The sequence below is a fragment of the Anarhichas minor genome, unplaced genomic scaffold (genome assembly GCF_050575085.1).
Source record: "Anarhichas minor isolate MPS153535 unplaced genomic scaffold, ASM5057508v1 ptg000049l, whole genome shotgun sequence".
In the NCBI taxonomy this organism is placed as follows: domain Eukaryota; kingdom Metazoa; phylum Chordata; class Actinopteri; order Perciformes; family Anarhichadidae; genus Anarhichas; species Anarhichas minor.
Genome location: NW_027466495.1, coordinates 2,647,051 through 3,137,103, shown reverse-complemented (window position 1 = coordinate 3,137,103; position 490,053 = coordinate 2,647,051). Strand labels below are relative to the sequence as shown.

Genomic DNA, 490,053 nt, shown 5'->3' with positions numbered 1-490,053 from the left:
TTCAACAGGCAGCTAAATGTATTCTTTGCTGCTAATGCACAGCAGTCAGCGCTAGTTGTCTTATATGTATTGAGAGGGAACCCTAGTCATGGTCATAACTTTATAACACAACAATTAACAACCCACAACTAATGCTCTTTAACAGAGAAAAACACAACACACAACAGTCTGTGACACATAAACAATTTGTAACACTAATAATTGTACATTTATAAAATTTCACCGCCGAACTGCATGCTGGGTACAGCTCGCTCGCGAGCCTGCTTGCTAGCACAACAGTCTGCTAACAGCTGGGAGAGGCTCCGTCGCAGTAACGTTACATTAAAGAACAGAACAGAGCGATGCAGGATGAACAAAGACAGACCTGAGCAGTGTTACATCAGTGTTACATCATTTAATGAATCATAAACATTATATGATTTAACCACTAGAGGGCAGCAGTGTTAAATCATTTAATGAATCATAAATATTACACGATTTAACCACTAGAGGGCAGCAGTGTTAAATCATTTAATGAGTAATAAACATTACACGATTTAACCACTAGAGGGCAGCAGTGTTAAATCATTTAATGAGTAATAAACATTACATGATTTCACCACTAGAGGGCAGCAGTGTTAAATCATTTAATGAGTAATTACACGATTTAACCACTAGAGGGCAGCATTGTTACATCATTTAATGAATCATAAACATTACATGATTTAACCACTAGAGGGCAGCAGTGTTAAATCATTTAATGAATCATAAACATTACACGATTTAACCACTAGAGGGCAGCAGTGTTAAATCATTTAATGAATCATAAACATTACATGATTTAACCACTAGAGGGCAGCAGTGTTAAATCATTTAATGAATCATAAACATTACACGATTTAACCACTAGAGGGCAGCAGTGTTACATCATTTAATGAATCATAAACATTACACGATTTAACCACTAGAGGGCAGCAGTGTTACATCATTTAATGAATCATAAACATTACATGATTTAACCACTAGAGGGCAGCAGTGTTACATCATTTAATGAATCATAAACATTACATGATTTAACCACTAGAGGGCAGCAGTGTTAAATCATTTAATGAATCATAAACATTACATGATTTAACCACTAGAGGGCAGCAGTGTTACATCATTTAATGAATCATAAACATTACACGATTTAACCACTAGAGGGCAGCAGTGTTACATCATTCAATGAATCATAAACATTACATGATTTAACCACTAGAGGGCAGCAGTGTTGAATCATAATCATTACATGATTTAACCACTAGAGGGCAGCAGTGTTAAATCATTTAATGAGTAATTACACGATTTAACCACTAGAGGGCAGCAGTGTTACATAATTTAATGAATCATAAACATTACATGATTTAACCACTAGAGGGCAGCAGTGTTACATCATTTAATGAATCATAAACATTACACGATTTAACCACTAGAGGGCAGCAGTGTTAAATCATTTAATGAATCATAAACATTACACGATTTAACCACTAGAGGGCAGCAGTGTTAAATCATTTAATGAATCATAAACATTACACGATTTAACCACTAGAGGGCAGCAGTGTTAAATCATTTAATGAATCATAAACATTACACGATTTAACCACTAGAGGGCAGCAGTGTTACATCATTTAATGAATCATAAACATTACACGATTTAACCACTAGAGGGCAGCAGTGTTAAATCATTTAATGAATCATAAACATTACACGATTTAACCACTAGAGGGCAGCAGTGTTAAATAATTTAATGAATCATAAACATTACACGATTTAACCACTAGAGGGCAGCAGTGTTACATCATTTAATGAATCATAAACATTACATGATTTAACCACTAGAGGGCAGCAGTGTTAAATCATTTAATGAATCATAAACATTACATGATTTAACCACTAGAGGGCAGCAGTGTTAAATCATTTAATGAATCATTAACATTACATGATTTAACCACTAGAGGGCAGCAGTGTTACATCATTTAATGAATCATAAACATTACATGATTTAACCACCACACTGTAGTGGTAGAAAAAATGAAAACGACAGTGGTGCCATACCCCCCCCCCCCCCCCCCAAGTCTAAATGTGTGCGCAAGTACAATCCTGACTTTCTTAACACTTTCAGTGTGTGGAATGTGGGCTAATGCTATCAAACGAAGCCTTCAAAAATAAAGCGACACCTAGCGACGAAACATCCAACGCTCGTGGGAAAGCCTGTTGGGCTTCTTGTTGTGTATGCAGGTTTACATACACATGATAAATAAATGTCTTTGTGATCATCACATTGTATCATCTCATTTATTTGACAAGGGCAATGATTCATTTATTTGTTCAACTCCGCGAGGACGCCGGCGTCCTCGATCCCCTCCCCTTCCGTTCCGTTCCGTTCCTACGGCTTGCTTGCGCAAACTACGTCACAAAACATGGCCGTGTTTGGTATCCCAGCATGCCCAAAACCCTCATCGATTTTCTTTCATTTCTTATGGATTTTTCACAAAAGGAGCCCAAACACACACTGTCCAAAGTCGCCATAACCGCTGCAAGTCGGATCTTGCAGCATTTCGACGGAAAAAGACACATTACAGACCCAACAATGTGCTAGCGGATGTTACCATGGAGCTAGTAGCTTCACAAAACGCTAGTACTTAAAGTACAAACCTTATCTTCCTCTTCTATAAGCCGTCAACCAACGTATAACCTTGCGTAACTGAGCTCCCCTCATACTCGATCGTGTGCTCAGTCTCAGCCATTACGCACAGTAAGTCCGCTACTTACATACCACGTCTTCGAACATATATATATATAGTTCTTGCAATTTGCGAAGGCTAAAAATAAAAGGAAAATAATATAATATCAAAATATAAAGGGAGAAACACCTTTAGTGTGTCAAAATATCATTTGGTTACCATGTGTCCATTTGGGTATCCAAATATCCTTTTAGAGCTTCGCCTGGATCTCTTCATGGAAGAAGCACTGTAGAATCGTCATACTTTGTCCAATCTTCATATTTGAGGCAGTTCACTGATAGTGTAGTTACAGCCCTATACTGTCATTTACCTGTACAGATACAGCCACAGGCAGTTATTTATACTGAAAGATACTTTATTTTATGCGGACAAAAATCTTCAATTTTTACTGACTCCAAAGGCCCACTGCTCTGTTTCTATATGACCTACAGGTTTTCTGACACTTTTGATGCATATAGTCAGTGGTTCAGAAGCTACAGCCATTTTAATTTGGGTATGTCATTTTAGGCGGTTTTGCTCCAAAATAGGGGTGGAGTTGAACAGGTAACAATATAGTTATTGAATACAAATCAAACCAAGAGTGAGATCAATTAGTTAAACTAATAGTGTTAATATTTGAATGGGTCCCGGGACACTTTGTACTTGAAAAGTTGGGGCCCGAGGTCAAAAAGGTTAAGAACCCGTTTTAAAGCCACGTTTAATGTAGTCTTCATTGTACTCACAATACATTTCCATTTCAAATGTACAGTAACCAGCCAAAGAGCTGCTTCTGTGACTGTGTGTTTAAGTATCTCATAACTTCGACTATGGGGATATTTTTATTATCAAGTGTGACTTTAAATTATTAAGTTTTTTTTGTTTTTTTTATCTGACGGATTCGCGGGCCACATAAAATGACGTGGCGGGCCTGATCCGGCCCGTATGTTTGACACCCCTGGTGTAGATAAAATGAACATTTTCAAATGGTAGTTTTAGCATTTGTTCAGATTTGCAATAAATCGACATTGATTTAAATACACCGAGACATTGTAAATCACAACAGAAAATGGATTTGTTTGTCATTTTTTATTGTGGCAATACAAATACACATTTTACTTAGATTTCTGGCTCTGTGCCTGTGCCTTGAGCACCTTGACGACGATCTTCTGCTCCTCAATCAGGAAAGCACGCTTGATCCTGAGAATGGAAGCAAAACAGACAATTTAGAAATAATGCATGAGCCATTTACAACTCGCATCAATGTAATCAGAGACTGGACTCATTCTTGTTTCCATGTTGTCGATTAAAGTAACTGTTCTGAGTAGTAGAGGTGACAGCTTATCAGTCTTAAATCAAGACAAATGCATCACTCCAGCTTCTCAGCAATAAAATAAGTAAGTAACTTATTTTACCTGTCACGCACACACTTTGCGCACATGGAGCCTCCGTAGGCCCTGCTGACGTGCTTCTTGGTCTTGGAGAGCCTCATCAGAACCTGAGGTCTAACAGCCCGGATCTACAAGACAGAACAGATCCACAATGAGACCGACACCACTACCAGGGGAAAGTTTTCCCCAAATATATTCAAAAGGCAGTGATGAATGTAAACAGTCTCTGTGCTTGAAAACAACCAAACTCCCCACGGTAGGCTACTCAATAGAAATGACAAAGGAAATGTTTCCAGGCATCCTGAGAGACGGAGGATTTGAACAGTGCGCTCAAAAGAATAGGTGTAACTTTGAACTGTGCACCAAGTTTTTAATACTACCATCGTCATAAATGCAATACCTGTACATTTTCTTAGAATTCAGTGTGCAATTACAGTTTGTAAAACACTTTTTACCGTTATATTCCTAAATACTACTGCTTGATTAATATCTCAAGAAAATATATAGCTTGTTTTGGTGTGCTCTTTTGCTTACAGGTGTAAAATACTATTGTAACTTTGGATTTGGGAATGAACCTGCATTTCCTCCATCCTTCCTGAATACTGACATGACCGTAAAACAAACACCCGTACAAAAGCACTAGAAGATATATCCACATATTGGAGGTAAGAGAACCAGTCCACAACAATGCTAATTTAAACATTTTCAGAGATCTCTCTCTCTCACACAAACTACGCAAGGCACTGATTACATTAAGACAGCTTGTCTTTAGGTTTACCAATGTAATAGATGAACGAACAGTTAATCACATAATATCTCTTCTGTATACCTCCAGCCTCTCAATTTAGTCTCAGCCATTCATGTTGTTGCTGTGCACCAAATTTTAGCTCACTTAGTGCATGTTCAGACAGTGTAAATATTGTACATTTTCAGAAAATACCAGTCCAAGTCAATTGTTATTAATGTGAACAAATTAACTAGCACTATTTCTACAATTATCCATCTGTTTAATATGAAAAAGTACAGACAACTGCCATGATGTTTGCAGAACATGAAGCTATGTTAACATCACTTGTACGACTTTCAGCACATTACTCCAGACTTAAACGTTCACAATGCAAAGCGAGAAACATGACATCTGATAAATTACTTGCATCTGTGGCAGCTTGTGTTAGTAATGCAGTTTAAGTCTTAACCTCAAGCTCAAGATTGTTTTCATGGACATCACACAAACAAGATGTGTATCATTATGCATACTGGAGAAGTCGAGCATGTAGAAGACAATCAACAACTACTGCTGCTTTGTTTTAATTGATTAACAGTATATGAAGTAGACCAGCCCCACGTGGGCCATACAGACCTCAAGTGCATGCACCTCTTTAGGGATGGGGATAGGAAAAGAGCCTTCCTTCACTATAACACAATGGCTGTACTTACTCCACGCAGTCTTCCTGGGCAGATGCCACATGCCGACTTGGGAGCTTTGCCGACTTTCTTGGTGTACAGGTACACGATACGGTTACCAGGAGTCCGGGAACTGCAACACAACAACGATTAGATTTAGCATTTACACAGCAGGTCATAGCTGAAGATGCTATGGTGTTTGTTAGCTTTTCAATCCACTTACAGTCTGGTTTTGTTGGAGGCGGTGTTGTAGGACAACCTACGGCGGTAAGTCAGGCGCTGCACCATCTTGAGACTAAAAACAAAGTAAAATAAGTCAGTGAATTTTTGAACGTGATGCTAGTATGCTAACACCGGTAGCCGTGTTGCCGATGTTAGGGCTCAACCCGTTGGTTACACCAGTTTACATTACTTAGGCATACAAAACATTGGCCAAATTTAAAAGACAGTCTGGTTTGAGAATATTTTTAAATAATCCAATTCAGTATGAAAACATATTTAAGTGTCGTTGCTAGCCGCGGCCACTCTAACATTACCGCATACAACTCAATCTATAGATAGCGGCCTCAGAGACCCAGACACGGCATCACTAAAATGTCTCGCAGAAAACCTCAAAGTAAGATAATGGTCACATCGCTAGAAACTAAGACTTGTTTATAGTATCATCTTTACTTGGCATCAACCACATTTTCTCCTAAAACGTAGGATTACAGTGGATTTTTAAATCGTTATGTTCCAGAGTAAAGCAGGGGGCCGCCATACCTGCTGTCGCCTTAACCGGAAGAGGAAGGAGCAAGGCGGGTGTTACAGTTTAAAGTTCCTCCACTATTTCAAGTCTGTTCCCTGTTATTGTGCTCCCTGCTGGTGTTTAGTTATTACTACACACGTAGATTAATTTATAACAAATGATGTGTTTATTAAATTATAGAACGATAAAGTTAATGGAATTTATTTAAAAATTGCACTAGCCAATTGAAGAAAACAATAAATATATGTTTGTAATTGTATGTATGTATGTATTGATAACAGCCTATTGCATTTTGTTAAAATGTACAAAAATAAACTCTCCATATCTGATTTACACAAGTACTTTTTTATTTTATTTATTATGGGTGATCAATTGACACAATTACATAATTCACTCTTGCAAACTGTTTCAATATATCCACGAAAATCTCAAAGAAACACTATTGGCTGAGGGGCTGTGTTGAACACCACTTGATTTAAACCTTTGGGCCCTTCCACCGTTTATTTTGACATGTCTCTGCAGGATAAGCACAGGTTTAACCAATTATTTGAACGATTGCTGCCTCCAATTTCCATTTTCAAGTTCCTGCTATTGTCCTCACTTGCCTGCTGACATGGCTTACTGGCACACCTGGAGCCTAATTCAAGTGATTAGTTGCACCTGTGTTTTTCCTGCTTGACAAAACGTTTGCCATGTAAAAAGGCTCATCGAGAGTTGGTTCCTCCAAGTCCTAAAGGGGACTTTACACAAACAAGGAGCAAAGTAAGTGACATTTTAGTTTGTAAATTCAATGCATAGATTGTCCAGTAGATGGCAGCAGTGGTATGCTTGTTGAAGATACCTGACCGTTTTGGTTGGCATTGTGAAGAATCGTATGCATGCACATACCCAATTTAGTTTCAACAAAGTCCCTTTAACTAAAATCTAATATTATCAAAATAGGAGCTCAATACAAATTGTGAGTTTTCTAAAGAATAAGGGAGCTTCTTTTTTGATCTGTGTTTGACAAGGGCGTCTCAATTTCAATGTAAACGACCCTGCAGCTGCCTTATTAAATAATGTTAATTTCTATGCAAACACCACTCTGTATGGTGTCCCAAATTCGCAAAGGTATCATACATAGCAACAGTAAATATTTTGCTTTCCATTTAGCCTGATATGATCAAATAAAGTAAAGCCTATGAGTTGTTTAAAGTGCCACAAACATTTTAAACATTCTTCTAAACTTAATTTTAAAGTCCTTTTAATGTACATGCCATGCACACTGCCAACCAATATACTAGAAAATCTGCAACACGCTCTGTTGCTCTAAATATGAGAGAAATGGCCCAAAATGGCTCCTTATCAAAGAGGTGTTGTGTCACAGAACAGACATTTGCCAAGCACAGCCGACAGATGGTGAGCTTGGCATCCTTTAAGATGAAATATTTGGCAGAGGCAAAGTTCAGTGACAACGCAAGGCTCTGTACAGAGGGTTGGCACGTTTCGCATCCGTTTTAAGGCCATGAAACTAACTGTCTGGTTTGATGCTTAACTCAGTCAGAAATCCATATGGGCTGGAAGTTCATTATTGTGCACTGTTGTTTGGAGATTAATCAGTGCACCTGGGAATATGGTTTAACAAACAAATGCATTATCCTAGTTAATGATAATTGAACACTTACAATGTCCTCTCTTACAATTGGTGGATTAACTTGAGCCAGCCAGGAGCAGTATTAACATTTTTATTTGTATTGTGGGAGAGAACCTAGTCCATGTGAGAGAGACATTTATTATCAGTTGCCAAGTTTGTTCTTTGGAAATGTCCCCTATGTTGAGTAACACACATTAGTAGCAAGATTTTATTTTTCCACCACATTGTTTGTGAATGTGTGACAAACATGAATACCCTTCACTGCACCCATTGTTTTCTGATTGGAAACTTTGTATTACTGATGACCTCTCGAGGTTGAAGCTTGTTGTTCTGTTCAGGGATTGATTTGATTAAATCCAGATGCGATGCGACCTGGGATTAACCAGTTCTTCACGAGAATCAAGGGCCCAATCCCAATCTCCCCCTTTACGGACTCACGGATTTTGAGGCGCGCTCCCGCGAAGTCCGTGAGGGTTTAGGGATGTCCCACTGTCAAATCATCGAGTGTTTGAGGGCTCTCTGGCAGACATCTTGAGCCCTTTATGAACCCTTACCATAAATCAGCATAGGATGCTGACTTTGCCTTTGCTTTTAAAGGAATTACCCTCAAATCATTGCAATGTGACGTTAAACACGGGGTATCCAGTGGACGCATGGAGACGTAAAAACAAAATAAACAAAGAGGATGGCTCAGGTGTGTTCAGCCTGTCTTATTAAATTTACTCAGCAACATTAAGGGTTAAAGGTGGAACCAATAAATTGTCCCATTCCTATTTACACCATTTCAAGGACCAGGTGACGTCAGTAAATCCTTGAGGGTTCAGGGTTTGAGGCTTTAGGGGGGACATTGGGATCGGGCCATGGTCTTTCACGAAGGGTGCCAAGGAGATTTGCGCCGACCTCAAGAGACACTGCAACATGCACACGCGCACGTCCAAACAATTAGTAACATCTGCAGGCACTCTGTCTTAATCTTGTCAGAAGTAATTATTCTAAGACCTCTCAATGGAATATTTAATTTAGATCTTACAACAAAATGTCAATAAATGAATGATGGTTAGATAATTTACATTTTATTTACTGTTGAGCCATCTGAATTTGCTCCTCTTACATTTGGAGGAGTCCCCTGTCACCCGTGGGCCCTCACTTCTCAAGGGGTCCTGACAAGTCAAAGATGAACCATATCACCGTAAGTGCACTTGATTACGCAAGTCTCTCCGGGCCACCCCCCCCGCCCCCTTTCATATCTCCTTGGGCCTTCTGTGTAATCTGCTGAGATTTAAACCTGCTGCTCCTGTTTAATAAATCCACTGCGATTAAAATAGGATTACAGCTCTGCTTTCGCCTTCCTAATGACATCAGAGCATGAAACATTTTTTAACTTTTTTTCAGTTGTCGGATTTTTGCCCGAGCTCACTATACTTTTTTCGTAACCAGACAGACAGCAACGATTTTGAACCCCTCCCCCCCCCCCCCCCCCCCCCCCCCCCCCCCTCTCCCCAAACCTCGTGCCTGCAACCCAGCAGGTCAGCCCATCTGTGTGGCGGTTGACATAAGGATTAAGCTTATAATGCAGCACACATCCTGTATCAATGCTATCTTGGGACTATACAGATGGAAAATAGCCTCTTGGCTAACTCTGGTGCATTTACAGCAATGTTTTTATTAATGTGCACTGTCCCTTATCAAATAAACCAATAATATCAGACTTCTCAATGACAGATAGCCAAAGAAAATATGCTCCAGTCCAGAATAGTGTTGTTTGTTTGAACCTTGAAACCCTCACATGAAGTCGCCACAAACGGTACAATCTGATCTTTGTGGCCACATCTCATGGATGTTTAGCCATGAAATATTAAGCGCCATATTCAGCTATGTCATGAAGTGACAGTGCACATGTTGTCCCTCCTGCTTTTCATAATGTGAAATGAAAGGATAGGGTGAGCACATCAATACGACTCGTTTGTCCTGTGTGTCCTGCAATGGTTAAATTCTGTGAGGTCACAAAAGGCAAAGATTGATTGGATTTTGACAACGGGTAAACTCATGACCCCATGCAGAGAAATCTACTTAAGATTATGTATTTTACTTTAATACACAATGTAGCTTACAGTCAAATGTAAAATGTTAGGTTTTTGTCGAATTTTCAGATTGTAGCCTACTGATGATAGGAAAGGCCTGCAAGCAATCCAGTTTTTAATCATTCCAAGTTTAGCATCCTGGCAAACCTCCCAGTCCACTCAAACTTATCCTGGCTAAAATACACTAGTACCTGCTATAACAGATTAAAGTTAAACCTCCCATGCTCTATATCTGTAGAGTAGGGACTGATTTTCGACCTGCAAGCAGCTGTTGGAAAAATATTATTTTATTATTAACTTTGATTTTTGTGAATATTTTGAAAAATTTCAGAGTAAATGTCTGCTAGTGGTATCGCATGAAAGCCCTTTTTGACTTGTGATTTAAATACTATCAGAATTAATCGCGGCACAGGGTTGAGGACAATTAGAAGTAATGTATTCTATTCTGCAGTTTGTTTCCCGGGAGTTTGGAGGCCTAAAGTGCAGTTTACATTTTTCAATGCAAAGAAACTATTTAGTTTTACCAATGCTAGCTGAAAGGATGGACGTTTTGTTCTCTTAGTCGGTGCACCACTTTGGTCCAGTAGGTGAGATATTTCACATCTCAACTATTGGATGCATTGCCATGAAATTGGTCAAAGGCAGTCGAGGTCCTCAAATGATGAATCCAAATGACTTGTGCCAGCAGGAGGTTGACTTCTTTTGATGCAAATATGTCAACAAAAATTGGATAGATTGCATTAAGATCCAATATATGCAATAATATAACATTTCACACAAAAAAATATGGAGAAACAGTTAAATGACATAACCAAGGTAACATTTTAGATCTCTTTAAAATGATCTGGGATGCACCATGTGTTTAAGTGGACCACCAGTAAAAGTAAGGTCTCACTTTCACACTGTGGGCTCGTATATAATCAGCCCCAGCACTTAGTGATCAGTCCTGCCCGTGGATTATCAATTCATTAATCTCTTCAGAGCTACTGCTGCTCAAATAAATATTCCCATCCACCCCTGATTTTCAGCTAAAATGGTCTCACCCACTTTATCTTTGAACAATCTTGCTTTTGTGTTTTAACTCCGTGGCAGTGCATTTGTCTTTTGGAATACATTTACTCAGCTGTTTTAAGTAGCCTCTTTGATTCACTATTTACTATCTGAGCATCCCATTGGTGCCTGTGCCCATTTTGTTTTGCTGACCGCATTTTCCTAAGGGGCAGGTGGTCTGTCCAAGCCTCTTTGTACAGACTTGTGCTGGTGGTGGGGGGGGGTTGCTAATATGAGGCTTTCAACATCTAATCCGGAGCAAGTCTCTTAGAAAAAGCTTATCTTGGGACTCTCCAATATCACTGCTTTCCTCATCTGCAGGACCAAACTGCTCTTGGCGTTAGTTCTGAACAAATATGACGTGTTTAATGGAGCTAATTCAATACCTTGTTTCAGTCAATTGTTCTCCCCTCTTCACCGGAAAAACTTGCTTGGTTATCATCACCCTATCTACCCCCCACTGGCCCTGCCCCATTGCTGACAAATCCATACAACTATGTGGGACACAAAGGCTCGGATTTAGCTGCCGGGCCAAAGCGAGGGTGGACCGGGTGGGGGGCAGGGCCAGCATGGAAATTTCTGTTGTTTTTGTCACAGCACAGATTTCAGCCAAATCAAAACAACTGGCACCATCACCTTCCTCCCCGCCACAACCCACATGACCTGCGGCCAGTCATCACTTTTAGGCTGGAAATGCAGCCAGATCAGGAGAGGTCTGTGCGGCGGGATGGAGGAGAGGCTGCGTGTGCACTGGGGGGCCATTGTTGAAAAAGAGCTGACGAATGGGATCTCATTTGATAAGCAACAATATTGAGAGATCCAATTTGAAGAACTAGGGTCACAGGCGCAAAGTGCACTTAGTGATTATGTCTACCGATCTGCATGTGCTCATACAGCTAAACATAACATTTTAAACAAATGGTGCAGCTATTGTGACAGCTTCTGCTGTACAGTCAGTATTCAGACTACCTTCTCTGATTTACTATCACTAATATTTCTTTGAAAGGCCAGGTGGACAAAGTCAACAGACATGAAATTAATCCCAACTTTGACTTATGCAGCCTTTTCTGTTATTCAATTCAGGCCACATGTAAAAGTAAAAGTTCAAACTTCTTATAAATTCTAGATTCATTTCTTCATAATACATATTGCATCTTGATTATTAATATTTATTTCAGAGTGAGAGAATACATAAAAACATAAAAACAAACGGTGAAATGTTCCCTTCAAAATATCCTGTAACCGGAGGTGACATTATTGAATATTTTGTTCGACCAACAGTCCAACCGAGCAGTTACATCCTGCATTTATGCCTTTTAGCTTGGGCCAAGCTTCGAACTGCAATCAGACCCTTCTTGCCCTCTAAAATCGTACTTCTTTCAAACACCAAACCTCAAGTTTGTTATGCAGGTTTCCTGATTGACAGTTGGTTCGGCAACAAAAACGCTGTCTCAAAGCCCGGTACTATCATCTCAACCATCTACACTGGTTGATGATGTAGCCTACTTATGTGCCACCAGTTTGCTCTTGTGGAAAAACCTGGGACTGGTTGGCGAGGACGCCCAGTGGCGATAAATGTAGTGAGGTAATCAAACTCGATCCCTGTGAGTTGTCTTCTGGGCTTCTGAGTGTGACAGCATTTCACTTGCAGGTCCCGTGACAGGGAATTATGATTGACATAACACAGTGGAGGTTGAGCCTTCAAGGTTAAAGGAATTGTTTGACATTTTAGGAAATGTGCTTATTTGCTTTCTTGCAAAGACTAGACAAAAAGATCGATGCCACCCTCATGTGTCCGGTAAAAAAAAAAAAGTTAATGATGGTAATAACAGAGGTGTTGACTTCAAATAAGTATTATTTTATTACATATCAGAGGACATTCAATATTTGTTTTTATGTTTGTTTTTCAAAAGTAATACGAAAACAGCTAATCAAGCTTTGGACTGTGGACCAACATGAACCGCAATGGATAGTCGTCACAAAACATCTGATTATTGATAATCTGAGATAACTCGAGTCAATGCTCTCGGCCTCTGTGTTTCCTGTTGGGTAACAAGAGGCAGCTACAGCTGGGAGGAGATGAGAGCAGAGGAGAGAGTGCAATCAATGAGGTCAGTGAATCATGATTTATTATACAGCAGCAGGCCATTAGTGTCGCACATACTTTGTCACACTGTGTAGAGATTGCGTGTCTGCGTCTATCAAACAGTGCGTGGCCTGTCGACTAATGCGAAGTGGTTGGGGGGGCTTTCTGTGACACGAGGGGGAAACATGGCGACCCAGGGGGCTGTAGGCATGAAGGTTATGTCAGATGAGGGCTGGGTATTTGCTGACATATTCAAAATTAGGCAAACTGATATATGAAGCATGTGTTACCTTTTTAATTGATGTACAATCTCACATTTGGTAATGGAACAAAAATGTTTTGAAATAATAAATCAAGATATTGAAGGGAATGTTCAACAATTTGGGAATTGCCCAGAGGTAGATGAGAAGTTCGATCTTACATCTGTTTGCTCAATATGAAGCTGAAGCCAGCCGTCGGTTAGCTTAGCTTAGCCTAGCCTGGCTTGGTGAAATGGTAACAAAATCCACCTACCACCTCTAAAGTTACCACATTTACATATTGCATTTTGTTTGTTTATTCTGCAGGAATACAACTGTGGTAGACTCCAGGAAGTCACTGCACCCAACCAAGAACTAGTCCCTCACACAAACACCTAAACCCAGAAAATGTCCTTTTAACAGCAACGAGTTACAATAGGGGAACTTAAGAAGTGCTGGAAGAGAGATGTTGCTATACTCCAGACAGAGACAGTCGATGCCATAAGATAATCGGCTGCTGACTGCATCTTCATATCGACCATACATTGAGATTATGGCAAGAAAATCGAATATGCAAATTACCAAAGAGTAAAAAAACAACAACAAAAACCCTTTTAAAATGAAACATTATACTCTATCGTCAGTGAGAAGAACAGTCATTTGTGGGAGATTATCCTATGGCTGCACGTGGGATCCACCCTCTGCATATAACCTTGAAATGACCTCAGGCATCGCCTGCACATCAATCTGAAACGGAGCTTAAGCACATCCACCTGTTCCGTCATCAGATGAACAATAATAATGAATAAAAAAAGATAAACCAGTGGAAATACTGCCTTTGCTGTGTAACCACGGCAACTCCTCCCCCAAAATGCAACATCACCGACGCCCCCACCGCGTGAAGCCAGCAGGAAAGGATGCGCCGTCTGCCGCTTACCTGGCTTTATTAATAAAGCAAGTGGTTCACGTGGGCAGCCCAGCCCAGCACACTATTCTGCTACATTAGCAAGGTATTTTCGACCGGGTATTTTTTTTTTTTTTCCTCCTCTCATCCGAGAAGGGGTGGGTGCTGCTGCTGCTGCTGCTGCTGCTTTTGTGACGGAGAGAGGTGAGCGCAGTTGGAAAAGCATTCGCCCCCCCTCCTCCCATCCCTCTCCTCCAAAGCTCCTCCTCTGTCGTCGGAGAGCAGAGAGCGGTCACACATTGCTCAATGAGAGCAAGAGGGCACCGTAGAGGATTTAATTTCAACCTGCTGCTGTGCCGTGCGGCTGTTTTTCTCGCCTCTGACAAAGGTAAGGCATGCCACCGTACTGCAGCCGCTGCACGCGTCATGCGCCACGCCGGGGGAACTCATGTTGGGCTCTCTTGGTGGAAGATGATGCTCCAGCTGAAAGGGCGAGGGCATTATTGAAGGGCAGACAGGGGGGAAGAGTTGTCAGTGGAACTGCCATCTCTGACAAGCCGTTCAGCTTAAAGGCGGCAGGCTGTGCATCATTGGAAAGTCAAACAGGACAGGATGTGCGTGTGTGTGCTTTCACCTGAGCAGCGGCATCGTAGCGTTCACCGTTTTCACTGAACCGCCTGCCTTCATGTTTCGTAATATGTTCACAGGGGAAAAACAGCAGGTTTTCGATTTTTTTTTAAATGCAAGTTGTCACAATTAAAAATGAAATCGTTAAAACAGCAGAATCATGAAGCTGAAGTTGTTCTCTGTGTGTAGCTGCATCTTGCGCTTTAAATGTGTTGAAATTGTGAATTACTGCATGTAAATCACTGAGTACACTTGATGGTATGCAGCTAATGTAAGTGCACTCAGGCCACATGATTTCAATTGCAAGTAAATGTTCAAACTTCTTGTAAATCCTCGATGCATTTGAGTGCAGTAAGAGAATACCGTGGGGTGGTTTTAACATTCAAGATAATGCATTTTAAGCTGAGTAGGCCTATTTCAAGTCTGCATAACCTTGTAACTGGGGATTTCCTGTTCGATTTCATTTCTGAATATCTACATGTAGCTTTTTTTGGTAGTCATCAGGAGTATTAGCCCTGATTTATAGCCGACTTCTCCACAGCAACAATGGTCATTGGTCAATGTTGTTCATTACATTTTTTTAAACTCCTATAAAGAAAGGCATGAATTAATTGGCCATCACACATTTCCAGTTATTGCATTTACAATTTAATATAAAAAGAGAATATCAGCAGCAGTGCTTATTTGAGACTCTGATGATTGACTAATCAATGAATCAAATAATTGTTTAGTTTTCTGTCTCGTTTCACTTTGTAGCATCAAACTGTTTAAACGGACAAAACAGAGTCTTTAGAATATACAGTACCTTGTTTACTGAATAATTACCTTTTTTTTAATTTGATTGTATTTTAAAGTTAATTTTACACTCTTAAGTCTCTTTCCTGGTTCAATTATTAATTTTCTTCATTCTGTTGACATTTTCCAGCAGAGGCTAATATGAAGACATCATTTGGCAAACCAGACCCTGGAAAGCACCTACAATCTATTCAACTCATTTGAAACTGGTGACAACACCATGCATTGTCTCCTCATGCGCTCTCCCCTCATCCTACCCAGCCATTGAGAGTGAGGACACCACAAGCTGCACAGACATGGGTTCAGACCAACCCTGCATGGATTCCCTCGAGAGAAGGCCCACGTTGAGTGCCGCCTGTAAGCGGCAGGCCTACCGGTGTCTGCGGAAAAAGCTGAGGCCATTGCGAATCGTAGGGTTTGTCCTCAGCCTGGTGGCCTTAAGTGCAGTGTCCTTAAGTGCCTTGACCTGGAGCTCATGGGGTTTCAGTGAGCCAGTGCTCCCCCAGGAGAGTCTCCACCAGTCGGCCCCCCACAGGACTCTACTTTTCACCCAACTGCAGAGGGACCCCAATGTGTCAGCCGACATGCCAATAGCCATGAGATCTTCAGCACATGGCAACGAAAGCCAGGGGGCGTACCCACCAGACCTTTTCACCCTCGAGGAGCGACGCAAAGGAGCAGTGGTCCTCCACATGTTTGGCATGATCTACATGTTCATTGCCTTAGCCATAGTGTGTGACGAGTTCTTCGTCCCAGCGCTGACTGTCATCACAGAGAAACTGACCATTTCGGATGATGTAGCGGGTGCCACCTTCATGGCAGCGGGTGGCTCAGCCCCGGAGCTCTTCACCTCCATCATCGGCGTCTTCATCTCGCACAGCAACGTGGGCATCGGCACCATCGTGGGCTCGGCCGTCTTCAACATCCTCTTCGTGATTGGGATGTGTGCCATCTTCTCCAGGGAAATCCTCAACCTAACATGGTGGCCACTCTTCCGCGACGTCTCCTTCTACATCCTGGATCTGATCATGCTCATCATCTTCTTCCTGGATAACGTCATCACCATGTGGGAAAGTATCACGCTGCTCTCAGCCTACGCCGCCTACGTGATCTTCATGAAGTGCAACAGCAGTGTTGAGGGCTTCGTCAAAAGTTGCATGAACAAGAACCAAGTGGTAGAAGTAGAAGTACAGCCCAAGGTGAGTTGGTTTCTTGATCCATATTACTTTTCTCTCACTTCCCTTCACCGCCATCTCCTCTGAAAATACAATTTTATATGAAATGTCCGACTATGAGGAAGTTACAGTAGGTGTGAAGTAATGAGTTTTGGTACTTTGGCTGATAGAAATGACCTTCCATGTCTCCTCTTGCATGGGAACACACACTCATCCCTTTGACACATATCATGCAGCTGATTTGTTATTTTGATGAAGTCAGGCTGACTGTGATGAAAGCGGTTTGTTTGTAGAGACATGCTTTTAATTCTATGCACCTTTTTTTTTGTTCTCATCAGCCAAATGAACATTTTCAAATGACACCCGTATCTCACAGATGTCCGGCACTCTTAGATCATGCAATATTCCGCAAACTGACAATTGTCCATTCGTGTGGCTTAAATGATGCTCCACAGGGCGGGCATACAGTATTCCACTGTGGGATTAATAAAACAGTCATATGTGTAATTCTGGGTTAAGCTCTACAAATTGTGTCCCAGTCTGACAAAACAATCCCTTGGAAAATCTCAAGAGCTGTGGTTTTTTTTTTTTTTTCTTTCCCCCTAGTTAAAGATTTCCCACAATATTACTGTATTTAAATAGTTGAGTAAACATGTGAACCACATGCAGTAAATGGCTTCAGGACTGCTGTGGTAGTCTTGTTCCGTCCGTTTCTCCACATTTGCTCTCGGGAGGTTCTTCTTCATGTACAGTCTCTCGGTGCAATGTTTTACTTTTCGATCTGTAACATAAACAGTGAATACTCCAGAGACAAAAAAAACGTAGAAATCATTGTTTTACTTCACATAACATTCGCCACCCTCAATGACACTTGAGGGCAAAAGACACCGCAATGCAATTCGATACCGGTGTAGAGATTATCCAGACGGATTTAGATTTCTTTGTGACATGAGATGGAAATGAAATTTTGTGAAAGTTGCATTGTAAAGCTTTAATTAAGTCTGGATTTATTCTAAGTACATAAAGGATATTTAAACGGCAGGTTTCATAATGCTGGGGGGAGAAACTCTCAAAGAAGCCAACATCGCCATTTGATTTTCAGTGTGTCAAACTGAAAGTGAATGCCTCTCTTCATTTAAAAAGCAAGCGTGAAAATAGTTATTTTCTTTCTCCTATTCTGCCGTAACTAATTTGACTGAGGGCTTCTTTGCAAGAAAAGACTGAGAACTGAGGTGCACAGGCTGAGTGCCAGAGAACACTCTGGTGACCTTGAGCTGCAATGGATTCTGGGTACTTTGGCCAACAGGACCGCTTGTGTGCGTATTAAAAAAAACAACTTTTGATGGGGGGGTAAAAGTGAGAGACAGATGAGTCGATCAAATCCCACCATCATGTCTCATCTCCACGTGCAGCGGATTTAGCCTCTCCTTTCTCTTGCATTGTGGGTAACAAGCTCATGACTGCACCTTTCAGCACCCTGCTCTGAACATGTAAAACATACAATACATTTAAAAAAAATGAATTGGATGATGTACAAAATAACAGTCTTAAGCTTTTATTTACCAAACCTAGATTGTCAGTAAACCTCTTTTATTTTGTAGTCTGGGTCTACTGGGTTAATAGAACTACAAAGGTGCAAATATTATTAGAATGTAATCTAAACACCTTTTTTTTTTTTAATAAAGCTTTGACACTTTGGGGACCTGTGTATTTTAAGACACGTTATTTTGGGAATTAATTGGCAATTTAGCAGGCGTGTATGTGTGTAAATTCAGACATGAATAATGGAGAGTCAAACAGGAGAGCAAGGACAAGTGTCCTGCAAAATATGATTTGAGGGTCTGGTGTTCTGCTGTTGTCTTTCTGTTTTTGGGTGACATTCACTACTATGGACTGAGCCGCCGTTTTATAAATTAATCATTTAACTGTCGTGGCTGAGCTTAATCCTCCATACAGTGCCATTCAGGTGCAAAGTATTGCATTGTAAGGACAATAGGGTGCTATTCGATGCCATGCCCTTGAACTAGACTCTTGATTTAAAATAAGCTTCCTGAGATTATTTCATGCATTATGATATTGGGACGTCCGCATTGTGTGTTACATTGCTGCCATAGACAGAAACACAGGCAGTCTGCAGCAACAGAGAAGTGGTGTTATCCTGTCACCATAAGGATGAAGAGTGTAGGTTGCTTGGTTAGTAATTGGCAGTTGGCCATCAATAATGCTATAAATACCATCTAAAATTCAATTCTGAGAGTAACATGGACAGCAGTGTGATGTTCTGCATTTAGCACTCATCTGTCTGCAACCGCTGCCTTTCATCTCACTACAGAACTGCTCGTACTGCGTTCTCTCTTTTTTTTTATGGACATGAGAAGTTTCTTTTTCGAAACTTGTTTTGTTCTTCTCCCTGTAACATAAAAATAGCTGGCTTTGATTCTCTTATTTTCTCGAAAAATAATGCCTTCGCTTCCAGGCAGAGCGTCAAATGGCGAGAGGCGGGCTTGCTTTTCCATCAATTGACAGATCAGAGAAGCCATTCTTTATTTAGCCCAGGGATCAGGTGTAACATAATCAATACAACGCAAAAAGAACTGTCACATCTCAGTGCGGATACTAGGTCTGTTTATAACCATTGTTTTACATCACTTCAATGGTCGGCCTCATCAAATGTAATCTGCAATAATCTCTCAATCCAGTTAACACAACCATGAATGCTCCATAATGCCATGCACTTAGACTGACCTTGTAATTACAGCAAAATAGGATGGAAAAGGGAAAAGGCTTTTTGCTTTCAGTACATTAAGTTTTAGACAGACGGGAGGAACACTTCACATAGTTTGGGGGTGTGACGGCATGTGGATTCTTTCACGCTTTTCCCATAAATCTTAGTTGTGCCTGCAGTTTTAAAATCCTCATGCAATTGTACACCCTTACCACTGATGATGACAACTTGACACATAGTTGCAGAACCTCAGCTCTCATTCGTTGGAGGTGGAAGATGATCTTGCACCCCTAAGAAAAATTGCCACTTACACCTGCATTCCCTGATTTTTCTTTTTTTGGCCACTTGGGGGCAGCGGAAACGAGCTCTCAACACAACATTGACATATCACTTCAACAACATTCAGAGCATTAATGTAGCAGCAAACAACTATTATCTATTGCAAGATATAGTGGAATAATGTCAACCTAGCAGAGAACGAGGTCACCCTCGCTCTGTGTGTGCTTTTATATCTTCAGTTGGAATGATATTTGAGGCTGTTGTTTGTCAGTTTTAGGTCTGTTTGACTGCATATGTAGCATGCTACTGTTATTCTGACACCTCTGTCATGTCAGTACCCCCTCGGGATTAGTGCCAAAGGGTGACTACAGTGTCACACATATTGGCCCTGTGATCTACAAGGGTTCTGAAGTCAACAATGATGCATTTTACTCTATCACTGCTTTTAATTGCTGCATGTTATCTTGTTATCATGGTCTGGTGGTGTTGTCAGTGACTTAACGGGACAGGGGTCGACTTGGACCCGTGCACAAAGGATTGATTACTGATCACTAGTATGTGCAGTACACTCTCTAATTATTTACCTGATAAACTGACTTGCTGCTTTTGAAAATACTGGCTTCGAAAGATCAGGTAAGCCAGCACGTTGTGCAGTTCGGTTTTTATGAAAGGCAGAGGAGTGACGGCCCCCTTTCCACTTGTTACTATCATCGTGACACACCAAAAGTCAGTTTGTCAGGGATGATAATGATGTCATTTTAGCGTGGCCACATCTGACAACGCATCCGAAACAGCTGAACAGCAGGTTGTCGAACAGCGAATAGCATCTTTGAATGTATGTGTGATAGCATAAAAATGAGCAAATGAAATGCAAGCAAATCAAACTGGAGCAAAAAGTCTCATATACTTGTTTCAATTAAATAGAGCTTGAAATTTGTAATTGCGGTAAGATTCCACATCCAACCACAATATTAGATGCCTGCTACCGTCGGTGTGTATCGAGGCAGATGTTGGTTCTGCTGAGATGGAAGGTGCGACCTCTGATGTATTACCGAGCTATAAATAACGTCACAGAGGCGAGATCTTCCATCAGGATTCGCTTCAAAGATCCCTTACAAAGCGGGTTCTGTGCAGGGAGCCACGACTGTTTGCGTTTCCTCCCTGTGAATTTAGACATCCGGGCACCAGGGCTGATGCTGTACACCTTCTGTATATTCACACATGAAACCTGGTGTTTTATGCTGCGCAGTGTGCTTTATATTATTTCATTTTATCCAGTCCAAACTGAGCGAACTACCTCCTCACACACTATAATACCAGGCTGCACTGCATGAACTCCGTCACGAGCTGCTTATTTTAGTCCTGGGTGACGCCTTCATGGGATTATCTCCCATTATGACGGATGTCTACCTAATTTTCAGCAAAATCCAGATGTGCACTGCTGAACTCCTTCCAAATTATAAACTGCATCCATTTCAGATTGCCTCTTTGGGCTTGAATGAATATTGCTGTTATGAAAGCAGTTGTCCAGCTAATTTTTTAGAAAATGCTGTTGAACAGCAAAAGTATGGTTTGTACACTACCACAAACACTACCCTCACTTTTATTCGTACAGATTGAGAGCTACCGTGGTTGAACTTAAAATTTATTTCTTTTTGCAGTATCATTTTCTATGGTACGTGTCCTTGTCCTTTATTTGAACCTTGTACTTCTGTGAAAGCGGTGAGAGTAGTCATGTTTGTATCCTTTTAAAAGGAAAGTTGTAGATGTGATATTGAGTAAAACTGCATGAAAAATAGGTAGATGACGATAATGCTTGTGTGCATTTCATGCAGGCCCAACGTTATTTAGAGGCAGATGGAAAGAACAAAATAGAAGCACTCTACAGTGAATACATACACATAGTTTAACTTGTCAGAAAGTAGAGGAAAATTGTTTTATTGATCATTTGATGCAAAGTTTAACTGTAAAATAGCTAACCTGAGCTGTCTTAGTTTATGCGGTTATCGGTGTAGTTTTAAGGTCATATATGCACATGATTCTGCAGACACCTGTGCAAGCACCCTCAGTATATACCTACTCACAGAGGGGGGGGAAATGGAATCGATTTGGCGCTTGAGTTCAGCCAGCGACAACGGAGCCCCCGTCCAACGATTTAAAAATAGAAAGCCTGCGACTTTGATCCCACCATGAACGATGAGGAGTCCAAGTTTTATCATCCGTTCCAGCTGTGGCGCCGTCTCTAAAGAGAGCCAGTAATTAGTTTTCCTGTTTTGGAGGTTTTTCCGTACTGTTGGGAGGTTAGACCAGTATATGGAGATAAAAGTAGTGGACTAATCAAAACACACGGTGTCGGGTTTTAGAAAAACTAAGGTATAGGGCTATTGAGACAGAGTTCCTTCTTTTACCGCCTCTCGTCTGTTGTCTACAATTATTCTGGGAGCTCTCTTTGCCAGTGTTGTCCCTCACCGGCGCCCTGCTTTTGTCCAAACTCAATTGAACTGCATTCAATGGTAATAATTGTGAAAGCGAAGTTCCCATTTGCATCACAGGTGCTGATGGCTGTTCGATTGGTTATTGTACAATTTGGCTTCCCCCTCCATTCTTATCAGAGTAGAGAGTGGCTCTTCACTGCCTCCTCAGTGTCGTGAAGGGTTAGAAGGTCACCCTGTCACTTTTTACAGTGTCTCTGTTATTATCAGAAGCACAATGTAGTTGTACATGCAAAGTAGAGCCATTGTGAGTCGGTCCCCTTCAGAGATGTTTACACAACAAAAGGAAATGTGTACTTGCCCCTTGATATCAATGTCTTCCAAGTTCATGTGCAAAAATATTTTGTTTTATCTCTATCTTATCATATATCAATCCTGCTCTCACTAAACCCACTTAATGAGACATGTGGAATGAAGCAGCTATTTTCATATCTGCCTATACTACAGTGCTTTAAATGCCATGATACCGCTGGCGTTAGTTGACGAGTGTGTGTTGTCGATGCAAAGATTTTCGTCAAAAAAGTGCAACATTTCCTGGTTTTATTGAGCAATTAATCAAGAAAAAAATCTGCAGATTATTCAATAAGGAAAGTTAGTTTCAGTTGTCCTTTTAATGTACATAGTGTTCAAGAAAAAGCAGGTTGTGAGTGAAACCTCACCCTCAAATCTTCCCCTTGTGATTGTGCATATATGTGAAATGTAGTGGTGTCAATTTAAACCATTGCTCTTGGCTTCAATAGCTACCCGTAGTAATTCATGATTAGCTCATGAAAATAAGTCATAATCTCTATTAAGCATAATGCGATCTGGCGTAAAAAGCCAACTCTATCACACCCTTGTTGCCAGTCTTCATTTGTGTTTCTTTGTTCAGTCTTTGGTGACGCGTATGAGTCATGCCGTTACATAATTACAACTCCTCCTCCTCATAAAGCTCTTCTCGCTCTGAAAACAAGGACAAAACCCAAGTCTTCCTGCAAGTAAAGGGTGCTTCCCTAAAATAGGTTACGCAGACGGTTGAAGAAAGAGGCTACCTTGATCTAGCACTGGGGAACTGACAACGACACCAACTGCCAGATCTTATGGGCCACGCAGAAGTGTGGATCTCAATAGGCCCAGATCCTTAAGCTGTTCGTCTTTCATGCTTAAGGAGGGTGTATTTTGATGTGATGTTGACGGTCTTAATAGCTCTGACTCCAGCTTTAACTTCATTGTAGACCGTTTTTATTTTATTTGTCCATTGTTTGGATTGTAGGGTCATTTTACCTCCTAATAGATATACCTAGCAGGTATTCTGATAACCAGATGTGATATGAGCTGATGTGGTTTTAGTGCTCAAGGTATACATTTTATTTATCTATAATCTGGAATGAATGTGATTATAAGTATATTACCTTTTATCTATTGAAGTCCGTAGTTCCAGGTGATGAAGGTTAAGGCATACATATTTCCAGATTTGATTATTGCTTTTCCCCGGATACAGAGAAACTCTGGAAAACTTGAAATGAGAGATTGCTGTTTTTTCCATTTTTCATTCAAGGGAGTGCCTGAAGGTGAAACGTTGAGGCTTGCAAGAAACTAAAAGCCTTATCGATCAAGGGCTATTTTTGAAAGCAGGGTCAAATTAGCTATTGTAACAGCACTGTAAAAGCATCATGTGAAGGACACCAAGATCCCTATCTCGTTTGGTGTATGACACACAACCCAGCAAGATGGAAGCCGTGTATATAGGGTTGGGGGTGGCCGAGGACTGCCAGGCCTTACACACTCCTTCCTTGGGGGGATTTTTGACCCTCAGCATCAGCCTCGCTAAGCTGCAGCAGCAGAACATTACATCAGCTCATGTAATACCCATCATTTGTGAAATCCAGGGAGAGTGCTAGTGTAAAGATCTCACAATTGCAGACAGACTTGACATCACACAGATAACTGCAGACAATTTTAAACCAGATTTAGGAGAGTAAACTCTTAAAATGGAAGTGATTGCAATCGGACTGTCTCTAATGAGCAAATGAGCAAATGCTCTGGTGCTCAGAGAATCTGCTGGAAGCCTCTCCTCCTCTTGGCTAAGAGGGCTGCCACGTGTTATGTCAATCACTCATGGACATATGATGCATGCCCCTCAACCCAACCCCACCCCCACTCAAGCCCACCAAGGTGACCTGAAAAAGCTCTATCAGCATATTACCCCATCTGCAAATGTGACTGGCTGACCTGACTGGCAAGCAGGAAGCTTCCTCTGCACACGTTCACCTCCGCCTCCTCTTCCAAAGAAGGGTCTTCTGTGTGTGCACTTTGCCTCAGATGGGAGGTAACTGACTGCTGATCTGCCTTTCCCACGGAAAAAAAAAAAAACGAAAAAGGAATTAATGTATCCAAGGCCTGATATCTTATTTCTTTGTGCTATAGAGATACATTGTTGTCTAAAACAGTAAAAAAAACACATTATTGAGTCACGCCGCCTGGGTGAAATGTTCCCTTATTACGATGAACACGGTAGTTTATTTTGACTCAATCCCACATACACCGTCCTGCTGTCGTAAATTTTCACACCAAATGTGTTATATATATCTGCAGCTGAAAATAGTGGCCAACAAATGCTCTATTTACTCTTGTTTGAGTAATGTTTGCTAAGAAGTACAGTAGCAAGCTGGTAATTACTGATCCTTTTATTTGTAAGTTATTTTCAAAGGAAAGTATTGAGTGATGGATAAACTGTTGGTTGTATTCTTCTAGTTGGAGCAGCATCATCCTTTAAAATATAACTAAATCAAAACTGATCAATAAGCTGAATCTTTGGACTTAAAGTATTATTTAAAATGACTCTCATCAGATGTTAAAAGTAAATCTGGCAGGTAAGCAGGTCGACTGGTTGAAGAATACACACTTTACAGTAAAACTTCACTGTACATTTTGTGCATATCAAGCCCAGTGAGTGCATTAAAAGTACAAGCTTCCTGGTTCCGTTTGTATTGACAGAGAAATCAGCTGTTCAGAGATCTTGTCGCACAGCGCCTACAGTATGGGTACTAGGATACATTGCATATCAGGTTTGGGAAGTGTCAAAACCAGCTCAGGATGCAGATCCAGCATGTTACCTTGATCTCCGTTACGGTTGAGCTCTGACACTGATGCTGTTGACAACAATCTCAGAATCCAGGCCAACTTAATACAGCATAGCACTGTATTTTGATTTCAGTTTACATTGGTGGGCAACTGGAGCACAGATGCCTCTATTTATCAGCTCCTAGTGGCTCATTTTCTGGGAAGTGGTCTGGATGCTACAGTGTACCTGTTATCTCTATAACCAATACCTGCCCAGTGGGCTCACGGCAACTAGATTTGGACAACTGTCAGCGATTGAGTTAGTCTGGTTGCCCCCTGTTAGGCATTTTACAGAGAGATGAAGTTCCTGTCAGTATCAGGAGCTGACAAGACAGTAGCACCAGTACTGATTATAGCTGAACCCAAACAAAAGACAAGAAATAACTTCATCAACAACTCTCGGGTCATGCAGATAAACAGGAGAGGCCAGCTCAAAAACAAAAATCTAGGGCAGACGGTGCTGCAGCGGGAGCACAGTAGACACGCTGCATAATATAAATGCAAGAACATTGAGTTCAGTGTTTGCTACAATCTCAAAAACAAACAACCCTGCTCAACCTTTCGTTGTTTACTGCATCTTCAGATCAAAACCAGCTCTAATCCGACAGGAACAACAAACTTCCTATTTGATCAGGTTTGCAGGAGGTCATTATTCTACCTCAGCTACAACATTACGTTGCACGTGTACAATCTAAATTGAATCTGGTGAATAAGTGAATAAATCACTTACTATTAACTGAAGAAAAACTGACTGTACAATACATGTACATGGAGTTCCACTATGGGAAATTGTTCCTGATCAAACCCAGCTTCGGGTGATTACGTTTACTTGCAAAAATGATACTGCAGTTTTTGTTCCCCTATCTGTCTCCCCAAAGCCTGAGTCTGATTGGCTCATGTGAGGGGGGTGTAAGAGGAAGCAATTTTGCCTTAGTCCTGGTGAGCATTGCCTTGTGGGAAATCAGCGTCGTGGCAGCTCCTGTAATTAGTTCTGCTTGTTAGAAAAATGAAGGGGTTACTAATTAGCAAGTGGATGGCTTCTTGACTTGTTGTGCATCTTTTCCCTCCTTTCCTTGAAGATCATCATTATCGTCTCCAGGCAAACTGGAGAGAGAGAGATGGAGGGAAAGAGAGAGAGAGAGTGCTGCTCAACAGTTAAGCTCACACACAATGAATCTAGATGGACAAATCTCCAAGGGTGTTCTGTCATGCTCTTACAGACAGGTTGCCTACTGTAAGCGCATGCAGGCAAACGCCTGGAGCTGTGCAAGATTTCACTTTGCAAATTTGCTCAACAAGCAGTGTGGTTGTCAAAAATCTTTACATGCGTGCACAGGCTAATATCCACATCTACTACAGTTTCAATGTCAAATTGCATCTTAATATGGCACAAGTGTTGTTTTTTCCTGGTTTCAAAGGCTGCATTACAGTAAAGTGATGTCATTTGCCGAGTTTACCAGACTGCTCTAGCTGTTCTATAATTTATCTTACCCAGTTAGTCATTATATCCACATTACTGATAATTAATTATCAAAAATCTCATTTGTGAACCCTATTTTTTGCAATATACTGTCTAACCCTAACCTTAACCCTAACCCTATCACGGTATAACATAATTAGATTTTCTCAATATTAAAGCAGCTTTCTATTTAGCATACAGATTTGAGAGTGTTATCAATTTTCTCATGTAACTCTCAATAAAAAAAAAAAAAGCTAATAAGCATATTTCCCAAATTGTCAAGGCATTCCTTCTAACCTTTGTGTTGATTTCCACAGTGTTATGGTTTGGAAGCTAAAGTCTTTGTAGCTAAAGTGCTACATTTAAGTTCAGAGTTGGTATTGTATGAACTGAAATGAGACGGTGTATAAACAGTTAGTGTCAGTAGATACTTTTCTTGATTCTACATCACAGTCAGGGATATCCTTGGCCAACCTTCTCACTGTAATCATGAGGTGATTCACTCATTGCAGTACTTATGAGTATCCAAAATACGTTTCTATGATGCTACTTGAGGCTTGAAGGGTCCATGTATTGCTTTAGAAACTACAGTAAATGGTGTATTGTAATGACGGTAGAACCAAGTGTAACATTTAGAAGCAGTATCTCCAATGATGGTCCCATGCCTTCATATCATCCACCTTAGATTTAGAATTTTGATTCCATACAAAATGTCAGACAACCAAGTAGCGCTAAAAGAATAAAAATAAGTGGAAGAAGTGATATGGAAAGTTCCTCATAATATTTATAAACTGCAATGCTGATTGCTGTTATCACCATTCATTGTATACGTCGGGTATATTCAGGATTTTAAGGATCAAGCGCAGAGCTATGATTAAATCAAACTCCACCATTTGCGATCTAGAAAGTGTGAAAAAAAAGCTATTATTCTCCTGTGTGTAATGTGGCTTGGATGCAGAAGCATAAAGGAAATGCAAATCAAATTCATCCAGAAATAGACCCCCTTTTGTGCACCCAGATTGCGTATGAGAAGACCTATCATCCGCCACTGATGTTTGAAAGTCGGGAGTCACAGCTCTTTTGCTTTCAGCATTTCACCAATGTGTGCAGATTCCTACGAAAGTCCCCCCCACCCCCTTTAAGCTGTGGGCAATTTCAGCGTTGAAAGCGGAAGTACTTTTGCATGATGTCACACTCTCGATCGATAATTCTCTGTAACACAGCCGTTACATGCATGCGGCTGCAGAGGGACATTTATCTCCCCTCAGCTGATCCGCTTCCAAGAATGATCCTAATGTGACATTACGTAAGAGCTGGAAGGCAGAGCTGCCGGTATTAGAGAACACACAAACTCCAGAGAACATACTAATCTCCCGATGTGATTATTAGTCATAATATTTAACGCTGGCTTAATGAGCGACCCACGGCGTAATCGCTATCTGGCACATTCACCTGTTCTCTCCTAACCATCCTGACTTTGCCTTTGAGGAGGGTGATAGGGAGTTAAATAGAATAATTACACCTCGAGAGTAAGATATGAAATGGGGGGGGGGGGGGGGGGGGGGAATGAGGTTATAGTTGAATAGACACGGTGGGTATACTGACATTCACAATGACTGCAGTGGTGAATAAAAATAACTAGCCCAGGATGATCAAGTAAAGGGGAATTTTAGAGTTTAGCGAGTTCAGAATTTTGTTATAATCAACGAAAGAAAAACTATAAAGTACATTGTGTGGTTACGCGTTCACCTCATGAACCACTCCTTCATCGTTATCAAAAGATTTGATATTCAATGCAGTGCAGCATCATTTAGCTTGCGAATGAATCACTGGCTTGACGAGCATGAAGGACCCTTCTTAAAATGTGTACGTTTGCCCTGAATGTTTTTTGAACAGTCTTTTGATCAAACTTGATCGTTCTTTTTGCATTTCATTTGGCATTGTGCACTTTGTCAGCCCACAAAAGTGCCTCCACATTTCACATTTCAACATTTTTTTTGTCTGAACACTGTGTAGGCTGTGAAACAAAGCCTTGATATGCTAAGATCTGAACAAAAGCTTTGTGTTTGTTCCTAGAAACGGAGGCCTGAAGCGACTGTTATTTAACACACTCACACAAACACGGTTTTTTTTGGAGATGAAGTGAGTGCAGCTCAGTCAGGCACTCGGTGAAAAGCTTTTTGTTTCAAAAATAGATGTTACAGTATACTGCAAATGCCAAATAGCCCCGCTGAGAATGATGGCAGAGAATTGAATGATTGTGAAAAGACTGGAGTCACTTTGGTATGATCTGACACATGCCCACTCTCAGAAGCATCACATTCAGACTGGCAGCACTGGACCTGCAGGAAAAAGTTTTAGAGTTTTTAGACCATTCAGATCAAAGCTCCATAGACATCATAGGAGTAGCAATCTTCTCAGCTAGCTGGTGGCAAGAATGTGAAGTGTATGTCCCTTTTACAGTGAGTACCAATATACAGCCTGACTTTCTGATAATAGTTGACGTCCCTCACTCACATGAGTGAAAATGAAATTACGTTTTTGAAGGAATTTCAAGGAAATTCGAATGGACAATGTAATCTTGCTCAGCTTGTGACTGACACAGTAGGCAGGCAGGCACAGCAGTGGGGAGGAATCTGTCCCTCACGTCTTGTCTACTTACATCAGTCATCACCATCAGTGTAACTGTGCTCTAATGTCTCTCACTGTCGTCTTTTCATCTAGTCTGTGTGGTTGTGTGCGGCATGCTTCACATCTTTGTCCTGTTTTCTCTTTCTCTCCCCCTTTTACTTCTACTTCTCTCTGTGTTGGATGAGAAGGCAATTCCTGCGACCCCAGAAGATGACGGGAAGTTGTCGGTAGGTCCTGTCTGATTGACACTCTTCCAGTCTGCTTCTGTGTTTGTCCCCGTTTCTGTGTAGATGTAGGAGCGTAACTTATGTTTCTCCCACCGTACTGTGAAGACGTGTACACTGTTATCTCTAACCTTCAGCCTCCCTGTGTGCAGAGAGTAGCTCCGTCTGTTTTCCGAAGCCTTTTCTCCACAGTTACGTTCTGTACGCAGCATGCGAAAGACAACCGAGGAAAGAGCATGTGCTTAGAAAACATCAGACTCTTTTAATGCTTTTATTCTTTCGAAAAGCACGCCGGAGTGTTAGGTTTTCATCCGGATTGTAAAGGAAGCAGATGAAACAGAGCAGCAGAAGGAGAGTCTTCAGGGTAGCACCGAGAAGCCACATCTTACAGAAGCCCCGCCAGTCTACGTGCCTCCCCGCTGCCTCCCGCTCGCACCCATATGGGCCTGTGAATTAGCACCTGACACCTCCTGTGCCTACGCCTCACCTCTGTGGGCAGCCAAAGGCGGACACATTCCAAACAGCTGCCGCCTGCAACGGTGCTTAATTTCCCACAGTTCCCAAGTTCAGCTTCAACTGCTGGAGTGACCTTGGCGACGGTTGTTTTGGGAGAAAGACCTCGTGTGCCACTTCAATTGTGAACGCCCGTCTCAACCCATGGGGCTTATATTTTTCAGATGCTGAGGCACTTTATGAGAGTTTTACTGGGTTGCAGGTTCCACTGAGGGGTTTTATGCAAAAGAGGATTAGGGAATCATATTCCAAACAGCCTGGATTAGAAATGGCGCTGGTAAAGTGCTTACAATTGATAGACTGGTGTTAAAATCGGCATATGTGCTTTATGACAGCAATAAGAGTTGGAACAAGGTATACTGTATCTCTTTTGCTAGTAGGAAACGTGTCCTAGTTTAAAAAAAAGTCCCATTCAAGTCAAAATATATTTGTTTGACATCTTGTTTCTCCTCTCACAGGCCAGGCCTCGACTTCAGAGGGGAGGTAGTTCCGCCTCCCTGCACAACAGCTTGATGAGAAACAGCATTTTCCAGCTGATGATTCACACGTTGGACCCTTTAAGTGAAGGTAAGAGGGTCTGCATGTAGAAAACACAAATCTTAAGTCTTTGACTCAGTAAAAAAAAAAAAAGCATCTGTGCTGTATATCCTGTGTGTTTGAGACTTACAGTCTGTAATTGTCCATTTTCAGGTTGATGTTGCCTTGAATTTGTCATCATTCTTGTCTTTTTCACTTAAAATGACCGAAATCCTGCTTTCAGGTGTTTCAGAAATGTATGGAAGCCAAGAATTTTACTGGCAAAAAACTGTTAAGGGCGCATGAAAGATGTTCATATCCTGAACTTGAGCTCAAATTCTTGGCTATGAAAAACAGCTCAGAGAGCAACCATATGGTGTTTTTAATTCATTCCTCAGTCCAAATAAAAAAGTACTGGCTTTTCATGCATACACAAGTCTCCGTCATTAACATTTAGAATGTACTTCCAGCCCCGATGTGCCTGGACTGAATTGATCCCTTTTTAAAAATAGTCCGTACGAGACAAGGCAAAGTTCTGTGTCAAAGCTCAGCTAATGTGGAAGATCATTTCCCTTTAATCCAAGATCAAGGCCTATTGGCTAAGCTAAAGCAAATGTGAAACGGCAGTGTCAGTGCTCGACGCAGGGGATGAATATGTTAATACACCGGGGGAGGAGGTGCAGTGTCATCCCATTCTTAACCCGCAGAAAAATGCACATTAACGTGGAGCAACACAGGTTTGAGGAATGTGTCATTGGAGGTTTTCTTGGCTTTCATGAAAGGTCTTTAAATTGGATGCAGTATCTTGTATCTACAGTGTAAGTTGTTTGATTAAAAGCATCAGTGCCAGTGTTGCCACAGACAAAGATACCACATAGGACAAGGCCAAAGAGCCATTTCTAATCCTGAACAATGATTAGGCTACATATTTGCCCTATGGATGGATGGATGTGATCACATTAGCAGATGTCTGCTCTGTACTGAGGAGGCATTTCAGCTTTCTCCGAAAATGACTTTACATTCCTTGAAAGCCAAACGTAGAATGAGTCAGCTCAGGAAAGATTAATAAGCTCTGCCCAGACGGCCTTAAGTGCCCATTAACATGCATCAAGTCGTTGTCGTACACTAAATCCAAGGTGTACGGTTTCCGAGTGTATCTATCTTCCCATCGCAATGATTAAAATGTAAATCGCAGCCAGCTGATGGAATGGCAGTCTGTATGGCCAGTCGTATATGTACAAGCCAAAGTTTTACACACTCCACCCTGCCGCTCCTTGTAGATGCATTTATCATTTGGTCCTTTTTAAGGAGCAACTAACATGCACTGATGATGACATATTTACTGCTTGTTGGACTGCATGAAGATGAATGGACTGGCAAATATATGTTAAAGATGCCTGTTTGTGTTTGGGTCTTAATCATTACCAAGCATCTAAAAAGCAATGTCAGAATGAATTACTATGTGAATGTGTTTGTCAATATGTTTTTTCTCAATAGTGGATTGAAATGGTCAAACAGTGAAGTTCTGCTTCAAATATGAATGCAGCAGAAATGCGAGGATGTTCGTCCAGATTTGACTGATGAGTCTTTTGGCAAATTACTGACTGGAAATGAATGCACTGAAGCAACAACTACAGTGTGACATGACACGAGGATTTAATTCATTGCCAGAGAGAACAAAAGCAACACTTTGGGTTTATTATTTTGTAATTTCCATGTCCCATGTTGGAAGTTTTCACACATCCAGCTACATTTAACGATGACATTGGTCTTGAATACATTGTAGAATGCCCTCATCAGATGCCTTCTTTGTTTAGTGCATTAAATGATTAATTTGATCCATTACCGTCCATGTTCATTGCACATTTACTGATCTCAGTAATGCAAAGAAGCATCTTGTTGGTGAGCCAGCGGCGTGGAGAGAGACGAGCAGGTGCATCCATCAAAGAGGGAGGTTGTGCTGCTTGTCCTTGCGTGCTCTTCGGCTTTAAGTGTAGCTCAGCGGAAGCCGGAGGGAGCTGCCAGGACTCGATCCATACATTTTTTATAGACATTTCTCAAAATAAAGTTGTCTGCTCTTCCGAGGCAAAGGAAAAATCTGAGGTTGTTTTGCTAGTGCTGGGAACTGGTTACGTTTCACTTGTTCTACTTTTAGAGTGGGGGTAGTTTGTGTTCATAGAGTTGTTCCTGGCTTAAACACTCAGACTCTTTGCTACTTTAACCGTAGTCAAAATCAATTAAAATGCCAGCTGTGATGTCACTGGGTGAAAAGCAAAATCAGTGATGCATTTAAGGAGGTTTCATTTCTGTAAACACTGGCAGATTTTGGTTACGGTAACATAATACTAAATACTTATTGCAGGAAAAACCTTGGTTGATGTTTGTGGGTGTCTTGTCAGTATGTGTGCGGGTATGCATGTGTGTGTCCCTTAAAGAAATGGACATTTTGAGAAATATGCTTGTGCACTTTCTTCCAGAGAGTTAGATAAGTGGATTTACACCACTCTCATACCTGTCATATCTACCTGAAAGAAGGGGGGGGGAGCATACATCCTAATCATTTGTTTTTTAGCAAAATATAGCCTAATGGACTTTTGACTCTCATCTTGGAAGAATATCAGTGATCTAATGTACGCTCACTAAATATATCACCTGGATTTATCTTTTCTCTGTTTGTCTTCCTATCTCTCTTTCTACTGTCCCCTCAGAATTTGCTGACTCTGGTGAGTTACTACTCTAATTTATGTATCTCCCACTCCTCCCCCAAAAAATGTTTGTTCTCATTCCAACAGCCTGGAGGCAGCTCTCTTGCCCGACGTGTCCCCTATGTATACATCTCCCCAGCGCCGCTGTGCTGTATATGTCAATCCTGTACTGTCCATCCTTGCAGATTCTCTCCTTCAAATGTCTCATTCTCTTCTGTGGATGTATTCTCCTTGGAAACCCTTTGTGACCATTTCTGCATTGTTTTCCCCATTGTCCCCAATCCTCTCTCTCCTCTTATGAACTCCTTTTTAGTCCTGGTTTTATATTGTTGCTCTCCGTGGGACAGGAAACGATTTTTGTTTTTCCTGTTGTGTTGTCTTTAAACTCCTGGTTTGTGAAGGCCCTTTACCTTGCAGGCATTTAGCCACACATGGCAGTGGTGTAGCAAGAAGATGGAGATTTCATGTGGTAGGTCTCTCAACTTGACAACGTTGTGCTTGGCACGTGAATTTGGTTTTTGGGCAGACGGAGAAAAGTTGTGAGCTGTTTTCTCAGTCCTCCTCACATGCCCTTCATCAGGATTCAGAGTCAATAAGAGCTGGACAGAGCAATTAATTGCAGTGGACTTAAATTTGTTTCCCTCTTTTACAATTGGCTGTTCCCACCAAACTGTTATCGATTTAAGTATTCACATGCATGTCCTTCAGTTCAATAATAGACCTTTAATCCTGCATGTTTTTCATTGGAGAGAACACAGTAATAGTCTGGTACACTTAGTTCCCGGCACAAGTGCCCACATCTCTTTTTTTCCATCAGTGTGGAGCTACAAACAATATCACTTAGGAGTAGCATCAAATATTGAACTACAAAGAGAGATGGGGAGGGAGACGGGCAGAGTGGCTGTCTGAGCTCTCAGTGGATGGCTGAAACAAGCCTCCCAAAACAGCACTCAGAATTCAGACTGCGTGCATGCCTTTGGCTCAGGCCCCTCAATAAGATGTATCACCCTGAGATATGAACTCTAGTGGTGATAACCATAACCATAGCTGAGGTTGACCTCGGTACGGGACAAGATGGGAGAAGATGGGCGCTTGCATACGACCTCAAACCATACAGTAAATGTATGAAATGCAAACATTTTACCAATAATATACCAGAAATAAGATATAGAACGAATAATTGGCCTTGTCGATTATTTCAAGTACCTGACAATCTCCCACTAGTTCCATAATCTGTGACTATGTAGTGCAGTACAGTGGTAGAAATATAGCAGCACAGACCAGCTATCTCATCAGATGCTTAGATCATTATCTAACTGACATAGACTGGAAAGATCGCTCACAAAACCAATGTGGCCTTCGACATCTTTGTTGAAGTGAGGCCATTTTTATTGAGCAGACGTCGAGGGCCTCCACAGAGCATGGAAAGGACAAGGTCGTTTTGGGTAAACCGTGATACACCCATGTCGGCAGACACTACGCTCATTGGGTAAACTGGTGAGACACAAGAGGGTTGGTGTTGGATGGAGGCAAGCAAGGAAACCAGTCACACCAGGAGCAAACAAGTTTTGTGTATACGTCATTGTGTGAGGGTGTAACTTACACCCAAAAATTAATTTGTGAACAAAGAAACAAAGGATTTTTGGATGAGTTTTCTGTTCTGTGACTTTACTTTTTTTTTTTTTTTTTTTAACAGCCGTTAATTATGAGAGGTAAATTTATTCGTCAAGCCAACATTTCCAGTTCGCCCCATACTGCTGCTCCCACTGCCTGCAGCGTTGTCTGTGTGGTGACCCAGGGCCCCATTGATCACATGGTTCAATAAAGCTGTCGCTGACCCGACACCCCTTGTGCAATGGAAATATATTTACCATTCATGCCGTATAATATTGACATCTTGCTATAAGGTTTTTAATTATTTGTTTGAACGTAACTGCATTTTTAGCACTAGATTACATTTAACTCCAACTTAAACTTCACAAAGGCATATGTTTGAAATGGTAGCATTTTCATGTGTATCGAAAAATGCAATAAATAACACTGTATTTTTATATACAAGTTTAGCATTAATATTTGAATTCAGAAAAAAAAGGTGATGTACAGTCATAGTTGTACTTCCAATATGTTATGTAACTGAGACCAGTCAACCCATCATGCCTCTAACTCGCACACATGTCACACCCCCCACCTCTGAGCTCACCATGCGCCGGGCGGGTGAAAGAATCAATGTTAAAAGCCTTTTTGCTTCGGCACAGACTGTGAATTTCCCTGACACCCCAACCCCCAGCAGACGGCGCGGGATGCACTCACACTCTCTTGCGCACAGCTCACTAGAGGTTTAGAGGTCACACCGCAAGGACAAGAGGGACCCTGGTAAACAACAACAAGCCTCCCTCAGACCAGTGTGCGGGCAGTGATTGTTGTTGAGGGTTAATTGCCCCCAGAGCAACCTCGGTTAGAGGCCAGCCCAACAGTGATGCTGCACTTCAAACCCAAATCGCCTAATCATATGGGATTGAGGCACTTGTCTGTGAGTGTAGCAGATGGGCAAGACACTCTGCAATAGGATGTGTTTTCATCTCATTAGATTGTGTTTTCAGGGCTGCCAAGTCTCTCATTTGGCATGTGGTTCTCATCATAATCCTCTCACACGTGAGTGGAGTGGTCGCCCACTGTTGGATATTAGTGTGTATGCATGTGGGTTTGTGGGCACGAGCATATACTCTACTTACTGTACTATACACCTACATGTCGACAATCTGTGCTTGTGAAGAGAGTAAATGGGTCAGTTTACCCACGGTACAAAAGCATATTTTATTTACATAACCTTTTATATAAGCAGGAAGTCTCTTCATGAATATTTCACAAGAGCAGTCTGGCCAAAGTGGCTCTGCAATGTAGTTAACATGGTGGTAAAATGATTTACTAGTCATATATATATATATATATATATATATATATAGCTCAATAACATTAGGCGTATAAGAGCTATAAAGGGCATAGCTTGGCTATTTAAAATAGGTCTAATAGAGGCTTTAAATAAGAGAGAGTGCGTGTGCTTGACGTAACCAAGAATGGCTTTAAAAATTAAAAGTTACATTTTAATCTTCCTCCATATTTTCATCGAGGTTCATCCAGTTAGCAACCATAAATTACAGTGACGAGTTCATGAGTCAACATTCAAAATAAAACGTCACGTAACCGCCAGAGTGAAGTGAGCATATTTGATCACCTCTGCACTAAAGACTAAATCCTCATGCTATTAGTTATGCTGAAACGGGCAGAGCAGCTCCAAAGCGCAGTGCGGGAGGTAGAGCCTTATGGTCCGGTGTCTTCTTTTCTGCTGCTTCACGTTCAGCTGTTGCTGCAGGTTTGAATTCCCGGCTAATTCATCATGCAGATGTGCTGACCGTCTATTTACAGTAGCACCGAAGAACTGCTACAGTAAGGGAATCAAATTAATTGTTTGGGTTTCATTGTGGGGGAAAAAAAATGCAGAATCATCAAGCCTTTGAATGAGCTTGCGTGCAGAGGAGAGGAGGACTCATCTTTTTTGTTGCATGTTGACCCAGTTCTCTTCTGACTTTCCTGTTCTGTTTTTTTATTATTATTTTTTTATATATACATCATTGTATGAACCTGTTGTGTTTTCCAGTATATTGACAGCCCCTCCCCCCCTCCCTTTCTTTCGCAAATCTTCTCTAATAGCTATCCAACCTGTGCCATTGGCAGGCTATTTATCAGCCTGACTTACTGTAAAGCTATGATGTATTTTATTTGTAATTCAACCCTTTGCCGCTTTGTTTTGCACTTCTGCAGTGATGACTCTGAGAGACTTTGTCTTTCTGTATGTCACTCCTTGTGGCCGTGTGAGTGTTTGTAAAGAACGTGATGTAGAACCAGCGGACCTGTCTTGTTCTGTCATGTTCACTCTTTTCCTTTTCTCTGTGTGTTCGTTGCCTTACCCTTGTCTTTTGCTGTGATGTTGTAGAGCTTGGGACTTATGGGAAACTAAAATATTATCACTCAATGACTGAGGAAGGTAAGCCTGAAAGTTTTCACTTGATTCCTTGAGTCAGCTTCTGTCATCCCTCTTCCTTTTTCTCCATCTTTATTACGTAACCTCCAATTCCATTTTTTGTTTGCTTGCGACATGACATACAGTTTGTTTTAAGTTTGACAACCTCTCTGAGATTTCACTGACAAAGTGCAAATCACGGTAGCCATGCCATTTTATTATTTACTTATTATCCTCATTTTTTATTTTATTTAATTTTTTTCTTCCCAGAGATTATGTACAAACATATTGTGTGTTACTGTGTGTAATGCTTTTATGGATTTTATTCTATTTTCATCATATGTTGCTTATGTTTGATTTTGTGAGAAAGCCACTGCTTTCCTGAATTATTGGTCAAATTTTGTTATTATGCAAATAAAACTACACACACAAATGCACCACAAAGCATCCCTTGAAAACACAAGGTTTTCTTTTTCTTTTTTTAAATCTTTGGCCCCGTTACCCATCCGCATTGTTGAGAAATACATCATCCATGCCTCAGCGCTCACTTGGAGGTTCCACTTGTACCAGCAGCGGGTGCACACATGTAAGACGTACGTTGCTGACTCATCCACCCAGTAGTTGCGTAACAAACAGAGCTGACAGGGAAAATGAGCGGCTGTGTAACGAGAGCTAGGGATGGGCTGGACTTGGTTATTCTCAAAGACTTGCAAATTGGAACTGTCATATTTCTTTGTTGTTTGCCCTTAGAGCTATAGCTCTATAGTGGGATTTCAAACCATACCCAGAGGCAACATGCAGGAGTAACATTATTTATGACATTCGTTTAAAAATGATTAAACTAGCTTTATCAAGTGAAAGGTAGCTGGGGAGCTGAAGCTAAAATTACTTGATTATTTTCCTAGCTGTTGACTTTAAGGGAAAAATCAATTTTGATCAATGGACATCTTGATAATTAAGTTAGTTAGTTACTCTTAGTAACTACACATAACTGCTCTCTGCCTTCATAGGTCCTTGGCATAAGGTTTCAGAATCAGTTAACTGAAAGTGGTTTTCTTCAACGTTCAAGAATTTCCTTTGAAACTCATCAAAAAAGCCCAACCCTGCTACTTTGTAGTCCCACGCAGAGACAATGATCTCACGCCCACATCTGTATAAACGGAACACGCGCATACACAGCCCACTGACAATGACCGCCTAAGGTGAGTGATGTCAAGGCAGTGGAATGTGTGATGCCGTTTTGTGAAAATGTACAGTATACAGTGTGCGTATGTCTTCCGTGAGCATGTGCGTGTCTGAAAGAGAGCGAGGAGGGGAGGGGCTGTGCGTATAGCCACACGACTAAAAGACAACAGAATGAGAGAAAGAATGGCGTTTGAAAAAACAGGAGCGAGAAAAACAGGAGCGATGGAGAACTGTGGAATTAGATAGAGGAGACGGGAGGAAGGCCCGGGGTGACTTAGGGTGGTTAATGATTTTGCCAGAAGGTCACAGACAGCATTGACATGGTCGGGTGGAGTATGTATCGACGCGTCACTGTGTCAAGCACTGACAAATCAGCCGTGCCCTCTTGAAATGAAAAAAAAATCTTTCACATTGATTACAATGGGCTGATTTGGGAGTAGGTAGGACATGCATGCAACAACTGACACGCACAGGAAGTCAGTGAATACGGATACTCGACGCACAAGAGGTTTTACACAAAACCATGATAGAGGACAGAATCTCTGACAAAAGCCATTAAATATTAACATCTAATGTGTATTACATGGGAACATAAAAACTTACACTACCTAAGTTTTGTGCCTATGGTGTCAAAGTTCTTCTCGTCTGAGTACAGTGTTGTTGTTGATGTGTGTGTCGTTGGGGGAATTCCAGTCATCGCTCGTCATAACATGAGCAGAATTGCCTTGCGTGAGCCCGCAGCTTATGCAAGCCTCAAGGTCATGTTGTTCAATTGATGACTAGGTTTCAATTCAGTCTCGTGCGTCACAGCATCATCTTTCCAGTGTTATTGGGTCAATAAATGTTATCAGCAACAATGTCATCCCCGTCAGTGATTTTTTTAATATTGATCAAATTTCTCCAACAAGCAGATGTCTCTTGCATGCTACAGTATTTCTCTTTGTCTGAGGCTTCGCACGCAGCTACTTTACCTAAATTTAGGAGGAACTTCAATAGATTGCTGCAGGAATAAGTCCTAAAACCTGGAAATTAGTTGGCATTTTCGCACTTCCAGTTCCCCCTTCACTGGGTTTTTGGTTAAATGCTTGAAATAAGGTTTATGGTGAACACAAGCTGAAGAGATTTCAATATTTTGTTCTACATTATAAAATACGTCGGTTCATATTTTTGTGAGTTTTGAAGCTTTTATGTCTTAAAAGAGGAGGTGGCTAAATGCCACTTCAAAACGTCATCACGTCAACTTGTCTGCCGTCACTCGTGCTCATGTGACCTGACGTTTTTTTTTTCACTTCTGCCGATTGTATTCATGCTTTCAAAATCAGAAAAGTAGTGTTCATTTGTGAATATTATCTTGCTGAACAAAATCAGTAAGTATTATAAACTTGTTTGCCACAGTTTACTTTCTGCAATAATCCAAAATCCAATAGAAAAATCATATTGGCTTTTTGTCGAGGGAACCAGTGTGATGCTAACTTCCAAACAATATGTCATCCCTGCAGCACCCTATACGAGCAACGCTAAAATAGAAGCACTATAATAATGGTAAAATCAGGTGTTTCCTGTTTAAATATTGCAATACCAAGTTTCTGAACCTATAGATGTGTCACTTCTGATGATGCTGTCCTCAGCTCAGTCTTTGGTTGCTTTTAGTTCACAGCTAGCCTCTGACCTCTCTTGTGAGTTTCTGGTCTGATATGAGAACTGGTGTACAGGAGTGAATCTGAGCTCCAGAAGACAGATATCTTCACAAGAGATTCTCTCCCCTGCTGGCTTTGCCTCCACCAAGGACCAGGACATTGCAGGGTCATCAGTATATGATATGCTATGTCATATTGACTCTCTATGTTGTTTAAACAGCAGTTCTGTGGGAAGACACCGCCCTGTATGCACTGTGCTTTTGAAATGTGACCCATCTGGGGTCAAAGGTGACAACGACGGAGCTCTCACTGGGAAGAGGACGAGAGGCCTTGAAGATGCATCCATCTTTAACCACTGTGGCTGTTCTGTTGCAGGTAAATTTCGAGAGAAGGCATCCATCCTTCATAAGATCGCAAAAAAGAAATGCCAAGTGGAGGACAGTGAGAAGGCCAATGGAGTAGCAAGCCGTTCAGGTAAAAAGCTCTTTGATCAATCAAAATGTATTTGTATAGCACATTCTAAACTACAACAAAGGTTGCCCAAAGTGCTGCACATACAGTAGATGAGCAGTCATACAATCAAAGACTGGATTAATAACAGTAAGTGACATTAACATCAAGACAAACTGACACAAATCACACAAAAGCGCCATGATGTGTTCCATTTGATGTTCCTGAAGGAATAGTTCGACATTTTGCGTTAATACATTTGTTCACTTTTTTGCTGAGGTAAGGGTCAGATGAGAAGGTTGATACCACTCTCATGTCCAATGCTAAATATGAAGCTACCACCAGCAGCTGGTTAGCTTAGCTTAGCATAAAGACTGGAAACAGGGGAAACGGTTAGCCTGGCTCTGTCCAAAGGTAGCATGTGCCTACCAGCACCTTTTAAATCTCATCAATCAACATGTTCGAGCAAATGTCATGCAATCCTTAAATAAACTGAAGTGTAAGAACAACATGTTGTGTTGTACAGATTTAAGTCTCAATGCTAAGCTATGAGTGGTATCAATCTTCTCATCAAACTCTGGGCAAGAAAAGAAAATAAGTGCATTCCTACCAAATGTCACACTATTCCTTTCCTTCGATATTAGCTGATTATTCACAAAGACTCCTTTGCTGTTGCTAAAACGTCATGAATAGCCGTTACCCGGCTTAATATTCCTTATTAGTCATCAGGAACGTCCACTGAAATAGTTAATGAGCGTCACATCCGATGTTAAACAAGCATGACATTATCAAAAAACTGCCAAATTGATTGCAAGTGTTGTCTTCAAGCAGTATTTAAATCAATCACAGTCACTGCCAAGTGTAATTTATGTGGGGTGTTTTTTTTCACTTCAAAGAGCATCGGACCAAAGGATGAACAGGAGGCAAGAGGATGCCCTTTCATGGCCACAGTGTAGTCAGAGCAGCAGAATCAAAGCGAGGCATAGATGTTTATCAACAAGGCAAATTATGCTAACAGCGCCACATTAACATATTACCATCTTAATCAAAATGCATGACTGGTCATCACAGCATACTTTTCGAGCCTCGCATATCTTAAATTGGTGTCTGTAGTAAAAGAAGATTTACTGTCCGTTTAGTTCGGTGTATGATGCATGTGATTAGATCCACATCCCATCTTTCTATCTGTGATATCATAGATAGCATCCAAGCTAGGGAGTGATGTCATGTGCTGGACGACAGTGGTATCAAGTCACTTTATCTATCTGAGAATCTCTCAAATTGTGTCACAACCACACTTGAATTAAAGCAATTTCCACAGCAATTATAGTGTTATCATCTGATTACATGGCTTTCGGCTCTTTGTATTTCAATAAGGGCTGGTAAGTAAGTCTGGCCTCAAATTAAATGGAGTCATATCAGCCACCAGGATGTGATGAGGGAGACGGATGTTAGTGACAGCCACAGACCTGCACATATACTTGTACGTACACAGAAAGATGCTTAAGGTGAACAAACATTTACTGGTTCCTGCTTATTGAAGTTGCTATAGCTGTCAAATAAATGTAGTGGATTAAAAAGTACGGAGGGGAAGAAGTATAAACACTCTCGTGCCAATTTGAGGCAATGCCAGCTTTAGTTCCTCTACATGCTTCTCACTGTAATTATTCGTTAAACTTCCCACAGATAAGAACCTTCCAAACAGCTCCAGCGTGGAAGTGGAAGTGACACCACCCATGAACGGAACAGTTGGTCAAGAGGGGGAGACGGTAAGGGACGACAGCAGGAAGAAACTGCACCAAACTCAATTACCCCCCCCCCCCCCCCCCCCCCTCCAAAAAAATATGCCAAATCAAACTAATGACGTCATGCTCTGATAGGGCAGCAAAACTGAGAGACAGATTTCAAAGTTGGAGAGACATTTGCGGATGTTTTATGCCTCTCATCTGTGTCTGTGTTCCACCTTGAGTGTGATTGATGCAAAGGTTGGATTGACCATGGCACAGGTCAGTACTGCTGATAATTTCCCAGCATGCACTCGGGCGAGTCCCTCCATCTTCAGCCAGACCTGCCAAAGACCCGCCTCGTCCCACTGAGTTCTGTAATCACACTCCTCACTCACCTGCTGCTCGCCGCCGCTGGGTGCTCGAAATGAACACACTCGCACGCATGCCTCGACACACACACACACACACAGTCTTTGACGTGCGGCCAGGCACAAAGAGCCTCCTCATGGCACCTGCAGCAGTTGTGCTGGCATGAGCGATGATGGTGGGACGCAGCGACCCGCCAGGCCAGCAGACGGTCCTGGGGTAAAAGGGCAGCTATTCAAAGTCGTCCACTGAGAGGGAGGCACGCAGAGGAGACGGGCGTGTCGGTCAGCCTGCTGGATTCTCGATCGTTTCACTGACCAAGAGTAACCCCAAGACAGACTGAATCCTGCTTCCATTAAATGAGCAAAAAGTATGTTTTTCAACTTGGTTTTGGGGGCTGAATATTTTGGTTTCAGGTAAATAACTTTCTCTAGAATAATTGTTTTCCAATATCAGCTATACACCACATTTTCCGAATATTTTTATGCAACAGCCGTGGCCGGAGACATTATGTTTCGGGTTCTCCATCCGGTCCCATCTCATAAACACGGTATAGAAATGCCTGCAGGGCATTTAGATTAGCTTTAGCTCTAGTTGTAGAAACTAAATGATTCCAAAAAAAGTAAAAATTCTTTCTGCACCTAAAACATAGATACTGTAGCACACTGACATCAATCCTCCAAGGCAAGATACAGTAGTCTATAAAGTCGGACTGGTGTGGAAGCATATAGGAAGCTCTCAGAATAGACTGCTTAAGATGAGCCCTGATTTGCAACATGACCACGTGCGTATTGATCTATTCCCCTGCACCAAGTTGTTCTCAGATTGATATCTCACTCTTGGGTTAATAATAGCCTTTGCAGATAAAACTGTCATCACTCCCCTGAAGCTAACAATATTTGTGCCTAAAAATGGAGCCTGGGTAAGAACGAAGAATTTTAGATTCACCTCAAAACTTATCTTCTTGAGGTAAAGGCAGAAAACCTGATATATGATTATAGAATATTTCAGGTGGCGATTCACTGAATTTGTGAGATCTGGGCGCTTATTGGCATTCTTGCTTCCCACATGCTGCTATTTGGAGAGGTCTGTCCCACAGCGCAGCTGTCCGTGTAAACCAGGGAGTAGCTGGAAACGGCTCATACCTTCACATGCTGCCAGAGGCTCCGTCATGCTAATTATTCAATTCCTCCCGGATGCTTTGGCAACCAAGATTGGGGAATGAGGGCATAGTTAAGGTCAAAATTCAAGCAGCAGACTTCTAGAACAATTTCCTTTATTGTCATTAAAAGACAGAAAATGATCATATACTGCAATGTTTCCTCTATCTCAACTAAAACGATTTGGGGAAAGAAAATAAACATTGTGTATCATGTGTGTATCATGGGTTTCAGGGAGGAAGTAGCATCAGATTTAAATATCTGTTCGCTTTACCTTTTTTGCTAGATAATATGAGAATTTCATATCCAGATGGAGCCTCTGTGTCAAAAATAAATAAATAAATTCATATAGCAGATGCCGATATTCACACCGCAGCAGCTGTTATCCTCCAAAAAAAGATGAATCGTCTGTGGGGAAAAATGCAAGACGTTTGACAGTCGAGCTACTAAAAGAAATTAGAGTTGTTTTTTTTGCTTTGTCAGATTTCACCTGTGCTGCGTGATTACCGGAAACATATTCAGAAAGAGGACCGGTGTCAGAGAAGACGAAAGTAATTCAGATAGATGGCTGCACTCCACGATACTAAAAGTTTGATCAAGCAAGTGATGCAAATGCATCAGCGTGCAGCCTTTTTGCAGCTGTGCTTATGTGCTTACTCTTTTTTGTGACCGTTTCAACTCTTGTAGCTTTGTTGCAACACACCAGGTGCCGGCGCACACGCTTCCCCCGGGGAAGAAAAAACAAAAAGAGCAAATGTCATGCGTCCCCCTCGCAGCTCTGTGGTGCCTGGTAAAAGTCAGTGCCTTTAAGCTCAGAGTTGTCAGTGTTGCCAACTGAGCCACCACGGGGCAGGAAAGGCCCCCAAGGGGCTGGCATTTGGGAGCCAACTCAGAGAAGGGAGCCCCATCTCTGTGGGGTGCTTAAGCAGAGAAAGCAAGTAAAGTATAAATACACAAATGACGGACTCACAGAGTGCAGTTTCAGCCAGAAACAGTCACCTGCATGAAGTCAACATATCCATCAAAGAGCTGCAGGGCAAACTGCGATATGAAGTAGCTGTTTTTGCTATTATAATCCTGCAAACACTGTAGTGAACACACAGTGGCCGTGGTGGAAACCTCTCATTTCTTTACATCTCGGAAAAGCCGAGTTTGGTTCAGAATTGATCTGAAGGTTTTAGGCCTTCTGACAGACAACAATGCAGCCATCTGGATATGGAGAGGAGGAGAAATCAGAATGCTGAGCATAAGTGATGCAAGCGCTGCCTTTTGTTTGGCAGCTCTGATTACCAAGGTTACCAGGCAATACTCAACAGCAGTAGCTGTCACAGCAGGATACGCTTCGTATGATTCATGATTTGTGCAGTAGCCATCTTCAAACATTTCTGCCTCACTCTCTGGGCATGCTTTAGCTCATGTGATTAAGACTTAAATGATTGTCTTGAGAAAATGATTATCTACTGAGCAACATCTGTTCTCAACATCTGCCCTGTTGTATGTTCTAGGTCATCAGTGTGTTCTGATCAGATCTGCATGTGTGGACCTGTTCTCTGCAGCTCCCCACGGCTCCATTGCATCCTGTTTAATTGGATACAAAGGGAGCCAAGACATGTTTTCCGCTCTCAGAAGGCTTTGTTGTTGTACCGTTAAAGTTCTTTAAGTACCAGAATGTTCACTTGAGAGTCTGCTTTTGCGGCGGTAGGCACAAAAGCTTAGCCGCTATGGATGAAAAGATGATTTAGTTGTCTTTATTGCCAGGGCTTCAGTGTGTCATCTTCAGACTGTGACAGCTTATTTGATGCTGATCTGCAGAGAGGTGGCAGTCTGTGGCTCACTTGGCATTCCAGTGGCAGGTCCAATCAGACCCCGGGGGGGGGGTCTGCAGTGCAGCCAGCAGTCAGCAGTGATGAGGCCCTGATGACTGGAGAGGCTGAGCCCTTCAGGCTCGGTGCAATCTCCCAAATCACAGTCATCAGACTCCTCTGTCTTTCGGTCACCGCAGAGCAAAAGCACACGCACACTTCCAGGTCCGGCCGTCAATTTCTGCAGACCTCTGTGTTGTCTTTTCCCTCTTGAAGTGCTTGTATTGCAAGAGTGCTGCCTACCTCTCTGGATAGTTGCTATGGAGAGGTGTATCCCAATGAGACAAAAGACACTTGGATCATAATGATTTATTTTTCACAACATCCCTTTAGGAAAATGAACAAAGCATGACTCAACTCGATGTGCTATTTGCTTCATATTTACCCGATATTATTAGCTAAACACTAGGTGATTATGGTATTTATTTATGGTATGGTATTTTAATATTTTAAGTGGTATTACCCATTCTGTTTTGTCATCTATATCTCCTTTCCCTCTTTCTCGTCTATGGTGTCTCCTTTCAGGCTGAGGACGAAGAGGAGGATGACCAGCCTCTGAGCCTGTCCTGGCCCGAGTCCAACCGCAAGCGCCTCACCTACCTCTTAATCATACCCATCGTCCTCCCCCTGTGGATAACGCTGCCTGACGTCAGGAAGGCGGTGTGTGAGACAGAGTTCTCCTTCGCAAAAACATTTCACGCATGAACGGTGTCTGTTTTGGATGGCTAAGTGTGGAGTCCTTATTTGTGCGTTTGCTGCTAAATTCACTCTTCTCGCTCTTTTTGTTCTTCTGCCTTTCAGACATCAAAGAGGTTCTTCCCCGTCACCTTCCTGGGTGCCATCACCTGGATTGCAATCTTCTCCTACCTAATGGTGTGGTGGGCTCACCAGGTACACAGTTACCAAAGACTTGCACACTCCCTCAGAAATGACGTTGCAAAAATGAAGTGGGTGTCATGTGATTCACGACAGCAGTCCCAGAACATTGTAAAATCCGAACACAAGCATAATCCTTGTCAAAAAAACAAACAAAGGCAAGATGCAGTCGTCTTTTCTCTCCAGTTCCCATCCTTGACATATAAAATGAAACCATATTCTATAATCCACCCACTCCTTAATAATCACAGCTGTCTTATTCAAAACAAAGAGATTGTCAGAGCTACAGTCGTGTCACCTCCATGAGCTTCCCAAGCATCACGAGGACATTAAAAATAGCTAGAACAAAAGATTAGGTTTTATTTATGCCAAAGCTTAGTCTCCTTTTTTCTTCTTCTTTTTTTTCCAGGTTGGACAGACCATTGGGATTACAGAGGAGATTATGGGCCTGACTATATTAGCAGCTGGAACCTCCATCCCTGACCTCATCACCAGTGTCATTGTGGCACGCAAGGGACTGGGGGATATGGCTGTATCCAGCTCCGTGGGCTCCAACATCTTCGACATTACCGTTGGGTATGCCATCTGAGCATGTGCACGCTCTTGCTCTGTCTAAATCCCTGATATTGACAGGAAAACAAGAAAAAAACATGTTGAATTACAAACTTGCTTCATATTCTCGTCTTCTGATATAGAAGGCATCCTTTTTAGTCAGGATATCATTTAAACTTGGTTTGATCCCAAACAATGTGTAAAAAAAATGTTTCATTACATGAAGCGTCTTTGCTAAATGACTGTGACATGTGTGTATTCGCAGACTGCCGTTCCCCTGGCTCATGTGGTCCTTCATCAACGGCATGAAACCGGTGCAAGTCAGCTCCAACGGCCTCTTCTGTGCCATCGTGCTCCTCTTCATCATGCTCCTCTTCGTCATCATCTCCATCGCCGCCTGCAAGTGGCGCATGAGCAAGCTGCTCGGCTTCATCATGTTCATGCTGTATTTTGTCTTCCTGGTGGTCAGCGTCATGCTGGAGGACAAGGTCATCACCTGTCCCGTGTCCATCTGAGGACGTTTCGAGGACCCACTTCCTCCCCCTCGTCACCACCACAACCACCACCACCACCAACACGACCATCCTTCTTGTCTGCCATCGCTCTTACCAGACCCTTGTGATCCTTTATCCCAGGAACAAAAGAAGAATAAGGAGGACCGGACAAGAGAATAATATGGAATCTACCGATATTTTCGGCTAGCGAGGGGTGGTGGGGAGGGGATAAACCAACAAGGGCACAAGACTTTGGCTTGGCTGGTTTAGCGTAGGCCTAACCTGAGTGGATTTATATTTATTGTTATTATTTAATTGGCAGGCGAGGGGGGTTATGGGTGTACAAGCCAAATATAGAAGCATTATGCATGCCATTTAGTGTCACTTAGATGACCTGGAATCAAGACCACACCTGGTAGGTTGAGGAGAATGACCTCCTGTGAACTTTGGGGAGAAGAACAAGAGATGCGCTGTGTAAAACTCCTCATGTTAAATGCAGTGGCTGAGCTGAAATTGTGAGCATATTTGAACACACATTTTTCAACAGACTAAGAAGCCGTCGCCAAGAGTGAATAGGAGTTTGTGGATGAGGAAATTACAGACCGTGTAGGGGGGAAATGCGTTTCCCGTCTGATGGTATTGAGCGAAAAGACTCCCCCTGTGGGCTTTGCACCCGAGCAACAAGGGATGGAACACTTGCTGGGCAGACAAACTTCTCCGTCATTTCTTATTTGCAAATTCATCATGCGCTCAGCCTGAATGACGAGTTTAAGCTTCCCCTCTCCCCTGCCGGATGTCATTCTTCACCACTGAATGTCTTTTCAGAGGATTATTTTCTTTGTTTGTTTTTTTATTCATTTTCATGAAATATAAGAAGTAGCATTAGATGTACTGTAGCAGAATTAGTTAAGCCATCTCAACAATTTTCTCCTCTTTTTTTTTTTTTTTTTTGCCGCTGAACACACGTTCTGATTGTACAGAACTTTTCATGCTTCACACGCACCGACTGACAAAGGCAAGAACAAAAAAAAGGCCTAATTTGAAGTTTAGCCTCATAATATATGCTAGCCTTCAATATCTTTCACTGGTTGAAAAAAAAAAAAAAAAAAGGCTTGAGTACTTTAGGCTCATTAACGTTCTGTAACGAAGTCAATGTCAAAATAATACATTTGAAAAAAAAAAAACTTAACAGTGTTTAAGTGTAATGGTTGATTTAGATTAGTCAATGTGTAGTGCTTTGTTCACAGTAGAACTGGGCTCAACTCACCGGCTAGTCAAACTCCTGGGGTAGTAGTTTCAAGGAGTCAACTGCATGTTAAAATAGACACTCGGAGGTGAATAATACCAATCAACATTTAAGAAGTTGTATCCCAAAATGTATACTTTTTCAGACATGTTTCATAACTCCTTAATGCAAACCAGTGCTCAGTCTCTATGTAGAAAGTGTCGACATGTATGGTCAATGATATCTCTCGAACTTGTGCAATTTCTTTTCTAATCAAAGGTGCTTTCGTGTGCATGTGTGCAATCTGCATTTGACGTCATCACACAATGACCATTCCCTATATTTATCTATGAATAGAGGTTATACCACCAGTATTTTGCAACTAACTGCAAAAAAAGAAGAAAAAAAAAACACCAAACGTGTGTTTTATACTGAAAATAGAAATCATAATCACGATCTCTCCTTAAGCTACATAGAATGTGGAAATCACAAATTTAACAGCAATATACGGTGTGTGTTGTCGTTGAGAACTGCAACACATCCCCCCCCTCCCCACCCCACCCATGTGCGTCTGTCCCTCGCTGTCCTTCCTGTCCCACGTGGTCCCAACACCCCACAAGACAAAAGTGGGCGACCATTTCTCCCAAAAACTGCCCCCATCCTGTTAGAGCTGGCCAGAAAACACCCGCTTTACCTCAACACAGCCTCTGTACAGCAGCGTAGTAACTGTAAAATACGGTAAATAGATTCTCTGAATGTGTGAGGAAAAATGCATGCGAGGAATTTGGGCTGGTTACCCACTGACTGTACAGCTGAGCTTAGACCAACTATATATGTTCACTTTTATGCATCCATTCAGAAAGAAACACCAAGAACTTATTGGTTATGCTTTGTAAATATACATTTCTGTTTTTGCAAGAACAAAAATGGTTCACACGTGTATTATATTTATTTTCTTTTTTTTTTGTAACAGTGGATGGAAAAGGTCAATGATATGCTGGAGGCCCTAAAGTACCATAGTGTTATTAAGCAAAAAGACAACTCAAAAGCATTTATTTTTAGACTACTCAACATCTCATTGGCATATTTTACACTGTAAAACATGTCTGTTCAGGTTCAGGTAAGAAAACGTGGGTTTTAAATGCCCTATTGCTTCCTAGAGTTCAACAACAGTCGGACTTTGTGATGCCGCCACTATATTTTCTGACATTTGTTGTTGAAGATAAAGGTAATAGAAAACGATGAACCCGGCATCAACCAAACTCGTATGTTAAACTGTTACGTGTGCCCTCGTACAGTATATCTCCTTGAACATTTCCCGAACCCAGATTTAAAAAGACAATTTCAGGCCTCCATGGTGACTCATGTACTTCGTGAAATTGTCCTGCACACATTTGTCATTAAACTCTTCCCTCAGAGCGCCCCACACACTAACATGATCACACCTCACCATTAGTTTCCCCTTCTCTTCAAAAGAAGAGTTAGACATTTTGGGAAATGCAATTTTTTTGCTTTTGTGCCGAGAGTTAGATAAGAAGACGGGACGCCACTTTCATTTCAGTCGGGTAAACACAAAGCTAGAACCAGCACCTGCTTAGCTTATCTTAGTACAAAAACGATATATCTTGTTTGTTTAATCCATTCAAAAACAACGAAGTGTAAAAAATGACAAGTTTTAGTTTTAAATGGGGTTAAGTGCAGGCCAAGCTAATTTAAGCTAACCGGTTGCTTGCGGTACCATACAGAAGACTCTCGGTAAGAAAGATAAGACCCGTAGCTCCCAAAATGTGATTGCTTTAATGGGTCAAGAGATAATTTGCTACCACCACGCTCACATGTGCATCCTGTGCACTTCCATTGCGAAAACCCCTCCTGTCAAGACGAAGAAAATATTTTTTTCTTGCTCCAAAGTTCCCACGGTGTTTTTATGTGAGACCATGAAGGGAGAAAGGAAAAAAACAAATCACAAGGCAAACCGGTTTAGCATGTGAGCTTGGCATTGATTGTGATTCACCAGGGTAAGCGACCGTGAAAGTTGACCTCCCGATGAACATTCTTGCACTGTAAATGTTTTCATTTTCTTGGTGTTAATGTAAGATTTATTTAAGGTGTACATATATACAGATACAAATTAACCATATAATCTATATGTGTAAAAGAAATGTCTCTTTATGTAAAAACACAAAGTATATAATAAAACAAATAAAGATTATTCAAATATGCAACAATGTTTTCGCTGGTTTTACATTACTGTCAGTAGTCCTTTATTTCAACCCCCTTCTTTAATAAGTGGTTTATAACACACCACAGTGGAGGTGTCAGCAAAAATAACTCCTCAGTCATTCATACGTATAATTATATGGCATTAGACATGGTTACAGCCATAGTGCGTGACGTAGCCTGAAACGTTTTACTTAAGGCTGAAGATCTGAACTTTTGTCGTATTTACACCGCTAACAACCATTTTTAGCATTTCGGTATTATTTAGCTAAGGTGTTCGGAAGACATGTGGCTCAGGAAAAATGGGCCCGATATTTACTTTGGTGACTATGGGGCGGAAGAATTGGTCATAATCATTAATAATAATAATAATCGCCATTGGAGTTATTAATAAAATACAGGACACTGGTCTCCTAAAGGGGCAGGGCAGCGGAGAAACCCACGTGACAGAGATACATAGGAACTGTCTCTATAAATACATTATGCCTGGAGGTGAGCTCGCTGCATCTCCCCCACCCCCAGGAGTCTTTGCCATAACATGTACATTTGGTTATTTAACAAAAACTGTTCCATCTATCTCCCCTTCCTGCCCCCTTTAGCTCTGGCTGGTTAACATAAAACGCATCACCAGTGCAGCAATGTGGGGAAGTCTCCACAGAGACCACACACCACAACTCCGGTTTACTGCTGTGAAATACAGAGAGCTTGCCCTGATGATGATATATATACTCAATCAGCATCGTATAGGAACTTGTTTGGCAAGGGCTTTAATGTAATGGATGTCAATTTATATGTAATATAAACAAGGTGTGGTTGAACTGGAAACCAGTTGCTTTAGAGGTTTCCTGTAAGGCTTTTACTTGTTTATTTGAATTAAAGGGGCAATCCACGAATTTAAATTCAGTTTGCTCGTCATGGTTAGTAAGACTCAATCTGTAAAAACAGTTGCATAAGGGCTTCTGCGTCTCTGGAGGGTGCTTTATGAAGTTGGGGAAAAAAACAATTTGATGATGTCATCAGGGTTATCTCAATTTGGTCTTGAGACTTAGATTGTTTCTAAGAAGTCACAAACTGAAAAACGAGGATTTGAATTTGGTATTTAGAAAGCAGTGGGGTCTAATGAAAGATGGTAAAGAGTTAAATTATGGGATTGTTGGATTGGTGTTTTTGGGAGCTTAACCCACACAACAGAATACAAGTTATAAAAAGGATATCTCTGCCTTTGCTGCATCAATGAGCATTTGATCATTCCTATATCTAATGAGTCCCCTAAGTACTAAATATTTGAAGTACTCCTTTTCATGCAGCATTTAATGGTCTAGTGTGCATTGTTCTGATTGCCAGTAATGACTAAGAATACATGCACATTAACTGAAACGATTAATTCCTACAGCAAATAAACCATCAAACACATGAAGTCAATTTGGATGATTTTGTGCATCTTTCAAAAGTCATGCAAAAACGTCTTGGGATGCACACCCGGCCTACACAATTCTTATGTAACGGCAGTAGCCTCGATGACGATGTCAAATAGTAACCAGCACTGTAAACAATGACCTTTTTACAAGGGCAATGATTTGCATTTCTTCTCTGGTGGCACCTTCCTGCCTGTATGAAGTCTAGTTGTGGAAAAGGGCGCCCTCCTGTGATCAAATCCAGACTCTTCAATATTTTAACAATAATGATGCAATCATCATTTTGATTCCTTCCTGGTAGCCCACCCACCTAAACATCAGTTTGAAAGGTTTCTACTGAATGACATCTCTTTTCTTTGGAATTGTGTCACACAGTTTAGCTGTGCTTTTACCATTTCCCCCCAGTTACCTGGAAATAGACATGAGTCACACTTCTGTCTATTTGTCAAACTTGTAAGTCCCCCCTGGTAGGCTTTACATGTCAAGCCCTGTTTTGTTTTAACAAAACCAGTCTTGATGGATTCCCATTGTGAGATAAAGTGCATTTCCAACGTATAGAGGATGATGCATGAAAACCTGAACCATGAGCCCGTATGTCAGGCTCTGTGTTAACCAACAACAAACAGTTTCTCACCACTGTTCATCGGTCATATTATCGACTTTCAAGGGGCACAGGGGGTTTCAATGAAAAATGGGCTCTTTCTCAATGTCCACAAACATAGAACCCTACATACCTTAGCTTGGAGGCCCGACTTCAGGCACAAGGTCACTCAAGGTAAGGCCTAATTAAAGCCATTGAAGGGCCCCTGCGGCATGACGTCAGAACCAGTGCATCCCATCAGACATCACATAGATATTCCGGTAAAATATTGTTTTCACAAAAACAAAGGGTAGTTTCGAGGTTCAAAGCCAGAAGGGAAAGTATTATGCGGGTGAGACTACGCGGGGTTTGAATTTCTGAACGTGAAAAGACATGCATGGTGGTAAGGATGTCATAGCATTTTTTGTGTTTTTTGTGGTAATAAGACACAGAAATCTCCTTTGCTGCTAACTCAACTAGGACATGTCCTAATAGCTTGGCCTGTGTAAAAAAAAATTTCAAACGTGGTTAATTTTTAACCACTAAAGTATTTGTGAAAGCGTCTGAAAGCCAGCATATAAAACATGTGCTGTAAATTCTGTGGTGTGCTACTGACTGGAGCATGTGATACAAATGTTGACAAAAAGCATTTCAATATTCCAACCAGCCCACGAAGCGTTAGCCATCAACCATTAGTGATTGAAACAGTCAAAGTGAAAGTATACTCCGTCATTCCTGACTTAACACTGCCAAGTTTGTGTTTCACTCTGAAAGTGAACGCTAGTTAGCCTAGCTTGCTAACATTGCTGATGCTTTCTTAAAATGGTATTTCAAGTGCTTAGTCACTGGCTGCTCCTGCACACTCACTGGTGTCTTCATCCCACGTTATTTAAAAAGGGGGTGGCTAGCTAGCTTTAGCTGTCTCTCTTTATCGACATCTCTAATCTTTCCTCAGACGTGTGTTTCATTCTTCCAGGTATTCCAAGATGTTTTGACGTCAAACCCAAAGACTGCTTGCCTGTACCTTTTCCCTGGAAACTGATTCAACATGTGACCATCAACTACATTGAATTACATCAGTGATGAGTCAAAGCCGAATCACCACTGAGGTAAATCACACTGTTAATGTACACTTAAACAACAAATATATCCTTCATGATCAGCTTTTGCCTAGAGAGGAGTTGTTGTAACCTCTGTTCTTCATTGGATCAGAATCCTGGAGAATTCTGTTGTTTTTTTCTGGATATACACAAGACTTTTGACTTTTGGTTTGGAAGACACAATGATACGCCTAACGTAAGTCTAATGAGTAAAGAGGGGCTGTTTCTCAGTGTTTGTTTAGTTGCAAGTCACAGTTCAGGTTTAAGGAGTGTTCAACGGACAGCGCAGATCACAGATACTCACAAGGGAGGAAGTAGAAAGCATATATAGCAGTTAATAATACTTTGTCGTCAAATAACCATTTTAGATAGAACCATAAATGTTGTCAAAAATGTAATCAATGGCCAGATTAAATTGAAATTTATATGAATATGATATCATATACAGCGCTCTATGTCATGAATTATTCTTATTATAATTATTAATATAATTGTTACTCTTACTATTATTTTATAATTGAAGGACAAACATTTAGTGTGTCCCTTAATGTGTGTAAGCATGTTGTAATTTACTATTTGTACTAATGTTAATTATTCATTTCTACTTCAAATTGTACCTACTTCATGTCTTATTTACACCCATATATAGGCCCATTATAAATGACAGGGGGGATGGCAACTTTGATGTATAAAATCTCTAAAAGTGTTTTAGACATAACAAAGAGGCATTTTATTTGTATTTTTAGTCTACAAGTGTTTATATTTATGGTAGTTATAATAACCTGCAATCAAATAACTTCAAGAATCTGTACACGAAGATATGCAGTGATCACCAAAACTGACACACTGAAGAAACACCCTTTTTTATTTATCCTTAAATGCTAAGTTAACTTTTATACTTAAAATCTCAGACAATATTGTTTTGTCTCCAGCTCTTTTTTGGTTTTGCTTTTAGTTAACAATGAAATAATAATTTCATACTTTTTACAGTCTCTTGTACTTTCACCCCAGAATGTCACTAAATTGTACAGTACACACAGTGAATGTATTACTGTAAATACAAGATACACTTTACATGAAGAACAATTCAGGTAAGTAGCCAATTCAGGTGAAATCAGGAGGAAGGGATCTAATTTCAGAGAAACACAGGAACTAAAGAAGAGACTCAAGTGCAACATATCAAGATGATGTCCATATTGTTTTGTAACATTATGTAGCTCTAAGAGAACTAAGAATATAGCCTAATACAATAGATGTTGGGAGGTTAAATCACTTCTAATATACATCGATGATTCATCAAGTTGACTGCGAAAAAAATCCAGATTCCTTTTGAATGTCTGAGTAAATGGCAGTCCTGGCAGAGTCTGTGGATTTTCCCTCTTCCAGCTCACATTTTACGACAGACCAACTTACTTTCTTAGTAATTTGCCAACAGTGAATAAACTCCACATGCTCCACGAGGGCAAGGTTAGTAACACCGAGGGCGGCTTGTTCGGCGAGTCAGCTTACTATCGGCCAGACTTTGCTCCGTGACTTCATCTGCTCGCTGTCACAGGGTGTGCTTGCATTTGACTCAGCAAAAAGAAGAAAAAAAAACATCTCAGAGGAGGCTCCAGTCCAAATCCTGCACACTCACTCAATCCTGTTACAAGCTGGTCTGAGGCAGGCTGAGAGACACAGGCGAGTCATCACCAAAAGTGCCCTGTTTGGCTGTTTTTGGGGGGGATTCGTGTGGGGAGTTATTTTTATGAAACAAACAGGGAGGGCCTCAGTGGACCTGAGATCATACGATGAGTCACAAGAGGGTCTGTGTTGATCTGACTTGTAACTGCTGCACATGTGGCTCCGTGATTCAGCTTGACAATCATCTGAGAGAGGGTTTTGGTTTGCAACCCAGACAAAATGATGGACAACAACAGCCAATAATGCAGTGACATGCCACGATGACATTTTAAGCTGAGTCAGAAACAGTGGAATAACACCAAATAAGGAGAAAGTAAAGCAGTCTCTCGAAACCTTTCTCAGCTGACCTTTTAAAAGAAACTATTCTGAAATGTTCAAATGTCACAACTTCTGTTGCATAGTGTTCCTTCATAGTCATAAGTCCATCATGTTACTGATTTGTTATATCTACGTCTTCTTATCATCAATATTTAATCTTGATTCCTAAATATCTGTGATATTCAGCAGTTGTATGTTAAATTAGATCACAACTGTTATTCTCATCGTGTTTTAACTGTGGTTTCCATGTTATATATCAAACTGCTCTCTTGCTAACATTTCAAAGGAGAATCATCACCTTAGTGGCACTACCTGTTTCAATAAATCGCAAATTAAAATTCTTATAACCTACAATTTCTATTTACAGCGCGGTAACCATGATAAACAAATGCCTACTGTACGTAATGGAAAGGTTAACCCTGTCTGGTCCTGTAATTTAAAGTATTTGCTCTGTGGGAGTTGACAGGTGTGGCCGGTATCGACACCTTCAGAAGTGAGTCAGCAATTGCAAAGGCGTTAAAGTCAACTTTAGGATTGTCAAATTGTTTGAAAAGATAGAATTATGTATTGTTCATCCGCTTACATTCGCCTACTTAATATCTACTCAGGGAAATTCGATATGTGGATTTAGAGATTAGATAAAACAGTCCAATCAGTGACTTGGAATGACTCTTTCCCCAAAGTTGAACCTAAGAGAACAGAATAGTCATCAGTGGTGTCGTATCTGCAGCTGTATGCAGTGAAGAACAGATTACATTTTAGGTTAGAATAAAAAATAACGCTGGGTTTTGAAATCTCGAGCGTCTGTGGAAAAATAAGTTTACAGATCCTTTACAAAACTACAAAATTCAGAATATAAAAACACTCTTTAAGGGGAGAAGTTCTGCTCTCAAAGTATGATTTCAGTCCAGAAGTATAGCAGTAAAATGTACTTAATTTATTGTAAGTAAAAGTACACTTTCTGCAGGCTTCTAACACTATTAGATTGATGATATATTGTGTCCGAGTAGCATTTAACTGTTGTAGCTGGTCAAGGTGGAGTTAGTTTTAGACTCTATATGCTAGTTTAATCCAGTTTACCAAACTAGAGTCGGCAACCTCCAAAGGGTCACAACATCAGCAAAGGAGAATAAACTCAATTGTTATATTTGAACCTCAAATTTGAGTTAAATCTTGTGAGATGTTTATTGGGAAAAAATGTCTACGGTGGAACTGCTCATGACTCATTGACATGAGGCATGACAAGAGCCCTACTAGACGCTGCCATTTTGTGAAGGGTCACAAGCCAAAAAAATAGGGTTGAGATCCAGATTTTATCTAAATTAAAAGTTGTGTGTGTGTACAATCTAAATCTGAAAAGTAATTTATAACTAAAGGTGTCAATGAAGTGGAGTAAAAACAGTGCCATATTTCTTTCTGAAATGTAGTGAAGTAGAAGTATAAAGTAACATAAAATGACACAAGTAAAATAACTGTAAAATTGAATTTAAATAATTAAGTAAATGTACTAGTTGCTTCCCACCTGGGACACAGGTGTTCTTTCTTCTGGCTCTTCATGAATCAGTTATGTGCAACAGCTGTAATTCAGTGTTAATCTTCTCTGGAAGACAAACATGTGTAAATTATGTGTAAATTACTATATATCTGCTTAGCAACGAGTGGCACTAACAACAGCAACATCGAAAGATGAAGGAGCTGCTAAAGTTGCTAAAGATGTCTCTCACAAAATGATGTTTCCTGTCCTGAATAGCCATCACTTTCTGGTCTAGACAGCTTTTGAATCATTCTGTGTGATTCACTAATGAACCGGATTCTGCAGTCATGGTTTTATTTTGTGTGTGGATCAGCAAGTCGGGTCTCTGGTTAACTGGGAATGGGACTTCTTTACCATTTACACATTCATACACTGGATGCAGAGACAGTATACAAAACAAGTGTACCACCTGTTCCTCAGCATTAAGTGGGCATAAATTGATGCAATTTGACATAGTCACAGGACATGAAACCTGAGAGTTTATAGTTATTGCTAGTTTTCAACTCATGTTCCTACTCTATATCGTAAACACACTACAAATGTTGATGTTCAATTAAATACACAATACACTATGCCACAAAACCCCATTATGCACCAGTATACCTTTATACGTTACAGGACAGAAGGCCTGTGCTTCATGGACGTTACCCATTTCGTCTGTTCATAAATAGAAGCAGTGTTTCTGTATTTATGAAAATAAACCCCACTTTGAGGCTCTGACAATACTTATTTATAATATCTATGAAGGGAATTAAACAATAGTTCCTCCAGTGATCATTAGAATGAACTCCTGCGGTATAATGTGTCCTGATAGTGATGTCTAAATAGCACCCTGTAGACTATAAGACAAGTTTAAAGGCTGTTTTTTGTTTGTTTACATTTTACAAACGTATTACGTGCTTTACTGCAGAATTACTTTGGGATTTTACGAGATTCATCAATCCAAAGAGGTTTCGACGGATTTCTTCAGTGGCGCAGTCTCTCTCCTCGAAAGGGTGTCCCCCCACCCCCCTTTCCAAAGTAGGCCAATTAGATTCCTCGTCAGCGCCGAAAGGTGCAGGAAGCCACGCCACGCCAACCCCAAACACACCTACATGTACTGTGTACTGCCACAGTCATTCCGCTGAGCGCCGTCTGTAGGCGGAGGACAGACTTATCTCTTCCACCCTCAGCCTACTTTTACTCTGCTGACGCGTGATGCCGAGACACATGGATCTGAGAAAGCGACCGAGGGAGAGCTGCGGGTATAAGGCACCGCAACAGGTAGGTGTGAGGATAAACGCAGGCTGAAGGGCAAAGGCAGGCGGGACGGAGGGAACAGGCCTACAATTATTTTTGTGAACATCCACTACATCTGTGTGCTTTTCTTCGGTACTTTTGAATTGTGCCCGTCCTGTAAAGTGGAACTCTCTTTCCGTTTTTCACTTCTTTTTTTTTGGTGTAGTTATGTTTTTACTGTGATTGTGGGACCAAACATGATGTTGTAATTGTGGACTATCACAATGTTTTTGAAGTTATTCTAAGAGGATTTATGACGCACAAACCTGTTGGATCAACGCGGCTCTGTTTGGCTCCTTGTTTCAGTCACTCCACGTTTCACGAGTCTAACGTGTCTTCAGTGTAGTACGCGGTGTGCGCATTTGTCATCCCAGCGCTCCTGAACGGACTTTACCATCCAAACATCTGTTTAAACATGGGTCCAGGAAGGAAGGCAAGATGTTGGCATAGCTGTTGAGTTGAAAGCCCTGCTATGCCATCAAATTGCCATCTTTCTCTCCCCTTTGCAGCAAAGCCATGGAATTATCTACTTGTTACACTTAGACATTTCCCACAAAGTCTATTGTCCTGTGCTCTTTGTAGTGGATTCATTTAGGCTTGAATTGTGGCCATTTGTGCATATATGATACATGTAAAGGTCAGCAGTATTGTCTTAACAATTTCATAACTTTAAAGTAATCTGCCTCTGTGTGAGGATGGTTTTGTGTCACTGGGGCTGTGGGCTAAGGGTTACAATACAGTTCATTACAAAATAAAAAATAAAAAAGTAAGCAGCCCTAACAAATACATTGTTCAATCTGTGTGTGAGTGAAACGTTTTTTATGATTTCTCATGTTTTGGCACTAATTTAATAAACATTTGCAATTGAATTTCTATGGAATATATTCTCTTTATGTTGTCTAAATTAATTATTCTGAAGAATTGTATCTCTGACAGAATTATTATATATATATATATATATATATATATATATATATATATATATATATATATATATATATATATTATTATTATTATTTCGATGCAATGCAAAAGAGTGAATGTAACACTAATTTTATTTTTTATACATGTGAAATATTATGATATTGTAACATTCTTATTAATTTCAGCCAGACTGGCCAGCCATATTTTCGACATATTTCTTTACCATAATTATAACAATATCAGGCAAAATGTAAGAAGGCTAAAGGCTGCTAATATTTTCCTGAAGAATCAGGACATGTTCAAAATACCAGCCAACTCCCTTTATCCATTGGTGGAAAGTAGCCTATAGCCTACATTTACTCAAGTACACACAGTAGTATTAAGGGCAAATTTGAGGTACTGGTACTTTACTTGAGTATTTCCATTTGATGCTACTTCACAAATATTGTTCTTTTCACTACACTGCATTTATTTATTTAAATCATTTGATTTGTTGAAAATATTTTTTATACAGATGGTACATGTATAACATATGATGCATTGTTATAGATTTATGTACCCAGCACTATATAAAAGAAATCATTCAAATGTGCTCTAGCTTGACCATTAAAATGCTGCACACACATATGAGTTATATTAACCCAGTATGAGTCCTTCTGCATAATGCTCACTTTTACTTTCAATACTTTGAATACATTTTGGTAAAAGCACTTATGGACTTTTATTGTTACATAGGACTTTTTTTGATACTTTTACTTAAGTTAAAAATGTAATATTCCACCAGTATCCTGCACCATTGCCCTATGGAAGTGCATTATTGTTGGTCCCCAGACTATCAACCCTGTAAATGATGTAGGTTTGCAATTGTTCTCATATCCTGCAAACAATTCTAATACATTTGATTTTAGAGCTGAAAGTATGACATAATGTGTTATGTGTTTCTGAAGGCTTGGCAATATCAAGTGTGTATATGTGGCAGTGCAATTAAATGCTGTTTATTCATTCCAACATTAACTAATTAATAAAACATAATTAAATGTGTGTACAGTTCTGTTTTTGTCTTTCAATAAACTATATGAAATATATTTAAATATGTTTTATGCATGATTTTTATTGATTTATTCCTTTCTGCCATTGGCTTCTGGTGAACTTTTAAAAAAATGACAATATATCAGCTTCACAATTTTTTTGGTGAAAGCTTATTTATTTGTTGCAGCAAAAATACCATCTACTTCCAAAAAATAATTAAAATTAAAACAATCAAAAAGATAACATTTTAAATTAAATGATGAATTATATATTGACTGGCTCACCCTTCTGCACAATGTGATTATTATTATTAACACAGTGAATAGCTCTCCTAGATCATGTGACTTTGTGCCATAATTGTTTTAATCATGGCTGAATCATGGCTGAACGGAAGGAATTAGTGATTGTGAATTATTAAAATCCTCGTAGTGACCATGATCCAGTCTTATGTAAAACAGACATTCATGCAGTAGTGACTGAAGTTGCACTGAGATACACCCCTCAGAGGCAAAGCAAAATAAAACAAAGGCAGAAGGCTACCATAGAGGGGCGATAGATGTAAAGAAGCTGTAATAAAACATAAAATAAGGCTCTTAAACTAATAAAGAAATACACGTTTTCAGCATATGATTCTATGTGTGCTCTTCAAGTTGAGGCAGGATAAACGCCACTGTGCTCGTGCAGAATAACAACTGCTTCAGTGAACTATTGGATGAACTTGAGAAGTTTTAATGAAAGTCACACAATCAAAAACGTGCTACAGGCCTGCTGAGAAAGGACAGGAGATGCAGGATCAGGGGAGATATTTACATTCAATTAAAAATAGAGTGGGTACTGGGAGAAATGGATTGGGAATAATGAAAAGATTAGGGCTCACAGCAGCATGAGAAAGGCGGAAGTGGACATGGCATGAGATGATTGGTCATTGTCCCAGATAACAGGATTTAGGAAAACATCTGACAAAGCGGACACTGTAGTGTAGGAGTTAACTAGCTCCAGAAGATGGCAGTAGCGCCCGAGCTTCCGTTAAACCCTAAAGAAGAAGAAGAAGAAGAAGCTGTTTCCTCCTCCTGACGGTTCTCACGCCTGTTGATAGTCTGGAGGCGGGTTGACGGTACGAAACACGGAGAGTCTCACAGGAAAGCTGTGAGGTAAGAAGATATGTTAACTGTCGTCTACCAAAACTGCCTCATTCCTCGCGTGCAAACGCTAGCTTAGCAGCTGCTAGTAGCGTTGCTCGCCTTGCCAAGAGGTGACTAACCCGGGAGGTTAGCTAATTGTTACCACGCTAACAGCCAAAGTTATTACATTTTTCCTTCTTCTTGGGTTACCAAATGAGGGTAACGTTAGCAGAAACATGCGACGTTATGGGTGTACGTCTGTTTTATAGGAGTGTCCTGGCTTGCAATGAATTGGGTAGAAATGTATTTTCTATTTCCCTGCTGCTTCATGGATAGAAGGAATTATAGAGGCGTACTCCAGCTCTTATTATTGGACTTTCATAAAGTCAAGAGGAACTCATAATAGACAGATAAAAACATCAGATGCAAAGATATCCTGACTTTTTAGTCTTTACACCAAAAGCGCTGGGTCTGACATTACCCATAATGCAACCAAAACAACTTTCTATTAACCCCGCCCCCCCCCCCCCGCCCCATTGCTGGTAAACACCAGTGGTGTATAAAGTACCCAAAAGCCATACTTGAGTAAAAGTAGCTACAAAAAATAGCTTCTTTACATTCTATGTAAAGAAGCTACATTCTATTAGAATGTAAAGAAGCTACATTGTATTACAATGTAACTTCTTTACATTCCATTAGAATGTAAAGAAGCTACATTGTATCAGAATGTAGCTTCTTTACATTCTAATAGAATGTAAAGAAGCTACAGTGTATAGAATGATTCTATTGAAGTTATTCCTTTTTTAAATGTTTTAGACGAGTCACTAATCACTTTAAAAGAGTGATTATAGCTGATTTAACTTACAGACATGAGATTGATCTTCTCATGTCACTCTCTTTATACAATGATATAAATTCATCCCCGTTTTATTGATATCTTACGAAAAGTTACTCCTCATTTTTCGTGCGTTTTTCCTGCAAAAGTCCAGCAACATGAGTCTGTTTTCGCTTGTTACACGCATACTGTCTTTTCAAAATAAACTTCCATCTTCACAGGAAACAACTAAGGTTTAGGCGAAGAAACTACTTAGTTAGGTTAAGGAAAAGATCGTGGTTTGCGTTAAAATATCTACGGAAGTGGCGTTGCTTAAGTACGGAAGTCACGTCACAAATAAATCAACATTGGCTTCTCGTTTCACACACGGCACAAACTGCGGCCTCCTGGAGGAAACACCAGTGTTTGTTTGACCCATCCACCTCTCCTCATCCCACCCGTCCTGTGTGGAATTCTGCTCGTGTAGTCGCTCGCTAGCTATAGCATATAGCATCCTGGGCATCACTGGGAATCTAAACACCGCGGCTTTGAGAGCACTTGTTTGCAATTGCGCATTAACGTGATTAACCAATGATTTAACTTGCAAGCTAGGACCACTGATTCACCAAACCTGCTTGCTTGCAGTCTCTGTTCCACCACAGTCCCCGACGCTGGTCTCATGATTCATTTTGTTTCTAAAGATAGATTTGATTTTGTAGCGAGTAACGAAGGTTTCAGTGGAAATGTATCGGAGTAAAAGTATCAGTTTTCTTTGCAAAATGTAGTGAAGTAAAAGTCAACAGAAATATAAATAGTAAAGTAAATAAAGTACAGATATCCAAAAAAACGACTTAAGTACAGTAACGAAGTATTTCTACTTCGTTACTATACACCACTGGTAAACACCCATATCATTCAAAGTTTGTAACAAAGATGTGTTGTTACAAATAGTCTACAAGCTCAAAGAAGACATTATACAACTGTTTTCATTGGCTAGTCAGAACTCCTCAGTCAGCTGATCTTCATCTTTGATGATCTAGTGACCCCTTTACAATTAAGTTAAGTACTTGAGAGAGAGTTCACGACTGATGTTAACACGAAGCGGTTTCTTTCACAGAGATGAACAGTGAAAACTTCAGCCTGAGTGAGAAGATAGTGTCGACTTCTTACGTTCGACAGGGGAGCCAGGCGCGCCGTGGCCATGAGCAGCTCATTAGACACTTACTGGAGCAGGTAAAGTCCACAGCTCTGCCCTCATCGTTCCTCAAAGTCACTGTAGATCCACCCACTTATCGTGTTGTGTGTGTGTGTTGCAGGGTAAGTGTCCAGAGGACGGGTGGAGCGAGAGCACCGTAGAGCTCTTCCTGAGCGAGCTGGCCGTGATGGACAGCAATAACTTCCTCGGCAACTGTGGCGTAGGAGAGAGGGAGGGCCGGGTGGCATCCAGCCTGGTGGCGAGACGACATTACAGGTCCAAGTTTGACAATCATTAACTTAACGATATACCATATTTGGATGCCTCAAATTTAAGAAGGCTTGTTTCACGGCTTCTGTTGTGACATCCAGCTGTTTTATGCAGGTTGATCCATGGCATCGGTCGGTCAGGTGACATTGCTGCTGTTCAGCCCAAAGCTGCAGGATCCAGTCTGCTCAACAAGCTGACCAATTCAGTGGTGTTGGACATCTTAAAGCTCTCAGGTGTGTAAATCGTATCATTCAGAGTAAAGGACATTCTACAACTGTGCCAAGTAATGTTTGAATTTTTGTTACTTTTTCGCCACTGAACAGCTGTGTTATGACTAGAAATAAGAATGGTAATCTTAAGAATCTCCTCCAGTCATTTAGTCTTGCACTTCCATAAAGTTGGAGGATTCCCAAAAGACAGATTGCAAAAAAATGGCAGAGATATTCTTACTTAGAGTCCCTGGTGTTGGTGAGGCTCCACAAACACGGGTTCCTACATTTCCCATAATGCAACTCAGTACATTTTCAAGTCTTGAATCCAAGCTGTGATAACTCTGATGACATCACCAGGCTGAGTATCAGCAGGGTGATGAGTAAACTGAACTTCATGTGTGAAATTGGTGGATTATCCCTTTTTTAAAATTCATGTTTTTACTTGTGTGTGTGAATGCTTCGTTTCTTCTGGACAACAGGTGTCCGGAGTGTGGCGAGCTGCTTCGTAGTTCCCATGGCAACAGGGATGAGCTTGACTCTGTGCTTCCTGACTCTCCGCCACCGACGGCCCAAAGCACGCTACATCGTCTGGCCTCGCATCGACCAGAAGTCCTGTTTCAAAGCCATGATCACAGCAGGTGACGATGACGTCGACATCCGATGTCCTGTCGCCCTTACATCCTGTTCACAGCCCACGTTGGTGTCACAAACATGGCAGCAGATAGCAACTGTGGGCGAAATACTTCTCAAATAATGCCTTGTGAAGTGTCTGATGATGGCAGACTAAATATTTGCACTTTTTGTTGGCATGTCTGACTGTTTTTTTTACAGGCTTTGAGCCGGTGGTGGTGGAGAATATACTCGAGGGCGATGAGTTGCGGACAGACTTGGAAGCCGTTGAGCGGAAGATCGAAGAGCTCGGAGCCGAGAACATCCTGTGTGTTCATTCAACAACGTCCTGCTTTGCCCCGCGTGTCCCCGACAGGTAACATGTGTTTTTAATTTACCCCTTTTAGAAATCTTCTAGATGTCACAGTGGTTGATTTACAAATACAAGTGAGGATAAGTCAATAATTATCTTGTCTTATAGGCTTGAGGAACTGGCTGCTGCGTGTGCCAAACATGATATTCCCCACATAGTTAACAACGCGTACGGCGTACAGTCGTCCAAATGCATGCACCTCATACAACAGGTGAGTACGGCTCATCCTCGGTCCTTCTCTCATTTGTGTTTTGGAAGCGCTGGAATACTCGTGCTTGTCTTCGCTTGTAATTAAACTGCAGCTCAGCTCTGAATAGCAAATGTGTGATTTGTTAGCGTCCTTTCTGTCATCGTGTACTTTACTCATTCGTGGCACATACGGTGGTTGCTTAATTTTCCTTGGCGGTCTTTCATCAGGGGGCTCGTGTTGGAAGAATCGATGCCTTTGTACAGAGCCTGGACAAGAACTTCATGGTTCCAGTAGGTGGCGCCGTTATTGCAGGTTTTGATGAGTCCTTCATACAGGAGATAAGCCAGATGTACCCAGGTGAGCATTAGCAGTACTATGGCCTAACCATAAAGTCAAATTAAGGAGGTAATTGATTCAAATAGGAGATAAGTAGATGTCTATTTAATCATGTTTCTTTATTTCTTTATTTTAATTTTTTATTTTATTGCAATTATTTTCTTCTACAACAGTGAAGATGTGATGAATGTAGGCATATGAAGCCAGTAATTCATGATAATTAATTTCTGATAGTTATTACTGCCATAGCTTTTCAATCATATTTAGTGAGAGTCGGCCACCATTACAGATGGGTATTGATTGAAATGTCCCAGCATCAATATGACATATTAGTTCCTGCATCAATTTAACTTTATTTTGAGGAATAGTACAACAAAAACCTGTCTTATACTTAAAAAAACAAAACTCTCTGAAAGGCATCCATGTTGAATTTAGTCTTCACACAAAGCAGCCATTCAAGAACTCTGTCTGTATAAGATTTATACTCTATAATGTACTGTATGTATGTCAAATTATGATTTTAAAGGTTACTGTTGACGTTCAGTTTCGGTCAAAGATTTGATATCCATCCATGGCTTTACAGTTTCACTTGTAATGTTTTTAAACAGGACAGAACAGTGACAGGAAACTGATACCTGGTCTGCCATAGAGACATACATGTGATGCGTCACCGTAACAGCTACTGGCGCTTCTTTTCTTGTTGTTGAAAGGTTAACGTGAGGAGTGGACACGTATACTTGTATAATACGGTTTGTTTGCACACAGCCAGCTCTGTCTCGTTCCTAGTGCGGCTTAACAAAGCCACTTGTTGGGCTTTCTCTGTCCAGGTCGAGCATCGGCTTCACCTTCCCTCGACGTCCTCATTACCCTTCTCACTCTGGGAGCCAGCGGCTACAAGAAACTCCTGTCGGAGAGAAAGGTGAGCGCACGCACACGTGACCTTTTTATAATCAAAGATATAGTTTGTCACATACTTCAGGTCGGGTGTGATAGCGGCAGGATGAAACAAACGATATGGATGGGTGCGTGTGCGTGTGCGTGTGTGTGTGTGTGGCTCTTTCCCTGCATTCTGACTGAGGAACGAGACTTGTAAATGCTCAGCGAGCACTGAGCTTTGTAGAGGGAGGCGTATGCTATAGGAAGATGAAATTGATCCAGAAGTTTTAGAAAACATCCCCTTGTGGCTCCCTGCTTTAAAGCAGACTCGCTCACAATGCAGCATCCCCCCTCTTCACATGGTGGGCACTGCAGCATTCTCACGCCTCCAAACTGCTCTGCCATGAAAGCACTGCATATGTACTGGACTATATTTGTTTCTGTTGACGCTCAGAACTCTGGAAGATGCAGAAATACATTCTTCTTCTTTAATGTTCAAAAGCTGGAAGAGGATATTTTCAGAAATAACCTCAGATGGAGTATATCAAGTTTCCTGACGTGCTCTATCGTAAAACCCCTCAAGAATACAAAGCGTACTTACAAACTGGACGTAAACCTAAAATATGGTACACTTACGGGACGGCATGCGATACCCAAAATATGATCTGAGTGAAACCGACTCTGTAGCAGAAATATACATCTAGGAAATACCTCTGGCCGAACCCATCAAGACTTATTGATTTCTCTTGGTCCACATTCTGCATAATTAATGTACAGGACCAGTTTTCCATGGTGTCTGCAGAACTGAGTGATTTCCTCACCCCCCCCCCCCCCCCCCCCTCATGTGACCACTTTTTAACAGATATTGCAAAGAGCCATTAGTTGTGTGTTTTTAGTTGAAATGGGGTTCAGTCATCACACACACACACACACACACACACACACACACTTATTGTGTGCAGAGTCGTAGCCGTGCACCCTCCTCTCGAGTCACCCATTGTGATAAGAGAACAAGAGACACTTAGAGACACTTGACATCATGGAAAGGCTCTTTGTGTTTGACAAATATTTTCCTTCTTGGATGTTTTCAAATGAGGAAGGTATGAGTCAGCAGAGTACGCAGTAGACACACACACACATACACTGTTGTAGAGAGCCGTTCCTTTAATGTGCGATGCCTCACTTGGGAATCTGGTCTCCACCAACAAAAACACAGCTGTTTTGTTGTTCACTGACCTAAACACACTTCGTCATTATATTTTAAACATGTTGATGTTTAAACCTTCAGGATTAAAAGCATGTGTTGCGCCTCTCCTGCCTTTTGTAATTGATCCCAGAGGTGAGTGTGTGTGATGTGGGTGAAGGTCCTGGCCACAGAGGGCGAGGAAGTGCTTGTGCCGAAGCTTGGAGGGAAACGCACACAGTCAGGCAAATAGTGCTACTATTTATAGTTGTTTCTCATGGCCCCGGCTCCCCCCTAGTTCTGTCTTTCCATGCCTCTTCTCTGTGTCTGCATGTCCTGCAGGAGATTTATTTGTTCCTGGCCCAGGAGCTGAAGAGTCTAGCCTCAGCACACGGGGAGAGATTGCTTCACACCCCACATAACCCCATTTCACTGGGTAAGCTCAATTTCCTGGCTTTAGACCAGCAGATCTGCACACTGTATGTTCTGTCCATGAACGCTACATTTCCGACCCTGTATCCGTACATTTCTCATTGGGTGTGGCTCCTCTCTCCTCCAGCTATGTCTCTGGATGGTCTCCAGGGCGAGAGCGACAAGGCGGTGACTCAGCTGGGCTCCATGTTGTTCACCCGGCAAGTGTCGGGAGCCAGGTAGGAAAACTTTTTAAAGGGCATGGCCACAATCTGGCCTGGAAATGGACACATGGGGTGGTGACGGAACACAAGAGGGGGTCTGTGTGTCTGTGTGTGTGTGTGTGTGTGTGTGTGTGTGTGTGTGTGTGTGTGTGTGTGTGTGTGTGTGTGTGTGTGTGTGTGTGTGTGTGTGTGTGTGTGTGTGTGTGTGTGTGTGTGTGTGTGTGTGTGTGTGTGTGTGTGTGTGTGTGTTGGGGAGTGATTCCACTCGTCTGCGTCCTCAAAAATGCGTGGATGAGCTGTGCGTTTGCCAAACAAAATGGCCAGTGGCAGTCAGCAATCAGCCAGATGGATCTGCTGTATCTGGCGGAGAGAGGAAACTACTTTAGATGATTAGACTGCCCATCCTATCGGGGCCGCCTCCAGAATTTAATGACATGTTTCCATTGCGAGCCACAGAGCGGTGTTGTCTCCACCGGGACGGCGACACACACAGACAGTCACAGCCATGTTCTCGCTCCCGCTGGTCGGGGGGGGGGGGGATTCGTCAATCCTTCATTGTTGCCTTCTGCCTCATGGCTGCAAAAGCACCGACAACACACTTTTGCCGTTTTCTTTTTCCATTTTCCCATCTAAATATTTCAAATATCCCAAAATGAATGATTTATTTGGGCCATTATGTCAGACTTGTTTTGTGTTTTAATGCACTTATGGCTCAATTGCATTAAAAAAACATCAAACAGCCCCCACACTTCCTTTCTTCCTCCCCGGATTCCTTCAGTGAATGTGTGAATATTGTTCTCAATTCCAGAGTGCGGAGCTTACTCGAATCTCTCCTCCTCGTATCGCAGCAGCATGCGTAATAACATGCATTGTCTTTTAACATTCATGCTCAAAGTGAGTTTAAACTGTGCTGACCGTGGGGGAAACTCTGCCAAACTACAGCGTCATTTACGCTTTGTTTACAGTTTTGCAGAGTTTGACACTTTGTCATTTGTGGGGTTTTTTATTTTTTGAAAGCATTCAAGTTTCGAAAAGGAATTTACAAGCTTTTAACTTTGCAAACAGCTGACTTCCAAGTTAAATCTTTCTCGTTGACACATTAAGTCACACGCTAACTCCCAATGGTTACCTGGCCAGATCGGATGCCAGCAAGCCAGAACAAGTATTATCTCCATTATAGAAACTTGAGCTTCATAACTGCCATAATCAATATTCACAATGGAGCTCTGCACTCTGCAGTCTTTCAACTCATTGTTTTGGTTTTCTGGTTTACTATTACTACTCTCATTGTGGTTGCATTGAGCTAAAAAGCTCTAAAAAGAATGGATGTAACAAAGTTCCCCATATTACAAATTCAACACAGACACCCTAAGAACACAGGTACTTTGAAATTCCAATGTTTGCCATGCTGAAATATTCAGTATTTTACCACATTGTCCCCGTGTTTCCACCTGTTTCTAGGGTAATACCGCTGGGTAAGGAGCAGACCGTAAGCGGACACAGGTTCCTCGGCTTTATGTCCCACTCTGAGGCATACCCCTGTCCCTACCTGAACGCCGCCTCAGCTGTGGGCATCACTCGGGAGGACGTGACACTGTGCATCAAAAGGCTCGACAAGTGCCTGAAGACCCTGAAGAAAGAGGGGAATGCTGCGAAAAGTAGTTCCCCAGCTGTCCCATCGTGCGAGGGGGACACTACAGGAGAATGACTGACTGAGCTGAAATGAGAACCCTTTTAAAGACAACGTGATTTCTACTTAGTCTGAGCACTCTGCTGCCTGTGTGTGTTTTGAATGGCTCTTGCCGATGGATTATCAATGCAGACATTGTAATAAGGTCAAAGCCTTGAGCTCAGTGAGCAACAGCTGGCGATGCTGACAAAGCATCCGCAAAACACTTGCATTGTTGTCTGTATATGTTGAAAATGCTTTACTTAATTGTGAATTTTTGGACTCAAAATAGATGCTGGATAAACCATGTAAAAATGTCCTTTCCCTCCGGTGTGTCATTTCTCTTAATTAAGCCTAAATATTTAGCTGCCTCAGTGCAGTTATGGGATGAAGTATACAAGAAAGTAGCATTCTTGCAGTTTGATAACGATGCTGGAGTGTTAGTAATTGTCATCGCTAATGCTAGGCAGACACGTGGTTGTGCATACTTCATGTGCGTTCTATTTTAAGAATACATTAGGCTGCTTTTCCACTCACCGATATGTGAAACAATATAGCCTCATGATGTAATATGTTGGGCCATGTCCTCTGCAGTGTGTTGTAATGTGATACGAAAGCCGTTCAGCCATTATCTCCATCGGAAGCCACTGTATTGGATTAGCTCATTTACTTTCAGGCTGTGGAAGCGATCGCAAGGATCACGTAATCAATTAAGTACGCCAAGTATAGATCACTCCTGTGTGTAGTAAAGGAAATGTTTGCTGAACCCCTACATGTATACAGCATTAACAATTTAAGAGAGATGTAATTGACTGTTATACTGTAGTTTACTGTTAAACAGCGTAGGGTGGGTTTGAGTTTCAGTCAGAACTTCACCAGGGGAATCGATCTTTAATCAAGTTTTCTTCAGTCTTTTTTCTTATTCCCTCTGCTCTCCAATCTCATTCATTTGTAAGCAGAGCAGGTAGCGCCCCGAGGCACAGAAATAGACTCGCTGACTGAAGACTAATCTATATTTTGCTACTGCACTGTCCCAAGTTCTTCCTGCGCCCGTCCCCTTCATCTTGCTGTGGATTATAAAAGGTTGATTGTTATTTGAAAGCTCAGGACATGTGAAGTAGATGCTGCTGCATGTTTTTAGTAGTTCAAACACTTGTGCGTTTCGACCAAAATTGGAGCTTCCAGCTGCCACAGTTGCTGCGAGGTCTGTGCCTCGGGTCTAGCAAATTATACAGTCAGCACATGTAGTGTTTTTTTAACAGCCATTGGAAATGCAGGCGTTACTGCGTGTGTAGCAGCAGCAGAACCAATCCTCCCAGCAGCCTTTGAAAGGGGACTGGAGTCGGATAGATAAGGGTGCTGTATCAGCACACTTTTAACTGTTCCCATGGCTGTACTGAACCACTAACAAAATACAGTGGGGAAAACACTGTGACGGCTCTGCTACAGTGCGGCACTCTGAAAAGCAGCAGTAGTATTCACAAAACGGCTATTTTCTCAATGTTGTCTTCTTCTGTTGCATCAGATCCAGTCCGAATCAATAAATAATCAGCTGTTGATGATTTGACTGATTCTGAATGTGGATCGGTATATATTTGATGTATAAGCCGGGTGCCTCTTCCTGTGCAGAGCTGTTGTGCAAATGCTGTGTGCTCTTCTCTCTCTCGAGTTCCTGTGACCAGTTTAATAGGTTTCCCCGTCTTTTGCTGAGGTTGCAGCGATGCTGTGGGGATCGGGAGAGTCAGACCCACTTTTTCGTGCTGGCCAATTTTAAAGGAACTCCCCTCTATTGATCAAGTCTGCTGCAGTGTGTAAATTAGAAAAGAGCTGCCGCTGAGAAACTTGCACACGACATCAGTCTTTTTTTTTTTTTTATGCAATCCAGTTACCGGTGTGATCAATGTGTCAGTGTCAAGGATTCCAGTACGGAAACAGCTCAGGAAAAAATTAGCATTTAAGTGTCTCTTCATCTTAAAATGGTAATAAAGACATGTGAAGCCTCATGGTTGCCTTCAACCCAAATGATTGTTTACCTTCATCCCTCCTCGCCAAAATAGACTGACTTTGAACACGTTTCTCTTAAATCTGCACTCCACACACTCAATCATAAGTCTTAAGTACCCAAGGGATGCTGCTGAATGACAAACGGCCCTTCGCTGCCGGCTTTCAGCAGCTGCCAGGTACAGTTCAGTGATGACGGAGTGCCAGAGTGGCACAAACGGGGCCACAGATTAACGGAGAGGGTCATGGATTATCAGACTGGTACCAGTAGGGACATTACACCTGGCTGGTATATGAGGACCAACCTGCTGTTACCATCAAGGCAACATGATGAAATATTCTGGTGTATGATCAGAAACTGGAATTGTGCTTTAATTCTGTTTTCATTGGCTCAAAAGCCTGAAAAAGCCTCAATTAAGTCTTTGTTTCCCTCCAGTTTTATCCAACACATGTTTTGTCTGTGAGTTTTGTTGGTGTGTTGAAACGTAATGTGTGACGATTTGATTGTGGCATTAGTTTTCTTGTTTTGTCGTATTGTTTTTAAAACTGTATATGCTGCATTCTGCATATGCGTGCAGCCAATCAGACAGCCATTGTATTTAGTTTTAAAAGCCCCACAGCCGAGCAGAGGCGCTGTCCATGGTGCTGCAGTTATGCGCCTCTGTATGAAGGAGGGGTACTGTACAGCTTACTGTATGTACAATGGCCCTCACGAAACAGTATATCACTTCCTGGCGTCTCAGCCAAACGCATTCTTAAAAGAGACTTTCATATGATCTAAATGATTTGAACAGATCCATATTCTAAGGCACTGCCAGACATAAAATTGGCAACAAAAATGTGCACGTGTGAATAACTGACGTCGTTCGAAATTTATTTTGGAAGTCTATAAATGTATGTCAGGCGGTGTATTTTATAATATAATGAAACTACATGTCGATAAATGCAAACTATATATATTTTTAAAAAGCCATGTTTGAAATGCTTCTGTCAATGTAGGATGTGTGACGTACCAGCTCATCTGTGGCAGCCTAGTAATGACATTTACTTTATTTAATTTTTTCCGTCGTATGGCGCGTGGTTGTCTAAACCAACAGTTATCCGACTGGGGCTCTGACTTAATAAATAATTAAAGTGGACGGAGGGGAGCTGCAGCTGATTTGCTGATGTCAGGGGGAGCCAGTGCAGCATTTTCATGGTGCAGGGTGTAAACGCGCGGTGCCATCTGCCTCGATCGGTGCTCTCAGCAAACCTCACACATGCAAGCCCGGCAGGAAAGATGCCGCCAACTCTCAAGATTTGGGCACTGTTTTCTGTGTCGCTCTGCTTCCTGTCTCAACCGGGTCATTTGAAGAAGGTTTTCCGATGTCCTTCAACATGCAGCTGCTCCAGGGAGTCCATCATCTGCGTCGGGTCCTCCTACGTCCCAAGGATTAGCCCCAACGACGTCAGTTCTTTGTGAGTAGCTCCACAGAAGATGTTCTGTTTGATACGCAGCAATGTAGGCTTACTGAATTCCATTCCTGTTGTCCATAGCTGTATTTCTTTACAATGTGCATATTAATAAGCTGATGTTGAAAGGCAATGCAGTCCTCTCTCTCTCTCTCTCTCTCTCTCTCTCTCTCTCTCTCTCTCTCTCTGATTGATCACTTTTCAGCATCTGATTTGCTTTTGGTGGCTTTATGTTCATCGTTGCTGCTTCTTCCTTTCAGGAGTCTCGTCAATGGGACTTTCTCCGAGGTCAAAGAGGCCATGTTTGCTCACATGCCATCCCTCCAGCTCCTGTAAGAGTACTTCAACAGCATATGTTTCAACTGTTATTATGAGGTTTTAGGAGCTGCCCTTACCTCCAAGCAAAGGCGCCTTTTTAGAACAAAACTATGCAGGTGGATTTCAGAACAAAATTGGTGACTTTCAAAACTTAGAGATGTCTTTAATGTGGGGGATTGACATGACAAACGCATCAAGCTGTGCAGCCTAAAAATGGTAGAGGTCTGAAAGTCCAAAGCTGCAATATACACAACAAACCCTTGTTACACAGACATAATAAACTATAATATTGGCATGTAAGCATGACTTAATGAAGGCTTTTATGCTATTGAAGCATGTACAGTAGCAGTGAAGCAAAGTCTTTTTGGTGCACGTTAAAGCAATCAGCAGGGAAGGTTTTAAAGAAGTCTAGTCGTGAGCTTTCAGTGTAGTCCTATGCTATATTGTACTTACCAGAGTCCATCAATCTACTTTGTTACTCCACTAGTGATAGCTGTGATGCCGGCAGAAATAAAGGCGTGGCAGATATAGAGCGTTTACCCAGTCATAACACGTGATGCTTTTTTATCACCTTTCCCCTTTGGCTCTATTTTGCTAATTAAATATGAAATCACGATCTAAAAAATTGCATCTGTTTTTCAGACAGAGGCATAAAATGGCACATCGTGTTGGCAGCCAGCATTGGTTCATGTGTATTTTATTATTCGTTACAGGCTTTTGAATTCCAATTCTCTTACAACTGTAAGGGACGATGCATTCTCAGGCCTTCCACATCTGGAGTATCTGTAAGTTCATCATTGATTTTCTTTTATTAAAGTAACGCAAAGACCTTGAGTGAATTAGTGTAATTACTAAAACATGTTGTCCACATTCGTTTAATCGTTTGTAACTGGAATAAAATGCACACTTTAATCTAACATCATGAAATAGTCTTCTAAGTGTTGTTATAGGCATGAGGTCACTGGATGTGGGTGGATGTCTTTCAGAAAGTGAATGAGGCAGGAAAGTATCAACTGTACACCCTCTAGTGGTTCAATTTGTTCCAGAAAAGAATGGCAAACCAATCGCTAAAGGAATATTACAAATATTATCAGTGTTGTTGCTATAGCTCAATAGGCATTTTTGAAAATAATGTATTTATTGTAATTTATTACAATCTTCAAGATCCAATCACTAAATCCAACATGCATTGTTGTTGTTATCTTCCACAGGTTCATTGAGAGTAATAAGATAGAGACGGCAGCCAAATATGCCTTCAGAGGACTCAGGGACTTGACTCACTTGTATGTTCCAACATTTAAAATCATTAAAATCACTGTTAAAATGTCTTATTTGTAATTTTTATTTGCTACGGTGTTTTTTTTAAAATGAAGCAACTGGACCATTTTAAGTGATGCTTAATAGTTCACTATTTTATTAGGATTAAGGTTAACGGTGTCGAACCTTAAATATTACTTTGACTTCTACACAATATGTGAATGATGTTCTTCATTTTCTTGTGAAGGAGTTTTAAAATTCTTAATACGTGCAATTTCCTGTATTGATTCACTGCTGTTATTTCTAGGTCTTTGGCAAACAACAACATCAAAGCCTTGCCCAGGGACCTCTTCATTGGCTTGGACTCACTGATAGAGCTGTAAGTTAGTCCCTCAGTTAAAAGACTTTGGGAAATAGTGCAATGTCGTCTGTTTTCTTCTTCATAATCTTTGTCAAAAAGGTACCCTGGGTCCCATGCATATCATCTTCATCTTCCTTTTTAAAATCTTCTAAGGCGCCTTCTAGCTACTTATCTTCTCTGCAATGACATACAGTACTCCTCTTCTGCAGGGACCTGCGAGGCAATGCCTTTGAGTGTGACTGCCGTGCCAAGTGGCTGATGACGTGGCTGAAGAACACCAATGCCACAGTGTCGGATGTCGTGTGTGTTGGGCCCGAGGACATGAAGGACAAGCGCCTCAACGATATGACCAGCCTGCACAATGAATGCATCTCAACGGGTGAGAAACACCTGAGCCAGCTGGCCTTGTCTCTATCATAAGTGGCATCAGTATCAGGCGACTCAACCGGGTCATCCGAAGGAGTGTTAAGAATAGGCAAAAGTGTAGCTTTCTTGGTTTATCCCTGATATAATGTGGCTTTTTAAAATTATTATTCGTTTTTGGAGAATTTCATTTCAGTATGTGCCTTTCCACAGATTTTGTCCTCCATCAGTCCGTGGCATCTGAGTCTCTGTCTGTTGACACATTCAGCTACAAGAATGACGTCTATGTGACTATTGCTGCTCCCAGCACTGAGAGCTGTATGGTTTTCCAATGGGACCACATAGAAATGAACTTCAGGACTTACGATAACATCACAGGTACGGCGATGCTTTGACAAACTGTCTCAGAATACCCTGGTTGAGAGTTTACCCACTTGTGTAAAATGTGCCTGTTTATTTCCTCTTCCCTGTCTTCCAGGTCAGTCCATTGTGGGTTGCAAGTCAGTTGTCATCCAGGACCAGGTGTTTGTCATTGTGGCTCAGCTCTTTGGCGGTTCCCACATCTACAAGTTTGATGAGGACCAAAGCAGGTTCAGCAAGTTCCAGGACATTGAGGTGTCCAAGGTCTCCAAGCCCAATGACATTGAGGCCTTCCAGATTGCCTCTGACTGGTTCTTTTTGATTGCGGACAGCTCAAAAGCGGGCCTGTCAACGCTCTACAAGTGGAATGATAAGGGCTTTTATTCATACCAGTCCCTACACGAGTGGTACCGCGACACCGATGCAGAGTTTTTGGACTTGGATGGGAAGGCCCACCTTATTTTGGCAAGCCGCTCACAGGTGCCTGTGATCTACCAGTGGAGCCGGAGCAACCAGAAGTTTGTCCTGCAGGGCGAGATCCCCAACATGGAGGATGTTGTGGCTGTAAAGCACTTCCATATCAAGGAGGAACTCTACCTGGCCATGACGCGCTATATTGGTGACTCCAAAATTCTGCGTTGGGGTGCCAAACAGTTTGCGGAGATCCAGGCCTTGCCCTCGCGAGGCTCCATGATTCTCCAGCCGTTCTCATTCAAAGACCGTGACTACCTGGCCCTGGGGAGTGATTACACCTTCTCGCAGATCTACCTGTGGGATGATGAGGTCAAACTCTTTGACCGCTTCAAGGAGGTGTACATCCAGGCGCCGCGCTCCTTTACTGTGGTCGCCACTGACCGGAGGGACTTCATCTTCACCTCCAGCTTCAAGGGAAACACACAGATCTTTGAGCACATCATCATTGACTTGAGCTTGTGAGGGGCTGTGCTTTATTGCCCCTCCTGCAATCGAACGTCTTCCACTAAAAATTTGTGAAAGGAAAAGAAAGGACCAGAACAGACTTAATGGACTGTCAAATATCAATTCTTCCATATGTTTCTGTAACAAATAAGAGCTGGATCAAGTGGTGTTTGGAATCCTTTCTGGTTTTTAAAGTTTCCTGACTATTTCTCAATGGCCTTGTTCTAATATCTGTTCTCATGGTCTCTCAGACTCTCAGATACCATTTCACAAAGACTAAGAGGAGGCTGGTATTCTCCTAAAAACCCAGCTAACATTCCTGAGGGTGTATTTGAAATAATCTATTTGGATGTATCTTTCAGTTTAGTATCCCCTGTGGTAAAGGTTTTATACCCCCCAAAAAATATACACCAGTACCCGACAGAAAAATTGTTTTACTAATATTCTTTTATTCTCATTAGGGGCATGTAAAAAATGTGGTTGCTCATCTTTGTGCAACTTACCTCATGTCCTCATACTGTGTGGTGATGTGCAGTTTGTTGCCTTATCAGCATTGGGGTGCTGTGTTCTGACGGGCCCACAGTGCCTCCATCTGGCCGTGATAAAGTATCACACCCCTTTGCTTTTTCCATACAGGGAATGTTTCGAAAGCACAAACCTTTAATTACCATAGCCGATACCCCAGCCCTTAGAGTAAAGTTGTATTATTACTGTATGTGCTATAGATTATATTGCTTACAGTAAAAAAAAAAATAAGAATTGGTTTGTTGTTTTAGGAGGTGAAATATTCAGGAAATGATATAGCTGAAGCCTTTTTTGGACAAACAGGAGAATGGAATAACCTTTTAGTCCAGAGGAATTATAGGTGGAAAAGCTGATAGAAGCCCTTTTCATCCATTTAGTGTTGATATCAGTGGACAGTAAACCTACTGACAAGTTTGAAAAAATAACCACATTTGTTGGACTGCTGACATAATTTAACTTTTCTTTATAGACTATAACTAAAAACAGGCTCCTCACTGCAGAAGCCAGTGGACTTATATACATAAATTTGATAAAAGGACATCATTTTTTTGTCCAAAAATGGAGAAAACGAAATGTTTATGTAAATATATTCACTCAAGTTGAGAGGCTTTTTTTCTGTCCGTCCGTCATTCTGTTCTTACTAACACTGAATGTTGACTTGACAAAATGTACATAAAACATAGACTGCAATGCCACTACCTGTTCGCCACACAAAAACCTGAACAGATCTTTGCACTTACTCTAAAAAGAAAAAAATAACAACAGCTTGCAAGAGCATGACATTCAAAAAAAGGGTGTTTGCCAACTTCTTTTCGATGAACTTATCAAACTCTGAAGTCTAAAAGTACTCCTGCTCATTAAGTGAATGGTATTGCAAATAATGAAAAACATAATGGTATATGCAAGCTTTACAACATGCAGATTCTTTTGTATAATTTCGTTTTAAGCGTATTGAATGTTACTCTCAAAATATACTGTAAATCGAATTATTTGAGTATCAAAATAAATGTGTAAACGTATGATTGTAAGAAGTGTTTTATCATTCATTGTCTTAAAAAAAGGCCATTATGATCTTAAAGCTGCAATCATGACAAACACACTGTAACTTATCAAACGACTGCAGTCCTTCTATGCCCCAATGTTGTATTTGTGTCTTTACCACAAAGAGCTTTGAGTTTGAATATGTTATCTTTGACTGGTGTTCAGTCAGTATTAATAGAGAGATTGTTAACTATGAATGAAAATATAGTTTAAATTGTGTTTTTCGCTCTACTCCTTTCAGCCCCAGAATTATGTCTGCAAGTATCCGTTAAGTCTTCGTATAGCCACAAGAACCTTCCCCAATCCGGTAGGGCAGCCTGTACGTAGCATGAGAGGCAGAAATGGGGGCACAGAAGCTCCACTGCTCACTTAGCAGAAGACTGTGACACTGACATACCATACAAGTCAAACTGGCATATACAGGTTAGTGTTTCTGCTACGCAGTCTAATTGATGACTTGGTGAAAAATACTTCCTTAATGGCCAAAATGTTCTGTTAATTCTTAAGGTGGCAGGGATGCTGATTTATTATATTCTCTCTGGAGGTCACCATTCTTTTGGCGACAAACCCTATGAACGTGTGTAAGAGCCAAATATGGTGTCGTAAATATCCAGATTTGTAACTGTTATTCTCTGTGTGAACATTGGGTGCCGCTGTATTAATATCCTGATTTGATTGTCGGTGGAAGCAAATGGACTGGGTTTACCTTGATGCACAGGGAAGCAAAATAAATGGACTCTCGTCCACAAAACGAAGATGAAGGTAGACTGGGCTCCTTTTACACATCTGAGTTTGCGACTGAAGTGTCACAATCTGTTCAGCAGAATTTCTATGTAGACGACTGTTTGAAGACCTCAGCCACCGAAGGAGAAGCTATCCAGATGATAATAGATAGTATTGCTCTGTGTCGGAAGGGGGCTTCAACCTGGAGAAATGGATCAACAGGAGTCATGTTGTTTTGTAAGCCACTGCAACGGATCAAAGGGCGAAGGACTTATAGGAGTTGGATTTGGACCGAGACAAACTTCCAGTGGAGAGAGCCCTGGGTCTGCAGCAGTCACTTTGCTTGCCAAAAGGATGCAGCAAGATTTCTGTAGGAGAGGTTGTGGATGGGATTGCTGCTTTACATCAAGACATCTTATAACAATGGAACAAGCATTTTGAGGACTTCTGCTGGCTGCATTCAATCTGGACAGGTGCCAAGCTAAGCCAGTAAACTTTGGAGAGGTCAGACATGCCCGACTACATCACTTTGATGATGCCAGTGACGGTAGGTACGGAAGTGGAACATACATCCGGATGTTAAATAACAGCATGACAGCATGAACAATACCAATACCCTGAAAGTGAAGCAGCTAAATGGAATTCAGCCATTATTCATCGCCACACACAAATCTGAACGGATGTTTGCGGTTACTTTAAAAAGATTAAATGTTACTACAGCTTGCAAAATACTCACATTCAAACAAGGGTGTTAACTTTATTCTTGCTCTCATTTTTATGTTTAGCACCTTTAATAAAAGATGTAGCAGAGGGTAGCCTTGTTGTAACTGTTCATGCTGTACCCTACATTACATTATGTGTTATTATGAATAGCAGGAAATCCAACTGCAACTAGTCCACACATGACAGGCATGGGCGGAGCAAGAGAAGAGAAAAAGGAAATAACACAGGAAGACCAGACCATTAAGCTCAGCGCCTGCGCCATTGAAGCCAACACGGATCCTGAATGCAAAGTTTGGACCAATTGTACTCAAAGAAGACATTATACTTCAAAATTGTAAGTGATTCTTATCATTTTTTTATTTCTTCCAAGTCTAAGTAGAATAATAAACATAAGAAAGTTGAGTTCTAGTGTGTAGCCTGAATGAGGAACTAGGAACTAAGATGTTCACCATTTTATGTGTACGTGGCCACAACCTGACGACAAGATGGTGCAAGTGTCCGTGAATGGGGGAGGGGTGACATCAGTGTTAGTTTAATGTGTTGATTTTAACCTTTTGAACTGTACTGTTATGCCACTTGGTGAGCAGTTTGGAAATGGCAGATGTTTGAATCGCCATACTTTCCAAAAAAACGGCAGCCCTGGCAGTGATACAACAAGCAGGAAGTTCACGCCGGGACTTTGTTTCCACCTAAGATAAAAGAAAAGCTGCCACTATCACTAGTGCTTACTTTATTAACATTTCAGTTATGTATGTATGTATGTATTCATATATAAATACTTGGGCAATATCGATATATCTGTAATAAGTTGAAATTGAAAATATGGCCAATATATATCGGTCACATGCAGCCACCGCTCAAGGTCATCTTCATTCAGCGCAACTTGGGATGCCCCCCGAAACCCGGTTCTAAACAGGAACGGGTTCTAAATTAGTAAAATCTCTGAGTATTGATGAGGTCCGGAGTTAGCGGTTCTGCTGTCGGTATTGATAAAGTTACGAAGTGAGATCTCTGTGGAAAATAGCAGCAGCACAAATGTCCTCTCTCTGTCTCTATGCCTCTAGGCAGGGAGAACAAAAAGATCGAAAGTGTGTCTACATTTTACTTGAGTAGATGCTGATAACTCTCATTATCACGAATGCAATAAAACCCTTACAAGTAAAGGAGGTAATACCAGTAATGTATCAAATAAGAATAGAATAAAAGCTAGTCAATTAGCTAATTGTTTTGCTGCGAATGTATTTTAAAGATTTCAGAACTTCTTGTATTGCTGCTCAAGAAAGACTATTTGTTTACATACAAGAATAATAAAACAATGTCTATTCTTTTCTTAATTTATTGTCCTTTTTTCTCACAATATAATCAAAAAGAACCGATAAGAGTATCGATAAGGAATAAAACCGATAAGAGTACTCACAAGGATAGAATCATAACGATACCCAAGCCTAATCATAAAAAACATCAATTTACAATGTTTCATGTATAGTAGATGAAATGTTTCATCAACACACAATGAAATAGGATTATATGTATTCGCGATTAAACATGCTTCAAACACAAGAGTGAAGATATTATAACCAAACTCATCAATACTGACAGAACTATTTGTGTAATAGCTCTATAGCTGGTAGTCTGAAGTTTTCCACGGCATCATATGTTTAACAGTAACCTCTGTTGTGGAAGATTTCTAGGTTAATCGGGAGAAGAGAGTTTTTGTTCACAAATCAATAATAAAGTCTTAACAAGATTCAAGTTGTCCGTTTATTCTCTTGCAAGAGGGAAGAAAACACAACAGTTACGTATTGAGTAGACTGTGGCAAAGCTTCGACTAAGTATCAGACACCACATCATTTTATGCACGCCTTTAGATAAGACATTCATAGGGGAGTATAGGTCTTTTGAAAAAGGCTGTCTTGATCTGCTCATTATCTGGAGTCTGCCAGGTGCGTTCAACTGAGAGTCAGTTACAGTTTCAAGGTCTGTCTCAAACTTGCCATACAGACAAAGAAGACAGTGTGTCTTCATTTCCCGTTCTTGTGTGGAAGCGTGTGATCAGCTAAAAGAAAACAGGACACCGGGTTCATAAATTGATTAACTACTTCTGCAGGAGACTGCTGTGTTTTGTCAGTGTCTGTGTTCCTCACTTTCTCTTTCAGTGGTACATCTTTTAAAACTTTCCATGATACTAAAACATATTTTCCCATTACACCTCATGCTTTTGTCTTTCAACAGAAACTCTGAAGCAAAAAAGAAAATATCAACAAACAGTTATGGAAGTCATCCCAAAAGAAAAACATTGCACTATAGTGCGATGTGTAATTGACAAAACCCTGCAGGACCTCATAAATGTACTAAAGGACAACATTAATGACGTTAACTCATGCATAGAGTGGAATGACTGTGTAACCCCACTGATTGCTGCTGTTGTCAGTCACAAGGAGGATATTTTTTCTTTCCTACTGCAAGAGGGTGCAGACCCAAACAAGGTGTCACAAAATGGCTTAACACCTTTGCATTATGTCTCTCTATCCAAAGCACCCCTTGCTTTTGTGACAAAACTGCTGGAAAAAAAAGCTAATCCGAACGGAAGTGATGTCAACCATCAAAAGTCACCAATGCAAACTGCTGCCATTGAAAACCGGGCCGATGTCTTAAAGGAGCTCATATCTGCTGGTGCACTGGTAACAATTTTACCTGCAACTGTCCCTGAACATATTACTCACAATAAATGTATATCTCAGATGATTCATGGTCTTGCATTGGAAGGAGATGAGTTTTTCTCCAAACTCAGATATTTTCTGGAGATGGAAATTGCTGTTCAAGAGGGACCACCTGAAGAAGTGTTTAAAACCTTTGACAGACACATGCTGTTGGAGAATCCTCAGACCCATCTGACCATGGTTGAAATACTTTGTAATGTAAGTGGGAAAGATGCAGAAGAATACCGCCAGGGAAGTGTGAAATGGCTGGAGGACACTCAAAATCTGAACTCCTACATTGCAGGTGCAGCCAGTCGCTTTCCAAACATTCCCCCAGGACATGCACAATGGGCAATTAAGACTTTACATGCAGTTTTTTGCTCAATGGAAAACATCCCAAATGATCAAGCACTTGCTATAGTCCCCCAACTACTGAACCAGCTTTGCGCAAAAGAGAGACAGGATAAATGTGAAGTTACTCTGCAAACACTTTGTCTGATAACACAGAAAACAAAAGGCACAAACTGCTGGGATCCCAACTTTATTGAGAAGTTATGCCAAACAGTGGCACCTTTAGAAATTGGAGGCTTCCTATTCAACATCTTGAAAAACTTACTTTCAGTTCACATTCCTAAAGAAGACGAGGTAGTAGAATTGGAAGAACATTTCAGCAAACACACCTTGGAAAGCAAAGATGGTACAAACTTAACCAGAACTGAGTACAGGACTGACCAGCAAGAAAGTCCAAATGACCCAACACCAGCTCCTGTTGCAGAATCTGCTCAAACTTCAAATGGTTTACCCATCAAACCAATCAGCAAGAAGTGGAGAGACGAGTTAAACGTGCTTGTGCACACTGATAAAAGTAAAATAACCAGGGTTGGAAGCCTGATATATGTGAATAAAAAAGAATTCCGCATAGCGGTGGGTAGTAATGGTACTGAAGTCTTCTTGAGGCTGAGAGATGATGGCACTGAAGTTGCTATCAAGAGAATGTCTAAATGCAACTATGAAGAGCTGAAGAACGAGGAAGGATTTCTAAGACTTCCAGAGCTTGATCATCAATCTATTGTGCGATATGTTGGTACGGCGGAGGATGAGAACTTTGGATATCTTGCTCTTCAACTTTGTGAATACACCCTGGAAGAATACATCAAAAATCCTCCTAAAGTTCTGCTGAAGGAGAAACTTGTCCGTCAATTCCTCGAGAGTTTAAAGGTGCTTCATAGTCCATGTGATTCAAGTCCTCCAATTCTCCACCGGGATCTCAAACCACAGAATGTTTTGATGGGTAAGACAAGTAAAAAATATACATAAACATGTAAACCACGCTCTAAAAGTCAAAGTGCACAAATATGTATCAGATATGATTTTGTTCACTGAATCTATTTACACCATTTGTCCTGCAGATGTTTTGGGGAGGGTAAAATTAGCTGATTTTGGCATAAGTAGACGGTTAACCAAAGGCCAGAAAACGTATCGCTCTGGCAGAGCAGGAACACAATGCTGGATGGCCAAGGAGACTTTAGAAGGAGGAGCTGACACACCCTACAAGTCGAGCACTGACATACAGGTTAGTGCTTCTACTATATAAATGTTCTTGAATGTTATGTGTGAAAAGTATTTCAATAACATAACTGTTATGTTAACTTTCAAGGTGGCAGGGATGCTGATTTATTACATCCTTTCTGGAGGACACCATCCTTTTGGTGACGAAGACTATAAATGTGATGGCAACATTCATGAAGGGAAATACACTTTGGACCTTGTTGAAGATGTGGTGGCCAAGGATCTCATTGAGTGGATGATCAATAAAGAACCAAAGGATAGACCTCAAGTGGAAGATTGCTTGCGTCATCCATTCTTCTGGACACCAGAGAGGTAGAATCACTTTACATATGGCCAATTAATTCAACGTATTTGTTATTATTTCTATGTGCCTGGCATAGAGTTAACAAGACCTATAGTCTACAGCCACAGCCTGCCCTTACAAGCACAGTGGCGCTTTCATCTAAATGCTAACATCAGCATGCTAACATGCTGATGCTAAGCAAGTATAATTGCCATGGCCACTATCTTAGTTTTGCACTTTAGTAGCTAAAACTTGCTAATTAGTTCCAAACAGAAATAAAAACAACACACACACGCACACATTTTTAAATTACAGTTGAGGATGATGGTATTTGGCCAGAAACGAAGTGCTGGACAAACTGAAATTTTGACTTGATGATGGCACTAGAGAAAAAGTGGGGGTCATTAGGATTCATTCTTTGGGAACGATGAATGCACGTACAAACTATCATAGCAATCCATCCAATAGTTGGATGAGATATTTCAGCCTGAACCAAAGTGGTGGACTGGACGACTGATTATTTTTAGTCACGTTTGTCTTGTTTAGTTTTTTTTTTGTTACTTTTTCTTCAGTTGCTCTTATTTCTCGATCAATATATTTTCCAATGACTCTCCATATCACCATGTATTTGCAATATGATGTGACAAAAAGGTTTACGTTGTTTATATCTTGAACAGCCACCTTTAATGTAGACTGCATTTTATTTTTCAGGAAAGTAGAATACTTGAGAAATATTGGAAATGAGAAGGAGGTGGAAAACTGTCGAAATGCTGACCAGGAATTGATTTCATCGCTGGAGAAACTTGCTGGGGGTGAATCCTTAAAACAGTGGAAGGAGAAGGTGATTTCAACATAACGATTTTGGTCTTTATTTGGAACCCCACTAGTTTGTATTCCTTAAGTCCACTTTATCACTAAGTATCATTTTAATGTTTTGCATTATAGTTTCCACCAGAGGTGGTCCAGAACGTGGAGGACAAGAAGAAACCCTACCCTGAAAATGTGGTGGGATTATTGCGCTTCATACGTATCCTCCGCGAGCACTAGTAAGTTAAACTGAATTAAAAAATATGAAGGGCCTTAATATGTCAAGAATAAACTCACCATCAACATGATACTTTCTCACTTATTTCTCCCTTTATTCTTTTGGTGGAAGGAATGAAAATGTTCACAGTGACTCTAGGACATTTTTTATCTGAAAAGAGACGTTGATATTGAGTTTTTCTATTGTAACTTTTCATTCCCCTGAGCTCCACAAACAGAATTCACCTTTATTGTATTGTAAAAACTGCAAAGTGAGAAAAAATGCACAGAAGACTGAGCTTTTGTTACTTTGATAGGTCCTATTCTTTAGAACATTAAGGATTATGGAAGTATGTGTTAAATTAATTTAACATATTTATTAAATATTTTCACTGTTTTACTGGTTTCTTGGTATATGTTTTATGTAATATCCCTTTACGTGAACATTGGGTATCTTCATCACACCCATCTCCACGGCCACATCAGTTTATGTCAATGTCTGCTCCGATACTTTTTTGATATGACTTTGTTTTTGTTGCCACTTATTGCAAAAAAATCTAAACAAAATAGACCTTTATCTAATATCTGCTTTTCTAAAAGCAGTTACTGGGTCATCTTACCTTTTTAGGCCTTTAAAAACTCTATTCAAGGGGTCACAAGCCAAAATGTTGGGAGCCACTGGTTATATTGTGGATGACTGTCAGGGATTTTCTTTAAAATACAATTTCATCTTTCTGTTTGCAGTCGCAAGGATGCAGCCAAATGTAATCTGATGTCGATGTTTCCTGGTCTCTTTGGAGGTGTTTGGACATTTGCCAAAAGCAAAGGGTGGGCCGAAGTCCTAACACCACCCGAAAGGTGTGGAGAGGATCTTAACTTCCCAGTTCAAGAATCTCAAAGCATTTACACTAAGCCAACTGCTAATTGACACCAGGCTCGTCGCTGCCATTTTTCAATTTAACAGCAGCTAAATGCAATGAGACCTGGTGCTGTGTGGCTGTAAATCAGTGCAGCAAATTCACTTGCTTATTTTGTCATTGATCTGCCGATTCAAAGTACACTTCCTCATTATTCTCTGATGAAGACACAGTGTTGTTAAAATGTTTGTCTGTTTGCCCAATTAAAGGCTGTAAATCAATCAGTGTGCTGCAGTCCATTTCTTTCCCTTCAAGGTACACTGTATTGCAAAAAGACAACTCTGCAAGCCTCTGGATATTGGAGACCTGGCTCTTCCAGAATACCAATGTTATTATCCAGTAGCTAATGCAAGAACTCTGGTCCAGTGGCAGATTGACGACCCTGAGAAACCCTGCAAGGCTGCCTGTATCAAGATATGTCACAACTCAAGCCGGCTCAAAGTCATTCTGACCCCTTTATTGACCTTGTCCTGTTTTTGACTCTGCGTAAACTTTTACCATACCTGCCTGTCTTTGAGTTGTGTTTCTGGATTCAAGCCTGTTGTTCTCTGAGCCTTCACAAGATATGCATTTTTGTTTGCAGGAAAGTTCCTTACTATCTTTCCAATAAAGGTAATGTAATGATCAATGTTTCCCTAAAAAATTGGTATTGGATAAAAAAAAGCTTTCATGGAAAGAATGGTCTTAACCCATGTCTTCACTTACCACACTTTGCCCCATCCGATTCATATTTGTTTTCAGATGAATAAAAAATAATCTTAGAAAGGCTTGGGAAAATATCTTTCAGTTGTAACTTCAACAGATACTTGGTTTAAAGCACTTAAATGTATCCAGTCGTATTAGAACAAGACACCAGTTAATTCAAAATAAAGCGTTCTATTTCACTGTTCTCAGGTAAAACTTAATTCAACATTTCCATCAGTCCTGTGAGGATTCTCTAGGTCACAAACTCTGTGTTAAACTTCAAGTGAACGGTATTGCAATTTTACAGAACTTAATGGAGTATGCAAGATTTACGAAATACAGATTATCTTATTACTTTTTACATTTTTTTGGCATATTGAATATGTTCAGAATATACTGCAAATTTAAACTTGAATTGAAATATGTTAATTTTTATATTTTGTATTACTAATACGTGATTGTAAGATGTGTTTTGTCATGTTTGTGCTATCGTTATTGCACAATGTCAGTCAAGTATAATTTCCCCTATCTCAATGCACCCAGCAATAAGTTAATAATATCCTTTGTACCATAATACAAGGTGAGAATTAAGGCCCAATTCACTAATCTAATTCTGAAGCTATAAGAGCTAAATATAAATCATTCAAATGTCGGACTTATTTGTATCCAATTTTGATCACAATTACATTTGTACAATGATTTCGTGCTTTTATTGTGAAGGAAATCTTGTTGAATTGATCAATTTACGTTTTATCATTATTAATTCCTCTTCAGGATCGCTTTACTTCCAAATACTGCAGCCTATCCAGCGTTTCTTTAAAATAGTGTTCATTTGTCAATCAGAATAGCTCAAAACTCATGTTCTTCCACGATGACTTTATTTTCAATGTAATACCGGAAGAGTGATCTTGTTCTCATCCACGCGACTTGACAGAAGAGTCAAAAAAGTGACGTTGCAGGATAAACAAACGGAGCTTGGGCAGAGTCAGAGAGGACAACCTGTATTCTGACATTTTGTCCGAATATTTCCGGACGATGCAGTCTTCTAAGAGGAGCGAGGGTGACTGGCAGGGGCTGGTCAGCGAGGTGAGTGGAGGGCGAACGCCGCGAACAGCTGTTGCGGAGACGGACTGTTTTTATGCAGACGCTCCCTTGGACCGTGTGGAACGAGCTTCGCTGTCTTGACATAACTTAATAACAGACCGAGGAGCTTTTTAACATCACATAGAAAACCTCTTAACGTTACTTGTTCGTGTTTTGCTCGATATGCTGCAGAACAATTGAAGGGGTAAGCTAGCGTGCTGTTGTGTCAGGCCGACAGCATCCAGCATGCAGCGACACTCCTGCCCGCCTCTTCAACATGTACAGCACGGTGATACGTCAGACCAGACATATAAGACACCTGTGGGGCTGCAATTAACGTTACTTGTTAACATAACTAGAACCAATGCATTCAAACCTAACTTAATGAGTAAGATTCGATGAATAGGGATATATATATATATATATATATTTTTTTTTTTTTAAATATACTTGGCTGTTATTAGCACGGACGTTATAATACAACACGTTATATGAAATGTACAAAGCAACAAAAAAAACTTTTTGGAAACTCAAACAGTAATATAGTAATTAAATTACTTGTGGTCGAGCCTGACTACACACTGCCTCTGCACAGCCAGCTCTGCAGCTGCTATTTAATTTGGTTATAGGCGGGTCTGACAGCTATCGAGGTTTACTCTGCTGTGTCTTATCTCCACCTTAAACACTTGGCTCCAGTGTGTGTGTTTTTCCACCTGTGGGGAACCGTTCGGGGCCAAGAACAAACTGAATGATGGTGTTATGATTGATGGATAAGATATGACCTGTGGTCCCTGGAATTAACACAGAGCTACAGTGAACTGTATCCACGCAAAAACAACCATCTCATAACACCCCTGCTCTCTGTTCTCTCCCTGTGTGCGCTGTTTGCCTTAGTTCCTGGTGTGTAAGCGCAAGCTGGAGAGTAAGAAGGAGGCCCTGCTCATTCTGTCCAAGGAGCTGGACAGCTGTCAGCAGGAGAGAGACCAGTACCAGCTGATGGCCAACCAGCTGAGGGAGCGCCACCAGGGACTCAAGAAAAAGTACAGGGAACTCATTGTGAGTGGGTCAAGGTGACGCTGATTTATCCACGTGCGCATGATTGGCTACGCATGTTTGTTGGTTTACTAGGACTCCATGTGACAAAGCAGTCAGGTCATGCTCAACAGTATGACGACGAAGAATATTTTGATTGTTTGCCTCTTTTCACATTTTAGGATGGGGACCCCTCCTTGCCGCCAGAAAAACGCAATCAAGTAAGTCGCGGTTGATTTCAAAGTCAAGTATTTGCCTGCATTATATTGCAGTGTAAATGTTATGTTGACTCAGTTAGGTGAGGATAACCTCTGGCACGTGACTTCACTTCAAATACAGATCACGTGCTCACACGGCTTGCAGACTTCTTATATGACAGCAGTAACAACATGCCCCGCTTACCAGATAATCATAGTTTGGGTAAATGTTAAGGTGGTTGTGTCTGTAGGACTCTGCCTGGTGGTGCGTTCAAGGACGCTGTGACCACCAAAATTTAAGAGTTTCTCCATGACGGATCAAGTGGCCTTTCACCAGCTGTTTTGCAATAAATGACCGTTCACTTCATTTCTTCTTCTTCTTCTTATCCTCCTCGTTCTCCTCAGGTGAACCTGGCTCAGCTGTTGAGAGACTCCAGGGAACGAGCAAAAAAGCTCGCTGAGGAGGTGAAGGAGCTGACTCAGAGACTCACGGAGGCCCATGGGGATAACAAGGTGACATGAGGATGACCCCTCCTCACTCAGTCCAGTGAGTGAGTAGATGTGTTCGAGAGAAACGGTGAATTCAGCGTGTTTCCTTTTCTTCTGCAGCTCCTGAGGCTGACCATTACTCGACAGAGGCTGGGGGATGAGGAGGTGGGGGCACGCCATTTCCCCGCCCATGAACGGGAGGATCTAGTTGACCAGCTTGAGAGAGCGGGGCTACAGGTTGATACAGTTCCTTTGCTGAAAATAGCGTGTGCACCCTCAGCAAATTCTTCTCTCGTAAACAAAGCTGTAAGCGCTCTCACAAACAGTTTTTGCCTTGCTGCTTTTATTTTTTCGAGATGGAGGAGATGGAGCACAACATGAAGGCCGTGACGGACGAGCTGCAGGACGTGAAGGCGGAGCGCAGCGTGTTCAGGGAGAAGGCCTACCGACTCAACGTGGAGCTCAACCACGTGTTGGGTAACCGCGAGCCCCGCATCATTGATGTGGACGCCCTCTGCATGGAGAACAGGCAAGTGGGACAAAGAAGCAGATAGTACACACAGCTACCTATCTACTATCTACTATCAAGTCCGTTCCACTTGTAGTTTTCTGAATCTTCTCTCCTCTTTTTCCTCTTTCTGATGCTTCACCGAGCCATTTTAAACTCTAAATTTCATTGTTTTTATTCATTATTTTCTAACATGCTTTTTAATAAAAGGGAACAATGTATGAGCATTAGGTCATTAACATTACACAACATCAGTACAACACAATAACATGACATTAGTAAAGGCCCTTTTACAATATCTTTGGTACCCTTTGCGTAGTAGTTGCATCTTTTAAATGTTTAAAAAATCATATATACGATTGTCTTCAAGTTAAAACTATTAGAGTCTGGTATGTCTTGCATGTAATCAGTCTTGTTATGTGTGCTTTGGCTCTCCTGATGTATTATTTTGTTCGTAGGTATTTGCACGAGCGCTTCAGCCAACTACAAGAGGAGGTGAACCTGCTGAAATCCAACATCATGAAGTACAAGGTGCGGATGGAATGCCTCTGATTTCGGAGGCTTTATGAATCCTGAACAATTGATTTGACTTCTGCTCAATTTGTATTCTCATGCGTACGCACTAAAAGCAAGACTTTAATTCATCAAACATGGCATGGTCAGCTGTATTCTCTTTGTTTTTTTCCCCCCCTCCGCACAGACGGCTCTTGAGAGGAGGAAGAACTCCAGCACATATGGGAAATCAAACAGCAGTCCCCTCACTGGAGTTCTCTCAGCCAAGCAAGGTGAAAACACAAACTGTTCAGCTCACTTTGAAACTCCCGACATAAATAGATCGCCGATCTGGAGAGTGTTGAAGGCCAGTACAACGTTGGCCATCATCTCGGTCTTTATGGCACGTAAAGTAGTTTTTGATCAGATAAACTCTTCAACTGATCCTTTCTTCAGTGTAACAAATCCGTTTCTTTTAAAGGCCCCTTGGTTTCTTGCCGTCTCTCAGCGCTTTATTTAATAACTCTTTTTTTTTTTTTGCCGATGCTTCAAGCCACCGCCCCGGACTCCAGCTGGGCTCCTAATTGTATTCTGAGTGGTAGAGAGCACCACTGGCAGGGAAATGAGCCTGCCAAGGTGACTGACAGTTGCTGGCAGAAGCAGCACAGTGGGCTCCGGAGTTAAAGAGAGGAGAGTGTCACTAGTAGACAGCTGTTTCTAACTCTCCATCTCTGCCTTGCTCTTGTCATGCTGTTTTTCTCCCCGTCTCATGTTAAATCACCCTCTCTTTTATATATATTTTTTATATTTTTTTTTTGTGAAAGTTTTGTAGGAAAAGCACCACATATTATCGTTGATGGCTTCAAATTTACATAGCTTTCTCATTAATCTTTCATCCCTGTGTTTCTTTAATCTCCCGTCCCTATTTTGTCCTCTCCCTCTCCTTTTGTAGTCCAGGAGATGCTCCTGGAAGAGAAGGGCTGCAACCTGCCAGCCACGCCTCAGTCCATCTCTGACCTCAAGTCCCTGGCCACGGCTCTGCTGGAGACCATCCATGAGAAGAACCTGGTCATCCAGCACCAGAGGCACACCAACAGGTACTGAAATGCGACATTACAGTGGTGTCGAAAAGGAACCGCTGACTGCAAGGACTTACGGCGCACAAGCAGAATGTTTGCATACCTGTTCTGAAAATCCTCCTCCACCTCCAAGACAAACATTGAACTCTGACACACACACACACACACGCACACACACACACTGTTCATCAGTCCCAAGAAACCTAATCCATTGTATTTGGTCTGCAGGATCCTTGGAAACAGATTGGCAGATTTGGAAAGGAAGCTGAAGACGTTGGAGGTTGCTGGACTCTGGAGTCTTCCAGGTGGGTCTCAGGGCCAACTAAAGAACCACTTCAGCTGGACCACGTTGCAGCTTCCTTACTGAAGTCCTGGAATCATTTCAACCTGACATCAAACACAATCCACTTATAGAACAAATACAGAGTAATCACAGTCATTTACATTTTTTTTTTTTATATATATATTCTTTTAATATTTGCATATGCTTTGACCTGGCTGGAAATTGAAACCGTACCACACCGTTAGCAAACATGAGCGTGGGCCTATGGGCCGTGTTTGTGCGTGCTAACCAGGTTTTATAATTGAGAATTTGCTTTAGAAATTTGAGTTTTTCCTAACATTAATCCTCTCTCTCGTTGCATTTGAATCCCTTTTTCTTTCGTCATTTATATTTTTAAACCGATTCTTCTCTCTTTTCCTTTATCTAAATACATCATTGAGGTTTTATGTTGATAACAGTGTGTCTTTCTCTCTCTCTTCTCTGGCTGCGTCTCAGGCTTGACCTACCGCGTATCCGTGGGAATTGGGAGTATGTATTCCTTCTGCCCCACTTAGCCCATCCATGCCCTCCGCTATGTCACGCCAGGACAAATCTGGGCAGACGCCCAGAAAGCGTGTCACCTCATGCCCACCGTTTACAATGTGTTTACTCCATTGACCACCCGCTCATGTGTCTGTTCATGATACCATTGAGTGCAGCAGGCTGTATGAGTATCAAATGCTGGTCCTTTTGGTCGAGTGGATCCGTATGAAATTTGACGTTCAGGGGAGAAAAAAAAGATAATTTATTAACGTTGGGGTTGGGAATGTTAAGGGCAGGAGAGACCTTGTTAATGCAGCGCACTGCTTTCTTCTGGGTTGATTTAAAAATAGGCTCAGATGCTCTCTGGCAAGATTTTGAATCGTAAATCATTTGAGACCAAGACTGAAGGCTGTCATAGCAGAGAGAGGGGTATGATGCAGACTGTGTAGTCGTGGATAAGAGAACAAGAAGCGATCAACAGACAAAAGTTATTTTTCTGGGAATTGGGGTCAACACAATCCAGTGTTTTTAGGATATGAGAGGGAGAATTAATAGTGAAATATGCTGTCAATACTGCAGATATTCTTTTTAACATTCTTGGCAGAGAGTGGAGAAAAGCAACTTAAAATTGAGGAGCAAAATGTAATTTACATTTTAAAAAAATGTAGTCCTGTATCCATGCATTATGAAGTAAACACAGGCTTATATATTACATATTTTAACAAGCACTGTATTTATAGCAGCCCTTACATTTTGCTAAGACATCAGTCAGCTGTTCCCTCCCTTTAAAAAAAAAAAAATAATAATAATAAAAATGTCATCCTTTGAGCAGCAAAACCAAACAAAAATGTCATCTACCAAATGTAAACTGCATGAAAATGTTCTATTTGCAGTCTTAAAAGAATTTCCAAATGCAACCAGGAGACGAGGCGCTCCACCGAGTAAATAGTTCCCGGCTCTTCCCACTGGAGGGGGATGTTGTGCCGTGCATGAACCAAATTGAGAGGTGGAGAGACTGCAGCTGGATGGAGGTGCCCTGTCATGAGACCGTCATTCTCACCGCCATAAAACTGACAAGCATCCATTACTGAAAATGATTGCCCACATTACAAACACATTTAGGGGAATGTGCCGTTATTAGGGAATTTGTAGGCGAGGGCCCAGAGTGCCTGACGACCACGCTGTCCACCACAGTTAGGGAGACAGAAATATATAGAGGGATGTGAGCGTCTGTGGCCTTGATGTGATATGAAGTTGTGCTGATGGATATTAAAGGCAAACAGGATAGGATGGAGGGCCTTGGCTGCCTGTCTGAGGCCCGGAGAACACTCGAGGTGACTACTTCGTCTCCGGATGAGGGAGAGACAAAAACAATAACAATGACATCGATGCAGTGAGTCAGATAAAGTTGTGATTGATAGAACCCCATCAGTCCTCCAGTACACCCAACCCCCCCCCCCCCCATGGTGACGGAGCGCAAGCTGAAATGTAACACAGCAAGTGAAAGCCTGTCAGTGTGCATCAGCTATTGGAAAATGCATCCATGTAGCTCTGTTTTGGACAGCACCGCATCTCAGTGGAGGCTTTAACCATGTGACTGTTTGACAGAATGTGATCTGGTATATTGGAGTTATCATATCATGCAGAAGAGTCTGTCATCTTTGCAGGATGGGTGCAAACGCATAGAATGGAGATTCTTCTCAACTGATATCGATTGGTTGTTACCTCTGTTTGTATCGGGTCGTGGGCAGTCACTCAAATGTCATACGTGGCTATTTGAAATAACAATTTTATGATTTAAAGAGAAACGAGGCTACAAGTCTACTTCCACGCGAGCGATACTTCAAGCGAAATGCTAACGTCAGCATGCTAACATGCTCACAGTGGCAATGCTAATGTGCTGATGTTTCGCACAATGTTTACCATCTTTGTTTACAGTGTTCGCATGCTAACATTTGGTCAATAGCCATAAACACAATTTATGGGACTGTCATTAGTTTTCCAGGTAATTTTGGTCATAAACCAAAGCACGGGACCAATTGAAACGTTGACCTGGGGTCACCAAAGTTATTATAATTCACCCTGAGGGCGCATGAATGTTTATACCAAATTGCGTGGCAGTCCATCCAATAGCCGTTGAGCCATTTCAATCAAAACCATCTGACATAATGATTAAAACCCCCGTCTCAAGTAAAGGAACTTTTTAGACAATCGGCAACTTTGTAGCTTTTCTTGACCCCCCCCCCCCCCCCAGTTGGTATGTAGAAGCCTCGGGATCCAACCAGCACCCACCCAATGCTATCACTCACTGTTCCCACATCAGTGTCAACACTGAGCATCCACCACAATATGCCCGGCATCCATAACAATATGGTCTCCGTTCGCCATTCATGATTCTCACGCATCGTGTCACCCAGTCATCCATTTTCTCATTCTTCTGTTTGTTTTTGTGCCTCACACTTGAATGGTCAGAGAAACAGGCCTATTCAGGGGGGTTTCTGTGAAGGCACAGGCTGATGTGCACAATTACAGGCTCGTGTGTATTCACATGTCTCTGTGAAGACAATTGTGTGTGTGTGTGTGTATTTGTGATGTCTGGTTTATAGCGCACAGTCTCCTATGAGTAGCATATGGTGTCAGCCTAAGAGGCGTGCAGCCATCACTAATGAAGACAGATGACAGGGAGCTGAAGCCACTTCCTGTGAGCACTGCAATGCATACGTGCGTGTATGTTTGTACACACAACACGGCGCCATACATGTGCTCGGATGAGCTCCATCCATATCCTAACATGCCCAAAACTCTTCATACCGCTCACTTTGTGTTTTGTTCCTTGTTTGGGGTCTTGCAGGGAATCGAGACAACGTCACACTGAGTGGAAATCTTCAACCGGAGCTTCATCCAACACGCGCCACGCCTCAGCCGAACACGCAGCCCAGAGTGCAGCCGCCCAAAGGTGAGTGTGCCTATTCTCTTTCTCCACCCATTTGATAAGAGAACCCGCAGCTCACGGCATAAACACTGTAATTAGCCACCTCGTGCTAAACACTCCTTGCTATCTTCCACGTTTAACCCGAATTCCTATCCCGTCTCGCCTCCACTCCTCTCTGCTTCTCATTGGTGCAAGCTGCCCAAATGCCATGGCATTTTGGAAATGTGAAGCAAATTCTCGCCCGCTGACATTCAGAAACTTCTGCCGTGTTCCTTTTGAAAGGGGATGGGGGACGGGGGGGCCATAAATATGGATGCCAGTTCAAGTAATGTTGCTTTCTTCCTGTGTGTGTGTGTGTGTGTGTGTGTGTGTGAAAAGGTGGCTGAGACTCCATGTGCAGTCTTTAACCTTTTTGCCTGCACATCCACAAATACGGGTCAGTAATCCCCAAAGTGAGAACATATTTGGGTGAAGAAGCAGAACTAAGCTGTTGCTATTGCCGAGATGCTGGGCGTCACACTTGTCTTGCGTCCCCTTGTCTGGGGGCACTGCTGCTATATTTAGCCTGTTGCCATGGAAGCACTTCAGTCACATAAGTAATTGAAATAACTTTCTACGTTGCCACAGTGGTCCAGAAGAGGAAAGCTCTCCTCGTGTTTTCTTAAGAAAGTGTTTTTTCCAACATATTTCAATTTTCATTTTGTTGTTATTGGCAGCTCTATTTTTGGTCGTTGATCATGCTGATGTTGCCAGAATCAGAGGCCATCTTCCTTCAGAATAGGGCCAAAAGTACTAGTTTTTTTTCAGCATCTATGGCCTCGGATCAAGTGAGTAATTAAAATGACCAGTTGTCTCATCTTCCCTCTCCCAGTTGTGTCAGACGACAGAAGTTCACATGAATCATCGTGGGAATGCCACACTGCTGGCAGCGACCTTGGCACAGATGGCGTCAGCAGGGAAGACGCACCTGCACTGCTCAACAGCCTGGAGCCTCTAGTGGGGGTGGAGACGAATGGGATTGACAGGAGAGGGGGAGAAATCGTGACCCTGACGGAAGACGGAGCTCTGATAGAGCTGGAGGACGGGCAGAGTCCGGTGGAGGAGGCGGGGCATGAGGTGGAGGGAGTTGAGGATGAAGAGCTGGGCTCCACGGTGGAGGAAGGAGAAGAGGCGGCTCTGGCACTGGGCGTCACGTCCACTGAATCGGACCTTCCGTGGCTTCCAAATGTGCGAGCCTCTGTAGATCAATCAGAGGTGGGCCGTCAGCCCTGCAACTCCCGGGACGCTCGGTCAAATCACGCGCCTGAACATGTGGAAACCTCACAATCAATTCCAGAGACCCAGCGCACAGAGGTGTCGAATGCAGGAGGGTGGGACATGGTAGAACTGCAGGGTGACACCTGTCGTAGTGACAACCTTGGCATGATCTGACGTCACTGAAAGCCTTTTAAATCCTTGTCCTTGTCGTTCTTGCTGGTAATTGCATTAATCGTCCCTAGTTGCATTCACACAGCGTGGCCGCCGCTCACCAGCTCCCCCCTGTTCCACCTCGCAGCTCCGTTTCAGTCAATAAAACGGAGAGAAAAACACTTTTTCAGCCGCCGTCGACGGAGCCGGAGGTGCACTTTGTATCTAGACAGGCTCGTTGCTGCGCAGGAACAGGCAATCTGGAAATCAATGGAGTTGCAAACTCCATGCCCTACAGGAAGAGTTTAGCTATGAAAATAACAGATATGGCAGCCTCAGCTCCTCTGCCCCATATTCCCTTCTTCCTCTCCCCTGCGATAAGATAATCCCAATTGTTTGCTTTCGTCTTCCTCCCAGGGGGAGGCCAACAAACAGAGTGCTGCATTTTGTTGTTCCTCTCATAGGTGGTCCAAACACTTGTAATGAATGTTTTGTAAATATATGTAAATGAATAATATTAATATTCAAGATTCTATTCATGTATATTCATCTGTGTGGGTGAATATTACTGATCAGTCAGTTTTTATTTGTCCTTATTTATTTTAATTTAGAAGTTGATATCTGGATGAGACTACGCGTGCCTTATATGTGGAAGTACTGTATTTATTGATATTTATTCATATAAATGCATGATTCCGCAACATGACTTGTCTCGAAGTTGGTCTTTTCAAACAACAAACAAACAATATCTGAGGTGCTTGTACCACAGGATGTACTTGGAAAGTAAAAGTAATGGTGAAATAGTTTAAAAAGCCAAGCAGATAAAATATAATAATTGATATGGTTGAAATAGGTTGCTAAAAGTAGCCTAGTGAATAAATGTCCACTTTAAATAACTATTTAGCGATACCGTCGTCAATGAAGGGGTGTTGAGTTCATCCTCTCGGGGCATGTTGGGAACCACGACATTGAAGGTTTTTGATTGCTGTTAGTCCCTCCTCTTTAAGCTAGAAACCACACAAGGAGCAATTCAATCTGATAGAAACTTCTGCTCCGACACAGAGGCTGACTTTGTGAACTTGGTGTAATATTTGTTTGAGCTTTCACACACAGATGAGGTTTGTTTGATAGTAATGTTCTGAAGCAGAAAATGAGCCCATATCCGCAGAACATCTCTCTGACTAATTTCTTTTAGTGTTCACAAGGTTGGTCTCTCATTAATTCTAAATGCAGCAGTCTCCGTCTATTGATTGTTTTTCAGATTAGAGCAGCTTAACTTTATTACAGCCTTGGGAGAGAGAATTGTTCCCGGCATCACAAATGAGTTGTCTAAAATCATGAAAAATATTCAAATTCTATTTTAATTGAATTAATGTAAAAAAAATTGGGAAATATATTTATTGCATCTGCCACCGTTTGGGGTTTTTGTTCATGTCCAAAAGAAAGTACATAATCGATGTACATAAAGATGCAAACACACGCACAAATATGATCGTATAACTTTAAAAACAAAGTTATAAACACCAAACGTCTTCCAGCACTGTAAAACGGATGCACAGACACGCCCATTTTGTCTAGCAGCCAGAGTCCACAACCCCACTGTGCATTGGGAGTCGGTGGTGAGGCCTTCTCTTCCTGCATGCAGGTGACAGCTGGCCTCTCCAGGCAAACGCAGTGTAAAAAGCCAGAACCCATGAACTGCTTATTCTGCAGAAAGCCACTTGCTATTTTTAATCTCTGACACAAAATAGAGGCGAAGAGAGAGAGAGAGAGAAAGAATCAAAGCTCTGGAGCTACAGCGTGGTGCGTACCCAGTGTCGGCCCGGTGCCAGGCAGCTGATTTGGCACACTGCAGCGAGCCTTTTATTTTCTCCAATGAGTTTGTTAAGTTTATAAACCAGATGGAGTCTGAACTAATTGTAAGATGATACCAGCTTGCATTGGGTTCTTCATAAAGTCGTTGACCTTTTTTTTTTTTTTTGCATGTGTGTGAAAGCCTGAAAGAAATGATTGCGCTTTGCATATCTGTTAAAAAGAGAAGAACACTCGAATGAGATGCATTGTCTGATTCAGGGAAGACGTGGGAAGAAAGAGTCACGGTTGTGGGCCGGTTAAAGGTGGGACATGGGTTAGAGTTGACCATATTTATTTATATATATTAAAAAAATCACAAATGAACAGACCCCATATATCGGCTTTGTGTATATGTTGGCCAATGTATACAAATAAATTAAAGTGCAGAAATGCCAAAGATATGTTTGAGGTCTTTTAGATCTTACCATGACATCGTTTGTCCACCAGAGAGCACTGACAAATTGCAAATTCTCCCACTCAGAACATGTCGTGGCCACAATTCTCAAAATAAATGTTTTGCGTTTAATCTGCCAAGACTGGATTTCTTGAATTCTTTAATATTGAGATTGGTATTTGCGTCAAAAATCCAGTATTGGTCAGGTTATACCAGGAAACCCCAACAATTTTTAGGTGAGTTTATCAATATCGGACAGCTCGTGGTGATTTCAAGCTCTTATGAATGCATCGCCACTTAGATTAGACACAAAAGAAGAAGAAAGAAAACAGGAAGACAAGGTAAGACACAGGTTCAGATAGTAAAGAGAAAATATGTGGAGGTGTATTGCTTGCTTAATCAATAATGACTTCAAATAACCTCATATAACCGCACAAACAACCATTATAGAAAAACCAAGCTGTATATGAGCTTTTTACTCGCTAAAGATTCATCAGAGACGTATCACACGGCTGAAAGGTTCAGGCTGCCTCCCCAGACCCCATCGAGCAAAAGGAGAATTGTTGAGCGCTGTTGAAGCCAATCATCACCACTACAGATAAAAAGAGGCTGCAGTACCAGACCGCTAGCCCATGCCAAAAATTAATCTTAGCCCCTTATCTGTGACGGCGACATCCCCCACTAGAGGGCAAGTAAAGAAATAAATAAAAAGTGCATTGTGAAGTGCTTTGATTGGCCCCATGCTGCTTCGATCACCCAGGTGTGTGTTTGCCCCCCCCCCTGTATTTGTACTTCAGAGAGAGATCAAGGGAGGAATCATTTGTACGCATGTGCATGACTTTTGTAGCTTTGTGCCTACCCTTTCATGTTTTAGATGTTGAGATGGGTTGTACCATAGCATATATACCACTCATCTTATCACAGTATCAACCGACTTTGTTCTGCCCCCCCCAGTTATCTTACCCTGGAGCCTGGATAGTGGGAGAGACCAGCCGGGTCACGGCAATGCTCACTGGCTCTAATAAGTGTGACCAGGGAGGTTTTGACATCCCATCATCTCTGGGTCCTCCAAAGGTTTGAGGGATAGGGGTGGACAGGGGCATGTGGAGCCAGCAGTTTCCAGGCCAACCACTCAGCAGGGTTAATTACTATACTACCCAGATGCCCCTTCCAGTGATGGTCGGTGCCCTTGTGATCCATGCTTCTTTCGCTCACCTTGCTTTTTTTTTTTTTTTACGCTTACCTGAGTTATATCATGTGGCGCCTCCGAGACGCATGAGCCCCGCAGGACTTTCTCCCCGTGGGTGCTGCGATTTGAGGAGTGTAACTTTCTGCTCTGTTGCTGACAATGCTGTTATTAGGTTGAGATAATAGAGGAAAGAGGAGGGGGAGAAAAAAACAGGCAAAATATGTCAATCATCTTTTTTCCCTGCTTGTTTCATGTGGAGATAATAATTCTAATGTATCAGAGACAGACACGACATGCATAACTGCATCATTTGCTCGGTTTGCATTTTGATATGGACTCTGCAATTACCGTGTGGATTTTCTCAACGCTTCAGCTGTCAAATTTGAATATGATTTAGTCAGTTGATTGGTAAATTGTGTCTCTACTCCACTTTATGAAGGCTATGTAGATGTAGTCCTGAGGTACAAACGGTGATGTTGTATAGAAAGAGTTCAACATTTACAGAAATAAACATATTTTGTTTTCGTTGCTTATTTAGATGAGTACATTGATATCACTCTCATATCTGTACGCTAAATATGAAACTAGAGTCTCATCATCACAGATATGAGGGTGGTATACATATTCTCATCTAACTCAACAAGACAGCATATAAAATGTCAAACTATTCCATGAAAGCAACATCAAACTGGCATGTAGTTGAACAGTTATTCAAATTACAGAAAGATTGGAAATACACTGGAACTGCATCAGCCCTCATATCAATATAGAAGTTTCTTTGATCACAGAACACTTGCTGCTCTGCCGCTGCCTGTTGTTCTTTGTCCCGTGTGACCTACCGCAGTAGTTTACAGATTACAAACTAATTGCATCAAAAACAACATGGCTCCGAAAGGCCCTGCTGGCCAAGCAAGGCCGGCAAAGTCGCTGGATGTTGGAGGAGTGTGAGCTTGTGGACGGCCGATAAGCAGAAAGGCCACGCCTGGGGTCAGCACGTAGCCACGGCGTACAGTCAGATCTCTATTAAGATAGGAGATGGTGGGCCAGTGTGATAAGAGCTGACAGGACCTGATGTGATATCAGTGATGGAGCAACAGCTGCAGATGCTACCTTCCCCTTCCCAGCAAGAGAATCACGGTTGGGCCAAATGTATTCTAGGCATTGGTATAATGAGGTAGTCCTTAATTATCTGTCTCTGGTTGCTTTGTTTTTCTTTGTAGTTGTTTCGAGCGTCGGTTGTGGTCATTTTGTGTCTCTTTAGGTGACATTCTGCCGTCTCGGGTGCTGTATTTGAATGAAATGTTACTGTACAGCCTTGATATGAACAAACAAATCAACCAAAACAAATATTAGTGAGGATTTGGTTGTCAGCTACTCAATACTGACTGTTGAAAATGACTGTGATCAGGATCAGGATCAAAAAACGATCAAGACATTCCTACTTTTGACTGAGCTCTTTGACTTTCCAACAATAACAGTCACTTGAAACAGAGGCGTGGGCCTCCGAACCCTCGGACCCCCTGGCCTGTGGGGTTCAGGGATCCATTCATGCTCCAATATCGTACGAAACTAAATCATGATAGAGGCATAAAAACATCACTTCTAGATCATATTATCTAACTTACTGTCATCTTTAAACCTATTTCATGTTCAGTTCTTCAATGCTGGGGGTTGCAGTTTAAGTTAATGCAGCAATATTCCAAATGATTAGTCCCCAGTGTTAGTAATGTCCATACTCTCATACTGCCAGCTCTGCAGCTGTGTTTGCCAGAGCTATTTCAAACAGCGTTTGGACTGCTATTTAATAGCCTGTGAAAATGAGACAGACAGAAAGGTGGGGGGGAAACTGTATTTTAAATTATCCTTGCATATTAGAGAATTATGACTTTGTTGTAAAGTTGACTTCTCCTTAACCATCACCATCAATCCCCCAGCTATAAGCAATGAGCCATTTGCCATTATGCAGCTTGTTAGCAATGTCCAGGCTGTGTAATTACCTGTGTCAACGGCAATGATTGTCTTCAGTGACAGATTATTCATCACTTTATAATTGTCGAGGTTGAAAGAAGGATTTCTAGTTCTTCTATAGCAGAGCTGAGAATTAAAAATGTCCACGCTCATCACCTTTCCTGCTTGCACCTTTCGGACTGGATCAAGTGTGTCTGCAGAGTTCTGTAAACTACAGTCCTGATAAAACAAGAAAAATACCTATTCCTATTCATACTGAAAGGAAATTTAACTAAATAAAAATACTATAAAAACTCCATACATAACTACAAATGGTGTTCATCAGTCACATTTCTTTCATGTGGCAATGGGAAAATTCTCAAACATCGTGATAATTATTATAATAATAACACCCCTTGAACCTATGAGGTGGTTTAGTTACAGACTACTGGCACTTATGTGAAGGGCAGATGATCAGTGGTTTATACATTTGGGTACCAATACTGCCTGGAGGAAGCCAGGAACAAGCTTTACAATTAAAGGAAATGAATGAAGAGGAAGATTAGCAAATTAATTTGACCAATAATGTCACTGCATCCTTCAAAATGTAATGTAATTCATCTGTTTTGGATGTCCTTAGAAGTCAGTGTTTGCAATATGAATTGCTGTATTCAATATTTAGATTTTTTAAAATAAAATAATAATGATATGTGATGCACTCATATGACTTTTGTCTTGTTACAGACTAATTAATTCAATGGCTGTTTTTGCTTATATTGCAGTTATACTCTGCAGATTAGAACAACAATTTAAAGTGGGTCTCCAGCCACGGTGGTGTTTATAGCTTTCAATCAAAGAACAAAGCAGTCTTTATATACTGAGCTCACTAATCTGATCATCCATGCAACGAGTCCTGCATAACCACTAAATAACAACGAGGTTGCTTGAGACAAAACGCACACCATCCTGCACTGCAGTGACTGCAGCTTTGGACTGAAGGGGGCGAGGGAACACTCGCGTGTGAGCGTGCGCGAGCGTTGTTTGGCGGGCACATCGTCATCCCGACCGAGAGGCAGGCAGCAGACCTCCTACATCCTCCCCCGAACCACTGCATCGTATCTGCAGCCACTGCGACAGGCGTTAACGGACAGCACCATGTGCATTGCTCAGTGAAGCCAGTACCTTTATATATGCAACGTGCTCGCAGGGTCTCACAGTAAATCACTGCTTTCGAGTCATTTTGTCAAGGATAACGATGAGGTAAGAGCTTCCGGTCGCCATTTTGCTGGTGTTTTGAGGGGAATATCTGCATGGAATAATAAGCTGCTAAAGCCGCTGGTTGGAGGATGTTCAAGCGACATCGTTTAGATTTGGGGGATGATACTTCGCCCGGTAAAAAGAGACATTCCGACGGGTATGTTGCGTTAGCGTTAACTAAAAGCGTCCAGCTGTTGGAAGTGTTTCTCCCGGCTGTTTTGCTGTTGTCCTGTTTCTAACTAGCCGTGCTAATGCTAACTCGTAGCACGTTTATATAGCGAGCTAGCACCGGCTAGGGTGTAAATGCACAATTGTTCTAATTATGACATTACCAGTCACCTGCATGGGGTTATTGTATGGCGACACGGTCGCGCTGTCGCGCAATGGTCCAGCAAAGTGGCTAGCTAGTGTAACGTTAGCTAACCTAGCTAGCAAACAGTCTGCCTGTTCTGGGCTGCACGTGGCTACATGCTAGCCAGTGCTAGTTTAGGCGCTGTGTCTGAAATATAAATACACGCATTTCACGAGCCAAAGTCAACATGTCTTAATTCATTCCTGGTTGTTATGGCATGTAGCTTTTATTACACGTTGAAGGAAAGCTGAACACATAACCCCCCTATAGCCAGGCTAATGTTAGCCATTTAGCGGAAATGAGATGCCCTGTGAGATGTCACTGCTATGTCTCAAATTACAGTCCCAAGTCAGTCGAGCGACTTTTGCAGCAAAGGACTGCTGAGCGTTCACATGTGGGTCTGATGGGCCTGTAGAAGTTGGAGGACCAAGGATGAAGCGTCCCTGCTTGTCAGTTGTCAAAGTCACAGAGAGTGTCGCTCAGTGTCTCTGCCCTGGATTTGACATCGCTTTGATTGACCGGGAACGACGAGCAAAATACAAATTTACACCATCGAGTGGATTGCATGCATCACGTGAAGGATAACTTAGAGCCCTGCGTTATTCCACGTGCATGCTGCAGCTTTCCCATTGTCAAGTACATGAATGGATGGAGAGGCTTGCATCCAAGCGAGCTGATCGGTGTTGAGGTTTCAGACCAGATGATACACCTCTGTATGAGTCCTGCTTAGCTTCACTTTTGTTGTGACGCACTATACACAACTGTCATTGACACATTTAGACACAACTGAATCGTGATTAGTAGTAAATATAATATACATTAGTAATGGAAATGTGTCAGTTTTGTGTGACAATGCTTCATCAAATCTTAACTCCACGCGTCTCCCTCTCACAGGCGTGACCGGGACAGAGACCGCGATGAACGGTCGAGGGACAGGGACCGGGACCGAGCCCCAGACCGCGACTGGGACAGAGATGTGAAGTCATCCGGGGTCCCCATCAACCCAGCTGCAGGCTTCCTCAAGCCAAACCCCGTTCAGCAGCAGATCAACCCCTTCACCAACCTGCCCCACACACCACGCTACTACGAGATCCTGAAGAAGCGGCTGCAGCTGCCCGTCTTTGAGTACAGAGAGCGCTTTACTGACATCCTGATGCGTCACCAGTCGTTTGTGCTGGTGGGAGAGACGGGCTCTGGAAAAACCACACAGGTACGAGGCAGAATGTTAAAAAAAAAGTGTCAAATTTAATTGAAATCCAGTAATATAATTGGTTTGATAGTAATGGTGAGTAAAAAACAACAGGGTGCAAAGAACATATGGTGCATTTTAAACAGTTCCTCTGTGGAGCTGATTCACAGTGTTTGGTTTCAAAGTTGTTGAAAGAGCTAGGTTGTCTCTTTTTTTTTTATATTTGAAAGTGAGAAGATGCGAGTCGATCACTGGTTGAGCCTGAGCATCCTCCTGAGGGGAATACAAACCATCTTCCAAACACTTGTTAAATAATTTGGTGTAATCTTCTCAGTGTGTTTATCCTCATTTGTATTCCACACATCCATCATGACTTTTTGAACAGACCTTTTATAGAGTGTTCAGTTTGCGGTCTCCTCTAAATACATACATGCTCACCAAGGCAGGAGCTCCATTTATGGATCTTTAAGGATTGCCATTTGTGGTAATTGCTCATAAAATGAATGGGGAAAATTCATCAATGAAATTTTAAAGAGAATGTTTAGTATTTTATTCATCTTTCTCACAATTGTCAGTGTTTTAAAACAGAAATATACCACACTAACTCTTGTCTTAATGCAAATGCAGCTTAAATCATGAGGTAGCATGCAGGCGTTCCACCAAACATATTCTGATGATCAGGGTCAGGCCCTGTGAGCCCGTATAATATATGTTCACACTGTCCTTGACATGTGTATCTCTTCCAAACCTGTCGTCTGCATTTTTTTTTTGTGTGTGGTTCTTCTGATTGGATGACATTTCAAAAACTGGTAAGAGTCGAATCATCTCTAAAGGGCAGTCATCCGAATCTCAAGCTTAATAGTGTGTGGAAGTAAGACACTCTTCATTTGGAGCCTCTCTCAATAAGCTGATTCTCTGTTTTTAAGCTCTAAGCAAGAGCATGCCGTCCGTGAAACATGTTGACGGGTAAAACTCTCACAGGTATTTGTTTTTCAGGACACGGTAAACCGTAGTGACGCACTTATTTAAATGTTTGTTATACTCCGGTACACCCACTGCATTAATTCCCCTAGTTTGCGGTTTTCATTCAGAGAATTCCTGTGACGTCTTTTACACAAACCGGGCTCGTCTGCTGTCTTCCAGATCCCTCAGTGGTGCGTGGACATGGTGCGGTCGATGCCGGGGACAAAGAGAGCCGTGGCCTGCACCCAGCCCAGGAGGGTGGCGGCCATGAGCGTCGCCCAGAGGGTCGCTGATGAGATGGATGTGATGCTGGGCCAAGAGGTGGGCTACTCCATCAGGTTCGAGGACTGCAGCTCTGCCAAGACAGTACTCAAGTAAGAAGGCCAGTTAGAAATATTCCCCTCATGTCTCCGTTTATGTTCTAAGCAACCAATGACAAAAGCCGTGTTTCCAACAGGAAGTTCATGGTCATTTTAGTCCCGGGACTACTTTTTAAAAGATCAGTAAGGTTTCTTCAGCACCATCGTTGTCTGTGTTTCCACAGCAGGCTAAAGACCTGCAGACTGACGAGGGCGAAAAATAAACCGTGTTTTTTTTCTCGCTGCGATGACATTTACTGCTGCATAGTATTTACTGATGCATGTTGGATGTAATGAATGAAATGCAAAGAAGGAAATGAAACCAAGAGTGTCTCTCGCCACAGTAAATCATCTGTTGAGTGTTTGATGGTTATTTATTTGTGCTTTAGAATGTAACTGCCGTGAAACAATCAGAAATGATCTTTTTTCTCTCTCATTCGCAGCACTTTCTCTCTTTTACCGCTCGCGCAATCTCTGTTTTTTTTTTTGCCGACAACAAAGCCTAACTATACTTTTGATGTTATCAAACACAAAAATGCTTTCCCCTCATCCTACAACGGTGCTAAATTTATACTCGAGTAATTCGTTGTTTTATGAATGAAGCGGTACGCAAGTTGTGCGTTTGACCAAACAATTTTCTCTAATCCATCTGGATTTTAATACTTCCTCCCCCTTTGATGATGTCCTGACCACAGCAGTTTGAAGGGAGGAATGCTGTGCTCATTACGTTCATTTTCAACAGGGTTTCCGTTGTGTGTGCTGATGAAGCCTGCATGTCTTTTTCTTCGTCCAGGTACATGACCGATGGAATGTTGCTGCGGGAGGCCATGAATGACCCTCTGCTGGAGCGCTACGGTGTCATCATCTTGGACGAGGCACACGAACGCACATTAGCTACAGATATCCTCATGGGAGTCCTCAAGGAGGTGGTCCGCCAGAGGGCTGACCTCAAGGTAAAAAACAAGTGTTATTTTCTCATGCGTTCTTAAGTTCAGGATTATTTATTGCAATCTTTTGATAGCAGGTGGATTCATTTGAAAGGTAATACAAGTTTGTATTTTTTATTCTGGAAAATCCAGCTCACTTTTATTTAGCTTGTGTATCTAGACTTGGTGTTGAAAGTGTTCTTGACAGTAGTCAGATTTTGTTTCCACAAATATGTCCCACTTAATGCCTTTAAAACACTGTTAAAGCCCCAAAACACCACCTCCTGCGGGGTATGCCCCTCTTCCGTCATCTCCCTTTTGTCACATTTTCTCCCGACAGTGTTGCCGTGTCTGACGGCTGTGTGTCTGTTGAGGAAAGAGAAATGTCGCTGTTGGGCTCAGAAATGCACATCTATTCTGCACCGCGGCACGAGTGGAGATTGCTCCTAGAGTCGGTCCAATTTTAAGCCAATCAACCAGGGGGGGGAGAATGGCAATGTGTCGGCGTGGATGGGAGCATACAGGCAGGTGGAGGTTTTATAGTCAGACTGTGCCAGACATCGCTCCCATAAAGCAGATGGATAATGACTGGTTGTTTGTCAGCGTGGAATCAAAGGTTAGATTGTTGTTCGCGGACTGTTAAATGAGGTCTAGGTTATTGGGAACGATCATCCACCCACACACCCCTCTATCTCCTTCATCCCTATCCCCTTTCCAAATTTGAAAGTTTAATTTGCCTTGATTAAGAGCAATTATGATGTCTCGCAGAGCGTAAAGCGAGATGCCGAGACACTGGCCCCTGAAAATGTTTGAGATTGAAAACGGGAGACGCGTTTCCCATCAGAATCCTAATGCGCTCTATCTAATGGCTCTGGAGAGAACATTGTGTACCCAACGTCAAGAACCCGGACTGTCCTAGCTCTGTGTAGGTCAGCGACTCGGAGTGTAATGCCAAGTTCTACACCGTCTTAGGTTCGTGCCAGCGCCCTCACCCTAAATCCTGATTCAGGAGCATTATTCATCCTGGATAGCTTTTTGCACTCTTCATCTATTCTGTATTTGGTGATACCTTTATCCACTTAGTATGCGTCCTTATCCTCAATTATCATCAAGCCATGTCAAATGTTAACTCACTCCTGTAATCACCACATTTACACTCTGCTGTCCTTACTTTCAGTTTCATCTTCCCCTTCACTGCTTTTGTGAATACACTGTCCCTCACAGACTATTCCTGTGCCCCTGTCCGTCCAGGTGATCGTGATGAGCGCCACGCTCGACGCCGGAAAGTTCCAGGTGTACTTTGACAGATGCCCGCTGCTCACCATCCCCGGACGCACGCACCCCGTGGAGATCTTCTACACGCCCGAACCAGAGCGGGACTACCTGGAGGCGGCCATCCGCACGGTGGTCCAGATCCACATGTGTGAGGTGGACGAAGGGGACGTTCTGCTCTTCCTCACTGGACAAGAGGTACGCCTTCATGGGTTTTAAATGTTTTTTACGGATTGCCCGAGTTGTTCTAGGTTTGATAATAGAGATGCACCGATTGCAAATCTGAAAGTTGTGACAAATTGCGGGCTGTAGGGCTGATGATGCTAATGATTATTTTCATCATCGATTAATCGTTTGGTTATTTTCTCTGGTAATCGTCTGGACTTTTATGCCCATCACAATTTTCTAGAGCCTACGATGGGATTTTCAAACAGCATTTTTCTGTCAAAACTGACAACGAACGACTAGATACATGTATATTGTTTTTTTTTTTTGTCCAAACAAACAAGGTTATAGCCTTGTGCAAAGATTTTCTACATCTCCAAAGTTAAGAGTGTGCATATTAATCTAATTACATAGATGAGTTACTGCCATACACGGTGCCATGAGCCCACTCGTGCACCCTCAGCACAGGATATTATTAATCCTCAGTTTGATAGATGTTAATGCACGTGGGTGTGCCTGCTTGGGAACCACCAGGATTTACACAGCGGCGGGAGAAAGAAAAAAAACAAAAAAAAAACGAGGAGTGACCCACATTCTGCCCTTCCCACAAATCTCTGAAATTAAGTCATTTATTATTATTTTTTCCCTCCCTCCCTGCAAATGTTGTCCACTGATGTGTAATAGAGGGCAGGGTTCATGCCCAAAATGATGAATTGGGTCACAGCAGGGTGAACACGCACAGGAAAGCACCAACAAATATTTCAACGTCCCGATCACTGGACAGGAGAAGCCTGTCGGAGCCAACGGTGCCTGTGCTGGTATGATTATTCTCTCAGCACTCTGACAGAATGCTGCTGCAGACCATGTGATCACGTCGAGAATGTAACCGGTGGGAATACAGCACAAATTGCTCTAGAGATTAAAATGACATGTTGGATTTAAGTATTAATGCTTTTGTTCCGCGGTACCATCTATTTTTTTTCATCCGTGCAAACTCATGTCGTTGTCTTTCTGGCTTCCCCAATCACATCTTATGACATGTTGTTTATTAGCCGTAATTATTTGTCACTCAAACATCGGCCCCGACTGTGGCAGGACACCTACGTCAGTTTTCATTTGCCAAAGCAGGATCAATATGCGGCTTGTTACGAGGGGGATAAAGTCATCGGAGGGCACGGTGTTTGAAGTGGTCTCCTTCGAGGGCTGGTAATTGATTTCAGATTTAGTGGTATCCCGGCTGCTCGGAGGGCTAGAAACACTGATCGCCGCTCCTGTGAATGTGTAGAAAAGTCCGGGGATATTTGCAAGCAATGTGTTGAACATTTCTCATGCAGTTAAATGTAATTTGTTGATTTATATTCCACCCCCCCCCCCCCCCACACCCCCCTGCACTGTGTCAAGCTAAGGCATTACTGAGAGCACTCCCACGTTGAGTTCATTACCACCCCCCTCCTAATTGGGTTAAAGAAGTTAATGTGTGGTAGGTCTGGCAGAGATGGGTGTTCAAAGGGTGCGGCATGCCCCCCCGAGCGCTTCTTAACCTCTTCAGTCTCCCAGCAACTTTGATGTAGACTAATGATTGGGAGGCAGATCCACGGCAAAGCTATAGACTCTCTCTTTTTTTTTTATCTGACTGTTTAATTTATAACCGGCGAAAGCAAAATGCACGGGACTCTCTCCCTCTCTCTTTTTTTCATGTGAGATATTTCGCTCCCGCAAACAAATGGAACCGAAGCACCAAACTCCAAACAAGAAAGTTGAAACTTATCACAGCTGTTAAGCAAAGATAAGTCCTAATAGTTAAGCTTCCCCCTCAGCAGCTAACATCAAAACACGGGGATTGGCGGGGCGGTTGTTTGCTAGTCAAGAGGAGTGCCTAAATGTGTCGGTTATTAGCTTGGCTGCAGATTGTTGCTTCTGGGGTCGCGGGGAGAGCTAGTGGACAGGTTCCCAACGTGTGTGTGTGTGTGTGTGTGTGTGTACACACACACACTCTGTCTTGATGTCCCTAAGGGACAGACGGCCAGCTTGCTTCGAGCGCTTTGGCAAAGAGGTCCTTTTTTTCCTTCCATGGCAGCTGCTGCATCCAGAGGCTTGATAGGCTATTAATACCCGGGCTAATTTTACCAATCCATTCAGATTTACCGTTTTTTTCCACTTGTCAGCGTGTTGATTAAAAGGGTACACGGCCATCAGCGGGGTTCGACTTAATGCGACGAGCGAGGGGACGACGGGGCTAATAGCACACTTGCAGTCCAGAAGGAAAACAGGAAACTGCACCGCGGTGCTTTCTCATGTCAAAGGCAAAGGGTTACTGGCTTCACACGGTGGTACAAATTATGTCCGCTTCAGCCGTGCCTAAACTGATTTCAGCGCAGTATGCCTTTAGAGAAGAAAACGAAAAATGTCTGAGAATTTTTGTGGGTTAGTTCGTTACCCTGCTAAATAATAAGTGTGCATAAAAGAGCTCTGACGTAGCCCATTGTCTGTCTTCAAGCATCAGGATAATAGATGTGGTTCCTATTCATCATCACTGCCTTATGACTTCTCTTCTGGAGAAAGTGCTGCATTGCTCCCATGGGCCTGCAGGTGGTGCAACAGTACAGGCTGTAACGTGACGCATACGGTAACCGCTCCTTCACGAGGATCAAACGATTGTTGTTAGCAAAACAAAGGAAATGGTTCTTAACAGCGGGAGTTACTCTGGAAATGAATAGCTGTTGTATGTTGTTTTAGGCCGTACCAGAAACCACTTAAAACCTTCAAGTATGAGGATTAAAAATGTGTTTGTTTGTATGCTGGCAGGTAACATAATATACGTTTCTATGAGTGCCTGTGGAATGTGTAGGCCTATTTAGTGCGTTTAATAGTGTATTCCGACAGGCCTCCAGAGAAAGGGCTCTAACCCTGTGCTCACCATCATGCTTTCTTATTCCTGGCGCTGCTCAGGTCCTCTGTCTGTCTGCCAGCCCACCGGCTCCAGAACGTTCAGCTTCACTAAACTGATCTGCCGTGATTTGCCGCCGGTTATGCATCAGTGCTGCAGTCTCATCTCACATTCCCCTCTACAATGCTGCACTGTGGAATAATGAACCCCCTGTTTGAGTCTGTCTGGCTCTGTGTGTGTGCGCCTTCGGAGCGTGCGCCTCCATGTTTTCCGTGATTGCTTGCATTTGACAACGGAGCCACGGGGAGCTCGGCAAAGCACACTGCAGTCCAGGTTTAATTTCCTCCGTCAGATGGAGCGATAGTTGGAACAAATGTACTGTAGCAGGGAACCACGGTTTTCCCCCGGCCGCCTCCCCCCCACACCTTCCTCTGTCATCCAGATGCACTGCCGTTGTTCATCCAGGTGTCGTTCAGAAGCCGTTTGATTTTCCTGTTTACACACACACCTGGATTAATTGTTGCACTTGCGTCTTTCAGGAAATTGATGAAGCCTGCAAGCGGATCAAGAGGGAGGTCGACGACCTGGGCCCCGAAGTCGGCGACATCAAGATCATCCCGCTGTACTCCACGCTGCCTCCACAGCAGCAGCAGAGGATCTTTGAGCCGCCCCCACCCAACAAACCAAGCGGTGCCATCGGAAGGAAGGTATAACTGCCTGCAAAAACACTCTGAGGGGGGAGGAGTTGAAGAGGGGAGTTTGATAGAAAATGAGTGGGCTTGGTTAGAAAGGCCAGATGGGGAATACGGTGGGTAAAGGAAGTGAGCTGGAAGGTAGGGACTGGGACTTTTTTTTTCCCTTTCTCAGCTTTAGCGCAGGACTGACTCACACAACATATGCTGCTTTTGTCAGCATGCAATTCTCTGCTCTAAATTATAACTGGGGTATTACTCACGCCCTCTGAGCCTGAGGAAAGCACTGCATCCTCAGTCATTTTTATCTTTGCACTACGTGTGCGCAGGCCCCGCTGCTGCTCCGAGAGGAGGCCTCGGACCTCTGGCGCCACGTGAAACGCGCATCACGTGACCTGATCCCAAAACAGGGAGTTTTCTCGCTGCTCCTCCTCGATCACTTAATCTCAGAGGTGTGGCTGGTCCTCTTATTGATACAGACACGAGACAATTCCTCTCTCTCGTGTGACAGTTTCGATTCAGACGGGCTCATCACCGGAGTAGCGGCACCACCTGCGCTGTTGGCTGGGGATCTGACAGAATATCAGAATATCATCGCTGCCAGTTGAATGAGCACACATTCAAACAAACACCAGCGTCTGATAGGGGACGGTGTCGATGACTGACTCATCGCTACAGCCCCTCTAATTGAGGCAGATCAGGCTGCAGTGGAAATATTTATGCGCTTTCAACGTTAAACACATCATGATGCTGTGAAACGCTCAATTCAACCTGGATTTTTGAGAACATACGATTCCTAACAAAACGAATTGATTAATAATAGTCTATTAATACAGGAATGAAAGTGAACTCTGACAGTGTAACCTCTGAACTGTCAAGCCAGCCACCGCTACACTTCATTCAGCCTGTGAACAGCACAGGCGATGCCCCTTTTTTCCCCTCAAGATCATAAACTGGAAAAAAATGCAGCGATGTCGTCCCAAGCCAGCCCGAGAGGAAGTAGTGAAAAAGAATTAAGGTTTGCGACGGCTGCCGCTACGCATGCTAACGACTGCATTAGGCACCCCTCAATTAACATAAAGCACTTGCTCGTCATTGCTCTATTTCTCCAGGAAAGCCACTGATCTTCTATTTTTGAACAGTTTAATCATTTAGAGCCAAGGCAGCAATTGACTAATTACAAACAAAGACTATAATCTCACTTTGCGTTCGAGCGTCTCAAAGATTGTCTCAAGCAAATGTGCCGTGATGAGTGTTGGGTTTTGTTTTTCAACATTGTCACGTTTGTAATATTCCCCTCAAATGTCAGCCGTGATTCTGCCACGTCTCCGTTTCAATGAGCTTGGGCTGTGGCCGCGTGGATGCTGCTCAAGGCACGCTCTCCCTTCTCCCCGGCCGGGGGGAAAGGCTTTATTTGTCAACAAGGCTGTGTTTCCCAGTAGGGGACGTGAAAGATTGCCCGCGTTAGCCGTAGTACTTACTCTCCTGCAGGTAATAACCCAGAAATAACATGCAGAGATGATGCTCTAATGATATTACTGATAAAGAAGCCAGGATTATCCAGCGCAGCAACAGACTGGAAGGAGCCGGCCTGCGTTCAGTGTAATGGCCCTCGCCCGGATAATCCTTCAGAATCAATGCAGTCAATGAGGCCACCCATATGATCATGAAATGTGAGAGGTTGTCATGTGTGGCATCTGCTGGAGCACCGACTGTGTCCCAACACGCAGGACGGCGGCAACCTCACCGAGTCCATTTGTAAAAACGGACCTCTCATTCCTCGCTGGGGCGTTTGTCACTGGCATATAGTGTCTGTCATGAGACAGTCTTTTTTTATTTTTTTGGACAGCCACTTTAATTTCAGTCGGCCACAGTGTGGCTAATAGGTTTTGTGACGATGTAATTCCTCTGTATCTTTGGGCCACTGAGGGCCTGTTTCCACTGCAGGACCTTCGTTCCCTGAAGCTTCACATAAACTAATCTTTCAGGAACCTTTTGAGTCTTTGGTTTTCGTTGTATTTTAAAACCGGGGACATTTCAGATGTATGCCGTTCGAAAGGCGAAAGCGGGACCTACCAAGTCATCTTCTGTGCTGTTTGGTTGGAGGTTGAAGTAAGCGGTTGTGGCACCGACAACAAAGTAAGAAGTCATGCTGGTTTTTCTATGTTTACATGAGGACTTCATAGTTTTTCCTGTTTATTTCACTGCACACACAGTCATCCTTTAATTTTCTATAGTCTTGTTTCTTTTACAGATTTGTTTCCTTTCTTTTTGGCAGTATCTTGTCTCTCCACTGAGAGAACTTTTTCTCCACCTTCTTTTGTTTCTAGCAGCACATTCCAGCTCTCTTCCAATAGTCTCCTCCAGAGTACTCCATTGTTGTTCTTTGTTGTTGGTTGTCCTGTTTGATACAGATGCAGTAGTAAAACGATGGTTATGGTTTCTTATTTTGTTGTCATCGTCGCTGAGATGTGACGACACATCTGCCTAACCAATAATGATTGACAGCACTGCCGGGCAACCTCTGAAATAGTTATTAGAAATTATGTTTGAGGAACACGTCCCTGAAGCTGATGGAGAACAGTGGAAAGAAAAGCTGAATAATGGCTCCACACGACCGTCCTTTACGTGCGTCTTTGAACCAAGCGGTTGGTTTTGGTGTATTACTGCTTAGCTGGTTGTGTTTTTTTTTTGACAGCCCATATTATTTTCAGTTGTCTATCAAAATGAAGCAACTCCCATTTGTCATGGGGTGCTCATGTCAATCAGATCTACACAGCCAGTCATCCAAGAAATACACAAACGACCCAACCGTTTGCCAGATACTGCCGTCTGATCAGTTTCATACAGGCGTTTATTACCACCTCTTCATTCCTCTGCTTGAATACTAAGGGGAATGTGTCTTTTGTCAGGTGAATTACCCGAGGTCAAGGTCTGAATGAGTGGGGGGGGAAAGGCCCTCCCTGGCATTAATAACTAAACACTCAGGCATTCGCAGGCTCAAGAGAAATCCTCACTTAAAAGGTGGGATTTAAAAAGTCTGTCAGGCTCGCAGCTTGAAGACAGCTGAAGAGGCACAGCTACAAAGGAAGTGTGTCAAGTGTGCAAAATTGTTTCTGTGGACCAGTATCGGCAATGACTACAGAGGAATGTTTGGTTTGGTGCTTGGCATTTTATCACGAGGACGACCAAATACGCAGACGGGATACCAAATGACTGCTCGGGTCTGCCCACAGCTTCTTCCTGTCTTGGTAGATGTTGAGCAAGTTTAGCACGGGATCGATAGCGATGTATATTCCCAAACACCCACTTGCATATTAAGCTATGACAGCGGAGTGGCAGTTGCCAGTAGAGCTGGCTATGATCCGGCCGCCACGGTCTCGGAAAAGGTTTCTCTGTCCAGTCTGTTTGAACTGTTGCGTAAGAGGAACTCGCCCTAGCGGCGGTCAAGGCTCGCGTGAGAGCAGCTGCAAAAATCTGTCTTCCTCTCCTCCCGCTGTGTGTATGCTTACAGCAAGAGACCCGAGGTAGGGTGATGTGACGCATTTGATTTTGCTCAGATTTGTCATTTCACATGGACAGCTGTGCTTAGAGGATAATTGTAGTAGAAAGAGATCTGAGACTGGGTTCGTCTTATTCTCATTCTCACTTGTTTTTCCTACATTTCTGTACAAAGACACTTAAAGATGAAATCGAACCATTATCAGTTGATCAGAATTGCAGGAGCCGTGCGTTAGCCGGCGTTAGAATCTATGAAATCTGTATTTAATTTGAAACGTTTCCTTTTGCCCAGAACTGTCGACATGCAATAGAAATGGTACACAACCAGTGCCTTCTTTTTCAAAACTTGGATGGACTGACATTATTAGGGGGTTATGAGGACTTGCCACCTAATTATACATGCTGCTACTTCAACAGTTCAGCGCCGCTTTTGAGCACACGTTGGTGTGAAGTACGAGCGAAGCCGTCTCTACTGCAAATCTGCTGCTCACCACAATTGCTGCTCTATCGCAGTGAATGAGAAAAAGTAGCAGTACGTATTTGCACAATATTCTCTCAAAGTGCAGTACAAATTACATGAATGTAACTCCGTCTCTATAACTAGATGCATAGCCCACGGTCTCTATATTTCACAAAGTGAATGAAAGGATGTAAACACAGTTACTGTGGGGAATACATATAATTAAAGCACAATGCTGCCTGATCGCAGTGCGTCCAACAAGTGATGTGGTGGTGCTGTCGACGGGGGAAATCAGTGCTGAACTCTAAATCAAAACCCACTCCGTAGGTGTTTTCATATCTACGACGGGACTTTGTTAACCCTTTGCATCAGCATAAATCCAGCTTTCTTCATAACGCCTGCACCCCCGGGTGTATGGATCGTGTGCTCTGAGGTGACTAAACAAATCCAAATTTAGTGTTTCATTGTAACGCTACTGCATTTTGTTTTAAACAAACCACCCGTGTCTTGTCTCACTCGTTTTTATATAGACTGGATGTGCCCATACATGCGTGTTTCGATGTTTTTATTTCATGCTACATGCTGGAATAACGGTCCTCTGTTGGTGTTTGGAATTAAGTCAAATCTCAAAAGCTTCTACACAAATAGTAGCTTGTTTGCTATGGAAATACTAGAAATGATTTTGTAAATATTTCAAACTGGACACAATGCAAACATTTGCAGTGGCAAGAAAAGACCCTTGGATGAAAGCGGTAACCATTGTAGAGCAAAAAGCAGGAACCATTACGGCAACTATTTCCAAGGGAGGGATGCTGACATCTCAAACAAAAACCAGCAGCATGCTGAGGACATTCAGACGGAACCCCCGACCTCGCACACGATCACGTAACCCAAAAAGGGCCAGAGGTAATGCGTTTGGATTGGGACACTGAGCACCAAGCTCTCAGCACAGATGCGTTGATGGCCCGTTGAACGTGATTGTAGAAACTGTTGTGGTACTATAAGGCAGCGTGTGTGCGATGCACTGTAGTGGCATCTCTGCCAGCTTCTTCAGTCAACTGGCTCACATCAGGCATTGTTTTTCAAGTTAAAGCAGATATCTGCTCTTGTTTTTCACTCCTTTGCTCTCCTCTACTCATGCTGAGGAAGAACTATGATTTATTTTTTTGTTTGAATGCCGGCTCCAGTACCAGGTCTTGTCGGTCCCTCCATGCACCCGGGTGGATCATTTCTTAACCCATCCGTTCTCATTTCCACAGGTTGTCGTGTCGACGAACATCGCCGAGACGTCGCTGACCATCGATGGCGTGGTGTTTGTAATTGATCCCGGATTTGCCAAGCAAAAGGTTAGCTCACCCACCCTCCCCCATCTTCTCCCAGCACTTTTTATCTGCGATCATCTGCGTCTGTTGCCTGAGAATCCCCAGATAAACACGGCGGTGCACACCTGACAGCGGCAAAGATGGAAAAGCCGGTTATTTATTCCTCTGACATTTCACCAGCCTGGAGCCAAGTCATACACGGGCGCCAGTAGAGACTCTATATGCATTGTGGTGTATGTGTCTGCTTTATAGTTAGTAGATTAAGGGTGTTGGTATGCACTTTTTACCTTAATTCTGTTTAGTTTACACTTTCTTTTCCCACTAACCTGAAATTCATCTTTCTCCTCTCCTGTCAGGTGTATAATCCACGCATCAGAGTGGAATCCCTTCTGGTTACGGCCATCAGCAAGGCCTCGGCCCAGCAGAGGGCAGGTCGTGCTGGACGGACACGCCCAGGAAAGTGTTTCCGCCTTTACACAGAGAAAGCCTACAAGACAGAAATGCAGGTAAGAAATACGGCGCTCTGAAAACAGTAAGAAATTCTACGAGGTGCTTGATTCTCACATTCTTCAACGCCACAAGCACTTTGTATTCCCCCGAAGCGGCCCTCTTGCTGGAAAAGCTCTCTTACGCAATATTTGCACTAAGAAGCCACGATTCCCAGTTGAGCTGAATTATAATTCCAAGAGCTCGGTGCTAAACCGCACCGCCTCCACCCTTCTTCATAACCTATGCTAACGAAACGGCCACTTTGTGACAAATGAACCTGCGGAGGCCCAGCTCTCACTTTAACGGGCTAATTCTTCCACGTCAAGTTAAATAGCCCTTCAAATGCCCCCAGTCTCTGTTCAATTCAACATATGAGCAACGCACGAGGAGATGATAAGCGCCCAGACTAATTGGTAATGAACTGTTCCATGGCTTTGTCTTGTACCTCTTAACTGGCACAGGACAACACGTACCCAGAGATTCTGAGGTCCAATCTGGGCTCTGTGGTGCTGCAGCTGAAGAAATTGGGTATTGACGACCTGGTGCACTTTGACTTCATGGACCCACCAGGTTAGTAGGACTTTGTTTGTTTTGTTTACTCATAAAGACACTTGAAAGATTCTTTGCATTCGGTCCCATGAAGACGATATAATTCTTCAGAAGTTCATGAAATCAAACTCCATTTTTGACGTCATTTATGGTTTTATATTTTAGCCATGGTCACGCATTCTCTACCTCTCTGTGTATTGTCTACTTTTCATTGTTGGTGCGGGGTCCATGTAATACAGTTTTTCCTGTATTTTATTTTGAAAAACTACTCGCGCTTTGTGCAGCATGAACATGGGAGTGTTTGCAATTGTTATTAAAACTACATGAGCAGCTTTTGACATTTCTTTCCTGCATTGTTAACTGATGCACCAGTTGCTCTTCATCCACTATCATCTGTAACGATAGCTCTTGATTTTTGATCAGTGACATCTGAATCTAAAATACAAACCGCTATAAAGTCTTCATTTAGTTGAACCGTGCTTGTTTCATGTACAATATCAAATCTGGGTTGGCTGCGTCACATGGGAGCTCAGGGGGGAAACGACAAAGCAAAGATAAAATGATCTCGGCAGATATCAAATGCTGCAGAGTGAATGTTTGGAGATTTGACTACAAGCGCTCTGACAGACGTGGATTACACACCAGTGTTATGCGGTTTGAAGTTCAGTTGAATCACGCTGGATGTCGGCCAAAAAACCCAGTTATGGCATTCTCCAGGAGAGTGTGTGTTCCCGCGGAGACCACCCCTCCTTTCCCTATCCTTTTCCTCACCCCTCCTTCCCCCCCCCTTTTCTTCTCACCATAATATAGTTTTCATCTCACCTCTGAGATTAAACCCATCTCTCCCCGTCCACTGTGGCAAACGGCATTTTGAGAATGAAATTGGTTACATCAATAGCTGCACTATCACCTTGGCTATTGCCTTCCCTTTATATTCCTCCAGTGGAACGTGACTGACCTCCACCGCCGCCCCCACATTTCTCACAAAACAGCAAGAGTAAAGCGTCAACACGCGCGGGATTGGCCCCGTCTGCCGACACTAACTGGGAACAGTGGGGTGAAGGGAAAGGGGAGGATTATCTTTTTATTTATTTGATCCACTCGCGGCAGAAGGTTTCTCCTAACTAGCTCGTGGAAGCCGGAGCTGGTTTGAAGTCTGCTTTGAGCCTGTGAGAGTTTATAGTTCCACTGGATCAATTGTGATACGCCGTGTCAAAGGCCCACCTCCGAGTAAATGGACAGGTCAGAGAAGCTTCTCCGGAGAGTTAAGAGTCAGAGGCTGGAACAATAGCACTACATGAGCTTTAAGATGGGTTTAATATAGTTTTCTGGCCTGTTTGAAACCCTAAATATGTGGATAGATGGACATTCTTCTAATTGTCACAATCAAAAACCCCTGGTTTGAAGCTATAGGCAATGCCAGGCCAACGTATGGTTGTATTCTTGTTCCTTGATGTTTACATTTCAAGTCAGATGAATTTGATTTAGGCATCATCTCCCTGATGATCAACAGTGTCGGCCCCAAAAAAGCCAGTGGCCTTTTCCATTTAAGCTTGTCCGTATTCTCAATGGGAACCTTGATTTTCCTTTCACTGTGGGAATGCTCGGCTATCTAGTTTATTTCCCTCTTTGCCCGCCTCGCTACTCGCTCGCTAAACACAGGAGCGATGGCCGACCAAATAGAAAATTCAAAAAGAAATCGGTAGCGATTTACACAAGGACTTGTCTGGGTGGGATTCATTTGCCTCGTGACATTTCCAGAGAAGTACCTTTCGGAGCCAATGTGGTTTAATGTACCTTTAGCCTTTCCTCTCATTGATGTGGCCCTCGGTTAATATATCGGATTCTTGAGTGTTGAGAGAGTCAATACTTACTTTCTGATGAGCCACGTTGTGTATATATTGAATTCCTCGCCAGCAGTACTTGGAAATCAGATTTTCACCTTTTTGTTGAGCCCAACACAAGCCGCTGGTGTGGTAAGTAATGTTGCCGGCGCTCACCTTGTGTAAAAAAAGAAAAAGAAAGTAGCTTTGATGCCCCAAATCAATATTTCTTAATCATAAAAAAATGCCTCCCTGCTGTTTTAAATTGAATTTTTTGGGAGCACTTGAGAGGAATGAAAGTGAACGAGCACCGCAGCCGGCGCTTGAAGCTAATTTTCAGTTAACATGCAACTGGTCATTAGGCTTTAGCTCTCGGGAGCCAAAGGTCAATAATTGCATCTGGAGGGGGGGGAAAAAATCTTTTTCACCAAACGGTGGAAGCCTTTTGTGTTGAAGCATTAAGTAGAAAGTTCCCCTGTAATTGCATTAGTTGTTTAGGATTGCCCGAGCGGAGGATGAAAAATGAGCTCTGCCACGATTACTTCTCCGCTAAGTTTCCGTCTGGCGTGACTCACAGAGAGCCTTCTCGTTGGGGTTGACCTCATGCTCCCCGCCACCAGTTAGCCACCGCTCCACTGTCTGTCTGCTTTGAACTCGCATCTGTCTTCGACTACAGGTCTGAGTGAAGCAGCTGCTGGATCTGTGGTGGTTTATCACTTTTATCGCTTCCTCTTAAGTCAAATTCGGTTGCTCGGGTTGCAAATCACTTCCTTTACTGAGCCAACAAGCAAGTTTATATCTTAATCCAGTAACAGCTGGATCACATGACAGAATCAGAATTGTCAAAAAGGAAATCAATTGCAATTATTATATTTTCTTCATTCATTGTGTCACATTTAACCGCTTAAATGTGAACATTTGGAAATTGTATATTTAATTAGACTTTGAAGACACAAACGGGAAATAATGCATTCATTTTAAACGCTCGACCACCCAAATTTAGCATAGATGTTAAAGCAAAATGAGTCCGATCATCCTTGAAAGATTGATCTCTATGTTTAATGCCATTATGGACAAATATATTATTTAGTGTGAAGATGCAAAAACCTAACCTTCCTCTTGAGCAACAATCTCAAATAAGGCTATTAATCTATTCAGAAATATGTGCATTTGAAAAAAGTTCTCAAGTTGTTGCTGTGATGATAAAATGACAGTTTTGTAAATTGTTCTATCGCCGTCATCTGTGCGTATTGCCCGTGGGCTTGGAGCGCTGTTAATGGCCCCGTCTCTCTCCCGTCCAGCCCCAGAGACCCTGATGCGAGCCCTGGAGCTGCTGAACTACCTGGCGGCCCTCAATGACGACGGTGACCTGACGGAGCTGGGCTCCATGATGGCGGAGTTCCCGCTGGACCCCCAGCTGGCCAAGATGGTCATCGCCAGCTGCGAATTCAACTGCTCCAACGAGATCCTCTCCGTCACTGCCATGTTGTCAGGTAATGCTCGGGGCTGGCTAAATGTGTGGGTCTGAGCTGCTACTCTCTCCATTTCCTGTGCTCATGGACCAGTGAGCTCAAAGGAAATCTACAGAGCAGCTTCTGTTAAGTCCCCTTTTAATGTATTTGCATTCCTTGACCCTTCATTCTGTTTTAGATTTGCCCTCATCGTCAAATTCCACTTACGACTGACTTAATCTGTATGAACAATAGACACAGCAGAGCCCAGAAGTTGAAAACGACTCGGAATAAATCCACCTATCGAACGCAACTACAAAGCAAGTCGGGGGTAAAGTCAGTGGTGTCAGCTATTACTCGTGAGGAGGGGGGGGGGGGGGGGGGAGTACATGTCTGTACATGTCTGTACAAAATGTATAGGTGTAGCTGCAGCAGCACCAGCATGCTACAGCAGTAATTGCACTTTGGGCTTGCCAAAGCAGAATGCTGCTCATTGAGATGAATCTTGACGCCTTTGAAGGGAGTGCGAGGGTCTTTGAGAGTGGGGGAAATGGATTTAACTAGCTCTTTGGACGTGGTGTGCACTTAAAGCAGGTGTTTCAGGACGGCAGTTTCTTTTTCCTTTTTTTTTTTTTTTTTTTTGCTGAGTTCATTAAGAGTAAGCAGCGAAAAGTACACCTGAGAACAGCAACCAACCACGAGGCTCAATAAACACAGCCCGTACCCATTAAAGGCACAATTAAGCAGCTTCTGACATCCAGAGAAAGTTCACAGCGGGGAGACGGCAGAACCCGAGTCCTCCGGATGAACTCTTTGCCCCCTCATCTTCTTTTCCACTTCGCAATACACTGTGCCCTGTGAAGTGCTCTGTGCCTCTCTTGAGCTGAGGCCTTGTTCCTGTCTGCGGGATTTGCTTAACTTATCCCTATGGGCGGCTGTGTTGGGGCCTATACCAACCTTGTTTAGTCCCACAGTGCTTCGTCCGACCCACGGAGGCTAAGAAGGTAGCCGACGAGTCCAAGATGCGCTTCGCCCACATCGACGGAGACCACATGACGCTGCTCAACGTCTACCACGCCTTCAAGCAAAGTGAGTGGGCGCTTTTGAACGCACAGTCCCAACATCGGCTTTGTTCGTCTTTAACCCTGAATCGTTCTCGTCTCACGCAGACCACGACTCCACCCAGTGGTGCTACGAGAACTTCGTCAACTACCGCTCGCTGATGTCGGCGGACAACGTGCGCCAGCAGCTGTCCAGGATCATGGACCGCTTCAACCTGCCGCGGCGGAGCACCGAGTTCAACAGCAGAGACTACTACACCAACATCCGCCGCGCGCTGGTCACTGGCTTCTTCATGCAGGTCCGTCACACCCGGGTCCTCTTTGTGAAGCCCTCACAGAAGCATGTTGTGTTTGTATTATTCTGTGGTAGTGTATGTTTACAACTTGCTAGCCTCAGCTATTTCATCGTCTTTTAAGTTCTCTTTGTCATTACATCATTAAACTTGAATATATATTTGTAGTTGTTGTGAAAAATAAGTGTTTTTGTGCAAAACCCGGTACTGACTAAAATTATTTGCTGAGATGTTAATTGTAATGGATAACAGCCTTTAAAGTGCACACACACACACACACACACAGCTGCTTTGCTTTAAACACATAAAAAGGAATCGAGTCAATTTGTTCCTCACGTAAGGAAACAAATGGCATTTCGCAAGAAGCCATTTTCAGGGCTACCTGAAACAAGCAGCCTGACAAGTTGAATTATGGTGTTAATATTTGAATATTTGTCAACATTAACCTTTATCTCGGAGACAAATTTGCGGTTCATGTTGGAGCTTTCACAGCTTTTGTGAAGCCATGTCTTTGTTGGGAACGGCCTTTATTGAGACTGATTGCCTTGGTTAATCACAACAGCCACTGCAGCTTCACCTAGTAGGGGAAATCACTCACTGCCTGCTTACAAACAAGTTTGCAGCATCAGGCTGCAATATTAGTAACTAATAAGATTTTGATGGGTCTGTATGGTTAAATTCGGGGCATATGTTTCCTTCTTCCTGTGTTTCTCTGTGAACTGCATTTGTTGGTTCCTGATCCTCTTTTCTCTCTCTCTCTCTCTCTCTCTCTCTCTCTCTCTCTCGCTCTCGCTCTCTGCGGTGCGAACAGATCGCTCACCTGGAACGCACCGGCCATTACCTGACGGTGAAGGACAACCAAGTCGTTCAGCTGCACCCCTCCACCGTGCTGGACCACAAGCCCGAGTGGGTGCTCTACAACGAGTTTGTGCTCACGACCAAGAATTACATCCGCACGTGCACCGACATCAAGCCAGAATGGTACGTTTCAGTTGTGCGCTGTAAAGATAATTCTCAGAAATAAATGTTTTATTTGGTTCCCTTGACTAATGGAGAGCGTATTTCTTCTCATGATATCTTTAACTGTTTGTCTTTGTGGGAAATACCCTGGATTTCTGCACACAATCCCATATTATTAGTTTGAAATAGCTTCAAAGAGATCATTCTTTTTCTTTTGAATTGCGTCCGTACCTCTGTTAAGCATGTTGTGGGAGGACATTTGTGAAAAAATGAAATCCAATGCATGTCAGTCTTCTGAAATTGGATACAAATCCAACAGTGTAGTCACTCAGTATTAATATCAATATCGTAATGGGAAACACACAGCGTAAGACACGTTGACACCCACACCTGTTGTCCTCCGTGTCGACCCGATCACGATTCGCCGCCGTCCTCTTCCTCACACCTCGAGAGCGCCACATTAGCAGCTTCAGTGCTCCATCTGTGTCTACACGCGATGCATTCAGGCTCCGTGTTTAGTGTAGGCCGGAGCCCAACCGGCTATATATATATATAGCTGTATTATATTGTTTTTAAATTTCACTCTAAGCTTCCATTGAGGTTTTCTAATGAAGCTTTGGAAGTCTGTCGTCATATTTTCCGTTTTTTCGGCCCCGGTGAAAATGTTGTTTGTGAAAGTCTAAACACCAATAAATATGGATTAAAGCATAATGCTTTGTTAGATAACAACAGATTGTGTATTTGTGGAAGTAATGATTCATCTTTTTTCAATAAATGGGAGGGGGGGGGAATATGACAACAAAGGTTTATTAATTAAAATGAATAAAAGCTCAAAGTTAGCCTTTACCTTTTGTATTTATTGCGGTGCCGGAGTACCGAGCCAACACAGTTTTATGAGTTTTTACTTCTTTGCTCTAATAAGAATAAAATGCCGGCCTCACCAGTGTCTGCTTGTTTGCACACACTTGTACTGCAGTACACCGACTATGCATGTTTCTCCTCCCCCTGTGTGACCGTACACAATTAAGTATCGCGTCCGAGCTCGCACCGGCAGTAAACACCCAAGACCATTTTTTCTTTGCGACTAATGTTTACTCGCTTTCTTTCCTAGGCTGGTGAAGATTGCCCCGCAGTACTACGAGATGGGTAACTTCCCCCAGTGTGAAGCAAAGAGACAGTTGGAGCGTATTGTTGCGAAGGTCTCATCAAAGGAATTCACTCAGTACTAAGGAAGGTTCGCATGTGCTGCAACGGCATCCTCGGTATCCGTACGAAGTAAAAACCTGGAACTCCTTTTTTAAAATTCCACCAACAACCTAGTTTTGAATTCTGGTTTTTTTTTTTTGTCGTGCTGTGTGTGTGTGCGCGTGTGTGATGTATTTCACGACGACTGATGAAATGTGTCCTTTGAGGGCCACCGTGTGTCATTTCTTTGAAGCCCAGAGGGTTAAGCACTACCAGAAATGGACTGTAAATGACTGTTTTTCAGGAATTTAGTTATTAACCATTCTGTTTTAAAGCATGATATGTCATGTCAATTTCAGCATTCCTCCTAAATACATCCATACGATAAGTCACAGCTCGGGATTCTTGTTGCTTCTACTGCTTTTTGATTGAATATAATTTATACTGTTTTGATGCGGGCATAATGTATTGTCCTCTTGTCATGGAGATACTAAGAGGGGCACTTTGGTCACATTTCCTGTCGCTGTTCAGCTTAATAAAAATGACTTTGTAATAAAATGTTTTTCCCAGTGTCGGCATTAAAATAACAGGATAATCAGGGCGTAAACCTTTCACTTAACCCTCTCACTCACACACACACACACGAACTGAGCCACCGCGCTTTGACCTGCCAAATCCAGCTCGTTTCCCGGCTCTTCGGGGAAGTTAAATCTTCTTACTGGGATATTGATAGCTTCAGAAACAGTTGGAGTGAGGGGGGATGTTAATTACAAATGTTTCGGAAGAAGATCAGTGTGAAATCCCCGCTGTGCTGGAGCCTGTTCCGGCTGTACTGCTTTGTGTCAGCGCTTCTGTAATGTGGAAGGTGAAGCTCGCAGTTTGGGAGAAGCGGGAATTTCCAGCACTGCGGTGGTGATCTAGAACATAACAAGAGTAAAGGTCTTGTATGTAGTTTTACTTTAGTCGAAACTTAAGATGTAGTGTCCAACAGCAAACTTTTAAGAAGACTTTAGCAGCGAGGGAAGTTAGATGAGCTCTGACTAAAGTTCTTGGGAGGCTTTCCCGTCTCATTTCAGTCAGTGGCACGACTTCTGTGGCTCTGGACGAGCTCCGTCAAGTCTGAGAAACATGCCCCGCGTATTTAAGCTCAGCCGTGGAGACATAAGAATTTACAGAAATCTTGCATTACAAATTGATGGTGTGTTTATGAAGCAAGGAGGATCAAGTTATGGCCTCTGCGTCATCACTTTTTGACCATTCTCTTTTTAACCTCTCACTTAAAAGGCTGCGGTGCCTCAAAATGTAAAGTGCAGAGCTTTATAATGCATTTTTTACAATTTCTTGTTACTAGGGCTGCAACTGACAATCATCTTTACGATTGATTGTGCCAATTATTTTTGCCATTGATCAATTAAAAGCGACCTCCGTCAATTTTACATATTTAACTCTATTTACACGTGAAACACGAGTACAAAGCCCTTTTGTGGCACCAGAGCTGCCAAACGTCTGATACATTGCCTCAAGAGATTGAACTGAGTCAGCGTCAGTTGGCAATATCTTTGAAAAGTCTGGTGGTGCGTTCTGCAACCTTTCCCTGATCTCTGCTTGAGGCTAGTGACTCCAGCTACACTAACCACCACGAGCAATATGCTCCCAAAAATCCCACTAAATTGTTGGTGGTTATGTTGCATTGTGGGTAATGTATGAGCCAGGTTTTGACAAAGAAGAATGCATGGAATTATAAACATACTACCTCTGGTTCTGCTGCATCAAATATGATATATACAGTATACATATATATATATATATATTTTTTTTTTTTACTAGCTGACTGTTTTCAGAGGGCAATGCTAAATTAATGGATTATGCCAATTTCCCACTAACGGTCCAAAACCCAAAGATATTCAATTTACTACGTAAAATAAGAAAAAACTCTGCACATGTTCATATTTGATGAGCTGCATCTGGCAGATGTTTGCCATTTTGGCTCAAAGTGACTCCAATGATCAAAATACTCGGAGTCGATACATTTTCTATTGTTTGAATAATGAACTTATTGTTTCAGTGATGTACTTGTTGCATCCTCAGTTGGATAGACTTTTTTTGTGTGGAAGAATTGAAAAAAAAAAAAGTATTTTATCAACTACGTTTGAGCTCTACTCTGTGCAATGATAAATGTAAATCAACGTCCCCATTTTGTTCATTTTAAAGATTATTTTGTTCTGCTCCGGTTGCCTTTATGATAGCATAACCTTGCCTTCCTCTGTTCTGCATCTCAACTTTACATCAATTTGAGGAGAATATACTTCACACTGACCTGAGGACAGAGGCAGATAATGAACCTGTAAGCATTTTTCACATTCTCTGTAGTGTCTGTAAGGAGGCAGGCAGAGATACTAGACCTGCTCAGGGAGTTTTTAAATGAAGCCCGCAGATTGTGTAATATGCTAAGTCAGGAAATTAGCATGTGTGCTTTAATATTTTTTGGACTGTTGGGAGACAAGTTTTTAAGTGGATGGCCTTTTGCTTGGGAACGTATACACAGAACCACATAAAATGGTGCCGGAGAGATCCGTCTCCCTCCGAAGTGAAGCCGATAGAAACCCCATTAGTTTGAGCTGATGTGGAAATTATATGGAATTGATCCTGAGCTAAGAACAGTTTTCCTTTGCTCAATACTTCCCATTGATTCACACCGCCGTGATTACAAATGAAAGTCCTAATGTCTCCAAGTTGTATTTTGTTAGTGTCTGATATGAGGGCACGCGACTTATGCATGCAGTCCTATACCTCTCGTGCTTAATCATACAGTCTCTGTAGTGTGTGCTTACACAGGGATCCTTATATATTATTAAAAGTTGAATTATGACAGAGTGGCAATGAGATCTGGAGTTTTTGTTTAGCTGTTCAAGCTGAAAACTTACTTGAGGTCAGGGATGTCCTACTGCACATTTCCTCGCGCAGCTGTGCACAACACATCCCGTGCTTGCACCCTGGGCTGGTGTTAGAGGCCGTTTTATGTGTCTCTTTGACAGTAACTCAACAAAAGTAGCGAACACAAACAAATACCAGACAGGTATTGTTCAGCTTGTTTCCCAAACAGTGTGAATCACCGCCTCGCCGCGGCTCAATCTCCTGCCACCCACAGAGTCCGGTATGGTGCCTCATCATCATTTGAGACCGTGGGTAGGGAAGTTTATTGCAGAACACCTCAGCGTTTCAGGAAATCCATCGCCCCCGCCCTAGTCCTCCTCCCATCCCACGCCGATCCTTTCACCCACCGACGCAGCCACCAATCGGAGCCGAGACAGGTGTCTTATCTCCATCACACAGCACAAGCACAGCCAATCTTCCAGGAAGATGGCGACTGGAATGTGACAAATCCATCTGTCCTGGTTTGAATTTGTATGCTAATTTGAAGTAATAGCCCCTCTGGTGACAGTGCAAGGGAACAATTCAATCATGCCATCTATGACAGTTGCTTTCCAGCCTTCTCTGTGATATGGGAGTATATGCACGTACCGTCGGGTTAGGCTTGATAAATTGGTTGTGTAGGGGAGATGTGGCATGTAGACTGCATGTTTAAAATGGGCTGCCAGTTTGAAATGAATCGTGCAGCTATACTGAAGGCACCTGTGCAGAATGTGCAGCCGCTACCTGTCAGCAGAGCGGGAAACAACATTTGATTTGACCTCATTTATTTCCCCCTTCAACGCGGACGGCATCGGTGGCTGTCCTGAACTTTCACCCACTTTTCCCTGCCACAGCCTTCAATGAGATCCATGTGAACGATGAAAATATTCCCCCCCCCCCCCCCCCCCCACCCCACAAAAAAGAAAAAAAATCACAGTAACACAATTGTTACATTGTCACACTGAATTATCTCGGGCTGTTGATTTGATTCCGTGAAAGGCTTTCATGTGTCACCGGGCAGAAGAAGGGACTGATCAGAGGAAGCTCACAGAAGACGCAATAAGGCACACACGCATGTACAGGAAGGAGCTGAGCTGTGCCACATATATTCAGGAGGAAGACAGCTATTTGTGATCTCTCTCTCTCTTGTGCCTTGGCACTCCCCCTGCATTGTGCAAATGTATGGCACTCCATAATCTTTAAATTAATCTACAGCACGGGACAGATTATGGACGATTGGTGACAGATAAGGCTAAAGAACAAAACGGCTCTGCGTTTTGCTTGCATCATTCTTTTTCTTCTTCTCCAGATCACGGCTTGCTTTCTTTGAGTCACTGAGTTGGTGTACCACAACCCCCCCCAAATGCATTTTCATTAAAATATGCAACACAACAATCAAAAACTGTAAAATCACTGAGACCTTCAAGTGTCGCAGAATTGCTCAAAGCCTCGCAAAATCCTTTATTTATTGCTTCTCAAAGGCCGAGAAATTCAATGTGTTTTTATTTCACAATTTGCAGTATTGACACCTCTAACAAGCCTCGTGAGAATTAAGAAGATGGAATATAGCTGTGTTATGGTCAATCACCATGGGGGGGGACATTCGCTGTCATTCTGTCTCGCTATACTCTCACTATACTTGCAGTGAATTCTTGACAATTCCTCCAGGGAAAAAAAATAAAATAAAATGCACAGCGCTGTGCCAATTGACCACACTTCAAACGGGTGCAGATCATGCGTGGCAAACACGCCTGATCAAACGAGGATGCCAGCAACAGAAAGGCTGATGAAGAAAAAGGCCCGCCTAACTGCACGGGGTCTGCCATCACAATAAATAGTGTGCTAAAAGACAGCTCTCCAAATGAGCTCTCCACCAGCAGCAGCCCTCCTTGTACGGTTTGCAGGAGGCTCAAAGATTTTCTGTGCTCAGCATGGCTGCACGTGGATAAGTACAATATTGTGCTGCTTTTTTTATTCTGTTTTCCACAATGCTTAACACTTGCTCTAATGGTTGACGTACTGTACTTAATCGGCTAGTTTTGTTTTTAACAAAGCCGTGTGAATGTAATTCAATTTTAATCAGGCAGGCTTTTAAATTTGTATGCATCATATTTGATTATAACTTATAGTCTGTCATAGTCTATGTGACTGATAAAACCTTTAAAACGCAATCAAACAGTACATTCAAGGCAACATTTAAAAGGCAAACTCAAAGTAGAAATGTTGCAAATATATATATATTGTAGTTTTTCTTTTTTTGGTTGTTCTGGCTCCAGAGTAGCCTGCTGCTGCTTTCCCTATCTCTGCAACTAGTGCAGTCACCTGGTGGCTCAGATGTAAATCTGCCTATTGAAGGCTACATGGCTACAATAACAGCAGAAGGGCTCATCTTGTGAAGCTGCTGCCTCAGTATCATGGAAGCACCACTGTGAGGGACGATTGGCACAACTGACTAACTGCCCGTTGCAATGGTGGCCAGCAAACCTTTAGTTTCAGCCTGATAGGCTATGAGGTAATTGTATGCAGTTGGTATACTCGCATGTCAAAATTATTATAATAATAATGTATATTTCTGACCTTTGCACTAACACCTTTTCTGTCACTAATTAATTAGCTTTCTGTGCTTTGTTTTGCCCTTTTTCAGCGGCACCTGATTTGGGAATAACCTGATGTAAATTAGCCGTTGGCCATATCACTGGTTTTATTTTGTGCTGTCAAATAAGCAAGGTTAGTAAAGTGAGAAAATAACTGGGGTACGAATCATTAAAGGTTCTTAACGTGGGTTTCAAGAAGTGATAGGAAGTTTTAGCGTATACTTCTTTTATGAATCATAGGTGAAAACATTTGAACTTTCGTTGCAGTATTGCGTCTATAATTGAATGCCCTGCCCACTCATGCAGTTGTTTTCACTTATTCTATCTGACGAGACGTCTGCTCAGGCAGAGGTGGGAATTGCATAATGTCACCGCTCTCTCTGTACTAGTACTACGAATGATAAAGGTGTTGCCTCAGAGCAGCAGGTCGCAACAAATGTAACGAAAGAGTGAGGAAGATGTCAATCAAAAACAGTGGACAAGCCCACACAGTTCTGATAATGCACCACTCTGGGTGTAACATGATTGTGAAACTTACGATTAGATTGTTGTATTACTTCTCCCACCAGGTATATTAACTGTGATGAAAATGAAGTTTGCTGCACTCTATTGTTATTATGTATTGTTGAATCTTTGGGCTCAGGAAGGAGTCATCCCAAATTGAAAGGTTGAAGGCTGACTCAACCAGGTGATTTTAATTAACAGAAGTAACCTATAGCTAAGAAGCTATCTTATTGTGTTCTCCAAAACTTTCATGTGTTGGCCAGGGATAATAACAACAGCATTACTTTTTCTTTTTTTTAAACTATGCAGTGACATTACTGTGAAATTGAAATATTCTATATCATTTTGGGTTGGGGGACACTCTTAAGCCTGCAGGTGACACCTACAGGCGGCCCGCGGACCCCACTTTGGGAAACAGTGCCCTCGAAAGCATCCCACTCCGTCTTTTTCTGGGGTGGTGGGGGAGAGAGCAGCTGCACACGTGACAAGGGAAGCAGCAGCCAGCACACCGCCGCTGCTCGTTTGACAGCTTCCACGGCGCCGGACGGAGAAGCGAGCGGGCGGGCAGAGAGAGAGAGAGAGAGAGACACACACTGCGATAGAGACACTCGTCGAGGGAAGACGAAGCGAAGACAACGTCTTCGTTTGCAAACCCTTAAAGAACTCCGCAGACTCCCTTCCCAACCGAGACGTGCTTTGGCACACATCATGGACGGTTGTGCCCGGACCGAAGATGAGCTGTTCTCCTCGTGCCTCCTGAACCTCACCTGGGAGAATTGCTACGAGCAGGTAGGACACTACTCTCTCTCTCTCTCTCTCTCTCTCTCTCTCTCCAACGTAACGCTATCACTTTCTGCAAACATTAGCCCGACTACTGTTTACAACGAACATGCTCTGATAAAATAAATATTCACGTAAGTTGCAAAGGGATACCCCCCCCTCCTGAGTGAGTCAGCTCATGAGGTGAGCGCAGGTAGCAACTTCACCAAACTTAATTGTCGCTTAATTGATGACCTGCAAGAGGGTCCCCGAATATCCCTCCGCCCATTTCATAAATGCAAAAGTCGCCCCAATGTCTCCGAACTACTTTTGCGAAAGGTTGCCTTGCCGAACTTCCACAGCTCTTCGGGATGGGCTCAAAACATCCTGCCCCTGAAATCAATAATAAATGAACCGAGTAGACAAAATAAAATCTTATGCCAGGAATTCTATAAATAAATTAGGGGTACACGCAAACTGAGCATTCCTTTTGAAGTAACTGATATGCGTCATCTTCAGCGTTGACTGAGCGATGCTTTTAACGTGGAGATCGCGAGACACTACCTCTTCACGCGCATCTCTGCGTTCCTGAGACCCCGTGGGTTGCCAGGTGAGGTGTTGAAATCAGGTAAATGCAAATTTTGGATCGGTGGTTGAGAATAGACCGAGCACTTTGATCCTGGGGGATTTGATCCTGCTTTCTCACACAGCAGAGGAGCTGTATGGTGTCTGTTTGGAGATAATTACCTAATCCCCCCCCCCCCCCCCCCCCAAGCTTAATCAGTTCTGCCTTTAAAATACACTTATCATGCTGTATGAAATCCCTCTTAATTCTCACATTATAATTTGTGTGAGGAATGTGAGAGGCTAAAGTCATCTGCCACAAGAATGCCAATGAAATCGTTCTCTGAATGCTAAGAGAGCTCCCAGCTATTTAGCAATTTATGCCCAATGATTGATGCCATAACATTTGTACAGTGATTTCTATGGTAATTTACTTGAATGCCACCGTGAGAGTTCAGTATATATATTTACAGGATATGTATTCTTCTGTTATCGGTATCCAGGTTGCAATACAGCGGAGGAAGACTTTTAAACAATACATCTCCCGTGGTTTAGTGGGCCGCCATTTGGATACAAGTAATCACAAAAATAAAGAGGATTAAGCTCTTGAAGTCTGAGCTTGCTCGTGATTGGCTGGGCTAAGAGTCATATTGTAGCGGTTATTTAGGCCCAGAAAACAAAAGCCACCTCAATCAGAAGTCCTTATGAATGAAAACGAAAACAGCAGTTTCTGCCAATCAATTGGGGGCATTAAGACACTTAAATCCACAATGAGAGCACAGATTTTAGCTGCCCGTCTCTGGTGTTCAACTGGAACAGAGGGTTTAAGTTAAAGTTCATAACTTTACATGGTTCTTGGATGTGACTGTCGTCTTTACATTTCTGGAGAGCTGAGAGAAATGGTCAGTGCATTGCTTTTTGAAATGATGAAATCACCAATCATTTGAATAAATTCATCTTTTAAGTCAATTATCAAGCAAAGACACCAGAGATTGGCTTGTTCATCTTCTGAAATGTGAGTGTTTGCGGCTTCTCTCTGTAAGTTGAATATCTTGTCGGGTTTGGATCGTTGGTCGGACAGAAAAGGCAGTTTAAATTCAATTAAATTCTTTCATTATACTTGTGAACAACAAAGTATGGTCTGGTCCAAGGTGTTCAAATAATTAACAAAAACAAATTTCAAAACAACTTGAAGTTGTTCATTTCAGAGACAAAAGGATGAATTAATGATGATTATTAAATAAATGAATCTGGTCTCCCTAAAAAGCTTGCATGCAATCTGCCAAAACCAGTCTGGTACAGTCTGCACTCCCATTAATGAAAAAGCAGGTCATCGGCTTGGCCAGCATGTTGTTAGCCATGCACATATCCTCCCTTGCCCTCCTCAAGTCCTACGGCGGGTGGCTAAATAAATAAATAAATAAATAAATAAGGAAGTAAAGGGAAATGTTGACACAGCCTGTCCTTGTGGCCAGATTATCCACTCATGCTTGAGCACTGGGTAAAGGCCCTGCATTATTCAGCCTAAGACACAGAGATGAGGGGGGGGGGGGGAGAGACTGTGGAAAAGCTGGGTCTTGCCGCAGGAGTGTGTGTTTGTGTGTGTTTTGGGCTAAGCGCCTCCACTTTTGAAAGTGCAGACATGGGGATAGCTGAAATGCGCAGGGTGGGAAAGAAGATGTCTTATTAATCGTTAATTATCAAATCAAACTACTGCCTTTCACTTTCCGCCGTCTCTCTCTCTCTCTCTTTTCCACACTCGCTCTCTCCCCCTCGCCAGGCTTCTTGGCTGCCGCTGTCCGTGGTGCTGAAAGTTTCATCACACATTTTGTGCATGTCTTTTTTTTTTTTTTTTTTTTTAGAATTTCCGAGCTCCAATCCCTGCTCTTCAAAAGCAATGTATTCAGTTTGTCTCGACAAAGCGTGCCAGCACTTGGCAGTCCGGCTCAAAAAGGGGGTGAAGCCTATCATTCAAGACGTTTCAAAAAAAAAGCTGCAGGTAACGCAGCGTGCTCTCAGAAGCAGTGAGGACTAATGCATTCTGCTTCTGCCTACGGCATGTTTCATCACAGCAAGGCTCGAGTTACGTTACTACTCACTCAGTGGCTCGGTTAAATGAAAGCTCCTTTTGTGTGCGCTCTCATGTACAGTATTTGATCCATGCGAGTCACTTCTTTTTCAGTGTAATGAGTCAGGAGCCTGAATGGGTTTAGTGGAGGCACACACACAACAGCAAGAGATGGATCATTTAAATATGGGAGCTTTTTGGAGCATGGGACCTCGGCAGAAAGGTGGACTCTGCTACTGTGTGTATAGGGTGTCAAGATTAAGTGCTATTAAATGGCACAAGTGAGTGTGAGCCGAGTAATGTCTGATGCTGTTGTTTCATGCTTCCAAGGTTGGTGAATTGGCCATTCCTAATGAGTATTTGACTGGACAAACGCAGGAAAAACATTCTGGCAAAACTGGAAAGAAGCTTTATTTCCTGTTCCAGAAACTCACTTACTGTTTTCCTGATTTCAGTCCATGATGTGCTCTTTGCACCTAGAACTACTCCTACCTCTTACAAGTACCCCCAAAGGACTATATCTAATTTCCATGTTGGCACATCTTTTTCTTTTTTAAATCAACAAGTGTGTGTGTGCCTGCTGAACACCTCACTTTTGATAGCAACCCACAGGAGCAGGGCCGGTCGGTTAATGAGAAGCGTGTTGTTCCCTTGCAACATATTGCCAAGATATGGATGGGCAATTATCTAATCAGGACTTTGTGAAAGTGCCGCCACTTGCTCACTTGCTGAAATGCTAACCGTCTGCCAGTCTTTGCAGCAAGATGTTTATATCCTTTAAGTTGATGATGGAGCTACATTTGTGTATGACCATGTTAAAAAAGAGGATGAATACCACATCATAAACTTACATGTAGCCAAAGCACACTGTATTCAAAGGGTGATGTGAACCACCAGAGGGAGCAACAAGCTTTGATTCCCAATGGAACTGACTCATTCTACAGATTTTCCGCAGGAGAGCCTTTTTTGACTAAAACCATACATACTGCATACATACTGTGTATTAGTTGAGAGTTCAGTCGTATGTCCGTGTGAGGTACTTGTTTCACAGAAATTGCTAATCACTATTTCAGTTTCCAGAGGTATTAATGTTGTCTTAATGCCTTGTCGCACTGCACTGTCTGAGGGTGCTCTGATCAGGATGTTTGGGGCGGATCATGTACCGATCACGGGGTCTATTTGACTTCCTTTTATCGTGTGGCATTATTTATCTAACTGTTCTTAAGAACATTGTACCAGTATAAAGATTAGAGAAACGGTGTCGTGTGTTTTCAGCCGTCTGATCGTCTCCTCTGATCATCCTTTTTATAGAGACCACCGTTCAAAATATTGAGAACAATTCTCAGCTGATAATCAGCGGCCGATCAATCGGAGGGTCTTCAGTGCTCTCTAAATCCACGTCATAACAGGGGGAGTGCAGGCGCTCAACACTACCTTCTTTGATTATGTGTGGGAAAATGTCTTCCTCGCCATTGACAATCTGTTGATACCTTGCAAAATGTGAGATGAAAGGAAATGCAGCTTAGACTGTGAAAAATCCTTGCCTTCTCACCGGGAGGTAAAAGTACTCTCACAAACATTGAATTGTACGTCTGAAGTGTTATCAATTCCACCTGAAACGGAGGGGCCCCGGTGGCGGAGCTGAACCCCTGTGCTTTTGATCGCGCCAGCAGTGCCTGTAAACAAGTATTTTCCCATCTCCCTCTCTGTCTGCCTCCCCTTTTCTCTCTCCTCTCTCTCTCTCGCTCGTCCTCCCCCACCAAGGTGTCTGGAGGGGGAGGTTCCTTTTGATTATCTCCGCTGTGGATTAATTGCTTTTCTTAACCTCTGCACAGACGTGCTCCTACACCGCCCCGGAGCCCGCCGCACGTGCCCAGATGGACCCCTGCCAGGAGAAAAACAAACCCCACCATGCTTCCATCTCCCCACCTTCTCTCAATTACTGACCTTCATCCTTTCATTTCGCCTCTGATGTTATCATCGGCATTATCGGTGTATTTACTTTGTTTGTTTAGCTAGTTACTTGGCGCACTGCAGCATTCTTGGCAAGATTTTAAGGAAGACTGAGCAGTGAGGTGTATTCATTTCTGGGAAGAGTTACTACAGTGGATGAGAGGAGTGCGTGTTGTCAGGTGAACGCATTGTGTCTCATAAAGTGACTGTTGGGGCACGTGTCAAGTGAGGCGGGGGGGGGGGGGGCATTTCCATGCAGGAATATTCCACTGCCTCTTTTTTAGAACTGTCCTTATTTCATGATTAAATAGATTTTGGCCTTGAGTTGTGCTGGCCAAGCAGTTTCAGTCACGCTGCTTCTTCCCAACACTGAGTGCTCTTTAGCGTCTCACTTTGCCTTTGAGACACGCATGTGCATCACATCTCTAAAAAGGTTCCAGCCCCTCTCTCCAAAGACTGTCACATGGCAATGGCCTGCTTCCTGCAGACCTTGTCCTTTTTTTTCTCTTCTCTAGGACGTCCTGAAAGCTTATCCAGGGGCCATCTCAATGATTTATGCACCACAGTATGGACTAGAATGAGTGTAATTGCCACAGGAGTAAAGAAAATGTTCTGATCTTCTTTTTTTCCCCAGTTGTTGGTGCTGACTGAGAGTTCAACATTTAGACGTGAGGAAGTTTCTTTCTTAGCCTAGAGTTGTTGGCAGAAAAGTGTTGCAAATATAACCTTTCTAGTCTCTGGCGGGAGTTTAATAATCCATAACTCTGACTTTTTAGTCTTGGTCTCTCTCCAGTTCATCTTTTTTTTTTATCTCTATAAGTGAATCCAGACGAACTTCTCTTTAGAACTTTAAGTTTTGCATGACTATTTATGACATTACTGTAAGTGGCTTGAGGGATTTTTTCTTTTTTTCTCTCTGAGTGTAGCCTAATTGGTTCAGGTGTTTGATACAGAGAGCACTGTGGGGCTCCAGTCTAGCAGAGATGAGAAAGCCCACGCATACACAGGCGCGCACACACACTCGGATACACAAATGCAAAATCTGCATGAGAGACATGAACAGACGCATAATGTGCACACTGACTCACTCATTCACTCACTAACAGGCTAGACTCCCTGGACTGTATGGTACAGCTGATTCTCCCCATCAGCAGAAAGCCGGGATGAGCTGAGCTAATTGAGCTGGGAGGCCCGGCGGGGGAACGGGGCCCCTTTCACACACCGGCTCGTCACTTCCTTTTTTTTATCCATCCACCACTGTGTCTTTAGTTCCCACATCTCCAAAACCACTCGGTGCTGCACAAAAGAAAAAGTGCTTTAACGCACGAGTCAATGTTTCAGTAAATGCCTGATGCGCATTGATTTGATCTGAAATAGGATTTAAATGCATTGCAAATTCCATACTTCATGGCAAATGACAGCAGTTCTCTGTACTGCCTTTTGAAGCCCGCAGTACTAGTTTGTATTATTCCTCTATTAGATAACCCTCAATAGTCGATCAACTGTAAGCTCTCACATAAAGGCCCGAGCTGACAGGCAATTGTTTTCCAGTTCTGTGTTAAACCTTAACAGAAGTGGACAAACTGCATTGTCTGTATCTCGGCAAACTAGCCGACAACAAAAGCTGATTACCTGTTCTCTGTGAGGGATATTAAGATGTTACATGCCACCCGATTGGCCCTGGGAGGGCCGTCATAAAAGCCACAGCAAGCTGTTGAGACGGAGACTCTGAGTTGTTTCCATCTTTTAGCTGCACTTGGGGACTGATTATGGTCAGGCAAACGGCCTTTACCTGGAAAGTCACTTTCGCTTTCTCGTCCACCATTTGTTAGTATGGCTAATGTCTCATTAAGTCTCACATCGGGGAAATGATGTGCTCTTTGGGTGAAGGTTGGGCTCTTAGCTTATCATGAGACAAAAGAGAGACTGATTATCACGGCACAGGCGTGCCTTAGCCTTGTGTCTCTCACAACAAGTCCTATTTGTGTTACTGCTGGAGCTGCTTCATTACCCGTAATCTATTAGCCCTCCCTCCACCTCCCCCAAATATAAGTCAAAACATTTGGGCTAAATGATGAATGCTTGATAATTTCTGCGTGGTGTTCTACGGAAAGGAGTGGACGGAAAGGAGGTGTGGGGGGGGGGTACATTTTACATTATCAAGGAGATAATTACAAAGCAATCATAAGTTGTTTCCGGTAAAGTGGTAAACAAGCCAAGGGCTTGTGCCTTTTTTCTTTTTCCCCAAGAATAATTAAAAGCCGCTTTGCATTCTATGCATCAGTGTCCTTTCCTCCACTCAGTGGCCACTTCTAATACATCTGGCTGAATCTTACTGTAGGGGAGGGGTCCTTCACTCACAAGTGATTTGCCATTTTCTGGACTTTTCTGTCTTTTTATCTTGTCACAGATCAATAGAAAACTCTTTAATTTGCAGTTAACTGTTTTATACCTTTTTTTTTTTTCTTTTCTTTTATCATCTGTTTTCCTGCTGCCAACTGACAATTCTGAACAGCTGTGAATTGCTGTTTCACAAAGCGGGAAGGTTTCCAAATATAGACGACTGCTCCTCTCTGGTTGTGCCTCTTTAATGCCCGAGTAACAAGTTAATTCATCGATTGGTCTAGACTTGAGAGAATGGCGACTTGCCGGCGGAGGTGAAGGAATATTAGATGAGAAGCCTCTCCATTTGGATGAATTCTAAAGCATAAAAATTCCATCAACTTTTATTCCAAGTGACAATAAAAAAAAGTATTTGTATGCAGCATGCATTTCAGCCAGGATTCAATACTAAAATGCAGTGCAAATGAGTCTGGGGAGACAGGATGCCTCCATTTTTAAGGATTTCTGCAATTTGTTTTCTATGGCTTCCTACAGCATCAAGCTGTTTTTACATCTTGCCACAATTTGCCTGCGAAACCCTTTTTAACTCGGTCCAAAGATCTCCAGAGAGAGCATCAACTGAGGATGATTTCTTTGCTTTTGATCAACCTCCTTTCTCAGCCACGTCCATAACTGAAGAGGCCCGCAGGCTGCGTCGTTACTCCACTTCTAACAACACCAGAATCAGTCAATTATCCATGGAATCGATCAACATAACCCCACTGCCACTCATTTAAAAGAGCCAATCAATCTGCATGGGCCTTTTCTCCATTTTCCTCGCCCTGGTACAAGCGTGTGTGTGTGTGTGTGTGAGGCGCCGCAGGTTGGCCCATGATGGATCTACTCGAGTGACAGCTCGTCTTCTGATTTATGGTTGTTTATCGGCCGACTAAGACTGGAGTTGGCCCCTCATCTAGGTTGCCACCGCTTCCCATGATGACTGTAAAGCCGCGCATTGAGTTGCATGATTGGCTTGCCGGCCAATCGTGCAATCGTGTCGTGTGGCGAAAATTCCTTCTACACAAGTCGAATTGGTTTAGCATCTGAACTTTAAATGTTTGCACTCAGACTCTTAAGGCACTCTGACTCACTCACTCACTCACTCCAGTTTGGGTATGTGCCGGGTGCGCTCACCAACTCCTTGGTGACTTCATTACTAAATGAAGCGCCTCATAATTCCACATCGCACCGTGATAAATGCTGTAGCGGCAGTCTGCGAGGCAGAAGGGGGGGGGGTGACACCGCGTCCTCCCTACCTGATGACATGCAAGGTTTATCACGTTGAGCAGAGACATGGTCACCTTACCCCGGGCTTCATTGTGACAGCCAGCAAGTCACTCGAGAGCACCATTGGAAATCAATAAGCCCCTGCTCTTTAATTGTTAGAAAAAAGCCTCCCTGTTTACAGCATCACATCATCAGTCAGGACAACCTGACTTTCATTTATTTTTGCCTTTTCCTCTCTTCCTCCTTGTCTCCTCCTCCTAACACTTTCTCCTCTATGGGATGTGCAGGCTGATTGTTTAGTAGATAACCTAACGGGAGCTGGCTGGATTTTCTTTTGGGGGGAATTGTTTAGATATGTATACAGACAGCTTTTCTGGTTAACTTCAAGGTGCTCAAGGCTTTTGTGTGTCTTATCTCGGCGAATGTTTGCCTCGGCGTGAGTTCCTCCGCTGTTGTCTCGTACTAACCGAGGACGCATGCTTCTGTCCTCTGTGGAATTTAAGATGCAACTGCTCCACTGTGCGCTAAGGAGGGGGGGCCGGTGATTTGGTTTCCGTCATCCTTTCTATCTCTCGATCACACAGCAGTGTCTTAAACTGCACATTCCCAACCTTGTTTTTGGGGATTATGACCATGTTTTGCCAAGCAATGCCTGCTCCAGTCCCTTCGTCACACATCGTGTCTATAATTTATGAGCACTTCAGAAGTGATGTAGCAGAAAATTCTGCTTTGTATTTGTTGTTAGATACGTGCTCTTTGAGTTACGCACTGCTGAGTGCCATTCTTCATGATGGTGCTGATACATTGACACATTTAAGAAACAAGAGTTAATGTGCACACAAAAGCCCTTTCTAAATGACTCCAATCATTTCCAAAGCACGTGTAACTAAAGTCCATTGTACATTTTTACAAATCAAATCACGGTCACTGGTGGGACGGCTGTGACCGGAGCAATCACCGCTCTGTGTGTGTGTGTGTGTGTGTGTGTGCGTGTGTGTGTGTGTGTGTGTGTGTGTGTGTGTGTGTGTGTGTGTGTGTGTGTGTGTGTGTGTGTGTGTGTGTGTGTGTGTGTGTGTGTGTGTGTGTGTGTGTGTGTGTGTGTGTGTGTGTGTGTGTGTGTGTGTGTGTGTGCGCGTACGTCAAATTCACGCTTGTTGGGTCTGTGCCCCTCGACGGTGGCGTTGTGAGGCCGATGACTCAAATGATGCACCGTCTCTCCGGGCAGTGCCCAGCTGCAAGCCAGTGTGTAATGCAGCCTCCAGAGGGTTCCACTCAGCCCCTTTCTGGCCCGAGTCCCCCAGAGGTTGCGTCGGAGAACGCTCAGACACGAGCGACGGTGGCCAGGGCTCTGATTGGCTCGTCTCCATGACATGACTTAGGAAGGACTTGGCCAGACATTTCTCTGTGGACAGCATGGTGCTGCAAAAGGTGGATTTCGCTTCAGTTAAGGCATTCTTTTTAAATATTTTGGTATTGTTAAGGGTTGTTCATATGTTGCATCTAAAAAAAACCTGTGGTAAACTTTGATCCTTTATCCAAGGTGCTCAGGGGGGGTTGCGCTGTGTGGTCTTTGGACGGCATACGTTTGTAATCCCAAGGGGTGAAAAAGTGTCTTACAAAGTGAATGCCAACCCCGAAAAATATTTGAAAAGTCAAATGTTTTATTAGTAATAAAATGCAATTTATCAGCCAATTCTTTTTTTACACACAGGTTTATTGTGGCATACTGATGCCTTTTTTTGTTGAGAGGTCCAAAGCCAACAGCTACCCTGCTTCCACTCTCCATCTGTGTCTCCACAAGCTTCTCCTATTAGTGCGTTACCTGGGGAGGACCACAGCTCCAGAACTCTGATTAGGCCCTCTCTGGCTAATTAACTGCCCGGGCCACAGTTGGCCATTTGCAGCGTTTAATGGAGGGACGATGCCGCAGCTGTCCTTCGTCTGTCATTCATCTGATTTGTGCCTTTTTATGCCACAATTTGTGCCATAAAATTCATCAATAGGAAAAGCTAGAATAGCATTTATCGCTCTTATTAAAGTGGCATAAAAAATATAGTGCAGACTGCATCTTCGTTGAAGCTGCATCTTAATTATGAGAAAGGGAAAATGTAGAAGGCTTTTGTCCTCGTAGAAGAAATTCCTGGTGATTTCCTAGAGAGAGGACCTAATTATGACAATGTTGTGGTACTTTAAAATGCTGCAAGCGGGGCTGATTGCTGTTAATTTTCCTCTGTCCTCCCTGCTTCTCTTTTGCTCGTCGGCTATTCAGGGCAACAGGCTGCTTAATAATTTATACCTATCTGTTACGGTATGAAAATCGGGAGGACACTAACATGCGTACGAACAGGGGGAATCTAATATTCCCCCATTGAGTGTCTAGTTTAGAATCTCTGCTCGGTCTGTGGAGTAACAGCGGTAGAGGCAACAGTAGAGTTCCATTGAATCCCAATTTATTCTACAGTATGTTGGGGTTAGTCTTCGTACTAGTTAATGCTTCAACCCCCTTTTCCCTCTCTGGATGCTTATTTCTAACAGTTCTCTTAGAAATAACTTTTTTTTGCTCTCCAGTCCTTCCCGAGGGAAAGTGAATAGCACATGTGAACGGATCACTTCTGATTAGTGGGGCTTCTTTAAAAAGATGCCTGTAGTGTTTTTCTCCAGAAACAAACAGTGGTGTGGCCTCCCAAGGGAAGACTGTCATATCCCTAGCACAGCACAACCCTGAGAGAAGTTGTTTTATCTCCCAAGTGCTGTTAACTTTTGGCTTTAAACTGTGTGCTTGCTGATGCCTTGTTTTCCACATCACAAGAACACGATGATACGTGCAGGAATGGCGACAGAGCTGATTAAATTAAAAAACCTAAAAAACCTTGTTGGATTGAGCGTCGTGGAGTCTTCACAGGATGGCTTTTTTAATTTTCCAACAGCCTCAGAAAATAAACTCTCTGTCATTCAATTCTCACTGCAAATTTACATATAAAGTGTCTGATAAGCACATTTGTGTGTTGTAGATGCACTTTTGCGCAATTTCTGGCAAAACATAAAGGTTGGAAGGAGTTTGAATCGTATGGCATTTTGTGCGAGAGTAAGGTGAGATAGGGAAGGTAGGTAAATAGCACGGGTGGGCAGGCGCGACTGATTTGTCTCCGTTCTGTCGGGAGGATTTACGGCGCAAGTGTGTTGAGCCATCAATCAATTGTGGCGCACTCCAAGGACAACTTTGTCTCTTTATGCAATTTGTAAGGCTGTCCAGTCAAATTGATTCCTTAACCAGGAGCCGTCCAGCTCCCCTGAAAAGAACATCAACCTCTCTGTTTGCTGTAAAGCAGACCATAAATGACAGGACCGTTGACTATTGATGGGCAAAATCACACTACAAAACAAAGCGGGTGACAAAACAACAAAAAAGTGTATTAAAAGCGATTGCAGCAGTGATTGATTTAATGTGATTAAATGGAACAACTGAGGATTGATGCTGTCGAGTCTGTACGACACTTGATTCATGCATTATCATTGTTTTACACTCAGTCCTTCATTGATTATATCTCCAGAACAAAGGTTTGTGTATTTACAACCAAACATGGACATTTACACCCGAAATTCAATAATGCACACACTCGGCCTTTGACGTATGAGATCAGTTGGTCTATTTGCTCCCTACGTTCATCATTTTGTGAAATTAGCATCAATTTATGAGATTATTTACTCGTTTTTTTCTTCCGTTTTGCCACGCTAGCGTTAAGGCTCCATGGACAGCACTCCTGGTCACTCGGTTTGTCCACAACATGCATCCACATGGAAATATGGCAACAACCATTCGATGGTTTGCCATAAAATTGAGTACAGATCAGATGTTTGACTCAGAATTAATTGACTTTGGTGATCGTGCGACTTTTAATCTTGCACATCATTTGGTCAATGTTTTTTTTGCACAATAAGGTTTATAACTAAATACTTTTGAAAATGAATAACATTCCAAATATCCTCATCCGTACTCTGTTTTGTGTTTGTTAGCACATGTTAACATGCTAAACTAAGATGGTGAACATGGTAAACATACATGCTGAACATCAGCATCTTGGTATTATAATTGTGAGCATGTTACCGGCAGCTGCAGCCACTAGCACGGCTTTAGACTCGTGGAATTGTTTTGAAGGAGAGCAGGTATGTAAGCAGCACTCAACCTGTAAATGGATTGAAAACTAATATTTGCATTGCTCAACTCAGTCTTCAATATATTCAAAGTATTACCTGTGTTTGATTTGTATCGCATTATCAGTATAATGTAAATTATACCTAAAATTAAAAAAAGGGTGCTGAAGGACACCCCGTCCCATAATTTCCTGCTGAGCAAGCGCTCGGTCTTCTTCCATGTCAACTCTGTGGTGGTTTGGGACGTTTAGCGGACAATAGGAGAGCGATTACAGAAGCAGGCTGTACACTTGAATAATTAATGCCGGAAATCATGCTCATCTTTTCAGAATTCATAATGATGCCTCCCTTATCCTTTACCCACGCACACGCACACAGACACACACGCACAATATTCAATCTGTATACAAACACTTACGATCAACTGCTGTGAGTCACTTGCCGGGGTGCAGTGATCACATTAATGCGGAAATAATAAAAAAAAGTCCAACATTAATGGCATATGATGAATTGCATTGCAGAGAAAATGTCTTTGCATTGCTTTTAATATGCTCCTTAAGATTTTAGATTAGCATCCCCTCATTTTTCTGCTGTGAAAATCCAATTCAAAGGAACATTTTCCTCCCATTCTGCTGACTGAAGTGACTAGAAACATAAATATAGAAACAAATTGAGTCAAAGATTATCTAATGGAGCGTGCGTCAGTGCCGTTTGTCACAAGCTTTATATAAGAGCATTGCTCAATGGCCACAGTTCTTTAACTATTGAAAGCATTTTATTTCCCAAATGGTACAAGTTTTGAGCTGTTGCAGAGCACCGATTCATTCATTTAGGACATGAAAACATTTTGCCACCAGTAATTCTTCAACAACTGGCACAAGGAACACATCACCTCTCCAGTTACCAGTGAGAAATGAAAGTGTGCTAAGATTATTAAGACCTTCTGAGCCGACTAAGGATTAAAGCACCTGAAATCAGTTTAGCAGATGTAGAAAAGCTGATACACACCGTCTACAGGCTGCCAGCTGTAGTCTGATAATCAGCTTGATATGGAACATTCAGCCTGATATCGCGTTCATGTTGGCTGATTGTGATTTCTTGTTGGGGGGGTTAAGTTGACTCGGAGGTTGAGATAACCGTTGCTGGGATCCGTTTTAACATTGATCAAGGAAATGTCAGATTGAGTCTTTATTTTGCAAGTCGACCCACACCAACCTGTACAGGGCAGCTGTTGCCATTTTGCAGCTAGCTTGTGTTCCCATTCTTAATGCTGCCTGCTAAGTCCTGACTGGTCAATTGTTTCTCTAACGGGAAACAGCTGTCAATGTGCAAAACATTGACGCAGTTTAATTGCTGAAGAAATCTAAGATGTGAGCAGCGATTCAGAGGACAAGAACCAAGCTCGGTACAGCTATTGCATTCAAAAGTAGAAAAAAAGCTTAAGTGATGAGCAGCAGGTGTAACTGTCTTGTTTCTCTCCTGGTGCGGGCGGCGAGCATTCTAAACTTGTGCTGCCATTACTTTGCATTCATACAGGTGGCAAAGTGACTAAACGGCTCTCTATTTTTTTTTTTCTGTCCAGGGTATGACACATACACATGACAGCAGTGTGGACAGTAGAGCAGTTTGAAAAAGCATCGACTGAGGATTGGGTTAGTTATTGGCTTCTATGGACAGATTGGATTGGCGACTGCCTGTGCAACCTCTAACCTGCTTTTGTACCAGCTAGGTCTAAACTGTGTCCAGGGCCTGGGGGGAGTTCACGGGGAACAAACCAACGACTTAGACCTAGCTGTGCTCAGATGCCAGTCTGCAGCTCCCTGCTCCACCCCCCTGGTTGGAAATGACAAAAACAGATTTTGATCATAAAATCCCCACCCAGACAATTGGGAGCAGAGGTGCAAATCCAGCCCGTCCCTGTTTCAAGACCGTCGACCCGGCTAAAGTGTGATGTACAACTGCTCCGCTCAGAAGAGCTTTCAGTGATTCCTGTCTGACTGGACATCACAGCTTGCGCTGTCACTTCTGGCTCCATCAGAAAGTTGCTCTTTGTTCATTTCCTTCTTTATTTGGCATTCCGCTCACCTGGTGCATTTGCCAAGCGAGGCATTGTGCTGCTATCGATTTGGCTAAGACCCGGTCAGTCAGAAAAGAGTGCGTGCCCGCCAGGTTATCAGTGACATCACGGCAAAAAGAAGCGGCGTTCGCCTCTCCTTTTCACTTATCGATAGTTTGGGGAGTGCATTAAGAGTGGCTGCTCAGCCTGATTTATTGAGACGCGCCAGCGCCTCTCTGCGCACCCAAAGGGCACTGTGTAACAATCCAGTCTCACTTCCTTTCCCTGCAAACACTGTTTATTTACTCACTCTCAGGGAGGCAATGAAGGTGGCTCTGACAGACAAACAATCTTATGACGCAGCCTTCATGTCAGGACTGGATTTTTCTCTCGCTCCTCTCCATTCTTCCTCCCTCCAGAATGTCTCCGTCAGTTGTCAGTCCTTTCTCCCTAGCCATGGGCCCTGTTGACACAAGAATCCGTCACTCCTCACGCGGGGGAGCGCGGGACATGTCGGCGGCCATTACTATTCATGAGGCAGTGTGATCCACTCTGTCACCCGTTGTCAGCAAGAGGTGTCTGTCTGCACCGCCCGCTCCTCTTACTCTCTTTATCAGCCAGGGGTGGCTAATGACAAGCACCCGGTTAATACCACCACTAGAACAGCAATGACTTTAAACCTCTTAATTCATTTAGAAACTGCTAATTGAAACCCGTGTGGACTACACTCTGGACACCATCCATTTTCCGGCAAGCCACCACTAAAAGGGAAGTGTGTGCGTGATTTGATCCGATTTTTTTTTAAACTGATCCCAGGATTAACTCACCTTGAACCGGATAATTTCCCTTTTTGAATTTGCATCTCCTTTCTAAGTAATTCCCAGCCCTGCACATGATAGCCATTAAGTCCAAATTAAATCTTGCTGGGAAATGTCTGAAGACAACCACAACCAAATATATTTAGCATAGTGACATGCAACACCAAGAATAACCGGCTTTGGATAGTCAAAAACATCTTAGTCCAATTACAGCGAGTAAAAACAGCAGCCGTGAGTGACTAATACCAGACAACCTCCTGGATGTGGCAAAGTGTAAATTAAAAATTTCCCCTGCAGTTGTCAGACAGGACTTAGTCGTCCTGCACTTGAGTGTTTAATCAGCATGCAGTGAGCGGTGTGGGCTCGTTGACGAAAAACCAGGAGTTCTGACTCTCCCTCCTTCAGCCCTCATGCATATTTATCCTGGCAGCTTCTGTCAATGCTGCTGGAAATGAATATTGACAACAGTGAGAGGGCGTTCTCTCTGCCAACACATGGCCAACTTGGTGCATCTGGCACCTTGAGGCCTTTCTTCTCCCCACTGTTTGAGTTAGCTGAGCACAATGCGTGCCAACCCCCCCCCCCCCCCCCCCCCCCTTCCATTTACTGCCATCTTTGATGCATCTTTATGCTGCACTGAAGAGCCGTGGCCTAATGATAGGAGATCATTCTACCCACCTAAAGATGCAGCTGTAAATATTCAAATGAGCCATCATCAGTCGATGGTGTGGGAGATAACGAGTCCATCCTTTTCCCGCCCCTTCTTGTGTGCGACAGCAGGATATATTTAGTCGACTGCATTATCGTCCCCAAAAGCTCTTGATTTGCCGGCATAAATTTCTGCAGACACAAATCCTTCCCCACGCCTGCAGAGGCGAATGCTTATTCATTTACCCGTTTGTCATTTCAATAGTTATTTTATGGTGGTGCTGTATTAATTGAACTGCCTCTACTGCACAACAATTCAAGGCCCAGTGACTCTATTACAGAGGGGAGTGTGCTGGAAACATCGCTGAACGGGCTCACAAATCAGCCTTCGCTGAGAGGGGAACCTCACAATAATGTAACACAATCGCACTAATCTTTCACTTACAATGGGCGCCTTCATCAGCCATGCACGGAAAATGTCTTAAAGTAGCGGGTGTGTAAAAAGCAGATTGGCTGCATGGGAGTCCCACTAGATTACTGTGTGCTTGGAGGAGTTGTTGGGCTTCATGGGAGCAAATATCCTGTATGTTGAAGACCGTTTGCGTCACCTTGGAAGACATGGCTGATAACCTTTTTTCTTTATTTTCATAGAGGTGAATTCATATGTGTATTTTATTCATCAAGATCAAGAAGTCATAAAGTTTTATTTTAATTTCTTCTCTCTCTTAATTTAAAAGAGAATAGATCACAAGTAGCTTCCCATTCAGTTCTGAAATATAAACTGGAACAGAAAAAGGGGGACAACCGACGAAACAAAAAGTTCACGAGGAATAAAATGTTACATGTCAAATATTAAAGTATCTACACATTTGGAACACAAGAAAATACAGGACGAGGAAAGAAATGGCCTGGGAGTAAGTCATTCTGACAATCGGCACCTAACCGCTGTAAACACAACGTTCATATTTTAAAGCGAGCAAAAACCAGTTGCCTGTTTCCACATGCAACAGACACAGAGCAACATTAGCATTCATTTGGAGATGTGTTTGTGTCCACCTGATAAGTCAAACATTCACTCTCCTTCACTTGCTCCTGAGGGGAAACAGCTGCCAGATGCGCCACTGTGTTCCCTCGCTGTGTCTGTCTGTGGTTTGGTACTGAGCAGGTATAGTGTGCAGAGGGTTTATCACAGCGTTTTGCTGCTGCCTGCCAAAACAATAGAGTTGCGGGCCGTAGAACTTTAAACAATGAGCTAAATACACTGAAATATCTGTCGCGGTGAAGAGAACCGCAGTTTAACCAACTGCTTTTGATTAATTGTTATTACAATGGATTATAGCTTTAAACCTTACATCTAACTAACATGTCTGAACTTACCTATGAAGTCCCCAAGCGACGCGTTTTTACCTGCTTCCAGATTTAAGCTTTTAGTGCGACAAAACGTATGTGCTCACAGGCCCGATCACTCAATTCCTACAGTGTCATCAGTGGCGTTGCCCTGCTGCTGTGTAACTTGACTTCACATATTCGAGCCATTGATGATTCAAGCCCTGAACAAAAAGCATTTAAGTAACACTAATTTATCTTTAAATATGGATTGTAGCTTAACAGTGTTTTGATTTCTCATTTTGTTAATAAAGCTGGTCGGGGGGGGGGGGGGGGGGGGGGGGGAGAAAAAAAGACAGCCGCCTCTTGCTCGCTTTGCCACTTTAATTTGTCCGTTATCTTACGAAAGACTTAATAACGCTTCTGTGACTCAGCATCGCGTTCTCTAAAACAAACAACATGCTCCAGAGCTGATGGGGACATCCAATTGAACTGCCATCTTAATGGAATCTATAATAAGCACAGGGGCACAATAATGGCAAAGCACTGCATCTTCTGATAACGCAGCGAGCATCAAAACCCATGTGATCACCAAACAAGTCCAGTTTTTTCCCCCCGCAGAGGAGCAAAGAACAAAATGTCCAGATGTCATCGTCAACTTGCCGGTAACGTATTCCCTGTGGGCTCCACACGGGGGGCTGCCTCGGCTCTCCAGCGGCCCTCGTGCCATATAGAGATAATCTGCAGTGTGCAGCGCAGGAGCCCCCCCCCCCCCCCCCCCCCCCTCTGCACTTCCTCCCACACTTCTGAAAACTCTGCCCCGACTTTAATTTCACGGGCACCTGTTCCTTCATGTGCTCATGGGCGGAGGACTCGTATCACAAGTCTTTCATATAAGCACAGGGACTTGTGGTTCAAGAGGAAAATGTCGTCTCTGTGGGGAGCGTGCTATGTGACGTGTTTAACAAAGACCAATTTGTGCCAAAATGTTTGTCACCTGAAGTGGCCGCCTCAGTGTGTTGGTTTGACGGGCAAGCGTGACATGAAAATGATGAAGCGACCGAGAGTCTATGTCGAGCCAGGGCCCGCTGTGGGAGCCACAGGGGCCACAGGTGGCTCCATGAGGTTGAACAATTTTGTAGAAAGAATGCGCGTACGTCCAGCTTGGATCTCCCGGAGCTCAAAGGTGGAATACAACCGAGTTAGTACATGAGGTTTCAAAGGCAGCAGAAAGAAGGCTGACAGCCGGACAGACTGGGCAAACTCAGGCCCGAGCAGCGGAGCGTGTACGAGACAGCCTGATGAAGTGATGGCGACTTTGGCTCCTTAACCAATATTCAAATGAGATTACATGAAAGCCAGAGGAATGACAGACAAATGGACACAAATCTGGTTTCATTTGTTTACTCTTCTGCAATTGTGTTAGGCCCCCCCCCCCCCCCACACCCCCCACCTGGCTCCAGAGGTAATGATTGTGGTGGGACCAGATTAAAGGCTGTAGTCAGCTGTTTAGCGGGGCTCTGCTAACAGAGATTAGCGGCAGCTGCTTGGCGACAGACTTGTTGGGAGAAAAAGGGTTTCATTGTCTCGGACCACAACCACCTTGATGAGTAGGAATCCCGACAACAAGAGGCAGTGTGAGCACGGAGGACTGGCAGGCATTGTTTTCTTCAAGCCACATCAGAACTCAGTCATCAGCTTGTAGTCTTTCATGTACTTCTCTCCCCCTACTTGGTGGCGTACGCATGGCGAGTCGTTGCAGATGTTGCCCGTAATGATGCAGACGGCACACACAGTCATAGAGAATGGAGGCAAAGCTAGCTGAAATTAGTAAAAATTACTTTCTCATTACCTCCCTCATTGCTCCTGTAAGTAGTCTGAGTTTCCGCACGATTAGGAGAACGAGCCGCGGCGCACTGGGCCTTACCCCACACACACACACACACACACACACACACACACACTGAGGAAAAAGTAAGGCCCTACTTTAACCATTTCAACAGCATGCACCACGTCAGAGGCTGGAGACTATTGCACTCGTGCAGATGTTTTTTTTTTGATTCGTCCTCCTTACAACTTTAATGTGACAACTACTCAACCGTCAGCTTTCCTTGGTCCTGACGGAAGCTAATTATTGCATGAGCTTCAATGAATGCAGCGTGTCTATTTGTCATTGTCTGAATGCAATCAGACTCTCCATTGGCTTAGTTCTACAAAGCCTGGGGCCAAATACATTAGAATGAATTCACATGGTGAAGTTACGTGTTTTGCTTGCAGGTTATTATGAGTGATGTACACAGGCCCCTGTTGCAGCCTGTAATAGTTAACCCCAAACAGTTGAACACTGTGAAGACTTCCGAGTAGGTTATGTGGGGTTTAAAGAGGCATGTTTATGCACGCGAAAGAAGAAAATCACCGATTTGTTATAGAAACACGCGCTGCAAGAAGCACCGCGGATGAAATTTCTGATTGTGTGCCTGTTCTACAAGCTGCAAAAGCTGGAAGACTAAAAAGGATGCAGTTGGCATGCCTGAGTAATGGATCACTCGAGACGGTCCGGAACAGTGGTGTGCCAGGATCACTTTACACGAAACCCAGGAACAGAGAAAATGCAATGTCCGCACAAAGCATTGCAACAGGAAACCCGGAAACTAGTAGCTTGTGAACCACAGACAAAACTGTGTTTGCACCTTGCATTATTATTCTTATTTTTTTTGCTCTTGAGTCCACGAGTGAAGTGTGCTGTGTAAATCTAGGACATGGCAATACGCCCAGGAAGGTGTTGATAATGTAATGAGTCTCTCTGTGCAGAAGACGGTATGAATTAGAGAGTTAAAAAAAGGTGTCCATCTATATTTGCAATGTGCAGCGTGTTCCTGAGCCAATAGAATTTGCTTAAACCTGTTAATTATCACAGCATGCAGAAACACAGGTATAATCTAAATCCTCAGTATAAATAAACCAGATATGCACAGGAGTCCCCTTGTTACAACATTATAGATGTGTAGTGTAATCACACTATCACAGATTGCTTTGGAAGACTTTGACATATCGGATGCCGTGAAGCAATATTACACCCACAAAATTAGACTCGTTCTCCGTCCGAAAGCTCGATGCGGTGCCGCTACGTAGGACACGTGCGTTTTTTAGCACCTCTCCCTGGCTGCAGGACGTCACACCGTGTCAGACGTTTCATTTCCTGTTTCTTCCAACTGTGTGCCATTTCTTTCCGCTGCGCCCGGTGCCTTGAAAAGCATCGTCCGAAAATACCTTCTCCGCTGGAATGCTGGAATAGGAAGGACTCGTGCTCATCCAGTTTAAAATTATCTCCAGTCACTCTCTGGGAACCTACGCACCTCATCCCGAAATACTCCCGCCTCGCGTCACGGCTGGACGTTTTACGCGGCTGATGAGGGCGAAAGTGATGCCAGCTCTAGTGAGTGCATAAAAAGCTCCTGAAGCCCGAGCCAAGTTGTGGGGACACGGTGCCAGCTGACTCCCCCCCCCCACCATGGTGTATGGCTGTGTTTTTGCGGGTCATGAGGTTGAGTCAGCTGAACTGGAGTGTTGATCTCTGCTAATAAAGCTGTTTCCCTCAACATCAGTTGGTTTGTTCAAGACGGCCAACTGCATGATGCTCTGTTGGGTAAAAAATCACTATTTTGCCATGAATGCCAGGTGTGACTATTATATTGTAATGTTGTGGTGTAGGAATATTCCTAAAGACAACCCTTTTATTATTTATGACAATAATCATGTGTGATAATACCATCCTCAAACCAATCAAAGTATAACAGAAGCAATGGGTTAATTAGTTAGGTCAAACACAGACTCTTTTAATTCTCATCACTAGTTCTCCAATTTCGGTGCAACAATGTTTCGATTATGTTCAACTTACTTTGTTCAGATTACAACGCGTGTACAGACGGTCCAAATGAACAAAGTGGCGACTTTAGTGTGACACTACTTGTGTTCCTTCACACTTGAGTGATCAAGTGATGTATTCACCTCGTGCAACAGTCTGTATGAAAGCAGTACTTTTTAAATTGTGCTTAAATACTGTTATTTAAAATGAAGCGCTTCCCTTATAGTCGTGGTCTTTCAAACGGGTCTGGGAACAGCTATTGGGTTTCTGCTCCGGGAACTATAGCTTGAAGCTGTGAGCAATAAATGATGGTCATTTTTTTTAATTTGCGCTTGCCGTGGGGCATTGTAGAACAACTGATGATTTAAGAGCATCTTTGATTCTCCAGTTGTTCCCCCAGCATTCACTACATTCACTCACCCAGGCCTAATTAATTTGTTATAGATCAGATTCTTTTTTTTCTCCACTTCTTTCTTTCTTGTAATTAATGTCGCCCTAAAATCTGAATTGGACGATGTTTCCAAATTGTTCTCAGTGAATGGATACGCTCGGATTCTCTCGGTGAGTTTAAGTGTAAGGCGTTGTCTTTACCATTTAATGGCAGATACACAATCACGGTGAATGAACACAATTATATTGTAGTGTTCTAGTCGAGACGGAGAAACCGAGGAGAGAGGAGGGTCTTTTAGATTACTGAAGAGCAATGATTGAATAAACTGCAAACTAAAATGTATAAACTGCACACGTAACACAGAAAGGGCTTTTGATTCCACAACTGAAAGGGGACTGAATGTCAACACACTGCTACCCTGAAACTGATCAGATCTCAGTGACGGCTGCACTGACATTTCAGCAGCGCTTTCGGGCGTCGCAAAACAAATTCTCGCTCCTCTCAAGGCTCGGTCAGCCTAATGGATCTGTGAATTGGCCGACAAGCTATTGATACTCAAATAATCTTAACCTGCAGGATTACTCGATCCTGTCTAAATGGCAAGTTATGTCAGTATTAATCTCCATAATGAGGTCACTCAAACAAGGCTGACATTTTGCCTGCCTGGCTCGCCTCCCTGTCGCTTTGTGTTTGTGATACCAGCCTATGTAAATAAGGGCGCTCTGGTCTCCTGCTCCGCCTTGCCTCAGAATGTGTTTAGGATTAGAAATCTCATTTTGCCCCGAGACCTGCTTGCTTTAGATCAGTCAGCTCATCTGCAGATCTCGGGAGCAGATAAACGCCGCCGTTCTCCAGGCCTCAGCGTTTTTTTCCGTTTTTTTTTACATTCTGCAATTTGCAGAGAACCGGTTTGCTCTGTTCTTGTCACGTCGCAGGCCGAGTGGGGGAGTGGGGGGGGGGACACGAGTGTGGCGGGTGCAAAGACGTGGGCACACCTGCAGGTCCTGACAAGTGTGCAAGGCATTGCAGAAAGAGTAAGCGCACCAGGGGTTATCTACCTAATTTCAAATCCGTTCTGGGGGGGGAGAGGAAGCCTGGGCGCTATTCCCATCTTTACAGAAAGATTTAGAGCGAGTCAGTTGACGGGGCAAAAAGGCAAGGACAGCCTTTGTGTGGGAGATGAGTGACAAAATGAGTCATGGCCATCAGCTGGGTTATGGAGTGTGATGAGAAACAAAGAGACTGTTGGCCTGTCAAAGAGCAACGCTATTAGACCATATCTCTCTCTACCTGTGAAGGGAAAATAGGCAGCGATGCACTGGGTCAAGAAACGTGGTAAGTATAGGACAAGAAGCAGAAAAAGAACAACAAAAACCCTGACTGTCTGGGAAGCATCTGAAGCACTCTGTAAGTTAAGCATCCTTTATTAACACGTGGATAACTGGACCTGGATGTTAGATTTTGCGGGGACAAATGGAGGGCAATTGTTATGTAGTGTTGCTTATTTTTCTATATTCTAGAAATATTGACAAAAGGTCAAAAATCTTGTCAACAAAATGAGCGCGGTTGATTGATGTCTCCTGCAGCTTTTGTTTTGTTACCCTTCTTGGGTGCTGTCATGCATGGCTCCCCAACACTGTGCCAGGCCCCTGTTGCTATTTCCGGGTGGAAAATATCGACGTTGCATAATCATTTTTTTTTTTTCCTGTGGAACAAGTTGCACAGGTTGCGCTCGGGGGCCCCTTCACCTTGCCACCGTGGCCCGGGCAGAGCACTGAATGTACTCTCTTTGTACGGCACAGCAATCTGTTGAGGTTGAGTCAGAACGGCCACCCACGAACAACTTCCTCTGTATCAAACGCAGGCTGGCCGCTCGCTGCGAGACGTCAGCCGCTAATCTAGCATAACTGAAAATGAAGCGGACCAGAGAGTGCCGAGGTATTAGCATTTGAGCGTGGCGTGCAGGAGGAAAAGCTTTTTACCAGCCCACTGCACCCATATGGCATTAGCACATAAAATGCCACTGTTGACATTTTGGAGGCTCGGTGCCTCTGTAAGTGCAGGGCATCGATATTCGAGTCATTAGAGAGGGTACTTGATCCCGTATTGATGATGAAACAGTCAAGCGCCACCTAGCCAAAAGATTTCAGGGGTTCTGGCATTACTGCTTCTGTGTCTATATACCAATATCCATATTTGGGGGATCGGTGCAGTGCTTATTAGGACCATATGATCCTGAGCTATGAGAAATGAAACAAGCCAAAATAGCCAGCAGACACTCGAATACCTAATATCTCTCTACCTTCACTGCTGAGAATTCTCATATTTATGTGGATTTTAAATGCGACCGCTGCAGGATTATACCGCTGCAATCATTACTTCCTCTCAGCTGTTACATGTCATCCGGTTGCAAATCCCACTCTTGATGGAAGCAACAAATTAAAGCTCCTCAAAGGTCAGTGAAAGGTGACAGGCGCTCATCAGCAGCCCCCTGGGTCCGAGGAGGTCTGCTTTGTATTGATTTGAGCTTTTCAGTGTGAACAAACATTTATTTTATGAGATTTTCTTCTTGATTAAAAGGAATACTTCACCCACAGAATTACCATTTGTGTGTTAAGTCACTCACCCCTTGTTGCCTTCACAGTGAATGAAGACATTTTTTTCATCAACAGCTATGGCTACGAATTTCAGGAAAAAAAAAAGTCTTCAAGGCACAGTCTTGTTAGCAAAAAATAACTCGAACAATATTTTTTTCCAGGAAGGCTATTGCTCATAACAGCCATACAACTTTGTAGAAAGGTTGTTTACCCAAAAGTCCAACTTCCCCTGGAGGTATTATGCATCTAAAATCAAGTCTAGATGTTGAGACGGAGCTGGATAGCTTTTTTTTCATTTTTTTAAGCTTTCACACAATTTTGGGGGGCACAACCCCCCCCCTGATGACGGAATGCTTGTTTGTTTTTATTTTCCCCGTTAATCTTCTTTTTTATTTTTTTTTTCATTTGGGCCTAGTGAAGCATAAAATCCCCAACGGCTGCATATCATAAATCTTTCACTATCCATGTGTTATGAACTTGTGTACAGTAGCAAACACTTGCATTTTGTCTACCTGGCTCTATATGGTCATGGAATATTCCCTCATCAGAAATTGATCTGCAGTGGTCCATATTCATCGTATTCTCCAACGCCTTTTTCAAATGCACCATCTTCAACTCTTTTGCTGCGTGTTCGGTCGTCTCCGTCATCACTCGTGAACCAGCTGTGGCCCACTTTGCCCATTGACTCACCTCTTTAGTTGAGCCGTGCCGTTTCACCCGGAATGGTCTAGGAATTAGGAAATGTTTTTTTTGTGAAGCTGTTAAACACAGAAAAGATTGAATAAACAATGAGATCAGCCTCTAAAATAAGCATGTGAAGCGAGCCACATGACCTACAGTTGAGCAAGGTTCTCTTTACAAGGATTGTATTTTGTTTTTGTTATTTGCATTATTAAAAATGTCAGTGTGCGCCGCTTCCCATGCACACCTTTTGCCTGTGGCGGACACTCCCTAACCACCTTAGCATTCTCCCTCCCATCTCGCAACCTCCCCCCCCCCCCCCTAAATAATCTCCTGATAAGAAATAACACAGCTGATGATTAATTACAGCCATTGTGCTTGTGGACTGATATACTCCCACCTCGCATCTATCTTTAACCCCCCCCCCCCGTTCCCCCAGTCTCATTCTGTTCCACGTGACCATTTGGTTCTGAAGATAGTTTTCAGAGGGACATAAAAGCTAGTCAGCTGTAAAGCTAAATGAAAGTCGTTTGCTCTCCACAGCTACTAATGTAACATGCAGCTTTAGGGACTATTGGTCTTTTCTGTAGTTGTAAAGTCATTCTTAAAGGCGGTGTTTAATAATTGAAAGTGATGGAAGGGAACAAAATTAGAATGGGCATAATTTAATGATTGAGTGTTCCTTGCTTTCTTTTTCTCTTTCTCTCCATGCCCCGACTGTCTTCTTTCTTAATTTCTCACCCTATTCCAGTACAGGAAATGTACTCTGATAAATGGGGACGGTAATTTAGTTTTCCATTTGTGTATCACTCTTCATTCGGTGTTTTTTTTCTTTTTCTTTTTGGTGGTTGGTTGTTGGCAGCGTTTGTCAGTGTGCATTGTTTGTTTCGCTCAATTGATTAAAAAAAAAGATGTTGTCGTATGCATTGTGACGGAGTGTTTCCTCCAGAGATTGCAGAGTTATTACAGAGCGGCAGTCTGGACACCCGTTGATGTATTGTTCTGGGTTTTGGGACGAGGCGAGATGAGGATGAGGAGGAGGAGGAGGAGGAGGAGGAGGAGGAGGAGAACCAGAGCAGGAAGAGGACGGGAGGGCGTGCTCGGTTAGGAGTTAAAAGATGGAAAGAAAAACAAGTCGCTCACAGACACACCAACTTCATCACACACCTCGAAAAATGACAGCGACTAGGACTGCATGTCTTTTGCCATGTTCCATCCCCTCAATCATCTTTCCATCAAACACCCTCTTACTAGCATTCAGACACACACACACACACACACACACGCGCGCGTTACCTTACTAACAGGTTGTCATAGCACTGCCGCATGGTTGTCAGTGTCAAGGAATCTCCACATGTCTGGGGCGGAGAATGTCTAGAGAGGATGGTTTGTGTTGTCAGTGACAACACCTCGTCTCGAGTTATCCCAGGAAGTGGGAGCGAACAATATTGCAGGAGCAGAGAGTCCCACCACAGCCCAGGTGGGATGATAATCAGTGTGATCTAATGCCTGAAATGAGTGTCTCGGATCATTCTCGGTCACCCCGAGAAGCACTGCACCTACCCAATAATAAGAGGTCGTCGGTGCGCACCGGGTTATGTTTCATGCTGTCTCTTTCCTTTTGTATCTTCATTCCGACTTGGAACATGGCAGAAAACGTATCTATATACGGCATAATAATTCAACTTTATATTAGGATACACTTCATTCATTAATTTAGCAATATAAAGTAATCATACTCATGGATTTATATAGGTAATCTCTAAACCTCAGTACTGGGCAATGTTGCATGGTACATGAGGAAAACTATCTAGAAATTTCAAGCGACAGTAAAACATGTACAACCTGTCCTTTTTTTAAAATATATGTGCAAGATGATGATTTTGGCATTTGCTTTATAAGGTAGAATTTAATTTATATTTTATTAAATGACCTCCCCCCCCTTCAGGACTCGGGTTGAATTCAAAAACATTTTCTAAATTAACATTATTTGTATTCAGCCTGTTCAAAGAGCCAAATTCGACTCTCAGGAAACGGACTGTGCCAGAATGCAGGTGCACGGGGGGAGCAGAGAATGCAGGCCAGTGGGCAGGAAGAGCTTGAAGTACGTTAGTTTTACTGGCTCTGTTCTCTGCCTCTGTGACGGTGACTGTTTACTGCAGCCTAGTTTTTCCTACGCATCCTTAAGCTGGCACAGCATGAGACACTTTTGAGGGCAGTTTTTTTTGTGAAGTTGTACATACATGCACTTGGACTACATTTACTACATAGGATATTCATTTTTATCAATTGGAAGTACTTTTTGCTCTATTTAGATACAGTCATACTAGCACACTTGTTTTTTTTCTGTGGCATGACTTCAGAGTGTGAAGTGCTCCAAGTGAACATACAATGCAAATATTAAATGCAGAAAGGAATGGGCTCAGAGGGCAGGTTCCAATACTGACGGGTCCAGTCATCTTTTTTTCCTTTCATTGTCATTGTAAGAGGTGAGTGATCTCATGTTTACTAGAACCAGCACTCGTGCGTGGTTGTTTTGGTTGATTCCTTTTAAACTTTTTCTCTCGAAATGAGAACTCTGCTGAATCCCTCACCACAGTATTTCGTGTTTTTCCTGATTGTCTCGTTATACGTGAAATTGCCTTATTGCCGTCAAAACATCTCGGAGCGCAGAAATCATCTCCATTTAGATTTGTTGTTTGTTCCGGCATCTCATACATTTTAAAATGTGGTTTGAATAAATGACAACTCCTTCACAGCCTGATGTAATACCTTCTGCTGAGCATTTATTTTTTTTTTTTTATACTCGAGAAACGGTTTCAAAACACAGGAGATAAATTTGCAGAACTATCCAAATGTACAGTACTTTAGTGCTCTACTCTTGGATGAAATGAGTCTCTTTCGGTTACACGGAGAATGTGTTGCTCCTACTTAAGGGAGGTATGAGGACAGACTCGGGCAATCAGGAAATTAAATCTCACATGTGCATGACAATAGTGTCCAGGTGACCTCTAATTGAAATACCATCCATTCATCCCCGCCATAACCGCAAGTTCCGTTTAGCTCCGTCCCCCCCCCCCCCCCCCCGCGCTTGTATCAGCAGCAGATGTTTGATCGGAGATAAGCACGCAGGTCAATGTCGACCTCATCACAACGGACCTGGACTCGCCCATCACGCCAATAACTGCCAGGCGAAGGGGTCCTCCCCTTTGCTGCGCTCTGATTGACAGCTCTCCGCTGACAAGGTTTATGGGGGTCAGGACCTTCCTTTCTGTCACCTCTAATTGGAGTGCCGTGCCATTAGCCCGTGGTCCCGGACCTTGGTTGGCAGGGACCGGACAGTTATCCTCCTCCTGTGTGAAAGACAATGGAGCCTCCTCTGATGAATTATCTACAGCATTGCCACAGCCTTTGCTGTGAAGACCAGCCAACCATGTTTTTGAGTGATCAGCATCTAATTGGTGTGTGTGTGTGTGTGTGTGTGTGTGTGTGTGTGTGTGTGTGTGTGTTCGTGTTCAATCAATCGTTGAGAGGAAACTACCTTGTGTGGAGCGTTAAGAGGGCAACTATCCAAGTATGTCAAGGCCGGGCTTGATAAAGCAGCGCCACTCGGCTCTAAACAAACAAATGAGTGAGAATAATTGACCTTCAGGCTTTGTTACTCTGGTAACCTGTCCTGCTGGGAGTTAAATCTCCACTGCGATTCCTTGCCCCAACCCCCCCAACCCCCCGCTATGCCAGTGATTCCACCCTACACGCGTCTCGCCACACACAAACACCGCAGGTGAGCCGACCATATCTGCATAAGTCTGTGTAGCCGTGTGCGCCACCCCTGCCAAGCAGAGGTGACACTAGATCCCATAAAACATTAAGTGAAAGGAATGTACAGTACGAAGGAGAGCAGCTCCGGGTATGCAGGAGTATACGTATTTCCTATATGGCCGATTTGTGTCTTTGTGCCGGATTACAGCTAAATCTTATAATTAGCATGAAAGGCCAGCACGGGGGAGAGGGAGAGGAGAATATGAATGGACAAGGGGGACTGACCTCCACTATCTCCCCCAGGCATGCCCATTGCTTATCTGGCTCCATGGCAGCGATGTTTATGTATAAGATGTGCGCCACGTAAGCTCCTGTGTGACAGTTAGGTTTCTGATTATGGAGCACACTGGGAGAAGCTTTCAGAGAAGACCTCACAGACCCTGAATGCGCTTTTTTTGTTGTTGTTGTTGACTGATAATGTTTCAGTTTGTTGTCGAGGAGTTTCTAGGGTTGGAGAAAAAAACTTCTCACAAAGTTGTGTAATGTTCTGAACTTAAACAATTGGACCAGTAAACCAAAAACACTGCTGGTCTTAATAAGAGGTGTCCATCTCTTGATAGACGTGGTGATTTTCATTGCTCGGATATTACTGTTCATTGTACATTTTGCGATTTACGGATGATTTTTAGCATTTTATTTTATTCGCAAGCTAAATCCCTGACCATAATGCATCCTGCACGGACGTCTTTGGCGCCAAACGCATCACTTCAGCTTATATTTAACTGACGTATTACGTGAATTGCTTATATAATCTTCAGCACAGAGCTCTATTGGTTTTCCTGGTTTGCCCCCCCACAGTGCTATCACTGTGTTAGTCATTGTAGTTGTTACATAAGGGGACACTCAATCCCAGCAGCAGCCAAGACAATTAGGCAGGAATTGTCCTCCCCATGAAGGCTGTTGAGCTGAATATCAACTTTGATCCCTTCCTGGTAATTGACAAGGTGCTAATTTAGCTGTTGATTTGAGGTTGGTTCACAGTAGAGGGATTTGCGACGACAAATAATTCAGGGCAACAAACATGCCCGGGTTTGATATAGATTCATGTAGCGTCACCTTTTGAGTCACCCACTGTTCCACTTAGATGCAGTGATATTTTTATATTTGCCAGTGCCGGGGCTCTTCCTTTCTGCTTCATAACTTCCCTTTGTATCTACTTTGTATCAATTATTTGACTAGATAATAACAAAACATAACCGATGGTTCCTTGTTGTGAGTTGCCTCATAATTAAGGTGCAATTTCTGATATCCTGGGTCTTTTACAGATCCAGCATGCTGCAACAACAAGTTTCCATTTTGAAATTTGACTTTTTCTCAGTTTGATCAGTATTTATGTACCTATATTTGGTCATATCAAAGTTTGGCAGAATTACGATAAACTTGTGGTGAAAATTAGCGTAATCACAAGTGGATTATGCAAATTAAAGATCAATTGCGTTTCCCCCTGTTCTCCGAAAAAAGAGAGCGAGAGAGACTTTGTTTCTGAAAAAGCCTTTTGGCCATCAAGGTGAGTCTGCTGAGAGCCAGCGGGGTTCCTCATCTCCCTCCAGCGGATAACAAGCTTATTTTCCATACGTAGCCAGGTGCATGTTTTAAGATAGAGCCTTAACAGCGTGGCGTGGCCGTGAATTCCAATTGAGCCGAGCCCAGGTACAATACCGCTGTTATGAATGCAGCCCGTGATGTTGATGGCATCCATATCACACTCAGAGGGACGAGGGGAAAAAAATAAAAAAAGAGGCTGACATCTGTTTCAAGCACACTCCAGCCTTTACATCTCTCCACAAAGTCAGGGGTTGGGAGGCGCACGTCTGCCTTTCCTAGATTAAAATGTGTCAACAAGCTTAACTGCTGGCTTTGAAACTTGCCTCTCGCCCTTTTGTAATTCCCATGATGGTTGGTGAATTTCTATTTTCTTAAGCATATGGTTTATACAATCATACATGCAGCCCTTTACATCATCGCTCTGGCCTCTTTCCAAAGTGTAACCTCAATGTAGATGACCGATTGTTAATGAAAATAACACCCGATTGTTACCTTTTTGATTCCCGTCTCAGCCTGAATAACACTCAATGATGGTTTCCTTTGTGGAGCACAATGGAGCACTGCAGTACAGTAGCTCTGTTTGATAGTTGTTATTCAGAAATATTAAGTGATGTTCATTTCCATGGGCATCATAATCCCACACAGTGGTCCTGAAGAAAGAAGGGTTGTTGTTTGCTATCAAGCCAGTGCTTTGGCTACCTCATCCTGTTGGACTTGGACTTTTTTTTTCTGGTTTAGTTATGGGGATTACTCTTTTGGACGGGCTTTAAAGACTACAGTGGGAATCTGAGAGAGAGAGGCGGCTGGGCTTAAGGATAGGATAAAACAGAGGGGCTGTAGCAGTGGATAAAAGATGGAGAAACAGAGGCAGAGGTGTTCAGTTGCTCAGGAAACATTCCCTTTCTTTGTCGCCTTCTCCTCTTTTCATGGCTGAAGGTCAGGATAAATAATCGATAGCATTAAAAAAGAGCCCCCCCCCCACGTCCCGGGTCTATTGTGCCTGAGACTTGGTCCCCATTGACAATTAAAGGCCCCGGAGTCATTAATGTCCAAGTAGGCTGGAAACCCCTTAGCATTGTTCCATCTGAATGAGAGGAAATCCAATGCAGGCTTGAGGTTTGCCACGGTCAAGTCATGACATTGACGAGGGTTGTGTGTGGGGGGGGGGGGGGGGTGGATGATTTGCTGGCACACTGACGTGGTTCACTCATAAAAAGCTCAAGAAAGGATGCCATCTCCTCAGACAGCCCCACCCCACTGCTTGACTGTCCAGTTATTTTTAAAAGGGAGAGAGAGAGAGAGAGAAAAAAACAAACCAGAGCCGCCTCCGGTAGAAGAAGCGGGAGCGAAAGCGAGAGAGGCAGAGACGGAGGGAGCGAAAAACAAAATGTGAAGGCTGGCTCCTTTTTCCAGTGGGCTGTGTCACTATCAATAGTGACACCTTGAACAATTCAGTCAGTGATATTGAAAGTGGTGTGTGTCAGCAACCCTGGCCGACACTCCCAGAAGGCACCAGCTCCCCCGGTGGCAGGTCACACTATAAAAAGAACAATCAGAGTGGCCTGATGGAACTAATTTCATCTGGCCTTTAATGTTCCCGTCCCTCCCTTCTTTCACTCACCCATCCCAGTCCCACACACATGAATGAAAATGCAAAAAAAAAAGCTTTGTGTAACGCAGTGATTCAATACGTAACAACCAACAAATGTTTTGCTGCATTGGTCTGAGCCGTTTGGTCGAGTTAATGCCAAGTGTGATAAATAGATTAGTCTCTAGATGGTGGCCTCAAACGAGTTTCCTCCAATGCTTAAGGCAGAGTTGTCATTCCAGCTAATTTGTTGGGATTTTGCCTGCCAAACGTCCAACTGGTGATGAAAGGAGTCAGCCCCTTTAGCATTTAGACAGAAATAAACAAAATTCCTACTCTCTATTAATATATATGTATTTTAACTGGATGTGAAATCCTCCCTTCGAATGCCATTGTCAGGATTAAGGGTCAGAAAAATGCAATCTGAGTCGAATTAAGGAAAGCAACCTCGGTGTCATACGCACAGCGAGCACACTCCAAAAAAAAAAAGAGCATTAGCATTCTCACATTAGCATAATGTTCCTATATATAAATCAAGTGTTTGTGGAGAGCTTTTGGAGTGACTAACATGTACAGAAACGCACCAGAACGAGTGGGTTATTTCACAGCAAAAGGCTGTGCAGTCGCTGTAATCATCCAGCAACATGACAAAGAAAAGATTTATTTATTTTCCCACCTTTTTTTTTCTTTCATCCTTCATCAGATGCCCGGCTCCTAAATTATAAGAGCAAGTCATTAGGAATGTTGACAATACAATAACATGAGTCTGGCACCGCTCAGCAAAAAGTGCCTCACTAAGCAATGCAAACAACAACTTCAATTATGTATTTCTGTTTTTTTTCCTCTCTCTCTCGCCCCACTCTTCTGTCACACAGCCATTTATTGCCTCAGATGATGTACAGTATGCTGCACCAGGACATGTATATGGAATGTCTTGAGGACTTTAGATTAAAATTGATTTTCCTCCCCATGGGAAGTGGGGAAAAAGTCAAAAATTGTTACTTGCACATTTATGAAACAGATTCAGTCTGTTGACATTGAAGGCTATTTGATAAGTAATTAAATAGCCTTTACCCAAGACAAGGTGACAGGTAACTCTTTGTCATCGCCCCCCGCGTTGCGTAGCTCTGTAATGATGATATACAGTGCAGCGCTTGTTGTTTTGTGCCGGATACCATGAAGGAAATGGATCATATTTTCGCAGTTGCGGCAGAGGATTGCATTAGTATTTGTCAGTTGTGGTCATTTGTGCCAATTATGGAAGAGTTTCAGGCTGAGATTGTGACAGGAAAGAACAAGCAAATGTATGCGGCACGTCAATTAATATACAGTATGCATCACGGGCCGGAATGTGTTTACGTCTGCGAGCCGTGGGGGCGGCGGTACCCTCCGCCTGGCAGGGTCCTCTGATTAATGAGTCATCCCAGCCTCGTCGCCTCGGACAGGCAAGAGGCCGCACATCTGTGTGTCACTCAGGTCTGACACCTTCTCCCAGCCCGGCTGCCAGCCGCTCACCAAGGGATCCTCCAGATGTTCCAAGGTTTCCGTATACGTGGAGGCCCCACGGTCGTCACATCACCATCCTGACATTGCGTCTGTGACACCTGAGTCAGTAAGAACAACTTTTCCTCCAAAAGTTCTGAGTACGTGAAAGCAGTTTTCGCTCGAAGCATCTGCACTTGGAAATGGTTTATCAGTTTTGCTCCAGATGTTGATTTGGCTGGCAGGCGTTGGAGGTATTTGTGATGAAGGCAGCTGCCTATGATGACACGTTTGGTTTGAGATTAATTGGTGTTGTTAGCCTCCTCTGTTTGGTTGCTTACACCATGGAGAAATATGTAATTTCAGCTTTTTCCCCCCACACGGGGCCCCTCTGTCTTACATGAAGCAGTTGGACCCGAGTTTAAAATAGGACCCGTGGGTATCAAGTATCAATAGCCTATGATAAAAGTTCAGCAAGCAAAGCTGATATATTGTTGCTGTCCCCAAAGGGAGGGTAATTTATAAAACCTTGTCCTTGGCTACCTTTTGTGGATATAGTCGCTTTTACACTGGAGCCACGGCTTCCAAGCAGCTACTGTATGTTGATGCCATTTTTATAATCTCACTTTTCCCTTATTTCTCCACGAATAAAGGAGGGGGGGGAACTCATAATGGAATTCAGCCAAGGCATTGGATTATAAATGAGGTCTGTGCCAGGCTTCATAACGTTATTTAGATTCCTGTGTACAGAGACCCGTGTTCCAACTCCCATCAGCACTGCGACAGAATCAAATGTGAATATAAGCTGATATAGGGAAATTGGTTTGTAATGTGCTGATGCTTTGGAGACCCTGTGCAGCGGCAAAAGGAAAAAAGGAAAAGCAGCAGTTCTTTGGCACATGCAGAGTGATGTTTTAATTACTTGAATTGGAATGATAACAACCTCCCCTCCCAACCCAGAATGAAACAAATTAAAAGGGTTTCACTGAAATTCACCTCATTTTTTTTCCATTTTGTTGTCGTACCATGTTGCATATCTGCCTCTGTGTTTGTGCATAATTCACTTTCTTGTGGCATTCAATAACATGATGCAGGGTGGAGTCACACAGAAAGAGACGGATGTGAAAAGATGGAATTTGTGTCGTGTGTGTGTATATACAGTTTGTTTGCCGATGTCGGACCTTTTAGCATGTCCTGCTGCACGTCTCTCAGCGCGCTGCATAATGAATGTGTCCACGCCAAAATGCCCCCAAAAAACCAGACCGTTAATTACCCAGCCTTTTAAGATGTTCCATTTGATGTTCAAAATATTGCTACGCTTTGATCATATGCTGCCTAAAAAGTGATGTCGGTTGCATTTTCAATTTTCTGCTGTTGTAGACATTAGTTATCAGTGGAATTAAACAAACCGGTTTCACATGACGGACGATCACGATGCTTTGTCTTGTTTGTTGCTTATCCAAAGATGTCCCAGCACGGGGCTGACTCAGGCACTGCAGTTATTATTATTATAAGATTGATACCACTCGTATATCGTGAAAAACCCAAATGTTTAAAGGTTCTAAATATGACATTCAGAGAATTAATACAGCCTCAAACAAGTATTTTATTTCAAACGGGTAAATGTAAGAATATGGGGAGTTTGGAGCATATTCTGCATGTTTTGTTTTGTGCTGCATTGTAAAATGACAAATATGATATGAAATGAACATGAAATAAAATGGTCAGTTTGATTGATTGATTGATTTAGATTGATATAATAAACTAGTTGATAGATTAATCAATAGAAAATGAATCGTTAGTAGCGGCCCTAGACAATTTGGGTGTTTTTATAAATGGTTCTGGGCCTGACTATTTCTTGGCTGGGACCAGGCAACGCTACTATTCCCAGCCAATAAATCAAATAAGCCTCTATAAAACCCTTTATGTCTCACAAAAAAGAAGTAATGCGTTAATAAGTGAGCCGGTAGATGGATTTCCTTACCTTCGGAAAGAACCATGCTAGCCATTCCTTGTCCCTCGTCTCTCTGCTTAGCTAACCTAACTGGCTAGTTGGGGATATTCATATTTACAGTACAGACATGAGAGTGGTTAGCATATTTCCCCAAATGTCGAACTATTCCTTTAATCGTATGCGACAGTAACGGAAGGCTCATGAATTACATTTTGTTCATTCCGAAGTAATGCATCCATCGACTGAGCATTAATTAAATGACGCAACATTTGGGGCACAGAGGATGAGCCCTAGTGCATGTCTTATGACAGTATTGTGGGGAAGTGAGACGGTCTTTCATCCTCGGGCACAAAAGTGCTCATAACTTCAGCACTTTGGCAGCGTGGCTGTCTTGTATAATTCTTCCGATGAAGCTAAGAACGTCTGCGCGGAGGAGAAACAGTATGACATGTCTGGAGCTGTTGTGCAGAGATGCAAGACGTGTCGCTTTTTCCACCTTACTTGTTACAAGGTTAACTTTGGGGAATTTTGATGGAGGCAAACATTGCCTGTTTTGGCAGCTATGCCTTGTACACCTCAGAGGCTGGTCCCAAGAAAACAAGCGGCGTCCCCCCCCCCCCCCTCTGCAGTTCCGACCCAATTCACATGCCCAACTGCATAACATGCAGACTGAATAGGCTGGATGTCTAATCCATCCATTAAATGTAATTGAGACTGAAACGCTGCATTAGAGCCGGTCTGTAGGATTGAGCTCGGAGACGGAAATTGCAGGGATTAGAAAAATCTCAAATATGTATATGCTCGTATTTTTCCATAGCCAGAATATACTGCAGCAGTCCCTCAGTAGAGCATCTAAAATTACCTTGTCTATCGCGCACCAGCTGCAGACGAGTTTTCTGCTCCTCTCACTGGCACATGAAGAAGAAGGGATGTAAAAGGGTCAAAACAAGCTCGGTTTGGACGGCTTTCAGGGCCATGTGTCTAATGGATGCTTTTTAATGGGAAGAGGCTGTGACGCCTGATTTGGAGCCGCAGTGACAGCCAGTCAGAGGGGGAAAAAACACCCCCACCCAACCTCCACAAACACCAAAAACTGCACTACCATCATTTGCTGTCATGATTCAGACAATGCTCCAACTTAAATAGCAGCAGAAAATAAAAAACTGCAAACAAAGTCAAAGTCCCTTCTATTTCTCTTTTTCTAAAGTAGTCAGCTTTCTGTCAGTTCTGTGCTTAAGACTTCTACTTACAAGCTTAGCAAATGTAAATATGAACCTCCAGTTGCCAGGGAGCCTTGAGGATGACAAAAGAATCATTTGTCAGAACAGTACCTTCCCTGTATTTTTAATGTGGCAAAATTAGCACAGCAGAGGGAAACAAAACTCTGAATTCAAGGCAATCCGCCGAATGATCACAGTGCCGAAATGAGGCGGCGTAAAGATAAATCACATTATGGATCTCCAGGGTAATCCACATTGCAAATGGACAGCCTACTTTGATTCTTATATTCCCCGGGAAACGCACTCATAATGTTGTACTGGAGGGAGAATGTGACTCTCTTTTTGATGCTTTTCCACTGTGAAATGTCCGAATACATTTGCATCGTGTCGCCAGCTAACATTAGCCGGCACAGCTGTCATAGTTAAAGGCATATAATTGTGTTCCTGTATCGCTCTAGGACGAGTAGGACATACTAATGCTGAGTACAGACAAACCGTTAATCATGACATATACTTAAGTCAGTTAAATACTACAAGACCTGCAGACGAAAACGCGCTCTAGCTGTTGCAAATGTCTTCAGTGAATTTGCACCAATCATATTTTTTGCTCGGGGGCGACTGCCGGTATCATCGGCCCAAACTGTGATCTCATCAGACGGGGTCGCTAGAGGGGGAGAGACGGTTAGACCTCACCTATTTACCAAGAAGCTGCCTTTTTTTTTTTTTTTTTCGTCATATATTTCAATCACAAAAGGCAGCTTTTAGGAGTTGTACTTCCTACGCTGCAGCAGACTGCTTGACCCTAATCAGAGCAGTCAAGCCTTCTGTCTTCATCAAAAAGCCGCTACATCTACCGGCTGTTTTTGTGCTGATGATCTGCTCCGGCCGAACAACAAGGGAAATCTATCGTCGGAGTTGGGAGGGAAAAATGGAGACGCTCTGTCGCCGCGCTCTCTATATTAGGACACGCTGCTAACCAGCGCTTTGTAATAACACGGTGGGCAGACTCCTCGCAGAAGTGAAGGCGACATAATGGGGGATCTCCCTTTCTATTTAGCACAAACATGCCACCCTGTTAGATGATCAGGTTCCCAAATGATCATTATTACAATTCCAAACCCCCTCGGCCCGGCACACACACACACACACACACACTTCTATACCCATCCTGGATAAATACGGCATGGGTAATTATAGCGGGGAAGCGTGTCTTAGTGGAGCTGTCAGAACTGTAATTGCTAGAGGGATGGTGGGCTATCGAGAAAGGAATCGCGCTGCAAGTGCAATACTGGCAGTGGCGAGTGACTTTGATTATTATAAGGAAAGGGGTGAGAGATGGAGGTTATCACCCAACCCCGTTCTCATATCTCGCATGTTATGAACAAGGTTGTCTATTTAACACAAGATAAGCAGAATGCTTTCCAAAAGTGGCACAGTAAATACTCGCATGCATTACCTTGACTGTGAAGTGACTGCCCCGTTTTCTCTCTCTCTCTCTCTCTCTCCATCACTTTCTCTTCCACTCTTTTCCAGAGACCGGTCATGCCAGAGTGTTTAGTCTCAAGGGATATTACAGTGCACTTGTCTGGGCTTAGAAAGGTAACATCCATACCTGTATCACATCAAACATGAGACGAGAAACACCTCATCTTGTTAGAAGAAAATTGCCGAGGGTAAATGTGTGCACTAGTGTGCTCACTTAGCTTTGCTGTCATGAATTGCCCATTTCTGTGCCAGAAGCTTTTTTTTTGGGGGGGGGGGGGGAAGAGAAAAGGATTGAACTAAAGCCAAAAATAGGATTTTAATTTCTTAGAAATTCCCATCTGTTTGTGTACGTGTGCATGGAGTGAGAGGACGGAGGGGAGAGGAGAGTAAAGGATGGGAGAACGGGGGGGTATTTTATGCCCACGGTGTATGAAGGAACCGAAATCATGACTTTTAAATGAACAGCAAGCTTCTTCTCATGGAGATTGCTCGTGGAAATCACAAGTCATAATGTCATCAGGAAATCAATGGGGACTATAAAGGTAATCATAACCGTACAGTGTGAGCTGGGGCCAAATTGCCACTCTGTTTGGCACTTGCCCCTCGCAGATAATTGCACTGGACAACCTGAATCAAGTCTATTCATGCCGAAACGCCTCACATACATCTCCCCGTGCCGTGGAGCTAATTGCATTTCAAAAAAGTTATTGTGCCACAACACCAAATATTGATTGAATGCTAAACATGCAATTTGTGAGTGTAAGCATGTAAGCAAATAGCTAATTTGATTTCAATCATTGTGGTGTGGACGGTCTCGGGGGGGCTAACCTCTCCCGTCACAGCCCGGTTCGAATCAAGATATGAAAATCACTGCATGGTTAGCTCTAAAAATCTGTCAAAAATATCTCAATTGTGAGCTTTTACGAGGAGAAAATGAACTTAATTGAAAGTGGCATACAATTGGCCAGCATTAACCTAGCGTGAAATGTGTCTTCAGCTATCCTGGCCAAGGGGGCGAGCACCAACTTTGCCGCATTATCTCCAGAGTGATTGGAGGATTTGTAATTGGTTATGATCATTATTGCATGAGGTGGCTGCTCACCACCACCCAAATATCACAGTCACTAGATATGGGCAGTTTCTACCACACCAAATCAAAGGTTTAATAATGTGGTAAATTAATTGATAATTGTCTTAATCTGTTTGGGTTAATAAATCAACGTTCATAAGAATGTTCCCCTCATTCTCCAATGCAACAAAACCAAACCAGCCTGTCTTGTTTCCCACTGAAAACATAAACGCAAATACAGAAACATCTTTGATACTTTCTTCCAGGATTGAAACGCTGAACATGTGCGAAATGGCAAAACGATTATTCTGACACGTTTTCGCCATTCCTTGATTATTTTTCATTTGCGCTCCATTCATTCCGATGCATGCTGCTCAGTGGTGCATTAAGCAAAAAAAAAGTCTGACTTCATGACATAAAATGACGCTGATCTTCAGCATCCATGGGGCCCATAAAGCAGGCGCTCTTGTTTCCTTTAACGCTGCCTCCCAGCTGCTCGGTCTCTTAGGACCCAATGATTTAAATTAGGGCTAAAGTGTTTGGTTACCTGAAAGATGTCTGCTTGATTACAGTTGTCTCTTTTCCAATGTAAGTCTATGGGAAAAACGTCTTTTTGGACCCGATGGCAAAGCCTGACGGACACGGAAGTTGTAATTCGGCGGTTTGACCACTTTATCAAGCTTTAAGGAAGAGAACAGGGCTTTGAATCAAATTTGACAATCAGTTTGTGTGAAACATGTAGATTCATGCATTTGACTGGGACCGAAAATAAGCGTGTATGAAATTCAAATAGTCCAGAAAGTAATTTACATTAAATAAAGGCTCTCAGATGGTTGGAGTTTGCTTGTGAGCTACTCCATGCTGTGCATTTAGTATTTCATCAGAGATAACTTTGTCTGTTTACTCGAGCAGCACTGCTGTCTCTCTGCCACATGCCAACTTATTACTGGAGACACTTGTAGCAGCTCTCAGCAAACATCATATTGTCACACATGGACGCCAATAATTGTGAACTCCACAAAGCATAGGCGTGCTGTTGCGGCAGCGCCTCGCAAAAACAAAAAAAAAATCGCAGCTGCCACCGCCACCCGCCTCCCGCCACGCGGAAGAAGGATTCTGTTTGCAAGGAGAGAGACGAAGCCGCGCGCCTCACTGTCACGGGAACCTAACCATCTCTGATTGCATTCTTCAAATGGCGTATTTTTCATATGCTCTTGTTTTTGAACAGATGTGTTGTTTGGAACAGATAAGAGCTAAAGCGTGATGTGTACATGCATTATACCCTGCCTTTTAATGTTCTCTTTGAATCCTTCCCCTACCCTCCCTTCTCCAGCGCTCTCCCAACAACAGGTATCCTCTCCGTTTGTGTTGTTCCGGCGGCTTCTGAATTTTGGGGGCCTTTTGAAATTGAAACTTTGCATTCTCCCTTTCCTCCCAGACTTCCTTGAAGTAGACTTTTTGTTTGGTCTCGAGGCCTCATTCTCCTTTCATGATAATCAAGTTATACACAAGACAGTTCCTCCGTGATTCCCTCTGTGCAGCTCCAGCACATAATCTAATGCACAGACCCTAATGGTGCTATAAATATTACGCATTCAACAAAGCCGGGCCGATGGGTAATCTGCTCATGAGGGATTCGTTTGTTGCTTTGACTGATGGATTGCGTTGGAAGGTAAACAGAACAAGATGTGGTAGTCTGGTTACACTTTCTCCTCTGAAAGTGCCGTCTCTCCCCGCGTGCACGCCACTCTTCATTTCCTCCCCCCCCCCCCCCCCCCCCCACACTCAACTACCAGGGGGCAACAGACGGCATTCAATCATCACAGGACCTGATAGCTGTAAATTGTATTCACGCGCTGGAAAATGCATAATCAACAGCGGTACTTTCTTATTCATAATCTTCTCCGTGACTCCTCTCGCATAATACGTTCACGTTCATGTTCCTAGATAGGATGGGGGAAGTGATTACAGGCGATCCTATGAGCACCCCCCCCTCTGTTCTCCATCTCTTCTCCCAGTTGTCTTTGTTTCTCCTGTTTGGCCAGTGTTTTATTATTAATGGATTGGCATAACCAACCATCATTTTTCAGTGAAGATCCTTCTGCTCCCTCTTTCTCTTCCTGCCTGCATACGTGTGTGTGGCTCGACATACTGGTTTGCATGTACGGTTTATCAGGCTGTGTGTGTTTGCAAGGCAAGCAATGTTTGGAGTCATCTTTTTATAGTGGTTGTCGGTTCACCACAGTTCACCTGGCGAGATTAGGAAAATGTTATATTCATGAGGCTTCGTACAGACGTCTTTTCCCACAAATGGGCCTTGTGGCAACAAGGGAATTCAGATAGTGAAGGCTGCATGTGGAACGCAGGACTCCCTGCTGGGAGACGTTAGAAGGCTCCTCTTGGCCAAAACAAATATTTTGGAATTTGTCATAGCAGGATTTCTGTTTTATGTGAAATTGAGTGCACTAACCGGGTCACAGTAGACCTATAAAAAAAAAAAAAAAAAAAAGGCCTGATTATGCATGATGCTGTTCATCCCCGTGATGCATAACGCTGCACAATTGTGTTCCTGATGCAAACTATTGGACAGATATACATATTGTAAGCCTTTGCATGTTTTCCATTTCACTGGTGATTATGAGTGTTCATACTGTACATTTGCGTACAGAGCCTTACAGTTGCATTATTTGTTTTTGGTCCAATCAAGGAATTTTCACTGAAGCTAATTTAAAAAACGGATGCTTACTAATAAATGAAAATGGCCTATGTGCAATTTTTTCGGAAACGGTGCCTCATCATCATAACTGAAATGTGTTTGCCCCCCCCCCACTATTATGGCTGCACTAAATATTCACCGTACCTTGAGAAAGTGCTCTCTGTCCACTCTGTTCACTCGGCTGGATCTACAACTCCAGCCCGTTTATAGCTCAAAAAGATGCAGCCTGCCGCCAATCCCTTCTAGGGGAGACTCTGCTCGTTGTCTTTATTCAGGACCAAATTAAAGAACTGATAATTAGTCCAGTCTGACCTCGTCTAAACCTACGCTAGCGGCTCTGTGAGGCAGCGTTTAACTCAAAGCACAACTGCACCAACACTGCCAATCCATCCCGTAGATGTTGAGATATTTCACAGGATGTGTGTCTGGGTCCTCTTGTTACCATGAATATCTGTCTCAAATTTCACTGCGATCATTCAATAATTGGCGAGACATTTGTGAACCGTCCGACCAACATTGCCATCTTGTCTTCAGCCAGAGATACCAAACAAAACAGTGGCAGAGGACTGTCCATCCTGACACGGTTATTAGAAATGCTCTCCACTGGGATTTAGGAGACGGAGGTCCTTGGTCCTACTTGAAGCCTGTCTTGCGGTCTTTACAGCGTTCTGTAAAAGTCTCTAATCAGAGCTGTGAGTTGGGCTGGTCCTCATCACAGACCAATCCCCGTCCTACTCCGCTCCCTGCCCTCTGCTCGGCTTTTTCTTCTTTCCGACAGCTTTCACCTCATTTCTTCCTCCTCCTTCACGTGAGCGCGTTCTCCTTTTTATAGTCCCTTCCCTCTTCTCCTCGTTTTCCTCCTTGGAGAGGTCATCTCTTAGCTCAATGCCAGGCCTTCACTCTTGAGATCACCTCTTCATTTACACACCCATGCAGACTACCCACCCACCCACTGACACACACATATACACTTACCGCTCCCCGGAGCTCCAGCAGGCATCTTGTCCTTCGGACCAGCATCTCGTATTTCAGCTTTGCTCAGCCCCGCTGCATACCACGTGCATTAATACTGACCATGCTTTGAGGTTGATAATATCAGCCCTGCTTCATCCTTCATCAGAAAAACCTCAAAAAAGCTTTGATTCTAATTCATCTCATGATATCATAGATCTGGCAGAAAGGTTTGACTTCAGTCTGGTTGAAATACTTTATAACACTGTATCCCTTTGCGTGTGTGTGTGTGTGTGTGTGTGTGTGTGTGTGTGTGTGTGTGTGTGTGCACCTAGCTGGAGATCCACTCGGGTCAATATCGGGTCACGCCTCACGAGAGAGGTCAGAGCTCTGTTTTGCGAAAAGCAGATTGCGGTGCAGCATGTATTTACGTTGTAAGAATTAAGCAAGTGCTGACGTTGGAAGGTATCACACCGCTGCTTTTTACAAAGGAACAGTTTTAAGATTTAACGAGCGCTTATGATGAACAAATTCACAAAGACTGGATAGGTGACCTCCGAACCAGCTGTTACCCACTGATTGTACAACACAAGCACAGAGTGGAATGGCAGTAATTACTATCCCAGCTTCACCTCATTGAGCCATACTGCACAGTGTAGAACACATTGCTAATGTAATCACACTGAGCTACACACTCTTATGGGCCAGACTTAATGTTAAGTGTGTGTCATTTGAGAGCCCGCTGTCACAGTAAGAGGTTCCGGCTGGTTTATAAAGGCACATGTTTATTGTATCATGCATTAGGGCCATTAGCCCCGGTGCTGGCTGAACCCAGCCGGTTCCGCGGGTCATTCCTCAATGTGAAACTGAACTGCATGACATGACCAAAATTGACTCCTCTCAGAATACTCCAGAGCTAATGGACGTCTCGGTAATTGACATCAATACCTGGGAACGATCTGGCGCTGTGGATGAAACGTAGTCAGCACCTATCACAGGGGGCTATTTTTGTCTTCATATCTCATGTTTGAATAGTGTTTACATGTGCCAACTCAACATTTTCTCCAGTAGTTATGGAGTGTTAAACTGCTAATAAAGTATAAATGCATGATGTTTGTCCAAGAGTGCAATAGTGCAACAATGCATTGAGAGCCAAATGAAGAGGCCAGATGAAGAAAGTTGATCTCTAGAAAACAATTTAATTATAAACACATTGGTTGCATAGATATTGTTGGTGATGACAAAGTCACACTCAAAAAGCATGGTAAACGAGATGGGGGGCCGTGTTTCAAGACGGGTCCGTTTGGTTGCTGAGTCGACATCGGCGCAGACCCCTCACACCGTGAGTCCTGCTGGACTGTCGACGGGGCTGGAGGCCGGTTCCTCCCAGCAAGGGTAGAGTGCACAGTGAGCCATTAGTCCGTTGTCCTGGGAGGTGCCGAGCTCCGTGCGGAGGGCTCTGTAAAGTTCACGACCGGTGCCCGTGAGCCACCTTCACCCTGGGCCTTTTCAAGCCAACCTAGAGCCAGCCACAGCGGAAATGCATCCGGCGTGGGTCAGCCAGCGCAGGGGAGAGGTTCCACCAGGTTCCAACCAAATCAAGCGTCCGTCCGCTACAAGAGGTCCGCGATGTTGATGCACTACAATGTTAATGCTTATGGAGCCCATCAACGCCTGCCTTGCTCGATCCTACCTAGAGTACCACTGAATATTAATGTTAAACAACTCGTAACAGCTACGTCACTTCATCAGAGAAATAACATCATTAACAGTGTGTTTCTGAATAGCGATTGATCCTGGGGTTTGGCGGGGTTCAAGGTTAGCTGAATATGCGCGTTTCGGGACACCTCTTTGGTCTTCTATTAGATCAGGGTGGGTGGGTGGGGGTGGGGGATTCACCGTCTAGAAGGTGTGTAATCATCATCCCACTTCTTTCTCCTGATGGGCCAAATTTAATCAGTACTTGTATGTTTTCCGTAATTTATCCACACACAGAGGCAGCTTGCCATTATCATGCGGGGAAACATTTGTTGTCGCTTGATTACGCTAATGGGAAAGCACACACGAATATAAAATGTTGAACGTTATTGAAATTAGGCTTAATTGCTGATGGCATCTCAGGTTAATTTTTATTCCCCTGGTATGAAAATGTGTCTCTGCGTGGTGTTTGTTTTTGTCTGCTGAGCTGCATCTAAGTGACTGTAGATGCACAGTGTGCTCACTTGGTTTTGTTATTTTGCTCTTCAAAGAAACTAAGAGGAAGATTGTGTGGAGATGGTGGCATAGATATCTGAATACCATCAATGATGAATACGGTGTCCCCCTCATGAATCCTCTTGTTCGGGCCCTTCAGTCCACCATGATGCCTGGTCATCAGAGTACACTGAAGGGTAGGCGGAGTCGGAAGGTAGCACGTTCAGCTGCTTCACCGGGGGGGATAGTGATTAAAAAGCACTTCAGTGCAGACACTCGCACAACCCAGACGGGCTTTTCCTGCACTGAAGACCTCTTTAACCCGCAAAGAATAACAACAAAAACCTGGCTGTACAGTGCAACTATAGAGCACTACATCTCACTGTATGCTTTTGTCTTTTGCTTCTTAATTATTGATGTTGATGAGTTTCACTTCCCGCTAAATTCTCCGTTAAAGACTTTGTGGAGAAATTGTGGAGGTGAAAAAAAAACAAAGACAAAAGAAAATCAATTGACTCCAAGCATTCCTGATGCTCCCCTGATGTGTCTTGGAGGTCATAATACATTTACTCCAGTAGTTTACTAAAGTACAATTTATGCTGCGTAGATACTATATTTTTTACTCCACTACATTTATTTGAGTTTTAGTGACTCGGCACATTAAGATTTCACATACAGAACATGATCGACATACAACATAAAAATGATGACGCATCAATGACTCCGTTATAATCTAGTAATACACAACTGAAAAATATCAGTCTTAACGGGGCCTTTTGATATTACGTGCTAATGATGCATCTGTACTTAAACCTGCATTAATTTCTTTATTTTTTGGACAACAAGCTTTAAACACAATGTCCACATATAATCACATTCAAGTTGATTCGGTGATCATAGCAAACAATGCCTTATTTACACATGGAGCAGACGCAACATTAGTATTTATTTGGAGACTCCTTGCCACCTGATGAATAAAGTACAAGGCACCATATACATGGTGATTAGGATGCATTTAAACTTTGAGATCAGTCCTATATTTACTCCCCTGTTAGCTCTGTTTTCAATCAGTAACTGAATTGAATACCGAGCAGCTAAACGCTCCACTTTTCTCTGACTAGTTGCGAGCTTTGTCTGTGGTTACCGCTGACCTCATGTGGAGATAGGTGTGGCTAGACGAGACTCGTCGGTGGTTCGATGCAGTGCAGGTAGTGCACAGCATGGCTTTAGCTCTAAACGGCTGCCTGCTGCTGGAAACAACTCTGAGACCAGTGAGACCCAATGAAAACAATTAAGTTGTCGAAAAAGAGTCCTAAAAAGGCAAATGGAAAAGCATAAATGCTGATGTCCTAAAATAATTTTTTTACTGTGATGGTTAACGTTAAACTGTGTAATTAATACGCGGTTCGCATGCGTGCCGAATCGTGAGGGGGGGATCCGTATGGATCACGGATCGACAGTGGTCCGTTACACCACTAGTGACAGTGAATGAAGACTTTACAAGAACAGTTTTGTTCCTTAATTTCATTGTCTTTTGTCTCAATCACCAGGTGATGCGGTGGTTCACTTCTACAGTGTGATCTGTAGCCTTTAGCTTCTATCTACATTTTTCTAACTTCTATTTCCTGCTGAATCGGTTTGACATCCCGGCTATATTCTTTAAACGTCTATTGTAGACCCTTCTATCGGCTTCTCTCTGAAATCACTCTTTAATTCTTCCAAAAATGTGATATTAATGCAGGGAGTGCAGTTAGTGACAGTGTGGGCTCTATGGTAGCTCTGACCGCTTGACGGAGTAGCAGCAGGAGGCGGGGCTTGGGAAAGGCTCAGTTGAGTATTTTCTGTTGCGATTTTACCACTGGTTACTTAAGTGAAAATCAAATCATGTCCTTAGAAGCAGCAAGTGGGCAAACTACATGTACCATATTAAACAATAATAAGGCATTCCGCAGTAAAACCTTTTGTTTACATGTATTTATGACTCGTGTTGTGTAGCAGCAACCCATTTATTCATAAAATACAGTGATCTACGGCAATTATGCAGGATGTAGGTCTGGGCGACCATGCGGAAGAGAAGGCTGCGCTGAAATAAGCAGAAGGGGAGAATTTAGTCCATCTTTGGCAATTATCCAATGTGGGACAGGTCAGGAAAATGATAATGGCGAAAAGTTCTCATGCAGAACAGAGTCATAAATGTGTGAATCAATGTGGCACAAGGAACCTCTTCGTATGATATTATAAAGTGGTCCACACAAAGTGTGAACACGTTTTAAATGCCCTTGATTTATGAAACCAGTTGCTCATTTTTATAAATCAAGATATTGTTGAGATCCCATTTATTATTCTTAGCTGTGCTCTTTGAAATAGAAACACACTGCTTCCACACAACTAGCAGTTACAGACGTATCACATTGAGTTACTCAGAAATACATTAATGTGCGGCTTCGCTTTTAAAACCAATTTCCTCCTGATTTCCCCACAGGGATGCAGAGATGAAACGACTGCTTTATCACCACTCCCTCTCTTCTTCTTTGCCGTTCTTTTCATTTTTGTTTGGAACGTTTTTTTTTGGGGGGGGGGGGACTTCAAATAAATGCATCGCATGTTCGCAGAGCACACGCAACTGCTGAAGTTGACTTTTATTTTTGCGCTGACCCATCTCTTGGATGTGATAATAGAAATTCTCGGCTATCTTGTTGAACCTCCCGTCTCCTCTCCTTTGGTCCCAGCTGAGTGCCTTCATCGTCTCAAGGAAGGCCTCGGAAAGGATGTTTACACATTGGGACTGTGTACACACAGTCCTCAGCGCTTCTCTTTTTCAAAAGGATTCTTTTTTTTCCCAGCTTGCACCGGGGTTTGGCCTGTGAGGGCAGGCAGATAGCTGTGTGGGCAGTGACCCGTCTGCTTTTTCTCAAAAGTCCAGACTTTTGAGAAGCCTCCCTGCAGCTGAAGCTGCAGGGAGGGCGACAGAGGGATGGACTCAGAGTGGGGAGTGGGATGCTAAGTTCAAGCTTTAATTCATAAATCTTTGTGGATGTCTCACTGCATGTAGCTGTGAATGGGGGAAAAGGGATATAAAGGGAAAAAGCAAGTGAGGCTGAGAGAAAATCAGTTTCTTTTGGCATGGACAGATGCGCCCAGGACACCTGCTGGATTTGTCCGCCCTGTGTAGTCCAGGGGACCGGAGAACAACCTCAGAATAATTCATTTTACACCTCACTCATTGTGGCCTGCTCTTCTACTCTCATTCTGTTCTCCTTTTTTTTAAGAAACTGCTTGTTAGCTGTGCCTGAAAGGCAGGTGGACCACTGGTGAGTGAACTAAAATACCTAAAACTGTCAGCACACCAGAAACTCTACCTGTATGTTATACATTTCAATGTAAACCAGATTTTCTTCTTCATTTTCTTCATAACTTAGTTCTTTTTTTTGCCTGGGAAAAAAATGAAGCCGCCATTTGCAGTGGAATATGGTAGAAAGCGATGTTGTGTCACGGTTCAAGCACTGTTTTTCCGTAGTGATGAAAGACGGGACTACAGGCAAAAATAGCAAAAAGTACAGTCAGAGTTTGGGAACTGGTAGGTAGAGGAGAGAGAAAGCTGATAGCTCAACAATAACACATAATCTGCAACTCTGCCACTTTTTCCGTGCCTCCCTTACTGGGAGACAGCTGCTCTACCTCGCTATTCCCTGGTGGTTTTGATGGATTCCTCTCCTCAGAAGAGGCAATGACTCCTTGGCTTTAACGCAGCGTGCAGCAAGCCGAGGCCCAGCAGCGTTTACACAGGAGTGAGTCTGGGACATATACCATTGAAGGTAGATGACATCCAGCACACCTCGGGGGGGAAAAAATGTATTCTATGGCGCTCAGCCCAGTTTGACTTAATTCAACATGGATGGTGTAAAATATTTTTAATTCATCTGAAATGCGGAAAAAATGTAAATGAAGCAGATAACCAGTGTGTTTGTGGTATAGGGAGTAGAATGTAGATTTGGGAAACCTGTTGTATTAACTTGGGTGAATATATATGAGCGGATGTTGACCCTCACTGTCCTGAGGAACACATCGCAAAGTAAACAGTGATCCGACATTCGCACTTCAAATGCAAAGCGCAAAAACTCCAAAGTGAGACTATGAGAAACACTCGGCCTCTCTTCTTTATGTCGACGGTCTGTTCCTCGTCTTGTCATCTGCTCGGCGTCTTCACCAAAAACCACCGATTTTTCTTTACATTCCTTTTCGGTTTCCACTCGAAGAAGGAGAAAGCAAATCGTGAATTATTCAGGCTACCTTTGCAATATCGTAGTGGAATTTGTGTAATTCAAAGGCAGACAGTGAGGAAAAGCCCACAGTACTCCACTGGAAGAAGTCTCAAGTATTTGTTGAATAATGTATGCTGCAGCATAAGACAGGCAGCTGCTGATACATCGGGACTGAGACTTGAGATTACAGTGGACCGTCTGACCTTTCCTTTCATGAAAAATTAAGCGATCTGATATTGAGCAGATGAGGCTTTATTTAGGGCAAACCTCCAGTGTAAACGGAGAACAGTTGTCATCAACTTGGCTTGTTTTATCATCAGAAGCTGAGCACTTTTCAAATTTTCTTTATTAATTGTCAATTTATTGCGTTCCAATCTTTAGAAATAACTTTTGATAGCAACGCTGAAATGAATAACGATGCGTTTCTCGACTACTGCCTTATCTCTTCGTCATATTTTGTTGAATACTGACGCATTATGAAGGTTTCCGTGTGCCGTTGTGCTTTCTGTCTCCACTGAGAGACTTGCCCTTAGATGTATAATACAGGTTGGTGAGTAAACAGACTGCCAGTGCTAGCCTCTAGCTGCCAATCTGCCTGCTAGTTTGATGTTGGGGGGGAAAACCTAAGACACTCTCCAATGCATCAGAATACTGTATCTTTACTCTAAATCCAAAATTCGCTCTGCGTACTGTATGCTTTTTTTTCTTTTCTCAAAGCACACAACACCTTTTAAAAATTCCAAACTTTGCCAACTAGTTCTGCTGCTCAGGCAGGTAGAACATCGGCAGCTCTTTGAAGTCGTAAAAAAAAGTTAGTCCCTTCCTTCGCCGTCACTTTTTCTTTGCCAAATAAGTCACAGATGAAAAATACCATATTATACAGCAGCGCCGTCAAGCTGTCACTTAGGTAATGAAGTTGGTCCAAACCATTTGTCTTATTTTGTCACACTTTTTCCCCATTAGTCATACCGCGCTAACCATTAGCTCCTCGGGAACCCCCTTCACCCAAGGACACTTAGGCGCTCTCTCCAAGTGCGACTGAGGCCGGCTGATGCTCCGCAGAAGAAGACACGGTGAGGGAAGAAGAAGGAGGGATGGAGGGAAATGAGCCACCAAAAGAAGAAAAGATTGGCAGAGCATACAAGAGAGTCTTGAGCCCTGCCCAAAACCAGAGTAAGGGACAATCTGTCAGAATGAACTGTTTATGAGAAAATTATATTTCCAATTCAAGCCGATACTGAATGACACTGAAATCCTAGATTGATGAAGCAGGATTTCCACGTGGACATGAAGGGAAGAATGTGAGCACACTGGATTAAGACTGTTTCAGGTAACAGAGGAGAGTGTAACCGAGTAGACTGACAGGAATGGAAGATAAGTGAGGGCGTGTAGTATACTCTGAACGAGAGTATATTGTATTAGTAATACAGGGGGAGTACAAAGGGAGTGAAATTGGGAGAAAGGGAAGAGAGGGACATATAGAGACCTGACCAGCGCAGGAGTTCTATCTTCAGGGTACAGTTGTTTGTCCTACGACAGGGTTATTACTCAGCCAAGTGTGGAAAACACAAACTGCTTTATGAAAGCCAGAGGCAGGGCCACACAAAGTGCAGTAAAAGTAAAGTGCTTTTCTTGTCTTATAGCATGTTTTACAGCATATCCATACTGAGGTGTTGATGGTGCATAGCATCCTTTTCATTTAGAGGACTTTTTTTTTTTTTGTTAAAGCCCCTGTGAGGAGTTGGACTCCAGGGAAAAGCGCTCGATTTTTTTCTCTTTTGTAAAGTTTAATGTTGCGGCAGGAAATGTTCGGTGCCAGCTCGGGCACTGCTGTCTTGGAGGTGGTGTTTAGCTCGGAACGCCGAGCACGGCTCGAGCAACGTGAACTCCCACAGGAGCTGTTCATAATGAGAGGTTTGAGAGTTAAAGACCATGTCCGATTAGAAACTTGGTCAAACAAAGACAAAAGGTTGTACAAGTACATGTTAACAGGGATTATATCCTTTGTGTCTGAAGCGACACACATTTATCACACAACTTGACCAGGTGTGTGTTTAACTGCAGGTGTATGTGATTAAATAAAGTCTAATGGTTCGAAGTGAACTGCGTCCCGAGAGCTGGACGAGGGCCACGTGCACCGTTTGCTGCCGCTCCGACAGATGCCAGGGGGCAAGCGTAGGGGAGGGGACTAATTACCGGACAGCTGCCCAGCAGACCCTCACCCTGCCCCGGGGACAGCCGTCTATCTCACTCCCCTGTCCTCCAACCCTGGACCCGAGACCTGGCACCATCGTTGCCAATTCAAGTCCGTCTCAATCACAGGCGGTTGACAGGGGAGCCTCAGGGGAGTTATGGTGGTTTACAAACCTAGTCTCACACGACGAATATTCCATGAAAAATAAACTGCCGTCTGAGTCTGCGGCTTAAAGTTACCCCAAAACCTTTACTTTTGACTAAATTAACTCTCAAACTCAACACAGTCAATGGACACAATATGTGCCAGTTGGTTCTCTGCCATGGCATGTGCATCAGCTACCGATTAAGCATTTGACCACTGTTAATTCCCAATGTGGATATTCATATTTCATAGTTTGGTTCCACAGCGGACTAATAATATCTCAATTGATGCTTGGAGTAGACGGTGTCCTTCACCCTTCACTGGGATGGGTAAGAAAGGTATTTATAAGAAAATTGAGGTCACCGCTGAGAGGAGGGCTGGCTGTAGGCCCAAAAAATATGGTGTCGGAGAGGTTCAGGCACACTCGTTTTCTTGGAATTGAGGGGCTACAGAGCAGACTGCTCATCTTGCTGTTGGCATAAGCGAGAGAAGAGGAGCTAAAGGTTGAAATTATGCACCCAGAAAGCGTTTGGCTCGGGTGAGGAAAAAGTGCAATGCAATAATTAAGCGGCACAATAAAAATGATTAGACCTGCTTTTGACATTCTCATTGCGAATAACTTGCGTTTAATTGCAATCACAAATTTTAAATGCCAGTTTTATGTTCCATGGCTGTAAGCTGTTTAAAGTTCAATAGCTATACTCTTTAAATCTCCTTCCAATTTCTGCTCGGAGGCAGCCAGAGGGAATGGATACAGAGAGAGAATAGGAGACAAAAGTATGTACAATTAGTCTCCAAAAAACCGAGCAAGAGAGAGAGAGAGAGAGAGAGAGAATGCCTTTCAGCACTAGGTGCTGGACAGTGTGGCTTGCTGGCCTGGAGGAGGACCTGTGTGGCTCAGCTCAAGGCTAGTTAGCTATTCAGCCACAGCATCTGTTGCAGGCTAATGGATGTTACAACCTCATAAACGTCACGAAATTGGACATTATCCCTTAATTAAAAGAACAGAGATGCATTACAATGATTAGAGTGGCACTCCAGTGGACCTGCCACACGCTCCAACAATGTTTCTAGAGGACACGCGGCTCCTGAGCAAGGTGTTGACGTGGGAGGGGGGGGGGGGGGGACGTAATATTTTTAATGAGCCAGTTTCGGTTATTAACCACAAACTTTTGAGAGTTGCGGGGGGATCCCGTCAAGTTTGAACGGCACACCAATACTCCCTCAGACTCATCGTATTGACCTTTTGCCCCGTGCCTTTAGTGCTCAGGGGACAGGTCCAATCGTTGTCTTTTTCTCTTTGCATTTTTAGAAGCTTTTGATGATGATTTGAGTTCCTTCGCGGTGATTATGTGCAGAGCAGAAACAGCTGTGCTATAAAGCAGGGATAAAAACAAAGCTTGATGCTTGTGTTCCACAGCACCTGGGCCATCAGTGCCCAATAAATACCAGCAGCCGATCCATCTCGCTGGCTTCCCAGCTAAGGAGCTTAATGAAACCTTGGGTGGGAAACGGAACAAATGGACAATATAGCCTGCATGCAATGATATGGGACATATTAACCCTCACTCTGGCCTTTACTTATAGACATTTCAAGGCCAGGGCCACAGTTTAAATTCTTGGAGCGAGTCAATAGAGTGCTGCAGGGATGAGTCCTAGAACCCGGAAATGAGTTTGCATTTTTGCACTCCTGGTCTCTCTTCTCGAAGTCGATGGGTTTTTCGAATGGGTTTTTGATTAGATGCCTAAAATATGGTCTGTGGTCAACACAAGCTTAAGAGATTTTTTAAAAGATGTCAGTAAACACCTCTCTTGTGGATTTTAAAGCTTTTTTCGTCTTAAAAAAAGTGGTTGTTAAAGGATGATGCTAACTTCTGGGGTTGGCCTACAAAACTCCGTCATCCCTGCAGCGCAGTGCGCCGTAAAGTTCACGAGAGGCCTGCTCTCACACCTGTCATTGCTCGTCAAGCGGCCTGTGCAATAACAGATGGGTATATGGTGACCACCCGGCTTACACCTCCATGCGACATGATGTCATATCAATTTGAAGTGGTCCCCAATGGACTGTAAATGCCTTACTCTATTATCTGTCTTATGAACAGCATGCATTGTGTCAGCAACCCTGTATTATGCAAAAGAAAAACACACCTTTTGTATCGCTGCATGCGTCTGGTTGAACCAATTACATGCCAACATTCACAAGACATGTCACTGATATTGCGAGAGCTCTGCGAGAGCAATCTCACTGCCACTTTTGGCTCCGCAGGAATCCATGTGAAAAGTAATTGTGGATTTCTCATTTATGTTTCGGCAGTCCGTCTTCTCTATGATCTACTTTCTATCCAAACAGACATAATAATGCAGCACCGAGCACAGCCTGACAAAGGGTCTATTTTTGCTTAAAGCTCCTGCTCCGGAATGAAAATAAATGCAGGCATGTTTCAGTGGTAATGTATCAACATAAAATATTGAAATGGCCCAACCAAGGGCAAACTGCATGTAATTGAAACTCTCTCTGTCCTGAGAACAAGTAACCGGTGTCCCCACATCTGAGATTTGGCAGAAGGGCTTTCAGAAGGCATTTGTTTCAGGTTTCTCTTCTTCTCTTTCTCTCCCTTACCCGGAGTTAATTGCCTTTTTTCAGAAATTTGTATCGCAAGTATTTGGTTTCTGCTGCCGTTTTATTTATAACCCGTACTTTCTGACAAGAAGGGTACTTCTTCCCCCCCCCCCCCCCCTTTTCGCAGCAGCTAAGATGATTGATTCGTCCCGTTTAACCTTGATAAGGGAGGAAATAGAAAAACAAATTGCAGTATTGACACTGTGCTGGGATGGCATGTCGTTTGCTCAGGTGACCTGGAGGTGAGTCAGAGGTGACTCTAAAGAGGAGGAGAGACAGCGGTGTGCTTTGCCCAATGACTCCCTGGATCTATTTTCTCTCTTTTCCTAAATTTGTTTGCCGTCTTGGCCTCTAATGATTCCGCTTGGTTCCGGCGGTGACAATGCTCGGCTCTTTGATAGTTCCCTCACATTCGCACTGTGTCACAAAGCTTTAGCGAAACGAGGTGTGGAAGAGAAGTCAATCATTTTAAAATATGTTCTGCATTACTGGCACGGTGTCGTCAATGCAAGGTGATTCATTATTTAAGGATTATTGTGTGTATTGTAGAGATTTAGGCACAGCTTTTAAGGCGTCAAAAACATCATTATTAGAACCTCTGCACACCTTCAGCTTGTCATCTGTGGCAGTTTTTTTGCTCATTGTCATGTAATCTTCTATGTATATGCAGGGATGAATCAACATCCGTGGTTGTGTCCGTCCCATGCACCTCTGATGGCTGCTTTGTCCTCCTCCAGCATGGTGAAGAGCACCACGGGCTGGTCACCCTCTCCAGAGTGCCTACATCTGGCAGCACCATTAATCTTCCACAGCAGCTGTGCCCCCGTACCTGTCTCTCTTTGTGTAAGGAACGTGGAAAGTCATTTTTAGTCATTATCTTACCCCCCCCTCCCCCGGCATATGCTCATTTCGCTTATCGCACTTAACCCGCACTTTGATGTCGACCGCTCAACTGCTCCACCGGATTCACTCGTACAGTAGCTGACCGGCATGAAAGCGCCGTTGCTGCAGAGATGTTTATTTTTTACTCAAGGTTCAAACGTTCTTCACCCCATGCCATACAAGATGTTTGTGAATTCATGCTCCAGAGGGAGACTGGCTCAGTCCTCAGGGGGGCAGCAGGTCTTCAGGAATCCCAAAGGAGTGGACAGCTGAAGGACCAGAGCAGGGTCAAAGCCTCAGCGGTGGCAGCCTGCCCTGGACATAGTTATCAGGTTTGACAGGGTGTCGCAGTTAGAGGATAAACACGTGGAAACCGAAGCAGCCATCTTGTTGTACTGGCCCCTTTTTGATGTGCACTCATCTGTCTCTGGGCAGACTGTGTGTGTGTGTGTGTGTGTGTTAACCACTAATTAACTGCTGACACTAAGGACTGGAAAATGCAGTGTCTGTGAAGTTTTACAAAGACTGAGAGACGTTTGATGGAGCCCGGGTTGAAAAATGATTAAAACTGGGATAAATAGTGGCTGGAGTTCTGCTAGCTCTTGTTGGCAGCCCACCCTCCACAATTTTAACAGCATATTGAATCCACTTCAAAGCTTTAACAGCGTCATTCTTCATGGAAGGTGCCGACTCAAATCTGTAACGTCTTCATCCAAATGCTGACCGCCCTGTTGGCAATCAGATTGGACATCTTCTACCACGAAAACAAAATCATTCACTCCTCAATATGGATCCATTTGGCCTCCACTACTGTTACACTGAGCCTTTGAACTGCTCTCTTCCCACACTTATATGTCAGGCCTGACTTCATGTCTTTATGTTTTTTGTGTGTTTATATGTTTATGCATGTGGGTCTCACGTCGGCGTGGACCGGAAGCTCAATCAATCAAGGAATCCAGAGGGATCAACTGTAATCAATGTACAAAGTTTAGGTGGCAGCCCACCTCCTGGCCTCCGCCCGGCTGGCTGCTGTTGGTGGCTCAAGCGGCCGAGGGGATTGCCCGGGTTGAGTTTGCTCGGTTGGCAGCTAATTAGATCAGGGAATGGAAAGGTTCCCGTGGCTCACTCTCGCAGGCTGAAGGGTTATTGACATGGTCACAACAGCAATATCTGCTAATGTCAATCCAGTGTTACTAGCTCCAAACATGGACACAGTGATGCACTGATCTGTGAGGACTTTACTGTAAGGTCCTTGCTGGGATTCAAATTTTCCAACTGTGAATTAGTGAGTTTATTTGGTGAGTTTATCTTTAGGCTTCAAAGAAGGCAATGTTGGTCTTCCTGTTTGTCGGTCAGACTGAAATATTTAAACTATCTGATGAATTGCCGTGAAATTGGGGAACAGATGTCTATGGTCACCATTGGATGAACCCAATGACTTTTTCTCGAGCGCCACCAGGATGTAAAAATGTTTAATACTTTTGAGTGAAGACAACAGCTCATGTGAAGAAAGCCCTTTATTAAACTGCTTAATACATTGGAAATATCTATATTTTTTCCTGTAAATGATCCAGTTATAGCTTTGTGTGGAGCCTTTATGAAACCTCTGTTGGACAAGTAACCAATGATCACAGTTTGGAAACCACTGCCGAAGCAAACCTTACATCTGGGATTCAAGAAGCTCTTTGGCAGAAACAGTTCCACTGAATGCCAGCATGCTGTTTGAGCTGCTCAGCACTTGGAATTGTTGTCTAGTGCACTGAGACCAGATTGCTTAACCCGATTAGGAGCAAGTGATACTGTGCCACAGTCTGAGCGTGACAGCCATGTGCTACGACTCCGTCATCTGATAAACAAAGCAGCGGTGACCATAGTAACGATGTCAAAGGGTTCACCCCAGGCGCTGCCAGGAGTCTGGAGGTTATGCAGCGATCGCCTGCTCCGTCAGCTGATGCCACCTGATAGCGCCTAATGAGTAAAACACGATGGCGCTGGCTCCGTTCACTTTCACTCCGAAGCCGTCTGACGAGCATGCAATCTGATCATGTTGTCTGACCGGTCCGATACTGATGGGCCCCTTGCGTAAGACGGAGCAGTCTATTATCAGATAGCAGCTCCTAATGCACAAACAATGGTTTTAAAGCTGCTCAAGATCTAGTAAATGCACATTTTGTAATGTAATACAAATTTTATTTTTGTACACTAGTTTACATCTTACATCACTTACCATTTTTTAGATTTATAGTATGTCATTATGATATAGAACCCAACTTGGGAAGTTGTTATATAACATTACATGGGCTTTTAATACATTATATGCTCATATTCCACTATGGGATATCCAAAAAGAGAAGTAGTCTGCTCTTGTATGGAGGTATAAAGATGCAAGTATATTTGTAATACTTACATTTATGCATGTGCATAGTTACTTTGATAATAACAATCAAATTGTGTATTTCTGAGCCAAAACCTTATACAAAGGAATTCTCTTGTAAGTAGGTAGAACATCGGGTCGCCTTGCGCTCTTATACTTCTAGAGATGATGCCCACGCGTCCACTTGATGAACAGAGGCTTGGAAACTTATCATCCCTATCAATCCCCTTCCTTCCTCAAGGTTCCCATTATAATCATACCCCTGAAACAGATCAAGGCCCAGCCCAACTTGTTTTCTCCCTTCAAGTCGATAAATCACACGTGCCTCCCCGGCCAGTGGTCACTTAAAGGCAGCTCGTGAACGAGGAGTGAAAAGCGCTGGCGTGGTGTGGTGTGTCCTACAGACCGTTCAACCAGAATGTAGTGCCTGAGCCGTGAAGTATAGCAAGCGACACACTCCAGGAGTTGGATCTCCGCCTCACAAAAAAAGGGGAGAGAGGGCTGCTGTAAACATACTCTCCTGGTGAAGGACAAGAATAGGAATGGAGAGTGGTATGAAAAATACTGAGCCACAAGACGAAAGAGGGGATTCAGGAAATAGCAGATCGACTTACTTGTAACGATACTGTAAGACATTTTGGGCTGGGAGGCGGGGTTAAAGGAAACGCTATTGCGCTTGCTCAATTGGCCCATAGATGTGTAGGATCACTACTAGATCCGGCTAATTTTATCTGAATCTTACACTCAGAAGTTGAACTTTGAATGAACGGGGCCCCGCCTCCAACGCTGTATCCAGTTCTTTTAATATGTCTATGGTCAAAAGGGGGAATTTGTTTTTGTTTTTTTCAAGCGACGGCAATGGTTTTCAAACAACCGAGCGGTTCGGCTGTTACTCAGCATGCATCTCCTTTTGTCTGTGCTCAATCTCCCCATAAGCACAAATACAGATGAAGTTCTTTTTTGAGCTCGCCGAGTGAGAGGCGCCCATTGTCTCTGTATGAGGCTGATTCAAAATGGCCGCCCTCAGCACTCAAATTGATCATTATTGTATTCCCAAACTCTTGTTCAGCGGGGCATTACATTTTGTGTTATTGACTTTAAAAACACATTCAGCGATTCCACTCGCAGTTTCATTGCACTGCTGTCAATTGCCACTCTGTGAACAAAGCATGCCCGCAAATATATGAGGTAATTTTCCAAATGCCACTTAGGAGGTACCGCCGTCTGAGCAATGGGCATGCTTAATTTCTGCACTTTCTTACTGCAAATCTGGTTATGCATAAGCAGCCGTGCACATTTCATAAGAAAAAAACACAGGAGACCTGGGGTGATTGCCCTTGTGTTCTCACATCAATACATAAAACGCCAGCCAGGCCCAGGTAATTAAGCTTTACAAACGTTCGGAAAAAGGGAAATTCTTTCTCCTTTTTTTTTTTTTGTGTTCAAAGGGACTGCCGGGTGAGTGCAGAATTTATGAATCATAAATCATGCTAACAAGAACAACTTCCTTGCCTCTGTTAAAAATGTTTGTTGGTCACCCCTCTCCAGGGTTTCCTCTCCACTGCCGTAAATGGGAAATAAACCGTGCCACAGTGGCTAATTTGGCAACCTCAGTGTCACCCCTTTTCTGTTTTACACTGCAACGCCACTGTGGTTAAACTTCTTGGCCTATCGATATGAAAAAACAGGGAAGTGGAACATGATAAGACTTGTACAGTGTGTGTGTGTGCGTGTGTGTGTGTGTTTCTCTTTTATTCTTGCAGAGATGGTTGCTCATATCGCCCGTCGGCTAAAATGAAGAGGTCATGTGTGTTGATGACGGGGTCAGAGGGCGTCTAGCTGCCGGGGGTCACTGATAAGCGCTTCAGAGACATGGATGGAAGGAATGACCCCCCCCCCCCCCACCCACAGCATCATCTCCGCTCTACAGCCAATTACAGTATGAAAAAAGAAAGTGGGTGACATGTATGTTACAGGCTTAGAGACTGTGAGACACACACAGTGGAACGTGACATGGCTGTCAATTCCACTGGCAGCCGGCGAGTTCGAAGAGTAGTTATTACAACGGTTTGTGTGTGTGTGTCTCCACGTTTGATGACTTTGAAGGATTCCGTGTTCGTCTGTGTGCGGTCTTCAAAAAAAGAAGAGTGAAGCAGCAAGGGCTTTCCGTTTCTGAGCCTGGCAAAAAAAAAAGTGCTGAAATGGACTGTATTGATCGCCAACGAGGGGAGTCAAAACAATCACCATGAATTAAACTCGTCAAGGTCTTAGGCAAAGGGGATTAACAAAATTATCTGGCCTCTATTCTGGCCATTTGTCCTCAGAGCTGGTGTTGACAAAAGCCTGGAAAGGCAGCGAAAGCTGACGCGGGTGAGGCGGGGGGGGGGGAGGGCGGCAATGAGGGATGCGCTCTTGATGAGAAACTAACAACAATGTAAACACAGCAGATAAGTGCTTTCTTGGCCCGGCAGTATTGATCATGAATAGGCTTGATGCTCAACTTTTACAGGGTGAATTGTATTTTCCTGCTGGGTTTTGATAGCCAGCTGTTAACACACTGTGCAATCACTGGCTGCGAAGACTGCTTTTTTTGGGGGGGTTTTGTTTGTTGTGATGAGAGGAAGGAGGCTACGGTTAAATGTGTAGCCTCATTACAAAATGCGTGTAAGTGGATGTGAAGCGCAATTAAAAAGTGAAACAAAGCCTTTGTTTCAAATCATCAGCAATGAAACCCGAAATTATCATTAGCGCCACGGGTGTGTTTGGTTGCAAAACGTTCTTGAATCAAATGGCTTGCCTCTGCCTTTGGCGATTTGGCCTTTTTCCCCCCCTCCTCCTCCCCCCTTAGCCGTCGACTTGACTTGTACCTAATTAATCTGCAAATTTTATTCTCAATAAAGTGCTTACAAAAAGATAATTGTGACTTTATTAACAGTTTCTCGGGCAGCAGATGGTGTTCTGCAGGCTTGCCATGTTGAATTAGTGATGACGCGGTCGTTTTATGTGCTCTCTACTGTGGCAACCCATAAAAATCCTAATTAAGGCTACAAATTAATACCACTTCTTCCCAACATTATACCAAGCCAGTTCACCCTGGATTAATATAAACAAATGCAAATATACAGGTAAATCCTTATTTATGTAAGGAATCCCTGTTATTACAATCATTTGTTCTATATTAAGAGCAATTAAATGTCTATTAAAGATGCCAAAGCATTTGTTTGCCTGTTTGTGCTCAGCATTTACAAGACGTGCGTTTCCTTGGAGCCAAATCTCAGTAAACTCCATCAACTTAATCCCTCCGATGTTTTATTAAAAACAAATTATGTCCGACTTCACCGCCGGTAATCCAGCGCATCAAGTATTGGTAACCGCCTGAAGGAGAAGTGCTTGCATTTTAATTAAGAGCCCAAGTAACGAGGCAGCAAAGTGTGCGGATTAGTGTGTTTACTCTGGAAGAGCAGGAGAAAAAGAAAAAAAAGATCTTCATTTCATTTTTTAAATCTGGTCTTGGATCAGCGCCAATTGTACAGTGACTTGACATATTTCAGGAACTGAGACACTGATCTTATTTGGCAGAAAACAGAGACCTGCTAGGTGTTGGAACATCTTGTCTTTTTTTCTTTAGGGCCCAGGTGCTTTTTTTGGCTATCACTCCTTTTTTTTGTTTTACCTTTATAACTTGACACGTACGTCTGTGGTGATTCTAGCCTCTCTGTGCTTTGTTGACATAGCCGGCTGCTCGTGCTGTTAGTCCATGTTCAGGCACGTGAGTCCCACTGGTTAGCTTACAGCCACCGCTCTGCACTGCTCTCATACTGCCGTTACAGCTGACAATGCCGAGCCGATCGGCGGCGCTGGCACAGAAGCGTAGCACCCAGCCTCCGGTTCTCCCCCAGGTAAACACTGTTGGCTCTCACGGCACATTTTCTCAGTAGTTTGCACTGTTAGCGCCGTTAGTTGTGAGCCACCGGTTCAGCTGTTGCCATGTTAAGAGCCGTTGAGAGGCAATCAAGATGCTTCCCACCTCGACTTTAGCACCTTTTAAATGTTTTGAGATTTTACGGTAAAGCATTGTATGTTTCTGCAAACCACAGATAATGCTGGATATGGACGTTTTTTAATTTGGGGAGAGCAAGTGACGTATTACAATGAGCAACACGCAGAGCAGGTGACCTAGTTTAACCCTTATTGAAAGTATAACAAGCGCTCACAAGTCCACTGAGGGCGGGGGGAGATGTGGTGGAAGGGTGAAACAAAAGCCGACTTTGCAGGAGACCACTGTAAAACCAAATGAAAACATTTACATTGTTACGCAATGTTACAGAAGAAAGTCCACTAAGGGCTGTTATTCATTCACAATGGTTACGGTTGTATCGTTACTATTTTAACACAAACCACAACGTTAACTTTGTGGCATTGTACGCTTCTGCAAGAGACTCGTATGAAACGTATTGAATGGACATTCTACGTATCCCATGTTTTCTAGAAACTTAATATGCCAACGTTTTCAACCACATCTCATGTTCTTAATTAGTGTATTTGACAAAATAATCAAGGTCCACGCACTTTATCAGCGAATGCTGTTTGCAGAGTTCTCCTTCGGTTGCTTCGGTTGGTCAAGAATGAGCTAGCGTGTTCAAACTGTTTTATATTGATTCTGTACAGTTCCACATCCGTGAACAATGTAGCCGTGAAACGTGTCATGAAACAAGTCACGGCTTACCTTTTTATAGTGTGGGTTCACATGTTTATATCCTAACAGATTTAAAATCCAAAAGAACACTAAAGCCCCTTTAATTTGAGCCGTTGACATATTATACCACACTATACATCACATTGGTAATTTAGTCATGATCATGATGGCATTAACACTTTAATACCTGATATGCTATTATAAGGCACGATCATGCTATCAATGTGTGCTGTCAATGTTTTATTGTTGTTTCCTAGAAAGCTTTTTTTTTTTTGGCACAGACACAACAGAAACCTATTTTGAGCCAAGGTGGGATCAAGAAAGCGGCAGAGATTGGCACATCCTCCCCTTGAGTAGCTCTGCGTACATACTGTAATTGACATACTCAGACATAATCCCTTGTGGGACTTCCACACTGTTCCCAGACTTCAGTGGAAGATTGCTGCTTCTTGAAGAAGTCACGACCACTGTTTGATCAAAGGGGTTCTGCTCCCAACGCCCACTGCTTTCTGCCAGTGCTTGATCTGGAATCGATGCCGGGGTTAGTGTACAAAATCCCCAGCTTCCTAGAGCTCTGCAAACCCACTGTTGCCATTCGGAAAGGGAAGTCATGTTAAGTTCACGTGCGCGCTTGGTCTCATGTGTTTCCTGGCCGTGTGGTTCTTTTTTGTCTTGTAGTGTCACTCTTCGCTGTGGAAGCGTATTAAGAGCTACCCCGAGAGATGTCGAGTCCTTCAGCGGAGCAAGAGTCTATTTGAAATGTAGATTGTTTACATCAACTGACTGTTAATAAGAAATGTTGGCCTAATGAATCAATCGTGTTCCGACATGAATGCAGCAGTTTATTTCGCCTCCAGCTGTGGGATGTTTGATACCACTGTATACGGGCTTCTGCCTGCAATTATAAACCAAAAGAGTTCTAACAGGCGTTTTTATTGTTTGTCCTAACTTTTCTAATGGCAGGCACAAAGCCAGACTTTGAGTTCATATAAATACTTCCTATTACCGTTAAAAATCTGTCTTTAGCCCAAGAACGCCAAACCAGCTCAGCTCGTTCCTTTATCAGCTTACCACCAGAGTTCTCTGGGTGCTCATAAATCCAGAGAATATTGTTCATTGTGAGTTTCCCGTCTTACCAAACAAGAATAACAAGAAAAGACCCATAATTACAGAATTTACTGCAGTTTGAGAACTTCACCCGAAACTTTTCTGTTCCCATTAATGGGAAATATGGTAATTGGTTTTTCATATTCACTCATACATTGGAGGTTGATATAACTTATTCATGACAGCGAAAACAAGAATTGCTGTTGTCTGTCCGTTTTCTTTTTGCAGCGCTAGATGGGATCCGCTGATTCGAGCAGCAATTGAGCCTTTTGCCTCTCTCCTCTCCCTTTTTGGTGGCGATACCCACCGGGTATGAATCAACGGCATCATTAAGCGGGGCACTGTTTCATCAAAGCGGGAGTCAAGCCGAAAAGATTCCGAGGGGAACGTAATCAGTTTGAGGGATGAAGGTTTATTTATTTCCAAGCAAAATGAAATTACTCTGCCTCTTGAGTGACATTTATGGGTGTGCTACCTGCAGTGCCGACATGTTTACAAAGTGACTTGCGTTAAAAAATTCATGCCCTGGGTAGTTCTGGTGATGGCATGACAAACTGCACCCCTCCGACTTCAAATATAGATTAAGGCTGACGATGCTGTTTATTTTCTTATTGTCAACAAATGCCATGAAAAGACCAAAACCAATGATAAATGTGTTCTATCTGGGTAGCTCGAGTTTATTCCTCTTTGCCGTTGACCTCCATTGTTGCCACTGTTGCACTAGAAGACATGAAAATGAGCACCGGGGTTTAATTTGAGTCGATCACAAACACTTTCCTGGTGACGTGAAGACTAATTGTGTATGACAGTGTTTTATGATTGCTTGTGATATCGATGTAAGATGTACTACGTTGGACTCTAGACTACAACACCTGTAGTGTATAAAGGGTAATACAGCAAAGTAGATGAAGTTTTCAAATCACTTACTCTACATAATTTCATATGACTGCATGAATTGCTTTTTTGTGCCATTTGTATAGTCTTGAGAAAATGACCACAGCAGATGTTGTTTAAAGAAAATCGTTTGACAGCATTATTTGACATAACTTTTATTTTAAAAAGCAATAATTATTAAAATTCTGAATACATATACAATGCTGTGATAAAACTTTATTGTGTTTTTCAGGCAAAGAAAATGAATCAAATTGTAATCTGGGCAAGCAGATGCACTGCTAACCCCTGCGTTTCGTGAAAAACAACATTATCAAGTCTATATTTGTGAACTGTTTTGAAGATGTACGTATTCAGTTGGAATCAATGGGCTTAGCGCTTTGTGACACAGGCAGGGAAGACCTGACGGACAGACTAATGCATTTGTATTTGGTCTGCTATTAGGATTTGTTGACGATACAATAAATGAAGACTAAAACCAGCTTTAGCCCTTTAAAGACACATATATACTGTACATCCATCGAGATGGTAGATGCCAATGGTCCATTGTATGGATTAGTATCGTATGTGGTTGTATGGATTAGTATCGTATGTGGTCGTATGGATTAGTATCGTATGTGGTCGTATGGATTAGTATCGTATGTGGTCGTATGGATTAGTATCGTATTTGGTCTCATTAATCCGTCTCTGCGCCACGCGTCTGCCATCTTGATGTCACGGCTCAAAGTAAATTGTCTCATGTTGTTAACAGACAACTCATTATCTAACACTCCCCGATCCAATTCTTGGGGATTATTCCTCAATTAAAGGTTATTCCGCTTTTCACTGGAGGTGATGTGGCCCTGGTTTGAACCTGCTCGAGCGCCAGAGGATAAGGGAATGACCCCGGAGAGAAAGAGGGGAACAAATCCCTCCGTTTGGTCTCCTCAGCATAAAAAAAAAAATAAAATTACTATTTCATGAAGTGTGAAAACACCCACGCAGGCGTTCTATAAATTACTGGTAAATATAATGGCTCCTGTAGCACTGAAGAAGCAGCGCTGGGAGCATTCCTGCTTCTATAGGATTGTATGGGCGAATCTGGGGGGCTTCCTTACTAATGAAGAGGTGGGCAGGAGTTGGACGCGGGCGACGTAGCGCGGCGAACAATGTGCCATTGTCGCCGCTAAGGCTGGGCTGTCACACGCTGCTCTGATCATTACTTACCCACAGACGCCCAATGTCACGCACAATATCCCCAGGTTTGCCCTTCATAGGTTGTTGTGCATCCTCCGATCGCTCCAGCTTGCTTAATGATAACAGGCAGCAATTACACTCACATGCCTGCACACACACACACACTCACACAAACAAGCTCGCACACACACACAAACAAGCTCGCACACACTTCTGTACTGCACGAAAACAAACACATTCGGCACCCGCCCGCTCGCCTTTCTTCCTCGGCCTTTTTGTTCAGGAAGGAAGATAAATATCCCCGTAATATAAAAAGCCTGCTCCTGATGTATTTTCAACAGTCCACTGCTTCAATTACATGTATTTACTTACAAGTCTGAATTCATTCTCTGCCCGCCGCGGTCCCATTTGTTTTGAATGGTGAATGAAAAATGTCTCCCGCGCGCTATTGTGGCAATATTTTAACGCTTTGCCTCGCCAGCACACCTACCAATGAACTTCACATGTGCGAATTGTTTAATAAATCAGCTGAGGGGGTGAGGTTATAGAGACGGGGGGGGGGGTTTGCACGCCACAATGGCAAGACCAGTTTATAAATTGCATCCTCGTCTGTATGAAAGACCCCTACAATAGGATCCTGCGCTGAGGGGAGGCGGATTATAGGAGAGGCCAGGATATTATTCACACGGGGTGTGTATGAGTCCACACTACTGAACTGCAGGAGTGTGAGAAGCAAGTCGCTCTCCCGACTGGAAACGTTGGCAGTGTGCAAAGCCATCTTTCTGAGGCCGCAGTTCGATTTCATGGGACTGTACGCATATGATGTCAGAGTATGGATATCAGGGGACACGACTGTGCTGGTGGGGTGGCACGCTTATTGAGATCATGATTATAGCTGTGTCTAAACTCCGGTCCCTTTTGTGACAGAGCCATTAGGAGGCTGTCACACTCTTCAGCGCGCTCTATGCATGTGACCGCTAATGCTAATACACTGACTGCAGCTCACACTCACACACTAGATTATGCCCAACACCGTGGCATTGACCCTGGACACTTGGCTACTTTTTAGAGGAAATGCAAGTAGCATGAAATCATTTTTATTTATTTTTTTAGAAAGTATAATTAGTTGTCATTTTTGGCATATGTTGTTGTTCAGTGGCTCAGCTGTCATACATAGCCAGGGCTGCCTTTCCACTGGGCCTCGGCATGCTTGCCATTACTCTGTATCACTGGTATATACAAGCAGGGCTGAGCAGCACCAGGCTGCAAAGTCACATTGTCAAATTGATTGCCCATTTAAAAGGATTGTGGCTTTCACAAGGTTTGGCCTCCAGTTGAGTGCAAATCGAGTGCCACTATATTAAGTGGTAAGACCAGAGTGCTGATAGATTACCTTTGGCCACTCTGTTTAATTGTTGGACTTGGTGGCAAACCTGTTAAGAGAAAAAGGTACAAAAAAAAAAGAGAGAAAGAAAAAGGAAAGAGCTAAATCGAGAATGTTAAATATTGAAGTGGTTGCCCAAGGGCTAATGAAATTAACAATGCAAGTAAACAGCCTGCTGCAAGTGCCACACCGTCCTCCTCCTCTGCCTCGCTTTGTCCCTCTTCCTCATTGGCTTATCGTGGAGAGAGCTTCAGGGCTGTGTGTGTGTGTGTGTGTGTGTGTGTGTGTGTGTGTGTGTGTGTGTGTGTGTGTGTGTGTGTGTGTGTGTGTGTGTGTGTGTGTGTGTGTGTGTGTGTGTGTGTGTGTGTGTGTGTGTGTGTGTGTGTGTGTGTGTGTGTGTGTGTGTGTGATCACAGGTACCCATGCATGGAGGGCTTAGAGTAGGTGATCCAAGGTCAGAAACCCCAGTATTAGCAGCGTCTCCATCCCAACAGACCCTCCTCCACGCCAAACTCTATCTCCACCATGCTGCATCAGCGCTATAATATCGTTAACCATAATCCGCTTCCCTGCCTTTACCTCTGGCCAAACAGCACAACTCAGCTTTAAGGCTCCATAACAAAGCTGAATTGATGTATTTATCTTACCCCCCCCCCCCCCCCCCCCCCGCATTTGAATAAGAGTTTGCATTGTCCTTGCTAAGATATCCTTTCAACAGAAGAACAATGTTTTTATGAAGCTACATATGAAACCAACTCTGTATACTTTTTCTCACAACTTTGACGTTTTTTTTAATAATAATTCGTTGTAGTTAAAAGATGAAGCACAGCCATGTTTTCTTATCTTAGTGGAGGCTGTGATTGAGCAGTGCGAGAGCTTTGACGATTGTGTTTCAACTTGAAATGGCTCAGTGTGACATAATTATGTCGGCTTATCGCTGTCGCTCTCTGAGATGGAGATGTTGTTCGCTGTTGGGCAGCTAGCTGGGGGGCTTGGCTCTCCTGCATTTGTTTTTCTTTCAATTCAACACAGGCCAAACACACACGTACTGTATTTACACACACACACACACACACACACACATACACACCTCACACCTGGAACAGATCTGCAGTAAAGCCGCTGGAAGCCAGCTTATCTCCATTACACATTCTTCCTGAAGGCGGCACTGGACAGCTGGCACATATACTGTACAAGTGCGCATTGACACACACACACACACATACAGTATATGCATGAACCACACACCCATTCATCCTGGCGGTGCATGCAACCACATGTGTGGAAAGTAAATGTAAAAAAAGTTTTTTAAACATCTGAAAAGACACGTGTGCACACATGATTAACCATATTCATGCAAACACACACAGACACATACACGCATATAAGAGCCAGGTTCCAACACGCTGAACTGATCCAGTTGGTGGGCAGTTGGCGTCGGAAGACACCCAGCGGGGCCCGGGTTGGAGGGTCCCCTCTGTCCCGAAGAGGACGGGCTCAGAGCAGATGTGCATCTCAGGGGCTCGCGCTTAAATCCTGTTCGACTGCTGCGGCCGTGAAAAGAGAGAAGCTTAACAAATCACCTCCCGGGTTAATCTGCTCTCGGACTCTTTTGTCATTCTGTCTCTCGTCTTCAGGAACTCTTTACATTTGGGATGCAATTACCAGTGAAGAATAATACACCAGGGACTAACTGCTAACTTAACCAACAGCTAACAAGTAGTTCCTAAATAAGTCTCGTCATCAAGGACCATAGAGCAGATACCTTCCCAGTATTCTGTTAATACACCTTTGGGTGTCTCTACATTCCTCCTTCACAACTCTGCTGATAATTAGCATTACTTATCTACCATATGTAAATGTTTGTGCTGCTTCGAGTGAAACGCTGTATCAAACTGAGGCTAGAATTGGTAATTACGTCATGATTACCCTAAAATGTAATAGATTACTTCTCATGGAAACAAAGTAGTTGCATTACTTCACCAACTACTAAGAGGTAAACGTGATTAATTGCATAGATAAAGCCAGCTCTGTCTGCTATGGAAATCTGGATGCTGCATTCCTCACTCTTCTTTTTTTATTGCATACTATGTGGATTAAAACAAGGACTATCATTTTTGTTTAAGAGTTTTTAGCTATTCATTATTAGAAATGATTGAATCATTCCTTGGTTACAACTCAGAAATGTATGAACCTTTTATGGAAAATGTTCCCCTTAAATAAGGACCTGTAAAGTCTGACGGTCTTCTTCACACTTAAGGACATTAAATTCACACTTTGGAGCGTTTAATTTATCACTTCACTCCCTCAATTAACAGCTACCGAACATGGCGGCTTTTTACTGGCCCACTGTTGATGCTTGAGCGCAGGGCTTGGCTTATGTTTGCCAAAGAGGGAAAACAGCATTTCAGCCATGCTGTTTTTTTTTGGGGGGGTGTTTTTTCAGCATCATTCACCAGCAGTGGTGGCAACCATCTTAGCAGGCTGGGATCCAAGCCCCCTCCAGAGATATACTCTTTTCTCCAACATGAGCATGGGATTTGGTTTCACTAACAAAGCCGTTTTCACAGTTTGTTGTGGTGCACATTAATATTCATGTACTATTGCTTGGCTCAGTCTGTCCTCCATAAAAAAAAAAAAAAACCACAATTGTTACTTTTTCTTTCTTCGACCTGTTTTATTCCGTCGTTTCTTGAACAGCGGTTAGGCTGGTGGCAAGACATTTGATACGGTTGACAGAGGTAGGATTTAATTCATATAATATGATGAATATTTCTAAGACAATGTTATATTTGTGACCCTTTTCTATCAATTATAACCACAGCAATGGCTGCCGACATACTTGACCAGAACATTAGCTGTTCAATTAAGAGTTACGGAGAGATGCTGCTATTAAAAGGAAAGGTTTCCCTTTCCGTCACCTGATGCACGCTGCAGGTAGTCATTGCTCTCTAAAATCTGAATTCAAGGTAGGATTTCACATTTCAATCAACGATCAAAAAGTACCTTTTCAACGGGAGAGCTGAAACCTGTAATTGTTGTCGAATGTTGGACAGGTGCACCTTCAGACCGTGTCTCCAATGCAAACCTTTCCTGTCCCTTGTTTTCATTATTGTGAAACCTGCCGAGTGTGTGCTTGCAGGTGCTGATTGATTTTCCAGCCCCTGCTGTGTGTGTAGCTCCCGTGTCACACTATCTGTCTTTCTTTGTAGCATTTGTTTTTGAACCGACAACGGTCAGGACGGACAGTCGACACACCCTGAAGCATTGTTTGGCCTTGTGTGTTTATCCACTCCGTGAATGAATAATGAACAAATGACATTTGTGTACAGCCCATTATGTGTTGTTCCCTGTGATTATGTTTGTGTTTAGGGCATCTTCAGGCTGTAGTAAATAAAGGTAACTCCAGAGGCACTAACTGTGTCGTCAATATCATGGACAATTCTCTCTTCTTTTCTTAGAAGAGTAAGGCCATCGAGTGCTTCTTCGATAAATATAGGACTTACAATTGCATTAATAGACTCCATATTATAGACTCTAGACTCCATTTTTTAGAAATATTGCGATGTTAAGTTGAAAGTTACAATGTGGAACTTTCAGAAAATACTTTTATTTAAGTGGACTTATGCTAATGTTTTAAGTTCACACCTGTTTACATGCTTTTATGTTTATGTCTCATACTGCCTGTCTGAATACACCTGTATTCACCCTCTGTGTGAATCGCTCTGTCTCCTTAAGCCCCCCCCCCCCCCTCCTGAAAAAGCTCCGCCTGCTTTGAGTCTGCGTTTGATATAGGAAGGTGAGCCAAACCTGAATGGCTTGTTGATTTCTGAATGTAACTGTTGTCTTATGCCACAGTTTGTAAATACTCAAATGTATGTTCACAAGCACTGAGAAAGTGACTTTAGCGTACAATCCGTTCACACATCAGCAATACAAAGGGATTAATACATGCAACTTGTTTCATATAGTACCTTTAAATAGACTGCGACTGTGTGGGGAAACAAAGTTAAAGAGGCATGAAGCGTTAAAATCGTCCCAGAAAATATACTTCAGACTGGTTGAAAGACTTCTGGTGATGTTCCCTCTGTTTTATGCATGCCCTGTAAACCCCCCCCCCCCCCCCTTTCCTCTTTCTCGCTCACCTCTTCTGCTAGCAATCTAGCTCTGCATTACCTTCAGCTGTTTTTAGTCGGGGGATTAACGTAGCATTAACAGCTTACATCGTTTTCCTCTGTTGGTCTCTCCCTCTTTGTTCTTTTGCCCACTTTCTCCCCAAACCTTTTTACTTTTCAGAGTTAAAATAGAGGATTTGATTTTTTTTCTTCTTTTTTTTGTGCAAAATCAGAGCAAAGCCAAAATGAAGATGCCAGTTACATTAAGAGATATTCCAGGGGGGCTTGAGGCGAAGCGCGCTGCTTTGACTGAGAAACAGTGAGGCACTGCGGCGCACCCCCAGAGGACCAGCCGAGTGTCTGATGTTGATTTAGCTGTAGAACGCCACCGAATCTAGTTATAACTGTGTTGAATTAATTTCTCAGGCCTCTAAAGAGAACCGCAATTGCAGGAAATAAAACCGTTTCGTATAGATAAATGTAGTGGAATAAATGGAGAGTAGGGACTTTTCTAGCCATCAAACTTGACCGTGAAAGATGTTTGAGATATCGAGTGGACCTCCTTGCACCGTCTATAGTTTTAACTCCTTCCGTTGCTGCCCTACATGCCTCCTGCCCTTTATTTAATCACACTGTGAGCAATTCAAAGTGTAGCCGTGTTCTGCCTGCAGCAAACCACAGCAACCAGTACTTTAAACTCTTCCACTACATATTAATAAGAGCAAATTAGCATATTCTGATTACATGTGCACTTAAAGTCACCCTTATTAATACTAGCTTTAATGTTGATGCCTTTTTATAGTATTTGCTTATCTTGCTTACATTCATGGCAGGCTTTGCAATACCTGTTGCTTTGCTGCTGTCGGTATCTTAAAATCCATGTTAGTTGTTCTTGTGTACATTTGTAGACGAATGCCGACTGTTGTAGATTAGGTCAGAGCCTTCGGAGAGAGGCATGTGTTGCCGTCAGATGCTAAATGCTGTTGCTATAGATGCACTTCACGTTTTCTACACAATAGTGGGGTTTTTTTTGCTCCCAAAAATAACTCGATTCTCTTGATTCGGTACAACTTATGCCCGTGGCGCTTCAGGTTCTTCCCGTTCGTCCTGTCCTTTAAGGTTGCTTGCGTGTGCGTCTGCTTTTTACAGCCTGTTTGCGTCAGTGAACTCCAGCATGAGCCGTGTTTAATTGCTCCTGATGCACAGCGGGTAGAGATCCCCCGGGCCAGGCCTGTATGCATGGCCGCCCAGAGAAGACATCTGCCCCATCAACCACCTCAATGCCACCAAACAGCCACCCCTCCTTCAGCCGCATAGAGCGCTCCTGTGGACCAACATTACATGTGTAAGGGTTCCCCACAGAATCTCTCTTCATCGCCTCTGTTAAACACTTAAACTACACAACCTTGGAGTTTTTGTAGTGATTAAGTGTAATTACACGGTGTAATTAATGGTGTTGTTAATTGTACGTCAACCACTTTCTTTTCATCACTAAAACCTTGCCTTTTAATCTTTTTAAAGATATTTTTCTTTTATCAGAACCGATATGCTGCCTCTTTTTTTGATATATCAACGATGTGCGCTGTACCTGTGGTGTGCAGGTTCAAATCATGGATGTGTTGCAGTGCAGCATCGTGTAAGGTTTTATTCTATGGCAACGGCGGCCGTCTTCTTGAAACCTCCAGTGGCTTCCAGAGCAGAGGTCAGAGGTCACTAGCTCTCATAGTCCTCAACAAGCTCCAGCTGATTGCCCTTGTTCCCCCCCGAGGAAGGAACGGCGAATGCCACAAACACAGCTTCCCATGAGAAAACAAATTGGCCACCCAATGACTCCTGTCATTTTAAACACTGCTTAAGAGCCGGAATCCCCGGCTGGACTTTTATGGACACCAGGTTCCTGCTCCCGGGGCTGGAGGGCGATTCCAGTACAGCACCGGGGAATTATGTGAGAAGCATTCATCACTCAGGATTGAGTAGAGGTTCGTCAGATTGGCCGAGTGTGTGTGTGTGTGTGTGTGTGTGTGTGTTAGAGTTGGAAAACATGGCATGAAATGAAACATCTGTCTGTCTCCCTGCATCGCTCCAGGGCCTAAGGAGACGTTTATAGCAAGCAGCAAAGCAACCGTTTTGTTTGTCATGTAAGTTACTAGAACCACGCGATAAAGTCATTACTTCAGGGCGCCCCCCCCCCCCAATCTTGTCAAAAGCTACACAATGTCCCTGTAAGCACAGTGCTACTTTATGGCATATACAGGAAATGAAGTGCAATCATCAACACCAGCAACGCACCCGACAGGAATAGGTTCCAGATTCATTATGACGAGACGAAGCCGCATGCCTTTTTTTTGTTTTTTCTCCCCTCCTACGACTTCGTGCTGAAATGGTAAGTCAATTTGTTGGCTTTGTCAATCCCAGGGGACCTTTTTGAATGTGTCACATCAGCGTTAATTGCCATAGACGTATGAAACAGCAGTCCCCTCCTCGCTGCTCTGGCGCTCGACAGCCCCCTCCCCATCGGCGATGACACTAAGTGCACCCCTGTGTTCCTCTCCGCACGGCTCCTCTGAGGATGTATTCTAAACAGGCTTTGACAAGGCGACTTATGTTATAGATTGTGATGATCGTTTCCTTCCCTTCTCAACAAGGAAGACATTTTGCCAGGAAACAAAGTGGAAAGAAAAAATGAAATCTCCTTGTCTTATCTGATCCCGTGGAGTTCAGCATATTACAGGGGGACTGAAAGATGGACAGTTTCCTTGGCGATAGCGTAAAGGTCAAGAAAAGTTTTCAGACTCAGGAAAAAACAGCCTAAAGTGAAGGGACGCGAGGAAGCACAAGCCTGGGGCCCAAGCCACAAGAGAGGGATTTTGGGTTGGCAGGGTAAGAATCATGTACCCAAGCCATCATCACAAGACAGAGGACTTTCTTCACCATTTCATTAAACATGGAGGAAACGCACTGGCGCCAGAGGCCCAGTGCCCTTAATCAAGCACTGTAAGGTCAATGGAAAATGCTGGACTACTGCTAAAATGGAGTCTGTCTAGATGGGAGACAAAGTGAGAACGAATGAGTAAGGGAGGAATGTACCGGGCTTTTAAGAGCTCGGATTACCGTGGGTCGCTTGTGGAAACGGCTGCTTCCAGCGCACATCAGGGACAGTGTGAGGAAAACCAAGATGCAGAAGGAAAAAGCTGAGTATTTCAAACGGGATGAAAACTGTCAAAGTCAGAAAGTGTTATTTGTCCAAAGGTAAAGAGAGGCACTTTGGCCGTATAAGGGGAAAAAAAGACAACGTGCCAGCATTAAAAGTAAATGTAGGGAATGGCGTGCTCATCGATTGCTCGTGTAGAAAGGCCCAACATCCACCATGAGCTCTGAGCTGATAGGACCAGTCACACAGCTTGTAGACACAGCAGCAGCAGATTGCACTGTGATGAAAAAAGGGTGAACTAACGCCATAAAACATAAAGAGATGCTATCTGGCATGGCGTACAGGAATAGGCTGGTGGTGCTGGCCGGTGTGTGACTGCATGTATGTGTTTTGGAGGGGTGCACTTTGATTTATTACCATAGCGGGGCTCAGCAACAAGTCAGCTGTTAAGTGTTTTGACCAGGTGGCCCCCCCCCCCCCCCCCTCCCCACCCTCCAGAATAGGCTCGGCCTCAAACTGCGTTCATGTGTTTGCGTGCACCAGTATGCAAATCTGTCTAATTTAGCTGTCTCCACAAGGACACGTGGAATCAAGCTGCTCTTTCGCAGCCTTCAGCGACAATTGCGCCGCGGTGCTGTGCATACGTAGGGAACGGCATGCGGCGGCCATTTCCTCTAAACGTGTCAACAGGATGCTGCTCTCACACTGTGCCTCCCAGATGATTGATAATGAACGATTGGCTCATTAACAGAGACTATTAGCCATGTCCACATGTGCGGTCCCATGAGTGGGTAGAACACTCGCTGAATGGACACACTACAACATGAAGACTAATTGCCTTTGAAGACGGAGTCTGTATTTTCTCCTCTAATTCTCCGAGGGCCCACAGGCGGGGGCCTTAAGTCGGCAATAATTGCTGCAATTTTCGGTGTCATTTGCTCACTTCCAGAGTGACACAAGCATTTCAGTACTTGTCTCCCAACATGTCACTCGGCCACTTCCCTGTGTTTAAGTGAGCTATACCAACTCGACCACATCCCGGTGAAAAAGTTGTTGTCTCTTGTCTGGAAAAGAGAGACATAACGTCAACTTTGTGACACATTTTCAGTCGACGCATCATTTTAATCGAGTTTTCTCCCACCACGTCGCATAACCTTTACATCAAATCTCACATCAAACTTTTAGCTGGAAAGTCCTCCTTCACCTCGGCATCACCGACTTGTCCAAGGAAGCCGAGCCTTTGTTGCGCTTCTGCCAAGCTTGCGTGCATTCGACCTCTGACTCAGCTGACCCCCACCCCCCTGCCCCCGAGTCAAATACTGAACTGCTGACAGACGAGCAGCACCGGGAGATTAGAAAGAAAAACAGACGGGGAAAAAAAAAAAAAAAAAGGGATCTCTCTGCTGGAGGCTGTGTTTGTGGGTAGCTGGTATTGCCATAACAACATATGGCCGCCAAGCTGTAGATTCACTGAGCTCGGATGTACATTTGGTTGGTCAATATTCCCTTGGATGACATTGGCAGGTTTATTGTGTGAGGAATTAACCAATTTGTAGAGCTGAAAAATCCGGCTGTTGCGCAGTTGTTTGCTGTGATGTATCAGTACAGAAGCAGTTTGGGAGGTTTGAACAGGTGCTCGGTGCTGGAATGCGTCACTCTGGTCCACGCAGAGCGAGATGGAGCTTCTTTTCAAATTTCTAATTCAGAGAAGATGTATGTACGTGGTTCAATGTGACGGTAATAGCAAGCGATGTTGCCACAAAGCAGTAAATCCGTTATCAGAAAATGAATGCTTGTGTGGCTTACAGTGCTTCACCTTTTTAGATGAACACTTATTTTCTCTATAGTTCTTTTTTCTTTGCGGGGTAAACACGTTTGTGTGCAATCGTTACCTGGTGCTTGGGTGACCGGCCGCCAAAGTGCTTTGGTGCATCAGGCCCCAAACATCACAAATCTTAAAAACAGGCCGGCGGTTATGGATGATGGTTCTGGAGTGGAGCTGGAACCTCCCTCCTCCCATCCTCGGGCCCCAAGACAGTTAAGTGTAGGAAACAGTACTTATGCTTACATCTCTTCTTTTCCAGCGTGACAGGTATGATAAATAACGAGATATGTCTCGCCAGTATGATATCGGGTCTTTAGAGGGAAGAAAAAAAAAGGGCATTTCCCTCCTTTCTTGTCTGGAAATGACTGAGTTAGAAAAGGCAACTCTGATTTTCTGTCCATGTTCGGACACATGAAAAGACATCTTGCTGCGTGAGTGCAGCAGTGAGACGAGACCTTGTCGTCTTCAAGCCTCCCCCCCCCCCCCGTGGTAATTCAGAACGTCCGTTCGGGGCCTGCCATTACCTCTCCACCAGTGCTTTCTTCCGCCGTCCATGAAGAGAGACCGCCAGATAATTAATGCGTTTGAGTCCTCGCACTTCCCTGACACACTTGACTCCGTTTAATAAATGATGTCCCATATTTTCCCATTCATTATACTGTCATTAAGACATATTAATTCCCCCCGCTGCTTTAACCTTTTGGCCCGCGTTACCACAGTGGCCCCTCTCCATGGCCAGCCCCAGTTCCTTGTTCTACACCTCTCACACGTTGTACCACTTCTATTACAAGCCCCTCCATGGGCTGTTATGCAATGAGCCCATTTAGGAATAAACGAGGACAACACTCGGTGTTGAGCAATCGCACAGAAAGCAAGCATTTTCAGATGTGTTCCAGAGTGCATGAAAGTCAAACTTCAAGAGAACGTGTTAAGTACTTTCAGCCTGCAGGTACAAGGAGAGACTCCTTGACGAGAAAAAAAAACTCGGCGACAGTCTGTTGACCCAATTTGGAGCCCACACTTTCATGGAGCGGATGTGAGAGATGCTCTTTTTTTAAAAAGACTAAAATGTACAGAGTTAAGATGCCTTTGGCAATTCTTGGTCCGGTGGTTATGAAGAACACGCAGATTTGTGATTCATTACTCTGGACAAGGATGAGTCCACGGTAAAGAAGTCTCTTCTAAAGAGTCCTTTATTACCACTTTCACGTTCAGAGCAGTCTGGTTGTGCATGCAGTAGAGCAGTTCATAGAGCGTCCATCGGCCCAGTGACCTGCCAAGTGTTGAAGCACCTTGAAGACATTTAAAGCAGCAGGAGTGTAGACATCCAAAAAAGGGGTGGGGGTGGCTTAAAAAGAGAGAGGTAGAGAACTGATGTTAGTCTGTGTGTGTGTAGCTAGCTTATATGCCCTTGAATTGGCCCGGGACCACCAACGCTTGACTCGTTTAACTGCTCATTTATAACAGGTGGGCAGCATTAAACACTGCAGGTCCAAAGTCTGATCTCCCATTCCCTATTCATGCCTTAATCATAGCCGCCTAAAAACCTAATCTGTCTCCAGATCAGTGGCCAGGGACCCATTTTATCTAGCCTCGCTAAACATATTGTGCAGAAGCCCATTTGCTGTAAATTGCAGCTATTAATCGTCAACTCAAACAGGCACCTGCATTGTATTTGGGCATAAGAATTCATGGAAAGTTCGCCGGGTATTGTTCTGAAGCCCTCACTGATAGAACAAAAAAAGCTGGTGCAGTACATTTAAGAAAAAAGAAGGAAAAAAAAGAGTTTGCCCATGCTTCTTCATGAGGTGGCAATAAACAATTAATTACACATTTTGGATTCTGTGTATTGCCAGAGGCCAGACATTTCCCCAGCTAGTTCGGGCTCTTATCTTATGCATGCTCCCAACTTTTGGTCTCTTGCACATCAGAAGAGAATGTGTGGTCCTGTTTCTGCCCCCATAAGCTGAAAACACTCGTATTACACAATTGCGCTCCATCCAAAGGTCTGCAGTTACTACAACTTATCAACTCTGACACGCTACACTAAGTAAAGATTAATCCTTTACCTTGAGTGTGACATCAACTAGCCGACCCAGGACAAGATATCGCGTCTTTTCCATCGATGTTATGAGGAGGAATAAGCTACAATTAGAATCTAGCCATAACAGTTGTCCAACTCATAACTCATTCTGTGTTACATAGAGTGCCAAATCACATTTTACACTGTCTGAGGGAGTGCTGCGGGATTTGAACACCGTCTCTCCCTTGTGTTCTGGCTCTACCTCTGCTTCCTCCAAAGGCACCAACATGAATTTTCATCTGCAGTCTTTGCCCTAAATAGACTCTCCGTACGCCTGCCTCGTGGTTTCCTTTTTTTGTTCCCTATATCCTAGTGTAACCGGTAGCACTCTGGATACAGCTTGAGAATACGGATCTTTCTATCTTATCTCATTCTGTGTGGGAAGTTAATGGTGGAATTAGACGCATCATTATCTGTACCTTTTTGGAGAGCTTTTGCATGAAGGTTTTATTGGATACGGGAGAGTTTGAGGTTGTACAAACTAGAGCTCCTTTCATAAACTCCTTTCATAGACGGGTCGATTAAAATGAGAACGTACGCATGAATAACTTGGAATTATTACGATCTTCGTTCACTTCCCAGTTATATGCCCTCTGCTAAATAACAGGCCACCACTTTCTAATTTAATAGGTCAGACTTGTTACCCAAATCACTGAAAAAAGTTACATCATAAAAAGAGCTTATAGACTCTTTAAGTTCCAATAAGTACCACTTAAAAAGTACATGCGTAGTGTATGTGAAGTATACCGACAAATCAACGAGCATACTTGAAACAAGTGGGCCGACTTGGCTCCAGAAGTAATGCAATTGCACATTTAAAAGTAGACTAAGCTAGTCAACTTCTTGTGCTCAAGTGTACTTTAAACACACACGTTTATTACTTATTTGCCAGAGGACACTCGCAACACATTAGCTCTTCTAAAAACGTTTAAGCTGTCTCATATATCTGCCTATAAAGTTAGACAGACGGAGTCTCTTTTGTCCTAGAAATGGAAAATAGTTTTCTCTTCCTAGACTGGAAGAGTGCTTCATGTTTCTTGCAATGCTTTTCACTCAGGCTTTTGACAAAATGGCACCACTTGTGACCTAGTTTCAATAGACCTCCTCATCACACTCTGTACACTTCTCTCACATCCAAACACCTCAACACCCACAGTCTACTGTCTGGTGTGTCTTATTTTGGCATCATTTTTGTGGGAATCTGTATCTTGCTTTCTCCAAACTAACCCGATCGAATGCATCGTTTCGATCGCCAAGGTGGCATTTGGATCCCCCCCCCCCCCCTGTCTTTGGCACTGCTCGGTAAATCCACCTCAGCCAGATTTCAGAGAGTGGGCTGTATATTACCCACTATCAGTTCGTCGGAGGTGTCTCCCTGCATTTGTATGCCTCGCCGTCCATATGGGGGGGTATGACGCAGTATTCGGTTCGGCCCCCGCTGTATAATTTATCCCAAGCGAACCCGTGCCATACATCACCGCATGTATTATTAATGGGTAATATGTTCCCCGTAAATGACAGTAAATATACTGGTGGGTGTGGAGAATGGTTTGGCAGACTGCCTCATCCTCACCACCACCACCACCCCTCTCCGCTTGCTCGTTAGATGCCGTTCTGTGGCTGTTGCCTGGTAGACAGCTGGACAATCCTTGGATTTTCCGTCACTCAACAGACGCCTCAGTGTTTTTTTTTTTGCCCAAAGCGCATTAACCCTAGCGTGACTTCTTCCCCCTCCCCTCCCCCCCTTCTATTTTTCCTTAACAGTGACGGCAGCGTCACGCTGCATGCACTGCACTCTCACATTACAATTGACTGAGGCACGAGCAAAGCTGAGGTTCTTTTTGGTATCCAGCACAAAAGCATTGTGCCACCTTCGCCCTGAATGTTCCCTGTGTGCGCGCATTTGTACGCACATGAGCACATGCTGCATCCAGTTTCAGAGGATCCTTGACAGTATCGCGCAGCCAATAAAAGACCACCTGTTCCAGTGTGCTAATCTAATGTGGCCTTGCACAGACTTGACGGTATTTCTTCCAGTGTCACGTTCCGTCGGGGGGGCCCCCCTCCACCGCTCCACGGCAAAAGCCGAGGCGAGTTGTTAACAGAGCGCCCCTGACACACAATGTGCCAATTTCACGCCCGGCCCCTAATCCAGCTGACACGGCTATTGACGCTCCTTTAATTGCCCTGTAAGTTTTTGCTTTTTTTTTTTTTTTTTACATGTTGAGGAATAGAAAGCACCGTCAAATCTGTTCCCATTCCTCCGCTTGTCTGTCAGGATGGCTGGCACCTTGTTATGATTAATGTATTCCCCGGCATGCACGTTTTTTACTCCGGGAAAACACACCGTTATCCAGGCGAAGAGCTCCTGTGAAGTCATATCACGTTTTCTCTTGCCGAGGAGCCCGATATTGCACATGGCAAATACATATTTCAGAAACAACTACTTCAATTCATCTTTCAGGGTGTTGAATCAGCTTGTCTCAGTTTAATTCAGTTTTCTCTCAGGGCTCTTTTGGAGTGGAGTTGAAGTGTACCAAATTGAGATATAGATTTTTCTGTCTCTTTGAGCCAGAAATAAGATCACTTGAAGAGTTTGTGAGAGGCGGGTTAGGGATCATATGTGTTAAGTTGGAGATTGAATTTTGTCCAGCTTTCGCGCAGTCAAACATGCACACAATACTCCATGAATACAAAGCATCAATAACTCATAAATACTATGAAGGAGCTAGAATGCTGCATGATATCTCCTCCCTGCAAATCCTACTCACCACCTTGCATCTAAAGCAAAGCAAATGTTAAATACCTGTCTGAAAGGACATACAAATCCACCTTTATTAAAAAAAGCACACGATACATATTCAGTTGATTGTCAATCTGTGTATTAAATAATGCTACAGAATGCACAGTTCTGCATACCACAGCCACATTGTTACAGATAAGTATGATCACCAGATGGAAAATATTGGATGTGTCGGACCATTTCAGCAGCATTCATTTCACATCCGCTCAGAAAAAACCCAAAAGCCACCCTCTTGAAATGAAGCCCGTATGGAGCGAAAACAAGAAACCGAACCTCCGATGGCTTCACCAATCTCATTCTCACTGGGGGTCTTAAAGGAGCGACGAGCTACTCCTCCTCCGAGCCTGCGAGCAGATCAATACCAGGAATCAGGCCATTACGCTCCTTTTTGAAAGCACTACGTGCACAATCGATATGTTATTATTTTTCATCTGCTGGCTGTATTTAATACCCTCATTATTATTTCCCCCCACTGAACTGGGAGGAAGCTATTCCCATCCCAACTTGGATCATTTTTTTTTTTGGCTGTCTCGGATTGGCCCTCATCTACATGGTTGTGTAGTGATGCGCTCGCTGTGCATATTGAGTTTTGTTTGGAGTCCTTGTAGGTTGTTAGCGATTTTGTGTGTGTGTGTGTGTGTGTGTGTGTGTGTGTGTGTGTGTGTGTGTGTGTGTGTGTGTGTGTGTGTGTGTGTGTGTGTGTGTGTGTGTGTGTGTGTGTGTGTGTGTGTGTGTGTGTGTGTGTGTGTGTGTGTGTGTGTGTGTGTGTGTGTGGTCTCTATGGATCTAAGTGAATGTGTTTACTTCCTCTTTGAATGCATCCTGAAGAGCTGGAGGATTACGGCCTGATGGAGCCCTGAAGAGTGTATATAGTTCACTCATTTTCATGAACTACCTTTTCTGATATGCATTATTGGTTTTCCCATTTGCTTTAAGCAAAACATTGGTGCTTGTCCTTGAATAGTGAAGATGACTGAGAGCAATGACCAGAGGTGAAGTGAGGAAATGCGATTCAACATAAACGGCCCCTTCTTGTGTCCCATGTTTAATTCAGTGCATACTATTTAATGCCCTCTTAGATTATCATGTTTGCAAGGGCAATATGGAATTACGATGTATGAGTTCCGCTCCATGTTTTTCTTTTAATCTTTATGGCAAATCGCAGCAAGATCAAATGTGCATTAACTTTCCTGCAATAAAGCACTTGATGTATGCCGAAAGCCCCCCCCCCCCCCCCCGCGAACCACGTGGGGTCCGAAGCTCACGCACGACACACGCTGTGTCCAAAATGTATGGAGCGAATTAACTGGTAATACTCATTTTAATATAAATGAGCTCTCTCGTAATGACGTGAAGGTTTCCCTCAACACGGCGGGAGAGTGGCGTGGGGAGCGAGAGCGGAAGGGCCCGGTTAGCCAACGACAGTTTGGTGATAAATCATCTGTAATTAAACACTTTGGAAATATACGGACCACGGCAGAGGGTGGGGTGGTGGGGGGGTGTGGTTAGACAGTAGGTGGGTTGCATGGTTGCTCATCCTGGTGGTCTGTTAATAAATGCAAAGGACATGATTGGAGGAGTTTTGCCGTTGAAGCTTTCTGATCAGAATGCCTGGAGTTTACGTCTTCGTGTTCATTAATCAGAGGCTCGTTCTGATGGATCTCTCCTGTTCCACCTGTAAAAACATCTTTTCTATACGTTTAGAATGTGACTGTACCCATGCCCGGGCCTTTACCGTCGTTTCTCACTCCCGGTGAAAGATTAATTGCTCTTGATCAAAGTCGTCAAGCAGAAGCCACACCGGGCTTAATAGACTAGAGAATGGCTTTCTTTATGTGGGGGTGGAGGGAGCTCCAGGCTCCTATTATCTTGTCTTTCTTGTTCCCAGTGCAGGAAATGTAATTCTTTACCATGCTTATTTTTTTTTTTTTTTTGGACTTTCTGCTGGTTTGGAGAACAAGCCTTCAGTGGTAAGCGGCGGTGCGGACGAAGGCTTGAACATGGAGCGCTATCACAAAGTAGCAATTGAAGCGGAGGCCGTACAGCCTGGCTTATTGGGAAGGAGTATAAATCAGAGCGGACAAGTGACAGAGACTAATGCCCGCCAAGCCCACAAAATAACCCTTCCATCCCACTCCAGCTTCACCCTACAACTTCCTGATAAAGTCACCACTGTGACACTATAACACAAGGTACAATAATAGAAATGCATTACTCAAAAGCCCTCCGAGACATGTAGATTGGAGAACGGCGCCGAAGGAGAGATGGAGAAGACTACCTGGGCAAAGACATATTTTTATGTCCTTCATAGGACAAATGGTGTTCCTTCAGACGGCATGAATGAGTTTAGAGGGTTTATGGCCCCTATCACAGTCAGTCTCCGAGCGGATGTTCATTATGTGGTCATATTTATGATGTCCCTTAGTAGGGGCCAATTTCTGTGATATATTTTTAAGTATCTGAGGTAGTTAGGCTTCCACTGAATTAACGATTGGAAAGCTGTATTCTTAGAGAAGCCCTGCTGTATAACTTTAGTTCATTTTATCCATTTGTTCATTGAAGCCTTTGACTTTGCTCAGGTTTCATTCATTTGGCCTGCATAATGCTGGTCTTTGGGACTCTTTAACCGTGAGTGTTTAATATATATTTTAGCCCAGATTGCAATCTTTTTTTTTTTTTGTTGCCTTATGTGCACAAATGCCCACTTATTTTGTTCATGGCATTGTAACCTTTCAAATCTCCTTTGGAGCTTTACTGACTGACTTAACGTACCCACCACTTTTGAGCAACCTGTCACTGCCCTGAGAAAGCCCGCACAATAGTTTACTGCCTAGTAAAAATGTTATGTGCAGGCGAGGTTCTCTCTTTGCTCTCTCTAGTCTCGTTGCTTTTGGGCTTTTGCTTCAAAGTCCCCTCAGCTCTGTATTTTTTTTTTGTATCATTCCCATGAATCTCTCCTGATCGTAATCTGATTCTGCGGCTGATTTATTTCCAGCAGGAAAGGAGAGGAGGAGAGTGGAAGCTTTACACTGAGTAGCCCGGCAGCGGGTGCCGCCACTGGGCAGCGCGCAATCAGCTCGAAAATGAAGTGCCGTGTACTCCCCCCGCGGTCAATACACACACACAAACAAACACGCACAAACTCTTCCCCAGTGAAATAAGACAATACTGCAACTTGATCCAGCGAACCTCTCCGCTTACCTTCCCTTTCAACCGTCTTACTGTTCTCTTTTATTTACAAAGGCTCTCTCATTGCCCCCCCCCCCCCCTGGCAATCCAGATCAATCCATTATGTTCCTCCACTCTTTAATTTGGTGGGCAAATTTAATTTCCAAATGAATACCGTGCCGTTTTAATGCAAGCCACAGAAGATAAATGCCTTTTGTGCCGTGCGTGTTTGATTGCCGACTTTGAAGAGGAAGCCTCTTTGTGTTGAGAGGCTGACCCAGTAGGCCCGAGCTGCAGTGAGATGTGGAGTATCATACGTGTTACTGCTCACACCAGAAGCTAGACCCTCTAACACAGCAGCTTCCATGTATGCTGTGTTTGGTGCGTCATGCCCATAAGCATCACAAATAGGGCTGCAGCTGTCTGGACGGTTCAGGTTGTTGTTGTTTTTGTTCTTTTCCTGCCGAGCTTTAAAAATAGCATATGGTCAGATCATCCAATGTATACCTGGTGCTGATTGTAAAGGAGTACTGCAGCTCAAAGTTGACTTTTGAACTGGTCCATAGTATGTATTGTTTTGTCTTCATGATTGGACAATTGTCCAAATATGACTTCAGTTGCTCCTAGTATGGTCACAATACCTAAATTATGACTTTGATGCGATACCTGCCTAAAGTCTCGACACCTATACTGTAGCGATCCCACGGCAAAACCCTAAAACATAAGGAATATGGAATAATAGATGTCATTAATTCAAATAAAACATATTTTGAGGAGGATGTAAAAAGAAGCCATGAAACAACGGTGATGAATTATTACACCATACATTTTATTATCCAATCAAGACTGGAGAAACTCTTAATTTAGATCAAGTTAGATCATCTACACACTCGCATCACTCCACCTTCACATGTCCCAGTTCTGCTGATAACAGTTCCCACATAGTGAAATGCTTTGAATGAATTTTAATTCTCTCTAGTAGGCAGCGATGGAGTGTTTATCTCTAGGGCTTTTATTGTGAAAGGTAAGAGCAGAGAAAACGTGAAGCTGTAATGCGCCGCCGCTGCCATGGTGGGCACAATAAAGAGTCTGTCATCTTGGGTCGGACAACGGAGCCTTTATTTTATAATTGTATTACTTTCATAAGTATAGACGCAACTCATAAGCCTACATTGAGTCTGCTTTGTTACCAAGAGCACGTTTACAGCCCTGTATAAGCAGTTTAAACAGTCTACGTACGGTTTGAAAAGCTTTTCCACCCCAAATTCTTTTTAAAGTTGTCGGTAAAATATAAATCATCCAAACAACATAATAAATAGTCTACTACATTGTAAGTTCTCAATTTTATTTCAATGTCCGGGCTCCTGACGTACACTTTATTTTAAGCCTTTATCACAAATTAAACAGGATGTAGAAATGTCCCTGAAAACTACCCTTCGGTCATAATTAGTTGAATTGTGTATCAGATGTGTTAAGTTGAGAGTGACTTGGCAATGCTCACAGAAGTAGCACACATACCTTTATGTGGGTACATGCTTTGGACGGGATTTTTCCTCTCCCTTCTGAGCTATCTGGGCTCGTTGCCAGAGAGCCAAAGAGATTAATTCATCTCGTTTGATGAGCTGCAATTGTTGATAGAGTTTAGAGTGAAAATGGTTTAAACAAAAAAATCTCCAAGGTGTAACTTTCTAAGAGTTTCCTAACAAAGCGAGGTGGAGCAGAGACGTGCTGGAGGCCCAGCGCGCTCTGATCATGTCGGCGTCTGCAGGATTGTGAAAAAGGCATTAATTGGGGAGCATCAGGTTATCAGGCGGAGGAAAATATCTTCACAGAAGTAATCAAACCTTGATGAATTAAAGCAACGCGCTTAGCCCTCCTGTCCGGCGGTGATGGAAGTGACCCTTAAGCTTCACTTGATAGCTTTATTCTGATAACGAGTTAAACAAAAAAACAACACAAATCCGGGCTTTATCAGCATCGGCATATATTAAGCATCGTCGAAAGAGGAATAACAAAATGCAGATTGTGCCAAAAATGGAAGAAGAAAACTTGAGTGGAATGAAAATGTAATCACTCAAAAACACTCGAAAGGTTTTTGGAGAGGATGCTTATGTGGCCCACATGCTGATCGTCTTTGGTAAATTACGCTCGTCAGACCACATCTTGGCGGTTGATTTGATGGCTTGATTGACTCGATGAAAAACGGTATCTTGGATAATGGGAATCGACAATATTTTTTGGCAAATGCATCCTGCTGGCTAAGGAAATGTTCGCATCTAATTTGTCTTGGTGCTGATTGATGCACATTTAGAAGGTGTCACATTGTTGACTTTGTACAGCTGGTTTGATAGACATTCTAATCTAGAGTGAGTTGAAATTTGTCGCAATTAGTGTAAAAAAAGTGTCGCGTTTTTAGATTTTCCTCTTGTCCCGTTCCCCCGCACTTTGAGACTTATCACTGAGAACTCCACGGTCGACCAAGGGAAGGAGAGGTAGACGTAACCTTCCTCTGAAACAAAAGGTGCTTCTTCTGTGCCGCCACATATGCTCCCTCTTTTTAAACACTTGTTTCCCTTTTCTCTCAATATGACCAGTTCCTCCGCACTGTCGCTCTGATTGCTGCTTACTCAGCTATTGGCCTAGCAGGGGTTAATTCAGCCACATGCCACCTGCAACATGCCTGAAGGCAGTAGATGCCTCTTATTACTGGCATCAAGTCAAAAGGACGGCGTAAGTGCCGGTTGGGGAAGAATGCTAGTTTGAAAATGAAAACAAATCTCGAGCTGTTTGGAAAAGTCGTGTCAGGCAACTTTAATTTGTTGTTTGGTTTTCAGGATTTGTTCGTGTGAGGGGGGTGCCTGGCCATGTTGAAAGAACAACTGTCAAGGTTTGACCTGAGCGAGGGCCTCCCTGTTAACAGAAGCCTGATTTTAATTGGCTGTAGGATCTAATCATCAATGTTCAGAGGTCACTATTTAAAAGGCGAAAAGACCAGGTGTTCTAAAGTCTACACATTCATTTGTTGTGACCCTTCAACCTTTCCTTATCACACACATTCAATTATTCAGTCAATCCTTTTCTGTACTTTTCCTCAAGTACACACTTCCAGTTGCACGACACCGAATTGCCAACCCAACAACATGCCCATATCTCTTTTTGCATCTTTAATATGTGAGGAAACCTTGGGATTTGCATATTGTTTTCTTCTTCCCTTTTTTTTCCCCTGACGCCAGCGAAGGTTGAAAGTATGTCTTGATATCGGCCTCATCTCCTCACCCACACGTGTCTGAAAGTGAAGAAAGGAAGTGAAGGACATCAGGCAGCCAAAATCAGCCCTTTTTTTTAATCTCATGTCTCCATCCAATCTACCTATCAGGAGTGCTGCCATCACTTGAGGCAGCATTTATTTTAATAACAAAATGCTTCAAATTAATTTCAAGCTCTTGCATGGAGACGTGCCAATATGCTTCACGATCTGTGCCGGATCTTGTGATTTTCTTTTTGAACTGAATTGGGATGTGAGGCTTCCTCCTTTTTCCTGTAAAGGGGCTGGAAAAGGTTCGAGCGAGGAGGAGGAGGAGGAGGAGGAGGAGGAGGAGGAGGAGGAGGAGGAGGAGGAGGAGGAGGAGGAGGAGGAGGAGGAGGAGGAGGAGGAGGAGGAGGAGGAGGAGGAGGAGGAGGAGGAGGAGGAGGAGGAGGAGGAGAGTGTGCTGGCGTTCTTGCTGCGCCGCGCTGATATCATTAAGGACTCTCCATGCGTTCTGCCTTCACTGAGCTCAAAGGGCATGTTAGCCCCAGGTTCATCAGCTTGCTATTGTGCGGCACTGGCTGAGAAAAGGCTGCGCGAGTGGCTCGAGGAGGAGGAGGAGGAGGAGGAGGAGGAGACACAGGCTGTGTTTCCCATTTACCAGCAGGAAGGGGGGTACACAAACAATTCAGCCTGCTCTCCTCACACATGTGCATGCAAACCTCTCTCCTGCACTGCCTCATTCTCTCTTGCTGCTCTGTCTCACACTATTCCTTGCAGTTTAGCACTTTACCACTAAATATCTCTCTCTTTCTCACTCCCCCTGTTTTTCCTTCTGTGTCTGCTTTCTCTGTTTACCCCCCCCCCCCCCCCCCCCGTTCTCTCCTTTCCATTTCTCTGCTGTGCCGTCTCCGTGCCTCTTGTGCTGTGTCTCCGTCCCCTGATTAGATTTGGCCCCCTCTCATTTTGCTCCGTCTGCGATGGTGCGCTGCCGTGGCTCGCCGGGCACCCTGGGAAAGGCTCTCTCGTCTGTGCCGCTGCAGCCGTAACCACGTTAGCCGTGCTTAGGATGTCACCGATGGTTTGCCTTACAGACGCGCATCCGCCTGGGACCACTCTCGCTCCCATAACGGTCTAATGGCAACAACAACATAACTGCATATAGGAAGGCTCACACGCGTATGTACGCACACTCACACAGAGATGGTATTCTGGGTTTTTATTTCTTATTTTTTACATGTGTACGTGTTTATGTGAGTCTAGTATAATTACAACTTGTGTTGGCAATCATAAGTAAAGAGGACTATTCCAGAGAGATATGAAATAAGCAAATACTATAAAAATGAAACGGTAGATTTTTAATCCACAAGGTTTGATATACGATGGGAAAAGTGCTGTAAAAAGGTTTTGTCGTGAGGATTATCACATTTGTAACATAAAACATAAATGCATACCAATGTGCCATCATTTGGCAGCACTTAAAAACAGAAGTGAGCCCGTTGCGCTGCTTTTTATATCTTTAGCTTTGAACTGCAGCACGCAAAGAACAATTTTACAGATTGCACTGCTTGTTTTGATTAGTCTTGTCTGGTCCAATGCTCATAGATATCCAATTTACTGTATAGAGAAAAGAGAAAACCCCCGAAACTATAATCGGGTAATATTTCAGATTTGTATTTGTGAATAACTTTAAAACGATAAATCATCAAAAGGACTGTAAATCCATTGACTTATCACGTCGCCGGTGTCTCTGGCTTCCTCAGATGTTGTTCGTGAGGTTTGCATTAGGCTCTCTGTGTGAGCGTGTTGGAATTAGCAGAAGCATGTTTTGTCTGCTATCTGGTCTTGAGATTCCGTCAGTAATTAAAGCACCACCTGAGGTGACGGCGTGCTGATTTGATGAGGGTTGCCAGAGATGAAGAGAATGGGCTTGATACAGCAAAAAAGACCATTATATCACCAGCTTATTGCGCTATTGTGCATTCCTCCTATGGGAGCTGGGCTTGTTCCCCCACCCCCCCCCCCCCCCCCCCCTTTATCACACACTATCTCTCCCTTCCCTTTCTCTTGCATGCTCGTTCGCTCCCTCTCTTTCTGTTATACTCCCTTCACAACCTCTACTCCAGCAATAGAGCCTGTCAGCGCTTTTTGCACTCTTTCCTTTAGTTGTCCCTTTGTTTGCTCTCACTTACTGCACTCTTTTCTTTTTCTTACAGCACAGCTGAAATGTCGAAGGAGCCTTCCCGACAGTTCGCCGGAGCTAATTTATGTCTTTTTAGTCTTGGCAGGATTACAGCGTGAGGAGAGGGTTTTGTTTGTGTTACTGCTCTTGTCTCATTTAACAACTATAGCCTGAATTTTAATGACGACGACAAACCAAAATGTTTTAACTTCATTGAGTCAGCATACAAGCTATCTGCCCTCATCTGTGTGATTTAATAAGCATCGCCCGCCGAACCACGAATATATTTGCAGACTCAGTTGACTGTACTTTTTTCACTATTCACCTTCAATTCTAACTAACCTTTAGTTCATCCTGTATTCAGCCTTCGCAGCAGTCCTCTTTCCTTGATTCTCCATCACTTTTTTTTTTTTTTGATCTACTGGATATCTTCTCCTCTTCTGCCTTTAATGCTCTTTCCTGCTCTTTCACTCCCTCACCCATGTCGACTACACCTCTGATAAAGCCATCATTTCACCTTCCTCCCTCCCTCCTCCCTTCTCCCGCTCTCCATTTCCTGCAAGCTATTTTTTCCTCTCTATTTCTAATTCTCTTTCTCTTCTTGTGTACCTCTCTATGTACAGTGTCCTCTGTCAACCCTCTCTCTCTCTCTTTCTGCCTGGCTCTCTCCTCCTATCTGTGGCGGTGTGTATATACTGGCGCTGGCTTCTGTGGATATTAAGCTGTAACAGGCAATGCGCTGCGTTGGTCTCTGATGTATGTGTGACCTGCTTTCGGGCCAGACCCAATCTCCAGCAGCCAGCATGCCTGCCTGCTTGCTTTTTCTGGGTTAGCCCCTGCCAAGAGTAGCAGTAGTCTTATTCTGCATCCTGCAGCCAGTCTGATGTGGTCGGGGGGGGGGGGGGGTTGGCAGTGTTACAGTTAACCAGTACAGCTTTTATCCAGCTACTTGAACAGGTTTATGTAAAAGCACTCTGCATACATTTGTAACAGAAAATGTTAACAATGCGTGATACTACTTGTGTTATTTGCTGTGTAATATAGTCAAGCATAGAGAAAAGCAAATTATTTTCGCATCAGGAGAGCAAAAGTGCATGAAATGTTTATCATTTCTCTTTGAAGTACTCCCTTCTTCAGTCTCTAATTGTTCCCTTTTCCCTCGCCCCCTCCTTATTTCCCTTTGTTATATATCCAATAATCTTTTATTTGCAAAAGAAAAAGGGAAAAAAGTCTCTTTTCCTCTCCCCAGCACTTTTTGTTGTTGCTGACATGCATCTGCTCAAATTAGCAGCCTCTACGCAGCGCTCAAAGCACAGAATGTGATGAGACCGAAGGTACCGGGGGGTGCTATATGAAGGCTGGGACACGGCCTTTGACCCCATGGGTGCGACGGGGTTCTACGCATGCGCAGTGTCGCCTGAGCTGCGATGTTGGAGGGTTACAGCAGACGGTGCTACAAAGAAATAAAGGGGTGGTTTCTCCTCACGTGCTCCTTGGGCGACAGAACTTCTTGGGTACGGCTCGAATGGAGGACGGCCTCGATTATACAATCGGACGTTTTCAAATAGAAAGCATTTGTTTCCGGTCTTTTTATTGAAGTAATTGCAGATTTGTAATTCTCACCCATTAAGTAGGCTACAATGACACCCTCCCTGAGGGCGGCTCAGTGAAACCAAACAATCATCCTCATGTTCTATGATCGTGTGCCAGACCAGATTATACTGCGCATGTGTTGTACCCCAATGAAATGACGTGATGTAGTGTTGTGTCTTAAATTTTTTTTTAGCCCTCTTGGCTCGTACTAGGACGACATGTACGAAAACATGCACACATACACACGGGCCAGTTATTTTGGGCTGAATGCATTACTTTTTATTTTTTATCATATCTATGGATACAGAAGGTTCTTCTTCTCATGGTGATCTGCTCTTGCTTGCTAAAAGTGAGATAAGCTGCAGGGGGTTTAGTGACCTACTCCTACCTTTTACCAGTAGGGGGCACACTATGCGGACACCCTGCAGCTAACAGAGGGTCATCTGCCGTACCATGAATCCCGTGGGATCTTCTTCCTCGCCTCCTCTCTTTCACTACGGCTAAGACTTGGCCACGATTTCACCTTCTTGTTGTTCCGCCTGCGTCCCACCCTGCTTGAGTTGTTGTGCAACAGACAACAACGCCATCACCTAAGGCGATGCACAGCTTTGTTGATCAATGAGGCACGCAGGACTTTTCAGGAGAGGGATAAACTCAAAGGCACACTGTGTTGGGAATTGGGGACAATGCTTCATTATTTTTTTGTGGGTATTGCAGAAGCTCACGGAGTGCGTACTATGTGAAAGTCGCATACGCTAAGCAGTGCACCACTATATTAAAGCTGCGCTCATGCATTTTTGGTGAATAGTGAATAAACCTGCCGAGAGCAGATGATATTCCAGCAGTTTAATTTGGTTTCCTGTAATCCTGGAATGTGTAATGGAGGCGGCGTCTCAAGCTGTGCTCTCCATTAACCCTGCACCTCCAGATACAGCTGTCCTGTTCTCTAACCCCGCCCCCGGTAGGTGTCAACAGGCGCCCGTTTTGTATGCCGCCATCCTTCATCACCAGCCAATGAAGCTCTCCGCCTGCAACACGTTTCTTCTTTTTTCATTTCTATAATCCAGCAACCAGCCGCCCACTGGAGGCGAGCGAAGATGAAAACAAAGTGGGGGAGCCAGGGGTGGAAGCACATAGTCCCTGTGGTCGCTCAGTCTGCTGGGAGCCAAAGCATATGTTTCTCATGCTGCTTTTAATTCACATTTGTTCCATATGCACAAACACATATCTCCTGTGAAGGGGAGGACGGGGGATTCCCTCCAACATCAACTTACACGTTGCTTCCCAATGGTGGTTGACCACAAGCCATTTTCGATGTTTGTCATTGTAACAGATGTTAACATCGTGTTTTATTCACTGTTGCATTTCTCGCCAGTTTACTGCTTGAAGAGTAACATTTTCTTTGACAATCGGAGCGTTATTTTGTCGGGAACATTGGCCATCCGTCGACTAAAACTGTCTCTCTTTGCATCTTGAGCTCCTGGCGTGCCGATCCTGCAACCAGAACCTGGCAGCAGCATAAACATGCATCTCAGATGCTCATCTGGCAGTCACAACGCGCCCCCGCTCTGTTTTTCATACGACAGTTGTGACTCGTAGCTCCAGTGACCTCTCTCCCCCGGGGGGGGGGGGGGGGAGGGAGGGGGTAGCTAACATGATCCGATTCATCCCAAATCATGCAAACTCAGCGGCTCAGGTGGGTGGAATGAGAGAGGGTGGTCCAAACGGACACTCCCGAGGGCCTCGCCTGCACGGAGGAGGGCTGAGCTGCTTCATAACAAACCCAGAGCGCTGTGGACGAGATACAAGCAACGCAATCGGTGTTATTTATGGCGTACAGGAAGATCATTACGGCCGCTTCAGTCTCGGCCTGATGGATGTCTCTAAGAGGCTCCTCTCTTGATCTTTAATGGTACCTTGTAATCAAAGGAATACCTGACCCCCACCGCCCCCCCCCCCTCAACTTAATCCTCCTGCCATCTTATTTTTTTTTTAAAGTGGGGTCCACGTGGATTGAGTTAAGAGGAGGTAATTAAACCAGTGGCAGCTGAGAACTTATTATGCTGGTGAAAGAGGAGCTGCCTATACGTTGGCCCGCTGATCGTTCAGAAGTTATCTTTAATCCCCCATAACATTAAAGGCTGGCCATTCATCAAGTCACAGGGCAGCTTTGTGCACTGAAAGGCTCCTGTAGCTGCTTTTTTTTGTTCTCCCTTGAACATAATGGAAATCCCCCCCCCTCCTCCCCCCTCACCTTCTTTTAGCAACACTCTCCAGAGCACTTCACCTCAAATCGAAAACAAACTGGTGTCAATAAATTAAGGCAACATCTCAGGATACGGTAAATGGACGGTTGCTTCGGGGCCCTATTTCAAACTTGTTCCTCTGCCCTTACAAAATAAAATGTTGAATATGAAAGCACATTGTTTTTTCTTGGCGAGTTTTAGGCCCAGTAGACACATTTATCCAACTCATCGTAATTATAATTTTTGTAATTAAAACAGCGGTCAAGTTGGAGGATCACGCAGAGGTTGCTGCCTGTTGTGTAGCTGTGTTTCTGCTGGCGCACAATCATAGCTGAACTGCCAACGGCCACCAAAAGGATGTTTTCATGCTTTAAATTAGAATATTCATAAGCTGTGCAAATGGGTGGGATTGAAGAGCAGTGTGCTCTCTAATATGAGGATAAAGGGCAGCGTTTATTGCTGCGTTTTGCTGTGAAGCTTCAACAAAGCAGCAAAAGGTATATGATAACTATTTGAATTGTTTGTTTGGAGACCTTGATGACTAAAAAAAAGTGCCAGCTTTCGTGTTTTTGTTCGTCGGTTAATACGTTTTGTAATATCTCCCAGCTTTTGTTCGCCGAACATACTTTTCAGGGTCGGCTGTTTTGTCGTGAACCGGCAGCCCACCGTCTCCCATCAAGCATGCCGAACAGTGTCACCATCATCACCGTTATTTATTCGCATGAGAATGCTAATGTGGGAGACAGATCTGGTTCAGGCGAGGCCTGATAGAGCACGACTACCCCGGAGCTATATCTCCAGTCAGATGGGGATTGGGACTGGGGAATTCTGCCATGTTCCCTTTGTAGTGCGTAACAAATGTTTTTTTTCTTCTGCTGCCGACGTGGTAAAAGCTTTTCCTCCTTTTGTCACCTTCGCTCTTGGTTGAGCCCTGGCATCCCAGTGCTCCATCACGATACAGTTTGGCCTGGGAGCCGGTGACCCATGTTATTGGTTGGCAAGGCTTCTCCTCTCGAAAAAAAAAGGGGGGTGCGCTCTCTTTTCCAGCCTTCTCCTCTAATCCAGCAGCCTCTTCTCTGTCTATCAGTGACTCATGATGAAAGAGACCCACAGGTATCGGCAAACTGTATGTTGTTGAAGAGAGAGCTTGATGTATTGTGAAAGCTGCCTCTTCCTCTCGCTCTTTTTTTTTTGTATTCTCACCACTTGCCAAAAAGTTTTAGACAACATGCTCTTTCACTCTTCATCAAAGGGGAGTTGGGCCAGAGAGGAGGAGGAGGAGGAGGAGGAGGAGAGTGAGTGAATGAGAAAGAGAGACAGACAGGGTGTAAGTGAGAGAAGTTTGGTGGCTGAACAACCGTGAAATACAGCCCTCCAACAGTTATTGCTGCAGTAAAGGCAGATACATAAAATACAAAACAGAGACTGACTGCTGGTTCTATTTATGGAGCAGATTATCAGTGCATTAATCAGGCCTGCTATTTGGCAGACACTGTATACCAACCCCCTGAAGCCCGAGTTACCAAAGTCTGAGGCTGCTTTATGGGCTGCGTCAGATCGATGGCTGATTCACTCACACACCGGCAACATTCAGATCACTCCTGGATCCACTCAACAACAACGACGCTGATATGAAGCAGCAATAGGCTCACGGCACTTATTTAGGGAACGGATCATTCTGGTTCAGTATAACTGCGGCTGAATTTAAGCAGTTTTGTCCGTCTTCTGTTATAACATTGTATAATTACCAAAGTAATTCTGGGGACAAGAAGTCAGGAGCGTTGTAGTGAGGAAAAAAGTGCTCACTACAACACTCGTTCCTCTATCCAAGGCCCCAATACCGTCTCCTCTTCTCAGTGTAGGGGCAAGAAAATAAAGTTTTTTTTCTAGATTTGACTTAAACTCAGAAGATAATACATGTAAACAACTGTGGAAATAATGATCTATGATGTTTATTACATGGTAATTGTCCGGGATGTTAAAGAGAACAAAGAAACAGTTTAGCCAAGTTATATAAATCAGTGGTTCCCAACCTGGGGACCCCGAAAAAGGATCACATGAGAAATTTGAGGGGTCATTATAACAGATAATAAGAGGTGCAAGTTAATGGGCCCTTAGGGGTTGATTTCTTACTCAAACCAACCCTGAGGCCTTCTCCATTGTGTGGCATTGTTTAGGCTCTGTCAGTGTGGAACAAGTCTCCTCTGTCTCTCCTTCTTCTGCTCTCTCCCAGCCTCTATAACACTATCTCTCTCTCTCTCTGTGAGGCTTTAGGCTCTATCTCTACTAATTAGAATTTAATGGACCAAAAGTGATTGGTGTACTTCCAGAAATAAAGTGGGCTATTCATATGTAAAGCAAACAAACAGTACTTGGTATAGAAGTATTGTTTGGGTGCTTCTCTTGCCGGAGTCACAATGACGCAGAGACTATAGGGATTATACTAGGCTAAGAAGCATATTTAAATGCATGAGTTTTTTTTACTTCTTTTATCGCACTTATTAGGAGCAAACACATAATCTCTGCAATTGAATGTCCTGTAATTTTTCTTCAGCATATATTTTACTTCCTGCCGTGTTTGCTTGACTTTGCCGTTTTCTTTCTTTTCTTTCTTTCTTTTTTTTTTTGGTATGGCCCCTGAGTGGGTGCCTATTCCACAGACCCTGAGTAATCATCATTATAAAATGATAAGAACCGTACCCTGACTGCTCCCTGTGGAATTAAGCATTAGAGACATTTGTTCTTTAGGGCTGCCCACACAGTGGTCTCACTGTCTCACACACTCATTAACACTGTCTTTCTCGCTCTCGTTTTGTATTTCTCTCTCTCTCTGCCGTTTGTTTAATTCTCTCCCCGTGGCTCTCGCACTGTTCTCTGCCTCCGTAACATTCGCTCACTGCTTCCCCCCGTCCTTGTTTCACATTCTAGCTTAACTGATGGCTCTAATTTGTGTACTTTAAAGGGCCAATTCATAGAAGGCACTTAGGCTCGATAAGGAAATTGAAATGAATGACAGTAGCCTTATCAAAACTCTCTCCCTCCCTTCCACTCATCCCTGGGCGAGTGAGAGGTTTCATTGCTTTAGAGGAACACCATCGCAGCGAGAATATAAATGCAAATCTAAATGCCTTGCCGCTATTGAAGGGCCCCTCTTTATAGAATCAATAATCATATGCAGACATGGGGCAGAGAGACTACATTGGGGAATTGATATACACAGGGTTGTGTCCATGTTGCTATAAAGGGGGTGCACGCACAGGGACCGGAGAACAAGACTGCTTACACACTGTGGCACCCAAAGATGTGCTGAATACAATTTTGTGAAAGGGGGTTTGCGGAAAAAAATATAGATTGTCACTTGCTTTAATTTTGCTATTAACAAGATACAGCTGGGTTGCTCTCAGCGTGTAAATGATGCTGTCCAATTTTCCATTAGCTCGAGTACGTGACGCAAGAGATGCACGTACTGTAAAGTATCTGTATGCCGTACACTGCAAAAAGTCCCCTGGTACAAAATGGCAAAAAATGTTGTGAGATTATCCCTCTTATTTAGATACATAGTTTGATTTGAGGTTGTGGGATCGAACCAGCTGGTCCGATCGGCGTGGAGCTTGCGTGCTCCCCTTGTGTCTGCGTGAGCTTTCTGCAGGTGCTCCGGTTTTCCTACCACAGTCCGGACACATGCAGGTTGTGTTCATTTGCGGCTCTAAATTGCCCGTGAGCGTGAATGGTTGTCTGCCTCTGCGTGTCTCAGCCTTGTGATTGACTGGCGGACCCCGCCTCTCGCCCAATGTCGGCTGCGATCGGCTGCGATCGGCTGCATTCTCCTGCGGCCCTTCAGAGAATAAGCAGGAATAGCTAATGGCTGGATGGATTGTACTGGAATGTATTAATTAAACAAACAAAACACTTTTTTTTTTGCAGTGTTGTTATCTTGACCAGTTTGGTCTGATTCTTGAAAGCCATCTAGTTTTCTGTTAATAAATGTTTGGGATGTCAGTATATGACAACCTTGTTATCTGCCTCTCAGACACATTTCTCATCAGCTCTAAATTAAAGATAGATTATCTTTAGAATTTATTACTAAGACAGATCAAGATCAGTTACCTTGAAACAAATTTAATAACCTAATGCAAATGATGCTTGACAAAATGATGTATCCTTGTGAAAACACAAGATTTTATTACCTTAAAAAGATGATATGACTTTAATAAAATTCCTCCCCCTTTTTTTTTTTTGCAGCGTCTTTATAGATATTTAGGAGCCAAAGTCTCTGGCCAATAATCAAGTAGCCCCTTAATGTCGTGTGGCCTCTCTAAATTTAGCAGAGCATTGTCAGAGCATATAGGTCTCAGCACACATCTTTATACAGCAATGTCTAGTGAAGTGCAACGGCATGTTTTGACGCCCCAGCCCGGCTCAGCACGGCCCAGTGCCCAGTAATCACTCCGCTATTGGAGGGCTGGCATCAGCGGCTGCGCCCTCCTCACCCCCACCCACAGCCCAAACAACAGTCGGAGAGCTCTTGACAAATTGGAGCGAGTTAGCCACTCCTCAGTTCATTGCACAGCCCTGAACGCGAGCGAAACAACAACAAAATATAAAGGCACATAAAAGAAAGAGAGAGCATAGTCAGTTTCTGTCTCTGCTGGCTGTCTCCTCTCTCCCCCCCCCTTTGTTTTTCTTTCACTCTCTTGTTCTTGATCCCCCTAACCCTCAACTCTCGCATCTTTTCTCTACTTCACACACGGTCTTCAGAAGAGGTGTTTGCGCTACATCTTGGCTCTCTCACTGTGTCATGCTCAGAAATCAATCGGGGGTTGAGCTCACACCTTCTAATGAGCTCTTCTCGGAGGCACGCCTCGGCCATGTGCTCGGGGCAACCTCAGCCGAAAGGCACAAGCGCCCGGGAAGCACGCCGCCGAGACGTGCGCCGAAGTACGAGGGCGGACTGGAGGAGCGAGCTGAAGACTTGACGGATATGGAAACGGAAGACGGTTTGTTCAGGCAGAACAAAAGGAAGGAGGGATGGAGACAGATGGAAAACGGGGCAACAGGGTGAGTGCATTAGTCAAGGTGCCGGGCCTCCCGCCTCCCTCCCGCAGCACACAGGTGTGCAGATCACCAGCCCCTCATTAGCTATGCACCTGGGCCCTAATGGTGAAAGGTGTCAAGATGAACTGGGGCAGCATGGGTGCAGAGAACGCCTTCACCCAGGGGGAAAAAGAAAGGTTCTTTGACTTATCCTCATGCCACGCAGAACCTAAATGAAAACTCATCCTGCAATTGGAAGTGCATTAAATAGCAGCCATTTTGTTTTGCAAACATCACCACCCCCCCTTCCCGAAACCCCAAGAAAGTCAGGAGAGCTTCTTCTCTTACCCGGGGTTTATTTCCTTGTAATTCGTTTTATCGTTGTTGTTCTGCACCTCAGCCCAGCTGTTCTCATCGAGACTGGCAATTAATGTAATTTATTCTTTTGTGAGTTTAATGGCCTTAGGTGAGACCGAGACACAACAACAGCAGAATGAAAAATGCTGGCTGTTTGACAAAGGGTTTTTCCGGGGCTGGGGCTGAGGCCTGCATGTGCAGGAGTTTCTTTGACAAATACCGAGCCCTGGGAGCCATCGTCTCACAGTTGGAAGAGGAATTCTGCCAGCAAACCTTGTTCTTCCAGCAAAATATGATCGGATTAAAGGTGAAACGCGGGTAACTCTTGAGACGGCAGAGTATAGGTCTGCTCTCTTCTTCTGCTTGGCCCTCCCTTCTTCCTTTCCACTATATTCTCTTCTCGCTGGCTTCCTCCGTCTCTTTCATTTTTATTTTCATCTGTGGATAAGTGACTGAAGCCGTCAACGTTGAGACCGGGTTAAAACTTTGACAGACAAAGAAAACCGCTCCCTTCTTCACGCTCCCTCATCACTTCAACCGTTTCTTTCTTGGCACCCTCCATCTAAAAAAAACCACAATATTTATTCCACTATTGTGTGCTTTTTAAGCAGCGTAACATGTGTCAACTGAATAATATTGATATTGTCGGACTGATATTGCATTCAGCATGCGGTATAACTAACCTGTATAATTATTGACAGCGTATGGCTACTCACTGCCACATGATTATCAAATCACTGTCACACTCTTCAAAGCTGTTATGTTACATAATTGCTGCCTGAATGATTGTAGCACCGTCACCCTGAAAGAGACCTGTCCTATCACCAACGAAATGCATCATGGGATGGAAGTGATTGCTCAGAATTGTAAGTGATTAGAGTTTGTCTAGACGTCTCAGGGAGTGATTGGATTGATTCGATGCCAGGGAGGAGATCGGACACTGGGACAGATTCCTTTTTCGACTCTTCGTTCTGTGGATTTTTTTTTTTTCATGGCGCCCTGCAGACTTCCTCTCCTGATAGTTCTCCTGCGACTGCACAAAGTCTGAGAAACGAGATATGTGACGTGTGGTTGTGCAGGTTTTGGGGTTGCTTTAAGACACCTTTGACGGAGCTGTGCTAAGTAAAGAAAAAAGTAATGTAACTTACTGCTTTTGCTTTTCAGTAACAATTAGAATATGTAATAAGTAAGTTATTACAATTTTTGAGCATGGAAAATGTGATGCTATATCTATTTTATTAGCCTTAAAGAGGTCTAGTGGATGGCGGCATTACTCGTAACTTTATTGTTGTTTGCTACTGGTCCTATATCCAGTGCAGACTTGACAAAGTGCCCTTGGCATGTCCGTGTTAATGCTTCTATACGATTGTGTCTGGAAAGGAGGAAGTGATGCTGCCAAGTGGCTCACATCCAGCAGCTTGAAGACGTTGGGTGTCATGAAGTGTTCCATACTTTTAAGTTGAAGCACCTCAAAACAGGTCGTTTAATTATCGCAAATCACATTAAAATGATCCCGTCCCACTTGTGGCACCATGTTCAGAAATAAAATAGAATGTAGCTGACATCCTTTTATAGGTTAAAAGGGATAATTTACCTGATGAACACATCGGAGGACTCCATTAGGCTACGTGTGGAGCCGTTCAGCTGTTTGGGGATGACTCATTTCCCTCCTTGTGCAACTATAACTCTTCTTGCCAATCAAGCATATGTTCCACTTTGGTGGACGCGTGGCTTTCATTCGACCATATATCACATTCTACGATTCCTCCAGAAAACCGGTGTTGTTTGATTCTTCCAAACGTTCTAATCAGGTTTGTCAAATTGCTTTTGAGCGGGAGGGAGTGATAATAGAAAAATCGGTAAAACCACGCAAAATCTGCACTGGAAAAAAAAACAAAAAAACCACAGGATGTTTTCTTCCACTTTAGCTCATTTGTCATGCACAGAACAAAAGCAGGGAGCGGTTTCAAGGACGAGGTTTTAGACACGTCTGCTCTATTGATTGGTTAACGAGGCTGCATTCAGACCACTTCCACATCGAGGGGTGAGCACCGCACAGACACAATGGAGCATATTTCCCCAGCTCACAATGCGGGCATGCAGCGGTTGGCTGCCTGCTGAGGAAACAGGCCCACACTTAGGCCCTCTGCCAGGGGGGGGGGGGGGGGGGCACACTGCACTGCCAGGGGAGAGTATGGAGAAAGGGAGAAGTGTCGAGGGGGGGCGCAGGCAGAGGGGAAGTGTGGAGAAAAGGATGGATGCATGGAGAGCAAAGAGTGTGGGGGGGGGAGTTGAAGGGAGAGAGTTGCATAGAGTACATTGGAGAGAAAAGGTAATAAAGTGGAAGAAAGTGTGTTGAATGGATGGAAGTATTTTTGGACTTCGGTCTAAAAGAGGACTGGAATGGGAGGAGGAAGGACTGGTCTGGCATTGCAGGTTGTGGTAAAAAAAAAAAAAAAAGAGGTGAGGGGATTGATGAAGACGAATTAAGACAAAACAAGGAGAGGGAGCTGAAATATTTAGGAATTGAGTTTGTAAAGGGGAATTGGCAGGTAATTTGTTTGCACGGAAGGAAGGAAGCGCACAGCCAGGAAACAACACTGAAGGCTGAGAGATGAGAAGGATGCTGACGGCAAAAAGGAGCAGAAGTAAATGATGCATAAGGTGAAAATGTACAAAGGGATGTACCTGAGAGGGTGGAGGACTCGGAGGGGAGTTTATCATAATGGATCTTTGACCAAGATGTCCTGCGGTGGAAGAAGTATTAGTAAAGGTCCTGCGTTTAAGTACCAGTGGTGGAAAGTAACGGAGTACGTTTACTGCGTTTATAAGTTTGAGGTACTTTACTTGAACATCAACTTTCAGCATCTTTCACCACTGCGAAGTACACTTTTATCCAGGTAGAATGGCTGTAATGTTAATACACGGTATATTGAATAATCATGACATTAACATTAACATGTAAGTAACTTTTTAATGTTGCAGGTGGTAAAAGGAGGTTCATTTCTAATGTTTTACATTTTTTTGGGTGGTTTAATATCTCTAATACCTTATTGTATCTTATAAGACGTATGTTCTGTATTTAAAACATTAATTTAGAGAAATAAGTAACTTTAATTGTTAAAATAGTGCCAACTCATGAGCAGACACCTAACATAGCAGTCACATAAAAGGAAAGTGCCTCACTATTCTACTTGACTGAAAGAAAGCAACGGTACATTTTTCATAGAAATATTTTGTACAAGCCCCCCCTCTCTCCTGCTTTCTGCTTCCTTCGCTCTGACCTGTCCTAGCCCACACTACCTACTGTCCTCTCAAGTCTTTAAAAATACAACCCGTCTTGTGCGCTTGCCTTCATTGCATGTGACACACTCCTGCTGCACTGTGTCCTCCCTAGGCTTATCCAAACTGTCTGCCTGTCTGTCCGCCTGTCTGTCTGGGTCTCAACTTGTCCTACCTGTCTTTTTCTGTATGTATCATTGTCTTCTTCTTCAGCTTTGCGTCTATCGGCCTGTCTGTGAATGTCTGTTTTCATTGTCTGTCTCTCGCCGTCTCGTCTCATCCCTTTTGACTTCTCTGATTGTTCTTTTTTTTTTTTCTGTTCGACCAATTCCCCTCAGTGTTGCCTTCTGTCATTCGAGGTGAAAAGCGTCAAACTAGCAGCACCTACATTCACTATCGATGCATTGGCAGCTTTGGAATAATCATCTAACCAAGAGGGTTACTGTTTACGACCTACAATACTCAAATAATAAACATTCAAATGTGACAGACATAAAAGGAGAGAGAGTGAGGGTAAAAAAAAAAGAAGAGGTAAAGCAGGCAACACTCCAAGACTTGTTTTGTTGTCCCTGCTCCCTCCTACGCTGGCAGCTCGCTGTGGCGGCGCTGTACTTTAGTCCAGGGGAAAGGGTCATGAGCTCAACTCAGCACTCAGCGGCTGACACCTTTTTTTCTTCTTCTGTGTCTGGGAGCTTTGTGCAGGACTACACGGACCACACTCGACGCCTCCAACCCGCTCCTGTACTCGGATCTCATTTTCGTGGGCCGTAAAACATTGAGTTGTTAAATTTCTTTATGCGTCCTGCGCCCCTCGCGCCCCAAGGGCTCCTGGTGCGTTTTAAATTGAATGATTGCCTGCAGCCCTCGGATTGTTTAACCTCTGCAGTGGCACCAACTCCTCTCTGAGACTGTATTTTTAGAAGTTTTGCTCACGTTTCCCCCTCTCTGCACCTGAGGTAACACGATGGAAAAAACAAAACAAAAATGAAGGATGGCCGTTTCTGCGGGGGGGAGGTCCTCGGTTGCAGCGTGCCGTGCTCGACACTTGTGCATGTGTGTTGCGTGTGCAAGGAAGGAGAAAAAGCGCCTAGAGCTGTGCATGCATGGGAGACGGTGCGAGTGTGTGTGCAGGCGAGCACGTGCACGTGACAGTGACTACTGTTTTCCTTATTTATGACCCTCACCCCAGTCCAGGCTGCTGATTTGTCGGAGGAGCAGAGGGAGGGGAGGCGAGAAGAAGAAGGGGGGGGGAGAAAAAGCAATCGGGCGACTCCGAGGTGAGCGCTGTTCCGGGCCCGTTAGCTTTTATGGCCCACTAAAGAAGAAGAGAGAGAATGAACATCCTTCCCGTCTTGATTGACTTCTCCTCCTCCGCTTCCCCAGCTCTTCCACAAGCTCCTTTTCTCCACTCTCTTAAGTAGCAATAATGGACATTCTCATATCTACCCTGGAAGCATTTCTCCAGGCTGTAGGAAACCAGCAGAAAAATAAGTACGACAAATTACCTCATACCTGCTCTCTGAGGTTATTATTGTAGATTTAAACAGCCACACTTTGATGTCACACATGGGGAGACGGCCTTTTGGGCCTTATCGGATAAGCCAGATATGTAATAAAGAGCGAGTAAGTGGTAATTACACACTGATAACTTTGGCAAGGACACAAAGAGGTTTTGATGTGAAGTTGTAAATGTGACACGGCGGTCATGTCCTGCAGCACCCGAGGCGGCTCTCTCTCCGTCTTCAGGCTCGTAAACCCCTGCTTTGTTTGGTCACACTTTTACTTGCCTCCTCATTAAGTCTTATTAGTCTTATTATAGTTCCCTGTGATGTGGTGCAGATCGTTACAGTTGGAGAATGTTACTTTGATGCTGTTTTTGTGTATTTGCGTGCCACATCCGAGTCCGTTCCTTTTCAGTCCCGCGCCGCTCGTGTTGTGTGTGTGTTTTTATGCGACGTGTGCACATCTCTCAGCCACTGTTTATTTGTGTTCGCCTGCAGTTTTTGACAGCATCTTGTGGGGTTGTGGACTTATACGAGTTCACCATGCCCTCCATTCCTATGGTATGCAATATATGAGAGTGCAGCAGAAAGAGCCCGGGCCACGCTTGTGATTCAATACGCACACCCCCGTGGACCAAGGCTTAGGGGAGTGCATGTGCTGATGAAAAAGTAATGTACTGTGTCTGCAAGGTACCGCTTGCTTTTCCCCCTCGCTTCTTCGACTCCAAAACCTCGTCTCCCATACCAACCTGGGACCTCTTCTGCTAAAAACAGCTCCACAAAATGCTTTCCTGTCAGTTTGTCTTTGTCTCTTCTCGCTATATTTATGAGGCAGAAGCCTGCTTAAGATCTGATTATGAACTAGATTATTAATCCTATGAAAATAAAAACATTGTCTGAGGAAGCGTTATGTTTTCAGAATGTTTTTGCAGCCAAAGAATCAACAAACCTGTGATCATCACACATTTAAGGACTCTGAAGTCAAACAGCCTGCAGTTCCAAAAGTAGGAACAAATGAGGAAAACCGTTTATTTCAACTTTATTTTGCGTGTTTTATTACTTTTTACATTTAGCGATGTTGCATGGTTCCAAGAGCTCAGCAATTACTTTTGTGAGAACAACTTTAACATAATCAATAGACCAAATGGCCGGAGCTGCAAAAATACTGTATAACCCAAGTTGTATTTTTCCTTTAAGAAATCATATATATAATTTTTAGTTGTTGTTTTTTTAATCGTACAAGCCATCACGTCTGCATTTTAAATGTTAAAAGGTCAATAATAAAGGGATTCTTCAATAATCCATCATGTCTGCAGTTATAGATGTTGATATTACTGGGTAATAGTCCCAGATGTTTACAACCTGGCAACCCAAAAGTTTCACTGATCTTTACAACATTAGAAAATTAAATGAAAAAAACAGTTTTTTCTGTCTTTATTTCTCTGTCTGGCTCCCTCATTCATCACATATTGGAATAATCAACAATTCAAATTCTTGTTTTAAGGGGTCAATTCATACGGAGCACTTCTGGCTAAAGTCTAAAAGTGAAATGAATGGCAACAGCACTGTTTGTCTTACACACACCCCCACACACACACACACACACACACACACACACACACACACACACACTTCCCCTAAGAGCCCCAGTGAGGAAAATCAGTAGCCATACTGAAGAGTGCCACAAGTGAGTCACTTAAAGTAACAGCAGTCCTGTGATTGATGTCCTCTGTGTGTTTGTGTGTGTGTTGGTGTTGAGGGGGGAGTAGGAGTGAGAGGAGGGGGGGGGGGGGCAGAGGGCAGGCGAGGGATTGATAGCGCACCAGAGAGTGGTGGGCCAGGTGAAAGAGGAGAGGAGGAGTGGGTGGTAGCGAGGGACTTGTCCCGCAGCAAGTTGAATCTATCTTCCTCACTTCTTCTTCAGCCCCTCTGTCCTTGGGCGCTGAGTGCTGACTCGGCAGGGTTTGTCTCTGTCCCCCTCCAAAAAGTACCAAGACTGCAACCTTATTACAAACCTTATTACCCAAGGACTCGGTGTTCACAAGCAACTTTTGTTTTTTTATTTCGACTTTACACTCAAACAATGTGGAGTAAGTGATGAATACAAATGCAGATTAAACGAGTGAGGCGCAAACTATCAAAATAGTCCTTTTTGTATGTTTTGATGTAAAATTGATTGAGCGAGAGACAAACTAGGTGTAAGTGATGCTCACCATATCATATGACCGAGCCCTGAGTCGTTGTTCTGGATAACATTTGCCGCTGCATCATTTATGTTTCTGTTTTCTTTATTTAATATCGCCATCAGTTAATCTGCATTGTTCTGTAAACATGATCCTTTCCCAACATTCATCCACAACAAATCATTTCAATTCACTTCCCCAAGTCGCTTGCCAATTTCCTTAAGCACACAACAGCGAGGAGCTGTCTTGAATTCACACGCGGCGCTATGTATATTCAGCGTAACGCTTTCTCCACGGGGAGCCAAAGCCCATTTGCTGGCCGGGCTCGTTTGGCAGTCATGGCTCCGACACATACAGAACAGCACATTAACATAAAACCGGGCACATGCGTGTGGCAGAGCCAGCCAAAGGAGACATGATTGCTGTTGACGGAATTAACAAACACATTAAATCCCCACATTAATTAGAAAGTCAAATGTAAAAACTGTCAAGAGTGGCAGACAGCTGTCATCCATCATCCCTCTCATTGGAGTTTCACGGTAATCCATTTTCCGACGGTTAATTTGCTTCATTTTGCAGTGGACACACAGCGTGTTTTAATTACGGTTGCCCCGTACAAAGTGGTCCTTCTCATAGCCGCGGCTACTGTGGAGCAGATACGGCGGTGTGGTCAGGTCCTGTGATGACAAACCAAAATTAGCTTGTCGAGGCAGTTTAGCCTGCAAGACAGCTGATTGATCGAGTATTTCTCCTTTTAATTGAACAATTGGTTGAATAATTAAGGATAAAACAGACATCGTTACCAAAACAAATACATGTCCATTTGAATCAATGGTGATGATCAAATGGAGTTAATACAAGATCGAGTCATTTATCACCAAAAACAGGGACCGTTGTTCTTTGTTGAGCAGCATTTAGTCTTTTAATTAACAAATGCCAAAGGTTGTTCCTGCATTTCTTCCTCATATATTGCCTGTTTCACGTCCTTATTATTGATTTGTGTTTTCCTCTCTTCTCTTTTCCATGTTCCTGTTCGGCACTGGTGGACGTGGACATCAAAATACTTTCCGTTCCCTCCTCAGGTAGTTTGATTTCTAATGTCTCTGTCTTCACACTTACATTGTCACACTGTTCACACATCATTGCAAAACTGTAAAAACAAAACAAAAAAGTTTCTGAGGTCGTTGGGAAACAAAAGCAACATATAGATTTCATTAAACTGCTTTCCGATGGCTTCCGTACTCATGAGAATGCATTATATCATTAGACTTGCTGTTTTCTTCACACTACTCCTCATTGTGGGAGAAATGTTGTCTGCATGTGGGGGGCCTCTAAGGACTACAATTCTCTAAGTGTCGTGGCTGCACATGTAACTGCCAGATCATTACCCACTCTTAACCTTTGACCCCAATACCAAGCAATGATTCAAAGGCAGCGTGACAAGGTGAGTAAAAGCCAGAGGAGCGCCTATTGGATACAGTATACCGTGCGTGTGTATGTGAGTGTTTGCGCTCACATGTAAGTCTAGGTTTACAGTGTGTGTGTGTGTGTGTGTGTGTGTGTAGGTTGGTTGTCCTGGAAGTGTCCCCTCAGGTTGACGGCCCCTCTGTGTAACACAAATAGCGCGGGGCCACCTGGTCAACAGCACACACAAATTGATCTTCTACATGTGTACATCTGCTCTCATGTGTACCCAATCTCCCAGCCTTTTCTCTTCCTTACCTTTACACGACGTCCCTGCGTAGCCGGGGGAATGGCAGTAAGCACATTGATCCCTCTGTACACGGAGCGTCACGCCTGGCACGCTAGCACGCGTCTCCTGTCGAGGAGGTTAAGATCACATGTTTGTTGGGGCTGATACCCGGCGCACGCCTCCATAGAGGAACGAGTGCACGGCGACAGGGCTGACCTCTTGCAGCATGCCTGTTAGCCCCACAGGAAGCCGAGCTGTCAATCATCCGATGGTACATGAGACGCCGTGTTTGACGATAAAAATACACATAGCAGTAGAACTCTGCGAATCTAATAAACCTTGACTGGCTTTACTGATATGGAGTTAAACATCTGTCTGTTATTTCTTTTTTCCTCTTCTGTCTTGGCTTGTATGACTTTTCTAGCTGTTTCCACAAACACCAACATGGTAATGCAAGCAGTGAACCGGAGCCACGCTATTGACAAGGTAGCAGTTGAAATATCAAAAAAAAAAGATGCCAAAGCGATACCGTTGCATAGACACGTTGGGTATTTGAGCTACTGATCAAACTCGAGTGACCAAATGGACAGGATGTAGAGACGGTGTTATTACATTGTGCAAATATTCCTCCGTTCGTCCCTCTCCATATGAAACCCCAGCATGATTGATTCAGCCCTGTGTAAAATTCCTATTGGTCGCTGGCAATGATAAAGTGACCGTATTTCTCATTTGAAGACTCCCCAGACGTTCGCCCTTTGAGAGAAAAGGTGAAAAAAATCTCAATCTCTTCCCCTCTCCGACTCGCCCTCCCTTTTCACCCCCCCCCCCCCCCCCCCCCACACACCTCTCTCTCTCTCTTTACATGTCCAATCGTTTATCTATCCGTAGCCAAATTCATTTCAATTAGAGCCTTTGCCGGCATGCTCCCTCTCCTCATCGATCGCTGCCCCCGGCAACTTGGGGCACGAGCGCTTCGAGACCACCACTGCTATCTTCAACACGTGTGTGTGTGTGTGTGTGTGTGTGTGTGTGTGTGTGTGTGTGTGTGTGTGTTTACGGGCTTCACCCTGGTCTCAGACACAGCGGGCACCTTCGCCACTGTGCGATCAACAATAAATATGAACAGTGGCGAACAATTACCCCCTTAACGAGGGATTAATTGTGACAAGATGGAGTGAGGTCAACACAGAGGTCGTCCAACGCCGTACATTCCTAATGTGTTTATTCTCATTAGTTAGGAACATTAGTCTTTCTCTTAGCACCACTGTCCATTGATCCCCCCTCCCCCCTTTTGTTTTTTTTTGAGACCGTGCGTGTGTGCTTCTGTGTAGGTATTTATGCTCATGCAAGTGTGCACACTGCTCAAAGTAATATTATGAGTGCCTGAGCATAGCACTGACTATTGACTCTCGCGAGATCAATATTATAAATGCCTTTAACGGTTGCAGTTAAACTCATTTGTCATTTATTGGGGGAGGGAGAGGGAGAGGGAGAGAGAGAGAGAGAGAGTCCTGAGAGAAGCGACAAATGTATCAATCTATTGCGGGCGCTAACTTCCCTCGCCGGCCTCTAAGTGTGCCATCATCCAGGAGTCATAACTTGAGGCATAGCTCTGTCACGTTTACGAACGACAAGTGATTAGGTGGGTGGGACGGTGTTGTGGCGGGGAAATGAAAGGACTGGTCATTTGTTTCTGGGGTGGTAAAAGTGAGGCGGTGCACACGGAGCTGCCACCGCCTGTCCCCTGTGGCTGATGGAGACACGCCGTGTACATGTTTACGTTTGATTTGTGTACATGTGCGTTAGTGAGAGCAGGAGAAAGAGAGGGAGGCGGCGGGTCTGGAGGCTCGGAGAGTAAAGCAGGTCTTAAATTGAATCTGGTTGCCGCGGTTGACATTGTTTAGGCTTTGTCGTTGACAGCCTGTTGTAGAGCTACAGTGAGGTAGGATGGATGCTGGCCCTCCAGGCCTGTGCTGTATTGCATGCTGGGTAATTTGCTGCCATTATGTGATGTGACAAACAGAGGCGATGTAGGATAGAACTTAGGGTTTGTTTCAATTATACTTCTTCGGGTGGCAGTAAAAGGTTTTCAGTCAATCCAAAGTAAATTTATACATCGTCGTCATAAAAACAATCTATATTTTTACAACCAAGAAGTTGCATTAAAGTCTCCATATGCATAACTGTAAATTAGAGTGCGAGTCAGTCTGAGAGAGGAGTAACCGAGCCCGATCCGAACCCGAGGGAGATTCAGATTTTACGTCCGAACTGACCCGAGGCCAACGCAGCGAATATAATCTGAAGCTCTGAGTTTATGTTTCGGATATGCTTCACTCTGAGTGGCAACATGGACAGTAGGCCCATTATTTCAATGTACCTTTACATTATTTTTTCACTAAAAAGTAAGCACCATGTCAAGTAGATCGAACCCGACCCAATCTAAACATTGACCCGGTTGAACCCGGCCCGGCCCGTCAGATCGGGTATCCACACTCTAGTACAAACGCCTGCTGTATCATGGAAACAGTGATAAGGTGAAGCAATAATTCATGAATCAGCCCACAGCATGTTGTGGCTGCTGGCATGATTCCAGCTAGCAGCAGCAGCTTTAACTGAACGACATAACTGAAGGTGGAGCTAGAAATGCAGACCATTCAAAAGATCAATAGCAAAATGCTCTCCACCCTCCTGGTTTGGTTATCGAAAAGCATAGCACACGAGTGAAATCCTTTTTTTTGGAAGTTACTGAATATTTGAATATGTGAGCACCCCTCAACGCAAAACAAGATGAATTCAAACGGATCGCTGCTTAAAAACGTCATCACTTTAAGTTGATAGAACAAACTAAATACAACAACTTGTGTTTTAATGGATTTTTTTCAAGCCAACTGCCGCTAAACTTTCAAACTGAATCTACCTGAGACGTAGGGAGCTGTTGTGAAGACGTGATGTTATGCTTTGAAAAGGCTGCGTAGTAAAGGAAAGTATCCACAGTCTGAGGTTAATGGGCTGAACATCCGAAGCCACCAGCAATGGCCCTCCTTAAAGAGGTGAGAAATTGTGTGCCTTCAGATGCTATCACGGTGATACACTCGGCACGTGTTGATGATAATAGCGTCTACTAGTGCCGTTTCTCACTTTGCCTTCCATTCACACTATTGTCGCTCCTATCCAGCTATAAGGAACCTGACCTCTCTTCTGTGCAACATGCCCCAGGCACATAAACCTCTCTCCATCAACACCCCTGTGCGTGCGTGCATGCGTGTCAAATTCGTGTCACTTTTGTCAGAATGTAAACATTTCCATTTGCCAATGAGAATTGGCACTTTTTTCTTTCATGTCAGATTGGTGTATATGCACGTGTGTGTACCTATGAGCACACAATGTTATCTCCGGGGATCTGTCTTCTCCCCATTCTATTTTCCTCCTCCTCTTGGCTCTCGCTTCCTTTTCCCCTAAAGCTGTAGCTCGCTATTTATAGTGAGAAGAAGGGAGAGACCATCAAAGCTGCTTCCATATATCAAAGCCGATCCGATCGTCTCCACTCCTCTCCCTCCGCCATGTCCTCCTTCTTAGCTCTGCCGTTCTAAAACGGGAAGGCAGGGAAAGCCCCAGAAGAAATCCTGCTCCCTCTGCCCACCAGAGACCTACCGGTGGGGGAAAAGAAAAGCGAGGGGCGGTGGAGGGTGGGAATGTGTGGGAGATAGTGCAAAAAGTGAGCGAGTGGGTTTCCGTGTTTATGCATGCATTCGCACGAATGCAAGTCTTTTTCTTTTGTTTGTGTGCACGCTTGCTGGCTCGTGGGTATCGGCGGCCCGGGGGTTTGAAGTGTTGATGCGACACGGCGCTCATTGTCGCAGCGGCAGCTAATGAAATTACAATGAGGTCTGGGAGGCCCACAGTGGGCAGGCCCGCAAGGCACCGGCGCCTGAATCCATATTAAACGAACAGTTTCACCTCCAGCACGCACAGCCTTTTCTGTCCTCGTACTAATACATAGCGGGGGGTAATAACGAGACCAGCTCTCTGCAGAGACGAGCCATCTAATGTGGCTTTAATAGGGATGCAGCCTGACTTCATATACACACTTTTGGGGTGACCGCTTGATGTGCCGAGTCCTCCTGCAGTCCACATCGTGAGATCCAAGTGATGCAATCCAGAGTGAATCCTCCTGGAACTTTTAAATCTTTCAGTTTAGTGCCCGTTGAATGGCGCTTTTTTTGGAGTGCACGACCTATGCATGTTTTATTTTGGGGAAAGCTCAGAGGGAGACAAAAAAAGCCAATGATTTTGGAAACACCAAACAAAATGCATTTGTCTTCACTCATTGGGGACGTGGAAATGAGGGTGTATTTATAAATTGTTTTTTGTTATCAAGAGAGACCGGCAACAATGATGATTGGGAGAGGAGGACGAAAGTTCAAAACAATCCTCAAAGCACTGTGTTCATCAAAAGTTACAGCACCTGGTCTGTATGTGTAATACTATTTTTGAATCCATTGCTGATACATCGCCACACATTTCTTAATCCTGGACAGAGATTAGAAACCTTAATGTTTCAATAGATTTCCCTGGCATCGAGTAGTGTGACAAGACATTCTCTCCTCCTGCTGTTTGATAGACTGAAACAGTTACATTATAGTAGCTGTAATTATGATTAGAATATACATTTCGGAATGCAATGAGGCTATGAATATCATCAACTTGAATCCATCCGACTCAGATTTAAATATTATTTTAGATTGTCTCTGGATACCACAGGAAAGTTCTGCCTTCCAAATTGTTCAAATAAAGACAAAAGAATAACGGTACACTATGCAGAATGTGTGGAGTCTTGTGGGACTTCTGGGCTTAGATCCAGGATGTACAGGATGACTGAAGTGCATCAAACATCAACATTAAAACATTAGCCCCTATGCATCTAACCACTATAACCCGTATCCAGTCCATTGATTAAAACATTATAACGTCCAGCATCAAAGACGGAGAGAACGTCCAGGGTTTCCTTAAAGCCTTGGCGTTATTTCTACAATTTCTCTTTTGAAATTCACAACAGGCAGCACATGAGAATTTAATTCCCCCTTAATGTATCCTGTAATCACTTCAATAGCTCTGAAGATGCAGTCTAATAACCTAAACATTGGATCTTTTAGTCCTAAAAAAATCTCTGGATCCGAATCGTTCGACACATATACTGTAACCTTGTACACTCCTAAAAAACCCTGCCTTGAAGTTCAAGTTCAGAACAACTGACCTACTGCAGGATATTAAGTCCTGGAAGTCATCATGCTCAGTTCCAACTAAAATCTGGTGTCGCTGGTGTTAAAGTCAGTTGAATTTTTTTTTTTAGTTCGTATGAAGTCGTCAAATTCGTGACTGGATTCAGATTCTCGAGTGTCATGTGACCGCGGTGGAGACCAACATTTGCTCAGCAGTCCGTAGCCTGTGGGGGTTCATGCTTCACCGGAGTTCAAATGAAAACAAGTGGCGATAAAGAAAGCAGAATGAAAGGGGTTTGCATATTGATGTGTGTAAGCTGTGCATCTCATGGAACATTAAATATTTGTTCAATAGAAGCCTTTTGAGAGGGACAACAACAGAGCATTTTAAAATGATGGTAGTTCAGATGCAGACAAATGCAATTACAACTACAGTTAGTTTGTCACTTTCCTCACGGCTCGGTGTCATCATCACACTGCCCTTACTATTCATAGATTATATATTCATGTCGAAACCATTAAGCACCTCTGATTGCAAGTTATGAAGGGGCTAGCCAGCTGGGGAGCAGCCGTATCTATTGGCTTATAAAGAGGGATGCTAACAGCCCAGGTCATTTTAAGGCTAGCTGAATTCCAGAGACAAAAAACCTTCTTTTTGTTCTCACTCGGGGTGAGCACAAAGACGCCTTGAATATGTGTGTGACTCTGAATGTGTGTGTTCGGCTCATGTACTATGCAGTACCCAACAGTAATCACATTGTCTCTTTATCTCAGACTGTAGCTGTCCCTGTCTTTGTTGTGCCTTAGCTTGCCAGGAATGCCATGATGGATTTTTTTTCTGTCTTCAATTCTACCTACCCTGACTTCTAACAGGAAGAGATATATTCCAACACAATACTATATGTTTTTGTGGATGGCCTTGGTATTGTTGAATATGCAAATGTCTGTGCCGATGCTCATACAGAATGACCACAAATGTTAACTGAGACCAAACTTAGCTTTTTGGGGAGGCACATGACAGAACAGTTCTCGTTTCAGTTTTCACTTGGAGATCACATCTAGATTGTAATCCTTGCCTTTTAAGCTCGTCTCGAGGGACGACCGTTTTTGATCGCCTCAGAAATCCTTGCATATGCAAAAAACGAAAAAAAGTGCAATGTGATGAGATTGTCTGGTGTAGACGTCTATGAACTCTTGTGGAGAATAGCTCTGAAATAAGACTTTCTAAAAGAGCCAAAGGGGCGATAACAAGGAAACACAGCAGGGGAAAGAGTTAAAATAAGGGAACTCGAGAACAACAGGGGTTGTACTTGTCCGTCTGACACACACACACACAGACACACACACACACACACACACACACACGCACACACACACACAGGCAGACAAAGCTTCTTTTGTTTAGTTTAGCTGCTAGTTAGAGCCTGTGCCTTCAGGTAGACCTGCCTGTCGTATTTCTCTTCCGTCTCGTTTTCTTCCTGCTCATGTCAGTATGAGGTTGTGTGTGTGTGTGTGTGTGTGTGTGTGTCCACATTTGTGTGTGAGATCAAATTTGTAATGTTTTCTGGGTGCCGAATATCCCCGCAAGATGCAAAAATCTGTCAAAGAAATTGCAATTTTTCGATGCAGTGCCAGCTAGTGTTGATGTTAGGGTTAGGATTAATTAACAGGTTTGAGAAAGAAAAAAGAATGCATGTCAATAACTGTATGTCCTCGACTACATTGGGTTCTTGGATTGTGTGTGTGTGTCACCGTCTGCAAAAGAAAGGGATCGTGGACCCTGGATGCAATTAAGAGCCTGTCAAGCTAGTGTCAAAGGTGCACCCAAACCCACCCATGCAAGCCCCCCCCCCCACACACACACACACGCACATACACCTGCAGCGTGTTGACATTGTGTTCCATCTGAATTGTGTGCTCTATCTATGTGGGAGGCGGCGGGAGGTGAACATGCCTGTGTGTGTGTGTGTGTGTGTGTGTCTCTGCGTGTGCATGTACAGCCTCGTACATGTTGAAATATGGCTGCCATATTTCACTGCACCCACAGCATTTGTAAATGCCAACTGCTTTCCTGCATCCCCCACCCCATCCCTCTCCTGCGATTGGACCATCCCACGGAGGCTTTGGCTTTTAACAAATTGAAGGAATAATCCACCGGGAGTGGGGGATGACGAGCGGGGGAGCGCTGTGAAATGGCTGCACCGCAGAAGCCCCCTGCTTCCAAATATCAGGAAGCTATTGTCAACAAAGACAGATGCTCCAGTGAACTACATGAAACAGAGGGTCATTTCTTTTTTTCCTGTGTGAAGACCTTCCTTTTTTATTTTTGGAGCCAGCTCGAAGCCCCTGAATTGCCCAAATTGAGACAGCAGCCATATTGTATGTTTTGAAGGTTTTATCTGTGCAAGGAGGTTTTTTTTGTCTGTTGGTGGCACCCATAAAAGCACTTTTATCACAAAGGATGATGGGAGACAAACATCAGAGCAGTGGACCCTCCCAGAGATACCCCTCCACCTTCATCTTCCTCTCTCTATCTCTCTCCCGCGCTGTCTCAATCCCGAACCGTCACAGTAAATGGTTATCCTGGAGTAAATTTATAACTGCCACTTCAGCTGACAATCAAACGCTATCACTAGATTCTCACTGTCTATTACTTTTGCCCCCGCGAGCGGGGAGGTGGGAGGGGCGAGGAGGAGGGAAGGGCGTGATCACGAGCAAGAGAGGTCGGCGTAGCCAATCTCGACTGTACCCGATCGATGGGAGGTTGTAAGCAGCGCTCTTTCTCTGCCTCCTCCTCTTCTCCACCTGCCCCACCTCATTATTACAAACGCTCATTCTCTTTCTTCCCTCTTATTTTCTTAACTGTGGCTTTCTCCATCCATCAGGATCGTTCGTCTCCTTCCTTTTCTATCTATTCCCCTGCTTCCCTTCCCCTTTTACCCCCCTTCCAGCCTCTCCCTCTGTGGGCTGGCCCATGTCAAGGCCTCTGTCTCTCGCCCTCGTTTGACATGCCGCTCATAATGGTCAGATGGGGGAATACCACTCTCTGCGTGTCTCTCTCCATCTTCTCCCTCCTCCATTCTTCTGCTCACCCTCTCCCCTGACAGAATGTCATGCTGTTGCAAAATGGAGAAAATCAATTCAACGTGAGCCCTCTGAAAGCTGTCTGTATAGATACAGAGAGCACATTTTTCAAGCATAGACGGGCGTATACATTTGGATGGGTTTGTGTGTGCATGCATGTGAGGGGAGGGAGAAGGAGTGGAGAGGAAAAATGGGTGCTGGTGGGGGGTTACTGACAGACTCAAGCTGGGGACGTTTGTCGCCGCTCGTCACTTTTCCCGTCAGCCAGCGGACATGACAGCCAAGGCGGGTGAGAGGCGAGTGGCGGGCTCTCAGGACCCGAGCAAGAATGAGCACGGAGTGACAGATGGCTCCTTCATGCTCAGGCCATCATGATGGGACTGGGAGAGGAGCGAGTAGAGCGATGGACAAAGAAGAATGGCGGAAAGGAGAGGGGAGAGATGTCTTGTGACACTATCAAAACCCACCAGACATTGTAGACACTCTTCAGCAGCCTGTCAGCTTTTCTTAAAAGGGTTTGCCACTGGCTTAGTGGTGGCAGCACCAGGGTAAAAAAGGATCTTTTGGAAGTTAACAAATGCTTAATGACGGAGCTGGTCCTAATTTTGTTCATTTTGAAATAATGGTATAATTTATACAATAGTAAAATCTGTAAAAGTGGAAAACCAACTGTTTCCAATGATACATTTGGAATTAAAATTTGTTTTTCTGGAAAGCCAAATGGATTCCCATGGTGACATGGGAACATGACACTAAGTACAGTCCCAAAACATCCATAGAAACCTATACTGGTGTTGCTTACCTATACAGTTTGGAAGGTGGACTACAATTTTTGCGGTGTTAGCTAGCTAGCAATTATTGTCACATTTGTGGTCGGTACATTGATCAAATTCAGTGGTGGCAAACATGCAAATGACTTGCTGCACCAGAGCTCAAGTCCGGCGCACCCTCAAAGTAGTTAAGACAAAGACTATAAAATGGACTCTCACAGTTGCCTTTGAGGATCACTCCCCCTCCATCAATCTCAATTATGAATGGAGGAGGACCAAAGGAAAGACATGTTCTTAAACTGGGCAGCTAGCCACATGTTTGAGCCTTTGGCAGGGGAGAGAGCAGTTGATGACGTTGCAAACTGACACCTACACTACTCTCGTATCCCCATCCCATAATTCTGCTGTTATCACACCCAAAATCTGATAGCATTTGTTGAATGGGTTTTGTATTATGCATCCGAGTGCAGAATGAGTCATCCAAACAGCTTTGTCTCTTCAGAGGAGGAGAAACAGATGGCATGCAGTTCTGAAGTATTTGACATGTGATGATAAATAGCAGATATCCCCATGGAGACAAGTGAAACAACTAAAGGTTACTGATTTCCTGTCAGCATGGCAGAGATCTAGTGAATAAGACTGATAACAGGTTTAGGTTAAACCAGGTAACCAGTCATCTGAAGTATTTCAATTCTGCGTGGTGCAAAAAAAGGAGCCTTTAATCATTAGAAATCACACGGTCAAAGAAGAAGAAGAAAAAGAGGCAAAAACTTAAAATAAAAGACACACCATGAAAGCCTTTTTTCCATTTTGATTCAGGTCACTGAAGGCGAAGCAGAAACAAAACCGACACACACAACCTTGTAAGACAAATAGGTTTTGTCATCCCCACAGAAGGCTCGCTTTTTGTCAAAGACCCAGAGGCTGCGGCTACGATGAATTGTGACATAGCCTAATTCCTTTGGAATTGCAGTACAGTCGATAAAGGAGCAAACGGTCTGGCAATGACCTCCAGGATAGTGTTATTGACCTATTTTGCATACACACAGGGTGCGAGAATGGACAGACGCTTTATTTGTGCCATTATTTATTGGCCCGCAACATGACTGTAATGCCTGTCCAGGGACTCTGCAGGAGTGCAGTTATAGATTATCATGATTGCTAGTTATTAGTGTGTGTGAGGCACATGCACACACATACACACACACACAGGGGATGACGGAGATTATTCCGAGCCTTTCTCTTTGAATAAAGTAGACCGAGGCAGTCTTGTGCAAATTGAAATAGTTTAACGCCAACCCAACTCAACTTCAAGGACAAAACTGTGTATGTATGCACTGTGTCCGTACTGTCTCAAGACATAATTACAGAGTGAAAGGTGGCAAACATTTACCTCGACATTCAGTGAATCAATATTTTGCAAGAGCTAGATGGGCCTGAAATGCAGTCACACACAGCATCTTTCTGTTCTTTCTCTGTGTCGCTGAGAGAGACACGAGACTAGGGATGGAGAACCATTTCTTCAGCTACATGTCACAGTGCCAGACACTTAAGCCATGCACTTGTTGTCTGTTGCACTGGGATGAACCCTTTCCTCTCACATCGCAACGAGAGCAAAAAAAGACAAGGGCCACCCTTTTCCATCTCATCTTTTTTTCATCGCCTTGTTCCGGCTCTGAATCAGCATCAGTGTCGCGTTTCAGAACACTTCTTGGCATCGGCTCGAGGTCCTTTTTTGCCTGCTTTCGTCCATGGACGGTCGCCATGTAATTTCCGTTGACAGTGGTATTGGCTAAATTTAACAGATTGATAAATGGCAAAAAATAAATAAGACTTCCAGGAGAGCCCTGCGGCCCTCCACAACAATACATTACAATTAGGTCTTCAGACAATGAAAAGGCTAAAGTCATCCACAAGCAATTAGCCGGAACCTTCAAACGGGAAAATGGCAAAGCATGGCTCAAAAATATGATAAAAAGGTCTGCAAACATTTTTTGCAATTTGTTAGATTTCCCTGTTTGAAATATTAATGTTAATCATATCAAGTCAATTTGTATGTTTCAAAACTATTTGCAACATTAAGGAAAGTTAAAATGGTAATTTGCTCCTGTTTCTACTCTGTTCTTTTGCCATCTAAGTTTTTTGCAGGTACATGGTATCTCCGTAGGATTAATTGTTCATTTAGCAACTCTTTTCCATATTTCACGGTTGAGAGCATATCCAAATTAGCTTTGCCATCGAAGTTCACTTCTTCCACTGGGGGCTTGAATGACCACACTGTAGGACGGCACACGGAGACAATCAGGCACTTTTAACTCATCAGCTGGGCAGCACAGCAGCTGAAGACATTGTCCACGTCTTGGCTCTCCGTTAGTCAGTTGCATTGGAATTGTTGTGGGAGGATGAGGTGGATTCATTGAGATTAGGGCATTCAGGCCCTTGTTATTATGGAGACCATTTATTTCTTTGTCAATTAGAGTTTGGCTGAAAGCGTCACAAGGTACCAAATGGACCCAGTTGATGCTGGTCTGGTGGACTGAGGGAAGGGCAGCAGGGTGGTGGGGTTGCAAGTGAGCGGCAGTTATTATTCAGATACGGACGGCACCGTGGCGGGTGTGCTGGAATCAACCTAATGGGGTGGGAAGGCGCAGTCGATGGCTTTCTAGGACGCTCGGCTGCGCTGATATCTCTCCTGATTTTCTCTTCCTTCAACCCCACCCCCCAACTGGCTATCCATCCACTCTGACGTATTCTGATGACTTGTGTCATTAAAGCTAACGTCCGCTGAGGAGGTAATTAGCCAAAGTACGGCATTCATCAGCAGCGAGAGCCCCTCGCGCCTGCCGGGGTGTCTGGGACGTGCTTTTATGCAGCCACGCTGGCCTCCTGCGGCCCCCGCCCCCCCCGTTCCACACATGGTGGGCATTAACCTTCGGAGGCTTGGTCATTTGTCTATGACGGGCTCATGCTCTCTTGTTCACAAGCTTTCTCTCTGTATTTCTGCTTCTGGATGGATGCTGTAAATGCCACAGTGTAGTAGTGTAGTGGGGCATGGAGAAAGGACACAGAAGAATGTAGTAGAGAATAGAGTCTTATGTGTTTTTTTTTTTTTTTCAGAAGCTGTTTTAGACAAACTGACAAAAACACTCACCGTTCATCTGTCAGTCGTCTCTCACCTGGTAAAGTCTGAAGCAGATTATATGAAATCATGTACGTACAGAGTGGCTCATGTGTAAAAAAACCCCCAAATGCCTTCCTTGACAGTGCAATTCTGAAGCCCTCAATTAGAGCAACGAAATGAAGTCTGTTTCGTGTTGACCGATGGGTCATTTCTCCATCCTCCTGCTCAACAGTGTCCTCCCAGACAAACAAATCACCGCTGCTTTGCCAAAACAAAATGGCCTCCATCAGTGCGCACACAGTGACATCTCCATCTGCTGTCAGACAAACCATTAAAAGTGCAGGGCAAAATTTCAGCCCTGTCAGTGCATATAAAGTCTCTCATTTCTCTCCATCAGCACAGTCTACCAGTTCCGCACAGCAGAGATAGACTCAATCTAAAACGGACTCCCATACTGAACATTTTGATTTCATTACCACCCGCCACTGAATATTCATATACTTTTTTTTTTTTTTTTTTAACTGCTGTGTCAAGTCACACCTGGAACCAGCGGGGCGTCATACATTATTCATTAGTAAAAGGCAATGGGGTGTGGTCTAATAGAGTTTGCCGGGGTGCCGACATGCTCGGTCTCCACTTCCTGATTCATTAATGATGCATCTTCTCCCACCAGTGGTGTCGAGCTAACCTCCCACCCATGCGACAAGGCCCTAGGGTCCTGGAGGAATCGCTCGGCTCTCCTCATTTAATTGTTCTTGCGCTGACCCGACCAGGAGATTAGCGCAAAAAAACACGAGGCGGGAAGGGAATACTGCCAGCCCAGGATTTCACTTTTCTAACCTCAGCAAGTCTAAATCCACTGCTCGCAGGGGAGTGGTGCACTGACGCCGATGTCTATCCAGATAAAACGAGCCATCTTCACAGTCGCACGCACAGGATCTGAGCTCAGATTTGACTGGCAATATGTAAAACCGAAGAGAGAAATAAAGCAGAAATGTAAAAATGAAAACACAGCACGCAGGACTGATCTGGCCCGTGATTTACTTTGAGCGGTTATCTGCCGACATAAATCAAATGCAGCTCGAGACTTTCAAATGAACAAGATGCAAAGTGAATTTGGCCTCGAGAAATTACGTCGGGACACTAAATCAATGGAAGACATAAAAGTGCTCTAACCGGGAGAAGACGGTTTAAAAATTTAAACCCGACTGAGCACGAGATGATCTAAGAGCTGTCACTTGGTATAAAAATTAAAAAGATTCTCTCCCATTGCTGGAGTTAGACAAAGGACAGTATGTAGGTGATGACAGAGGCAACAATAGTAAATAACAGGTGAGCAGCCAGCTGTTTGAACACTTAATACCTGTACATATTCTCAGAGGTGCGCCGTATACAGAGGCAATTGATATGATTTGTGCCACTCCGAACTTTCTCAGTGGATTAGCACCTTCTATTTCTTTTCTTTTATGTCTGGCAGGCAGTGATCTTAAACTTTGCAACTCATTATGGTTAACTATGCTATAATTCTGCTTTAGGTGCAGACACTTTAATTGGCTGAGGAATGTGAGGCATGACACATTTTTTTCCTCTGAAAATGCCTCGTCTCAGACTCCGTCACCTATCTGCCCATTGCCCTGCCACTAAGTCCTACCAGTGGGGAGAGCGATTCCCTCAGGGCTAGAAGGCAGAAGAGAACCGGTATTTTCTCTTACTATGTGACACATGGCCTCCCTACCACCGAGCATCAGACACAGAGGGGTTCGGATCCTGGAAACAATATTGTTTTTTACCAGAAACAACACGTCAGTGTGATGAGGGATCACCCAACATAATATGTCACGAGCTCCTGCTCTTAAACCTTTTCACCCCAGATTGACAAAGGTTACGCTGAGCATTAATCCCCTGGGTATTAAAAGCTCTGCATTTCCTCTATAAATAGTTTAACGATTTGCACCAAAAGTTAGGATTCCTACTCTTCATTTTTCATGTGTTTATTGGGAACAAGTTGTAGGACCATTGTTCAATTCAAGTAAAATAAAAAGTGACGTAGCTAAATTTATTTATTTATGCGTTTGTTAAAAGCTTGGCGACATAGTGACTACTTAGTGGGCAAAGTGAGTTAGTGTAATGCGCAGTAAGTGAGCTCCTTCAAAGGAATGTACATGTGCCGTCCACTTGTGTCTCTCTAATGACTACAAATCATGCTGCATCTCTTCTGTGGAGCAGTTTATGGGATGAAAGTTATAAAAAGCAGGATGTGACAAGTGTTCCTCCATCCATTCATCCCTGCGATTCTTCATAGATCATTATTGTCGAAAATAGTGAGCGATTGGTCAATGGCGCCATTTCACATGTCAGAGTTCACCAAATTTGAACTTTAAAGATATCTCAGTCAGTTAGGTTGACTAGACTGATTTGGAACTGTCCAAATTTACAAGCAGTTGCTCCAAATCCTGTCCTGTTTGTCCTAAAAAGTTTTGTTTAGTTGTACGCCAATAAAACCTTAAATACTCAGTTGTGTTTTGCCCACAGAAGGGTACTGTTATGTCCGGAGCCAACATGAATTATGGCTGTTATAGATTTATTTTTATTTTTTTTTGCCTTATATTGAAAAGTAGAGAATATATATTATCTTCTATAAGTCCTTACATAAACAGACCTGATGCTGTGGTCCTTCTTACGCAGTACGCATGATGCGTCCTCAGAGTCCTTCGATGTTTTTAGTTTTAGTCTTTCTTGAAGCTATTTGACATTAAGTCAGTAGACCTCAGAATAACGCTTATCTGCCATATGGGGGAAAAGGTTACATTTTCCTATCTGCATCTGTGTGACCTGTCCCCGACGGTCCAGAGTGATTGTTCTTTAGTCTTCTGTCGGCCCTCAGTCCCCAATTCCTATCTCAGATGGAGGTGGAGGCATGTGGAGGCACCTGGGGGAGCTGATGCTAACTTCGCCGCCTGTCCTCTGCACCCTCTGAGACGGGGCTTTGTTTGAGCAGCGCCTGGCTGTACAATCTAACCCTGACCTTTTCTTCCCTCGGACATCTAACGTCAGGACTGCCAAATGCACAATTTTTTACTTCTATTAACCACAGTATTTGTATTGTATGTCGCATCACATATTTACACATTTTGAGTACAAAACTGTTGTGTCTGTACAGAGAAGGAAGGGTAAAAAGAAAAAGGCTTTGAAGTATTGTGGTATTGTATGAGACAGGAGGATTGACTTTGCGCTTTTGACACCAGGCCTTTTTGTTTTAGGCAGCCAGAGAGAAAAAAAATGAATAGATGAATGGATAGAGGGGGAGAGGGCAATATTGATCATGTTTTATGAACTCGCTAGTCTGACAGGTGAGGTGACGGCGAGGAGCTGCCACTTGTGTTTTTGTCCCAAGATCCTCCATCACAACGCTCATGTCCAAGGTAACAATCAATCAATCAATAGAAGCAAAACAAACAAAAAGCAGAATATGATGCATCACCCCCCCCCCCCCCCCCCCCCAATTCTCCGGTCGCTGCAAACAAAAAACAATGACAACCATATAGATGGAAGCCCACAAAGGCCCTGCTGCGAACTGGGGTTGGGAGGCGGTGGCGCTAAACACAATTCAGCCTTATCGTAGTGTCATAGGCCTCCCTCCCTGAAATGATTGTTTCACTCAAATAAACAGATTGAATATATCATGCATCCTTGTTGTAGATAGAAATAAATCTTTCAAATCTGCTATTTCTTTTTTTTTTTTTTTTTTACAACAAAGCAATTTCTTAGCAGGCGTACCGCTGACTGAGGAGGCCGTCTCTCATAAATTCACTCCGGCAAGTGCATAAATCTCCCTTTAGAGATAACATCAGGTGTGGATTGAAGAGAGCCACAGAGCAGCAGGGACATGGTAAAGTCTATGCATGTTTGCACTGCGGGCATGAGTCTTTCCGGGTGTGTACACATTTGCTAAGCACCTGAGACCATTTACTGTGTGCGTGCATTTTGCTGCTACGGTTTTATAGGTGCATCTGCTGTCTGTCATTTATTTTCTACATCAGACACGTGTTTGCGTGCTGTGCGGGTGATTTATATGATTGACTTTAGCGGGTGATTATCCACCTGCCACAATGCAAATGAGCTGCCCTAATTTCTTAGTGGACAGCTCGGGCCTCATCTGCACCCACATCAGTTTCCTTGAGTTGAGAGTCCGTTTGTCCCCGATGATGAATTCCTCCATATTCGACTTTGTCCACAGTTTTTCTGCCCTTTCTCTCTTTTAATCCCCATCATCTCTCCCATACTCTCATCCGCATCCCTTTGTCTTTGTTTCTTTTCTCTCCCTCCAGCTTTCTCGTCCTTCCTCGCCTCCCTTCCCCTTGTCCCCTTTTTTTTTTTTCCTCTTTCGTTCTCACTCTCTCCCACCATGCAGCCCTGCGGTTACTTTCTGACTTGTGTGCAGTTTAATAATCATTAGGACTGAGCCCCTAATGAATAAAGTCACTCGGACTAATTGCTCGCAGTGTTTCAAGATACGAGACAGCGTGGAAGGGAATGAGAAAAAATGAGAATGTGGATGTTTAATAGCTTGTTGGCGGGATTTTAAAGATGTAATTAGAAGCACTTACAGTAGGATGACCACACACCGCTTGTTTGTTTTTTTGCAGGACGTGATGAATCTTTTGGTTGATGGCGCGAGACGGCCCGAAGCCCCAGAAAAAGCATGCGGTTGAGAAATAATTTCGAGTTCATTCTGGTTAGAAATTAAACCGAGTGTGAGGGATCCATTTCTTCCTGAGTTAAGCATGACAGCCACTTGTAAATATGTATGTTTCACCAGTCTGACCACAGAAAAGACACAAATGTGTTGCTTGGTGAAGTGGATTCAAAAAGTCTCCATTACTGTTATTGAGGCTTTTAAATCCCAACCTCTAACCACATCAGTGTTGTCTGGTCCCCTTGAGTGTGATTGGTCTTGAAGCCCTCATGTTAATATCTTTTATGTCTTAAACAAATGCATCTGGGGATTATATGCCTTAGTGCGACACACACACACACACACACACACACGCGCGCACACACACACACATGCGCAAACACGTAGTAAACCAAGAATTGAAAGTTTTCTCCCAACAAGAGAAAATTGTAAGCGTTGCGAGGTGAGGACCCTGTCACTCTGGATCAAACATATTAGAAGCCACCTAAGTGCAGGTGGACAGATGTAGCTTAGCCCCGGGGCGACACAGTGTCCTGGGGAGACTCCATGCAAGCAGAGCAGTGTGTGTGTGTGTGTGATTGTGCGTTTGTGTTGTTTCAAACACTCTCAAAGGAGAATGCAGGTGTATTGATTTTCAGCACGAGCCATAGAAGGGAGCCTGGTATTGGCATTAAACCCTTTTGACATGTGAACCAGTGAAAACCACATTGTGCACTTGATGTAACACACAAGCAAAGGACTGGATTTGACCTATGTGCACTAAAGACACATTAACTGTGTGTGTGTGTGTGTGTGTGTGTGTGTGTGTGTGTGTGTGTGTGTGTGTGCACATGGAGCAGCAACCACACAGGAGTTTCTCTCAGAGCTCAGACTGACTTATACAAAAATATAGATATCCAAATGTTGTTATTTGTCACAACCTGCACATAGTGCGCAGGCATACTTCCGCACCCGACAAGCCAGGCATGCAAAATGGGCTGCCTCTTCACGCTAAAACATAGCCCAAAGCGTGCAGCGCTTCTCTCTCTCTCTCTCTCTCTCTCTCTCTCTCTCTCTCTCTCTCTCTCTCTCTCTCTCTCTCTCTCTCTTCTCTCTCCCCCCCATTCATTTCTGTTTTCACTCTGAAGGCGTTACCAATTGTAGGAAGCTGATGTTTCCTCTTGCTTCACATCCTGGCTAAATTTCCTTGCCCTTTGATGTTTCGTACTCGAGCGGCGACCTGTATCCCTTCATATCCTAACGACCGTGATGACAAATATACAAGGATTTCAAGTTACTTTGTTACCTAGCAACAGAAATCTGTATCCCTCCCCCCTGCCCATGTTTCGTGCAAGCGTCCTCAGTTTCGCCAACACCCCTCGTGAAAGTGATGCCGCCCGTGTAAAGATTGCTTCCGAGCCTGACGGGGCGCTCGAGTGGGGGAGGCGGGGTTAGCGCTGGGTTTGAGTGTCCATCAGGGAGAGGATGGCATAGGACGATGGAGTGAGGGGGTTGGGGTTATGGGTAATAGATGGCCTTCTGGCTTTCACTTAGGCTACCAGTTCGGTCAAAAGTAACGGTATACCACCACCACTGACTACCCCCTCTTCCTGTGATGCTTTTGTTTAATACCTCACTTTGCTTTTAAACAGTTTACCCAAAATGTAAAAGACGGAATACATATTTCAGAAAAGGAAAGCGCCAACCACCACCAACACCGCATGAGACAAAGCATTAAGACCCTATTAACTCGGATGAGTCACTGCTCTTCCTAATGAACACACACACACCATCACATAAATAGCTCTTTGTAATTATTTATAATCTGTTTTTTCTTTTACTTTTTTCTGACTCTCACTTTCGCCTAGAAAAAAACGATTCAGAATGCCATATGTATGAGCATCAGGGTAAATGTTATTTGCTCAGCCCCCATGGCGGACTCCATTCGAGGAGACTCCCTGCAATGGATGGCTGCCATCTTTTAGCCCCAGGAGCAAGGCTGTGGAACATACAGAGGGTACAGGCGAACATTTCATTGCCGTTTCCCAACCTGCGCAATTCAGAGCATGGGTCCCCTGCATGCTGCTCTGTGTGGGGGCCCAATGCAATTCAGTGAGAGCCAGATGTCGAGAGAGGCAGGCCACCTTAAATACAGATGGGTGTTTGTCTTTCAGATTATCATTTTCTGCCTGGGTGTTAGCGAGTAATTACAGATTGAGGATTTGTTTGAGGGTATTGATCTAGTAAATGTGGTTTGTGTGCATTTAATAGAGGAAGAGGAGGGGGTGACTTGTGTGCGCGTCACGGAGGATTTGTTCACATGCATGAGCCGTGAAGCAGGTGGTGACAAAACAACCCCCTCTCATGGGTCCAGAAGTGTCTTCTGTCACACCGGTTTTGGTCATGCAGGTGGCCCCTGCATGCCCGAGCCTGCTAAACATGCACGACTACCAAGGCCAGCAGGCTTGCCCTGTCAGTTATGCTATACCCTGACTGTCCTCCTGCCACTACTCATCCAAGGTACATTGTCAGCTATCTGTCATTACAACTCGGTTCAAACTTTTAACTCTGTGTGTAGTACATCTATCACATGGCATAATCAAGAGGGGGTTTAATGTATGTTAATAAGGAATGTTCATCCACATGAGGTGTCTGATCTTAAAACAAACTGCTACTAAATGGTTATGTCAGAATACAGGGTTATTTAAGAGATACTAGCAGTTAGCTGAAGTTGTTGTCACATTGGTGTGATACGGTGGATCAGCCAAAGGGTGAAACAGCATGTGATTGGGTGCAACAACTTCAGGCCATGAAATGGGATCTTGATTGAGCAGTTCTATGGCTTTAATTCCATCGCTCTGAACACGAGTTGATGAATTGAGCTGGTTGCCTTAGAGACAAGTGGCAGTAAAAAAAAGAGCATTTCTAATGTTTCCATGGCAAAAGAAGGCCCGCCTGTGAGAGCCTTGAATTAAAAACAACCCTCCCTTTGTTGATATCAATTACCAGGTGACTGTTAATCAATTGCAGCGACGCCATAATGATTTGTTGTCAGATGTTTGACGAATGAGCCGCGGCGGCCTGAGTTGATTTTTTTCCTTGTCTTTCTTTTTTCCTTTTGGTTTCCGGTTGACATTTCCCTCTCAAGACAAAGACAAAGTGAGGTAAACAGTCTCCTTTTGGGTTGGTTTTATCTCCGTTCGGATCCCCCTGTTGTTGGGCAACTCTTTCTTTTCAAGTAACAGAGGAGAAGCTGATTGTTCTTTTGCTCTGTAATTTTCGACTGATGGGCTCTGCCAGCTCCGTCTGTGGCCACAAAAGCCCGCTTGACAACTCGACAATTACCGCCACTCAATCGAGCTGGAAATGCTGCTGCCGCTGCTGCTTGTTGTTGTTGCATAGCTTTTCCAGCCTTCGAAAATCGCACAACAGTTTAAATGCTTCATAGCGCATGCAGATCCAAATGCAATCCGGCGTACTTTTTCAAAATATTTCCTTATGCTGCTATGATTGATTGGTTCGTCGATGCACAGTAATCATTGAGATAAAAACTGCTTAGAAATGCATCGTTGTAGACTGAAACAAAGACCCGGAGTTGGAAAAAATGTCCGGTTGCTGATTTGTTTGCTGTGTGGCTCCTTTATTTCCTGTTCCCTAATACCCAATGAAAAGATTTTAGTGTTAGTTTTGAGAGAGAGTTTCCAGACATAGTCTCGAGGTGAGGTGAAAGCAGTGGATCAGGATACTACATGTGCTAGCAGCAAGCTCAGGTTCTCTGTCTCTGCTAAATAAACAATTTGGTTGTCATTATCGTTAAAAAACACACATGTATTACTTTTGAAAGTGCCGTACCAGTGGTTTCCCATGATAGACCTCAAGTTTGACTAGTCGTCTTCCCTCACACTGTTCCATTATGCTGCTGTCTCCAGAGCAGGAGCATGGTTCTATTTGGAGCCCAGCAAAGCTCTCAGCTAATGCCCCCAGGGATGCAGCATCATATCTGGCCAGGAGCGATGCAGAGACGTCTAGTGGTGGCGGCTTTGTGGCTTGCCTTTTACCAGCACATCTGGCTCCAGAAGATTAGTGTGCTACTGGACCCAAGGAAAATACACATCACGTGTACTTCAAGGAACACAAAAACAACAAGCCTCGGAAATGCTTTCCGGAGCGGTGTGCCGGGGAACAAATAAAGCTCTGCCATAAACAGATTTGTGTGTATGTCAGGAAACCAATGTGAATGTAAATATGCAGAAATTAGATTTTGTTTTAGACAACAGGGAGTTAATCAAGTGGAAGTTGCTTTTAAAACATGCCATCAGTCGCCCGGGGTTCGTCTATCATCTCCATTGCCCTCTAATGTCTCTCCCCACTTTAGGCTTTTAATGTGCGCCTTTGAAAAATGCTCGTCTGACCGGCACATCCATTTTTCCTTTCCTCCTTAATGACAATTGTGTATTTATCTGTCCCTGGTTTGCTGCGGCGTTAGTAAATAATACACTCTAGAATGATGAACAATCCATCGTTGGACATGTTACGGCAGCCTCGTAATGAACTGAAGTCGTTTGTGTGGCAGTAATTACACACTCCTCTGATTAAAGATGGCTGTGCTGGATAGTATTTGGGTAATTATTCCCTTTTGCTCTATGTGATAAGCTCATAATGTCCAGTCAGGGGTAGTGCGGGGATGGGGAGGAAGTTAATGACATGCTAAGGCTGGTTGGAGTGAATATCCAGTCGCTTTTTCTCAATCACTCACTCCCTTGGCCTCCGTCGCCCCTGCAGCACGAGTGACTATCTTTCTGTGTAGTGTCCCAGCATGTCGCCACTAGCCAGGCTAAAGTAATTGCTACCGAAATGGCCTGGTTGCACTCAGCCCTCGTTATATGAATGCTAATGACAGCTAGCCGTAGCTCTTTGGGGTTACCGCTAACACGACACTGCCCCACCAACAATGCTCATTAAAGTCAGCTTTTTGTTTTTACCCTCTTCTTCCTCTAATTCCGTGCTCCATGGATGACCTAATCCCTCTCCTTATCCCTACTTGCTGTTTGTAATTAAGCCTTGCCTCATCTCTCTATTTAGCCACTCTGTCAGCCCTGCCTGCCCCCCAGCCAAGGGCCCGCCTTTCCTCCAGCAGCACATTGCTTGATCTTCCCTCCAGAGTGGCATCGTCTCATCTCGCCAGAGGTTATGTTTTCCTCTGCCCGGCCACGCCCCCTGCAACTACCTTCATCCATCACACGCGCATACACAAACATCCATTCAGTACAACAGAATGACCCCAAAGACATAGTCGAGGCACAGGAGAGTTGAGAGCAAGTGATGTTAGTGATCAGTCAGCTTAATTTCACATTTCTCTGGCTGGACTCTTAAGGGCTGAGTAGAGCTGGAACGTTACATGTCATACCTGCTTCAATGTTCACCTCAAAGCCCCCCCCCCCCCCCCCGCCGTCGAGGTCATTGTGTTGTTGGTGTGTGTTGTGTCAAGCACACGTTTGTCATCTCCATGTTGTGTATGCTGGTTGAGTGAAGAATCTTAGCCAGGCGTGGAATGAGAGAAAGAAGCTTACAGCTGTTTCCCAACCACCCAACAAGGTTCAGGTCCCGACCCCGAGACCCAACATTTCCAAAAGCCACGACCACAAAGAGGGAGGGAAGCTATAGGACAGTTGACTCCCTTCAAGGCAAGATGTCCAGTGATATAGTGAGTGGAATAGAATTAGAACGAGTTTAACGTGAGGTGCTTAACCCCCACTCCCTGAGACATCCGTCGAGAAAACCTTACTGCAGGTGCTGCAGTTGCAATGTCCACCTCCAGACCCCTATGACCAAATCCTCAACGTTAGTCTTGTATTGTAATGTATTCAACATGATGAACCTCATGATTTTTGTTCATAAGTGGCAGTTAAATGCTAAATAAGTTGTTTGTGTTTTGAAATGGTGAACTATCTGCTTCTGGCTTATGTTGTACTTTTACCTGCACAGTCGAGGCCCGTACCAAAGTCACAGAAACGCACACAACGGGTTCCAATGCCATTTCGGATGGTTGCCCTTTAAGTCTTGGAACAGTGACAGCTTGATGCCGTTTTAACTCAAAAAACAAACGGCAAAGAAAAAAGAAAAAAAAGCCAGAGTAAAGACCAAGACAGAGACAAAATCTTGCCAACAGACCAGAGCCCAATGCCCACAGAGGGGTGCTGTGGGGCGCCATCTCAGACAGAGAGTGGCACAGGGAAAAGCAGAAGAAAGCAAAGCGAATGGGCAGTGAGAGGTGGCCCCGGTTTATCGGCTGCGGCAGGCTTGGCGAAGCTTCCCAGCGCTCTGGGGGAGCCCAGTGCTACCGTTTTAATCAATGTAAACGAGGACGGAGGGGACTTCCGTTAATGCTTAGCAGCGCTTCGCAAGATGCCAAGAGCAGGGTCTCCACCAGCCATGGCGGACCTGGCAGCGGTCGTGGCACATGCCCAGGAGAGAGGCGCCAGGAGCCGTTTGTTTGACAAGGCCCAGAGATGGAGCTCATGCTAAGAACAGAGGGGCTTTGTAGTCGGGGCCAGATATGCTGGAGCACAAGCGGGCACACGCACTCACACATACGGCGAGAAACACAAAAACACACATTTCTTACACACATTTGATGGACTTACAAGCTCAACCTAGTGCAGATAGTACACTTTTTTTTTTTTTGTATCTTTGTCCATTCTCAGGCAAGCACGTACACGTTGTTTTTATACAAGAGTTGCACGAAGTCCCCGATCGACTTATGCACACATGCTTACACCAAGAGAACAATAAACGCCACAGACGAGCACACTCTTGCACAGGCTGTTGATCCTTCTCTGTGCATGCACAAACACACAGACGCACACAAACCTCTTTAGGCCGCGGTCATTTTCCTGTCATGATTTAAACAGTTGTTCCAAGGCCTCTTCCAGCCACCCATCCACCAGCCCTCCCCAGCCTCCCCCCCCCCCCCCCTCCCCCCGTTCTTCTTCTCGCTCTCATCTCAGCCCAGAATGAAAGTGACATTTTTGAGCCTGCATCCCTCAACTCGCACTCCGCCGCGCTCCGACTTGACAGCGGCACATTCAAGGCGGTGTCAGGCTGAAATTATACTGTCTGTGAAGCTCAGTAACGAGGCAAGGGATACAGACGCGCCGAAGAACAAGCACACCCCGGAGCTGCGAGAGTCAACCTTCGCCTTTGAAGAGTGATGAGGAGTAGAAGGAAGAATCAAGTGTATGAAATGAAAAGGAGTGTTTGTTTTTATAGAGTCTGTTTCATCTGATACTTGAAGATTGCAGGTTCAATACAAAATGTGTGCAGTCTTTTAATTTACTACAAGTGCGGTTTCCCTTTCGAGGCAACACTTTGATTAAACCAGAAGATGTGGGTGTGATTTTGATACTGTGTCACATAAACACGACTAAATATCAAAGGCAAAGACACTGAAAACATGTGTGCTAAGTACTCAATGTGTACTTGTGACACAGTTTCCCGGGGGAACAGCTCTGTTAACTATGTAAATGAGCAAGAGGATGACATCGCAGTCGGCAAAAGGTCAAAATACTCCGCTGAGCTTCCAGCTTCACATCACTGACAGCTGACACTGAGACAACCCTCCGAACAGCAGGAACGCTGCTTTGCCACTGTGGCGGCCGCGCGTTGCTCGCTGTCACTCGCAGCAGCGGCACCGTTGCTCGGGCACCTGGGATATGTAGTCAAAGGCTGTGTTCATAACTCAAACTACCCCCTTGACCTCAATTTCATGCTTTAGAATATCTAAAGATGACGGTTTTATGAGTATAATGTATGCAAATCGTGTAACTGCAGCATTTGCAAGTGAAAAAACAACAACAATCTGAAGCATCTGGAAGGAAAAGAAAGAAGTTGAAAGTAGGACTACTCTCTCTTGGCAGTGCAGCAATATCATCCTAAGGAGGTGTTGTGTATGTGGCTCTTCCTTATCTGGCAGTGAATGTGCCGTTGAGTCATTCCCTTCTACTCTGACTCAAATCATGTGCTGCATACTGCAGGCCAACTTTAATGGAAGATTCGTAGCCAATCCTCTGCCCATGACGAGCGCTCTCCCCGGCCAAACTGCAACTGCTGCTGACACAACTCGTGACACAGCCCAAGAGGAAGCCAAATGTAGGCACAGAGAGGGAGGCAGGGGGCCGAGAGAGAGAGAGAGGAGGGGCCAGTGGAAGCCATGTATTTAGCCTTCAAAAAAAAAAAATGAGTAGCATATTTCTGCCACCATGGAAACATACCCTGTGACAGCACCTGCCCCCTTGCATAAGCTGCCCCAGCCGTGACCTGTGGCATTCCACGTCAAGCCTGAAGCAGCAGAGGGAAGGAGTTGGATTAGACGACGGCGGAGGGAGACGGGAACATGAGAGAGATTACGCACCCTGGGATAGGGGTACAGTTACAGTCAGATGGATAGGGGTTAGGGGGGGTTGGTGAAGGCGGCGAGCTTGGGAAAGTGAGCTACCCTCGGATTTCAACTAGAGACAAAGTCAAGTGTGAGGGGAATGTGGGACACGAGTCTAAAGTTTCCATGGATGAGTCAGTCAGCTGATGTAAAGGAGATGTTAATGTTCAACACCAAAATCTGCACAGTGTTACCAGGGCCATTAGGTCAGGGGAAACGACTATGCTGTTGGTTCAAGCATAACCACCTGCAGGTGCATAGCTTCTCCGACGCACCCACTTTCTAAAGCCGTTATTGCCACATTATAACTAATGGGCCTCTTTTTGGTTACAATCCATCTATAGCCAGATAGAAGCACTGTCTGCTAAGATATTTAAGCAGAATGCTAAATGCTTGCACTTGTCTTAAGACTGAAGAAGTGTAAATGAGATCTATGATGAATCTGCCCCCCCAACCAGAGCCTCGTCTTGAAACAGATTGTTCAAGCTGCACTTTCCAGAGAGCGGATGGAGTTTCAGTCCCATGACTGAGCTGCCGGTGTGGAAATGGAAAACCAGCTGACGCAGTTCGAGTCTCTCCCAACTGCCAACCCTTTTCTTGCTCGCGCATTTGGCTTTGTGGGTGGGGGGGGGGGTATCAGTTTCCGGCTCTCTTCGATGTGTAGGCACACAACATTGGCTCACCCCTCCTGCTCCTCCTCCTCTTCCTCCTCCTCACACACAGAGGGGCACACGTCACCCCTGTCTGCTTTCAAACGATATGTACCACTCTGCCCCTGCAAAGCGAGACCATGAATGGGCTGGAAAAGTAGGGGCCCCACAGAAGTGTGTTCGCCCCATGAGGTATTCGGCATGGAGGAAACTGGAATGGGATAGTCTCATGCATAGGCTGAGGGATCAAACTCTTAAGTTGGTGAAAGAATATATATGAAGCTGAAACATCAGGTTTCTTGAATGGGGCCTAGGCGCACTTGGGAGCGTTTAAAGTTTTATCCAACCAAGGAATATTCTCGTGCTTTTAATTATTCAGCATAACCCGACTAAACCTTCTGTGTGTTTCAGACAGTGGTGTAATTGATTGCAACTTTCAAATGCTCATAAGTTAGTGTCAAACCGATGCTCAATGGGAAAGAAAGCCAACATGCTCAATCAGCGCGTCCCTGGGATCGACATTGAGACGCGGTGCACTTCATTGTTTCTGACAGAGCGTTCCCTAGTAGCGGCACACAAGTCAACAGAGTTGGAGCTGAAGAAGCTTCGGTGTTAGCGTCGGGGATCTGCCCTTGCCCTTGGTGGACGTGTGTTCAAGACAGGCGGGCAGCTGTTGGTGCCGGCTGGAGGAGCTGCTTTAGAGGCGGGGGTCCATCCCGTAAATGGAGCCGTGCGGTTCTGATGGATAAGCACATCAGTTCCCCTCCTGCAGGGTCAAACAAATGGAGGGTTGCACAGAGCCCGTATCACTCATGATGAAGGGAGCAGGGGAGGGAGGGGTGAAAAGGACTAGGATAAGAAGAAAAATCTTTTTTTTACTCTTTTTCTTCTTTTCTTTTTTTTAGAGTCCATAATTCATTCAAGGTATTTCAGGGAATCTTGATATTATAAGACAGATTATGAAGGGTTAAATATTTAAATTACTATGACAACAATGTCATACAAGAAAAAAAGTTTTTTTTTTTTTTTTTTTACAAAATATCCTAAAAATCATCAGTTCTTCAATGCCAGTTTTGCAAAGAAGTAAGTAAGTAAAATAAGTTAGTCACCACTGCGGCGTTAAATTTCTCACTGAAAGCCGCTGAATTCAGATTTTCACTCTTCAATGATTGTTGTATGGATTATAACAGTGAATCATTGGCACCAGTGGACTTTGGATCCTGTAAATAAACTCCTAAACAGTATGAGCCATGAAATAGTATAGCATAGGAAAGCAAGATGTTTCTGCAAGTTCTTAAAATATGGTTTCACTGTTGTTAAATATTATCCTGTTTGAAGTTTGGATAACTCCATCCAGGGAGTTGAAGTATAACTAGATGGAAAGACAGGATATGACATGTTCAAGGGGCCTAAAAAGTAGATACAGGCAGCTGTCCTCCAAAGAATAGTACATATGTGGTGTTTGTTAGACAGCTGGAAGACCATTAGGGACCGCTTCAGCTTGTTGTAAGATGTACACTATGGTGCCACTAACAACTTGTCTGGGTTCAGAGATTTCTCCTACCATGTGCCCACAATCATAAAGTACCATCAATCATCTGCGTGAAGAACAGAAACCTCTGTGAAAAATAATTGCTTTATTAAACGATTACATTTAATAAAAATTGACAAACTAAAAAGCAATTTGTTTAAAACAGTGGTGGTACTTTATCAGCAACAGTTGCAACCTCAAGATTGTTTTCTTGTATTATTATCCGAGTCACTGGTGCTTATCTCCCAGTGCCCTGTATGATTTTAACATGGTGGCTCAGCGAGTAGTGCTCTCTCTGTGCTGACATTGAGATGCTGATGAAGAGAAGACATCCCTCCTCTCCGGCCCATCCCCCACAGTGCTGCTTCATTTAGCCCTCCATTTCTCAATCCCTGTATTCTAACCAGCCAGTAATTCATGTTGCATCATTGGGGCCCCCTGTCCATATAAATCAAGAGCCCCATCTATGAAACATATTTTTTTGATAAAGCTGCCTCTTCATCAGGCTCTGTTGACGCTCTGTTACTAACAACATTGATTCGTCCTCGGATTATTTTCGGCCACATGGGCGTTTCAAATTTTTTTCCCTCCTTTATTTTTTTTGAAAGCATGACAGAAATGGATCTATGGTAATCACATTCCCTCTGTGACACTGTGCTCGCTCCATTACTATACACTATCCTTGCTTAACCCGGAGAATTTCTCTCTCTCTCTCCCTCCCTCCCTCCCTCCCTCTCCGATTGTACCTTAATTTTGCTGTTAGGGAATCGGAATCTAATTCCGAAAAAAGCCTCTACACGTTTACCCTCCCAACTATCTCCTTCCATTCTCCAGCCTCCCAGCTCACTTACACACACACACACACACACACACACACACACACACACACACACACACAAACTTTGGTCGACGGCAACTCCTAGAAAGCAAACAGGCCTTTGGCTGGAGGAGCCAGATAGGAGCTGGTTGGCTCCCACCAATCCGTTATCTGAGCCAGCGCTGCACATCAATAACACAAACCCCACCATCCTCCTCTCTCCCTCCATCCTCTGTCACCAAACACCCTCCCTCCTTTCCCTCCAGCTTGTACTCCTCCACTTTTAATCTTTCAAAACAAAACGGCAAAGCCCCCTGAGAGAAACTGCATCAAGCTGAGAAAGTGATAAAGCGGTTATTTTTTTCTTATTTATAACAGTTGAAGTCGGAATAATTTCCACATTTCAGTGTGCCTTTTTAGGCACCATCCTGGGCTTATGCTAATAACCTGTTGATCTTAGTGTCTGCTCTGTGTGGCCTCCGTCACCTCCACCACACGGACCTGGGCAGACAGGCACGAACAAGCAGCCTCGAGCAAATACTTTTGAAATGCCATCGTGTTACTCTGGCGAGTGCTTTGGTTGTGGTGTGTGATTCTCACTTCGATTGTACACTTTTCTGTCCAAAGCTTTTTTTTCTGATGATGATGATGATGATGAAGAGAGTCGTCATTTTTCATCCTTCAGAATGGAGCGGTGATAACGGCATGTGTTGGCCCTGAAATCATCTGGATGCAGCTCTAATTGCATTCAGCTTGTTTGATCTTTGTTCTAGATTGTGACAGTGTGAGGATTTTGCTGAACACACACACATACACACTGGGGAATCCCTGTTTGCCTCCATTTCTTAATCTTTACTTGTTGTGCTGGTGTCTTGCTGACCCTCAGATTAGAGCAATCAGACAATTTCCCACAACTCTTAAGTTTTTCCCAAAACACATTTGCATTCTTTTTTTGGCTCAGTTAAAGTGATATATCCTTAGAATGGCGTGTGCCTGTGCATTTTCACATAGCTCTGGGGTGTTAGCCTTAGGGGGGATAAACACTACAAGACTTCTTGCAGATTCCTTTCACATGGAAAAAGTCACGTCCCAGCCAAATGTGTGGCAATGCTCGGAGAAAGCCTCAGAGCAAAAATGCGGAATTCCCTTCAAAACCGTGTTGCATAAATTGAACATAAAAGAAATATCTGTGCACTTTATACGGGACCTTAAAACCAGGCAACGTGCCACTTAAGGGCACAAGGTCTCGCTCTAACTCTACTGAATCAATAGTGCAGGAAAAAAGGCACACTAATCAACTTTCCAATATTGCTATTTGCATATTTGATCCAGGATTTGTTCAATGGATTATACATATTACCTGCATGATGTTTAATTGCCTTTTTAATAGACTCTGTGATTAAACAAGGAAGTCGGGGTAGGCTGGTGGAAGAGACAAAACGGGAGAAAAAAAAAAAAAGGAATCTTATTTGAACAAGTTGCTTTGCATCCTCCGGAAAAGCGTCTGAAGGTGGCGGAATGAAATAAAGCAGAGATCCGTCTTGTGATAGAGGAGGCAGTGGCTGTTCAAAATTCATTCATTTGCCTGGTATTTGTTTAAGGAGATTGAAGAGGAGGCTGCTTGTTCCAGTCACCGCAGAGTTTTATATCTTATCATGTTTTGACAGATGACAGGCGTGAGGCACTAGAATGCACACACGTGGAGTATTGTTGCATTGCGGGCGGGTGCGCGGGCGAATTAAAGTTAAAGTCTTGGATGCAAAGTTTTCTGGGACTGTTGAATGACGTGGGGTGAAAGCAGGAAGGCTTACCTTTTTTAAATACACATAAATGGTACGTAACCGCCATCAGCAGCATTCAAAAGTCTCACAAAGATGCACGTTGACGTCGAAACCGCATACCTGACATTTCTTTTCTGAGACTGGAAGCTGATCGCCACCATCCATGCATTAAGAGAGAAACCCAATGCAGGAGGCTAAGCACTGACAATGGACTCTCTTAACACACAAACAATCGCCTCTCTAGACTTTGGTAGCGTTAGTGCCAAGCTGTAGGTAACCCAAGTGAAGCGCTGCAGAGTTTCAAAGTAGGCCGAGCGCGTTGTGTGCCAGCATTTGCGGTTGTGTGTGTTCATTTGATCGTGTGTCCCGATATAGTGCGCAGTCTTTGGTATCAGGTCAGAAGACTACATTCAGTTCCTCTTCATGAGCTCAAACGCCAGTTCCATATAATGTAGGTGTTTATAGCTCAGTGTGAAGGCCAAAGTCGGTGACACACATACCACACATTGGTACATTTTGATTCATACACAATGATCACATTGCGTTTCCTAACAAGGGGAAAGTACAAAAAAAAAAAAGTCTCAGTGAGGTCACCCTCTCCGACAGTTAGCGGCCAGTCACCTGCTCTCATTAATAAGGAAATTAATGTTGCATTCCGTTTCAATTAACCTTCCCCGGCTACAGGAGCAAGACTGGGAGGGAGGCCCAGGCACCCGCCGAGGTCAAGGTAATTGAATCAGAGGTACAACCATGACAAGGCCAAGGAGTTGTTGCTATGGCGTTGTGGGCAAGTGTTCTGTCATTAGGGTGGAGGTTGAGGCTGCTGTATGTCAGCTTGTGTTGTATCTCAGAGACGTGACAGTCATCGTCTGCGCGATCAGCCTTTATGACTATCGGGTGACTAATTAGGCGATTGTCAGACTTGATTGTTGGTGGCAGTAAATCTGCATAATGTCTGAGGTAGTTTATAGAATGCCTGTTTGAAGTATTCAACGAGTGAATGGCGAAAACATGAACGATGGCCATCACAAATCTGTTTTTTTTATCCGTCTGTTTGTAAATCTCATAAAAAGAGGGAATGGTGCCAATTTAGGTGTTGTTCTTTTCTTGTGAAGAAGAACTAGAGGATTCCTTCGCAGCTCGGTATCCTAGGCATTACGCCCATATTGGACGATTCCACACCGAGACATGTAACCAGTGCCCACTTTCAGTCCCAATAGGTTTACATGGGAGCCGAAAGGAAGCCGCGAGCGCTTCTCAGAAAATCGTTGCGCAGTCAATTTTGTAGGAAACGTAATGCTGCCAAGACTCCGGTTTTTATCAACATAACAGGGAAATATCAATAATGAACATTTCTGCAAAATGTTCACAGAGAGTATATTTGTTTTTCCAACATCTCCTCTTGCCAACTAAAGTGTGATGAACATGTTTATTTGTTCGGTCAGCTGAAAGCACTTTGATAAGATCAGGGAGAGACTGTGATCTCAGTTGAAAGTCAATGCTGACCTGAAGCATGAGGCGAAAAACGTCCAATATTTCATCAAGTTCACAATCTAACCTAACCTCGTGTGTTTTAGTTGTCTACATCTTACATGTGGGACACAACAGGCCTAATACATTTTGTAATTTTCACAGAACTGTGCTCTCTCATACTACTGACATTTTGTTAATATAAGATTTCCCCTCCTTTATCAACCTCTCCGTTTCTCTCTCTCTCTCTCCCTCTCCTCTCGGCGTGTCTCCAATGATGGTTGTCTGCTCCTCGAATGCACTGCTGAGCATTGGCCAACAGTAAAACACACCTGGGTGTGTCCAACGATCTGATGAATGACCCTGCGGCTGGCGGTCGGATCGATACGAAGACTGTGTGTGCGTGCGTGCGTGCGCGCGCCGGAACATGTTGGGGGGGGGGTGTGAGGCACATTCTGTTGAGCTGGAAATCCCATTAAATCCCCGCTACCACACACACACACACGCACACACTTGCTTTAACACACTACATCCTCCGCTAACACGCATTAGTAAACACACCCACTAGCTATCTATGTCTTTACTGACACACACCAGCCCACACGGAGCACATTTCCCAACTGTGTACCTACACACACACACACACACACACACACACACACACACACACACACACACACACACACACACACACACACACACACACACACTCTACCTTTGTTGTAAGAGGGCCAGCTATAACTCACTGCTCTCCTGTACTGAAGCAACTAGAGCGATGCAAAGCCGCGGCTCTCCTCTCACTCCTTCAACACAGCCGGGCAGAACCCTCAGATCTTCTGCTTTTTTGTCAGGGAAATGTCAAAATGCCTGTAACGGCGGTACTCAAGCAGCACAATATGTTTGTTTGTATGTGTTGTGGTGGAGCGATATGGATACTATGACTCATGTTTCTGCAGGCGCCCAGCAGGTCTTTTTGGCAACCTCTATCTGTGTAAATCTGTGTGTGTGTAAGTCTGTGTGTGTTGTGTAAGCAGCCACCTTGCCGTCCTTATGCCTGCGCTGAGAATGTGCATCATTGGCCTTCAAAATAATCTCTTTCTATCTGTCTCCGTGCGCTTATCCCCCCATCACTTGATCCCTCCTTTCCATCCTTGTCTCTCTTTCTGCCTCACACCTTCAATCCACCTGTTTCCCTCCATCCTTCTTTTGTGTACCCGCGCTCTTTTGTCGACCGCACTTCATCTGTCATCTCTCTCTCTCTCTCCTCTTTTCATCCCCCTCTCAATCCAGGGGCCTCTAGCGTGACATTCTATCTCTGACACATCATGCATGTCCTGCTCCGACGATGCCAGCGCGCTGACAGATTAGCCACAACGTGTGTCATCTGGCTAGAGGAGGGAGAGAGGGAAGGGAGGGGGGGGGCAGATAGACGTGAATGATCGACCACTCCCTCCATCGCCTACGACTGACCAGTCGAACCACAGTCAGTTGTGTTGTCCACACTTCTAGATGCGGTTTTTAGTTTGGACAATAAAGTGGATATAACAGAGGTTTTATCTTTGTGTGTAATGTCTGCAAAAAGTCATCCGTGCGTATATTCAATGGGAGATTAAAATGTGTATATCACATTGAATTTCACACGTTTTATATTGGGATTTTGGGTCGGACACACAGACAAATAATGGCATGTACATTTAGCATTTTTATTGTTTATTACTGACTCATTTTCTGCGGTAATCACCCTGGTAACTCCCATCACTATTTCCATGAAGGCTGCACACACATCCAGCCTACATAAGAATGCTTCAGTATAAAACTCTTCACTAAAGACTTCAGGTCTCTAAAAATAGAGAAATGATGCATTCCAGGGCCCTTCATCTACTTGACACAAAGACAGCATAACCATACGCATGACTATATATGTCCTGAATGTTTCCCATACCACGCGGTGCAAAGCTGTCGGATGGACCAAACGGCATGTGTATGAGGGTGGCAATCTTTTGAGATATTTCCTCTTTTGTGTTGAAAATTTGGAACCGAAGATAACCTGGATAAAAGGTCAGTTGCTCACCAGAAACAAAGGGATTAATCCTCCGTTGATTGTGAGTATCGATATCACACTTGAATATGAAAAACTGCCCGTTAAGGCATTATATCTTGGCATAGTCCCAAGTGTTGCTCGAGTGGAAAGTGTTGGCCTGATGGTGGCATTAGATGAAATATCAAGACTCAACAATGTTGCACCTTCATCCTGAGGGGGGGGGGGGGGGGTGAATATTCACAATCCGATCTGTAATACAGTCATTAGTCTCGCTGCTGATGGAGCAAAAAAGAATGGCTCAATACTACAGCAGGAGAACAGTTGCATCTTTTTTTTTTTGAGAAGAAAACATGAAGAACAAAATAAATCATGTCAGCTCTAACTATCCAGTTAAAAAGGATCAAGCCTGCCTTGCATCACGATCCCCCAGTCAGCACTTTTAACACCGTCGTGTAAAGTGACTCCTGTGTTTTACCCTCTCTGCTTTCTCTCACGATTCCTTCACGTAGTTCCAGTATGTGTTGAAGTCAGTGGAATACTTGGAGAAACGTAATCAATGCACGCACATGCGTATCCTACACCACAGTGACGGCACACTGTACATGCTGTTCATGTATTCAGGCAAGCAATTATACATAATGCGTAAATGGAATGCCAGAGCTTATTTATCCTGTCATTGGCCACAGCCTCATCTCTGACCTCTTGAGCTGCCGCTGGGTCACACTAGCACTTAAATGCCTGTTAGTCAAAGCAATCCTATCAGTTAAGTCACGCAAGGGCGAGGGCCTTAAAGCCCCCCCCCCCCCCCTTCACCCACCTCCCTCCCCTGACCCTCCTAGTCCAGTGAATCCTCTACAGTCTTCCCAGCACATACTAGACACTTCCATACAACAGCTAACCTGGATCTGGTGGAGCCTGGCATGTTGTTTCTATCTACTGTATGCTCCCCTGCTCACTCTAGTTCTTGCCCATAGCTATGTAGCTTTGTGTAACCTAAATTAGCGAAGTGGAGCTCCCACAGTGACGGCACAAACGCTAATAGTCTACATTTCCAGGAAACGGATAAAGCGATGTCAGGTTTGGGCTAAGCTTTTCTACCACAAGGTGCCGGGATACCACGCTACACTATACTTTCATGGTATGTGGCTTCATAAGTTCAATAGTTTTTTCACTACTAAATGCACAGGTGGTATTTGTGGTATATTTGTTTGTAACGATAGACACATGGACCCTGAGATGAATTAGTTTGAGCTGTAGTGCCAGTACAACTTATTGTAACCGTCTCAATTTACTACTGATGCCTCTATATCACCTACATAAGCGAACTAGACCAATAGTGTTATTCTGAAAGGTGTACTTAACATTCAGGGCATTAATATAGCAACAAACAACTTTCGTCTTTGTGAAGGTATTGGGGAGTATTGTCTATGAGCAGAGAATGAAGCCGCTGTCCCTCTGTGTGTTGTTATCCAAGCTTCTTCTTGCTTTGTAAACATAGCCGGGCCGGCTACGCATACCGCCGGCTCGCTTTGCCATGTTTACAGCCGTTGAGAGGAAATCAAAATGCTCCCAATCTCGGATTGTGCCCCTTTAACGCCTGTCATCGCGTCAGATTCACCGTAAAATCAAACGAAAAGAGTTACGCAACACATGTTTACCGGAAACACCTTCAGCTCAGACTCCAGCGGAGCCTCCGGCAGCGACCAGAACACCAACGAGAGACCCAGACCCGGATTCACGACCTCCTTCGCCCAGACTTTCACACCCTGCTGCAGTTAAATGAAAGTTCTTTTCTAAAGGGACTTTGGTGCTCGTAATTGCTGCCAAAATCAACACAAAATAAAAGTGCCTTGTAATAGCTTTAGTAATGAATGTTTATATTTATTGCCCTGAAGAAGAACTTCAAAATGTTTTAAACAGCTATTAAAAGTAATTAATTACACAGTAAAGTTTGCCTTTCTTTCCAAAAAAAAATATGGTTTCCAAGTTAATCTTTGCAGCTTCACATGCCACGATAGCTGTTTTTTTGAAAGTTATTCTCAACCTTGCAATCATGATACTTTCAGGAGCTCCAAGCAGCATACAAAGGATCATCTTCCCCTCTAGCTTTAGGCTTAAAGCACCAGTTATTCTGGGAGGAAGAACAGCAGTTGATTAGAGGAATCCCATAATATCCCATCAATTCTAACACCATTTGGCAAATCACTACAGTTTATTTGCAGAATATTATGGGTTAAAAAACTTTATAAACTACCACAGCACCTTGCATAATATGGACTGTTCCTTTGCCTCTTGTAATGGGCCGTTGAACTTAAAAGAGCTAATGACTCATGACTCTGCGTATATACGTATATAAACACTTTTTAGCTTGTCCCCCCGTGGCATGCATTTTCACACTTGCACAAATGTACCAACTCAGACTCTTTCCTGCCCCTACTCTCCTCTTCAAAACTTCAATTGCTTCAGCCTTGTGCAAATGCAGATCCCAAAATCAATAGTCTTAGTTTACTACTGCACTTTGACCATGGCCTGAAGTGACTGCTACTTTCTGTCTCCTTCTTCCGCCTCGCCTTCTGTCCTCTCTCACTATCTGTCTCACTCACTCTCTTCCCCCGGAGCTTGTTCAGTAGTAGTCCGGACCCCTTCGCTCTTTTCAAACCGACTGGATTTGTGCCTCCATAATGAACTCAGTCAGTGCAAGAGAATGAGCAGGATTAATCCAGCCAACGGCAACGAAGGGATTTGATGATGTCATCCGTATGAATGAACCAGTTAGCGGATTATTCCCTCCGAGGTGGAAGCGATCCAAATAAATGAATGTGAACGCTGGGGCAAAAGGCGGAGGAGTTGGAGAGGGAATATCGAAAAGGCAGATGTGGATTGTGCCCTGGAAACAGAAAGGTGGATGAGATGAAGAGAGAGGATAGTAGGGCAGGACAGAGGAGAAGATAGAGACACAAAGTGAATAAGTGAGGATGAAAATGATTGATGGATGAGCCAAGGGAGACAAAAGAAAGGACAAATCAGTGGAAGAAGATATAGGATGGTTTCAAACCTCTGTCTTTCCATCTGTCAGGACAAATGGCATCGTGAGAGGTTGGTCTGGGCAGACAGTGCTTAGTGGGAGGTGTCAGCTTTGAGCTATGGGAGCGCCGGAGGAATCTGTACCGGAGGCCCCAGCTGTGGCAATCACTGCTCAGTGGGCCGCTGGGCCAGAGCAATCAGGCCACCAGCAAGCCATCAGCTGAGCTCTCTCCCTTCGGTGTGCGTCACCCACCTCTCCCATCATCCTGATCAGACATGTAGTCCTGCAACCGTGGAACACAGCAGGTGAATGACACACCTGGAAATCGTAATGCATCTCAGGAAAATACTGGAAAAATACCTTTCAGTTTATTTAACAAAATTGCCATACAAATCATCTCCTCACACAGAAGTTATTTCCCTTCAAAGTGCCGTTGGAATAAACTGCAGCTCAAATATTCAAGGGGATGAAGTGGGGCTGTCACATGTACACCCAGTATGTAGTAACACGAGCTGTCATAACAAAAGTGTGGAAGTCAGCAATCAAATGTGCGAACTCAAAATAATAGAGACACAAGAGCAATACATTTTTCTCCCCAAAAGTACCTTCCCATTTGTCACAGCTGTACCATCACAGGGGCATGCAGTAATGGGCCCTCCTGAGACCACATGTGTACCTTCAGAACCACCATAAAGGGCTAGTTTCTGTTCTGTATTGCGCCTTTACCACTTCACACCCATTGGAGCTGTATCTTGTTATGTATCATATTTGTGTCGTACTTTGGTCATATTTGCACAATCCGACACAGGAGGCTTGTAGGATTTTTGATCCCATTGAAATCAGAAGTTTATTTAGGTAGCACACCATTAAAAAAAAAAAAAAAAAAAAGCTAATTTCTGTAACTGGTAACTCCATCAGATTGTTTGGAACGTCTGCATTGGTGGTGACCCGTGCTCCGTAGCTGTGTGAGTTCTGTGTGAGTTCTGCCATCTTCATGTGTCCTGGGTGAAGTACATGGCTCTCTGCTCCCTAGTAGAACAAGTTGTACAGTACATCATTTTAAAATGCAGAGAGAAAATCTGCACTTAAACCCACCATTGGGCATTCCATTTAAACTTGTGCTAAAAGTCTAAAAGACTGATATACGGATGCATATTAAGAATGCTTTCCTGCTCTTTCCCTCTCCTCTCCATCACTTTTCTACTCCCCCCCCCCCCCCTTCATAAAGGTCTTAATGAGTTGTCGGCGGAGCTGAGGCAAGACATCCGTAATGTGCCATGAAATATGTAAGCCAGGCCTTTTGGAAAGTGTCTGTTTCATGCCCCCCCTCCTCTATCTCTCTGTCACGAGGAGGAGAGGAGGTTCCTCTCTGATTAATGTGCACGGCAATGGCAGCAGGGGCAGGTAAGGGGGCGCGGCACAGTCCAACGTATGAATCCATCCCGACACTCTTCCTTTCCCCCTAATTAGATTATTGGACTGATGAAGTAGCACCAGAGATTAAGTCCTTCATCAGTTCTGAGAAGGGAGGGAGGGAGAGGAGACCGGGGGGAGGTGCACCATCCACTCTCACTCTTGCGTCCTCGCTACATCCATCCGCCTACTCATTACCTTGGTGTTTCTCATCCCACTGTAAATCTGCAAAGCAACAGCAAGTGGCCAATGAGAAAGTGCAAGGTTCCAATCCCGAGTGGGGTCGTTTAATTAATCCACCACGCCAATTGTTGAATAGGAGTAGAATCAAATGCATTTATTATTTATTATTTCATAAACACCACCGTTCTGCCGTAATCTGTGTATGTACAGCATGTGTGTGTGATTCATGTTGACCCTCTTCTCCCCTCACATCAGTGGAGGCAATAGAATGTACAAGGGACTGAACAATGAGGTGTCATCCAACACCTCGCACAAAAGGGTCCCACTCTTTTATGCGCTTGCCCTGCATCTACCCCTAATTTACGGGCTAGACCTTTCTGGTTCTTTTTATATATGCCCCATATTCATTCACCTTCTGCAAACGGACATAAATCCTAACACCCCTCCAAGACACACACACACACACACACACACCTCCCCCAGCCCCCCTTAGGGCTGTGGTATTTTAAGGCCTTGTTTTCAAAGTAGGAATGGCTAACTCAGGGCCAAGCCAGCGAGCCAGCTTCTGCACTTTCATGTTTTATGACTGGAGGGGGGGGTATTTCTTTTCCTGTGTCTCAGCAACTGCTCAAAGGTCTGGATGTATACGATTAGTATCCATATGATGGGACAAAAAAAGTGCAGAAGCTTGAAATTACACTTCGCAAAAATGGGGGGGGGGCGCTAAAAAATAATCCGATTAATAAAAACATGCCCTTGTAAACCTGCAGGCAACGTTCTCCTTATAAATCACAATCCTACTGGAGATGTGTGCAGGTGGATCAGCCTCATATCCAGCCCTCTTCACGCCCACATTCAACCATAGATGGTCACTGAAAAGCACTTCATGGATTGTGATGCATATGAATGCGCCTGCTGATCAATGGAAAGACAGAGAGGATTCATTTTTGACACAGAACTTGAGGTGCTTGTGGTCGAGGTAGTTCCCCGAACACTCGTTCCCTCCCAATTCTTCCATTCGCGCAGTCCTGTCGGTGCACCCATCCATCATGCAGCATTACGCACGAGTGTCACCGCAGTGTTTATGTTCACAGCAATCTGACTGATTGCTTCACAAAAATGATCGCGACAGTCAGTGGTCTCCCCCACCCTTTGATATTATTTTAAAATGCAAGTTTGATAGGTGAACACAATTCATTTGATTCATTTAAGTCTTGTTTTGGGCCTGCATTATGATGAGGACTGATAATTAGTATATGGAGTGTAATGATTGTGCGAGACCTGTCACGAGCTTTGTTGCCACACTTCGATGAAGATGTTCCAGGTGAGGTGACTGGAGATGGCAGTGTGTGTGTGTGTGTGTGTGTGTGTGTGTGTGTGTGTGTGTGTGCCATACAGGAGCGCACAGTCTTCCATCAAGTTTGTTTTTAATAGATCCCAACTTTTGGGAAGTGGCCAAGCGTCTTTCTGGCTCCGCGGTTGTAAATGAGACCGGGAATGTACTCACTGTGGAAAATCTTGTTTATGGAGGGATGTGCAGAATCCAGCATGTGTCACTACATCCTGTCCTCAGCCTCAACTTTTCCAGTCACCAAAGCAGGCATATAAATTACCGTTCGATGTGTGGTGGAATTTTGGCTTCGCAGCTCTCAAGAGTGGCTGGCAGCCACCACATTGCTCCGTGCGAAAAACGCATACGCACAGAAATGTGCACCAGCTCAGTACAAGTAAGACTTTGAACAAACTGTTGAACGCAGGCCCAGCTGCTGTGGCTGGGGAATCGGATCGGGGTATTGAAGTTAGCAGCCTCACACTGCTTTTAGTGCGTTTACCTTCACGGGTGTCAAAGGCTCCTGCATGGAAATGAATGTTGTGCACGTGTAAGGAAGTGTCCATGGGTTTGCCCTCTTGCCCGTTTGGCCCGCCTGGCCATGCACCCCGTTACCTAAAATATCCTTTGAATTATACCTCATGATGTGTCCTCTAAAAATAAGACCCTTGATGTCTTGTCACACCTCTCTCTTGATTGCAGTGTCACCATTTTATGAGTCTCTATTTTCATACAATGTTGCAGTTGGTGTGCAGTTGCCATTAAGAGTCCAGATGACAAGTCAGGCAATGTCCTTGGCTGACAAAGTTCAACAAAAGGTCTTACTGCTCATGGCAGAAGTCATGTTTTACCTCGCCAGTTGACCTGCTTTTTAAAGGTGTTCTGTAATACACAGTTTAGATACTGTACTCGTCTCAATTACTCAAGCTTAGATCATTTTGATATGAATTTATTTGAATAGGTGTGTTGCTGTTTATAGATTTTTCAGCACAGAACTTTATACCCTTATAACTAGCACAGTTGACATTCGTTCAGTTAAGGTTGTTTTTTTTACAGAGTGTGTGCGCATGTTTCTGTGTAGTCGTAGGGAAGCTTTGCAGGAACTACCTGGGTGATTTCCAAGTATGTGCTCCTGTATTTACGATCTGCATGTGCACGTGTGTGAATTTGTCCTCTTACATTGGGGCAGCATCTGTTTTTAGGTTGAGAACTCACTGCAAACAGTATGCACGAGCTCAAGGACATGCACCGTTTTAAAAAGCACTGTTCAAGTGTGTGTGTGTGTGTGTGTGTGTGTGTGTGCATGTATTGTCTCCTATGATGGAAATCACTATCATAGCTTTATCATAGATGTCAACACTTGATACACATTTTCAGTGTGTTTCTTCTCTTAGGCGGGCTTCGCGCCAACAATTGATTGGCTTAGTGGGTTGCTAATTTGTCTGTACCACCTTTATTGCTTGTTTCCAAGACACGTGGCTGGCACCTCTGAAGAAACTTAAAAAAACGTGGTGAAGTTTAACTTAAGGTTTTTCACTGTGTCCTTGCAGTCCTTCCAGAATAATGTCAGAGTCTAAAATACAACAAATGTTTGCAGTTCGGTCAGTGGAAAAGCAGCTTACGTGGAAAAAAAGCAAGGCTTTGAAAATGTAATTTAAAGTATAGAAAAAAACGTTTGGAAATTGTGTAGTGTTTGGGGAAGTAAGCATTAGCATTGTTATCAACTCCCAGTATTAGCTCATTCACATCACTTGCTGCAGCCTCTGCAAATGTAATGTCTTTGTTGGTGAGTGTGTTTCTGCGTGTGTGGCAAAAGGGGATGGTGGTTTCGTAACAACTGGAGTTTCCTGGGAAGATCATTCTGTGTGCGTGTGTGCGTGTGTGTGTGTGTGTGTGTGTGTGGACTGTATGGTTGTCCTTGTGCCTGCACTGTGCCTGCCGAGTGGTTGGTTGATTAAAGAGCTCGCCTGATCTTTTTATTCCTGCATTGATCACATTCTGTCTGTGGCAAGCATGCAGTCAATGTTTTTTTTTAGAATAATCATATACAGTTTCCAAGGCCTTGTGCAGCCGCTCAAATGTGTGTGTGTGTAAAGTGTCTTGGATGTCATCGCGCAAGGTTGTGAGTTATCACGTGGTGACAGTGTTACACTGGGTCCCATGTAGCAGGCAGCACAGCATCCAGATATGGCCAGGGTCAAATAAACTCATGCTTCTGGCTCATCACAGCCAAGCTGAAATAGTACGGAACATGCCGTTCGTTTTGGATCAAGATGCAAGTGAGCAAATGATAAAGCTGGGTGAAGGTTTAGAAACATGCTGTTATTAATTAAGCTACTGTGGATGGATGTTTGGTGTTGGGAGTTATCACTCCAGATTATTTTGTAAGATTTAGTTTCAAATGTCATGGTGTTTGGTCGGTAAGTGGCTCAAAATACTAAATACAGCCAATGCTTATCCACCATTGCATTTCAATGGAGTAGAAGCCAGTTAGAGGCACAAATCAGGGCTGCAGCAAATTCCGAACTTTTTAGTGTTGCAATTGGTATCAAAGCACCGCACCATAGTTGCTGATTCCATTCGAAATTGACCCAGAATCCAGATTGGAGCTGATCTCATTCTATGAGGCATAATCTTTAGCTTCAGCTTGGCATTAGCTGTAATAATAATAAAAATCATTTTGGGCACCTGTGAGTGAAAGTTCGTTTAGGAAAATGCTCCTTGGGAGCCGTAGTTACACAGGCTTGTCACTTAACCTTTAATTAGAAAAGACTAACATGTCTATGTAGGAAATGTGACTTGACTTTTAACCCTAAATAGACCCATTTGGCATCTCTATATTTTCATTTTACCACTCGACAGTCCACATGGTAAACAGTGCACGTGAGATCCATGCAACACAGTGAAGAGGTGTATTCGACAGCTGGATGTGCAGAACCATGGTGTACACGAATTGCAGACTGAAGTTTGAAAGAGGAAAGAAATACAAATATGCAAATCTAAACCAGGCTCTTTATGTCATTCATTCACAGGTCCTGACAGTGTGTTTTGTAGTGTAACCGCACAACATGAAACGTGTGAAAGAAGGGAGAGAAAGAGAGCACTCTCCCCTCTGGCTGTGTCTCTTGGGGAAACATGCTGCCTAGATCCATGGTGAAAATATAGGAGTACAGGGAGTGTGTTTTTTTTTTTTTTTTCATTTGCTGCACCCCCTCCACTTCCGTCTCCCCTTCTCCCCAGGGTTTCAATTACTGTCTCCCTTCACCTCTCATTAGCACTAGCAGCCCGCTCGTTCTTAATGCTCACGCACGCGCACACACACACAGACATGGAGTGGAACACACATTTGAACTCAAATGGAGCAGAGTCAAGTGTACCACACGCCACACACACCCCGCTAATTCTCATATGTTCCATGCTGAGCTCTGTAAACACAGCGCTGCGGTTTCCCCCCGTGTCTGCATAACGTGTGTGAAAGGTGTTGCTGATAAACACCAGTTCCCCTCCATCATTCATATTCATCATTTTCTATCGAAGTCGGAGCATCATACGTGGAACCACAGTGCATCTTGCATGATTGATGGGATTAATTATCGCAGGCTGATGTTTCACTCTCTTTCTCAAGGCAGATAAAGTTCCAGCAAAATGGTGAGAGATGGCGGTGATGACATGCTTTATGTTGTTGCCATCCCTTTACCCATTAAACTTAAGTCTGCATCACTGCATACCTTTCTCTCAATATTTTATTGATTTGCTATTTTACTACTTTAGCAGACCATTTTCCCCCCATAACAGACATTTAGTTCATTTCCATGTGCCTCTATATTACTGTAGACGACCCTTCACCTCATCCACATGCAGCTGTCAGTGGTCCCGCATCCCCACATCACTCTGGTGGACAAGGAAAAGGGCCCTTCTGCTTGAGACATCTGAGTTAGCCACCAGGCTAATTCTGCTAATACAGATTAGCTCCCATGGGAACTGCTGTATTGATTGGACAACAAAGGCTTGGAGAAAAACGCTCCAACATTCAATTATCCGATAGACATAATGCCATTCTACTCCTCCCTCTTTTTCTCCCTTCCCTCTCTCTCTCTCTCTCTCTCTCTCTCTCTCTCTCTCTCTCTCTCTCTCTCTCTCTCTCTCCTTATCCCTATTTCTTTACTGGAAGAATCAGTGAGGTCGGAGGAGGGGAACAGGCAGGTGTGTGTGTTATCTGATCGTGATCCTATCTTTGAATGAGAGACGGGGAGTGTTTGGGTGTTTTTGGTCTTCAGCTTCACTCTCTCCGTCTGTCTGCAAATCTCACTTGTTATTCAGATTCCCATTGTTTGTTTATTTCAACATTTACAGATGTTGATTTCTAATGTTAATGGGAAATTGTATTAATTCCACTCCTATGCATCAAGTAATGATAAGGGTATAATGTCAACATGTGACATTTGCCTCAGTATGGCCTGATTTCCCTTGAGGATGCAGTTGCAATGTACTGTGTGCGAATGTATGCGTATGAGGAGAAATATGTGGGAATGAGGGAATGATGTGGAATTGTTGCAGGTTGGTTGCATTCTCATCGGGGAATTTGTCCAATTAACGCAATTGAGAACATTTGGAAGACATTTCATTCTAGAGAAAACACTGCCCAGGTATTTGAGTTGCTGCTGATGCTGCTTGAAGACTTTTTTCTCGTGTGTCCCCTCCCTACTTTTTTACCCATCTAAATGCCAATACAATCAAAAAAGCTAAACCGTTTCCAGCTCGTGTGTGTGTGCGTGCGCAATGCTTTAAAATCAACCGAGCATGTTTGCATTAGCCGTGGCTCCGCACCCTCTTTACACAGTCACAGCGCTGGCCCTCTCTCATTAGCTGCCACCATTAAAGCTAACTCTGATTGCCTGCGGTCAGAGCTGTGTGCCATGCTCCTGTTCCTTGGGATGGGAGGATGGGAGGCGAAGGCTTCTCATTTCCTGCCGCCAATGACACGTGAAGGCAGCGCAGGTAACAGATGCATCTGCAAAGTACACTTAAGCGCGCGCAGGCTGACACACGCACACACACACACACACACTCTCAGGTTTCAGTCACACACACACACCTGGGTCATCACCATTAGACGAGCGTGGCAGTGCATGAGTGAGTGAAGTAAACGACTCATGATCTGAGAGAATTATTTGCTAATGGCTGGAGCATGTGGACAGAGTGTGATCTCTCAGAAGGCGAGATGAAAAAGGAGAAAAAGAGGCAGAGATGGGGAGTGAAACCCAAAGGCGGCTAGAGGAGCATCATCAAAAGAATACTTGCGCACTTGGATCAGCATCATTGGGTTATATTCATGTCTGTCACATAATGTGGAACTTGATTGGTGAGGTGTCTCTTTTCTGAAATGTCAAGAGCTTATGAACAGGTGAGAGAATATGCTTATAACAGAGGTTGCCATATTGCTTGTGCCTAATTTATTTCTCATTACGCAAAATGTTAACGAAGCATTAATGAGCTGCTGACTACATCATCCTATCTTTAAAGAACTCTGTCAAGGGAGCATCCGGTCCTACTTTGTATGCCATTGTAGTTTTTTGAGCAATAACTTGCATCGCAGCAACATTTCCTCATGAAAATCTGTTTCACTCAACACCTGATATGCTATGGGTTGCTACAGAGTAAGCCACGTTTTTATGTCCTACCATGGTTTGTAAAATGAATTATTCAGCAATACAGCATTCGAGGTAGGTGAAGGTGAAGATGAAGTCTCTAAAGCACAACAACTGGAGCGACACCTTTCTGTTTTAGACGTGGTCGGGGCTTTGCTGTAGGGATTGCAATGTCAGACGGTCTGTTTTTTGGTCAATTGGTCCACCACCTTGATCCAGTCTGAAATGTCTCTATTTGATGGATTGTTCAGACACTCGTGGTCCCTTGTGGATGAGGCCGACTGTCAGGGTATTGTGTGATCCCCTAACATTTAATTTAGTGCCCCCAGTAGGTTCACTTTTACATGCACGGCGAAATCACACGAAAAATCCATCTCGTCAGGCTTTAAGTAATGCGTTAGTGAATTACCAGTGAACGAACAGGGTTAGGGTAGGTCAACATTATCACTTATCCAGTATATATGTATATCAACTTCTACCAGACGGATATATGAATGTTGGTACATACATTCATGATGCGCAGACGATGCATCCTCATGGCTTTGGTGATTGTGCCACTATAAGGTTGACATTTTTGGTTCTCAGTAGAGATGACCTGAGCTGATCCGAAGGATTTGTATCATCCAAAGATAATTTCTCAGGGACGAAGCTTCACTCTTGAGAGTGGGCTTTACAATCGCAAATGGACAGAGTTATCCTGGTTACAACAACTCCAACAGAGTAGTTCATCTTCTCTCTAGCACAGGGAATCTCAACCCTTTGTAATGCATGGCCCTCCTGTGTTTGTTAGAACTTTTCTCAGGGCTGCCTTTCAAAAATGTATAAGAAAAAAAAAACATAACAAAAAAAGTTATTTTAACCAGGATCTCTAGTATTTGGACCTAGTAGCTCTGACAGAATTAGGTGTGTCGGATTAAAAAGGCTACAGCTGTCATTGCAGTGTGTCAGAAACATATTTAATCAGCATTTAGATAAATATAAGAATTTGATTTGACTCTGTATTGGCAGATACCTAATATATATAATAATATAGCACTCTCAATCGTGATCAGGACCAAAAGAGCTTGATCTGGACTTTCCTTGTATACCGTCTCAACAACAATAGATGGATTGTCTTGTACCTGGGCACATCCTGTACACACACTCCCTTTGTACTTGCTGACCATAACATTTATTAATCTCTGCCAAATGTACTGTTTTCTGTACAATACAATATCACCATGTCAATTTAAAAACAAGTACTTTTCATCCTCATTCTGTTTTCCCATGGTGTTTACATTATTCAGGATTGCTCAGGCCTCTTGCTAGTGTGACCAGTATCACATAAAGTTGCATTTTGGCTAATAGCCTTTTTCCATATTTGGTCTCGTGGCTCTTCACACTTGGCTTGAGTCAAACAAAACCATTGCCACCGGACAGAGGTGTCAGTCCAGCATGAATAGTCGGGAGCATATCGCACGAACGCATCACCCCTTTCACAACCACCCAAAAGTAATTTCAGGGTTAGGGCAAAGGAGCCAAGTTGTCCAAATGAAAAGGCCCTCGATGAAGAGAGGAGGCCATTTTGCCGAGAAGCCGAATTGACTGTTGCAAACAAGAGGCATGACCGAGATGAAATTGGCTCACCTGAATCCATTCCTGGGAGGGGAGGGGTGGGGGTGGAGAGGAGAGATGAGAGGAGGGTGAAAGCGTGACAGAGACTGGCAGAGAGACGCAAGGAGACAAATGATATACCATGGTAGAGAAAAAGAAACGGGTGCAGGTTCATGGCCAACAGAGAGGAATAGAGATGACAGGAGAGTGAAAGAGAGGAAGAGGTGATATTATATCGGTAGAGGATGGAAGACTGAACTTTCCATCGGTGTCATTCATGGGTCTTATCTTAACCAGAGCATTTGTTATAAAACCTTCAGTGAGAGTTATGTCCATTTCATCATCATCCCTACGCAAGAGAAGGTCCACACCCTCTTCATCATCAATAATAATGAAATATTTCCAATATGTCTTCTGTCTCTGGGTGAAGTCTGTTGATACACATTCAGATACTAATATTACTGAGATCAATTCAATGCGTATGTTTGAAAAAAGTAAGCGTATTGAGATTTGTAAAAGCTCTGTGTAAATGAATTGTGTGGATGCAGCCATTGTGTGTCTCTCTCCAATCCCTTTCAGTCTGGAAAGCTGCATATTTAAACAGATATTAGCCGTGATATGACCAGAGATAAAAAAAAAAAAAGCTGGCGTAAGTATGATGCAACTTCTTCCCCCATCTCACGGTCATAATTGCAGATCGCTTTTCTCAAATTAATTTCTAATCCGGAGTCTCTCCTCAGCAACTTGGAAATTCGGCGAAAGTTTTTGCTCGGCCAGTATCACACTTTTATAGCCCGGCATAATTGGGACCATAAACCTGGTCTGAGCCTCATTCAATAATGATTCCTTGCTCCAAATACCTGCTGGCCTTTCGCAGAATATTACTTATTAAGCACTCCAAAATCTGGCGGAAGTATCATTCGTAAGGTCAAGCGTGGAGAATCTTTCAGAGAGGCAAGGCTTTATGAGCTTCTCGCATCTCTACGCATTGCAGCTGGCATGCTAATGGACGATGGCGGCCATCTTTGTTCCCTCCAACATGCTGGTGATAGCAGACAAATATGTTTCTCATTTAGAAACTTGCAAACTGTGTCCAATATGTTTCATTTCATTCACTTGTTCGGTGAAGTTGTTTTGATTACCTTGTTTCACTGTATTGTACTGACACCAAGGAATTTGATTCTCTTCCTCAAGTAGCTTCAAAGTAATCATTTCCACTACGTACAACAAATTGTTTCAACATCTCTAGTACATCACGCTTGATGAAATGTTAAAATCCAAAAGGTTGTTTGTTTTTTATCTTGGAAATGCAGCGGTCTTTGCCAGGCTTAAAAGTTAAATTGTCCGGATTTGAACAATGCCCGTCTCCATTTCATGTTGTCACAAAGATGGACCAGACGGCTCGAGGAGCTTAAAAAAATAGAGCAAATGGACAATGGGGTTCCCAGAACAGAGAGACTAAAGGGCAATCCACACCTAAAGCTTCATTTGAAGTGGCTGTCACTCGTCTCATAGAACAGATAAGTGTCCATTTTATCAAATGTAGCGATCCACACAGACAGAGCGACACGCACATGTGATGCACGTCGCTTCAGGACCCCCCCCCCCCCCACATTTGTATGTAGTGTAATCTCCACTGGTACATGTTGCAAACACAACTATATGTGAATGTGAATTAGTTTAGGGTCCTGACAGGCAGGTGGCCACTTGCAGGGTAGCCTCTGCCATCAGTGTATGAATGTGTGAATGGTGGATGTAGTGCACAGCACCCTGAGTGGTTGGAAGATTAGAAAGGTGCCAAACAAATGCAAGTCCATTTACCATTCACCCTGCCCACCGTTGCGTAAATAGAATTGATGAATCCATATAATCCAACTGTCCAGTTATCTTCCTGTATGCGTATCACGAAGCCTTTCTGATCCTCTGTCTGAGGCGCTGTGATGCTAACAGGACAGCTGGTTCTAAAGTCAGTGATGGCCGGATGGAGCATTAAATCGCTGTGAATTGCACCTATGGATGCTTCGCTTCGCATGTGGACTCCCATTAATGTTTAACCACCGAGTCTGTGCAAGCTTGTACTTTTAAAACGCATCAAGTGTCTTTAAGCAATGCGCCTCATCCCTACCTGACAGCTCTAGAAATGCTGTTTTATAGTAAACGCAAAGTTTTGAAAGAAGAAGAAAGAAATTCCCCTTTGAGAGAAAAAAAACATGTAAATATCAAAATCTATGAAACGCCTTCATAAATCAAGCCTGCTCCTTGTTTAAATCCAATTCCTTTCAGTTTGTTTAATATCCTTGATACATTCTATATGTTTGATTCAGGAGTACATACACACACACACACACACACACACACACACACACACACACACAGACACTCTCAGATCTAATTCACTGGAGAATTCTTTGAGATAAATCATCCCTGGTGTAAGCAAGGTTTCATGTTGGTCTGCCTTGTAACCGGTCTACTATTTACCTGATTGCCTCATGCTCCAAATATAGTCATTTGACATTGTTGTGTTGTATCCCCATCTCAAGCGGAGTGACGGTGGATTTGCTTGATTTGTTTAAGACAAGAGTTCAATCATCCCTGCAATCCCACAGTGTCACATCAGATTTTATCACACAGGATATTCAAGGGTATGCTGCTGATTATCCCCCGACAATACAGATAAAAGCTCTCTCTCTCTCTCTCTCTCTCTGTTTCCCAAACACATGGCTCAAAGACACACACACATGATACACCATGAAGGCTCCCACGTGTTTGTGTACACACAGGCACAATGGAACCCAAACCTTTAAAAGTGAACAAACCATCCCCCCTCCGGGTCAACAGAGAATACAGTGAGCCTGTGGAGGAGCAATTGTTTCAATGCAGGACCCGTGGTGTACCCATTGTGAGACAAGGCCACCATCATCAGAAAGAAGGAGGAAAGAATCATCCCTGAAAGAATGCCACAGATCCCTTCCCCTCCCTGAGCTTCTTCTCCCAGGAGACCGGCAAAGAACAAGGCGAATCCATCCGATCGAATGTCACGCAAATACACAGCCCCCACGTCCAGCAGTCCTGTGATTGCTGTTGGTATACCCTGGTTATTGACCCGTGCTGTGTGTGATGTGTGAGTTTCTGAGACTGTGTATGTTTAGGTGCCGTTTGTGTGTGTGTGTGTGTGTGTGTGTGTGTGTACGTGCGTGTATTGTTTGTATCAGGGACGGATTGGAAGGCCATCATTCGCTGAGCTGACCCTATCTCCAAGGCTCGGAGGCTGCATGGAGAGATCAGAGCGAAAGCCAAGCCCACTGTCTCCTACTGTGATGGAGGAAGGATCTGTGTGTGTGTGTGTGTGTGTGTGTGTGTGTGCGTGTCTGTGTGTGTGTGTACAGAGAGACAAGATGACATAGCCCAGAGCCCCTCTGCAGCCGAGTCCAAAAGATAAGAGGGAAAGAGAGATGGGCAGCTCCACAGATGGCGGCAAGCTCTGGTAAAACTGTTGCCGTGTTTATATGTGTGAGGGATGACACTTGGTCACATGTATATGCATATTTAAGCGTATACATTTTGACAGAAACTTAAAGTCAAATGCAAAATAGGCCATCTCGTCACTTCAGGCTGACTTTACAGCAAGGTGATGTGATTTAAATATTGTAAAGGCTGATGCAGGCTTTATTGTATATTCTTGTTATTTTTGATCAAATCCCATGAACAGACCAAAACCTCTCTGTCTCAATACGTCTAGACTTCTATACCGTGTCAGATTCTTGCAACAGTTTGGCTATTTTGTGTTTTCAATACGTATATTTCTCAAACACTGGACGGGTTATGAGCCTTGTTCTAGAGACCACTGAATTACCTTCCTTAACTCAGATTAAGTTACTTTGTGTAGTTTCTCCAACTGGGGGAAATAGGCGACACAACATCGCTGGCACCAATCACAGCTTTGTATACAGAAATAAGAATGGGGTTGTTATCATCCTGTATAGCAAGATAGCCACCAAGTTACATGCATAAAAAATAGCCACAACAATGCGACAGGAGTGCCTGAGATTGATGCAGCTCTACAGGTTGTTTTAAGTCAACTTCCTTCGTCCGTCAACCTCTTCTATTTTGTCTGTTGACCAAATTGTGTACACACAAGCATCTCGCAGTGAAAAGTGACTGGCCCCCTGGGCAACGGCTGCTTTAGGCCCGAGGCTCCCCTTACAGCACCGTCTAATCCTTATGCAGGTTAATCCAACTCTGACCTCCTCTAGTCCTCACTGACCGATCATATCTCCGCCTCTACCGCTCTCTCCCCCACACACTCTGCTCATACACTCATTTCCAACCACCCTTGTCTCCCGTCACTCGCAATCTCTTTCCCACCGTCCTCCCTCTATCCCTTATATAGCTCTTATCTCTCTCTCTCCTTCTTTCTTCTACTTTTGACCCCACCTCGCTGTTTCTCCTCCTCTCCCCACCTCAGAGTTGCCTTAAGGAGATTTCAAAGCCCATTCGGCAGCAGTTCTAACTGCCAAACTGATGGCCAGATAAAGTCCCCATTTACCTTGTCCTCAGTTTCCCATTAAAGCCCATTTTTTGGGGACCGTAACTTTAGAGGAAATGGGAAGGAGCGTGGAGAAAAAAAAGAAATCACCCACTCGGTCACCCTTAAGCCCTTTTTGCTGTTTATTTGCAGCAGCATGAAAAAGGGAGGGGGGAGAGGAAGGGAGAGAAGTAGAAATAGGACTGGAAAAGGTGACTTGGAAGTGTCAGTGGCCCTGTCCCCATAGGAAGGCAATGCAGTGCATAGCTGCACCCTCGGGCAAGGTAGCTTCATTGGCAGCAGAGATGGATGATCCGGAACACTGTACACTTTGTGCGTATAGAAGTTAGTCATTTTGCCTGCACAAGGGCATGAGCCACTCTTAAGTAGCTCAATTAAAATGTATATTTTCCTCATTTATGCCCTCCTGGGTGAGCTGGAGAGATGACAGTGAGGTTTTCTAAAGGTTGCACGGGCCGTTGTGCATGAGGGCATTTTGGCAGGTGAGCGCATTTAAAGGGGCATATTTTAGGGCACAGGCAGGGGGGGGGGCGGGGTGGCTCATTGGCACAGATATATAACCGACGTGCAATGGTGCATGCCACAAGTGGTCCCCAGAGAGGCTGGGCACAGTGCCAGCCCAAGTTGGCACTGCCACCTTCAATGACTTGGGCATCACTGCCACCACGGGGGGGGGGGGGGGGGGCTTTTTTTCAACTTTTTTTTGCTCCCAGGGGATTGGCACGTTTAAGCAATTAGGTGTTATAGTGAATTATTTTGCCTGTAAAGAATTAGGATACACATTTACGCTGAAAACTGATAACCTGAAAGCAGTGCTGAAACATTATTAATTCCCACTGCGCTGAAATGCGGCTCACCTTAACCATATTTTAATTAACCCACATTAAGGCATTGTGCATTCCGAAATGCAACCTCACAACTATCTTGTATGTTCTACACCCTGGAATAATGAGACTACATTGCATAGTGTGACATACAACATGACATAAAAAAACATTGCCTGAAGCAAGCAACAAGCAAGCCTTCCAAATGAAGTCTTTGTTGAAAACATCTCTTCCCCGTCCGAACGTTTCAATGAGCCAAAGCTCACAGCTGATCCAGAACCCTAACCTGTTGCTGTCTGTCCAGCATGCTAATCACCATGTGTGTGCACCCCATGTCTTTATAAACAGACATCAACCAGTGATCTAAAGTGATCCAAAGAGGCCTATTGTGTGTTAACCCTGGTTGTTGCTCATTTTTTGTATGTAAGAAATTCCTCACTGGGAATTAATATTTTTGAATCAAGTACTCTGATAATGTAAAAGGGAGTAAAGGCCATTATTGGAAAATAAGTTATCTCATAAAATATAGCCTACCAATTAAAAATATGAAAATGAAGTTAAATTGTTTTTATTCTTTGTGAAAACTGAGGATTTCAAAATAGTTTTCAAAACTATGCTTATTCGTTATCATTGAGTGAGATTGTCATTGATGGCCAAGATTTATATTTTAGCAAAACACTTTAATACAAACGAATACTAAAATCAACCTCTCTCTCTAAATCTCTTTCTCCTTTCCTTTCCTTCCCTCATCTTCGCACATATGTAGTCCTACTCACAAATATAAATCTTTGCATGGGTCCCTTTCTATCAAAGGAAGACTATATTTGGGCCCTTGGGCCGTTTTTCTGTGCTGCGCAGCAATCAAGGGCCAGAGAAGCTGGCTGTTAGTCCAGGATTAAAGCTAGCCCTCTCCACATCCATCAGGGGATAAGGTTACACACAGCCGCGCTACTCAGGGGAAGACGGACTCAAGCTCCTTCTTCGGACCCAGATTGATCCTCCCCAGCTATTTTAAAGATTGCAGGCAGTAGCGAACTGGCTTTTTGAAGGGACGCTTTCCTTGCTTACCCGTTAGTCCAAGGACAGAGACAGATTCTCTCTCAGAAGTCCAGGACATTTGCAAGCTTTGAAGGGTTGGGGTGAAAGAGTCAAAGAGGAATGATGACATACTGTTTTTAAGGGATTTTGGAACTTGTATCACTACACTATCGCATGAATAAGAGGTTCATTATTGATGGCTCAACCGTCTTTCTGCCAATGAGTTATTTGTCGAGAAGACTGAGATAATTTGACATTTTGCCTCATTAACAAGGCGTTAGTGCTGAAAATCCATCCACTTATTTACAAGGAAAGTATTCCTTGCACTTGGTCAGCCAATATATCTGCTGCTATCTTTCTTTGGCAGGCTTTTGTCTTCTTCTACCGCTTTTCTCCGCGCTATCGCTATGTCCCCTCTAGGCCTGGGAAAGAAGGATTACTGGTTGTTGTCACTGAGCGCCCTTTGCTAACCTGAAACAAGCTTGTTTTATGATCGACCTCCCCCCCCCCCCCCCTCCTCTGCATACTGCCACATTGCCTATTTCAAATGGAGGGCAAACCAAGCAAATAGCCTGGCCTTATCTTGTTCTCTGTCCTTCTCTCTTACTGACAAGAAGAAGAAAGAACGAGTGTTTTTAGTGGGGGGTGGGGAGGGAGTGGAGTGTCTGATGCCTTAACACCGTCCTATAGTAGCTGATGCGTGCACTGGTTGCGTGTAAGCACTGCTAATTGCACACTGGCTTGAATGTCCGATGCATTATGCATTGTGTGCGTAGATAGCTGGGGATTTTAAACGTAGGAACCTTACATACAAACATGACCATTCCATGTAAAATCTCTCCCACATGCAAGAACCTGCACCACGCCTCAGGGTGCTCAAAGCTGAGAAGGCCGCTCTTTCCCCATCTACTCCTCTTTCTGTTATCCCACTCTTCCCTTGACTTTCTTTTGATACATGATTGATCTACGTGCTGCTGGACTCAGGTGGGCTGTTTTTATCCGAAGCATTTCTCAGAGAAGACTTTAAATGATTTATGGCTGCGTGCTCTTTGAGTGTGGGCATCTCTGTGTTCATGTGTGTTTCTTGGCACGGTTGCATGCATGTTAACTGGCAATTTTGCAGCACTTTTGCATCATGAGACATCTGAAATATAAAACGAAGACTAACACGAACACAGCCAGCTTCAGGAACATAGATTGCACATGGAAACAAAAATTGCAAGCAATGTGGACAGAGGTAACTTAATGGAGACTAGTCAGGATTAGAAATTTACACCAAAAGGTCCATAACTTTAGTGGAGGGCTTGAAAAAAGACAGAAGAGAGATATATGGAGTTCCCCAAGGTTCAATTCTAGGCCCAATCACAAACAACAAGAATCCGATCTCAGAAGAATAACAGATATTTCCTTTAGCTTGACAGGCGATGTCCGTCGAGCTAAAGGTTCGGAGAGCTGCTTCGATATAGTGCAAAGGTCCTGATCCACATAGTACACTCCTATCCATTAAAAGCCTTGTCAAAAGACCACTTGGTTCCCAGCAGAGCTAGCCAAACTAGGGCATGATTCTCACTTACACTGACCACCAGCTTTTTGACAATCTGCCAAGGAGAGAGTGTGAGACCCTTTAATGTGGCCCCCCCAAGCCCTGTGAATGAGGTCAATCCATTTCCTAGGTGTGTCTATATACAGTATGTGTGCATGCAATGGGTGGTGGATGGAGTGTGGGAGGGTTTCCCCGTAATTGCCAATTAGTGGCTGAAGGCATAAGCATCAGCCACAGGAGAACAGGTGGAGAGCTTTTAGTTGCCTCGGTTAGATTTGTGATTCACATTTTCAGCATTTTAGTGAATTCTGAGCTTATGAGATTCCATAACTATTTGATGATCCTTTTTTAAAGATTATTCTTATTGCATTGCAGCTTTATTGGGCAGTAGCGCAAAGCAATAGCAAATAGGGGAGAGTCGTGGAATGCAGAGAGTGATAGCTGGGCTTTTACTTAAAATGGTAATCTCAGACTCATAACTATATTATATTAGCCTTATTATCCATTGTGGTACAAAGCTCACCCACTGTGATGGTGTTTTCCTCGAGTCCCTCTGTGGTTTTTCCAAATACATTATCTCAGTGACTCCCTTCTCTTCCTGCCTGTTCCCGTCTGTCTGTACATGCTATGTGGAACATGGAGTCTCGCTGAGCATTCAATCTTTCATGACACCGCTACACTTTAGTCCTGTTTTGACACTCCACTCACTCAGCATGAGAGAATCGCTACCCACTCTGTCATCCTTTTTTTGTTCCTTCTTTTCTTGCTTCCTCTTGTTCTGTTCCCTCCATCTCTTCCTGTCACTGCGAATCTAACGCTTGCAAACACAGGCGGCTCAGAATGCAGCCCAACTAGGTGTGTGTTGGCACTGCATGTGTTTGAGGGAAAGAGGGAGAGGACGAAACCAGGAGTGAAAACACTATGATCATGTAGACACTAAAGACACACACACACACACACACACACACACACACACACACACACACACACACACACACACAACTACATTCCCAAGTAAATGTCAGCCTCTTTGATATTCTGATGGTTCACCCTGATTTCTCTAAGCAGATGATGCGTGGCCACTGCAAATGAGAATATGTAGCGAACGCGTTCTGTTTTCTCTCGTATTTCCTGCTAATTTGACTGTGAGGGAACACAGAGCCAGTTGGGCCACGAGGCAGGCAGACAGACGTGGGACCTGCATGAAGTTTTAAAAAATAAACACTCCCAGTTACGCACATTAAGCCATCCGCATATCTGTGGATCAAGAACAAGTACGACAGAGTAAGAGAGAGGCCATCAACAAAGCTGAGACTGCTGCTAACTAGTAGCATTTGTAGCGTTACATGTTGACATGTAGTTTACATGTTGACCACAGCTGGAAGTGAAAGTAATGTCAGTGGCTTTTCATTGTTTTCTGCTCAAAAACATGTTGACGTTCACAGTGCACATAAATAATTCAAATAGTGACATGACAGTCTTTGGTTTCACACAACACTTATTTTTCTCTGTGTCCCCCATATCCCCGTCCCCTGCCAAAGTGTCCCATCACTCGCTCCACATGTTGCCAAATATGTCGGGGTATTAATTCCCCCACTGTGAGTCAGTCATTTCGCTGTCTTTTTCTTTCTCTCTCTTTCCCCAACTCTCATCTCCGTCTGGCCCGGCTTTGCTGAGCTCAAGTAAGCCAAAGTTCAGCTGAAGGGCAAACTGACTTTAGAGTAGTAGGCAAGAGAGTCTTGTGTCTCACTGGTGCTGGCGAGCTACACTACTAATTGACCCCCCCATGCCTCTTGCACACACATTTTTTTAATTTTTTTATCTGATTCCATTTCACCAAAGCTGGTGTTGACAGCACAGAGCGATTTATGGGAACAGCACGTCCATTCTCTCTAACGCCTCCTAATCACTGGCACTCCTCCTCTCTGCTAAACCTGAGAGGGGAGAAACGAGGAGAGACGGAGGAAGAGAATCAAGGAATATGGAATTAGATAAAAAGAGGAAAATGGCTGAGTGGCAGGGAATACCTGCGAAGGAGAGACAGGGGATTGCAAGAGACGGAGGAGATAAAGAGGAGAGGAAATGAACATGTCCTATTTGTTTTGGGGGGTGGGGGCGGAGGCGTGCATTGTGGAGTAATATTTAGGTGGGGGATAGCGTGGGTGATCAAGACCCTGTCTGTTTCTGTTATCGACCCCCTTCTCTGCTACCCCATTCCCAGTCCTGAAGCCAAGAGGTAAAGCCAAACCACCAGTCAATCTAAACAGACACAATAGCTGCAGGCCAAAACAATGCACAGAGGAAACCCAAAAAGGAGAAAGCAGCATAAGTAGGCAGAGATTTGGACAATGCGCGAGGGAGGCTGCTGTGAATTGCAAATGTGGTTTGGATGCTGATATGCACGTGCATCAAACACACAAAGACACACACACACACACACACACACGATGATGATAGGAGAGAGCTATGCTGAAGCTAAAAAATGTGTTCAGGTACCTGCAATGAGGCTTTCTGACACCCAACACGAACAAAGACGCACACTCAACACATGCACGCATTTTCCGCACCCTTTAAATAAATGTATATTTAGGGCGTAAAAACTAGTCGATTGACGGAAAATGTATCAACAACTATTTGATAATTGTTTATGTATGTTATAACTGGTTTAAGGAATAATTTGAAGTATTGGGAATACGCGTATTTGCTTTCCTGCCAAGAGGTAGACGAGAGAATGTCTGTAGGTAAAGTATCTATCTGTCTATCTGTCTATCTATCTAAATATGAAGCTAAAGACCCAGAAAGTCTAGGAGCAGGGGGAAACTAGTCTAGCTAATGTGGCTCTGTCCAAAATCGGCCTTCCAGCACTTCTAAAGCTTGTTAAGTCATATCCAGAAAAATGAATGCGTTCTTAAACTTAACTGGTTATAAAGTTCATTCTTTCCTGAATCGGTCTCTGTTGGATTAAAATCTTCTGTTAGATGGCAAAAGACGATATTCACGAGAGGGAATATTGTTTTTTGTAGCTTGTAGCCGTACCAACAGGTTGTAAACTTTATCCAAACATTTAACCAACTCTTTGGAAAGAATATATATTCATATGCGATAAGCTGAATCAACAGTCTATAGCTTTAGGATTAACAGAAAGATAATTGTGCCATTCAGTGATCCCATATGCATCATACTATAAATATAACAACACAATACCACAAGTAAAGTAATGTAAATGTGAAAAGGCATATGACCTTAAACACAGACGCTTATGATTCAATTTTAAAAACATTCCCAACCGCCTCGAACTTAGTGACAGTTTCATTAGGCCGTATACATGCACGCTGGTCTCATGCTGATGCCATGGCATGCAATACAATGGTTTGCCATCGCTAATCTGGCATTAGAAGCCAGGCAGCATATTTTTCAGTCCTGCGACGCAGCTTATGTTCTCTCAACAGGGAGTCGTAGGGTTCTGGCTGTGCTTCCTCTCTGTTTCTTTCTCTCTCTCCCCCTCTCTCTCTCTTTATGTTTCTCTCTCTCTCTGTTTCTGTCTCTTCCACTCTCTGAATCACACCAAAACAAACCAAGGCCAAAAATACTGCAGTTTTGCATTGTTCCTCCAACTAATTACAAGGCAATGCATGCTCAACCTTCATTTATTAGCGACAGAAATAACACCAAGATAGCGAATCACAGCAGTTTCTCATTTGGAAAACATGGTGAGACAAAAGGGAGTTAATTAGGACATGAGAGAAACAAGGAATGTAGAAAAAGTGAGTGAAACAAAAGGCACTCATCAAAACTATCCCTTCTCTCGACTGTGCAGCATGAAAAGGGCATGTCAGCGAATGAAGGGTTGTGACTGATTTCAAGATTTTGACAGGTTTGACTGGCTGATGATCCTTTGCTAAATAGGAAAGTAGTTGTTTTAAAAAAAAAAATGGCTCATGACTTTCAAAGAGTGACAGTACAAAAAGTGAGCGTGTCATTAATGAAGCCTGTATTAACAAGAGAACGGCAGACAAGAATCTCATCTTCTCCTCCCTAACAAGCGGCAGTTAATTTGACTAGCTATCTCCCCAGTTTAATCTCCATTTGCTTGTATCTTCACTCATTTCTATATGTCTCATAATTGATTAGTTGGACTAATGGTACATGGGTCTGTGTTTTTAGATGTTAATCAGAATGAAACTGAATACATAATTCATAACATCACATGCAATTGCACATGAAAATGATGTGCGTAGAGCTTTGAAAATGAGGGAAATGCCTGCATATAAATGTGAGCTAAAGTGCCAGCGCGTTTAGTGTGACCGTTCCCTCTATCAATTATTCAAACTGACAAATGGCCACAGGCCGCCTGGTGTTTTGGCCAATTACAAACGGGCATACTGCGGGGCTAAACAGGGCCAGTTTTTTGCCTTGGGCTTTTTCTCCTGATGCCTCTCAGTGTGACAAGTCAGGACCCAAAACAGAGTCATCGCCACAGGTGGGGTTTGCCGCCTGAAGTCGACCAAAACAACAACAATCCCCAAATGTCAAAAGTAGTGTGTGTTTGTGTCTGTGTGTTCCTACACATACGAACAAACATCTGCAAGTTTGTGCGCACGTGTGGTGCTATGAAAACGTTGGGCCATTTGCAGGTGATGTAGTTTGTGTGTGTGTGTGCACCATGCTGGTGCAGAAAAAAGTATTGCCTTTTCCTGTTATTTTCGCTATATCTTGACATTTTCATGAGCGTACCTCAAGGCCTGTATTTATGTTACAGAGCGGCTGCTTTGCATGGGTAACAAGACATAGACGCATTGACATTCTAACACACGATAACAAAACACAACTGGGCAAAGAGCTCGAGTTCCATCCAGGAGAAGGAAGAATATTTGCCTTTACTTGTGCAGATAGTCTCGGTCTCATCTGATTGGCTGGTCACGTTTCAAGCTTTATGTAAAATGTCCAATAAACGCACACCTTTGACCGCATGATAGTTGATTTAAATATTAATGCACTAACCAGAAATCATCTCTTATGCCACTGCTATAACTATATTACTCTGCGGGACAATGATGGATTCAAAATAAAAGATTATGTTTTTTTTAATATATATATATATACTACATCGCATAACCTTTGATACTTTTGTTTTATAGAAGCTGTAAGCCACAACAGGCCATGCATGAAATGTATTTTAGGACTGCTTCTCATGGCTTATTGCTTGATTTTAATGTTAACTCTTTACCAAGCTGAAAATGAACTGTGTCTTGCAGAGTCCTCACATAGTCTGCATAATGCCCACTATTTTCAGCTCACCAGCTTCGGTCAGGTTGCGCAGTTGGTCCCGTCTAACCATAACGCATGGATTTGCAAATGAGCTTAGGAGGGGGGGAGGTGGGGGGGTATCTTATTTGCATAAAGACCCCTTCTGTGCAGTGTCATTCTCATCACCTCGGACCCTTCGAGAGGCAGAGGGGGAGGAGATAGAGAGGGGGGGGGGGGGGGAGAGTGCATGAGGAATGGAGGGATGGGAAGAAGAAAGGGAGGAATCCATCAGTCGTTCTGTGAGGCGTGGGAGTGGGAAAGCGTGGCCTGTCATGAATCACCTCACAGTCGGCGTCACAATGGAGTGATAGGCCCAAAACAGCTGGCCCTATGATCGGTATTGATTTTTTTGTCCTCGTCACAGTATCTGTGTGTGTGTGTGTGTGAGTGTTTGTGTTTCAAGGTTTGAGCAAGATGAAATTTCTGGTGTGTGTGTGTGTGTGTGTGTGTGTGTGTGTGTGTGTGTGTGTGTGTGTGTGTGTGTGTGTGTGTGTGTGTGTGTGTGTGTGTGTGTGTGTGTGTGTGTGTGTGTCGTGAGAGAGTAGGCGGAGGAGGAGCGAGTGTGAATGATTTTCTTCCCTCTCACGTCTAGTGCTGTGTGATTGTGTAATTGGCCAGTATTACTCCACCTCCATCTACGAGTGTACTGTACACATGTGCCTTCATCGCTCCGCTATCATGCTTGCAGAAGCCTGGATCTAGTGACGTCTGTGGGAGGTTAGTTCTCACAGCCAAACAAGCCGTTAGCCAATAACTCAGACGGACTCAGGCCACTGTGGACTTTTACCACTGGGACGCTCAACCTCTGACCACCCACTAGCTCACACACATGACTATGCATAAATGAGGCTAACAACTCCCAGACCTCTACTGCATGTTCTACTTCGGGCTTTTTCTCCCACCATTTGTCTGCTTTCTTTTGGAATGGACTGTGGAGAAATGTCTTGGGACTATTAAAAATAAATAGTAACATCTATTCTGGGTTTATGAATATTTAAGCTCTTTTATGTCCTGCAGTGCCTCAAAACTGCAACAAACTCCTTCAAATAAGCTTCACTTATGAATTATGTTTTTAAAATCTTTTCTTTCTAGCTGAAGCGAATACAATTTCATGGCCTGGTTGCACACTCTGAATGCACTGTAAATGATAAATGACTAATTGATAATTCCCCTCTCAGTCCACTCAATGGCCTTCAATGGAGCCTATTGACTCGACTAGTCTCAGTCTGATGGCTGGCAGAAAGACAATCCCTTCCTGACTCAGCCCCCCACCCCCCAAACACACACAAACAAAGACACACATGGGATAATGAGTAACCTCTGGTGGTCAAGGGGTCAAGAGCCGTGAGTGTGTCTGGAAGTGGACTCAACATCAGGGTTAATGACTGTTGGAAAGACAGGAGAGGAAAAGCAGGAGAGAAGTACATACTGTCCGACCAGAGAAAAAAAGAACAAAAAGAGTATGCTTTTTCATGGCTCTGTGGGAGTGTATGTGCGCGTGTGTCAAACATTGTTGCGTTCCCAGCTGGTCAAGATGACAACCTTGCTCTGCTCGTCTTTGCGCTCATGATAAATTAATAAAACAGACGAATCCATCATGATCTTCTGCAAGTGAGGCAAGCACAAAATAGAGTTTAGACAATTTATTTTAGCGAGACACGCACTTAAACACATAAACAAACCTTTTGTCAGGTCCCTGGAATACAGCAGGGTTGGTGTACGCAAAGAATAGCTGTCTTAATTATGGCAAGGGTGTGATGTGAAGTGTGTGTTTTGGCCCGAACCTTTGAGAGCTTTAGTGTTTTTTCAGGAAGCACAGACAGGGTGAGGGGGAGGTAAGATTAGGTGGTGGTGGGGGGGGGGGGGTAAATCAGGTGAGGTGAACATCAACACGGAGCCCAGAAATAAGGCTGAGACCACCTGCCCTCCCTCGAGCGACAGATGAACCAACATTGCGAGGAAATGTCTCTCCTGTGCTCAGAAAACAGTCCCAGATTCTGGTGCAGAATTATCAGTGTGATGCTGACGTGAAAATTCCGCCTTTTTAAAAGTTCAAGCATGTACACCATTTATAATAGGATTGCACTATGTAGGTTCTTAAATCATTCTCCATGCCCAAGCAGGAGGGTACATTCTACATTCTCTTAATACATCAAACAGAGGAATATGTATTCTTTGGGACTACAAAGAGAACAATGCTATCACTGCCACATCTAATAATAGCCCCATTACCATATCCTTCAGGGCTGTTACTATGGGGAGATGTGTGCTGGCGTGTGCAGTGAGATATAACATGAAGCATTGCTTAGCGCCATTTGAAAAGCAGTCATCTAAATAACACCAGTACAAACAGACCTATGATACTTAAGCAGTCCCTGAACACACCACCAGGAGCACGTTCCCTCCCCGGCCTCCTCACAGGGTTCGTGTGCACTTTTCATGACAATGGATGCGCTGTGAACTGGAGCGCCTGATTAAAGGTTGAAGCCAACGCAGTGGAGGCAAAAAAAAAAAGAAGAAAAAGAAACCCATGTTAGAGTGCCGACTGGGTTGAGACAGAAAGAGCGAGCAGACAGAAAGAGCACTATTGTTTGTGAGTCTTGTCAACTTGGATTTGATGAGTTTGTCTTTGTTTTGCTCTCACCGAGCAAAGCGCGCAGCATTTATCGGATAAAATGGGCTCAATCTGAGCTTATCTTCGCGGCCGCCGAACAACTTTGTCACAGTTCAAGATGCCCCGTCCTGATGGAGTACTTTTCTCACCCGCTCTTCCATTTTTTTCTCCCCCCCCATCCCCCTTCTTCAAACAAATCAATACCCCCATAGTTTAGCCTTTCATAGGAAAGATTACAGAGAAATGGCTATTAAGGGCTTAGCCGCTATCACTTCTCCCATCTCAAAGCCACTTAAAAACTCTGGCAGTCTTGGGTTGGGATCCGGGACCCGGTGCCCCGTCACACTGCAGGGGTAGTGACGGAGCAGGAGGATCACGTTGACTTCAGGGAGGCACTTCGTACTGTGTGTGCGCACCGTCAACTTCACCTCAAAGAACTTTGACGGGACATAGTCTTAGACAACAACAAGGACGGACAAAAATGGACACAGGGCCAGAAAAGTAAAGAAATGTTGCAGAAATTGTCTTCGCTGTTATTGAAGTCACTTTTTTTATTTCGCTGAGAGTGACCACTCCTTCAAAAATGGCTCCCTCCTCTATCAGGCTGTGGGTGAGTGTGTGTGACTGGAATGAGCAGCAGGTTGTCTGGCCTAAGCAACCAGGGAATCAAAATAGCCACCACAATCAGTGCAAATATGAAAGGCAGGCCACTGTGACTCCTGGCCTTTAAAAGGAAGCACCCCAAGTGATTGAAACAAACCAGCACCCTATGCTTATAGCTACTGAAGTGCTAAAAAAGCAACGGCTATAAAGAGCTACAGTAGCACTAATGCGAAATGTTGTTTTATTGCATTTTTCAACACACACAGCAATCGTGCCTTGAGAGCTTCTCATGCATTGGCGGCGCACACTGTTGCTCACACAATTAGCTGTCCGCTAAAACGGCTACATCAGCTCTCGTTTCCCTGCAAAGTGATGAGAGAGAACATGAATAGCATATAATTAGGGATGTTGGCATTGCTTCCTCGTCTTCTAACTGTGTTTGTTCTATCGTTTTCCTTTTCACGAGCCTGAAAACCACAACGCTCATTTGAACAAAAAGAACAAGATTTGTGTTGTTTTGGAATAAATTGCTGTGGCTTATTTGCTCTGTATTTCTGGCACTTGTGATTGGAATAGTATTGTGCTCTCTCTCTCTCTCTCTCTCTCTCTCTCTCTCTCTCTCTCTCTCTCTTACTCTCTGTCTCTTACTCTCTCGCTCACTTACACACTTAATCCTCATGATTTAAAGTGCAGCAAATAGGTTTTTCTCCCTCTTTTTCTCATTTTCTCACGTAGAAAAAGTGTTGTCAGAAATGAAGCATAAATGATCACCACCAGAAAGCAGTGAGGGGTAAAATGAAGCTACTGAACCACATTCATGGGCGGGATTAGCATGCAGTCAATCATTCACTGATATAGTCCAATGAACACTCCTCAATCAATAAATGGCCCTGCTCCCCCCAAGGTAAAAACTTTTAGGGCTACTACCTCCAGTGACCTCAGCGCCACCCATTTAATCGACTGACCGTCTCTGAAACCGGCACTTTGAACGGTCAGGTGGGATTATTTATGCTGAAAAGAAGGTTCAAGTGGTCAGCACAGGCATCACAGACACACCTGCCACAGATACCTAGCACTTTCTCTTATTTAGAAATCACAAGACAAAAATCCTCAAATATTTCATCAATTGACCCTTGACATGTGCTGTCATGAGTATAACAGCATGTCAGGCTGTGAGTATATATGTCCTTTGCAAATGTGTGCATAGTCCTACTGTGATTTAAGGTGGTCTAGGGTAACCAAAAGTCCTCTTTATGTCATTGAAGAATGTGATGTGAATATTCTGGGTTGCCTTGATGGACACAGATAGATTTCTTTGTACCACCTTTAAGTGACGCAAGGATAAGATGTGCTTGCGTTTGATCGTCCCCTTGAATTGTCATCTTTTCAAGCTGGATTGGTTTGGTCAACCGTGTTCTGCATGGCACAACACAGCACAAAAAAAGGAGTCATTAAAGAAAGAGCGGCAGAGTCCTGATGCCCCTCCCCCCGCTGCAACACAGAGTTCATTAATATTCAATTATGTCTTGTGTCCAAATTGCACCGATTGCCACACTGCGATTCTTCAGGTCCACTGCAATACACCTGCCAAATGTGAAGTAGATCAGATGGAATGTTTTTGAGATGTGCAAAGGACATACCCACATACATACAGACGGAAAGAAATTCCTTGTTTTATGGTAAAATAAAGGATTTTTTCGCCCATTTAGATGAGAGGAATTATACCACTCTTGCTTGCCGGATGGAGGATATTGTTATCTTTGAACGGAGCCACGCTAGCTGTTTCCAGTCTTTGTGCTAAGCTAAGCTAATAGGCTGCTAGTGGTAGGTTCATAATAAACATACGGACCTGCCAGTGGAACTTTTCTACTAACTCTCGGCAAGAAAGCAAATAAACGCATTACTCTAAATTTCAAACTCTTCCATCAAGCCTCATAACATGATGGACATAAACCTTTGTTTTAATTTTTCCAAACTCATCGTTGGGAGTATTTGATTGCAAGTGAGGCAGCATTTGCCTCGAGTCTGATGAATTTCTACATATTCTGTGGGGACATTATTGAAAAAACGTATTCAAGCTGCACACAAATTCCGCAGTAATCTTGAAGGATATGCATTTTGAAAATGATACTCCTGCATGCAGCACTGTGTCTCCATTGAAATAACACTTTGCGACCTTTTTTAGGTAATCGCATGCTAATCAGCTCATTGTCTTTCCTATCTTGTCAGTGGCATTTTAGATATAAGAAAGTATACACATGGACGGTTTCTGCAGATGTGTGAGATTTAAAGGCATAAATGTAGCGACACTGTGACATGAATACAATAGCTGGCTGAAATCAAAGCCCTGCAAAGCCCAGACTTCCCAGCTGAAACCATGCCATTTTGATCCAACTCTCTCAGATGGTAATATAGAGCAAGTCTATGGAAAATTGCGCCCTAGAGCAGTACACCACTAGTGTTATGGCACCCGCAGTTAAGATTGGTGTTTGGGTGCGGGTGGGGGAGAGCTTTATAGGCAGTTTCACAGAGAAAGTGAAAGGATATCTTACTTTGGACACTTTTTTTTGAGTGAGCTCAATGTCACAGTTTGCTTGCAAGCTGTGCCTGAGTTGTTGTGATCCATGATATTGCCAGATTTAAAGCTATTTCCAGGATGCTTAGGTCACTGTTTTTCTGGCATTTTGCAGTACTGGCTCAACTCAACCTTTCAAGTATGTGAGTGTGTGTATGTCAGGTAGAGCGCGAGCAGGGGAGCCTGACTTTTTATGACTCCATGAGATGACTTGACTGTAAATCTCCACACACACGCACACATATACTCTACACTAATAAAAATACCTACCTGCTTGATCTACTTAAACGAATGGAGGCTGCTTTTTGCATCAGATTATTATATCGATCAAGCAAGACGGGTCTTTCTATAAACTACTTCATTTGTGTACGTAAGAACTACATTTTCCAGGTAAAGTACTTCATTTTTTACATTTTTTTTTAACAGATCGAGCACAATCAAGTTATTACATTTCATATCATTTGTATAAAGCTGACATTTTGGTCAATAAATAATCAAAATGATTATGGTTCTATATCTGCTCCACAGATTTTGAGCAATTGTTTACAAGATACAATTGTGCTTTATGGTGGACCTAAAGGAAAAGTCCTCAAGTCAACAAAACCCCCCCCTCGCTATTCTCCTTCCTTGGAAGTTGACCATGATAGCGTTAGCTTGCGGCTAAAGCTAGTGCCACAGATCAAGCTAGTATGACGGACTATTATTACCGGACATTTAACCGGCAATTTTTGAATTAATCTTTTTTGGAATCAATTTTGTCAGGCTAAACGGCAATTAGGCCTACTGACTAACGGAAACCCTGCTAGAGCCCTTAGTTTATTTCATGAGCGGCCTCTAGTTTAAGGCCACTCGCTGACATTATCTCTAAGAAAAGCCTCTGGTTTACTTTATTTTTTACTTCTACAACAATGTGAAAACTGGAAAGACTGTATAGTCTAGAAATATCAACACACTTTCAAAAAGCTTTTGTTCTACCAGGCAAACCCCAGTTGGGTTGCTCTCTTTTCATTCTCTCCTTCTTGGCTCTCTCCCCCTCTCCCTCTTTCTCTCTCTCTCACTCCATATCCCCCTCTCTGGCTGCCTGTGGCTCTCTCTGGCCGGGGGTAGCCAGGAACACGGGTGCTGTGATATGGACAGCTGGTCGCTCCATCTCTCAGGGCCCCAGGAAGTGTGAAATCTGGGATACCTTTCATAGCACATTACCCTCATTTTGGCAAAAGGAGAGAGACAGCACCAAGCCAGGAGAGCAAAACAGAAGGGAGGCAGTTATTTATACTGGAGTGAAATTTCCTACTTCTTAAAATGACCCTGGATCATGGGTCCTGTCATCAATAGTCCCTCATTGACTCGTTTTCTTAATTGATTGAGGGAAAGGAGAGCTATTATTTGTCATTTTGACACGTCCATTATGGCTGTGGAGCCTTGTCCACCGGAGCTTCAGATGTGTCAATGAATGAGAATGAATTGCAAGAGACAATGAGCTTTCGGCTGACAACCATCTGAGGATCTAGTGTCTGGTATTAAGGTCATTTTGAAATACTAGAACTATTTACTGCAATTACTGCTGATGTTGAAGTTACATGGCAAGTAACTACTTCATTGTTGTTATTTCAGTACACAGGAATGCTTTTGTTTAATGTCAAACCTTCTGGACAGTAAAGTCAAAAATAACCCCTCAAAGATGAAAGAAAGGTGAACTTATCTATTGGCCCACTACCCTTTGAGGGCCGGTGGAGAATGGCATCGGTATGAGTTCAACAAGTGCCTTGGTCATGTTCTTTTTCAAGTTGATTGGCTGTCATAGCTTTGTTGCACTGACAAATCTGGATGCTGTGAGATGCAATAGCTGGTACCATTTTAGAGAACATGGCAACATGATGATATGTCTTTTGTGCGTCATAATGAAGGAATTAGCTTCTTGTGTTTTTGCAAACCCAGATCAAATCCTTATTTTATCACATTTGCCAGTGCAAGTGTCAACCTCCCTGCTGAGGGGGAGAAATATACGGTGTCATACCGCAGAGCCAGTGGAGAGGGAAATGCAATCGCATTGTGAGCAAATAGATGAAGATGACTTACTCCTCCCCCCGCTAGCCCTCAGAGCTCGCTCATTACAAAAAGATATCAGAGACAACGTTGGTGGCAGGGAATGCCAAAAGGGGAATGAAAAAGGGGCGGAAGTTTGCTGATGTGTGAAAGCAGATAATGTCGGGAGTAGCGTTTCAACTTTCCCTTATCTGATGCCGGACCTTTCTAAATGTATCGGCAGCCTTCTCGGCTCGGCGGCCGTCTGGCTCGAGAGAAACCGCACGAAGATTCTCCCGTCGATACGGTCAGTCCTCATTCGATTAGCGGACCCCTCATCCTCCTCCTGTATTTGGATTAGTGGCCGGAGCAGGCGTCGCACATGTACCGGGGCTTCTGCGTGTTCCATCCGCAGCTTGTCAGTATGCGTGGGACACCGTGGATCAGTGTTTATTGAATCATTTTCCAAATAGGGGAAACGATAATTACAAGAAGTGGCGTCTCTGCACATTATGCAAGTGCTGTGCCATGACTTTGGAGCCAAACGGGCCTTCTTATTAAAGGCGGCCGGGCCAGCGAAGCTTCTAATCTATTTCCAGGATTTCCGAGGCTTCAGCAATCCAGGGATTAGACATTTTCTCACAGATTTAGACCCCTCCCCTCCACCCCCCACCTCTTTCTCTCCTGCATCCTTTCTGCTCGGGCCAGCCCCCCACCCCCCTACCCTCTCTCTCTTTATCTCGCTCTCTCGTTCTGGTAGTGTTGGCGTCTGCAGTTTGTCAACTTGAACCCTTTCTATTCTAACACATTCACGCGCACACACACGCACACGAACTGAGACATGTCCTTTAAATATGGAACACACACACTCTGAGGTGCCTGCTCTGGTTTGTGTGTGGAGTCATGTGGGCAAGCGAATATGGACTTAGCGATAGCAGTATCAAAGTCACAGAATGCTAACCTGCCTTCTGACACTTGTCACATGTTGCCAGACTATGTGCACATATAGTCAAACACGGCATGTGTCCTCACCGGGACGCACACTTCCGGGGCCAATTGGAAGTGGTGACCTGCAACACAGGCTCCCACCACTATTCCCCTTACATCCCACTACCAGCACATGCACATAGACATGAGCACAAACTAGCAGCTGAACTGAAGTCACTGCACCCAGCCAACTTAGTTTTTTTTGTACGTTTTAACCATATATTGTTGGTAATTTACCTAAGATCGCAGCCCATAACTCGAGTTTTCAATCCAATCAATATTTTTAGAACGCAAAGTCATCTGACAAAATAGACGTTTTTTAAAGGATTAGAATGAATGGGAACCTGTCCTCAGAACAAGGGCAGAAATGGAGAGAAAAAAACATGAGTTTTCATATTTAACTGGCTTAGTTTGGATGTAGTCCTTAGTGGCTTTTGTGGTCTTTTCTTTTCTTTTTTTTTCTTTGAGCAGTCTAATGGGGAAACGACTCTCTGGGATGCTGCTATACATTCAGAACATCTGTGTTTTAAGATCAAACACTAAAAGGGTAAAAATAAACACTTTCGCTTAAGGTTACAAAACAAATGATACAAAGCCTTTTGCTGTTATTTTAAAAAATCGTGTTTTTTATGGGGATATTTCATTAGCCACTGTTGGTACCATTTTGCTGCCTAATCATTGGTGTTCATTTCACAATCCATTCAGAAATATATTTTAAAAAAATAGGGAACCCAAAAGCTTAGGAATGGTTGAATCCACAGCAAGAACAACACTGCTGTGAAATATAGTTTATGAGGCAGACAGCTGTACTCAGAGAAGGGAGGTCAAACTAGAGGGGTTAGCCAATGTGAAACACGAGGGACAACTGGCCTTGAGTGGGTTACTCAGGCAGGGTAGAGGTTTAGCACCGGTTGTAATCCGCTGCATTCAAGCTGTGGTCCGGAATATAAATACAAAGAAAGACATAAATATGAGCACACGTGCTAGCACACGTGCTAACACACAGGCACAGCGCATGCACGCAAATGTCTGACAAAGATAGATGTACTGTCAAACATGCTGGTAAGCATGTGTTACATGTTTGTCAGAGCTGATGTAAAACAATATGAATCAGCGTGATTGCTGTCACACTCAGGCGCTTGACTTGTCACACCGTGGACTTATCTTTTACTCCCTTTCTCTCTTTAATGGGATGCTGCTTCACTCCATCCTCTCGTCTTTTCATTTGTCACTTCCTCTCCTGGTGACTATCTTACATACACACAAACAAAACTCATGCACTGGCACTCAACAAGTCGAGATACCGGACGGATGAGCTTTTCAGTGGGGAGCTTTTTCTTTTTTCCAGTTCAGGGTCTTGAGTCTCCTGTCTGCAGTGTTGGGGTGTTCAAAGATGCTCTCACTCCTCACAGGCTTGGGGAGGTGGGGTTGCAGGCATGGATATTTCCACCCGCTACTGCTCTCCAAGCTAATCATGGAACGGCTAACTCATGCGCTCCAATCACAGACGCACAGCGTCAGGGGAGCTTGGAGGATTCTCAGCAATGGTCGGATTGAGAGATATTGGCTGGCATAAAGGTTCTGCTTAAGTTGACATATTCATATTCTAGGCTACAAAGAGGTTGAATGTTTCTAAAAGGAGGGGGCGCTCGGTTTATTAAACGGAGAGTTGAGAACAAAAGGAAATGTGGAATAAAGATGAGAAAATATGGAAAAAGGAGGAATACGGGAAATTGAGCTGCAGCTGTTGGCCTTTGGGGTGATAAGCTTATCTTGGTTTGAACCATTTTAATTTAACAGTTGAAAGCAAACAAAAAAGAATATTTGATAAAATATTGCAGAGGTAGCTTGACCACTTACAAAAGAAGGATTTGGCACATTTAGACTTCATAAAACAAGCTACACCAGGGATGCAAACTGAATGACCAGATGAGACAGTTAAACACACACTTCCCCATCCCAGAGTCCAACCCCCTGCACGGTGCTCAGGTGGGACGTGGCCTTGGACGAGACATGTCACGACTCGCCTGATGGGATCCACAGAGCGGAATAACCAGGTCCGACAAACAGTCCCCCACCTCTGCCTGCCAGTTTTACTGTCCTACCCCCCCCCCCCTGTTCTCCGTTCTCCCGAGCAGCCCAGACTTGACCAGGACATTGGGGAGGGACCGGGGAGGGGGAAGTTTGGATTAGACCTGATCCCTTCAGCTTTCAGCACGAGGCGGAGGAAGGCTAGAAAAAGAGGCATTCTATCAGCGAATTAAACTAAGATTCATCCAGGGCTTATGTGATTAAAAGGGGAAGAGGACAGCATCAATTAACAAAATCCCTACCCAACATTTTCGCCAATATTTGTTTGAGGACGTGCTGTCGGCGATGTAAGCCCCTTTTGATGCCATGCACAAATATTTGGAGTTTATTTCACTGCGGCGTCTCAAAGAAAATGGGCCTGTGGCTTTTAATGGGAATGAAAATGAAAAAAAAAAACACATTACTTATGCATGTTGAGAAACTGACATGTTTACGCCTAGATTATACTGGCTAGAAATGGCAACAAAACAGACATGTTTTGTGGCTAAACTTGACGATGCTTTTTTTCCATATCTGAGTAGGGTTAGGCAGGTTAACTCCGAGGACCTCGTCTTTGTGTGTCACCTCAATATGACCCCTTCTGAAATGTCACAGCGAGCGGGCTGAGTCATCCCAGAGAAAGGATTCTACAACACCTTTGTGTACAGTGTGTCGCCATCTCATTAGCTCTACAATATGGTGATCTGACATCCTCGAGGGGTTCTCGCTGCTCCCTGAGACGTCTGTAATCTCGGTTGACACCGCTCCCCCGCTCATTGTTTCTGCCACCATTGTTCACCCGCCACATCAGCGGCTTGATAAACCACGGACATGTCACTTACAATTGGCTCCCCCTGATTAGCTCAACAGGCAAATAATAACAGAGCCTGCACACAGGCATGAATATAAACACACTCAGAAGTCACACCGCAAACAAGTGGCATCTCATAACCGCGGCCTTATTGCCGTACGAGTGCGCCCTTAAAAGTTGCTTCTTCGACTATTAAGCCTAATTAATGGGCCTGGTGTGGAGGGGCGATAACCGCTAAACAGCGATTATCGGCCAGCGTGACACTCAATAAAGAGCCACTCTGCACACAAAAGCCTTGGCTGCACTCAATGGCTAGTGGCATAAAAGAAACAAGGAGGAAGGAGAGAGGAAAGGGGGAGGAAGTGTGAGAGGAGGAGCCGTATAGGAGGGAGTTAAAAAAAAACAAGTGAGTGATGGAGGCAGGCAGTTGTTAAAACGGACGTGGTTGGAGTGATGCTGGGGAGGAAGTAGGGGAGGGGAAAAGCAGGGTTGAGAAGAGAAAAAGGGTCCTTTATCCCTGATCCCCAGAGTGTGGACCAGAGTGTGAGCAGCCAGATCAGAGGGCTCTGCCAGCCATCAGGGGGTTCACGCTAGTGTGGCTGCAAAGCACAGCTTTCTGAAACACACGGAAGTGGCCCCTGGGCACATGCTGGAAATAAGATGTTACAAACAGGTTTTGGGTATGGCTATGAAAGCCCTGAGCTTCAGCCAGTGATGACTTTATCAATCTGTCTCGCATGCTGACACGCCCCGGCTTCTGTTTCTTCCACTGTGTATTAAAGTACAGACAGTTTTTATTTAATGGTTGTGTTTTTATCTCTTTTTGTCTCTGGTACACACTCGCGCCTTGTAACTGGGCTACATTTTCAGAGACAGGTCCCAGCGCGGCTGCTGCAATTCCAAATTCATTTGGGTTCTATCAGACTGTCCATTTGTTGCAGTCGACTAGACGTCAATATTGTCTGTTTTTAGTAGCACCTGTGCGAAGGTGTTTGCCATGATAGAGGAGGATAGACACAGCGGCTAAACAATCAATGTAGGAATTTCATTTTCACCTATAGGTCGTTACTGAATTTGATCCGTCTCTGCTGACTTCAAGTACCACCTTTATCACTCTGTCAATTCAAATAATAATACTAATTGATAATGTTTATTGCACTTACAGATTGAGACATCTAAACTATTGCTCAGGAAGCAAGTAGGATAGATTATTTGTAGCCTTACATTATCAGTTCTATATTTGATGCAGTTGCATTGAATTTTCAGAAACACTGTAACTGCACAGTTACAATCATGTCTGGTCTATTTATATGGTGTAGGTGTATACTGTGGGTCAACATGCTCATTCATCGGCATCAAATGAAAGTCTGTTGTTCCGTCACTTGTAGGAGATTCGCAAGTCTCAGCAGATCATCTCGTGCTTGTTTGTTTGAGATGCGGGAGTAGCTGTCAGTTCATTGATGTCAAAGAACTGGCAACACTGTTATAAATTAATCACTGGCAGATGCCATGCTCAACATAGTGGCACTGGCTGCTCATTACTAGGGGTGTTACTGAAAGCATGGGTTATCATGAACTGCAACAATATATACATACATTTAGCCTTGAATGGTAGCGTGGGCGGGTTAAAACCGAGCTTCTCGGAAACGCTAATGTGTGATTGCCATGTGATCGAGTGTGAAGAGGACAACACTGAGGGCAGGCGGTGACGCTACAAATGAGCTTGATGATGGAGACTAGTATGCATGTGAGCGGGTCATTAGGAAAAAAAGGAGTTTCATTCCAAGCCGAGGTGTCGCCTGGCCTAGGCATTTATTCTTCACAGGAGCTTCTCGAACCACGTTCACCCGTGAAGGCGTTTGGCTGGGACATATGGACCTTTCATCACCCTGTTTAAGAGGGTATTCCACAGCTCAGTGTGAGACCACCTTGAAATCTCATTTGGGGAAGCTGTTGTTGGGTACTTTGTATGTTGCTTTAATTTAATAAACCCATGCAGAGACATTACACTAGCGGCTGGCTGCATGTTTTGTGCGTGTGGGTTCCACCATATGATTGAACCCACACACACTCAAGCATGCAGCAGTGTTTAATCAGTGAACTGAGAAGAGTGAGATGGATTATTATGAATTAAAGAAAATGTGTTCTTTCAAATCAGAAAAAAAGACCATCTCGATGACATTTTCTGGTTACGGGTGCATTGTGCTTTGGGTGTATGTGTGTGCGAGTATATGCTGGTGGGGTACGGGGGAGTAGTTGGGGTGATGTTGAAGAAGCACAATGCTTCTTAGCCCCCGGAGTCGGATCCCAGTTTGCGATTACATGCTCATCACAGTCCAAAGCAGCGCCAACTTGCACGTGATGTGCTCTTTGACTCCGGGTTGCTCATTCCACAGATACCTCCAGCCTGGCCCGCGCCAGGCGAGGCCAGTTTCCTCAAGCATCATGTTTATAAGCCCTGATGTGTGTGAGCTGGCGTGCGGCACGAGCAGCCGAGCGAAAGTGCCGCGGACGCAAACCATGCTTGACGTGGCCATCTCATGTGGAAGGCGAGAGTAAATAAGATTCCAGCAGGGAGGAAAATGCACAATCATTGCCTGGGAACTGGGGCCCTCCCATCACGAGATTCATGCAAACCTAAGCAGGCTCCTGCTTATTCTCTTCATTGAGGCTGAGTCAGGGTCCTTACCCGGTTAACCATTCTTTAGTGGTTAAGAAATGACTTGAGGAATGTGCCCGGTCTCCTACAGCAGCTAGCTTGGACCAGACCTACGTACGTTAGCTTACACCACCGCAGGTCGAGCTTGAGAAATCCATCACTTTCCTCCCCCTCTATTTCTAAATGTCAATCTCGACACAATATCCTCCCCATCTAGAAATGCTTCCCTTCAGCATGACTGAATTCTCCCAGGGAGATATGTGAAAAGAAATTCACTGCTATCAATAGAAAAGTGTCCTGTGTTATTACAACACTGTGTGCACTCAAGTACAGGCTATAACTTAATCTTCGTGAGGAAATGGTGTTTGCTGCCTGGGGAAGAAAGGTAATTTGCAAGTCAGAATAGTCGCTTTAATAGACGACTTGAAACGAGGTTACTTGATATCGAACAAGTCTAACAATTTGCCTTCCCAGCTATCTTGTGTGAAGGCATTACTTAAAATAGCCAGCGGAAGGGCCAATCATAATACTTTATTTTGAGAATGTAATTTTCTCATGCCTTGCCAGTAATTAACCTCCACACAATAAGGTATTGGAAGCACCACAGACACAATTCCAGCCCCACAGTTTGTTTAAAAGACGAGGCTATATGATAGGCTGTGTGGAACAGGGGAATGGAGGAAGAGGGAAAAAAAAGGAGCCAAGATTCGACTTTATCTTCTGCAGGGAGCCTTTTCTTTTGCATTCTCTGCCTGGTTTTATTCAAAACTGCTGTTTCTTCACTTCTGCTGAATTGGGTTTTGTTCCTGGCTAATTCCAGCCCGTCTCAGTCCAGGGCTCGTGGGAACTGCCGCGATCGCTTACAATCACTTCAGTCAAACACCTGGGAGATAATTGACTGGGCTTCGGTCAAACTTGTTTTTCCCCCCCCCTCTCTCTCTCTCTCTCCCTCTTTCCCTGAGTCTTGACAATGGAGACAAAGAGCGTAGGCACAAAAAAAAGATCAGAATCACTAAATCCATTCCCAGACAAGGCACTGTATAGATGGTCCGAGTGCCAAATTGCCTTGCCCCAGTCTAGGCCAACAGAATGTGAAAATGGTTGAGGAACAGTTGTGGTTTGAGCTTGGCAGTCCCTAAGGAGATGTAGTGTTGGAGAACATAAGAGTGAAAAACACATAGACAAATGTATTATCTTTTTCCTTGCCTAACAAATGCTTCCAGACCTCAATTCCCAAAGCCAGAAGCTGTAACATAGCAGAACTGTGGACAATAATTTCTCATTTCTGCAAGATTTTGCACCCAGGCTGGGTGATGTCACAGCTGGCCGAGATGCAGGAACATTTAAGGTTTGTCCTCAGGGTAACCGACTATAGCTTATAATACAGTAGGTGGTAGTCGATTTATCCGGGCCCTACTGCATCTTTGGTCTGGTGTAGATGCATTTGCCTCCACTGAAAACTAGACTCAAACTATCAAATCCTATAATGTCTCATTTAGTTCATCACTAGAAACCAAAATGCCAGAGTTGTTCCGCCATTGAACCGGCAGAGGAGGTAGTCACAGAGCTTGAAGTTTGAAATGTGAAAAGAGTTTGAAAGGTATAGCCGGCACGGTGGAATGGGTTATGTTTATTTATGAAACACTCGCAGCAGTTAGCAGCTGACCTACAGCAACCGAGAATGGCGGCGAATTGGGGAGTCAACGAGGTCCCCGGAGCAACTTTCCCTTTGAGCAGAGAACATCAACACTCAGTTCACCCGCCATCATTGTTTAGGATGCAAGTCGCTGTCCGACGCTTTACGATATTCGTCACTCGTGACGCCAACACTGTTGTGTAAGGCGTCATGCCTCTTTTGCTGCTGGCATTATTGTTTCGTACAGTGTGTATTGTGGAAAGGGGCTACTGAAAGCAGTTGAGGTGTTGAAGTCAACGGCTCTGAGATGACTGTTGGAAGTGCAGTTGCTGAAAGCATTTACAAGTTTGGTTTCAGGTTTATACTCTGTATGGAGTTGTCAGTTTGTATGTATTTTAAATGCTGTCAGTTCACATCTCAGCCATACAAGTACCGTATTTTACGCACTATAAGGCGCACTTAAAAGCCTTTAATTTTCTCAAAAAATGACAGTGCGCCTTGTAATCCGGAGCGCCTTATATATGGATCAATTGGTTAATTGGTTGATCCATACTGGTTGTACACGGCGCTCTGTCAAAATGTTTCAGTACGACTGGTAAACTACAAAGCCGCACCGCGGTAAACACTGGTACTGTGCTTACTCCTAGTCCAACACCACTTGTGTGTATAAAGACCCCAAAATGGCACCTTTCAAGAGACACGCTTACGACGCTATTCTATTCTATGCGCCTTATAATCCGGTGCGCCCTATATATAAAAACAGTTCTAAAATAGGCCATTCATTGAAGGTGCGCCTTATAATCCGGTGCGCTTTATAGTGCGGAAAATACGGTAGTTGAAATGTCAGGGTCTCTGTGAACATCAACAGTATCTCCTAGAATCTATCTGTAATATTGGTGATAGGTGGCCACTTCACTTATCCCACTGTACTATAATGCTCAATACTCCCAGATTGGAAGGCACACATTTCTATTTATGAAAGAAAGGGCACTAACTAATCATTTGTGTCTGTCAGCAGCAGGGGCAGCCATCAGATCGCACTGCTGTTCGTCATTATACAGTATTTAGATCTTAAAGTGTCACTGTTAAACATAACCATGTCCTAGTTTCATTATCCACAGGAAGTATTCAGTATGAAACAATCCTGCATTGTGTTCTTATCAGTGAATGCAACTGAATTGATGTTATTGACTCGCTAATCTTATTCAAGGTCATGATCCACTATAAATAAAATCCATAAAAAAAAAGGAACCTTGTAAACAACGGTGGACTGAGCGGACTTCTTATCTTACACTTGGCAGCACGGTAGTTTTCATATACTGTACATATAGAAAATGATTTATCTTTCATGCCATGTGGCCACCTCCTGATGAGAAATCACATTTTAGTCATATCCTTGGCCTGTTTACTCCAGCTGCTTGTGGGGCAGAGGGTAAATTGAGGGTAATTATTATTAGGATATGGAAATGTTGACAGCTTGACATAGCCTGGCCTGCCTTACTCGCCAAACGACTCGCAAAGAGAGCACAGTGACACAGTAACTCTCACCTGTTTATATGGGAGGGGCTGGAGTCCCTGGAGTGATTTCATTTTGTTTGGGTGATCCGTTTCCCCTGATGCATCTGTTCCTTCTCATTTTTGGATTGTAATGCTACTTTATGGACGATGCATGCTTTCATTATGAGCGTGGCCTCATTATCCATTTATGTGGCTAATGCTCTTATCCCTTGTGGGCTGGCATGGACATGCAACAAATAAGTGCTCATAAGTAATTCTGATATGACCAGTGTTACATGCTCTGGCAATTGCAATCCCTACCCCCTGTGACCGCCGCTTTAGTCATATATGCCCAACGCATGCTTGTGTGGACCAAAGGCGGACCAAAATCGACACCATTCAGCATTGAAGCCATACCAATAAAGTGCATGCATTCATATGTCTGTGCCAGCTTTAAACCTGAGAAGGAAAGAATTGTTGCTATGGGACGAGACGATGTAAGCTATTCTGTCTGTCCCTTTGAGCGACCATCAAAGTCTTAAAGAGTCTGCACATGTGATCTCTCCACGTTGTAACCTACTCGGGTTGCAGTTGAAAGCATGCTTCGATGGCTCGCATCTTAGCACTTCTCCTTGAACCCCGTGCTGTTAGAAGCTCCTACAGCAGCCGTAACGATGTCACGACAGATGTCGTTGTCGAATGTCCTCCACTTTGTACTGCACGAACAAGCACATTACCCACATAATACAGCACAAATAAGCACCATTTTATTTATAGCTGGGGTCACGCATGTTGAACTACTTCTCCATGTATATTATCACGGTGGCAATTACCTCCAAATATGAGTATTATGCATCATGATATCCCTATACCTCATTTTCTAGTCTATATTAGGATGACTGATGTCTTGAAATAAGAATTGATACCTCAAAGATGACTATCTGCAACACTGTAGATAGAACATTAACAGATTTTCTTTCCATTATCAGGCAGGAGGAAGATACAATCATGTCATCTTCCAATTCCATATCTACCTTAGTGCTATGGAATACATCCTGGCTCAGACGGGGCTTTGGCTGCTGGAGGAATTTTTCACATTTCTGGCCCATTGCGCTCGGCTGGGCCTTGATGAAGCCAAATGTACCTGCTTTAATTGCTCTAGTTGTATAGACTGTACACAAGGCTACCCTCGCTAAATACAACATGCTTAGATTAATGGGAGCATTCAGCGTCGGTGCATTTTTAATGAGGACTGGAGGCTGCCAGACTTTACTCTTCTATACGATGAGGCACACTTTCCCGTGCATTTTGCGCCACTGGTACGATGCGATGTGGCCGCCAGCTGGTATCCAGTGTAAAGCCAGGAGAAAGCTGGTGTGCCTACTTCAGTACATCCCACCTAGCAATGACAAGCAAACAAATAAGGCTCTCTGTTCATTATTTTCATTTTTTCTAAGGCAGCAGTGCAGCTTGAAACGCATTGTCTGAGATGTAAATACTCACATTCACAGAAACACCCACCCATATACACACATACAGACGGAGCACTATGCACATGGACAGTTTGGTACTTTTCCACGTTCACACACAAGAATGCACCTGTTGTTGCTCCAAACACACACATACACACACACACACACATATTCAGAGCTTATCAAAGAAAAACAAGAGTTTACAGCCTGATATGTTACAGGATACAGGGTGTGACCCTGATTCACATTTGCATGGGGAGTGCAATGGAGTACAGAGAGAAACAGCAGTCAGCAGAGGAGATAACCCCAAACATTCACTCTAAATTTATGCCAGGATCCTATTCCCTCTCACTGAATTAATGCTTTAATCTCTCCCTCTTTGTTGCATGTGTACTTGGGCTCAGGGTGTCTGTGTGTGTTGGGCGTTGGGAGGTTGGGGGTGGGGGATTATATTTCTTCGCAGCCACTGTTTTAGTAGTTCTTTTTGGAATGGAAGAATTTACCGACGACGTCCGGAGCCTAAGAAATTGCACCATTTCAGTCACTCCTCTATTCAAAGTCACACCAATAGTCCCCATCAGTTCTGCTGTCTTTGCATTTCTCCTCCACAAAGAAATAGCTCGTATTCTTTAATGGAAGATTACCTTCAAATGCAAGCTTAAAAGATTATGCGCTTTTATATATATGTCTTTGAGGTCCATTATTCGATGCCATTTCTTGAACATTCAGTCCTCTCCCTCACTTCTCTTTCTCTCCTTCTCTTTTGGTTGCTTTCTCATATATCTGTGCATCTTTAATTCACCACTTTTATCTTTTCAAATAACACTCACCTGCTCATATTGTGCACGGAAACTTTCTCTTTTTTTTTTTTTTATGGCCAGACACCTTTGTCGAATCTGTGACTTAAGGTACCGCATCTTTGATCCTGCGGCTCACTCTGCATGCAGTACCACCAACACGTCCGCTGACAGACCGTATTCATAATTTATTCCATTCTAAAATGAAAAATCAAACGTCTGCTGGGGAATATTCATTGTTCCCGCTGCCGTCCTGCCACCTGACTCCTCGCTTTATGAATTATTTTGAGTATTGGTAATGATGTCCTGTGTTGGTAGGCCATTACAGGAGAGGAACTTAATTCGCCCATTGTTAATTAATTGCTTCATTCTTAGCGGGAGTAATAAAAATGCTATTAAGTTAAATACCTCTATCATTAACCTAACTTGGTTAATATGGGTATCAGTGGGGCTCAATAAACAAAAGCTGTAGCGCCTACCGCCACACAGGGGTAATTAAAAATGCACTGTCATTAATTATATTGGATGGAAGATTGTCCAATGAGTTGGAGTCGTGTTGACTATTCCCTTCTCGAGCCAGTGCTCCATCTCAAGGCCTGGACTTCCTGCTGTTTATCTGCAATATATCAGTCTATACATATAAACCAAACTTATCTTATAGTTTCACAACATTAAGTAACTACTGTACTTTTGAGCTGATTTTGAACTGCAATAACGTATTCAATATCAGTTGATGCCTTACTGTTTAGTCATTATGCTGCATAGCTCATCTCAATTTCTAACAGATGAAAGACTGGAATTATGCAAACTGCGATAAAGTGTGTTTGGTCAAGACACCATAAAGCAATCGGCAGGTTAAATAACTGCTATCTCAGCTTGTATAAACACACGTGCAGCATAGATAAAAACCTGGTGACTGCAACACCTTTTACAAGTCAGTGGAAGCTTTTGTTGTGGATCAGGTACTTTTCCTTTGAGGCATGACACATACACGGTATGAACCTAACAGCAGAGGTAAAAAGGTAAAAGCAGCGGTAGTTGAATGACTTGACTCATTCACAGCAGCACATGCTTGTGGGAAGCCGCAATAAAAGGATCAGTGAGGTCGACATTTGCTCATTCCAAAGCCTTATTGCACTAAAAACAAATGACTGACTTAACTGACGTCCAGAAACAGTCGACTGACTTGCCGGAAGAACTCCTGTGTTGCATCAATAAGTTGAGAAGTGGGTGAGCAATATTGTCAGTGTAGATATTAGCTTTTGAATACATTCTCATTTGTTTGTTCAGGAGACGGCTATGACAGCAATCACTCACACCAGGAACGGAGCCTTGAGATTAACATTGCCGGCTTTATGTATCTCCTCCCTCGTTGTTTTCCTCCTCTTCACCAGCTCACTTTTTTCCTACTTTGTCTCTTTCCTCCCTCGTCTCCATCTTGTCACATTTCTGAAAAACCGGCGGCACAGGCGTGAAATTGATGTGATGAAAAACAACTGGGATATCTCTATGAGCCATTTGCTTTGCCGTTATGGCCACCCTCTCTCCCCTCAGCGTGACTCTCGGCTTTCTGTTGCGATTGGGGGCATACTGCAAATTAGCCAGCAGCTATCTGAGGTTACCAGCCAAGTGCATCGCTGACCTCACTCCCTGCCAAGCTCACCCCTCCTGGAACCAGCTCCATGCCCAGCTGCAGCCCAAACTCTGTTTCAGTGATGCTGGGCTTTCTTTAGTTTGTTTGGTATATGTTTAAAATTCTCCCAGAAATGAGAGGTATGATCCATTATAATAATTTTCTTTGGCACGCCTTTAATATTCCCGAGTTAATTGAATTTATAAAGAGAAGGCGGTGCAAGTTTGGCATTCCTAATGTTGCTTCTGAAGGTAATGTAATTCAAAATTGCATTTACACTGACAAATGGCTGCGGATACTCTAAGTAACTATGAAGTAATAATAAATAGCGATGCGTCTGCGTTTCATGAGAGCTTAGATAATGCATCGTCCTAAAGCCTGGTGGTGAATTTTCTTTATTTATTTTTATTACCGACTTCCCTTAACAGCCGAGGAAATAGAACGTGCAAGGGCAAATAAGAAAACTCTCCCCTCAGTTATGTTCATCCTAACATCTCCCACATGAGCCATGAAATTGCGCTCTGACTTATCCCGGAGCTTCACGTTTACAAGGGGAGATAAGGGCAGTTCAGACCTATTGTTGCAGCCGGCATGACCCTAAACATGAAAGGGCATCTTGGCCATCTCCCATTGTGTGCGGCCACAGTATATATTGAGCTGCATAAACCCATCCTTTTGTGCCAAGTGAAAAGAGAGGGGCCTCTTAATTAAGCAAGTGAGAATGCAAGTGACTTCCTATACGTGCATAAATGAATACTCAAGAAAGTAACTGTGTCATCCTGGATGTGGATAAATGAATAAGTTGCCGAATGCAGGCGGCAGTAAGTGGGTTAGCATGTAAATAAATGAATAAGTTAGCAAATTTGTGTTTAAGTGTGTTAGCATGTAAATAAATGAATAAGGGAGTGAATTACAATGCAAGGGAGTTTGCGGGTTGAATAAAGACGTTAAGGAAGCGAGAGTGTCAGCACTGCAAAGGAAGTTATCTATCAGAAAGAAAAAAAAAAAGCCTTTGAAGACACAAGCGCCGCTTGTTGCCGGGCGGCACGAGGAGTACATCTGGCTCGCGCATGTCATATTTCCTCATGTACAGATGACATGCCAATTACTCCTTAATTACACGCGTCATCTGGACTAAAGCGCCCAATGCCAGCACTGATTAATCCTGTTTATTGTGGCGGTGATGGCGGTCCCGGTGGACACAGAGCACCACAAAACCACACAACAAGGGATTATGAGAAGGGACATTGGAGAAGGCTGCAGGGACAGAAAAGCCGGGGCAGGGCTTGACTGATTCATCTCGCTCTTGATTTCTACCACTGACGATCAGATATCATGAAGAAAAAAATAAGTGATGGAAATCCCGAAAGTGGAAATGGCTGGAGGCATAACAACATTTGACTGGGAAATAAAAAAAAAGCTTTAGTTGCCAAAAACACTGACATTGCCTACTCACGAGGAAACGCCAACATTTTTTGCTCAGCACAATCTGCAATCTGCTTACACACACTTTCATGGTGATGGATGGCCGCCAAGTCATTTGAATATCATGTCCGGTTGAAATCACCGTTTTACACACATCAAAAGCGATTACTTTCTGTCACGTCACATCTGCACCTTGTTATTTCTTCCCGCTTAATATTGCTAACAAGGGAGAGAGTGCATTTGCAGCACAATTTTATTTCCGAAACGTGATAGTCACGAGGGGGCAATGAGGTCATGTTGGCAGGGGCAGAATCCGTGTGTGTTTGTATGTCAGTGAGAATCTCGGCCTTCCTGTAAATGAATACGGAGCACGTGTGAGCCAGATACCCATCGTAAGCAGGGAGATCTAAGACGGTGACCGGAATGTGCGGGGGAGGGGAAGGTGGTGGCTATTAGATTAACACTGAGATAGTGGACGTGGTAGGACCGGCACAGGGAGGCCAGCGGGGCCCCGGGGTCAGCCCCAGCGGTGGGGACAGGGAGGTGGTTTATCTTCAGATGAGTGATGGAACAGCTTTGGAGCATGGCGAGGTGGATGCTATAGCCTCCCATCGTTCTGACCCTTTGTTAAAGTCCACACTTCCTGTCCCCAATCACTCCTCCTTGTACTTGGCCTCCATCTTCCTTCCCCTCCTTCCATATTTGCCTCTAATTCATGCCCTGTCTTTGTCCAAATCTTTCTATCACTCACAGCGGCTCACTCCCTCTTGCTTTTGTTACTCCCTGTCACACTCTCTTTCACCATTAGCTCCATCTCCATCCATCTGCTCCTTTTGTCTCTTTGCTCTTTTTCACGAGGATGCCTTGGCAAAAATGGGTATTGACTGTGCCTTTTCTTTTCTCTCATCCCTGCTCCGCTTTCCTTTTATCTCCCCCCCCCCCCCCCCCCATCACTGTGTACTCCAGCACTGTACATGCTCCTTTTAGGAGGTGATGTGAAGAGTAGTAGAAATGCACCCTGTAAGGGGAAAAAAGGTGATGATACAATCAGTTTTATTGTGCCGTAAGGATTTTTTCAGGCTTGTGGTTACACACCCCGTATGCAGGCTGTATGAAAGAATTGCAATTCGCATGCATTTTTTTTTCTTCCCCTTTCTCTTCTCTTTTCATTGCTCAAAATAATTAGACTGCAGTCTGGACTCAGGGGTGTAACGTTTCTGCTCACGTTTCCATGATACAAGAGTAAAAGGTAAAAAAAAAAAAAAAAAGTGGTTGTGCTGTGTGTCACCGTCCCCCCCCCCCCCCCCCACCTCTGCCCCTCCTCTCTCCCCTGATGCTGTTTTAACGTGGAGTTCCACGGGGCACGATGCACTTCAGCTGACCTAATTCTTCCCTGGCCCTCCTCCAGTGCTAAGAGTACATACGGACTGCCCTGTCAAGGTATCCAGCCCTGTCTCTCTATTATTTCAGAAATCAAGCAACATCTGTTGTGCTTTGGGCCCTCCTCGTGACACACAGGAGGGTTTTTTTTTTGTAGTTTGCAGAAAGATGCGCCAAAATTTGCCTGTAGCCAGTGATGAGATCTCATTAAGGTACTTTTCACATTCTGGAGTTCATTTCGACTCCTGCTGCTGTTTTAGTCAAAACATGAATTTCGTTATAGATATTTAAACAAGCAGTTCACAATCCAAACATGATCTAGTGAGCATGAGCGTGTCAGAAAAGAGATAATTATTTGAATGCCTGTGTATTAGTTAAATGTCACTGCTGCAAATATCAGTACTTTTAACTGGCCGTGGCGTTTGACTCAATAGGTTTAAATTTTGTATTAAAATTCAAAAAAGCCTGACTGGATATTCAGCATGACAACAAGCACTATTTCCATGTGCCCTTTGAGTAGAAACATATTTAACTGCACCTCCTCCGCACAAGCACGTCTCATTTCCTCCTGTTACATTGCTGGGCATGTGGCATCTGTTGGAATTTTACCGCAATTTGAAAGTTTGGGTTTGTAGCATTTTAAGTCTTGTTTATGTATGTGTGTTTGCAACCCAAACCCTCACGGTCCATCAATTTTAATATTCCTGGTGAGTGCTATACCCAAGCAAAACACAAAGTGCCTAACAAGTCCCTGCCCAGAGCGCTAGTTTCACACAATTCTCCACCAAGAGGCATAACAAACCAACCAGGCCTGTGCTCACAGCTCGCCCTCTTTGTGCCACCACTTTCCAAATGCACCTTGCATGACTCGCTGGCGATTTTAAACAAGCCCAATAACAGCCCCCACAACACACGGCTCCGACGGGGGACTCCGACTCGCACCACCATGTGACCGTGATATTATTCATCTGTGGAGAGTGGGGAGTGGGGGGGGGGGGGTGGTGCAAAGCCGCCGCTTTTCCCCGGCTCCTCCAAAACAGAGCTGGAGTGAGGAAGGGGAGGGTGGAACCGTCTTGTGTTGCGCCCCAGGCTCCTTTTTGTGTTTACCTGCCCCTGCATGGGACTGATGCTATTTTCAGTTCCGAGGCTCAGCCACGGCTAACTGGCCCTCGCTTCTTCATGGCCATTTGCCTTGATAATGTGGGCTGGACTCTCTGCGGGGAAAGTAGCCGCCATCCCGAAAAGTGGCTAAATGACACAGTGGAGTTCATTGATGGAAAGGATTACATGCTTGCACGCAGGGCGGCAAGGCGACAGTTTCTCTGAAGGGCAGAGGAGATGTGGAATCATCGCAGGAGGAGAACGCACGAGCTTACTGTATGTCAAAGGGCGAGCGTCGGCATAATTTGTGGCGTCACGCTGTTTTTCTTGTAGCCATGAGTTAGGAGCCTATGGAGGCCCGGTAAATGTATGGACCTAGTGAGAGATAGAAGAAAAAGGTAGGAATTACAAACAATTTCAAATGTTATAGAAAGTATTTTCAAATGTTGAATTACGTCAAATTAGTTTATTACTTTCAAACCGGTCCTGTGTGAGCATTTGACACCACATCAGGATCTTACATTTGCACTGTGTATCCACTTACATTTCCTGTTGCCAGTTTTGTATGGCATTACATCCTATGTTATTGTAGAGCGTTTGACTCCTTTGAAATGTGACCGCTTCCTCCTAATAAGGAGAAAACAATATGACTTGTCAAAGGGAGAAAAAAATCACCCAAGCACCAAAGATCGGAAAGCTCATCAAATGGCATGCGGGAGAACAAAGCATGAGCCGTCTTTTAACAGTCTCAGACAACAAATGATGAGATGTAACACTCTGTTATACCTCTGCCCTCAATTAATTCATATGAATTCAGCCACCATGTATTAAAATGGCCAGATGCTAGGATGGATTCTGTTGGGAGCAATGACATGCAACAAAGTGATATGAATCAACCCCCCCTCCCCCCAACACACACACACACACACACACTGTGCAGCAGCTCAGTCTCAGAGGGCCGGTGACACAATTTCTGGAAAAAGGAAAAGAAGACACAGCCACTTGAGTATAGATGGACTGTCAAAAACGACACTGTTAAAAAAAAATAAAAACACTGTCAGGCTGTATTGGTATCAAACATGTAGGCATCATTTCTACCACAGGATCAGTACACGTTCAACTCTTTAACAGAGATCTTAATATCAGATTCAACCGGAGACTGCTGAATGCAAATGGGAACTCTTTACAATGAGTCAGAATATTCAAACAAAGATAATTATCTGTGGATTAGCCCCATTTTGGCTTTGAGAGCTCCACTTGTCAGCTGACTCTTGGGAGAAATTGTTTAATCATTAAGACCCTTTGCTTTCTGAGAAATGCCAGCAGCACCACCCCGACTCAAGCAAGCCTGATCGTAGATTGTCCGCGCGTGGTGCTGTGCATACAGAAAAGTTGTCGCATTACATTATTTTTGAGCTGTGAGCCATTTAGCAAATTAATCAACAGTCACTTTTAATTGATTTGCGTTTTTAAATGGTTCCTTGCTGAAGTACATTTGTCTACAAGGTTGTGCTCTGCAATTTACAACATTCAAAGTCTTTCAGGGGTTTCAAGAGGTCCAGTCCATCACATGACAACATGGGTGTGAACAACTTTTCGCACTCCGACCTATAGATTCAGCCAGCTTGAGACATGACATCTATAAGAGCGGATAAATGCAAGAGCAGTGTGAAAGCAAGACCCAAGGTCATTCTTTGTAGCCGAATGATCGAAAAACGCAGTGATGTCGGCCCCGTGGCCGGCAGTGCACCGGCCCAAATATCTCCTCTGATGTGGCGCTGCTGAACATCACCTATTTCTCATTCTGCACGAGTCTGTGACAATCTCCCCATACTTACTCATTCATTAGCATCTCTCTGCGACTGAAACAAAAGCTGCGGCATTTCAAAGATTACCTGTACTTCAGTGGGGCTGTACAACCCCCCCCCCCCCTCCCCTTTTTCCCCTTTTGATATGATTCCTATATCTACAAATCTCTACCACTGCACTCGTAAATATCCAGCCTCAAGCAAGAATGTGTTTGCAGAAAGAAAAAGAAAGAATCAAAGGCCATTCAAGAAAGGAAATCATAACATAATATCTATATTTAGCTTCCGTTGTCTTAATTGGCATGAGGAGTACAATCAGATAAGCCTTTTGACTGTGACTCGCATGCCGCTTCAGGAGAGGGAGGAATATAGTTTACCAGCATACATCTTCTGCCAAGATTTTTCTCTCTCTCTCTCTTTTTTTTTTTTTTTTTTGGCAAGTCTGTGTTCATTATGGTGCTATAACTCAAGTTGGGAAGAATCTATCTGACCAGTTGCTACTGTACCGGCAGTTGGCTACATCTGTTGAACACATAAACACCATATAAAGACTGAGAGGTTACTTTATCCGCTTTCTCATCATTAAATCCCTGTTGTCTGGGTGTTTTTATATCTGCCGCAGTCACAGAGCCAGCCACCACCGAGCCGCATGTCACTCCCATGTTTCCCCCTATATTACGTCTCCGTGGTACTGGTCCATCTGGGCTCTATCAGGTCACTGCACACACCACCTGCTCCGATCGGGTTTCGCTGTTGCTTCTGGGTAGCATCTCTGGGCACGCGTGGAGAGGCAGATGTATAGATTGAGTGGTAGAAATGCCCTCAGACACCCATAAGCACAACACACACACACACACACACATATATATATAATGTCTTACTGCACTCACAGGGCATAGCGCTCACACACAGTCTGCACAATTTACATATCCAGTCCCACAACCGTTTTACAGGTTTCTGTGCTATTTTGTGTTTAATGAGACTTACCGTATGTGGTTCACTAATTTAGGGAGACAATTGCTCCTTGCATGCTCAGGTGGACTTAATAGGTTTACAAGACGAGGAATTGGATTGGGGTTAGCAAATTCCATGCAGGGAAATTCTTATGTCTAAACAGAAAACGAACTAAGTTGTTAAAGATCTCATGCAAACGTGTAGCGTTGGAATCACGTTATTCATGAACTTGCTAAGAAAATCCCTGAGACAAATAACTGGCGATGATTTACATAATCTTTCAGGTAAATGTATGAATAGAGGAAGACAATAAGGTTTGGGATTGAAAGAGAATTCCTGCTGCAGGACGAGTGTCAGTCTACCCAACAGATGCCCCACTTTGTTTGAAATGTCCACAAAGCTTTTGTTTTTATTTTTGCAGAGGCGGTGTTGCCTATACACGTCCTGTTGACACTGTATACACGCTGGATACTGCCACCTGTCCTTTTTATTGCCTCTGAATGGACAAAGAAATACTTTCCAAAAGACTGAATTACCCACTTTGATACTCTACACGCCAAACATGGGCAGTCTAGTTTACTTGTCTTGTCTGGAGTTAATTCAAGAATGGAGCAATGGAAACGAATTATCTTTGGGAAAGAACGATGATTGGATTAACACCTCACATAAAATGCCAAATAACCTACACTATCGTTAGTGCGGAGAGAAAACACTTTAAATGTGGTCGACATCCACTTCATTTTCATTTGCTGAAGCTTTTTTTATGTTCGTGATCATTTCCACTTTTTCCTGGAAAGACATGATGAGAGTGTTTTATTATCTTCTACATTGTTTGCGCGTGCACGAGTGACATTTCCTTGCGGTTATGGCGCATTCTTGCAGGACTCCCGATAGGTGCGGTGACATGTTTACAGAACCAGCGTTGTGTAAATGTTACTGTCACCTACTGAGAAGTCAGGGCCGTCAATTCACTAAACTCCCATCTGCTGACTCGATCCAAACCGAATACATGACTGATGATGGGCAGTCGCTCTGTGACAAATGGACCTCGCCAAAAATAGCATTGGTCCTGAATTGTCGAAGGCTACATATTTCTGACATTTTTTTTCTAGTTTAATGGTTACAAACTACAAAATCATATCTACACACATTTAGTCAGATTTGCTACAATGTGACGTTCAAAATGGGGGAAAACATGTCCTCTGTCATGTGTTATTCTGTTCGTGAACCACTGAGATCATGAGTTCTAACTCAAATCGAGATTCTGCAAGAAAATATTTGAACTAAAGTATTTGGAATTCATTTCAGGATCACGGTACTTGCTTATTCAAATTTCCCGAAAAGAGTGTATCTGTAGGCAGAAATCGGTCGCGTGCGTTTTTCAACACATTTATATAATACTGGGTGTATGGATTTATAACGCATGATATGGTTTTAAGATGGACATTTTTTGCAGTGCACGGAGATGATTTTACTATGTGCGCAGCCAGACCCCGCCTGCTCACCGCGCGTCACTGGGCGAGTAGTGTGGACTCGGAGTCACTCCCCTGCCTACTTTTAATAGCTTTGTCATGTGATGGAAAGCAGTTGTAAGACAGGTGCCCTCGGTTCATTCTCGGCGAGGGGCAGCAGTTGCCTGTGTGAGAGCGAGTGGGAAGCGTGTGTGGATTTCTTTTTTACTTGATTTCTTTCTTTTTTCTTTTTTTTTTTTCCCTTTTTTTCTTTTTTCGGGCCGTCATTCAGTGGCTGGATGGCGTGGGACAGGTGTAACCAGGACTCGGTGTGGAGAGAATTAGAGGTGAGCGCACTTCTTTCATCTTTCTAGCCCTCTGGACTTTCTTTTTCTTTTTTTGCCCTGGAAACGTTGGACAACACTGACTATCCGAGACAGTGCACGATTTCCACTATAAGTCTACGCTCTCTTCTCCTCTGCTGCTGCTGCTGGCGTTGGCATGCCGGTGTAGTGCGCGTCTGGACGCAGTTGAGGATGCGGGGGATATACAACACGGGAATATATGACAAGTGGAGGGGATGTGCGGAATCTCCCTCTCCACCTCAGTTAAAGATGTAGTTGTCGTAATGCGTGCTCAGGATCAGTGCTCCCCTCATATGTTCTGTGCTCAGTCGGAGCGAGTGTTTGCAAGCTTGCGGACATCCTTCCAGCCGCGGACTGAACGCGCTCCGGTGCCGACAATCTTTTCATGCCCAAATGACTGAAATGTCTCAAAGTCAGGTATTTCGCTGACGCATGAAATCCACTGACGATAACCATCCCTTTGATGTGCAGTGTCGGGAGAAGGCGTGTTATTTTCAAAAGACAAGAGCAAAGGTTGTCCACGCTGAGGACTATCTGGCATTGCGCAGGAGCATCATAATACTAACGGTACCGGGCACGTCTGTATGCCAACAGCCCGGCCGGTGGAGTGTTGCACTGGCTGGAGAGCAACATCGCATCCAGCCAGACTTGATCATTTCACGTTTATGTGAATTTCCTTTTACCTTCCGCGTATTTTTATTTTATTTGTTTTTTTAAATCTCTTGTACCAAGTAATAACTCCCATTCGCTCCCGTCGTCTTTGTCATCTGTCTTACCTCTTCCCATCGTTCTGATGCAAGTGCACACAGATAATAAGGCACATCAAAGGGATACTTCTAAGTCCCCTTCCTCCTAATTTACGGGGTCAGTCAGGCTTGTAGCCCTGAAAGTGTACCTGGCAGTACTTAGGTACTTGTCTGCGCAGGAGTCACCATCAGTGATGCTTCAGGGGTTTTTCCTCTGTAACGACACGATGTGACTGCAGTCTGGCTGCATATCTGTGGTTATCTGCGCTGCGTGACGAGAACGTGAGAAAGAAAGCTGCCTTTTATTTGATCAAAGTAACGACGTGTTATTTCCCAACCGATTGAGGGATTGCGTTTTATTCAGATGCGCTCCCTTTGCACTTTAATCACCGGGGCATGCACGTGCTGCCACTTCAGCCACGCAGCAGGCTTCAGGAGAGAGTCTTCTCGACCGTTTAGTTATCTAGCCCGTGTCAATCCCAGAGATGTACGCGTTTCCATTTCGAAACATTCTATGACATGTCTGCATGTAGACTCGATGATACAACCTTGTTTCAATGAGAGAACTCATCCAGGACGTCAGTACTTCCTCTAATAATCTTCCTTAGCAGGTGCGCTGTGTGCGTAAATCAGCGGAGCGCTGTGGTGCGCCCCGTTCGTCTGTCTGGCGGCGCTATTGCATTAGTGCACCAAGAAGTCCAGAAGATAATTGGGCATCGGACGTCCAGCCTCCGAGTATCCCCACATCGTTTTTTTATTTTCAATCCGTGCCCTGTCAGACTGGATCATCGGTCCCCCTTCGCTCTCGCGGTTGCAACATAACGGATTTGTCTCATCATAGTCGAAGTCATCGTGCATTCGTGTTGGTGCGAATCCGAAGATGGGATGAACTGTGACAGCGGTGTCTGGCCGGTTTTCCCTACTTGGCACAGCATCCGTCTCCCAGCTTCGCCCTGAGCCGAACCCGACTCTCATCCCTCGTCACTCTGTGGGCCAAATACCTCCCGGCTTCCCCCGAGGATCTCTATCTTATATCTATCTGTCTTAAGGCCAAACTGAACCGTTGCCTACAATTACGAGTGTGCATCCTGTTAGATGGGAGCCAGTTGGGGATGGGTTTGCATGTGCACAGTCTCAGAGTGTAAACACACATTGACTCTGCTGTGTTTTTTTGCCTTTTGTATGATCAGACTATAGATCTCATACTAAAATGAGTGCGTTATCCATAAAGATGAGTCGGTTGTCATTCTCTGTACTGAAGGTGTTATGATTATTTCATTTAAGATTATCTTGCAAAATCGGCTAAGCCTCATAACCTGTTGCCACCTCTTTGCCCTCCACCGAAACACCTTTTCAAGTATGGATTTCCAGTCCAGAGCCCCTCACTTGCAGCTGACGATTAGCGTGGGGAGGAAGCGGGGACAGCTGCGACATGCAGCACACATGGGCTCGATTACACAAAAGTGGCTGGTGAATAACAAAATGTCAACAGGCAGCATTTAGCAGGCCTGCGCCTACGGCGGTGCTCGGGGAGTGATGGTCGGGAGGGCACGGCGTTCTGCAGGTCGGAGCGGAAACGGGTTGCAGGCTTGCATGGTGTTGTGCAAAATTAGCTGACCTGCAGAAGTGTTCTGATAATAATTAATAGAGACGTAGTAAAAAAAAAAAAAAGCAATTAGGTGAAGGTGGCAGAGTTATGGCACATTTTCAAATGAGGCAATTTAAAACTTTTATTGTCATTGAGATGAGAAGCTTCGGCTTTGAATGTTTTACAAACGTATGTATTTCCTTTGTTTAGGACTTAACAGCAGGTGTTCAGAAGACTTTTGTCTGATGTCCAGATTTGGATTCTCCCATTGTTTTCAAACTTGGCATCAAGAACGTGTCGTCTGATTTGCATATGAAATAGATGAGTTTTGTCTGACCATCCTTGTTGTTTTCTGGGTTTTTTTCTTCCTCCAGTGTGCTGCCTTGGTTGGTGAAGACCAGCCCCTCTGCCCAGACCTCCCTGAACTTGACCTCTCAGAGCTGGATGTCAGTGACTTAGATGCCGACAGCTTCCTCGGTGGCCTCAAATGGTACAGTGACCAATCGGAGATTATTTCCACCCAGTATGGCAACGATGCATCCAATCTTTTTGAGGTAAGTAAAGCTTACAGTATTTATTTTTTGAATCCCATCATCTATATATTTTCATATGCATTACCTTCATCAATATGTATAACATGGCAACGTGCTGTTTCTAAGCATCATGGTGCTGTGGAACATCTTTGCATCCGTAAGTGATTTCTCATGTGCTCTCCCAGGGGTCAGGAGTGAGCTGGAATGATTACATGGCCGAGCTAACGCAACGCACACATCTTGATCGCGAGCCAAACAAAATATACAACCGCTACCAGTTTACAAACATGCTTTTACATTGCTCCGAAGTACAAAAGGGGAGATAACCTGTAAAACGATAAGCCCAGGAGGACCTTTGTCCCCTTGTTTGCATCCTAGTAAACTCTGGACGTGGCGGCTGTATTGCAAAACACTTCTCAAAGGTTGGAGTGTAAAACTTTAATCTTTGCTTCCCCCTCTCTCTCTCTCCCTATTTCTTTCTCTCTGGCTCCTATCCCTCTCTTTCCATCTGACTCCCTCTCTCTGTCCTCACCCGGTGACAAACGAAGTCCACAGAGGGTGATGATCTGGCCAGGGCCATAAAGCCATCGGTCTTGGGACTGAGTTCCAGTCCCCAGTTCATTATAAGCCTTTATCAGTGCCAGAGATAGACAAGAAAGACTGAGATTGGATGCTTTAGCCTCGCCTCGGGAGAAAAAACCCTGTCTGAGAAGGCAGTGCGTGTGTGCCTATGGCCTTGTCATGTGGTCACGTTTTCAGGGTCTCGGTTTTGTGTTTTGTGTGTGTGCGTGACTCCTCAGTGGTCTAGCAGGCAACAGTTGATAACGGACTAAATTCTTTCCACATTTCACCTCATCTCTACTACTGCCACCTTTTTCAGAGTCTCTTTATATCCCCACACATTCTACCTCTGTGGACCACCCCAACACACACACACACACACACACACAAACACACACACAGGAAGGGGCGCCTTAAGTACTAGCTGGTGTGACCGTGGCTCTTCTGTCGTCTGAGAGTGATATGGCTTGCAGCCACTGAGTGGCTCTGGGGATGGATAAAAATACCAATGAGAGTGTATGCATGTGCTTGTGTGTGTGTGTCATTTTAAAACACAATGGAACTTCGCACCCACCGAGGACCCTGGTGAGGGAACTAGCTCTGAGCAAGAAGCCGTGTTTGACTCCCAATCTGGGAAAGAGCTTGTATTTGTGTGCCTGCATAGGCACATGCTCACGCACACCGGCCCACGTGTTTGCATCTAAACGAATGCTGTACATTGCGGTGAGCGAGTGATGTTTTCACACACTGAGCGAGCAAGCAGCTATTGTATTATGCTGAGGTTTCCGGAAAGGCTTCGAATCAAGCAGTGAAAACTGGGGTTTCAAAGCAAGTAATGCATTTCCCTGACTGGGGAATTTTTTTTCTCCATCTTTGGAAAGTTTCAAGTCACCATATGAAGTGCTCAGTTCATCATACGGCAGGACCCGGCTAATCCTACTTAATCTGACAGGGGAAAGTTTGCCGCTCGGCAAGGATCACAAAGCTGGGGCTGCGGCTGTACTTCCTGCACCCCCCTGATTGGCCTCTACACAGGGCAGAGAAGCAACCAATCAAAAGTTTACGATTAGAGAACATGTTAATAACTGGCCAGATTTACAGCCGGCGAGTGTACTCATTGTTTTTTTTCATTTTCCCTTCCTCTCGAGCGTACACATCAGCTTAACAAATCATAAAAAACAAAATAGGTGGCAGGTGATCAAGGCTGCTCCGAGTTACATGTGTAACAGCTGGGTGCAGCTGTCACGCTGAGGCCCCCTCTTTTAAAAGTCCCCTTCAAACAACAGGCTCCCTGGAAGTTTGAGCCGGCTTTCATTAGTTCAAGTAAGTCAACTGTTGAAATGATTTGCAGCTCAGAAAGAAAGACAAACACCTACTGTTTTTTTTTGGACTGGGGCTTTTAGTCAGGTTGCAGTTCCATGTGACAGACGGTAGCAAATGAGTAAGCGGAGTGTGTCTTCGGTTGGACAGTTGGCACCTGAAACAGTTGTTACATCAGACAAAGTCTCATTTGGGGTGGGTTACATTGTTTGCACCCTGTATAAGCAGTGTAAGTGTTTGTATGGATGTAAAAAAGAAGCCCATGTTTCGATCTGTTCATGCGTGTGTTCTGTTCCGTAAGCAGCATGCGGTCTGAGATCACAAGCTGTCCCCTGGCTGGTCTTTTGCTCCATTCCCTGCCACTGTCCCAACTGTCCCTGACAAGAAATGTGGAGAATGATACCCCCCCCCCCCCCCCCCCCCCCCCCCTCCCTTGTAACTCACACACGCACATAATAGCTGTCGCTCTTGGCGCAGTGTGTTTGACACCTCTTCAAAACGGGCCGACCGTGAAAGTCCACAGTCTATTTCGGGCTGCAGTTGTTAAGGGGTGGTTACTCCAATAAGTTCCCAATGTACTGCCAAAGATAATAGCATAGAAGCATGAACCAAAGTCTTTTTAACCGCAGGACTCCACTCAGATTTCATGTCAAGCTTCAACCGTTTGATTGATGGAAACGCATCCCGTTGGTTTTAGCCTTGTCGGATTCCGACGTGGACGTCCCGGTGGCGGCCGCACTGGGATGCGCCATGACCACATCGCACGTATACTGAGTGATTATGCAAGAAAATTGGCACCGAGTTCACCCTCTGAGATTTTATCGCCGCTGTACCTGTCCTGTTGTGTGATACACTGACGATAGATGGACAGGTGGGACAAAGGGACTGGGGCAGATAGATAAAAGCCAGAACAATGGGAGGCGCAGAGATAGACAGAAAAGGCCAGCAGATGACATGACAGACAGGCAGACAGACATGGGGACAGATGGGTAGTGAAAGAGACAAATGTAGAGACCAGGAGAAGCTTGGACCTGTGCCAGCCCAAATCAAAGCTCATGGATTGGAAGTAAAAGGTTGTGGGCTTTGCAGGTAGTAAAATAAGATGCCAGGGCTTAAAGGCATTACTCAGATATTGCAACGCATGTGAGCACATGTGGGCCGTGCAAGCTCTTTATTTTACTCCCAACAGGACGAGGTGTGTGTTGGCATCAGATGTTGAAAGGCATCATCCTGCTTTGTCTCGCTGGTTTAGGCATTTTTGGGACAGATGCTCAGGCGCTTATATTTAAGTAAAGGCAGATTAGATTGATCGGGTCATCTTTAGTAGGCTTTGATGAAACATGTTGTGATGAAATGTTTTTTTCTTTCTTCCTTGCAGACACGTGTAAGTAGATTAGCTCACAAACTTGTTGGCGATCGGCGGGCCTGTGAGCTGAAACAGGAGTGCGTACAACTTTGCGAGGAATTGTCATGCCCACACACACACACACACACACACACACACACACACACACACAGCAGAGACCCTTATTGTCCCTGTTCTTACTCCCTGCTGAATGCCGGTTGCGTTTATTTTGCAAATTTATGCTGACATTTGAGAGAACACCACCCGCACCAGTTCACCGCTCCAGCAAAGGGTGTATGAATTATCATATTCCACTGTATAATATGATTTTCTCAAGTGAGTCTTATTAGAATACACCATACTTTCCTCATCTCCAGTTCCCTCCAGTTTTTTACTGTGCTGAATGCAGTGTTTGCACTGTCTGATGGAAGAAATCCTCCATCACTGTCGAACTGAAGGCAAACCGCGCTTTCAGACCCGCGGCTATGCCGTTTCAAGATACACAAATGAGAGGGAGCGCAGACAAGTAGGCGCAGACGTATAGTAGAGAGATGCAGACTTGGGCTGTCCAAGCCTGTGTCATCTTGGAGCGTCTGTCAGATCCACTCCACAACAAGAGCTCTCAACCCACCGCCCTGCAACACTGTGGGCTCTGCTCTCTGCCATCCTCTCTCTCTCTCTCTCTCTCTCTCTCTCTCCCTCCATCCATCCCTGTCTTTTTTGCTCCCAAGGCAAAGCATTTGTTCCTGGCTGATGGGAAGTTGAAGCTGCAGTGGCAAAACAAATAATTTCTGGCCTCCAACAATCGCTTGCGGAAAGATAGGCTGGAAGGGAGCGAGGAGGGAAAAATAAAGGGATAGTGAGCAGGGGTGTGTGTGTGTGTGTGGGGGGGGGGGGGAATATAGCCCAAAAAGAAAAAAGAGTCCCTTTGGGGAATGTTTTGAAAAAGAAGCAAGGAACATCCTTTGGTGTCTGGTGGTGGCATCTTGGCTGCATGTCTAGCTCTCTCCCCCTCTCTCTCTCTCACACACACACACACACACACACACACACACACACACTCAAGCCACATTCCCAGTGGGCCGCTGCTGCTGATTGAGGCATGATTTGGTGTTCCTGCCCCAGCTGATTCCCTGCCCCCCCCCCCCCCCCCCCCCCCCCCCCCCCCCCGTGGATGCCCATCTCTCTCATCACTCTGGAGCCACCGATGTGTTCGTGCGCATGTGTGCCTTTGGTGTAATTGAGACACCCTATACAAAGATCAGATAGTGGTCTTTTCTGGCTAGACACAACACTATCATTGCTTTCTGTTTTGTGTTCATGTGTGTGTATTGGGCAGGAATGACTATTTTTAGTACCTGGGGTAATCTCCACTAAGAGCCTTTCAGAGCTGTTTCACTTAAACCTGGCCAAAACACTAAGCCAATAATCCCCCCCCCCCCCCAACACACACGCACACACTCATACTCTCACACACACAGCAACACGTTGCAACGATGCCATGCGATAAGACCAACCTTCCTTGTATTATTTAATAGTGCACACTTTGGAGTAGGAGGGGTGTAAAACAGCGGATTCCTAGAATGCTTCTATACTCTTCTCCTTCTGCTACAAAAAGAGACAGGGGAAGCACAAGATGGTGTTTGCATAGATGAAATGAATTGATAAAAGAGTGACAGGTATAGAGAGTTACAGAAAAAAGTGAAAGCAATAGCCAGTTGTGAGAAAACAGTATGAATAATAGACAAAAGGGGAAACCTGGACAGAGAAAGAGAGACGGGGAAGAGGACGGAGAGAGGCCTTCAATCAGTGAGTGACGGTGAAGCGCTATCAGTCTTGGACGATAGCCTGCTTCCCCTCTCCAGGAAAGGCCAATCGATCCCAGGTGTGTGTGTGTGTGTGTGTGTGTGTGTCCCGTGCCAGCATGCCCAGCAGTGGCAGTAGCCTTGGCCAGCCCTTCGGCTCTGGTAGTTTGCCATATTCTCTCCATCTCTGTGTGTTTGCGTCACAGCTTTCAGAGAACTTTGTTGATTCTGAACAATAATTCATAATTTAGAGAACAAATGAATGAAATAAAAACAAGAAAAAGAAAAGATAATAACGCAGTCATGGGATGAGCTGGCAGCAGACTGTAAAGAGTGATTTAATGCTAAATAGAAGTGTTTCACTGCCCTCTCAGGTCAAAGGCGTGGCCTCTTTGGTTGTTGAGTGTAGTCAGAAGTGTGCTCGGTTGCAACTGTAGCTCACGTCTCACCCAACACTGATCTTCAATCTTGTACTGTACATGTGAAGGACTAGTTTTCCCTGGTTGAGAGTTTATTTTTAAGAGTTTTATCGTCCATGCAGAAAAAAAAAAAACCCTCCCCATTCTAAATAAGCTTTATGATGTGCACTGCATGCTTATAGCTCCAGCTTATTTCCCCCCTGAAATATTTAAGTCTGCACAGGCCTCAAATAGTTCAAGAGGCTCTCTTAGGCTCTGCTGATGCATGAGTGACTGGATGCTTGGATGACTCACTTGCTGCCCAATCAGTAGTTCCTGACTCTAAACTGAAAGCAGAAGCTTTTACAGACATTTGGTCGTTGAAGATCCAACACATTCCTTCCACTCTACCTTTTTATAAAACAAAAAACGTGCATGTATGAATATAAAGAAAGGTCTGTCTCAAGGAAATGACAATGCCACTGAGGGATGTAGAAATGGGTTGACAAGATTATCTGGCAAAGGATAGCTAAAGCAAGCCTGTTTTATATCCGATTAATTATAAATCGGTTGCATTTATCCGCGATCGCAGTGCTGTTGACCTCAGCAAGTCAATAGCTCTAAACTTGTCTGCTTGTTAATCAGCTCTTTCTAGAAGACCATTTTCAGTTCATACAGTGGCCAGCAAGACCCCGTTTCCTATGGCTGTGGGCTGTGTTGTATAATAACTTGATGGGCAGTTTGGGATGGGATTTCGAGTGTTGGACGCTTGTCATCAAGTGGTCAGTGACCATTGATTATTCTGCTTTTGGCAAACATTTCACAGTCTAGTAGTGTGTGCAGGTGCGGTGGCCATGCTGAGCTACAAATGTAAGCTGTGAAAGGCGAGGCTATCCAAACTAAAGGCAACATGATCAGTATTCCACAGAGAATAGATCCTAGATTAAGATGAAATACAGCTCAATATTCAATGTTGATGCTACAAAGAAAGAGCTTTCATACTACCGCCCCCCATCCTTTCTCATAGTATCCTTGCCTCACGTCAACGAGTTGAGATTGTATCGACTTAAGTGCACAATTTCTTTGATGTTTTCATTTCTTCACTCGCAAAGATCGACACATCCCCACATCATTGCCAGTAAGACATGATGCAAAGGCTTGTGAAGTCCTTCGTGTTTGACCACTGGTGCTACACGTGCAGCCCATACACATTATGCCACTTGAAAGTGCGCAAGACAGAAAAAAATAACCTGCTCAGATAACGTGCTCAAAAAATGTCACTCACAGATAAGAGGCATACACACTGCAGTGGCAGCCTCCTACCTGGATCCAGGAGTGAAAAAGACACTCACTCGCGCGCACACAGAAGTCAAGGTAAAAGATAATGCGTTTATTTAGTAATCAGCAAATAGCTTTTATGCAAGTGGGTAAGTGGCGAAGCCTGTGAGGCCGTGATAAGATCGTTTGCTTTCAGGTGTTTCCCTGTCGCACTACGGATGGCATTGAGTGCAAATTGAATAGGGTGACCTTTTTTTGCCGCAGAATCAAATTGACTGCATTTCCGCCCCCAAAAGATTCTGCCATTTCAATTACCATAAATTTGTGATATTGCATCCCCCGTCATATGCGCAAACACATGCACGCAAAGATGTAGAATAGGACAATGACACAAAAACACACCTTTTGTTTGAAGCGCCGTGGACCACTCTATCTTGTCCACCGTACCCTGACTCTCCTTGCGCTGGCATCTTTCCGAGGAAGACGTTACTGTGACAAATGAAACGCCACAAACCCTCGATGGGCTTGGCAGGGCCTGAAAGGTCAGGAGCTGTATATGTGTGCAGGTGTACACGTGCGTGTGTGTGTGTGTGTGGTTCTGTGTAAAGGTGGTGTCAGCAGTGGATGATAACATTGAGTCCTCGGTGGGATAAACAAGTTCTGGTCCATTCTGCTCCCCTCGCAAATCGATGTAAATGTCAAAAACCAAAGTGACCATCCGTGTGTGCGTGCGTGTGTGTGTGTGTGTGTGCAATTGTTTTGTGGACAGCTGCGCTTGACTGCTGAAGGCAGACTTACATTCCAGCCAGGAAATGTAGCAGTGTCCATTTAGCACGATGGACATTGGAGTCAGTCTCTGCATCTTTTTTTCCGTCATGAGCTCTGCCCCCCCCCTCCCTCTGTTCCTCCAACACATTATCAACAGTGTAACAGTATGTTCAAAGGCGCCTTGCTTAGTAGTGCACATTCAGAGCTGCCGACTTAAGCAAATAGCTATTTGCATTCTATTAGGGCGAAAAAAGCAGAGGGAAGCACCATTCTTCATCCCGTCTCTGCATCCGGCTGAATATGTTTTATTCGAGGCTCTGAATCTCTGTTTCCCCCCCCCCCTGCTATGACCATCAAAGCAAGTCAGAGCAATCGCAGCAATCAGTGTTTTTTTTCGCGCCAAGCCGATTGGGAAGTCGCTGCCAAAACAAAAGAGTGCAGTGTCCAATCATAATGATGGTGTGTGATTCTGTGGTGTTACGGTTGCTTGGACCATCTGTTGGACGGCTGTAGAAAGAAAACAACAGCAGCTTGGGGCAGGACTGTAGATGGGGAGGCTCCACCAGGACACACCGAACCCCCCTGTGATCCTATTGGTTGTTTGCATAGCCGTGTGAGAATGCTTGTGAGTTTATATGACGACAAGTGTGCGTGCATTTTGTGCGGTGTGTGTGGATGGGAACGTTTCATTGGTGGTTTACGTTGTCTCTCCAGGTGTTCGATCCCCGGGGTCCATTGCAAATACTTCTGGTTGTGTGCGCTTTTGTGAAAAAGGTACACGAATGACTTTTGACTAAAAGTAAGATGGAAAGGGCCTGATGTGTCTGCAGGCATGTAACAGCCTCAGCTGATCACAGCAGTTGTGTGACAGAGTTCAGGTGGTTAGTTTTAGCAGCAGCAGGGTTACCGGTCAAAGGATTTTTCCACGGAGAACTAGAAAGAACAGCGCCGCTAACATCCCTTGGGTCGCTGTCTCAAATCGGATCTGGCCTGTGTCAGGATGTCTAACAACAGTTCTCTTTCTCTCTTTGGCTCACTCTCACACACACAGATATCTCCTCTTCTCACTCTCTCTTTCCCTTTCTCTTGTCCCGATTAGCTCATCAGATAGTGCTGTAACAGTCTCAAATGGTTCCCAGGAGATGCATCATCTCTGCACACACGCACACACACACACACACTGGTCCTCATTGACGGGTCGAACCGTTTCCTCACTGATGTGCAACTCACACAGCCTTCTAAACTCAGACAGACATCTGGCATGTAAACAGTCAGCGTCTGCAAAAAAAAAAGCACTTCTTCTTCATTCAGAGAGCTGCCATTTTTGTTTAAGCAGAGGCACAAAATAGCAAACGCCTGCCAGGGCGGAGGGATTATCACAAGACTAGTTGTGGTATTATTGCTAAGCAGGATGGAGAATCCTAAAATCAGCTGTCTGGTGCTTAGACTGGGCAACCTTGTCTGAATTTAGAGGGTAGAAGATTTAGCAATTTACAACACAAACCATCACGATGAGCCAGAATATATGCTGAACCCGGAGTGGTGACAATAGAGGAGAGACGGAGTGGGGATGCATCCTGTTGATGGATCCGTAGGAATCCGGTCGGCCACCAGTACTGTGTCCAAGTCTAGTCTATCGTATCATTCGCTTGGGGAATTGTTTCAGAATAACAAGAGGCCCTGTTGACTCTGTAGTCGGATGTAAAACGACAGGAGCCGTCAGTTTGCTTCTATGTATTACAGAGCCAATCACAGCCCTGCCCGCAATGGAGGTTTAACATTTAGTTTTATGATTTGGAACGTTGCCAGACTGTTTCACCGCCGCCTCACACACACACAGACAAAGACACACAGAGGGACTTAACGGTGTTATGTATGGCTTCATCGCTCCGTATAGGCCATAATCACCCTCTCTCCATCTCAGTAAGCTCATGCTAAATGACCAGACGTCTCTGGCGGCTGCCATGATTTGTCTCTCTGCCGTGCATAGTGCCGTACCTTACTCTCCCTGCCTCCCTTCTCTCCCTCCTTCTCTGCCGCCATATGTTGGTGCCTGTGTGACCGGCCGACGTGTCAGGCCTGACTAACGCCTTAACGGGAAGGTTGACGTTGATTTATTTCCTCTGAAACCGGGGGGCTGGGGGTAATAACACAGAATGGTATTATTTGTTTATAAAATTCAAGGCTGCTTTTCTTAGCGGAGTCGAGATGTGACGACTTGATACCACCACCCCCCCCCCCCCCCCCCCCCCCCCCACTTGCCACACGCACGTACCCCGCGATTCCAGATTGTGCCATGATTAGAAGGTCTGGCGAGTCGCTTAACCTCCAAGGGAATGTTTTTTTAAATCTGACAGAGCAGAGAGGAGAAGAAAAAAAAAAATAAAAGATTGAGATGAAGCAATGCAATTAAATTGTCAAGGCACAGATTTAACCCCGCCACGCAATTTGGGGGCCAATTTTTTAAGAATGTTTTCTGTCTGAACTAACCGGATGCTATTCCTATATCTACAGAAAGAGAGAAGGAAAGAGTGTGCAAAAAAGAGACAGTGAGAATAAACAGCACTTTAAATACCAGATGACCCATTTAATGGGAGATATTTTATCTTCCCACATCCAGAGTGGCTGTCACATGTTCTGCCTCTCATTTGTTGATAACGGCGGGGCTGTTTAGTCTGTTGAAACTTCATCTTGGTGTTATTCAGCGATCGGGTCTATCATTCTGGCACTTTCGCAACACATTTGGTTCCTTTTAAAATGTAAATGATGCATTGCCCCGAAAAGCTCGTTAAAATTTGATCTCCGGCAAATTTGCTCAGGAGCTTGGAATCCTCAAGAAGCAATTAGCAGATTTAATTTGGCCATTTGCCCCAGTGTGCAGAAGTGGGTGTTTGTTTAAAACGGCACTTTCACCTTTACGTTATCAGCTGTGTGAATAGTATCTCCTGGAACACAATGCTGTGCCGTGGAACTCAATAAAAGAGTTAAAGGCAAGGACAACCTCAAAGACAGCCTGACTGATAACAAAAGGGCCTCACCTAATAATGAACAACTGGAGTTGGCTTTGTCTGGGGGAAGCTGGGGTGAAGGAGGGGGGAGAGGAGCTCTGCCAGCACTTGCCAGCATGTTTTATGGCTAATTGAAGCATTTGGAATAAAACAGTCCCAAAATGGCACCCTTTAGGATTGGAGCGGGGTTAATATATTGTGATCCCACAATTAGCCCAGGATTGTTAAGATCTCTTTAATTTGGTGAGGTCCATTAAGCGGGATGGGCGAGAAAGTGCTCCCACCGAGACACTTTTTCTCTTCTCTCTTTGTTCTTCCTGCCCTCTTCTCCTCCCAGCAGCTGCTGTAGTAATCAATATAAGTGGACATGGCCGTCAGGAGGTTTCCAGGTTATCCCGACGTCACCCCCTTTGGGTGCCATAGCTCCTGAAGTCGGACCACACAGAGATTTTGTTTATAAATATACAAGGGGCAAGTGAGTCATTAGTAGAAGATTGACTTTAGTGCAGAAACTCTGCAAGGTGTGGTCCATAAGCTGGCATGGAAAAGCTTGCCCTCCTGGACGGGGGTATTAGATCACGCTCTCTCCAGGGTAGAAACAATCACTGAGGTTGCTCTTTACCCCAGTTCCTCAAATCCACACTTGGCCTCAGAGTGCCTCCACTAGAGCCGCAGCAGCGGCTTCAGCATGATTGTCACGACTCAGGGTTTTACAAGTGACTCTTTCAGAATATGAGAGTCCCTTTTGGGTTATCTTTGGGGATACAGTGTGCCTGTGGGAGCTTGCCAATTTGGTAGAGGTTTTTGAAACAGGATTGAAATCGCTACATGTGAGCCTGCCACAGCCTCAGAAATTCTCCAATCCTCTCCAAACCATGACATAATGAAGCTTGCACAGCCCTCTTAACTCGTAATGTTACTAGTGTCACAGTGTGGCACAGACTGCAACACCTCCAGACTGTTTAGCTTTGAACTGACTCTATAGAGGTGAATAAAGCCTCACCCAGATACAGCATTGCTCGGATAGTTGGTGAGGTTGGACCTAAACAGATGGCTGCCTCATTAAAGACTCATTTGTGATAATCTGAAATGATCCTACTTTCAATTTCTCATGCGAGGATGTATATTTGGGCTAAGAAAAGGCTCCGTCTTTTATCAGCGGTTAATACCTACCCGCTTAGTGCTCAGGTAATAACTCGGGACGCTGGAAATGTGGAACATTTCAGTGGCATAGGGTTCCAGCACAGTGGATTTGAAGCTCCTTGCAAGTAATTAAACAGCATGCCACCTCATACAGAGCAATTTCCTGCAAGGCATTTGCTTGCCAATGCGACATGGCCCCAGTCTACGTCGTGTTATCTCTGTGAAATATGTCCCCTTTATCATTTTTTAATAATGACTGAGTGCTCATGTTGTTAGGATAAAATCTACTCAATGAACATCAGATTAACGTTTTCCTCGCTGTTAGTTAGCTAACTGAACGTTTACCTCTTTATCTCTGTCATCTATAAATGAGAATTGGAGGGGGGAAAGCATTAAAATGGCCGCTATCTCATTGGCAAATCCGAACCTGCTCCAAAAGTGCCATCCGTGGTGGGTGTATAATTATGTAAAATCAGTGGGGTAGACAGAAACAAGTGGGAGGGTGAATTTTGTGCATGTGGGAATCCGAGTCTTCTGAGGTCTAGTGCTGGTATCTGAGAGGTAGTTGGCCCCCTTTGGCATAATGATGGCCACACGCCGCCGCCGAGCGATGAAAATCCCGCCATGTGCATAAAGGGATTTGTTCTTTTTGGGCTGGCCACAGAACATCCCGAGGTGACGACGCTGTTTATCTTTCCGCTGTCTTAAAGTCCCCTGGGCGTGTATGGCCCTGGAACTTACAGTTCCTGTTGTCACTTGTCACAGTGGAAAGGCACAGCCGTGCGCACACACAAACACTAGCTGCGTTCCTCTCACTCTTAATATTTCTTCTCTCTATTCTTGTAGATTTTTCTACATACATGCATCGTCATTATCCCCGGTGAACCCACATTGTAGATATTTGAAAGCTCCTATCTCCCGTTCTCCCTTACTCTCGCTATCCATCTCCATACAGTATATTCATGTCTCTGTCTGTTTATTTCTCACACACAGTTATAATCTCTACCATTAAACAGCCAGCTGCAGCAATCACACAACTCCTCGGGTACATCAAAGAGGAGCTGAGTGGCAGAGAACAAGCTTTATTTTTCATGAAATGTTGATGGCAACTTCCCGCCCATTGTGAACATCAGCTGTCATGCCAACATTTTAAATATATCACATTTATTTAGCATTAGCGGGTGGTAATTCGGCTTATCTGAGGATTGCTTGCAAACATCTTGTCGGCGAGCAGATTGTCTCTCAATTCCGCGAGGGAAGAGAGAGGAGAGTCAACTTCCGCTCATTGTTTCGTTTACCCCCACAAACCCGTCCATACCGCAAACGCACCCCGACCCATTCCCGTCTTCCCGAGATACTTGCTACTTGTCAGCCCTGGTAATGGGTTTCTTGGGGGAAGATATTATTTTGGTCCAGTAAGCTGCATGCTTAAAATATGAGTGACAGGCTTGACTCACTTGCACGGGGAGAGAATTTGTTTTTTAAAAAGACTGCCAAAATAGAGCCAGCTCTGCTGCAAAATAAAATGAGAAAAAAATCTTCCCACTCTGCTAACAATGAAAGCCTGCATGCAGCCACCCACCACCTTTACTTCCCTGGAAGAAAAAAAAAAAGAGATGCAACTTCTCCTGACTAAAATGTCCTATTTTCCCTGTCCCTCTATTTTCCTGTCTGTGTCCCCCCCCCCCCCCCCCCCCCCAAGAAGATAGATGAAGAAAATGAGGCCAACTTGCTGGCAGTGCTTACAGAGACCCTGGACAGCATCCCGGTGGATGAGGACGGATTGCCTTCGTTTGAGGCCCTGGCAGATGGGGACGTGACCAATGCCAGTGACCGGAGCTGTCCCTCCTCCCCTGACGGCTCGCCACGCACCCCAGAGCCCGAGGAGCCTTCCCTGGTAAGACCAACTGCTTAACCCCCCTCAAGATCCTTCCATCACCACCACTCCAGGGTTAAAACACAAGTTATTCCTAAGACATGACCTCTGACCCTGCACACCCTGTTGCTTTTGTGCCAGTCCATGGTCAAATCTTCAACAAGACTGTGCACCAAAAGTGGCCATTTGTCTGTCAGGCTTCTGTATCTGTCAGCGCCCAGTCCACACTCTGCCACAGTTGCCACAATGTATTCACAGTACGTGTAGTGGAAGCGTGCAGAGATGCAGATGCAGTGAGGAGGGAAGTAAATGGAATGGATCAGTATGTTAGCTGCTCACTGCTAATTACATAACAGTGGTATTGTGGCGCCAATTCAATGATATGAACACTGTGGTTGGGCCAACTATGGTTGACACAGTGCCACAGGCCCTGAAATCAAGCCGGCAATAAATGAAAGTAAGGGGAGAAAGTAATCCATCTCGTCTACTCTCAGTGGGTCCCAACTAATCTCCCTCGGCTCGAGTCATCTTTTTTGGCAAAAAGACAGGTCTCTTGATTTAGTCAGCCTACCTTTGTGTGCTTTTTACACACGACCAAACCATCTGTGTATTTCTCTAGCTTAACGGCTTTGACCTAAAATGTTATGTTATGTTCAGTTTGTATTCCGTGCCGGTCCCTTACAAATGACCTTTAGCCACATGCCTGAGTGTGTTTATTCAATCACATTAGAAAAGCCTGGCTTTGTGTACACAAAAACACCTGCACAGGAAGAAGAAAAAAAAAAAGCTTAACTTGTCCTGTCACATTCTGTAAACTGCTTAAAATTCTCTAATCTTTTAAATATGTCTGTGATATTATCTTTTCTTACTGCGGCTTTGGTCTCCTGGTTGTGCATTTACAAAGCACAGGCGGTCTAATTGAAAGAAAATGCTAATTTGCATAACCCACGCTCAATTCCCCCTCCTTCACCACTTTCTCTTGTTCTGTTTGGGTCCATTCGCAGCTGAAGAAGCTCCTTCTGGCACCCGCAAACTCCCAGCTCAGCTATAATCAATACACAGGTGGCAAGGCACAGAACCATGCAGCCAGCAGCAACCACCGGATCAGACCACCACCTGCCGTCGTCAAGGTAGGGACACACACACACACACACACACACACACACACAAATGCACACACTGCCTTGCTGCTTTTCACTCCTGAACACACATTTTTTGTTAGTGTTTGTTTATCTCTCTCATGTTCTTGCTCCGTCTGTTTTCTTGCTCTTTCTCTCTCTCTCTCTCTCTCCCTCTCACACTTTTCTTGTTTTGGTGGCCGCCTTTAGAAGATGTTAGACTACTGCTCTAGTCTACTATCCCAGGGGGCCATCTCGTAATGAAAACAGGCTGATTGCTGTTGGGCTTTCCAGCGAGGCATCGGCACCGTTGTCTCATTAGCTCCACCACTTATCCGCCTTGGTATGGTGCCTGTTGAAGAAAAGAAAAAAAACAGCGACAGGCGCTCTTGCGGGAGAGATTGATGCCTTGAGCGGACAAGATCAAAATATCAGACTTGATGGTCTCATTAGACAGCTCTCAAAAGGTTTTTTTTCTAAAGGGGTGGGGTTGATTAAGATACATTTTATCCAGTGTAAGTATCATAGGTTTATGAATGTGATTAAATATAGTATGCGATTTCAGTTTCAGTTGCATTTCATGTCGGAATGTGACATGCTGTATATTCAGTGTCATATACAGCTTACAGCATTTGTTCTTGTTTGGGGAAACATCGTCTGACATCTCGGTTTTATGCTTTCCCCTCGTGCTTCAATTTCCTGTGAATGTAAAAAAGCAACTGTGTGTGATCGTATTTTGTGGTAAACACAACACAGTCACAGATTTGTGTGTGTTACACGTACAATGTTTGCACATGCAGTGCGTCAACCTTCCTCACACAGCCTATTTTCGCACTGTGCCTTTGAGTCATCCATTTCTGGAGCACAGCGAATAAGGACTCCCGGAGGACGCGGTGCGCGTACAGAGTGGCGCGGCGGTGTTCGCTGGGCCACCGCAATTAAGATGATGGGCGGACCGCACCCCCAACATCGCCTCCCAGACAGTTGGTTAACCGCTGTGCTCAGGATGTCTGAGTCCCTCTTTCAGGACTCAGACATCCTGATTTGTGTGCCAAATAGAACACTTAACATGTCTCACAACTGTACAACAGCACTGTACAAACAACACTGAGCAAACGTAATCATTTTCTCTTTCTCTCTGTATCTGTCTTTTTGTGCAGACGGAGAGCCCCTGGAATGGCAAAGCAAGAGGGGGCTCCAGCCAACAGAACCGCCCGGTGAGGCGGCCTTGCACTGAGCTGCTGAAATACCTAACAGCCACCGATGACATCCTGCTCCACACCAAAGCCAGCGAAGCCAAGAGCGCCTGGGGGGGTGCCAGTAGCAGGGACAAGAGTGGCCTGGGTCTTGGTGCCTCTTCCTCTTCGTCTTCGCCATCCTCTTCATCCACCTCCTCGTTCTCCTCCCTCTCCTCCAACTCGTCTTCCTCTTCCTCCACCACCTCCAAGAAGAAGTCAGCTGTGCCATCTCAACAACAACAACAACAACAACAACAACAACAACCGCAGCAACAACCGCAGCAACAGCAACAACCGCAGCAACAGCAACAGCAACAGCCACCACAGCAGCATCACCAGCGAGGTGAGAGCCGGGCTGCAGGCGAGTGTAGTGTGGCTGGTGTTGGGGCTGGGAAGTGGCAGCGTTGCACTCACGATGACGGGGTTGAGGAGTCGGAGGGTGCTTCTATCCCTGTCGGCCACAGAACCTCCACCTGCGGCCATGCCCGCCCCAAACTGGAGCACGGGCCGCCCAGTGAAGAAGGAAGGCCGCCAGGCGATGTGGGCCGGCTGGCCGTCGCTAGGTTTATTAGGTATATGCATTCTTATTCCCTCCCTCCCCGAGAGGTGAGTCACAGCTGTGAGCATTGCCGAGAGGCTGAGGGCGCCACTCAGGCTAGTGAGGGCTTTGGCAGGCAAGGCCGTAGAATCAATAGAGGTGCCAGCCGTGCACCACATAGGCACATCACAGTAACTATTAAGAAAAGGGATGAGAAGCCGGGGCACCCCTTACTTAGCCAGCTGCTCACCTCCAAACAGAGGCCCGCTCAGTATCGAGCCCACCTCCTCCCACCTCAGATCACCCCTTCACCCACCATTAAGAGCAAATCAGCAGGTAAGAGGTCTGTGAGCCCAGCACAGGCTCCCTCAAAGGTGGAGGAGGAAGAGTTGGGAGGGACCAATGATTGTAGAAACCGGGGAGTAAGTCAGCTTGAAGAGCCTGACTCAGGGTCCCTGTTGTCACCTATAGCCTTTGACCTCGAGAGCTGGGTTAACCAGCCAGACTCAGGGCTAGATATGAGCTTTGGACTAGAGCCCCGGTGGCTAAACCAGGGGTTCTATGGGGAGGATGTTGACCGTGATGATGATGATGGTGTTGATGATGAAGACCATGTCACGGGCAGCCCTGCTGCGGTGCTCTCACAGGGCCCACCAAGCCCACTCTTCCCAGATACTAGATTTGCAGAACCCGCCCCTCCCTGCATCATACAAGGGCAAGGGCACCCACACAGGCAGGCACTCAGCGAGCACCCCGACGACCAGGGCCTCCTGTTGTTAGGTAATCATGACTGCATCCCCCCACTGGCCTTATCTCTGCTCTATCTTCTCCCCTCTCCTGCTCTAACCACTTCCCAGTTTGACTTCACAACTAACCCCTATTCTAATTCGAATCTAACAGTCATTCTGAGGGCAATGACAACAAACAGCCTGCTAGCCAATGCTTTTTTGCTAGTCCCGGAGGCATTCTTTCTTTGAATAGATTGAGATAAAAAAAAAAAAAGAAAAAAAAGGAGGGGGTGGGAAAGGGGCGAGCCTTGTCTTGCTACTGTACGTCTTGTACTCATAAAGTCGACCCTTGAGCCATCGTCGGCTGATTGAGCCGAGTGTGCTGAATATGTTCGTTTAGACTCAGAGCCCAGGTGCTGCTCTAGAGCGCCGTGCTACTAAAGCCACGTTCCCTTAGCTGGAGCACAAGTCGGCCAGAGCCTCGGGCAACTGCACAAGCTTCCTTGACTCTCCTTTCTTCCTTCTTTTTTTCCCCTCCTCTGCTGTTGGTGCATGCGATTATGACTTTTTTTTTTGTCCAGAGAGGGGCTCACCCACTGTCATGTGTCTTGTTTGTGGCATCGTCTCTTTATGTCTTTATTCCATTTCGATCTGTTTGTTGTCTTGAGCGGGGGTATGTCTGTGTCTCGACACTTGTGAAAAAAAAAACGTACCATCACTTCATCTTGCCTCACAGAGTGGACAGTCTAACTTAAGGCAATCAATTGTTAAAACGGGGTCAATCTAAAAAGATGTGGTTTTCACAATAGTGTCTATAGAAAGACTTTCTAACCAGGTATGGGTGTTTTTGTAACAATAATTGCATTTAATGAGCCAAATTGAGATTAATTGTTGCAGAATGTGGACCTGTTCTCTTCTGCCATGAGTGTTATACCCAGGTCAATAATTACACATGCTCCTTTGTGTTCTGCAGCCAAACCAACCACCTTGCCACTTCCTTTGACCCCAGAGTCTCCAAAGTAAGTGTGAGATGTTTTTCCCCCGTTATTCTTGGCAGGAAAAGCAACAAAAAACTATCGAAAAAAACCCACAAATCCAAAGAAAACTACACAGACTAGAATCCAAGCTGAGGCATTTTTGTGACTCATTTCCATTTCTGGCATCACAACAGCTTTTTGAGGTCTTACTGTCACCTGAGAAGTAAAATATGGCACTTTGTTTTTGTCTTCCAGTGACCACAAGGGATCACCGTATGAGAACAAAACCATTGAACGCACATTAAGTGTGGAGATTGCTGGAACCCCAGGTAAGCATACTTTTCTGATTATTTAAAACACGCATAGTAATTATATTTTATGGTATACTTAGTAGTTAATGGAACTTCTCACTTCTCTGTTGTAGCTACTATTAACACCGGCTTTTTCCAACATCTTGATAGTTCCATTACAGTTCAGAGTTCAAGGTGAAGGCATAGGAGAACATTTTTATGTGCTCAAGTATTGATTAGGCTTTCCAATCTCTTTAGGGTTTATTAGCAAACCCCTCCCGTCCTCCACCTCCTCCCCTCCCCTTTTACTGAAGAGTTAATATGCTTTTCCTCTTCCTCTATCAGATCCTAATGCTCTCTGACTGACAGCTTACTTAGCCTACACATCATAGGGAAATTGAAATGGCAGTGTTATTGTTTTAATTGGTTTTGCGGTGTAATTTGGTTCTGCCGGTACGATCCGTGCCGTCCTGTCCTTAGGCCCCCAGACAATTCTTCAATTAGATCAACTGACTGAGGAGTCAATTTCCAATGTTAGGACTTGTATGCAAAGGATGCTGTTTGTAACTGTAGTCAGTGTAAGGGTTTTTCAGCATCATTATTGCCATCATCTTTGTGTGTTATTGAGTTATAATTAACTACATCGGAAGACAGCTATAGGCAAGAGGTAATTACAAGACAAAAATGCAGAGAATTTCAGCTAAAGCTGCAATATTGGCCGTCATATCTCTCTCTGCGTGAACGATGTCAGTAATTACCACCTTCTCCCCCAGATTAATCTTCTAAGGTCAATAAAAAACAAAATGGCTGCCCTTTAGCCTCTCGCACTGTGTGATGTTGCACTGGCCCCTTTGAGTATTCATTTACCAGCAGGGGAAATTGTCCTCGTACATACCTCATGTCTGCCCCCTGCACCTTCTACTTATCTCTAGTGGGGGATGGAAATTGTGGCACATCAGACCGCAAGAGATCTCCCTCTGTCGCTCTGACCTTGGTCCAAGGGATATTTAACCCTTTTTGTGTAGATAAGCTTTCGGGGTCAAAGGGGATGCCTGTTGAGACCTAAAGAAGGGAAAGAGCATAGCTGCGTAAGCTCTGAGGCAATCAAGCGCGGTTCATATTTCTTCCTTGTTTTACTGCACGTGGGTGAGTTTATTGACCCGTGGCCAAGTCTGGGTGTCCGTTCTGTTCCACTGCATCCGCCTTACAAGCACAAGTCAAATAAAGCCCTTCACTTGACTTTACCGTCCTAAGCTAATTTAGGGTTGAATATTAGCAGGAAAATCATTAGTCCAGAATACTCCAGGTTGCTGAGCCCCTTTTCCTGCTTAGGGATTAGCTTTTGAGTCTCGTGCTGCATGAGACGGATGGATACGGATCCCAGTAAGCAGAGGCGAGAGCTTTGAGGTCCGCCGTTACATGTCCTTTGCAGATTTACAGTAATATTCCACTACAATAAAAATGATGGTGGTGGGTGGTACTGATAACCAGATGGAAGTAAGCCAAGTGTGTGCTCTTTAAAGGCAGGTCGACAACTCATTGATGGAACTTTCCATAAATCGCTGCCAGTAACATATTATTTTATACCTTTATGATGCGTTGTAGTAGTGGTTACTGTTTCATAGAAAGGTTAATGTGATTATCAGTAGAACCTGTACAACGTGTTCTGAGCCAAATTATGTTTAGTACGAAACAAAGTCAACTTTTGGACTGTTGGCTGCATGTTTCTTGGGACAGTAAAGGTTACTGCAGGCAGTAAGGCCCCCTGGGATCTGACTGCTCTTGCCTAATCTCTGCCAAGCTAATAGATTTACCCTGTGCTGCCGTGTTGTCTTTAATTACTGTATCTCATGACACTGGGGTGGTCTGTGTGTTGCTATTTGCATGGCTTACCGCCGGATCAACTCTTTAAGCACGGAGTTGTTATTCGCTCCGAGGTCTCCTTGCAATTTACAGCTGGACGAGAAAAAAAAGATTATAAACCCCTCCTCTTTCTATGCTGACTTTTCCACTTGCTTCATCGTTTCCTTTCCGGTGGCTACATGATTGTTTGTGTCGGCGGATCATCCATCACTAGCGAGTTTGACTGAGAGGCACATATTTATCTAATTCTGATTTATTTCACCCCCATTGCTAATGCCTCTTAGTTTATGACCCCACGCGCACATTGTTTTGGACAGATGGCGCTTCATTGGTGAAACAGAAGTTCCTCAGGCATTGTGTAGCGCCCCCCCCCCCCCCCTTCTTCTTTTCATAGCTCATTTCCATTGGCAGTGCAAATATATGTCTGTATCACATTCAGAACTGAGGGAAGAGGGGAGAACAGCGGAGAAAGAGGCGAGTGGGGTTTCACAGACACTTCCAGATAATAAGTAGGATGGTAAGCCGCTGGATCAGGCATTCCAAACACAGCCAGTGGTTTTAGAAACGTGCATATTTATGTTTCCGGCTCCCGCACTCCCAGTGCATACTTTAACACTGGATTTGAGACTAATAGCATTCATCTGGTGCAATTCACCAGCAAGCGAAGAATGATGTGCATTATAAGAAAGGCACAGAAGAGGGGAGAGCGTAGGTGTTTCAAAGTGGCTGAGTTTGACTCCAGTGAGAGACTGTTAGTGACAAGTGTGCGTGTGTGTGTGTGTGTGTGTGGGCACATTTGTTCTGTGTGAGACAGAAACAGGATAGGATGCTGAGAGACGGGAAGGGAGAAATAGAGATTGATCCAGGGAAGATGGCAGACAGGAAGAGAGAAAAGGGGAGAATACACGACTAAAGGAAAGAGAGAGAGAGTAATGGTGGCGGCTGTTTGTGTGAGTGCATTAACAATGCTATAAAGTGGGCTCATCTCAGGACTTCCCATATAACTGCCATCTGTCTGGTTGTAAATCTGTAAGAGGCTTGGGAAACTTGGGGGGGGAGGGGGGCACAAGTAGTAGGGACATGCCATCTGAGAAGAACGACGAGCCATTCGCCAGTACTTCCTGTGCTTCTATGACATCTTGCCATGGCGACATCACCAGGCATGCTACAATGTTTCACAGAAAAGGGACATTGTGGTGGATAATCTAGAAACATGCACGCCGTCACGTCACTGATTATTTTTTCAGGCCGATAAAAAAATGTCAGTTTTATTCAGATGAATTGGCTGCTGTCCAGTGCCGACATTTATGTGAGCCAGGGAGAGATATGATACATGTACATTCATATTTTTTCATCGGGTGCATTACGTTTGTCCTCTGCAGGGTTTTGTGTTATGCTTTCTTTTTTCATGAAAAGGGATATTTCCAAGGTCAGAGAGGAAGGGGATGGCAAGTCATCCGTATTACAGCACCGCCGTATTAAGTTACACCAAGCATTACATTAATCTGTCAAGATTGCAATAAAATAGAGATCAGGATTAGGCCACGTGAAAGTGAATATTTTAATCAGGCATGTATCTGTGTCCACTGTCCATAAACTGACCTGGGAGTTTATAGATGAGTGAGGGGAGGAGGGAGAGGGGGACATTTGGGGAGGTTTGCATTATGATTCCATTTTCTTTTTACTGCCTCCACCCCTCCACCAACCTCTGTCTTTCCCTCCCTTTGCAGGTCTGACACCACCAACCACGCCACCACACAAAGCCAGTCAAGAGAATCCTTTCAAAGCATCGCTCAAAACCAAGTTGTCTTCATGTTCCTCATCAGCCTTGGCATGCAAAAGAGCCAGGCTGAGCGAATTGGGCCCCGGCGCTCTGGCCCCGGCCCCGGGTGCCTCAGGCGAGGGCCCTATCAGGAAGGGTCCCGAACAGACTGAGCTTTTTGCCCAGCTGAGCAAAGCGTCTACCGCCCTACCTTACTCGGTCACCCAACACACTGTGAGGTGCAACCTAGAGCAGCATCGTAGCACTAGCAACAATAAGCGGGCGGCGCCCCATGGCTATAGTGACCATGACTATTGCCAGGCCTCAGCTAGCACTAAGAAGGACGACGGCACAGCCACTGTTTCCATGACTCCAGCAGCAGCGGAAATGACGGTCACCTCAGGTGCCACCGCTGCTCCCATGCCTCCTGCAGGCAAAGTTGGGGACAGGCATGTCGAATGTAAGGACTCAGCCATGCCACCATCCGCTTCATCATCTTCATCTACTCGTTCTCCATTATCAGCTTCATCTGGCCGTTTGGCTCAGCAGCAAAATGTTGCCTCTGTGGATGGAGAAGCAGCCCGGGTCCAGGAGTTAGGGAAGCAGACCCTTACACAAACCACCCAGATCCCCTCACAAGAGGTCACCATTGACTGGGACCAACTCTACTCTTCTGCCATCAACAGGAAGCTCCTGTGTGACAAGGAAATCCGAGAAGAACTCAACAAGCACTTTGGTCACCCCTTACAAGCCCTTTATAGCCAGGGTGCCAAGGAGAGAGAACCAGGCAGCAAACCAAGTAAGGCTGCAGCCGCTATGTCCCTTGAGGAGGGAGAGAAAGGCTCCTACTCCCAGAGGCTGCCTGGCTCCAGCTACCTGCACTCAGGGTTCCTGCCCTTCCAGGATGAGCTAGAGCTGGGTGAGGGCCGTGAGAGTCGCTTCCTCTATCCCTGGGAGGGCACCCCTCTGGACCTTCTCTTTGACTGCCCCCCCTGTTCTCCCTCCTGTTCCCCACCATCCAGCTGCTCCCCTTCACGAGGCTCCGTCTCTCCACCTTCCTCCCTCCTCCTCTCTCCCAGCAGGCCTTTCTGCTGGACCAGCAGTGGATCCCGATCCCGTTCTCGTTCCCAGCCTGACTCCCACAGATCCTCCTCGCACCATCGGAGGCGCTCTCTCTCCAGCTCACCTGACAGACGCCCCTCCTGGTAAGACGTTTGTCAGACCCACACACACACACACACACACACAAACCTCACGCTTATTTTTACTGAGCCTTGGCTGCTCCCCACCCATGCAGTTTTTTACAGGAGCTTGGAGCTGGCAGGGGATCTAGCTTAGGAGTGTAAAACAGGCCTGATCAGTCATCAGAGCTGGTGTCAGACAGGATAGACCCTGGAGACTCTCAGCATGGGTTCTTGACCTCCTGCTTCTTTGCCTTGTCTGGACTAAATGCAGAATAGATTTGGCAAGTGTTACACAAAGTGATTTAACAGGCCATGTTCAAGGGATTCTCACCAAAGTGTCTGCAGTTATTATACTACTATACTATACAACTCTGCCCTTTAGACCAGGTGGCACTCCAATGTCTATAAAGTGACAATGGGGAAAAAAGATTGGTTGAATGGTGTGACTTCCCCAAAACACACAATGAACCAAAAAGAAAAAAAAACACAGAACATGAAACACGCCAGAGGCTCTGAACTTCTGAAAAGTATGAGTTTTAATCTCTAGGCAGGGAGTTTTATTTGAATGTCTTCCAATGTCTTTAACACTCACCACCCCCCCCCCCCCCCTCCTCACTCGCTCCCTCGCATGCTCCTGTTTTTTGTTTGATGCCGGGGCTATTGTTTTAAGCGGCAGCTGTTGTTTTTACTGAGTGGCAAACCCTCCTCTTTTACATCCCCATAGATGAAAGCCAAATCCAGGCTGTGGGAATGTAGTCTCAAAGCCCCTCTCAGAAGAGACTGCTATCATCATAGCTCTGTGTGAGAACTACATTTCCCATGCTTCCCTTTGATCAGAGCTGAGGGGGTTTCTGTCTGTTTTCTTTTTTTGGTAGAAGAACAGAGGCAAACCGTAGTTACTGAAAAGGATGTGAGTGAATTAAGTTTGTCAGTACTAGTCCATTGAGTGCCTCTCAGTGCAGGACTCCACTGCAGTGACTCTGTTTGTTTGCCTGATTACTTAAAGGTCAGTTTACTCCAGAGAGCCAATAGAATCACTTTACTCTGCCCGGGCCCTTGTTCTTGTGCTCGCTCACAAATTATACAGTAATAGTCTCAAGGTATTCGATCAGAATCTGACACTGACAAGCTTTCTGAAAATACTGTGTAGGGATTGGAGTCTTGAAAGTGACAGAACAAGACGCTTGTTATATTTTCATGCAAGAAAAGATATATAGAATTCCAGCAAAATAATTCTCAAAATCCCTCCTTTCTGTTTCAAAGCGGAGTTCTCAATCCTTTAAAACGGGCGCTCCTTTGCTCCACTGAGCTTCCCAAACTTCTCCCCCTCCATCATTCTGCTCTTGCTTCTTCAGCAGCACTTCAATTATTAAGCATCAGAAGCTTACGGACTGCAGAGATTCAAGCTCTACAGTCAGGTCACTAAGGCCTACAGTATTGACCATTTCCTCATACAACATAGATAGCAGGTGCATGTATGGAGGTGCTGGCTCGGGTGTGTATAACAGTGCTGTAAGGAAATCATGCACACTTAATGTGGCCATGAGCTAGATTAGGAGAATACAGAATGCTTTTATCTGGAATTAACCCAGTTTCTAACATCTAAATGGGGCTTGTGAAATCAACGAGGTTAATTTGGATCCCAAAGCCAAGAACAAATTAACCAAGGTGTGAAGTTTTCACGAGTCATCAGTATGTTGCATGATTCATTTAAACAGTTTTTTTTTTTCAAATGTGTGAGATGAGCAGCATTGCGATGTGTTGCCAAAAATAATATTTTCATATTTTACATTTTCTGTTTCCCCACAGGTCTCGTCACAACACAGATTCCAGCACCTTTCGTTCCAGGACTCACAAAAGCCCCCACCCTCAGTCTCGATCTCCTCTCAGCCGCAGGCCAAGGTGATTGTTTTAAATGAGTTATTACCCTCCAGTTTTACACGTAACCTTTGTTACGGATCGTATTGTTAAGTCGCAGTTCTTCAGGTCGGGAACAAATGTTTGTTCTTCGAAACTGAGAGAGTATGCAAGGAAGGATGGCTGAATCACAGTCACGATAGACAAATGCAGGGAAAGTAACTTTCTCCTGTCACCACTCTGTGATTCCCTTTACACATCGAGACTGGAGCTTTCTGCAGCTCGTCCCATCCACACGGGGGCCTCGTGACAAACATTGGGGGCAAATATGTTTAATTGATTATGTTTTATTGTACTAGTGACAAAAGAATCCCAAATCACAGTGATGCACATTCATACTTCACTCATGAGTCAAGCTCCCAGCTGTATAATGACGCCTATTCAACTTAGTGCCTCTGTAGTTTACCGTGAGCCACTGCAGAGGGGACCATTTCATATGCAGAGAAATACTGTCACAGTGCAGGAAAAGAGAGAGAGAGAGAGAGACTGACACCATCTCAGCGCTCCGAGCTGATTTGGCACCCACGGGCCTAATGACACCCGACAAGCCTGAGAGTCGCTCATCAGTCGAAAACTTAACGGACACGTCTTGTGCTAGTCTGGGGTGGGGGAGAAAGTTGCACTTTCCTTCTTGATGAAGCCCTAACTAAGCAGAAAGTAATGACATGTGAAGTTGTGCTGACAGTTGCAGCAGCCTGGCTCCCCGACCGCGCTGCTCGCCGGCACTCCCGCGGGCCTATCCTGTGGGCTCCGTAATCATAGCGATGGCGAAGAGACATCTTATTAACATGTCCATTTCCTCTCCTCTGAAATCCCCCCCTCAACCATCAGTGGTGAGAAAATAGGGGACTACTCCTTGGTGAATACTGGCAATTGTTCTTCACAGTCATCAACAGGAAGGGGGAATTTAGAGGACGAGCTAGGACAGTGATGTCATACGTATCCTTTTCTCAGCAGGTATGACAGCTACGAGGACTACCAGCACGAGAGGCTGAAGAGGGAGGAGTACCGCCGGGACTACGAGAAGCGGGAGTTCGAAAGGGCCGAGCAAAGAGAGAGGCAAAAGCAAAAAGCAATAGTGAGTTAACTGACACGAACGCCATCTAATTTCCCCCATCCTCTTTTTTTTTTTTTTTTTCTGCCGACACTGATAAAAGACCACATGCAATCACTGCTGTGGCACATGCAGAAATTCCTGCGAACACACAGAAACCTCCCGCAGACACACACATTACTTAGGATGAGAAATCCTCCAGCCCAGTTCCATGTGCCACCCGACTGAAATTTCCTGAATGATTCAGGCGACAGGCCCTTCCTTTTTTATCTCGGGGTTGTGTATTTTTACATCTCTGTCGTCTGGAAACACTGTCCACTCTTATTAATCACACCACAGGGGTAAAATGTTAAAATTGTTGAAAACAGAAACTAGGAGAGCAGGACAGAGGAAAGGACATAAAAAGGAAACGGACACTGATTCTGTTGAGCTCTTTCCGTTCTGTATCAAAATTCTGCCTGATGCAGGAAATATCACATTTCTCCCATTTCTCCGCTCTCCACGTCTCAGTGTGAAATGACTCAGGTTTTCAGCGGGGTAGCGCTACCACCACTTGTTGACAAAGCGTACGTTAAATGATGCAGGAATGCATCGTGGCTTGGCACGCATACATTTTCAGAGATGGAAAGACAAACAATTACGAGCAGCAAAGCTCAAGCTGTCAGGCGAGGTTTGGGGCGGCCAGGGATGTGAAAGCGTCTCCTACTGTCTGTCTCTCCCTCACTCTGTTTTTGCCTCATTCTCTCACCCACCCACACACACACACAGGCAGCCCTCAAGGGTGCCGTCACGAGAAGGCCGCCTATTTATCAGTTGTCAGCAGCTAAACCCCTAATTCAGCAAATACTTTTTTTTGTCTCAAACAGTACGTACGCCTTAAAGGGATTGGGAAAAAAAAGCATAACAACAGTAATCTGTAGTTAATTTGTATCCTTCTCAGCGACTCTATAGAAGTCGGAAAGGGGCAAAGGTCAACTTTGAGTTTAGCACCAGGCAACTGATTTACTACGTCTTGGATCTACTACTACCCTCAAGACAGCATTCGAAATTTCAACGGGCCTCAGTGGACTTGCCCCAGTAATGGCAGGCAAATGAATGAATAAATAAATAATACGAGTGAAACACTATAGCCCCAAGCGTGAGCTGCATTATATGATTAGCATATGCAATTAAAGTACTCAAACACCATAATTGCAGCCTTGTGCAGTTTGTTCCTAAATTATTCCGCTATGACCTTACGTCCTCTGAGGTTGAAGGAAATCCATGTTTTTTTTACCACGTGGCTCATTGCTGCTGCTCTTAATGCTCCCTCTCGCTTGGATATGAATATCTTTACAATATTAACTGACCATGCCTAGTTTATTGCACATTGTGAGTTTGACTCCCACGTTGGAAAGAGGGAAAGAGGCTTTTCTGATATGTAGCTGAGTCACCTCACCGCTTTATTTTTAGACTTTGCAAAAGAAGAAGCAGCCCCAAACTTAAGACGTGGCATCATTTGATAAACATCACTCTGCCTCTGGTTGATGAGTTGCAGAGAGAAAGAGGAATTGTAGTGCCAAGGCAGACTGAGGGCGCTTCCAAACTGCAACTCTATCAGATAACAGGAAGCAGGCCGAACCAATCACAGAGAAACACAACAGACAGACAGAGAAGAGGGACAAAAACGGGGGGGCGAAAGTCAGCTGCAGTATCCACAGGAGTGATCAAGACCAATTCATTAGGGGCTCAGTGAAGAAAGAGAGGGGGAAAGAAAAAACAGACTCCCCCTTTTAATCTCCTTCCTCCGCTCTGTCTTTCCCCTTAACGAGCAGGAGGAGAGACGGGTGGTGTACGTGGGCCGACTGAGGTCCGACTGCACCCGGACAGAGTTGAAGCGCCGCTTTGAAGTCTTTGGCGAAATTGAAGAATGTGCAGTGAACCTGAGGGACGATGGGTAAGGCCCCAGGATGTTCTGTGCATGTGTGTGTGCATCTATATTGTAGTCTGGTATTCGTGTAGGGGGGGGGTAGGGAACATTTATTCCTCACCTCTGCAAGTCATGTAACACACAGAAAAATTCTGCTGTAACTTTTTAACTTTAAAAGGCAAAGTGTAAGACAAAGACGGAGCTTTTGCAGCCTCTCACCGTCTCCTGATCCAAAATAGTTCTAAGCCTATGGAGCCCCAAAGATACACTTTTATTGATTCTCTTTTGCATACAAATAGCGTGATCGTCATCTAAGACAAGGCCCCCTATTCAGTTATTGTTGCCCCACAGCACCACTCTGACGTATCATTTTCTATTCTCGACCAGGGACAATTTTGGCTTCATCACGTACCGCTACACTTGTGACGCCTTTGCCGCCCTTGAGAACGGACACACCTTACGCAGGTCAAACGAGCCTCAGTTCGAGCTGTGCTTTGGCGGACAAAAGCAGTTCTGCAAATCACATTACACAGACTTGGGTAAGTGCAGCTTTGTTGTTCTCTCCCTCTGCCCCCGGCAGTCATGCAGTATATCGGCGTAGCTGGGAGGACTGTCAGAGAAAAGATGGGGGGGGGGGGGGGGGGGGGGGATAGGAAAATAAGACAGCAGAAAAGGCTTGAGTGATGCTTCCAGATCCTGAGAGACTCATCTCTGTGCTGCTAACAATTCCTACAGTGCTGAATGTGTCCACCAGGCATTCGTGGCTCAAAGGGCAAAAAGAGTTGAGAGGTCAATCTGTGAACATACCAAGAATAGAGCTCCATTTCCCCGTCCCTGCTAGGAGCTGTAGTATCATAAAAAAAACAAGGCAGACTCCATTACTCATGTGGACTCGAGATGCTTGTTGATATAAAATGCAAGAGAAATAGCACTTAAAAGCAATGTGTATACATATATATATGTGTGTGTGTGTGTGTGTGTGTGTGTGTGTGTGTGTGTTAGGGAATCACTTTAAGAGAATGGCAAACAGGAGGGAGGAGTAGAGATGACATTACAAGGAGAAAGGTGCGTTAGGAGAAAGAAAAGAGATGAGGCGAGGAAGAGGAAGGTGGGAGCAAGGTTATGTCCCAGCAACCCCTCCCTTCTCTCGAGTGAGGTTCCATCTGTTGCCAGCTGTTGCAGAGCTGTAAAGGAGGCAGAGCCTCGATGTGGCAGGTAGGGGCCGGTCATATACTTAGAGGGAGGGGCCACTGTGGGAGCAATACCTACTTATGCACACCTACTGCCTTTGTTGGGAGTCAGGGCTTCTTGGCAGACTGCGGTACAGCAGAATTCATCAAACCTAAGTGATTACTTTGCGTAAACATGCATGTATGTCCGCTGATGTATGTACGTAGCTTCTGTATTGATCCAATACATAAATCTCAGTTAGAAATATGTGCTCAAATGGATGAAATCAATGGGGTTTTTTTTCTGGCATGCCCCACATGATGAAAAATAACTTTCTTCTCTTCTGTTTGTCGCACAATTATATTGGTTGTGATAATTGAGCAGCCATATTGAAACTTAAAGAGATGCCCCGATAGGTCAAGAGTTGCACACACACAAAAGATCATTTGATGATGACATACAAGATATTGACTCGTGCATCTGCAGCCAGTTTTCCTCCTGACGTTTATTTACCAGCAAAAGGGGAGGTGAAGAAAGTATAATGCACTTCTACAAGAGGGTCAACGGGTCACTGCAAAGAAAAAGAGCACTTTCTTCAATAAATGAAGAGGTTGCTGTACATTTTCAAAGCACATGCTTGAAGCTATCAGCTTTTAAAGAGAGAGGACAAGATGAGAAATTGACACACAGAGAAACAGTTGCTAATCCGAAAGCCTTGAGGAAAGACATTATGCCGAGATTGACTAATCAGTCTACTGGAATTGAAAGGCCTTCATTCGACCGCCTCTTTGTCAGGAACAGGCTATTTTGGTCGTCCCTGTACTGATAGCACAGGATAAAGAGATTGAGAGGAAGGGAGGATCTTATTATAGCGTGGTATCCAAACCTTTCCCCATCTTCTCAGTCTTGTCGGCTCTCGCATCTTTTTTTGTGTGTTCCGAGACACTGTCCATTAGTTTTAAGTAGAGCACCGAGGTGTTTTTCATCCCTCAAGGTGCGCAGTGTGACATAATCCAGCCCTTGGCCATTGCATTAGATCACGACTGGCGCCTTCGAGCTGCCATGGCCCTTCCCATTTCTCAAAGCTCTTGGAGTGTGCTGCTGGGCCCTTTGGGGGGCCCCATTTTTGAAGCTGTCTGTTGGCAGAGATAAGCTACTCTTTATGTATTATCAGGCTGATCGGGAAAAATAGGACATGTGAGAAATGGACAGACAGAAGGATAAGCTTTCACATCTGTTGCCTCTGCGTAAAATAAGGCACTATTTCCTGCCAGCGCGATATCGATTCTTCGGTAGCTGTTAATAGGTTGCTGTGTAAATATCCAGTTATGGTTTGAGATGTTTTCCAACTATTTATTGTGCCCAGCCAAGAAATCCATAAATACATTTGGGTATCTGGGGTGCCTAAAACATGGGCTTTAACGAGCCATATTGGTTTAGCTCCCCTTCCTATGTCACATTTAGGCTCATTAGAATATACCGCCTCCCATCCTCCATCCACGGCTTGAGAACTACCTTTGCACCATATCATTCTCACAAGCCAATCAAAACAGACTGGGCTTTTTTTGGGAGGAGGGCTTAAAAAGACAGATGCTAAAACGGACCGTTTCAGACAGTCAGTATGAGAAAGATCCCAAAATACAAGTATGTTTCCTCTTTAAGTGTGTCGAGTCTGGGCACACATTAGGCTGTGCATTATCCTTTATTTTTCAAGTTAATCAAATTGTTACCCATGATTTTGTGGAAATTTGACAACACCACGCTTCATGTAGCCAAACAGTTTTATTGCCAGGAGGATACAGAACTCTCAAACTCAACAGTAAAGTAACTACGAGATAAACACTGTGCTCTACATGGTGTTGAGGCAAAATTTTCTGTGAGCTCTGACCATGAAGTTACCCCCCGCTCAGCACTGACCACAATCCTCCTTGCCACTTTCAGACTCTCATTCGGACGACTTTGATCCAGCCTCCACAAAAAGCAAGTATGACTCCATCGATTTTGACAGCTTGCTGAGGGAGGCCCAGCGCAGCCTGAGAAGGTAACCAGTTCAGTGGCACCTGCTGTCTGTCACAAAGAGGGACTTCTGATACCTCACTGTTGTTTCTCGCTCCTTTGACGACGAGACTTCCAGAAGTTTTACACTCTATGTCATAGAGTATTTAAGATTAAGTCTATAGACCTATATCAATATAAATGAATATATCAAAAATAAAGTTTACATGAACATAGCTGCTGAAGAGCTGGGAAGAGACATTGCATTCTGGGAAAGCCAGTGAACCCTCAGAACCCGATGCACGTGTTCGGTGCACTCTACTGCTGTACAACCATCAGTGAAGGAAGAAGAAAAAAACTTTCATGATTTTTTTTCTCCAAGCACTACAAGGCCCACAATTCTTTGAGGGTAAAAACATGCAGCTTGTTCAGCCAGATTTGTTTTCTTTTGCTGTTGATTTTTCTTTATTTTTAAATCTGGTGTTTGGATATAGTGTTACAAACAAGAGTATAGGGAATTGTATCTCGGAGGTAAAATGCTCACGGTAACATTGTTGTCTACATTTGAAGAAGAAATGTAGCCATGTATTTACAAATATTATAAAAAGGAATATTTTTATTTTATGTACATATCGGATAAAGTTCTTTATTTGTTACAGCTATGCACTGTAAAACGCAGCCTTTTTTTTAAATGAGGAGAAAATTTCTTAATTCAGAATGTCGATCTGTAGTAATTACAATACTGTAAAACATATTGTACACCTACATGATGTTTAGAAGACATGATATGATTGTAAAAAAGAAAAAAAGATGTGTCCGACTGCTCATTTTGAGGGAGCATGTGAACAAACGTCCTTTTTTTAAGTTATTTTGTTGGGGAAAAAAACAGTCAACCATGTATAGTTTTCTCTGTTTATACAGTTTCTCAATCAGTGTTTTTGCTTATACAACCCGTGTAAAATGCATTTTTAACATGTTTTTCATGATTGTAAAAAAGGTACCCCATTTTTTATTAATTATTTCTGAAACTATATACATATATATATATATATATATATACATATATATATACATATATATCTGTTGAATTTCATTGCTTTGTATCATTCTCATTTTACCTTCAGTGAAAGAGAATACTGCATTCAAATCTTTTAAATCAGTGCATACACATATTTATCTATTTATTTTAATATTTGAATCAAGACTATTTATGGGCTCCATTTTACATGGCGTACCTCACAAAATGTATTTACTGTTTTTGTTGTCCTCTGATTTGTGTTATTTAACTTACAATCACTAGACAGGGTGTACAATAAATGGTTTGGTGGGGATAATATTACCTTCTATGCCTTTCCAAAACAATCAAAACATTCAGCTAATCACTCCAGCAGTCAGACCCTCATCGTTGTAGTGATTTCTGTCTCCACTATCAGTCACATCTGCGGCACGTCGCTGTTTTTTTCTTTCCACACAGAAGCAGAACATGAAGCAATAAAATGATTTTGCAGGAATTTTGTTATGCCACTGTAAACACTTGTTGTCATCGCTCCACTCACGCTTGATTATGTGAATGCCAAACAAAAGTTTACAATTTCTTTTTCCTGAATTTTTTTAAGATCTTGTATTTGATGTACAATATATATGTATATATATATATATGTATATATATGTATATATATATATATAGATAATACTACTAATATTCACAATAATTACAAGATGATTAATAATAATAACAATGATAATAATATAAATGAAAGAAAAAACTATATAAAAAGCAATAAATTATTTTTCAGAGTTGTATTTTAGCTCCTATTGTTGTGTGATTTTTGGACTTGACCCATTACCCAGTCGCTGGTAGCTAGGATGACTCCATTCCAGTATCTTGGCATTTCATCACCGTGCGGTAAACACTTGAATGTCCCCGCTCCCACCTCCCGCTCTTCCCTTTAAGATGTAATTGAGTCTATGTAATTGTAATGCACGCATTACCTTGTGACATCTGTGCAAACGTGACTGACTCTTAACTCCACCCTGTGTGTAAAACGTGTCGAGTTGAAACTGTTTGTTGTGTAGTGCATGGCTATTACAGGATGACAGTCGGTACCGTATAAACCACTTTGGATATCTGCCTCTCAGCTGTCTTAACTGGCAGATTTTAAATGACATTCTATAAGCCTGGAGAAAACTACTCAACAATGTATCGCATGCCACACCACTTTCCATCACCACCCGGGCCCCCTCCACACACCACCCCCACTCACAGTCCAGATATCACAGCGCCGTCGACATGACACAAAAGGTAACCTTGCGGTTTCTGGTTCAATTAATATCCCGTTCCTAGCTGGAGCCAAGTAATGAGAGAACCAGGTTCCATCACGGGGAGGAGAACTCTTCCGTGTGAAAGCTTCGCTGATCACAGGCTTCCTCTCATGGAGTTTGACTGTGGAGACAAGAAACGGCTAATTTTTATGATGCAAAGAGGCAAAAATTGGTCGAAGGAAGGATTTTAAAAAAAACAAAAAAGCGTTACCTGTGTTTTAAGACATTGTTTTACTTTTTTTGCTGTCTGTGTAGCGTTTGGGTAATGGTGTCGTGTCCCATTTGATAGATGTGGCTTTAATCATTGTAATAAAATATGCTTTGTAAATTGCCTAGAGTAGCAATATATTATAACACCTTATGGTTCAAATTTCAAATGTGGCGGACTTTTTAATAATGTGACCTACTGAGGACTTTGCCACTGCTTAAACGTTTGTTGGGTAATCATGTTTTCTTTGGAAGGACAATATGTGTATGAGCAAATGTATGTATGTGAGTGTGAGTCTGTGATTTTAGGCAGGTATGTGTGTGTTTCTGGGAGTGTGTGTGTGTGTGTGTGTATGTGTGTGGGTGCTGGGGGGGGGGTCGCTATGGGTTGTTACCTGTTTGTGTCCTATCCACGTTGCCTTCTGCCAAGTCCTTACCAATGCCTTTGTGGTTCTACCTATTGTACGACTTTCTTGTGAATTTCATTTTTTTATGTGCAATTCTCATCAGCCTCACCATGCCAATAAAGGGAAATGTGTTTGAAAAAAAAAAATACCATTCTTTCTTTTAGTGGCTTCCCTATTATCTCCTTTTCCCTGTGATGAATGTCCCCCTCATCAAGCGCCGTACCGTCAGCGCTGTGGAATGATTATGATTTGTGCTCTCTCTGATTACTATCAACGAGACATCCTTGGAAGTTAAAGGAGAAGATTTAAAAGTTATGAAAACAATGCATGTTGTAAATGTGGATTCACATTCAATGCTCCATCCCTCCCTCCTGTGCTTATATATCAAAGTGTTGGATGAAGGCCGAGTGACGAAGGAGAAATGACACAAGCCCGACCTCAGCACATCTGTCTCTCTCTGAAGTTTCGCGCCTAATAAAGGAACTCAGCCTAATTCAGAGTAACGTCCCTCTTTGATATTCATATCACCTGGGAGAGAGCACTGTAGTCTTTGTCTGTGTCCACAACTTGACTCCACACCACGAGTCTGCGAGTTAATTAAAAAGTTGGGGGGGGAACAATTTCATTAACACGATGGAGAGCTATAGTGAGTTGATGGTGTGCTTGATATTCAATGGGGCTTCTAAATTACTATAACAACCCCCCCCCCCCCCCCCCCCCCCCCCTCCCCCTTTTTTTAACACACGCAATCTTCGCCTGGGAGCCGGGATCACACCGCGAGCTTCCACCGTGTCTTCTTTTTTTTCTTTTTTTTACTGGCGCAAAGAGAAATATGGGAAGAATGTGCATTAAACTTTAAGGTTGGGGGTCTGATTGTGTTTTTTATTAAGGCGGCTGTTTAGCCCCGGAGAAGAGAGCGGCTGGCTTTCATTTCGCCTTGGCTGCCGCATTCCAGCGGGAGGTCTCCTTCTGCTTGCCCTTTCCACAGAATGAAACAGTCCCTGGAAATCTCTCTGCTCCCTGTCGGCTCCTTCTCTCCCACCTCTCTCTTTCCATCACGATAGGATGGCTTTTTTTTATCTGTTATGTGTCTTTTTTATTATTAACCAGTAGATAAGCAGCTATCTCTACTCCAGTTGGAAGTAAGTAGTGGCCTTGGAGATAATGGGGTTTGATGGGGCTGGGCTCTCTGTGGGACAAACACTGAGATGTTGCCGCTGAGTTGTGTTGCTCTGTATTTTATTTGGCATCTAGCGGCGGCTGCTGTGTCGGATGCTGTTGAAATCCTGAAACTGGCACCCGGCTTTTCAGCCTTTGTCTCCAGCTATGTGACATGAATGTGTAAATGTATTTTAGTGGCCAAGCAGTAGAGAGCAACTTGAGAATGAAAACGGTGCACTAGTCTGGCAGCTCTTTTATGCAGGATATCACCCTTCTACTGCCTCTCAGTAAGCAGGTTAGGGCGTGGAAAAAGCAGTCTTCGATAATAAGATTAGACTACCTGAGACCAGTTAATTAAAGCCTGTGGGGTGGAACATGAGCAATCCTACCAGTAATTTACAATCAAGAACTCTCTCTATTTTTTGGTGTCAGCCGAGCACAAGATACGTCAAGAGTACAAATTTCCTTTCTGTACCAATAGAGAACAACTGACATTGAAGCAACAGCATTTATCTCCGGATCTATCACAACAATTAAAGTTAGGTGACTACAAGGCTGGCAGAGAGAATACAAACACGATTTTAGAAGTAGGATTAGGGAGCTGTTGGTGACAAAAAACATCAAAGAAGTAAAGCGAGGATGTGTCGCTGAGTTCTTGCCCCTAGTGTCCCTTCAAGGTTTCCCATAGATCCCCCAAACTCCTCTTCACTTGTGTCTCTTTCTCTCCATCCCTCCTGTAGCCTTTTATTTATTTATTTATTTTAAAGAGGATTTCATACAAACTGAGCGTTTTATATCAATGTGTTGCCAGGCAGAATTAGGCGCTCAAGTGAAGCAAAACCAACAAGACTTGCCAGAACTGGAGGAAGAAGCGAAAACATGAAACATCCTCATATCGTGACTGTGTCGGCTGCAGGCGAGATGCTGTTATATTTCCATTCCAATCAGATTGCGCGTACAAACTAGGGCTGATTGGTTAAGTCAGCTGGCCTGTGGCATGTGGTGGTCATGTGACCCATTGGCTCTCATTTGATCAAAAAAATAAATAAACATTTCCTGCAGCGGTGCCTGGACCCATAATCTTGAATGAAACTGCATTTTGTCCCCATCATCTCTGGAAGTGGTCTTTGATGAATCCGAACAGAAAGAAACAGTAGATATTTCTTGGCTTCCATTTATTGAAACGCTTCTTTGTTAGCGCCATTTCTTTTCTTCCTACAAGCCTTTTATCATATGCCACCTTATGGGAGAAGATAATGACAGCGCTATTAAAATCGCAATCTCCCTATCCGGCATTCTAGTTTCAGCACTTTCTGCTGTTAAAGAGTAATGAGGAACAGAAGGACAGTATTCTTCTTCCCCCCCCAAACTATCAACTTTGGGGACTGAATGTATTCTTCGCTCGATAATTAATGGCTACAGACAAATGGTGGTTGATTGAGCGACTCATCCCTCTATTTTCAATCACCATCTGCTGTGTGTTGCTGGCAAAAAACAATGTTAATTACCTCAAGTGTGCCCAAGACGTATCGTATTAATTAGAACAACAAAAAACAGAGACCTAAAAGATTCCAGTGTTTTAGTGTCAGTAATGATGTGTGTGTGTGTTCATATAGATTTTCTTGATGGATTAGCACAGGAAGGCAATCATTTGGTGATTTGGCCTTTTGATCATTTACTAGCAGATCAGCGTTGCCTCGACGTGCTTACATTTACCTGCTTGCTCTGCCTCGAGGCCATGGAAGGCCTTTACGAATGCTGGGGCTGGCACCTCCCTGCCACACAGAAGGGACATCAGCAGAAAGATGAATCTCCACTGTGACCGCAGGGACAGCCAGCTGACAGAGAGCGTTAGGGCTCCGGATGCAGACTGCTGGGCTTTTTCACCTGACCGAAAAAAAGGAAGACGGAAAGAGACGGAGCGGGACTGACTCGACGAGACAAGGCTGCAACGGCAACGGACCAAAAGCTGTGATGGCACCCTGCAGACACGCCGTCCCCCTCGCTCCCAGACTCCCGACTGTGCAGGTGGTGAGAGTGGATCCCATTAGGCCGGGCGTCGCGGCGTCGTCGCTAACGAGCCAATGTGGAGAGCGACATGTAAATGTGACGATGTGAGCAGCATATTTTCGGTTATTATTTGGCAATCACGGAGTAGCATCAATAACAATTAGCATAATTTCCATGACTTCAGTACTTAATGACTCCATTCAAAATACTGACAAATCAAATATGCTTATTTCCTTCGCACAAATAGGTAATTTACAGTCTGTTACAGACTGGATTAAGAACTTCAAGTACCGCAAATAAAAAGTAGCACGAGACTTGAATTTCAAAATGTTCATCATCGGTCATCTTTTTTTTGCTTGTGACCTCTTCAAAGTAACAGTGAAACAAAAGTTAGAGCGTCTTTCGCTTCTGTACTGTGAGTATTCCCCAATGAAACACGATATTTGAGCGTACGCAGTCACAAGAGGGATTTAAATCAAATCCTTATTTCATTGGACTGCGAAAAAGTGGGTGGGCGAGGAGCTGCAACCCTCTTCCACACCACCTCTCTTGTAGCGTAGAGATGGATTGATGGATGATGTCATGATATTATCAGTTGAAATTGGTTGTTACTATAGTTTACGTAAACACAACCAAAGGATTACTGAGAAAAATAAACCCAATTTTGTGTTTCTGAATTTTTCTCATTATTTCACGACCCCTGAAATTCAGCTCAACACTCTGGGGGGGGGGGGCACTTGTTTGGAAAGTATTAGCCAGCTATCTATTTTGTTTCGTGTTATTTAAACTGTCCCATACTAGTTGGTTCAGGCTTCATAATGGCTCCATTCGAGCATTCTTGTCAAGATGGCTTGGAAAAAGAAAAGCTGAGTGCTCTCTCCCCCTCGATGTATTTCCTCTCACTGTCTCTCTCCCTCTCTCTCTCTTTCTCTCTCTTATCTGCTCCTTGTATTTTTTTTTTTCACAGAGTGGTCCTGGAGGATCGCGGAGTTGTGTCTAAATCCAGTTCCCAGCTACTTAGCCCCCACCCAACCCACTCACTCCGACACAAGGGCGCAAGAGAGCATCTCTCCCTCTCTCTCAGACCCCTGCTTGAACCCATGTATCACACAGCAAGCCATCACAATACAGTAGAATGGGCACATGGACAGTTATTGTTTGTTTGCACTATTTATGTCAATGTACAGACTGCGGCAAATGGCACCGTAATGCAATCATTCATTCTTGCCATCCCGCGCTCCCGTCCATTAGGCTAATGATATTCTGTAACCGTCCTGGGTTCCCTGGCTGTTGAAATCATGAATGTGAGAAGTAGGAGAAAGCAGGGAGACCACTGCTTAATTGGAGGGCCATGATCAAATTCCAGTGTCTGGTAGCATCTGGCCTGTAGTGCCCTTGAGCAACAGTCAAAATGTCCAGTTTATGTGATCTGACTAACATATTGAGAGTAAAAAGTGGATAGCAACATGAGATCAATAAAGTATAAAAAAAAAAAAAGGTTTGATGCCATCTGTGCTCCTTATAGTTTCAAAGCTCAGACGCACCTTCAGTGAGATTAACTCTCTATTTAAAGACCGCAGCTTCTCCGAAAACAGTCCATCTGAAAAATGACTATCCTCACCAGTCACAACAGCAGCAACACAAGGTTCAATTGCACTGCAACAGAGAATAGGGCACAGAGATGTTTTTACCAGACTAAGAGTAAGGCTGCACATAGGACAGGTTGTGCTTTTAACATGCTGATGCTTATCAGGTCTAACGTTAACCATATTCAACCTTTTAGTTCAGTGTGTTAGCTAATTAGCACTAAACTAGAGATGAGGCTGATGGGCATGACATTAGTGTTGCAGGTATTTGGTGATAAACCAAATCAGGTGATCACCAAAGCCTTTCACAAGATGAATGAAAATGTTAGAAGCAAAGTCAAAGAATCATCAAAGTTGTTTGAATTCATCATCTAGGCAACCATGGATATTTATATGCAATTTCATGGCAATCCGTCCAATAGTTGTTTTCCGATGTTTCCATGGCTGCTAGCAACCTGGAAATAGGGGCAAAAAAATGACTACAGTGTGTTGAGTCTCTTTGATTTGGGCTCCTCTGATTCTCTGCTCTGATACATTAATAGCATCAAGTCAAAGCGATGTCCTGTCAAATGTATTACTCATTATCACCATGCATTTTTATAATCCTGATTTTGTGTCCACCATTACAGCTGAAATGCCACGAGTTATCCCAAAGCATTACTGATCATTCTGTAATGGAACTTTCCTCCATTTGGACTGTCAAAGATTTCAGCCCAAATCGTCCTGACTAAAGTGCATTAAAATGCAGGGACAGTCGAGCTGTAATTACTGGGCAAAAATACCCCATGCCTTAATCCACATGGTAATAACACAATTAAAGTGGTGTTTCTTGGACTTGGTAATCTTCTGTGACAAGGCTTACAATTCAATTAACCCCGTTTTAACACTTTGTTTCAACTTCCTGTGAGGCTAATTTGCTTTAAACTTACTTCAGTTGCTATAATTACGCCTTAAGAAATGTCCAATTTCTGAATTATCAGTTGTTTATGACGTCGAAACGCTGATTTTCAGTGGATGGGATCCGCTCTATTCCAGCGGGACGCCTGGAAGGGAATTAGGCTCCCAGCAGAATGATAGCCTTGTCATTCTTTATAATGCTGGGCTTGCTTTATCGATCGACGGTGATGTGTTCGACTTGTTGCACTCGTACTAAATGAACTGAGCTTCTCCAGAGCTGAATATGGAAAACATTGTCCAATCACCTCTAGAATTAAAACATTAGAAATAGTCTCTTTTTTCTCTGATTCTCTGCCCTGTAAAGTGTGATGCATCCATGACGAGAGAGCTTCAACCTGATACAATTTCCGATAATCTCAGAACACAACTCGAGCTGCACTCCTCCTGACATCTACCAAAGCCAGCCACGGATCCAACCCATTTAATCACTCCTTTCTTGTTCTCTCTCTAAGCTCATGCTGGCTGTGTCATATTGAGCCGGCAAACTTTCCATGTTCTCTCAGAGAAGGTCATTGGGCCAGGCCCAATCTAGCCTCTGAAACTGAGCCAAGATTTCCACTGCTGTCGTTCAGATTAGTATTAGACGTGAGCGCCTTTCCTAAGCAAATCAGACAGTGTGAAGGACAGAACTGTTCTTCCATTCAAGCACGCCTGCTTCTTGTTAAAGAGAGACGGGGCAATAAGTTGTTGGACAAAGGGAAGTTTGTGGGAAGTCTTCACATTTGGTGAATGCTTATTTTTAAATGTGACAAGCCGCTTCGCCATGTTAGATTAGAAGCAATTGTATTACACTGACTAGAATAGGAGCTGTCTCTGGACATAATGTATGTCAGTTTGTGAAAAGCAGCAATACATAGGCAATATTCTTATAGCTGTGAGTACTTTGTCTTGTGAATACGTAAAGAAAGCTTTGCTTGTTAAATTCTGGTCACATGCTTGTTCAAGAAGTGTGTTTTGTTTTTTCCACAAGTTCCCACTGAGTTTTTACTTTTGAGGACAATTTCACAGCAGACCATCAGAATCATTTGTTCCAAAAAAAGCCTACTCGCATGCAGGGGTTTTTCTGGGGTGACACTGCTGCAGCCCAGGCACACGGTGTATAGAATGCTGACACACGATACAAGGACGACAGGATACATTCGCTGCTAAAGGACAACACAGGACACGCAGTGTGCTGTACAGATATGTGAGAGCAGCACACTCTGTCTGCACTCTGAATTTGACTCGGTTTGGGTATAGAAGGCGACATACTGAAATTCAATAGTTTTGTTGCGAGCGTGAACAAATCTGGATGGTGGATTGGTATTGATTCAGCTCCCTAAGACTTGGAAGGACAAACTTGCACCTGGACTCAATCAACGCTGATTGGAGAGTGGCAACAGGCCCACATGCACACAACACAGCTGATGAACAGAACTACCCAGAACAGCACACGACAAGTTAATATTCCAGACTTAGCTCTTCCAGACTTATAGCTAATGTTTCCCTTTATAATTTCATATTTAACTTAAATATCAAGAAGCATGATGTGACTTATCTCACACATAAGCTGAGAGCTGGGCAGGAAGCCTTACATGATCAAGACCTTTTAGTAAGTGGTGCATTTATGTGATTTTCCCACAGTGGGTAGCCTCACAGAGGGCTAGCTACTGTTTTGCAGATTTGTGTGGCTTAATTGGAAATCCTGTGTCAGTTATTCAAGTCCCCTGTTGTTTGTTTGGTCCTGAATTACTGCTTTCCCTGATTTCATCGAGGGGTTCAATTTTTGCTTCTTTTTTGTTTGTTTTAATCCTCCATGTATTTGCTCTTGCATTATTATACCCCCAGTAAAAAAGAGTAAGGACAAACATTTGTGTTGCAGTGTTGGTTTCAAGCCTGTTTGGTAAACAATAATCAAGATTTATGTCATTATAAATAAATGATGATCGAGATTAGAGCAATCTGGACCGAATGGCATAAAAGTTGGGGGTCTTTTGCACACTGAAGCAGCCACCTTCAGCAAACACTGTTACCCAACGTTTGTCTCCCTCTTTCTTTCCCAGTTTGCCTGGTTGTTTAGATCCCTTTCCTGCAAACGTGTTGGCATGCCGACCGCATGGGCTCAGTTTTGGGATTATGTCAATGCCTTCAGCAGATGCTATTGCATTACATAAAGAGAGATGCCATGCTGGAGAGCTTCCACTCACTCCCAATGTGTGCATTCTGGCCCACGGGCAACCACTTCACATCCAGTCCAATCACTGACATGGCAAGCAAGGATTGTGGGAGCGTTCCAAAAAGCTGCGTTGCATCACTTGTCAGAGGTAAGTTCTGACTGAGTTACTTAAAGTTGTATTAAGCGGTCGGCGACAACTGGGGGCAGAAACACTCGCAAACAAACAGAAAGAAACCAGCTTTAAAATATCACCTCATCAGGTGCTTCAGGCTAGCATGTTAAGACGACGGCTTGAATGTTCTTTTTACATGTCAAAGCTTTTGAAAGTTTCTATTCTAAGTTAAAGCTCTGATATCCATTATGCATGCTTGTACTGCAGTACCCACTGGCAATCTGACAGTCAACCCACCCGTCTGCAGCTCAATGCAGCTTTGCAAGCTTTCAGCTCATTGGTGTGGTTTTGTTGTTGTCAACAACATCAACAAAAAGTTGGTCGGCCAAAACCAGAGTCTGTTTTTTTGAATTAGTGAATATAAGAACAGGGTTGGTGTTTCGAATTGTGTACAACATGCCTGTGTTAAAAGATAGATTTTTTTTTTTGACACTACTCACTTGTGTATTTGTACTTTGAAAGAGGTACTGGTCGCTGTAAGATAACCTCCTCACAATATAGATGTGAAGAGATGCCTTCCTAACGTGTTTTCAATCTAAGAGATGAAGGACACGATCGACAGTTCTTGTTCTTTGCAAAAAATAAATTCTACAGTTCAGCTGAAGATGAGTCGGCCTGAATTAGAGAAAATGTGAACCTATACTTTAAACCCGTTCACATCCTCTGTCCATTCCAGTGGACGTAACGTTTGTCTGTCAAACCTACTTTGGGGATTGTTGGGATATCTTGATCATAATTGTGTTGAGAACAAGCTAGGGTACAATTTGCAACTTGCTTTCTCCATTTCGTGTCGGCAAAAAGAGCAATAGCCTTGTAGCTGGAGTAAGGCACGTCCTGTTCTGCTTAAACACTGTTTTGAATTTGAAATGTAATATTTATTTTGAACTTGAACTACAGTTCATATTTATGACATTTTCCGAAACACATGACAGTTCCTAAAATCTAAAATTCTCTGGTGCAATTGTATTTTATGACAAATGTATTATGAAAAATGCCTTTCTCTCAATAAAATAAATGTCGTCCAGGTCCGATATATCCCAGCGGACGCACAGCAGGTTGTGTGACGGCAGAGAGGAACAGGATGGAGCGGCTATTTTTACCTGAAGCCCAGGAGTGAGCTCAACACAGAAGGTGAGGCGGGAGGAGAGTGGAACTCGGGCAACGTTTGGGAATGTGAATCGGGTAACGTTAATCATCTGGACAGCAGAGACATTAACTGTGCATGAAGCTCGGTCTCTGGACATTGCATGTGCTGTTGAAATACTGACAGAGGGCATGAGTGAGTGTGTGTGTGTGTGTGTGTGTGTGTGTGTGAGAGAGAGAGAGAGAATCACAAGCAAAGAGAGGAAGGGCATTTTGTATGTCTGTGTGAATCCTGGAGTAAGAGAGGACATACTGTAGTGTAGTTGTTTGTGTGTAATGCATTTGCTGAGGTGATAGTGCCCTGACTCATTCTTGTAGATGAAGTGCACTTTGCTCAAAGCCAAAGCCACAGCCCCCCCCCCCCCCCCCCCCAAAGGAATAGACTGTGTTTTCCAACTCACCTTTCGGGTTGGGAAAACACACTGATGAAAAAGGATGAGGCTATATAGCGGCACACTCGGTCTTCGCGGCAGCCCCCCCCCCCGTCACACACTAACATCATTACAATTTCAACTCCAGTGCCTTCCAACAAAACTCTGCATATTTACAATGTGTGTGTGTGTATCCGCTATTGTCTCGTTAAAATTTTACAATAGCTGCTCAGCGCCTTCGCATACTGAATGCAATATTGTGCCTTTAATATGCCCTGGTATAATGCCTACAGATTTGCGAAGTGCTGATACGGCACATTTCGCAGTGGAAGCATCTGAGTCGCACGAAAGCGGAGCGTTCACCCCTGAGAGAGCGATGGGGGCTCACCTTTTTGTTATTATTTTCGGAGGCGCCGATTCGTGTTGACCTACTTTGGAGGCGGGGATTGCTGAGGCACAGATCACCAATGCAAATGAAATCTGTTGCTCCCTGCCTGTTGGATTTCCGAGCCCATGATGCAATTGGGGAAGCAAATTTTGACTAGATGTCGTATACTTACTGCAGTTGTGTGGATACTGTCGTCTTTTTAATCTGCTTTTTTGAAACTTATCTGGACTCATCATTATATTCTCTGCTGGTTGTTTTCTCTGAGAAATTATTGAATCAGTGATCAGTTTGAATTCTTGACAGCAGCCTGCTTGGTTTACCTACACCTTGCTCTGCATTGCAAATGACAGTGATCACACTGTGACTTGAGTGCGACACTCCACCTGCTTGACAGGTAGCTGTCAAAAATACTCTGTCAGAACCTAGTCACTACCATCGACTCGTGTTTTTTTACAAGGCATGTTGGTCTACAGCAGGCATGTCCAAAGTCCGGCCCGCGGGCCAATCACGGCCCGAGGTCAGATTTTATATGTCCCGCACCTTCTGTCTTAAAATGCATTATTTATGGCCCGCCAGCACAGTCGAAACGGAATGAATAAATCATACAAATTCAACATGCAATTCCTCTTCTTACCTCATGGTGGCAGCACCACTCTGTAACTGTCTGGCTGTTTGAAATTGGCTCTGACCCTTGAACTGTCATGTTACGGCAAGTAAAAAAAGGAAAGTCAATAATGAGTCGATAAATAGTGAATATTTTTTTCACCGAAAACCGAAACAACTGTGTCTGCCTAATTAGTCATGAGACTGTTGGCTTGTTTAAGGAATATAATGTAAAGAGACACTATGAGACCAAACATGCTAATGCTACAACAAGCTATCAGAGAGCGACCGTGCTAGAAAAGTGAAGCAACTCCAAGATAACTTGGCCACACAGCAAATTACGTTCTTGTGGGAAGAAAAGAAAAGAAAAGGCAACACTGTAACTTCTTTACATTCTAATAGAATGTAAAGAAGTTACATTGTATCAGAATGTAACTTCTTTACATTCTATTAGAATGTAAAGAAGCTACAGTGTATAGAATGATTCTATTGAAGTTATTCCTTTTTTAAATGTTTTAGACGAGTCACTAATCACTTTAAAATAGTGATTATAGCTGATTTAACTTACAGACATGAGATTGATCTTCTCATGTCACTCTCTTTATACAATGATATAAATTCATCCCCGTTTTATTGATATGTTACGAAAAATTACTCCTCATTTTTCATTCGTTTTTCCTGCAAAAGTCCAGCAACATGAGTCTGTGTGCATACTGTCTTTTCAAAATAAACTTCCATCTTCACAGGAAACAACTAAGGTTACAGTCTACACACAGTTGTACTGCAGTGAAGAAAACAAGAATACTATTTCACTTAAAATTGTAATTTTGATGAGCAAGTGCCATCGTGTAATGCTGGAGAGACTGTGACCAAAAGCTATCAAAATTCAAGTATTGTCTGAGATTTCTTCTTTGTAAAGACTATACTAATATGTTCAGGTCAACTGTGGTGCATTTTATGAATTTACACTAAAGTGCACAGTGTTCTGCAAAGGAAAAAGTAGGTAAAGTTCAAGTGGGTTCATTCCCACAGTATGTATAACACAAACTGTTTCGACTTTTATATACACGCAAATGCGATTCTTTTTGAAATAGTGTCAAGCTACAAATGCTTTTCCATGTCGGTGCTGTCACAATCTTTTATTACACACTGTAAATGTAGACACAGGGTGAGCCAGTGGTCATTTTCTTTTGAGGAAGAAGGAGAATCAGAACCCAGAGTGCCATTGCCATCCCTGCAGGGGATGGAGCGCTCTAAATGTGGTGTGGCCTTTGTCGCCACGTGTGAAATATGATTTGGTGAAGGATGTCATTTGAAGGGGTCCGGTTCGGCAGTTATGACAGCCCCCGAGCACTCTCTTACAGTTGGAACTGTCTTTTCCGCTGCCTCTGTATCGCTGCATCTCTCCGCTATCTTATCTATCCTTCACACATTCTCTCACACCTTTTCTCTCGCTCACTCCTCGTCTCCCAGTGGCCTTTTTGTTGGGCTGCTTTAAAACCAGATGTTCCTGTGCAGCGTGGAGGGGGGGGGGGAAACTCACTTTCTCTCCAACTCTTCTCCCTATTTTTAACTCTGTTTTTTCATATCCTCCATTTCTACCTCCGATTTCTTTCCCAGGATCACGCTCGCATTATAAACTCACAACACACCCGCATACACAAACCAACTTCCTCTTCCTCACCTCTGCCTGTCACGTAATGCGAGCGACCTAGTTCTAAGTTGAACCAACCGTTTGATTTAAATCGGTCTTCATTACTGCCGCACCGCACGCCGGAGATAAGAGGTATCTCAGTGGCTGGGCCATGTTTCCAAACCCAGATAATACTCTCTTAAAATTAGATCCCCACAAAAGCACACTAGTCCCTGTAATTGACTCTACTTGAGCCGCAGTGGTATTGTCCCATGCTGAACTTTTGCCAGCTGTAGGGAGATGCATAATTCTGTTCTTATAACTGCAAACTATCTCAGGCGCACCGTGGTTGTTTTTATTCACCAGAATTTCTGGTTTGGAAATGTCATTTGCCCGGTCCCTTTCTCTCTCCTCGACTATAATCAGCGGCAGCTCCCATTTCTGCAGATTATACAGACATCGGTGTAAAGAGAGAAATAAAAAATTGCTGCCATGCTGAGTTTACGCCTGACAAACAACAACCACGCGGAGATCTGACACTGCAATTTGCACTTACACACAGAGGCAAATCCCAGCCTTATTCAGATACATTTCCAGTACAGGCCTATTTTGCAAATCAATCATGCAGCACAAAGTAGTGGCGCAGAGACTTTATATTTTCCGACTGCCCAGAGTCGGAAAGCAGCTAAAAAAAAAAATAAAAAGATATAAAAGCTGTGATGTGGCAGGGTGTTTATGGAGAATATGAATGAAGGTAGCATGCAGCTTTTATGCCTCCTAATAAGCCCCCAAGGCTGGGGAACATTACGACTCTACAGTTTTACAACCAGCGATGGTCTGCTCAGAGATGTACATTGTGCTTCTCTTGGGTGTGTGTGTGTGTGTGTGTGTGTGTGGGGAGGAGGGGGGGGTCAGACCCATATATGTCTAGTAAAACGATTCCCCATGAATATCTGGCCATGAATCAGGCTGCCAGACTTCCTCTCACATGATGCTCCTCACAAATGATATGCTTGATAAATACATTGAAGCGTATTTGTGTGCATGCTTTTTGAGGCTCATCACCGCAAATGGATTGGGATCTGACAGGCATTCCAATGAGCTGCTGCGATGGCGTGATGCCATCATTACCTCCTCACTCAAATTGTCTTCAAATTTAAGATGTCTTGCAGTTGTGTGTGTGTGTGTGTGAGGCTCGGTGTGACTGTGCACCTTAATTGTGACACATCAGAGCGTCGCATGACATTTTGTTGTGGGTGTGTGTAGCTGTGTCCGCACAAGTGTGCGTGCCTGGCATGGTGAGGGTGGTGAGGGTGCAGTCCATCAGCAAACAAACGAGGGAGAACTGACGCAAGTGCCGGGAAAAGGTAGCGAAGTCATTTCTCCGACACAGATCTGAGATGAGGTTTGCGGCCATAACCAGGCGGCGCTGTAGGAGCTAATTCAAAGTTATGCTCGGCCTGTATCTTGTGCTGCATCTTTTGTATATAGAGCTCAGATTCCAGATTTTACAGCTATTTATTTTCACATCTCTGCCGAGGTGTGCGGCTCAGAATGTTGGGTTTATTTGTAGACTGAACCGACATGAAATGAAAGTGTCAGACCACTTTATATTCATGTTTTGATAACATCATCCGTGTTTGTTAAAGTGCACTGTGCGGCGAGTGGCCGAGGAATATGTTTGCCAGGTCCCACCAGGAAGTGTGGACATTTATTAGAAGAAAAAAACCCTTGAGATTGTCCATCTTGTTTTCAAAGCGGTCCTTCAAATGGCAAAGCCAATTTCATCCGTGCGTCCTTGTGAAACGGGATCAGTTGCTGGAAGCTTGGTGATGGTGTTTCCTTGTGGGTCCTGCGGTGGCTATACTGTTGATTTTGGTTGGATTTGCTTGTAGCAAAATGGATATAAAGAAGAAAGCTTTACCTCTAATTGAAGCAGAGCAAGATTATATAATACTGAATGGTATGGTTAATATATGTTTGTTTAACTTGAAAGATTCATAGTCAGTGACGATGTAGTTTTTAGTAGTTGCAAAAATAATTCAAATTATTTAGAAGTATCTACATCTCACTCTATTTATTATCTCAGTAAACGTGTTTGCAATCTCAATTGCTCGTTTTAAATCTTCAATACAGCATAATGTTTGTTTAGTCAATTATGGTCCCACATTTCGTTCGCCTAAAAATACCTTATTCAGCATTTGGTTGAATTTAGCTCCACCCTTTCGTGTCGCTTTTGGATCCCCAAAACCAACATGGCTACGGCCAAAATGCCCACGTGTCTCTTATACTCAATAGACAGTTTAGAGCAGGGGTCACTAATAGGCAGACCACGGTCTGGGTCCGAACCCAGACGCCGTTGTATATGGACCCTGGACCTAAAACCGATAATTCAGAATTATAAAATGTTGACGGAGCGCTTCTATTTTAACCCGCGCAGCCTTTCTAGCCTTTACGGCACTCGTCCATCGGTCCAGGAAACACACCGACCAATTACATGCGTTGTAAATCACGTCACTTGATGCTACTCAGCCAATCAAATATGTGTGGTCCAATAAGCATTACGGCTTGAGTGAGAGACGGGCGAGATGGAGAGAGAGACCCGACATACTAACGCATAAATTAACGGCCCAACAATGATGTGAACAGAGAGGAATACAGCTGAAACAAGTGGTTTCAATAACCACAGATAAATTTCCTGCTCACTAATTTATCTTCTTAGAAGATGAGAAGAATATAATATTGTGGCTTTTTTGGGTGACATCAATTCACACTTGGATGAACTGAATTCAAAGCTGCAGGACAATTCAGTTAAAGTATTTTTTTTAAAGATAAACATTTTTCAAAATCTTTGTAAAAATGTAATTTGTTTTATTTTTAAATCAAAGCCCTTATTGTAATTGAAATGAGAGAACATTTATTTCTTATTAGAGTATTCATTATTTATAATTCATCCAGTTAAATATGAAAACTGAGATATTATTTAAACTTTCTTTATTTGATTTGACAGCCAGCTGTTTAATTAAAGTATCTTGCTGATGAGAGCAAGATGGAGGCACTAAATGTTTCTCCATCTTGCTCTCATGCATCTTATAAAAGCCACAATAACTACTTGTGGATATATAACGGTAAAATGGTCTGGGGTGACAGATTTTATATTCAAATTGACTTCTCTTGTTTTTGTTGCAAATAGTCAATGGAAACATGCGTATCCTCATCAGTCACCATATTCGCATTCAGTTCTTGTTCCAGAAGGGCTGAAGCCGTGGGCTTGTTCCACTAAGATGAGGCTAAGTAGTCTGCGTGCACTGTCAAACATACATATACTGTCTCAATTTCAAAATGTTATGAGGACAGAACTGCAAGGACAGCATTGTCTTTGGTATATATATACGAAGTAAGTAGACGCGGGAGAAGAAGCAACAAAGCAGGCATTGGAAATACTGCGTTCTGGACCTTATCTAAACAGCTTTAGCTAGTGCACTTCAAAGATGCTGAATACATTAGTTTTAGGGGGTGTTATTCAAATTTGTTGATCCCTTTTGGCCCTTCATAAGCATATTAATAGTATTTTGTCACACAAATGGCTTCTGGTCATCGAGGCATAATCAAACAATGAATTGCAGTTGCCACCATAAACAGTTTAAAGCCAGGACAAAACAATGTAATATTTATGTGTTGGAGCCATTGTTCTGTATTGCATTATATGCCTGGGTTTTACCGTGTAGCTTATAAGTGCATAGCTGTGGCTGTTATGACAGTTATACCTCCTCAATTTGGAGATATAGACCTTTTTTATTAACATTTGGTGCATTAACTTCATATAAGAGTTGCACAGGCCCTGTGTTAAAAATAACTATCTTGTGTTTTTTTTTCTTAAAAGTAAATACTTTGATGTTTTAAAACTCATTGAATAAGAACCACTTTGTTCAAAACTCGCCTGCAGTACAATTAGCCGTGGCAATGCATATCTCCTCGGATATCTGCTAAATCGGCACCCCGCAATTTTCCAGAAAGATTATACACAGCACACGCTGCGCTATCGGTTAAACCTGTGCAATTAGGACCTGTGCATTTGCCTCTTCGGTAGATTCTAGAAGTGAATCCATTACTTCTGCATTTTAATGTTGGGTACTTGGCTAATTTGCAATAGTTTCATTAAAAAGGCAACAATAGATTAACCGCACAGAGAGATCAATTTCCTAGCATCCATTTGCAGCATTTAGAAAAACTCGAGGGTGTTGTGTGTATCACATTTGTCCGCATGCTTTCATGTGTACAGTGCGAGAAGGATTTGTCTAAACCTAGTCTGTGTGTATCATTCTCTCCGTTTTGTTGCAGTGCGTAGAGATATGGACGCAGTGTGTGCTGGCTTTTTGCTGCTGTGACACTACTTGTAGGACCAGTGGGCTGCTTCCATTGAAACAAACAGCACTTGGGAGAAAACACTGAGCACCAGCACACTGCCAACCGGAGGAACTTGTGACTATTTAACCGTGCAAATTACACAGGGATGGGCAGATCATTACAGGGTTACTATGCTGCTCTATATATTGTAATGCATTTTTTTTTAGAGCATCTGACGTGGCAATAACTAATTCATCAAACATCACTGTTCATCCCCATGCATACACAGGCATTTATTGTATATTTTCACCAATGCATAAACACTCAGCCACCGTTGCATTTCTCTGCTAATGCTTCCCAGAACATGCCGGCCGATATAATCGATGGCTTTCTAAAAATATTTAGACTTGGAAGGATCAATATGAGAGATCATTCCCATTCTGCTTCGATATGTATACACAAATAGAGCATTGATGGTATTGAATGCCCTTAGGGCTCCATGCTTATATTGCCCTGCTGTCGAGGTGATTCCGCTGCCAGAGTGTGCGCGTATAGCTACAATCACTACATCTGGCTCCCCTTCACTCGTGCACACGGAGCTTTTTTACATCTCATAATGCAAGGTTGAGCTTGTCTCGCAGAATATAAAACGCTTAGGCTTAGAATAATGCCTGTGAAAGGCGACTCGTGCCCTGTCAGAGACACTTTACTTTGCAGTGTGATTATGTTGGGAGATTTTTACTCTGCCGCAACTTTCAACAGCAGATGTATTTTTCGATCTCCGCTCCCGTGCCAAACTTTCTGACCCAGCTGTTGTCAAGTCGTTTGCATGAGGCTTTCTTGTGAAGCCGTTTGATCGCTATCTGACTGTTGCTGCACACAGGGATGTTAAAGCACTCTGGAAGTGTCAACTACAGTGTCTTGGTAGCACAGCAAATAACCAGATTTCCTTTTTTTTTTGCTTTGTGAAAAGGTTGCTTTTCTCTCTTTTCACTAGGCCCCCTTCCCCAACATTAACATTTTTGTGTGTTTTTACAGGATTATGATGTGTTGAAAGGGGGTTCATCAGCTGCTCAATCAGGGATAAGAAAAAACAGATAGCATGATTATGTCCTCTTAGCAGTAAGGGGCTGGGTACTGCCAACGTAGAGGAGGATAGTCTTTTTTTTGCACTTGCTCCCGGTTCCCGTTGACCTTACTTGGCTGCTGGATTCTCGGGTCTCGGGTTCATGCGAGAATCGCGGGAGTAATAATTAAGTTTCCTGTAAGCCAGTGCGCGAAACCAATCGGCGTCCTGTGATAAGCTAGTGGCAGCTATACGGGTGTGGTTAGGTGTGCAAGACAAGACGGAGAGGTGACCGTTCAAAACAACAATGGCGGCTCCTGAAGAGGTTAGCTAAGATGCTGCAATAGCATCCAAGCAACATCATCTGCCCTTTATGTGGCCCGACATAATTCAGTTTGTTCTGCTTCAGTTGTCTCAATACTTGAGGAAAATATTATGTTGCTTATTTGACCTGATAAGATGATGGCGAGCCCCAGTCTTTCTACCTCTATGTTTGTGTCTATACTCTCTGCTCTGTCTCTCTTTGTCACGCTTACACACATTAGTGCGTACTTGCTACAGGAGTAACATATCCACTATCACACCAGCATTCCCCCAGGACTCATTATTCCATCAATGTTCCATTAAATAACCATGAAAAGAAGAGTCTTTGTGAATGTATGTGCTGAACTGGCCACCGTGCATTCTTCAACAAAGATAAATGGGCAAATATATATTTATATATATATATAAAACATGTTGCCCTACCCTGTAAACCACAATCGAAGGGAAGGTACAGCCAATCACCTGCTTTATATTCACATTGCCCCAAAGTTGATGCTCTTGCTGTGATCTTATCGCTGTAATAATGTGTTGCCTAAATGACACGAGCACTGGCATGTTCATTGTCATTAAAGGTAAATTGAAGTTTCTGAGCCGGGTTGTAGAAGAATGTTTTTCTAAATGAGTCCCTGGGTTGTTTGTATATCATGTTCTACCAGCAACAAGACACATATGCAAGGTATCAGCACTTGGGATAGCTCTTGATAGAAAAAGTTACTATTATGTATATTTCTATGAACACAGATGGAGCCGGCCATCTCTTTACCTTGCAATTCAACTCAACCCTGAACTTCAGCGGATGGTTTGGCAGTGCTGCTCATGTGAGCAAGCTTGACGCCCCCCCCCCCCCCCCGGCAGAGATGCAGCACAACATTAGGATTGCCGTGTACACATACTGGAAATAAACATTCAAAATTCACATAAATCTAAATACTGATGCAGGAGGAGGTGGATGAAGAAGTTACATTTTCTGGGGTGTAGCAGCAAGGAAGCATGTGTTTTGCAGATGGAATGGGAGCCAAATTGTTGGAGATAGGTCATGGTCATATATGATTTAACAGTATACGGAACATGTGACTATAAAACTTCCATGCCTGCCTGAACCGAGGACAGGGCTCCATTGATCTCCTTCATCCTCCCTACTTCATCCCATCACCCGTGTCCCTCGATCCGGATTTGTCCAGCAGTACGTTGCAGTGTTACTCAAATGTGCTCTCATCAGCAGGTTGGGAACTTAAAGATCATGTCTGTTGACGGGATATATGGCGGGTGTTATAGCATGCAATTAACCAGCTCCACAACATTGCTTATGACTTAGCTGGCTATCGGGGGGTATTGCTCTGGCCGAGCCATCCTTCTTGTGGAGCTCCATAAGCCAGCAGGCAGTTTTGGGTAGAGAAGACTTTTCATTGCTTGATACCCCCCCTGGACCCATTCTTCCTCCTTCTACCTCCTCAAGGTGATGCTGCAGTTACTAGGCAACAAGAGAGGTAGGGGCTGGAGACATTGTAGAGGCCAGTTGTGTTGGGACCACTTATTCAGTCTGTTCATTTTATTCAGGCCATATACATGATGTAAAATATGCTTGAATCTATAAAGTCCTGTCTACATTATTCCTAAACTGAGACTCCTACGGTTGTAATTCTGTAAATTCACCCTTTTTAGTATTTTCATAATATCATTTTGAGATAACATTAGTCAACCGTTTCGTTAGTGGAGGGTTATCCCAAAGTGCATGTTATTTTGAAAAAAAGCATTAAATAAAAATTATGTTTTGGCACACCCCATTGCTCCATTTGCTTCCCCCATTAAATTCACTCAAATTCACTCATGTAGGACAAGATTTCTAATTGCCGTATTTAATGTGTTAATGATTTAATTATTCTTTTAATTAATTTGTTACGACTAAATGATTGACTTAATTCAAGGGCTCTTGGCTTGTCTTTGGGGAGGGCGGGGTGGGGGGGGCATAGGGCTCTGCAGATGACTTACTGATGCTTTTCCATGTCAAATGTCAGGGACTGGGAACGGGAGAGAGTGAGGGAGTAATGCAACAAATGCATGCACATATTTTCTCCAGCAGCAAAAGGAATAGCCCACACATGAGTTGGAGTCTCTCGTAGTAAGTTTGCAAAACAGTCCTGTTTATTACAAGACTGACACAGAAAGCAACTCTTTTTTCCCTCCCCAGTGAGAAATGACTGTGGGCCTAATCTGAAGTAAACAGGCTCGCAAGGCCTCTTGGGGTGGGGTGGGGGGGGGGAAGCCTCTCAAGCACATCAACCACCCAAGCCTCAGCATCAAAGGGATCACCATTTTTAATTGAAATGCCTTTTAATGTATAATGTAGTTCATTTATTTAATTTGGATTCAACAGTCGGGGAAACGGAATTGAGCTGGAAAGGTCAGACAAAATATAAGCATTCCAGAGCACACCAGCGCTATTAGTTTTCAAACAAATCTACCTTCGCAGACTATGAAAATGTGGCGTGAACTTTTTTAGGCGGCTGCAAATTGCCTCAAAGTTTTATTGATGATAGAGTAAAAACCTCAGTTGATGGATAAAGAGGCTGCTATTCAGTATGCTGGGGATAGAGCGTACTGTTGGGTGGAATGCTTTTATCTCTCCTTGCAGCCGAGACCCTACGTTCTCTTTATATGTGCCGTGTGCGGGTTATCAGCAGATGTAAATTGCTGTTTTACTGTGAATCCACAACCATTGCCGTCCCATTCTGTCCAACATGGGTGCATGTCATTTGCATGATATTTAATGCATGTTGATTGCCATTATCACTGGTGCGTTTCCCCAGTGCGCAGGTTAAAAAGTAAAATCATAAATTTAGCAGGGTGCTAGTTTATCAATTTGTGTTCCTAATTAAGAAATCGGGTTGGTGTATTTATGCATATTGTCTCCTTGTATAGCTGACAGTTTGCTGACTTGCTGTTAACTCCTGCTTCTAGTCTTTATGCTAAGCTAAGCTAATTGCCTCCTGATTCAGACACCGACTCAACTCAATCAACTAAGCAAAGAAAGCAAGCAAGCATGTCCCTTTACAGTTATTTAAAGGCATACCGCCTCTTCTTTGCGATTGGTTTGTGAAGTTCATGTTGCTTCAGTTCATGTAACTCATTTGCTAACACTTCAGAATGTCTTATTAGTTTGGATGAAAAGTCTCTTTTATTGTAGGACACAGGATCTCTCAAGTGTCCCCACTTTGGCCTTGTATTTCTGTATTTCTCACAAGTGAGCCTTTCTCCACACTGTAGCTAACTCGCTTGATGGAGAGGCACAGGATGTAATCTGGGATTAATTACTGGAATTCACTGCACCGCGCCTCTCTTCTCCTGGCGGCTCTGAGGCATCTGGTGGTGTCCAGGCTAATCTGGATGACAGTGGATTTGGATGGCAGCTGGAGGACGCAGGTATCACATTAGTGTACGCTGCACCGTTCTAAACTCAAGAATGTGTGCGCATGAAGCGATTGGGGCAATTGTAGCCGGTGTTGTGTGTTATCAATGTGTACAGGTATATTTCTCCATGCTTTGGTGTGTGTGTGTGTGGTTTCGTATTCGTGCAAACCCATTTTCGGTCATGTGAGAGAGTAGGTGAGTCGGTAGAAAGTGCAAAAGCTTGACAGGAGTCCCACGCAGGCTGTCGAGCCACGGGTGTTTACAGTTAAAATATTTGCCTGTCTAGGGGATCTGAGAAGCTGGAGATAAGGCAGAGACAGGCCCTGTCATGAACAGAACTGTCTGTCTCCCTCCCACCCAAGTCCTCTTTATTAAAAGAACATTGATTTCTCTTAGCCTTTGATAATCCCCCCCCCCACCGGAGTCTAATCAAAACGCATCAAATGTTTGCCACCAAGGGCAACCACGTCAAAAAAATTCCTCGCTCACTTGCTGCCTTGTTATGCAGCGTTGCTTTACTGCAGTGCACGTCGATGCGATATAAGGAATGGTGTGAGAAAGTGTTTTTCTTTGTGGAATAGCCTAAAGTGACAGTCAAATCAGCAATCTTGTGTTTAAACTCACCAATTTCTTTTTTTAAAGTGTTTTCATCTCTACTAAAACTTTATAGCTGCCATCATTCCTGCACAAGTTGGACAGCGCTGCTTTTTGCTTGCTCTAGCTTCACTCCTTTAAGCTGTATATGTGTTTACACATTATGTGTGATCGTAAACTTGTACAGACATATATTAGTGCATGTGTACGCACACACATTCTTGCTTACTACCTCCACAGGTTTTACTATTAAGCTGTGTTCCCATGGTGACAGGAGGGGTCCGCATCAGGAGTGCGCCGTGGGTTAAAGCCGTAGCCTAAGCAGGCATCTGGGCTCGTCTCCCAGTTGCTGGTTTGGGCCCCTCCTGGGCCTGCTGATGAGCGAAATTATTTTTAATGGATCTTCATAAAACCATCTGTATGAGCACACCTGCACACTGCAAGGCTATCGACAAAATGATTATGACCGCAGGACCCAGAAATTGCTCTAAAATGTGTAATCATTTTGTTTGCTGTATCCACAGCCTCCCTTCTCTTTCGTGTATCTGTATTCTTTGGGCCCGGTTCAACAAAGCAGGGTTATTTTTCCTCCGCTTGGGTCTGTGGCCCGCACAATTTCCATTAAAATTTGAGTGTTTTTAATGTATAGCGGGCCTCTGCTCTGCATTCAAGGATGCTTTATATTAAATGTCATGCAAATGGGTTGTCTGACCTGGCCAGAGGTGCATTGTCTGCAATAAATAAAGGTTAATTGTGGATGTTAATTTCCACAGATTGTGGGTATAATGAAGCAGATTTTCCATCCAAGTTCCATAATGTCCCACTATCTTTCAAAACAGCATTGACGGTGGTTGGCAGGCCTTCTTGGCAACCTGATGAATTCTCCTATCCTAAGTGTGCATACTGTTGACCAAAAAAAATCTACTTTTCCCTCTGTATTGTTATAACTGGCACTGCCGAGATGGAGGAAAAAAGTGGCCATTTAATATGCAATCATGCATTTTGAATATCTTCTTTATTTCTTTTTCATCTCCTACCCATAGATCTACCACGGTGCCCCTTATATCAACATTTCAAATGCTGAAGGGACCCAACACAATCTTAGCTGACAGGTTCAACTGCTCCTACCACACATTCCCCTGTTACTTCTCATCAAATTTGATTTGTATGAAGATATAGCTGATGTTTTATTTATTTTTGCCCTGTGAGACAACCCGCAGGTACCCTCTGGGTGTCATGATTTATACATACTGAAAAAAAACAAAAGACAGCCACTGTCCTTGCACCTCCTGGCGTATACTCTAATGAAATTCAATGAGATGAAATTTAGCACAACCTCCATTGGGGTTGGCCATATCATTTTGAAGTGCTTCATTACAGCAGTGGTGGTGGCCTGTGGGATATCTTCATTTGGGATGTGGCATGCCTCATTCGTCACTGTAAGATAAAGAACCAAAGGCCACTGTAGCTGCTGTAACACTGGCAACTTTTTTTTAGTTTTTATTTAGTCACACTAGTTGCATTACTCCTTGAGTTCTGCATCTGAAAACAAAATGAACAAAAATCTGCGCAGTGCATTGATTAACCGAACAAAATAAAAGTGTTTTAACGTGTCATGAGCTCATGTAAAATCACTGATACAGAATCAGTGAAAACAGTTACGGCTTTGTGTTAAAATAATAGTGTTCCATTACAGCTGCGCGCATGGCTGTGTGCACAGACTCCCATGGGTCCCTTTTGCATAGCTCGTTGGTGTGTGTGTGTGTGTGCGCGCGCTCAAATGTGTGTGAGATCTATGAATGCCCAGCCAGAGCTCTTTTATAATTCTTAGAGCCAGATGTTCCTCTGATTGGAGGATGAGGAAAGAGTGATGAAGAGAAGAGACAACCAAATAATGAGGCTCGCTGCATCAGAGTTGCCCCTTTCAACTGCTGTCTCACTCACACTAGAGTGCTGTTTGCCACTTTTGCCACAGTTCTCTGTACTGTGCCTTTTATCTCCCTCCCAGATTTATCAGTTTTCTCTCTTTTCTGTTTTCGTGCATACTCTCTCCATCTTCTTCCACTCAGTGTGTCTCTTCAAACCCCCCCCCACCCCCCCTCTCTTACTCCTACTGATATGGAGGCAGATGCTTTGGGCCCCCAGAAGGTGAGTGTCTCTGATATAAAAAGGCCTAATGAATGGGAGCCGCCTGTTTGTGTGCCTGCCGCCAAGTAGTGCAGCTGCACAGGCGCTGGATGGCACAAGCAAAAGCCTCCTCCGTCCCCTTCTGCAGATCCGCTGCAAAAGCCAGGATGTTGCACGTGTGCGGCCTCAGATTGAGGCAAATGAGTTAATCCATAACAAGACCTAACACAAATACAAACAAGTGGGCTTTACTCATTTGTAACTGTGGTCCAAAGGGCTTTGTCCCAACACAAGGTGAAGTTATTGATGAAACAAGGCCACTAGATTATTTCCACACCCTCTCTGTGAGCTGTAACCTCACGCTGCGTCTCTGGGCTGAATTCTCTCACTATTGCCCGTGTTCCATAGCTATTTTCGGCTAATTACTCCTAATGAATTTGTGAATCCTTATTGTCCTCTCGAGCACTGAAGAGTGGTCTCTTGTCTGAGAATAAAAAGAAAAAAACCCAAAAGCTGTTTTGTCAGTCTCTAATCAATCTCCTAGGTTTTGATTGATGCCTGTCTGGTCTTCTTTTTTTCTGTGTGGCAAGGGAAGTATTTTTCCCCCCTTTGTTTATTCCATTATCTTAAAGCTTTGTTGGGGGTGTAATGGAAGCTTAGAGGAACAGGTGATGGGGCTAATTAGTCATTAGCGTAGAGATTAGGGTCCCAAATGACAAGTGCATGCTTTACAAGGTCATAATTTGATTAAAGTTGCTGCCAGTTGATGGGAGAAGCTACTCTGAGATGATTAACTTGTCCCCCATTCCTCTGTCTCTTTCTCTCCACATGTCACCAAGATTATCTCTAATTTTATCATACATAAAGTAGCGAGTGCATGTTTGTCAGTTCATGTGTGACAGCCTGATGTACCATAGAGCGGCCTCAGTCTATTAAGCCGGCTAACCAGTCTTTGGCCCTTTTTTAATTTGAGATGATGATCTAGACGGTCTATAAACACCAGTTGATCCATGTGTTGCATTGTTTTCAGAAAAACACTATAGTATCCAGCACAATAATGGCTTACTCCAGAGACACACTGGGTGCACTTTTGTGTTGCATTGTTGTGTTTGTGCTACAGCAAGGTCTCTGTTAACAGCTACGCATAAGCTGCTTCTGTGCCTTATCTATGCTCGTTACCTGGCAACCTCACATTGACAGCAAGACTCCAGGAAGTCACTGCACCCGTACAGTAAATTGGTCCAGTACACAACTCGCAGATATAACATTAACTTTATGAGCTTTAACGTGCACTGAAAGGCATCCGCATCATGCGTGACTATGTAAAGAAAGCACAGAGAAGCTCCAATTACCACGCGTTGAACCCTCCCCCCCCATTTTCTGTTATTCTGTATAAGTGCGTCGGTGTTCGGAAAAAGAAACATAGCTTCCTGCGTCAAGATACACGACTCTCCACGACAGCATGGTTTTGTTGCTGCCGGTGCGTGGGTCCGCATTCCAAACAATAGTGTGCTTTGATGCGCGTAATACGCCGTCGGTGTGTGTTGCCCTTAACGGTCATGCCTGTGATGTATCTTCTTGACATGCGGATGACTTTTGCATTTGCTCATAAAAAAAAAAAAGTGAGATCATCAATTATACTTGGGTCACGGGGTCAGAGCAGCCTTGAGGCACTGTACTCTCCTCTAGAGAGATGCCTTCAATTTGCGTTTTTAAAGCTCTCAGGAAACAAGCAAATCACAATCCTCTCTGAGCTGAAGACATGTTAAACACCTTGTGTGATTTTCCTTGGAAGAAGCTAAAAGCGTGTGACGCATATATCGTTGCCTGGCTAATGGACAGATGAGTTAGTAGGGAAGGTTTTCTTTTCAGTGACCCGTCTTTATTTCATGGCAACCAATACTTTCTGTGCCCCAAACTGTCAAAAAGTGGATCGAGCTTGACTGTTTGTAGATCAAACATTTTCCAAGTGTGCAGTTCCGTGGGCTTCATGTGTGTGCCCTGCCCTTCACCTCTCCCCTGAATCACCTTCCCTCCGTATTGTTTACTAGTTGCTGTTTTCTGCCATCAAATATTGATAGAGGTCAGTAGCGGAGCAGAGTCACCCCATCTCAATTTTTAATGTATAATATAGTACCGCAAATGGTGATCCCTTCACTTCAATGCTTTCGAAGCCAAACACTTCCCTACGAGTGCCATTGGTTCAGGATTCAGTTTATAAATATGTTCCCCTCAGGTCCATTGAAAGCCACACTGCAGCCTCATATGTAGTGAACCATGCCACCAGTGAATTAGAAATACACTTAAACCCCTTCAAAAATCGAAGAAAGTCAACATATTTCCACTGCACATCCTAAGTGGCCTTTTGAAGAAAGTAATAACCTTGAATAATCTTTTAAAAGAATGGAGTGGAGCAGAAATGGGCTATGAGGAGGCTCAGAAAGACAGGGTCTGGTGGTGTCAAAGAAGCCATGAGTGAGATATTGAGTCAGTCTCATTTATGTTTAATACACACATGGATAAGGAGTCACATTAGAGATGTGGGGTCAGTTTAGGCAGGTCACTGAGCATGAAAAGCATGAAGAGAGAGATAGCGGTGCATGTTTGCTGTATGTTAATAACAGCTTTATGGGTTCATCAGTCTTCTCTTCAGTTGTATATTTTTGTATCTCCCTGTCCATGTGCACTGTTGTCTCTATCTGCTGCCCAAATAACCCGAATGTCTCCCTTTACTACAAGAGCATATGACAGTAGTTTATTTTTAGGAATGCACCAGTGAAGGGTCTATATGTCTGGGTTTTTTTCTCTCTCTGTCCTCTGGCAGGGCCTCGTTTATTTTGTTGCCCCCTTGGTGAGGAAGCAATGGCTCCTTGAGGGCGTCAGTTGCCACAGCTTTCACAAATAAGCGTATCTGGAATGAGCTATGGGGCCAGGGCTACTCCGACAGATGTGGCTTAAGCATTTTTAATTCACCACCACCTCCTCCTCCTCCTCCTCCTCCTCGCACATAGACACAAGCAAACACACAAACGTCCATACCGTCTCAAGACATTTCATCAATTCAAGTACATTGATATTGGACGATTCGGCAAAACCCTGGGTTACGCTCCATGTCAAAACATTTTTTTACATTAAGCCAGCATTTGGTTGGAGAAACATTTTTCGGCCATTTTAATGCTTCTCCATTCAATAGCAATAGTGGCGAGATGCAATAAAGGTCCTTGGCCAGACTCGGGGGACGCTGTGGTTCAGGGTTGGTGTCTCTTTACCACGTGGCAACCTCTGGTTGAAGTCTGATTGTAAATCAATCTGAGAAAAATGACCCCATTTCTCAAAATATTATCTCAGGAAACATGCGTTTATGGTCTCAGTCGCTATTCTTTTTAGACTCATGAGGCATGATGTTCATTGAGTAAATTATGGTCCAATATAAAGAAAAATAGACAATAAAACAGGGTATGCTTTGGGGCGTGGCTATCTTGCAATCACGGCGTTGTCAGGTCTGGGAGTTGTCTGTGTTTTCGTCTTACAGCTTTAACCCTTTTGCAGTATGTTTTCAGTTAATGAAAGTTAATTCTAACATTTTGGTCACCTAAAAATGTCTTATTCACTGTTCAGTTACTTAGCTTCACTGGTTGACGTAACAGTGAACTTCTTATATATATAGTTTATAGTCTTAACCCCGTCATAAAATAAACTATGGTACGGTTAGATTTAGGTAAAAACACACTTGGTTAAAGTTCCCCTCCAGACATCTCAAACCTAATTTAGAATCAATGAATATGTAAATATTACTAATTTCAAAAGTTGAACTGCTGGACACAAGATGTCCCCTATTTCACCGAAAGGTCATTCCTCAATCCTCCCCCAATGAACTCTGTCTTACCTTTTTGAAAGCCTCTCTATGGTAGACAGAGTATCAATGTGAAGAGATCACCAAGGGGACTCGGGTCTCTTGTGGCTTTCTGAAGGCAATACCGCCGCTGCTTATTTTAGACGGCGCTCGCCTCTACAGCACAAAGCGGGGGTCGCTTTACACGCAGGACCGAGCCATGAAACTCTATCTGACACTCAGCAAATAAGAATGCTTTTAAGTGAATTGAGGGTATCGTGCCGCTTTTTGCCTGAAAGTGGCCTTTCAAAGGGTTAGTGATTCTGCCCTCGGACAAAGCACTTGGCATGGTGCACTGTAGAGGGAAAGGGTTAAATCTCTCGGATCATGCACGCTTCAATGCAGCATTGACATTTTTTTCTAAGATGCACAGAAGGGCAATATCTAGCAAATAGATGGTGTTATTGGCAAACACATGTATATTGTGTTTTATTGACTTTAAGAGTCGGGGTTTGCTTCAATCCACTTAGAACATTAGATTTAGGGTAGGAGGCAAGATATATCGAAACTTGGGGAGGGTAAGCAAGTTGATGCCAATACTGCGATTGATAGTTAAAACGCCTTATTTCATATCATGGTTAAGAAATTACTTAATCTGTTAAATTGACAGTTGATGAGCTCTTTTCTAATCTGCTGCTAAATGCCTCATTAAATGGAAAAGACGGGACAATGCAAAACATGCTGATGAGCATTGCCCATGAAGTGAGAGAATCTGTTTTTGTTGTCTGCTACAAAAACAACATAATGCGATAAAAAGGTTTAAGCCAACGGAACAAGCCCCTGGATTTGGAACTGCAGAGAAATCATGTAATGCTCTGAGATTTGGGTACTTGTGTTGTGAAATAAACAAAGAGCTGCATTGAGAGATGACAAGAAAATGACAAGAGAACAACTGAAATAGTTACACTCCCCATTTCAACCATCTCTCGTGAGAAAATAGAATAGGAAAAAACAAACCACTATTTCTATCTATTGGACCAGCCAAAGGCACATCAACTATTTTCTCTCCTCTCTCCCCATCGTCACTGAAAGCAATCATTTTAGAATTGATTTTCATGGCTCACAGAGAAATAATGGGAATTCTTTCTAATGTAGAAATGTATGTGTTCCTTTTGGTTAACCAGAATAGACCATATTTCAAGCTTGTCAGTTAGAGGAGTAAAAATACCTCTCAGATTTTGCTCAACTTTTTCTCTCCTATTCCCAATGTCTGAAGTGACAACTCGTCTTCTCTAAAAAAAATCTATCAATTTAATCCTATATTCCTCTGACTTCGGAAATGATGAGATAAGTTTGGGTCTTTTTAACACTCGGGGTCCACCTTTGTCTATGTTTTGAGGAGGAAAAATGGCACGCCAACCAGCAAATCATTCTTCACGGTGGCAACAGGGAGGAGGGGAATGACAATTGCCTTAACATGGCCCAGTTAGCACTCACCCAGTGCATTCACACTCAGACACACTTGCGTCTTGTTGCTATGGAGCTGAAGTAAAATCTACATGTCCATCCACAGCACGCCCCACTGTCCCATTTGAAAAGCTCTTTTCCACTTGCCCACTTCCATTCTCCACAATTGTACAGGCTCTTTTCACCCACTACTGCTCAGAAAAACAGAGTAAATCCAAAAGCAGCAGCTCCTTTCCCCTGGATGAGCCCAAATCCATTTACCTAGGGTTTATCCATCAGAAGCTGTCGAGTGCGTAACACCCTGCCCAGGTGCCATTACTGTACCATTACATACCAGATTCCCCCAGTTTATTACCACTATAGGAGCGTGTCAGCTATTATTAATGATAGCTCAACCCCTGCCGATGAAAGAGACTATTGATTGACAAAGGAGGTGAGGAGGTTGAGGATCGCCCAGACATTACCTGTATTTTCTTTTTCCTTTTTTAAAATACTGCAGCTCTTCAGCAGCGTACTGCAAACTGGGACAAAGTGTACTCTCCAACTTACACAGTTGTTGCTATTTCAAAAGTAGATTTGCAGCTGAGATTCAGGTCAGCAACATCTAATGCAAGGCTCCTTGCATCTCTGAAAAATAAGACTCTACAGATGTGGAAAACCTGTTTAGTGGAACAGTGTAAGTGGGGAATTTGATCAGATATGTACATAAACACAGAGAACGCTGCTGGTCATTTAATAAAGGGCCATTCCAGGGATTTAGTATTGATCTTCCGTAAACTTGGCAGACTTACAAGTGACGGATATTTAAAAGAATTGCCAAACTCTTTTGAGACGTTTAGTCTGAAGTATGGGCCACGCCCTCAAAACACTGGATCCTACATTTCCCACAATGCAACTCAATCGTGAATTTTCTGGACCCTCACAGCCTGGTAAATATTCAGATATGTTTAACCCTATCACTTTCTGCTTATGAGTACGCTTCAATCCCAATATGATGACATCATAAGGGTGTATGCATGCGTGCGTGCGTGCGCACGTGCGTGTGTTGCATCTCTTTCTTAATATGATTGTATGCATGTTTATTCTAAAGCTACATCATGATCAATGTCAAACTAGAAGCAAAGGGGGAGATGAAGTGGGTTTGAAATGATAGCAAGCTACCATGACACTTGCACAATAAACAACCAAGATGTCAAAAGCAATTAGGGTTGGACATGATGTGAGAGGAAGGTGAAACCTCATCCCATCTCGTAAGCCTTTTTATCAGTGCCATGCTTTGTTAAATTATCATCAACCAGTGTCAGGAGCAGTCTGCAAGTGGCCCCTCCCGAGTCCTGATGGGGGAAAAAGGTCCATTGGTCCTCATGCTGAACAACGGAATATCAATGAGCCATTAACTATACCCAAAGCAGATGAAAGTGAAGAGGAGAGTAAATGGGGTACAGAGATGAGCAAAGAAAATGCCCAGGAGGTTTCTATACAGATCGTTTGTATTTCCTTTCCCTGACAGAGCAAAGAGATGACTGAAAAAGTAAACAGACTTTGTCTCGCAGCAGCAAAAGAAGTTTGGTGACAACCCTGGCCTTTATCTGACAAGCAACCCCTAAGAAAAAAAAAAAATCCTTTTTCGATAAGGAATAGAGGTAGTTATTAAATTGTAAAAGCAGGAGAGAAGCATTGCACTGAGGACAGCAAAGAGGCAAAGTAACATCTCTCCATTGAAAGGACACGAGATGGAGAATGTGCCGTTTCTATCCCGTTGTCTCCATTTTCCTTATTTGCTGTTGTGGAGATTCAATGGTAGTGTACAGCCGTAACCTGCCAAGGTTATTTCCTCAGTATTACTGTCTTATCAAGCTGAGTGAAAACTTGTTGGTTCCGTCTGCAAGCTCAGCCAAGCGCTGGGTTCACGAATGCTGACGACTGTGATTGCTCGTCTGTCGAGAGGTCATCTTGTAACACGGGGAACATTTGGTCCTTGAATAGAAGACATCTTTTGCAGGCAAAATTGCCGCCAGCAATAGGGGATGCACAGCAATTTGAAAAATAGAGATATTAGTCTGGCGTACCAATGCCGTTAAGTGTCCTTTCTGAAGCTTTTTTTTATTAAAAAAACAACTGCAACACATAGTCATGAACATATTAGTGAGCAGCCCTCTTAGCCATTTTAAAAGTAATAAGTAATTACAGGCAAGTTTCAGTTTTTAAATTGAATGTGCAGACTTTTTTACAGAAAAGTTTTAAATTTACATAAATAAATCCATCCAGTTAAAAATAAATTCAGAAATAGAAATGGGGCCATGATCAAATGAGATTCTAAGGAACTATAATCCAAAATGAATCTGGACGTTAAATGAAGCTTTGAGACTCTGGAAATTCAAATAACAGATAAAGTCTATAGCAAATGATATTGTAACCTTTTTATCAATGGATTATATGGTTACTGCATGCAGTATGGCTATATTGGACTAAAATGACTGTAGAATCTCAAACACACAACCTGGCTTGTTTTTATTTGAGCACTGGTATGCCATACTGTTTGTAGTTTAAGGTGCAGGCCCTTATAATGTAGGGGCATGTATGGTCTTAACACCAGTATACTGTATATTATCATTATATAAGGGTATGTTTACTTAGAAATTGTTGGTGATATAGAGGTGCATACTGTACTTTATATGGGCATACTTGTGAGTAAGAATGTACAGTAAGTACATATACTGTGTGTGTATATCAAGGTATACACCTTTTACATAGAATACTTTTCTAGAGAAGTTTTGCAGGCTTCTGAAAGTTCCATCCTTTAGAAATGTGTGCAACAGATAGTTTGTATACTACAAATTTCTTTAGCGAATTACATTCTATGGGGAAACATGATTGCTTTTTTCCTGTATTACACCAAGACAATGATGGTTATTTAACTATAACCAAGGGCTGTGAGTGCATCATAACCATGAAAGACTTAAATAATCTGTAAAACAATAAATACATTGTCTGTCAATGTTTTGCAGTTGCGTTCAATGTCAACATTGTGTCACATGGCAGATGTGCTGACAAAATGTACTGTTATGCTGATTCAAAGGCAGCAGCATTGCGTTCAAAAAACATTTGCTGCTACAAATTAGAAAATGATTTCTAGGAGACGGGGTTGATGTACGAGTATGTTGCCATGAGAATTCCTTTCGATGTAGAGGTACATAATGTTCCCTATAACCATACTCGTGGAGCCATCCAGGCGCATACAGCTACACCTTAGAGGGATTGAATGCGAATGTGCGTACATAAACGGTATAAATAAGTGCACAAATGTCAAGTTCAAGAATATACATATATAATATATATATATGGTAAGACCATACCTTTTTGTAAACTGAGTTTTGCAGTATTCTGACACTTCAATTCTTGGGTTTCTGTCTTCATTGTCAGTAGAAAGAAAGTGTATGAGGGGCAAGGTTTCTGCAGCACCTTTTTTATAAAGGCTGCTCCCATTGGTTTACCAAGGCTAATCCTGACTGAATGAGCAAGTACGAAGATAAAATGTCATAAATATTAGAGGGACACCTTGGAAAAATACAAGATCTCAGTTCTTTCAAAAAGCATTTCTCTTTGATTATTGAAAATGAATGCAGGCTGCCAAAGAGGTAGAGTGGCTTTGCTGCTGTGCTGACATGGAGTGGTACTATCGCTCTCCACTGGGGTTGTTTGGGATTCCTGTAGTATTACTTGAACATGCATCTTTGCCCTGACAGGCTTTTTGTTGTGCCAAGGCCTCCATGCGGGAATATGCTGGCGGCCTGATCTGAATTTCAAATCTGAATCAATTATTAACTTTGCTAAGGAATCTGCATTATAAAAATTGGAAATATGCATGACATAGAAATATGTCCCTCACCATCAAATAGACCTTGGCTTGTGGTTGGTGATATGAGCCTGACAGTGATTCCTAATTTAAAGTGGATCTTAACGTTGGTGTTCATCAGCTGATCTCAAGTCTTGACATTTTGCTCGGAAAGTAGAACAGGTGTTTTAATAATAGCCTGTCATTCAACAGTTGGATTCTATGGCATCAGCTTCCCATTGAGTTGAAGGCCACCCATTGTGCTTGCTGCTTTTGGGGGCATCCTGTTTTAAGGACATCCAACTGCGCTGTAAACTGTGCAAATGAAAGACATTGTAACAGATCCTGTACGTAATAAGTAAAATGGAATTGGTAGCCATTTCGATATCCACTTGTTCATTCGACATTAGTTCATATATGCTGATTCTAGATACGACTATAATAGGCTTGATCATGTGTTCATATAAATAGATTTGGTTAATTTTGTCTGTGGCTATTAAGTCTCTAAATGTTCCCATGATTCAAACACTTCAAGCTGTTGAGTGGAGTCATTTTATAGTGTGTGTCATTTGAAATGCTTGAGTCACATTTGAACTGCATGACAGATGTTTGAACGGCATGCTCCTGCCCGACTGGAAGGATTAAAGCAGTTGTTTTTGGAGGAGTGCCATTCAAGACCCAGTTGGGATGCATTTACCGAGGTGAATCTGTAGATGTGAACTGAATGCAATTGGTTGCAATAAGTTGAAATCAAAGAGCTCAAACAATTAAACTTCTGACTGTCTTCTTCTCAAACATCTTCAGTCACACATCTATGGAAACATTTCAACCAAATCCCATAACACGGCCTACATTCATACTGAATCAACAAGTCAGGGTTACACAAGGTGAAACGTGATGAAATACTCTTTGTCTGACTTATTTTACTGCCATCTTTGTATTTATTTGTAGACAGTAGGCTACATGTACGGTGAGTGCGTTTTGGTAAGCAGGTGGCCGATGAAGATGCACAGAGACGCCTCAACATGCCTGGGCCGGGGGAGCAGGAGGGGGGGAGGTATTGGTGAAAGAGAACTTGAGTTGCATAGAGGGGAATAGAGTACAAGACTCTGTGGACCACAGCCATTATTTCATAGCTAATGAGGAAAGAGGTGGCCATCTCCCTGTGGCATGTGTACCCCATGTGTATGGAAGCATTCGTTGTGCCAGGTAATGGCAAAAGAGGACAGTGGCCTTAGGCAGTCCCATTGTGCTCTTGTGGTCACAGCCCAGGAAGCAAGTGTATCTAAGGGACACATAAAAAGGGGAGCGAGTTCCAATCTGCAACCTTTTCACTGCTGAGTTTCCAAGAAATTAATGATTCATTAACTGGGCAAAGTCCTCAGTTGACTTCAACCTGCCCTTCAGGGTGCATGCTGACCAAAGAGTGTATATACACATAATGTATGTCTGGAGGTATAGCCTGTGTATGGGTGTGTGGTTCCGTGCCGCCTGCATGCGTCAAACGGCTCTATTTAAAGTGGCAGGCACAGGTGCGCTAACGGCATGGCAGGCTTCAGCAGGTTATTGGCCGACAGATGGAGCAGAAGGCGGGGTGTGCTGGGGGGACAGGGGCGACTGTGGGGTGGGAGGTGGAGGAGAGAGTGAGGGGGGGGGGGGGGGGGGGGGGTGTATGGCCACTGTTGGGTGGGGATCTGCCAGGAGTGGCAACTGGCACTGTCTAAGCTTTTACTCTTTTACAATACGTTAAATGTGGAGGTGGATGTTTTTTGCATTTGGGTAGCAATGCACTGTCGCTGAGCAAGAGAAGTATATGGAGTGGCCGTTGTAGAAACCCAGTAAAAGAGTGTCCACAAACTGTGGGTGGAGTGTATGTGGTGGGTCAAACTCACCTAGGAGGCCGCTGCTGTTTGTCCTGTTTGAAACCAAAATTAATTAAGCATCGAGTTTACACTCTTCAGGTAAAGTTCCGAATGAAAGTCCGCTAAGGGTGGTAGTTACATTACGATGTTACGCCATTATTTAACAAAAACATGACCTTTTTTCCAGCCCTAACCAAGAACTTTTGTTGCCACCTAAGCAATTGTTTCACAACATTTAACCATGTGCCACTGTGCGCTTCTAAAAGCTTCATACAAAGCTGATATGAAAAGTATTTATTTTTGGTTCAGAAACTTCGACATCCAACGCATCCTGTGATTTTCAGAAACTGCCAATATTTTTTTTCTTTCAGACTACTGGGTTGCTGCTTGACCTGACCTTGATCACACCCAATAAAAACTTGTTATGTCGGTCACAGGTGGGCAACAAATGTTTCCACTGATTGAAAAACACATGAAGAACACCTAAATTATTGTAACTCGCAGAGTATTTTTGGAGTTCGAGGGATTAGAGTACCTCGAATGTAAGAGTTTTTGCAGTCTTTGAGGCCTGTTTTAATTTCTTGTTGAACATTTAAACCTTAGTGAAAAGCCGTAACCCCTTAATGCTAAACCATAAATCCAGCTTTAATGGGATACTGACTTTAAAAGAGCAGACTAACAACTTGGGGTGAAGTAGATTAACAGGAGAAATATCACTTTGAAAACTTGTGTCATGAAGCATCATCACCATTTAAGAATATTAAGTTATGTAATTACCATTTGCTTCACTGACAATGTTTTGCTTGACTAGCAACGTTGGGTCCCCTGGATGACAATTAATCACATCTTTGCCAATCATGGCAGTGGCAGCTGGGTGAGTCACAAAACCTTGCAATGTGACAGCATTGTACCGTCAAATGAAAAAAAAAAAAAAAGATCATTAATATTAATACTGAAAAGAGTAGAAATGGGGAGTGGGAAAACAGGGATGCCGGAGGTTGGGCAAATCAGCTCTTATCGAGTTTAATACTATGGCCCCTCTGTAGGGCTCATATTTTCCATTAATCTGCAGCGCATGAATACTAATAGCCCTGGTGGCTTAATGGCCCTGCCCAAATCCCTGTATTTGATTTCCACTCCTCAAAGTGACCTTTTCCCCATGCTAATGGGCTTACCTGTGCTAGATCATGTTGTAGCATGAGAAGGGATGGGTCGACTTCGCCATTTCAGCTCCTTCTGTTTAAAGGAGACGCCCGCTTTTTATTCTGACAGTCAAGCGATCAGACAGACAAGCGCACACGCAGACACACAAACACAGGTCTGACACAAGTACCTCACCTTTTTATCTCATTTATCCGTATATTATGAAAAGCCAGGAAGCCGCCAAGCCATAATGACCCGTTATATTCCATTTCTGGCGAGCTGGCCAGGAAACACATTGGGTAGCTTTCATTGCCTTAGTTGGAAATAATCACCTTGTCAGCAAAGGTTTCACTGCATTTCAAGTGAGTTTTGCAAACACAAAAAAATAATGTATATATACTCCTTCATTGTTCCTTAGCCCTGAAAAGGTTCTTCTTTTGGTCATTTTACAGACTGCTCTTCGTAGATTGTTATGGTCCATATTGCCTCAATGCTTCCTACTTGCCCTGATGGACATTGTTTATTGTCTGATTTTAATAAATAGCTCACGATGCGTTCTACTTTGATCCGTGTTTGTTTGCGACCAATTTACCACTGTTCTTTGCATATTCAATTAGTTGATTCGTTTGTGTCGCGCGCAAACAGTCATGCGATGCCTCACAAGGTTATGCGCAAACAAGCTCTTGATGCACTTTACAATGCTAATTGACTCTTCTCTTGCTCTTGCTAAATCACAATTCGAGTTTGCAGCTTGCACTTTTGACCCACATCATAATTGATACAGTATCTACTGCAGTCTTCTGTCAATACGTGGATCTTAATGAGAATTTATATTCTGAGTAGCAAAGTATTAGATGTACTGGGACATGGCATGCTAGATGGGATTATCCGCAGATTAAGGTTGGCAGTTAGCGAATGGTGGGGAGGGGGAACACTTGGGGGAAGGGGTGGGATGAAGGCAAACGGGGCTCTCTGGGTCCAGATGAGATTGGACAGGTCAGCTCCAGTTGGGTGCTAGGGTGAAAATCCAGGGGAAGAGGCCTGTCGCCACTGATGGATGTTTGCTCAGAGCTGCATGGACTTTAGTGAAAGCTGATGGAAATGGCAACACACTCTGATGTCTACGACAAATTGATGTCAGACATTTAAAGAGGCAGATGAACTTCAATTTAGAGATGACATATTTATCAGTTTACATAAGTTATGGACTTTCAAGTGATACTATTGTTTCTCCTGCATCAAAGTTGCGGGGTCCACTTGATTTGAATTTTGGTTCCGAGTGTCTTAAAATAGTAATAGAACACATTTTCAAAGTAAGTTTCATACATGACTCTCCCACTCCCTACATATCCAGGTTGTGTCCCACCAACTCTTGAATGATTCCAGCCATTTCTGAACATTTCCTTGCCGTTTCACCCTATTTTTGACCCGTTTCACCGGTGGCTGTGGGACCCGGGGCACTTATAGAGGTCTATCATCAGGAACCTACTCTTGGCCTCCTCTGTCTCTCGTTGTCACATTGCAGAGCTGTGCAGGTGTCACAGCCCCAGGGCTCTGTCACTGACAAAGCTATGCGAGCCCCTGCAGTCCCCACGGGCTTCAAGACGGTTGAAAGGGGTCAAAAATGTCCCAGTGCACCAGTCCCCTCCACTTTAAATGGATCCCCTTTAGGGACTCTCAAGGGATCCTTCATATCCTTGCCTGGTAATAGAATGTAAGTAGGAAGTTGGATGGATGGGCTACGTCACTGACAGGATGAGATTTGCCGTATTTATGATGCCAGTAGAAAATCAAGGGCCTTTGCAATGCGGCTGTCATCTCAAGATCCCTGCATTTCTGTGTAGGATGCAATGGGATGGAAAGATATATGCTTGAGTCAAACAGATTTGCTCATACAATTTTAAAGCATTCTTCTCTGTTATTGTGCGTTGTACAAATCAGATGATATCCGTTATGTTGGTGCTATTTTGTTCTTATAGAAGCTGAGCCCTAGTAGTAGTAGTTTATAAAATCTTACTGTTTCTGTAGGTTGTGCACATCTACATCAACATGCAGTCTCGATCAAGGGTGTCTTTTTGTTAAGTATTGTAGACTTGTAGAAGGCATACAGTATATACAGCTTAGTCTTTGCAGGATATACAGCTTTCCCAATTATGTTTCACCTCATCACCTGGTGTTGGATCAGCCCCAGACTTGATCCATTGTCAAGGCACAGCCCCAGGCACAGGGCAGGGTCAGAACTCCCTCCTAACCTTAACAGCAAAGCCCCCAGGCCTACACCCATTGTCCTCTTCATCCCCTTCTCCTCCACTCATCTCCCTGTTTTCTCCCTGTCTTGCTCTCTTTGTCTCCTCCACCTCTCAATGCTTGTTTCAATCTCTCTGCCCTCTTTTCTGCATACCCTACTTTTCCCTTTCTTTCATGTTGTGCCCATCCCACTCACGCACCTCTCACTCTCACTTTCTCCCCTCCAAGGCCAGTCTTCATCACAGTCCCTCTCACAGCCCACTCATCCATAGGCCCAATCCATCACCATCATGCAGAAAGAAGAGAGAGGGAAGGGAGTAGACATACGAGCAAAGACGAAAGAAGAAGAAATAGAGACGCACTACATCCACAAAGGCGAAAAGTCAGATGTTGGCATCAGACAGAAAGACGTTGTGAGTGGGGAAACAAATGGAGTGAACGTGGCAGAAAAGGAGACAAGAATATAGGAGCAGATGACAGAGAGGGTATGAAACTGGGACACCAGATGTAAAGAGGCATAAGATGCACTTTTGGCAATAGAAAAATGGAAATCAGAGGAAATTTGTATTAAACTTTTCATCTTAGGCTGTTGCTTCAGTTTCCAAGATCTTAAGAAATTGTTTGAGAAGGTCTAAAAAAATATCACTACCCGGTGTCGAAGATTTTGACTTCTGTGTCTCGCTTTGTCTCCTTGTTTGTGCTCGGGGCTGACCCTTTGACAGGGTGCTCTTTCTTCCGTCGAACACGCCATAGGCAAGGCTGGCAAAATCCGCCCGACAGCATGAGTGATAAAGATGTTACACACACTGGCAGACACTTTCTGAAAGACGTACGATTATTTCTAAGTACTCCTACCTTGAGACAAAAATCAACAAAGTTGGTCGATGGGCAAAAAAAACATATAAAAACGTCTGGTAAGAGAGAGAAAGTTGGTTGAAGTGAAATGAAACCCAGGCAACGGATCTCAGCACCATCCTCGAGCTATGCCTGGAGGCCTAAATGTCTTGCTGACAATGTCTATATCTGTCAGTCGGAAAATAATGGGCTTTAGAAATCGACCCCTGCGCCTTGAAACCTCAATCAGCAGAGAAGGAATTTAAGTAATCTGGCAAAAAATCTGTAATACAGAGAGTCAGCCTTGATTTTTGAATCTGAGTATACAGTATGTGCTGTATACATCGCATCAACTTGCATATTACAAATCTCAATATTTATGTTGGGGTAGGATTAAATCCTCATGCCAGTTGCTCATATGTCATATCGCAGTGGTCATAAAAATGTCAATAACAGAAAGCTATCTGGACAATGTGATGAATTACAGTGTAATCACTATGTTTATTAAAAATGCCATATGCCTTTTGGTCTGTGGCTGCCTCCATTGCGTGTATCCCTCTTTCTGTTTTTTTGTCTCCGTTTTCAATCTCCTTTCCAGCGCCACAAATATAATTAATGGCAGAGCGCAAGGAAGCATGTTACTGGTTTATGGATTTTTGATGGTAATCTTCTGGATTAATTATGTGATATATGTGCCTTGTTAAGGTAATCGGGCTCGGGTAAATACAATGCATGAACTTTGATAGCGAACTGGCAGGCGTTTCTCCCCTGCCTCCCTAAATCAATTTGTGCCGTTCCCCGAGTCATTCCTGCATCGCTTCACACAGAGATACTGCCAGGTATGAAGGTTGCACGGTTTACTGAAATGGCCAAAAGAGGGTCAAATGATTACAGTGATTACAATGATAATGGCCTGGTGAAACCCGTGCAATCACTCATCAGCAGTATTATAATAGACACCTCGCACACCAGTGTGTTTAGATGCATTTATACTGTAAATTCACAGTTTCATCAACATGGAAATTGGATCCAGGGGTGGGATGGATATCATGCGCGCGTGGAACAGCCAATTCATTTGGATGAAAATGGGCTGGAGTGTGTGTGTGTGTGTGTGTGTGTGTGTGCGTGTGTGTGTATTTGCATATGTGTGTGTAAGCTCACAGATGAGTACACAAATGGCATAGGTGTGTTTCTGCCTGTGAGGTGAGCTGGTATGTAATGGGAGTCGAGCAAGCTGGCAGAGATAGTAAAGAATGCATCGGGACTGTGGACACCCACCCAACGCCGGACAGTCAGTCAATCTTCCTTGCTGCATCACTGAAAATGCCACTCAGCTACCAAGGTTGTTTCGCAAGTAAACAAGCCTCTGGCCACCATGCATCTAAAGGCGTATATTTCCCAAGGTATAATGGCCAGGCAGAAGATGAGAAGGTGAATCGGGCACTGCCTGCATCCTGCCGATCTCCCACATAGCCAGCTGATAGGTTTCGCCCATCTTTTCATACATTTCTCTCTCTTACACATACACGCACACACAAAATAGTTATATGCACTCACAACAGCGCGTCTCCACACACACAGGTCATGGTGAGTAGGAAAGGAGAGGAGATATTTTTTGATTCCTCCCATCCTCCAGGGTCACTGTTGACAGCTTTGATTTGAGTGCTGTGGTGGCAGAGGTACTCCCAGGGCCTCATCTGTTCTAGTAAATCACCAAACCACACGTGTGTGTGTGTGTGTCTGCAAGCATGCACAAGACAAGACATTTAACTGTGTGACTGAACATGTGTGTTTATGGTTTGGGATGCCAGTTGGGGGATGCCAGTGGTCTGCTATCTGTTGGTCTACATCATATTTTCTGGATTCACCTAATATCTTGAAGGAAAATGAAACGCAAAGCTGAGAGAAACTGATCAATGACTCTGTTTACATTTGCGTATTGTGCGCTCACATTTTCACACACATGCAGATTTCTCCGAATTTGCACAGACCTCGTGATAAAAATGATTTACTTCCTTCCTTTTAACCAAATTGAGCATGGAAAAAAAGTGACACAATAACACGTCTTCTTCCAATAGCAACGCAGTGATGTAGACACACAAAATGGATTGAACTGACAAAGCCTATTTAGGCCAAAGCAAGCTCTTGCCGATGACTGAACATAGCTGCGTGGTCTTTCTCAGCGGAGTACGACAGGCCCATAAATAAGCGCACACCAACATTTGTGGATTACTTATATTGTTGGTTATTTTTTTTGCATTTCTTTAAGTCGAGAAGAAAATCCTGTTAGCCTGGTAAAAGAAGAGAACAGACTGCTTTATGCATGTACCCAAATCTTAAGGATTTAATTAGTTTTCATGTTTAAAATGTCTCCACATCCACGAACCATAAACTGGCACATTCTCTGTTGCATGTCTTTACTAGATTCCCAGCTAGTATTGTTAGCACTGGAGCTAGTTTCTCTCTGGTTCTTTTCTCTTTGGTCTGGTAGTCAGCTATTGGGACTTCTGGGGTTGAAAACAGTGCTAACTCAGACACACACATACAGACGCACGCACACACAAGAAGCATCCACTGCCCCAGTGGAGCTCAAGGCCATTCACACAGCTACTGGACTGGGCGTGCTAGAGACTCCGATATGGCCTAGTGGTGCGAGCCACTCGTGGCTAACACCATTGTCCCATATTAATACACTATCGACCCATCCAGACATGCTTTGTCAATGGAAGGTGCCGCCACACCAGATTTTCTCTGGGCCGTATTGACGCGGGGGCACCAGAGGAAAGCAGTAATGGATACATAGTCGGCAATAAGAACCTCAGCCAAGCTTGGAGAACAGTCGAAGAGGGTTTTTTTTTTGGTTTTTTTCTCATCCCGTAATCTTTGAGCAGCTCAAGAGTCCTATAGAAAGCATCCGTGCAGTCCTGTTTTCTGGCCAGAAGACACAGCCTGGGATGTCCACAGAGGTTTAGGTTTGCTATTTCAGTTTCAGGGCATGATGGATTATTTCTTGTGTCTCCTCCTGTCGCCAGCCATGCATCTCAGCCGCCATACCGATTTGGCAAATATGAATGTATATGTTTATATTTATGGGTTCAGGTATAAAAATGGATGGGGGTGAGGGGAGGTTTATCTCAGCACTTTGCCATCCCTCGACGCCTTCTCTATCTGTAAATATCCCATGACAGCCATGTCAGGGATTTATGTGAAGGTGACAATGCCAGAACTAGATGTCCGACTGTTTCAGTCAGCCCCACATCGGAGCGGTGTGGAAATAAATGAAACGGATAACACGCAAAATCTGAAAAGAATGCATTTTGTTACAAAAATACGATAAATAGTAGTTTAACGTTTGGATACATGGTAATCGAATACTGTGTGGACCAGCCTGATCTCACAGTAATACGAGTGATGGCCGTGACCTCTTAACAGCACATTAGCGTGTGTGTGGGGGGTCAGACAGGACTTTCACACAGGAGACTGATGATTGTGCTGTGTGTGTGAAACAGCCTAAAAAGTTAAGCGAGAAAGTCGGCAAATTGGTAACACTGTATGTTCGTGCCCCCAATAAAGACATATTATATACATTTATACATTTATACTATGCACTAATGTTGAATACATATGTTGAGATAGTTGAATAGCCAACAAAAGAAAGATTTTGATGAAGCACATCCAATAACAAAAATAATGATGATAATAAATCACAAAGTCCTGTCCATAACGGCAGGTCTGTTGCACCGTAGCTGTCTGTGTGACTTCCTCATGTGACCCATAATGTTGATTTTTATCGACCTCAAGTAAAACACAGGTAGAGAAATGCAACAAAAGCTCAGCAGGTTAGCATGCAGCTCGAGAGACGACCACCCGTGTTCCCACACAGTTACAAGAATCAGACATTTGCTTCATGCATACACAAGCAGAGAGACCAAACACAGCTGTCCAGCGTGACAGTCCCTCACTGTTATAAGTGTGCGCAGCATGCTGACGAAGAGCGGTCAGCCGTGCTGCCAGGTTAGGACTCTTGTAACTGAGTCACAGTCTTCCGGGATGTAGGGCGATGTCCCATGAGAGTTGACCTAAAAGCTTCAGGTGGCTTACATTTGCACCCGTGCCTTTTCTGCTGCTGGAGGATAGAGCACTAGATGGATGGATGGGCGAACAGATAGAGGGACACAGCGGAAAGAGCCGACAATTTCATTTCCCATCTGCCACGTTAGTGCAGCATCAGCAAGCGTTTCATTCCCTAACCTATTTTGGTCTATTTTCCAACTTTTTTTTTTTTCCCCTACTGGGTATATCCCATATCAGCATGTTTCAATCGATGTAAACAGAGGTTAGGTAGGTTTTGAGATGGGGCAGGTGGCGTTTAGCTCCCATGCAGCATCACCCACCAGACCTTTCTCTTAATCTGAAAGGCCGAGTGGTGAGTCAGCATGAGTGTGAGGCGCTGGAGTGAGAGGTCTTGCTTATCGGGGTGTCAGCTAGCAGCTGGAGCCTCCATGCTGAGAGAGACCCTCGCTGGCATCATGGAAAAGGATTGGCTTCATTAAAACATCCTAGGATTGGGTGACATCACTGGTTCAGCTGATAAACCAGCTGAGGCCAACTGTGGAGATGTGATAAATGTCCCATATAACAACTCTAGAGCAAAGGGGGGACTCTTTAAAGGTTCTATATGCGGGATGGTATGCGGGAAATGTGAAATTTTGTCTTCCCCATGCAAAACTGTTCAGAGGAGGCTGGCTGTTTCTTCCAAAAATAATACAATATTTATTGTTGTATACCTTCCTCAGGAGGATCCAGCAGAACTCTCCCTTTTCACATCCAAAATTAATCCAATCACTTTAATGCAATAATATCCAGCACCGATGCATCATTACCGTAAAGGCAGATTGATACATTGTCCAGGAAAGATGGTGGGGACACAATGGGAATAAAGTCACACAAACAGACAGCTCATTAATTTCCCCCGCCTGTGCTTCGGCCTATAGCGACCTGAGATTTTCACGCGGAGTGGGGAAATTTACTGCTTTGACAGACTAACCAAGCGCGCTCCTCCTAATTTGTATCGGCTCAGATTTGTTTTTGTTTTGGCGTCATCTTTATTTTTTATTGCAAATTACAGAGTAGCCCCGAGTAATCTGGTGGGTCCGCTGAATGCTAATGAGCTTCACGCAGGACTTACTGTTCTGGGAATATGAGCCGGATGTTTATGATTATTGGAACTTTTCCTCTCAGTCAATGTTTTCTCGTCCTGTTTTTTTTTTTCTTCTTCTCTTCCTCTGATGAGCTTCCTGATCATCATAAATCTGGAGACAGTAGTGTCCCCCGAGCAGAGCTACTGAGCTTGTAATCTGTTCTACCTCCCTTGCAACCAGTTTTTTGTGTAAAAGGGGGAATGCTTCTGTGGAGAGTGTCAGAGAAAGGTCAGGATATTTTCAGTAGAAACAAATCTCCCACAAAAATGGCAAAGGGAAATTAAATCTATTTTGGTGCACAATATAGTTGAGCTTAATAGCAATCCACTGTGTCCTTACAATACTGTCAGGTTGTGATGAAATACTATTGACTAGTTGTACAAGATTGTAGTTGGATCAACTAACTTTTTCACCAACAGTCCTTCCTTAAGCAATCATCTTACCGTGTATATGCACGATTGCTCTGGTATTACTGTGGTTTTTAAAAAGGAAAACTAACGTCATTAAATCAGTAGACCAATTTTAAGTGGTGAAGACTAATCAAATGATTCCAAAAACTTGTCAAGGTTACGTGGACAGATGCAAAGCTAAATTAAATTTCACACTGTGGCTGCTTGAGGGAAGATTGAAAAGCACTAAATAGAGTTCACCTCACATGCAGCGGGTATAATCATCTGAGTCGATGCCTGCAAGAAATGCGTCACATCTCACTTTCACCCTTTCTCTGCCACTATTTGAAGTAAAAATGTTCCATCTTCATCTTTATTTCTTTTTGTAACACTGGGTGTGTGTGACTTTGCCTCTCAGGCAAATAACATACATGTGATCAATGATCGGATTGGAAAAAAATACATTTGTAATGACAGCCTAGTGGTGCTGCAATTTAAAGCGAGTTAGGCCTATTGGTTCAACCCAGACTTTTAACAAATGAATTGACACGTATTTTCTAGTCGACGAGTCTGACATTTCTTATAGTGTGGATCTTTTTTTTGGCAGTGGAGTAACTACACTTCAAAGTAAAAGAGGTACATGATTTGGGTAGTGTACATAGCAAAGAGGGTGGTTTGCACACACTGACAGATATAGAAACACACTAGAGAAACAGGAGTTGACACATTTAGAGGAAGAGAGATTGAGATGATTGATTTAGTGCCATACGAATGTATCAGCAGCCCATTATTGCAAAACCCCAGTAGTCCAAATAATGTCCCATTGTTCCGAAGGCCCTGTCCTCTCCCTGCAACAAACGGAAGCACATGGTTAATATTTATGCAGAATGATGTTAGTCTTCAGGGCTTTCTACCAGAAAGACTCTATTTTAACCCGAACCATGATCTTTTCCGAAACCTGACCAAGGAGATTCTCTTAAATCTAAGAGGCTTTCTGGCAGAAAGAAATTGGGACGGTACAAAAGCATCATTCTGCATAATAAATAACCACGTTCCTCGGTTTGTTGCAGGGAGAGTGTGTATTTTCGGATCGATGGGTGTTCAAAGAAAATGGGCATTTGTTTCCGGGAGAACGGACTGTCGGAGAAACTGGCTATTTGGAATAATGGTCCGTCAGAACAATGAGCCAATAAGTTAGCTTAGCTTTCACAGACTCCCCTCAAGAATAGCCCCTTTTTACTGCAGACATTCTGATGAGTCACAGCGGCAACAACACAGCTGTAAATAGTAAAATTAATGATGGCTTAATTTCATTTCACTTTCATGGCTTACTGCGACACTTGAACAGAGCAGAGGCATCGTTAATGTTATTAGCAGCACCTGTGCTTCTCCTTCTATGACGAGTCAAAATGTCTGCTGTGAAAAAGGCCTATCCTTGCTTGCCCCTATAATATAAGCGTACCACTGCTTGGCCCCTACACAGCTCTCAGTTCAGTGCTAAAACTTCTCTTATCTTTTTTTCTTTCCTTTTCTAACTGTCTTTACTTTTAAACAGGAAGTAGATATGAGTCTTGAATCCAAATCCTCCCTGAGGCTTGTCTTAGCCGATAATACTGCATTTGTTGTGTTCACAAAGTGAAAGAAGGTATAGGTATCGCACACTAGGGGACATCACCAAACGAGGCAGGTGACACAGGTCTCAGATCTGTCCGTGAGATTAGGCGTTTCTGAAATACGAATCTGTGGAAAAACAAACAGCCGCCCAGTTGGTCATGTGGAAGAAGGAATCATGCTGCAAGTAGGCCAGAGTTTGTTTAAATGAGATACAACAGTACTCCTTCTATTTTACATGACACGCACGCATGTGTAGGCTAAATGTGCACATGTGTGAGATTTAGTGCATGTGTCATTGCACTTGCACACGTCATTAGTATGCATAGGAATGTGACTGATGACTTTCATTAACGGGAGTGAACAAGGATTAGGCCCCCTTCAGTGTTGCCTGCTTTCACCTTTACTTTTCTCTAATGATTTTCTCCCAACATCCTTTCCTCAAGGTTGACCCTGTCACAATGGCCTACACTTCTCTCTCTCTCGCTCTCGCTCTCGCTCTCTCTCTCTCTTTCACTTCCTTCTTCATTCACGCACTTACTCAAACACACAACTTTCTTAAGTCTCATTTACACCTACAGAGATGTACGCAAGCACACGCACACCATGCATACGCATTAAGCAGGATCCAAATAAGGCATGCTGTGTGTGTGTGTGTGTGTGTGTGTGTGTTTTGTTAGGTAAACAAAGCCTGGCTCCTTTTATTATCAATGAAGCATAACCAAATCAATTTATAAACAGCCTTATCTGCTCACAGGAATGCGGGAAGCCCAGGAGCGATTAACTCCAACAGTCGTTAACTCTTTGCATACAAAACTACCATCGCTAAGCTATTTAAGCGATAGGGAAATGTGAGACGGAGTAGAGAGGGCGAGCACTGAACTTGATTTGTCCTCTCAAGTGTATACACGTGCATGATTATGTCCATACGTGTGTATGCGTGTGCAGGTGTTTCACTGTGATTGCATGTAGGGAAATGCAAAGAGGTATATGCTGGGAGAAAAGGGAGAGGAAGAGTGAGCAAGAGTGGAGGAGGGGTTGGAGGCAGGGAGGGTAGGGGAGTGAATTTCGACATGTCATTTCTGAAATTGAGTTTTGATAACTGACAATTTGTTCAGCTAGTGAAATGTCAAGAGTCCAAAAAGATTGATGAAGTGCATAATAGGTGTCTCAGATTGACTCTCCGCTGTGGGCTTGAGTCCCACGCACGCATCAGACCACCGACACGATACAGAAATGAGATCTCGCACATGCACACAAAGACACACTTGCAAACACACACAAACGGATACACACGCGCGCGCACACACACACACACACACACACACACTCTTGACTGCTGGAGAGCACCTCTGATATGGAAAACTGGTCCACGTCAATTTAGTTGGGGTAGCTGTGATTTCTGCCTGAACACCAAAGTCATCGAAATGATGGTGGCCACTGACTGAGGGCTTGTAGATTTATTAGGAGGCTGAGTTGTTGTAATGGACTATGTGGCGATTATAAATGAGAGCACATTAAGGGAAGCTGTATTTTTTTCTGACTATCACTAATGTGACCTGCATAATGATCATGCACCCAAACACTGTTCCGCCACAGATTTTTACAGCTGCAACTTGCATTGACTGCTGTTATTATTTCTGTAATATATCTGCCCAGCAGATTTTCTGAAGTTTAACACGCATTACGGCGCCCATACAGGGGTGTACCTGGGCCAAGCCAATCTCCAAACTTACAGGAACTGCTGTGGGTTCTGACTCTGAATGTTTTTGCCAAAATGTCTCTTTCTAAAGGATTTGTTTGTATTTGTGCCGCATTTGCTATAACCAAGAAGTAGATTGGTAACTGGATATATGGTCTCTACTTCGAGCAAAAAAAACACTGGCTGTATTCAAAACCACCTTCTACATACTACTGATAAACGCAGTGCACAGTACATACAGCATTCTGCATTCATCACTGTATGAAACTGTTAAATTGATTTATTTTGCAGTATGCCTGGCCAGGCGTTAGCCGTTAAACAAGCTCTTAGAGCACTGGAGAAAAAAAATTAACTCATATATTTCAAATTTGGATCCGTTTTTTTGTTTGATTAAAAACAAACCAAACCTTTGAATTGAACTTAAGTTTATCGGTGGAGCTTAAATAAGTGTGTTGCTATCCACTTGGATAGAAAATTGTTTATTTTACATAGCTAAGTGAGAATATTGAGATGATTTCCAACTGTATGGACATGTTTGTAAAAATCTGTGCTTTTTTTGTAATCCATGGGTTTTACAATTCGGAATTGAACCCATTGAATAATAAGGAAAGTGGTGGTCAAGGGAGATATAAATATTCCTGTGAATGTTGTAGAATACATGTAATGGAGCAAGGTGGATGAAAAAACACACAGGTAGAGACTTCAATTGGAATAAATTCAGTTGTTTTAACACCAATTGCAGATTTCTCTCTCGTGTCAAGAAGAATGGGATTTAAAGAAACGCCACTAAATCAACAGAATTCATTTTTTGGCAGTGCTCAGGCTTATAATATCTTTGGCAGAAGTATAATTTGTTGCCCTCAGCCACACATTCAATCTCCTAAATCCCTTCTCTTTGTTTTTATGGTGACAACCACACATCATATTAAAAGCCTCTCATGCTTATGCAAATACGCATCATATCATGTGTGAGAGGGATGCAAGCCTTGTAACTATGAACATAAATGATGCTGGATAGGATAAGCATCACTATAGTGGAGTGGCTCCCAAGATCTCTACACACATGTATCGCTGTTGATATCATATTTCACAATAACCTATTGATAATTCAGGACACTCAGTAACTCTTGATTTAAATTGTCAGAAATTTAAATGCAGGCAGACTTGTGGTAGATTTTAAAGCAAAAAGTTGCTGTCGGAGGTTTTCCAAATGTAACATCTCTCTTCTGTATTTGTCTAGCTCAAGGGTGTGACTCGCAAAGGTCACGCATGTCATTAAAATTAAGGCATCAATAGATGAGATATTTTCACAAAGGTGACACTCTCCCATTCCAGCGTAATTAGTCTCATTTTTATAGCGAGCAGGTCACTTAAAAGTCAATCCCGGTGTTCGCGCCAATGAATCTTTACACTGGATGATATCAACCTGTAATGCTGTGGGTACGAATCCCCAGTGCACAACACGGCTATAGCTTCAGTAATACCTGACTTTAAGAAGAGGCCCAACTTTCCCTGTTATCTTTGGGTGTCCTCTGCGAGTTGTGTGGATGCAGCGCTCCAATAAGCCTTAAGGATATTGGGAGACATCCAGGAAATATATCTGACATAACAAAGGAGTTTTGAAGAGCAAAAGCAAACGGCCTTGACGGCATTGAAGACGTCACTTAATTTAGTCCATTTTTTTCATTAGTTGAGTCATAATTCATATGCACAAGTCACTTTAGCTGTTGTTAGTATTTTATGGCATGTCAACACAAGATTTACACTGTACATTATTATATCAGTCGAAGACAAAGTCATTTTAGTCTCATTATGCAGTTAGTTTAGCTTTCTCTTCTGTGAGGATGCAATACGATTGCATCATGTGAGCACGTGGGAGCTGCACCAGCTCTCTGCATTCATTGCAGCTACTGAAGCGTGTAAATCCCAAACTAAATTCTGCTCATCAACATTTACAAGTGTATCCTCATTTACCCAGATGAACAAGTTCAAACTGTTGAAATAGTTGCCGGCTATTTGGTGGACTATAAAAGTTTGACTGTTGATTTTTTTACATACTAAATATAACTAAATACGGAGGTTATAAGTGAGCTTTAGTGCTCATGGACATTTTTGTTACCTTTTTGGACCTTTGATTAGAATATAGGCCAGTAAGAGCTGAGCCTTTATGTAAGGCCTCAGTGTAGCCGCCGATTTGTTCTACCGTATGCAGAGTGTATCTCCTGCGTAAACACACTATTAGAGTTTAGAGCAGAGGGGCTTGTGCAGCTCCTCTTATCTGCCAAGGATGCCTCTGATGGCTCCTGATTGAAATGCCAGCTCTGAAGTTCTGTGCTCAGCCACACGTGTAAACGCCGCAACAGAATGTAACTTATTCCCTCAAAGTGCTTGTTTTCTCTCCCCAGGGCAACTGGAGATTAGTTAGTTCAAATTCTGGACGGGTGCTTTTTGAAGAAAGCCGTTTTCAGGGAGATGCGCATGAAAAATTGGCAAGCAAGCATTAATATGTATAATTAATTTTGTTGTTATCCACATATTTGAGCAGCGGAGGGAGAGGCGCAGACTGAATTCTGAGCCTGTGCTCACAGGAACCCAGGGACAGCATGTGGATCATTTTTAACATTTACATTCCAATTCAATTTGCTCAACTGGAATTATCTGACTCCCCTTCTTGGTGGAGATTAATTCAGTTTCCTTGTTGTTCATTTCTAAGTTTAATAACATAACCCAAAGGTATTTATTTTTTCAGTGAAAACATTTTCTGAGCCTTCTCTGCATTCTGTAATTTCTGTCTCCTTGTACATTGCAAATTGTGCACGCCCTATTCATGAATGTATTATAAATGATCATTCTGAGATGATCAATTTGTTCTCATCTCGGGCCAGCAGTCAGAACCTGACAAGATAATCGGCCTCTGTGGCAACTAAAAAATGTATGTTCTCGCAGTTCATCTTCTATAAACGCACCCGGACTTTAAACGCAAACGGACACAAACAAAATCAGCGAATGCTCACAAGACAGGAAAAATGAACAACAACAACAACCAGTGCGTCTGCTCTTCCTTGTCTTCTCAATCAGGATCAATTCGACACCTGCTTGTTGCACCGTGTTGCCACAAAGGAATTCGCAGAGATGCGCACAGACCCAGTTTCCAGGTGTCTCGACGACTCGACGCCAGCCGCCGCTTGTCTCGTAGGTGGCTCGAAGCGTGCCGAGGTCGCTGGTCCCTTCTCTGCCACCCCCTCATCAGGATAATTAAGCTTTCCCAGCCTGCTGCACACAAATGGGGAATATCGCCAGCCCCTCCAAGTTGTAGAGATAGTCTGCAAATTGCCTCTGATTCGCCACCTGATTGTGCTATGATTATGTTGTCACTGGATGCTGTGATTATGATGGCCCGTAATTGCTGGTGTGCATTAGCTGCTGCACAACGCCCCCCGATTTCTCTGTCTACCTGTCTATGTATCTATCAACCTCCTCTCTGTCTATAAGTCACAACTCTGCCTCGATGTCTCTTTTTCTTCACTAATTCAGACAAACGCAGTGATTCTAGTTGTGCAACTCTTTGATGCTCGTCAATACAAGGTTGTGTGCTTTTTTTTCTGATGCATATTTTTGTGCACATAGCATGTCTTGTTCATTTCTCCAAGTGATTTAATCACTTTACAGTCTTCCGTGTATTTACTGTTGAAAATAGATTAGTTTTAAGGCTCACTCTTTCAGGGCCACCTTGAGAGCAAAGATCCCACACATGCCCCAGAGGGGACTTGAACTCGCTCACACGCGGGCGGCATCTACCCAGGACACCTGGGTTGTTTAGTGATGCAGCCAGGGTGTTTTGTGTGTGTGTGTTGTTGCGATGAAATGGCAGTGGGGGTGTTGTTTTACAAGATGTACAAACACACTTGTCCAACACGCATGCATACCAAGTGTCCCCTCATGGCACAGGATTCTGATTTCCGTGAATGACATCACGTCACCTGCGGCAAGCCAGCAGAATGTGCCACAACTTTCTTGGCGCGGGGGGAAGCCATTTGTTTGGGTGGTAAAACAGAGAAGTGTTTACTTGGGCTTGTTGGACTGACGGTGTCCCCAGTCAAAGTGACGCTTCAGCTGTCAGCATTTGAACAAATGGGGACTAATTTGCATCTCATTAATCCCACCTCCCCTCCCAGCTCCTCTTGAAGAATTCTACTTTATTTTTCCTCCTCTCTGAATTCCCCCGCTGTTTCACGCCGCGTTACTGTCTTAAGTCAAGCTCATTAAAAAGACTGAACTTTTCTTGAAGTCCAGAATCACTCCGAACTGTTCTCACTGAATGACTGATAGACATGTGTTTTCGCTCTTTTCAGGTCTGGAGTGTTTGATTAAAAAGGCATGACTTGGACCGTTGATGAGCATATGGATTAAAAGCGCTCGGTGATTGCCTGGCCATTCCCCCCACTCTAATTGAAAGCCTAATGTGCACCCATCGCATATTAATTAAAACCAGAGGTTATAGGCCCTTGGGGCGCACCATTTAGGTCTCTCATTAAAAATTAATAACCTCAGTTAATTATTATTATCGTGTTGTGAATCACGTCAGCAAATAAATAAGACAATGGGGCCGCCTTGCTCTGAAAGAAAACTTCAACAGAACACACATTTGGTGGGAGGAGGACAATACAATCCAGACCAGGTTTTAATCCGAGTACAACCAATTCCCTGTCCCTGCAAAGTGGTCGTCATGTATTTAGCCTGGAATCAATGACGCAAACTACAGGATGAATAGGGAAGACATCCAAGCATAACATGTAGAAAGGTAGACCACAATCTGACAGACCCTTTTACAATTTGTAAACAATGACGACGTACGTAAGTGTGCGGACGCAGTTGGGCAACAGAAGTACAGAATGCAATAGCTTGACGAGCAAAAGCAACCTAAACAAATTGACTTTCCAGATCTGTGTGCGAGTAGTGAGTGGGGAGAATACATTAGCCAGTAGCCACATATTTAGTGGCCGTATCTGACATGTATTTGGTGGAGAAACTTGGCCTATAATGTTGTTGCAGTGTAGTCATGAACAGAACGTCAAATACCATGAGAGTCTCGGACTCAGAGTTTTGAGTGTATTGAGATTTAAAAAGGCGCTTGTTGAAAAAGCATTTTTTTCTGTAAAACCTGTTGAAACAGAATGTGCGACAACCCCACATGTTAATGCTGTTCACAGCCTTGTTTAAATTCTTAAACTTTGCTAACTTGTCTGGATGGCTCCAGACAACCTCCGTTGCCAACGTGAGCACATATGTTGTTGATAATGTCTTGATTGAATGATTGATGTCTACTGTAAAAGGGTCTAAATGCAAAATAAATGTATATAAGGGGTTTGGGGTTTGCAGGTACCTGAAAATGTGATGCATAGTTTGACTACTTCTCTGCAAACACCCTTTGAGGTCTTCAAATTTGTTTTGTTGACTCAAAATCTTTACTTTAAACCTGAAAGTGTTTTTGAAACATTGTTGAAAACGCCAAAATGGAATTATTTCACTGAGCTATTTTTCAAATTGCTTCTGGGAAGTTGCTCAGGAGTTTGACTATCCTGTTCCTGTCCCAGCGGTTGTGCTTGGTGAAACTAAGCTCTTGAAACTCATTTATTCCTCTTTTGTGACCCCTGAGTATGGTTTTAAGTTGTACTTCTCTCTCGTTTAGAACACAACTGTCCATGTGGTTTACTTTGAACCCATTTTGTCGTCTTAAACTTGTCAGTGTTGCGCTGAACTGGTCCCAGCTTATCTTGAATTGCGTTATTGTTTGTTTCAGGGGTCCGTCTCGAATACGTCTGAGTTACATCGGCATCAGACACACAATAACAAATCGCATGCAATCATTCGGACACGCGATGTATTGTAACCACGTCCTTAAGAAGACACCCGACAAAGATGTCCACAACTTTGAGATTCTTAAATTGACTGCATTGTAATTCTGAGAACCAACTCAGATCAATTTCCCCCATACCACTGAGCATTGATATTTTATTAATATAGACTCTGGATTCATGTTGGAGCCTTCTTTTTTTAAATTCTGTTGAAGAATTGTATTGGATCTTGGTGGAAAAAGCCTCTTTTCGCCCCAGTTATTTTATTGCCACCTAAGCGTAACCTGTGGCAGGGTGCCGAGATGATTTCCATGCATATATATTTGATTAATGACATGCCAGCATCACTGTCAAGTCCAATGCCATTCAGCACTGCCAGCTACAAAAGAGTGCTATCACCTTGCAACAGATAATAGAGGAAAGGAAGAGAGGAAAAGCTGTTAGTCGTGCTTCATGTAGTGATTTCTGCATTGTTTTTAAAGTTGTTCATTTCCCCTTTGAAGTGAGTAATGATCACCTTACTTCACAACATTATCATCATCATACCTGTCAGCCTTTTTGCAGCCTAAGATGTTCAGAATGAGCAAACACAAAGCATCTGTTTACATTGTTTTTGTCTCGAGATCAAAGACGTCTCTGACTGCAAACAGGTTCAGCAGATGACACAAGGTGCCAAATGTTTCCTCAACATCAGATGGCGTCTCCATATTGCATTCTAGGCCAAACCTCCCAAACACCATCACAAGTATTTCCCCAGAGGGCCCTCCCTCTCCATTCATAGTCCAGAAACATCCCTCGGCCGAGGGCCCCACCACATGAAGTTAAACGATTTTGAGGAATTCCAATCATAACATCGGAGTTTTGTGCAACAGTAACCCAAGAAACAAGATGGAAGAATGAGCAAGACCAGGATGAAAACAAAAAACAGGGATATGATGGAGGAAATCGGACAGACGATACAAATAACGACACAAAGCCGTAGCTGCTGTTGGATTCCTCATAAGAATTATTCAAGGAGAAATGGCACCTGGCCTGGGGGAAATCAGCACTGCCCTCAACCGGATTACTCCTGGCACAATCCGGACACAGTCTTGTTTGATGTCCCCCACCCATCCGTCTTGTATGTAGTCTTTTATCTCACTCTAAAGTAATATAGTCTTCACTGCAATTCAATAATGGCCCAGCCGAGCCTGTCAGGCTGCGTTTGCCCGTTATCTCACAAAGACCTGTCCACTCCAGCAACGAGCCACCCGAAATTTGTGTGTGTGTGTGTGTAAGTGATTTCATCCCCAAGGTAGAGACTTCATGTGTGTGTGTGTGTGTGTGTTTGTGTGTGTGAAAGAGAGAGAAAGAAAGACGGGGGGGACGGGAATAGAGATGCTGAATCAATTGATGTGTGTCTGCACCATGTGGCAGACGGGGGGGGGGGGGAGTGAGGAGACAGACGTTCTATTTATCCCTCAGTGTGTTTGTATGTGTGTTTTGACCGGTTATCCTACTTGAGATCTAAATTAAGAAATAGCACGGGTGATGGGGCGTGTGTGTGTGTGTGTGTGTGTGTGTGTGTGTGTGTGTGTGTGTGTGTGTGTGTGTGTGTGTGTGTGTGTGTGTGTGTGTGTGTGTGTGTGTGTGTGTGTGTGTGTGTGTGTGTGTGTGTGTGTGTGTGTGTGTGTGTGTGTGTGTGTGTGTGTCAGCTTGTCCTAGCACAAGGGAATGGTTTTAACTAATTTCTTAATTGGATGAAAGGGGAAGTTACAGCCCAGTCTGACCCGGGCCTTGCAGCAAGACAGTGGGAACCACAGTAATTTACCCACAGAGTGACAGCAACGCCGATGCGTTCAGGTTCCTCAGCTGGAATCTGGACAACAATGGGTCATCTCTTCTGCATATCGCAAATTAGATGGATACGATAGCTACAAAGATTTACTGACTGAGTCAAGGGACTTTAGGAACAGACTGATGGGTAAGGACGTTGAACACAAGATGGATGGAGGGAAAGATTGATGGCTAAATTATAAATACACCAAATGTATGGATATCTACATAGCACAACAACTCTGCATAATGTTTGAGGCTATTTCCAGTTCATGTCGGGCTGTAAAAGCATCTGCATAAGCAAGCAGCTTTCATTTACCTCACAGTCATGGGGCATCATGTCCCACAGCTCATTCAGCGCATGCTAATATATGACTGCACAGGCCTCCCCATCATAATCACCCATAACACTAAAATGAGACGCATGACAGTAAATAGCAGTCAAGCCTTACAAAGGCTATTTGGCATGGGAATGATTTTTGTTGCTAGCAAACACTTCAGATGCCAATAAATCAGACAGATTTTTTGATATATTAAGCTGCCTCTTTTATTGTCATGCCTCAGTGCAGTCTGTGCATGCAAATAAAGAGATATATTTATTGTACATATGGACGAGGAGAGAGAGAGGGAGAGAAAGTGAGATGCTGTTCCAGGAGTCAGATTGCAAATGATGAGTGATTTGTTTTTTCAATCAAAAAATAGAATTTGATTTAGGAGCAGTAAGTGAACAAAGCACCTTTTTGCCATGCATAACCAAACAAATATCAACAGAAGAATGAAAATGCATCTCTCAGTCATGTTCTTCGCAATATATTATTACTTTATTATTGCCGCCATTCCCATGCACACACTGCAAAGCCCAAACACCAAAACCTAACAGCTTTATTTGTCATACGGATGCTCAATTTAGTCTCGGTCTCCTGCTGCCTTAATGTTATCTCCTAAAACATATCAGCATTATTAAACATGCTGAACACGGGAGCAGCCATATGTGCACAGTGTGACACGCGTAGCGAGGGTTTGCACATAGAACACGCCGGTGCTAGCATCTGCATGGTGGAACGCGACGGAAACACCCCGCTGATACAGGGGGCTCTGAGGGGTCAGCTGGACTTAATTGCACTGAGGGAACATGTGTGCTAGTCCAAGCTGGTGGAGCCACCCTGCGAGGGGGCCGGCCATCTGCCACGCTGCACCTCTAAAGCCTAAGGACTAATTTGGGTTGAGCAAAGGAAGCGACAACACTGTCAAAGGACACTTTCAGTACATGGCTGATCCTCGGAGGCTGCACTGCTCTTGCAGGCAACAAGGATTCTCACTTTCTGGATCCAAATTACGATTAAGTTAAACCAATGGCCAGCATTCAGACATGTGTTTTTGCGGTTAAACTACAATGTATATACAATTTACTATCGCAGGTATTTGAAGTCGTTTTTGGCCTCCTAGTTTGTTTGCTGGGATAATCACATTGCTTGTATACCTGGACTTAAACATACCTGTAGGTCTTTGTCCATTCCTTTGAGTTTCACCTTAGTAACAGAGTGTGTTGGCGGGGTTTCTTTTAAAAAGGGACAATATGACTGTCTTTCTTTTGGGTCAAAGACGTACTGCCACCAACTGACGATCAGTGCAATAGTGTAAAATTGGCAGCTGGAACGTGAGTTGCATCGCTGCACTCTGATGCATGCGTGTGCGTCTTTGTGCTTGTGCACGAGGTGCAAACAAATCTAGAACCTGCTCACACAAGGCACTGCTCAGGTCACTCAACAGGGAACTTTTCATGGAGCAACTTAACAGCCCCCTGGCTTTTGCTCTCCTCCGGTGCAGTGCAACCGCGACATCTGGGTTGGGTGTGGTCATCGAGATGAAACCGATTTTAAATCTTCAACCAAGACAGCTTCACTGTTGGTAATCTTTAAAAACCAACTGACTGGTTCAGCCTTTCGCTTGAGAGAGTTTCTATTAAGTTTATTCTTGATCTTGCAACGTCACAGAAATGATAAAAACGTGCGCACATGTTGCTCACAATGAAAACACGGATACATATTCATATATGCACTGGAAAATAAGTTGGTGAGAAAGCTTAATGCGTGCTTTGTGTGTCAGATGAGTATTTTTAACCGTCAACAAACCAAAAATAACTGTGTGGGACATGAGCACACGCAGCTATGTGGACTGATAATAAGGGGTGCAAGTTGCCAAGTGCCAATGCCACTGTTGCCTGTGAAAGCTTGCGTTCTGACGGCGTGCCTTTGTGTCTATTTTTACACTGCACCCTATTCATTAAGGCTGATGACTGATGGGCTACTTTGTTGGCAGCCAGTGTCCATAGCGTGATGCAATGACCTTGGGTCTTAACCAGTGAGACGGGGCTCTAAATAAAGAGCAGGTTGCCACTGAGTCGAAGCGCCTGTCACTGAGTCGAAGCGCCTGTTCCACAGGCCTGAAGCAACAGCGTTTTAAGCAGTGGCAACACACGGATCAAGCACATGAACACTTTACAGGTGTTCATGTGGAGGGGTGGCATGCATGATTGATGAGAGTTAACTGCTTTGACTTTAAAAACTCTCCAAAGTGCCCTGGTAGCACGCTGTTATCAGTACATACAAACAGTAAAACAACTGCCAAGCAAAACACCAGCATCAGCATCTTTCCCCAACCTTAACCAAATATTAACTGAAGCTGTGTAGGAAGGGGAAACAGATTTGATATGGTTTTGGCAGGACGGATAATGTCGGCCTGCTGTCAGATGAGCAACACTTGTATATGTCATTCTGTTGGGCAATGAAAATCAATTTTTTCATTTAATTTGGAAGATTTATCGACGAATTCAACAGACTGGCAAGTATTCTTTAGTTTTACCAGTTTAATCTGTTTTTTTTCTACTTTACTAACATAGTTTGCTTCGTAAACTGGGTTTTGGTTTTGACATTGGAAGACGGGAGAAAAGATCTGCAAACTTGACATTCTTGACAAAATTGCCTTCTCGCCTCCCTTCCCCATGGCCTCAGTCACTCATTGCCCTCCCACCGACAACTCCTATATCGTAACCCAGCACCCTTCTGTGTCTTCATATGGTGTTGACACAGTGCAGTGATCTGAAATACTCTATCTGGTTATAATCCCATTATAAGATTGCCTGTAAATGTCCTAAATAACATTTATACTCTGGCTTAACTTGTCTTTGTGAACTTTCTTTTTTGTGATTTTTATGTTCAGTAATCAGGTGCGAAGTCTTGCACGACTGCACACAATGGACTCGGAGAGAGGGGAGTTTTAACCAATGGGACCTTTCGTATTAATGTCTGTTTTGAACTGGTAGGAAAGACTCTGAATGAAGGCCTTCACTTATATCACATCACTGCCCCCCCCCCCCCCCCCGCTTCTCCATTTCCACTCATATTTCCCTGACGGTCCATAAAGAGACAGCCATTTGAGAGGGTGCATTGATTTCTGGGCATATCTGGTGATAAAATGCGCTTCTCCACCCGCAGCTCCTTTTAACTACCCAATTTGAGGGCCCCTGATTTGGCAGGGCCATGCAGGAACTGTAAATAGAGCTGTGAATCAGAAGGGAGTCGGCAGGAAGTGGGGATGGCGTCTTTATTAAAGACACATACAGACAGTAGGGGCACAGATCAATCCAAAGAGGGTTCACCTTAGGGATTTCTGGTCTTGCTGCTGTTGGGGGAAAGATAAAATGTCCACAAAAAGACAGACTAGGCAATGGACTGTCCTGTATAGGACTCAGCCTCATGTAAGCTCTTTTATATCTTTCCAAGCAGAAAGTTACTCTGCAAATGCTTTGTGTATTTCTCCAAAAAGTAAAAGTTTGCCTGTTCTGTTGAGAATTTGCCCTTCACCTTGTGTTTGCTTCAGACTTGTGCCGAGTTGAAGGCGGCCTTATTTTGGCGCCTTATTGAGCTGCAGATGAGAGAAAAAGGGTGTTGCTTCAGAAACACTCCCTAGCCTGCGTCCCTTTCTGGCCATTAATGAAGCATTGTCCCGGTCGCACCACTTTATCATGATCTATGAATCTCTGATTTTGATGCAATAGAAAACCAATCACTTGCAGCGAGTCTCCAGGCAAAGCATTAGTCATCATGTCTTTGACACCGCCTAAGAATTGGGTCATTCTTTTAAATTAAAAGCACTCATTTGTAAATATACACTTGCAGACAAAAAAAGACACACACTCTTCTTATTTTGATGTATGAAAGAATAAAGCAGCAGTGCTCAGGTGAATTAATGGCTGCCCAAAATGCTGGGAACACTTACACTCTACCTGCGCAAGGAAAGTGAAGGAGGTAAAGCAGATGATTGATCCCCTTTGCTTGAACTTGGCATTGATACATTTGTATTCTTTATTAAGATTATTTTTCTGAGCCGGTGCATCCTATTCACCATGTCAAAGCACACATTAATGGCCAGGCACTGTGAGATGCCAATAAGATGCCAATATATCCTCTCTCTCTTCATTCATCTTTATCTTATTTTTCATTAAACCTCTCTTCTCAACACTATTCAGGTCTTTGTTCTCAGCTGGAGAGGCTTAACTTAAGAAATGTAATCTCTGTTGCTCAATAGAGAGCTTCTGTCGTCTGATGGGGTCTGACGGTTATTGAGTTCCTGGGGTGTGTTCAATAAACCTAAAGTTTGTTCCTGCTTAAGTTCAATAAAGAAGCACTCCGTATCAATTTGTGCATGAGATATATGTTTTGCTTAACTGACGTTGAATTGCCACATGCTCGAGCAATTATGTCTTAGAAGATAAATGCATTCAAGTTGCAGACAGCGGCATCAAAGTACTCCTCCCAGATGTTCGTGGACAATAACTTTTGTACACCGACTGTTTTAAATGTAGTCTTTATTCAAAGGTTACTTCTACAGATTTACTGTTATTTCTTTGCTTTTTATTGGCACCAGCAGTCAAAACTCTCTCTAAAACTCTGAGCTGTCATCTATCTTTCAATATCTGATCCAATTCATCTTGAAACCCAGTTGTGTATCTTATCCGTACTCCCAGACCAAATGAGGGACTAATCTGGTTCTTCACGATCGATGTCGCTGCGCCGCCGTGGCACACCTATCATTAAGGCTGTCTCATTGACCGAGAGGAAAAGCACCGCGTGCGTAGCCTCAATACTAATATGCTTGGCAAGTGTTTTAAGATGGTCACAAGTTCAGCAACCTGTCTGAGCTTATTGTCCTGAGGGTGAGCCAACAGTCACCGCACAGTCCCAGTAAGAAAAGCTCACATGCAGAGGTGGAGGGGGGGAAAGGCCATTTCTTCCTGCTGACAATTATTCCATACTGGCAATAAGGCACTTCGCTCATTCCAATGGGGCTGCTCCGGGATAGCTGCAAGTAAATGTAACGGTGATATTTGTGGAGCTCATTATTGGCATGGGGTGGCAGGAATGATTGTCGGAGTGAAAATGAAGAAGTGAGAAAGAAAGGGGAGGTTGGCAGAGGCAGACGTTTACGGTTGTGCCGCCGTACAGTATGAGGGAGTTGGGGAGTTAGCGGCGGAATGCTAATCGGCCTCTGGGGCGCTGAGCCGCAGTAAATCAACTCCTCGGAGCGGATCATGGCCCGGGCTGACATTAGACCCCCTCCCTCCCTCAAACACACATTCTCATCTTACTACTCACAAGGGGAGAGGAGGTGGTGGAGGAGAGAGAGGGAAGGAGTGAGGGGAAGTGAGTGGAGGACAATGTGTGATTGTGATTTTGTGTGTGAGTATGTGTGAAAGGCATCCAAAGAGATTTAACAGAGGAAGGATGAGGTAGGAGAGCCAGGCCGCGATGCCGGATAGAAAGATCAATTCATACAGGAAAAGGCAGAAGAGTAAGGAGGAAAAAGTAGAAGTTGTGAAAAACTTTTTGGATATCCTCCCAATGGCCTATTCTAACCCAATTGACCACTCCCAGCGCCCTGGACCCCTTTGTTGGCCTACAGTCACTACCTTTTCATTTTTACAGAGCACATATACAGTTTATAGCAATAACTGTGGCAGATTTGATTTCAAAACAAGGCACTTGATAGCCGCATACGTGATATTGAGCTAAAAGGTGGTGGCCGAAGCTGCAGAAGACAGTCTAACACAACCCTATTTAGCTGCTTAGCGTAGATACATGGGCAAGACAGAAATATGTTTTATGCTTTATTGCTCATATTGTCAAACTATGTTTTACTCAAATCGTTATTAAAAGAATGACTGGACAGTTGTCAGTCAGGGGAAGGATTTAGCCAGCAGTCAATTACCTAATGGCGTCCTTTCTCCAGAATTGTTTTGTACCTTTTATACAATTTAATTTGTTCCCAAAAGGGATTTTGGGGCGTTCACTTACCAAAAAGTATTTTTTTTTTCTTTTTAAAGAAAAGGTAAAACAATTAGAGAAACAGACAATGAGGCATGGGAACAAAACCTTTGGGTTTGGATCAAATCCAAGGTTGGTGGGAACACGATTTGTGGCTCCAGGGACGGCGTTCTGAACCATTTGATCATCTCTGAGCATCCATGTTAAAATCAATCATTTAATATTAAATGCCCAGTGGGACAACTCTAAATTATCCTAATGTCCACCAGCCCTTGTCTCGTAGCTGATTTGTGCGAGGACGGGTGATACCTGTCGAAACGTCAAAGGTGATTTGGCGAGAGCGTGGCGGCTTGATCAATTAGAGTGATTGCAGCTCTTTGTGTTTTTGTCCACCATGACATTGTCCGCGCAGAAAGGCCCCTGGAGTAGGAAGGGTAGGAAAGCCTGTAGTTTCGAAAGGCACACATAAATGAACACACAGTTGCCAACAATCAAAGACAATGACACACAAACAAATTACTTTGCGCCGCTCTGTTCTTTTAGGAGACGTGCTTGCATCAGCATGCTGAGCAAACAGCATCCCGTCTCACCTGGGAGCTGCATTGGACCACTGAGGTGTGGTTAGATACGACACGCTTCAGTGCGCCCATGACCTTTGAGTTATGGCCGTCAGAAACTGTGTGTGTGTGTGTGTGTGGGAGAAAGACAAAGACAATAGGAGGGGACAGAAGGTGTATGTGCTTCTGAGATTCCACTGACAATGTAATATTACAAATTACTTTTTCCTCTAACTAGCATGAGCATCACTTTTTGTTTATAGCTGCATCTACAGTATGACTGCCCTTACCTGTTTCGGAGGCTCGCTGCCCTTTTCTGAACCATAATCATATTCGTACACCGTGTACTGTTCCCATTTACATTCAGGCCTCTGAGGAATACGCAATTGTGGTGGCTGAGCATCTCTTGGTAGTGTTCAAGTACTTCACAAGTGGGGTTACATTAAGAACAAAGACATAAGGACATTGTTATATTCAGTGTGAAGAAAGTGTCTTAGAACACTTCTCTTCTCTCTGCATTGACCAAACTACACAGTTAAAGGGCCAGGCCAGTTTTATACAAGTGGGATCTTATTTATGTGGCTTTTTTCATCATTCTTATTGCATAACATTATACACACCAAGGTAACTGCTGAAATATTGCAACAAGGGAACACTGTAAAAAAAGAAGTCAGACCAGACAGGAAACACAAGCAGTTAGACAATTGCTCAAGTTTTAAGCAAACCCCCAGATTAGACAAACGTATTTTTGTATCGTATTCTGTAGTTGTTAGCATTAGCTGTGTAATAAGGTTGTTTTATTTTGCCAACATATCCTGTGCCCTCACTTTTAGTTTAACTCCAAATAAAGGGGTTTAGATAGGGTGCTTTGCTGTTGGCTTGACCCATGACCCATCTGATCCCCTCTCTTTCTTTGCTGCTTCTGACTTTGCTGTAATGATACTGTGTCCCATTAACATCTCACATTAACTTGCTGAGCAATGTTATCATAACCGATGGAAATGACGGCCAAAACTCTCGGTATAAGACCCAAGTTGATCAATAAACAGACAGTTTCCTTGAAGTTCCTTGACAGAACCCAGTGTTTTTCTGTCCCCGAATAACATTTTCTACATATTTTTATACCTTTTACGGTCATGCTCCCTCGACACATTTCCTTGCTTATGAGGATTCTCCTCAACAAGAAAATAAACCTGAATAATATCTTTGCCAAGTCTACAGTTTGTTGTGAGCGTATGAGCAAGGTAAATACATCTCTTCTGCACAGCATTGTCAGTATGACTTTGACTACTCTGGAAACATGAATCCGTCTTATTCCTTTGATTTTCTGTTTGGTGTTAAGAGGCAGTGTTGTAAGGCTCCACAGGCTCCCTGAAAATAGTTTATGTTTTGTTACTCCCACGCACACAAGAGCAGCCACCGACTCCCATAAGATCGAGAGCAATCTGATATCTCTGCAAGCCTGCTTCATTTAAAATATGGTAAAGCCTTCTGCTTTGCTTCTGAGAGATGCTCTCCGTCTCGTGTGTGTGTGTGTGTGTGTTTGTGTGTGTGTGCGCTCCTAAGACTCAGGGATGATGCATAGACTCTGACACTTTGACAGATGAACAGATTTAGAGTGCTCGAAGGACCCGGCCTGTTCAATATAGGCAGGAGTGAGGGTGCGAGTATGTTTGTGTGTGTGACTGCTTGTTTATATTTGACTGCATTTACTAAATGTACAGTTCATGCCGCTTTTATTTCACTTCACCGATACATGAAGTCGTGTAATGGGTGGGGAAATATGAGTGTCACATTTATTCGTTGTAATTAAGCCAAAGGAAAATGTTCTCGTGAGCAGCAAGGCCGTCTGCAAGCTGATGGAGCATGTGTATGGGATAACCTTCCATTACAACCATGATGCCCAAACTCATACCCAGTCATTGTACCTCATATACTGCATGCCTGGCATCATTTGCTACCTGTCATTTGACTTTTTCATGGCCGTGTTCCACTGCAGTAACTAATCCAGAAACCCAGGAAGCTTATCCAGGAACTCAAGAGCTTTATCTGCCTCTTAGCCAGTCCAGTATCCCTAGAAATTACATCCAAATTGGGTGATTCCACACTTTGCGATTTACATCCAATGCCAATCTTCAGTGTCACAGCAGGAAGTGTTGTGCCCTTTTATGTAGTGAGGCGGAAAGTAAGGGTGAAGAGGTTGAGGTGCCGGATGCACGTGGAGCACATCTGACTTTCATGCAAGAAACCGGAACAAACCTGCAAGTAACATTTGCCTTTTTATTAAGCGTGACCACAATCCTCTCAGGACCTTAAACAAGTGTGTACGTGAGTGCATGCTCATATATGCATGACCGACTGAATGCTTAGCTTTGAACATGTCTTTGAAATTGTTTTTGTGTCCATGTATCGGTCCCAAATATAGCACATTCTGCTTGAAAGACACAACTTGGGTTATCATTGAAATCACTGGTTCTTGCCATTGTTGAGCAGTGGGGACGGTAGATGTATTAAGGATACGATCACTGTAAAACGCTCACTGAAATCAAATTGTAGCCTCAGTGTGGCGGACTGCAGTCTTAGACATAGATGGTTAATTAGTGTCTTGTCTCCAAAAGACGTGCCTGGCTCCAAATCCCCAAATCCTAGCAAAGGTGACACAGTGCCCCAGCACACACACACGCGCGCACACACACACACACACGTAGAATAAGAATAAAAAAAGATTTTACATCAATGAGTCGTCATCCCTACTTTTCTCCCCCGGCTATCGCGCACCAGTCCCCGTGCCCTCATCCGGACACAATGTTCTCCTGTCGAAAACTGCCGAACACAGACAAAACGCTCACTTTGTCTGCCTAAGCAAATAATTACTCTGATTAATTAGCCATGCTGTGGATAGCTGGAGGCAAACATTGCATTAAAAAGAGCTAAAACACAGCAGAAAATAGCTGTAACGTCACCACTGGAGGGTGCTACTCCAGTGACCTTCTCTGACGAGGCCTGGAAAGGTATATGATGTATAGGAGGAGCTGCATTTGAACACAAGGCACTTTAAATCCTCTTTCATTTAACTTGTTGCCTCTACTACTACTACTAACAGAGCCAATTTTAACTGTATGATCAGAATGGTTCAGTGGACCTGAGGTTTATCTCTTCTCTCACTGTACACCAATAGAAAAAAAAGCTATTTTATGTTGCCATGGTAGAAATTCAAGTAAATACATTAAAACATTCATTTTAATAGGTTTTAATTACAACATTTTTATGTATGCCTAAATTACGAATTGAGAATGTACATTTGATACATTTCATAAATATATACAATATCTTCTATACTAAAGATGGAGCAAATAACGATGTGTAAGGTGTCCCTCAAAGTAACAAACCCAGTGAATTACCACCCTAATCTGCAGTTCCCCCTCAACTCTATAGAGCGTTTTAGCCTCTTTAGCTTGTTGTTTTGGTTTTACAGCCTCCAACTTTACTGCTTTGTCACACTGTTTTCATCAATATCGTTTCCAGACACAGCAGGCAGCTGTTTTACCAAAAAAGCTCTGATAACATTGTGTCAAGCACCAATTGACAGACAACGGTTGCCAAACAAAGTGACATTGCCGTCAGACGTTGGTGGAGAACAAAAACCGAGCTAGAGGGAGTGTGAAAATTGAACTTGGCTGGCCAGAAACATGAACACAAATGACCATATCAACTTTAAAAGCTTGATAAAGTGGCCAAAAAATTATTTATTGCAGTTCTAATATACAAATTGGTTGTCAGAATCAGAAATTGAATACAATAAAGTGCGTTTTAGAACATGGCTACAGTACGTTTGCTTATCATAAAGGTGAACATGTATTGTAGAGTAGGCTACATGCTCATTTACCTTAATGATAGCTTCTCACAGTTTCAGTCGGATGGTTGAAAATGTATTCAGAGCACAATAACATTTAACACACAATTTAGTGGTTTATCGCCATTGTTACCTTTCCATGCCCGCTGTCCATGTAGAAACTGGCACGGTTGCTTTTTGTATGTTTTGTGCATAAATCAGTGAGTGAGTGTGAAGGTTAAGCATCTGCAGCACGCATGAGTATAGTTTTATGCGTCCACTTGTTTTGTGTGTAAAAAGTTAAGACTCTAATCTCTCCCATTCTTTTACCTGCCCTTGTGGGTTTTTTTCCGGCGCCGTCTGGCACCATTACCCACTGAGTGACTAATGAGTCTTACAAATGTGTATTATTTGCATCAAAAGACGGGGACAGATTTCAGTGGCGCAACGCACCAATACCCCAGCAATGAGAGGCGGGTTACATGTAGAGCCTGTTGAGCCTGTGTGTGCTGCGCAGCACCATCATTTATATAAGAAAGTTTTCTCCCGTCTGCGCACTTAATGCTTCTGTGAGCATATTGATCTTCAAAGCAGCCCATTTACAGCATACCTGTATAAGCATCTGCATAATACTCCTCAAACATATGTATTCTGCTCCTCATGCTTCTTGCATCTGTGTGCACAGAACATTCGTTCAACATGTTTGCATGTGTGCTAAATGTTCTCATTTCCGGCGCAGAAGGGTTAGGATTGACTAAAAACCACTGGATCTTAAAATCGTAGTATCTACATTTGTCATCACACTACTGACCCCAAACTTGCTGCAATGGTCTGAATTGGGGCCCTGACACCGCAACATCACTGCGAAAAGAAGATTCACATTGTGTAGACACGGAGCAGGCTCTTTGGGACTGAAAACTACTACTCCCCCTAGTGGATCTTTCTGGAACATCAGCCTATTTCACCAACTAGGGATGTATGTCTGTGCGTACATGTTTTGTAACATGGAGTGAAGGTCTCTTTAGTCATTCTTGTGACACACATTTAGACATACATTTGACTGTATTTGTGCAAACTCTGGTCCCCATACATTAACCTTAGCAAATGTTTACTTTGTGTGCATATAAGTGCATGGTAATGTGTTGCCCTTTTGGATGAGTCTACTTCCAGTTCAGCACATAAATTATACTTTCTCCTTTTCGTGTGGGCAGAATAGGAGAATGCTCCCATTTGAGCAAGTGACTGCAGTAATTTATATTCCCAAATGAGTTTTCTCTTCATTTTACACCATTTCTAAATGGGTTGTTGCGGCTTAATTCTCTTATTATTGTTCACTTAAGTGATTTATACATTTTCACATGCAATATTTCGCTTTTGTACAATCACTGATCGTCCCGGAGCAATGAGAATTTCACCTGTATTCTTTGATGAAGTGATATTTTGGACTTCCCACATTCAATGTTCACATAGTAATGAACTTTAATAGCAATGGAGTTCATTTATGTCGGTCATTCTGATGGTGGACACACGTGGCTGGATCCATTCTCATGGGGGGTCAAAATATTTGATGAAGTCAAATATCTGGGAGTCCGGTGGGAACACAGCACCTCCTTGGTGCCACACCATGGGTGGTTGGGTAATGTAACCAAATATATTCGTTACAGTGAGATGCTTGGCAACGCTCGCCATGGTTGTGGCAAAGGTAATTTAGAGCTCTAACAGGTATGACAGAGCAAGGAGTGGATGTTTGTGCATGTGTGTATTACCAAAGGAAAGGTTAGACTCTGCTCATATATGAACCATAGGGCAACATCTGGGTTTGTGTCGGTCACCTATTGCATATATTCAAAGCACAGGTGTCCATTTCTCCTATCTTGCTGTATATCTGTGCCTGTCATGACATGGCTGAAATCCACCTCGTGACTGGCTCTCCAAGTTTGGATTGGGACAGTGGGGCAAACCAAGGATAGAATTAATCTCACGTGAAGGGACCTTGTGAAAAGCAGACGGGGCCAACCCAACACCTATCCCCATCCCCTCTCCCTTTCCTTTCCCCCCTCCTCTTGATCCATTAGATGGAGCGCTTCTTACACCCACAGGAAGCAGCAGAAGCCGTCTCGATACCATCCGCCATCTATTTTATTTTTTCTTATTCTTATTTTTCAATTTGGTGGCTGGGGAAAGGTCAGGATTAGTTATCGACGTGGCTGTGTCTAAGCCTGAGACAGGGAACCACAGCCGCTGCCATGGGTCCCCTAAAGCCATTTTCCTGAGTCCCAGCAGTAGCCTAATCTGACTGTAGGTGTTTGAGTGTATGTGCACGTGATTCTGAAAGCGGGTGTGTGTGTGTGTGTGCGAGCGCGCCTTTTGCGTGTGCTCTCCACACGTGTAGTTGTGTATTTACTTACGCCAGAGTAAATACTTGGTTGTGTGTGTCTTCCAGTGTACTTGCATTGGTGTGTGTGTGTGCATGTGTATATATTTTGCCCTACATTATGTTTCTTGGAGGATAAGTCCTCACATTGTGTGCAGAGTGTATGCATGCCCTCACAGAGTTGTATTTGCACAGGAGTTGAGGAAATCCGCTCTACGTCTAACTCTGCAACTTAGCATTCCAAATACATTTCCATTCAAGTGGTTCTCAAAATGCTGTTGTGTACAATTACTGTCAACTTACTCACTGCCTTTAGTGAGTGGTTCCTTAAGTGGCAGAGTTTAGTCCACCAAACTGATTGCATTCCTCCTTCCTGTAGCATCCTTTTCTTCTTCTTTTACCATCTCCCATCCATTCCCAAACCAGCGGTGATGCCCACTGTGAGAGGCTGCTGTCTCACAGTCCCAATCCTGTGAAATGATGATAGAGTAGCAGGAGCCCCTTACCCATCAGTCTTTATCGCTCCCTTTTACCCTTCCCCCTTCCACCGCCACCACCACCAACACCTCCCATATGCTAGATCGAGCGCAGGTTGTGGTCACTCTGACGGTGACGGATGTTCTTGGTCGGACAGGGCTGGAGCTCCCCCAAAGTCATCTCAGCACAGGCCTCAACCTGATGGCCTGGTCCCTTAGCAAGGCCTCTACAGGTTAGAGGTCAGAGAGCGATCAGAGGAACTGTTTCTCAGAGAGGGAAAGGTAGAAGAAGAGAAGAGAGAAGTTGACTAAATACTCCTTCAGTGCTCCTAACTGGCTTTGTTTCCTCTGTGTTCCTCCTCTCTAGCAGAGTTTAAGCTGCTGGAGTGTTGCAATTTGTTTCATGTCATCAATTTATTTTGAGCAGTGCATTGCATTATTTAGATGATGCTTATCTCACCCTCAAAATCACTATCTCGTCGAGACTGGCGCAGAATAGCATCGGTATCTCTCGTGCTCATCAAGGCAGCTCATTTATTAACCAAAAGGAATTCTGAGGAAGATATGCAAGAATGATTAGATGCTCCAAAATGTGATGCTATCTGTCAGCAATTGGTTTTCCTTCATCTCATCTGTAGCCGCTAGATCTTTAAAAGACATTAGCCACATACTGTAAGAAATAAATCAAACGAATGGATTAGCAGAGCTAAATAGTTGTCAGGAGCCTCACAAGGCCTTATGAAGACAGATCTGCCTCTTATGGAGGCAATCAGGTATGGAACTTATCATAACAGAAATTAGGAGTGAGCCCCATTTTTTATTCCACAACCCAAGGCTATATTTCCATAAAAACTAATGGCCAAGTATATTATTCAACTACACTGGCTTATGTGCTGGCTACCCTATATTTTAAATATACACATATCTATATATATATATATATACAATGTTAAAATTGCCAAGATTAATGTGGTGCTGCATTTTGAGATAAGGTGGAGCAGGGTAATATCAACAGTATGTCATTAATGTGCAATGCCCTTTGCACAGGAAAAGAGCGAGCACCGGGAGATGGGAGTGGTAGTCCATGTTTGTGTGTTTGAACAGACATACATTTGATAACCGCTGCTTTCTCTCTGCCTCTGTTCAGGTGATAGATGTAAACGGTGTGCCCAGTAGTCTGTTTCTGGAATATAGGGCATGCTATCGACCTTCTGCTATTTTTCATGGAGTGTATTGGATCAGTTAGGGTAATGCACACTTGGCCCTCCGGCTACACTTGAGATGGTCTGGCTCAGCGGATGTAGACTGTGGGTATATGCCTGCCATTGGCCCCCTATTTCAGGAGGCATTCTCCTCCCTTCTATGTTGGAAATAAATCGTCGCCGCACCCTGTGCTTAGCTAGCAATTGCGATTGTTTAAAAAACAAAAATACAAACAAACCAAAGCATTATTTCCTCTTATAGCAGAATAATATTGAGTGGAGCTAGGTCTTTCTTTAGCGCTGAGGAGATAGGTCTGGCTTAATAAAAAAGGTGATGTAAACATTGCTGATTAGAAATTTGAAGACTTTGACTTACAAGATTTCTGTTTCATTGAACCTGGTAATGATAGCATTGTAAGTTAAACTGGCATTAATGTTTGTAATTTGACAAAAATAATACCAAAGACATCTAGTAGACACGGCTTACCGTTGCCATTCATTTTGTGACAAATGTAAGTCCAGTATTCTCTCTCCTTTTAACTCGTTTTGGTCTCCACCAAGTCCTGAGTAAATTATGTGTCTCTCTAGCTTCTAAATGCTCCACTATGTTCACCACCAACTTGCGTACTTTGTGTGTCATCCATTCGATGCAGGGCAAGGAGCAGACAGTGCTCAATGTGGCAGGAAATGTGGTTGAGGAGAGCGGTAAGACTGAATTAAAACGGTAACGTTCTGAGCCGTGAAACCAAAAAATGTTGATTACTGCGGCTTTAAAGATGCAATATACAGGATTCAGAGCACTAATGTAGCAACAAACAACTATTTACTGTTCAGATATAGTGGAGTAATGTCTACCTGAGCAGAATGAAGTCACTCTCCCTCTGTGTCTGTTGTTATCGAAGCTTCTCCTTGCTTTGTTGATGGCCGCTCATGCATTTCATATGCTGGTTACAGCTGATACCGCCATCTTAACCGACGCCATTGCCGCGGAAGCGTAGCACCTACCTCCGGTTCCCTCTGCTGTTAGCATGTTTAGAGCCGTTAAGAAGCAATCAAAGTGCTCCCAATGTCCTATATTAAACCTTTAATTGCTAAGATTGGTGAACATGGCAGCATTGCAACAAAAGACTGACACACAGGAAACGTCATCATAATAATTTTAAACAAACCAATAAGTGAGCCGAACTTAATTTTCAAGACAAATTGAAGGTGAAGGATACAATTGTTTTCACAATACGGTACACACAAATTTGAGTTGTTACTCAGGAATAAGTACAATCAGGTACAATAATAAAAAAATGTTAATAAGTTGTTCCTGAATAACTGATACTCGAAGTAGATAATGATGAGTTGGACTACTTAGTAACTACTCAGTATGATGTACTTAATCGCTTTCGGGCCCAAAAAAGCGGAGGTAATTAATTACTGAATAATAATTAATGAGAGATTACTAGTTTGCGCCGTTCAGCTCAAAGTTAATCAGGAACAACTCATTATGAAAGTGGTTGTTTTTCCGAATCACAGATCATTGAATAAGTAGTCACTTAGGGCTGTATATGTGTGGGTTGAATAATAGGGAAGTTCACTTTGGGGTGTCGGGCATACCAGAATGCCAACATCGTCCAAATCAGAAAGTTAAAAAAGCAGCAAAACTAGCATTAGCATAAGCAAGCTGCATGGTGACTGCATTAGCTCAGCATCATTTTTTATTTTATTTTGTATCGCACTTTGAGCTACATCTCTTGAATAAAAAGTGCTCTGTCAATAAAGTTTACTCTTATTATTATTATTATTATTATTATTATTGTTAGTTTCTCTGTAAATTGCCTTGATGAAATCAACCAATATGCAATGAAAAATGTATGTCCAGTTGAGTCAGAAATAATTGCTTTTACTTACAGTTTGTCAGCAACATACACAACTCACTCAGGCAAATCTTTTGATAACCCGTGTTTACATTTTTCGTTACCAAATAATGACAGACCAGTAGTTAGATGATCATAAGATCAGCCAAACAAAGATGAACAGTAAATTATTACACTGTCTTTCTCAGTTTACAGATCAACTTTGCTGGTGTACCTTCAACTGCCATACTCACCCTAGATTTTCACACACAGTTTTCTATGTTGTTTTCTATGTTTAAATTCATAAACACTAGATCGTATGTGCATTTGCAGTGTTTTTGCCTATATGCACATACTAGTAAAGGACAAGGGGAATTTGTGACTCTTCTCATGCTGTGTAATGCCCTCTGGATGGAAGGAGAGTGGAGGTTGTTGCGCAAACATCCTGATTTGTATAGGTCACCTATTGTACATGTAGCTCAAGCTCAGGTGTCCATTTCCCCTATCTTGCCGTGCATCTGTAACTGGAAGACGGACACGCTTCTTCCACATTACCTCGATCCCTGCGCTACCGCCAAACACTGTGATGATTGTTTTTGAGAGTTAAACTGCGAAAGGTAGACAGTTGGCATGTGAAAATGTCATCACTGTAAAACTCCCCCCCACTCGGAAATGGGAAAGTAGCGGAGGGGGGGTGTGCAGCAAGCCAAAAGGCCATTAAAATCTGCGATCATTTATTTCCACTCCCTCGTCTAATCCATCTCTCTGGGGAATGGTTCTGTCCTTATCCACCCAAGGCTACCAATCTATTCTCCTGTCTGTCTCCATGCATCAGAATGAACCTGTGAAACAGTCAGACATGCTCTCTTTCACCCTTTTCTCTTCTTCTGTTTCTGTCTCTCGCTGGCTCAACCCTCCTCTTCTGATTTGTTTCTTTTTATCTCTCTTCCTACACCCCCCCCCCCCTGTCTCTGATTGCCCGCATCTCTCTCTGTTCTCACCTTCCCTCTCCCCCAGCGCCCGTTCCATCCGTCCTCTCTTCCTCTCTCTATTTCACTGTGTCAGAAATGTCTACATGAATCCAATTCAAATCATATCCAAAAAAGAGGGGGCAACAACGAGACTTAGTCAATGGCAATTTAATCCATGGTGCGCAAGGTGTATGTAATGCTGTGCATGTTCTAGGAAGCTGTCTGGTTGCATTTGGATCTGTGCAGATCTGGTTGCTGCTCACTTGCAGAGGGAGGAAAAATGACACAGAAGGAGACAGCTGACTCACTTTTCACAATGTAATTAATTTCTGTTCTTATTTTTTCTGATCAGAAAGGGATGTTTATTTAAGTTATGATGGATTTGTTTTGCTTCAAAGAATGGGTGTGTGCTTCCCCTCCCTTCCTAACTTTGTATTTTGGGAATATAAGAATGAGGGGTCTGAGGCATGCAGCTCATCATTCACGGCCTCACTAGTCATGGAAAGCAAGCGAATAAAAGTAGTGCCACAAACCAAGGTCCAATTCCCCATCAGGCCAGATCCCCAAGGTTAGCCACACCATTGCGCTGTCACGTCAAGAAATAAAAAAATCTTGTCTGCCTCCCACGCCTTTTGCTAATGGCCGCCACAAAGTCCCACTAAACATCGAGTGAATATTTATAGACCATTAATAACCTATGTGTAAACCGCTAGTGTCACAAACCGGGTGAAGCAGATGATGGGGGAATCATGGTCAGGGCATTAATATTGGCTCAGACTTCCCCAAAGGTAGATAAATTGGCTGTAGTATCTCAGACTCGTGTGCACATGGGATTGGCTGCCAGAAGTCCCAGACGGAGAGGATCTGAGCCCATCCAGATTCCAGCGACATAATTGGTGTAATTGTGTGATGTATTGCAGCCATTTAGCTTTTTTTCCCACTATCTGCAAGCTTCAGCAATTTTCCTTATAAAGGTATATCCAGCTGAGTTTGTCGGCCAACTTCTTCTAGTCGAGTTGGGAGAGGACCGGGGCGATGTTAAATATGTACAATTGGGCAAGTAATTAGATTAATAAGGCCCAAATGAGCACCAGGCCAGGAACTGAAACCCAAAATCCCTCATCCTTTGAGAGTCTGGAGTGAAACACATTACAGTATCTGTTTAAAGTTTAAATGGAGCCTGAAAAAAGTTTCTACGCCGTGGTTCCTCCGCTCATCTTTCCACCCGACAGACCTAAATTCACGCTTGCTCATCTCTCTGTTCACCAGACTAAGAAAGAGATGTTCAGCAGAAGCAATAATGAAGCAAAACTTGTGAAGCTCTGTGAGGAGAAGATAAGAGGCCCTTTAGGGTTACTTAACTCTATTCAGCCTTTGGCTGCATACTTTTCACGTCAGATTTTCTTTGGTGTAGTTATAGCTTGATATAGATTCCTTTCATACCTGAGGATTTAATTGATTACAGTGTATAGAACAACCATGCTGAAAACACAAACTCACTCAACTAGAGAGGGAGCCAACACCTAGTTTTGCAGATATGTGGTGATAAGCCAAAGTATTGGACAAAGGTGATGGCGTAAGATGAAATGATCCAGGGAAGGACATAACCATCTGCACCACATTTTATGGCAACCTATTTAATAGTTGTTGAAATATTTCAATTTCACTCAAAACCACAAATGTCCATCTCATGGTGTCGCTAAAGAACAAGTCAGAGGATCACAGAGATGGCATTCATTGTATCAGAACCATAAATGTCTGTACAAAATGTTGTGCAAAACCAATTTGTAGAAATTGAGATATTCCACTAGATAACAATTTTGATTTGGTGGTGACACTATCAGAAAGGTCAAGGGATCACCGAATTAAGTAGGATTCATCCTCTAGGGACCACAAATGCTTGCACAAAATGACATGGCAATCAAACCAATAGCTGTTGAGATATTTCAGTCTGGACAAAAGTCGTGGACTCCCAGCCATAGAATCACAGAGCAACCATGGATACAAACCAAATCTAGGAATACTTCCATCCTTTATAGACTTGTTATTAACTATAGTTAGTTGTACATTGTTGTCACGTAAAATGTGCCAATTTCATATCATTCTCTTTCCAACTCCAATAAATGTCAATCATGTCAGCAAACGCTACCACTCCCATTCGGAATTTGGCATTCTTTGTCCTCAAATGCAAGTGTTCGTCAACATGATTGACAGCAGTACATTTCTGATGGGGCTAATTCAAAAAGCTATTGAATTGGGTGAACTATCATTATATCCCCAATTTAATAAACCTTTATCACCTCCATTGCACCTGAAAATTGGTTGTAGAGTCTTTTTATCCTCCAAACATCATAACTTTATGAGAAGTTTTTGTAGCAGGGGACTTTTACATCGCTTTATGCATTTCATATGGATCACACATTTTAATTTCAGCTATTTCTATGCTCCTGATTTGATGGTGCGCATTGAAATTGGGGTTATACTGTGGTCACATATATGAGCCCAGCATGAATTGTCTTTTGAAGATATATTTTGTTCCGCCCCCACTAGAAGGCTGCCTCTATCCTATAGTGGAGACACAATTGGACAAATACTGCTTTAGCAGGCTTTAGAAACATGAAGGTACTGTAGGAGGGCCCTAGCTCCTTGGGGGTTCCAGATTTCCTTCATGAAAGCAAAACAATAAAGCTCAGGCGTGTGTGTGTGTCTGTGTCGAGTGGTGTGGGGGGTGCTATAATCAAAGGCACCTCATACTTCAGCTCGTTTCCCTTCGTTTTTCCTTCTTTTTCTCTGACCTGACATGGATTAATTACAGCCCAGCACAATTTACACCCTGCTGGAACTGTGGCAGAGAATAAAGAATGGTTGAAATGTGAGCCCAGTGACAAGGCGTTAGAATGCTGAATTGCTTTGTGCTGCACGTTCTGCGCCTCTATTGCCATTGCAGGGACCGTGTTACGAGGCCCGACAAAGGTGAACTGCCAGGTCTTAAAGTGGCAAAATGCCCTCACTTAGAAGAAGACAGCGCCAGTGTTTTACGGACTACACATGCAGGATCTGTTCCATTTTTGTATTTCACATGCTGCGACTTGATCATATCAACCGTATCTTGAAATTACAGCATGCCTCTTAGGGTCCTGTCGCTGCTGTATTCCTGTGCAACTTGTTTCTGAAATCCTACGGGGGACCGACATGACATGTGTTACATACCCAGACGAGACCATGTAAATATTTCTGCTTATAGACCATGCACCGTGAAGCATGCTTGTTGGGGAAGGCAGCATTGGCAGACGCCTCAGCCGGAGTCGGCCTGGCGCTGCCAAGGAGGTGTCAGCAACAACTGGCAAAGCAGGCGCCCTGCCAGCCCGCCTGGCCGCTCTGCCTATGAATGGTGCTTTTGTCAAAGGTGGCAGTGGGGACACTTGAGAGGGCTGCAATTAACACCACCTAAAATTAGAACGCGTGACCCTGTGCATCTGGTCTGAAAGAAAAGCCGTCCTTTCTTTTCTTTTCTTCTGAATCCATTATGATTTTAGACATTTGAAAGAGCAATACTTCTGACAGGGTTGTGCACAGAACTGTGTATGAGAGCAACCACACGTCAGAGGTCACAGCGCGAGGGCCCAGGCAGTCGCAGAGTCCACTAAGGTTAACTGGGTGGGAGCAAGGGAGACGAGGGAAGCCATCTTGGCTCAATGTGGCCGGTGGATCAATGCACTAAAAGGCAGAGCCAAAGGTCGGGCTGCTCAGCGGCAGCTCAGGGATAGACTGTGACAGCCACCAGCACGGGGGGGAGTCACCACCTTCATGTGACCACACACTGATACATTTAGACTGCAGACAATGCTCTAATCACACCACTACTATTTTCTAGATCTTGAAAATGTTTGTTAGTCAATACATGTATTTCATTTTTTTTTGTCACGCAGGACATCTATTGGTGATCAAATGGCTTTCAATCCCCTTGAATTTTAAAGACGTACTCAGAAAATATTACCAATTTGTCACAGATGGGATGCGTGAAAGCAACAGCATTGCCTCTCTTCACAATACTCATCTCCCCACAAAGGCTGCGTTGGCTCACGGTCAGAGCTCTTGACATACTGGTCCGGACACCTGCTTGGAATACCACTTCTGTTGAGAGGCATACTTGGCAGACCACACCCAAGGCCACAGCTTTAATAGTGGGCAAGCTGACAAAGGAACATCCTGTCCGCAAGATCTAAACCTTCAACTCTCTGTCCAAAAAACAGTTGTTTGGCACATTTATTTTTAATCGTTTAATTTGCGATTTATTTCAACCTTCTTCAGACGTGACTTCCTTTCAGAATTTTCACTTCCATCCTTTGTGTCTTTCAATTTCTCCTCTTGTTCTCTCCCTCTCTCTATCCTTTCCTATATTCTCCTCCTTGAGCAGACCATAACATCAAACTATCGCACAAGTCCAACTAAATTATAGATTTTCTGAGGGGTGTGTTGGTGTGTTTGGCAGCGAGATGCGGCTGTAGCAGGAAATAAACAAGATGCCCACCAAATTGAAAAGAAGGACGTCCCCCTGCCGTGCATTCAAATTGGTTCGCGCAATTTGACAGGCCACTGTCGAGCTCGTCTGTGGGATTAGAGGGCCCTGAGATGCTGTTTATATGTGTCCGCTCGTTCGCAGGATATTTTCACTTTTGTCCACAGCTTATCATCCCCTTCCTCAACCACCGCTGTCACCCAACTAGGCTTTTAAAGGCTGCAGAACGTCTGTCAGGAAACACTGACCCCCCCTAAATCATCCCCTCTTCTGAGCGTTCCTTCTCCGCCATTGTTGCTCCAAACAATCAAGCCGGGGATTTATCACTAGGATTATCCACACTGCTTGACAGCCGCATTGTAAAGTTGGATAATGTTGAAATATTTAATGTGGAGCTGTGGCCATCTACGATTAATTTCACCCGCAATGTAAATGTTAAACTTATAAATGCTTCAATTTACTTGCATTTTCTAAGACATATAGTGTCTAAAGTGATATAATAACGTATTTTTCCCCCCTTAACCAGTTAAATGCACTGAAAATCATCAAAAAGCATTACACAATCTTTTGCTCATTCGTCCAGTTGTGAATAGTGCTGCACAAACACAGAATCACGCCCCCGCCCCCACTTCCTCCATGCAGCCTCTATATTCCCGAGGATCGCTGGACGCCAAACAGGCAAGAAAAATGGCCAGCATGCTCTCTTTACTCCCCTGAGAAGTGAGTCCTACACGCAGGGATGTGGCTATTACTTATCATCATCAAAAAGTGCTTGTTTGGTGATAATAAGGGCCTGGGATAGAAATCTCAGCTAAAGGGAGGGAGGGGACTACCTGAAGTAGCAACGGAGGAATCCTTCCTCTGCTTACCCAAGCATTTTTTGCCTCTCTGTGAAACGGAGGGCCAGCTCTCAGACCCGGCTTAGCCCAGAAATAGAGGAAGATAGGAAAAACTGTTATTAGCCATGGTTAGAGGAACGATATGAGATAAAGAATAACAGTCAACAACATCAAATGTGCTTACTGTGCACGAGACAATCGTCAGGGAATACGGGAGGAGGGTATAGTAAAGCATTAGTAGCATTGTGTTCTTATCTCATCTTCTTGTGTCTGCAATGGTAAACATGAGAGTAACGGCACTTCAGACAGAAAAGCTGTCAATTTGTGAGGCCTGCCTTGAAGGACTAAGAGTAAAAAGGCTTTTGAGTGAACCAGCTTTGTGTATTCCATCCCAACGGTATTCAACCTTAAGGCATAGTCACATTGCTAATAGCAACACTGAACCCAAAGGGGAAAGTCGCAGCTCATAAATTTCCATCTGCTTTTTTTTTTATTTTATTTTTTTGCAGTGGGTCAGGAGGACCGTGCACCCTGGGGCAAAGCAGGGACAGCTCACAATTCAACATGAAACATGACTGATGTCATGCTACGTGGGGAGAAAGTTCATGCAATACATAAATTTAGGGTCATATGTTACAGTTCCAGCAGGGGTCACGCTCGATAATAGCCCAATTGTGATGCAGGGCTAGCGGGCCTCATCTGTAAAAGTTCTCGACAGAGCAGCGTGCATCTCCTCACCTCCCTTTGCAAGCGATTCACGTTCCTTGTTTGTTTTATCTATCGCCATTCAGCTATTTGAGTTTGACACTAGGTTCATGACCACTTCAATTCACCTCCTGGTATCTGATGATTCTGTCGCTCACACGCCGCTAATGTATTCTAAGGAGAGAGGGGATACGTGTTGGAGAAAAGGCACAGGTCCCATCTGATTGCGAGGTCCTCCCTGATGAATCATGCTGCAATGGACATCTCGGCTTCATCAAAGGGTGCTTTCCATCTCACTGGTGTGATTAATCAGAAAGGGACTTTATTGTTAACACAAAAAGTCACGGCAGATCACCGCAAGACTCAAAAAATCAAGTATTCATCACTCTGTCTGTTGATGAGACGAGACCTCAGCATAATGGGGTGATGTGACTGATGAAGTTCATTTTGAATGTCTTTTTTTTCCCCAGGCTTTGTTTATAATAATTTGGTGAATTAAAGTCGGAAAGGTGAGAATGATTTATAACGAGGATAGGACAAAAATACAGAGAGATTTCCCTTTTTAAATAACTGCATGGAAGAGGAACATAGAAAAAGGAAAAGACTCTGACAGAAGTCCTGCCTTGCCACAAGCATTTTCCGTTTTTTTGTGCAGATTTCTCCACTGGTCACAAGCGGTAAAGCTCTATACCTGTAGGACAGAGGGGAGAGGGAGGAAGAGAAATTGAGAGAATGAAATAAATATCTATTTAAAAATAGCCTCTCAGCATGGCAAGGAGAGATTTGAAGATATTATCCTCAAAGGCTGCTGTGAGTGAGGCCGGGAGAAGGCAAGGCTGTCTACAGTGAAATATGAAAGGCACATACTCCCTGACAGCCTATGGCTTTTCCTGATACTGCCAACACCAGCCCACTGGAGTGATCCATAGACTCTTTGTGGAGACTTGTGATATAAATGCTGAGGGCTAGATGTTGAAGATCCTCAGCTCGCTTGCTGCCCCACCCTCCCTCGTCATCCTTCGCCATCGCCTTGCCCGCCGCATGGGGGGAATTTGTTATGTTCCCTCTCGTACGCCTGCCTCGGAAATATCAGGACGACGGACGGGGGGGCAAGTCGACTGACTTGTCCTTGTCCCTTTTCAATTTGACAAGGCAAGCAGCCTTGGGGACTTTCCAGTCTATTTTCAAATTGACCATTTATAATCAGTTTTCTAAAGGAGAAAGAGAAGGGGTGGAGGAGTCGAGCTGTCCCTGTGTTGTTGTGGAAGGTATAGAGCTGGGGGTTGGGAGATAATAATACAGCAGCGTGTTGTCAGATGTGTCAGCAGGTAAGACGAATGAAGAATAGGGAGTGGGTGCATAAAAGGGAATGCACAGTGGGGAATTGACCTCTATTCAAAAAAGAGAAGGGGGGAGAAAAAGGGAAGAAATCTATATCCTCAAGCAAATAAACATATGCACCACCTCTCAATGAACCCAAGCCGGAGGAAAAAGTTGTTCTGGCCGTGGCTAAAAGCTTCCACAAAGAAGAAGCACCCGTTGTCCATTTTCGACACCAACGTGGCTGCATATATCAGCACCTGCAAGGTCAGGCCAACTCGGGCGTGGCAAGCGTGGCGAGGGCCCCAGCCCGGGAGGCGTTACAGCATTCTGTCACACTGCTTGCTCCACCGCCACCACACGATGACATTTCCACAAGATGGCTCTTCTGAATTATGCGGCCCAGCGGAAGGGTAAGACGGGAAAGGGGGGAAAAAAGCTCATTTTCTGGGTGTCTGCTTCCGACCTGAAACCGCCACTTGTTTTCATCAGCGCCTTTTGCCGCTTATGCAAAACGCCGTACACGGTAACAGGGGAACAATCAAGTCGGCCTGCTGCTCCTGTTCTCCATGCCACAGTCGCGTCTCGTTCTTTGGGGTGGAACGACACGGTGTCACCTCTACAATGGGCCCCCATCCTCCACAAATTAATCCCAATTTGGCCATCAAGCACGGGGCCGTCCAAAGGGGCAGGCGGCAAGTAATTGACATTCTCAGGTGCGTGAGTTTTGTTTATGTAGTAACGCTGAGCCAAGGCCTTTCGCCGTGGATGACAGCAGACCCGGTTTGCATACACCACTTGATTCGGGAGCCCTGCATGAGTGACTGCTCAGCAGCCCGTGGCCCTGTGGCATTTCAGCAGAGGACATTTCAGTAAAGATCGCCTCAGGTGTCAAGTGGCAGCTGTAGGTCGTTTGTCCAGCGCATTGATTCCACCGTGACCCCATCGCTCTCTCTAACTATTGATCCATCCCCCAAGACCCCTATACAATGCCCGTGCCACACTGGGGAATTAGAGCTTAGGCGTGATGTGGCCTACCCTTAAACAAAAGAGTGGCAAATTTTCAATAGGACATTGCTAAATGAAATGGGCATTGCTGTAGCCACTTACCTCCGAGGTCATTCCTACGTTAGGTTGAGTCCATTTTGGTTATTGGGATTCCATGAATTTGGAGTGGGGAGTTTATAAACATGAGAGCATGCTGGGAGCAGGGAATGTCCGTAAGTCATTACGGGTTTTGTGTGTGTGTGTGTGTGTGTGTGTGTGTGTGCGTGTGTGTGTGTGTGCGTGTGCGTGCGTGTGTGTGTGTGTGTGGTGAAGTGGGGGTGTTGGCACTCGTATATGGAAAACCCTATCCTAAATGCTTTCCTAGGCAGATCTCCCATGCCTTTTAGCATGTCACCAAGGGCCATGAATCACGATTACAGCACCTAGATTTTTACCTGGGCACCTCTAAGGCTTTTTCATTAAAGTAAAAGGGACCCCAGGCACCAGGGACAGGGTTGTTGAGGGGGTTGGCTGTGTTTGTGAAAGGAAGGGTCAGGGATTTGGTTTAGGTGGGTTAATTACAATAACAATGGGGGCGGCCAAAAACAAAAAAAAAAAGGAACACACGCCATGGCAGGGCTGAGCTGCTCTCATTTGTTTCAATAAGGTAAATTGATTCCTATGTCCTCTGGTGCCATTTGCATCGCATCCATTTAGCCCGCGCCTCTCATCCCACTCTCCTCCCACCCTTTTGCCACCACCTCCTCCCGCTCCATTCACTTCACGTGCGGAGGGCAGGACGACATCGATGCGGACGCATTGATCTTCCCGGACAGCAGACACATGAGAACGCTCACTCGTGGTCCATGCGCATTCATACATTTCACTTGTGCATGGACGTGCACATCTGTTCGCATGCACACGTGGAATTCACATGCGACCACTAATTAAGTTATTTGACATTCAGGATTCGAGACTTACTCGGTCTTCTTCAAAAAAGTATCTGATGAGAAAACAGATTTTTCTATTGTCACGAGGCATGTTGAACTTTACCCAAGCTGCCTCAGTTTTGTGGTCATTAAAGACTGAAGGCTCTGCCACCATAACGGTGAACCCAACAGCAAGGCACACTTTGTCACATTTTCTTAATTTCAGTTTTGACTGATGAGCATCACCTTAATTTCTTCATCTTACCTGTCAGAAATGTGTTCATTCTATTCAGTGGCGGAAAAAAATATCAAAAGGGCACCAGACGCATGCAGTGGGGCACAAGCACGCAGCATGTAGCGCAGCCTATATGGCATAATTTTAAGGCACTGCTTTACATTTTCTCCACTGGAATGGCACCATGGAGGGCGCTTTATTATGTTTTACCTACCTTAGACGCATCCAAGAGGGCACTTTTGCTGTGATTTGTTCGAACATGAGGGCACCAAGGGGGGGGGGGGGATTCTACTTTACATTTCCTTTTACTTTTTTGAAAAATCTTGCAGACAGATATCTCGTGGCTCCTGGCTATAGTGTGAAAGCACTCTTGTTTGTTCATTCATTTATCTTTAGTTCCACTTTACATTCCCCTCCTGCAATGCTTCAAGTCCCCCCCAGTGGACCTCCACACCACCGTTTGACAACCACTGTTTCAGAGTAATGGTGAAGTTATAAATTACAGCTGCTCCACTCTACTGGTGAATTTGAGCCACCTATGCCATTCAGCTACACAGTGCCAACAACCTGCCGACTCTAACTTTCTTCTCAGTGTCATTCTGTCCACGCGACAACTGATCCATCTCACCGACACTGCGCAATAGCCACTGTATTGCCCACAGGCATGGTCAGTGATTATCAGCACTGCCCACTGGCCTCTAACCAGCCCTCAGTCAGAGCGGTATCTATCTCGCCTCCCTCACTGCCTGCCTACCTGCCACGGACCCCCCCCCCCCCCCCCCCCCCCCCCGTTCGGTACAACACACACTCCCGTCATCAGTCACCGCCGGGGCAGATAGCAGCGGCCGTCAGGCAGATGAGTGACGACAGGGCCTGTTACCTGAGCGCCTGCATGACAATGGGCCTGTGGGCTGAGATAGAGAGACAAAAGCTGCAACTGTGCGTGACACAACACACCAGCTGATCTTTTTTGTCCGCTGTACAATTAGCTGTCAACCAGCAGCATGTAAAGATGTGCTATACAATGCACCCAACCTAGTCACACGTAATTGAATACTGCGTGTATGTGTCTGCGCAAGTCATCGCTACAAAAACTTTTCACACGACATCATTAGAGCAATATTCTGACAATAGGTTTGATCACACTTCAAAATACCGTCTGCATTGATCCAAAGTATTTGAAATGAGGATGCTGTATATCTATAGATTAGGGAACAAAATGAAGCTGCATAATAATGTATCTAATCCAGTCATCATTGCAGTTTCAACATAACATCTTTCACCACTTTCTTCAATATGATAACACTCCGAAGGGCTTACTCCTCATATAATGCTATGACTTGAAAATATACATTGCAGAGTGAGATTGCTACCAATCGCAACCACCTCTTTGAATCAGCAATAAGCAAATCCTATTAAATCCATTTTAATTCGGCCCCATTCAAGCAAATCCTGACTGCTTGTGAACAATATAACAATATAGATTCTAATGACTTCAGGGAGGTGGAAAGACCTTGCATATTAGACTCATCAATAGTGTTTTTCCTCCCTATCCTGACACACTTCTGCACGCTGCAAGTGTGGGATGGTTGCAGGCGAGGAGGAGGGTGCACTTGCCTTCTTAAACCTCCACTCGCAAGTTTACACAAGCAGATGTTGTACCCAAGCTTGCGTTTCGACTCCCATGGCACACACGAACACATTCGCTCAAACATACACGCTCCGAGTACGCCACAAGATTTATAACAATAATAGTCTCCCCAAAAGGCATTGAAACGCACCAGCCATTTCGCGGGCAGCCTTGAACCCTGGCTGATCTGCTATTTGTTACCTCGAGCACTTGGCAAAACAAAAAACGGCTACAGCCCAAACACTTGAAAGGCCTTATTGCTCATGTTGCCCACAAGTTCTGCGCTGTCAGGTTGAAACAAACTATCACAGTTAAGCTCGCTAGACAACAAACCGAAAATACCTTGATCCAATTTGAAACACAGGCTTACTTGCTGAAGTATAAATGCTTAAATTGGTAATACCAGCAGGTAATTATTAAATTCCCCCAACCCGCCCCCCTGCAGAACGTTTGTTTTGCATCTGGAAACACTATGAGCACAACAATTGAGTCACAGGTTTAGGCACCAAAGGATGATGATTATGGTAATCCAACAATGCCAAAGCTCTATTGTATGTCACAGATTTTTGTTCCAAACTCATGACCTTATTAACCTTCTTAATCCTCAACTGGGTTCTCATGATAAGGGGCTTACACGCACACACAAGCGTACACTCAAAAACACTTTCACTATGATGCCCAGCAAACACTTTAGAAGCCATATCCACCTGTTTTATCCAGCACACCTGAGGTGCCCTGCATAATATCAGCAGAAGCCCTTGAGCCATCCAACACAATTAACACTCTCCCTTAGATCAACAGTTGGGGAAAAAAGTGGATGGCGGCATTTGGAGCAGAGGGCCCTCACAGTGTAAGCACATGAGAAAGCAGGTCTGATTGGTATTAAGTAGTGAGATTAAAAAGCCATCTCATAGGTCAGGTCAGCTGGTGTTCATTTGAATACATTACCAGGGTCCGAGGCTAGATAATTCTCTCATTAGCGCCACTCAAACCCTGAGTGACAACACGGGTGAGAAGGGAGCATGTCTTACAACACTTAGAGTTAATTAGTCCGCTCGCACTGTTGCTCTGCACCCCATGCGTCCGCTCTCTCTTGAAATGGCCTCAACCTAAAGCGTCTGCAGTTTAATCAAAGATGAGCTGCGGAGTTTACCGTAGGAACCACCTGTTGTTTCAGGAAATACCTGAAGAGCATTTTCAAACCTCAACGAAAAACATTCTCAAACCTGTAATACTAAAATGTAATGTGGCATGTACAGTACTGTTGCTGAACAGTTTTTTTACAACTTATTTTCAGAGTTATGACCATCATTTCTATTCTATTCTATTGGTTATGATAACTTGAGGCCAAGAAACTATCAAGATCCGTCTTGGTCTCAGACATAGACGACCCAGGACTTATATTTCAAGGCCGGTCAAGATCTCAACTGCGGGGATATCACTAAATAGCCTGTGCGTCGTCTGATTTAGGCTATTTGTTAAACTCATTACTGTGATTGCTCATCATTTTCAATTTCCACACTTTAAATTCAGCGCTAACAGCGCTAAGTAACGGTGCAAACAGCGCTGACGGTGCAAACAGCGCCAAAAGTACTGACAGAGCCAACAGTGTTTACCCGGGGGTACCGACGCCATTATCGGCTGTAACCGCTGTACTATGAGTGCAGTGCAGAGCGGCGCCTGTGAGCTAGCTAGTGGGACACGCTTTACATGCACGAACATGAGCTAAAACGCAAGCGCGTCCGGCCCGGCTATGTAGACAAAGAAAATCCAGAGAACCTCAGATTACAGAACACAGAGAGAGAGAGAGAGAGAGAGAGAGAGAGAGAGAGAGAGAGAGAGAGAGATACATCAATATCTAAAGGTTCTGTAAATTGTCTCTTTTCTTTCTCTTCCCACTGTTCACTCGCACTCCTACCACTGTTTCCATGAGACAAGGCACTCGGCTCATTGGCCAGCACACACACACCCACACCCACACACACACACACAGGGGGGTTCTCTCTCGCCACCACCAGTGGGCTTACCCACCACACACACACAGAGCCTGAATACCAATCTCTGCATGTGCCCCCCCCAATCGCCACCCCAAACCGAGCGCACGGGGTTAGCTGAATATTCTAGAAGCTTTCAATTTTTCAGGCAGGTCTGCGAACCCCCTCCCATCACGCGGCGCCATCACACTCAAGGGAGTTAGAATTTCAACAGTCGTTAGCAGGGTCATCTGCAGTCCCTCAGGGAGGGACTTGAAAGAAAAAGATTTGAATTGCCTTTCTCTCTTTTTATTCTCTCTTCGTCTCGCCGCTTTAGTTCTCTGTATGGGTCCGTCATAATTCCACTTCCTGTCTTCAAGGCCTAGCAATATTCATCCCCCTCAATCTTGTCTGCGCCGCCAAATTCATCAATCAAAGGCGAGGTCTTCCAAAGTGCTTTTTATAGCTCGGTAGTCATGCTTCTTATGCCACTGTCAAAAGTGGCGACAGAGCTCCGAACTGGTGGCGATGCCACGGTAAGGCGTTTATCCACTTGTATAATGTACTGTGGTGGTCATACAGGATCAAATACAGGATGTGAGGAAAATGGCTTCCAGCTGAAAGAGAGGGAGAAGGAGGGGGTTGAAATGAGAAAACATTTCTTCTTCCAACTCTTTTGCACTAATATGAATTCCCAGTGAAATGTCTGGCGAAGTAGGTCAATGGGATTTAGAAAGTTTGTGCTGTTTTTTCTTTTTGTGTTTTTTTTCTCCTCTCTCTCTCTCTCTCCTCACACTCTCTTGTCAATGGAAAATGAGCAATGCGATTAGGAGAGGGGAAGATGATGAGCTACAGAGAGTGAGCGAAAAAGAGCAAGAGAGGAACAGAAAAAGACAGAAGGCAGGCTGAGTGGTGGTTTGGGCCTCTCACGGGTCCCTCACCAGCTGACAGAGAGACCCAGACAGAGAGGCAGAGGAAAGGGAAGAAGGGGGATTGGGTCTGTGCTCTGGAGGAAGGGAGTGGCTGATGTGTCTTCATCTTGATATTGAAGCAACAATCTAATTATACAATTTCTCCAGGGAATATGCATATGAGGGTAATCGGTAAATAGAAAAAGGTAATTATGTGCCAGAAGTCATACCCTTTGCACCTGTAAGCACTGCACCGATACACGAGATTGGGCTTTTAATTCACAGTGAAGATAGTTTATCAGCAGCTAAATTATTTTGTTAATTTGTAATAAATAATGAATTTCCCAGTTCTTGAATATTTCATAGTGTCTGTCAAAAGTGTAATCAGTTAAGTTTGGTCAAATACAAATGGGCCTCTCTTGGTAATTTGCCAGAATGTTCCTCGGGGTAAATCTCCGCCAGTGAATGTGATTGAATGTTACAATTAAACGTACTAATTCATTGTCAAAAGCAACTTATCTATACACATGATATATTTGGCGCTTAATTGGAAAGCACATTTAGAAATGGTTTTCTTGTGACTTTCTACATCACGGCCTAATCAGAATAAATTCTGCCCTCTGTAATGAATTGAAGTTGAATATTCGTCGTTGGGCTATTAAAGAGACCGGAGGAGTGAATTATTTAAATGCTAATTAATGTTTTAAGCTTTTCAACCTGCAATAGGCACATATTATTCCTCAGTCCCCCCCCCCCCCCCCCACACACAAACGACTGACTCCGACATTCACTAACTAACTTCTTGCTCATATTTCATTCAGTCAATTCAGCTGCAGTGGTGCTTCTTTCACCCATGCCGCCACCTCGAGCCAGTGATGGAGGAAGATGGAATCCATCAATACTGGGAGACAGTTGATGGAATTACTAATCAACTCTCAGCTGAGAATTCAGTTGCCCATTGGAAACAGGATTCAGACCTGCTTTAGTTATAATCCTGTCTCTGACGGAGGTAAGGGAATTTTGAATTGCTGCTTTTATTTTTGACCACAAAAGATTGAAGTTTTTATGAACACATTGCTTGAATTCTACTTTATTTCAATGTGTTTTCCACCAGTGTTCCACCGCATATTACATCTGTTTAGTAAACGCTTGGTGCTTTGTGATCTGTCGCCATCATTCTGCTGAGATTTAAAGCTCGCCAGCAGCTTCTGACAGAGCCACGGATATTAAATGAACTTCATTAGCGTTGAAATAGTGCGAGATGTGGTTCAAGTTTGTGTTCAAAGCAGCCGGCAAAAGAGTTCTAATGTGAGCGGCAGTCGCATTATTCATGTTTCCACAATAGCTTGTTATTCATCATAAGACAAAGGAGAATCTCACTCGGCTTGACATAGATGGAGGAGGGCCACGAGGGTATTACTCACATCTGTTGAAAACAGTATGCACAACCAACTGGATGTCACGATACACCATGCTTATTAATGCAAACAAAGTCTCCCAACACAGAATATAAATTACATTTTCCTTCACATCACAGCATAAATATTAATTGTGTTAAATCCATGATGTATGGTGGTTAGGGAGAGGCTTTAGTTGTTTATTGTCTCACCAACGGGATGCATTTTATTAATCAAAGCAGCACACATGTGACACCATATTGTGAAGTACAGCACACACGGAGCTGTTGTATTCAAAGATGTGCGTTCCTTTAATACCACAAGGTGGTGCTGTAGGCTAACAAACTGGTGCCATCAAACTGCTCATCCCAGTCTCTGCGTCTCCGAATACTGATAAGAGCAATTGCAGTTGATTTCAAATCGGCATTTTCTTAAACTTCGACCTAAACATCGCAAATAATCTACAGTATCCCGCTTTCTTTGAGACCTGTACACACCACATGTCAAATACACACCACATGTCAAATACTCAATACGGCTCCCAGCCTTGTGTATCTATGGTGCATTGTTCAGCACCCCATATAAATAATCCTACCTTAACCACACAAATAATCAACAGAAGGCCTTTGGGAGGCTTTTCGCCTTGTTCACTCTTTTCTTTCTTTAAGTAGAGAGTTTGCACAGCTGTCCGGGGAACACAAATGGCATTACACTCTCTTCCTGTGGCAGGACATCTGTTGCTTTCAGCTGGCATCCCTTCTGAGTCTACTGGAGTGTGCTTTATGCAGCCTGGCGGCATTAAGGGTTTTTGAAGGGTTTCATTCCAATATAGAGGGTGACGTGGTACAGTTTTGTGTCAAATATACAAAGGAAAGCCAAATTGCCAGTATAATTTATTTTCCTTTGTACTTCATATCAAAAGACACACTCGCATAGATCTCGGATAAGACCGCAGAGATAAACCAACATCACCTTAATACACGATAGGTGAATGCATGTACTGAGACACATGTTACTAAAGATGAGGCCTTGATTAATATTATTGCAGAAAATTGCAATGCATTCGTACGCATCCTTCTGCAGCAGCTTGGTGTCACAGCAGCCTTGGACCGTCTGACTGAGGAACTCTCCTCCCTCCATAAACCTCCCAGTACAGACTGACTGGGAAGGATAGAATACTAATTTGCATCCCACTGAATCAACTTACCACTCTCAGCCCATGTTCTCACGTCCCCTGCTGAAGTCCGATTTTCTATTAATGACCCTGGCCATTTTCTAAAATGAAAAGAAATTCAGTGGTGCTTTAAATTTTCGATCTCCAATGAAATTAAGCTTGGTTGGTTGACTCATCTAATTTGTATGAATGTGTGAGTCAGACAAAAAAAAACTATTCCAAATTGTATAAGAAGTGAAATTTTTTATTTTTTTATTATTCAGTCTTCTCATTTGGATTGAGCACATTTGTATTTTGAGATAATCTTTGCATACTCCCGTCCAGACCGATATATGGTTCGGCTTAGCCTTGCGTCCGTGAAGTCCACATGGAACAATCCAAAACGAGCACTGAATCCATCAGCCCATTCAAAGTTGTCCAGCAGTGACCATGCGAAATATCCACGGACGTTGACCCCATCTTCTTGTATAGCTACATAAATAAACACAGAGAGGAAAAACTATTTTGTAGAAAAGAGTTAATTCAGGTTTTTAAAAACAGAAGTATATTGATTTTATACTTTAGGAGGCTACAGCCCTCAATGACACATCACAAGATAAGCATATTACATCCCGTATTAAGACTTCCGATGCATCCAAAGAGCATGAATTATTTGCAACAAGCAAAAAGTACGTACATGTATGTATGTATGTATGTATGTGTGTGTGTGTGTGTAACCTAAACAGAGGGGCTAAAACAATTATCATTTTCTCTGAATCTCGCCTTTAAATAACTGCTATGCTATTCTACAGAAACCATCCGAACTCCAGAGCGAAATTTAAATATCCCTGTCAATGACACATGCACAGAGTGGCCACATGGTGGTGCCAAAACCAACAATTCTACTTTTAGACATTAACTCCTTCGCCTTAAGGTCTGGAGTTGAAATAATAATAATATAAATAATGGTTTCTCCCATTTTCATAAGTTTTCTTACCTTTTTGAATTGAACCTTTTTCGTGATATACGTAAATAACCCAATTAATAAAACTTGAACCAAGGATTCTGAAAGTTTTAAGATATTGTTCATAGTGCACAGGTGGTGGTTTTGTCCGTGATGTGCAAAATAAAACAATGGTAAGAATTCTTGGTGCAACAGCGACCAATCTTTGCATCCCAGCTTTGTGACACATTTACACCCAATTGCAAGAGGTGAAGGTGTAACAGACCACATTTGATCTTCTACTACTCTCTGCTAATGGCAATTTGCTCATTTCCAGCGCAGATCTACCAGCCATTACCTTTAGCCACTTCCAAGATGGTGTCCTGATAAAACTCTGAGCGCTGGACATCCTCAATCTGCAGCTGCCCCACCTGAGAGAAGCCGTTCTCGGTAATGTAGACGGCTGGGTTGTTGAAAGCATCCTGAAAAGTCATCATGGGGCAAATATTATTGTCAAACAAGGCATCTCAGCTGTCAGACATTCCAGGGAGAGACAGATTGGTCTACAGTGTGCCGTTTAGCTGCATTTCAACGGTGCCAAGCTCAAGCTAATGGCCTGTGACAAGGCACAACAGCAGGAAATTGCAATTGCAAACACTTTCAGCAAAGTAACTGTTTCATTCAATGTGACAGCGCTAATGAAGCATCAATGTGTTTCTGGAGGTGTTAAAAGGAGATTACCGAATACAAAATCAATAGCAAGACACTAAACAAATGTCAGGGTGTTCTACTTGTTTGGTTGAAGGCGATTTGTCTTCTTGTAGGGCAATTCAGTTTGATGCCAAGAGAAAAAAGAAAAATGACTTCCCATTTCAGCTGATTGAGTTCACACTCAAAATAAGGGATGTGTTTGGGCCTTGTTTGGGGATACGTTGTAGTGATGTGGACTGAGGGAAATTAAATAGAAAATGACCGCAATAGATGGACCAGTAGTTGTAGTTTTACCTTGATGTACTTGAGAAGTTTCCTTAAGCCACGGGGCACTACAGCGAGCCAGGACACGCCACAAATGGGCCAGGACGGATCCAAAACTTCTCCTGCATCTCGGTCGCTCTTCATGCACAACGTCTCTCCACAACCTCCTCCCGCCTCGATGTTCCGAGACGTGTAGTAGTTCAACGCAAAGAAGTCCGCTGTTCCCAAAATGGCAGGCTCATCCTTTGAGAAACTGGGCAGCCTTGAGCTACCGCTGCATCCCAACTTCTTACTTTGAGCGTCGATGGCAGATCTCATTATTTCTGGATAGTCTCCAGTTACAAACACAGGCCAGGCGAACCAACCTAGTGTGAAGGCGAGTTGCTGTTCAGTGGCGGCGATATCCTCGGTGCGACCTGCGTGCAACGGCTCAAGCCAGTCGCTGTTGATGGCCAGGGACACCGCACCCTTCTGCTCTGTCCTGTAGAAGGAGTCGTAGCTGTGCCAGGCCATGGCGTGGGCCCGCAGCATGTTATGGCCCACTAGGTAGGCAGCGAACCCCGGTTCTTTTAACCCCGGCGCGTGGATGCCATCTTCGTGGCCCAGTTTGGCGCACACGTAGGGCTCGTTGATGGTGATCCAAAGTTTTACGCGGTCGCCGAACGTTTGGAAACAAAACTTTGCGTAGCTGTCAAACAGGGTCGCTGTACCCGCTGATTTCCAGCCACCCTGATCTTGAAGAGCTTGAGGCAGGTCAAAGTGGTAAAGTGTCACCATCGGTGATACATTGCAGGCCAGCAAACCATCAAGCACCTTGTTGTAGTACTGTACACCTGTTGGACACACATCCAACAGGTGGTTAAGGCGTGACGAGGTAAAAAGGCAATGCAACCATCTATTAAAACCAAAAAGAGCTCGTTCCATTGTGTCGCTCTGGATCTAGGTCTAATGGGGATATGGAAATACCTTTTTGATTGACATGTTGTGTCGTCCCATCAGGCAGGAGGCGAGCCCAGGAGAGAGACAGACGATAGTGTGTCAGTCCAAGCTGCTGGATACACTCCAGGTCCTTCTCCCACAGCTCGTAGCTGTTGCAGGCCTCATCTCCATTCTGCTCCCCAAACACTCTGCCTTTCTCGTGACAAAATGTGTCCCAGATACTTGGTCCCTTGCCGTCTGCCTGCCAGCCACCTCAATGTGCACAGAGAGGTTGTTTCATTTTGTAAAAGTATGAAGGGTGCTGACATGAAAACAAATCACAGTAATGTTTCTGTTGGGATTTGTGCCTGTGGATGTTACAGACTATCCTTGTGGAGATTTTTGTAAGAGTGTCAGCTTTTACATTGGGGTCACCTGCGAGCTAGTTCATTTGTTCCATTAACTGCATGCAGTCTTTGAGTTGGTCGTACATTACAATGGTGAACAGCGTGCTCTGTATGGGTTATAATTTATTAACGCCCATTACATTTAGGAATACAACATCTGGTATGAAAAAAAATACATTTTGTGACCTTTGTGTCCTGGTGTGTGCTATCTACAGGGAGTAGACGCAACATCATAAAAACCTGTGCAATCTAACGGGATCCAAAGGTTCTTCAAAAAAAAAAAACCCTCAATGGAGCTTATGGTGTACAGTTTGTAAGAGTGGCGTGGATTCAGCTCTGGTCATTTTTAAAATCATTGTTTGACATATTGGACTTTATTAGAAATATACTGGATAAAGCTCACGCTATCTCCCATAATGCAATAGTTATAACATCGTCACAAACTAGGGCAGAGGTAGTTGGTAATGTTGCAGACTTTCCTGACACACTAAATGTGATCGCAAGGATAGGCACTTTTGCATATTTAATTTAAGAACAATTGAAAACGTTAATTTTTTTTAAAACGCAAAGTTCAAGTCTCAACGACACCTAAACTTAACTCTTTGATGTCGATCTATTTTGAAAAACTGCGCGAGTGTTGCTGATACATTGTGTCCAATTCATAAATCTCGTGGTTGTGTTTACCTACCTTCTATTTGATAGGCAGCAGTTCCCGCTCCCCACGCAAAGTCTCGTGGGAACATGTTTCTTTTAGGATACAGGAATCAAAGTCGTTATAATGCCTTACTATCTGAGTTTTGTACATCGGATGTGAATGTCTCATAGGAACCTTACATTTAAACCTATTGTTTGGTTTCCGTGCAGACAACAATGCAGCCGCACGACCAGGAACAACTCGGATATGTGACGTTCAGTGGTTGTCTTGTAAAGTATGATGTACGAGCCAAGGCTTTTTCTTTGCGTCATTCTGTTCGTGCAGCACACCTTAAATGCTGTGGGTAAATAATTAGCCATAAGCACTTTAGGTACTGGGGTCGGCATTTCGATATTCCCATGAAAGTTGTGTTCACGACTTGGGATCTACAAATCTTCCGAGGGGCACTTGAAAGCAGCAAAGTTATTGCGCCTGCCCGCCTATTTGCGGGAGCGCGCACAGTGTAAAGTGAAAACTACCAGACGGTGAAGCCTGAATGATTTATACGGCAAAGTGCGGTTTAAAAACGTTGTGATCTTCTTTGTGGGTTTCATCAATGGTGATGATGAGGTTTGATGATGTAACAGTGTTTGATCCTAAAGTGTCTGAAAAGGAAGTTAATGGGGGGAGCATTATTTGCCAATAGGTCTATATTATACTTGACAGGTTTTACATCCCCTCCTTCTCAGACCTTTAGGCACTTTAAGATCAAACATTGTTACCAGCTCATATGATTTGTGCTCTTTTTAAAGGACAGTCTGGATTTCATACATGTAACACTCCTGAGAAAGGAGGGGATGTGATTCTCTGCAGGCAATCAAATATGCCCCTGCTCTGCTGAATAATGCCTCCAGATTGTAACTTTTTTCTAGAGATCTATGACTCAAATGCGGTTATCAGCACATATGTCTGGACCATTTGGGCTTGACAGTGGAAATTCTATACATTAAATCAGCTGAAATCTACTCATTTTGCACAGTTTGCTGCATGAGAATAATGTTACGTCCTGTACGCAGAGTCGCAGACAAAACCGGTCATGGTGCTTGTCAACGAACCCCAATGTGCTGAATGCAAATAAACAAGTGGAGGTGAAAGCATGAAGGCCTGAAGGCATATATTCTCTGTCATGTGATGCATCCAATGCTCTCCTCTGGTCCCGTTTTCTATCGAGTGAAGGGACTCACTCAACCTGATCTTCACAAAGAAAACGGATTGTTTGCCAAAGGGCAAACACTTCCTTGCCAGCTAAACGCACTCTTCAAATAGCTGCAAGATCCAATTGGATTTTTGAGACTTTGTCTTTGCATGGCTATTGTGGATAGCAAACTTGTTTACAGGCACCAAACAGAAGACTGTGTAATGGAAAAGGTATTCAGAAGAAGAAGAAAAACTTGAGTTTTGGAGGCCTGGTCAAATAGGAGCTATAAATGTTCTTTTTAAATTGTTGGGTTAATGTTTTTGTGTCTTATTCTGCAAAGTTAACCACTGTGAAATACATATAAAGTGAAGTAGGTGTAAAAGGTAGCATATAATGGAAATACTCAGGTAGGTACCATCAAAAATATATTTGGTGGGCTACAGTAATTGAGTAAAGTCGCTTTCCACTGCTGAAGCTTGAGAGGTAAACCCTACATACTCAACTGATCAGCCTCTGCTGAGCGTTTTATTCTGAAAAGCGGACCGGATACAGTTTGAATGCCGAGGGACTTGACAGTGGCGTGGAGCCCGGGGCAGAGCCATGGGAGGAGGACTTCTCAATGGACAGAGAACTGGCGTTGAATACTTTTTCATAAACTCAGTGGAACTAGAAAAACAGACGCAACAAGCCGCTTAAGTGATACTTTTTTCTGCGATGTAGAACTTTGACTTTGTTTCCCGAGCATTAGCAGCACAGGAGTGAGCTGAGGAGTGTTGTTGTAGCGCTCGTGAGTGTTTTCTTTGGGAGTAATTTCCTGTCGCTCCCTGGAAAAGAAGGGGAAAGTTTACCCGTTGTTGTTGTTGTTGAGATATTTATGTAATTAGCAATTAAAGCGGGGGTATAAAAAAAAGGGGGAAAAAGCCTGGGCGTGTTCCCCAAAGTTAGTGCGGATAACCTGGGACTACTGCAGCCGCCTCCCCGTGGACAAGACACCACTGAGCTGGACCCACGCTCTGGACAACAAAGAAAAACCTCTCAACAACCGGACAAGTTATTTAATAACCAGCGAGCACACCCAGCATTTGGAAAACTGCGGATTCGTGGAGTTGCAGGAAACGGAACAGCACGCTGGGATGGAAAGGGAATTATGAATGAGTGGTTTGGCAAACAAAGGAGGACACCTCTGTCGGACTGAACACCGCCGAGCAACGGGAAAAGCCCGAAGAGAAATGGAGGAGGAGGGCTCGCTTGAGCCAAACACACCGGCAAAGGTTTCATTTTTGTCTTTAACGCGGTCCTTTTCATAACGAGGCCGCTCACTGTCTCCCCGTTTCAGTATCAAAACATTATTTCCCCCATTTTTCGCCGATGCCGCAGTGGTTTTCTGGTCGCGTGTGAAAATGAGGCTGGATCTGCTGCAGTTGTTTGTGCTCGTGCTGCTCGGCGGTTCGGCGGTGTCATTTGATTGCAAATCATATGATGAGCGCCCGAAAAGCGTTGGGAAAAGCCTGCCCCCCGACAGGAAAGTGGTGTGCAGCAACATGGAGCTCCATCAGGTGTTACCCCCGGACTCCTTCCCCAACAGGACAGTCACGCTGTGAGTATACAGGAGATTGTATCCCTAATACAACACACATAACTTACATATTCCTTGTGTCAGCTTCTAAATACTCTGTTTGATGTCACTGCAGGGACTTGACATGTGTTTATACTGTTAAAACTACAGAGTTTACAAAAAGTCATACTTTAGCATTACCTTAATATATCTGTGACTTACTTCATCCAGTTTATATATAGTTTACAATTAAACAAGATCACTCGACAAGTCCTCTTGTTGTCAGCCACAGACCAGTCTTTTACGGCTGCATACTGGAGGCTAATGGTGTAAATGTAAACCCTATGTAATAGTAACCGTCTGTCCTCCAGTAGTGATTCACACAAGAAGGAATTTTGGCTTCTAAATCAGTGCTCACACAAGTCACTTATCAGGCCAAACCTCCAAGGCATTTTAATAGAGCTAAGAGCTCATTAGCTGGTGAGTTAGTTAATCCTTCTGGTGTGTTTTCTTTCTCTACTTGTTAAAGATCTAAACTCTGCTGGGGTCTAGTTTGTGTGGTGCTTTGTTATGGACGAGACATGTCTGCTTTTTAAAAGATGTCAAGAAGTGCACTTGAACATACAGTCATTATATAGAGTTTTGGGTTGGTCCTTGATTGGTAATCAACCACCAATGTTAAGGTCACACACATATGGACAACGGACTGAGCACAAGTGGATTTCATGACCTCGTCGATTCATGAAATCCTACTATGCTGACTGATTTTCAAACCATGCCGGATTTAATTTAACAAAGTGGTTTTGGGCTTGTTGGAGAGTGCTTGGCGGAACAGAACAACTGACACACACACAAAAAACTAGCAAAAAAAAAACCGAAATCCAAAGCTGTGCTTCCAGTGCACTTGCTTTGTGGTGGTGGTGAGCGATGGGGGGAAATCTGAGAATACCAGGGCAGGGAGCAGGAGTAGAAAGCAAATAATAGACTTTAGGGAAGGAAATAAAGGGATAGGATTGGCTGGTAAAGTTGAGTGAGTTTGCAAGTTTTAACCTGTTTACCACCAGTACGTTACTTTGAAGCACTTTCCAACGGTATACATTGTTACATTCTGCTTTCCATAGCCTGCACACTGGTTTGTAGTGATTTCAGGACCGTTTCGAACGACAATTGCAGAGACTTGCTTGAGCTCGGTAACCCCCAAGTCATTATTTATTGTCAAAATGACACAATTGTAGCATGGGATTGGGGAAATTGTAGAAATACATAAGCATGTTGTCTGTGACATGTTTCTGTAGGGTTGGCATTGTTGAGCGCAGAGGGTTTATGTTTGCAGTCATTTTATTAGTTGCTGGAGCCAAAAAAAAACTAATTAGGCCAGTGTGGTTAGGCCTGGGTGGAGCTGCACACCTGGCAGCTACTCAACCGAGAGTTAAAGAGAGACCTGTCAGTAAAACAGGCTAAATGCCTCTCTTTAACACTAGACTATCCTTTTAAAAACGATTTACTCGTCTCTCCCTAACAGTATCGGTGTCTCACTAGGACTGCATCATAACGCACTTCCACATTTGCCTCAACACCTGTTGAGCTGACTCTGAAATCGCAGATGTCAACTATATTAACATAGATATAAACAAAATGTTCAATTCCCTGGCTCAAGCAAGTGCCAGGCTCCTCTGGATTTAGCATTGATCTCAAGCACTGCAATGTGGTAGATTGCCTTCAAAGCGGTGCCACTTCCAGGAACACCTCCCAGTCTCGGCTTTTGTATTTGTAGACATTTGTTGTCATCCATTGTAGGAAAACAACAGCACTGCCTTCTTCAAGAGGGGCTCTGTTCACAATTCCCCGGAGACATGAGTGGCAATGAAACAGCCATTTATGTTGACTGCATCGTTTCTGGGTGTTAATTTACGACCTGTAAAATCGGCGTGCCCTCTCAGTAAGTCTGGTGGTCCTGTTTTACGACTCCCCCCACTGTCTCGTGGCGGGGTTGACCGTGGCCGAGACGCAGCTGGTCTGGACTGCAACGAACTGAAGAGGTCTCAGCTGCCAGGAGAGACCTTTCTCAGGCTTGAAGACTATTACCGGCCATTATTTCTCCTTGTTAAGCCAAAGCAGAGCCCAGCCCGTTTAGCTTTTCTTACCTATCTAGTATGAGTGAATAGAATTATCGCTGTTGTCACTAGATTCTGTTGCGACTCACGTGACAGTGACTTTTTTATGATTGGTTTAGTTTCAAGACATTCAAAGACAGACCGTCGATTTTGTTAGCTTTCAAGGAAGTAGCATCTTATTGTTTCTTTGGCTTTTTTAAAGCGATGTCGACACTTTTCATCGAGTCCTTTTGGGTTTCCGTGGCCATGTTCTCTGAATATGAAAGACCTGGATTTTAAGGGTCTAAGAACTTTAACTTAAACAGTGTGTTTGTAATTGTAACTACTAGTTTTTACTACTCTTACTACACCAAACTGTCACAGTTGACCAATCAGTTACTCAGGTTTAGGATGAAGTTATTTCTCTAATGCGATGGTGGCCACATAGTTCCCTTGTTATACGGATGTTTTGATGTAGTGAGTTAATTAAAGGCCTTGCTAGAAACGACAGTATAAGCCAGGTGTGATTAGAGACCTGTTCCATTCATCATACTGCCCCCCCCCCCCCTCTCCTTTGTACTTAAGATTTCCTGTTTTTCTCTTCGGAAGTCTGGATCCTCCTGAATAGCAATTTTGATCGGGCTTAAAAAAAAGAGAACATAAAAAAGTGATTCGGAACACAAAGCAGATTTCTTTGAGAAATCCCTCAACTACTCTGCAGGCTTTATTGAACCACTGGGAGGATTGTTTTGACTCCACGCCAGAAAACGTAGCCCAGATACTCTCACATGATGTGACTTACGTTACCTCGTCCTTTTTTTTTTCTCGCCACAGTTAAGTAGCTTTTATTTTCCCAGACTTTAAATGATTGCTGGTACTAGTTTTACTCTGAGGTGGGGTGCATGTAGTTACTCTGCTCTGAATGCTGTGATGCATTCCCCGCGTTTGTGCTCTCGAAATGTTACCGCATGCCGAAGTAATCCGAGAGGAAATGACACGAATGTGTTTACAGCTGGCCTGTCCTCCCATGTCAGTGTAGGCCTCGGCTAAAATACGAGGGCACGAATTCCACCTTGGCCTCGCACGGAAAGATAAATCAGGCTGCGTGAGTAGTCTCCATGGGCGTGTTCATGAGCGTTGTTTATTTCTGTCTGTCTAATGTTGTAGTTTCAGCCTCGATATCCCTGTCTGTATTTCGTCTTTCTGTGCTCACCCAGCTCATATTTCTTTCCAGGTCTTGTTTAGTGTAATCAGGATGCTTTTCAGAGGAGCACCTGGGTTGGACAGTGCAAATAAGCGCACCTGGTTTTTGGGCCTCTACAGAGAAGCGCAGGATTAATGTCGGGAAGAAAGCAGGGATTTCCTCCCTCGCTGCAGGAAAAAGAACCCACAGTTTGAGGACTCATTGGAGTGCAGTAAACGGTCTTGTTTCACAGCAGAGCAAACTGGCAGTTAGGGTTACATTCTCATCTGGTTTCCTTGAGACTTCACTACACTTGTGGAGAAGTTTCCCTTTGGGTGTCAGATCTTTAAAACATCTCATGGTAAGTACAGACACGTGACTTTGGAATGCGCCATCAGTCCATATGTCAATCATCTCATGTGTTTGTTCACTTTGTGTTTGTGTAACTACAACACAGGTGCCTGCTGTCATCCGAGTCTTCAGAGGATTTTGTTTTTGTTGCTTTGCAGGCAAGCCATTGGTCTAAAGGAGTGTTCCTGTGTTTTTCATAGTAGTTCTGCAGTGTTTGTTAGCAAAATCCAGAAGGCGAGGCACCGACAGCTGCGCATTTAGTCAGTTCGCAGCCTTTTCATTTCACAGACCTGTTGAGGTTTGACTTTGCCAGGTTGCTCCAAGTCTCATTTAATCCCAGACAAACAGCTCAGTTTAGTGCGTAGATATGAGGCAAGGCTGTGCGAGGCCTTCTGTCTAGTTAACTCTACTGCTCACCTGCTTTCATCCTGGTGTTTGCATATGGATCAGTTTTTTTCCATCGAGCCATAGAGCTGTAAGGTGAATACCTTGCTGGAGTGGCCGGGCCTGTTGGGTGTTGAAAGAGGATATTGCAAGGCCTTAAGTTTGCTTTACAAGAATAAGGCTGCAACAACAGCTTGTACAACCCCTTTTTTTTTACCTTGCACCAACACAAGGACTTAATGTTAAGTGCGATTTACAAAAATAATCCTCATTGCAGTCTTTTCTACTCTTTGGTTCCTATTCTCAAAGTAAATCCAAGTACTGCAGATGCTTTGGATCATTCGTGGAACAAGAAAGTGCTGGTTAACCGCAATAATTACCTTGGCAAGTCGTAGCACCCCAGCCATTGGACCAGTTCCCCTTTCCACCTGAACTGAGGCCCACTTTTCCATCCACTATATTCAGGGGGAAGTCACTCCAGAAGGGGTTTTATGAGCTCAACTGCAGCTTGAAACTTATTTGAAAACCTGTTGAAGGGTTACAGCTCTCCGCTCTCGGGAGTTCTTTGTCTACAATCCTCCTGAGCATAAAGGAAGTGTTGAGAGAGCACCAGTTGGCTCTGTCCTTAAGACGCCATGTGCCTGAAGGGGAGTGTGTAGTGGCTGGCCATTTTCAGTCCTCCTCTGGATAATGTGCCTCCAGCCAGAGGCGTGTGTTTTCGGAGGAGTATTTCCTCAAGTGAAATTAGGACTACCGTTGTCCTATTTACTCATTTTAAAGGCAAGATGAAATCGGGGCCAATGCGTTTAGTTACTCTCTGATAGAGAGGAGAAATTTGTGTTTTCCATAAATGTAGTTGAGATTTATAGCATCGGTATCAGGAGAGACAGGATGTGAGATCTGGTAAGATCCCCCTGTAGCTTGTTCCTGGCTTGAGCTCAAGCAAGTCTTATCTGTGCATCAAGATAAGAGAGGTTCCCCTCCTCCATCGTTCGAGGCCTAGCCTGAAGACATTCCATAGACCGTTTTTCAGTCTGGAGACCTCGGGCCGACGTCCAGAGACAGACTGTAAGGAAGCAGACGGTCTAGTTGCAGACGTCCTGAGGGCGCTGGAGATGTTGGTGGTTAAATGGCTCTCCATACAAATTTGAGGCTTTGCTATATCATGTATATTGCTTGTCAGCAGTGCTATGTCTTTCTCACCAAGGCAAGTGTAAAGAAGACTCAATTTTGCAGCCACAGCAGTTTCCAACGCACCGAGGTCACACTCGTGTCATGAGTAAGGGAGAGGGACGGGGCTACTGAAGGAGCGAAAGGCATGCAAAGATTGGAAGGATGGAAAGAGGGCAAGTAAAGGGCTTATGACTCTCAGGAAGACAATTCCTCACAGTTTATTTTGACGGCCCGTAGAGTCACAAGGCTAGAATTGTGTATTTATGCAGCCAGACTAGAATCATTCCCAGACATGCTGTTTAAGATTCATAATCTATTCTGTAAACCTAATTATACAACTTTCCGGGAAGAAAAAAGGCCCGCTTGTGCTGCGTGTGACCTCAAATAACTTAACGTCAATGTGGTTGAGGGTCTACTTGTGACCACTCCACATGTTTTCTTATAGACTTCCTGTTTGGTAAATGTCGGCATGATTGGCCATGCTTTCGTGTCGCCACGTTTACAAAATACATCAGTTTTTCTGCCCTCTTTGTTCCTCTGTAAATTGGCTTAGAATGCCATATGAAATTGTCAGGCCCGAACTAAAGATGACTGATATGGTGCAAAAGAGGTTGTGTGGCTCAGGTCCGATCTGTTTGGTGGCACCTGGACGTTACTCGACATTTTCCAGATCCTGGTCTTCAAGGGTCAAAGGATACGTACAGATTGTAAAGGCACATTTGTGATATTGGCCTACAGCAATTCAAATTGGCTCGACTGCTAATTGGCCCCCAACTGAATGAGTCACTATCTTAAATTCTGGGGCATCAGTTGCCAACATTGTCAGCCAAACATTATGAGCTTAACTGCAAGTTCTGTGTTGTGTAAGGTGTTTTTGTGCTCTCTATATTATGTGGATTGAGTGGGGCATTCCTTAATTCACACAGGCCTCGTGGTAAATGCATCCCATTGGCACGCTAACTATTCTGCAATATAAATGAGACTTTTGTGACCACAATCTCTGGAGGCCCAGCGTCTCTGCCTACATCATCAGATCATGTGTACGCAGGCGGTGATATATAATTTGCAGCCTTGTATATCACCATGTTTTAACATCTGCCATTTCAGCATTCAGAAGCCTGTGAAACACGGGAATCATTTGTGTGTGAGCACTCTCTCTGAGCGGCACGGAGCCAAGCAGCAAATCTACAACGAGCCTCCACTGTCCAACCCTGTAATAAAACAACCCCTCAACACCCTATAATGACTCCAATCTGGCCCCAGGATTGTGGGTGCAACTGGCATGTATGTCACCCCCCCCAGCTGGCCAGAAACATATGCTAACCACAATTCCCTGCTCGGGTTTGGTGCTGGGACTTAACAGTGCTATTGATTCCTCCAGATCTTTTGGGAGTAGTTTGGGGAGAAAGTCTGGAACTCTCTGGGACTTAGGCACAGAAAGTGGAGCTTTACTTTGTCGTTAGGTATGCAGTGAATCAGCTTGTGCCGTGAACGGGGGAATAAAGTGGATAATAACATCTGGTTTATTACCCGAGGAGGAAGCAATCAAGAACACACTGGGACGTTTTTCAAGCTCGCTTTTATTTTTGTGGTGATAAAGTTAGAATCTATGACAAATTTTCTTCTGTACCAGGTTGTGTACTTGTTGCTTGTATTGAAGGTATATGTAAGACATACCTCAGTCTGCTGCTATGATTATCTGCATATTGCATTGCATTTAATCAGGTGTTAGCTGTAAGTATAAGTTTTCTGTAGACGCCTCTTTTGCTACCGTAATGCCAGAATGCTATACAGAATCACAACTGGGGCAGCATTTTGCCGCTGTTGATTGGTTCAGCTTTAAAAAGTAAATGGAGGCTTTCCTTTACGACAGTATTGCAGAATCAATGTGTAAAAAGGGCATTTGCTGCTACAGATCAGATTATAACAAACATTCCCAGCTGATATTTTGGGTACTGTGGCAGGCTTTAAATTCATTAAATTAGATTTAGTGTGATATGAAACACATAAGCTGTCACCAAAAGGGTTTTTATATTCAAACAACAGGAATTAATAGGTAATATTTTGGGGACTTTATTCATTTGATGCACATTACATTTCAATAGTTGTATTCTTTTCTGTTTCATTGAGTTTATTCAATTCTTCTCCCCACAGAATTTTGAACAACAATAAGATTCAAGAACTCAGAAATGGGTCCTTCATTGGATTATCTACACTTGAAAAATTGTAAGTATTATTATTATTTTCCGTATTCTGCCAGTGATTTGCATTGGCATGAATGCATCTTTGCTTACAGCCATGTCTGAACTTTTCTCTGTTGTTGTTTCCAGTGCACTTTCAAAGAAAAGCTTTCCTCAGCAATTGAAATGTGTGCATTAAGATTCACACTCCAAAACATTGAATACTCTCAGCTTTAAAAAGGGATATTTAAGACATCAAGGCTGCATGTATCCATGAAAAATCACCAATGGACTTCACAATGGTGGGGCTTTTGTTGTGAAATACCGTCACAATATTTCACATTATATCCACAAGTGCATTAGCAGCAGCCATACATCACTCCACAAATGAAGCCTGGGCTTGTGGAGTAGGTTTGTAAAACACATGTTGACCTTGGGGGAACATACCGGTCATAGAAAATGAGAAGGCACCCGCACAGCACTTAGCCAGTCAGGATTATCAGTCAATGGTGGAAGACTGGAGATGGCACTAGAAAAAGCTAATTATAGTTCGAGCCCCAAGGGTTGGCTGTTGTCTGCCTGGCGACATACGCTCAACATACAGCTGCTTGGTTATTCTTGGGATGGGGCCCACTTTTTCTAGAGTAGTAACGTATAGGCACCTCATTGCTTACCCAGGGGAGAGGAGACGGAAATGAGTTCTAGAAGGTGAAGGCATTTGTTGGTATAGCCGTGGATAGTCTCTGAGATTGCTTGAACAACGGAGAGATGTCGTCCACACCACGTGACTCTGACTTCGGAGATTGGAATGTCATTACCCGTGTTTTCTTCCTTCGGAGATTTTAAGAAAATGGCTCTGGGCCCGCACATATGGGCCATGGGTGATTTATCACTCTGGAATGGCTTCATGCAGATAAAATAACCAGACCTTTAATGGCCGTGCTTTTACCCAAGGCTACAATAACACATGACTGCACTGACATGGAATTCTAAGGGCACGTTTCCCCCCCCCCGTCAGTCTTATTGGTCTGGTTAAAAAGTCCCGAAATTATAGAAGGTATATGAGGCCAGAACCATTTAGCCGTGTGGTATCAATTCAGAAATAAGATTTTGGTTCTAATCATCTGATTTAATTGGATGACCATTCATTTTATGATTCGCGTGCTTCCTGTTTCTTGGCCATACTTGCTAGACAAATCTATTTTTAACACATCATGCAGAGCTGGCATGCAGAATTATACACATATGTATAATACTGCATTTGAGTCTACAAGTTTCTTTGTCATGGAACCTGCCGATACCCCTCACAGCTGTACTTCCAAAGTAAAAGTTTGTACATTATCATCCCTAGATTGTTTATAGATTTGCAGGATAACTCCCCGTTCGCTCCTGAATTGGGTCAAATATTAGTTTTAAGAGCTCAGGTCGAGAGGATAAACACGAGGCTGTGTGCTAAATGTGAAAAAGAAAACTTTGATCTTTCTCGGCATAGTGAGCCCTTAAGGCACTTATGTGCTTTGTCTGTGAACGGCCTGTCAATTTGGTTGTAAAACTCTGTCCTTCCTGTCTTTGCACCAATCCACAGGCCGGTTTACCTCCGAAAGCGGCTCCCATTGTTGCTCTGAGACCCCCCACCCCACTCCTGTCCACCCTCAACCAGCGAAGCGAGGTCGCTAGATGGCTTGCATGCTTTTGTCATTGTAATGAAGCCAAGCCGAGACCAGAGGTGTCACCAGTACGATTTTCAAACGCACTCTGAATGCTGGAGCCTCTCCCTCTCTCAAATGTCCCTCTGCCCTCCCTCCTACCTTTTTATCACACGCCCCCTTTTTCTCCCCAAGCTCTCCAGTCTGTTTGAAAGAGCCGAGGCTCTCCGTCTTGCCTTCCACCCCTCCTTCCTCCTGACTTTTCTTTCCTTTTTTTTTTTTTTTTTTTAAGTCCACAAAGAAACTCTCCCTCATTTGGACTCTGCCCGTATGCAGTCGTGAAGCCTGAGACAGCAGCTGGCTGTGAGCGCCAGAGAGGGGTAGAGAATTGATTACGCCTATCCGGCACTCTGCATGAAATTGCAAAGTAACTGTGGAGACCGCTGTGTTTTGTCGGGGGCCAAAGGTGCCCCTGCTTGGAAATAAGCCACACAGAATCCCCATTATCACACTCCTCATAGAAATAGGAGCCAAGCTAGGCGACCCTCACATGCTAATTCCTTGCTAAATCCGCTGCTGTGGAGGAATGCTTATTGTGGAATACAGAGCAGGGATAACCGCTCCAGTGTGCAGTGTTTTCTGGAGAATTAGTTCTCTATTCATGAATGGAACAATGCCTGTGGAAGTAAGCAAGTAAGACATAAACATAAAGTTAGTTTGAAATGGATATTGCAATACTGCTTTCACCAAGTCACACGCAATAAGACGCACCCTCGACAGCCTTGCTTTAAAGTGAACCTATGTAACTATGACAATTATAGGATGACGGTAAATGCTAAAATGTGACAGTAGCACAAGTAGAGAGGCGTAATAAAATAAGAGCACTGCCCTAAGTAACATGAGTAACAGCCGTATCCGCTCAAGTTTTGCTAATATTAGACACCAAAAGTTGGTAAGTTCTTCTTTCAGAAGTTACATCGTCTCGCTAGAAGCTGGATTTGTGCAGAGAGTTTGCACTGTAGGGAGGGAAATATTTTTAATGGGTTCTGTAGTTCTTATTAATTATCTATTAACTGGGAGCCATCCATCATTCCATGCAACTGTTGGCTTGTTTAACACACACCAGTTGCTCTCTCCTCGGAGGGAATGTTAGCGTCATGCCAGGAACCAGCCATATATATATATATATATATATATATGTATATACACACACACACATAAGCCTCCGCTAGAAAAAGATGATGAAAGCAAAGAACAAGCTTTTCAAGTTTTCTTGTCAGCAAGAACTGACAAGAAAAGCTGGTATTTTTCTCTGCAGACGTATGAAAAAGGTGCCAGGTCATGTGTGGTCAGCGGTCTTTGGATTCTGAAGTGCAGTTATGGATCGTTAAGTATGGACTGGTTTGTCCATAAGTAATGGAAAAGAGTTATTTTTTTGTCATTAGTCGTAGTGGTTACTGCGGGCAATGTAGCAGGTTTCCACAGTGTGACTGATGGCTGAACTGTGGAGACCACCTGCAGATATCATTCAGTGACTCTGTCCTCTAGAATGAAACTGTATTTAGATATCCTCCTTATTATTGGAACTTTTAAAACAACTTTTGTTTTTACATTCAAACTTTTCACTACAGTAAGTGTAATTCTCATGTTTGATGTACGTAAACACCTATATGTCAGAATATCAACAGTATTGATAGTGTCTCTGTTATCTGGTTCAACCTCATTTTGTAACTAGCACATGTGACCAGTGACTCATCCGTTAGTTGGCATTCTGAACTTTGAGAGGATGGCTGTTTGTGTCCTGCTTTCCTTCAACTGTAACTACTGCAACTCTAAACAACGTTTACATAAAAGTAAATTGGCTTCAAATTAATAGACTCAGCGTGTGTTCACACATCCTAAAAGTCCTAGAACTGGCCCTTACTGGCCATGAAGCTCTTGAAAGGCTGTCTTTAGATTATTTCTTTGTCCTGCTTTCTCATTTTTCTCTCAACACCCATGCACGGAGAAGCAATCTCTGCTAGCTCACATCAAAAGCTTTATCACGCGATAGGTTTCTGTCTCTGACTTATCTATGGCTACCTACCCACCTTCAGATGACAGCTCTCCCACATCAAACGGGCAGAGTTACCCAGAGGCCCTTTGTGTGGGTTCAGTTGGCGACAAGAAAGCCTCCTGAACCTCCACTGTAATGAGTGACTAGGCAGTGCCAGTGCAGGTGAGCACCGCAGGAATTCTGTGACCGCAAGCCTTTGAACCTCTGGGGAGGGAGGATGAGTGTGGGAGTGTGGGGGGGGGAGAGCCACAGAGCACCTTTGAGAGTCAGGTTTTCAATGACAATGGCTGTGCATTAAAGATCAGTGGGTGAGGTTGGTGGAAGTCGGGGTGCTCCAGTTGGATAGAAAAAGAAACCCATGTATAGATATGCTCCACTGTGTGTATTCAAACCGTGTTATCTTTTACTTGCCATGTTGATGCTTGCATGAAATGTTCGTTTCAAAAGTCCAGCGGTGCTATGTAATTAGAAGATTTAACGATTAGTCTGCAGAATACGGAACCACGGTCTGCTAAAAGTTCATAACTCGTACCTATAAGAAAGTCAATAAAATGCTTAGATATATAGTTAGCATGAGTCACATCCGATAGCAGCTGCAGATTATTTTTCTGTCGTTTGATGATCGACTAATCGTTGCAGCTCTACTATTTTGTTGCAGTTAACATTGCTCATGAAAATTCTCCTTCCCCCCCCCCTCCACAGGGACCTGCGGAGTAACCCGATCAGTCATATTGAACCAGGCGCTTTCCTCGGATTGCCAGCGCTCAAAAAACTGTAAGTAGTGGTGGAGCTTCCGCAGCCTCACGGTCTCTTTCATGTGGTTTCTGCAAGTATGTGTGCACTCTACATTCACACACTTAGACCCTCTGGGACTACACTGAGGTCTTCTGTTATTATTGCACCCAGAAGATCTAAATCCCAGCTTTTTTTGTTTTGAAAGGCAGTTTGAAGCACTTGCTTTAATTATTTGCCATGTGAGAACAGTGGCTTGTGAATATTTTAAGTGAAGAGAAGCCGCTTGTTCGATGTGTCCTCTTGTGATTATTTGACATTTTGAAATGTGGTTAAAGCCGTTTTTCTTTTGGTATTTTCAAATTGGCAGAACTGTTGTGTTTTCATGAATATGTTGCGGATCCATGGGGTTTCGGGGCCGTGCAGGCTGTATGTGCAAGTGTTTATTCAACAGCATTTAGTCAGAGACTGCTCTCAGCAATGACACAATACCATATTGTGTTTGAAGCAGCTGCTATTTTGCAGCTATGCAATGGGTTGTGCATGTTCTGGCAGGTCTAGTGTGTGTCCAGTGTCCATAAGGGGGCGTGGTCAAGCAGCGGTCTATTTCTACTGCCTTGTTTTCTCTGGCCCACTGCCAGAGACCACTGCAGACAGCATGATGCCTTAAATACTTTCACACATTAGAGGGGGGGGGGGGAGGAGGCTAAATAAACGTGTGCGTGGTGTCTATGAATGTCATGCGACGATTATTTTGATATGCAACGAATACATCTGGGATATGAGGTGTGTGTGTGTGTGTGTGGGAGGTCAGAAGCTGTGTACGAAAGTGTTTAGTTGTGTGTTTCTCTTTGTGTGTGTGTGTGTGTGTGTACATGAGAGAGCACGCAAGAACACAGCATGACTTGGAATTCATCCGACAGTAACCAGCCGCTGCCAACACAAACTTGAGCTTGGCTGCTGCTGGGGAGCAATAAGAGCGAGACAGGAAGGCAGTCAGCTCCTTGGCTCAGACCCGGCCTCATCACCCCACCCCCCCTCATCCTCACTGCATATTCATTCTACACTCAGATGGATTCATGCGTGCCTATGTGTCTTCTGAAGACTGAAGTCTTCAGCCCCCCCACACACAAGCTTTTCATAAAGACTTTCCCTGTCATACCACGGAGTGATCTGCAACCTCACATGGATGTTTGTTCCAGGAGTACAGTTTTGTTTTTTGCCCGAGGGTAGCAGAGTTTAATTGACCCCCGCCGCCCGCCTCGGTTAATTTCAAAGGGTGGTTGTCACTCACTCGACTGTGAAAGGGAGGGAGCACAGAAAGGGGAAGATGAGGAGAGGATGAGGTAGTGCTGGACCCTGGGAATGTAAACACAGAAGCCCGACATCAAAGGTTGGCGTCCACCGCTACACATCCACTCTATTTATTCCCTAGTTTTGTAAAATGGGAGTGGAGTTAATTGGCAGCAAGAAGTACATGCAAATAGATTTTTTATATACATTTATTCGACATACCTTTGGCACATGCTTCTCCACCTTTCTCTTCATCCGTAGCTTTGATTAGCAGCCTTTGATCTGTGTGTCTACCTTCCCCCCTCAGGATTACCTAATTAGATATCTTCTCGTTTTCAAGACACGCCTTTTGAATGGGCCCATTCATCGCGTGTGTTTTGTCACAAAGCGGTGACGTGGGCTTTTAAAAAGAAGGCTGCGGAAGTTTAGATAATTGTGGGGTTCCACACATCAAACACGTTAGTCTTTTTGAAAACGCTCAAACGGTAGTTGTAGTTAGTTTAGTCGCAGTTGTGCCATGCGCTGCTCCAGGGGCTACGCTGCAGATGAACTAGTCAAAAATGTAACTGTGGATATACCACATTGGAACCACACGAACTGTGATTGGTCAGCATGGACTGCTAGAGATTTCTGAAAGTGAAGACATCTTGAAACAAGTTATGGGGAAAAAGGCTCAGATTTCTCCTCCTTTTCAGTGGCACACATCTAGCAAAGTGCTCTCCACTGTGAATGTTCTGCTCACCACAACTCTCGCACATTGTCACGGTGAATGAAACCGTGTGACCTCCCTGGAATAGTCTCATATTTAGTAAGTCGGCGAAAGAACGTCAACACGGTCACCGTGGGGAATATAATCGGAGCATGATGCGATGTTGCAGTGGTGCATTACCAGGAGAAATCAAACACTGAACTATAAATCAAAACCTGGATGTGTTTCTGCGGCGTGACTCTCGTTAACCCTTCGCCTCGACCATAAATCCAACTTCTCTCTGTCCTTGACTCCGTGTTCAACACGGCACATGCTAACTAAAGTGGATACATGAAAGAAATGTCAGCTGTCACTTTTGCATCTCAGGGTTTTCCTAATGTGAGGTTGAATTTATTAATAGTCATTTTAACCGTCAGTAGGAAAGAAAAGTGTATCCCTTACTTCACTTCCTTCAAATGTATTCAAATAGCCTCAACACTCAAACCCTATGGACTCATCCGGCCTCGGTCCTCCAGACTGTGCATTCCACCGACAGCTGAACAGTCCCCGCTCGAGCCTAATCACATCGGGCTATTTTTTTACTACTGCTCCTCGTATCATTCACAACAACTCGAGCCGCGCACTGAAACAATCCTCCGTGCTGTTAATGTGCCACATGCCCGAGGCTGATGGCGTTTGGTAATGAATACCAGTCGACGAGTAAAAACAGATGGAGAATAGAGACGTGAGTCGTGTGTAGCCAGACAAGAAAAAAATCCCTGATGTGCGTGAGTTATGTTAGTTCTCACGATTCTTGAACACAGTAAAAGTGAGTTAAAGTAATAACGGTATTCGCCATCTTGTCTTAAGGCCCTTGAGGTGGCTGTAACTCTAGGATGGGAGGTGAGATGAAAGTACGCCTTTAGCTAGCGGAGAGCCTCCTCCCTCCGTCGGCTGTGTTATCCTTCCCCCGACACACAGCGCTCGCACAAATTGGCACGCCCTGCTATAGGCGGCTTTTTCTTCTCTTCCAAGTGGAACTAATAACCTCACACAGTAAATTCCCCAGCTGGTACCTTAAGGACCAACACCAATAATTACATAAATGTTCGGATGTTAGCGTGTGCCTGACAGACGTTTTCCAGGTATCATTTTGTGTCAGTATGGCATATTCCTGGAGCACCCCAGGACACAGTTTAGCTGGTGGGTCGAGCTAATGATCCGTCTATTCTCCCAGGCTCTTGTTTCTTCACTTGGCACTTTTCCATGATTGGATCATTCGCAGAAGAATATGTGTTACAGCTATTGTGGAAAGGTGCTGAGAGTCTGAGTCTTTGAGTCACTATGGCTGTGGTTCTCTCTCTGGGAAGTTAAAGAGCATGATTGTTGGATAATAGCCATGTGTGACAACTTAAGCTCATTAGGTTTCGCTTTCAGCCAATTAAAAGCTGCACTAACATTCTTTTGTCAACAATGGTTCAAATGTGTTTACCTTATTTCTCCAAAAAAAAAACTTTTATGATAAATAGTAACCTAATTTTGGGGTTTGTGGGGTCCCAAACCACAGGTGGGGAAGCAGCGTATCGGAGGATGGTGTGCTAAAGTTAACCTGGAGCCTCCAGTGAACATTTCGTCTTTGCAGCCACTTCTAAATGTTTGCACGTTGAGTGTAATGCACAGTGGCAGGATCAGTCTTTTCCGTGTTCGGCCGCGGAGTCGCCTTTGATTCCCTCTGAAAGGCATCAGACACTTCCATCGGATGTTTGCCAGAGACATCATGTCAGGTCACATCCAGAGGAAATAACACACACTTTTGACATTTTTTTGACGTAAATCACAGGCGATTAATCGTCTCCCAGAGTGTTACCCTGCCTTTGATGTGTAGGTTCTCCCTGGAGGCCCACACGGACACACTATCTCAAATCACCTTGAACATTGTAGTCCTGTCAGCTGAATTTTTGGGCTCTTTGCCTCAACCCGTCTGTTAAACGTAGCTTTTTTTTTTTTCCTTCTTTTTTTTTAAACCCTGGTACGCTTTATCTCCGCAACGTCAGCAATTCCCCGTGTATCATTTTTTTTCACGTAATACAATCACATTTTTGTTCCTTATGTTGTTGGAAAACATACCAGCCCTAATGCAGCTGGCTAATAGCTGCCATGTTGGGTTGTTTCTGAACCCTGGAAGAAATAAACAAGAAACTATTCTTTCTCTGTACCACAGGGACTTGTCCAACAACAGCATCGGCTGCCTCAACGTGGACATCTTCAAGGGCCTCACCAGTCTGATCAGACTGTAAGTCTGTTTAATAAATATATGAATGGTGTGCTGAAACAAGCATTTATGTAATAGACTAAGATACATGATCAGTGTCTTCTTCTTCTCCAGAAACCTTTCAGGGAACATGTTCTCTTCTTTGGCCCAGGGGATCTTTGACAGCTTGGTGTCTCTGAAGTCTTTGTAAGTATGATGAGAGCAATGTTACTTTGTCCTGAAATAAGATGCAAGCATCAATGTGTGATTGACGTCTGAATGTCTCCAATGAAAATGACTGCCATTTTTTTTTTTTTTTTTAACAAGTGGCGTAGAAGTCATAAAACGTGTGTTTCTATACACCCACAGGGAGTTTCAGACGCCTTACCTGCTGTGTGACTGCAACCTCCTGTGGCTGCTGCATTGGATCAAAGAGAAGAACATCGCGGTCAAGAACACCAAGTGCTCCTTCCCCCAGTCTCTCCAGGGCCAGCTCATTACCTCCATCAAGCTGGAGCTCATCACCTGTGGTAGGGGACACAAACCTGGAAAAAAGCACACATTACGTCCATAGATTTGACACAGCGAAACAATGTCGCCCCAAAATAATAGTTTTAACACTCTGAAACGGAGTCGTTTGTTGTTTCGTTGACACGTTCTGATGCGTCATTTGTCCAGTCCCAGACATCTTGAAAGGTTGAAATAAGTCATGTTGAATTGTGGCACAGATTGTCGTGTCAAAACGGCGCACAGTCTCTTTAATGTTTCTTTTTTTTGGTATCAGCGAGGCTGCTGGTGTTTGGAGAACAGGGGCTTGTGCAATGACACGGGAGATAAGGAAAGGGGCTGCCCAGGCCAGTGCTGCCTTTGTTTGTACTTGCTCATGTCTTATCAGTTTGGCACTCATCACAGTGAGGGATTATGAAATACATGGCACAGATCTAGCAGGAGCCGTGGCCTGACGTGAATGACAAAGCACCCAGAATTCAAGGCGCCGTTGTAGTTTCCCCGTGTGTCCAGAAAGTGCAGAGAGTAAAACAAAAAGGCGTTATGTTCAGAGACAATGGAATAAAAAAAAAAAAAACTTTTTTGTGACAAATATGAATCAAGTAAGAGATATTTTTCCGTGAGAGGTGAAACCCGAATCTCCTTCTAAACATGTGTCTGGTCTCCCCAGATGCTCCACTCGAGCTGCCCTCATTCCAGCTGACTCCGTCCCAGCGTCAGGTCGTCTTCCAGGGGGACAGCCTGCCGTTCCAGTGTCAGGCTTCCTTCGTGGTCGAGGACATGCAGGTGCTGTGGTACCAGAACGGCCGCATGGTCAAGTCCGACGCCGCCCAGGGCATCTTCATCGAAAAGCACATGGTGCAGAACTGCTCGCTCATTGCTAGGTACGGCATTCATGTTTATGCAATCCGAAGGTGGAGAACGTACCGTCTGTATTCATTGGCATTATGAAGAAAACAAATCGCTTATTATTTCATTGACATTGTTTTGTTCATTTTCTGGAATTTCTCCTCCATGTTTCCCCATCAGCGCCTTGACCATCTCAAACATCCAGCCTGGTTTCACCGGGAACTGGGAGTGCCGGGTCAGGACAAGCAGGGGCAACACCACCAGGACCGTCCACATTGTTGTGTTGGAGAGTTCCGCTGAGTACTGTGCTCCTGAACGCGTCTCCAACAACAAGGGAGAGTTCAAGTGAGTGCACACAGTAACGCATAAGCAGACGCAGAACTTCTCACTTATACTCGTCGCCTTGAGCACCGAGTACATCCATCCATAAATACACAGATCCACTCTCACAAAGTGAATACACAACTTTGAACCAGTTATATTTGAAGCTGTTACATGTACAGCATGCTGTCATGTGGCCCCCTCTTGTGGTCAAGCATGTGAATTACTTCGAGGCTTTAGCCACAATCATTAAATGACTCTGTTGCTGTTGAGGTTATTCAGAGCAAGAAGAAAATTAAGGATGTAGCGTGTGGAAACAGCAGGACTGTGTTTTATTGGGCTTCTTCCAGGTGGCCGCGCACCCTGGCAGGGATCAGAGCCTACCTCCCCTGCAACAGACTGCCGTCGAGCGCCGGCATCTACTCGGGCGGCTCGGCCGAAGAGCAGCGGGCGTGGCGCTACTGCGATCGCAAGGGGCTGTGGACGGAGGACTACTACTCCCGCTGCCAGTTCCAGAACGATGTCACGCGGTTTCTCTACGTCATTAACCAGGTGTGTATCTGAGATTTCACTTCTGTAATCGCTGTAAGCTCTTTCACCGAGTTCCTCTTCTTCTGCCGGTCCCTCTCTGCTTGGACCGTTTCAAGCCAGATCCAGACTAATTGTTCTCTGTGCATCTTTCTGCTAGATGCCTCTGAATGAGAGCAATGTGGTGGCCAGGGCTGGGCGCCTGTTGGTGTGCACGATCGATGCTGCCAACTTCTCAGACAAGATGGACATCATCTTCGTGGCCGAGATGATTGAGAAGTTCGGCGTGTTTGTTGAGAAGTTTAAAGACGTAAGTACGACAGAAGCCGCTCTCCTGTCTGTGAACTTGTTACGAGCTCATGTTCAGTGCGAGGAATGCATTTGGTGTTTTACCTCGTTCAAGGACAACTAGATTAATGCTCAACAGCTGTTTGTCGCCATGTTGTTTAATGAGAAAAGATGTCTTGTCACGACTTTCAGCACAGCTGTAGGCCAACAAACAGAAAAAAAGTTTTCAAAGGAAAGGAGCTCCTGGCATGTTGTAACTGCTGTAGGCAAGGAGCACTATACTTTTAAAGCATATTAAAAGTTCTGCTTGGCGACACCGTGCTTGAAATGTGTTTCCAATAGTCAAGCATGTGTTTGGCTGTTTGATGCAAACAAGATGTGGCTTAACATGTTCACGTCTTGTTTCCATTCAAGTCATTTCGAATATAAGCCGTCGTGCTGCTGCATGGAGTAAGCACAGAAGTGTTCCTAGCTGTTGAATCTGCACGGGCATTCACTCAAGTCCAAAATGTTTTCTCGTCACGCAGCTGGGTGAGGTGATGATAAGCATGGCCAGTAACTTGATGCTGGCCGACGAGAGGGTGCTCTGGATGGCTCAGCGTGAGGCCATGGCCTGCTCCCGCATCATCGCCTGCCTCCAGAGGATTGCTGTTTACCGTCTGGCCACAGTACAAGTCTTCTCCCTGGTTAGTCCTGTCAACACTATGGGGCCCTGTTTTTTTAGTACAATGACGATAGCTAGCACGGTTAGCGTAAATCGAGTAAAATTCCACCATTCCTGTTGTCCTACCAGACGTCCCCCAACATAGCACTGGAGGCTCACATTGTCAGAGCCAACGACTGGAACGGCATGACCTGCATGTTGTTCCAGAGGTCCAGCCCTGAGCGCACACCCGGACAGGACCGCCAACTCGCCTTCAAATGCAACACAACCAGCTCCTTCTCCAGCATCCTTCACAAGGTCAGCCCCCTTCCGGAGACAATTACAATTCGTCAGCAGGTTGTTTTGGACGAGGTTTTAGTGTGGGGGGGATGAACATAAACAAAACAATATATCTATTATATCTAATGTAAAATGGTTAGATTTTATACTTGTGTCTTTTGTCCCTGTAGAGCCCCATTGTGGAGGCTTCCCTGCAGCTTCCTCAGTCTCTCTTTACCCATGCTGCGCTCCCCGGGCAGGCAGAGGACACGGTCTACAAGCTCCATCTTCTGGGCCTCCGCAATGGCAAGTTTTTTCCCTCCACCAGCAACTCCTCCCAACTGGCTGATGGTGGGAAGAGGAGGAGTGTTGCCGCCCCGGTCATCATGGCCAAGATAGGTGAGACATAACGTTTCAGCGTAGCCGTTGAGAGGAGAAACGCTGACACATAATGCTACCAAGAATTAACAGCACGGCAAGAACCAAATAGGTGTTTGTGTTTTTCCATCAGAGGGCATGTCCCTGCGTGTCCTGAGGACGCCCGTTAACGTCACCCTGCGGCGGTTTGCCCGCGGCTCAGATGCTGTGTCCGCCCGCTGGAACTTCAGCCTGGTGGGAGGCCACGGAGGATGGCAAAGCGACGGCTGCCGCATTCTGAGCCATCACGACAACTTCACCACCATATCGTGCAACTCTCTGGGGAACTATGGTCTGCTGATGGTAGGCCGGGTTATTTCCTATGTTCATTGTATAACATAGGCAAATTAGGGCATTGCTTTTTTCTTTTTTCTTTACAATATTGCGTAAAACTGAGGATTTCTCACCTCATCTGTCATGCAGGACCTCAGCAGTGTGGAGTACCTCTCTCCAAGCATCCAGCCCCTGCACCCAGTCATCTATACCACTACTATCATACTTCTTATCAGCCTGCTCACCATTATTATCAGCTACGTCTACCACCACAGGTAATTGTTTTGCTTTAATTGATTGTAATTCATTCTTTTTGCTTTTATTTATGTTTGCCCGGGAGAAATGCATTTTCTATTCTTCGCCTTCTTTGGCCATCATATTCACGTTGCTGTAAATGTATCATCCCCACAAATATTGTCAGTTTTTGCTCAGCCCCGTTGGGGTAAAGACAAAACTGTCACCGTTCAGATCTGTGTCAGCATAAACAACTGTCCCATCCATAAGTAAGAAATGCTTGCACACGACACGTTTGTCCTTTTCTAATTCTGTGATCGGTTGTTTCTGTGACCTCAGGTCTGTCCGTGTGAGCCGCAAGTTCTGGCACATGCTGGTCAACCTCTGCTTCCACATCTCCCTCACCTGCGGAGTCTTTGTCGGCGGCATTAATCAAACGCGATATGCAAGCGTGTGCCAAGCAGTGAGTATACACCAGCGGGACTCCTCCAACACTCCCGCTGTGCTTCTGTCCAAACTTATGTAGTCAGCAAGTCAAAAATGAACAAGTGCTTCCGATGTTTTCAAGGAAAAAAACATCTTGGGAAATGTTGCCTTTGGCTAAGTTCACAGCGCTCATAAAAAAAAGATGTGTGGAAACACAGTAAAAGATGCAGAGAAAGATTGTCTCCATGGCTGGAAGCCATCCTGCGCCTCCCATCATGCATGATGTTGTACTGAGACGCGTTACTTATTCATTTTTCATTGCACAAAGTACCTGGATGAAAGTTTTTGGCAGAAGTTTTTGTTTATTTATGTAATCCCCTCTGGCATAAAGATATATCTCACAAGGTGATTTTTCAACTCAGGCTGATGAAGACATACTCGATTAAAAGAAATGCTACAGGGCCATCATGCCTTTTTAAAATACTCTTCTGCCCTACATTCCATCATTTATATTTTTTTGGGGTGAAATTTAACAGGTGCAGTCTATCATTCTGACATAGGGGGATTGATTGCATTTTTTTTGTTTTTTTTTTGCTTTAGCAAATGTCATGCATATAATGATTCAATCTCTTCTAGGTGGGCATCTTGCTGCACTATTCCACTCTGGCTACGGCTCTGTGGGTGGGGGTGACTGCGCGCAACATTTACAAACAGGTGACGCGCAAGGCCAAGCGCTACGAAGAGCTGGACGAACCTCCACCACCACCGCGGCCTATGCTCAGGTACAATACCAGCACTCCTGCATTGCAACGGATGCGCGGCAAAAAGTAATAGATTTGGGTTTTTCTTAGCTTGACAGGGCAACTTCACACGTTAGCACCTCCAAATAGCAGCATTAGCTAACCCTTGAGTATCTTAGACTTTGCTGCTCCGACGTCATGTAACATGTCAGTGAACTGCAGGCGGTTTTATGATTACCAAGCATGCGTTACTGTGGCTCTTAAAACCAAACACTGCCAAGGGGAATGTTTTGTTTTTTGGGGGGAGGGTGTTTTTGACATAATCAGGTAATGTGTGACCCCTTATTTTTATGTAGTTAGAAACATGTACATGTTTGTGTGTGTGTGTCTACATGATGTGCGTTTCTAAAGAGAGAAGAGGTGAGTATGTCATTGAGCCTTCTCTTGTTATGAGTGGTCATGATTGTTGGTGAAACTGCCACAGGGTGTCAGTGTAGAGGCCCGGTGTACCATTGGACCTCTTTGTGCAGTTCATGCCTGCTTGTCAATCCGACAAACAGAAAGACTAAAGCAGAACCACCCCTCTGTGCTTTCTCCGAAAGGTTCTACTTAATCGGCGGAGGGATACCCATCATTGTCTGTGGGATCACTGCAGCAGCTAACATCAAAAACTACGGCAGCCGGACCAATGCACCATAGTAAGCCGTTCCTGTATTGAAAGCAATTACTGTTTCCATCCCTGAGTAGCAGCTCATGGTAATGCTTTGTCCATTTATGCGGATAACAGCCTTTAAAAGCTCTCTTGGGCCTGGATGCTTCTATTTTACATTCTGTCCTCAGGAGGAGTTGGCTTTAGTTATCGACCGGCCAAGCTGCGCTGCTTGAGTAAATAATGGATATTTTTTACGAGGGTAGGAAAAGTTTATTCCCTGAAGTTCTGATTATGGGGGCCTATTAATGGTATGCGCGTCCAAGCAACAAGCAACTGCTGCCAGTTTACGGCGAGCTCCCCCGCGCCCCCCTTCAACAGTAGCAGATGTTTAGATGGTGCGACGTGGACGACTAATTGAGAAATCTGCACCCGTATCTGTCTGAAGTCTTTGGAGTTTAATTAATTTCTTGCAAGCAAGACGAACCCACAGCCTGCGTTATTAAACGTAATGGGGCCGTTACTGTAAAAACGAGACGCAAAAAGTTTTCAAAGAGTTATTTTAAGTTTGAAGTAAATAATGACAGTGACCGATAAAGATGATATGTTGTTTTAATGAGCGCTGTTGGCAATTTTCCTTTTTAGGAGATGCTATATAATTTAAATGATTGCTAAAAGATGATCTTGATGTAATTGGAGGGAAAAGACTCTTAAAGAATATTAAAAGCCACATCTATTATCTTACTGTAAATGAAATGCTTGATTGGTCCCGTCTGTCTTTCCTCCTCCTAGTTGCTGGATGTCATGGGAGCCCAGTATCGGGGCTTTTTATGGTCCAGTGGGATTCATCATCTTCGTGGACTGCATGTACTTCCTCAGCATCCTGCTGCAGCTGCGCCGCCACCCCGATCGCCGTTATGAGCTCAAGGAGCCGAGCGAAGAGCAGCAGCATCTGGCTCCAGCCAACGGGGAGGCCGGGTCAGATGGTCCCAGCAGCCCCTGCCACCCCCTCACTCTCCAGCTCCAGCCTCACGAGGCTTCGTCATCCGTAGCGTCCGCTCCCCACCCTGTGCCCCTGTCGGCCCTGGAGAACGAGCACACCTTCGCCGCCCAGCTGATGGGTGCAGCGGGGGCGTTGGGGCTGTATGCGGCCCTCTGGGTGTTCGGGGCCATGGCTGTATCCCAGGACCACCCCTATGACTTAGCTTTCACCTGCCTGTTTGGGGTGGCCGCACTGGCACTGGGCGCGTTCATGGTGGCGCATCACTTTGTCAACAGGCAGGACATGAAGCGCTATTGGTCCCAGGCCTGTTGCTCCGGGAGACGAGCCTACTCCGAACAGGAGGATGCTCTTCTGCCTCAGCCAGGCGTGGCGATGACATCCACAGCAGGATCAGCTAGCAAGGCGGATGGGGAGTCAACGAAGTGCGGCCAGAGCAGCGCAGACTCTTCTTACACAAATAAGAGCGCGCCGAGCATGCGCAACTCCGCCCACGGCAGCAAGCTGACCAATCTGCACGCGGAGGCAGCTCAGTGCAAGTCCGCCCCGGCGCCGGCGACCGCCAACGGTGCAGCTGTTTTGGACAACAGCCTGACGGAACATTCACTAGACAATGAAATCAAAATGCACGTAGCGCCAGTCGAGGTGCAGTTCCGCCCGGTGAACAACATCAACAATCCGGTGGCGGCCACCAACGGACACGCGAGCAGGCACCACAAAAACAGAGCGCGGGCGCACAGGGCGAGTCGGCTAACGGTGCTGCGAGAGTACGCCTACGACGTCCCCACCAGCGTGGAGGGCAGCGTGCAGGGCAGCGTGCAGAGCGCCCCCCACAGGCGGCACCACCATTACGACATAGCGGCGCGCAATAGCCGTCGGGCAGCATACATGGCTTACAGAGAGCGGCATCAGAGCCAGCTGCAGCAGGACAGCAGTGACAGCGCGAGCCTGCCGCGCCGCCCCCGCGCCGCGGATAAAGGAGGCAGCGGCAGCACCCTGGGGAACGGGACGGTGGTGACTGAGGAGGCCGAGTGCGTGGCTACCGCTGCTGGGTCATGCTCAAGTAAAGACTCCGGTCCTGTACAGCAGACAAGCGGCACAGAACTAGACAGCCAACCCAAGTCCTATGGGCTCAACCTTGTCACTCAAACCGGTGGCACAGTTAAAGAAAACGGACATGCAGTGCCTTTAATTAACACGGAGAGTGCAGCCAGTGTAAAGACTGGCTTGTGGAAACATGAAACTACTGTGTAGCGAGCGTTTCCGTCCCACAGCCTGCATTGTGAGGTGCTCTCACCTTTTTAAACTGTGAAGTGTCTTTTTTTTTTTTTTTTAGTTTTTCGATTGTACATTTATTTTATGAACAATCAAATCATTACTGCCACTGAACTATCTTTGTCAATATGTTTTTATTGTAAATGGTCTATTTTTATAACTTTTTCAGAGTTCTGTACTGCACGGTCTGAGCTGTGGCCCGATGCGTACCCTTACCCTGGGACTCCCCCGCCCCCCCCCCAGTTTCTAGTTTGTCCCAACAATAATAAAACAAAAGTTCTGTTTACCAAATTGTGAAAGCTTTAATTCTTGTGATAACACCGACCATCTCCTCTTGGGTCTGCAGCCAGTGCAAAGGTGAGCCATGGCGGTTTTGTTTCCAAGAGTTACTCTCGCTGACTATGTATGACAAGCTGGTAATTGGGGTTTTCACTGACCTTCAGCTGGCCTCGGGTTCCCCAGCTTTAATTGCAACTAGCTGGTGGCTTTGGGCTCTGTAGGTGTTTTCTCCCTGCCTGCTGGCAGATTTGATGAGTGCACTTGTACACCTTGGGTTCCTGCTGACTTGATGCCCGGGCTGAGACTGACAGCCGACTCGCAGAGCAGCTGCCATGAGAAGAAAGAATAATGAGAAGAGTGTATTCCTCCTTTTCCATCCTCCGACTCCTCCACAGCCTGAACTAGAGTCCCGCTCACAGCTTGACGTCGCTGTTGGCCAGAGAGCATGTCGTATGATTTGACTGCTGAGCATTAGATGGAGTCGTATGAATGTCCAATAGCTCCCGTTTTTCATTAATGGCATAATAATAAAAGACACATTTCACTCAGGCAAAGATATATCGCCCAGCCATCTTGGATGTGACAAATTATAATAAGACTTCTGAATAATGTAGCGAGCAGTTACGCCTCGATTCGTCGGAGCCTCGCTGATTCCCTCGAGGCATGAAAGAGTGATCTCCAAATAATTGCCACGGTTCTGTAGCGTTGCCGTCTGTTCTAAAGTTCATCATAGGTCGTCAGCGAGGCAGAAATGACAATCGGAGGATGTTTGTGCTGTGAGGGGGGGGGGAAAAAAGCTCATCGAGGCAAATCAAATGACGGTATCTCTGCTTCGAGATCACAGGGACGCCTTGGGCAGAAATCAATAATAAATTAAGATAAAACAAATTGAGTTATTCAGATCTTTTCTTAGTCCCAGTCAGAAGTCTGAGGGTCAGACATAATACATCAGAGAGTCGTATTCAAACACCCAAAGCATCAGCTTCTGATAAACGGTCTATTTTCAGATAAAGTGATGATCCCTCCGTGAAGTCTCTCTTCCAGCCAGTTTCCACTTAGTGCGCTCTGTGGAGCATATCTGAGCTCAATTCCTCACCAGGAGGCCCAGGGACGACCGGAGTCAGACAAGTGATGTGTTGTTTACATTTTCCAATCGCTGCTCGTGGCGCCTGGAGGAAAGCATCTGGCTCTGTTGTGGAAAACTTGCCACTGGAATGGAGATTGATACTTTTTTTAGAAAATGAAGCCATCTGACAGTGTTGATTGTAATGCGGTGGCTCTGGCCGTCCAGGGGAACCAAAATGTTTTTTACCTGTCTGTGCACTAATCACCCAAAAACCTCCGAGGGCTGACGTACAGATTAAAGCATTAATTAGCATCCAGGGTTTGTGATCATTGCTGTCAGCGTCAAGCAGCTGTCTGCTAAGATAATTGGGGAATTTATGGTCGGTTGGTAAGTTTCTTTATTTTGAATATTTGCAAATGAGGCAAAGTCACATCAGTATGCATGTTGTGTTAAGGTCAGGGCTTTTGCAAATGTTTTGCAGAGTCGCACAATACTGCTCAACTTTATTGTTTTAAGACA

At 43.7% G+C, this 490,053-nt stretch overlaps 10 protein-coding genes across 13 annotated transcripts; 8 read left to right on the top strand and 2 right to left on the bottom strand.

Annotated features, from left to right (window-relative positions):
• Positions 1-3,812: 3,812 nt before the first annotated feature.
• Positions 3,813-6,369, bottom strand: rpl34 (ribosomal protein L34). The gene is made up of 5 exons (XM_076112435.1): positions 6,296-6,369; positions 5,757-5,828; positions 5,567-5,666; positions 4,154-4,257; positions 3,813-3,938 (listed from the first exon to the last, which is right to left on the bottom strand). The coding sequence occupies exons 2-5, from the start codon at positions 5,819-5,821 to the stop codon at positions 3,854-3,856; spliced, it is 354 nt and encodes a 117-aa protein (XP_075968550.1). The 5' UTR covers positions 5,822-5,828; positions 6,296-6,369; the 3' UTR covers positions 3,813-3,853.
• Positions 6,370-15,992: 9,623 nt separating this feature from the next.
• LOC142971715 (solute carrier family 24 member 2) lies at positions 15,993-47,865 on the top strand. The gene is made up of 11 exons (XM_076112347.1): positions 15,993-16,894; positions 29,738-29,786; positions 30,755-30,863; positions 33,521-33,535; positions 37,509-37,559; positions 40,733-40,831; positions 42,494-42,576; positions 46,448-46,582; positions 46,724-46,813; positions 47,208-47,374; positions 47,616-47,865. The coding sequence occupies exons 1-11, from the start codon at positions 15,993-15,995 to the stop codon at positions 47,863-47,865; spliced, it is 1,950 nt and encodes a 649-aa protein (XP_075968462.1).
• A 14,323-nt stretch (positions 47,866-62,188) lies between these two features.
• On the top strand, positions 62,189-72,636 carry sepsecs (Sep (O-phosphoserine) tRNA:Sec (selenocysteine) tRNA synthase). 2 transcript variants are annotated; one of them, XM_076112335.1, is made up of 12 exons: positions 62,189-62,301; positions 64,203-64,318; positions 64,402-64,556; positions 64,665-64,783; positions 65,242-65,400; positions 65,594-65,747; positions 65,853-65,955; positions 66,162-66,291; positions 67,098-67,189; positions 68,672-68,765; positions 68,889-68,979; positions 70,426-72,636. In XM_076112335.1, exons 2-12 carry the CDS (start codon positions 64,205-64,207, stop codon positions 70,670-70,672), a joined length of 1,458 nt encoding a protein of 485 aa, XP_075968450.1. In that variant the 5' UTR covers positions 62,189-62,301; positions 64,203-64,204; the 3' UTR covers positions 70,673-72,636. The 2 variants fall into 2 exon arrangements, with proteins under 2 accessions (XP_075968450.1, XP_075968451.1); XM_076112336.1 differs by lacking the exon at positions 62,189-62,301 and adding an exon at positions 62,384-62,402.
• A 1,193-nt stretch (positions 72,637-73,829) lies between these two features.
• Positions 73,830-79,201, top strand: lgi2a (leucine-rich repeat LGI family, member 2a). The gene is made up of 8 exons (XM_076112358.1): positions 73,830-74,092; positions 74,347-74,418; positions 75,118-75,189; positions 75,616-75,687; positions 75,969-76,040; positions 76,232-76,401; positions 76,599-76,763; positions 76,864-79,201. The coding sequence occupies exons 1-8, from the start codon at positions 73,830-73,832 to the stop codon at positions 77,679-77,681; spliced, it is 1,704 nt and encodes a 567-aa protein (XP_075968473.1). The 3' UTR covers positions 77,682-79,201.
• A 1,673-nt stretch (positions 79,202-80,874) lies between these two features.
• Positions 80,875-87,387, top strand: LOC142971670 (serine/threonine-protein kinase/endoribonuclease IRE2-like). Of its 2 annotated transcripts, XM_076112285.1 has the most exons (8): positions 80,875-81,009; positions 82,908-83,593; positions 83,679-84,665; positions 84,784-84,947; positions 85,032-85,255; positions 85,938-86,067; positions 86,172-86,272; positions 86,994-87,387. In XM_076112285.1, exons 3-8 carry the CDS (start codon positions 83,759-83,761, stop codon positions 87,175-87,177), a joined length of 1,710 nt encoding a protein of 569 aa, XP_075968400.1. In that variant the 5' UTR covers positions 80,875-81,009; positions 82,908-83,593; positions 83,679-83,758; the 3' UTR covers positions 87,178-87,387. The 2 variants fall into 2 exon arrangements, with proteins under 2 accessions (XP_075968400.1, XP_075968399.1); XM_076112284.1 differs by having other exon boundaries at positions 82,908-84,665.
• A 932-nt stretch (positions 87,388-88,319) lies between these two features.
• ccdc149a (coiled-coil domain containing 149a) lies at positions 88,320-98,580 on the top strand. Its single transcript, XM_076112286.1, has 12 exons — positions 88,320-88,936; positions 89,828-89,989; positions 90,148-90,186; positions 90,568-90,675; positions 90,772-90,888; positions 91,008-91,180; positions 91,618-91,690; positions 91,860-91,944; positions 92,604-92,748; positions 92,959-93,035; positions 96,387-96,491; positions 97,339-98,580. Exons 1-12 carry the CDS (start codon positions 88,886-88,888, stop codon positions 97,896-97,898), a joined length of 1,695 nt encoding a protein of 564 aa, XP_075968401.1. The 5' UTR covers positions 88,320-88,885; the 3' UTR covers positions 97,899-98,580.
• Positions 98,581-104,328: 5,748 nt separating this feature from the next.
• On the top strand, positions 104,329-126,972 carry dhx15 (DEAH (Asp-Glu-Ala-His) box helicase 15). Of its 2 annotated transcripts, none has more exons than XM_076112318.1 (14): positions 104,329-104,518; positions 105,762-106,077; positions 107,200-107,393; positions 108,172-108,331; positions 109,556-109,774; positions 113,168-113,335; positions 118,541-118,627; positions 118,960-119,109; positions 119,554-119,662; positions 122,766-122,957; positions 123,882-124,004; positions 124,085-124,275; positions 125,081-125,250; positions 126,341-126,972. In XM_076112318.1, the coding sequence occupies exons 1-14, from the start codon at positions 104,514-104,516 to the stop codon at positions 126,456-126,458; spliced, it is 2,202 nt and encodes a 733-aa protein (XP_075968433.1). In that variant the 5' UTR covers positions 104,329-104,513; the 3' UTR covers positions 126,459-126,972. The 2 variants fall into 2 exon arrangements, with proteins under 2 accessions (XP_075968433.1, XP_075968432.1); XM_076112317.1 differs by lacking the exon at positions 104,329-104,518 and adding an exon at positions 104,534-104,672.
• Positions 126,973-133,133: 6,161 nt separating this feature from the next.
• ppargc1a (peroxisome proliferator-activated receptor gamma, coactivator 1 alpha) lies at positions 133,134-364,199 on the top strand. Its single transcript, XM_076112346.1, has 13 exons — positions 133,134-133,214; positions 332,746-332,925; positions 346,233-346,427; positions 347,411-347,536; positions 348,685-350,080; positions 351,002-351,047; positions 351,261-351,334; positions 354,889-356,125; positions 357,914-358,006; positions 358,979-359,099; positions 360,890-361,011; positions 361,372-361,523; positions 364,096-364,199. The coding sequence occupies exons 1-13, from the start codon at positions 133,134-133,136 to the stop codon at positions 364,197-364,199; spliced, it is 3,927 nt and encodes a 1,308-aa protein (XP_075968461.1).
• Positions 364,200-457,386: 93,187 nt separating this feature from the next.
• Positions 457,387-461,158, bottom strand: gba3 (glucosidase, beta, acid 3). Its single transcript, XM_076112468.1, has 5 exons — positions 461,032-461,158; positions 459,985-460,209; positions 459,049-459,851; positions 458,402-458,525; positions 457,387-457,592 (listed from the first exon to the last, which is right to left on the bottom strand). The coding sequence occupies exons 1-5, from the start codon at positions 461,084-461,086 to the stop codon at positions 457,390-457,392; spliced, it is 1,410 nt and encodes a 469-aa protein (XP_075968583.1). The 5' UTR covers positions 461,087-461,158; the 3' UTR covers positions 457,387-457,389.
• Positions 461,159-462,770: 1,612 nt separating this feature from the next.
• Positions 462,771-488,579, top strand: adgra3 (adhesion G protein-coupled receptor A3). The gene is made up of 19 exons (XM_076112461.1): positions 462,771-463,772; positions 471,069-471,140; positions 475,499-475,570; positions 479,731-479,802; positions 479,896-479,967; positions 480,130-480,290; positions 480,938-481,151; positions 481,297-481,461; positions 481,788-481,989; positions 482,126-482,275; positions 482,781-482,939; positions 483,047-483,214; positions 483,367-483,574; positions 483,687-483,895; positions 484,016-484,140; positions 484,439-484,562; positions 485,162-485,307; positions 485,868-485,963; positions 486,707-488,579. Exons 1-19 carry the CDS (start codon positions 463,576-463,578, stop codon positions 488,166-488,168), a joined length of 4,074 nt encoding a protein of 1,357 aa, XP_075968576.1. The 5' UTR covers positions 462,771-463,575; the 3' UTR covers positions 488,169-488,579.
• The last annotated feature ends 1,474 nt before the right edge of the window (positions 488,580-490,053 follow it).

Bases quoted from the DNA above. Each gene is read 5' to 3' on its own strand.
- rpl34 (XM_076112435.1), bottom strand. From the start codon at position 5,821: ATGGTGCAGCGCCTGACTTACCGCCGTAGGTTGTCCTACAACACCGCC. The intron at 5,667-5,756 runs GTAAGTGGATTG...GTTGTGTTGCAG, and splicing joins GCCTCCAACAAAACCAGACT to TTCCCGGACTCCTGGTAACC. The intron at 3,939-4,153 runs GTAAAATAAGTT...TTCCATTCTCAG, and splicing joins GCAAAGTGTGTGCGTGACAG to GATCAAGCGTGCTTTCCTGA.
- LOC142971715 (XM_076112347.1), top strand. From the start codon at position 15,993: ATGGGTTCAGACCAACCCTGCATGGATTCCCTCGAGAGAAGGCCCACG. The intron at 42,577-46,447 runs GTAAGGGACGAC...GTCTCCTTTCAG, and splicing joins TTGGTCAAGAGGGGGAGACG to GCTGAGGACGAAGAGGAGGA. The intron at 46,583-46,723 runs GTGTGTGAGACA...TCTGCCTTTCAG, and splicing joins TGCCTGACGTCAGGAAGGCG to ACATCAAAGAGGTTCTTCCC.
- gba3 (XM_076112468.1), bottom strand. From the start codon at position 461,086: ATGTTCCCACGAGACTTTGCGTGGGGAGCGGGAACTGCTGCCTATCAA. The intron at 460,210-461,031 runs GTAGGTAAACAC...GTGCACATTGAG, and splicing joins TGCTGCCTATCAAATAGAAG to GTGGCTGGCAGGCAGACGGC. The intron at 457,593-458,401 runs GTAATGGCTGGT...TTATTTATGTAG, and splicing joins CATCTTGGAAGTGGCTAAAG to CTATACAAGAAGATGGGGTC.
- lgi2a (XM_076112358.1), top strand. From the start codon at position 73,830: ATGGTGCAGGGTGTAAACGCGCGGTGCCATCTGCCTCGATCGGTGCTC. The intron at 74,093-74,346 runs GTGAGTAGCTCC...TCTTCCTTTCAG, and splicing joins CCCAACGACGTCAGTTCTTT to GAGTCTCGTCAATGGGACTT. The intron at 76,764-76,863 runs GTACGGCGATGC...CCTGTCTTCCAG, and splicing joins GACTTACGATAACATCACAG to GTCAGTCCATTGTGGGTTGC.
- ppargc1a (XM_076112346.1), top strand. From the start codon at position 133,134: ATGGACGGTTGTGCCCGGACCGAAGATGAGCTGTTCTCCTCGTGCCTC. The intron at 133,215-332,745 runs GTAGGACACTAC...TTCTTCCTCCAG, and splicing joins GGGAGAATTGCTACGAGCAG to TGTGCTGCCTTGGTTGGTGA. The intron at 346,428-347,410 runs GTAAGACCAACT...GTCCATTCGCAG, and splicing joins AGCCCGAGGAGCCTTCCCTG to CTGAAGAAGCTCCTTCTGGC.
- LOC142971670 (XM_076112284.1), top strand. From the start codon at position 82,946: ATGGAAGTCATCCCAAAAGAAAAACATTGCACTATAGTGCGATGTGTA. The intron at 84,666-84,783 runs GTAAGACAAGTA...TTTGTCCTGCAG, and splicing joins ACCACAGAATGTTTTGATGG to ATGTTTTGGGGAGGGTAAAA. The intron at 85,256-85,937 runs GTAGAATCACTT...TTTATTTTTCAG, and splicing joins TTCTTCTGGACACCAGAGAG to GAAAGTAGAATACTTGAGAA.
- dhx15 (XM_076112317.1), top strand. From the start codon at position 104,605: ATGTTCAAGCGACATCGTTTAGATTTGGGGGATGATACTTCGCCCGGT. The intron at 119,663-122,765 runs GTTAGTAGGACT...TCTCCCGTCCAG, and splicing joins TGACTTCATGGACCCACCAG to CCCCAGAGACCCTGATGCGA. The intron at 124,276-125,080 runs GTCCGTCACACC...CGGTGCGAACAG, and splicing joins TCACTGGCTTCTTCATGCAG to ATCGCTCACCTGGAACGCAC.
- sepsecs (XM_076112335.1), top strand. From the start codon at position 64,205: ATGAACAGTGAAAACTTCAGCCTGAGTGAGAAGATAGTGTCGACTTCT. The intron at 64,319-64,401 runs GTAAAGTCCACA...TGTGTGTTGCAG, and splicing joins TTAGACACTTACTGGAGCAG to GGTAAGTGTCCAGAGGACGG. The intron at 68,766-68,888 runs GTAAGCTCAATT...TCTCTCCTCCAG, and splicing joins ACATAACCCCATTTCACTGG to CTATGTCTCTGGATGGTCTC.
- adgra3 (XM_076112461.1), top strand. From the start codon at position 463,576: ATGAGGCTGGATCTGCTGCAGTTGTTTGTGCTCGTGCTGCTCGGCGGT. The intron at 481,462-481,787 runs GTGAGTGCACAC...GGCTTCTTCCAG, and splicing joins AACAACAAGGGAGAGTTCAA to GTGGCCGCGCACCCTGGCAG. The intron at 482,940-483,046 runs GTTAGTCCTGTC...TTGTCCTACCAG, and splicing joins CAGTACAAGTCTTCTCCCTG to ACGTCCCCCAACATAGCACT.
- ccdc149a (XM_076112286.1), top strand. From the start codon at position 88,886: ATGCAGTCTTCTAAGAGGAGCGAGGGTGACTGGCAGGGGCTGGTCAGC. The intron at 88,937-89,827 runs GTGAGTGGAGGG...TGTTTGCCTTAG, and splicing joins GGCAGGGGCTGGTCAGCGAG to TTCCTGGTGTGTAAGCGCAA. The intron at 91,181-91,617 runs GCAAGTGGGACA...TTTTGTTCGTAG, and splicing joins GCCCTCTGCATGGAGAACAG to GTATTTGCACGAGCGCTTCA.